This window comes from Phaethon aethereus (genome assembly GCF_964289735.1).
Source record: "Phaethon aethereus genome assembly, chromosome: 16".
NCBI lineage: Eukaryota > Metazoa > Chordata > Aves > Phaethontiformes > Phaethontidae > Phaethon > Phaethon aethereus.
This window is the reverse complement of record NC_138592.1, coordinates 13372481-13949196: the sequence shown is the minus strand read 5'-3', so window position 1 is coordinate 13949196 and position 576716 is coordinate 13372481. Positions and strand designations below refer to the sequence as shown.

At 41.7% G+C, this 576716-nt stretch overlaps 1 protein-coding gene across 3 annotated transcripts; it reads left to right on the top strand.

Moving 5' to 3' along the window:
• Positions 1–136811: 136811 nt before the first annotated feature.
• Positions 136812–477868, top strand: PTPRT (protein tyrosine phosphatase receptor type T; the record flags this gene model as incomplete). 3 transcript variants are annotated; one of them, XM_082007342.1, is made up of 31 exons in its annotated part: positions 136812–137503; positions 188026–188297; positions 194218–194299; positions 197499–197614; positions 199908–200082; positions 246651–246944; positions 323271–323567; positions 324891–325000; positions 359233–359434; positions 362896–362998; positions 382744–383017; positions 391847–391883; positions 396495–396551; positions 406212–406347; positions 413866–413895; positions 423698–423846; positions 440046–440233; positions 446183–446270; positions 454158–454234; positions 455144–455180; positions 456563–456660; positions 459588–459704; positions 461017–461171; positions 463454–463589; positions 464575–464724; positions 467570–467743; positions 470291–470422; positions 474351–474476; positions 475869–476032; positions 476590–476725; positions 477815–477868. In XM_082007342.1, exons 1-31 carry the CDS (start codon positions 137353–137355, stop codon positions 477866–477868), a joined length of 4317 nt encoding a protein of 1438 aa, XP_081863468.1. In that variant the 5' UTR covers positions 136812–137352. The 3 variants fall into 3 exon arrangements, with proteins under 3 accessions (XP_081863468.1, XP_081863469.1, XP_081863467.1); XM_082007343.1 differs by lacking the exon at positions 396495–396551; XM_082007341.1 differs by lacking the exon at positions 396495–396551 and having other exon boundaries at positions 456563–456698; positions 459557–459704.
• Between the last annotated feature and the right edge of the window lie 98848 nt (positions 477869–576716).

Here is a 576716-nt window from a genome sequence, read left to right as displayed (position 1 = left end):
CGTAGATAAATATGGGTGACCCCACATAGAGAATTGAAGCCATTTCAATTCAATTTCAAAAAAACTTGAATCGAACTTTTATTTTTCAATAATAAAAACTGAAATTGGGAAGACAGATGGGTGAAGTTGCAAGTGATACCAGGAGAGCAGCATGGAGTGTTAAGTTGCCTTTCTTTAAGTCTCCTCTGCCCATCCGTGACAACAAAAACTTAAGAGATCATGTTCTAAACCCAAATTTATAGTGCACAATATAAGGAAGCAGAAACTTTAAACTGCCCTTTGAACTTTACCTGTAACTTTCACCCATGAATCCTGCTGACTAATTTATAAGGAACATACTGCACACCAGGTAGTTCTGTAATGAAAGCTGCAAACTCTGTGTGTATTTACTTGTCAGCGTATATGTGCTGCTTGCCCTGGGGGAGGAAAAAATAGTTGACTGTACTGGATCAGACTGATCTTGACGTGTGCCAGACTTCTCAAAGGTGGAGTTGTCTTTATGTGCCCATTGGGTGTGTGCTGCTGTGTACACGGCACGAAGCTTCTCCTGAAGCTTCTCCTCTATCTTTAGGAATCTGCCTATACCCAGATGGTTGAGCACCAGTCATCTTTTGGTGACCTGTGCACAATGAAGAAGCCCATAAAACTGCAAAAGGATGTTTTTCTAGCCTTTCAAAAAACATATGGGTTGTGGGAGTATTCCTCTTTCTTTTAGGAAGAGTAACTGTGGTGTCTGTGGGGGCAGAGGTAGCCTGGCTGCTGTCTGAGCTGGGTTTCTGCTGGGGTACGAGGGATGCTGTACACACCACAGGGGACTGGATGAGTCTCTCCACGTTTCTATCCGAGACTGGGAGGCTTGCGTATTTACAGACTAACTTCTTTGTTAAATACTTCAAAACCAGGTATTGATTCGAGTCCATGAGATTAATTTTTTTTATAGGTTTTCTTGTTTAAATGCATTTGGTGTCATAAAGTGACAGTGCCTTTAGTTATTTAGTACTTTGTTTTCCAGGGGCAAGCTGTATCATTTGTGGGTGAGTAAAACTAAGGATTAAATTTTCTTTTCATCTGACACAGTGAGGGAACAGTTTTATGCAGTCAAGAAGCCTTGAGTGACAGGTTCAAGAAAACTTCAGAACTTATGTTAATGTTTTCTTTTAAGCCACTGGAGACCTTGCTTGACTTATTAGTAACAGCAAAATAAGTTATGATGACATACACTAGGATGGGATCAGACTTGGAACTTTTCTTTTGCTGTATTAACAAAACAATGTTGTATAGGACACATTAGTTCAGAAAGGTTGAGATCTAGCAAGATCGTTTTGCAGGGGTTTTAGTTTTTTGTACTAGCTCAAAGGCCAGAGGTTATAAAAGCACATACGCTCATGTGTGTTATTTCTTGGTTAGTGTCAGAGTCTCGGAGTGCAGCTTGTCCCCGTCTTGTATGATGGTTTATCACTGAACCAATATTATGGCCCTGTTTGAGTTTCAGGGGCTCCCTTGGTTGTAAATGAGTTAGCGTGATGGTATGTCAGTTTATTTTTAAATTATACATTCCTGACCTGCAGCATATTTTTCTCATTGCCCTTCTGCAGTGATACAACTTTTTTTAATAGTTGGATTTAATCTCATCACTTTACATCCAGTCCTCAAAGGTGTTGTCATTGTCTGGGAGACTCTTTCAGTCCACTTGTGTTACAAATATCTATTGACTTTATCATTGGTACATTCCATTAGAAGCCAACTAGTGGTATTAATGTAAAAATTAAACTTTAACAAGCCCTTTTAAAGTACCTGGCTGTTAACCTCATGTCCCAGTGATCTCTGCTTGCAGCTCAGTCTTGTTGCTTTTCTCCTTTAGGGCAGCTCTTTGCTGCATGTGTTTTCTGTACTATTGCTGATTTTTTCCTTAAGTGACACTCAACTGGATGTTCTGGTAAAACACTGATGGATGTGACCTGATCATATTTGTTTCATTTCAAAAATTACTTGTGTGTGGTGTTTTTTGGTTGGTTTTTTAAGGTTGGATCAAGGCTGGAGCTGCCTAATTTCCATTTGAATATCCATGTTGTATTTTAAATTGTTTTTTGTTTAATTCTAGAACTTTATTTTTTCGTAGCTTCTTCCCCCAAAGGCCTTGTACACTGTGGAAGATAAGTGGCTCCAGAGTTAACACTGTGCTTGTTGTTCAGCAGTTAGATTATTAACAGCTCAGTGTTATTAACTGAAATATTCACTTCAGGTTTTGTGGGGTTTGTACTTATATCTGCCTAATTTTAGTTTATCCTGTCCTCACTGCCCTCGTCCTGCATCTTATCTTGTTTTCCATTCTCACAAGAAAGTGTTTTTGAGTTCAGTCGATCTGTTATAAGGCTGTACCCTGATTTAGTTCAGCCTAATGTTTGACTTCCCACTATTTGATGTCTAAGACACAGTCGTCTCTTCTGAGTTCTTTTTCCAGATTCCTGTAGATTGTTTATTTCTAACTTCTTTCTGCTTATTCAGTTAGAGGTAAGGATCTTCTCATCTACCCTTTTCCACCTTGCTTACGATGCAGTTTTTTTTCTCTTAGGTTGTGCATCTTTCCTTCAGTATTAAGACTCTGTTTTCTACTCCCTAAGCTCCTTGGACTTCAGTAAATCACTTGGTTTATCAAATTTTTGCCATTCTGAATGTGAACTGCAGACTTGCTTTCATTTCTTTCCTTTTATTTGGTTTATATGGAAACAACTAGTAATCACTTGATTTAGGGTTGGTTTTCTTTTTTTTACAGCTTATTCTTTGCTACTGTTGTCTTCACTTCTTATCAGCATCGCCTCTGTGTTTCAAGACTCTGTTCTTACTGTCCAAACAATTTGTATTGATGCAGAATTATTCCAGCAGTTTCTGACTATGCCTACTGTGCTGGCCGGATCCTTCCTACTACCTAGCAGACTACTTAGTGATGTTTTTTCTCCTTTCTGTTCTGTTCTCTGCTTTCCCTTTAATTGTATGCTTGTTTGAGATTGTCCTTTCACTTGACAAAAGGTAGTGGCATACGATAATTTTTGAAGTGATGCTGACACCTAAAGACAGGACCACGCTTTGTTGATTGAAGGGCTTTTTTGGCCCAGAGACTTTTGAGTGAGATACTTGGCCCTTCTCTCAAACTCAGCCCTGGACAGGGGTGCTGAGGGGGGAGTATCAGCAGCAAACTGATGCTGTCTCCGTTATGTGAACCTTGGCTAGCAGCAGTGCTCTCGCCTGACCAGACAAGGGTTGCAGTGTGAAATACTTCAGTGGTGGCTTCAAAATGTCCAGCTTGGCCCTAAACCCCCAAGCTGCCTCACCTGATGAACACCACAGCTTTTTATTTTTGCAGAGTCTTTTTTTACTCATTGAAGATGAGCTAGACTTGTGCTTTCTGTTGGCAAAGCAAATACCCTCCCTCTGCTGCCAGACAAGTGCCTGGGGTGGCATGGTCATGCTGCACAGTCTTGCTCTGCCCTGGCAGGGGCACAGGATTGGGCCTGAGGTGCCCTCACTGGGGCAGGGATCTGTCTCAGGCCAGAGAGCATGTTGGGGTGGAAGCCCCCAGGAGCCAGAGCCCTAAAAGAAAATCGTCTTTATATTTGGTGTGTGACTTTGGAGCTCTCTATTTAAACTACTAGTTTGCACCTAATGTTTAAATGCAAATTGGTGTTAAGGGTACAGTTGCTCTCCTGGCTTGGGCCAGGGCCAGGCCATGGAGGGCACAGGGGGAGAGCTCTTCCCACTGGCAAAGAGCTGGGTCCAGCCATCAGGCTGTGGTTCCGTGAAGCCCCTGTCCCTAAAAGCGGCTGGAGACGGAGGGGAGCGGGGCAGGGAGCTGGTGCCAGTGCCGCCCCCCCACCCCGGGCTGAGGGGTGAACGGGCGGGGGGGTGTGGGCTGAAAAGAACCCCCGGGAGGGGAGGAAAGGAGCTTAAATGACACGGAGTGGTATGAGATTAGATTTAACACAACAAGGTTTCCTCATTAAAGTGCTCTGAGTAAAAAGCACGCCGAGCACCCCGGCACCTCCCTTGGAAGGTGAGATGCGGTCTGGAATAACCCCCGGTTGTGTTGACGGTTAAACAGGTGCTTCACCCCGGTGGCCTTCGCCTTCCTTTTGCTCTGCAAATCCGGGCTCGGATGGTTGATCGCTGTTGATGTTTCCGATTTTGTGCTGGTTTTCTTGAGGCATGCTGCTTTGGTAAGGAAGTTGCCAGTGGGAAGCGATTTTCAGAATCTTGCTCAAGATTGTGTGTCTGCCTGCGTATAAAGCCTGGGAGTGCAGCGGTACGGGGTGCGATCAGGTATTTAGCGGTTCACTCTCTCGAAAGTGAAGTGGATAATCATGAAAATTACTGTTTTCAGCCGCGAACGCCTGTGAGCCGTTGGCAGCAGCCGCCCTAACAAAGGCCCCTCCGAAACCCGCAGCCTCCCGCACACCGGTGGCAGAGGCTCGCCCCTTCCCGGCGCCGGTTCCAGCCCTCCGGTTAACGCCGTACCCCGCATCTTGCTCCACGTCCCCGCCGGCAGCCGGGCAGGAGCGGGAAGCCCTGGTTTGCCGGGGAGATGCTGCACTCCAGCCGCTGCCGGGGGGGGGCTGGGGGGCGCAGCTGGGCTTGAAAAGGGATTAACACCCCCCCTCCCCCCGCCCCCCCAAGCCCAGAGCAACCCGCCGCACCCGTGGGCGGGGGGCGCGGGGTTGCTGCCCCTCGCCGCGGCGACGGGGCCGGCTCTGCGCGGGCGCTGGGCTGGGGGAGCTCCCGCCCGCCTCCGCCCGCTCCCCCCGCCGCCACTCCGGCGGCTCCTCCGCGCAGCGCCGCGGCTCCCGGCTGCCGGGGCCGCCGCCGCGCCCGCGCCGCCGATGCCGGGGATATCTGCGGGGAGGCAGCGGCACGGCGGCGGCGGGGAGCGCAGGTGAACTCCGAGGAAGGATGACCGGCGTCGCCGCGATCGTTTTTCTCCTGCAGCTCTTGCCCAAGGCGGAGGGACAGGTCTTCGCAGGTGAGCGCGCCGGGGCCGCCGCTCGCCCCGCCGGCTGGCTGCCTCGCCCGGCTCCCCCGGCAGCCCCTCGGCCTCGCGGGGGGCTCCCTGCGCCGGCCGCGGGGCAGGCAGGGGACGGAAGCCTCCCCCGGGAGGCGGCTGGCGGGCGAGGGAAGGAGCAGTCCTGGGAAAAGTGGCTTCCAGGGGCGGAGTGCGGCGGCCGGCGCGGGGCTGCGGCAGGCGCTGCTGCCCGAGCCCGGCTCGGCGGGGCGTCCCGCCGGGGAGAGCGGGGCCCCGCTCCTCCGGACTGGGGAGCCTCACCGCTCGGGAGGCTGCATGCGGGGGGAGGCGAAAGCATCGTCTCTATTCTGGGATTCACGGCATTTAGACCCTTTTTTGTAGGAAACAGCCTTTCCGAGCCCGAGGCAGGAGTTGGCTTCCGAAGGACGCGCAGCGCGGGGGGAGCCGCTGCCTTTCCCCTCCCAGGGCGGGCAGAGGGGTTCGGGGCTGCTCTCGCTAGTTCAGAGGCAGCTTTTTTTCCTCCTCTCGCAACTCAAGTAACTTTCTTGGGGGGCTCAGCCCCTCGGACTGGCTCCTTCCCAGTTGTCGCGCTCTCTGTCACTCTGGTGTTAAGGAATACTTCGCTCCCTGGCATGTGTACGTTAATAGTACCCAGCTATTTCCCCCTCCTACGAGTTCCTTTAGGCATAGTTTGAATTACTTGAAGGTGACAGCTGCTTATAGAGCTGGTTTCCTCCTCTTGTGCTATTTTGTAGGTAAACCAAGATATATAAGGCTTTGGTTTTTTCCCCCCTCGGGTCTTTTAATATGGCAGTAGTTTTATCAGTGCAGTTTTTTTATATAAAAAATAGTTGTAACTTTCTTCTCTCCTGATTTCACGCATCTAGCCTTTGAAGTTGTTTTTTTAAAAAAATCTTTTTTCCCCTGTATGTTTAAGACAAGTAAAAATTCCCTGTGCAACATTGCTTCGTAAGGATAAACCTCACTGCTTGCAACTTGGTTTCATACCTCCAGCATGCCGAAGTTTAGTTGATCTCAAACAGTGGAAGATTTTTTTTTCTTAGTGAAGACTGAGAGCTCAAATGACTTTGTCTTGCTGCTTTAGAACAGAAATAGTGCAGTGTAGGAGAGGCTGAGCATGCGGTCGGAGCACTGTGGATGCCATCTCCTCGGTGCAGTGTGGCTCAGAGGAAAGTTTTGGCATGTAAAGGGCCAGGCTGGCACAGGAGACCCCCGGTCAGGTCGGTGAAGGAGATGCTGTAATTAATCCCCCACACTCTGACACCACCGGAGTATCTTCTTTGTATTGCTAGGCAACTGCACAGATCCGCAGATTTATTAGAAAGGCTGGGAAATCTAACCTAGTTAAATAGCTTCTTCATTGAATAAGCAAGATGTGGAGCTATTTTTAATTTTTTTCATTTTTCTGTTTTTTCCTAACTGTGTTTCTGTGTTCTCGACACTTCTTATATCAATTCAGATTAGATCCTCGGCTTTTGATGAATCATTTAGCCAGATGCCTAGAAAAAAAAGTTTTCTGTGAAAATGGCAAACTTTTAACAGGGCGGAAAACATTTTATATTTTAGGGAAGTAGCAATATAATACGAGCTATGTGAGCTAAACACATGCAAATTTAGGGATTAGCCAGATGTTTGCATTATTTTCAGAAAGCCATGAAATACTTTGGTTTAACCATTGGTTCGGGGGGATAGGGACCGTGAGGCTTCCTCATCACGAATCAACTTCCACCTCCTATGTTGGTGTGTTCCTTACTATTCAAAGTAAGAGGAGCTTATTTTAATAAATAATGTTTTCTGAGCTGCCTCTATTAATGAACTTAAAAGAAAGTTTCCTCCTCTTAGATTGTATATCTGGCATGAAGTACAGTGGTCTGGACTCTGTCCATATAGCTGATTTTTTTTTTATGGTAAAAAGCAAAGCTTTTCTGACGCACTTTGTCTCTAAAATGTCAGTGAAGTTTGGAGAGACTCCAGCTCATGCCACCGGTGCATTTTCACATCTTCCATGAGGTGGTGCTGTCTCCATAACTATTAGGATGCAAATATCTCCTGTCTCGTTCCGATTGAATTATTTTTTCAAAGCCTGATGCGTTTATTCAGTAGCCTTCTGTTAAATATACCCGAAAAAACGCTGTGCAAGAAGTTGGCTAGGTTTTTTGGTTTTTTTAAATGATAGTTAGGTTAAGAAGTAGGAAAGCCGAAGTCAAGACAAAACGGTATTCAATTCCTACCTGACTTGCACAGTGGCTGCTGCTTCATATTATTCACAACATACAGAATGAGAAACACTACAAAGTGACGGCAGAACTTCGATAGCTTTTTACTGGAATACTTAGTTTCATATTGAGAGAGCTGGTTAACACTTACTACTTCATGTAACTTCTGTATTTCTCTATAACTCTCTTCCCCAGCAATTACTTGCAGTTGCCTGCAGTCTCTGTGTCAGTTTGTAACTGAAGGTATGCTCTTGAGGTTCTAAACTTTTTGTTAGTTTTCCGGTCGGCTAGTAATTTATTTCTTCTGCTTTCCTGTAGAAAAGATGGAAGGAACACCAGGTAATTCCAGTAATTGCTAATTCTTTCAGGTTTTTGGAAATTAAGGAACTTTGCTTATGGGGAATTTTGCATATGTGTGGTGGTTTTGCCACCAAATACATGGAGTATTCTTGCAGTTGCTGTGCACTGTGCTACAGTCTGTTATGTGTGCATTTTTAGCACGACAGAGCAGAGAATAGATTAAAACCATCGTGAAAAAGCTTTGGCGAGGGAAAGTAGGCCAGTGGGTTTATGTTGGAACTGTTCACCTGAACACCAGATTACTTTAACCCTTGTTTTTCTTCCGATGTCAGTTTGCTTTATTTTTTTCATTGTCTTTCATTATCACTAGGGCACAGCTCGTGAACATTGAGATACGAAGCTGTTTGCTTTCAAAGGCTGCTCCTGCATCATAAAGTTATGGCAACTTTTTTGTTTAATTGTAAAACTACATGTGGCTTGTCCAGGGAAGATGAAAGGGGAGCAAGGGAACAAGCGGCAAGGAATTTCGGGGAGAAGAGTGATTCTTTTCTGAGGAGTTAATTTACTCACAGGTTTTGCTGTCAGTAAATTGGCAGTGAAAAATGGATGTTTCTGAGCAAGCTACTCTGTGGCAATTGTTAACAATGCAGCCATTTAACTCAATGATCACTTTTCTCTCCCTCTGGGGAGCTGTTAGCACTACAATTCAACTTTGTTTTCCATTCCTGGCTGGCTTGACTTGTTTTCTAATACATAAACAATTAATATTAAGAAGGTGATGTTGCGAAGCTGCCTATTTGACAGTGGCAATGAAAGGTCACTGTGTGTTTGAAGGCACATGTGAATCTGAACGATAATCCTCTTCTACAAGTGTAGAGCCTTTTTTTACTGTTCCTCCTTCTGAAAGTCCCTCAACTCTGCTTTTCTTGTTTAATTCTACTTTTTTAGTCTGTTATACTCTATGTGCAGGCCCCCATGCTCTAGTTTTCATTAATACTATGAGAATGTTTTGGGACACTTATTGTAGAATATGATAGTATTTTTTAGAAGGCACCATCATCTGTTACCATGGAAACCTGTATAGTGGTGAAGATATAGGTCTGAGGCTTTGTGAACCTCAAAAGATACGGACAAGGGTTGTTTCATAGGAACAATTACTTTTGTATATAAAATCTAGTTAAGTGGAGAGAAGAAAGGGAAATGGATCCGCTCAGCGTTGCACTGACAATCCTCCTTTTGCGTAACATTCTGCATGGAAGGATCAGTGTCTCTGATTCTGTCTCTGTGTATGGTGGGTTTTTTAAGCTCATTTATCATAATAGTTGTTTTATGCCTCTGGTAATTTTCATTGTAATTTTATAAATGAGGTAAACGAATGTGTATTGGCAGGTATTGTTCTTTGTTTGAATGGTAAGTGCTGAATGTAGAAATGGAGATGTGTGCAGCGTTAGTACCAGAGCTTAAATATTTTGGCAATGAGCAAATTTGAGACTGATTTAACATGGCCCTATTTAAAAAAAAGTCAGATGCTGTTTGAAATCCACCTACCAAAATCTGACTGATGTACATATATGTTTGCTCACTAATGTGAGCAGCAAGAGCAATAATACTTATCTGTTTTGTCATAGAAATACTGAAGCCTAGTTAACATTCATAAAAACTCTTACGATGTTTGGGTGACGAGCAGCAGGAGTGCGTGTGTGTATTGCTATATAAAGCATATGTCCTTTAGAGAGAGATTTCTTAATTTTTTTTTTTTTACAGAAACTGCTTTGATCTGTTTCCTTGGTGTCTTGTAAAGCGTAGCTAAAATATGTAATGAAGCTTCTAAAAAGTGTGCTTGTAGGTACGCTCATAGATGAGGCCTTCCTTGCAGGGAATCTTGAGAACAGCAGCACGTGGAGGTCACCTGCTGTTACAAACTGACCCAAGTTGAAGTCCAGGTTTCCCACCGCGGTGCAAGAACCCCCCGTGCCTCCCGTTGCCTCTGTACCAGAGGGCTCCACTTCCACAAAGAACAGCTTGTGGGTTGACGCTTGTGGCTCTGTGGTGCTGTTCTTGAGAAGAATATGGTGCACTTGGCTTTTATGGTATTTCTGAACATTTTATGGAACAGTATTACATGGCTCATTTAAGCCAGTATATTTGGCCTCGGGTCACTTTTTTCTGGTGCAGTTTGTGTTTCCTGGTTCTCTAATTTCTCTTCTGATGGTGCTCTTCCTGTTTGTGCTAGTTAGTGCTACTCGGATGTCATTTCATTTAGGTGACACTTGCTTTTTTGGGGAAATTCTTACCCATCTCTTGACCTATCGCCTTCCTGGCCCTGTGTTGCATCTTACTTTTGAATGCCACTTGCCTGCTGCTACGCTGCTCTTTCCAAGCAAACCCCGAGGAAAAGAGCAATCGTACACACCCCAAAGCAGACACACAAAGAAGGTGGATGTTGCTGATGGTGTCAGAAAGCTCTTGCAACCTGGCTCTGTCTTTCTGTACAGTTGTCATGACGTAACAAGCAATTGCTTCTAGAGTTCATTATCGCAAGCTCCAAAGATCATAGATTTTCATGGTGGAAACGACAATTACTGTGTCTTAATCGGACTATACATCATTTAATCAGACCCACTTGTTTTTTAATATCCGATAAATATATCCCATCTATCATACCATGGTTCAGAGATGTCGGATACTCTGCAAGCTGGATGGCAGGGCTTTGAGTTGCAGAGGAAAATGCTGACTGGTTAGTTAAAACGGGGACCTTTCTCCAAAGATGACTGTAAGTGTTGTTTACTGTCATGGTTAAAGATGATATAATTCTGGGGAGCACAAGCATACCCACCTGTGAACAAGACAGGAAACCCCAGGAAGAGTGAACTTGTTCAGTGCTTGGTTCTCTCTGGCTTTCATGTTTTAACTAGGGCTTGTAAATCAATTCAAGGCCAGCCTCTTGATTTCCTCTTTTCTCCAGCTAGATCTCTCTGGGACTGCAGGTTTGGGAATTCAAGCCGACTTGAATTCTGCCATGGTTTGAAGCGGTGCTGCTCATGCAGTTAAAGAATGATTGAGCTGCTTGTGAATTTTGGGAGGATGGGACCTGGCTCTTGTTCATTGATATTTTTGGGTTCATCTCTCGAAAAGGCTGTGGGGTTTGACAGCTGATGTTGTGTGGGCACAGATCAGTGATGCAGCCGGAGCAACCTGCGGTTACGCAAACCTCTTTATACAGTTACGCGGTTTCCTTTGTACTAGAAATGCTTAAAGTATCCCATAGCTCATTTTTTTGCTGAAGTGTCTTCAGGTCCAATGTCATAGAGGAAATAGTTTATCGTGCTTTTTTCACATACACCCTTGTCATAATCTCTGCTTCATTCCTGGGTGGTGACTATGTTAAATGACAGGGAAGCAGCTCTTGGCTGCTAATTCAGCTGCATGTTGAGCAAAGGAGGGCTGTTTTGCTACTTGTCCTCTGCAGTCATGTAAAGAACAACAATATCAAGAGTATTACAGCTTCAAAGTGGATAAACCCTGGATTATGTTGGGGATGAATCCTTCTCTCTTTGAATTCGAAGAAAATATCGTTACCTGCTAGAGCAGAAGTAGGCCTTCGCATTGTACTGGGGATGATATTCATGAAATGTTGTGTTTTTTGACTCTAATTTGTCGCTGTCACTGGAATGACCTTAATCTGCATGTGTGTGAATCTTCATTACCTTAGTATTGACTCAAAGGTCAGCTCCTCAATAATGGAAAGAGAAGCTTTGCAAATAGGAAAAAACCCCCAAAACCCTAAATAGGCAAATAAAGCAATTGTGTGCAGTAGGCTTTCAGGTTCTTATTTTAATGAGAATGGTATTGGTGCCACATGGTTTTGTTAAGAGGATAATCAAGACTGGTAAAGGTGTTGCTTGGCAGAAAGTGTGTGTGGTTGTGACCACCTAGTTAGAAGTAGGGTGGGAAGATGAAGTGGGGGTGGGAGAAGGGAATTGAAGCAACTTAACTGCTTGTAGATGGGTTTTTCTTCCTTTGGAAATACACTTATTGGAATTACAACACTATTTGCTGGATAAGCAGAAGAGCACTTCTGCCAGCAAGATGGGAAGCTGCTGTGCTTGATGGTTCACTTCTCCAGAATAGGGATTTTTCTGTCAATGTGCACCCATTTATGTGCTGGCAGCCCAAATCTTATTCTGCATTTCTAGGTGTGAACTCGGTGCTCTAATAGAAACAGTTGTTGATTAAGCTGTAAAGTGTAATGTATTTCCAGCACAACCAGCTGTTTCTCAGGGAAATATTTCACATTTTAAGAGTTTCTTTGAGGTGTGTGGCTGAGAGGTATATTCAAAAAAAAACAACCAAATAAACCCAGAAACCAAAAACCAAACAGAAACACAACCCAAAACACCATCCCCCTGAAGCCAAGAGGCTGTGTGTATATACCTCCATGCTTGACTGCATTGCTTGGTGTCAAGAATTTTTAGTGCTTTGTTCTCTCTCAGTTCCTAAGAACTGAAAAGAATAAATATAAATGTTCACCAGCTACTTCCAATGTTCTCTGTGCAAGTCCCCCTGGTCACAAGAGGGGTGTGTGTGTACCTGCACTGCTGTTCTAGCAGGGGGACCCGCTTTCTCTGGCCTTTAGTGTGGGTGTGTTTGTGAGCTGGCTGAGCAGGGGAGCTTGTTACCTCCCTTCTCATTCTGGACTTGATGAGCACAGCAGCTGAACAAAATGAAGTGTCCAGAAGTTGTCATGTCCATCAGCAAGCTAAAGCCAATTGCTCATCTTTGTGCCTTCCCTTTAAAATTTCTTTTAAAGTTCAGTGTTGGTTTGAGGCAGAACTTTTTCATAGAATCATTAAGGTTGGAAGAGACTTAAGATCATCAAGCCCAACTGTCAGCCCAACACGACCACACCTGCTAAACCGTGTCCTGAAGTGCCACATCCACAGGTTTTTTGGACACCTCTGGTGATGGTGACTCCACCACCTCCCTGGGCAGCCTGTTCCAATGCCTGACCACTCAAATTTTTCCTCATTTTCCTAATATCCAATCTAATCCTCTCCTGGCACAACTGGAAGCCATTTCCTCTCGTCTTTTGGTTGCATTATTGGCTCTGACTAAACAGGACATAACCTTCTGATAAATTTGACTTTCAGATTGGTGGCTTTCGGCTCTCTGTGCTCCTGTGGTCTGGTGGTTCACTGCCAGTGCTGACTCATTCTCTTTAGGGCAAAAGGATCTGAGGCACCTGTAGTGCTCCGCTCGTGTCCAGCCGGCAGAAGGCAGGTAAAGAGGCAGCGATGGCCGGTTTGCTTGCCAGCAATCCAGTTATTTCATGGTACTCATGCATACAAATACATGTCGATAATTATTGCTGGGGGATGCTGATGACTGTTTGGATGCTGCCTACTTGAACTGGACCTGCTATTTAATTTTGGGGCAGGGAGTAAAATTCATTACATCTAGGGCCAGTTGAAAAGTTTCTATGAATGTGATCTGAAACTTGATTTTTAAGAAAACAGCTGTTCTAACATGAGCAGTTCCCCTGCAGTTCTTGAGATCCAAACATTCCAGAATGAATCAGAAAAATAATCTATATAATCTAGTACAAAACAATAGGTTTCAATGAATCTTGTAGGGAGTCTCACATGTACTTTTTAAAAAGGGACTTTTACTGTGGAAATGGTGGTCAAAACACTGCTCCAGCTTCCGGAGTAAATGATTTTTGTTAGCAATAGTCTCCTAGACAAAGAGTAAATACATTTTTATGATTAAAAAATGAGAGATGGTGTATGTACTAACAGATATCAGCACGTGGTAGCAATAACCAGAGAAGCGGAAAGCTTGGAAATAAACAACCACGCTGTCTCTGTTGGCACAGGGATAACCCTGGAGACTGCCAACGCCAGAGCCTGCGAAAATAAGAGTATAATTAATTGTCCTTAAATGAACCTACCAAGCAAAAAATATCCCTCTTAAAGTAAACTCTCAACTTTGCATCTTTTATCATAAAGCTTTTCCATGTGCCAAAGGCTTTAACATTCTATAATGTGCCTATTTACATATCTGCGCGAGTTTAGCGTAAAGAATCAGCATACTGAGTATAGCCATATTGGACGCCTGTTTTACTCTTGCACTTTGATGCTTTTCTAGCAATAATACAAAATTATTTTGCAAAAATGGGTGAGCAGTAATGTTTTGGATCAAAGTCCTGGTGGTGTTTGAAGGTCACTTGGCAGCTACCTATATTAAATCACTCCCCTGTTCGCTTTTGTTTTTTTGAGGAGGTTTTCTCTTGCTTCTAGTGGTTGCTATGCCTGTGTTGATGTAAAGAGCTCTCATGACAAAAGAGCAGAAAAGTGTTATTCCCCCACCCTCCCAAAAGGCTCTGTGCTGATGGGCTTCTATTCCTACTGGAATATTTATTCCTAAATAAATTGGTGAATTTTGTTGAAAGTAGTACTAAATTTCCTCATGTCACCTAGTGTAATTCCCAGCGGTCGCTGACTTCATGGTGACATGCAGGTGTTTGAGACCTGGAGCATGCAGTAAGCAAGAGAAGCATTATCAGTACATGACACAAGCTTGGAGTGTATTCTGCTTGCCAAGTGTAATTTATGTCAAAATCTCTGAAGACAGTGGAGAACGAGTGTTTGGATTATATAGCATATAGCAACTTGCCCATACGATGCTTCCTCATGGTATAGGGGATGGCAGAAAGATTACTCGTCAGGATTAGACTTCAGATACAATTTCCATTTAAGTTCAGGAGAAGCTTGGAAGTAGTTCCTTTGTAAGTTTTCCTTAGTGAAGGCAAACTTGAAAGAACTGCAAGGTGGAGAAAATAATATTGGAGTTAAGAACTGTAGGCAGAAATTTAGCCTTGATCTTGGGAAATATTGCAATAAAGACCCAGAGTAAATGTTATTTTGAGCGGATGAGAGAAATCTGGGCGTGATTAATGCTGAGATTTTGAGAGAACTGACAATTGACAGCAGATCTGCATGCAACTGAATATGAATTTGAAAAGAAGCAGGAACACTAAAGGCAGAATATGCCACCTGCTGTGTATGTAGTTTTATAAAAAAAAGTATGTTTGGAATATTCCCCTCAGCCCTGAACATCATCTCATTCCTGAGAGTGACAAATTAAAGTGCTGAGAGTACCTACAAGTGACAGCGGTTTCTCTACTTTTGAGCACCAACTTACAATATCTAAATACCTCTTAGCTTTGGGACCTGTAACTGAGAATGGAGCTGTGAAAGGGAGAGCACCTCGGAGGAAGGACGGGGAAGAAGGAAGAATTACTTAACGTGCACCAAGAATAATAGGATGAGATTAAAACAAGGGAATAATTTATTACAAGCATTAGGAAAATCTTATTGCAGATCTATGAGGCTGTGGAATTGTGTCCCAAAGGAAATGGTGGAAACCCTCTTGCCTGAGTCATTTTAATTTAGACAGGACAAAATAATTGGCTATCTTCTGTAGAGGCGAAAAAGTACTGCACTCTGTGAGAAAACAAATTGACTAATCCACTGCAGGCTTTTTTTCCCCCCCTCTAAATTTCTAACTGTCTTGTAATGCTGTTGAAGAGGGAAATGAGGAGGAGGTATAGTGAGGAAAAAAAGGATGATGTATTTGGCATATAATAAGTGTAAGTGGTGTCAACACATACTAATGCTGCTCAACTTCCATTCACCTGATTAAATATCTGTTGCTTATCTAATAAATATCAGCAGCATTATGGTAAAGTCAAGACTGCATGACTGTATCATGTCCCCCTCCAGATTCTTCCCACTCCACTCCCCAAATCTGTGTTGAAACTTGATCCAACCTGGGGGCAAATAGGGAGTGCAGTAATTAAAAAAAACAACAAACAAAAAACCTACAACCAACCAAGAACAACCACCCCCAAACACAAGTGCCATGTATGATTTGTAGGTGCTGGAAAAGTGGATAACGTACACATCGGAGAGAGGAGGAATGCTGAGCATGTGATGTCTCATTTCTGCACCAAAGTTCCCAAATGATTCAGAGTTGTTCAAGCCAAGCTTTGGTAGATGAGCGCTGGCTGTTACCCCAGCGGGCCCAGAGTTGGGGCTCTGGATGTAACATCCAAAAGGGCTTTGGAATCGGTGCCGCTGTGTTTCCAGTGAGTAGGTTTGATGTGGATTGTGCAGAACCCTGAAAGATCCCTGGATGCTTCAAATGGGGAACGTGGCGTGAAGATGGGTACCTTCCAGGGATCTCCCTTTGAGTCCCTGAAAGGGGACGGGTTGATCCCGGTGCTGTGAGGTGGGGTGGCGAGTGCATCTCTGAACGTTTGTGAAGCAGCAGAAATTCTATAGCTGTAGAGAAATCCGAGAGGAGATTAATAATCCCCTGTGGAGATCAGTTTGCGTAGCATGCAGTAAATAATGCATGGGGCCACGGAGCTAACAATAAGAATAAAACAAAATATTGAATAGCTGCTCATGTGGTAAGTACCATCCATCTTCTGCGTAGAACAACAAAAGGTCCTGTGGCAGAAGAGAGAATGTGATCAGATAATTTTTTTAAAGTCAAACCTACAAGAGGACTGATACACAGGGTTTTGTGGACAACCTTCTGCTGGAGCAATTAATACTCTTCAGAAAGCTTTTGATTATTATTGTTAACAATATTGCTTTTTTATCTCCTTTTGAGATAGGGAAGCTCATCACCAGCAAGAGCTGGACAGTAATTTGGGGGCTTGAGTGTGTTGCTGGGGGCTTTTATCTGGTGCTTTGGAATCCTGAGCTGGTCTGTGTAACTATGCAATGCTCTGTCTCTCTTTTTTCTCTTATGTACAAGTCACCCTAGAATCGATACACTAGGCATACAAATAAAAGTTTGGATACTTGGGCAGAGTGAACTGTGCCAACAACTCCTCTGTAAGGATTGTGGAGGGTTGTGAGCGATTGTATTGTGACTTGGGCTTGACCTGCAAGCAGGTAGTTGGGCTACAGTGAATGGGAATTTGAGGTTTTATGATTGTTTATAAATGCGTTTACTACACTGCACTCATTTTATTCCTTTTGTTTGAATCAAAATCAGCATCGTGTACGCGATTAAAGTCATCCTATGCTTTATTCATGTTAACTGAAATAGTAGAAAGCTGGGTGGGAAAACCAGTGCTGTTGAAATTAAATTGAATAATTGATTATTTGAATCCTGCTAAAGAAAAAAGGAGCTGAGAAAATAGACTGTTTGTTTATCAGTCAACTTGAGGGAATTCATGTCTTCTGAAAATTAACTTCAATTCTATTCTTTTTGCTATTGTTCTCAGTATTTACATTATTGCACTGTTGAGAACAACTAATGGGTTTCTTCAAAACTTTCTCCTCTTTCTTTATACCCTCAGGCTTCCAAGAGCTTGCTCTGCTCTTTCCTTTTGCAAACCATGTGTAGTGGCCATTCATTCCTCCTGTGTTTCCTGCCATGCCCGTGACTCTTAGGGGATGTTCTAGGAATTTATTGTGGCACAACGGGGTGTGTGTGTGTGCCTGTGTGCTTGCAACATATGCTTAATAAATATGCAGATCAGTTACTGTTCTGAGGCTGTAAGAGTAAATGGATTTATTTTGGAATCCTCTCTAAATTCTCCTCTTTGCTGAAATAACTCTCTAGTAAGAAGGGCAAGAAGGTAAGAAAAATTCAGTGGTTAAAAAAATGTTTTAGCAGAGCTTTTTCTGAGAGGATTTTTCTTAGTCCTCTGTCTTAAAAGCTAAATGTCATATGTGTTTGATAGATGGGAGAGAGCGCTGTGGTGGCTTTGTGCCATGCTGGTGGTACAGGGAGGGAAGCCCTGACTGGGGGGATCTCCTAGTGTCACTGGGCTGCTATCAGCTCCTGGGTTTTGTTTCCCAAGGCTGGTACTCAAGCTCATCCCAACCAGCCATGAGTGTATCGCAGGCCTGCCGGCTGTGCTGCAGGTTAAAGCATCTTCTGCTGAGGATCTTGATGTTGTGGAAGAAGTCTGTGACAGGCCGCCAAAAGACTGAGGGAAGCATGGTGAGATTAGTAAGTTTGCTTTTTACTGCTGTGGATTTAGTTTCCATTGGCATCTAAGGGATGCAGGAAGGAAAGGTTGTCACTCTTCAGGATATCTGTGTCAGCATCGTGACTTAGTTAGTTGTTCAGAAATAGATGAGACAATTTTTCTTTTATGGGAACTTGGGACAAAACAGAAGCCTGGAAACTTAAAAACTCCAACTGCTGTTTATTGATCATATACATCCATAGGATGCTGTAATGAAATAGTACAAAGTAACGGGAGTGGGAATCTCATATTCAAGCCGATATTTCTGTAGGACTTGACCTTGACTGTTTCTACTCCCTTCCTTCTACTTTAATGCTTTAAAAAGAAAGTAAATACAGATCAAGAATTATTTGTTGTATTGAATGCTGTTCCCCAGGATATCTCTCTTCAGATAACAACTTCGATTCCAAAGATATCAAGAAGGAGGAAAATGTTTACATTGCCATTTTATAGCAAGGCAAATTGAGTACAAGAACATTATCTGTAATATATGTATAATTACACAAGGGAAATGATTAAGGAAAATGTATTTTAAGATGAACATGATTCAAGGTCTTCCCTTCTAGTCCTTTATGGTACTTCACTGTTAATTAATCTTTTAGAAGTAAGTATATTGCAGCCCTGTGCACTTTCTCTGCTCCTGGTTTTCCAGGAGACTTGAAAAGCTCTGACTTGCCATGCTTGTGTGTTGTAATCTCACAGGTGAAAATGAAAGCTTGCCCATTTTAGCTAACTAGCTTTCCTTGATGACAAAGCAGCCTATTGAATGTTGTACTGAAGTCATGCAAATTGTACAAGAAGCGTGCTCCCTTCATAATGCTTTTTATACTTGCAGGAATGTCTGCACTGACACACGCTCGGGCAGGGAGTACATGAATATTTTTCTAATGCTTAGATCAGGCATTTGGAGGCTCAGGTCTTCTGATCCAAGCTCTGTCCCCATCTTGTTTTATAACCCTGGGCAAGTTAATTTTTCCATGTCTCGATTAAGTTTATTGTGAATGGCATATATGGGTTTTTTATCTCCCAGGAATTTGGAGAAGCTTAATTGGCACTGGTGAAGTACTTTGCGATCTGAAAAGCAATGAGTGGAATGTGTTTTCAGCCTGTCTCCCCTCTCATTCCCAATATTATCAAATGATACCTTCTCTAAAAAGTTTGATAAGATCTTGACTGTCATCCATGAACACGCATTGAATGAAATCAATAGACCTACTTATATTTTACCTTCCAAAAGTTTCTTATGAATACTAAGTGATGTACTATTCTTCCTTGTAGGAAGAGGTACCAGTCTTCTGCTAACCAATGGAAATGAGAACTGGTGGTCCCACCACTACCCACTTTAAAAAAAAAAAAAGAAATCTGTCAAACTTGTATACTGAGGCTTGTGTCTTCCAGAATTTCTTTTAGAGTGTGGCTATTTTGTATCTTAAACTCTTCTGTCCTTGTTGTCTTTTTGTACCCAAAGCGTAGAGGTCTGGGTTAGAAATGAAACTGTGCTTTCATTGCAGAGCCCTGTGTACAAGACAAGCAAGATAAATGATGGCTTAACTTGGGGTTGTTGGGGGAAGGCGGTTGTAATTATCTTTGGGGAGCTCCTTTGGGTTAGGGAATGTGTGCCACCTTTTTAACAAAAGAAACGGAAGATGTTTACTGGAGGATGTGGATGTTTTGCTCCCCCAGAATGAATTTTGTGTTTCCTCAGGCAAAATCAAACTCCTGTAAGTGAGCCCCTGACCCGAGGACATGTCCATGTCTATGCTCGTGCTCCTTTTCTCCTTGCAGTTAGTCAGACTTGGGCTGTAAGGAGCCTCAGGGAGCCCTGCCTATCGGACGGGTGCCTGAATGAGCAGTTGAGCTCAGTCTCTTGCTTTTGCAAGGTGGATGCCTGGGGGTGTCTTCCTCCACAAGCGGATTCTGGAACTTGCCCTTTTGGAGGGTGCTCTGTGACAGATGCATTGAGGTAGGGCAGACATTGATTTTCACATGGCTGACAGGTGTTCTTTTTAAGAAAGATGGTGTGATAGTAAATATACAAATGCTGGGAAAAGCAGGAGTTTTATTTTTTCATTTGAGAGGCTGTTAAGAGTTGATTTAGAGGTGAGACCATCTTTTTCATTTGTGATTGATTTTATGTTGATGTTGTAGAGGAAAAGCTTAATGCATTTCTTTTGGGCATTGGGGGCACTTACAGTGGACCCAGGCAATTCTTTTTGATTTTTGTCATACAATGATAAGCTTGTGCGTGGTGAAGTGCAAATCTATTCAGATATGTTGCGGGTTTTTTCCCTCCTGAGTAAGCAAAGTATTTAATCTGGCTTCTGAACCTCTCCCCAACCATCCTCCCCAGCAAAAAGTAGCTCCTCTTATATTTATCATGTGTGTTTTAGGTGAACAGTGAAAGATGCTTCCAGCTTAAAATGGCATTAAATGGTGCTTTCCACTTTCTTGATCTGTAGTTGCTCAAGTATACATAGGGAGCTATGCAAGTGTTGCATTGAATGGCATTGATGTTGGAATTGAACCACAGAACAGTTGAGGAGAGATGGGGCCTCTGGAGAGGTTCCAGTCCAACCCCCTGCTCAATGCAGGATTGCCACCTCCAGCAGGTTGCTCAGGGCTGAGTCCGGATGGGTTTTGGATTTATGTAAGGATGAAGACCCACAGCCTCTCTGGGCAACCTGTTCCAGTGTTTGACTAACTTCACAGAAGAAAAGCTTTAATTTTCATGTTTAAGTGGAATTTCTTGTATTCCCATTCATGCTCTTGGCCTGCTCTCCTTGCATTGGATGCCCCCGAGAGGAGTCTGTCTCAATCTTCTTTACTCCTTCCTGTCAGGTATTTATAGATGCTGATAAGAATCCGCCTGAGCTTTCTTGAGGCTGAGCTATCCCAGCTTTCCCAGCCTCTCTTTGTATATTGGATGCTCTGATACCTTCATCATTTTCATGGGCTTTTGCTGGATTTGCACCGGTACGTCTACGCCTGGTAATACTTGTGTCTGTGCATGCACAAGTGTGGGTTAACTCTCTGCATGATCAGTGCAACTCAAATTCAATACCTGTTCTGTTTTACACATTTTGTCTGTCTGTTTTACACATTTTTGGATTTTATTTGGAGATAGCTAATGCATAGGGCAGGATTTCCCAGGTGACTCTTGTTTGATTAAATTTCAGTGTGTGCTTCATCAAATATTTGGCTTTGCTGAATAAATTGGTATATTATGTTAGCTCATCCTGATTTACTGTCTCAGTGCTGTCCACTAGGTACAGAAAGGTAATAATCAGTGTGTCAGTAGCTGTTATATTTTCATGTAAGGGAAAACATACTAATTTTCATTTAAGAGAAAACATAGTAATTTTTTTTGAGACAATATGAGAGGAGAGATGTATTGGTGAAATACTGACTTATCCAGAATGTTTTCTGTGAGAATGAGAATTTTAGGGACATCTTGAACAATTTATTTGGTTCTTTTGGAGCACTGAAAAGGCTCCTAGTATTTGTACCTCCTTATAGCCTGGAGTTACCCCTGCTGTCCAGGTGGCTTGGGTCATAGAACTAAAACTAGAGTGTGTGGAGTGTGTTTGAATTCTGCAAATTGAAAAAACACAGTCAATTTATTCTCTCTTATGGCACGTTTAATGATTTGTGTCTGTTTGTGGTTTAACTTATTCACTAAACCCTTTTACAGGGAGTGGTGCTACAAAGTCTAGTGTTGCATACTTGACACCTCCAAAACTCTTTGTCTGCCAGCACTGTATTTTAAACTTATTTTTGCATTTGTTCACATCTTAAAATAGTATAGCATTCCTTGTAGGGAAAAGGGAAGGCCTTTTTTCATTGACTAATTTAAACTTGATTGGGGAAAACTCTCTGTGGAATCATAGAATGGTTTGGGTTGGAAGGGACCATTCAAGGCCATCTAGTCCAACCCCCCTGCCATGAGCAGGGACACCTTCAACTGGATCAGGTTGCTCAGAGCCCCGTCCAACCTGACCTGTACTGTTTCCAGGGATGCGAACATCTACCACCTCTCTGGGCAACCTGGGCCAGGGCTTCACCAGCCTCATTGTCAAAAACTTCTCCTTAAAAGCAGCAGATTCCTGCTCTGTTATGGATATGGGCTGTCTGCCTAAATCCATTTTAGCTTAATCTGGCCTATGGTTGTTCACTCTTGTAGGTTTGTGCGTGGCTCCATGGGTACTTGTAGTTCTCTTTACAGGATTTGTAGCACTGCTGCTCAGACCAACCAATAAATTCAATGAGTTGCAAAATATGACTCTACCTGCTTGTAGTAGTCTGTAAACTGTAAATGCTGCAAGTAGTCTCGGAAATGCATTTAATAGTATTTTAAATGCATGCGTTAAACAGGGAGCGAGAATGCTCCTCAGCGCAGGCCAGGCCTCTGCTCTAAGCTCCTGCTGCTTCAGCGAGGAAGGATGTAGGTATCGATGTAGACTTGTGCACGTAACGAAAGATCGATAGACTCTTCTCCCCTGGGTCTGAATGAACTCCTGCTTTATGATTACTCATGTCCGGATCAGCTGATTGCGAAGGCTGTGCAGGCTCCTCGCCGGCTGTAGAAAGGCTTTGGTTAGTACCTGAGTGCACATAAGGTAACAGCCGCCTCCAGACCGTAGTCGGCCTCGGTAGCGTCTTTAAAAGACATGAGACTTCTCAGATGATGGATGTTCCGTAGTCATAATGTCCCATCTTGTACTCAAATCTGGAGAACTCCGTATCATTAGCCCCAACCAGTCTGGGCAGAGAAGGGAACAAATCCCCTGTGTTGGTATAAGGTGTGATCTTGGCTAGTATAAGGATCTATAAATGTGTACATGTCTTTCTCCTTCCTTATGGCCCATCGCACCTCTCTTGGGGTGTGGGTAACCCTATTAACACAGGGCTATAGATGCAGATAGCAGACTTGCTGCATTAAGCTTAGTTTGCTTTTGTAGCACTAATCTTTTGCAGACTTGCACAACTGAGCCTGCCTGTACTTCAAGCCGTCTAAGGTGGTTGGGCAGGCTGGCCAGTACAGCCTTGAGCACTGGCTTTGTTGCAATGCCAGCTGTGTTGCAAAATGCTGAGCTCAGCAGTCCATTGACATAGCTTTGAACTTCAAATGTGATTTGTGGATGGAGCCAAACTGTCTTCAGTTTGGGTCATTGACCAAGTAGAGTTTCCCTCTACATGAGTAAACCAACAAATGCCTCTGTAATGCTGTCCTCACATTAAACTACCAGTAATTGGCCAGTAGGCTCGTTTAGGAGTGATAAAAGGGAAGGGCAGCAGCAAAGAAACATGAGGGAACTTGAGAAGCTCAGGAGGAAGAAGCGAGCAAAGCAAGCTGTGAGAAACAGGCTGTGCTGAGCTCAGGCACTGTACAAGTGGGTGTAAAAAGGGGTTGTGCGCCTCTTTTTCAGAGCATCCCGGGCCATGCTCTGCTCTGTATGCCTTCCTAAAGGGCTGACTACAAGGGGGAGGAAGGTGGGGATTTCTTAATCCCTAAGAAACCGTGGGAGGACCTGGGCTGCTGTTAGTCTGCTCGATGACTTGCTGTTCCACAGATGACTTGTAAGAGTTCGCCCTGCAAAGATTTATGCTGCAAAAAGCATTTGTTCCAGACTTGAAAGAAAATTCCTTTTCTCAGTGGAAGATAGGAGGGGGAAACAAAGGTAGTGCTGAGTAAGTTTCCCTTCTGAACACATGTTGCAAGCTGCCCTGGTTTTGTACCCTCTGGTTTAGCGCGGTTTGGGTGGGAGGTGGATGTCAGTCACGCTTGCGAAACAGCCCGAGACCAAATTGCTTTGTAAAGCTACTTCTGGGAGTCCTTAGATCTGATGGTTGGTAAGAGGAAAAAGGCAGAAGGAAAACTGGGTGGTTGTAAAAATGACAGGATTGGGGTATGAACGGGAGGAAAACACAATGTGGGGGTGTCTTGGGCTAGCTGAGAATTAGTAACTCTTGTTCCTGCCTTTTCTGTGATTCTGGGTTTTCTGAGTTCTTTGGAGCAAGCCTCAGGCTCGCTGTCCTCTGGCCCTTCCCTTGCCTGAAGCTGTAGTCTCCATCCTAGTTCAGCTGGATCCTTGTCAACATGGCAAATCTGCCATCCGAGATGCTGGTGTGCTCTCTTGCCCGTGGTCCTCAGCCCTTGGAGGGTCCTGGGGCAGCAAGAGCTAAAGCTCTGCCTGGGACCCCAGCCATGCAGCTGTGTGTTAAAGACAACCTCAACCAGTATTTCTGCCCAGTGGGATGCTGAAATCTCATTATAACAGTGTTCTTGAAAGCCAAATGCTGAAAAGGAGCTGTGATGCCCAGGTGGTTACAAAAGGCTGTAATTTGTCTTCTCATAAATTGGTGTTTCGGGGTTCTAGTTGCAAAATCCCTTAATCCCTACCTTTTTTCCTATTTTTTTCAATGAGGAATCCAGAAGTGCTTTGCTTTGTTTAATGTCCCTATTTCCTACCACTGAATTGTAACTAAATCTGTTCTAAAATTGACTGTTAAATAAGTGCATCCTCCTTTGTTTCTTTCTGCTCTGAAGAATCTTAACAGCTGACCAGTAACCATATTCCCTTAGACATGTAGTTACGGTGACAATTTAGTCAATAAACCAGAAACTTTTTGGAGGGGGTGGGAAGACCGGGGAAAAAACTGTAACAGTTTTCACTGTGTTCTTGGAGCATTGCTTGATTTTTCTGCTAGCAACTTTCAAGTTTTATATTACCGGAGGTTGAAATTGAGTTTGTTTTACTGATGAGAAAAATCTTAATCAATACTCAATAAATACTTGTTGAGGAACTTTCTTTAGCAGAGAAGGTGGAAACTTTTTGCTTCAATTGAGAACGGAACATTACTTTGCACTGAACAATTAAAATCTATTGATTTTTAACTTGAAGGTATTAAAGTAAGGAAGTTAATGTCAGCTTCTAAATTGCTTTCTTAGTGCTGTGTTGTTGTACAGATAAAACCTTGCATATATAGCAGACTGCTCTTCCCCCCTGCCCAGCACCTTCTTCCAAATCACTTAAAATGCCTGTGCTTAGCTGTAGCTAGGCACAGACTGTTACTTGTCTGAATTACTAACGGGTGTCTGCATATGCAGAAATATTTCTGAATTTGATTGTAAAAGACGTACTTTTGTGAAATCTCTGCTGGCTTCAGGATTCTGAACTCTGAAAGCAAGTTTTGTCATGTTTCTCTGCTCCATATGCGTCCTATTCCTGCCACGTGCATTTTCTACTGTGTAGAAATAAGATGTAAACTTTATCCCAAATTAGAGGTTAGGTCAAGTTGATGCTCTTGGGGTTTCCCTTTGAATTGAAGGATAGTAATCTGCACAAAAACTCTCACACAAGCTAGTGATCCCTGCTGAGAAAACAAATCTGGGAATAAACCCTGCTGCTCCCACAAAGCCCTGTGTCCTTCTGCAGATATGTTCTTTTACCTGCTCAAAATAAGAAACCATTTGAATGAGTTTTTGGGTTTAGGGTTGACTTCTGTTCCCTCTGCCCCCATCTTTAGGATTTAGAACTCAAAATAATGTAGTAGTTTGTAATTCAAAGAGTCTGCATGCTCTTCTTTTGACTCTTAATGCTGCAGGGTTTTTTGTATCTTCATTTTGCAACTACAGAGGTTGTAGAGTGTGTGTGTATACATCTGTGCATCTAATGCAATGTAGAATATGGGACAGAGGCTTCTGGGGATGGCTTGAAGAGTTGTTTGAATTCTAATGAAGCTGGAAAATTGATTAGCAATCCTGTAGTAAAATGCTGGGATTTTGTTTTGAATTTCTTTGCTATTGATTATTAAATGTAAATTGCAGTACTAGAAAAGAGTCTGTGGAGAAAGATTGTAATTTACATATATAGGCCAAAGTGTCTTTTCAGGTATGGTAACTTCCTATAAAGTGAGAAGGATGCTTAAGAAAAGGCTTGCGGGGGGAGAGTTGGTAGATTAATTTTTAGATTGAAAGAACTCTGTTTCTGCTCTATCTTGCTTTCATTGATGCTGCTCAGGGATAAAACACAAGCAGCTGAACTTTGGCTATGACTTCAGCCATATAGAAGGGATGTGAAGGCATTCTTTGAATTTATTTAAAGGTTTGTGCATTAACAATGGAGCAGCTGTGCTCAAGGGTCTGCTTCAAAGCCCATTGAAATAGGTGGAAAAGCTCCTGTTGACTTGTTGGAGCTGACCCACAACAGTTCCTTACTTGCAGCTTTGTTGAAACAGATGAGTCCCAGCAATTTTTTAAGCCATCTTTCTTCTTGTGATCTTTTCTTGTGAGCATGAAATGTGTCTGCAGACCTTAGACAGGATTATTACCAACAGTTCAGCTGATAGACCCAGCTCTCCTAGGAGGTGAAGGTGCTTAGTTCAACAGGGACGGAGACCTTATGCTGCTTTGAGTGAGAATCCTCGCACTCTGTCAATATTTGGTGGTTCTACTTCTCATCTGTTGGAATATTGCCCTTCTCAGAAAAGCAAACATTTGCTCTTCCCTCGTTTTGATATTGGACTATGAGAGAAAGGTGGTGATTACTGCTTCATACCAATGGCCTAAAATGCATCTAACCGCTGCTGTGGTGGTGTTTCTAAATGCCAACTTGTTGTTCTGCTTGGATTGTTGAAAGTGTGTGTGTGTGTAACTGCTCCGTAACACGTGCAGATGGAGGCCCTGACTAACTGAGGTTTTGGGAGTGGCTTGGCCCAGTACGAAAAGGTTTAATCATATATGTGAAGATCTGCATGTAGCTTTGCTTTTGCCAAACGTAAAGCTTATCTGGCACCTACAGTACTATATTTGGGCTGATGTCCAAAAATAAAAAATGGTCAATAATGATTGCCAGCTACTCTGGCAAGGAACCAATTATCCCATTCTGCTTCCATCCCTCTATGCACATGTCAATAAATAATCTCGCAGCTGTGATCCTAACCAGCGCTCTCTGATTAAACATATGTGTCCTGAAAGCTTCCAAACTGTCAGTGGTGGCAAACGGCGAAATGCCTTTACTCATCTGTCTGTCTTTCGATCTGTTGAAATACCTGTTTAAGGCCTTAAGTTGTTTGACCACCCTTAAAGTACACTATGGCGAATCAGTTACACATTGCAGGGACTGATCCGTGTTGACACAAACACCCATGAACAGTGTAATAGCTCTAGGAAAGTGTCTCAGTACTAAATAATGGGATGCTGTGCTGCAAATAACTGCATTTCTGTCTTTTTTCTTTTTTTAGACTTTGTTCAACTTTGAAAATCGCACAAAGTGACTTTGTAGTTATTCTTGTTTGCAAGAAGACTTATAATAAGCTGTTCTGCATGCAAATCGTGCATCCTCAAGACTTTAAGATAAATCCAAGATTAAAATAATTACTTTATAAACGGTAGATACAGTAGATGTTAATAGAGATGAGTGCGTTTAAAGACTTGTGTGGTGGTTTAGCGGTAGTTGTGATGTTCCCAACGTTGCCTGTAGATTCCCCAGCCTGCAACATGTGGATGTGGGAAGAACGGTGGAGGAATCGTGGCTGGAGTAAGAGACTGAGGCTTTGTAGGCAGAGAAGGAAGTTTGCCAGAAGCACAATTTAGTGTTAAATGCAAATGTAGGGCTGCAGATGGCATCCTCAGGTCTTAAGCATGTGAATTCAAGCTGCTGCTGAGATGGTTTTGAATTGTCTTCCAGTGTGGAGAAGCTGAAGCTGCACAAATTGGACCTTGGGCTTTCCTTTGTTTTGAGGAGAACAGATTGCTTACTTTATAATTGACAGCATTTCGCACTGAAAAAAAACCAAGTTCTTGCACAGTTACATTTGCAAGGTGCCTAGGCTGCAACAGATTTTTCTTGTCTTGCTGCTTTGTTTACCTGATTCTAGCCATGTTGTATTTCATGCATCAGTAATCATTTAATTTGTAATGATCCTGTGCTTCTATGAACTTTCTCTGCCCAGTTTTCTATCAAACAAAATTTATTAAGAAAAAACGCTGCTTTCTATTGACTCTTCGGGGCGGGGGGGGGAAGGGGCTAAATGGTAGTAGTCTGTCTATTTGCATTCAGTTCTTTCGGTTGGATGTGTTGTTCTTTTTCAGTCCTTGCTCCAAATTGTTGCTGTGCAGTGTTGGCAACTGGCTCATCTCTGTCCCATCTGCATTTTAGTACAGTATGAGTTCTAACACCATCAATTTTGTAAACCTTTTCTGGAGTGAATAAAAGTATTAAATATAGCAGTTATGATATTTTAATCTGACAATGCCTCAAGTCTGGTAGAATCCTTTTCTACGCTGCACCAAAACTCTAGCTGTTGATGTTTATTTTGTTGTCTTTCCTGGTGTTTATACATATTAATTATTTGAGATTTGCTGCATTACAGAACTATTATGGTTTTGAAAACAGAAGGGAAAAAAAGATAAAGGCTTCTATTGCAGACTTTCTATCCGAACATCCTTGGATCTACATCGTGCTGTTATTTTGGAGATCATTTGCTCCAATATATAGTTATGTTTAGATCCTGATCTCAATTTTAAGGTAGTTTAGCTCTTAAGACCAGCCTTCTTGACTTCAATGGGAATGAAATTGAGTACATAAATTTTGTGCAGAGAAAGTAATATTTATCAAATGGCTTATTCAAAGATTCTTCTGTGTATAGTGCTTTCTCTGATGTTCTGGTTTTGGGACTTCCCTATTTCTTCCTCTTTCAATTCATCTGGAGCTCCTGCCTGTGGTAGAATTTGAGGTTATTTGGGCATAATCTTGCTATTCCAGATGCTCTGCAGACTGGTCACACCAATAGCTTTAACTGAGTTGCAAGGCTTCATGATCCTATGTCATGCACATAAAATACGTATTATCTAGAGCTTCTCGGATACTTTAAACATGTGGCAAAGTTGCTCTGAGTAGCATGCCTGTGCCCAGTCAATCCAGCACACTTGTGACACTGGATGGGCTGTTTGTGTGTGACACAGCCCAGGCCATGACATGCTTACCCGCTCTTCGGTGAAGCTGCATGACATCAACTTCCATAGAACTTGCACTACTGTGCTGAGGGAGTTTTGGAAGGAACCACGTGCTGGATCTATATGAAGGAACCATACTTCCAGTATTTTTGTGCCATTAAGGCACAGCTGAATTCATCAAGGAAGAAAGAATGCATTTAAACCATAAACTCTTTAAAGAGTACTGCATTTTCTGTGCCTGAAGCCTGAGAAGTGCTGTACAAGGTCAACTTCATCGCAGTGCATAGTTGTTTCCCCTCTTGCAGAGGAGTTGTGTGATATCACATGATGAGTGTTAATTCCTTAATACACCAGGAACCTATTTAGTTACTGCTGTGTCACTTCTATAGAACAGAATTTGAGAGAAGTAGTTTATAGAAGTTATTTTTATGGAAGAAACTAGAGGGGATGGTGGCAGCTTTGGTTTTTTGTTCTTATTTTCACTCCCTGAATATAGCTTAGTAGCTCAATAGAAGTTGTCTCCAAATTAAGGTTGTCTTTGGTTAAGCAAGATGTGTAAATGGTTCCTAAAGCCCTTTCTGTGCTTTGTGAAAGCATGAAACATCTTGATGTGTTGTCTATCAGATCCCGAATCTTGCAAACAACTTGTGTTGACTGCTGTGTTCGGGATGGAGTTCACTGGCTGCTCTACGAGTTTAGGGAAATCTTGTCAACTGCCATAATTTATCTAATGTAAATAGGCAGAGGCCACACTAAAACAGATTTGTGTGTATGAGAATGAGTGTGTCCAGAGGGTTATGTACAAAATATTTAGGGTGTTTAGCTTTTATTACTTTGGGGCAAGTCAATAGCGGTTCTCTCTACACTGAACATGGAAAATTGCATAATCTGAACATCCTCTGTGCCAAAGGAAACTTGATGGTGCTGTAGATGACATGATCAATAGAAAAAGAAATATGAACAGATCAATAATTTCAGATGGCTCTTCTGATTCGGAGAGAGGCACAGCATTGATTTGTAAAATAAGAGCATGGATGCAGCAGTTAAAATACACTGTGTGTATACACATTAGATAATAAAATAATGTGAAATGCCCTCAGCCTCAGTCAAAGGCAGATAGTAAATTATCAAACAGTAGCATGCTTCGTAGCCTCCTGCTTCAGAGAGAACGCATGCAAATGAACACTGGAGCCATGCAGAATGAACTGAGAGAGAGAAAATAAAATCCAAAGATGTTCTTCATCAATCAGGAAGATGAACAATCCTTGCTCCACATTGTGTAGCTGTCTTGCACCATGCCACATGAGAATTAAAAGCGCTAGAAGATCATAGCAAAGGAAAAAGCAGCATCTGATTTGGTTTGCTACTGTGGACATCTCAAAAGCTTTAGCAAGCAAATTCAGGTGACTCTTTGGGGAACTACTTCAAAATATAAAATTGGGAAAATTCAGCTTTCTCTCCTGAAGTACCCTGCTTCTTACCAACTTAGACACACTGTGAGAAGAGCTGACTTTAACTGGGACTTATTGTGCCAGAATTTTTTTTGTTCTTGGACTCCTTTCTGTTTACAGCCTAGGTGGTACACCCTCTGCTAGTCTCGGTACCTACATGGGTACCAGTGTTTTGGGGACAGATGCTGCATGCGATCCCACTGTTAGGAGTGAATGAAGTGGGGAAATCTGACAAGACAGCAGAAATATGTGAGGTCTAAATGGCGTGCCTGTAATAAATAGTAGCAAGCCCCTGTATCTGGATGAGAAAAAGATGCTGATGCTGACAGACTGTTGTTAGTGTTAGAAGAATTGTATAATAAAAACCCAAACAAAACCAAAGAACCAACCACAAAACCACTCCCCACCTCACCCCCCCCCCCAAAAAAACCCCAAAGAAAACAACAAACAGTGTCCTATGGCACTTCTTCAGTGCCCCTTTCACATCCTTGTACCACTGTGATTTTAACTATTGCTGTGTTTCTAGATAACTCTGTCAATATTAAAGTGCCATTGGTTATGCTACTTCTGGTCGGGGTATGAAGACGAACTAGATAGGTTTTGTGTGTGGTGTGGGTTAACACCTGCAAAGATAAGTTATGAACCACCTTTATAAATTTGCTGCTCCAAACACATGATTGAATTTGGGTGTCTGGGACCCATGTGATATGGCACACCATAGAATTGCTCAGAATTCAATATTGATCTGCAGGTTTTCTGGCAGTTTTTATTTCAGGTGGGCGGTGGCAATTAATTATTAACAGTACATGCAGTTGTGTTTAGTATTAAAGTTTCTTTCAATCATGGTTTTGGAAAATGGTCTTTTGTCTTCCCAAATACCCCTCTGTTTTGAGTGGAGTGTATTCTTCGCTTGCTTTTGGGATAACTTACAATATTAGTGAGAACCAAAAGTAAACAGATGCCTTTGCAGTGGGGGTGGAGAGAATGTGGGGGTGCTGGAGCGTGTCCAGAGAAGGGCAACAAAGCTGGTGAGGGGTCTGGAGCACAAGTCTTATGAGGAGCGGCTGAGGGAACTGGGGTTGTTCAGTCTGGAGAAGAGGAGGCTGAGGGGAGACCTCATCGCTCTCTACAACTGCCTGAAGGGGGGTTGTGGTGAGGTGGGGGTTGGTCTCTTCTCCCCAGTAACATGTGATAGGACAAGAGGAAATGGACTCAAGTTGCGCCAGGGGAGGTTTAGATTGGATATTAGGAAAAATTTCTTCACTGAGAGATTGGTCAGGCATTGGAACAGGCTGCCCAGGGAGGTGATAGAGTCACCATCTCTGGAAGCGTTCAAAAAAACATGTGGATGTGGCACTTCAGGACATGGTGGCACTGGATTAATGGTTGGACTTGATGACCTTGAAGGTCCTTTGCAACCGTAGTGATTCTGTGAAATGGCAGGTTTTGGGAGTTCTTTATCCCATGTTGGAAAAGATGCAAGGGGAGTCTAGGTGGAGGCTGCAGGCGTGTACGCTACACGGGGGCACGTTCTGTTATGTCTGCGTAGTGGGGGGGAACCTCCACGTGCCAAAATGCTATGGATGTAAAGTCTGTCTTGTCCAACCATGTAAGACCAGCCTATGCTCAGGTTTAGAAGTCCTTACAGGATAAGAAATGTCACTGTGGTTCCAGTTTAAGCCGCGCTGAGCTGCTGAGTGGCCTTGCATGTGCAGAGAGAGGAGACTTGATGCCATGTTGAGAAGGTGGGAAGGAGCCTCGTGCTGCTGTCTTCACAGAGCAAGTACCTGTTTGAAGTCAGCCTGAGACTGCTTGAGCATTTGGAATACCCTATGCCTATGTTGATACAATTAGGAAAGCTAAAAACAAAATAATCCCTTCAAAACAACTTCCAAATAAGTGGTTTTAGTTATTCAGTCTTGCTTTGCGTCTAAATGATATGTTGTCAAAGATAATGTTGTAGAGAGATGTTGAAGTGTTATAAAAATATTATTGAATTAGAATGCAAGCAAGATCCAGCCCAAGCCATTCTATAAATAACTTACTATGAAAGGCTCAGAGATGTTTCTCTTAGCAAATTTAAAATAATCGTTAGAATCCTTCAGCAGATTGCTGTTAATTGGATTGAGAATTAAACAGCTTTGTATGAGTGCAAAGTTAATTAATAGCTCATTACTTTTTAATAAGGCAAATTCATTTGGAAATAAAAGAGATGCCATGGAGTTTACCACAGATTTGATACAAGATTGGGAATATCAGCCTTTTTTTGTGGGAGATAAGATTTTGTAATCAAGCTGCAAAGGTTGGCTGGTGGTGGGGGAAATGGAAAGGAATAGAATTGATTGCCAAGTCCTCAGAGGACTCGAGCTCCCGAGGATCCTTGGTGCGTTTTGTGCCGCTGTGGAGCAGCCGGCGCTGCCCCCAGAGCCGCTGGCATTTCTGGAGAGGTGAGGCACTGTGGAGCCGTCCCGGCAAGCGAAGGAGCCCAAAAGCGTTGTGTAGTGTGTTAACGTCTGGGAGGGAGGATGGACACATCCTTTTTTGAAAGTGCCTCCTACATCTCAAAATGCTTGTGTATGTGTGTGGCTTTTTTCTTTCCTTTTCCTTATTACGAAGGGTGAATCCTTGCTGTTTTCACCAGGACGAGCTCCCTTTCTCCATTCCTTTCTCCTTTCCCATCTCCTACATCTTCTGCAGGCTTCTGTCTGCAAAGCAGCTCTTGCTTCTATGACTTTTCCTAGTCTGTTGGGCTGTCTGTGCACTCTTGTGCCTAGATTTTGCTGGTTTAGCTTCCTACCAGCAGGTTGGGGCGGGGGGAAAGGAGATGCACCTCAATCTTTGTGTCTCTGGTTGCTTTTACTTATGCCTTGTAAGTGGTCCCGGCGGCATGTTTTGTGCCAGTGATTCTGGAGGAGGCCTGGGAAGCAGCCGGGCTAGCCCTCATTCCCAAATATTGGAGCCCGAGAGGATGCCTTCATGGCGTAGTTGGTCTGGGAACGCTGCTGCAGCTGGTTCTCATGCTGCTGGTGTGCGCCGTGTTCTTGCAGCGGGCTGGTTGCCCGAGACCTCCAATCATGCCAAGTGAAACACCTCCTGAAAGCCTGAAGTGTCTTTGACACTCACCCTTACTGATATCCAGTAAGTTTTTATGGAAGAGAATGTGTTCATCTGTCAAGGTCTGTTATTTTAGTCCACGTAGGTTTATGGATTAATTGTATTAGTTTTCTTTAATTCTTGATTAATTGAGTTCTGTATCAGCTGTTCAGTTATTTTCCCTGGGATTGATGCCAAGTTGACAACTCTATAGTTGCTCAGGTAATTTGCCCTTTAAAAATATATTAATTAAAAAACCCCAAACGCCATTGCACCTCCCCTTTAGGCTGTCTTAGTTTTTTCTTTTTACTTAAAGTAATTCACATAATTTCTTTATCCCCCTGCCACACACACACCAGGGGCATTTCTGAACTTTTTGTGTTCTGGAGCTACGTTTCTTTTCCATTTCCCTATTTGCAGGGGTGACGGTACGTGATAGGTACCTTCCCATGCAGGGGAAGAGCTTAGTGTCACTTTTCTGTATGCATAGGTCTAGAAATCTGTTTTCTTTCACGTTCCTCTTTATTTTCTTCCTTGGCCGTGGTTGGCAAAGTGGTTTCTAGTTGTACTAAAATATGTTTAACACTTTGTACCATTTTTTTGAACTTGCTTCTTTTAAAAATCAATGTTCCCCCTGTTCCCCCCACCTCCAGGTAAAGGCAGGATATGATCACCATCTACTTTTCCTCTTCTCCACTCCTTTTCTCATCTATAAAATTTAACTTGCATGAAATTTAGCCAAGTGAAAAGTCTATTGTGGTGGCTATAAAGGAATCTCTATCTTTTTCTTGATACCTCTGAGGGGAGGGAGATCCCCTGTGTGTTACCTTGCCACTGCTGACCCCTCAGCATATGCTGGGCAGGATCTGGCCATGCAGCAAGACCAGCCAGTTGCTTAACCAATTGGTTTTACAAGCAGGAACTGGAAATGAATAGAGGTCAAGCTCATGAACTTTATGGCTTCTTGAACTATGACTTCTGGGAAGAGGTAGGAGGTTTGAGAACTGGATTAAAAAAAAAGAGGGTACCAAATCTGAATGCTGGGGGGTCTCACTTGGTATCTTTAGGGAGTGTTACAACTCGGATAAAAGCTGAGCATTAGCAGAGTAGCTATTTTTAGAGTAAGAACAAGGAGAGTAATTTAAATATTGAGGCAGTTTTGGTTTTGAATCGAATGAGGCTTTGCTAGAGTCCCCCTGTGAATTGGTGTGTCTGAGGAGCTCCGCAAACTGATTAACACCTGACCATGCGTTTTTGCCTCCATCATTCCTCATCCTTGGGATTTGCTGTGCCGTGGATATTCCTTGCGGAGGGACCAATCTGTGCGCTGACCTCAGAGGTCTCCAGTGATCAGGGGTTTGTCACTTGAAATCTCTGCTTAAAAATTTTTCAGAGAACACTTAAAGACATTTAGCATCTCGCCCCTCAGTTTCTCTGTCACTAATATTCTGTGAAGCATACGGAAATCACTGGGTTAGAAATGTAGTCAAGGTATTTTGAGTATTACCTGGAGAGAGAAGGGAGGAGGGAAATACCCCAACCCCCTCTAGGCTCATCTAGAAATAATTAGGTCAGAACAAATGCCTGAACCACACAGCTGATTTTTCAGCTGTTTCTAGGCTATGTGGGCTTATTTCCAGGACAGAGCACCCTGTTCGTAGGAGTTTTCTAAACTGCTTTGGAGCAGGCAGGTGAAGCGATGATCGCTGTATCGGTGTTCCTAGCCCAAACTTCGTGTTCTTAAATGCTTTGGATGGGGGAGTTTCTCTAACCCAACCTGCATTGCTGCTGGCAGCTAATCAACTTGACTTAGAGGGCGGCAGGATTTAGGGTTTTGCCTTTAATATTGGGATTCTACCAGCCTGTGCTCGATCTTCGTTTACTCTCCAGGGTAAACGCTGCGTGCCTTCACCGTGTCGCGGTGCTCGTCGCTGCCCGCTTTACAGCTGGAAGAGCTACGATAAACCCCGATACGATAATCCGCAGATCTGTAACTGCCATCTAATGCGGTCACTGTTTTTGCTTATTAACACGTTGTTTTGCTGCAGTGGTAGGGAGAGAAGATAGTTCAAAGATGCACCTTCAGGTAGGACTGTCTAATTAGCACGGGATGGAGTTGAGGGGTTGTATTCTGGGCTTAAAAAAGCGAATGTGACCCTGATTAGTGCCGCAGGCAATGGCAGTGCGGGCACTGAGAAGATGGTTAATGCAGCTCTTACCACTTAAAAAAAGAGACACTGGGCAGCATTATCACTTATAGGCTCTGGGGCCTCTAAGGATTTTCTTTATTTTAAGCAATTTTAAAATAAGCTGAAGATGAACCAATGTTTTTGATTCAGATGGTACATTCCAAGCTTCAGTGAAGGAGTGGATTTAAAAGAGCTGGAAATAAGAATGTTTGTATTCTTGTAATACGGCAAACAAAATCACTGGATCTTTAAGTGTACTGGAAACAGTGGCCTTAAAGAGCTAAGAAACTTGTTCAGTGTAAGAAAACTATTTATTAAATAAAAGTCCATGAAAGCTATTAATATCTGAAGCTATTTGTTATCCCTTATTTCTGATTAGTCAGAAAAAAAATCTTTCTTGACCACTAAGCCATTGTAGAGACGATCTTGTCAATAGAAGGGCTAACAGGGTGGGTATTTTCTTTTGTTTTCTGGGTCCTATGACTTGCCTTAAATCTCACAGGCATTCCCAAATTTTGGCTGACTCTGTACAGATGCAGTTTAGAGGAAAACTTTATTACACTTTATTACTGTTCATGTGCTTTGTGCCATCTCAAGTGCTTGCTGCACCCCAGCTGCTTTTTGGAGCACCTTCAACAGGTATGTCTGGGCAGGAGCAGCACTGACCTTGGAGAGTGGGGTCTGGGGGAAGGAGGGTGCTGCAGACTTCATCTTCTGGCTAAAATTTTAGGATGTGACTGCTGCTGCTCTGGGCAAGTGGTCTTTAATTAAGAATCAGCAAAATAGTTGCACATCTTGGTGTTTTCTCTATTAGTGTAATGTGTTCAAGATCTTCCCAACTCTGATGTTTCCTGGAGCCTGCGTGCTCCTTCTTGGCTGCTCTTGTGGTGCCATTGGGTGGCTGCAGCTGGCGGGTCAAGTTCTCTGGGTGTTGGCTGACTGGCCCTGTGCCGCTCAGCAGGGCAGCAGGCATCTAGCTGGGACCACTGGAAGCCTCCTCACCTCTAACCAAGTCAAGGATGTGAATGGAGTGGTCATGAGGGTAACAGCAATCCTACCTGCTATATCAGCCCCTTTTTTTGGAGAGAAGGTGGCGATGACATGTGGTGTGGCCTGTGCTTTGTTTTATGCTCTTTGTTGAGACCTGGAGGGAAGTAGTAGAGGCAGCAAGCTGGCTTTTGCCTTAGATAAGAGTTAATTGTGTGTGATCATTGGGAGTGGTGGAAAAATAGACATACAGGTGTGAAAGAGTCTGCTCCTGTGTACTGTCTTTGGCAGAACAGCCTGTGATTAAAAAATCTGGATTGCTATCCAAATCTCTCAATTTAGGGGTCAACTAGATCCTTTCCTTGGCGAGGTGTTTAAAAACCTGGTAAAAACCCAAATGATAAAATGAGTTGTCCTCTCATTGCATTTGTGGTATGATTGGGATTTCTCTGGTTTGAAGATTTTTTTTGTTTTGTGACTTTATGGCTTGTGACAAGTGTTAAGATAATGATAAATTTGGTTCATCTTTGCTTCTCAATGTCTTCATTGTAACTCCTACTAATTATTTTAGGAACTTAATTCATGGATGGAAGCTCTCTAAGGAACTTGAGTTGTAAGTCTTATTGTTAACTAAAACATAGATCATCCTGCAAGCAAATGAATAGAAATTGCAATATCTGATGTTTCTGACAGGGTTATGGAAGCAGGCAGCTGAGAGTTGTTTTGATTTTTTTTTTAAAGCTCCTGTCATTTTTATTACATTTTTAATACATACACAAACCACGAGCTGTGCATGCAAAATGCATTTTGCATTGGTGTGTGGATAGCAACACTGCTTTTATTTACTTTGTTTTTGGAAAATGAAATTCTCTTGAAGTGTTTTTCAAGAGGAATCGGTACCAAATTTGTAATATGTCTCTCTGCCCAAAGCAAGTGTCTTTTAAGGTGATGAATAGCTGGAAAGGTGAAATTTGCACTTTCTGCAGACTGTTTTCCACCACTTACCTCCAGACATGTATAAATCTTCCAGTATTTTCCCCTTTGGCATTGCTGTGAGATGTCTCAGTCTTCTATCTGGCACTTTCATTATGTTTCAGGAATGTTTGAGAGCAATTGTATTTTATATCGGTGAATGTAGCCAGAAGATGGACTTGGTCACTGGTTGCCTCATAGGTTATCCCAGTCTGCTCTACATTTCTGTTTTTTTCATATAATTGCCAGCTTTTACTCATTTTAAGTCATTTCAATCTGTATTAATGAAAACTGATTTTCAGAGATCCACAGGTCACAAACTTGTGCTGATATTGTATGTGGTCAGTCCCAAAGTGATATACCAGTTGCAAGACCCAGTTAATATCTAGGGACATGCAGGTGATGTTGCATGTCAGTTTGGCTTGTCCATAGTTTTGGTGGGTTTTGCACCATGGATGCCCACTATGTTTCACATCCTACCATTTTTTTTCTTTTTTGGCTTAAAGAACAATAATTTGTGATGAGTAATAATAATGACTGCAGTTGGCCTTCAATATAGATTAAAAAATAGGTGTTCAAAGGCATAAATGGCTCTTCTGTGCCATAGCAGCCTCACAGTCAAAGGGAAGCCAAATCTGTGGGCATATATGAAGAGATGTCATCATCCCATTAGAGCCGAGCAAGTGACCATAAATACTGTGTGGCTGCTATCCAGCTGCCAACTGCTTATAAATCCCATACTGCTTCCAGGATTGAGCCACAAGGTGATGTGTAGAGTAAGGCTGAAGAATGGTGGAGAGTCAGGAAGCCAAATGAATATTTCCTTCGATGTGTTCTGGTGTCCTATCAAATCCCCTTTTCAAGTGGGACAAGTAAGATGAATGCCACTTTCAAAGAGAATGATAGTAGTGGGGAAGAGATGTTTGCCTTGAGGAAATACATTTTAAAAAGTGCTAGCTTAAACAACTGCATAATTAATTTTGAGAAAAAGGCATGATTTTGTGTATTCCAAGTATATATTTTTTGTCCTTTTCTTATTTACCTGAATAGTCATAAGTTTCTTAAGGAATTAAAGGAAAGGTTAAGTTTTTGTCTATGTCGGGTAATGCAGTGCTAGCTCTGTCAAAAGGCTTAATTTATTTCTCTTCTATATTTATTAGCTAAGCTCGTCTTCAGACGTGGGCATCTAAAGAAGAAAACCTAGCATAGGTACCTATACCCAGTATCAGACTTTAATCCCCCATTTAACCGTTTGGCACCTCCAACGTGACCTTCCTGGCTGGGGCGTTGCGCCGCTGACACGGGTGGCTGCGTGCTCCAGCCGCGCGCGTACCCGCAAGCCTTCGTGGGGCTGCCCTGCGAGGAGGAGCTTTCGGTAACCGCTTGGCTGCCCCAGGCAGCGGCTTTTGGGGCAGAAAGGCTGCGTGTGGTGTTAATATTGTGATAGCGGCCTTAAGAACGCTCTTTTTCTGGTTTGAGAAACTTCTGTGGCGAACACTTGTGCAAAATATTGGTGTGTCTTTCTTTTTTTAAAGCCATGCTTTTAAGTAAAGTAATGCTTTTCTTGTGTATTTTTTGGTGTATTTGGGAGGGGAAACATGCAGGTCACTTGAAAGCTGCACCCGAAGCCAAAGAAAAACAGAATCCAGACAAATAGGCAGATTTGAAATTGATGTTTCTTGAGATCAGTTCTCCTGTATGCTGGGATTTTGGGTGGTTGGTGGTTGTGGTTAGTTTTTGTCAGTCAGGGGAGGCGTTTAAGCCCCAAGTCCAATGGCTTTGCGAAATGAATTTCATAGAAATAAGTGTATTTTCTGATGCTTGCGACTGCCACGGGTGCGTTTGGTCTCCAGCAGGAGCAGAGACGGAGCTGGGGGAAGAGTTCTAGAGGGAAAGGGGCTTCACTGGGGCGCTCGCAGAGCCGCGCCGGCTGCGGGGCTTCCGGAACGCGTGCCGTGCGGCGGCTGCCGTGCAGGGACGCTTCAGGGGGAGCAGCTGTTATTCCCGCTTTACTTTGCTGGGCAGGGCAGATCGTTGGCGATTCATGGAATAGAAAACGTTGCTCTGAAATATTAAAGCAGAAATAATGGGAGTCAAGGGGTTTATTAAATTTTGCACCCTTATGGAGGAGAGATAGTTTACAAGAAACATGCACAGCTAAGCAGTTGCTTTTATGAAACAAGGCTTTGCATTCAAAATGCGCAAGGACAAAACAAGTGACGCTGCCGGAGTTGTGAAGGATTACTGGTCCTTCCCTGTCTGAATGCATTGTCCAAAATGTGTGCTGGCTGGCTTAACAGGTCTGCCTTTCAGTCTCATTAGTCCCCTGCCTCTGGTGATTTTTTTCAAATATTTAAAAAAAAAAAAAAATTTAAGATGCATTTAGGTGTTCAAAGCTGAGAACAAAACAGATGCTGATTTATCCCATCTGGAAAGGGAGCTGCCTCCCTTCTTCCTCACTGAGCTCCCCACAGTGCTGTCTCTGCCTGACTGAACATGTCCATTTATACCTATTTAGCACCGCTGACAAAATTTGGCACTCCCCACTCCATAGCATCTTATTTCTTCTCTGTTGAAGCCTTTGACAGTTTAAGGATTTAATCTACCTTTTTTTTTTTCCCCGCATGGAGTAACGCTCGCAGTTCGGAGCAGGCACAGCTGATGCTCTCGGTGTTCTTGCAGGCGGGAACTGTGGTGCCCTGTGCCAAAAAGAAGCCCTTGATGCGAGGCGTGGGCGGCTGCGCTGGGTCGTATTTGATAACAGCACCTTACAGAAATGTTACTCTACAATAGCAGGACTGAGCATCTCATACTTTTAAATAGACTGTCCTGGACATGCTATGAATCTTCTTGTCAGCTTTGTAGCTACTTTGGGGAGGGGAGGAGAAGCCTTTGCCGTAAGTCTTACGCCAGCTGTGATCTTGCTCCACAAAGCCCCCGAGTGCCCCACGTGCCGTGTGCCAGAGATCATCGAGCAAAGGAGCTGCTGGGCCCTCTCCATGTCAGCAGGGCAGGAGGTGGGACCTTGTGAGCTGAGCAGGACCTCCAGGAGGGAGGCTCTGGTGGTAGGAGAATGGGTCAGGACACATGAGCTGGTACAGCTGCTCAGGGGCAAAGACCATTCCCCCCTCCATCTTAACCTTTAATTATTCGTGAGAATAAAGTAAAAGCTCTGCTAGAAGAAACATGACATCACCATTTGCGATGGGGTAACTTCAGGACTCTGCTGAATGGGCTTGTAATGTCCCTTCCCAAATGCTACTTAGTGGTTTTGCTTGCTCCTGGTAAAAGGACCATGGAAGGATTTAAGAATAGAAAGCTGGCTGGTGTCCTCTGGGGGTGGGGATTAAATTAATGATCCCAAATTTAAAGATGCTACTTATCTTTCTGCTTCTATTGCAGTCTTCAAATAAATTAAATTCATGAGGTTTATTGGCTTGTAGTTATAAAACATCAATAACGTTCCCCTTGGCAGACTTTTGTATGTGTGTCTGAGTGTGTGTGTGTGGTGAATAGAGGAAATGTAATCTCCAAGTTATCAAACTGTTTTACACTGTTCTTCTGAACTGCAGAAACCCCTGGGAATATTTATGCCTCTCCTGGGTCTTATTACCACAAAAATTATACGTGTATTTTATGGCATAGGAAATATATTGTATTTCTTTCTGATAATAAACAAAACAGAAATATGAGCTCTTGGCAAAAAAAAAAAATGTTGTAGCGGATGCTTTTGGGCTTGTTTCAGTTGTTACATCTCTTAGTGATGGTTTTCCCTTGATTCTCGATACTGACACTCCTGAGAGAGTTCTTGGGTTTGTTTGCTTTCTTGCTCTTTGGTTATGTCGTGTGAGCTGGATGTTCCTGCTCATCATCTCTCATCAGAGCTGCTCCTCAGGCTGTGCAACGGTGGGCAGCTCCCCAGGACCCGCAAAGGAAACTTGTGGGTGAAGGGATACACAGGGCTGACTGCTGACTCTAGTATATATTCACCCCCGCCCCACCAGATAAATTGGTACAGCACCATGAGAAGAGCCTGCAAACCACAGGCTTCACTGGGAAGTGAAGGATTTGTTGGACTGCAAGATCAAGCACTTCTATGTATTTTTGCTCTGGGCTCTTCCTTGGGTTGTGCATGCCCTGCTTCTGGGTGTGAAAGGATTGTTTAATGATGTGAGGCTGAACTGTGGACCAGGGTTCACTTGCCTTCTCTTCACAGTCTTTTTGCCTAATCTTGGATATCAGAGGTCCCTGGAGCTGCCAGAAATGGCTGCCAAGGCCCTCTCTGTTTAGGCACCTGCTTATTTTGACAAATCTGAGCTGTTGTTCTTGGGGTTTACTGTCAGAATAAAAGTTCTTTCATGTCCAAGGAACTAGGCAAATTAACAAAAGAATGTGATGTTCCTAGATGCTATGGTCATGGGGGACTACGTCGTTAATGTAGATGTAACTTACTGTTGGCGAGTGGCAGAAAACCCATGTTCCCTGTCCCAGACGGTGTCCGGTCATAGAGGTGACTGATGACTAGGGTTTGGAAGGTTCAGTTATGCCAGTATCTCTGAATTTTACCCATGTGAGAGAGCTAAATCAGGTGCAAGGAGTAAGGGCTGTGTGGGAAAAAACCTACTCAAGTGGTTCCTTGTAATCTGCTATAGGTCTTGGGTAGGTGTGTGACATAAGAAGCAGCTTGTTCCGCAAGTGACAAATATGTGAGCATGTGAAAGGAGCGTTCAAAAACGGTATTCCCTTTATCATTGTATTTGTAAAATCTGTCTTTTATGGAACTTAGAGAAAAGTTTTCTGTTAATTTAAGATCATAATTATCACTTGCTTTCAAGACTGTTACAGTCACTTTGAAGGTTAGGAGGAAGAGGAAATATCTTTTACTAGACTATCGCTATCTGGGGGACAGTTGGAGTAGGGAATGTTAGCTTTTTAGGTGCACAAGCGTGGCCTCTGGTGTTTTGCTTATATATGTGATGCCTGACTTATTAAAAAAAAACAAAACAAAACCCCCCCCCCGAAAAAACACCACAAAAAAAGTGAGAGCATTATGTCCTTTCTTTACAAATGGAAATGTGCTACATAGCAGATCAGGTAACAGAATGTGTTCATCTGCTAGATGTGCTGATGAGCAAGTCTTACTGCTGCACCAAAGACTATACCTACCTTGTGGCTTATGGGTTTTCCAATTCACTCTCTCCTTTTTTTAACTGTGTTTTTGGTGGATGCTGAAATCAAAAGGGGAAAGAAAACGCCCACCCAAAAGAACCGGACCATTCCTTCCTAGAATACAAGCACAGCTGAGAGAATTACTTTCTAGCCTGACCTGTGGCCCTTGCCATGTGGCATAACACATGTGCACCATTGTGTTTGCGGTAGTGCTGCTAGTAAGGATGCTGGGGTGAGCCCCTATAGCATGAGGCAAGTTGGCTTTAGAGAAACCTTTTATTAAGAAGTTTACCTAACTTCTGCTATAATACTATCGCTAAGACTTAAAGGACTGTTCTGGCAATAGGGGCTGCTCCTTTTCTTTTCCCCCTAGCTCAGTTACTCTATAAATACTGTTCGAAGTCCTTTCATCCCAAGAGACCTTAATAACTTTTCGAAATTACTCAGTATTTCAAGGCACTTCTTGTACCAGGGAAGCATGGTTCTTGCTCTGTCAACATAGAGCTACTTCGCTTTTGTGCTTGTTCCCGCTGGTGTCAGGCTCACAAGCCAGCTCTGCGTTGCCGCTTCTGATGATGTGAGGTGTTGTGGTAGCAATTCCAATTAGGAGTGCCATGAACCACGGTTAAGAGCGGAGCAGCTAACTAGGACAAACAAATGTGCAAGTGACAGTATAATTGAAACTGCAGGGGAGTGTAGCGGGAATAGTTTGCAAAGGTCAATGAGAAATTCAGCCAAGGGCACTGGGGAAAACTATTACTCTTAAAATCTGCAGTAGGAGTTTTCTCAATGACCATATGCAGTCAGGACCTCTGGTGAGTGTTTTATCCACTGTTAATTAGCTGTTCCCTTCTGATTGATGTCTGCCTTTTGCAACCTCTTCTAACTATCTTCATCTGTCCCAGCTGCTGCATTGGCTGAACTGGCCCTTTGGTGTCCCCAGTTGTCCCCGTGGCTGCTCTGGTGTACGCGCCCTTCTTGCGCGGTCCCGCGAGCCGTGTGGCCCGTGTGTAGCTGTTAGCGTGGGCGAGGTGGCTGCAAGTCCTGGGACCGGGTACTAATTAAGTTTCTGGACGTGAACTGCTTCACAAACTCCACTTAGAGGATTTGTCTAATTGACTGAGGAAATAGTTTGAAGTGGAAGAACATTTCTTTCTATTAATGTTCAAATGAACTGCAAATTACAGAATTTTGAAGCCTCCATATTTCCTTAAGATAAAAGCTTTTTAAAAAATGGGAATTGAACTTTGTTTTAAATCAGAGAGATGCATTTACATGTGGTGATGGGAGGGGTTTTAAGTAATTTTCTGCATGAATAATTTGAAAGCTGCTGCTGACTAGTGAAGATGGGCTGTAACATTTCTCAGTCTTAGACTGGGGAACATACATATATAATTTTTTTGTTTTCTTTGTATAGAATGGGGACTGAGAGAATAGAAACTCCCTAGGCTTAGCAAATGTCTCTGTGTCAGAGTTGACTCTAGTGCAGAGTTGTTCCTCAGCTGCAGATATTAACTGTATCTTAGGTCTACCTTGCTATCATGATATAGTAGCAGAATTAAGGTGTGGATTGCAGAACACAGATGTGTTCCTTACGGGATGAAATATCGGGATGGGGGGGGCTGTCTGTGGAGGGGGGCTACTAAGCTCAAAATGGAAAGGGGCAAGTACTACCAGGCAGATATCTGCTTTCCCCGTCACTTTTTGGAGAACTTGTATACTTCTCTAAAAGTCTTATGGTCTGTGCAGTTAATTCAAGGTCTGACACCAATTAAATTAGTGTATGTCAGGTAAAATGTGGTGGTTGCCTCATAACAAATTCATGATGCTGTTGGTATGTCTGTCCCGTGGTAGGTCATGAAGCCATGTTGTATCAACTCGCGTTTGCTGAGAGCCAAGAGTGTTGATGCACGTTGTTACCATATGCTGTTATTGTGTGGTGGCCCGGTGAGGTAACAGCTGCCTAGAAATACACATGGATGATTCTTTGCTTTCATCTTCTCCAAATCTTCCTCCTGCTACTGTAGACTAATGCAAAAATCATGAAACGGGCAAGTCTTCTGACTACTAATAATAGCTTTTGGGGTATGTTGTGTCCACTCCACAGTAATGCATAGCCATGGGTAAGAGGTAGTGGTCTAAACCTAGTTTGCATATTTTTACCTACTTTTAAGATTCTGCCACTACCTAGAGCTGCCTGTTTGTGGTCTATGGTGTGTTTATGCCACAATACCATTAGTCATTGTTAGGCAAGAAAAGAAATATTTCACTTGATGGATTGTCTTGTTAAATTGTGGTATGTATTATTCTGCATATTTAATAGCAATGGACCTTGTAATGATATGTCCACTACGCCAGCTCTAACAAAGAAAAAAGGGCTTTAGATAGAAGGAACTAACATATACATGCTTGCGGTTAAAAAATAGTTGTTACAATAAGGTGGTAACTTGTTTTACAGAAATATCATTTAAACTGATATTAAACTCTACTTTAGACTTCTGAAAATAGTCTTTGATCTTGCAGTTTTGTCTGTTCCACACTGGGAACTAAGAGACAGGTCTAGTACTAAGAAATTTGTCAGCTATTTCTGGTCTCTGGAGAACTAAACCTTGCTTGTAGAGGTGCGTTTTAGCTCCTGGGGACTAGACTTTACCAATATTGATTACAACAGTTGAGCAGTAGGACCTTTAAACAGAAAACTGAGTAGAAGGTGTATGTTTTTGTGACAGACAACGCTGGAGAGCACCTCTTGGATAAAACAAACACTTTATTTGAAGAGTATCTGTGGTGATTAACTCATCTGATGAAAGAGATTGAAGAATGTGTGGATATCTCTCCTCCTGTGACCAGTTAGGAGCTGAAGAAGTGACGATGCCTCAGTTTAAGCATTGGGCATAAAAGAACAGAGGCAGGTAGATGCTGTAGATGTACAGTTGTGGACGATGCAAGAGGAGACCAACCGAATGGGCTCACTTCTCTGTGCCGTGACCCTGTTGCATAGCGATGGAGTAATTCTTGAAAAAGGCCACAAAAACTACTACTATTTTACCATATTTACTTCTCCTTTTAGTCCAGATTACATATGGAACATTCTAAGTGTAAATGCTGTTCTACTACAAAGGATACTAGGATCTATTCTATGTAACTTTTAAATTTCTAGAAGCTGCGGTATGCTTCTGCAATTCCCTCCCTGTCCTAGTATAATTATATAAGGTTTAGAACTGTCCCATATAATATGGGTTTGTCCTAATAATATCCTTGTATTGTTTTCCCCCATCTGTTCTGCAGCCATTATGTTTTTGTGCAGAGACGTATAGAAGGAATAGAGTCTCTACCTACAGCTAATGTGGATATTCTCAGGGGATATAAATATCATGACACTCTTTCTGGAGCGGGTAACAGATGGCATCTAGCCACGTACATGCTTTGATTTTCTGTGAGCTGTTTTGACGCCATCTCGGGGGGAGGGGGGTGTGTGGAATTTAGCATGTCAACTATTCTTGTTTACCCTCAGCAGCCAAAGTCTTGAGTGAACTGACCTCTGGTGAACAATGTCAGTGTGATGAGCAAAGATGACAGGGAGATCTTTGCACATGCTTTTATTTTATGGCAAGAGGATGCTCTCAGAGTTCTGCTTCTCAGATGTAAAAGGCTTGATGGGTTCTCACAACTACATCAGCTCATCCACATCCTTAAAACAAAGATGAAAGGTGTTTCCTAGGGAGAACAATGATGCAATATTTACTCAGAAGATAGAGGCACAGATAAAAGGAGCCACTTTGTTCTTTCCCTACACTGTATGATGCTGTTTTGTCTTGAAGAATGTTAAAGGAAACTAAAGCTATTCAAAACAAAGCCTAAAGAAAAAAAAGATAATAGGGATTGACTTCCATGAGGCTTATTTAGCTTCATAGCTCTGCGTCTCCTATTTCACCATGGAGAAATGATCCCTGGTTTGCGTTAAGCTAATGTAGAGCCATACTGTGTTAGCTTAATTCTAATCTATAGCATGTATCTTATCCATCTTTCAAAGTGTTTCTGTTTTCTAACTTTTAGAGACAGCCTTGTGTTTCTATTTTAGGCTTCTAAATTGTTTTTAACTCTGGGCCAGGATGTGATGATCATCAATCTTTGACCTAAGAGTGTTGCTGGTGTCGGTGGAATTGAATACCTGTGTACCATCAGTCAGGGAGATTATTGTGTTTACAGAGAAACACAGGCTTTGAGTGTGCATATGTAAACTGTATTGCACATATTAAAGAAATTCTGCACATACTAAAGAAATTCCCTCTCTTGGAATATGCTTTGAGCATTCCAAACTTCAAGTAATTCCAGGTAACTGCCATTAGTAAAGTTAATTCTCTTTTTCTCTTTCAGTGCCCTTTTGACCATTTCCTACCAGAGGCTCTGTCTTCATGCTCAAGATGAGTTCTGTTCAGTTGGGCGGCAATTGTAGTTTTTTGTGAGTCTTTGGACTGTAGTTAGAACCTGGGATCTTGGAGCCACAGGAAAAGGCCATCTTCATGACAGCACAGGTTTACTATGGTTAGATTTTTAGGTATATAGTGCTTAACAGAGGTAGTTTTAGAGGCATTTGTCAAGGAAGAGTTAGGGGAAAAAAAAAATTGAATGGCTGTTGTCAGAAGTTTCTCCAGCCTTGTATAGTAAAGGGGATACATGCTGTATTCCCTGCAACACAGGTTAAACGCCTTCTGGTGTGTTTCTTCCCAGGGCAAAAATGACCCCGGAATTCTGCGGTGGTCTGAGAAGTATGTTATCAGCTGTGGTCTGAAGGGCATAAGCTGTGTGTGAGCACTGGCCTTGTTAAACTGAGCTTCTGAGCAGACCCCAGATCGTGGACTGGGATCTACAGAGGGGATGCAGCCAGCTTTGGGCACTGGGCAGCGCTTCAGTGGCTCTCTGCTCCAGCAGCTTTGTGTTACGCATTTCAAGTCAACGGTTCCTTAGTGTAAACCAATATCTAACTCTGCTGAAGACTTTGAAATATGATTTTTATTTAGGGCATGCCTGAATTTTTCTACTAATGCTGCTTCCCTGTTTCTCTAAGAGTGCTACTTGGTGAAGAACGGATGGTTGAATTTTTTTGGTAGTATGAGCTATGAATGAAAAGGCTGGTATGGCTGGGATTTGCAAGGTAATTGCTGCGTGTGTCAGGGTGAGGAGGAAAGCAAGATCTGGGAGCCAGAAGCAGACAGTTTCAGCCTGAGGGGATCCTGCCTCTGCCCTCTGGGATGGGGCTGAAGTGGATGTACAGCTAAAATCCTCAGTGGGACCAGACCTGGCCCTTGTCAGAGATGGAGAGCGTCCTTCAGCAGGGTGAGCTGCCACAGCTCTGGTGTGGAAACTTCTCTTGAAGGCTTTTGGGCAGTTCATACAGCTCCAAAAGTTAGCCATCCAGCTGTAACATAATGTATAGATAGCATTCTATAGAAAATTAGTTTTCTTCATGTCTAATGTCATCAGTTCATTCATCTGTTGAAGGGAAATGATTATAATAATAGCTCTAAATGCCTTTAAGAGACTTTTCTTAGTTCCTGTGCAGTCACACACATCTCTCATTTTTCCCCTCAAGGCTGCTAAGGAAAAGCCTAAATGATAAATCTCTGAAGAAACTAATGGGAGATGATATTGATTGTTCTTTCAGAGTGTTAACTTTTTATGTGAATGGCCTGTGTGTCAGTTGTTCACATTCAGGTTGGGTTTTTGTTATTTTTATACAAGTTCTCTTGCAGAGCCCTAGGGGTGTTTGGAGTTGAGGGCAGGTGGTGCACGGGTGGGTTAGAGCCTGTTTTAATTGACTTTAAATTCCGTGTTTCTGAGAAATAGCAGATGATATCCAATTCCTGAGTGTGTCTTTTCTATCTATTAATTACCCTCAGTGTAAGGGCTTTTTCTAGCCCTATGAGGACAACTGTTAGTGCTCCCTATGTCAGCCTTTTATGTTGATGGACAGAATGTTTTCCTGATGAACACCACATAGCTGTAGATGCTCCTGCACAGCCAAAGCTGCGATAGCTGTCTATACAGTATAACTGAGATACAGATTCTGCTGATAAAGCTGCAGCTTTTTTCATGTCATGTGTCTTTTGCATAGCATTGACCCCAGCAGGGTGGAGCCAAGTCCATATGTGAAACTTAGCCTTTGTCAGTATGTCGCAGTCTTCAGTACGTAATTGGCATCTAGGACAATTGTGAAAGCTGGAAATTAGGCTGTACTGTTAGGAAACTTCTGGCTTGCTTATTTGCCAAGGAATGAAACCAAGAGTATATTATGCCCTTAAAAAAGCCTGCTAGATCTGCTTTTAGTTAATATTTTTCAGTGTAATATTTATCACCTCTCCATCAGCTATCACAAGCAGTGGGGTATGTTTCTCATGAGATAAGCAGCTAAGGTTGACATCAAACCTGGCTTATTTACAGTAGTATTCATAAGTGCATATGCAGAACTACTACGTTGCTTTTACAGCCTTTCTCCTGAGTGTCTGTAAACCAGTTAGGTGTTCCTTTCCTCTAAATCCATGTTCAGCAGCCTTGATCTACTTTGAATGCAACCACAATACTAGTAGTAAGCAACCCTCTGATTTTTTTTTGTTACCAGAAAATCCCTGGTTTTCTCAGCCCTTTATCAGACAGCTTTCTAAACTGTTCAAGAAAACATTGTGCTATTGCACAATTAGCAAAAACCTATATAGATCTCCTGGAATATAAATGTCAAGTCTACTTGCAGTGGAATAAAAATGATTAAGTTTGTTATGGGTTGCCCAGGAAGACTAAATCTCTTACAGGAATTCCCGAGAAGAGACAGAGTAGCACTTTTTTTTGTCTCCTTGAAATGTCACCTTCAAAAAATAGTCACATAACTCTGATGTGCTGCGTAGCCACTAGCATTGAAAAGTTGGTACTTTTTTGCAATCTTAGATGTTTATCTGGAACATACGTTGTGAGACTGGAAGAGAAACCATTGCAGAGAAGAAATAGTTGAGGCTGTCCTGGGTGGGCTGGACATGTCACCTTGGTTTTGCATTTGAAAATGTTGGAAGCATTGCCTTAGTGTGGGAGAAATCACAATATTTGGTACAGGGTTTTGAGTTGTGTGTGTTTGTGCCCCTGTCCCCCTCCTTCAAATCTTTACTCTTTACCGTGTGTTTTTTGTGACAGTGTCAACTGATATTATTACACTTGTCATCTTGAACTCCAAGGTTTCTAAAAAAGAAATTTCTTTTTCAGGTGTACAATTGCTTTCTCTTCAATAAAGCAGACTTTTTGATGTTGTAAGGTCTTTAGGACAGGTACAGCTATGTTTGCACTCTGCCTAGTACAGGGAGCAGGGTGCTGCAGCCTTTTGTCAGTCACCACAATATAAATATATTGCCACCAGATTATTTTGAAGAGGGGAAAAAAACCCAAAGAAAATCAGACTAATCTCATGGCTTCTGGTGCATTTGACCTCTGCAGCAGCAGTTTAATATCTGAGTTTCAGCTTTTTCCTGTACTTTGAGAAATGGACTCGCAGTTTATTCTACCATACGTGGTGGTCAAGCTGAGGATTTACATTCCCAGCAGTTCTGGGTTTCTGGGACCCTGTTCCCTTGCCTTGTACAGGAGATGTTGCCTTTGTGCTGGAACAGGCCGTAGTACATGGTGCAGGCAGTTGAGTGGGGTGGGGAAATGAAATGTAAAACTATAGGTATCCATAACTTGTACAATTTGTATGCATGTGTGTCTCTGCTCCCTTACAGCAAACATGCCTATGTAAAGGCAGAATAAGTTTTGGGGTAAGAAATGGATGAATGTTGAATAATAAAAAAATTTTTTTTTAAAAACTTAGATTACCTTAAATTCTAGTATATTGAACCTGGGAAATCGAACGCCAAAGTTGCTCTCCCAAGAACTGGGGCGTGCGGATGTTCTAGCGCGTAACTGCGGTGCCGTAACCTCTAGTCTGCGATTGTCTAGGTTGGGGTTGAGTCTCGCATCAGGGTGAATTGGGATGAGAGCGAGCATGAGAGCCCCAGTGTTTCCTCACCGCGCTGCCCGGACAGTCGCGCTGTGTTTCCAGCTCTGGCCGGTGAATACCGGGATTGTTGTGGAGGAGCGCTGGCAGTGGCGGCTCCCGCTGCGGGGTGGCACAGGAAACCCTCCCGGGGCTTGCAGAAATTACTGGGGAGCTCCTTTCAGTCCTGTGCAGGCAGCTGGAGGCTCTTGGGTTCTTCACGCTCTGCCCTGGGGTTTGTGTGTGCCGTTTCCACGTGGTGGTGTGTGTTTGTCGGTATACGCACCCATTTTGATTAGGTGCAACTTTTGTACTACCAAGGTTTAAGTGTACATTGTATTTGCTCACAGCCGTTTAGGCAGGGTTTTGTTTCCTTTTCTCTTGCCTTAAAACCTCATAACCTTGCTTTTTATGTTCTGCGCTATCAAAAATCCTCTTTCATTCAAAACTATGAACATAATAAAGTAATTATAATGTGGTTTTCCCATTATAGATTTGTGAATGTTATGGTAACTGTGCAGAATATATTTTTAACCTCTTGTTTCAAGTTTGAGTTAATCTTTTATTTATATATGTGTAGACTCAAAACCCCTGAATGACTTCCTAAATCACACTCTCTATAGCAAGTACTATTGCACTTCTTTTTGCATGTGGTGTGTGTAGCTGCATATCTTTGGTCATAACTGCAAAGCAGCTAAATTACTCAAAGGGGATATTCTACTTGGGAAACATAGACTGACTTTGTGCACTAACAGAGAGCACCTGCCAGTCCTTCCAATTTTTTACGGCTTCTTTATAGAACTGTGGTCACTGAACCTGAGCTAGGTGTTAAATGGTGCTAAGCCATTGACAGTTAAAACTTGGGCTTTAATTGGTATTTCCCTGTGAAGGACCGGATGGTGTGGGCCGTGCCCTTGGGCGAAGGGATTGTTTCAGGAGTTTGGGCTTTGGGGTACTGTTCTACCTCCTGCTGTAGGATCACTGTGTCACTGGTTCAGTTTATTTCTAGGGTAAACTATGTAGAATAAGAAAGGGAAAAACATATTTAGAATCTGTTGGAGAGGGGCAGAGACAAGGAGAGCAGAAGTCCAAACGGCTTCCTCTGAAAACTGGGTGGTTAGCAGAGGAATAAGCAGTTATGTTGTACTTCTCGGGGATGTTCAAGAATTAGCAAGCAGGGAAGCTGTAGGTGATATCTTTTAACTGACTTGTGCAGTAACTGGTTTTATACCCAGGCAAATTTTGGAACCATGAAAGCACCATGCGAAAGAGGAATTTGTAGCAGAGACTTGAGCCCATGGATAGTTAATCTCGCATCTTTTTAAAGTTGAACTTTAAAAGTGAAACAGACGGTAATAATGCTGAGACTGGGCTCTGCTGAGTTTATAGCCAAAGTAAGTTAATGATGTAGTCCTTTTCTGCTTCCTCACACTATTCTCATTCCCAGAACATAACTGCCTGTTTTGATTTTCTGTCAAAATCAAAGACATCCATATTGGGAGGCAGTATGAAGTCTCCATAATAAACAACCACTAGTGGATGACATGAAGTCATTTTCTTTAGTAAGAAAAGTCAAGGTCTATAGCAACCTTGTGACAAAAGCAAATCTAGCATCAGCTATTCAATTTAATATCGGCCAGCAAATTGGAAACGTGTAACAAAAAAAGGTGACTAAGCTCTGCCAGAGAGTACGGGAGCACAAGAATAAATGGTGAGTGCTATGAATTGCCATATTGACAAGCATGTGATGATCTCTGTTCACTGGGGGCTGCTTGTGGCAGAGCAGCATGGCATTGTCCTTGGGTTACTTGGGAAAGTGATGTTTTCCAAAACTGATTGTTAAGCTGTGGCCAGGACAGCCCACCATTCCTGGTAAGATCACCTAGTAAGAGGAGGAGAAGAGATGAGAAGCGGGTATTCTGCAGTTACCCAACAGAGAGGATTACAGGGATTGGGGTTGTCCCAGATACATTGAGATAGTGCCTGTTTGAAATATTGGTTTGAGTGGAAGTAAATATTTCTGAACAGGTCATAAAGAGATTTCTCCACTGTAATTGGGTTGTCAATGTTCAGTGGATCCTGACATATCAAAGGGACTTGTGTGATGGAGTCCTTCCTCTTGGAAAGCAAAGACATTCTGAGGAAAACTCAACAGGGAAGCCCTTCAAAAAGGGGAATGTAACCCCTGGTCAGCCTGTCACAAAGCAGGTGAGTGCATTACAGCATTTCTAGTTGAGTCTTGGACTCAAATTTTAAGGCTTCTAGTGCTGTCACAAGAGGATAATTCTGTAATATTAATGATCTCTCCTTAAAAAGTGATTACTTTTTTCCCTTCCCCTGTGTTTTGGAGTGATCGTGTTGGTGATCTTGGGGTGGCCTGGGTGGGAGCATGCCAGGAGCTGCCCCTGAGATGGAGGCTGGTCTTCACTGTTGCCAAGTTGGTCTGGAGACCACCTATTGCAGGCTTTTCCCCAAGTTATTTTGCAAGCCTCTAGTAGAAGCACTTTATAAGGAGGTTTAATGAGAAGAGGGTGGGTGGACAAGCTTTTCTGGAGTAGACTTCTTGGCTGTCTCTGTGCTGCTGGGGAGGGCTTTCCTGGGGAGCTTGGGCAGTTGGGTGCTGGTGTCTTGCAACAAATAATTTTCTTATGACTCTTGCATGGGGCATATCTTACTTTAAGAATGGTTTTATGGTATTTAGGATGGAAAAAGTGGGACTATAGTCCTTGTGTGCTGGAATGGGTTTTTTAACAAATGGTGTTTCTAGGAGAGTTAACGGAAGACAATTTGACCTTTTTTTCAAACTAGAGAAACTCATGTCCTGAGCAGAACGAGGGTAAGGAGGATGAACAGAAAGATTTAGAAAAGCTTTCGTAGTATTAATGTCTGATATGTCTATTTATTATGCTTATTACCCAATTTTGTCAAATGGCAAACACTGTAAAAATTCTTTATCAAGCACTTACAGCACAGCATTAAGCTCTTGCACCTTGTGAGTATTGTACAGCCACATAGTAGAGACACTGTAAATCACCACCATAAGAGGAATACATAGTGTTGAGATGGTTAATCATGATTATTTAAATAAGAAATAACTCTGGTCAAGTAATATGCTAACTTTTTCTTTTAAAGACTCCTCTAGAGAATATTCTGTAAAGTAACTTGTCTCCTATATAAATTTAGCACAGAAGATTATCAGTTAATTTGCTTCTGCTTCGTACTCACATATGTAAAGCTGCTAAAGACTATTTTTGCCCTAAACATCCGTGGTCTTTTTTGTCCTAATTTATTCTGTATTTCTAATTAAGCTGTATGTTGTCAAAGTTATATTTTCTCCGCTCCCCCCACCCCCCCAGTTCCTCCTCTAGTTGAATAAATCCCCAATGGAAGCATCCTGCAGCCTTTATTAAGGCAAATTACAGTAGTTTTTCTGGAAGATCAAGGTCTACTCCAGGGTAAAAAATACAAGATGGCTCCTGCAGAAGCCAGTTGCAGAGGAAGATAAAGACTTGATGTGGATATTATGGCATTCTTAAGCCTGAAAATTCAAATGCAGAACACTTAAGGGGGGGAAGAAAAAGAATATAGTGTATATAGGCTTTGCTTAACGTTTTTGGGATAATTTCACTGCAGTTAAGTGCAGCTCCTTCAACTGATCCTAGCATTGAGTCATTGCAACCACATGGTTATGATACAGTTTGTTTTTTCTTGTCAGAAACTATGAAGAAGCAATGCTTATGCACCATAAGGACAAATGAAGGGTTGTTTTTAGGTACAGCACCAGTGCTGGCCCCCAGGTACGATGCGACCATGTGTTACTTTAACATCTCAGTTCATTTGGTTTTTCTTTTTTTTCTCAACCTGCCATTTTGCATCACAACTGTGGGAGCTGAGAAATTGCCTTCAAAATACCTTTATTGCTGATCTCCACACCTATAGGAGGTGAATGTAAGAGTTAATGACATATAGATATGATGGAGGAGAACTTTGTGGTGTTCAGGGTTAGGATCCATAGGAGATGGCAGAGGGAGAAAGATAAGGGATGTAGCTGTACAAGATTCAGTCAAACACAGTACTGGGTCTCCACAGGATGACGCTTAGACTGAGTAGGTTTACAACACCAGGTAATGATACATTAATGTTCCCTCCCAGGTATAGAGCTTCTTTGATTCCCAGTTACAGATATTTCCCATAAACCTGTAGGTTTTGATATATATCCAGGAACAGTAATGCCAAGAATCTGATCTCTTGTGAGGAAGTAGGAAAATGGCTCTTTTTAAGGCAAATTCTGAGTTGAGGCTGTGCTGCCTGGGGTGGGAGAAGGTGCAATTTGTGAACCCTTTGCTTCAAGGACTGTGCCACAGAATATTTTCTCTCTGTGGTACTGTTCTCTCTGATCTGTCCTGACCTCTGTGTAGCCGTGGCGGAAAGCTGTATCGTTCTCGGTATTACCACCGAGGTACGCGTGGTACTGTGGGGCACACAGACACAACAGTTTCCCAAGACAACCAGTGCTTCCCTGTGCTTGATTACTGGGTACTTGGGTTTTGAGACCCTCAGGCTTGTGACTCTTGAACCTCTCGGCTGTAATGAGAAGTTATTGGGAATAAAGTCATTGGAAAACCAGGGCTGCAGTTTCAAGATGTTTGTCAACGCTAGCAGGCTTTTTTCCTAAAGCCTACTTCAAAGGCAAATAACAAGGATGTTATATTTCTGTGTTCACGTGACTTTTTAACGTTGTTTTAAGATGTTTTCAAGAGTGTGACAGTAGATGCCTTTTTTAAAATATAGGTAGCAAATATCTTGTGATTTACATAATACTATCAAACATTTATATGCACAGGAAAATTAATTACTGCACCCAGTACTTACCTGGCAAAGGCAGAGCACTTGATAATTACAGTATCACTGCAGAGTAAACATAGCGGATTTCAGCTGACAATATAATTAATGACATCTATTGAGCGGTTTGACTGCTGTATTTAGTTATTGTTACAAGAACAATTTTTTCAGTGGTGAAAAGGTGAGCAGCTGTAGACCCTCATAGCTGCAGCTGGAGCTGTTTGCTCAGTGTCCCTGGAAATCACACCAGCAATACCTATGGTTTATGGATTTCTCATTTGATGAGCTATTGAATTCTGAGAGTTGAGATTAAAGCAAATTTGCTTTTTTATAAACTTCTTGCTCAATCTGAGAGAGAAAGGAGAAATTCAGAAATGGAAATCTCCAGTGTGGGCTTTTAGTACCAGATTTTTTGGCTGTTTAATTGTACATTTGACTATTCTTGTAGAAACTCTGCTCTGAGGATGCATGGTTTTAGCTTTTGTGTTCTGACGGGACATGCTGTGCAGATTAGATTTTTAAATGTGTTACTGAAGGAACAAAGACTCTCTCCACCTGGCTTTCTCACCCTCTTTTCTGACTGTTGCACTGTCCAGTTTTGCGGTTTCTGGAGCCTTTACTATCTCTGTCCTATTAGCGGTCATGCTACAGCTCTGTCCATCAAATGGTGTTGAGAGAAAGCTTGCTGATTGCTTCTGTGCTTAGAACATGAGAAAGGAGGGATGGAAGAAAAAAGAAAATTCCCAACAAATGGGACTCTACTGCTGTCTTTCCAGTGGCTGCTATGTCTCTGCACTGGTGTCTTCACTGACAAGAGCATGATTGGTGTCTTGGGCAAACTGCTGTGTTTCATAATGGTGATTCTTGGAGGGAGTTACTTTTGGTTCTAATTTAATTCCCTGCTTTTATAGCCTCCACTTTTCTCTCCTGTTTGTCAGGGGCATTTCTTAACAACAACAAAAAACCCCCAACCAAACCCCAAACAAAAAACCCCAAACCAAAACACACTTTACATGCTTTGTTGGCCAGATCTGCTAAATTTTAAAGCCATGGTAGTATTAATTAATACCATTAAGATTATATTGCCTTATCATTTTTTAATGTTAAGCCTCAGGTATTAGTTAATGGTGCTGCAAAGTATATTAATAAAATTACTTGTAGTAACTAAGGAAGACATGAGGAATATGTGAGGAGCTCACAGTAGTAGGTGGGAAAGAAATGGGACTGCAACCCAAGGGGCTTCTGGCTGCCTGTCTCCATCCTCACCACTGTGTGTGGCTGATCATGGATGGACACGTGGCTTCCAGAGCTGTATGAGAGCATTCCCTGGCCCTCACTCACCATGACAGGGACTGATAACTTGTGGCTATAGCTGTCTTTGCCTCATTAGAATTTACAAAAAGGCAATTGAACGATGGATTGACCTGTGAGTGTTAAGTAAGAATGGGATGGATTTAATTCTCTCTTCATCTACTCAGAAGAATTAGTCATGGATCATTTGCTGTGTTTTTGCTGCTGTAGAGAAGCAGTGTAAAGACCTGAAGATTGATTCCCACTACTGCTTTGCAGGAAGTATCTCAAGTAGTTGTATTGTCAAAGTATCCTCTAGCTTTGGACAATAGCTGTATCAACAATTTCTGGCATAAAGTAACATGTGTGAACGGAGACGTGAGGGCAAATGAGATTTTGATTTTGAGCGAAGTTGACTACCAGTAGTCTATTTTGCTTCTGTTCTTCATTCTGTTCATGTAACTTGATACCTGTTTACAGCTAACAATTAAAATTAATAGAACTTGTGTTGGCTGTATAAAGATTGCCTGTTTTGCCAATCTGTTTTCTAGGAGATGGTTGTAAATGCTCTGCTAATTGCCAAACTGATCAGTGTGAATGAAGTATGGGATTTTGCAAAGTGGAGGTCAAAAGACACATCTTCTGTCCCATCCTGCTTCTGTTTGGTAAAGCCCAAAGCATCCATTCCTGGCCCTGTGATCATCTCTGCCCGTGTGTCATGGGTTTAGTCCTAGCTGGCAACTCAGCCCCATGCAGCCACTCGCTCATGGTGGGGCAGGGGTGAGAATCGGAAGAGTAAAAGCAAGGAAACTCATGGTTTGACATAGACAGTTTAATAGGTAAAGCAAAAGCTGCACACGCAAGCAAAGCAAAACAAGGAATTAATTCACCACTCCTCATGGGCAGGCAGGTGTTCAGCCATCTCCAGGGAAGCAGGGCTCCATCATGTGTAAAGGTTTCTTGGGAAGACAGATGCCATCACTCTGAATGTCCCTTCTTACCTTCCTTCTTTGTCCCAGCTTTATATACTAAGGGTGATGTTATATGGTAGGGAATATCTCTTTGGCCAGCCCAGGTCAGCTGTCCTGGCTGTGTCACCTCCCAGCTCCCCATGCACCCCCAGCCTTCTTGCTGGCAGGCCACCACGAGAAGCTGGACTGTCCTTGACTACCTAGAAACAACTCAAAACATCAGCACCTTATCAACATTTTCTCATCCCAAATTCAAACCATAGCCTCATGCTAGCTTCTATGAAGAAAATTAACTTTATCCTGGCTGAAACCAGGACACTGTTGCAAATATTACTGTATCTGATCATCATTCATGTCCAACTTGGACAATTGGAGAGAAGAAAAGGTCATGTCTGTATTTTGCTTTTCTTCCCCTGACTTCAAACTCTGCTAACCAGCTTCCTTCCATTAAACGTTGTGGGACAATACCTGCCAATATTGCCTGCTAGAGTACTGCTTGTCAGCAGACCTTTCCTTCAAGGATAACGCACGCTCAGGGTAAGAGCATACTATTGGAGGTGAAGAGGGAGAAGGTGGTTGCTACAAGAAATAAAAAAAGTAAAATATTGCTTTTGGATCTCTCTTTTGAGAGAAAAAAGGTAGTTAATGGCTTCAATCCCATGCTATACATACACATGTGCTAACTACCAAAACCTCAATGGCTGCAATATTTTATGCTAGTTCTGGCAGCTTCCTCCCTCAATTTAAATGAATTTGATCTTTCTTTCTGATACAACAGGAGAAGTGAATAAATGTAGATATCCCAGAGGTTACATGAATATCTGTGCTTGCTGAATTTCCAGACCATGTTTCTCTGTTCTGGCATTGCTTGTTGCTATTTGTAGCTTCTTCGGATGTTTTTGCTGGCTGCTTCAGAACAGACAGAAAAGATGAAAAAGGGCAATTGGAAGATTAATGACAGTTGGAATTAATTGCAGGAGGTGCTTGTGGCCTACCAACAGGTTACCTAGCCCTGAAGAAACATTGAGGAGAGGAGAAGCTGCAATGAACATTTCAAATATGAGTTAGTTTCACATAAGTATTTGGGAATTATTTATCATAATTATTTTACTGTAGAAAGTGCAATATCTACAAAGTGAGTTTCTCTGTGGAAGTTTTAAGCCTGGAGTCTTGAAAACAAGCAAACAACTCTTCCCTCTTCCCCTTTAAAGAAAAGAAAAAAAAAAAAGAATATTTTTTTATGCTCAGGACAAAAATACAGGTACTTGGACCAAAGTGTCTGAACTGTCTTCCAGTGTTTTCTTTTGAATCAGGAAAAAAAAGTCCGTGGCTTTATTTTGCTGTGAACTCCTTGCCATCGAGGACTTGTGAAGCTGCCGAGGGCTCAGCTTAGAGATAAAAGGCTTGTGCTTCATCTCCTGCAATAATGTTCCAGCCTTCTGGCAGATCACCAGAGTGCTGTAACAGGGCGTCCGTGGAAGAGGGAGGTCCTGCCAGCCTGTGAGGACACGTGAGCCCTGTGTTGCAGCAGGAGAACATTACTTAATACCAAGCTGACTTGCAGCTTTGAGAACCAAAGTGCTTCAGAAATATCAAAATGTGTCATTTTGATTAAAAAGACTATCAAAACAGAGTTTGAGTCCTATTTTAGAAGGTAAAAGAAATCCAACTCCTTACTCTGTTTTGGGATGCAGAGAAATTATTTTCACATTTTGAATTTTTCCTGGCCCGGAAATGATGAATTTAATTCATTTTCTATTATAGCCTGGCAAAAATCTCTGGTATCTTTGAGCCTTCTGTTCATTACAGAGAAATGTTAAATTAAAATGAGAATTTTTTTGCTTTATCCAAATGAGAAATTCTCCATCTAATTTGAGACTCGGTGCAAACAATCAATGTGAGTGTGTTCCAGTATAGGCCTATTTCCTCTTTGAAAATGTAGCAAGATCAAAAATAAAATATCCAGATTGCATTATCCTTTCACTGGTAGTAGCCTAAAAAAGTATTGTCTAGTAGGTAGAAGAGCACCAGATGGAGAGACTGTGGGCTGTGTATCCAGTTGATACTTGTCTGTCTCGTAGCTTTTGGGCAAATCACTTCACTTAATTTGTAAAGTGTGAATAATACTACATAACTCCCAAGAGTGCTTTAATGTACTAATCGTTCTGCAGACCTTTGCTTCTATCCTAGAAATAGAAAAGATAGTAATGCACAGAGCCAGAGTTCATCTTGTTTTCCTTAAGCCTGTCAGTTTAGGGTGGAATTTAAAAAGTACTTGACGTGGTCTTAGTTTTTATTCCCCCACTTAAGCCTGTAGCAGTACTTGTGCTAGCTTCATCCTGACTGGAACTGAACTTTGCGTGTTAAAAAATCCTCCATTCTTAATTTTCTGTAGTTACATAAGAAAAAAATGTTATTTACCAAGTATAAAGTAGAAATGACTTTTCTTTCAATGTTTCCAGTAGGATTTTGTAATAATAAATATCTTTTGCAGCTGACTTGGGCGGTAAGTAACAGAGGAAGGTCAGTGTGGGGCAAGGAGTCGCTGGCTGGGCGTTTCAGCAGCTGATAAAATATTCGCTGCACTGGTAGCAACACGGCACTCCCTGCAGTTAATGCAAGGGAGATGGGAAAGCTGGCCCAGGCAGTTCCTCAGTAGTCCCCGAGCCAACAGGAATTTGTCAGATTTACACTTGAGATCAGCAGAGAGGTGGATAAACGATAGATGTGGCTTATACTGGGATGCTCTCTTGCTCTGTCCTCTTCTCTGCCTATACCTGTGACGCTGCCGCTTACTGGGTACAATAAAGTTTGGGATGAGGGCTTTATTTAGGAAGGTTAGAAAAAAATGCCAGTTAGCCCAGTCTCTCCGCAGTGACTGATATGGATCATAAAGACTGTAAATTAAAAGCACGCTGCTGCTGTTCCTGCCACTGCAGCTGCTTTATGTGCAGTATCGCTCCGGATGGGAGGTACGGGCTTGTCTCTTAAACTCCAAGTTGCAGTTTTGATCTGAGGCTCGGCTGGTAGCCTCTGAAAGTCACTGCCATCTGACAGCTCTTGTGTGGCCTATGTGGAGCTGATTTATCGACTCCTATATTCAGATTTAAAAATAAATGCACATTTTCAGTGCAATGCTCTTCTGGCTTGCATTCAGTTCAGAGCTGACCTGTGAATTTTTTTTACCTCTATATATGGGTTCTCTGGGTTTTTTTTCAAGTATGTGTTCTGCCTTAATTTTCTCTTGTTCCTGTTGCTGCAGATGGATAGCCCTTTCTAGTTATGGGCCTGTTATGCTTTTTTTAACCTCTTGGAAGTATGTGCCCTGGGTTGCCTTCTGTGCCTGCTACACAGCAGGTGAAAGTCTATTAAAGCTCTGGCCAGGGAGTTCCAGATGACTTCTTGTTGCTGCTTTTCCTTCAGGTAAAATAAAAGCCAGCTCAAGCAGTAAGAAAGTCATTTTTCCTTGTATATGGAAACCTAATGCAAACAAGTGGCTGTGTCGTAGCAGCTAGCAGGAATCATCAGTCTTGGAAGAGGTTGTGGGCTGAAAGAACCCTGTAGCTTGAACTACGCTGTACACATAGCTCAGATGTGGTGCGAAGTTGAAATACGTCTGCAATGCACCATAGGAAGCTTCTTGTTGCTATTTTCCCTTTTGTAACTTTTTTGTTGGTTATTTGGAAGAGGACTTGGCCAATCACTGTTACTTGCAGCAATTTCCGACTTCTGAATTCCCCTCAGGAAGAGGAGGGGCCCAGTACGACCTGGCGCTTGCTTGATAGCACTGTCGTGTGCCAAATTCCCCACTCCTCTATAGCTAGTGTCTCACCAGCTGCCGTCATGAAAATCAAAGTTTTGGATACAGGGCATGCCTGCTCTATGTTCTCTTGCAGCTCTAAGAACTTCCCTTTTAATGGCCAGAGTAGGCACTATAAAATCCATGTGCTCATGCAGGCTGCCTAGAAGTGTTCAGAGATGTGCGGAGGCACTGGTGAGCTAAATTTGGAGCTGTTAAACCACGGCTCTTCTCCTGAGACGTTTTCCTGAAACAAAATTATGCTTGATAAAGATGTTCATGTTTGCGTTGCGGCTTTCATTCTCTGAAGGGTTATTTTATTAACATGTGATGTTCACTGTGGATTTGGAAAGGTGATACTGAAAATGGAGCTAAAGGAAAAATGAAGTTGAGTGGATATACTCCCATATCTGATGGGAAGGAACTGGGCATCAAAAGGATGGGATGTTAAAAGATATAGAGGAGCTTGGAGTTATGGTGAGAGAGAGGTAGCAGTTCATATTTAGAGCCTTTACATCTTAGATACCTTGAGTCTTTTCCTCTGATTTTGAGAGATGGAGTTGGGAGGAGCTGGTTCCTGAGGGGTCCGAGGTCCTCTCCCTTTCTTCCCAGATGGTGTTGAACAGAATTGTTGAGGTTAGAAGGTATCTCTAGAGATCCTTCATCCTAACCACCCTTCTCACAGCAGGGTCAGTTAGAGCAGGCTGCTCTGGGCCTTGTCTAGTTTTAAATATCTCCAGGGATGGAAACACCACAGCTTTTCTGGGCAGCCCATTTTAGTGTTGAGTTTATGATAAAAATAAGTTCTTATGCTTACATGGACTTAACTGTATTTAATCTTGTTTCCATTGCCTCTTGTCCTTTTACTGGACACCAGTGAGAAGAGTCTGGCTCCATCATCTTTATTCCCTCCTATACCTGAGTCAGCTGGTGCAGTTGTACCTGACACCGACGCAACCCTGAAGCTGCTTCTCATAACAGCCTGTTTAGCAGACCCTTGTGGTGTTTTCATCCCTATTTGCCATTCTGCTGAAATCTGAGGTTTTCACTTATCTGCTGTCAAACTCCTAGGCTCTCAGGCTTTCTCTTGCCACTAGCTGATTTTTGATTTCTTTTTTTCCTGCTGTTAGCACAGGGCTGAAATGAGGCTCCTGTATCTCCATCATGTATGCTTGCTGCTTTCCTTTGCTCGAGGCTGTCCAAATGCTCTTAGAGATGCAGGACCCCTTATCACTGTGAAATGCCATGCCTGTCTCAGTTTGTCTGTGGGTCAGTACAATCATCTACACCTTTATACTGCTGTGTTCTTTCAGCTTGTCCCTGGTGATTATTGCTCCTTCTCTTCATTTTCTGTCCGCTTTATATTCTGTCTTGCAGAAGTGCTGTACGAGCTACGGTTTCTGTCAAATTGCTGGTCAAATCTGGAAGCAGAATGAAGTAAACCTGTGGTAATAGGCATGCTGCCAAAAGAAATTGTAGGTGTCTGAGGATCACTGTCACACCTAGATGAAAATCTTGTGCCAATTTATAGTGTGAACCAACGGCTGTTTAAACACTGTAACAGTAGTCGGAGTGGCTGTTGATACTAAAGCTCATATTTTAGGGAGATGGGAGAAAGGTCCCACAGAACAATGTCTGCTTTATCTCTCCCCTCTTCCCTGAGATATTTCCAGGAGGTTATTATTATTAGTATTTATATAAAAAGATTAAAATTACATTTTAAATAATCAAAAATTAAATCAATCTCCTTTAAAAGTGCTGTATAAATAAACCTGAGTATTTTAGAGCTGTGACATTACTGAAGAGATTTGGATGCATTATCTTGGTAACCTTTGTGAGATGGGATTAAGAGAGCTACACAGATTCCCAAAGCAGCATTTGCAGTTAGGATTCCCAAACCCCATTTCCAGGGTTGGATTGGTTGGATTTTATGTCCCCATCCTAAACAAAATTAGAGCCCTAAACCCCACAGCCAAAATACATGGGGTTGTTTAAAGAAGAATTGGTAATTAAAAAATAACTGCTCAGAATTAGTAAGGGGTGCAGGGGGAAGATCTCCAATCCCTATTTTCATTCCAAGGTGCAAGATAACATGTTCTTGCATCTCACAGCATATCCAAAGCATCTGAGGAAGGAGTATTAACCCTTGCTGTCCCTGGCAGCCCGGGGGGTTAGGATTGCCTTTTGCAGTGGGTGAAGGGAGGTTCAGAGCTCTGGCCTGCCAGATTTAACTTGAGGAAGTGTCCACAAATGGCAGAAGTGACACATCTTTAGATCCCTGCCCATGCATTATATAGCTACTTCCTGCGAAATCAGCTTCTGGCCTTTACTAGGCTAAATAAGTTGGTGGTAGAGAGTCATTTTTATTGGCCAGATGTGCCCAAGCAGCTGGAGTTGTGCCTCTGCTGCTATGCCAATGGCTTGCCTGCTGTGTGCTTTTTTTCTACCTCTTTATTATTTCTATGGTGGTGTATTTTTAGTTCATGTAGCGGTTGCAGTGCTAATCTGCTGTTTATTGCTTGCTTGTTTGTTGGATTTTTTTCCTGTCTTGGAATTTAGAAATTTAGAGACTGCAGTACGGGTACTGGGAAAGCAATGGGTCTCTTACCAACCTCAGTACGGTTGGCAGTAGAAGACAGCAGCCATTTTGATGAAGGCTTGTAAAACGGGAATCTCGGAGAACCTCAGAATAATGTAATAAAAGAGGAAAAAATCCTCCAAAATAATTTCTAATGTTTTATTGAAATCCAAATAATTGGTAATCCAGGGTTTATTTCCACTGCGGAAAAACATTCATATTTGATACGGGTACTAGAGAAACGTTGATGCTGTGACTCTGTAAAGCATGCCTCTTGCCTCTCGGGGCAGTCTCTTCATGTTTTCCAGGCCTTTTCTCAGTTGTACGTAACCTGTGTAGTTTTGGAGTCAGGAAAAGCAAAGTCTAGCTGTGGTAAAACAGGCCTAAATCAAAGACATTGTATTTGCCATAAGGGTTTATAGCAGTTACCCATCATCTTTATTGTCTTATTTTTAGCTGTGTCCAACACTTGATCTTTAAGAGAAAGACAATGCTCCTTCCAACAAACAACAAGGTAATCCTTCAGGTGGAATAATCCTGTGGTGATCTGCTTCCTCTAAAAGCAAATCTGAGTGCGATTCTGTACTTTCCTGTCTATATAGTATTGGGAAAAAATGACATCTATAGTATTCTACTTTGTCAGTGTTAGGTGCAACCCATTATTTCAGCTGATGGATCCACTTATTCTCTAGAAGCTATAGCTAGCTCTTTGATATCTAATGAAGGTACTTGCCGCTTTCAGTACTTTACATCTTCAAAACACTGTATAAGCATCTAATTTAGTACAAAACCCACTAAGGATGGTGAATCAAGTCTGTACAAACTTGCGCTTACAGGACTAAAAGGCCTTTCACAGAATTGATGGAAAGTTATGCTTGCTTTACACGGAGTGTAATTTATGCCAGTGCTGACTTGTCCCTTGCACGCAATATGTAGGTACATCTTCCCTGGTCAGATAAGCATAGATTAAAAACTCTTCCCTACCGCCTTGGTATTATTTGCAGTGACTCCTTTTATCACTGTAAAACACCAAATTTGTTTCCCTATTCAATAAAGTGCTTATTCTAGGAAGGAAGTTTGGCCCATAAACTGCCAGCTGAACCAAGCAAAAGCCAGATCTTCACCTTTTGAAAATTTTCCTGCAGATCTTGTACCCTGTTTCAGTGTCCTGAGCAACCTTTTTTTTGACAGTACCAAGGTTTCTGGCTCATGACATGAGTAGTTTGAAATCATGCTGAAGGGATCTAGTGAAAAGTCTTAAAGGAGCCTGTGACTTGATTCCAGTGGATTCCCAGCGTAGACCAAATACTTTTTCAGAAAGTCTTGAATGTGAGTCTAGCTATCTGTAACAACAGTTGCTTTTCTCCTATGCCTGCTTGCCTCTCCTCTGTTTAAGTCAATTTTGCTAGCCTTTTCTCAACATTGGGTCTGATCTACCTGCAAAAGTGCTTTTATTTCAGCTGCTGCTATCCTAACTTAAGCTTCCCTGAATAATCGTTATCTACCTCATCTGTGAGGAGCACACAGCTGCTGCGTGGGGTTTTGGTTAGAGCAGGCTTAGCTGTGGGATGCAGCAGTGTGTGGTTGGGCTCATGCAGGCAGCAGGGACTGCTGGAGGTTGGTTATAGTCCTGCTGTGTTAACTGCCACTGATGGAAATGCTGGGTTCATCCTTTTTACCACTGCTGCCATCCACTACCACGTTATGAAAAAAGGTGCTGAGTGTTTTGGTGTTAGTGAATAAATCGCAAAGCTTATGAAGGCAGAGGGAGATGAGCAAGAGTTGGAGCTCTTGAGCCCAGAGAAGAGAAGGCTCTGGGGAGACCTTATTGCAGCCTGCCAGTACTTAAAGGGAGCTTCTAAGAAAGATGGTGACAGGCTTTTTAGTAGGGCCCTAGCGATAGGACAAAGGATAATGGTTTTAAACAAAGGTGGATTTTTAGCTAGATACGAGTAAGAATTTTTTTACAATGAGATGGTGAACCACTGGAGGTGGTAGATGCCCTGTCCCTGGAAATGTTCCACATCGGGTTGGGTGGGGCACTGAGCAACTTGATCTAGTTGAAGATGTCCCTGCTCATGGCAGGGGGGTTGGACTAGATGGCCTTGAAAGGTCCCTTCCAACCCAAACTATTTTATGTTGCACTAAAACTGCTGATTTCCAGCCAGTCATGGAGATCGGAAATGTTAAACTATCTTACAAGTCATATCAGTGACCAACTTCCAAACAGTTTCTTTTATCTCTAACTAACCAGAAATATGGAGAATGTGGTCTGTCCTCAAAGGCATAGGGTGTCTCTTTATGCAGTACTCTCTGCTGTTTTATGACTGATAACTTTGTGAGCTGTTTCTTTGCTATAGCTTCTGGTAAATAGCTATCTATAGAGACACAACTGGAGATGGGGCGCTCTGAAGTGTGGTCACTGGCTTCAGCACAGATTTTTTGTGTGGGCTGGGCTGCCCAAGAAGGTACTCGGGGTCCTGTGAGCTGGTACTTGTATTGGTGCTTCTCCATCTCTGTCGGTGCTCAGAGGCAGCACACTCTGCCAGCCGCCGTGCAAATTCAACTCCCAACAACTCTCAACCACACTGGTGTACGTGAAATCAGTGAAAGAGGGTCAAAGCAGGCAACACTGAGCACATGCCCGTAATACTGTGTATCATGTCAGTTATACTTTTTGCTTTATTATGTTTGATTCTCAGAAGTGTTTCCATTCTCCTGAAGGTGTTGGGTTTGATGTGATCTAGTAATTTCTCCAAGTAGCCGTTTCCTTGCACCGTGTTCTGAATTTCTCATGGGTTTGTTAGTAAAAATCTAACACAAATTACCTTATTAAGCTGTCTTTTGTAAATACCAATGTAAAAGAAGCAAACTTCATATTCATGCATCCTTCCATTATTATGGTAATAAGTTTCAATTTGTAACTAATTAATGCTTTTCTATATCTAACCTACACCTTATTAGCAGTAGCAAGTGGGAATCGGGGAGCGTACGAATTGCAGATGCTGGTCTGTACATTGCTGGAAAAGCTACCTGACAGCAGCCGCTTTGTAAGGAGTCGATCCCGTGATGAGCTGCCCCTCGGAGCCCGTCACGCTGCCTGCTGCTGTAAACCGTGACGGATACATTGAGCTTGGCCTTGCAGTGGTGTGTGGGGAGGAAGGTGAGAAGGGGGAAAGTCTTACAATTAAAACTAATAATTTAGCTGATGGAGTGATCAGAAATACAAACCCATTTGTGGAGCAAAGAGAGGGGAGGAGGAAATGCAATGATGCTCTTTGATCTTGGCTATAATTCAGAGCAGTGCAGTCCTGCTGCAGGTGGCATTAGATAAGAGGTTGTATTCCTGGATAGATTTTGCTGGCACTGTGAAGCAATTAGCTTTTACTTGTTTGTAAAGTGAAAATAACCAGGTGCTCCCCCCCGCCTTCCCCAAAAAAGTGTTTGAGACATCCCCATCTCCCAAATGGATTAATTATGGTTTCATCTCCCTCCTGGATCAATTACAGAAGTCTATGCTACTGGGTTTGCTAAGGGGGGTTCTTTTTCTTCTCTGTTTTTCCCACCCACCCTGAAAGGTGCTCTTGCACTGAAATATCTCTTAATAGGTGTAAAACAAAGTTTAGAAGCTCTGCAACATTAAAATGAGACCCAGATAGTTTGAGTTCAAGGGCCAGAAGGTTCCTTATAGGCATGTATTGGCATTTTGAAGGTGGGGAGGAATGGGGTGAGATGCAAGAGAGAGTACCTCGGGGAAGGAGAGCTGCTCTTCAGAGGGCAGAGCTACTGTACGCTCTGCTTCAGCGATATACCATTATTTTCCAGACTATCTTTGTTACAGAATACAGATCTGTGTGGCTGCTTTTCTGCTTTGTCCTGACTCTGTGCTAGATGACCCTTACGAGAAATAATGATGTGCATTAGGAACTGCAGCTGGGCCCCCATAGCAGCAGCAGGAACAGAAGGCAGCTCTGGCTTTGAAGAGCAGGAGAGGCATGTGTGACGCTGCTCTGGAAGGTAAATGTGCAGCCCTACAACCCTAAAGCTTCACCCTAACAAGTATTTTCTTGCTTGTAGTCTATAGATGCCTGGTGCCAGGGCTTGGCTGAACGCAGCCTTGGAGGTAGGCGAGAGCTGCCAGTCAGGAGAGATGGGCTGCTCTGTCAAGAGGCAAGCTCCTACTGCAGCTTATAAAAGGCACATTTTAAATAAACCTCTGTTCTCCTGTGAAGAAATTCATAGGTAAAGAGATGAGATGGCTGGGGTTGTTTTCTCTCTCACTCCTTGTTTTGTACCTTTTTCATCTCAAGCAATATCGAAGGATCCTTTCTATAGCATCCCCTAGGAGGTCTTGAGATAGCACTTTGAGCCATCACTTACCGAAGTTCTTATCTCCAGGAATTAGTCTAACAGATCGGCTTTCTTGAGATCCTCAGCCATTTACTGCCTTACAGTGTAATTGTGCATGACTGTTCCTTATTGGACAGCAATATTTACCTCTAGGGAAGGGGGTTTTCAGCCCAGGATTAATTAAACTGAAACTTTGTCAAAGGTTTCTGCTTTTGTCAGGACTGAAATAAATGAGCTGGCTTTGAGCACGTGTAACTTCCAGCACCTGGATATTGTGTCACTGGATGCTGGGGGAGTTTGTGAAGCTTTGATGAAGCCGTTGCTTTTAAATCCTGCTCCTTTCCCACGGAACAGGAATACAGAACTTGAGCAATGTTGGAGTGCGTTTTATTGCGCGCGTTTGGTTTGCGCTGGAGACCAATTGGCAGGGAACCCTTATTCATACCAATGCTGCCCAGGCTGCCAAACATGTTAGCGGTTGTGTTTTAGGATATACACATCTGTGCCTCTGACATGGATCCAAGCTATTAGCCTATTTGTGCATGAATGCAAGAGGTAAATTCCAGCTTTAAGCCTGAATGTTCTACTTCTTGGCTACGCTCATCTCTGCAGGGGAAGGATGGGAATTCCCCTTTGTTTAGGGTTTTGACAGAAGGTGGGGGGAGGTCCTGCTTTGCTCACTTTATCATGTATTTTATAATTTTATTTAGCTTTTGTTGCCTTCATATGGTTCTGCTCCAGACAGTGGATTCTTATCTCCAGGGTCCAAGCACAAGAAGTTAATGAACCATTTGAATTCCAGTAACCACTGATCTCTGTTTAAGCTGAATAATGCAGGCTGCAGCTGTCTGTGCTGTAATGGGTGCAGAAGGGATGGTGGTAGGATGGGGATGCTGAGAGGGAAAGGAGGAATAGGTGAGTTCATAGAAGCTAACTGGCCTGACATTTAACTTATTTCTATTTTACCAGTAGTTCATTCTTTAGGGTTACTGCCTTCTGTTAAAGCAGAAAGACATAAAAGCAGAAAGGCTCTGCATGGGTCCTTTGCCCCTTCAAAATGAATTTATTTCCTTTGGGTTTGGAGTGTATTTATAAGGAGATGTTAGAATACAGTTGAGGCTGCCTGGTGACTGCTTTTATGTTTTTCCCTGAAACTCTGGAAGTGCCTGCATGGATCGGCGAAGGACCTGAGTTCCCACATCTCAACCCGAATGTTCCCTGTTCCTCTGGCACTCCTGGGAATGCCTGGTGTTGGTATCTGGCAACCAGTATCACTATCTTCTAATGCTATAACTTTTTTCAGAGATTACTGCAATTCTTATTCTCTACTGTCCACTTTTCACTTATCAATATTAAATACTATATGGATTTTGTCTCATGGACTGTAGGCTCCTAAGCATAACATAGAACAGACAGGTATTTTTGTTAGGGTGTCAGGTGGTTCAACCTATCCTCCCCAGTGGTGGTACTCGGTTCAATGAGAAATATTTAATCTGGTATGGTTATGAACTACATTGCTGTGGGGGTTAGATCCTTTGTTTAGGGGGAAAAAACCTAAATAAAAAGAAAAACCCCAAACACCCTCCCCCCTCCAAATGCAAAACCATCCAACCAAGCAAAAAAACCTCCAAAAACCTCCAAGCAACAAAACCAAAAAGTACTGAAGCTCACGGAGCTATGTCAGTTCAGGATGGCCAAGTGAAAGGGAGTCTGGTCATGGAAGAACATGGCTGTTCTAAGAATTGAGCTAGTACTTTCAATGTTTTGGTCAAACTTCACTGGATGGATAGGGTACGATGGGCTTCTGAAACATGAAGGGTGAGCTTAGTCTTGCTTGCTTCTAGATGTCTGCATCATAGACAGCTGTACAGGAGCGAGTCTTCATCTCCCTTTACAGCCAGTGGAAAGGAATAGGTGGTTCTCAAGGATGATTCATCTCATCTAGACATCTACATGAGGATGAGATGACATTTAGAATAAAAGTACTAGTTTCTCTTCACTAACTGTAAAGAGAGCAGAGATGATATGGGTGTCTGTTACAAACATCTCGGATTTAGGTGAATCCCACCTGATGTGCTTTCTGTTCCTCCCTGAAGTTGGTAGGATTTCAAAGCTTTCAGTTTGATGTGAGGGATATTCAGTGTTCACAAAATCAAGCTTGAACTGCCTGGGAGATGTGAGAGCTGTTCCACATTTGTCCTCCACTTCTGTGGGTGGTGAATTCATTGCTCTTACTTGTCAGGTGGAAAAGCTGTACTGTTGGGTGCTATGACAGTAAGAAAAAAATAATATATATTCTTTTGATCTGTGCGATGAAATGTAATGTGGAGATTTGGAATGAGCCACTGTCCAGTGACATTTGAGCATAGCTCAGTGTATCAGCTTAAAAGCTGAATAAATCCAGATACTCAGAATTTTCAAAGATCTTACTTTGTTACACTCATTTTAATGCTTTTTCTAGGGCAAGACAGTTCATTCTGTTCCTTGCGTTTCACATGCAAAGCATCCGGTTTAAATACAAATTAGTCTGAAAACAATCCTCTTCTTACTTTAAATTTTTAAAGCTTGGATTTAGCTTTTAGGCTCATTAATATTCACAAACATTGCTTAGTTAAGCTTGCTTTAATTTCTCCGTGTGCTTTGTTAACAGGGATTATAGTGATGTTTGCATTTGCATGTGAGACTTTTACAATTGTGTAAATTTTGATCGTAACCAAGGAAAAAATGAAAAAATGTTGAAAATCTACCTCGTTCCCTCCAGTACTTTCTCTAACTTTTGTACTTCTTGATAGCTTTATAAGAGTGTTTTTTTCCATATTTATTAGGTGGATTTTTCATCTCTCTTTGAAAGATGTTTGAGAGTCTTGGAACCCTAGAGGGGAAGGCAGGCTTTTGGTCTCCAGGTATGCCTTTGGCACACGGCATTGATGAGGGAACGTACCCCTTCAAATCTGGAACGCAAAGACAGCCTTGGAAGAGTCGTGCAGTTGTACAGCCTTTCACTCAACTGAGACAGTTGTAGGCATTACTTACCAGCCTTTGTTGCCCTGGCCAAATGAGCTGGAAAGCACAGCAGCATTTTCCTAATGAAGTTCCGGAGCCAAAGTCTGCTCACAGCAAAACACCTGTATCTGCAGCCAGTGGCTGGCTGCGGAGGCTGTGAAGTGTTTACAGAGGGATAATCCATAGCTGCTTTTTTCTGTTTAATGCGAAACGTGTTCAGTGTTCTTGAAAAGCGGCAGATTAGTAGCTCTGGAAGCTACAGCCTGCTGTCTGTCTTGAGAGATTGTATGACCTGAACTGCTGCTGGGTGAGTCCTGTGTGTAACCCTGAGGCTGTACCCCAGATCTGCCCTGCTGAAGAAGCCGGGGTGGCAATGCTGTTCAGCCCCTGTATATGGAGGCAGTGAGTGTCCAGTCAATGGGGCATGTGACTGCTAGAACAAAGGCTGATGCCACAAACTTAGCTTAGATGAGCAACCATTGCTGCTGTTGAGTTGGGATGGTCAGGCTCATGCTCTGAAAAGTGAGAAGATTTGATTTAACTCGGGTGTGTTTTTCTGAGTCACAGCTTTAATGTAGAAACTTCGGGGGATGTTTTTGTTTAAGTATATCTCCATGTTTCCAAGACTGTCATATATATAGTGACATTTTAATGCTTAGTTTTTAAGTTCATTTCACTTCTATAAGCCAAGTCTTCTGTTTTAGTAGGTGCCACTGGCACCTTGATCCTTTATATCTTGGTGTTATTTCCTAGGAACTAGATGACAGATGAGAGTTTGCAGCTGAGGTGGAATCTTGAAACTTCTTGTTCGCAGAGTGTGTATTATACCTGGCTAGGTTGCTAGAAGTGACAAACCTGTGATCTGGGGAAACCTCCACCAGTTTTTCCTTGAAATCATGTCTTTTGAGAGTGTTATCAGGTAGAGGGAAGACATGTTACAGAGAGGGTATGGAGTGATTATCAGGTTGGGTCTTAAAGGCATAAACTTGCTCTTCTGTATCTTACAGGGTTCTCTCTGCATTTTCTAGCATGGTAGGGCAGTCTGTAATTTTCTTCCTCCTGTCCTGTCAGCCTGAATTACAGAAGTACTGTAGTGTGACCTTTATGATAACTTTCCAACCTGTATCTTCTAAAGAAGTGTTCTTGGCAGTAGTTGACCCTAGTGATCTCAAATGTTAATGGCATAGACAGCTTCTTCAGTCTTTGGAGGTGTGGTGGGCTGACCCTGGAGGGATGCCGGGTGCTCACCGAAGCTGCTCTATCACTGTCCTCCTCATCTGGACAGGGGACAGAATATAATGAAGAATGGGTTGAGATAAGGACAGGGAGAGATCACTCACCAATTACCATGATAAGCAAAACAGACTCAACTTGGGGAAAATTAACTTATTACCTTATTCTGATTTGATTAGTAATAAATTAAATAATACCAAAACTTAAAACACCTCCCCCCACCCCCCTTTTTTTCTCAGGCTCAATTTCACTCCCGATTTCTCTCCCTCCTCCCCCTGAGCGGCGCAGGGGGGTGCGGAATGGGGGCTGTGGTCAGTTCATCACACCTGGTCTCTGCTGCTCCTTCCTCTTCAGGGACAAGACTCCTCACCCTCTGCCCTGCTCCAGAGTGGGGTCTCTCCCATGGGAGGCAGTCCTCCACAGACTTCTCCAGTGTGAGTCCTTCCCACAAGCTGCTCCAGCCGGGGGTCTCCCCATGGGTGCTGTCCTTCAGGAACAGGCTGCTCCAGCCTGGCCCCCGCGGGGTCCCAGGTCCTGCCAGCAAACCTGCTCCAGCCGGGGCTCCTCTCTCTCCCCACGGGGCCACAGGCCCTGCCAGGAGCCGGCCCCAGCGCGGGCTGCCCACGGGGTCACGGCCTCCTTCGGGCATCCCCCTGCTCCGGTGTGGGGCCCTCCCCGCGTGTGGGTGCAGATCTGCTCCCCCATGGAGCTCCATGGCTGCAGGGGTACAGACGGCCTCCCCCGGGGGCTGCCGTGGACCCTCTGCTCCGGCGCCTGGAGCCCTCCTGCCCTGAGCTGGAGGCTGCAGGGCTGCTCCTCTTGCATGTTCTCGCTCCTCTTCCCCAGCTGCAGTCACACAGTTTGTTTCCCCTTCTTAACTCTGTTCCCCAGAGGTTCTACTGCCATCACTGATGGTCTGGGCCGTGGCCAGCGGTGGGTGTGTCTTGGAGCTGGCTGGTGTTGGCTCTATCAGAGATGATGGAAGCTTCTAGCAGCTTCTCACAGAAGCCACCCGTGTAGACCCCTGCTACCAAAACCTCACCACGCAAACCAGGAGGACCTCAGGTTCTGTGTTGTGTTGGGTATTTGCCAACAGGTACATTTAGGTATGTAAGTTACTACCATTAACGTAGGCTCCTTCTGTTCTGAGCTGGGGAGGAAGACTGGTGCCTGTGTGGAAGCTGTGTCGGGGCCCCAAGGCAAAGCGTGAGCTGAGCAAACATCCTTTGCCTTTCAGCTGGGCTTTTTGGTTTGGACTTGGTTCACATAGCTTTTGGTGAGCCTGGAAGATGAGGGAAGAAAGAGGGAATAAATGGCCATGTCATATAGGCAACCTCCCTTGCAGAGCGAGAGTGAGCTGGATGCTGATGGCTGCCCGGTGCCTTGGGTGATCAAGAGGAACAGTTCCGCAGCGTGTGTGACTTGGGATAACTCTGCAGAGGGAGCAGAGATCTGCCGAGGCACACCGGGAGATAATCTAGCTTCAAAAGTTACTGATGCTTGTTTGACCCCTAGAGCTCAGAGCAAGTAGTCCCTTTCTTCTCCTCCTTCCCTTCCTCCCTAAAAACTCCCAGCTCTCAAATTGGCACCCGAAGGAACTTTGTGTGTCTAAGAACTTCCCACGCAAAGAGAACCCCCTTTTCCCTGACTGTTTCGAATGCGTGTGTATTGTGCCTTCCTTTGGTGTCTTTGACAATATGTCCCCTGTAGTCTGTAATTTCACGCATCCCTGTAATTTATCACTCATACAGTTTTGGCTTATGTAGTGAGAGATGCAGAGAATTTATAAATCAGATAAAATATTATTGTGCTTGCATAATAAGTACCTATATTTCATATTATGTCACCAAAAAATGGCTCTTGGGTGTGTTTTTGGGGGGATGGGGCATACTAAGGGGAAAAAAATACAACATAATTCTCTGGTAAACCACCTTCTGCAGTTAGACTTGACAGGAAATAATTCATTAATTCAGTACCTAATTCAGACCAATGCTCTCCCATTGTTCTACTGAGAACGTCTGTTGCGGGGTGCATCACAGGAGCATGTAGGAAATGCAGGAGGAAAGTCATGGTGGAACTCTTAGGGAAGTTCTCTTTCCTGTGTCAGCTAGAAAGGTGCAGAGAGTTAATATGCATTAGGATTTGTTTGTTTATTGAAGTTCAGTCTGGTGGATTTAGGGTTTTCCATTATCCATGCTGGTATCTAATCCTTTGAGTCACTAGCCGGATACGGTCTTTGTTTGTTCCAATTAAATAAATCATAGGAAAAATTGGGTGGGGGATAATAGTTTCTGTATCTTTTTGCGTTACTGACAGCTTCATCCAAAGTGTCATTAAACTTAATCTGTCCAGCTCAAAAAGAAGCGAAAACCTGAAGGTAGCCTTTGATAACGTCTAAGATAAAAACGGATTATTTGCTTGCGTTTTGCTTTATTTAATACGTGTACTAATTAGAACTTAGGTTGCATGACAGTTCCATACATAGTTCTGGGCATCTTTCTGCATTTGTGATGGAGATACTCATATATATGTTTTTCTGGTTCGTGCCTATTTAACTGCTTTATAAAGTCAAGTTGTGATGTATTACTCTGAAGAGCCTTGTAAATTTTTGTAGTATCTGTCCACGCAAGTGAGGATTGTAGGCTTGGGACGTGTAGCTTGACAGCAATATTATCAGTAGTTTTCTGTTAAATTTCTTCACCAGGATTCACTTTTCTACTCTTATTCTGTCAAATAATTGTCCCTTTTTTCCACTGCAGTCACTGCTGTCCCCTGAGCCCCCGCACTGGTCACAGATGCATTGCACTAAGTCTCTGTAGAGCACTATTGAGTGTGCTTGTGCAGATGTGCCACATGAATTTTGGGTTGGGATTTGTGCATTAAAGAGAACAAACAGATGCAAAACCTGTTTTTTTTTCTTGTAGTCAAACTGTCAGAACTTTTGGGGACAATATTGCACTAAAATCAATGTTGGCTTCAGCTTTAGTGTTAGAGGTTCTGGCTTTCTGATACTGATTCGTGTGGAGTTCCTTGTTTAGTTTTGTTATTTGAGTAGGCTCCAGCAGAGTAATGTTCAGAGATGGGTGCTGTAGGAGGCAAAACATGTTATCTTGTCACACACACACACAAGTGTTGCTTGAGTCCTGCTGATTCAGATCAGAGTGCTTTAGATTATGCAACTGAATATCAATATCATTTGAAAGACTTGGAATTAAAGAATTTGCCATAGTTTATGGAATCTGTCACTCCAAGATAAAGTAAAACTGACAGAAAATGGTGAAATTTTGAGATTTAATTTTAAAGTTTAGGAAAATAAGGTGGTCAGAACTGCAAAATCGTTCAGCATCACCAACATGGAAGTAGTGGAAGAGGCAGAATCATTAGATCTCCCGTAATCTGCTTTGGTGTAGCAAGCACTGCCTTGCTGAATCCCATGGAACTGAAGGCTGTTCGAGGAAGCTGTTGAGGCTATGAAAAGACCCTCTTCAGATGTGCTTCCATCTCTCTCACTGTGCATCTATAAAAACTGTTGCTATATCTTACCTAAACAGAAATTAATCATTAAATAATTGTCAGTAATTCTAACTATTATCTATCTAGGACCAACTAATCTTTACTGTGTATAATTTCTGTTGTGGTATTTTGGGGTAGAAAAACCCCATGTATATAGTCCCAATACAAAGGCATTAATTACCTGAAACTTTACTGCCACAAATAATTTCTTTGTTTTGGTTTAAGTGTGTAAGTTGTATCATAGCTTCAAGGTGTCACTTGCATCTATAACATCTGAGCATGTGAATGACTTTGACCCTGAGGCATAAGGTGTGTTCCTGCTTCTGTGTGAAGCTCAATGTAGGATCAAGGTTTAAGAATCCTTGTGTATGTGACACATTCGTTATTGTGAAAGGAAAGAAGGAATAGAAGAAAAAGAGACTAAAGATCCTGTAAGAGCCATGAAAACATCCAGTTGCACAGATCTGTGAATTGTAAAGCTTAGCACTGCTAAAGATGAGATTATAGTTTTTGAAAGCATGCTGAAATAATGCACTCTCTGCTTTTGAGACCATAAGTCCCTTCATACGCTTTCTCATTTAAAGGATGAAAACTGCTAAGCAACAGAATATTTTAGCTGTGTACTAGTAAGATTTGTCTGATTATGTAAGAAGGTAACCGCAAAAATCACTTTTTCTTTTAAAGAAACAGTAGCAAAGCATGTTTGCAAAGCAAAAACCATCTTTTTTTCCTACTTGAAAATGATAAAGTTCCAAAGTATTTGTTGAAATAAACCTGAAATAGTTCTCTTTAGTGAAATCCTTTCAGTCATGGTTTTTATATTTTCAAATTTGTGGTATTCTGTGAAGGGATCAGTGTTGCCAGACATATTCTTCTGAACATATTGTAACTCTGCCTATGAGTTGGTTTTCTCAAGGACACTGGGAAAGGTGGCTGGGTTAGACCTACAAACCTTCAAGGCTGGGTGAACTGGAAGCAATTGTTATCTGGATGATGGTGAAACTGGGAGCTGTGGGGTTGAAATGGTTCTCTTTTTCCTCGCCTTTTAGTTGAGTAAAGTTCTTAAGTTCGGGACATTTGAACCGGTGTACAGAAGACAGAACAGATTAACTAGTTCATTGAATTCTCTTTGCTTTCATGCTCAAGACATAGCAGTCACTGTTATTTGAAGCAAAGCAATAGTTCAAACTCAAGGTATGGCTTATTATAGTATTGTAAGAAAATGCTTGTTAAGAACAAAAGAATTACGTTGTTTAAAATAAGACTATTATAATATCTTAAGGCTTTGTAGGCTTGAACTCTCAAGTTACTGCCTTAAAATTCTTTCTCCTAAAATCTATAAGCTCACTGAAAAAGGGGTCTTGTTTCAGTTTTTCTCTCAAAAGTGGATGCTCTCTTTTGGTCCACTGAAGCATGTCACCATCCTGAAGAAAACCTTGTAAAGTGTATTATGGAATATGCTATGTCAAACCTCTAGGACCTAAAATTTCTAAGGGGTGTCAATCTAGTCTTTAAATTTATGCTGTCAGATTGGTAGTTTTTGGCATTTTTGGGGGGATGGTGGTGGGGATATTTTCAGCTTTGTCATTTCCATCTTTCCCTTCCCCACTCCAGCTTTCGTTGTTCATACACATATTCTTTGCCCTGGTAAGAATCCAGCACCAGAGCTCATGTGTGGATCTACCCTGAAAATACAAAACTACAGTAGATTGGGCATCTTTGATAGAATGTGAAAGGGTTTTCACAGCATCGTAGTTTTTATTTGTGTATCTCTTAAATTACTATGTTTTTTTAAAATTAGTATGTATTAACCTTTCTAGTCCCTGCCTTTCCAAAAGTACATCTAAACTGTGTCTAGATCATAGACCAACCCTGGACAAAATCTCACTGTAACATCTGACTTTTCTAGCTGATCTTTCTTGTAAACTTTGACCGTACTTTAGAGGTGGAGCATCCTTTTTGTCAGAAGAATAGCAAGAAGCTATCTCTTCTTGCTCTTGTAGTTCTGTTGCTGCTACTCCAATAGGTACAAAGGAAGTAGCAGGAGCAACAATGTAATAGAATCAAGGGGGTTTTTTTAGTTTTCCTCTAGAAAAAGTGTGCTAACATGTAAACCAATATTAGCATACATCTTGTCTAGATTATCCCCAATAATGGTAGTATTCATTCTCAATAGTGAGGTTATGTCTTTAGTGCCTTCACTAGAATATTTTTTTAAGCCTGCTTGTTACATCTTTGGGGTTTCCCTTTCACCTATTTCTTAAAATCAAAGGTTTGTTTGTGTTACCAATAGTCATCTTCTGAAGAATTTTTTTTGTCTCTTTGCTCCTTTCCTTTTACTGCTTGCCTATTAATTCTCAGAGAGCTTCTGCCTTGAAGTTTAAAGCTCTTCATCTAATCAATAGGCTTCAGTAAATATGTTACTCTGAGTTTTCTAAAACTTGGAGGGGCTGCCTCATTTTTTATGGAAGCAGTCTTTCCCAGGCTGTTTGGATTCACTATTATTTTCAGCAAGGCAGCAAATTTATTACCTTTCTCCAGACTGCTATTTTTAAACCAGGGGGGTTTGTGTTATGATTAACAGTAGAATCACCCAAGGATTTGTCAGCCTCTGCAGTTTCCTCTCATTCTGTTAAGGCATGGAAAGTTCAGAAGTTAGCAAAGTTGTGTGCAAGAACAGGCATTAAAAACTCCTAGATTTGCAGGAACTAGGCACAGGAGAGACCATCTAGTAGTACTGCATCTTCTGGTAGTCAGGTTACTTGTTTTTACTTATTTTTTCTCACCCGGAGCCAAGAAATGAACTGCAACTGTTACCAAAGCCTACCTTATATTTTGGCTTATATATGTCTTTTGGAAGCATTTTATCTCGTGCATCAAGATCTGAAGGATCCAGCCCTTTCCTTCGTAGTTTATAATTGTGGTTAATCACCCTCGCTGTTAAAATGTGTCCCTTCTTTCTAATTTGAAATTGTCTAAAATCCCTTGGCACAGCAGCTGCGAATCTGATGGAGCAATGTTTTGCGATCTGTCCCTGAAGTGATCTTATAGTATTTAACATCTGTGGACCTCTCGGGTTGCCGAGATTTTTACAAGCCTGCAGTGAGAGAGTTTGCATTATAAAGGACACCCCACTTCTGGACTGTTCCCATATGTGCAATTTTGATGACTTTTTAGAAATCTGCTAACATCTGGGTATGCAGGAGGTTTACCGTGCTTTAAGGTATTAGTGTAAATGTGCATTGGCTGTGTCCCTCATCTTCTATCCTCGTATCTGTTCTGACTCCACGTTCTCTGTGCTGTCCTAGAAAAAAGTATCTTGGGCAGAAATAGTAACTAGATTTGGGTAAGTGTTCTAAGCGTTTGTCAATCCTAGAAAAGTGAAGATGAAAACCTGGAGTGTGCAATGGTTTGTGCTTGAACTCAAGACTGGTTTAAAAAAAAAAAAAAAAAAAACAACAAAACAAAAAAACACTGCCAAACAAATTAAATCACTATCTTTTGTTACTCTGAGAAAAGATATATTTGTGCTGCTTTACATTGCTTTTCATAAATCAGATTTTTGGTGGTATTTGAAGAAAGAGCTTGTTATTTACTGAAGGATACATATTTGGAGGCAGAATAAGAGGATTTGTGCCCGAAGGTTATCTGTTGTCTTCCTGGGTTTGTGAGATGCCCCAAAGAGCCTCTGGGGCAGGGACGGTGTGGTGCAGCAAAGCTCCTTCTAGAGGAGAGCGGCTGGGTAGCTGTGGGGTGGTCATGAGAGATGCGAATAGTGTCCGAACTCGTCAGCAGGCGCACGCCGTGAGCCCGGGAGGTCTGTCAGTTGTGTGACTGCTTGGGAGGATAAAACAGGGGGGAGAGCAGAAGGAAGGGTGTGAGGGGCTGTGAGTTGGGTACCTGTGCCCGGTGCAAAGGCAAGACGGAGCTTGCTGTTTGCGGCATGTGTTAACTGTTGTGGTGCTTAGTTCTACTTCCCTAAAGTATTAAATATCAAGGATTTTTTTTTTGATGACAGTACGGATGGTTTCAGAATACCCTAACAGCTAAGAAAGGACAGTGTTGCTTGCACTGCAAGCCTCTCAGGGCGAGCACTGTGCTCTCTACTTTCCTGTTAAGACTGTCTTAAGGTACTAGAGGTGGTGTTGTGGTCCTTTGGGTCTGTTACAAGTGTAGAAATATATTGAGAGGTGGAAATAAGAGAAGGGTCCAGGTCCCAGAATTTTACTACTTGAGAAATACAGTTTTTTTGTTCTTATGGTTTCAACTTTCAAATTAATTTCTTCTTAAGCTAACCTCTACAGACTCAACTTCTCTAAACTTTTGGATCAGTGGCACAAAAATGCTGAGTATTTGTACCGAGATAGTGGCGTGTGCCGCGTTGAGTCATTCTTGTCTGCCTGTCTCCAAGCTACAGCCCAGCACTCCTCACCTGGTGCTTTCTCCAGGCTTACTGGGAGAAGAACAAATGACCTGGTGGCAGGTGGATGGGAGCCTGGGTGTTGGGTATCTGGATTCAGTTCTTTGATGTCCTCTAGAGGCTTTGTGCAAATTTGATAAAAGTTTCAAAGGTGTTAAGGACACAGGAGGTATACAGGAACTTAATGCCACTTTTAGAAAGGTGTTAAGTGATTAGTTCCCACTGGTTTTCAGTAGGAATTACATGCCTGGCTGCTGCTTTAAACCTTGCTAATTACCATCTTACAGCTTTAGGTATATTACTATGTCTAAAAGAATGTCCTGTGGTCTTTATATGACAATTTCTCACTCCTACAATTGGGATAATATTTCTTCATTTCACAATAACGAAAAGAGTGAGCATATGAAAAATTGTTAGATTCTTGAGCTCTGTGGAATCATGGACTACATATTTAAACTAATCCTTTGAACAGCACTTGATCATAAGCAGTTCACATAACTTCAGTTGCTGGTTTTTCTCTCAGCAGCACCGTAAAGCTTTCTGTCTGTAATTTGAAAGCTGAGTTTTGTATGAAAAACAAAGTTTTATCTTTATCTTGCCTCTGGAGCAATGCTTTATGAGCATAAAACACTGGGGCAGAGGATGTTTGAGAACTACAATTGACACAGAGGATCTTGAGAAGGGAGGAGATGCTTGAGTGAACTTCATCTTGTTAGGGAATGCTTAACAGCCTGTGTTCTGCGTCACTGCAATCTCACTGTGCTTCCAGTGGCTTTGGAAGGGATGGGATTAGAGAAAAATAATGGTTAAGATTATCCTTTCCTTTTAATGCTTGTGCCGTGTCTACATTGGAATAGTCACTGTGATTATACGTATACCTGAGATTAATTTCTTGCTGTCCTCCTAAGATGATGGAGTAGGAGTGTGGCTTTTATGCAAGCATATTGCAAGTGTCAGATAAACTCAATATTGGTTATGAGCTGAGAGGATCTTTCTTTAGACACTGGTGTGAGATGCAATCTTCTTGTATTTTGCTTTTACATGAAAGATCTGCCTCTGGCCTTCAAACAATGTTTTGGTTCATTCCTCCTCTTGATCTCCTGTAATGTTTCTTGAAGTGGAATTAGTTTTTTCAGGTTTGGAAGTGTTGTTTTGTTGGATGCCAGTCCATACTATGTTTAACTTCAAATTATGTTACATTAAAGTTCAGTGAAGCTGAATCTCTGTTTTTATTTCTCTGCCAGTCAAATCAATATCCTTCATCTATTTGCCAATGGGAGGCAGGAAAAAAAGTGGTTTGTGTAGGTGGCAGTGACTTGATTGGCACACATGATAGGAACAAACAGGAGGAGATAAGTTGTTTTCTGTTTTTTTCATGTTTCTTTTTGTTTTCCAAGTTCCAGGTTTTACAGTAAGGCCCTAAGCTGCTGCTCTGAGGAACGTGTGCCCTGTCAATGCATAATTTTCCACCAGCTACAACAGCAGGCTCTCCCTAGTGAAATCATTTAGGAGCCGTTGCTGCTGCAGGTGTGTGTCTTCCTCCTGTCACCCCAGTCAGACACAGCTGGTTTCTCTGATGGCACCTGGATACACACTGAGATAAGTCTGGGAAAGAAGAACATGAATATGGCCAACTACTTAAATGTCTTTCTGCTTATAAGAAATGCTAGGAAAGCCTCTTCAATTCTTAAAATGATGAAGTTGTAGGATTTTATTACTGCTCTTTTTGAGTCAGTTAAAGCTGACTTTGATAGGCTATGGAACAGGGTAGAAAATAGGATAAAACTGTAACATAAGTGGTGGCTACAGTCATAGCACCTAGTGGAAATATTAGCGGAGGTTTAGGATTTTCATGCTCCAAAGTGCCCTAATTCTGCTTCCAATTAAGGTCAGTGGTGAAAGTCTTTCTGGCATCGTTTAGAGCAAACGCAAGCTAACGAAGAACGCTTTGGCAACTCCGCGCTGTAAAGGTTGGCTACTGTAAAACCGCAGGCTGCTTTTTAAACCTGGTATCTCTAAAGTGCCTGCGCTCAACCAGCTCTGGAGTGTGGTTTGGTCTTTAAATTTAATTTAACACTTCAGTTTCTAATTATGATCGTAAACAGGGAAGCAGGACATAGTCTTGCTTTGCTTTTCTACCTGGTTATTTTCCCAGGTAAGATGCTCAATGGATGATAAATCCACTTGAAGGTTAATGCAGGATATATTTTGAGAGTTGTGGTTTTCAGTGCTAAGACTGCAATATAGATATAAGCACGCACTTAAGCAGACTTACAGATTAATACGGACATGGGTTCTTGGTTTTCTTGTATGTTTCTATCAGTGGGTGAATCGTGTGGTGTTTTCATTAGACTTGGTTGTTACCTTTGATCTGTCTACATGTATTTGAATTGAAATTGGGAAAAAACAGTGTTTCAAGATAATTAGATACGTAAGTCTTAAACATAGTGTCTACAGAAGAAAAAAATAAGTTTATAAGAACGTTTTACATTAAAATTGATTTATTCAAGTAACTTATTAATATGAAGTTGAATGAGATGTAATATGAGCCACACAGAAGTTTCCACTTGCCTTGAGTGTGACTTACAAGCCACGGGGAGGTTGCTTTCTCTGTGGTTTTGCAGCGTGAGTGGGGGAAAAGGTCGAGGCACACAGAAACGAATGAGCAGGGGCCTGAGAATTCCTGTGCTGGTGACAGTCCTGCCTAAACGGGTGCGAGTCATTACTCTGCATTGAGGAGCTTTATTGTGCTCTAAGATCAAGGATTATTTTCTTTTCAAAATGTTTCTTGAGTTAGTAAGCTTTTTCCTAGCAAACTGTGATACCTTGCTAGTCTTCAGAAGAACATTTTAAAGGATTAATCCCACTCCAAATTTTTACTGAATTCCCACATTTTCCCTTCTGTTGTCCTCCTGATCAACACAAATCCTCTTTATCCTAGTGAATTGTGAATATGGATAACTTCTTTTAAATAACGCTCTGTATGAGCACAAGATAATTATGTTTATTTCACGCAAAACTAGCTTTCATGCCGCATTAAGTCTGAGAAATCAAGCATTTAGAGAAAGCAGTAATACAGCTGAACAGCAAAGCTATGTGCTGTTTTTATTGCCACTTGGAAGTCTGCTTCTGCCAGCTCTCCCTTTACCTTGTTTCTTCCTGTGATTTTTTGGTCAGCTTAACTCAAAAGGGCTGTCCTGAAAGGCAGTGTTTCTTCTGTTGGAAATCTGTTTCCTCCACTTGTCCCTTTCCAGTGCTGCAGAGTAACTTTTCTAGCGGAGAGAGCAATGACCCCTGTAGCTGGTTCCCATCAAGTAAATGGAAACCAACTGATGGAGGGGGGAGCACTGACTTTCACAGCTTGGGAAGTCTGCACCTATGAATCTTCCTGCATGGCTGGGATGAAAACTGGTAACTCTTCACTAGCAGTAGCAAAGTTGGTTTCTTGGAAGGTTGAAAAGCGATTCCTCACATCAGTTGACAGACTCACTCAAGAGCTGAGGAGTGGGGCTTGCTGGCACGTTACTTTCCAGATATGTATTTCTGTCTGACTCAGTCGAAGTTATAGTTTTCCTTTCATTCTGGGTAAGTGTAAAGCTTCAGCAGACTTCCAAATAAAATAGAAGTCATTTATTGGTGAACTCGGCTTCTGATCAGGAACAAAATGTTTGTGCTTATTTAATGCAAAGACTTAAGGTTATTGCAGCTGCCATCCCATAAATTTTAAGCAAGGCTGCTGAAATGGATTATTTTATGGTTTGCAAAACTGCATAGAATGCGAGTGAGATTGGACCCTTTAATGAGATCAGGCCCCATAGACACACCTGACAGCAGCTTTATAAAGCTGGTGTGATTACACTGAAGAAAAAATAATATGTAAAGGCCAGATGTGTTTTTCAGACAGATACACTGCTATTGATAAACCACTATTGATTCACAAACACGGATATCTTTAAGTTTTGAGAGGAGCATCTGGCACAAGTATAGCTGTGTCTGGCAAAGAGCGGAGGAGTTTTGCCCTTTTATTGACAAATACGTAGCTGGTAACTCAGGCTCACTTCTGTTCCAGAAATCAATCATAACACTCTTACTCAGCCCTTTGGTAACTTCTTCCTCCTTAAAAACAAGACAGCTGTCCTCTAATGCCAAGATGATAAATCTGGATGAGCATCCCTCTGTAATAGGGCTTGGTTTCCATCTGCTCCATGTTATGGTAACTCATCAAAGTAAATTTTGCTGCATGTAATACAAAGTAAAGAGGATCTGTGCCCCACAGTGTTCACAGCATGAGAGAGCATGTATGTATAGATGATATGCAGAAGGGTATCATGAAACCGGTGCTGATTTTGTGTTATTTTGGAGGGAGGAGTGAGGGCAGAGGCACTGGGTTGCTATCAACAGGTCAAGTTTCTGCTGTTGTCAAGCAAATGCTCTTCTGTGATGAAAAGCCTTCAGCAAATGATGCCATGGGGTGCTCTGCAAGAACTCTTTACACATGGTAACTTTACTGTGGACTGGCTAATAATGTGTGCATTCTAGAAATTTTTCCGTTTTGTACAGCTGTTAGTTCAACTGTCAATACTCGCTACTTCAGGTGTCCTGTCAATTGTAAGATTATAATGAAAATTCCAGGGCTGCTCATCCTGATTGAATGTCATTGCTTACAGTGTAGGTTCCATTTCTGTTGGAACAAACTGGTACAGTATTGGACAGTTTTACTGTACATTAAGCTTCAAACCTATGCTGGCAGAATGACAGAAAACCAATTCCAAGGAAATTCTCATACTTCCCTTAACAAAAGATGTATTCAATAGGGAGGACAGTCTGTTTGTAACTGTGCAGCGTTTATATTCTCTGCTTTGCTGCTGCTCTGTGACCAAAATGTTATCTCACTGGCTGACTTTCTCCTCGACTCATTGAAGAAATAGAGTTATTTTTTGTCAACTGCATCTGACATATTATTGGTTGATGACTCAAATGGCTCTCTGGCTTTGAGAAGACAGAGACTGGAATTTGTGGGTAGCTGCAAGAAAATGCAATGTTGAGCAGTTGTGTATTAGATGGCTGCTGCCTGGCCAGCCCATACATGCAGAGCTCCAGCCTAACCCTGTACACCGTCCCTGCTGCAGGGAACAGGGCAGGGATGGGGATTGAAAGCAGGATGGGGAGGGAAACGGATCCAGTGAAACTCAGGTTTTTTTTAGAGCCTCTGCAACTTCTTTTGATGTTGCCTTTGCATGTCTTTCTCTCCCAAAGCATTAAAGCCTCAAGGTTTGCAACACTCCAAATACATTTGTGATGACAATATTTCAGGAGCCGGACAGAACGTCTCATGAAATGACAATCCAAATTGCAAAACCAGTGCTATGAGAGTGCCGGCTGCTGCTCCAGTCCTGAGTGCTGTAACGCTGCTCGGTCGGGTTTGTCCAGATCACCAGTAAAGGCTGCGGCTCTGCGTTCTGCTCTTCGCTCTCTAGGAGGGGGGTGTTCAAGATGGCATTTGTTTTGTGCCTTTTGGGACTCCAGGCACTAGGGAGATGGGGGGGATATCCAGCTGGTGTCTTGCTTTAGCAGAAATCCCCCCCTTCTGATGATTATGGACATGGGAGGATCACTGCTGACAGCACGTGCTGGAGCCAAATCCTGCTCTGAAACGTGTTAGTACAGATGTGAAGTCACCGCTTAAAATAAGACATCTGGATTTGTGCCACTGTAGCAGAGCGGAATGTCCTCTGGATATAGTTTGAAGAGAGGCTCAAACACTTTAGATATTGAAATTTCATGATTTTTTTTAAGATGCTCATTTAGCAAAAACTAACAGGGAAAATATGGAAGGTAGCTACTGCCTTTTGATGTGCCTCCAAGGGAGATACTCCATCCTCAGGCAAGGAGAGCACTCCGCAGCTCACCTGGAGACTGAAGAGCTCTCTAACGTAGTATGTCCCTTCCTAAGGGCTCTATCACACAGCGACGGCAAAAGATTTCCTCCAGACTGGCAGCGGTTTTGTAGCACTTACTGAGTCCAAGGCCTAGAGACTGAGAGCTGTTGGTATTGCTGTAACCTGAAATATTGCCTCATGTTTTGCTTTGATTTGATGCACTTGGTTCTCTTCTCCTACATATTACTGTATCAACAAATAAGTAGAGCAGAGTTTGCATAAGTGTTCTTTGTTTGTCTGATGCTGGGCTTATTGAAATTCATAATTAAATTGTGTAATAAAAATAAAAAAAAGATGCAGCAACTTCTTCTTTAATTTCTTGCCTTTTCCTGGCAACCTCAGCATCAGAGAGTCATTTTTTCAACTACTACTGCACTAGATTTGACCTGAAGGCTATTCCAAATGATGTCCTCTCTGTTCTGCCACGTCGATATTTTCTGTCTGCTATTCTGTACGTACCTCATGCTAAGTCCCTTTCCTTTAATACGCTTCATTGTGCGCTGCCTCCTGGGAGAGGGCAAATATTTGCCTCCCTGGGTTTGCAATGAGACTCAAATACTAAGAGGCATCACCTAAGAGATTTTTCCCTTGTGCATAATTAAGGTAGATATTTGTACATGTTTTTTAAAAGCTTCTTAATCAGCCATATTATTCTGCGCTACAGAATTCTTCCTCTGCTAAATTGTATGGCTTACTCCTTTGCTAGTGTAGAGGTGTCCTATTTGTTAGGGCAGCCTTTCTGGGTCTGCTCAGTGATATGTGTTTCATGGTTGTGTCTGAGTATTTTAGAAGTATGGCAGCTCTAGAGATAGCACTTTATCTCCGTTTTTGAGAAAATGTTTTGTGTGGCATTCCTGGGGTGCATGCCAGTCCTTAAGATGCTGTAAGGATCCAGCCCCTTCTAAATCTTGTTTTATTTATTGGAAACAGAAAAGAGCAGGGACACAATGGAGAGATGTGTGGATAATGAAACTGTGGTAATGAAATTAATCTTCCTTATGTCCTTGGTTTGCAGTCTCACCTCTGCCTCCCAACATAAAATAGTGAGAAGAAAATTAAATATTTGATTTATTTAAAATTTCAGTGCCATTAAAATCACAGCTCTAATCTTAGAGGAGACTTAAGTGGGTTCTGTCATTTTTAGTGGCTCATTTTCAGGATGCTGAGAACAAACTTTCGTCTTCACTAGATGGATTAACAGGGATTGGATCAGGCACACCTTGTATTCTGTGACCTGCCTCATTATCTCAAAGACCAGTCACACAAAATGATCGCATTTCTTCTGTCTCTTGGGCATGTGATAGATATTTCTGTTACTTTCCAAAATTCAGGTATCCTCCTGGGGACGTGTTGTATGTTTGCCTCAATAGCAAAGTCTGCTTCTTCCTTTTCATTAAGGAAGTCAGAAGTAGTCTCTGCCTTTCTCTACCTTTTTTCTCTTATTTGCTGGATATCTGTATCTAGGAAATGAAGGGCTAATGTAAGATGGAATGATGGACTTGTCATTTCTCTCTTGATTTCTCATCCGTAACAAAGGGCTCATCACACCGGGAAACACAGGAAATCACTAGTTTGAGAAAAACAAATAGTATTGCGTCTTGCAGCCTCTCCATGACATTGAGCTGTCTGGTGGCTTGAAAATGAAGTTTATACAACTCATTAAAATAAAATCACTGTCCTAATTGTGAAGGATGTAGAAGACTTGTTTATGGATAATGATGATGTCAGTTTAGTTTTCTACAACTAGTTGTTATGGAAATAATGTAAATTCATAGGGTATGTTTTGTTCCAGTAAATGCAAGAGATTTTTCTGCCTTTTTGAAAATTTGAAATGTCAAACCTGTGTGAACAAACTTAATGTGATACTATGTCTAGGAGGACAGTAAACTTTTTCAGTAGTTGCTGGACCATATTTAGATGAAGGCTTACTGACTTCAGCCACTTTATATTGCTTTTATTTGCGTTTTTTTAACCCATTGTCAACAAAAATACCAATAGGCTTTTTTCAGTTTGTTTTGCCTAAAGCAGAAAATCTACTAAATGACTCTGGACATAGAAGCTGGAATTTAGAAGTGCTTTGATTAACCACATCATCTTTTTGCGATTTGGGAACAAATAGAAAAAAAATTCTAGGCCTTTTGTAATGGGAATCTTAATTATTCCTGTGTCTTTGGGGCAATACTGAATTGGAGATTTTCTTGCTGGGTCATATCCATGGGACTGGAGGGGTTGTTTTGAGTGAATACTCCTCCCCTGCCCCCCCACTTCACCTTCAGTATTGCTATTAGAAATTCATCTGATCGTTCTTTTGGATGGACTGACCTAGAGTGAAATATTTGCTCTACTTCTGAATACCCTACAGAAGTTACACTTCCACATTAAATTGCAAATACCTCCCTTAATATTGGTATGCCAATGGCAGAACAAGGGAGGAAAAAGTTAATTTACAAACTGTGGAACAGAGTTTGGAACACGAAGCTGAAGATGCAATATTTGATAATTAGGGATGAATATTACGTAGCACCTTGCAAAAATAGATTTGTAGTTGAATAAGCATGCATGTTGGGCAGCAAGTTGTGTGTCTCCCTGATTTCAGTGCATGGATAAGGCTATTAAAAGGCAAAATGATCTCGTGGCTATTCTTTAAAGCTTGGTATGTAAAATGGGCTGAAAAAGGAATGAATAATGTCTGTGCAGAATGGGAGGACTTTATTTTTTTTTTAAACAGAATTCCTATTATCCCTTTTGAAAAGCTCAACATAATTTGAACAGGTCCTAGTTAAAATTCCCTCTGCAGAAAGACAAGGCGCTGGGTGCAGGCACTATGGCTTTTCCTCCCGTGCTGGCTGGAGGCACTAGCTGCAGAGAGTGGAAAAGGCTGCAGTCATTAAGTAAATGCTTTCATCTTATTTGTGTGGGGCATCAGCTGAGATGAGAGAAGCTTTGTCATGTGAATAAAGTTGACGCCTTCTATTTTGTAGGTAGTGTGTGAAGTCCAGAACTTGGACTGTGTTTTTCTTTGTATTTCTCATCCTGTGCTATGTCTGTTGGTGAGTTTACTTTGATTAGGTTTGCTTTGTTGTTTCGGTTGGAACAATTTGGGTTACAAACCTGAACCTTTGGCAGTATCCTAAAGCACAGCTGCTCAGAGTGGATCTATATAATCAAAGCTATATAGGATTTCTCCGTGTCTGCTGACATGGACCTGGGGTTGGGCAACCAGCTTAGAAAGGGAAAATGATTTTTCACTAAGTATTCTGTTGATTTTTCTGGAGACAGCACTTAAAAAAAAAAAATCCTAAAGGAAATCTGAAGTGGCAGACAGGGCACCTGTGACAAAATAGCACTGCTCATGAGGCGGTCAAGGGAAGAGAAGTGAAGTGTGTTTCTGTGGCATTGAATCAGTGCGGAGAGAAAAGAACTGCAGGGGAGTTCTGCTGTGCCTTTGTGTTACAGGGATAAGTCTGACAAAGGGAAGGTGGATGTGGAGAAACATTAATGAATAAAATGTCACCTCTGAAAGTCATCATTGTCTTCCTTCTCTCTGTATCAAAGAACACACAGGAGTGTTGGATGGATAGCAACACTCTTGTTAAGTGGAGTAGGGAATGGAGGGTTTGTCCTGGCCTTTTAGTTATACACAAGAGACAAGAAGGTTGTATTGTTACTGCTAACAAGAGAAGAGCTTGCGGGTTTTTTTTCTCCTTGTTCTTTCTCCAGTGAGGTTGCACACATCTGCAGCTCACGGGTCAATGTTCTTCCCTTTTGACTTACAATTATTTTTTTCCTGTCTGGGCCTGTTCTTGCCATCCTTTTATTACAAATTACTTGAATTAGATATTCTGTGAGTTTAAAACTTGGAAGATCCTATGTATTTCTTTGAGATATCCATCCTATTTACAGTTACTATTGCTCTTATTATTGTTCCCTTGCTTGAGTCCTGGGCATTGGCTCCAGATATAAACTCTAGCAGCAGACATTCTCCATTATGAACCGGGGTGGGGGCTGTTCTCGATTGGCTCTTCAATCTCGACTATTAATTAAATTGAGCAATAGGGCTTCAAAACTTTTACTTTAATGGTCTCATATGGAAAATGTGTCGTTCACCTTGTTTGGCTTTCTGGCTCTTTCCTTCTTAATTGTATACAAGTAAAATGCTGCCCTACACATGACGCACTCCCAGGAGAAGTTGAAAATCAAAGCTCAAGTGACAGATGTTTATCACAATACTTCATGCTCTGCTGGAAACACAACACTGAGGGCTGGATAGGAACCCACAACTACTGATTCTCCTCTTTACATCTAGGAACGAATATGCATGCGAGGTAATTGAAGTCAGTGGAGTGGCTTTAAGTTTACACTGATGTTACAGAGTAAAACAACATGCCCTTGATCATGTTTGAAGCCTGGTAAACTGAAAACTTTTATTTTCACTGATTGTAGTTGCAACATTTAAAATGAAATCGTAAAACGTTATTACCCCTATTGCTCCTGCTGCCCTATCCTTTTGGGTTTCTAGGGAGTTGAAGGGGCTCCTTTAACTTCCTAATTGAGCTAAAGGGGGATTCTTTTTCTGCTGAATTCTGCTTTCGCTTGCTTAAAAGCTTTTCCTTCAGGCAAAAGTCTGTGCAACACTATTGATGCCAAGTGCCAGGGTTTTTATCCCCTTTCACTGGGGAGAAATCACAGAAAAAAGGGAATTAGCTACTTCTGTGAAACTCTGGAAGTGGATAATAACTTTTCAGTTTTCATCTGGGCATAATATGCATGTATGAATTTCAGAAAAGATGGTATTTTGTAAGTTACAGAGCATGTAATACAGGAGAAAATATTTGGAAGAAATGGAGTTAAACCGATCTTTTAAATTTCAGTGGGGTGCACCACTGAGTCTAAGTTACTTTGTGAGTCTTCCCTTTAACCTTTGGGATTTACCTACCTCGCAGAATGTACTTTTTCTGGATAATTTTTTTGCCCTAAAAATCTTTGATGAAAAGATGCTGTACTCACAGTTAAATTTTCTACGTGTTTATGTTAAACACATATTGCCTGCATTTATGCAACCCTGGGCCATCAGCAGGTGAGGAAGAGCTACTCCCTGCCTGTACACCCTCCCTCCGAAGCAGCCCCTCCTGCCCCGTTCAGGCAGATGGATCATCAAGGCTCAGCCTTGCAGTGTGATGTCAGTTTAATGAGTTAAGGAAAGCGGATTTCGGAGCTCAAGGCCATCCCCATGGAGTGGATTGCACCATGCCCTCACGTATACATCTGTTTTTCTCCGCTGCTGTGTCTTAGCATTAGCAGAGAAACTAAGCAATTTTAGCTATTCCCAGGAGATATCTCTAGTTTTCCTTTTAGCAGACGAAGTGCTTCGTTTTTCCTAAAACCCTGGAGCATTGCAGACTTTAATTTACAGAAATTAGTTTCTTAAACTGAAATTAGTTTAAATCCATGAATTTTGCAGAACTTGAGAAAGCTGTGGTGCGTAAATAAAGCAACAGCACTGAGTTGAAAGAGGTTGAATGTACAGGACCAGCGAGCAGGCTTTCTGCAGAATTGTTTGGGGCTGGTCTTTTTCAAATGGAATAATTTAGCAGCACATAATGCATTCGCATTCAAAGTGCCTTGCACATGTTCCAAGTTACTCCTTGCCAAACCCCTTTGCGTTGCTTCAGGAAAGTGCGAAAAACTCTTCCCGTGTTATAGATGGGGGAATTGGGTTGCAAAGTGACTTGTTTAAAGCAGTAAAGAACATCTGTACCGGAGATGGTACCAGTATTTGAAAATTCATTGATCTTTACTCGGATTTCCTGAAACTAAGTCCAATCTGAAGAGATGCTGGACATCCTGTCTTGAGTTTTGTTGCAAATGCTATTGCTGAAGTCTGAATTTTGCATCAGGTCCAAATGATTGTGTGGTATAATGCATTACTGATGGGCCCTGACGTTATCTGCCTGAGGGTGTTAAGAGATCTCTCTGACGTTGTTGTGATGGCACTCTCCATAATCTTTGATATGTTGTGGAGATTGGGGGATATTCCAGAAGACTGGAAGAACGTCGCCCACATCTACAAGAAGGACTTAATGGAGGATCCATGACACTAATAAACCATCAGTCTTACTTCAGTCCCTAGGGAAGTTATGGAATGAATCCTCCTAGGTGCTATCACAAGTCAAATGAAGCACGTGATTGGGAAAAGCCAGGACAGATTCACCAAGGTCAAACCACGCTTGACAAATCTGATCACCTTCTACAACAGTGTAACCTGCTCTGTTGATGTGGACAAGTGATGGACACTGTCTACCTGGATTTCTCCAAGGCTGGCTCTCTAGCCACCTCCTAGAGAAACGGATGTGTTACAGTCTAGACAAGTGGTCTGTGTGGTGGGTGGGGAATGGGCTGACAGGCCACACCCGGAGGGTGGGGGTAAATAGCTCCTTTTCAAACTGGCAAACTGTTGTGAGGGGGTCCCTCAGGGATTAATACTAGGTCCAATGATGTTTAATGCTTTCATAAGTGATCTGGATGATGGAATCAAGTGTACCCTGAAGTTTGCTGCTGATATCAAACTGAGTGGGGAAGTGGACAGTTCATGAAGGGAGAGGCATCCTGCAGGAAGACCTGGATAGGCTGGAAGAGTTCAACAAGACTAAGTGTAAGGCTTTGCACCTGGGAAAACATAATCCAGGCGTGCAGCACAGGCTGGGACCTACCTGGCTGTGTGGAGCACCTCTGTGGAAAGGGACGCGGGGGTCCTGGTGGACAACAAGCTCAATATTAGTGAAACAGTGTGCTGCTGTGGTGGAGAAAGCCAGCAAGATGCTGGGTTGCATCAACAAAGGCATCACAAGCAGGGATAAAGTAGTCATTATCCCATACTACTCAGTGCTTGTCATGCCACACCTTGGAATAATGTGTTCAGTTTTGGTCCTCGCTATGCAAAAAAGATGTGGACAGGCTGGTAGAGGGTCCAGAGAAGGGTGATAAAGATGATCAGAGGACTGGGCAGCCTGCCATATGAAGAAAGGCTGAGAAACTGGGTTTGTTCAGCTTTGAGAGAATGAAGGCTTAGGGGAGATCTTATCATGATGTTCTAGTATTTGAAAGGTGACTACAACGAAGGTGGAGACTCCCATTTTACACAGTCATGTGGAAAAGAAGGGGATAGTGGGTACAAGTTATTCCTGGGGAGATTCTAACTGGACACAAGAAGAAAATTTTTTGATGAGAACAACCAGCCATTGGAATAATCTCACCAAAGTAGTGGTGGATTCTCCAAGGTTGGACACATTTAAGATTCAGCTGGACAGGGTGCTGGGCCATCTTGTCTAGACTGTGTTTTTGCCAAGAAAGGTTGAACCAGATGATCCTTGAGGTTCCTTTCAACCTGGTATTCTGTGATTCTATGGTTGAATTGGTTTGAGCTTGTTACACTTATATTTCTGGAGATGCATAAGTGATTTGTGCTTTTGTATTCAAAGGAATTTCTATATGTAATATCTTTCTGGAAGTTACCTCAGGTAACACTTGTATTAAGAAACAGCTTGGCTTTGCAGTGCAGGTTTTGAAAGCTGTCTGTGCATTTTCTAGCAATTTTAAATGCTTTGAAAACTTATCAATCTTATTTATAATTGAAGGGAAGATAGGAGTGTTGTGTATGCCAAGTCTGAAGTGGTAATCAAAAAACGTATGTAGCTGTAACAAGCGTCGCTTTCCTATTTCTGTGGTATAGCATTTGTTTGTAAATGTAAATGAGTGCCTCTTTCTAATCTATAATGTTTTACTCTTTAGAAGTAAAACTATTAATGTCAAGTGTATAATGCGAATGCTCTGTGGTGGTTTGCTGTTGCAGTGGTGTAGGCTTTGGTGGGCACCACCCTGTGTCTTTATGCTCAAAGGCACGAACATACTGCAAATCAAAACAGTGGAGTGTGGCAACAGAGATTGCCCTTTGACTTTGCAAGAAAGTGAACTTTCCTGAGGACACTATCTCTAGTCCATCTCCTAATTCTGACTGTTAATTAAATAGATGCTACAGGAGCTTTAGTTACAGTTCTAGTTTTGAGGACTATCTCCCTTTCTTGCTCTTTCACAGCTGAAGTGCTGGTTAATCCTTCCCTACTGTGTGCTGTTTCTGATAAAGCTTAACCCAAACTGCCTCTTAATTCCGTGTATTAACTTTGAAGCAGCTTCATCAAGAAAGTAAACTTAACCCTAAAGTAACAGTCTGCTGTGCATGTGTCAGATGCTTTTCCATTTTCTATACATGTATGTAATAACTGTTTGGAAGAAGTGCACAAGACAGCAATGGGAGACTACTCGCCCTGCGATGAGCACTGCACGTCATTTAAGGTTTTGCGCTTTCTGGTTACAGTGAAGCAAACTAAACACATACAAACATCATCAGGAAACTTAGCAGTGGGGCAGGTCGTTGAATGACGCCGGGGTGTAAGTGCAGAGAAGATGGAATATGTATGGAGACATTTGACAGTCAGCAAACTGCACAGATCAAAGCTCGGACTTTCATTGTAGGTTGGCTGTCTCCTATTACCAAAACGCAGGAAAGGATTTATTTTTTTTTAATGCATGATATCGTGCTGGTGAACATTTTTAAGCTCCTGAACAACAAAAAGGATTTTAGCATGCTGATCTCTTCATATAACACTGTCTCCATAACCAAACTGAAGACTTATAGTTGAGTACTGCAGACTGTTGTATTTGTTTACTTATACTGCCTGTTCTGCTGTTCATCATCTTTCGGTTCCGTTCCCATTCTCGGAAAAAGAGCTTTTTCATGATGTCACTTTGTGATCCAATAGAGGCGTCCTGCCACATTCTCTGCCTTCCTCCGCACTGGTCTCCCTGCCTGCCTTCCCTTACTCCTTTGTGCTCACTGAGTATCTTCTGTATACTAGTTCTGCTTTCCAAACTAAATTCTTCTGTGATTTTTTTCACTGTGTGTTCCATTGATTAACTAATCCCAAATGAAAATACAAATCGGTAATGTTTATTTTTTGTGTATCTTATAATGCACAAAAAATCCATCAGAGAGAATGCAACATCTGTGCAGTTCTTCGTTAGCAGCTATTTGCTGCTCTTGTAATGTGGGAACAAAAGGACATCCAAGAAATTTGGAAGGTAGTGTATTTAAAATTGATAAAAAAGAGCACACATTTTACTTGTGCCATTCTGTCTTGAGGCATTTCAGGAAAATAACTTAGTAGGCTTGGCAAAAGATTAGACATTTACTTGAAAATCCACAGTTAAATTATGTAGGATGAAGTTCTAGGAGAAATATAAAGCTGCCTGCTTTAGGACATCAGCCAACCATTCGTTGCCTGGGGTTAGGCACTGCCTTCCTCCCCATGAGCCTTGTTACTGCATATAATGATCTTTTGCTGGTCGCCTGTGCCTTCCTCCATAGCCAGCTGCTGTTGGAGGCCAGGTACTGGACAAGCTGCTCTATTGTTTTAATTCAATATGTTACTCTTACTTTAGTTTACCTAAGTGCACCTATTAATTGGTCATAATTTTGGTTTAGGCTTTTCATTAATAGGCAACGTGAGTGATTTACAGCTCATGGGAATAATATATCAGATGAGCTGTGGAGCTTGGTCGAGCTTCTTTCTGAAAGACTCTGTATGGTTATGCTACTTGCATAGCAAAGAGCTGTGCTGCAGCCGCTGGTATTCAAGGAATGCTACCCAAAAGGGAATTTAAAAAAAATAATTATGGTGTTTTATCCTTTTCTTTTCCTCTTGCCTTCACGCTTTGCCTACATGATGATTTTGATGGAGATGTACGTGGCACTGGGCTCCCTCCCCCTTCTCAATGTACTTGGGCTTATTGTTACTGCAGCGAGGGGAGGCTGTTGCTGTGAAAAGGAAGAAGGTTACTAGATCACAGCCCTCATAAATATCAGATGAAACCAGCGGGAAGAAATTTAGGTTGGGAGTAAATGACACAAAGCCCTGTGTTGGTTTTACACGTGGCGGGGGAAACCTAAACAATCAATCTTTCTGTGCTGACAATTGAATATTTCTTCCCTTTGCTTTACTACAGTATTTCTGTTTCTATGGTAACCAGGGATTTTTGCAGGCTGGCAAACTCTCCCACAGCAAATCCAGGGAAGCAGGTGTTGGCCAGAGCTTTTACTTTTGCCAGGGATGCTCCAGCTAGTTTCCAGAGGGGGATTGGCCCCAGGTCTGTAGGATACTCCTTGGGGAGCGATGCTCTGCTACTGCATCCCGTGGGTCAGTGCAGCCCATGATTAGTGTTGTCTGTCAAGGATTTAGGCTGATAATTGAGATGAAGTTATCAGGACTCCAGTTTCAGCATAGAAGTTAAACGTACAGAAAGGATCAGGAAGACGTGAGTTGTCTTTCATACACACAATATTGTGGCGTCGTGGTATTTTAAGATGGTATCGTTTCTCTTCCACCTTAAGCGTGAGTCGCTGTGGTTGCAAGCTCGGTCACCTCATTACTTCATGTCCTGCATATTGCTTTGTTGATCCAAGTCGTTTTTCATAAGATGCAATAATACCCAGCACACATGATCTTTGCATGTTTGGGAGTGTAAAAATTAGGTTTAATAATAGATCCATGAATTGCCGCTGGAATAAACAGTCTGGGCGAGTAAAGTCGGAGCTGCGCTATCCTGTTTTTATATATCCTCTCTTAAGAAAGAAAAAGCGCAAGCTTTTCGTAACCCTGCCTCTGTAGGCAGCCAGCGAGGCGCCTTGCTGACGGCTGTACCGAGGGCAGCGGGAGCGGTGTCCCCAAGCACGACGCTGTCAGTGCTCGGATGGGTGTAGCGGTCCTGGCAGCCCCGGGCTGAAAGTGGGGAGACATGTTGTCACATCGGGTCCCCTTTTCCACCTCTCCTGGTGGTCTCGGCATCACAGCTGTGCCCTGACAGTTGCTTTTACCATGAGACTGGAAAAAAAGGGGATGTCAGTTTAGACTAGAAAATCAGGCCTGTGAACTTGTATCGCAAAAGGACTTTGGGATTTCTTTACCTCTGTGTAGAAAAGGGCTTCTACATTACCACAACCCACCAGTCATGTATCAGTAAGAAACTATATTGCATTTATGCTATGATTGTACTATTCTGCTCCCCACGTAATTTCCCTGCTGCTGGACGTGTTGCTGAACAAGGGGAATTGGGCAAAGAGGGTCTTGCTCAGGGCCTCTCTTTGGTTGGCAGCAATGAACAAAGCGTAAAATAGTTACTGAAGAAAAAATTGCCTTGATACAAAATTGTAGACTTTGTTTTCTTGCTGAGGAAAGAAGGTAAAATAAAATAACTAGAGATAAAAACCAGGTTGTTTTCTTCCCAGCACAACATTAAGTAATATGAAGGTGTGACCTGTTGGAGTATGAGGTGGTGTTTGTAATGCTCGGGAAAAGCATGGCCTTGCCTCCTCCCATATACTATCCAGTCTAATGTGGCTTTGTAAGAGACAGGAGAGATTAAGAAATGTTGATTTTTACTGAAGAGCTCAAATTCTTAATGTGTACTCAGGTCACTTCAGAATTAGTCTGTAAGTGTTACTGGCTATCAGGCTACTGTGCTGTGTCAGGATTGAAAATGCTCTGAACAGCCGTAGTTGGTGAATTTAGCTGCATCTATTTCTGTTCCTAGGTAGATTCTGAAACAAAAAAAAACACAAACAAAAAAACTCATCCTAAAAAAAAAAAATTGGAGCTTTAATGTGCTTGGTAGTAGCTTAGATGTGTGTTATGTGTTCGTATCTGACTGACAGGAGAAACAAAATCTCAGAGGTCTTAAACTACCCAAATGCAAATGTGCTTTACAAGCAAATGTATGTGGGGTCTCTATTCAGCCCCTTGTGGAATACTTTTATCTCTCAGTTGCAGTTTTGAATAGCTCGTATGTTCTGCAGGTCACACTCAGGAAAGTATTCATCTGTAAAGGATTCCTTTAGAGCAGCACATCCATCTCTTCCCCGTGGTGTCGAAGCAGTGTTTATTTCTGCTAGACTTGGAGGGCTCCTCTGGGTGAAGTGGCAGGGTAGAAACCACGGTGCTGGGAGCAGAGCTCTTTCCAGCAGAGATGATTTGATTAGGATCCTTCTGGATGTTCTCACTCTGCCTGTGCCATTGAGACAAGGGTGAGAACTGAGGGCATGGACGTGGTACTTGTCTGAAACGAGCTTTTCAGCTAAGTCCGTGTGCTGGTTGAACAAATTGGTAGGGCCTACGATTCCTCCCTACTGAGTAGAAAGGCGGTGGATTTGGGTACTGTGCCAGGCACTTATCCTCCTCTTCCAGTCACAAATTAAGTCTAACACTCATAGGAGCAGCTTGGGTTTTTTTTGTCCAATGCTGGAGACCAGTAACTTTCCCAGACAAACTGGTCCCATCGCTTCCCTTCATTACTTTCTACGAGAGATTTGTGAACATCTCCTTCCCCTCTGCTGTGGTTCTTCACCATCACTGAAAATGCTTCCAGATGCTTCCTAAGTTTTCAGCTTTGTGCTAGGTTGCATCTTCTTTTGAAGTGTCTGATATTTCGTTTGGAATTTCTGAATGATTTTTGGAAACTACTGTATTTACAAAACAAACGAAAAAGAGCATCTCAGAAATGAACAAGTTTCAGAAACGGGGTTTAGAAGTCAGTCTGAGACAGTGTCAAAAGCCTCGCTGGAGTCTGGATGCTGAACTTCTGTTATTCCTTTATCCAACAGAGTGTTTCATTGCTATGGAAAGAAATTAAATTGATTCTTGACAGATCTGTGTTGGTTGTTACTCACTGTCTTGTCATCCGGGTGCATATAGGTGGTTTGGCTACCAAGGTGTGCTACCATTTTGATGAGGAATTTTAAGTTAAACCAAGTGGTCTATAATTAGCTGGCTTTATGTTTTTTTTTAAATAAGTACTATGTTTACCTATTGTATCTTCTAGATTCTTATCAATCCTCTAAGTTTTGTTCAAAGAAAACCCTTAATGAAACCAGCAGTTCTGAGAATTTTCTCAGGTCCAGCCAAGTTACAGACATCTAACATCTGTAAATATGTTTAACTTTTCCCCCTCTTTTTTACCTGCTATCATAATACTGTTTTCTTACTTGCTTCTGTAGTGTTACCTCTTTACTGCAGTGCAGTGTTTTCTTGATGGCTTTTACAGCCTTTCTGTAGTTATTTCTGTGCTACTAGCCTTTCTGATCTTGGTCTTCACCTGCCCCTGCTATGTTTTTAAGCTCTTAAGTAATATGGGCCAGTTTTCACCATCTTCCTTAGACTCTCTGCTTGCACATGAGGTCATTAAAGAATTTGTGATTCAGTTCTTTCAGTTTCTCACTGCTACCCATTCTCTGTGCTGTGAAAGTTTTCCTTAAAGAACTGCAAGATTTCCAGGACTGCTGCGAGCTTGTTGGGTTTCACATGGCACGTTACCTCCCAGTCATCTGACCCCCCTGAAAGCTGCTTTTTTCAAAAGTCCATTGTTTCTGCTGTTCTTCATGAGCTGCAAACTCTACCGCTTCATGTTGGCTACCATTCAAACTGGTTTCATTTTTTGTATTCTCATCCGCTTCTGCTTCATTTAGTCGAGTTAAAGCTAAAGTCTCCTAGTTGCCTTCAAAAATGGTTCCTTAATATGTTTCTAAGCTTTTTTTTTAACAGTTGGTGATGGCTTATCTTGCTTTTCCAACAAATTGGTGTTCCTATCACTGTAGTTATCCAAGCGTTGATTGTGGCTCTGTCATCCGGGTTAAAAATATTTCTGCGTGATTGATCTCAGTCTAAAGGTAAGAACCTGCAAAAACCGAGAAATGTAACAGTGTGTTTGTACAAGAAATATGGTTAGCAGGGCTGTATCAGGCCATGTAATCAGTGTTGCCCTCTTCTCCTCATCGTTCTACAGCTGTTAAAGTTGCCTAGAATAGGGAACATTTTCTGCCAAGCTGCAAATCATCTGCATGAGGGATGATACATCATTGAGCAATGAATTTTGAGGGAACTTTCCTCCTGCAGGTGAAATCCAGCACCCATTTGCCCTCCAGAGAACAAATCCCAAACAACACCAGCATATAGAACTGGTTTCTACTTGTGTGGTTTGCTTATCTATGGGTTAAAGAAAGAAGGTAATTTAGCTCTAAGGAGCTATGAGTGAGGATGGAATGACTGATGGGCTTTGCTTACTATTATCCAAGGTTAGATTTCCAAAACAGAACAGAGGAGGTGTTCAACTAAATATTAATGAGAGGGAATGTGTTGCAAATAGTGGTGGGATTGGAAACATCTCTCCTGTTGCAGCACTAATGCAGGTTTTGTTAATAAACTCTTCTCTCTTGCTGTTTGATCTGATTGCAGTTTAATTTTTTTGGGGTTCCTTCCAGAAGGAGCTTGTGCCTTCTGTGTCTCGCCACCTTGTCCTCGCAGGAGAGGGAGCACCTAATTAGATATCATGTTCCAACCTAGGAGGAAGTCCTGGTTTTGGCTGCCGCTTCACAAAACCATAGCGAGAAGGGGAGATGAGAGAAAACAGTGATACAGGCAGATGCTACAACTTCACAAAGAGGGGAAAAACGGGCACACATTATCCTTCTAATTGTTGCACCATCGCTTAATCTCTCACTTTTCGGAGGGGCATACAGCAAGCTATAGAATGCTTTGATTTTAGGTTAAAGACGAACTTTCTTATTCTCAGGAGCATAGAGTTTTCTGTGCCTTCTCAAGGATCCCCAAAAAAAGATAGATGCAGAAAAATTAGAGCTAAATGAAGAATACTTCAGAGTGCTTCAGAGGATCACAGGTATTCAGCTCTGTTTTCACCTTGTCCTTCATGTAATGAAACTGGTGTGTTCTTAGCTGCCAGGGCATCGAGGCAGTGCACCCGTTGCTGCCTGTTAAAAGTGACACAGTAGTGGAATTATAGGAACTTCATTTCAATTCTTGGCTGAGAAATAACAAACAGTGAGTTTAGGGAAAAGCTAGCTAATAAGAGACCATAAGCAATGTGGGTTTTTAAAGTTATGTTATGTACCTTTAATCTTTCTGTAGATTATAGGGTGACAGGCTTCTGTAGAAATGGGCAGGATTGTTTAAAACTGTGTGTGGGGATCAGCTGTGAAATGACTGCTTGTATCATAACCCCTCAGAGAGACCTCTCTTTATGCTGTTGGGAGATAAGCGTAGGTTGTACCTGGGTATTTATAATAAATGCTAATTGAGTTTAAGAATTACTTCTAAAACTGCTGCTTTTTCTATTTCTAGGGAGGAAAGAAGGGGAAGAGGGTAGAATTGTGACTCCTTTGGATGGTGACTGAGCTAATTGACAAAACGTGTTATTAGGCTGTGTGTGTGAAAAATATTTTTGTATGCTTTGTAATAGATTCCTCTAGTTTACAGAAACATGCTTTGTTTGGAAACAGCTATGGTTGCAGGAGAACTTGCTTTGCCCACCCACATGTTGAAAACACAAATATATTAAGAATGAGGAAAACCACCACCATTCTTCATCATTTTTAGCTGCTTTCATAATGCCTGCTGAGGTGCGCGTTTCCTTTCCTTGCAGCGGATAACAAAAAGCAAACGTGTATCCTGCTGTCATCCAATATGTACGGATTTTCTTGGTTATGTAGGGAGTGAAACTGCTGTGGCAGTGGATTTGAGATGTTTTCTGACAACTGAGAGTGCAGGTTTGCAGGTCTCTCCTGGTGACATCTCATAATTTCCCTGCTTTTTAATCTGGGTCCTGGGCAACAACTGTGACTATTCTGGCTTGACCAGTTAAGGTTTGGTGCCCATGTGGCTTTGCTCTCTCTGTAGGTGCTGATGAATGGGGTATGTAGATATCTGGGGAGCCTTTAAAAAAGGCATTATAAAGAATAAAAGATGGGGTCACCTTAAGGCATAGGAGATCAAGGATTAGGAAAATGGCTGGTGGACAAGTTTTACTTGTCTAAAAGCTTATGAAGCAGTAGCTGACAGGCTGGCATAACTGAGCTGTGTTGTCTCAGCCTGATGTCTTGAACTAGGCTTGCCAACGCAGTCCCTTTGCTCTCTAGAGAAACGTTCACTGCTGCTCTTAGGTTCTTGGCTGTGACAGAATACATCTTTGATCTCCTAGAACCAGGCGGTTTGCCCTTCCCAATAAGCAACTGAGTCCACTGCATCTTTGTGACCTCGGAAGTGTTTTGTTGGAGACATACTCTCTTTTTTTCTGTCTTTTGCTTCCTGTACCTTGTATTTAATTCTGATCATGAGGTATCTAGTGACAAAACAGAATATTTAAAACCTAGGTTAGTAATAAGCTGTTGAAAAACTGTCTTCGCTCCTCTATGCTGTTCTAGTCTGGGTGGATGTGATCACTAGGAACTCTGGGCAAATTCTTCCCATTGGGTTGTGCGGCTGTCCCACGAGCAGCTCTTGCTCCCGTGTGTGCTCTCCTATCCTGGGCAGAGGGAAGGAAACTGCACACTGAATCCTGCTTTTGATGAAAAGAACACTGTCTACAGTAGCTGAGCATTCCCCATGGGCCTTTACAACTGCTAGGGGGAAAAAGTGTGTTTTTTTGTGAAAATTCTACTTTGAGCATGTGCAATGTAAATAGCACTCCTGCTCCCGTCCCTCCCTTGTGTCACCGTGCCATCTGAAGAGCTTTAATGAGGCTCAGGTAAGCAGGAGGCTGAGACATGTGCCTGTTAGTATCCCCATGGGTGGAGCGGGCTCTTCTGCCAGCAGTGGCAGCAGGGAAGGAGATTTGATGGTTTATATGCATGTATAGTCGGACCAGTATATTTTTTTTTTTACTGTAAGTTGCCCATGTTACCTTTACTGTAAACACTGTGTAACTGCTGCAGATCTCTCTGCAGGTCTCTGTCTCTGCAGGAGCAGCATCGCCTGCTAAAGGTGAGAGCTGGTGCCTGCCTTTGACCTACTTCTGAAACTTGTGTTTATAAATCCATCCCATAGCATCCTTCCCCTGGAGCAGACTTCAAGTAGGACATCATTACACATAAAACAGCTAGTAGGGAAGGGAGAAAATATCAAATAGTGGATGTTAATACATGACGTAAAGTGCCATGTGCCACAGAAATTTAAGTATTCTGTGTGGTGCCTGAACTTCGTGCTTCCAGGCACGGCAGCAGCACCCCGCAGTACTTGGGCTGGGGGAGGTGGGTTAGTTTGTAAAGAATAACACGTTCTAACCTGTATAGGTAGACTGGAAACGATAAAGAAAAAGCTGCTGGTGTTGTGGAGGTTACAGACTTCTCCTAGCTGGGGAAAGCTTGGCTTATGTTTTGTGGGAGCAAAGAAAGAATTTCTTAATCCAACGATTTCATTGACTGAAAAATACGGAAGAGGAAGAGTGAACATACCGGTCGCTTTGGGGTTGGGGGAGGAAGAACATTCAAATTGTAGGATAACTTAAAATTGTACCTTTTGAATTTGTTGCGTGAGCAGAAGGGTATCTGAAACCCTGCACCAGTAAGTGTGACTGCCATCAGTCTGTACACAGGAGTGCTGCCTTGATGGGGGGGGTCCTTTTTGCAGTTAGACCTACTGAATGCCAGCAGCGTCATCAGTTAATTACCATGGTATCAAAATTTTTTACACTTTAAAAACCATGTAAATCCTAACTATTGAACAGTATCTGTTGCAACTTGCAAGTGCTTTGGTGCAGGGAGACTAACCCTGCATGATCCTTCTGGTTTCTATCTTCTGTACTAAGGTCTCTTTCAGATAAAAAATAAGGGCGGGGAAAAAAGTTGCAGTCACAGCTATGTTTAACTGTTTTTCCCAGTGCAAACTGCTAAAAGAAGAAAAACTTGAGGTGGTTTGCAGGGTGTAATAAACATTTTTGATTGATGCACTGGGTTAGAGTTTATTTGAGGTTTTTTACATCATTACAATAGAAATCCTGATCAGCCGTGTCTCTACAAGAGGAAACTTCTCATTAGAAGCAAGAAAGTATAATTATAGTAGGTAATTTCTTTCAGCTCTTCAGAGAAAGAGAAGTGGCTTGTGGGGAATGGGGAGAGCAAACGCAGCCTAGTGGAGGTACAACTTGGGAGATCTGGTATTCAAAACCTACTTGGTTGATTAAAGAAGAATTTTCCCGTTTTTCTTTCCTCCCTGTTCACGTGAAGAAAATAACAGAGCAAAATCCTTCAGATGTATTTGTAGGTGGATGAGTGTGCCCTGTTATACAGAAGGCAGTGGCAACTATGGGACCAGAAATGCAGTGCCCTTTGAAGCTTATAAACCCTCCAACGGAAGTGTTGGCCACAAAAGAAAATGAGACTTGCACATGCTTGTATTTTGGATGCAAGATGTAGAAATAATTTGTAATTTCACATGTGAGAATTCCATACATTTCAGATCGCAAGACAATGAGAACTGGGCCTGTATTTTGGACTTGGAGCAAACACCTGTGAGATGGTTTGCCTGCTCCCGCTCTAGGACAGGCAGAACAAGCAGGGAGCTACGTGCTGCATTTCGGTACCTTTTCAGGGTTTGGAGAACTTGGAGCATCTCTACAGACATTTCTAGCTAGCCAAATGGGTCATCTTCTGGGACCTGCTTCTCATCAAGTAGGACGACGTTCTCATCTGCACAGGTGACAGCCTGTGATCTATGCTCATGTTTTCGATGTAGCTGCTGCTGCTGAAGCGTGGCTGACAGTAACAACATAAAGTGCTTTTAGTCCGAGACTCCCAAACTTCATTTCTGCGGCAAGGTAACTTTACCAGTGTCACGGTCTCCCTTTTCCCTGATGATGATTGAATTCTAAATAGCAGTTAGTCTTGGGTAAAATTTTGCACAGGTGGGATGGGGGGACAGCAGGTAGGAAGGAGACACCCGGAGTAGCTGGTTCTCAGCTCTGTTGGGTTCTGCTCCAGCCGGCTCAGGTCAGTGAGCTGCTTTTCTATTGCTGTATGTGTACCACGCGAAGAAGTGGGAAGGGATTTGCCCTGTTCTGGTTTGCAGTCTTAAGTGGCAAATGCTTCCCCCGCACCCCCCCCCGAAGGATAAATCTAGCTCTGAAACTACTTTTATGGGTCCTTTCAAAGTATCTCGGTATTTAAGTGCTAAGTTGCACCACATGAAAAATTCAGGTATTTAACTTCATGTGTGGAAAGGGTTTGAGTGGAGTTTACTCATCCTCATGAGGACTTCTACACAGCTGCTCCAAAAGCAGTTCATTTCGGCTGAAATTGCTGGTTGCAAGTGTGTGGAACCAGTAATTTACAACTGAAGGGCTTTTGAAATCTTCCCAGCGGTGGAGACCTCCAGGCTGTCTCTGGTTTCCTGCTGAAGTAATGCTTGTCTTGAGGTACGATTCCTTCTTTAAGGTCAGCAGTGGATGCTATGGCTGAACCTTTTGTAGCTGAAACCCAAAGAAAGAGTTCCAGGTTGAGTTGAGTGTGATTTGGGTCTTATCAGCCTTTTGCCTATATGTTTTTTGTGCATCTGTCTTTAGTGACATTTAAATGAGTAGAGAAGAGCTCTGCCTTGAGAGCTATATGCTTTGGAACAAATCTAGTTGTTACTTTTGCCTTTTTAGCTGGAGTTGTCTACAGATATCAGTGTTCAGTATTTTTCCTTCAAAATATATGTATCTGTTTCAGTGTTTTTGCTTATTTGCAATCCTAGGTTTGTACACAGCTGATTATTTCCTACCTGAATGCAAATCATCTCAAGCAGTATCACAGATGCAATTTTTATTGCAATACAGTCTGCATCTGTAAACATATTTTCAGTGAATATTTGTACACAGTTTAATATTTTCTTTTTGTGAAGGGAGTATGCCAGAAATGTATTTAAGAATTGTACACCTGGTATCAGTGTGATTAGAGGCAAGATTGCTTCTCAGTTTTAGAAAGAGTTTTTGCTGTTTGCTAACTTGTTGCCATGGTGGCACCAGGGGTTTTTTTCCTGTAAATTTAGATGGTGCCTTTGTTATTCAGGCCCTATCAGTACTGCATCAGCTGTTTAGAGTACAAATTGCCTGGATTCTCATCGTTTAAATAGGCAAGTCTGAAGATCTTGTATGTAGAATCGACAAGATAAACCTTTAAGTGGCTTTCCAGAAAACTACTACAGCCATATCGCCCAGATCGGGAGTTTTAAGTTACTGGTTCCAAATTGCATTCTTTTTTTTTTTGCTTTTGTTTTCTTTAAAGAAGTGGTGGTGACAAGCAAAGGTCCTGTCATCCTCTGAATAGCAGAGACCTGCCTGCAGCGTGCTTTTTTTCTTATGCTGGGCAAGTGGTAGGCATTAAAGTAAGAAAGTATTCTCTCCATCCTTTTAATCCTCATCATTTCAGGAGCTGGATCATTTGACTGAAGTAGGGCATGTATTTTATGGAGCTAAATCTTCTGGTTATAGCTGTTATGGAGGAGGTGATGGGGTAACTGAGAAGTTTTGGATGGATCAAACAGCATGGAATCACAGCAGTGTGAAGCAAAGCTGCATGTCTCTGCTTAGCCCTCTGACAACATGTTTAGGCAATTGAATTTCTGACAATGGGTGCGGAACAGAAGAGTTGGGCTTTGTGTAAATACTCCAAATGAGAAGTGTTAATTTCCGCATTATTTTTGGTGTGCTAATGATGGTGGTGTGTTTGTTCCGTTCTGCTGTCAGTTAAGTCTGGAAATCAAGGTTACTTGGGTTGTCTGTATTTTCTGCAGTGTGGGGAAAAACTTTATCCTACCTATTAGCTGTGCCTCAGGGTCTGTTCAGGTCTCCAAGGGTTGAGCACTTGGGGTTTGGTTTAAAACAGATCAGGCAAATAGCTGATGATACCTGTATGTGGTGGTTGCACTGTTGACCAGAAAGACTGACATTTTCAATGAGACCTCCTCTCCTGTGGAGGATGTCTAAACAATATAGTTCACATAGAATCGCAGAATAGTTTGGGTTGGAAAGCGCATTTAAAGGTCATTACGGAGCGAAGGATCGCGCCGGGGGAGCCTTCCCGAGGCGGCCAAACCGCAAAGGCGGCAGCACAGGGAGCGAGAGAGTGCCCCAGCTTCCCCCCCGACCCCCGGCCGGCGGAGCGGGCTCCTAACGAGCGGCAGCTCTGACTCAGCGCGGGCGGGGCCCAGGGCGGTGGCGGCCAAAACCCCTCGCCTACCAGAGCAGCGCCCGGGAGCGCGAGCGACCCGCAGCGCGGCGAACAGGGCGGACAAACAGAGCGTGGCACGTCAGGGGGGCGTAGCGCGTCAGTTTGCGCGGCAGTTTGCGCGGGCAGGGCGTGCAGGGAAGGCATGCGGGCGGGGTACAGTACAAGTGGCCATCGTCCTCCTAGAGGAGGCGCAGCCATGGTCGCCACTCGGCTGAAAACCGGGGCCAGAAAGACTGTGGCGACACAGACGGAGCTCCTGCTCAGGCACGCGGCTGTCCAAGTATCCGGCTGCAGAGAGTGCCTGAGCCTGTCGGTTGTCCCAGAGACCGATGGGGACGCTACCTGCGTGCGGTGCGACCAGGTCAGCGACCTGCTCAGCCTGGTGGCAGAGCTGAAAGAGGAAGTGGAGAGGCTGAGGAGCATTAGGGAGTGTGAGAGGGAGATAGATTGGTGGAGCCACTCCCTGGCGGCCCTGAGGCAGGGGCAGCTGGTGGAGGCTTCACAAGCAGCAGGAGATCCCCTGTCCTCTTGCTGCCGGGCAGAAGGAGAGGACCTAAGAGATGAGGGGAAATGGAAGCAGGTCCCTCCTCGGAGAGGTCGGCGAATTCCCTCCCGGCCTCCCTCACCGTCCCAGCTGCCCTTACACAACAGGTATGGGGCTCTGGAACATGAGGGACAGGAACATGAGGACCCTGACGAAGGTCCGTCAGAGGGGGTGCCTAGGGTGAGTCAACCAGCCCCACGCATCAAGACGTCCTTAGTTAAGAAAAAGAGGAGGGTGATTGTTGTAGGTGACTCCCTCCTAAGGGGTACAGAGGGCCCAATATGTCGACCAGACCCAACCCCCAGGGAAGGCTGCTGCCTCCCTGGGGCCTGGGTGAGAGACATCACCAGAAAACTCCCTGGTCTGGTTCGGCCCACTGATTACTACCTGCTGTTGGTCATGCAGGTTGGCAACAATGAGGTTGCGCTAAGAAGCCCGAAGGCAGTCAAAAAGGACTTGAGAGCACTGGGGCGACTGGTCAATGGAGCGGGAGCACAGGTAGTGTTTTCGTCAATCCCTTCAGTGACGGGGAAGAACGCTGAAAGGAACAGGAAAGCACACCTGATCAACATGTGGCTCAGGGGCTGGTGCCGTCGTCAGAATTTTGGGTTCTTTGACCACGGGGCGGTTTACACGGCACCAGGTCTCCTCGCAAATGATGGAGTGCAACTGATGCCGAGGGGAAAAAGGATTTGCTCATGAGCTGGCAGGCCTCACTGAGAGGGCTTTAAACTAGAATTGGAGGGGGGAGGGGATAAAACGGGGCTCACTAGAGTTGAACCTAGGGGTAGGTTCAACGTGCCAGAGTTGAAATCTATAGCCCGGCTCAGGTGCATCTACACCAATGCACGCAGCATGGGCACCAAACAGGAGGAGCTGGAAGCCATTGTGCAACGCGACAGCTATGACGTAGTTGCCATCACAGAAACATGGTGGGATGCTTCTCATGACTGGAGTGCTGCAATGGATGGCTATAAGCTCTTCCAAAGGGATAGAATGGGAAGGAGAGGCGGTGGGGTGGCTCTGTATGTTAGGGAGTGTTTTGATTGCATAGAAATCGAAGATTGTGAAGACCAAGTAGAGTGCTTGTGGGTAAGGATGAGGGGGAAGGCCAATGAGGCAGACATCCTGCTGGGAGTCTGTTACAGGCCCCCCAACCAGGATGAAGAGACAGATGAGATATTCTATAAGCGACTGGCGGAGGTCTCGCATTCGCTGGCCCTTGTTCTTGTGGGGGACTTCAACCTACCGGACATCTGCTGGAAGTATAACACGGCAGAGGGGAAACAGTCTAGGAGGTTCCTGGAGTGTGTGGAGGATAACTTCCTGACGCAGCTCATGAGTGAGCCCACCAAGGGAGGTGCCTTACTGGACCTGCTGTTTACAAACAGAGAAGGACTGGTGAGAGATGTGGTGGTCGGAGGCCGTCTTGGGCTTAGCGACCATGACATGATAGAATTCTCAGTTGTGAGTGAAGTAAGGAGAGAGGTCAGCAAAACTGCTATCATGGACTTCTGGAGGGCAGACTTTGGCCTGTTCAGGTCACTGGTTGAGAGAGTCCCTTGGGAGACAGTCCTGAAGGACAAAGGGGTCCAGGAAGGCTGGACAGTCTTCAAGAAGGAAATCTTAAAGGCGCAGGAGCAGGTGGTCCCCATGTGCTGTAAGAAGAGCTGGCGGGGAAGGCGACCGACCTGGCTGAACAGGGAGATTTTGCTGGGACTCGGGGAAAAGAGGAGAGTTTATCACCTCTGGAAGAAGGGGAAGGCAACTCATGAAGAGTACAAGGATCTCGTTAGGTCAAGCAGGGACAAAATTAGAAAGGCAAAAGCCCAGCTAGAGCTCAGTCTGGCCACAGTCGTAAAGGATAATAAAAAATGTTTTTACAAATATATTAACAACAAAAAGAGAGGCAAGGAGAATCTCCATCCCTTACTGGATATGGCGGGGAACATTGTCTCCAAGGACGAGGACAAGGCTGAGGTACTTAATGCCTTCTTTGCCTCAGTCTTTAATAGCCAGTCCAGGTATCCACAGGATATTCAGCCCCCTGAGCTGGAAGACGGGGATGGAGAGCACAATGTACTCTTCATAATCCAGGAGGAAGCAGTCAAGGACATGCTAAGCCACCTGGACACCCACAAGTCTATGGGGCCTGATGGGATCCACCCAAGAGTACTGAGAGAGCTGGCGGAGGAGCTTGCCAAGCCACTCTCCATCATTTATCAGCAGTCCTGGTTAACAGGGGAGGTCCCAGAAGACTGGAGGCTTGCCAATGTGACGCCCGTCTACAAGAAAGGCCGGAAGGAGGATACTGGGAACTACAGGCCTGTCAGCCTGACCTCTGTTCCAGGGAAGATTATGGAGCGGTTGGTTTTGAGAGTGCTCACAGGGCATCTGCAGAACAGCCAAAGGATCAGGCCCAGCCAGCATGGGTTCATGAAAGGCAGGTCCTGCTTGACCAACCTGATCTCCTTCTATGACCAGGTGACCCGCCTAGTGGATGAAGGAAAGGCTGTGGACGTTGTGTACCTGGACTTTAGTAAAGCCTTTGACAGCGTCTCCCACAGCATTCTCCTGGAGAAACTGGTGGCTCGTGGCTTAGACGGGTTTACTCTTTGCTGGGTGAGGAACTGGCTGGATGGCCGAGCCCAGAGAGTTGTGGTGAATGGCGTTAAATCCGGCTGGCGGCCGGTCACGAGTGGTGTTCCCCAGGGCTTGGTTCTGGGACCAGTCTTGTTCAATATCTTTATAGATGATCTGGATGAGGGAATTGAGTGCTCCCTCAGTAAGTTTGCAGATGACACCAAGCTGAGTGGGAGTGTTGATCTGCTGGAGGGTAGGAGGGCTCTGCAGAGGGATCTGGACAGGCTGGATCGATGGGCAGAGGCCAACTGTATGAGGTTTAATAAGGCCAAGTGCCGGGTCCTGCACTTTGGCCACAACAACCCCATGCAATGCTACAGGCTTGGGGAGGAGTGGCTGGAGAGCAACCCGGTGGAAAGGGACCTGGATGTGCTGGTTGACAGCCGGCTGAATATGAGCCAGCAGTGTGCCCAGGTGGCCAAGAAGGCCAACAGCGTCCTGGCCTGTATCAGGAATAGTGTGGCCAGCAGGAGTAGGGAAGTGATCGTGCCCCTGTACTGGGCACTGGTGAGGCCGCACCTTGAATCCTGTGTTCAGTGTTGGGCCCCTCACTACAAGAAGGATGTTGAGGTGCTGGAGCGTGTCCAGAGAAGGGCAATGAAGCTGGTGAGGGGTCTGGAGCACAAGTCTTCTGAGGAGCAGCTGAGGGAACAGGGGTTGTTTAGTCTGGAGAAGAGGAGGCTGAGAGGAGACCTTATCGCTCTCTACAACTACCTGAAAGGGGGTTGTGGCGATGAGGGTGTTGGTCTCTTCTCCCAAGTAACTAGTGATAGGACAAGAGGAAATGGCCTCAAGTTGTGCCAGGGGAGGTTTAGATTGGATATCAGGAAAAATTTCTTCACTGAGAGGGTGGTCAGGCATTGGAACAGGCTGCCCAGGGAGGTGGTGGAGTCGCCATCCCTGGAAGTGTTCAAAAAACGTGTGGATGTGGTGGTTCTGGATTAATGGTTGGACTTGATGATCTTAAAGGTCCTTTCCAACCTAGTGATTCTGTGATTCTGTCATCTAGTCCAACCCCCCAACACAGAGAAATTAATTTTCTTTGCTCAACAGAGTTTGTTTCTTCTTACCATGTTTGTTTACATGGAGAATGCTACACAGGAGGAAATAAAAGGATCTAAAGTAACAATTTGGGATTTTTTTTGAACTGCTGGAAGTATTTGGAGCTTCCAGTAACAGCATTTCTCTAATATTTAGGCTTGCAGCAGCCATTCTATGAGTGGGAATGGAAGGACAAATGTTATGAGCAGAGTGCTCTTTCCTTCCAAGAGTTAATCCTGCAAATACATATAGTTTGCCTTGTGATTTAAAACAAACTTTAGATTTTGCACCTCAGTATTATATTTTCATTTTCACTTCTATTCAGCACCTGAACCAGCTGCTCCTAATTCCCTCACTTTGGTTTCCCAATCACTGGTAGCTGTGGGAGGTTTGAATGATGATTTTCTGAATATTGACAAATTCTGCAAGTGTTTTCAAGGGTAGGGAAACAATAGATTTTGTGAATCCTGAGTTTAGCGAAGGTTTACTGGCTTAAAGGCTTTGTAAAAATCACTGAAAATTAAGATTTGCTCTGTGCTTCCTTTTGTGGAGTGTGTAGAGTCACAACTGTGAGTACAAAATTGTCAAACTTCAATGTGTAAAAACTTCAGAGCGTTCTGCAGCATTATTTACTGTTTGCTAGCTGTTTCTCTCTTGCATTGTTCCTGCTTTGTGTATAGTGAAGTGATCTCAAGTTGTGCCAGGGGACGTTTAAATTGGATGTTAGGAAAAATTTCTTCACTGAAACTGTTGTCAAGTACTGGAACAGGCTGCCCAGAGAAGTGGTGGAGTCGCCTTCCCTGGAGGTATTTCAAAGACATGTAGACGTGGTGCTTAGGAACAGGGTTTTGTGGTGGACTTGGCAGTGTTAGGTTTACAGCTGGACTTGATGGTCATAGAATCATTATAGAATCTTTGAGTTGAAAGGGACCATTCAAGGCCATCTAGTCCAACCCCCCTGCCACGAGCAGAGACATCTTCAACTGGATCAGGTTGCTCAGAGCCCCGTCCAACCTGACCTGGGATGTTTCCAGGGATGGGAATATCTACCACCTCTCTGGGCAACCTGGGCCAGTGCTTCACCACCCTCATTGTCAAAAACGTCTTCCTTAGATCTCATCTAAATCTGCCCTCTTTTAGTCTAAAACCGTTACCCCTTGTCCTATCACAACAGGCACTTCTGTCCCCATCTTTCCTACAGGCCCCTCTCAGCCCTGGCAGCTGCAGGAACGTCTCCCTGGAGCCTTCTCTGCTCCAGGCTGAGCCCCCCCAGCTCTCCCAGCCTGTCCTCCCAGCAGAGCTGTTCCAGCCCTCGGAGCGCTGCTGGGGCCTCCTCTGGCCCCGCTTCAGCAGGTCCATGTCTCTCCTGTGCCGAGGGCTCCAGAGCTGGACGCAGCCCTCCAGGGGGGTCTGCCCAGAGCGGGGCAGAGGGGCAGAACCCCCTCCCTCACCCCGCTGGCCACACGGCTTTGGGTGCAGCCCAGGACACGGGTGGCTTTAAAGGCCTCTTCCAACCTGAAGGATTTTGTGATTCTCTCTGCTGCTGGCGGTCCTAGCAGCTGGAGAAAGGGCTAAAATCTCAACAGTGCGAGCCAGTGGTGTGTCAGGGCAGTGTGTGCTGCTTGGAGGAGCTGCTCTTGCGGGGTATGAATCTGCTCCCTCCTGGGATACCCCAGCCCTAACTGACCCTGGCCCTTCGCAACCTGTGAAGGCTGTTGTGCTGCTCCACCCTTCCTGTGAAGGACATGCTATACTGATGCTGTGGTTTTTCTTAACCACTGGGAAAGCAAAGGTATTTCTCTGCAGAACATGTGTTGTGGAGCTTTGCTCCAAGAGCCAATGAAATCTCCTTATCGTGCTCTGGCACAGGTTATCTATCTGTAAAGTAGAATTTACACATCCTAAAAACTTAAGGCTTGACTTGGGCTCTATGAACAAGAAAAACTAGGTTTTGCTGGAGATTTGGAGAGATGGAACATAGCATTGCATTTCAAAATGATGACTCCTTGATTTGTAGGAAGCATTAGAAAAACAGAGAATTTTCCATTTGCACACTATTTGTGGAATTTCTCTGTTCAGCCTGGGAAACAGCGGCTACAGCAGTCGCTTTCTATGATGGAAAGCAGTTGCATATCTGTCTGCACCTCTGGGGGTAACTGATGCTGTTTAATTTGAAAGACAGTTTCAAGTTACTCGTATTCCTCTAAACCACCCAAATCATCTCTGAGGGATTCTTGAATTTTAAGATGAAGTCACTGCTTGAATGCACCGAACACGAGGATATTCCTTGCGAAGGACAAGCCGCTCGTGTTCCAGCATTGTGCGAAGGCAGAAGAAATTCTGCCTCTCCAAACTGCAGCCCCGATAACGGGGGAAGATGATCCTCGTTCCTGATGGCCACAGCTTTTCTGTGCGCGTGGTGGCGGGGAAGAGTGCACCAGGTGGGAATGGCTGTGCTTATCTCCCCATGTAGCTTTCTTTTCCAGATGATGCTCACAGCTGCCGGGGGTGGTGGTGTGCAGTTAGCTCCTCTGGAAACTGCAAAAAACCCTCAAATGAATGTTTTGCTGTCATGCTGTTTCTTTTTCTCCCAGTACCCCATGATGGTCTGTCTCCGGAGTGCTCCTTTGCTAACAGCAGCTGCTGGCTGAATTTTTTATCAGGCCTTTGGTATTTGAAATTCAAGACTCTTCAGATATTTAAGATCTGTTTATTAAAAAACACCCAAAACACAAAAAAAACCACCCCCAAAAACAAACAAACAGAAAAAGGTACCAGATGCTTAGTGTGGGATGGGACATGGAGAAAAGAGCATAGGAATTTTAAGCAAGCAAATGTTGTGTATTTAACAAAGGCTGGCTCCATCTGAGACAGCAGTATGAGGTATCTTCTTCAGGAAATTCATGCTTCTGTGTGTTATGTTCCCCTGTAAGCGCAAACGTTTCTATAGTAGCTCCTTAAATGCGCAGCAAAGAGGTCTTTGTCGAGTAACTGGGTTCCTAGTGGCTGCTTTGTATTTAAGTTGCTACCCAGTAGGGTCAATGTAGGCTTTTGTGGGCAGGTGCACAAGCAAAAACTTTCCAAGTCTGTTTCAGGTTTTTGGACTAAAATGAGTTCTGCCATCCTGATTGCGTTTCTGTGAAAGGGTATTGCTGCTCTACTGCGTGCCAGAGTCAGGAAAGCGATAAAAAAGCCAGGCGATGGCGTAACCCTTGCAGGATGGGGTGAAGTAAAGTCTGGCACTTCTGGGTTCTGTTTCATGGAGTTGGCAATTGTCTAATATCTTACCCAGAATGCTGGAAAGGTCTTCATACTTCACAATTTTTTTAAAAAGCAGTTTACCAGGGGATTAAGTGACACTTCTGCTTGTGAAACTGTATTAAAGCTGGGGATTTGCAGCAACTTTTGTGCAATGCCAGAACAGGTTCAAGTCTCAACATCTTACCTACTCTGCTGCATGACAGTAGTTGGAACCAGGGGTTGTTTTCTCACACAATCATGGAAAAAATACTGTTGTTGGGTTTATTTTGTTTAGATTTTTTTCTCCTAAGTTTTTATAATTTCTCAGGAAGATCAGAGTTTTGCTCATCAAAGAAAGACAAGGGAAGGATCCGCACAAGAAAGAGCAGCAAGTTTGCTTTTGGGTCCATGCACAAGCCCACACAAACACTTGAATGGAACAGCAGTGTAGGTGGGAAGGGTGTTAAAGCTGGTTTTAAGAGCTCTGGGATGCTTTGATATGAGTAAGTAGGCAGGGAGGAAGAGTGGAAGCTCACACTGTAGTATATATTTTGCTGCTTAAATACCAGCTGTTCTTTCCACAGCCCTAGAAGATTTATCAAATTAACTCCCCTCTCTCCCCATGCATAGTGTTAATATGTCCACTTGTATTGCAGGAAAAAGGCAATTAAACCCTTGCTTTCACTCAGGTGTCTGCACAGTGAGAATAATTGTTCACTTAGAGTGGTGACAAGGCCACTAGCTGCAAACTTATTTCAATTTAATTTTTCTCCATTCCTCATTCTATAGTTGACTTTTTAACTGAAATTTTCAGCTCTATCAATTAAATTTAAGCAGCAACTTCTTTATATTCCTCTCTCCCTAGGATTATCAGTGAAAAGGGGAAGTAAGGGGGAAAAGCACAAACGTTGTTTTCTGCTACTATTTCTTGATTTGAATTCTGTGTGATGCTGTTAGTGTTAGGAAAAAAAAAAACATGGAAGAGTCTGGAAGGTGAAACTTAGAGCTGTCGCTGCTGGTGACAGGTGAAAGGAGAGGATATGATATAGGTTGTGGTCTGATTAGTATTGCAGAGATGGAAAGGAGAGACAATACGGTTGTTTCAGTGGTAGATAATCCCTTCAAGCAGCATTAATTCAACTCAGTTTTAGAAAGTAGTATTAAAATCATTCTTCAAAAAATCCACTATCAGAGGCTGATTCTGAAGCTGAACCACATTTTCCTAATGAGCTGAGCAGTTGTCAAAAGAGGTCTTCAAACTGTCTTTTCTCTCCATGTGTATGTCCTGCTCCTAATGTCCTTGCCTGCTTTTATTCGCTTCTTTGCCTAGTTAACTCTTCCTGGTATGTAGTGTTAGGGAGGTCTGTAAACAAGCCCAAATTAAGTCTATCAGTATTTAAGGTTCTCACAGTTAAGTGAAAAACACTGCTTTTACTCTGCAGTATTACCTTTAATGCCAGATAATTCTATGACAAGGTCTAAAAAGTAACAGTTAGAAGACTTTTTCACATAATCTAAACTGATGGCAAGTATTGTCCAAAAAACATTGCTTTTCCCTCTGGAAGAGAAACCTGGTTGTTGTTCTGTTTAGGCTTCTTTTCAAAGATAGAATTTGAAGGGGAAATGACTGACCTGTTAATTGGTAGATCTCATCTTTAATGTAGTCACCTAAGGATACATTTGAATCATCTGTAGACACATCTACCTCAGGATTCCACACTATGAAAGTGTTTCCAACATTGTTTGCATTTCAGGGAATTTTAAACCTAAATTGGAAGTGAAAGTTTTATGGACACAGGCGCTAGAAGTTTGCTCACTCGTGAATACAAACATGACAGCGAGGTGTGCATGTGAATACAATCTTATATCAGAAAATAAACTGCCATGTTCTGCAGTTGTACTGTGTACATTAAGCCTGAGGAGTGTTGCATGTTCTACTAAAGCGAAGGCTTATCGTTGTCTCGCTGCTGCGCTGCAGAGCAAGAGGAGCATCAAACTAGCTTGGTGCGTTGACTGCTAGGGAGCTTTGGAGCTTGCAGAAACCCAGAAACGGACAACAGACCACTTACAGATGGAAATCTATGCTTTCTTTTCTGGTGCAAAAGAGCCTGTCTGAAGTAAAAGTAAACGAATGATACAGGATCATTGCATTTGCTTTTTTTTTTTGAACGCAGTGTTTCATACCTTAGAGGGAACAAAAGAAACAACAACTCTTTCCTCAAAAGCAGTATTTGTCTTGAAAATTCCTGCTTGTTGTTCTATGGTGAATATTTGAGATCTCGGAGGAAGTCAGTGCATCCATTACTTTCTAGTTTTCCAGGAGTAGTAGCTCAGTAGAATATCACTCCTCTATCTCTCCTATAACCTGTCTTTATAGATGGAAGGGTAAAGGTGGTGGTGGTAGGAACTTTGTTAGTCAAGCATCTGCATCTTTTAGGTAGAGCAAGCGTGTTACTTGGGTGAGAACAATACCACAACTGTTCTGAAGAGTAATTAAAATATTTAATGACCTAAATTAAGTTCGCATAGTTCTGTGTGGGGAAAGGAGACACACAAGTTTTAAGGCCTGAAGTTACTTTTCACCCAACCTGGAGTTGGGTTAGTGTTTGCAGTCTGCCTCCCTGTGCCATGGGATAGTCAAGTCAGGAGTAATCAAGGCAAAGACTTGGAGCCTTGTATTTAAAAAAAAATTGTGACACCTTCATGAATGAGACTGGCTTGCTGGTGGGCGGGCAAATTTGAATTGGGCGAATCAATAGCTACTGCTTTTTTACTTGTCTAGGAAGTAGTAGCTATAAACTTGGTGGGTGTCCTGGTTTCAGCTGGGCTAGAGTTGGTTTTTCTTGCTGCTGGCTGGTACATTGCTGTGTTTTGGATTTGGGATGAAAATAATGTTGAGGACACACTGATGTTTTTAGTTGTTGCTGAGCAGTCAGGGACTGTCTGGCTTCACCTGCCAGCGAGGAGGCTGGGGTGCACAGGGGGCTGGAGGGGACATGGCCGGGACAGCTGCCCCAGGCTGGCCAGAGGGATGTTCCCCACCAGATAATGTCATGCTCAGTGTATAAACTGGGTGGGAATGGCTGCTTGGGGACGGGCTATCAATAGCTGGGTGGTAAGCGATTGTTGTGTTGTGCATCACTTGTTTTTCTATGTTCCTTTATCAGTAATATTATTATTTTTGTTACAATTGTTGTTTCCTCTGCTTTTGCTGTCCTATTAAACTTTTTATCTCAACCCATGAGCTGTGTTCCAGTTCTCTCCCCCGTCCCACCTGGACTGGCTGTGTGGCGCTTAGCTGCTGGCTGGGAATCAACCACGCCAGTGGGTCAGTACTCTAAAAAGGGGAGTTAAGGTATTAGCCAGGGACTTTGTTAAAAGTACAGTGTGTACTATCCCTCTGTGTTCCACCAACCTAAATATTACACACGGGGTTGGGGTTGCAGAGAAGAGAAGCTCTAGCAGTTGCGTTACTGGTTACCAGGGATCCCTCATCCCACAGTGCCCCACTGCTGCCTGTATCATCAGGACAGGAATGTAACATAAAAGGGAAACCAAAGATACTTTTAAATGACTTGGGCATCATTTCTGGCCAGTGCAGCTTCTAAACCATGTTTTAGAAACCTAATTATACCAAAATGTCTGTAATTATTCAAGTTTCCCCTCTAAAACGTGCCCTTCTCATGAGGGCTCTCTACAGCGACCCTCTGGTTAGACACAGGAGAGCAAAGTTTTAGCAGGTAAATTAGTGTTATGCCAGCAACAAATCTTAGGCTAGTATTTGGACTCCTAGCATTAATCTTAAACTTCCAGCCTCCCAGCATGTTGCCAGAATCTCATTCATCTAGGGAATGACTCTCGCTGTGGACTTTATAGTGCTACAGTGTAACACGAATTCCAAAGAAACGAAGGGGTTCAGCACAATAACATGAATTTGTTCAGATTCTGGCCATCATTTAGGTCTCTGGGGTGCTATGATAATGCAAGTACATGGAAAGTTGCATATTCAGCTGGGTATAGTTTTCATCTCTGGCAAAAAGAAAAAGGATGAATATCCATTCCAGGAGACGTTTCTGGAAAAGACCTGTGATTGATATCTTAGCCAAAAGATTTATGACTCTTGGAAAACACTTTATACTTGCCCAGAAACGCTGGTGCTGAAAGGCAGCAATTCTAATAATTTAAAGTTTAAAATAAGAATATAATAATTTATAACCTAATGATGTCTCTTTACATTGTGGTGTGGGGGGTTTCAAGCAGATCATGCTTCTTTAAAAGTCATACAGAAAAGGAACATGACTTAGTTAAAAACCCAAATAATAATAAAAAAAGGTAAAAAATGGGTAGTTTGGTAAAAAGTTTTGTGAATCTCCTGGCAACCTTTTCAATATATCCCATGTTAGACAGTTGTTAGTTTATATAATACTATAAGAGTTAATGAAGGCCACAAAGCTCTTTAAAACAAGTGAAGGCTTTTTCCTCTGTTACAGAAAATGACATGTTAATGGATAGAATTATGTGACCTTTGTAGGAGCCTAGAAATATGCTAAGCTGACTGCCCATGTGATATATTAAATAAATTAAATCCCCTAGAGACACTTATTTTCATGTATGCAAATATCTTCTTTTTGAGCAAATTTTAAATGACTAATGGTATTTCAAAATGGTGTAGGGTGTGGGGTTTTTACTTGTGTGGGGTTTGGTTTGGTTTTTTTCTGAGCAGTCTCACAGGAGGTTTTAAGTTTGCTATCTGGAGTGACAGTTCTACCACTCAAATGTAAGTGCGGTGTGGGCCAGTAGAGGAAACGATCATCGCGCATGATTTGTACTTCTCATTGACGCGTGACTGTTCAGTTAATAATAAGTATTTGAAGTCTTGCTTGCACTAGAGTAAGTAAATCATATGAAGAAACGGGCAACGTAATGAGGGAAAGATTGAACTTTTGAGCAGAAAGCTTCATTTTCATAATTTTCATAACACAGTTCCCCACGATGAGTGCTCTGAGTCTTCTGTCTCAAGACTTTAAGTATAACACCTTAAGTTGTGTGGATCTGTAGCGATGGGTTGTAGGGGGCCAAAAAAAGTATCATGATAGTGTGTTCTGCTGGAATTTAGCAAAATAACCTTAAAAAGGACTTCACCTATTTTTCTGTGCTTTACCAGTTCTGTTATAGCGTATCCCAAAGATCATATAGTACCATGTTATTTCCTATAAAACAAGGTTTACACCTAATGTTTTTAACAAGTTTCTGTGGTTTGCTTCCTAACCCAAGCACTCTCACCTGCTGTCTTCATTGAGTTACCTATTGCCTGCCTTGCATGAAAAACAAAGCAGTGGCTGCTATTTTTATACATGTTTTTTCATGCTGTGAAGGAAAAGCTACTACCAATCCAGGTGTAATGTAGATAAATTTCCTTAATTTTACAGTTAGCAGAAAAAGGATAGGATCTCTTTTACTAGCTATGTGTATGAGTATACTTATTTTTATATGTATATAAAAAAAGTAAACTTTCAAAGCCAGGGTAAGAACCAGTATGCTTTCTATGCGTAGTGTGCATCAGCAATATTGTGAAATTCTCCCAAGATTCAATGAGGGAAAAATCTAAGCTTGTAATAACTAATAAAAATACTGAAGAGTTACTAGTTCCAGATTACTGATGCTTCATGTCAAAACAGTAACATCAAATTTGAGAAAGTCAAATGGAAGCTTTTTAAATGAAGGATTTTACAGCAAATATAACAGCAAATATATTCTTATGTTTCTGATCATCACTTTCCTATCTGTTAAATACTGTACCAATTTGACAAATACTGGAAACCAGATTCTATTTAATAATTGTCCAATTAAATCAGTACTACCCTGCTAGTTCGCTAACTTTATCTAAGATATTAAATCACATAGTCAACACTTTTAATATCATGAAGTATGGAACTGGATGGATGGAAGATTTATCCAGGTGGGTGTAAACCTTTTCATTCGTTACTGAATCTTGCAATGTTGGTTGCTAAAGAGGTTTAACTTAAAGTCTTGGTTTTTGAAGTGTACTTGCATAGATCCTAAAAGATAGACTCTACAAGGGAATCAGTACACGGATGCACTCTTTGGATGTTGCTGAAGAGTCATTTATGAGTTTGAGATGCCGTGTTAGGGATGTACTGCTTCGGAAAAGGTAGCGTAGTAGAGCTGTAGTAATGTTATAAAACCTGAGTTAGAAGAAATGTGTTAAATGGGGGAGTCCAGGACTAACCTGGTGGTTGTTAGCTTTTTTATCCCCTTCTATTGTATCAGACTGGAGGCAGGTTAACTAAAGTTAAAGGCTAATTCTTGAGATCTAAGTGTTTTTTACTGATGCTCCTAACATAAAAACAAGGAATGTGCTAATACAGGTAGTAGGTCATACACAGGTGGAGGATAAAATTATCAGACTGGAGGAATTAGGATTTTGAAATGTGATGAAATGAATAAAATGGGATGTAATTTAGCATTAGAGTGCAAGGTCATGTGTCTCAGGACTAATTAGTTTCTTTTACTTTAAGACTAGAAATCAGTTGGATGCGACAAGCTGTTGGAGCATTAATACGAGGCGATTGAGATGAGTCTCTGAGATTTGCTCTTGAAAAGAGAACATGTTTTTGTAAAGTGAGATGGTGAAATAAGAATGCTACTGTATAGACCAAAAATTATTTGATCTGGAGTGTTCTGTACAACACAGATACTCCTTCAGGAGAAAGATTAATTCAGCATGTCACAGATGCAAAGAAGGGTGGGCTGTAAGAATTGTTGGCAAAATTGAGAGCTACTGTGAGGAGACCATGAGTGTGTGGCTCACTTAATCCATTGCACTAGGCTTGGAGGTGCTCCTTGTGGAAAATACGTAGAGGTAAGGAAAAGAAAGCAGAGAATGCTCCAACCACACCGGGTTAGAAAAAGAATGAATTGGTCAGCCCTTCGCTGGCTGTGAAGATCCAGAAATGTTATCATAGGAATTCTAGTTTCCGAAGAACAAATGAGAGAGGTGCCCAGGAACAAGACACAATGGTTTACTTGCCTTGGCTCTTTCCACTGGCTGAGGCAACCGGGTATTTTACTTTCTCTCGTTGCATAGGTGCATGTAAACTTCATTCTTGTATGCGTGGCTCCCGCGATCAGCAGAGAACAGTCCGTTGCGGGTTTCCGAGTACCACTCTCACAAACTGTGTGTTTTAGACAAGATTTTTCTTTGGCATGGGAACCTCACTCTAGGACAGTCAAAGTTCCGCTAAAGTGAAACTGTGGTTTACACAAACTCCTTCAGAGTCAAAGTATTTTCTTTTCCAAAACAGCAATAAACAGCATTTCACTTTGATGCTGTTCTATCCTTGCCACAATGTCTTCCAGCAACCCCAAGAAAGCTATGATAAGGCGATCCTTGGAGCTACTGGCAGGAAAATGGTGCGTTACCAAGGGGTGCCACATTATTGGTCATAGCTCTCTCCAGTATGCCTATCTATTTTCTTCATCATTCAACATAGGTTAAAAAAAAAATCAGATCATTTAGCTGATTATACACTAATAAATGCTGTGATTTTTACTTCAGGCATACAGCTCATGCTGTCATCGTGAGTACAGTGTTCCCAGTGGCGGCTGTCAACTCTCAGGAAAGAGAAGGTCACTTTTTAATTGCTCATATTTTAATTTTCTTGTTTTCAGAGTTGAGTGTAATCAAATTCCGTGTTTGTGATAATACTCCGTTAAAGAAGCGTTGTAGCAATCAGCTCTACACACATGAGAAATCTCACCACAAAGATTGCACTGAGCTTTGCTGATTTTCTGAGGGCTGGGATCACTGAAGTGTAACTGGTTTAGAAGTGAGTAGTGTAACTAAAAGTCAGGTCAAATGTGTTCAGTGAGTCAATGTTCACACCTGTCCTGCAGCAGAACGCAGATGATTTATGGTAGTATAATCCCTCTTTCTTTGAGGAAAGACTGGAGAGGAAAGGGGAAAGATTTCATTATAACAAAACCTGACCTGTGCAACTCTGGTGCCATCTTTATATTTGAAACCAAGTCCACTCACTTTGATTCTTTTTAGTCTTTATGCTAATAAAGTCTTTATGCTAATAAAATTATAGCAGTGGTTAAATATTGCTTTTTTTAAAGTCCATATTAATTGTAGTCTGTGTTCTGGGAAATTCTATCAGTTTTTGCCACAGATGAGTGGTTTTAGATGTAGTTAAAATAACGCCTTTATTCCAGCTGGGACCTCATTGTCAAGTTTCTATTCATTATGTAATATTAAAATAGTCTGCTGCAATACAGTCAAGTATCACATTTTTTTCCTCCCTGTGAGACAGTGCCTTAGAAGAAAAAAATATACCAGATAGCCTAGTGAGAAGTCTGTCTTGTTCTAAAGTGCAGAATGTGATTTAAAGCAGTTATGCCTCCTGGGTACAGCCTGACAGGCACAGTCACTTCCACGGGAACGCAATATACTGCAATGCCTTTCTCATCACTGGAGTGTCAGTTCAGCATGTGTGGCAAATGCTCTCTCTGCAACCATCGTGCCACTGTCCCTTGTTTGTATGGCCTTGCATAAGGGCAAAAATACCTCTGCCCTCTGTGTCTAGCTATCCCTGTGAAGAGAAGAGCTGGAAGCTGTCAGAGAATGGCTAAGATGGAGAAGTCATCGCAGGAGTTTATGGGTTCTAGAAGTGCATGTAGATTCTGAAAATGGTTGGGCAGATTCATTGAGAAAGAGCAACTGCTAAGTGAGGCTTGTTTTAGGCTGGGAAGATGTTTTGGGGAAGGTTCAATGTGTGCTTGTCCTGCTCTTGATTCTTTTCAAAGTAATGTCTAGCAGATGTCTGACATGCTTCAGCCATTCTTCTGTGTTTAAGCTGGCTGTGTGAGATGTTCTGCTGTCTTTTGCTTTACCAATCCCAGATACGTGCTGGTCAGTGACTGTGAGAGGACTGGGGCAAAAAAGATGGTCTGATAACTTAATTAGTAGGCATAAAATCTGATAGGCTTCAAAGTGTGTAGATAAATAGGGATGTCTGATTTAGCGTATTTTATTATTGTTTTACCTTTATGTAGTGTGCTAAAGCTTGCACCTGAAGGGTTAAAGATTTTTAGATTGCCTCAGCTTAGGAGAAAGGACCATAGGGCAAACACCAAGAAAACATTGCTTTCACTCCATCTCTCTCACATTTTTGGCTGCAGTGCCTAATGTGTAGTTAACTGAAATATCAATATAATTGCAGTAAGGTTCTAATTGGGTAAGTATATTTAATACCCATTCGGTTGATCAGAAACTGAATCTAATTTCTGAATTACTTAATACCATAATCATAATTTTTTGAAGCATCATATATTTAATGAATTTGATTCTTGCACAGATACCTTAAAGTTATAATGACCTGTATAAAAATGAACAATGAATTTATTAGAAACTTTATATTTAGTTGAACTGCATAGCTGAAATCTTTAGGAGGACACTTTTTAAAAAAAAATCTTTGTTTCTGTGTGTCTGCACTTTCACCTGGGGGCTCTGGGAATGCATTACATTTTAATGAAGTTTCCTGTGCTGTTAAATATGCAGCTACATTAAGAAATACCCTTCCATCTACAAAAATCAAGTGGAGAAATATCTTATAGGGCTTGACGAGGATGTGGATAAAGCAATATAATGCAGAAGGTATTTGTCTAGTTTATGGTGATAGTGTCACTCAATTTCTAGTGTAAAGAGAAAGCTCCTAAGCTAAGACAATTATCTTCTCAAATTGCTGGTAAGACCTTATTTCCAGAAGTAAATGTCCAGTAAATTAACTTTTTGTGCATCTGAATTGCACTTATGAGCCTAGACTATTTCAGTATAGGAACAGCAACAGAAGGTTTGTCTACAGTACTTCCAAAGTGTATTGTCTTAAATTTACATCAAAGGTGTTAACACAATCCTCCTAGGTTACTAAAAGGAAACATTGATGTACTGTCAGTTAAACTATTTGAAAGCATGTTTCAAATTTAGATTTTTAGAATCTGTCCTTCACTGGGTCACCTCAGCTGCATGCCCATTTGGACTGCAACACGTGTTCAGTTTTAGGCCCCTCAATGCAAGAAGGATGTTGAGGTGCTGGAGCGTGTCCAGAGAAGGGCAACGGAGCTGGTGAGGGGTCTGGAGCACAAGTCTGCTGAGGAGCAGCTGAGGGAACTGGGGGTGTTCAGTCTGGAGAAGAGGAGGCTGAGGGGAGACCTTATCGCTCTCTACAACTACCTGAAAGGGGGTTGTGGTGAGGTGAGTGTTGGTGTCTCCTCCCCAGTAACCAGCAATAAAATGAGAGGAAATGGCCTCAAGTTGTACCAGGGAGGTTTTGATTGAATATTAGGAAAGATTATTTAATGAAATTAAGAAATTTTTTTTTGACCGCTGAATCGTCAAGCATTGGAACAGGCTGCCCCGGGAGGTGGTGCCATCCATCACTGGAGGCATTCAAACAATGTGTAGATGTGGCACTTCGGGACATGGTTTAGTGGGCATGGTGGTGTTGGGTTGATGGTTGGACTCGATGATATTAGAGGTCTTTTCCAGCCTTAATGATTCTGTGAAGTGCAGGTGTGCAGGATAAAAAGCTCAGAGTACCTAGTTCACATGTGTCAATGAACCAAGGATTAAATGATGACTGAAACCATTGTTTATATGACAGAACAGGGTTTCTTGTTAGAATCTGGTCATTCAGCATCCTGAAAAGTGATTGTATTAGATTTTTTCACCTTGTGCCCTTCAAGTCTTAGAATGAAATGCTTTAAGCATTTAATGCTTCTTGGTAGAGTTCAGGCTTGAAGCTATTTTAAAGGAATAAGAACTGGGGAATTAAGAAAATCTTTCTTTAAAAACATTTTCTGTTGGAAATGTATTTTGTTAAGTTTCAGCCTCAAACTGGAGGTGATCTATCCCAGCAACAGGAAAAAGGCCTTGGATGATGGAGTAGGAATCTTTTTTTGTATGTTTGTTAACGTGCAAGTTTTGTATAACAAGGATAGTACCGCCTGAAACTGTTTCGAAATGAAGTGCATAGCAAACACTGAAATGTTGAAAATTAGTCCATTTTATAATTCCTCTAAAATCGAGAATCTCAGCAGATATTGAACTGTTCACAACCTGTCGTTAGCAAATAATGTCCCCGCATCAGAAGATGGAGGCAAGCTGCCTTGTAGTGACGATGTGGGACTGCCTCAGCGAAATGTGGCTGATAGTCATTTTTGGAGATTACCTGTGATTTGTCGCTGGCTGCAGGTGGCTAAGGATGTGTCAGAATAACACACTGAGCGGTGGGATGTGCTGCGATGGCCTCCTTTTTAACAAAATATGAGCTGTCTTTAGAGATAACTGTATTTGTGTTAATGTTGCCCTAAATTTTCTCCCCTTTCCCCTGCTGTCCCTCTTTAACACAGTCTAGAATGCTGCAGCTCTGCTAAATGCATGTTCTGGGTCAGATATTTTAAGTGGAAGATTCATAGCTGTAATTAGAGAGGGACTTCTACACATACGCTTACATAGTCTAGTAGGAAATTTGGTTAAACAGAAAAGGAGCTCTGTATATCTTCCCAAACTTGCACGTGCTGTTAGGCAGTGAACTATTTATTCCTGGCATGTATTTACTCTGTGTTTTGCTTTTTGGGTAAAGAATTTACACAGAGGAGTCTGGAGGCTAAAAGCAAGCAAATCTTCCCATCATTCCCGTGTTTATTATGTGCTGCAGAGAAGAGCAGGGGCTTCCAGTGCTCTGTGTTTGCCCCACTTGACCGTGATTCTGAAACGCATCCTGGCTGTTGCAATGCAAATGGTACACCCAGGAACATCAAGGGAGAATATGTGTATGAAAAATGCAGAGATAGAATAAACGAACTAAAAAAAAAAAACCCCCTAAAAAATCAGGTAACTGATGATTAAAATTTGAATCTCTAGCTGAGCACTCCTGTCTCAACTATCAGTCAATTGATGAAACTTTGCAAGGTCTTTTACATAGTCTGGCATTTGCCCTCCTACCCCCAGTCTGACTCCAGGGCCCCAGAAAGCAGAGCAGCTGGCTAACCACTGTCATTTCTGGGGCTGACTTGCTCCTGACACATTGAATGAAGATCATGGTTTAACTGAAAACAATTTAAAATACATATCTTCAAATACCCTTGACATTGCGCTTTATATGTAATTTGAACCAGTATCTGTCAGCAACGAGTAAAAGGATATTTGTAGGAGATAACCTCAATCTTGGAAAAGTACAAACGTGTAGCTATAGGAATTGTTAGACCTCAATAAAAGTTATTTATACAGCCACTCCCAGGGAGTAGGTTCCAACAACCACGTTATTAAATTTAACAAGATATACCAATTGCAACGCTCATTGCAAGTTATTACTATTGTATTAGCCAATGAGATTTTATTTGCTGATATTCAGTAACAGATGATATCTATCTATTTAGATAAATTTCTGATATTCAACCAGTATATCATTGAGCTAGTACATGTTAAGTGTGCCAGCTCAAATATCAAGGAGCAGTCTTTGGAGACCTGCACAATGCCGAAGCTTTAATTGCATGTGTTCTTCAGAAGCAATTTAAACAAAGTATCACTATTGTCTGCTAAGAACTGTGCCATCATATTGGTGTCTTCTACAAGAAAATATTTAAACTACTGGGATTTCTTTTTGGAAGCACCTGGAATACAGTTGGGGGTCTGTGTGTGTGTATATGCGTACCTTTTTGTCCTTATTCATACTGTGGGTAGTTTCCTATGAGTGCAGAAGTAAGATGTGGTCACTAGACACTTACCACGTGCTAGGTGTTAGTGGGGCGTTAGCTTTGATGTGGTGGTGAAGCTTCAGAGAATGCCAACTGCAAAGAGCTCTACAGATGCCTTTGCAGGTGGAATGGTGGGAACTTCCAAAGAGAACAGGGGACTTTCTGAAGTTCAGCATTGATTTAATTTACTTCCTTTGGCTTCATTTGAGAAGACTGTTGCGCTAATGGAATGTTTATGAAAATGCCAGCCCAATAAACACTTAATTTCTTATGTAAAAATAAGTGGCTTCTAGTTATGTTTCATTGCAACTAGATCATGTTTAATTTTGTGTTGTGTTTACTAATGTGGCAATAAACCAAACTTCCTACCCTTATTTAAGCTACTATCCTCATATTTTCTCATCATGAACTTCAAAGAAAACATCTTGGCTATGAGGAGATCTTTCTCCAAAACAGGAGCCCTACTAGTGCTAAAGGAACAGTAGTACAGGGAAAGGAGAAAGGTTAAAAGACTTGCAGATGGTATTGGAATTGCCGGAATTGTATCTTTTAAGGCAATATTTTATTCAGTGTCAAGGATAATATGAGTCAGTGACTGCTTCTTGCTTAAAGTTCAAGCACACTAATTTGAAGTTTGTATAAAAGCTTATTGGGAAAGATAGGCTTACTAATGGAATATAAAATAAGTGAGAAAGTTATACCCAGACAGATTTTTTTCTGCCTTGGTGGATGGTAAAATAAGTACATAATTTAAATGACTGCACAGCTTGAACAGGTATTCCGTGTGACATTACAAAATGCTGAAATGAAGTAAGTCAATAGTTTTCTGACTGATCAAACTCCATTGCAATAGTTGACAGAATTTGGTGAAAATGCATCATAAATACAACATTAGAGAATCCTGTGAAGCCCACTGAATAATTAGACACAAATTTTGGGATGCTGGGAGGAAAGAAAAGCCATGTTACATCTTTTGCAGAAACAATGAATATGCACAAATGGTCTTTACTGAAAAATATAGCGAAGCGCATCATCAACAAACATGGCTAATCATTTAAGATGGACTTTTGGAATATGGAACAGCATTATTTTAGGGAAAAAAGAGCTCCTGCAACTTAAGAAACAAATTGAAGCAAAGTAAGGCTTATATTTAGACTACAAGAATAAAAGCAACTAAGTGCCACAAACTTGCATTTTTACGAAGGAAGCTTCATTTCATCATACTATGAATAAAGCAGGAGGCTGCTTGAAGGGTGGAAAGCCACTCAATGAATTAAAGATTATTAGCTAGAATAGTAAGAAAAGTTGATGGGGAATGTCTAAGAACCTTCTACGGTTTTGAAAACCTGTGTTAATTTTACAAGTTGCATTGCATTGGGATAGGCAAATCTGAAAACTCTTCACATAAATCTCGGTGTGTTTCAGCAGACTGAAACTAAACTCAACTTGCAAAGTTAGGGTTCTTTGAAAAGGTGCAGTGTGTTAACTGTCTGTTCTGTAGCGTAAAAAAAAATAATCCAGTGAGATTATAGATATGTGTATACTTAAATAAAGCAATAATATGTTAATATTGAGCTATTGAAATAGCGACAGCTAAGATGTCAGAAGCAAAAAGATATTTTTGGTATTAAATAAAGAACATCCATTTTGGCAAGTGAAGTTAGATGTGTCATCGCAGATTTGGAGATACAAATCTAAAGAAATGACGTGTAGTGTTAGTTTTGCTCCTTGGGATACTTCAAAGCGATTTCACTGATCCTTGGTGGATTATGAAGCACAGAATTAGTAATGAATGCACGAGCTGGTCTAGGGCTCAAATTATGAGACCTGTAGGCAAGCTTTTGCAAAGAGAAACCTATAATAATGAATTTAAGAAAGAAAACTTAGCTTAACCTGAGAAGTTCAGGAAATACAGCTTAAATACTTGTTTATATATATATATATATAAATAAAGATTCTAGCCACAATGCTTGTTTTGCAGCAGAGTGATTCCATGGGATTAGGAGGATAACTGATAAACTTTGTCAGACTCTATTCTATGTTTGGGACTAATAATTTCTATGTAGAAGTGCTGGAAGGAAAACTTATTACTGGGAGGATGCTTTGTCTTTAGGTGTTTCGCTAGACAATGCTAGACTTGTTATAAAAGGGACAGATAGAGCATTAAGCGATGTTATTGGTGATGTTCATCATGAAGACCATACCTGATCCCTCATCCAGTGTCAGCAATATTTTTATTATAGCAAGGTTTCTATAAAATGACTATGCAACCATTGGGTGTGTTCATGGGTGTTGTGTGTGTGCATGGATGGAAACTGTGCTCGTAAGCTTCTTAAAAGCATGTGGAAATAGATGTGTAATGTTGAACCTGCAAAGACAGCAATTTGGCATGATGTATAAATTTGGAAAATATGTTCAAAGAATGTACACCCATAGTATGATAGTCTTTCTATTAGGCTGATAGCAATCACTGCGATGCAGAAAATTCCAGTCTTGAGCCTACTTTGGGACCATTACGGTTTCCAGTTGAAACAAAGAGCTTTTTTTTTAAGCTGCATTCAGTTTTTTCGAGGATTACCTTGGTTTGGGGGGGGACGGGACACCAACCATCACCCACCACCTAACAAAGACCACTATACATATAAATTTTAAAGCGATTTTTATTGCTTCAGTTAAAAACAAACACAGGCTTTCTGCCCTGCCTACCTCCCATCTGAAAGACCTGATTTCCAGGACAGAGGTCATGCCAAAGGAATGAAATATAGTCAAGTCTAGCAAGAATGATCTGTTCCTAAGCTTGGCAACTGTTACCAATATCTGAGAGGACTAGCACCTTCCAAGATAGAGATAAAACCTCCTCTGCTTACGTGTAAGTTTAATAATGCTATGTTAAGAGTAAAATGGAAAGAAAAGAAATGGAACTGTCCTGTGGCAGATGAATTATGCCTTGACAATGAAGACTGATACTTATGGTAGAAACCAAATCACATATGGGAATGCATTTAAGGCACTAGAGAAATCACTGATGTTTACTTTGAAAACCCAGAACATCTGCATACCTTGAGAGAAGCACTTTTGTGAGCACCAGAAGTAGAGAAGCCTGGTTTTCTGTGGATTTGTGTTTCATGGTTGGGTGACTTATCTGAATTTATGCTAGCTCTAATCTCAGTTCTTAAACAATTGACATCAGAAAAAGATGTTATGAATGCTTTACTTCAGAGTTTATACCTTATTACACGCTGGGGAATCTATTCCTCAGTTTCTTTTGGTGTGGATCCTCTGTTAACTAACGAGGTACAAAAATTGATCAAAGCTTTCCCTGCAGTTTGAGGAGTCATAGCACTTTTCTCTCCCCTGTAGAGTCCAAGTTTAAAGACATGGTGCCCTTTGATTCAGTAAAGATAACTCTTTTTCTCTTTGCAGAAAACTTTCCCTTGAAAATCTGGCAATATAGCATAATCAACAGTTGAGTAAAATAAGAGTACTGATTGAAATGGGCTAGTTACAGCAGCAGGTTGATAAAATGATGGCAGAAGTGTGACTTTATCATGAATGATACACCTAGTTACCGTTGGCCCTTCTGAAACTTCCCCTCCTGTGCTGTGCAGATACCTAAGGCTGTACAAAATGCATCACTTCTAGGGTGTTATGGTTGAAGCTAATGACATCTCAAGTGACAAGTGCCCTCCATACTTGTCTTCTTTGGCATGATGTCTGAGTGCTGTGGCTGTTGGACAGGGCTCGTTAGAAATAGGTCTGGTCTGCAGAATTTGGATCTCTTTCTTGTTCAGGTTAGCATTTTGGGTTGCTTATCTGCATGTTTCTCTTAACTTCTGTCTTAATCTTTCTGGAAGGAGTAGAAAGTACACAAAGCACTACCTACTTTTCTGGGGGGAGGAAACCCCAATATCGCTTGATTTATCTCATCTTACACAAAGCAACTCAGCACAAGCTTTACATGCGCATTTTTATTCTCTTCTTTCTCCTGCCTCTGTAAGAATATATAATAATATTTCTCAAGGATATGCTATATGAAGTCTACAGCCTGAAAAATAAGTTATAAATGGATTTTTACACAATAAATTCCTTAATAGCAGTTATCCTAACAAGCCAAATGAACCTCTTATAGCCTTTGTCATTGGAAGAGATGAGAATCAATGATCAGAAACAGCGGTGTGTTAATTTTCTGGAGTTCTATAGTTGATAAGTACTACTTTATCATAATAGCATCTGTTTCTTCCTCTGCTTGCCTCGTAATTTGTGAGGCTACGAAGGTCTAAATTGATGGACTAAATCTTGTCTCATGAGTTTCAAAAGCAGTGTTCCACAGAGAAGTATTCCTTTTTTTATTTTTTTAATAAATAAGGAAGGAAGCTAACTACTTATGCCCCAGAAGAAAGGCTTGGAGTGAGACAAATGAGACTGATGTTCTAGCTGTCGCTACCCCTCCCCACCTTGGGAATGCTGTAAATGGTTGAGCAAATTATGTCTGCTGTGCTGTTTTCTGTGCGTGTATAGAAATGCAGGATAACCGACGGGTTATCACATCAGTACGTTTCTTTATCCCTTTTTAGAAGTATTGTTGTTTTTTTTATCTGGTGGGTCTGTGAGAGTTTGACATTGGATGACTTTATAAAGCATTCTACTAATTGGATTTGTTAAAATAAATAAATCAAACACTAATTGGAACGTGCCCTGCCATTATTTTTGCTTACTGAATTAGATATAATGGCGTGAAGTTCTTTTTATCATATTTGTGCACTTATTTAAACACCCCCCTGGCGCACACTTCTGCAAATTCAATTATATATTCAAAGGAGGCATTCAATTTATGCAAGGCTGGTTTACATTTAATCCGGGGGCAAGTCTCAGGAACTGATGATAGGTCTGCTCAAGATTAATTAGCATCACTCAGATGAGCAGTGGCATTGTAACAAGCCTGCAGTGTAAAACAAAGGATATTTTATCCTTCCTATGTGAGCTGTTATTTGCTGCAATATGACCCTTTTTGGGAAGGGAAAAGCTTCTTTCTCGTTTGGGTTTCATTTTGTGAGAAGGGGTCAACACTATGTGCATTATTTAACGATATCAGTGTCATCTCCATTTCCTTTTCTTTTGTCCCACTTAGCAACTACATTTGTCTCTGTTTAATATTCAGCCAACTGGGAGAAAGACTCCAAGCTCCCAGTTTGCTTCCTAAAATCCTCCTCCTATTAAAATCCTCAACAATTTACGAAGATGTAGAACCCCATTTTGGTGAACATGTAAATGTGTTTGGTTTTTTTCAAACAGCTTTATGATACTGTGGTTAAAATTAAAACATGCAAACCTAGTATCTAAATTCATTGAGTGGTATCTTTTTCTTTCTATTTGAGGATTGTTTGTTCGATGTTAATGAGTAGTCCTGTTCTGTAGCCAAGCAGTTTTGTTTCGGTGATGGATGATTTTGTATTAGGATGGATATTAGGACCTTTTTCCCTCCCTCTTTACGTTCCAGCATATTTAGATGTCGCTCATATTTAGGTATCTACATAGGCAGCGTGTCTTAGGAAATGTTAAATATTAAGTTTATGCTGGCATCAGTGAAAATAATACATTTGCTAGTTATAGCCCATCAGCCCATTTTGGAGTTACTATCCTTACTTAAGTGTACATTTAAATCCATTAATATTTGTTTAGTTTAAACTGAACGTCACTACTGGGGGCTAATTGCATTTCCAAGGCTCTTGCAGCCAGGTGCACGTATGGCAAAGCGGATCCCTTGCTCTCATCCAGTGGGCGCGCGGAGCACGTGAGGCTGGACATCAACCGCACCGTTGCTGGATGAGGAGCTTGTTGTCCTGAACACACACTTGAACATGAGTACTTCCATCTCCTGGGTCAGCAGTGTTCCACGGGAAAGGTGTTATGCCATGCTTTTCTCGAAGTCTTTCTCCTCATCCCGGTTTTTACCTTCCTTAAGTGGGGATTAGGGTGGGCTCTGTTCCGCAGGGCCCGCCTGAGGACCCCTTGCTGTGGCGAGTTCCTGGGGTTCCCTGGTCTGGCGCACTTGCCTCGGCGAGGCTGTGGACCTGAAAGATGGAAGGAGCTCACTCGGTTTGGCTGGGGCGGCAGCGAAGCCATGGCTGAGGTAGACCCGAGCGTGGTGATGTAGTAAAGGCGCTGCGGAGCGTCCCTCAGCCTGCCTGGCTCCTCTTCCAGGGGATGGTGGGGGAGATGCACCCAGCTCAGCCCCGAGGCTGGGTTTGCAGTTCAAAATGGGTGTTTGTGTCTGTGCTTCATGTCTGCAGGCTGGAGGAGAGGCCAGGGCTGGGCCTGGCCACTTCCTCCAAGGCCCCAACGTGGGAGGCAGCTGGGCCCCTCTGCGAGGCCGGGGGGGGTGTCTCTGAAAATGTGTTTAAGAAAGGGCAAAACACCAGGAAGGTGGGTGAGGGATCGTGTGAGGAGCCATCCCGCAGAGCCCAAGATCAGGGAAGGAGGTCAGAGCGTGGCAGGGCTTGAATTCCTGAGGTGAAGTTGGGTGGAAATTTCACAGCTGCTTTTCTGAATGTGGTTGCCTGAAACTGTAATGTTGTGCCTGCCATGTTCTGCAAAAAAGATAGGACTAAGACTGCCTGTGATACACTTGTTTGGCAGATCTGAACACAAGCCACTGTGACTATTAGAGAAATCCTAAAATTACGGATGTTGTGATTCTTTCATTCCGCTTTTTCTGAAGTTTTTTTCTTGTTCCATAATACTGTGTACGCCGTAACGGTGTGAACAGAGGAGTTGCTGACTCTTCAGCTCACAAGTTAATATGGCTCTGGGTCCCATCTGAGTCTTTACTTCACTTTTAATTCTGCTCTCTTGACACAATATAGTGACAAGCAGATGGAGACTCTCCTCTTGGTACCACAGACTCATGCAGCCAGCCTGCTTGTCTGAGGCCTTAAAATTGACTCCAGTTTTTTCTTCTTGTCCTCATTTCCTGCAAGTTCACCTCTCCCAAATTCCAATTCTGTTGCTTCTAGTAAATTAATCCTTCTGGCTTATTGCCCTGTCACTCTGTGTTTGGAGGTTTCTTTGCTAACCTTTTCTTTCTTTAAAATGTAGATGTCTTGCTGCTACTTTTAAGGCTCTCCGCAGTTTATCCTTCCCTTTCTTATCTAATTGTACTACAAAGTTAGCGCTGACTTTCAGACAAGGCATTTTAAAGCTTCCTTGGGTGTTGTCTTTTATGGGTGGAAACTCTCAATTAACTTCCAGAAGTCTCACTGTGTCCCCTTTTCAGCAGCTCCTCCAACTTTACGTATGTCAGCATGTATAAAATAACCTGTTTAGCTGTTGATACCAAGATATCAACAATTACATTCCCTGTTAAATGAGGACTGCTACCCCATAGTCTGCTACTATTGCTTGTTTTGCCTTTGGGACTTTGTAGCAGCACCTGTGCAATTTTCTCTGTGTACGTGGGGCCTTGTACAATTGTCTGGCTTGATCAGAGAATTTGTTTACAATCCCTTCAAAGTAATAGCTCAGGGATAGCACTGATGCTGTGCGCTGCAGTATGCTGAGCAGAGGTTCTATAGTAATAGTGTATGTCTGAAGTTGTGCTATGAAAGCGAATCTACCAAAATTAGAATGCCCCGCTTAGAGACTGAGCGCCGAGTATTTGATATTGTCTCTTGTACCCGCTCACTGTGAAAAAGGTGACTTTCAGTTGTACTGCATACTCTCATACAATCCAGAACACCTTTCTTTTCCCTTAGATGTTTTAATGAGCATGTTTAAACTTGAACTTTTTCACCTAAAATAAATAAAAAAAAAAAAAATAGGGAAACTGTTCAAGTGTAATCCTGCTCATTTTGACAGCTGGGAAAGCTTCACATGTACAGTAAATTTAAAGCAAGAATTATTAAAATATTGTAAAATAATGACACTTTAGAAACATTTGCAGAGACTACTGAAACAGATAGGCAAGCTTGCAAGGGTCATAAAATCTGCTATAGTCAGTTCTATTTACAATGAAAATACATAATAGATCAAATAAAATTGTTATTTTATTAGGGCAAGCTTGATCTTTAAACTCTTCTTTAGTAACAGAGTATGTTGGGGTGTCAGTTGTACCCAACAAATAGAAAGAATATGGACGTTTTGTAGAACAACTTAGAAAACTAGTTGCAGTGCACATAAAATCCTTTAACTGAATAAGGATTTAGTAAATACTAGTGATGTGGTATATATTTGTGTTTGTCCTTTATGAGGAGTTCCACAGGAACTGAGACAAGTTTGGGCTTTCTTGGGAGCTAGAGAATAGAAAGTACAGGTGAAAACTAAAGGTCTCGGTGTCCTTGGTGTTGGATAATCCCGATTGCAAAGGAACCACAAATCACTCATGTACCAGCTGTTTACTGTGTGTGTAAGTAATGCAGCCTGCGGGAAGGAGTAAAGAGTCGGGAACATCTCTGTGCATATAACTCTGATTAGTGTCAAGAACAATTGGCAGTTTGGCTGGCAGAGCAAGTTAGTGTTGCCTTGAGCATTGCTCAGTCCTTGCAGCTCTGAAGTGTTAGATGTGTCCAGTTGACTTCGGAGGACTAGTATCTGCAGAGAAAAATTATCCTTGCTTTTCTAAGAGAGAAAACCAAAGCAGTACAGAGACACTGTTATGATTAAGGTCTAAACTGAAGAACCCAGCCTGCTTGACCTAATGGATCCAGCACTGAAATATATTTGGTACGCTAAGTTGGGTGGATGTGAAAAAGAATGTGCCTGAGGTAATGTAAAGGACGCCAGCGTAGGAATGTCCTACCAGGAAATAAGATAACTTGATTTGCGTGACACAATTTTTGAAAAAAACACATTGGCATAAAAAATTTAATTTGGCTGTTCGTGGGTTTCCCTTGATTCATAAGTGTTCAGGCAGCTGCCAGTTTATTTATGACAGTTAACTACTTCCAAGTGTTTTGGGAATTGCAGTAGGAAAGATCACTTAGTCAACAGTCTGGAAGCTGTGAATGCTAGTTGCCATCCACTTCTTGTTATTCTCTTGCTGTCGAGAAACTAAAGGGTTGCACTCAAAAGTATTGACTGGAAGGACCTTGAGGAATGGTCCTGTGCCACACAGAGCTTCATGTTGGTGTGTGTGAGGGATGGTTAAAAGGGAGGTTACGCTGTCTGGGTATAACCAACCTTGTGTAATTCAAGGCTTAAACGTGAAAAGTAGGTTTCACTGAAGGAACAGTGATGCTGTGCTTGTTTACCATTTGTGTTCCTTCCTCTTCTTTTTTTTTTTTAACTATCTGACTTGGAGGTTTATTTAATTAAGTATCGGTCACTGGCACTCATGCAAATATTCTTGCACGTGCTCAGCATGTGCAATTCTCCCTTAAAATGTAAAGACAATAGGTTGAAATGAAGGGAACTTATCTAAGAAACAGTAACATGGAGGGATGAGAACAAAAGCTTCCAAAAAATACGAAAGTTGGAAAGTTAAAAAATACTTTTTGGGTAACTTGTCTGCTGCCTGAAATCTAATATGCATGAAATTAATTTTATTTTTATTTTTTTCCCCCCTGTGTATGCCTGGGTACAAAATACTAAAGGACATAAACTTCTATAAAGAGATTTAAATAATTAATACAGGAATGTATTCATTTTTCTTGTTTGTAGGTGGTTGTTCATTTGACGAGCACTACAGTAATTGTGGTTATAGCGTGGCCTTGGGAACCAATGGATTTACCTGGGAGCAGATCAATACCTGGGAAAAACCAACAATGGATCCTGCTGTCCCAACTGGTAAGAAGCCTCAGCACTGGGGGGAGGTATTCTTCTTTGAGAAAATCAGATATTAGTCCTATATAGGTGTGTCGTGGGTCTGGGTACCCACAACAATGGTGTAGGATTCTATTCTGTGATAAGATGATTACTTTTCTATTAGAAATAATCTGACAACAGAATTCATAAGTGTGAGATGGCTTTTTACAACATTTAGCATTTGATGTCCTTGCTAAATCATTTTACACCTCTTACTCCTGTTTTATTTCTGTGTTTAACAGAGTGGAAATGTTTCACGTGTAACATTCCAAAGTTTGGCCAGCTTTTTGCATGTTGCGGGATCGGAGAGCTGTCTTAACTGGGTAGATGCATGTTTAAGAGTCCAGAAAAAGTAAAGTTCTGTAATATTGGACCTTCCAGTTACCATTTAACTCTTAACTGACTGTTTTTTCTTCTAATTCTGAGAAAGACAAGAAAATTCCTAAAGAATTAACTGTAGTAGCTGGTGTTTCATTAGGCTGGGATTTCAGGCAGTGAAATTTTCATATGCAAGAAAAACATTTCCAACAGAGGGATTTACCAGAATATCTGATTTGCTAATGTATATTGAGAACATCTGGTAATAGCATAGTCTTCCACATGATACTTGGAATAATCTCTGAAACTGTTAGCCCATAGTAATGGTAATTTCCAATAGTTCGTCTCATCGGAAATTGATTTTATGTTGTATATGGGAATAGCTTCTCTGGCCTTAATAAAAGTGTGGTGGAATGCTTTGTTTGCATTGAAAAAGCTTTTAAGAAAGCACACTAAAGTTTTCTAAAAATCATAGTTTATCTGTGATCCTTGCCACCTAAAATAGCAGCGCGAGCCTGTTAAAGCAGTGGACACAATGGCAAGCAGAACTGACCAGCCAGTTAAAACTTTGATTTCAGTCCTGAGGAAGAAGTATTTGATCAGTGCATTGAATTCTGAGCAGAACTGGAATATAATGTTGTTCAAGAAGTATTCTTATGCCTGTAATTATGGGGGTAAGAGACTAATAATTGCTAGTTGCCTGTTAAGGATACCACGTAGAGCTGATACAACAATAGCTCCCTGCTATAGCCATTGATAGACAGCCCAGTCTTCATCCCTGTCTGATAGCTGTCAATAGAAAAAAAGCACCTAAGATACCAGCCTAGCTGCAGTTTCTCCATCACCAAAGGTTGGTTATGTTGTTGGGGTGTTTTTTATTACAGCTTAGCTTGGAAATTGTTTGGTACAGGATCTATCTTTCAAAATGTGTAACACTTACTACCACCTGACTTGACTGTGATATCCCCAAATAAGTTAATTGTGAAAATTCCAGTTTTCTGGTCTTGTCTGCAAGTATGTATTTCATCATTCTGGATGTTGTTGCTTTTTTAATGATGGCAATTTTATCGTTATGGTTCTTCAGCTTCTACCCTGTTGGCTCTTATTCCACGTCTCTGGTAGAGACCTAACTAGAGAGACATGACAGACCTTTGAATTAACTGATCCTGGAGCGATCTGAGGGAGTAGCAACATACACAGTTTTGATGCTATTTAGAAAGCAAGGAATAAATGGAACAGTTTACATGGCTTGGAGTGGCTGAGTTCAATACTTTGTCAACTTCAAATGTTACGGTAAACCTATCTTCCTGGCTTCATATGAAGGTGTATTGTCATCTGAAGTACACTAGAACTGTAGAGGAACCAACAGACAAAAAACAGTCTGGAATGGCATGGTAAAAAACCAACAACAACAAACCAAAACCAAGCCTTTCAGAGTTATTTCTTCTTAAACTAAATAAATACAGATAGATGTGTATTTTCCCCCTTAATACATAGTTCCATGATATCCAGTAGTACTAATAAGTACGTAAAGGTGTTAATGCAGCTGCAAAGGTAGTAAAGGTTAGACATCAAATCACAAATACAGAAAACTTTATTGCAGAAAGATGCAAAGGTAAAGTAGCCATCAACTTGGAATGTGCTGATAAAAAAATACTCTCTAAAGGGATTTTAAGGAGCATAAGAGGAAATGGCTCAGTTCCTCATGTTACTAACTGATGTCTTGGGACTATTTGCACAGGACAATAGGTGAAACCAGTAGGTAAAAGAAATCAACCACAGCAAATGTGGACAGAAGGCTCTAGTAACAAAAACATGTTCTCAAGAGCTGTCCAAATCATGCTAACCTTGAAGTAAATTATAGTGGTCAATTAGACTGCCTGAAGCTATCAGAGATGTTAAAGCTGTTATTGAGAGTCTGTATGGCTGGATAGAATTGTAATGTGTGTTGTTTGTATTAGTTACTCGTTGAAAATTGGTTCTGTAAGAATAAAAGATGTTTACTTAAAACTCATCTAGTGGCAAAGCTAGGTGAATAACTGATGAACAGCATGTTCCACTCCTACAAGCAGAGACATCTTTAAAACCGGAGTACTAGAACATTTGGTGATTGACTTCCCATTCTGGTTAATTTCTCCACAGCAGCTGAAAGCAGCAGGGTGTAAATCCACTGAGCTGCAGGCCATAAGAGGTGGTAACAAAGAGGTGCTTGTGGAATGAGCATCTTTTGGTGGCCAGTCACAGCCAGGAAAGCTCCCTAGCACCAAGAGTGGCAACAAGAGTGCACAGGGTTCTGAGAACACAAGAAGTAACGCGAATGTTCTTTATCAGGATGATATTTTAGATACTACCTTATCTTTGTAGCTGGAAATAAATTGAAATACTATATTGTGAAAATGTTTAAAAAAAAAAAGTGAGCAGGCATTATGTTCGTTCAAGGATACTAAGTATGTGCAGTGCACTGATGGGAGACATTGGCAAAAAGCAGCACCCTGGTAGCCAACCTACATCGATGTTGCTGTCAGAGCTATTTTCTTTTGTAAAACATCTCGGCTTTCATAAATACCAACAGGTCCCTTTGAATTCAACCAAGCCACAGAATTCTGTCCTTCTGAATACTAATCATAATATCTAGCAGTTTAAAAAGTACTTTTCATCGTTAGATCTCGGAGTGCTCTTCAAAGGAGGTCAGTACTGTGAATGAGAGCCTGAGTCTGTAGTGCTGTGTAATTCTCTGCTGACACACTGCCCAGGGATAATTTTCTATTCTTTATTTTTTGAATTAAAATGTCCAAAAAAAAAAAAATCCATTAAACTGCTCCATTAGCAATGCAGAAGTTTGTAGGCAATTTGTTTTACTCCATTGCTAGCAAATAAACTGTTTTCTGTGTATTCTATGATTAATTCCTTAGGGTTGGAAACAGTGTTAATTGGGGGATTAAGAACCAGATGTTTGTTGTTCTGAATAAATGTTATAAAAACGTGAAAGAAATGAATTGTAGGTATCTGATCCCCAGACTGTGGTGGGACTCTCATTCCCCCTCCTTGCATAACAGCAGGAGTGATCATAACAAAATTTCTTTAGCAGATGGGTGTTTACTTAAGCCTGAATACCCTCAGTGATGAGTATTCTACAGCCTTTGGGCTGCTTGTTCCACTCTTTGAGTTATAAAGGTTTTCAGTTTTTCATTTTCCTTTTTATGGCTTCATCTCATTTTTTTGTTCCATCTTTGACTAGGGAGAATAATCAGTTGTTGCTGTCTTTTATAATCTCTTTTATGTAGTTGCATGCAGTTAAGTCTTTGTTTTGCAGGACTAAACATGACCCAGTCCTTTTAACCTTTCTTAATTCAGTGTCTCATTTCCTTTCCTCTACCCTATGCCTTCAATCTTTGCTTTCTTATCTTTTTTGGCTATTTGCCTAAAGCTGTGTTACCAAGCAGAGATTCGATATTCTGCATGACAGTGCTGGAGGGGCCCAAGACTTTAATTCTGTTACAGCAGTTCAAAGTACAGCAAGTAGATTTCTCCTTCTCCTCTTTACTTCCACCTTGCAGTTTTCATTCCCCTTTTTCTGTAAATATTCAGTCTTTATGTGCTGGTATTAGATGATACGAGATGGGCATGGCCCTTTAGTTTGTGTTGGATCGCAGAAGTTATTTCCTTGGTGGTAAAGTAGAGCCTGAGCTTTTCTGTGTGTTTGAGACAGATACTTCGTTAGTACAACACGGAGATGTGTTGTGTTTAAACTAGCCAGACAAAAGTGCCGGCTTTTATTTTTCATGTTACAACACTGCAGTGTTTCGAGGACCCTGGACCTGCCTGCTCTTGCAGCAGTTGCAAGAATATTAATAATGAAAGTATTTAACATTTGCATGTTCGAAGTATTTTACCATAATTTGCTAATTAACTCCAGTGGAGACTTAACCAGGGCTGACTAGACTGAAGTAATTATTTTAATTCTATTAAATACTATTCGCTTCTGAATACAAAGCCTTTGTGCTATGTGCCTTTCTATAGCAGTGCTCCTTGGTGTTAGATTTACTGGTAATCTCAAGTTTGCTTTTCTGAAGCTTCCCTGTTCCAAGTTAGCAGATAAGCAGTCAGCACGCAGAGCCTGAAGGTCTGTCCCCATTTGCCTGACTGCTCGTGTCCCTTCATGTACATAAATTGCCACTTAGTGTATGTGTGCATATATATACATAGATGTACCTATATGCATGCTCCATATCACTACTGTTTCTCGCTGAATTGCTTTTGAAGTAGACAACCTGTTTGTCTAGGGAACAGAAGCTTAGATATTATGAATTTAGGGATGAGCAAAATGTTTGGAACAAATTACAGTATTTTATAAATATAGAATTAGAGTTACAGTACTTGTATGTTAGTGCAAATTGCCTCACTTTGCTTGCTTGTTCCAGAGTCCACAAATTTTCAGCAAAGAGAAACAGGACCTGTTCTCTACCAAAGGTGTTTTTTGGGGGGAAATATATGTGTTTTTATCCTCCTAAGAGCAAAATTGCTTGCGATGTCTAACTCACAGTTTAGAAGATGCAAAGTAGTTGTGGAAAATGCTACTGACACATAGTTTTATGAATTTTGTGTGTATTTCTATAAAGCTTATCAGGTAGTAGACAACTAGTGTTGCAGCAGTGGCTCAGAAGTGCACACATAGTGTCTTTGTGCTTCCTTTGTTTACCATCGAGTTAAAGGATTCAAACTGTCTTATGGTGCTTCAGAGGAGATTTTGGCAAATTAATACCACATAGCCGCTAGCTGCAGCATTAGTGTTTATGGCAGCTGCAGCACTGACAGGTCTGGTTCCCCTTTCAGAAATGTGGTCAGCATTTACTCTATACTCTTCCCTCGTGAACTTGGGGGAGGAGAAATCTGTGCCGATTTCTCTTAATGGTGGACGTTTTGAGTTACTCGTTGGCAAGGTTAAGGCACAAATGGGTTCAGAGTGCTTCCCTGTGTGAGTCTGCATTGCATGGCTCAATGAAGTGAACACAGCTCGAGCTGTTTAGCATGTGCAACTCATCACTTCCCATGAATGCATCGCACCACCTCACTGAGAATTTGTAGCAGAATTTCCTCCTTCTCTCTTGCAGCAGAGATAAGGGATGGGGACTCTTCCCACATCTAATTGGGTGTGTTGTTTTGTTCTAGTAACTGGAGGGCTCTCTGAGCTCCTCACTGAAAGAACAGAAGGGTTATCTTTAGTGTTGCTTCGTGAACTACTCATTTAGCGGGCAAACATCATAGATATGATGCGTACGTGAATACCAGATGGCTAAATTCTACTTGGACTCCACTGAACTGAGTGAAGTTTTATGTTAGTCTAACAGACTAAACGCTTTCCTGTGTTACCTTCCTCTTTTTGTTGAGTGGCATCATGGAGTTACAGAGTGAATGAATAATTGCGAAACGGCTTTCCTTGAGGAAGGTGATGACTGTCCATCTATGCCCCCACTGAAGATGGACAGGATCCTTTAATTTTGTTTAGGACATTACTGATGTAAATTTAGTGTTAATCTCTACAAAGAACGGAAAACTTCTATGCATAGGTCACACACTTGTCTTTTTTTCTTCAGGCTAGAATGAATGCCAACAGGAGTTAGACTCAATATTTGTAAATTGGAAAGGCAATACAATAAAATTAATGTTTTCTTGTGTCTGAGTGTATTAATTCTTGCTTATAAGAAAATACACAAACTTGTTAAAGGAATAAATTAAAATTCAACTGAGTATATGATGAATCACGATCCAATTTTGTCTGAGAGGGAGAAAGAAATTTGGCTCAGCTGTCTGTATATCGTTTTTCTCCAAAAAGTATTTTTTTGCAGGGGAAATTACTAAGAATGACTCAAATATGTTTCTCCTTATTCTTTCATTTCTGTACAAGTATGTATGTTACTCTGGAGATAGGTAATGAACTCAAAGTAATTTCTCAGCTTTTAATGTCTGAGCAGAAAAGGGGTCTCTGAAAGCTTTCCCCAGTGCATTTTTATTTTGCTGTTTTACTATGCAGCTTCATGTCTGTGTTTTGGGGTTCTTTTTATAGTTGCAGTTGTAAATACTTCTCCCCCACTTCCAGGATTTCATCCCTCTTTTACACAAACCTGAGTTTTGGGGGTTGGTTGCTTAGTTTCTTGTATTTATTTTAGTGAGGGTGTGTGAGAATGTTTAGACTATCAGGGAAGTGTACTATTTTGGTCTACTTATGAATACAGCTTTGGCAGGAATGTAACCTTGCAAGCAACTAGAGGGAACTTCTGCTCTATGGCCTTTAATTGCTCTATTTTACTCTACCCATAAGGCACCCAAAAGCTGTTACTATAACTGACTCTGTAATAGCTGCTCAAAGCCCCGCATTAGGATTTAGCTGTCCCTCAGAGTATTGTCACCTATATATTTTACTATCTCATATCAGGTCTGGGTTGTCAAGAACCAAATCATCCCTGCATTAGTATACAATTTTGTTGCTTTTAGGCACAGAAAGCCAGCAATGAAGATTGTGACCAATTGCTTCATTTGCACAGAACTGATTTCAGAAAGGTAACAGCTTCAAGCAATTAGTCTTAAGAGTGATTCTTACCAAATATAAGCTTTCTGTCTTGTGTTCTAACACCAAGTAGAACCTTTTATTTTGTGGTTAGGCATACTGATTTTGGATGGAATAGAAATAACGAGGGACCATTGGACCTAAGTACGTGTGAAATTGCAGACTTGTACGTTAAGAATATCACACTTAAAAGCTAAGTAGTTAGCTCTTCCATGATGTAAGATGCAAGAGGGGTTGATTTAATTAAGAACATTTATCCCTCTAGAGGCCTTCTGCTGGAGGGGAATTACATGTGTGTTTAATATTTTTTCATTTTGTATGTCATATTGTAAACATGAGAGAGAATTTCTCCTTATGTGCCATTGAGAGAGGTCAGCAGAAGCATCCTTCCACTTAGATGTAGATGGTACTTTGGTACAGAAATCAAGCTTAGCAAGTATGTGTAATCTTCTCTGCACATATATGGTATAAAGAAATATTATCAAAGGAATCCAAAAGAATGACTTTTAGGAAGGCCTTTTAATGGCCCTGTAGGGATTGCTCTCTGTAGGGAATACATGTAGTTACTGCACCTTGATGTGTTACACAGTACATTTGAACTGTTGTCAGTCTATTTCTGATCCTTTGCTGTGAAAGCTGTCAGAAACAGAGCTGTTTGTGAATGTCGGGACCTTTCCATTATCACCATTGGTGAGACCATGACACTTGGAAAGCACTGCCATGACATCATTCAGCATCACACTAGGAGGAAGGACAAGAAAGCCATTGTTGTATGTGTTTTTCCTCCACGGTTTCAGTGCTGAAGCATATTAATTTTTCTCAGCACCTGTTGGCTCTAGCAGGAACTAATGCCTTTCAGCATCTTAGCACACAGTCTGCTTTTTTTGTAACCTACTATGTTGAGCTCTATTAGGACATGCTGTCCAGGTGCCAAGTGTGTTAAAACTGGTTTTTTGTTTGGGAGACAAGTTAGAGAATTGTATAGCCACACCAATGGAAAAATATTTCTCAATAAAAACTCTAAAAGCTTCAGGGATAGAAGGAGGAGAGGTTTCTTCCAAGTAGATGAAATAGAGTTTAAATTCAGTTGAAATAAATATGGTTCTATTGAAATAAGGCTGGCATACAAAACAAGCTTTGGCTAAGATTTTTTGCTTTAAATACTTATTTCAGTGGAAATTCATTCTCTAGTAAGGGTCAGATAGGTAACTTAATACCTCTTCACTCATACTACAAAATTCAGAGCAAGAAGAGAAGCATGCTTAAGGAAGAGCAGGAGTAATCAAGGTGCATGGGTGGAAAGTGGAATGGGGAAGGTCTTTCTGGTGAAGATGGGATAGTAACAATGATAAATGTGAAGCTAGTGGATATTAAGGAACAGAGGAAAAGCAGTGACTAAAGTAGGAACAAATGTTTCAGAAGCAATAGGTAGATTCCACTGTGTTGAAGGAATTGACAGGATTAGGGAATATTGCAGGGCTAGTGAGAATTTAAGTCATTTGTCACAGGACCTCCTCTCCATTGGGTATTTTTTCTTTACCCTGGAAGGTTGGTTAGCAAGCTAGAGATGGAAAAACGAACAGGAAAAGTTCCAAGAGAAGAGTGACCTGAGGAATCTGCGTGGGGCAGATGTCTAAAGACAGGACAGATTTGAAAAGAGGAAGGAGAAGGTTATGAATGAACAGACAAATGCTGACAGAATAAGGATTTATGAAAGGAAATGCTGAGGAAATTGTAGGCAAAATTATGCCTTGGAACTGATCAAAGAAAGCAACTGAGGCATTAAATAGGCATTGAAAGTAGAGGCTGGGCAGAATACAGCAAAGGCAAAAAGTGTAGTTAAGGCTGTTGCTCAGTCCTTCCTGTGTTTTAATAGCAGAGCCTTGCCAAGTCTGTATGAATTTTCATCTTTTTGCAGTTGCTTAACATAGTGGAATTCTCCTGAAGTACCTTAAATTCAGTGGGAATGATATAAACTCTTACAGAGACTATACACTGCAGTGGATTGTCTGACTAATGCACTACTTTTTTTCCTATTTGTCTTATTTTTCCCAGTGAACTCCTGTCTTTCTCCTTTCTTTTTTTTTTTTACTTCTATCACAAAGCCATCATACCACTTAACAGACTCTCAGCATCCGAGTACAAAACACTGTACATTATCTAAGATTCCAGTGTTATGAATTATTTAACTAATGCTGTTTCTTTTACCATAGGCCCGATATAGTGTATAGTGAAATGACTGGAACTCTTTCCACCAGCTTCAAACAGGATGGGGATTCATAGTGAGAAGTGTACATGGTCTAGATTTTCAAATACTTCACTATTTAGTTAGAAGGATACAGATTGTTTGGACGGAGTGCTAATAACAACCTCTGTTCACTGGTTCCACTTAGAACTATTGAGAATTTGAACGGAAAAAAGAGTTCATTTTTTTAATGCTTAGGAAATACTAGCATTTGCTATTCCCAGTACTAGATATTTAGTGCATGTAATTTGGCACATGAAAAATACTGGCTTTAAGTAAGTCTATTTTCTGAAAGTCATTTATACGTCTACAAAAGGAAGTTGATAGCAACAATATTCAGATATTCTCACAAGGAAAAATAATGTATGCATCTCCTGCATAGGCAATCCAACCTCCTCCATATCATTCACCTCTTCCAGAAGGCAGTGGAAACTGTTGTGGTTGTATTCCTTTGAGATGAAAGTTGTAATATTACAAATTATCACTTGTTTCAGTATTGACTAGAAAAATAAATGCAATTATGTTTACGAATGTTGAAAATTAGGCAAAATAAAGCAATTGTATGTGTTTAAGGATCTTTTCAAATGAAAAGCTGTATTCACTGAATTCTCATTGGCTCTTTTTCTCGCTGTTATGTTTCTCGATTGAATGAACAGCTGCAGTAAAATGGCACCAGCCAAGTCATGGGGAATTCACAGGAAATTGAGACATTTCAGACTCTAACACAAGCCCTTTTGGGCTCTCATTTACCTTGTGAAATGGTTGGCTTTTTATTAACATAATGTCTATAAATACAAAGAGGCGTCAAGTCCTTATTTGCAGTACTCACACTGGGTGCTTTGGGGTTGTACAAACAGAACAAGGATGCTTCACTGTCACTATAGAGAGGGTTTATATTTCTAATTGTGGAAACAGTTTTTTCTTCTGGTCTTCTACTTTGAATTTACTTATAGTGCAAGCATGAGGGTAATATGAAAGAAATGTCAGTGTTGATCTGAAGGATGTTCTAAGAAAAGCAGAATAGGAAACCTAAACACAGCTCAGGTGCCTAAAGAGCCTCCTTGGTTCATCTAATTCTTCTAAAACAACACTATCCTTAACACTAAAGATCTGACCACATCCCTTTGATATTTGACAATGCCATCTATTGCCTCATAGGGATGTTGGCCATAATCTCAGTGGATGTTTTATCCAGTCTTCCCGCTATGCCTCTAGCACACCCAGCAGCATAAGCTGTGTGTGGAAGCATGCTGAACAAACAAACTTAGAGGCAGTAAGTGGCCTGCCCTCTTCAAAACCATGAAAGAGCAGAGTTGGTTCTCTGATAATTTTAAGATGCTTTAGAGCAAATGTTTTATGTACTGAAAGTTTATGCAGTGCATCCATTTTTTTTTACTTCTGTACCACACTTACCACACTTTAATGCCCGAGCTAGTAACTCTTTAAGCAGTGTTATTAACATTTTCACAGGATAACAGTTGGTGACGCCTCCTCACGAGTCAGCCTGCCCCATAAACTCTGGCTTAGCTACTCGCCATTCAGATACCCCATGAAAATGTAAACCCTTCAAAAGTTCCCTTTCCCTTCATCACTCTCATCTTCCATGTGCATGAAACATTTTTGTGTTTCTCTTTTCCCCACAATACCATCTTCATCTTATAATCTGTTCCAGTCAGGCTAGTGAAGATCAAACTGTGAAGAATCTTAGCAGTACAACCCAAACCTTCTCCCTCGTCTCCAGCCTGATGAGGATATAATCAAGGTTAAAACAAAGAAAGAAAAAAAAAAACAAAGCAAAACAACAACAAAAAGAAAAAGGACCAAAAAAAACCCCACCCACAAACCAAAAACTAACCAAAACCACCTTCCAAAACTGTAAGGTAAATTAACTTCTTGCTAAATTTGATGCAGTCTAGGGTGACTGAGTGAAGATGTACCACGGATATCGCTGTATATTCTCATGGCCGGTTTTACTATTCCATCTGTGCATAGCAGACTAATGTCTTTCCCCCTTTTAGTTTTATAGGTTTAAGTTGTTTAGCAGCATAGTTATGGGAATATTCAAAGGAGGAATCATAACCAGAAAAAAGTGTTTTAGCTTAGTTCTCATTAGCTGTTCATCTAGAACAGATTGCACAGGATGGTCTTCTGGAGTGTGTCTAATTGCTGCAGCATGGTAATTTAATGGGGACACATTTTTATAAGCTTGTTTAAGTGCGTCTGTGCCAACTGACCTCACAGTTTGGTGTGCAGTGATTCAGCTCTAAAAACTGGAGTTTAAATATAGGATCTCATTTGCATGGCCCCTTTTGTACTTCATTCACTGTTATGTATTTGTTTGATTTTTTTATATGGCATCTGGCATCGCTGTGATGTCTGAACTAAAACTCTTCACCCGCAATCCCATTCACTGTCCATAAACATTTGTTGTTCTTCAGTCCAGCTTTCAAGTCCAAACAATCCTGTTCCCTGCATTTTTAGTTCTGTTTCCTTATGCTCTGAGCTCTTCTCATTTAACTTCCATGTTCCCTGTCTCACTTTGTCTAGGAACTAAGTGTTCATCTTTTACACAGAAGTGTTTTCACATAGCAACACCAAGCAGCTTTCAAAACTCTTTATTCCTGCAGCTCTTACTGCACTATTTCCATGTATCTTTTCTCAAGGCCTGGCGTCCCTTCGTTTTCTCCTTTGTTCCCTTCTTCTTTGGCCTCATCCATTAATATTGTCTGTCACTCTCAGCCTCAAGTCCAGTGAGAGAGAGATCTGTAAAACTGTTTCCTTCAGGCTGCCAAGAAAGCAGGACATACACACCCTGTTGCAACTCTGCTGAATTGGTACAGAAAGCATTCCTCAGCCTTGTAGTCTTTAAGTGAGAAACAGGTTTTCAAAAGCTAATTTGCTTGTTTTCATAGCATGATCTTAATTCTACAAGGGAGAGAAGATGATCTAATCTAATTTAATTTTGCTCTTTGAGGAGAAGGGAGATCACTTGGCCAGCTGCTGCTCTGAGCAAACACAGAGCATGCAGGCTACAAGATAAGCTTTGAACTTTATCAAGTCTCTTGGCAGTATATGCTAATGTGTGCTGTTGGGAGATTTCTGAAACTTTTGCCTCTGATTATATTAATTAGCTTGCTGCTCCGAATGAGCTGTAACGCACTGTAGAAGAAGGAAGAGCTGTTACGCATAGGGCTTTCTCTATCCCTGATGCTTCAGTATTTGGGCAGGGTGAACTGTGAGGAGGTGTATGTGGCCTGATTTGTGAAATCACAGTACTGCTGTCTATTTTGATTTCTTTTTAAAACTTTAAGCATAATCTCTCTATTCAAGCTGTTCATTTGTTAGAAGAGGGAAAAAAAAAGTGTGTGCTTCAGTCCTGTGTTTGAAGAGGAAGCCTTTTTCTCCCAAAATATTTGAATTTCTAACACATAAGGTAAGGAAGCATCTCAGAGCTTCAGTGGTCATACTAGATTTCTTTCTAGATGGTGACAAACTTCCTTGAAACCCAAATCCAATACAATTTATGGCCTCAGAGTTCTTAAACTAATATTCCCCTGAGGTGGATTTGTGTTCCTAAACCTTCAGTTTCCAAGTGGAGTAAGTTTGCCCATGTGTTAAGATATGGTTTCATGTCTACCGCTTTTACAATAATTTCATAGAATCACTAGGTTGGAAAGGACCTTCAAGATCATCAAGTCCAACCATTATTCCAGCACCACCATGTCCCCTAAACCATGTCCTGAAGTGCCACATCCACAGTTTTTTGAACACTTCCAGAGATGGTGACTCCACCACCTCCCTGGGCAGCCTGTTCCAATGCCTGACCACTCTCTCGGTGAAGAAATTTTTCCTAATATCCAATCTAAACCTCCCCTGGCGCAACTTGAGGCCATTTCCTCTTCTCCTATCGCTGGTTACTTGGGAGAAGAGGCCAACACCCTCATCGCCACAACCCCTTTTCAGGTAGTTGTAAAGAGCGATAAGGTCTCCCCTCAGCCTCCTCTTCTCCAGACTAAACAACCCCTGTTCCTTCAGCCGCTCCTCATCAGACTTGTGCTCCAGCCCCCTCACCAGCTTTGTTGCCCTTCTCTGGACATGCTCCAGCACCTCAGTCATCCTTCTTGTAGTGAGGGGCCCAACACTGAACACAGGATTCAAGGTGCAGCCTCACCAGTGCCGAGTACAGGGGCATGATCCCTGCCCTACTCCTGCTGGCCACACTATTCCTGATACAGGCCAGGACGCTGTTGGCCTTCTTGGCCACCTGGGCACACTGCTGGCTCATGTCCAGCCGGCTGTCAACCAGCACCCCCAGGTCCCTTTCTGCTGGGCTGCTCTCCAGCCACTCCTCCCCAAGCCTGTAGCATTGCATGGGGTTGTTGTGGCCAAAGTGCAGGACCCTGCACTTGGCCTTATTAAACCTCATACAGTTGGCCTCTGCCCATCGATCCAGCCTGTCCAGATCCCTCTGCAGAGCCCTCCTACCCTCCAGCAGACCAACACTCCCACCCAGGTTGGTGTCATCTGCAAACTTACTGAGGGAGCACTCAATTCCCTCATCTAGATCATCTATAAGATATTGAACAAGACCGGCCCCAGAACCGAGCCCTGGGGAACACCGCTTGTGACCGGCCACCAGCAGGATTTAACGCCATTCACCACAACTCTCTGGGCTCGGCCATCCAGCCAGTTCCTCACCCAGCAAAGAGTAAACCTGTCTAAGCCACAAGCTGCCAGTTTCTCCAGGAGAATGCTGTGGGAGATGCTGTCAAAGGCTTTACTAAAGTCCAGGTAGACAACATCTACAGCCTTTCCTTCATCCACTAGGCGGGTCACCTGGTCATAGAAGGAGATCAGGTTGGTCAAGCAGGACCTGCCTTTCATGAACCCATGCTGGCTGGGCCTGAGCCCTTGGTTGTCCTTCATACGTCCTGTGAGCACTCTCAAGACCAACCGCTCCATAATCTTCCCTGGAACAGAGGTCAGGCTGACAGGCCTGTAGTTCCCAGTATCCTCCTTCCGGCCTTTCTTGTAGACGGGCGTCACATTGGCAAGCCTCCAGTCTTCTGGGACCTCCCCTGGTAACCAGGACTGCTGATAAATGATGGAGAGTGGCTTGGCAAGCTCCTCCGCCAGCTCTCTCAGTACTCTTGGGTGGATCCCATCAGGCCCCATAGACTTGTGGGTGTCCAGGTGGTTTAACATGTCCTTAACTGCTTCCTCCTGGATTATGAGTATATTGTGCTCTCCATCCCCATCTTCTAGCTCAGGGGGCTGAATATCCTGTGGATACCTGGACTGGCTATTAAAGACTGAGGCAAAGAAGGCATTAAGTACCTCAGCCTTGTCCTCGTCCTTGGAGATAATGTTCCCTGCCGTATCCAGTAGGGGATGGAGATTCTCCTTGCCTCTCTTTTTGTTGTTAATATATTTGTAAAAACATTTTTTATTATCCTTTACGACTGTAGCCAGACTGAGCTCTAGCTGGGCTTTTGCCTTTATAATTTTGTCCCTGCTTGACCTAATGAGATCCTTGTACTCTTCGTGAGTTGCCCCTTCTTCCAGAGGTGATAAACTCTCCTCTTTACCCCAAGTCCCAGCAAAATCTCCCTGTTCAGCCAGGCTGGTCGCCTTCCCCACCAGCTTGTCTTACGGCACATGGGGACCGCCTGCTCCTATGCCTTTAAGATTTCCTGGGCCCCTTTGTCCTTCAGGACTGTCTCCCAAGGGACCCTCGCAATCAGTGACCTGAACAGGCCAAAGTCTGCCCTCCGGAAGTCCATGATAGCAGTTTTGCTGACCCCTCTTCTTACTTCACTCGCAGCATACCACCTTTCTCCTTCAGGCAGTGCCTCAGATGCTCCAAACGTTCCATTAACTGCAGTTTGCTATCTCTGCCATCTGTGCATTCCCAGTGTGACGTTTGGCTTCCCATGAACACTATATAGAGATGTACAAGGTGCATAGTGTTGGCAGATGTGTGTTTTAACCATATACAATAATATGAGTCATACATATTTTGGAAAATCTCGGAGCTTTGTAATGATTACCAACGTAGCTCATCTTGCTGATGAGCTCACCAACCTAAGCTAGTATCTGTAGAATAAGCAGTCTGCCCTCTCTCTTTACATTTCTTGATCTTCCATGTAATAGTGGTCCAGGCTGCTTGGCAGAGACATGCCTGTCTTCAGGAAAAATAGAACTAACCAGGGGTGAAGTTATAGGAATTTTGCCCTATATTCTTAAAGGTACAGCAGAAGTCCATGACTATTCTGAGAGGAAAGTCAGTGTTCTAGTGCTTGAAAGATTTCACTGCTGCTCTGTTCTCCAACCTGAATAAGACCCAGCGTCAGAACCAATAACCTATGAGGTAATGTGGAATGGGGGTCATAGTCTACAGTACATAAAAACTGCTTACCCAAGTTGGTAGGTTATGAATGTGTGAAGTCGCTAACTTTAGTCTGTCTCATTCCTTGCATTCCAGACTTTCTTCTGTTTTTTCATCCATTTTTATAAATTTGCAGTCTGTTAGGACAAGAAGCTTAACTTTTTCTTTGTTATATAATCTTAAAGATGATATAACTTCATACAGGTAGTTTAAATCAAAAAACTGACTTTCTCATCATTTGTTGCAAGATCCTGGCGAGCACCAGCCCAGACTACAGCTTCACATCTAGTTTGGCCTATGGCTAAATTTAATGCATCGCATGTCTGCAGCATCTATGTTATACTTAGCCCCCTTAGACGTCTCTCTAAGCAAAGGGATCAAAACAGATCACCTAAAATCTTGGTATTGGTTTGAAGACAAATGTGAACTGCTCAGAAATTCTCGTTTGGATCTAGACACTGCTCTGTGACAGCCTTTCCAATACAGGTAATACACTGAGAATTATTTTGGCTTCTTATTCTGTTGGCTATCTCTTTAGATTTCTATTTCCCTTTGTCTGAGAGAAACTTAAGAAATAGATGAATCACCAACATCCTCCCTCTGAAATAAAGGGTTCATACCTTCCATATTAAAGATAAAGTATTGCATCAAGTCTTTCATAAGGACTCCACTCAGTCTCCATCTTTTGTGGAAAAAGATAAGCCACTGATGTTTCTATCTGAAATTAACTCTTTGTTCAAACTGAAATCAGCCTAATGATTCTTCCCTACTACTTTTAATTAAAAGGATATGTGACCAGTGCTAGGGTTTTTTTAGTCACCTTACAGATGTATGCTAAGATTTTTTTTTTTAGTTCTTCAGATAGCAGACTTAATCTTCCCACCTGCTTTTCCTGAATACTTTTTCATTATTCCAAAAGTAAAGGCAATAACTATTATCTCACTTGATGATAAATATATTTAAAGCTTTCTTAAATTAAGTTCAGATATGAAATCTGAGAAGCTTACGTCAGGGTCGTACATGTACAACATAATAGCCTGGACAGAAATTGGTGGGCTATGGCAAATTTTCTACAAGAGTGAATACTATACTATGTGTTTTATGCGTGTACTCCCATACATTTGCTTGAACTCTGTGAAAATGATAAAAAGTTATCAACCTTAAAGCCTATTCCACACTTTACTTAATAGGTGTTTTTTGGGTGCTGACTTTTTGTTCAGTTTACATACACTTACTCCTGGAAACTTGTTGACTGTGTAGCGGTCTCCTTGTTTGAGTTGAGAAATGTAGCTCTTCCCTTCCGTACCTCTATCTGTCGGGCGTGCTTGGGCCACAGGTGAACCTTCCTGTGTATCTATGGTAGAAGTGTAATTCTGCAGTAGAATGTTTATAGGGCTGCAGAATGGGAACCTAACTTGCAATTGCATGGTTTTTCTGCCATTACCTCGTCCTGCAAGCTGAGATCCAAACACCAACCTACATTTTTTTTCTTCACTGTTTACATCACCATAAATAAGAATGTTTTTACAAACAAATTATGTTTTCAAAAATACATGCATAATCATTGTTGTCTTCATTTGTTGTCTCTAATTGAAAGTTTCCTACAAAAACTCTGTCCAGGACAGTGTAACAGTTTCTGTTGTGTTATTTACTTTTAGCCTACATTGTTAAGGCAATGCAACAGTACTCTGATGGCCACTGCTACATCGATATCAAAGTGAAATCAAGAAATCCCTGTACACAAATAACAAGCTATGCAGTGACTTTGTACCAATACAGCTGTAGCTGCACTAAGAGAGGGCAAGTGTTCAGATCCATGGGTGAAAGACTGTAGGTTTTATAGACATCTTTATAATTAGTTCAGGCATCTAAGAGAATTCAGCTAATTTTTGATAAGTTAAAATTAAATGGAGAGTTTGGTGCAGAAGTGAAGGAAACGGTTCCAGCTTCTCTAAACACACGGAAACTTTTATGTAGTCTCTTCACTGCAGCTTTACTTCAGAATACATAACAGTTCAAAGTATATGGCTCTAAAAATCCCATCATGAACATTAAAAATGTTTTTTTCAGGTTACTGGTATAACTGCAGTAACAGTCAATCAACATTGCAGTAGTGTGTTCTTACTGAATTTCTGCTGGGAATGTAAATGAGAAGCCATTCTGTTTTAAAAGCTTTAGCTAACATAATTAATTGCACTCATTTTCAAGGTGATGTCTGGCTTGTTTGGGGGAATGAGCAATAGGGGATTAAAAAAATTGGAAATTTCATTGGTGATTACAAAAGAGATCGTGATTTACTAATTGCCTTTTGCTGTTTCCTGACAGTTTGTATCTCTTACTAGCGGAACAATCTGCCTCAAGTCACTGAAAACATTTGTGTGTTGAGAGATTAGGATAAACATACTACAAGTAATTTTTTAGTTCTAAATTTGTTGTTTTCTTTCATGGGGAACTAGATTTGTCTCCTGTGTTTTGTAGAAAGTGTGACCATTTACCCTGTGACCCTGTGCTTTAGATAAAAACATGTTCTGAAGATCTTAAGAGAGATTTCGGCAGAGCAGAATGTAATGGGGAGCAATCCTCTCTTCTTGGATGTGGTGGAACAGAACCCTGTTGGCACCTGTCCTCTCATGGGTTCAGCTGCAGGACATACTAAAAAGGAGTGATTTAAAGCAGTTGAACATCCAGATTCTGCATGTGTGTCTGTTGCTGCCTTATCAAAACTCAGTCCCCCGTTTGGTTGTCTGATTCAACTGCTTGATATCTAGTAGGGCAGCAACTCCTCTATGGGGATGACTCCTGCTTCTTTTATTTACTGCCATGAAATTTCATTGTGTATTGACTTGTCCTGCAGACAATATATGATTTTGTTCACAGGTGAATACACTAAGATTGTGAAGAAGCAGGTGTTCAGCTTGAAATTAAGGATTATAGTGCATTTAGGGGAGACACTCCTTTTATATGAATGTAAATGCAGCTGGATCTCCCCCTCTCCAGTTCAATGCTAGCAACTTGGCTTAAGGTTCACAAGACAAATTTTAAAAAGAAAAATCTTCAGAAGCAGAGAACCTTGAGAACAGATGTGATAGGACATTCAGGGATGTTTTTTTAAAGCCATTTGAGCTTCAATTGAAAATATATTTGTACTTCTGACAGTTATAACTCTTAGATTTACATCTTTTGCATTTTGTATCTACAGGAAACTACCTGTTATATGGCTTAGTATGTCCAGCATACTGCCTACATGGATAAAGAGCACAAGGTTTTAATCACAGGACCTATATTATAGAAGACATACCATCACACACAAACTTTGTCTATACAGCGAGGTGCAGAGTCCCTGTATATCCTATTCTGTATGTTAAAGATGAGACTGGGCACTCCCACCAGTTTCTCTAGCTCTGGGGGAAGGAAACCAGACCATGAGGTAGCTGTGGTTTTGAGCAAATCCTCTGTTGCTGAAGCAGAACTGCGGCACCTTTGAAAAGAGAACTGGAGCTGCCAGGCATGTTCAAATGCTTTTCTTTCTCTTAGCAGAGATGCATCTTCTGTGTCCAACTGCTTAATAACAGGATTTTTAGTCTTTTCCCCTCTTATTCTGCAGTAGCAATTTAGAAAAAATAGTTATCAATTAGAACTTAGAAAGATTTTTCCAATCCTAAAGAGAGAAGCAACTTTTGAGGGGTTTGGCATAGTAGGAGAGCCTTCTAATGCTTCACCCTTAATAATTAAAAGGGGAATAAAAGGTTAGGAAGATTTTTTTGGTTTATCTAAATGAAGTTTTTGAGAGCCAGGAATCGATTTCCTGTTTATGATATCATTGCTAATATAGGCTAATTAAAAGCAAGCAAATGAGCAAATATACATTGTTCCTGTTGTAGCTGGTAACTGAGGTAAGAAACTAAGTCACTTGCCTTTTGTAAATTGTCAGCATCCTTGAAAAAAATTATTTGAGTTGGGGTCAGAACCCACTCCCAATGAACCTTAAGCGCAAAAGGTTTCCTCCTAATATCCTGAAAACAAAATCTAAAAAGGTGGAGATGTTTTTTTTCTTTCTTGTACTTTAGTGGTATATTATTGAGTTGCATGGGTTATTAGTCTGTAATATCAATAGACCATTTGTAAGGTGTAAACAAGTATTAAAGAAAAAAAGAAATAACATGTGACAAGAATCTAATCCTCTGTACATACAGGTGAAATTAGTCTCTCTCTAATGATGGGCCTTTCTTCCCAGAGCCTTGTGTGCCTGAGCTGGGAGTGGGGAGGGGATGATAATCAGTTACTGCAGCTGCACCGTGTGAGCCAGGGTGAATCCGGGCGATAGTTTCTGCAAATTTCCTTCTCTCTACTCTGGTATATCCTCACTGGCAGCGTGTAACTTGTTAAATTAATCTGTACAATGAGATCTGTTTGATTCTGTTGAATTCTGTAGAAAAACATACTGGAAGTGGGTTGAATCACGGGAGTGAACGCTTAGACAAGTTTCTGATGTGTGGGTTCCTTTGGGCATTTCCAAGTTTCACATACAAATGGAAAAGGTGCTGACTTTGTGACCTGAGTGAATTGGCAAATTGGGATCTAGGAGCCTGTGGATTTAGTGAAGCAGAGACCCTGCTGATGGCAGCAGTAACCCACTTCCAGGGTGCTTAACAAACCACGACAGGACCCTCTAAAGCATATCAGTAGATAAACAGAAAGTATCAGAAGCTGAATAAACAATAAAGGATTGGACAGCATTTGGAAAAAGATCATAACTGATGCTCGCTGGTTCACTGAGGCTTAAATAATTTCCCTGTAGCCAATTCTATTTGGGAATGAAAAAGTAAATACTTTGTACTGCAGGACTGGTTGCTTATCTAGTAAAAAAAAGTTGAGGGTTGTTTGGCTTTTTCTTTTCCTCCCCTGAAATACTTTTTTTTTTTTCCCCCTGAAATATTTTTTTTCCTGTGTAAAATCAACACAAAAGAGCAGATGAGCCTAGAAGTAACAAGGTGCTAAATGAAGGTGCCCTGGATAACAGTGTGCCAGCTCTACCCCTCTTGCTGCTGTAAGATTAGTATGATTTGACGTGTCTGTGGTGATTCTGAAATTACCCTGCAGTACTTTGCAAGCTGGCTCTGTTGTCAATTTGTCTCGTATTCCCTTGGTTCCTCTGCTATTGCTCTTGAGGGAGAAGTGGGGCAGGAGGGAGTGAAATGGAAGTGGTACTTCTGCTTGGCGCAGAGGATCATCTCCCTTGCAGGCTTGTGTGTTGCCTGTGTCACTTCAAGTGGTGGCAGAAATCTGAAACTGCTTGGGACACCCATTAAGCTCTGAATTCAGCACTTACTCTTTTTAGTCCCAGTAGTTGTTACCAGCATTTAAAGCCCCTGAGCCCAGTTGAGTTAACTGTTGTGACTGTCACCCAGTTGTTTTTCTTTCCTGCCCGAATGAGATGTCTCCCCTGAAAATAACATGAGTCTGGGATGCAGGAGGCACAGCTTTCAAATGTTAAACCAGATGCAATTATCCTGAATTAGTCTCTCGTTTGCAATACTCCTAGTTTTTGGAGAGGTTTTTTTTTTTAAAGCACTTGTGATTACTGTAGTTTGACATTTAAAGACTTGTTTGTTTTTTAACTTGTTGTTAAAGTCACGTATGGTTTCTTGTACGTTGGAAAGGCAATGGAGTCCTCCTGGGGACAGCACAGTGGCACAGATGTACAGGAGGGACCTGGCCTGCTTCTCATCTGTATGGAGAATTAACAGTCCAGTACATAACAGGAGACTGTGACCTGTTTTCCGATTCAGACAATTTATGTTATTTCCCTTTAAATGCCTTCTTTGGTATATACCATATATCTCTGGGTTTGGAGCTTTTTTTTTTAAAGAAAAATTGCACTTGTAGCTATAACTTAGAATACAAGTCAGAAGCTTTGATCTCTCTCCCTCCTTCAGACAGGAGATGCTGTACTTGTAGTAAACTTGAAGATGCAGAACAATTTTATTTTCAGTTTCTAGTGTTTTAAAACAAAATCGTTATTTGATCAATGAGAAGAGTAATGTGGATTTTTGAAATGTGAATACTGATTTCTGAAACAATAAAAATCTGAGGGATTCTTGTGTAACTTCTCTGCAACAAAGGAATTCACCTCGACTGGATCAGGCAAATGTGGGAGAAAACTGCTGCCTCCGCAGAATCATTCTGCCTTTTGTAGTTGCTTTGTGACCAGTTTGGGGTTTGGACTGCGAAGTGAAAAATAACTTATCAGGATTGTTTCATTCTAATGCCTTCAGAATGATTTTTCCAATTTGTAGTACACACAGATATTTCTATGTTGTGATTTGTAAACTCTCTTTACTTTTCATGTCCTGACACAACCCTGAAAAAATGTTTGAAGAGCAGGGTGATATCAGGTGATTGTTATTCTGAAAACGTCTGAGAAAGTGGGAGTTTTGTTGCATAGATCCAGGTTTGCTGCTCAGATGACTTTTTTTAATTTTTCCTAAGAAAAGCTGCTACTACCTCCATTGATTGCTAGAGATAACTGTATTAAGTTTCTTGTTCTGTGCAAGGAAATAGTCTGAAAATTTTGGGACCTACATCTGGCAGTGGAATGTTTAAAGTGAGTGTTGCCATTTATTAATCAAAGTGATGAGCAATTCTCAATTCCTTTCAGTGTCTTGCTAAAAGAAATACTGTCAAGCAAAAAAAGAAAAAAAAAAGTAACTCCTGAAATAGAACTTGTCTAGATAGTTCATCTAATCTTGTTCCTTTTGAGGACTAGCACAACTCTCGTTTGCTGAAGTAACCTGGGCATCAAACCCAAATTTTTGTAGTTACCACTCCAGAGAGATCTTATTATCTGAGATATGTATTATCTATCGGAGAGATCAAATATATTTCTTCATTACCTGCCAAATTCCACTTGATTGTTATTTATATGTTTGCAAAATAAATCTTAAATAAGAGAAATCTTAAACAAAAGCACCCTGTTTCTACCTTCCACCCTTAATTATTTCTTATAATGATAGACTCAATGTTTGCTTTGATTTATGGCCAAAAAGTAGAGTAGTTTTTGTGTAAAAGTAGAGATAAAAGAATAATGAGCATAATCTGAAGTAGGGGAAGGAATTGCATCATCCTCCAGAATGACAGTCAATATTAGTATACATTAAAGAAACTAATTAAAAATATTTATGGAGGAGGAATCCATTGAAGATCTGAAATCAGTGTGTGAGCTGGGCTTAAGTATGCATTTTATCTCTTTGCTACATAGCAAATTGTGAAAATGATAACTCCTAGAATTGGCCTGTGGAATTTGTTACAGGGATGTGACTGGGAAGTCTGTAGCAAGATGCTGAAAACACAGACTTAAGGTTTTGTGTAAAGGTTATTTATAATCAAAGGTATAAAAATGATTAGAGCTTGTTCCAGCCTAGAGGTTAGGACAATATATGATTTGGGAGTTCTAGATAAATGTAAGGCAATGAAGCTGTAAAAGCTGAAAACAAGAAGAATATAAGTAATCATACAGTTGAAAAAAAAAAAAACCCTGTAATAGAAAAAGGGGTTATAAAGGATAAAGCTGATGCCTTTAATGCATTGTTCAGCAGCATTAAAAGTGCAATAAAAAGCAAGCAAATTCTGGAATGAAAGAGTGAAAATTCTAGCTGTCTCTTCAGGGCTGCTGGGCTGGCTGCATTACATGGAACTCACCCTATTATAGAAAGGCTGTTAGAAAAGAGGTGAGGATACAGCAAAGGTCAAATTGGAATGATCTGAGGTCCTGTGGGTCTAAAAGTATTAAGGGAGGTTGAAAAAATATAGGTTTAATAGCCTTTAGAAAACAGAGGTGGGCAAAGCGGTTAACGGGGGCCGCATTGAATAAAGATGTTCTGCTGGGAATAAAATGGGCAAGATCCTACAGGAATATCTGAGCTGGTGATATATTTAAGAACATTAGGCATTGTGAACCAGAAGTGAGAGAGGGCGATGCACATTAGTCACAATTCCTTGGAAGAAAGAGAAGTACATCAAATAGAGACTTTCAAGGAGAAGAGTAGGGTAAATGCTCGAAGTACTTTTAAAACATCAGCTAAGCTGTAACTCTCAATATGGGGAGGAAGAGGGAAGTGGCTTTCCACCAGCCTTTTACTCCATAAAAATGTCCCAGACTTCCTTTGCAAAAATGTTTTGTACATACGAACTCTTCTCACTTAGTTGGAATAGTGTTGGAGAATGGAGATTTGAAGGTTTGTGTGGCTACTGGGATCACTAATGAAAATCCAGGCTAAAGAGTGGAAGAAGAGGGGAGAGAGACTCTGCAGTTATACTGGAAAAATGAACATTGCTTTGATGTTGCTGTTATACCGGACCTAGAAGTCTCCGTGTCGTAGTTCTAGAGGTGTAGCATTCTTTACATTTTCTTAGTCGAAGCTTTTCTGAAGGCACAGGCATCCCAGTCAAAAACGTGCTTCTGCAGCTATACTTTTATAAACCCTCCAGATTGCTTGAGCCTTGTGCAATAGCTGTGATGCTAAGCACTGAACTTTTCTAACAACTACCCGTAATCTTTCTGAAAAAGCTGCAGGACTCATTCTGCAGTAGAATAAAAGTTTCTAGGGGAACATACTCCTTTTTAATTTAAGATAAATGAGATCAAAACTGAAATTTTATTGCCTGAAGTTAATTTCTAGCTGTCCTACTCATCAGTCCCAGCTCTTCAGTGATTATGGGTTCACTTGGTAGTGACAGTGCTCCAGTATGTGCTTTAGTCTGGTTGTTTTACTTGGCCTTTCCCAACCACATTGAGTTTGCTTACATTATTTTATTAAGGAAGTATGATACGCAACACTATACTAGTGACAAAATAATATACAGTAGGGCTGAACACAAAGAACCCAAACCAACTTTCCTTTTTGTATGAGTTTCCTTGCTTCAGCACACACAGTATCATATATGGTACTATTGTGTTTTTCTCTGCTACCTTTTTAATTGATTGCTTCAATTATATATTATGCATCCATTTAGACTGCAGTCATAGTCAAAACAATGCATTTGGTACACTCTGTATATCCTAAATGTTACATTTGGCCAGCCTGTGTGTTCTCACTAAACAATTGCATAGGCGTATTTTGTGGTTTTTTGGTGCTAGTTTGATTAAGAGACATTCTGCTCACTAGCTTGTCTAGATGCCTATTGTTTACACGTCAAATTTTTCAACACTTCACTTGTACAGATGATGTTTTTCGGGCTGTGAAGACATTGCTTTGTTCTGAAGCAATGATATTTGTTTGTCTTGGTGCATAAGAATTAACTTAAGTATCCTGATAAACAGTAAAAAGAACATAGTCATAAATATTGATTTTTTTCATTAAACAAAACTTTAACATATTTCCAAACTATTTCTTGCAAGCAAATAGTAAACATTTAAGGATTGTTTAAGGTGGAGATGGTCATTCAGAAACTCTTAGTCATCAGTGAAGTGAAATGGTAAAATCGAGGATGAAATTGTGGGTCTTGAGAATAATTTTTAGGGGAGAAATGGGTTGTTTACTGCCACAGGGCAATGTTATAACAAACTTTGGTGTTCCTCTTTACTGTTTGAGGTCTAACAGGATGAGGTCTGAACTGCCATTAGAAAGGAAAGAACTGTACCTGGGAAATATTAAAGCTTTCTGCTTGCTTTATGATTTTTGCAAATAACAAAAGCAACATTGTGTCCTTATGCTAAAGTGAAGCTAAATGGAGCCTTGTGGGCTCTTCTGGTTGTATGGGGGCTTTATTTTGTGGTTTTCTGGATTGTGTTTGTTTTTCTTTCCAATTTATCTGTTAACCAACAGGCTAGATTCTCCCTCGACGCTTTCAGTGTATCTCTTAGCTCCTGGCTTTCTTAGACCCTGGCCAGTTTGCAGCAGTTGACAATTTAATTTTGCAATTGTTTTCCCAAGAAAAGAACAGTAATTTTTCCCATTCTGTAACTTGCCTTCCTTACTCATGGAGCTTTTCAAAGGTCATAATATCTTAGCACACTCTAAATGTTGCAAAAGATTTAAATAACTTCTACTTCAACATAGGGGTAGGTATCATCAGTGAACTCAGCTACAATACGAGAGCTGAAAGCAAGCTGCATGAGGGAGTCTAGGTAGAAAGTAAATAAGGTGAGGAAAAGTTTAAAATGTGGAATTAGCGGAACACTGAGATAGATCAACAAAGCAAATTTAAATATTTGGGTAAAATAATTTGCTTGGAATTCCCAGGAGAAATCACTGGCTTGTGTTCAGTCTGTGCCCCGCACTGTTTTCATTTTATGTCTTCTGTCTGTTTGTAATGTACTTTAAAAAAAAGAAGTTAATAACTCTGCAAATTGGAGATAATTTGAGCAATGACCAAAATGGATACCTGCGATTTAAAAGTAATTGTTTTTATTAATAAATAGCCAGAAGACAAGCTAGCTTAAACTTGCATTTGGTCAGAGAAGGTCTGTAGACAACTAGTAAAGGAAGGAGCATTTCCTTTCATGTCCCCAGAAAATCCTGTCTAAACACAAATTATTTACTGAAATCACACAGGTCAGACAGTTACTTGGTACTTAATGGTGTTTTATGCAATTTGTTTCTTTTCATTGTGGTTATTTCCAGTTGTTGATGTACTCTATTATGCATGAGTGTACTGTGACTATATATACAGATATTTTCTGCAGAGGAGGGATGGAACAGGCAGGACTGTATGGGGACTTAATGAATTTCCATGTAGGTTGTTCTGAATTCCAGCCTGACCGCTAACTCGCTCTGTGGGAATGTCTGACTAGCCTTCCTTGACTGAACTGGTGAAATTGGATCTCCAAAATCTACAGTGGCACTCTTAAGGATGCAATTGTGTTTCCCCAGTCTGCCTCCAAGGAGATTGTTTTGGACACTTGCCCATACCTCAAAAAATGCAAAAAATATCTCGAGTGCCCTGGAATGGCATTGAAAATACTTATGGAGGTAAATGTATAACTTGTAAGAGGCCAGTTCTTCTCTACTTGCACTTGTTCTTTTGTCTTTACTTGCAAATTATTCTGCATATCTAGTTGAGAAACTAATGCTTACTACTGTGCTACCTGGCCTCTCTCACTTCGTGTGTTCAGTGGAAAAACACTGCCCTGTGTGGGGCATTGTTATCTCATTGTATGCTTTCTGATGTAGCAGCTCATGGAGAAAAGATAATGGTACGGAGTTGTTGTACGGGGTTTTTACATTCCAGTGAAAATGCTTTAATCTAGCTTGAGACTTTTTCTGACACTCTGGTCTGAGCAATGTTCACTTGTTCAGTTTTGCACAAAAGGTAGAAATACTGCATGTAGTGTGTCTTAATCACCTCAGTCTTTGACTTCAGACCATCAGAGGCTGAATTTCTCTTACAGCAGCAGGAATTAGGACTCTTTAGAGGGTCACTATTTATCATATGCAAGTATGATATGTCTTGCTTCACTCAAACTAGACTTTCATAGTTTTAATTGAACTATGTTACTGTTGGGGGGGTTGCTGTTTGATCTCACTTTATTGGGTATCCAAAACATAGCTATTGAAAAGCAAAATTAAAGCTGAGTGAAAAAACAGAAGTGCAGAAGGAGAAAATGTTACAGGAGGCAAATATCCCTACATGTTTTACAGAAATAGGACTTAAGTTGCCAGAGGCATTGTTTGTGACTTCATAGCTGAAGTTGAATTCCTTAAACCATGTAAGAAACTAAAAAATGACATGGTATAATGCAAGGTTTAAAGGTGTAGACAAGCATAGAGCTGTTTGTTTTGTCTGGAAGCATACAGAGGATCTGTGGCATATTAGGAAAAAATCACCTTGGATGAGTGACATACATAACTAATAGTCTTTTTACTGTTCCTCAGCTGCGTTCTCTGTCAAGGCACAGGCTATGTCACAGTCCTCAAGATTTAAACAGCTCTTTAGAAGTGTATTAGAATGTAAAAAAATTCTTGAGGAATTTACATGTATTTTAAAACAGCATCTTCAATACATGCTTGCAGTTGTTTTCAATAGCTATTACAGCAAACTTTTGTGTTTCCATGCCTAGTTGCTCTTTTATGACCTGACAATGTAAATGTTTTCCATGTCATTGTGAGATGGTGCTGGTGGAGATGCTCGCAGTATAGACATGTTGTTGTCCAAAATCCCCAAGGATAGCAAGGCACAACTACTTCTGATTGTCCCTGTGAGGTCTAATACAGATACCCATTTTGATGACTTGCAAGCGTATTTGTGTAGGATCTCAGCTTAAGTCATAAACTATTACGTCTTATTGCAAAGATAGTGGGCAAGCTTCTTTTCATATTCCAGTAAGTGGCAAGAACATGTCTCCTTAGGGGAAAAAAATATAAAGGGTCTTAGCAGTCAGGACACTTGTGCTCCTTTGAGTGATGACATGGGCTACGTTGGTGCAAAAGGATCAGAACAGATTGAAAGGCTAAAGGAGTACTTGAGATGAGCAGTGTGCTCAGCAGTGTGCTTGAGGCCTCCAGCTCAGAATGTTCCTTAAAATAAGTTTGGAACTAAGCAGTAAATAAGCTATCAGTATTTCAGACACAAAATCCATTAAAACACAAATACTTTTCAAGTCATTGATACTGTATCTTCCAAATGCAAAACATTTAAAAAGCAAAATAAACATTAATTTTCTTAATTGTTTAAAAAGTTAAAATTATTCGAAGGCACTGCTGTTCACATAGTACGTTGGAAATACGGTTGCTGTGTCTTTCTTACCTGTGCATCAGTGGTTATATGGGTTTTTTTCAGATTAATACTATCACTAAGACAAGATTGGTATGTGTTTCTGCCAGTAAAGGAAAAGATTGGTTCAGAAGTTGGGAAAACAGGTCTTTCCTGCAAATACTGCTCCAGCTCCCAAAGCTGCTACAGACCATTCAAAATCTGCATGAGGGCTCCCTCTGGAATTCCTGGCAGACTCTGCCTGGGCTGATGATTCTCATGCATTTCTAAGGTTGTTAAGCTTGGTCAAGGCCAAATAAAAACCAAATTGGAGAAAGCAAGAGAAATATTGTGAAATTAGTCACAATGTGAGTGGGTTCCTGTTTTTAGGAGGTGGGAAGCTTAGAGAAATTTGGGCAAATGGCTGTTTGTTGAGAATTCCAGTGCCTGGTTGAAAAAAATCTGTCTGATATTTGCTATTTGTTGTGGAAGCTGTTGTTCCTTGCTTGTAAAAGGCTCAGTGATCCAATCCAGGAATAGAAACAGTGCTTTTGTTGCCTAGAGGCACATGTTGTGATGAGCAAAAATGAACAGTGAGTAACTCATCAGAAGAAAAATGCCAGATACAGGATTCATACTATTACAGAGCCTAAACAAATTCATAGGTGTCAAGCTAGGTTGGTGAATAATTCATAAATAAGAAGCGTCCATGTTACTGGGTAGACCACTCATACAAGGTTTTGCTGAGCTCCTTCTCGTGGTGGTGACTTACGAGCTTGTGTAAGTCCCCCCATGCCCCCACAACAACCTTTTTTGTTTCATTTATCTGAATCGCTGTGTCAGGAGTTCAACTGGCATCCATACTCCTCTGCCAGCAGTTCACAAGGAGCTGAGGCACTGATCTTCATGATCTTTTCTTCAACAGATGGCCTGGTGGGGAAAAAAGAATCTAGTTAATGCCAGCATAGCCACTTACATTACTTCTCCAAGATCCTGCCTCCGTGTGAGCAGAAAAACAGTAATGCAAAGCATTTGCTGTCACATTCATTACACGGGTTTGTAGAGCAGTATGGCACGGAAAGCTGATCCCGCATGGAATGCTAGTGTGAAGTGCTGAGTGTTTCCAATGCTTATACATTTTTCTGTGGACTTTTTTTCCTCTTTGGGAGATACTTCATATCAGGAAAGTATAAGAATATCAGTGATTTATTCATTTTGCCAAGCATAGGATCACCACTGCTGAGATTAAATCTTCCATGGAGTTACAGTTTCATGTTTGTTTCTTTGATGATGTGGCAATAAGGAGAAAGACCTTTCTGGCCTTAAGGGGCACAAAAGGCAGCTGGCATATGAATGGCAGAAGCAGCTGAACTACTGAGGTGTTTGAATCATTTGTGGTGTATTATCACATCCTTTTTAATTATTGTATTAGAGTTCTTGGTTCTTTGAACTGCTTGACACAATATTCACTGAAATGTTTTGCTCAGCTCCTGAAACTAGCTTGCATTTTAATAAGTGAAGCTCTAAGTCTGACCCTTGGTTTAGAAATCTGCATCCTCTGGTAGCATGTTAGTACTGGGGAGTAACTTTGTAACTGGATTTTCAACAGATACGAGTGTGTTTTAAGTCCTCCTTGAGCTCTGTGAATGGTCCTAGTAGCACATACCGGTAAGTAGGGAAGAGGCACATAAACACAGAATTTGGAGCATAGTGATTGCTCTATATCCCCTAATTTGTGAAGGAATCTCTGGGACACTGTTCCAGCAGGTGCAAACTAGCAAGGTCAAACAGCTGCTGTAAATAATACTGGTGGCCGCTTTGAATGAAGATTCAAGTGAGACATAAAGACATTCTGGATTTTTTTCTTTTCTATTTCATTATTCAGCATAGAAAAATCAATGTACATGTCTATGCTGCATGTATTAACAAGGCGTTATTTGTAGCATCTGGATGCATTGTGAGGCAAAAACCCCAAAGAAAATCACAAATAAAACTTATGAGTTAGTATTTTGAGATTGGACAATATCAGCCTTGAAAGGCCTTGTGTGACTCTAATAGGACTTGGCTATTGTTGTCCTAATGACTTATTCATTAAATAGAAGAAAATCTATATGAACAGAACAAGATAAATCCATGTTTCTTCACAAACATATGCATCAGCACATACTTCAACAAGTACTGTGAAAGTATAAGCCCTTCCCGAAGCCTGTGACAAAAGACTAAATATGCTGCTACGCTATGTGGTGGGGTAATATGTTTAAGCAATTCAGACTTGAGAACACTAAGGACATGTCTCTCCATTAATTAGGGAACACAATCTGTTGCATCTGCTTTTAGTTGGGGAAACTGCACTGGTTGGACACTCTGAGGAAGACGGACGACTTGTTTTCCTCACACACCTTCTATATCTGCTTGCAATTTTGGGACATTTGCAGGGCAGGAAGGGGAAAATCCGCAATGAAGTTGAGGTATCAGGACAAGAAGACATCAGGGAAGTGTCTACTGGTTTGTGAAAGAAAGGAAATTCTTAATTTTATGGTGTTGGAGGTGACCTTCAGATCCTTAGCTAATTTAAAACTTGTCTCGGCAACAAATTCGTAAGTCTCTGGTAGCATATCTTCAAGGAGTAGCAAATCTGCTGTGATTCTCAGTAGCGGAATAGAATTTGTTTTTCTTGTGATTTTTTCCCTGTATAATAAGCCTAAAACACCTTAAGTTTGAAGGTTTCAAGGTTGATAACTGATTACCCAGCCTTAGAAGAGTTTCTGTAAAACGTGATGTTCTGCAACTGCTCAGTATAAGATTTCTTGTACTATTTTATTTGAAAGCATTACAGGCTTGCTGATTCTAAAGAGAAAACACCAGACTAATTAGTTGCTTGTCAAATATGGTATGTCAGTTTCTATATGCTTTATCGGAAGTAAAAAATAGTCTCACACTGCTGAAATTTAAACTTAGTAGGATTAATTTCAGGTTGACCTTAATGTTCACGCTGTCTTTGCTTTGAAGGAAGAACTGTTCTCTCAATATTTATATTTATCAGGAAAATGTTGATTTTTAAGGAGCTGGTAGAAGATTGCCTGAGGAGGCAGCAACAGAATTGATTTCATTGCTTCACTCCTGCAGTAGGTGATGGAGTCGCTCTTGGTTGTGGACTGATAGGCTTGAGGCCAAAACTAGTTTGTGATTTTTTTCCTCTGGCCACCTCAGCCCGAGCAAAGTAAGTGTTGCTTCACACGTTCTTGCTGGCTGCCGTAACTAAACAGCCACGGCAGGAGGAATGAGTCCTAGAAACCATGCCCTGCTACTGCTAGCACCTTGGCATGAGGTGCCTCGACCCCGCTTTCACTGTGGTTTCGTGTACTGAAAGCTGTGAGTTTCAACAAGGTGCTGGGCATGGTCTGAGCTGTAACAGCTGAGAGCTGGCAAATTTTATGTAAAATGTGTTGCTTAAATGTTTGTGAAGACTTTGGGTTTTTTGGGGGGTGTTTTGTGTGGGAAAGGTGAGCTCGGTGGGGGTGCTCGCTAACTGCCCAGCAGCTCCCGTGGTAACTGGGTGTCCAGCCCTGCCTTTCCCTGGGGATATTCCTGTCTGGATATTCCCATGTCACACTGCACATGATCCTCAGTTGCACCGTGCTGAGGAGGGAAAACTGAAGATTGTAGCTTGGCGTTAGTGCGTCTTAAACATCAGTGTAGTAATAATAGCATCTTCAAGAGTTTGATGGGTAATTAAACTTCACCCTTATTTCAAAGTTGCAGGTATGTACTGCTTCGCATTTTAATGTATACTATGAGCATGCTTGAGACTCTTGTTGTAAAATCGTGTGGTTGAGTACGTGAAACCCTGTCACGCAGCAAGCATACATGCTTGAGAATGCAGGAATGAACGAGGAACAGGCACTTGAAAATCGTACCCGTAGTACTAAATGTAGTTCAAAGGTGCCTGGAGTTGTACGGAGTGTGGATGCCATATTTAAAAACAGTGGTTTGCTTTCATTGACATGGCTGCAGTTTGTGGTCAGTGTCCTTAGTTTTGGTGCTGTCACAGTGCTGGCCAAAATACTTGGAAACACGCTGTGCTGCTCTTAATGTGGCAGTTTAGCTGTCCAGGCTTTTATTTTGTATTTCTGAAAAACAACAAAATATTTCACAACTTGATGCCATATGGAATTTTAGCTGCTTCTTGGTGTTTGATAGCATCATTGTGTATGAAATAGGCTTGTTTGACAGTTTCCTAAATAGCAAGTGGTTAAAACAATCTTTTATGCTGATGCATAATAGAAATATATTAGAGGGAAAAATAAGTATGTTAATGACCCAGAGAATTCCATGAAGATTAAGGGTATACTCTTTGGAAACACGGCACTTAGAAAACCAAAGGGAAATGGTTGCATGCTGAGTCTAACCAGTTCTGTGAACAGGAAGAAATTATACTCTGCTGTTCTTCCAAATTAGTTCCCTTGAACTGTGTCTGTGTGAATACAAAATATAAACTGATGCAAATGGGACAAATTACCTTCTTGTTAATTCGTTTATGCATTGTCATGAATACACTGACTAAAGAAATCTTGAACTGTTTAAAATGAAGATGGTCTAATACTGGATACGCTATTTTAGAAGAAAAGAAAAATAAGATTGGATTCATAAAGCGTTTTCTTTTTTGGAGGAAGGGTTACACTTAGCATGTGGTATCTACAGCACCGTGTAATCAAAATTTCATAAAGATATCTATGTTGCAATTGTAAACCTAGGGCATGTTACCTGTTTTCAGTGGAATATGCTGAGCCTTTGCCTTAAGAGGGTGAAACATAATTGTGTGTCCTCAGAGCACAAGCTGCAAGTGGTATGTGTTCAAAATGGAAAGATGTGTTTTAAATGGACTGCCTGTAGTTTTGGAAATTGGATTCTTCCTTACAGTATAAGGAGGCAAAGCTGTAAAGGAAATTGTCAGACGGGAGGACTGCTCAAATTCCATTCCTCTGGCTCATGTCATGGTGCTCTGAATACTAAAAGTAGCAGGGAAGACTAAACAAATGGAAAAGAGTTTTGTTTTGTTTTTGGTTTTTTTAAATGTAGTTTTTACAATCCGTAGTGGTCCCTCTCTGGTACGTTTCTTACTTAGCCACTGAAAATGGTATGTTTATAGAGCCATTCTGAGCAGAGCATTATGAAGGACTATGTCTTAAGCTGTTAACACTTTTTACTGTTCTTTTAGACAAAGCATTTGTTTTAATGTAGCATATTCTCCTCTGTACCTTACAGTCCCGAGCTGGGAAGGGAATGGCTCTGCATGCTGAACAGCGCTGCACTCTGTGTGTGTGGTTACAGCACTGCTGTCCTCTTAAGTTATCACAGATCACTGACACAAATAAGATGCTAAACTTGAAGGATTAGTGACAGACACAGTATTCAGGTTCTGTGTTGCAGTTCATCTTGGTGCTTTATCAAGTAACTGGAGAATGCAGTCTAAATGTCTTTGTATTATTTTTTTTTTTTGAGAAATTTTGATAGCTTGAGAAATACTCAGGCTACCCAGCATCCGATACCATTGTTCTTGACAAATTGATTACCCTGGCAATACAGCACATACACTCTCATTTAAAGGAAAATATTATGGGTTTCATGAGATCACTCATCACAGCGAGTTTAATATGACAGTGTTCTGTGAGTGACAAAATCGTGAGCAAGTTATGTAGCTTTACTCTGATTAAGTGTCAGTAGAACCTCCAAAGTAAAAATACTGTTGCCTACCTGTCACAAATGTTTAGATTATTTAAACAGTTGTTTTTCAGAGGTATAAATTTTCTAATTTAGTCTTAATTAATCTTCACCTGTGAATGGCATGCCATTGTGGTACCTGTGGATGGAGTATGTATGTTGACCCTGCTCTAGTGCACATGGAGTTAACACTAGTAGTAGTCAATGAAAGTGAAAGTGGTCTCTAGAAGGGGAGAAGTTGTGTAAGATCCCACAGATGTTTTTAGGGTTAGTGCTGCTACATATTTAAGTAACTGCCCTGGACTGTGTTGCAAGCTTAGGTAATGCTAACAAATAAGATCTTGTAATGATACATTTTATGTTGTATACAACTACTGGAGGAAGAAATCTTAATTATGCTATTTTTCCTGTGTTTTTTATCTCCAAAGCTGTCTGGATGAGTGCAATCTGTAAAAACAATAGTGGCACTTGGTTTTCCTTTTCAGTTGCTTTCTTAAGCCAAAATGGTTTAGGTTAAAGTATCCTGCTGATTCGTGCACTGTCTTCTGCACAGAGCAGAAAATAGTTCTGAGCAGTTATTTCACAAATACTTTAAAGATTTGGGGGGATGTATCTGTAAAAGATAAAGTTCTCAGCGTAGTTTTCTTGCACAAAGAGATCTGAAGGCTTTAATTACTTTAGGGAAATATCAGCAACTCGTAACTGTATGATGTGCAGAGACACACATGTTTTTCAAGAGAATACTCTGAATTATTTTCTGACAAGCAAGGCATTTCTTTAATGCGTAGTTTGGTATTGTGAGACAGCTGAAGGAGTAAGGGAATAAGTGACACCAAGCAGCATTTCTAGTGGCAGTAGAAGTACAATGAATATCTGTCACACAGCGTATAATTTTGATGAAACTAGTACACACCTGGAATTGCAGTATTATTGTCAGGGGCTTAAAAATTCTTGTGTCCAGAGCCAGACAGGAACCCGGGTTGTGCGTTTGTGTGCATGCATATGTGGAGGATGGGATCCAAATTCCCTTCCTTCAGCTCATTATTGGAATTCTCAGGTGAAAAGTCAACTGAAAATCATCCCAGTTTGCCAGAAATGCACATGGCCATTTAAACTGGGTTCTAGAAATGAACAGGACGTGGATCCTAGGGAAATCTTTATCCCAAAATCCATGTCAGAAGAATGTTGACTCTTGGAGCTGTCCACAACACAAATAACTCTTGCAGCAAGAGTAGAATTTGAAATATTAAACTAGGAGGAATAGGAGTACAATCCTGGACTAGATTTCTGTAATAAAGATTAATGGGAAAACTGAAAGCTTAATTGTGTCCGCATGCTTAGAAGGCTAGCCTGTTTGCATGAGTTTGTGAATATTCTAGTTAACTCAGTGTTAAAGTTTGTTTGTTTGCAAGGCTGTGAGGAGTAATTATTTTTCAGAGATAGATAAACCTACTGAGAAAATGCTTGTTAATAATTTGACACTGATCCTGATCATGCTGAGTTCAGGGAGAAGTTCATTTGTCTGGTTCATTTAGAACAGGATCAGAACCTGAGAGAACTGCTCAAGTATATTTTAGTTTGAGTCTCTTCTACCCAAGGTATTTACATCCTGTTTCAACTGCAAACTCTTGGAGTAGAAGGGATAAGCCTTGCCTGTGGAAAAATCTGTTTCCTTTTGAAGTCATGCCAGTACTGAAAACTGCATTCAGGTTCTGAAAACATGACTGAAGTTTTCACTTTACCTCTTGGCTATCTGAAATGCTGTGCTGTAATTGCCTAACACTCTAATCAAGTCTCAATATCTTATATTGTTCCAAGACATTTAATACAGAATTTTAAATTTTATTCCTGTTTTTGCTGAGAACATCTCCCAGTATTCATTGTCTGTTAATGACTACAATGTGTAATCCCTCCAAAATGTTTCATACCTGCTTAAATTATGACAGTTTTGGTAGATGGAATTAGTGAGTTGAAAGCGTGTCAGAGATCTGCCCTTTTACTGAAGTACGTGTATATCTTGCCATTGGTTTCAGTGGAAGAATTAAGATGAGGCTGTATGCAGAAAACTACAGTGCCATTTGTACTTTAGATCAGAAAGTGTAGCTTATATATTGGAGCAAGTCATTCAACCATTGCTACACTTGGTGGCATCTTTGGAGATTGAAGTACAAACTGAGAGAGACTGCTGAGACTGTGATGACTAGCAAATAAATATAAACTTTGAGGATAAAAATGGCATTCTATTTCAAAAAAATGAGACGGTGCCTACTAAGAATAGTTTCAAACTGTAGTGTAGACACTTGAAATTGGGGTGAAGAGAGAACTTCAGAATAAGATAACAGGAGACACTAAATTTATTTAAATCTCCGAGTTGCAGGAAATAAGAACTGGTGAGTCAGCTAGAATATCAGTAATTAGCTTCTTCACTTGGTGAAAAATGTACACTTCAGGTGGTCTAAATGATTACTTTGCACCAGTCTTAGTTCTAGAAGTTATCATGTCCTTTTTTTGGACCTTTCTGCATGGATGTCAGACTAAGGTACAGTTGGACAAACGACCAGCTGTGGTTTTGGTAAGGAACAACAAGTCTTTTTGATAGTCTGAGGAAATTGGTTGTTTTGCTAATGTGTTTTTTCATAGCTGTTTAATTGGCTGCTATAAAGAAAAGCAGGGAGTTTTGTGGTTTTTTTCTTTAAAGAAAAGAAAAAGGGATAATCCTAGAAAGCTTGGAGGTAAAACTATTGAAACAATAACAAATAGATGAATCCACTTAAGTGAATCCAGCATGGAAGACTAACCAGCAGAACGTTTGCAGAGGAAACCTATGACTTTCTACTGTACAGAAATTACTTCTATGCCAGTGTAATAATGGATTAAAACTGGATTTACCAGGGATTTCAAAGCTTTTGAAATACCTCCTGAGAGTTTATTATATAAAGTAATCCTCAGGGGGAACAAATTTCTTGTGGGATTTGAAGACTAGTGGAGACAGAAAATATTTGGATGTGGCAGAAGGTTAGAAACCGATGGCCCAAATGTCTTTCCTGATAATATATTGAATTGCACTCTGTAAGAGGAAATGAGCAATTTAGTAAGTAGCATTGCAATGCCAGAAAAATTTGTTGAGAGCTGTGAGGAACTTGAGACAAACTAACAGCTGGCATACTTGGGATAGGTTAGGGGCTGTGTCTCATGTATAACTTAGGATTTCTGGTTAACATTACAAACCATTTACTCTGCAAACTAAAAATCTCTGTGTAAGCTTAGTCTTGTACTGTCTGCAATTTTTAGCTCCATCCATTTAAACAAAAGTGCCAAGAGCTGATGCAACGTTTGTAATGCGGTTATATTTACCTTCTGTTTAAATGAAATCCTCCTAGTTGGCTCAATGAGTTGAGCAATGTGGCAAGTACTACATAAAAGTTATCTAATAGGGGAAAAAGGTTGATTTAGATTGGACCAAGGAACTTACCAGGTACGATATTTGATATTTCCATCCAAGCAATGTTATCGAGTCAGTCTGCCATGACCTGCAGAGCTGAGAATGGGTGTTGTAGTACACAGCCCTGTTGGTTTTCAGCAGGAAAACCTTCACCAGAAAAACGTGATTCAGTAGATATCATTAATTCCTAATAAAAATTTAACATCATGTGGTGTATAATACTTTAAGGTGGCATTTCTTTTTCTCCTCTTAATATAAGTCAGTAACATTCAGCTAGAAAATGTCCACCAAACATTCTCTGAAAAAGAAAATGGTGATAGTAACTCCCCTGTTTATGTTGCTGTAATTCTATCAGGAGTTAAGACAGGTAAGCCAACACTGCCCATTTAAAAGAAAAATCTGGTCTGATTTAGTTCCCATAGGACTGAGCAAATGATAGTGATCGCAGCTGGTAAGGATGTGGGTTGGAATGACTGAGGCTTCTTTCTCCTGTGCCAATACTCCTTCACAGTGGTCTGCATCAGCCTCTGCTTGTGCAGTTTTGAGCTGCTCCTTTTGAGAAATTCTTGTGCTGCCATGCTGCGTGGTGGCTTGTGAGATGGCCTTAATTATTTTCTCAATTCGCTGTGCCAAATTCTATCCTTGGCTATACTGCCGTACACCCAGAATAGCATCGCCGATGTCAACAGCACCCGACACTTTGTTGAAACTGAGCTCAGCAAAGTTGAAAATTTGATGCAAAAATAGCTCAGCACGTAACCTTTAACATATTCGGAGGTTAGAGCTGTAGTGCTGATTTCTTAAATATGCAAATAAGTGACCATATGGTTAGAACACATATGTAAATGAATATGTAAAAACAAAGTGTTCAAGCATCAATTCCTTTTCAGACACCATTTGCAGTAGTTGCCTTTTGGCCTTATGTTTAATATGTGTTTTCTGTCACAAATATAAAAGGTAATAAACCCTCTGCAGTTTCCTAATGTTACATATACAAGACATATGGGAGTTTTACTACAAGTTGCGGAGGTCATAAATGTTGGCTAGTAATGTAGCTGCACGCCTGCTAATGAGATATTTAATTCTGACTGACATGTAAGCCACTTCTGATACTCTGGAATTATGTCATGAAAAATATTCAGCTATTTATCTTTAATGATCAAGAGTCCAATATATTGAAAATAAGTATGTGCTTGAACTACATGGAGTTCAGTACCTCCTAGTAAAGTTGTATTTTCACCAAAATATTACTGGCGTTTGTCTTGCTGATGCCAAAGGTGATTCTAGGGTGTCTTACAGAAAGTCTCATTGGTTCAACCTTTTGGGTCCAACTGGCCCAGCGATTTAGATTTATGTCATTTTTTAATTAAACACAATGACAAGAAGGTAAGCATGATTTATTAACTTATCAAGGACAGGAAGCTACAGACACAGCTGTCTCAACTGATGATCTAATGAGGTGTTGGAGACATGCAGTAGGCTGACGCAGACTGTTAGACACAGTAGACTAGTGTCTGAAAACCTTGAGCAACACCAGGGTAACCATCTGATAGCACTCAATCTCAGTGGCCTTAGAGTAGCCGCATTAAACTGAATCTTGTTATGAACCTTGAGCCGTCCATACACACACCTCTGACAAATGAGGCTGCATCCAGCAGCTATCTGTTGCAGCCTTGGAAAGGGAGAGGGAGGTATAATGGAGTTTGTAGTCTGTCCACTTCATCTTTTAAAATGTGTGTAGAGGAGAGAATCAGGCAAAAGTGAAAAAATGTCTTCAGAGACAAACCAGAATTGGAAAACTCGATCAACTCAAAAGTAGAGAACAAAGGATACCCTGGAAAAGGAATGTTGTTAAGTTTTCAACTTCATAATTGGTCATCTACTGTATCTGGATGATGCAGAATAGTTTGAGGATAATCGTGTTATTAGGTGTTTTTGTGTCTGTTGCATGTAACAGGCATACATAGGAAACATAGCTTTTGAAAACAGAAAGAAATGTTAATTCTAATATTCTGTGAATATCATGTATATTTAGGCATATCAAATAATGTTTCTGTTGACAGTTCTGATACCAAGAGGCAGCAGACTTTTCACTTTTGTCTTGCTCTCCTCTCCCTCCAAGGAGACTTGATGTGGCAGTAGCTGAGATGTAGTGACTTAATTATTTAATTGCTTACAGTCACCAACCTAAACCATGCTCTCCTTGAATCTGTAGCTACCTGGTTGGAGAGATTTTTATATTTAGCCATTGGGTTTTAACAAGATACAGAATTCTATTTTAAAAGTAAGTACCATATTTGAAAACAAAGCTACATAATAAGTAGCAACTACTTTTTATTTTTTTGGCATTTTGTCCTAAGGAAGTTCTCTAGCATCTGGTTATAAATTATGCTCATTACACAAGTAGTTATATGTCTTGAACTTTAAAAATACAATGAGGTGTATTTCCACAGGGTATATACGGAGGCTGCTTACAGAAATACTGCCATTGGGAGGGGGAGGCATTTGACAGCAGTTCATGCTACAGGTTAAATTAGGTGAGGAAGACATTTGGTATTCTGCCGAATCCTGAGCTTTCTTGGGATCTGCATTCGCAAAAGGCTTTGAACAGAGGCTTACTAATGTCCCTACAACTCATTTCTGTGGGCCTTCTCTTTCAAGGCTCAGCTGTAATAAAGCTCTTGGGTGCTAAGAACAAGATTTGCAATGTCTTTAAATGAAGGTATTATGTTGAATTATGGCCACTCACTCTATTTTGTTTATTTGCCCATTTAATAACCTAAACTTTATTAAGTGTTTAAATCAATTGCCTACATTTTACCAAAGTGTTAAGATAGCGATTGATAGCATAAATAGTTGTCAGAGTACAGGAATTGAAGAGCAACAAAATCTGTTCAGTTTTCAGGGTTTAGTGTACATTTTCATCAGTTCTAAAAGACAATAATGTAATGAAGAAGGTATAATTAAAGTTATAGAGAATTTTTGTCTATTGTTTATAGAGAATTGCATGTTTATTATTACAAGATTCCTTTACCTGATAGACTGGAATAGCTCCACTGCTAATGGACCCCCCCTTTTTTTTTTATATATAGCACTGGCAAACAATTTATACCATATTTATAAATAATGGAATAGGGACACTCTCGAAGTACACTACAGCAGTGACCTTAGCAACGTTGAATGCTGGAAATGAATCTATTAAAAAGTTTTTCACTGTTGAGATTTATAGAATTGTTGCTGATTCTATAACACACACAACTTTTTGTTTCTCTTACAACTCTGGCAAGCGGTCTTTTATTAAAGAAACATTTATGAAATGTGGGAGGAAAATTCTAGAAATAACTGGAACCTACAGATAAGCATGAGCTATGCAGAACCGTTGCCAGATGGCTGTAACTTTAGAGCAATGGTGCTCTCTGAGGTTTGACAAAAAATGTTTTCTGCTTTGTAAATCAAAATCTGAGTCTGTTGGTGAAGAGGAAGAGGTGATTTGACCACTGATGCTATTCCAGCAAACATCAGTTGCAGATGTTCTTCAGCTGATTTATAAGGAGGGAAGGACTGTGCTCTAGAGATGCAGGTGGAAAGCGACACCGGACATCACTTTGCACAACTGAAGTGAGAAATATTGTCATGAATCTTTGTGATAAATTGTGAAGTCCCTGTTATAGACTAGAGTTGTTAGACACCAGTGCTTTCAGGAACTGTCTGATCCAACATTTAGAACAAGATTTTGGGGCATCTTGAAGTGTAGTTAAGTATCGCTTCTATGTTTGTGTCTGTACAGATGTGAATTAACTGATTTATCTATGCTGGTTTTCCACACTGAATCTAACAGGTTCCTTACAGACCATTCTGGCCTGTAGCTGAGGTCAAAAACTAGCAGTAGAGAAAAGGCTTCCCCCTTGCCTTTTTTTCTTTTTACCTTTTTTGCTCTTTTTTTTTTTCCTAGTTATTTCTGTAGTGTTACAGTCAGTTGTCTTGCAGTGCCAGGTTTACTAGCTCGGTGATCGTGCCTATGTGAGAAATTGAGACAACGAGAAGTCCCTCCTGTGCTTAATAATTTCCTCTTGCCTCTACTGTGTTGGACACTATCACCCTCCCAAGTGCTTCTTTTCATTGCTATTTTTATAGAAGTTCTGCCTGCACATTTCAGTTTAATTTTCTGTGGGCCAGTGAAAAAATCCCTATTTGTCACTGAGGAAATTTCAAAGTCAGAACCTGAATCCTGCATGTTAGCTTTATATTGCAAATATGTCAATCTCTATCATTGGCTGTCCTTGGTAAATGCCACAAGATTATGTGACCAAGGGCTATACGTATATGTTGCATTGTAAGAATAATACTTTTAGCAATAGAACGGGGAAGAAACTATTTTCATTTGACAATTTAAATACTCTTGTAAGGTTAATAGAGTATCCCTTTAGCAAATGGGGTCCTTCCCTATGCATGAAGTGAAAAAAGCAGCATACAGAAGTAGCAAAAATGGGCAAACAAATTTTAGGTGGATCGCAGTATGTGTTGCTGGGACAGACAGAACCCAGAGTGGAGACCACAAAGCTTCTGGACTCTGAATCTTATCTCTTAAGGAGACCATCCCTCTGCTGTTAGGAGAACTGGGGTTCTTAAATTTTTGACAAAACATTTAATCCCCAAGTCCCTGCTTCACAATCTCTTGCAGAAACCCCGTTATCCACCTTAAACTCCTTGGCTTTGTCATTTGATCTCTTCCCATCTGGATTTCATAGTTGAAGAGGGCTTCCTGACTCTGGTCCACCAACATGTGAAGAGGCAAGCCACTAAAATGCGATTATTTTTTTTTCTTCTTTGTAATCCATGATATATATTTTTGTCTTGTTTCTTCTATCCAGGGTAGTTTAGTGCTGCTCATTTGGATGGTAGAGCCCCTGCGGTAGATGTCGCTTACTTCAGCATTTACTTCAGGCTTGAATAAAGGGAAGCTGTTATTTGGCTGGAGGCCATTTCTGGCTGCTTAGCATCTTTCAGTGTCTGTGGGTCACCATTATTCAGACCTGGGAAAACATTTGTAAAAAGACTGTAGTTTGATAACACCTGAGACTTACTGATAGCAGTGTCTGGATGCTGCTGGACATGCCGGCAGTCATTTATGGCTCAATCAGTGGAATCAATGAACAAGTCTGCCGTTTGCAATTATGAAACTCTGGGCAGCCTGGTTTCCCTAGTTCTGAGTATTCTCCTATAATTATTTGATTTTATATAACGTAAAAGTTGTAAATTTTCTTCCTCCCAAGGACATTTGGAAATGTGCAAACCAGACCCACTTTTGTTACAGACCTACTCTTTCAGGTAAGATTGGTAAACCATTTATGCCACTATCTTTAAATAATTACAGCAAATATTTGTGGTCACTGAAGTAATATGGGATCAATCTTGTTCCCAGAGAAGGTTTTTCTTACCAAAAAAACCCAACAACATAATTCTTTTCATGACATTAATTTCTAGAAGAAAAGCTCTTTAGAAATAGTAGACTGTCTCTTTAAAAAATATGTTCCTGTGATCCAACAATTTCCCAGGTGAATGAATTGTCCTCATGAATTATGCTGAACTTGTAGTTTATATTTGTATTTATCTGTGAATCAAGCTCTTTTTATTTCACTACTAGATTAATACAGTACGACCCACATTTGAGAAATAAAACACACGGGTCCGATTTTGTCCTAATACTTGAAAAAGGGATAGCATCTATGAGATACACCTTGTTTAATTTTCCGTTTGTACAAATGCTGCTGTCTGTAGTACTTTCGTCAGGGGAAAGCGATTTCTGAGCCTTGTTCAGTTGTTAGATATGAGTATGAAGAGTAGGGATACAAAAATGTGGGGAAGGCTAGATATTCAAGAAGGAAATCTTGAAGATGCAGGAGCAGGCCATCCCCGTGTTCCAAAAGATGAACTGGTGGGGAAGAAGACCGACCTAGCTGAACAGACCTTTGGCTGGAACTCAGGGAAAAAAAAAAAAAAAAAAAAGAGTTTATGACTCTTGGAAGAAGGGGCAGCCAACTCAGGAGTACAAGGATGTCATGAGGTTATGCTGGGAGAAAATCAAAGGGCTAAAGCCCAGCTAGAACTTAATCTGGCTGCTGCTGTAAAAGACAGTATAAAATGTTTCTATAAATATATCAGCAACAAAAGCAGCCCCCTGAGCTGGAATATAGTGAGGGGGGCAGAATGAAGCCCCCATAATCTAAGGGGAAGCAGTTAGCGACCTGCTATGCCCCTTAGGCACACACACAAGTCTATGGGGGCAAGTGGGATCCACTCAAGGGTACCAAGGGAGCTGGCGGAAGGGCTCACCAACCCACCTTGAAACTTTTATCAGCAGTCCTGGCAAACCAGGGAGATCCTGCCTGACTGGAAGATAGCAAATGTGACTCCCGTCTACAAGAAGGGCTAGAAGAAGGATCCAGGGAAGTACGGACCTGTGGCAGTTGTTTTACTAACATGTAAATAGACCTTTGACACTCAGCATTCTCCTGGAGAAACTGGCTGCTCATGGCATGGATGGGCATACGATTTTCTGGGTAAAAAGTTGGCTGGATGGCCGGGCCCAAAGAGTTGTGGTGAATGGAGTTCAATCCAGTTGGCGGCCAGTCACAAGCGGTGTTCCCCAGGGCTCAGTACTGGGGCCAGTTCTGTTTAATATCTTTATCAATGACCTGGACGAGGGGATTGAGTGCACCCTCAGAAAGTTTGCAGATGACACCAAGCTGGGCAGGAGTGTTGATCTGCTTGAAGAAAGGAAGGATCTGCAGAGGGATCTGGACAGGCTGGACTGATGGGCTGAGGCCAGTTGTATGAGATTCAACAAGGTCAAATGCCGGGTCCTGCACTTGGGCCACAACAACCCCATGCAATGCTACAGGCTTGGGGAAGAGTGGCTGGAGAGCTGCCTGGAGGAAAAGGACTTGGGGGTGCTGGTTGACAGCCGGCTGAACATGAGGCAGCAGTGTGCCCAGGTGGCCAAGAAGGCCAACAGCGTCCTGGCCTGTATCAGCAATAGCGTGGCCAGCTGGAGTAGGGAAATGATCGTGCCTCTGTACTTGGCACTGGTGAGGCCGCACCTGAAATCCTGTGTTTAGTTTTGGGTCCCTCACTACAAGAAGGACGTTGAGGTGCCAGAACGTGTCCAGAGAAGGGCAACAAAGCTGGGTCTGGAGCACAAGTCTTATGAGGAATGGCTGAGGGAACTGGGGTTGTATAGCCTGGAGAAAAGGAGGCTCAGGGGAGACCTTATCGCTCTTTACAACTACCTGAAAAGAGGTTGTAGCAAGGTGGATGTTGGTCCCTTTTCCTAAGTTACAAGTGATAGAACGAGAGGAAACAGCCTCAACGTTGTACCAGTAGAGGTTTAGACTGGATTCTTAGATTGGAGGAATTTCTTCTACAAAAGTGTTACGAAGCGTTGGAACAGGCTGCCCAGGGAACTGGTGGAGTCACTATCCCTGGAGGTATTTAAAAGATGTGTAGATGTGGTGCTTAGGGACATGGTGTAGTGGTGGACTTGGCAGTGTTAGGTTAACAGTTGGACTCAGTGATCTTAAAGTAATTTTCCAGCCAAAATGATTTCTCTGATTCTATTATGAAATTTGACATGGACAAATACAAGACCTGTGAAGACTGTTTGGGGACTGACTGGCTGGGGAACAGCTGGGCTGAATAGAACCTGAGGATCATGGCAGACGGCAAGCTGAACGTGAGCCAATTGTGTGCTCTGGCAGTGAAGGTGGCTATTTTTGGGTTGTTTTGACAGGGTCATGGCCATCACGGAAATGGAAACGGTCACCCCTTCATTGCCACTCTTTGGATTGCACTGAGCATACTGTGCCTGGTTTTGGGTGTGATAATATCGGAGAGACTGATGAACAGGAGCAAGGTCAAGGTGGCCACCAAGTCTGTAGGGCTGGAGCACTGTAAGAAGAGGCTAAGGAGTTACCAGGGGTTGTTCAGCTCGGGGCAGGGAAGGCTTTGGGGGGACCTAGCAGTGGCCCGCAGTTACCTACGAGGAGGTTATCAGGAATACCAAGTTAGGATCTTTACTGTCTGGAGAATGAGACACAAAGGATTTACATTGAAATGAGAGGTTTTGGACTCAGTATAAGGAAAAGCCGTGAGGACCCTCAAGCAATGGAGCAGGTTTCCCAGAGGGGATGGGCAGCCCTCCTGGGAGTTTTGTAGGACTCGGGAGGTAAAAGTGCTGAGAAACCCGATCTGGCCTCATAGCTGACCCTGCTTTGAGCAGGAGCTCGGCCTGAGGCCCCTTCCAACCCAGATTATCCCATATTTCTTTGTTCTATCTTAACAAGGTGATATGTTAGACTGACTTATTTGGAGGTAGAACTGTTCTTTAGAAATGAGAAAAACTGTCTAAAACATGCTCACCTGATAGAGCTGTGGGAAAACCCATTCCTACATTTTGGGAAGGAGTTTGCTCTTTAAAAGAACATTCTGTACCTGATTCTGGTTTTCAAGGTTTTAGAAGCCTTGTTTTGCAGTCGAGCATTTTGACAGCTTTCTTTTCAAGTTTACACTCAGTCTTTAGCAGTTGCTATAATTTCACTTTTAAATAGCATGGTTCTTCAACAGTGAAACAGCATCAGCCGAGGTCTGTCTGGTGATCACGAGGGGTTCTCAGTGGCTCATTTCTTCAGCTGTCATTTGTCAGAACACACTCATGTAATCTTAATGAACAATGTGCAAAACCATTAAAAACTCAATTACGGCTTTCTTTTTACTGCAGACGTGAGAAAATGCAATCATAAAGTGCTGATGTGTAAACACAATAGCCACCATCTGCTACAGAGTAGCATTTCAGCTCCAAAAAGAGGATATATGTTGCAGATGCATCAATAATAGGACGCTTATCAAGGCATCATTATGCACCAAGCAGGGGAAAAATTGAAATTTATGGCCAGCTAGAGAGCACTTCATGGTTTAATTCCCCAATTTTCAGTGGTATGTTTAATAACTATGAGAGAGTGCCGGTTTATGTTCCTATTGTTTGAGTGAATTTTTAAAAATTAATTTATTTACCGTCTTTGCATCCTCCTTGCTTCTGACTGAACTGAACCTAGTACATTTATTTTTGATTATTCAGGACAAAATCAGCAAGACATTAATTAATCTAACTTGTTGATCCAAGAGCACTAAATTTAATTGACCTTATATTCGATCAGCATGTACTTCTGTATCCAATAAATATAAAAAAGAACTTTTACGTAGCACAGGTAATTTTTTTTTTTTACCCCTAAACTGATTTTTTCAGTTCAGTGTTGACTTAACTTTCTGGAGGAAGGTAAATAAAACAACAATACTAAATGATTTTTTTTCCTCTACAATTATTATTTATCAAAATTGGATATGCAGTGATCTAAAGAGATTCTCCAAGATACCTTTTGTTTTATTCTGATTCTTGCCTGGAGACATTTAAGTGGCTTTCAGTCATCCATTGATCAATAATTTCCATCTGTGACATGTTAATTCATTCCCTAGTTCTTTATGAGAGTGGAAAATGCGACAAGTGGTTTGTTGGTGCCAGACCAGATTGTATCTCTCTTATTGGCATGTGTAGGCCTATAGATTGAGAATAAGTCCCATCAGCTTCAATTCTGTGTTCAGTCTAATGAAGGCTGTCAGACTCTGAATCACAATACGTCAATTTTTATTAAGGATAATAAGGAAAATCACACTTGGCCTTAAAAGGCTGTTTTGAATTATTTTTATTTTTTTTCTGGTGGAAGCAACTTTCATGATCTCTCACCTGTCTCTAAGTGATGTATCCTGCCCAGACAAGCTTCACTGGGCACGGACATTTGTAACAGCGAATCTTGGCTGTTGATCTTGGAGCATGTGGAGCAACCTTTTGAAGGCCCTAGAGGACAGGAGATGGGATACCTGTTCAAGTTCATGCTGTGAAAAGGAAAATTAAAATGTGTACAGGTGGGCGTATTTGGAGGCCAGTTTGTAGAATACAAATAATCCTCAACTGAATTTTGCAAATAAGCATATTCTTGTATCTGATGCCAATTATAGTCTTGACAAAACTATAAGTTTACATCCCCTACAATGGCCAGGTTTGAGGTGGTGTGCCCTATGCCTCGACTAGCCAGGGGAAGGGTTTATTGTGGAAGCTGCCACACTGAGTCTCTGCAGAAATAAAGAATGTGGTGTAGTTAGTAGATGACAAACTGATTTAAATGTGAGAGTAGTTTTCTCTGACAGAGATGGCACTATAAGTGGAATTTTTTTCTTTTTCACTGTCATATAAAATAATACCTCTTATCAGGACTTACTGGAGACACATAGGTTTTTTTCTCCTGTGTATGTAAGCATACTGTATTTAAAAAAACCCATAACCTATAAAAAGCTATGAGTAATTTGCATATGTCAATTGTTTATAAAGCTATTCTTTTAGTAAATAAGACTAATTACTTTGTTAAATGCTTTTTGGTGGATGGATATTTTACTTGCTCATGTTGTCAGTCACTAGATTCAGGCTCCATAGTCTCTCTCAATTGTCAGCTGTTGCACAAAAGGCCATTGTCATACCATGAATAGCTTGTGATTCATTTTTTTTTGTAGGTGGCAAAAAATAAAGTTGTAATTAGTGCTTTAACTTTTTATAAAAGCTGGTGTTATTTCTCCCAGAGGAAAGCTCTTTATTTTTATATATGAGTCTGTAAAAGTGAAATACTCTCTAACTTTTTCTACCATTGAAGTACTTACCTATCCCAGTACTGTTCAAGACCATATTGCGTTAGACATAGTACAGCTTCAGCGCAGTGCTTTACGGTAGGATTCTCTGTATAATCCAAACTAAAAACAAACAAAAAAAAGATTGAGAAAGATGCCCAGAAGTTAAATGATGTGCCCTATGGTCCAATCAATGGTGCAAAACTGAGTTTTCCTGGGTTCCTACCCAATGTTGCAGGCACTTTGTCAAAAACCTTGTAGATGCACAGGAGCTCTGTTTTTCTTTACTGAGTGTATTAAAAGACCATACCAGCATCCTCAAGTATGAGATCTGGCACATATAGAATTTGTCTTTGTTGTATTTTGCACTGTTTCTCAAAATGGCATTGCAGTGCTGCAGGCAGTGCATTTCACAGCAGCTACTATACTCCGCTATACTATACTACTGTTACTCAGCTGTTTTGCAATGGCTTTCCTCCCAGACTTTCAGTAGAAGAGTGGTTCTTATGACTATTCTTAATTTGTTTGTAAGGGAAGATGAGGTAGACTATGAGTACTGAGAGAGATCGTGGAAGTGAGTGTTGTAATTAGCCTTAGAAACCAGGTCGTCGGGTTTCCACTGTGCTGCCTTAACTATGTGGCTGTGCTGCCTCTTGAAGCCTGTTGGTAACCGCACTTTCTCATAATAAATTAACTTAGTTCAGAGAAACAGAATCCAAATCTCGGTTTCTCAAAACTTTAGCTTATTTGGGTGGATTTTTAAGAACAATATGTCATTGCTGAAGAAAGAGAAGGTTCACTGGGAGCAGGATTAGGTCAACAGTGAACACTTGTCAGGATCCCATCTTATGGACTTCGATCATTAGAGAGAAATTTATAAGTTTGGATTGAGGTCTTACATTTCTCAAAGTCCTTGCTGTGAATCTGGAATTTCTTGATTTGGGGTCATTTTGATTTTTAGCATATCAAAGTGAAAGACAGGATTGCCAGAGAGCACTTTGCCTATAAATTTTCATATTTCTTAGTACAGCTCCTTTCCCAGCTGTGCTTGAATTTTCCAAGATCTCTAGAGTGTGTGATTTTTGTTTTTTATGAAAGACTGACTTCCTCCTGTGTTCGTGCTTTTCAATCCTTTACAAAAGGCATGTATATTGTACAAATACAGGAAAAAAACATTTTTGTGGGAAAAAGTTACTGGTACCTGTTGACATAAATATATGGCTGTTCACTGCAGAGAATTGATCAAAATGTTTGTCTGGCTCATCTCTGCGTCATACTGCTACGGCGTGGAATAGGGAAAGTCAATAGGTTAGAAGTGAGGCAAGGCTTTTCAAACTCAATCTTCTGTGAACTGCAAGAGGCCAGCAGAGAAATAACATTTCTAGCATGCCTTGGCAGCAGCATCGGAACAGAGAGTGTCAAGGGGGCTGCATTTGATTAAAAATTATCATGCCTGGCTGTTGGCACACAGATTCCACACACACACACGTCCTCCTCCCTACCTTTGTATTTTCTTCAGCTTTTCCTGAGTGCGAGTGTCTGCACACACATAAGGGAGATCCTTTAAAGTCAAATAACTCTCATAACGTTTATCCTTATTGCTAACATTTGTCACCTTGATGTATCTGTGAAGACATGAATTAAGACACAATGTGCTCTAAAGTAACTGCTTGATGAATCAAAATGCGAGTTCAACATCAACTGCCGTGTTAATATGATGCAAACTTCCAGGTTAACAAACTCATAAATTGCCTTAGTATATAGTTCCCTCTTGAAATTCAGCCTGTCCTTCCCTTCTAGAAGTATAATTCTCCTTGTTGCATTATTTCTAGTTGAGACCTTACTGTTATGCTAACAAGCCTAATTCATTTGGGCTCTGAAAACTGGGTTTTTCTTAACATGTTACAACCTACAAAAGTTTATAGTGCCAAGATGCGGAGTTCACAGGTATAGGTTGGCGTGAAGTGGGTAGGGGCCACGTAAGCAAACATCAGCTGCGAATTTGGTCCATTGCTGTAGTTCTTGTATTGAATGTGCCTTTGGGGGAGCTGTATGCAGTAGGAGAGCCTTGTTGCTGCTTGAAGTGTGAATATGTTTTTGTTTACAGCAGCTGTTTTTATCACAAGGTTATAAAATAATAATAAAATAAAAGCAAAATAATATTTTTATTTCAATTTTTAAGTTACCTAATTAAAGTTGTTCTAGCTGGCCCTGAATGTGTGTATACAGGGCAATTTTAAGATACTTTATTTCTGTTACCTAAAAACTAGCATAAAAGGGCTAGTTTGAGTTCTTTAGGGGTTTTTTTCTGGCTTCTATGGGACTCACTGACTTTTCTAATGGAACTGTTTTTACTGAAAAAGCTGAGCAAAACAACTCTTTCTTCTCTTTTTGCTTTCATCTATAGGCTCCTTCATGATGGTGAACAGCTCTGGGCGGGCATCTGGGCAGAAAGCTCACTTGCTGTTGCCTACGTTGAAGGAAAATGACACGCATTGCATCGACTTCCACTATTACTTATCCAGCAGAGACCGTTCGAGTCCTGGCTCTCTGAATGTCTACGTGAAGGTGAACGGAGGACCACAGGGCAATCCCATATGGAACGTATCAGGAGTTGTTACAGAAGGATGGGTGAAGGCAGAACTTGCCATCAGTACATTCTGGCCACATTTTTATCAGGTATCAGTTTGTAGTATTTTTCTCTCTTTTTCCTTTGAACATTTGGCTAGGTATGACCTCAACTGTGATTAGCAACAAGTATTCTGAAAATCAAATTCTCCCTCCCTGAATTTTTCCTGTCAGAATGGGTTTACATGTAGCAGTTTTATAGCAAGAAGTTTATATAGGCATCTTGACATATTTCTTTCCACTTCACCCTTTTTCTTCAGTTGTGGTCTGATCACAAAGTGATGGATAGACTGCTGGGAGTCAAATTATTGGCAAGTTAAGACCCACTTGTTTATCATTAAATTGGCACATAAACAGACTTGTATTGGCACTTTTCATGGCACTATGTAAACACAACTGGGTGTCTAGATGTGTAAGTGTATCTCTGCATAAATTTGGCTGAACTATTTTTGCCCCTTGGTTCCATAAGAAAGAACATAGTTCATTCAACTTTGCATCCGGACTTTTCCTGTGCCCGTATGAGGGGTGTAAGTACATAAGTTACTAACTAATAAAATCTTGTGCCATGTTATCAATATGAGTATGCTCTTCACCTGATCCTCTGTTCCTTTTCTGTTTACCACTGCTTGTAACATACTTATACTTGTTCTGTTAGGAGATTTATTTAAAAACGAGCACAAAGTTGAGGAATGTAATGGGTAGGTTGTTTTTCGGTTATCTTCATTTTAGAGCTTTGTTGTTGTCTGCTTCAAACTTCACGTGGCAACTTTGCAGTTTTAGTTTTAATTAGATAAGATTGCATACAATGGACTCACATACTTCTTGTTAGATGTTGAAGGCATGTTTTTGTTTTGTTTTATATTCAAGACAGAAAAAAAGCCTGGGAGGTAGTTGTAGGAAAAGCTGATGTACATATGATACCAATAAAAGATGTGAGATAGGAATTATGATAGAATAAACTATGAAAAGGCAGCAAATAGAATGTGGATGGAAAACAGTAGGTAAAAAAGCTTGCTTTTTCTTCTTTTGCTTCTAATAACTGAGTAGGAGGTTTATAAAATCTGAACTGAAGTAGAATGCTTTAATATTCTGCCTCTGAAAAAGAGTGAGGGATATCAGCAGAACACATAGACCACACTATGCAGAGTGAGAGGAAGGTATAAGAAGATGCAAATGCATGGAAAATGGTGTTTTAAGGGCTGTGCACAATTTGTCACTTGTTCTGAAGTCACGTTAAAGTGCTTTTACTCCGTTCATATTAACATGAACCTGGTTATGAACCAGACTTTGCTTCATAGTAGGTGCTCCACAGAGATAACAGAAATGATCTTTCACCCATGTAATCAGTGCTTGAAAAAACCTGGAAAAGACAGTCTGATCTCACACTAAGAGATCCTACTCTTAGATATACCACTAGTAGACTTCCTGAACCTTAGTCACTTCTTTTGCAAGTCCTTTTGCAGGTCAAGTTTGCTTTTCCTGAGTAAAAAGTCCTTTAAATCAAACAAGAATTTTTCACTGCAGCACAAAAATGAACAGATCGGAAGGCAGCAGTAACTACCTAGGAGTAGTTCCTTCCTAGAAAATGCAAGGGTTTTCTTTTCTTTTGAACAGGGGTGGTGTTTTCTTCTCTTATATTTGTTTTCTTATTCCGCAAGTGTGGCTTTCAAAATTTGAGACCTGTGCTACTATTATGGAGGATCTAATAGACTGATCTATCATCAGCCCATGATTTTATAAACTGTCTTGTGTTGATGGTCTGCAATCCTGCGAGTTTCTATATTTAATCAAGGTTTTTTAAAAAGGGGGAAGAAAGAAAACTTTATGCTTGCAAAAGTACAGAGGAAAACACAATGAAGGACTCGGACAAAATTATTGTTATTTGGCAGCCTAAAGTAATGCTTCTGGTTAAAGGAGTCCAGAGGTGGCAGGATGACAAAAGCTTGGGTGTACTGTTGTCGAGGGAGTGTCTCATTTCACGCTCACAATCTAGGATGTGCAATTGGAGTGTTATTTGTCAGCTTTAAATCAAAATTGCATGCCTGGAGAACTCTTTGTACATAAGAGGCCTGAAAGCATGTTCTGTATTTCAAAAGCACCAGGTAACACAGGAGAAACTAGCATTTTCCTTAAATAATAAAGTCTGCATCAGGCAAAATGTTGATTATTCTCTTAATGCACAGAAACCACACCATCCTGAATTGCAATGTGCATTGAAAATTCATTCAGGCAAAAAAATCTTAAACTATCTGCCCTGCATCTGAGGCTTCAAAAAGTACTTTGAGCCTTTGGACATGTGACTAGTGGAAAACTAGTAACCAAGCCAGCTGCCAGAGGTCATCTTTTAGGTCTGGTAAGGGTCGTATGAGTCATCTGGATCCAAAAGCACTCTGCTGAGATATAAACGTGGGCATGGTGGAGATGTATAATGCCTACCCTAGAGTTGCTCGTACTTGGATTCCCAGCCTGCAAATGCTTTTAGTGTAGCGAGAAGAAGCTGTAATAGTTCTTGGAGAAAGGTAATACATGTAATCTTGAATTACTGCTTGCCATAAGGATGAACTTAGTCCCAGAATGCACCAAGGGCAGCACTAGAGTCTGCCAAGGAGAGGTTTTTTGATGTATAGCAAGGAATATTATTGATCTGTGCCTGAAGAAAACTGTTGTACCACAACAGATGAGCCAGGCTATGTTCCTAACACAGACGTTGTTGGTATATAGCAGCAGTAAAATGTAGGATTGTTTATTGGTAAGGAAACATGAAATGACTTGGTCTCGGGAGCATTTAAGAATGTTTTTTAAGAGTAAAGCTTTGCATTTTGTCATCTATATTAATTTCTGATAGGTTCCTTAAACGTAAAGCATTGTTAAATGCCTGTGTCTCAACAATTACACTACACTTCTGACTTAACTTAAAAGGACATGAGGGATATTCAGTGTGAAATTTGCAGAACTGGGCCCCATAAGCATGGATTCCTGTCTTTTCCTCATGTTGGGTCTCAATTCCTTGTTTTCAGAAAAGCCTGGGTGCTTCTGGCTTTGCTAGGGCTGAGATGTTGCAAAATACAGAAAAAGGCAACAACGTGCAAGTTTGAACTGGGAAATAACAAGAATATCTGAGTGTAAAGCTGAACAGATAATATAATAGTCTGTCAAAACAATTCACACAATATCGAGAGGACTCCTCCACTCTTCGGTGGATTCTGCACCAGTGTGCATGACTCAGTTCTTACTAGCTTAAGTTATATTGTGCTGTATTAAAGACTCTGTACATGTTGGTAATTAACAGAAGACAATTTTTTATGTATCGGTGCTTACTTTTGCCATGCACTAACAGCTAATACCAATGCCTTGGAGAGCTTTTCTTTCCAAGTTCTTGACTCGCAGGAAATTGAGAATTAGTTCATTGTGGCTTATAGCTTCTCACAAATGCAAAACCAAAATAAGATTTTGTAGCTGTAATGTTCAAGTCTGAAGGGAGTCACAATAGTTGCTTACATCACCTTCCCAGTAAGTGTAAATTTTATCATGAATTTCGTTTTATTTCTAAAAGAAATTACAATTTCCATACTAAGGACTTGCATTATACCCTTATTTTATACAGTCCCTAAAAAGCCTATCAAGAACCTTGACGACACAAAACACCTGTTGATGTTTTTTTGGATTATTTCATCTTCCAGAGACTTGCTTCCTCCTCTTGCTTCTCGGAAAGCCTACTTTTTTTGTCCACCCTCCTCTGAAGTAGAACGTTATTTCTACATATTGTTAGCACTTGAGCTTTTCTTACTTTATAGCTTTGCCTATTAATATTTGCGTTCTACCTGGTTTTATCATGTCTTTTTTTGAATGGATGTCTTTCAGAAGATCTCACGTTTGGATGTGTCTTGAGTTGAGGGAGCAGATCTTAGGAAGTCATGGAGACATGAGTAGACACTATGTTCTAGAAGCCCAAATGCAAAGCAAAAAGATTAACAGCAATTCTGTACTTATGAAGGACATATTGGTCTACTTCCCTCGTCAGGGCATGCAGTGATCAGCATTTGGGCAGTTGAATTTTACTATATTAAATCTTGTGATGAAGGAGATGAAGAAGAGGCTAAACAGTGACAGACTGGGAATACCAGCTGTTATTTTCTTTCTAAATAAATGTTGAAAACTGGCTTTTAAATAGTTAATTTTGTGTTCTAGTAATGAATTTTAGAGGTTACGAATTACTGAAATATTTTCTTCTACGAAACAAGTAGCTGCACTAGAATACTGCTCTAAAAGTAGTAACTGTGCCAGCTGAATGTGTTAATTAACTCTGTCCTTGAAATATTATTATATATTCATGCAAAAATGAGCAATTTAGTACAGTGTGAACATTCCTTTAGTAAGAGGGAATGAAACTGGGGACAACCCTTTCAAATGCAGAGGACAGCATCCATATTACGTTCCTGTTTTTTTAAATAGTAAGGGGATTCCTTTGGGAAGAGAATCGCTAACTGGAGAGGCAGCATTACCAAGATGTTAAATAATCAGTCTGCATTTTTCTTTTTTCTATTGCAGTTTAACATTTCTAAACTTCCTGTTCCTCATAGAATCAAAGAATATCTCAAATTGGAAGGGACCCATAAGGACCATCAAGCCCAACTCCCTGCTCCTCGCAGGACTACCCAAAAAATAACGATATGACTATGAGCGTTGTCCAGATGCTCTGACCTCTGACAGGCTTAGTGCTGTGACCGCTTCTGTGGGGAGCCTGTTCCAGTGAGCGACCACCCTCTCAGTGAAGAGCCTTTTCCTCGTGTCCAGTCTGAACTTCCCCTGACGCAGCTTCATTCCGTTTCCTCATGTCCTGTCACTGGGCACCAGAGAGGAGATCAGCACCTTCCCCCTCCGCTGCCCCCCATGACGGAGCTGTAGACTGTGATAAAGTCACAGTCTACAGCTTATGTCCTGCAATCCTTTAATTGTTGGGCGAACTGCACTGTATCTAATACTGTTTTCTCCTGAATTTTTATTTAGCTTATTTGGCAGTAGTTAACTTAGTTTTAATGATCTCTTGATCAGTTTTTTTTCCCTCTGTACCGCTGATTTTCAGATAACCTGTATATTTTTAATAACTATAGGATAACTATAGTTATATTCCTAGTAACTATAAGGTATATAAGTCATATTCCTAATAACTTCCTAATAACTATAAGAATGCTTCAGATCAGGGTGGTCTTCCAGATAAAATCACAAAGCCATAAGGAAGAATGAGATTTTTGTTCATCTGTAATTGAATAACTCTCTATTAAGACCCAAATTAGTGGAACGCTTTCATTATCCAGGTACATAAATAAAATAGATTAGTATACCGTTAATGTAGAGAAATACTACATGTGTTTTTTAAGAATATTCTTTCTCAGCCCATTAGTTAGTTCAATCCAGGGAAAGGCAGACACAACTTTATATGTGGGAGAATCTTATTTCAGTCCAGTAACTAGAATCCAGGGTTGCTTGTAATTTGCTTTCTAATACTGCAATACTGGCATATATGCCAAACCAAGGTTTTCTCCAAAAGAATCCATGTAGGGTTATTGATTCAATAAAATTGTTTTATCTCATGTATAGCATTCTCCAGTTTTCTGAGGCATGCTAAGAACAAGATGTCAAATGATTATCCACTTAATAATCTTGGGCTGGTGCTTAAAGCAAATATAGATGTGGATATACACAGGGTATTTTTTGCTCTTCCAAATTAAAGCAGCACATAGCTGTCTCTAACACTAATAAATGTTGCTCTAACTTTTTGTTTTTCATATCAAACAGATTTTCAATCGTTGGTATGCATGTACATACTGAATTGCATTGGTATCCTGTCATTATTAATGATGAAATGCCTCGAATGACTCAGACATTGGAATAAGAGCAGAATATGGTGACTAGCCAAAGGTCTAGTGTAACTATTCTTTTTAAGGAAACTTTTCCCAATTTTGTATTTCAGGTGATATTTGAATCTGTGTCTTTGAAAGGACATCCAGGATACATAGCTGTGGATGAAGTCAGAGTTCTCGCCCATCCATGCAGTGAGCACTCTTTGTTTTTCTAACTGTATCAGTGTGTTTATAGACCAGACTTTGCAGTCAAAAGGAGTGATTTACCCATCCAACCACCAGTGTGGTCAGCACTAAAATGTCTTCCTGTATCCCTCTGAGGCACCTAGAGACAATCAGCCTTGTGTAATTACGTAACTTTGCACGTTGTGCAAAAGGCAGAACTGCTGTCAGTCTGTGGCTAGTGCCAGGACATCTGTGGAAGTCTCTCTTCCTCACTTGTTATGACAACATAAAACTGATTGTTTTATTATTTCTGAACCATATTACTGTAGAAAACAACATACAAAGCTTCTGATAATATCCTGTGTGGTTAACTGAAGAAAAGAAGAAACAAATTGTTTTGGTATTTCCTTGGTAAAGGACATATCCCAAAGGTCGGTCTGTCTCAACAAATGTTAAACTCACTCAGCACCCCAGTAAAGATATTAAAAATAAATCTCATCCAGACAATGCACTTGCACTTTCATAGGAGTAGAAACTAATGCAGGTTTATTATGCTGTTCAGAAATATTAGTGCCACATTTCTTCTATTGCAGCCATAAGAATAAGCATAGATTTATTTACTATTTCTTTTCTGCTTAAACAAAACTTGAGACTCAATCTTTGAGTCTGAACTTGTCTGGTTTCTCTGTGCACCTACAGTGTGGCTTGAGGACTTTGTGGGTCTATATTGTGTATGCAGTATACGGTTTCTTCTAAAGATTTTTTTTTTAACAGCCTTAAACAGCCCCTCTTGCTAGTTTATCGTTTCAGTAAAGCAGTGACAGCTGCTCACAAAAAAAAATTGTGGATCATATCGATGGAGTGAAATTAACTGTTTTTCTTGCAATATAGAATTTCAAAAAATAGCTGCCATTCAGTGTGACAGACGTGACTCTGCTCAAGTTTAACAGGACATTCTGATAACTGCAGTATGGTTAATTGCCGTTTAACTAAATTATGTTTGTATTTACCATGTGCTCATTGCTCAGGCCTTTGGGTGCATTTACTTCATTAAGAAATACTTACAATCTGTATTAACCAGATGTTGCTGATAACTGGCAACATCCAAACAAGTCCCCCAAATGGTCTGTGTGCATTCCACAGCACGTGGGGTGATGACTGATCCCTTTACAGGGGAAGAAGCCACTGAACAAACCATGAGGCAAAGCCTAGACAACAAGATTATGGGATTTTAAACAAAGAGGCAGGATGCTGTGCTACACCCCTGCTTAATCAAATATTTAAACTGATTTTAAATCTATTTCTCCAAGTATATGTAGGTCCCTCTTGAAAATTAATTGTATCCTTGGTGACTCAAAACAGAAAGTATTCGAACAGTTCGCTACTCTATTTTGAGTCAGTTTGCAACCTGCCGCATGCAGAGCTCATTGCAAGCTGCAAGTTCTCTGCACTCTGTTAAACATTTCTCCTGTCTGACAGCCACCAGGGTAAATGTCACCAGGGTGTGTTCCACTGCCTTGTACAGGCTTTGCCCCCCGTGTTTGTTTTGCAATTGTTATAACTTAAAGCACAGGGACCGTGAAGCTCCTGATGACCCTGGAGGTTACTGAAACTATTAGTGTTACTTTTTCATTTCTGCTTTACCTTCACAGATGACAGTATAGCAGACAAACCTAAGTATCAGCAAAAATGCAATTAAATGTCCCTAATGACACAGTAATGAAGTAAAATAAGTATCTTGATGGTGTTGCCTTTTTTTTGTTCAGTGAAGGAATGCACTGGAGTATGATTTTTATAATGCTAGAAGCTCATTGACTATGTGTACCTGAGCACTTGCAATCATAGGACAGCCCTATGCCCTGGAGGTTGGGCAGACCTTGAGGACTAGAAGTTTGGGGCTGGTGTGACTGCACTCACCCAGACTGTGCAGCTTTGGCGCTGGCTAATATCTACCCACCTTAAACTGTGGGCAAATATTGCTATTATTAGTCTGCAAATACCATGTGTAGTACATTCTGACTGTCACCCAGAGGTAGTTTTCCAGTAAACTTTGATGCAAATTACTGATCCCCAGAAAGCATGATGTTATAGAATCACTATATTTCAGGAGCTGTCAGCAAACTGAGCATGTGATGAATGGGATAGAGAAACTAAATAAAAATATTTGGCATAGCATATAGGCACGTGTTCTCTGTTCCTGTGTCTGTAGTAGACAAAAACCTCTATGTCAAGCTTCATGCACACACACACACAGATGCCCGCATTTTTTTGAAGCTATTTAATTACAGTAGAAGATGATGGGTTGGTATGTTGACTGAAATTATGTATTTCATCTGTGTCTAATCATACTAGAAAAATGTAAAGATGACGTTGAAAAGCTCTGACCTTTAGAGTTTCACAAAGCTGTTCAGTGTCGTACTAAAAGTTTTCAAATGGTGCACAAACCTTTGAAGCCCAGCAAGAACTAAGTTCATTTAAAAGTGTCAGATTCACTGCTGTAATCTTCTTTGTTTTCTTGTGAGTTAACTTAGAGGTAAATGAGTCTGGTATTTAGTCAAAAAGATAATCCTCGATCCTTTTCCTTTGTGAACAAATGTGATGGCTGCAGTTTAATCAGTTTTATCAGTGGTTTAATATTGAATTAATACTGAATTTATTATCAGCAGCACACTGATATGAGAGATCTTAACCTAATACAGTGATACAATGCTGTCATTTATATGAATATTTCATTTAATATCGGAGATTTGATATTAATGACACATCATTCTAAAGCTCTAGTTTATATTTGATAGTCAATAAAATAAAAAGGAAAAAAAAGACCCTTATGAAAATTTGGTTTGGGTCAGTCATGCTTGACAAGCTCAGAAGCATTCGATTTTTTTGGACCTTTTTTAGAAACACAATTTTCTAACAAAAAGAAATTACTCAAATATTGCTATAGCAAGCAGTAAGAAATTGTGCTGATGACCATGAACTTGTATTGTGATCTGATGTAAGTCTGTGTTTTCAGATGTACCAGAGCTCTGTATGATCCCTTAGGCCATTCCCTGTCAGATCGATCATCTATCTCGCTCTGCATTGTATAGTTAAATACTGAAGGACAGCTTTATTTTGCTAAATCACTTTGTCAGGGATAGACCCTAATGCTTTGCTGATTGTTTAGATGTGTAACAGTCAATTACCGCCTTGCTCTACCCTTGCAATACTTTGCATCTTTTGTTAGGAAAAGCACCTCACTTCCTACGACTTCAGAACGTGGAGGTTAATGTGGGACAGAACGCCACGTTCCAGTGCATTGCTGGGGGGAAGTGGTCGCAGCATGACAAACTCTGGCTCCAGGTAAAATGATGCACTTTTTTGGGGGTGTGGTATTTATTGGTTTGGGGTTGGGTTTTTTTTGCTTGGTTTTGTGTTTGGTTTTTTTTTTTTTACTTTTTTCCAAGTGAACTAAGTAGATAAAGATTGGGTGGTGGGTCAAAATCTTTTCATCCAGATCCCCTGAGAACTGCCTTAAATTCATTCTAGGTAAGAGTTTAAGGTGACAAAGGACAAAATCATGGCACGGAACAGGGAAAAAATGGCTAGTGACAGCAAAATTTTGGTTTCAAACAAATGCCTATGCACCTCGTAAGCATTTAGTCATAAAGTAGAAGAGACAGAACAAGTGGAATATTTCTTGTCTTCTGCTTAATTATGCAATCTTCTTTCCTCTCACTACCACCACTCTGCCCTCAGCCCAGAGTCAGTGATTAGATGTTAAGAAGCAAACCTACCCTAAGGTCTGTTATTACTATCTGGATGGTGAAAACAGGCAAAACCAGTTGAGTACCCACTGTGTTTCTTCCTCCCGGTTTCCCTTGGCTGCATCGATAGCAGATTGTTCCTTTTAGTCACGTGCTAAAAGACCAAAACATTCCCTCTCTTAACGTCCATATTTCACCCTGCTGGTTGGACTCGAAGACTGGGTAGTGCTATTCAAATGGGTGTAGTAACAACTTTAAGAACTCATTTTTGGTTCTAGACTTAGAACTTGTATCAAACCAGAGAGGTGGAGTACATGTTTCCCAATGAAGGACAAAGTTATTTCCTCTGCTCTTTGAAGGTCTCCGATATGTGGAGCCCCAACATTACCATGCTCTGTACGTAGAGCTCTTCTAGAAACTTTTAAAATAGTTGAACTTGTCACTTCTTCTAAACTGTGCCATTAAACTCCTCATGTCCCAAACAAGAGGATTCTCTTGCTTATATCTACTATGCATGTACACAGGGCCAACGTAAACTTTCAGAACGCTTAACTTGGTCGACAGTTTCTATTCACAGCTTGGGCTGATGTGACTGAGGGCCTGACCACCCTGTATTTGTAGCATCTGAGGCAAACAAGAATGGCCTTGGTCGTGGTTGCTATGGCGTCTGTAGTCAAATAACTAACAGATTTTCTCAAACTTTTAAATTGACTTCAGACATTTTAACAAACTTTAAAAATAACAATTTCATGTATCGTTTAGGTACTAGGGGAGGAATCGGTTTACCTAATCATAAAAATGAAAATTACTACTGGGGAAAAGATTTGGCTTGAGTTGGTGAGAAATGTAGTCGGCGTCATGTAAAAATGACTTGACAGTCACTTTAACTATACTCTCATCACAGCTGTTCCCCTAAAAAATACTTTTTTATCTGAAATTTATTAACTCATGGTGTACTTTTAGCATCCACAGAGATACATTTTTGGCTTATTCTTTATCTTTTTTCGGTTCTGTCAGTGAAATCTTTACACAGTTATGACTAGATATGTGTAAAAACAATTCTGACCTGAAGCAGTATGAACCTTTTCCTGTGAGAAGCAGGGGTTTGGGAGGAAATCATTATTGTTGTTAGTGGAAACCTGCTTTTCATTCTCTAAAATTGAAACTTTTAATGAAAATAGCCTTGGAAACACTCCCAAAAACTGATTACTGGAAATTGGCAAAACAGCAGTGTGTTTTTCTTTGAAACTCCTGAGAAACTAGACCAACTGAGCAAGTTCAAGTGTTGATGCTGTGGAGTACTTCTATTTCTAGCTAATTCTTCATCTGTCCCTTTTCCATTTGGAAAAACGTAGTCTCACATTGATAGAGGGGTTTATTGAGGAATGCTGGACATATAAAGATGTCTGCTCATCTAACCAATTTAAATAAATTGGTTCAGAATAATTTTTCCTCTGAAAATGTCAAATTTATAAAATCTGTTCATTTGTAGCATTTTCCCAGGTGTGCAAAATACATTCATTTGTAGTATTTTCACATCCTAGACAGCCCTCTAAGTATACAGTGTACAATTGCATGGTCTGAACTGTCACTCTCCAGCCTTGTCAATACACATAACACGTCAAAGGCCCAAATATGCTTCAAAAATTAAATAGACATGAAAACTTAAATATATGTGTAAGAATATTTAAGCCCTAGTTCATACAACCCTGTAAATTTTTCAGGGGTATGGCTAGCAGTCTTCTCTTGAAAGATTGTGCTTATATAAAATCTAACCTAGTGATGTGATGGTCTGAACAACGTTAAGAAACATAACAAAGAATGAATCACATATGGATGTATAGTCTGTGTGTCTCTATGACTGACATCATTCTTCTCTGCCTTTACAGCAGTGGAATGGAAGGGACACAGCACTAATGGTCACTCGAGTGGTCAACCATAGACGTTTTTCTGCTACTGTCAGTGTAGCTGACACCTCCCAGCGCAGCATCAGCAAGTACCGATGTGTCATTCGTTCAGATGGTGGATCTGGAGTTTCAAATTATGCAGAATTAATAGTGAAAGGTAGGTTGCACTAAAGCAGCAGGTTTATGCAAGATGAGTGTTTCCTCCCAGATGGCATCTATATATAAAAATTGACATCATATTGGACCTTTTTCTTTCATATTAAATTTAAGTAGGAAAAAAAGAAAGGTAAAAGTGACATGAATTTCAATCATTTTCTTAAAACAAATATTTGAATCATAACTTCGTATAGAGCCCTTTTCGTAAGCTTTTGTAGTAATGCATGGTGTAGCTATGGATACTTTTAATGTAGTCAGCTAAACAGTTTGTCAGCTTCATCTGCCTGCCTTTACAGTATTAGGCATCAATAATCTTGTGATGGAGCATTGCATGTCAGAAAGGTCTACTCAGGGATGCTGGGAATAAATGATGGGATTGATTCTGCTGATGTCCTGAAGCACACAGTAGAAACATCAGTACTTCTTGAAGGATACTAGGGTTTTAGCCCTGTTATTTACTGTGATTCAAGAGCTGATACAGTGCCTGACACATGCAAGATGTGTCTTAATCTTGCCTTCATGAGACATGCGTGCTATTTACAGTGCCTTTTTTTGTAAACTCTCCTTGCACTGCGTCACATGGATGCTCACTGCCTCTCACGTGGAGAGATCAGAAGGTGGCTAAGTTGCTCCTGAGACATTGTGTGTTTGGGGTGGGGGTGATGTCAAATGGGAGGAGTACGAGTCTACTCAGAGTATAATTTTATTGACCTCAATGTTTCACTTTTCTGTGAAAATGGAGGGCTGCTGTAGAAATGGGATCACTTTCATCTCCGCTGTAGTACTTCCTGGCAACTTACTCTGTCATTTGATGATTAGTATACTGATGTCTTTACACTGCCTTAAATATAGAGTGCTGAGTGGTGCAGATATTCAAACTACACAGATCACCAAGAGAGTGCTATTAGATGCCAAGTGCGTTTAATTCCCACTCGGTGATCTTGCATCTTGTTCAAATCCGGAGGAATTAATTAATGATTAAAACGGAATTGAGTTGCCAAGAGTAGCATATCTAGTATTGTAACACAGCTAAATAAAGGGAAGAAAATCTCCCAGAGCAACAAAATACCAGAATATGCAAAGTTGAGTAGGTGCCTGACACTTCTATGTTCATTGATGTAAGAAGGGAAAAAATAGAAGAATGTTATAAACATGAATGGTTGGACATCCACCAGGAGAGACGTTGAAAGTTTCATTGCTGGATTATTCAGGCAAACACCTAGCTAGACGAAATTTTAGGAGAGTAATATTGTTATGGGAAGGTACACTCCTCTGCTCCTTGCTCCTGCGTCGTAAGCAGGTAAGGTTAAGTGGTTCGTTTGAGGTTAGTTTGATGCAGCACTGTGACACACTGGGGTTGCATGGATGAGTGCTTCCAAGCAGTCTGACTAATTTTAGTGTGGTTAATAGTGAATTTGTAATGCATGCACACAGGCTGAAATGAAAGCAAATTGGAATTGTTTAATTCTGAAGAGATGTTTATTGAATTGCAATAATGTACTTGGGTATACATTAAATCAGTCTGTAATTGAAGTTTTGCTCAGTTGATATTCCTGCCCCTAAACCCACTAAATCCAAGCTGATACTCTGCTGCTCACTTGCTTTCTCTTGATCAGTTGAACATCAAATCATAGGGGATTCCTTCAACAAAGGTTAAAATTTAAAAGTGTATCTTTGTAATGTAAAGATCCGTTTGCTTTCCTATGCATAAGATGTTTTATTGTAGTATTGAGAAAGGAAAGAATAATTTACATTTCTCAATATTGTATGATAATATTCGGTAGATACAGAATGAGAGGTTTGAAATACATGAACTTCTTCAACACCCTAAACTGGAACAATACATACCTCTTTCAGCAAATCAAGTGATCAATGAAATTAAACATGCATCACTTTCTGCCCCCCCCGACATCTTTACTAAGAACAGTGTGCTGTTGTAAAGTAATTGCTCGAAATGTTATACAAAAAATCGTAACTTTATTAGATTCAAATTATTACAGTATATTTAGTGGCAAGAGATACCTCTGCAGTACTGTGAAAATGCTTTTCTGTAGACAGCTATTTGCTGTATATGCTAACACTTTTCTGTCCTCTGACTCTGGTGCAAGGCTTGCATAAATGACAATACACTTATTCTTCTCTTTGCACTCTAGTATCATAACGGTCAAGCCAGGGAAACCTGTCATTTCCATCTGTACACCTTACTATCCTTTGGTACTCCAGTGGAAATAGCTCTCTCATCTCTCACTGTTGCACATCTAGTAATTTAATACAATTTTGTACAAGGTGTACAAAACACCCAGAGATTCTATGTCTTGCCATACATATGAATGGAAGGCTTCTTGTCTGTAATTTTATTTTAAGTGAAAGCTGCATGGCAGTTACTCGTATTCTGAACTAAATGTATGTTTTGCTTGTGTAAAGATTGTTTAAAATACTGTGGAAATTGGCTGGAATCTTATCATTTAAGGTCTGTATTAATGATAGTGTCCTTCCAGGACATTTGTTACATTATGTAAGGCTGTGAATAACATTTTAAACTGTGTGTGTATGTATGGAGGTTTATTTGCAATTGTTTTTTTCCCCGATCCCTTTCAGATATTCTGGATACCAAAAATAGTTATTCAAAACATAGTGGGAAATTGTGGAGAGCTGATAAAGAGGGAATATTACAGCATCTAAAACCTATTTTTCATGAGACAATTTTTGTGAGATTTTCACTCTCCAGGAGGTCCCTCAGAATGATTTTGTTGCTGCCTTATGTAAATTCTTTTAAGGCTGACAGAACTTTCTTATGGTCTGTTCTGCTACTACAGGTGTGTAAGTACTCAACAGAGCCCACCTACATACCTCTCGGTGTATGTTCTAGGTCTCTTCAGGTTTGTCTTAGGTGACTTTCAAAGTGTTCGGTTAGTTAACACGGATGAAAAACAGTCTGTCTCTTAACTGAGTGGCTTTCTGTCATCCTTGTGATATTTGGGACAGCTCATCTTCTATCAGTCCCTCTTTTCTTGAGGTTTTTAGATGTGAGAAGCTCATGCCTTCAGTGACACCAGAGGGAGAGGTGGTTTCTTTTTTGGAGTTGCTTAGTATTTTTTCTCTAGGTCTTTTCTGGTGTGATGCTTGTCACTGTAATTGCACCGTCTGTTTATTAACTCACCAGGTACACAGCGGAAACTGCTCTAATGATCTGAGTCTTTTCCTCATAAGTAGATGCTGGAATTTAAAAACAAACAAACAAAACCAAAACAGAAAAACCACATACGCAACCCCAAAACAAACAAAACCACACCACAACAAAAAAAAGTGTCAAGTTATCTGAGTTGAGATACTCAAGTGTGAAAAGCCTGCTAAATAGACATTTAAATAATCTATATATTTAAGTTTCTCCAGTATTAAATATACTGTGCAAATTCCAGATTCACAATTATAACGCAGAATCATCAAGGAAAACCCCTCCAGGTATTTTGACTATCTCGGTATTTGTTATTGGTTCTGCGTCCAGGATAGTTTCAGTTAATTATTAAAGAGCAGAAAGTCCTATTAAGAGAAAGAGCTTTCTGGAGCTTAAAAGTAGTAAGAAATAAAACCATCTCCATTCTACAGCTGAACCTGATCCTGGGCTGGAGCTGACCCTAGAAATGTTGCATCAGGACCTCCATAGGTTTCCTTGAATAAAATAAGTGCAGTGTAGGTATGAAAGTATATGATATGGCGTTACACATGTACTCTAGAGTAGAGCTTGTTCCTGGGATGAAAATATAATTGTCTTCAATGTAATTGTTTAGGATCCTCATAAACTTCCAAGTTTTTCCCTTTGTATTAAGCAATTACTAAGAGAGTTGCTGGATATGAAAAAGATTCTTTAAAGTTTTTGTTTGTTGGTTGGTTTATTTTTTAAAAATGTATTTTCATGGCTGATGCACAGATAGTTCTATGCCCCAGGATATTCATGCCAAATGTTCTCAGTAAAACTAATCTAATATCCTTGCCATCATGGGGTAATATAAGTACTGTTTCTGTGGTTGTACTCCAGTCCCCATATTTCACTCAGGAGATTGGGGGTGCTGATATGAAAAGTAGGCACTGTACTGCAACTATCCTCTTTTGCTATCGGGGTGGCTGGAAGACCGAGCCCATTCCCTCCGTTAGAACCAGTTAGGAGATAAGCTCAGCTGTGGTATATGTGCGGTTTAGACTTTACTGTTAAAAAAAAAGTTGTGGGTGGTTTTTTTCCTAGTATGCATTAATAAGTTCAGATAGGAGTTTTCATGCCTTCCAGCTACTTATCAGACTCATCCAGATACCAGACATTGCTGGGTAGATTTGGATTCATCTGCCTGAGTAATGCACATTGATCAAGGTCCTGGAAGTTATCACCTTGCGAACAGGAGACAGTCTCTTGCTGGTGCTACCAACAGTATCACTAAAACTGTGACAATGAGGGTTCTCCTCAGGCTGCATGCTATCTCTTTCTCTTTTTTTTTCAGCTTACACAAATAGATTCAGTCTGCAGAATTTACATGTACTGCACCATGAGAAGTTAAGTATAGATTTGATAAAGCATGTAATGATGCTGCTCTTTTGAACACTACACCAGCACAGAATGGGTTTTTTGTGTGTGTGCATGTGAACCATTTATGAAGGTTATTCCGCCTTTGAAATTACTGAACAAGGGAGAATGGCTTCATGATTGTAGAGCATCTGAAAAAGCCACTTACGTTCCTTTATTTCTTTGCAGTCACAGTGGTGTAGGGAATGTAATACTCCCTTCCTCGGTGTTCGCATCTGGCCGGTAATTACTTGAACTTGTTGCTCTGTTTAATTGTCTAGTTTGGTGTAATCCAATAGCAGTTGCTTTAACTCAGTTTTAATCATTAGATGGGTGTGTAGTGAGAAAAGGGGAGGCAAAGAGATTACAAACACTCCCTCGGACCAAGAGCTTTAACACCGCTTTCTCTGCTTTCAGTCCAGCTTAATAACTTTCTGTGAGGTGGATGGGGAGGTGTGAAGACAAAACCATTGTCTCATAGAAATTGACAGTTAGCATGAACGATATGTATCCTTTCAAAAGGAAACATTTCCTTCTCCTTCTGTTTAACCTCCAGAATAGACTGGGAAATGAAGCCATTTCTTGAGAACTGATTAATGCATGCTTTATATACAGGATCCAATTTTCAGAGTTGCACCGAGTGCCACGCAGACTTGTAGTCATGTTCCAGTATGTGCATTCCTTTTTCTCTCCTGTTTACATTCATGAACAAGGTATAAATTAGAATAAGCACATCCAGGAAAAATACAAAACTAGAGCTGGGGTACAAAGAAAGTTTGTAAACTAATCGTGTATTGACAATTATATTTATATATTTTACCAACTTTTTATATCTTTTTCTTTAGTAGCCTTTCTGTTCCTGTGTAAAACAAGTAGGGAGTCCTGTCTTAAAGTTTATCTTGATTGTAACCACTTGGGAAACTATAAAGACTTTCCTGTCGCACCACTGAGGTGAGTTTCAGGAATTTCTTGAAAGATTAATGGTTTGCATAATTTGTGAGTTTTTGTTTGTTTTGTTTTTTTTGTTTGATTTTCTTCCTCAGGTGAATTTAAGTCTGAGTTCTGGTTTTATTCTGACTGAAATTTCACTTGAGAGACTGGTAGAGAGGTAGGAATGGGATGAATTTGCTTGGATTTGTTTTTAATGTATAGATTCCTAAGTATGATGTTGCTCATGATGTGTGAAAGTCTTGACTAAATACAAGATACAAATGCAATAACACATGAAGAAAGATTAAGGAACAATCTTTGAAGCAGAAGGGACTTGAGTAAATATCCTTCAGTTTTCCAAGGATGAAGTGTATTATGGAAAGCTGTTTCTTCCTTGTCTGAGGAATTGCCTCCAGCCTCGCTGATGCATCTTGGGTGCCAGTTGTTGCTGTGGCGTGGTGAGCAGATAGCTCATGTCAGCTGTGGTTCTATTGACTGGAAGTCAGGGGGCAAGGAGTCCTCACTGGTCTTAGAGAAAGCTCTAAATAGCTAGTTGTAGTGAGGAGGTCTCTGAGGGTTATATTCTTCACTCTTTCAAGACTCTAAGAAATAGTTTTTCCTTACAATGAAGGTGTGATTAACTTGGTAAAAGATTTGGGTTTTTTTATTGCAGTTACTTGAACTGAGTAACTGCAAGATTCCCTGTGGGCAGAAGGGAGCTTTCTTGTTGCTTTGGTTAGCAATTGTCTTTTGTACTTTATCTATGTCATGTTCCTTCTTACCTTCATGTAAGGGAACAGAAGGAATCTCTGAAGAACAAAAATAATGAAAGGGAAAACATCACTGGTTGGTAGACCTTCTCCTTTCTCTAGATTCTCTTTGCTTTCCTTGACTTTTCTGTGAATTGATCTTGTAGGGTAGACCTCTAATAGAAGAAGTGATAAGCCTTGCTCTCTCTTCTGCAGTTCTCATCTGAGTTGCCTTATCCCATCAGACAATATAAAGGAGAAAATGGGCATCAAAGGCTAAATAAGCTCTCTTGTCATCGCATCCTCAATCCTAAAATGCTAAAAATGCTTCAATAATTAATATTAAACTTTGGTCTTCAGAGAAAAGATATGATCCAAAAATTAGTGGAAATAGAATGCTATTTATTGATGTATATTCTGGTAAACCATACTTACCTATTAATTTCCTATTTTAGGAAGAAAACTTGCAACAAACAGTGCAGGTGGCAGAAGCAAGGATGCTGGCAAAACACAAATGAATGTGTTTCAGCCTACCTAGGATTGCACTTGTGTTTGAAACGTATGGACAAGGTAGTTTCATATATCTCATGCTACCTTACATCTTGCAGAAAGATAGCAGTAATGTGACTTTCTAGTATGTTGCTGCTGGGTGTAAAGAACATTAACTTGAGTTCTTGGGTTTTCAATGCTGGAGGCTTCCGTTGTGCTGTAGTATCCATTTGTCAGTCTACAGAGTCTTGCAACTACCAATTCTCATTTATTTTATAAAGGAAGGGAGGAGTAGCAGGTACTTGGCCAGTACTTCTCCTTCCCATTAGCTTTATAGCATGCTTGCCAAGTGTACTCAAAATACAGAATTAACACTTTATATCGCTCTTTCTCCAATCTATGCTGCTGTTTTTAGTAGGGTGTGTTCCTGCTAGATTATCCCTATGGTTTACATCCTATAGTAGGAACTTTCAGCCTTTTCAGTTTCTAGTTAAAAATTATGAAACAGATTTAAGGCAACAGCGTAGAAATTAATTCAGGACAGCCAATGCTCAGGAAAGAGCATCATATGCTAAGGGGCATATCCCAAATGCCTTTGCTAACTGGAAAGTTTCTTGCAGTGGTTAGGTTGGTAACTCAAACCACCAGATGTGTGCCATTGTAAAATGTGCCTGGCAGCTTTTCATTGCTCTTTGTTTCTTTTTAATGTAAAAATTTTCATGTGAGTTGATTGCTAATGATGCTCGTGTGACATTACAATTCAAAATTACACTTTTTTTTTTTTTGCTTATGTCTTAGCTAAAAGATTTAGCAGAAAAGATGATTCACATTCATTGTTAGCTTTCTACTGCTCATCTTTCTTCTGCCTGTTTAATGGTAGGGAAGTTATTAATGGGCTTCTCCTGGAAAATAGAATCTAAAGCTGTTCTTAATTTACTCACCCTGTGGTTACAATCCTGTTAAATGCTTTTAATTCAAGAGAAGTCCCTTGAAGTATCATCTGTCTCCATACTTGGTGAAGAGTCTGGTATGATTTAGGCATACTTGGACATTTGTGAGATATAATTGTTGGGTATGAGCTGTTATCCCAGCAGGAAAGATATCCTTTTCACATCAAAATATTAATTCTGTTGCAGCAGAAAAAAAATAACTTAAAAAAGTAGTGCTTTAATATGAAATGCAGGCAAGGATGCATCAGATTTCTTACTATGAAAGGATGATCATTAATATGGGAGCCTTTAAGAATAAACTGGCAGAACAAAGAGTGTATTTACGATACAGTGAGACCTATATATCCCATTTGTATAGGAGAAACAAATGAATTTCCAACGAAGGGCATAGACTGTTTCTGTAGATGCAAATGTCTCAGACCGACATGATTATTGGAACTTCTAAAAATTTTGCAGCGTTAGACACAGTGTAAAGATGCACAGTTACTGATCTGTCTCAGAAATGCAGGAGTTGCTGCACCTAGTAGGTTTTCTGCAAAGGTACTGTATTGTAGGACAACTGAGCTAAGAGGTTCAAAATCACCTGTGGAAGGGACAGTTTCTGTCCTGAGCAAGGTGCTAATGAATTCCCCAGCCATCTTTGCCTTGATTTAAACTTTACCCTTAATGGGCAGCATACTGTGAATCCGCTTATCGCATAGTTGGGTTTCTTAGGATGTGTGAAATGTGTGCCCAGTTTTTATATTCATTTTTATTGTTTAAAAAAAAAAAATGCAAAGCAAGAGACAGAACAGTTAAAAGCAATATGTTGGTTCATGGTGATCTGTGCTAAAGATGACTTACCTTGCTTTGTTTTACTTGGCTTTTTGCTCTTGTACATCTTGAACCACCTTTGATTATGTTGAGGTCTAACCTCAATCATTAAACAATCTCTCTTCGTGTGCATACTCAGCCTTACAGACTTCCAGGTCTGTGTGTTATACACACTCTTCTACCTCCTTTTCTTCTGAGCATACCACTACATGTGCTCCAACTCATCTTTGGTATGGGCACTTTTTAAACTACTCTGCTGGGGTTTGGAGGGTGGCATTTACAAGCTGAAGCTCTAATCCTAAAGTAAAGAAAGTTGCAAGGAACCTTGAACCTTTGGAGGAAAGAATGATGGAGCTTTGTAAACACTGAATGGTTGAGTTCAGGGCTAAGGATATTAGCATTATGGCAGCTCCAGAATCTTTTTAGCTTCAAAGCTAGGAGATGACAAAAGTCTTTTGAAGCCTGTTAGTGGTGCTGAATGGAGGCATTCAGCAATCCTGTGTTAGGTATTCAGGTAAATGGGATTTTTAAAGTTTGCATAGCATTTACTTCTGAATGATGGGGCTGAACTACTTTGCTTTCAAAGCTGGTAAAACTGAACTCCACGGAGGAGCTGGGTGTTGGTTATGTTTGCATTTGTCCTTTGGGAAGGAAGAGATTAAAGAGCATGTTTCTGTGTTAAGGAAAGAATGATCACTTTAAAGTTAGTTCCCCACTCATCCGTGGGATTATTTGAGGCAAGAAAATAGCCAAAATTGCAGTTTTGAATTGAGATTTTGCAGTCTTCCTTCTCCATCTCTACCCAATTGAAGAATGCTTCCTTTTTCTGAGCAAATAATTTCCCAGCATCCGTTCCAGCTGTAAAATGATGAAATATACTTCTCATAAAATCACCACCCTAAAATCTGTTGTGCTTTTTTTTTAGTTTTGATCTGATGCGTTAATTTTTTGCCAAGTTAGAGGCTACCACTTGTTCCCCTCTTTTTACTGTTGCTGGGACACTGGTTCAGATCACATCTTCACTGTTCCCTGTCCTGCTGTGACTTTTAAAGAATACTTTAGATCTAAGAGCAGATACCTGCTGAGCAGCAGTTGAAGAGGGTGATGATTATAGCAAGCACTGCCGTTATTTTAATTGTTAGCTTATGAATTTGAAGAGGAAAAAACATAATATGATGTTTCCTAACTCTCTACAGTCCCTGCTGCCTGTTGAACAGCTATGCTATAAGACCTTCGAGGTGGACCTTGTAAAACTTTGGCTGGGCTTATTCATAGACCTCTCCTAGTGTTGCTGATTTTTCTAACTTTCATTTTATTATGAATAATTTGCACTGCAGCATTGTGCTCTGCTGTGCTGCATAAATATGTAAAACCCCTTCTCTGAAGAAGTTACTCCCATCCTCTTTCTTATTTTTTTAACCAGGTTTCTCTCCAGTGCATCTCTTGCCTCTCTCTCTTTCTCAGCGGGAAACTTTCCATCAGTTCTTGCTTGTATGTGAGGAAGATGCAAATAACTGCAAGACTTAGGCTATCTCTCTTTGGATCCTATAAATCAGTCTTTGCTTATGCTTTACTGTCCTATTTATTAGCCTGCAGCTAATACTGAATTACATGACAGACTACAACTTACAAACTGTTTGTTCCCTCAGCAGGATACAGGCACAAATTAAAATGCAAGGGGTTTGGATTGCTTACTTCCTTAATTTTCTCTTTTCTTTCCTTCATATTATGGCAAATGCCTCTTTTGTGGCTGCTGCTGCTCTTGAGTTTTTTGACTGACTCTTGTGAACACTGCTGACCATTTCATGTTGCCTTTTAATCAGCAGTATGGTATTATTCAGTCTTCTGACCCAGATTGCTCACTAAGTAGTGAATTGTCAGTGTTTTCCACAATTTTGAGGTTGAAACTCTGAATCTGTGCTTGCTCTTGCATTGTTTTCTACCATCTCCCTTCTACTTAACCTTACCTCTGTTACATACCTTTGCTTTAGTTGGTGAATCTTGCAAATCGTTTACTTTTGTTTGCCTTGTGTCAAGAATATGGTGCTTTAGGGGTGACCAAGAATTTTGGTATGTGCGTTTTGTTGACTGTTGGTTAGGCCGTTCAGGGCATGCAGCAATCACTTAGCTTGGGGAAAGTTTTATAATTATTATTGTAGTCACAAACACATATGTTCCTGAGAACTGAAATCTTGTAGTAGACAAGCATTTTGTGTATACTTCTATATATATCTAACTATGAGAAGTCCTATGTGTAATACTCTTCCAGGAATTTCTTTTTCGGGATTTAAAATTGGAGATATTCACGTGCTGCCAATATTAACTTATGTATTCAAAGCTCTGGGAGTATGAGTCTTGATTTTGTAAATGGTCTCTGACAGTTGAGTGCTCTGTTTATTTTCCACTGCTTACTAAGAAAGGACAGGACTACATTAAAAGCTGTATGGATCAGGTGACACACCTTGAAGGCAGACAAGGCTTAACTCTGCTGTCTAGAACTGAATTGCATGCTGACAGTAATTAGGAAAAATACATTCTTTGTCTCCAAAACACAACCTTTTCACCATATGCATGGTCCTTTCCAAAGCTCTGCCAAATCAATATAATTTAGCATTAGTTAACACTGCATTTAGTCAAGGAGTTTGAAGAAACTAATCCTGTTTTAGAATTATCCTCAAATTCACCATGATTCCTTTTTATGCTATCTTCTTGGAATCACAGTACTGTTATAGTCTTTGCAGTAGGATTATTGGTATTTCCTGAGCAAAAATACTCTTCCTTAAAGCTGTGATAGTTTCAGTAGGAACTAGACTATTCTCTCTTTCAGGATTTACTTTTAAAATAGAGGATCTGAATTTTCTTCATGCCTTAGCCCCACATGTAGCAATTCTATACTCATAAAGAAGTTTTATTGTTTTTCATGTATCTCATCTCACTTACAGATGTAATGACAGAAAGAAAAAATATTTAATCTACTTTGACCTTTTGCAATATGTGAGCCATAGAATTTACAAGTCAATCTTGCATTATGTGCAATACCATATGAATAACGGAAAATAGTTTTCAAAAGAGATTGATGGTGATTAAAAGTTCTTAAATTATACAAAATCTCAACAGCCTTAGGTAAGCTCTTTAAATACTTAATTATCTTCACTATAGTGGAGCTATACTGAAGATAGACACTATAGCTTAGTGTTTATACCTTACTCCAGTCAAACGTTTCCAGCTTTTGCAGTCAGATCTTAAGTCTTTCTGCTAAATATAATAAATCCTGAAGTATTGAATGTTTTGTTGTTGTGTAGGAACTTGTATTGACCATGATCTTGGCTTTGTTTGGTTAACTTATGGAAGTGTCTGAAGGATCTTTGCAAGGTCCCTTGTTCTGTTGAAGTGCTGCTGTCGGTTCTGGGGAAAGTATCTCAATCTGGAATTTCACATATATTTGTGAAACATTCTCATTTGTTTCCACAATGAATACTCTTGCTTACCGCAAGAGTATTTGTTCTCTTTCTTGCTATGGAATGGGAAACTTCTAAGCACATAGATTTTTATTACTTTTTTCCCCCCTTTCTAACAAGCCTCTTCAGCAGTGACAAAGGAAGAAACTATAAACATGCACTGTATGCTTAAGAAAAAGCACTTTTTCCACACAGAATATTTCAGATTGCTTCATGTAGCAGGGGATGGTCATTGCCTAAGTGATGAACCTCCAGACTTAATACAGTAACAAATAATAAATGTATAAATAAGAAAGTGTACTGGATGCCTTGAGGAATAGCTAAAGGAGACTTGACAGAAGTTGTTGGTTTTCAGTTCAGGTGTGGTAAATCTTAACTTTTTTTTTTATCAGACAGCCTTTTGGTGTCTGTCACAAAAATTAAAAAGAAATTTCTTGAGCCTCCCCCAAATTTTCTGTGTCACAGAAAATCTTTCACAGTTGGGACATGCAAGTATTTTTGTGTGTGCACTTGCACCAAATTTCTAACACTGCCTATGTACCATGAAGGCTGAACTTGTTCCATATTATCAAGATGTGTTCCCTGGTATGTTAGATTTGAGATAGTTTGAGGGAATATGGGGGCTTTTGCATGACTACTGTCCCTAGCCTTTGGATCAGTGCGTGAGTGCCTTGGGAACCACATGCTGTTTTATCAATGTTGAACTGGCTAGCAAAAATCTGAGCAAAGGGATAAATGAAGTGACATTGTCTGTGACCTTCTTGCTCTGGTAGCTGTGAACTCTGTCACGGTCATCTTTGTTTCTCAGCTCCTTAGCATGTGCTCTGGAGATCAGTACCTCATCTAGGAGGTAAGTTTTCCACGTTTTTAGTTGGATTTTAGCAAAAGTTTTTCAGAATTCCTTGTGTTTTTCTCTATGTGCTTTAACCTTGATAGGAATAAAGCACAGAGATTATTTTCTGAGCATTGGCAAATAGCCTGTGATCAGCAACTAGGTGTTTACTGGTAGTTTGGCCATATTGGAAAATGAAATTCATATACTTCTGGAATAAGTGAGACTCAGATCTTGTTTGGTGCTGGCTCTCCCACCCTCTTCCTTTTTTGCAGGAGTATTGTGTCGTAGTTTCAATCTTCCCTAATTTGCCGCAGGCTCTGGAATGCTTTTTGTGGAAATACCAAGACCTATCACCCATCATTACAGCTATCCTAGTGAAGAGCACACCATGCAGCATACTGGAATGCCTAGCATTTATTACTGCCTCAAAAAAATGCATTTTGTGAGAAAAGAGAAAGAATTGATCTTTCAGTGTAATACTTTGGAGTCTCTCATAGGGAACAACCTAAATCAAGAAGTATGTTTCAAGGCTCAGCTTTAAATTGAAAATAAGCAAATATACAGCCCAGGAGAGGTGGAAGATGGAAGGAGTGTAGTGATCTGCAGGGTATTCTGAAACTCTATGTATCATAAAACCCTGAAATAAAAATATAAGTATTGAGTGGTGAAGAAAGATTCACCTAATTTTCATATGACTTAAGAGGTTAGCAGACCCTTCTAGTGTGTCTGCCTATTATTAAGAGGTTAGCAGACCCTTCTAGTGTGTCTGCCTATTACATCCATGACATTAGATTACTAGGGGTGATGATAATACTATTTGTTGCACTTACTATGGGGTGTGGCACAAATCCTGCAGTTGGCTTCAGCCAACATTTGTGAGTTTTTCAGGTAGGAAGGGAGAGGGAAGGTTCCCAGCCAGAGTAATACCTTCCTGGTTATCACAGACGTTGTAAGGAGAGCTGTGTTGGCTGGATGGTCAGACGGCGTAAAGATCGTATGACAATGTTCACCTGGCCAAACCAATACAAGGGGTTGACTGGAGCACAAACATGTAGGAAAATCTTAATTAAGGTTTACAGCAAGCTTAAAGGGCTTCTGTTGTTAACTACTTAGGGTAATGCTGTGACATGTAAAATAGGCAGAATCCAGCATTTGGTTAGTCTTGGAAAACTTTGGGTTTATATGAACACTTAAGATGCTGCTTGCTTAACATAACAGTTAATGGCTAGGAATTTTTTTTTATATATATCTAAACTTGCTGGTGCTTAGCAAAGGTTCTGGGTTTATTGATTAAATTTTATTTTGCTGCTGAAATCTCAGTAGGTTGGCAACCTTAGCTGTTTGCTTGTTTGTTGTGGTTTGGGGTTTTTTTTGATTTGGGTTTTTTTTTTTTTCCCTTCAAGTTTGACTTAAAAATTTCAGGTAAGTAGACCTATAGGCTGACCTTAAATGCAAGGCTTTTTTGTGTGGTTTGCAATGCTACTTGCTATTGATAGATAGCAAGATAGAGAACCTCCCTAGCTGTTACAGCTAGAAGATAGTCAAATGGAACGAAACTGGGGGGAGAAGAACTGAACAGATGTATTTACTTGAAAAACGCAACTTAGTGCTCACTATCCAAGCTGGCTTGTCTAGTGAATGGCTTGAATTTTCTGTGGAAACAGCATATGAATTGGCATATGCACGACATAGAATGTCTGTGACCTCTAAAGGCGTGCAAAACACTACAGAATATTTTTATATGATGTACTCATAAGATTTGCTTAAATCTATAAAGTCTAAGCAACTTCAGTACCATCTTTACTCTGAGCCAGCTGAACTTTCTTTAGGAACATGCACCTTACTCCTGGGCTTTTTGGGGTGGGGGTTGTTCCTGGGTTTTGGCAGAGGATGGTGTCTCAGCTTCGAAAGTGCTGCAACAGTTATGAATGGCAGTGATGGATCAGATTTCTCCAAGATGTCAGCAGGAAAAAAAAAAATAGTGTAGAGGCAAGTACATTACTAATGGACTAGCTACTTACCTGAGAAAGGGCTTCTGCAATGGCACTGCCAGGAGCTATAGGAAAGCAAATTGTCCTGCTCAAAACATGGTCTGAAGATCACTTGAGAGCATGAAGAAATACCCTTCTAAAGTTCAATACTGTGCACTTGGTGAGGTACGCTAGATGAAAATTACTTCAGGTGGCTTATGTACACTAAATTAGCAACCTCCAATATTTACTGCAACCACTGGTATATGCTGTGCTACCTGCTTGAAAAAATAAAAAAAGGGAGCTTTCTGTCCTAGGTAAAACTATTGTACATTTTTTGTGTCAGTTCTTACATTTCTACATGCACCTGTTACTACTTTTTCTCATTAGCTGCTCTCTAGAGCAGCAATTCAAGTGACAGGTCATAATGTGATCCGCTCACCGACGTGTCTGTCCACATCAAAATGTTTTGCTGCAGGTGAGGCAATAATTTTCCTTACATCAATCAAAATTCTGTCAGTAAGATCAGACAAATGGCCCTCTGGTTTTTGCAACGTATATTTATCCTGTTTCCAATTTGAACAAAGGAAAATACAGTAGGTAATGCTGGTGGAAGTGAATGGAGAAAATAACTAATAATTGGCCAGTAAGACATTTGAGTTGCCAGGGTTACTCCGAAATAGTAATTTACAATTACAGCAGTGTAGTTCCTTGTATGGGGACTGCACTATTGATACCCGTTGCTTTATATGTGTTTTTGTAAAAAGCAACAGAGGAAAGCCAGTTTATTTCAAAACAAGTAATGAGAAATATTGTACGCAAACTGTCGCTTATTTATTTTTGTTTCTCCATTAAACCAGAATTGCTTGGGCATTGCTAAGCAGAATTTGGTGTCAGATACATGCAAGTTACAGTCTCTAATGCGTTCTTTCTCTTACCATTTGGGTCTATTGAACAAACTAATGTTCCAGGCAGTCGTATTACAAATGGAGAGTAAAAAGAAGTTCAGCTTGTTACTGGATATTTGAGATACTATGTTCATATCCATGGGGAGAAATGAGTCAACTTTTATGATCAAACCATGATTCAGAAGTGCTTTGCAGCAAAATGCATTTGAGTAACAAAAAATTGAAACAAACCCAGAAACCGTGTTAGTACAAAGCACAAAAGAATCTAACTTGTAGCACAGCTGTTTATTACATCCATGTGTTCTTCTTGTCCCATTGACCATTGCAGACTCCATGATTTACTCATCGTAGAAGTTCATTTTAGGAAAAAAAGCCATCTATACCTGCCAGATCTGGACTGTGTGGTATACAGACTGGCCAGTGGAGCTATACGTTTGTAAAGGAACAGAACACATAGTTCTTCTCTTCCACAGTTTTCTCCCCAGGTGTTATCTAGTGGTTTTTCAAAAAAGACATGTAATACTTAAAGATCTAGATAGTTGTTTGGTTTTTAGCTGTTTTGTTTTTTTTATACTTAGCATTCTATGTCTGACCTGGGCAGTAGCTCTGATTACAGATATTACTCAAAAATTGCTTCAGTGTCACAGTAGTATCTGCACCACACATCAAGAACCTCCTGTGCTTTAAGGCTCCTTAAAGGAAAAAGTCATTCTATGTGCACAGTAGAGAATTAAATTGGGTATTTGCTAGACCTTTGTAAATAGATGGAGATAGGAGACAAACTAAAAGGCAGTAATTCTGGCAGTGTTTGTAACTCTCAGAAGCTTTTGAACAGGAATTTGTTTGTTGGTTGACAATACATGGCATCCAATCTGCCAAAGTCGAGTACCTAAACTTGTGCAGACCAGATCGTCCTCTTGAGAACTTCAAAGGCATCTTCTTTGCTCGATTAACTGTATAAGTGACTGAGGCACTTGCTCTGAGGCCATTTCATTAGACCACTGAAATGTATGCTCAAAATAGCTGTACTAGATATCACTTCATGTGCACAATATTTCTTATTATTCCTAAAGTGGCTGTAGTTGTATGACATGGTAAGCTTAAAATAGCCTGTGTAGTTAGGACAGTGGATGTAGTCATCCAGGAGTACAAGCATACGTACAGATCTTGTCATGCACTGTATCACATGTGTGAAAACAAACATTTACTCTAGTGCAAATCAAAACTTGTACCTGTTAAGATTCACGAAAAACTGATATTTAACTAAATGACTGTGCTTGGGGCCCGGAGGCTAATAGTGTAAAATGTGTCAGTGCATTAGGATCTTACCTGAAATAATCCCTCAAACAATTTATATGTTAAATGAGTTGTCACGTATCTTGGTAGGGTCTGCAGCCTGCTTTTCATTACAGATGATGTTATATTCCTGTTTGGAACCATCATTTGGAGAGAAAAAAAAGGATATTCAGTAAAACCCTGCTGGGTTCAATTTTCAGGAAAATTAACAAATGGAAGCTTAGAGTAATAAAATTGTGAAGGATGGGGCATGGTAAATACTGCATAAAATATGTATCTGAGAAGAAAAGGTAAACAAAACTTTGTAGGTGTGTGCATTTGCATCCTGAAGTCCTAACAAGTGTGCTGTTTGAATCTATGCATGTTGCTCTGTGATCCGAGAAGATAATCCAGTGTAGCAGGTATGCAACTTGACTTTTTGTCTGAATGCACTGCTTAGGCCCTCAGCGGTGATAGTAAGACAATTCACTTTTTCATTTAGTTATATGTGGTTCATTTGCACTGATGGTTGTTTTGGGATGAGACCTAGATGGATGTCAGAGGACTTGATCAGAACTTCTCAAACTTTGTTGGCAGTGGTCAACTTCCACCATCTGTAGTTGTAGAGAGCAATAACTCCCCTCAGCCTCTTCTTCTCCAGGCTAAACCAACCCCTGTTCCCTCAGCTGCTCCTCGTAAGACTTGCCCTCCAGACCCCTCACCAGCTTCATTGCCCTTCTCTGGACATGTTCCAGCAACTCAATGTCCTTCTTGTAGGGAGGGGCCCAAAACTGAATACCGTATTTGAGGTGCCACCTCACCAGTGCCGAGTACAGGGGCACGATCCCTGTCCTGCTCCTGCTGTCCACACTATTCCTGTTACAGGCCAAGATGCTGTTGGCCTTCTTGGCCACCTGTGTACACTGCTGGTTCATATTCAGCCAGCTGTCAACCAGCGCCCCAAGGTCCTTTTCTGCCGGGCACTCTTTTCTTTCCAGCTACTCTTCCCCAGGCCCGTAGCGCTGCATGGGGTGGTTGTGATCCAAGTGCAGGACCCGGCACTTGGCCTTGTTCAACCTCATACAACTGGCCTTGGCCCATCGATCCAGCCTGTCCAGATCCCTCTGCAGAGCCCTCCTGCCCTTGAGGAGATCAACACTCCTGCCCAGCTTGGTGTCATCTGCAAACTTACTGAGGGTGCACTCAATCCCCAGATCATTGATAAAGATATTAAACAGAATTGGCCCCAGTACTGTGCCCTGGGGAACACCGCTTGTAACCGGTCGCCAGCTGGATTGAACTCCATTCACCATGACTCTTTGGGCCTGGCCATCCAGCCAGTTTTTTACTCAGCAAAGCCCATCCATGCCATGAGCAGCCAGTTTCTCCAGGAGAATGTGGAGGGAACTATGTCAACGGCTTCACTAAAGTCCAGGTAGACAACATCCACAGCCTTTCCCTCATCCACAAAGCGGGTCACCTTGTCATAGAGGGAGATCAGATTGGTCAAGCAGTACCTGCCTTTCATAAACACATACTGGCTGGGCCCGATCACCTGAAGTCAGTGTCTTCGAGCTATAGGTTAATATTGCTGGCCTGAAGGAAAGTTTGAATTCTCCAGTCTTTCCAAGTGAAAGGCAGGCAGACATCAGCACAGTGCCTGGGATATCTTAAGTTCACATCGGTTACAGCTGATTGGTATTTTACTTAACTATTGAAAAAGGGATTGCAAATTTAATTAGTCAACAAAAGCCTTTCCTGTTCTTTGAAGACAGCCTTAGGGAGTGCTGGTTTTACATAGGTTAAAGCTAGTTCATTATTAATATGGTCAGTTTGAATGTTTTCACAAGGTGTGTTTTAATGCAAGACACTATACTGTTGAATGGTTAAAAAGACAGAAAATTCTTGACAGCAGCTTTTTCTTTGTTGATTTTTAGAGGAAGCAAAACTACAGTAAATACCACTGCCATCTGTTTCATATAGGAAATTTTGGGCTCTCAAAAGATGAAAAGCCAGTATGTATTTTTTTAGTAGTTAAAAATGAGTAATTTTAGAATTTCTGTTTAATTTTTCGTTGATTTGATTGCATTGAACCAGATGTTGGTTTTTTTCCCAAAGAGTCTGCACCAAATCAGCGTACATGTGTGAGATACATGCTTTGAGAAAATATGTGGCTAGCAAACTTTGAGAGCATGATCTAGAGATTTGGAGGTGCAGTGTCTCACATTTCTTAACACTTAAGTAAGCATGGAAATAGCTGCAAACCTACTATACTACCTATGATGAATGAGCTTATTTGTCCAAACAGATTTTTCCATGTATAATGCACATTTTTTTACATATGTCCACTCCTTTCCCTAGTGTATTCACTGTGAAAGTAAAACAACTTTGATTCCAGAAAGTCTTTTGCTCTCTGAGGTAGTGTTCAACGCTACTATGTGCCATGTGAATGGAGCAAAAGCTGTGTATTGACTAGAACAAGTAAAACTTCTGCATTGGTTGGAAACTGCCGATATAATAATGAATGCTTTTACATATCTGGAAACAGTGTGTTCCTCTAAAAACTTGCTAATATTATTTTCAATAGGGAACATAAATATATGACTCATTCTCTCATATGTCTGATGTTCTTCTATAGAAAATGCCTTCCCCTCAGTATTCGAGGCATCTAACAATATTCACATGCCACTTATCTTTTTAATAACTAAATAAGGATTTCTGAATAAGTACCATTAAACAAATTAGTACAGAGCATAAACATCTATTGTATTATTCCTGATAAAGAAATACCCTCTATTTCCACCCTCTGATTCAACCCTTTCTTTTATTGATAAATGTCATCTAAATGTTCTAGCAGTTCTGCTTGACCTCTCTAATCTTCTGTACCAAACTGACACATAGCACTTCCTTGGGAAAGGATTTTAGTTCTTATTCCGTGTGGTGGATTTTAAATAAGCATCACTGAGTTTCTGAGTACTTTCCAGGAATTTCCTTTGAATGAACCTTAAATATTCTGTGTCTCTCAAAAACTGCAGTTCTTGTTGGTGTCATAATTTCTAGATTTGGACTCTAATTCTCCCAGTTGGAGGCTACTAGTAGCAGTGTTTGGCACTGTGGGTGACCTTCCATTTATATTCATGGTTGACGCACCCCTTGGCTCTCCAAAAGCTTTGGACAAAGTGTTCTGCATTATTCCCTCTATAGTTCATCGTATTTGGCTCCTTGATCTCATTCCTTTATTTGTTTCTTGTCGCCAATTGTCTTCTGAAGTCTGTTTCTGTCTTTCTTGCACTTCTCTCCCTTGTTACGTGAAGAACTTGCTTGTGGGTGTCCCAGAGTTAACAGCGGTTTTATGGTAGGTGAGGCCCACTACGCAATTAATGAACAAATAAAGCCATTTAGCTCGGATTATAATAATGATGATTTGCTCATCCTCTGAACTTTGTTGCTGGGGTCAGTAATGCTGGCAGCATCTGTAGACCCTGCCAAAGCTTGGGGCTGTATTCCTAAGCCTGCTCCCTGAGCTAGGTTGTACCTTGCCTCTGATTTCTCACCTTCCACCTGCTAAGATGAAAGACCCCTAGTGTTATCCATTGGGCGAGATTGCCTGTACTTTGGTCCCTATGGTTGTGCTTAATGTCATCGAACAGTCTGGCTGTGTGTTGCTGGTCATGCTGTCATCTTCATTCATATGTGGATGTGTGATGAGTTTGTAAATATATACAGAAAGCCATCTCTTTTGGTTAAAGCTATATATGTCATTATTCAACATGTATGAAATAATGACATTTTTGGTACTGTCTCACTGTTACATAATTTCACCTATGCATTGTTTTCTGGGTGTGTTAATGAGGAAAGCATTGGGGTATGGAATAGTTTTCCTCTCTTATCCCAATGGAAGGGCAATTAGTGGCCGCTGACTTTGACTTATGCGTGGTTATAGTGCTTTTATTCACAAGCTGTCACTATTACTCTCTAATCTAACTAGTTCACAGGAAAATAAAGTATGCCATCTTTCAGGATTGCATTATAAAATGGAAATAAAAGAAAAAAGATTTAGTAAAAAAGTAATGCCTAAACAGTAGCCTTATTCTTCAGGGAGAAAATAAAATACCTGCTGACAGCTCTTACCTTAATGATGTTCTTGCTTCTGTCAAAACATCAGACGCCCCATCATTTCCATTGGCATTTGCAAGACTCTTTAAAGAGACGCATAGGAAAGAAGAGCGTTTCAATGGGTGTTTTTTTTAGTTGGAATTCCTTTCCATAGCCACTGTTTTACTTGAAAAGGATCTTTTTTCTATCTGCCTTCTCTCAGGTTGATTACAGAAGGGTTTGGGAGCAAAAGAAAGGGAAAGGTAGAGAAGATATAAAACTTACCCAAGTCACGATTTTCTCTACTGTAACATAATTAACCTGTGGGAACTGCTGCTCCAGAATATCATTGTAATGATTTAAAAAAAGAGATATTCGTGACCTGGGCAAGCTGGCAATGGGAAGCTGGGATACTCTGCTACTCCCAGCCACTCCAGTGTCTTCGTGTGTATTTACAAGATAATGAAATTCCTCCTTTGTGGAGGTGTGAGGTGGAATGAAGGAGGTAGCGATGTTCACTTGGAGATAAATATAATTTTTTGGCATTCAGGATCAGTCCTAGCCTCCTCCCTGCAAGTTTTGATGTTCTTCACCAGTACTGTTGCCCCTTTCCTTGGGGAACATGCATGTTTTGGCATTTACAGAACAGCACAGTGCATTGCAGTATGGACACCAGTACTCAGCCCTGTGGTAATTCTGATGTGCTGGAAAGCTTTCATGAGGGTGAGCTGCAATCCATGCTGTAAAATGAGTTGGTTCACTGCAAATAATGTAAAATCTAAGCCCATCTAATTAACATAGGAGAAGAGTGAGGTGTGATGTAATTGGGATTGGGGCACTGAGATCGAGTGTTTGCCTGAGCTGTTACTGAAAGTGAAGGAGGCTCATTGCCTGTGGGGAAGGAAAGCCTCAGAAAGCCAATAACTGGGAAGTTTGAGATCCTAAATTAATTCAAACTCACAGGGCCAGTCCATGAATTCAGTGGTCTTTGAATTTGATTGTTTGCTCTCAAGGATTTACCATTTGTTAGCTTTTCTCTTAAAACTCAAAGTGTGCTTGAAAGTCTTATACTTAAGGTAAGGCAGAGTTCTAAGTCCTGCGCTTACAGAGGAGTTAAAAGATGTGAAGGGTGTCATCATGGAGGGGATGGTGGCCCATGTGCTGCCACCTGGAGCAGGGACACTGCTGAGGAAAGACAGCGGCAGGAGACCGGTAACCCCAGAGAGTCAGGAAGAAGGTGCCGCACACCAGCCTCCTGCGCTGCCTGGGAGGGACTGAGCGTAACCTGTGGCACAAATGAGGGAAACCTGGAAAGGTGGCAAGAGAAGTGTCTGGCTTAAGCTGAGCTATTTCTGCAATTGTGTATGTTCTTGTTTTTTAACTCAACACCCCAGATCAGAAGTTTGCATCAACTGGTAATATTAAGGAAAAAATCCCAAGCTGAGCCTGTTAGGCTGTCTGTGACAGCAAACCATCTTCTTGGCTTCCCTTGATTTTTTTTTTTTAATTCTTTTTTATCTCTATCATTGGTCTTGATACTACCTGGAGAGGGTATTTTGCACACAGGAGATTTTTCTGCTCTGGCGTGGGTTTCTTCCACAGGCTGCAGTCTAGATATCTGCTCCACTATGATTCTGTCAGGGCTGCAGGTGGACAGCCTGCTTCACCATGGTCTTCTCCACAAGCTGAAGGGGAAACTGCTCTGAGACCTGGAGATCCTCCTTCTTTGCTGATCTTGGTGCCTGCAGGATTGTTTCTCTCACATCTTTCACCCTCCTCCCACACATAGCTGCTGCACAGCATTTTTTACCTTTCCTTAAATATGTTATCACAGAGGCATCACCAATGTTGTTGATGGGCTCAACTTCAGGCAGTGGTGGGTCCATCTTGGAGCTGACTGAAACTGGCTCTGTTCTACATGGGGACAGCTCCTGGTCTTTTCTCACCGAAGCCATTCCTGCAGCCCGCCCACTTCTAAAACTTCCCCACATTAAACCAAATTCAACTAAATATGGGGCAACCACAAATCATCTAGTTAAGAGAAAACATTGGATGACCAATGTTTTCATAGCATAACAACTGGTTGTGGCTTGCTTGCTTCGGGGTATATATTGCTCTAGTGAGTTCAGAGCATGTTCCCTCCCTTCTTCTATAGAAGTATCATCTAAATAAGAGGTATGGTGATGTCTGTCTTTGAGAGTGCCAACAACTAGTGGGGCAGGATACCACACTCGATACAGTGCTGATCCCTGAGAGCTGGACATTTACACTTTGTGCCTGGTGCTGATGGCAAGGATGGCAGACTCAAATACAGAGCACAGTAAGTTGTAACAAGTTTTACTTTATATATTCTTTATCAATAGCTGACACCATAGAACACTGATCTTTTTTTGTCCTCGTCCACTCACAAGGCAGAGAGAGGATGAAACTATAGAGAAACAGGCATCATGAAGTCTAAGCAGTGAAAACGAGAAAGCGATTCCCTGTCCAATTACCCTTTATCCACACAGTTGTTGTTTGCAATCTCTCTGTCTGGCTGTGTCATGCTGACTGGCAGGGAGATGCGGACGGGATAAGAATGAATCCATTGCAAATAGACAGCATTTTCTCTTTTGCGATGTACGTTTTACAATAAGTTGCTCTACCAAAGATGAATCAGCTTGTTCTTTACTTGCAGTTTATTTACGTGCTACCTCAAGTGTTCTGGTATTTATTTCATCTCTTGCTGTCCCTTACTGTTCTCGTGACAGTATTCAGGAACAGAAAACATTTAAAATAGACGTGCCATCAAAAGGAGATACATTTTAGATAACAGAGAGGATTCTGATTTTGATTCATATCATGGCTTGTGCTGCTTTCTACAGGTAATATTGTTTTATTACATATCTCTTAGGACCTTCCTAATCTATTCTGAAAAATTTTAGACTCTACTACTCCCCCAAATTAAGATGCTGTCAGTGTTCATGTTTCATGGAAAGACCAAGCTCTTAATGTGACGATGATCTGCTGCTCTGTTCATGGGCAAGTTTTCTGCATTGCATGGTCGTAACAGGAACGTGGTGAACAAACAGTTTGTGACACCCTCCCTGGTGAAATAGGATACAATGCAAGATACATAACTGAATCTCTGCAAGTTTTCACTTTAATTATTGCTTTATGAAAGGTGGTTTTCCCCTTAAGCTGTTTCTTTCTTTCTGTATCTTATTTTCTTGACCAGATGGAGTAGAATTCAAATACAGACAGCTCTACCTTCATTCTAAGGGGGCTTTTAAGGGAAATAACAGATCATGGGAAATTATGTTCTTTCTTCCTTCCTCATCTCTGCTCTTCAGAATAGATTTAGATTACCTTATTACAAGTTCTATTTTCTTTACTTTGAGAAACTTCTTAGAAGCTTTGTTTTCCATTTCATACCTCTACATTATGGAAGTTACCTTTCTACTTTCTGGCTTTTTTGTCTGTTTTTAACAAGAAAAGATAATAGGGCTGGTATTTTAAAATGCACAGACTTAGGAAATGCATTTGAGAGGCTACTCTAAATGTAAGAGGTTGCCTAAAACATAAGCCTTTGCAATATTTTTTTCTTGGTGTTGTTGTCATGTAGTAATATTCAACAGCTGCCCCTTTACTGCAAATTCTGCCAGATTTTGCAACACACTTTAAAGGCTAAAGCTCCTGATCCCCCAGGCTGGTGCCTGTGAAAATGTTTATGTAAAAAAGTGTTATCATGACCACAGCTCCAACAGGAGAACCTGTCGTATTATTAGACACTGAAAAGGAACTGTTGCTGTCATATCAAATACGTACTGCTGCTGCTCCTCACTGGTTCATCTGCTGGGTATCTGTTTATCTTATTAGAGGAAATAAAACAAGCAGCCCTTTAAGCCATTACACTGTGTATAAAGGACACTGAATTCTGGCAAACAACCAGAAAAGATAACCTGCTAAACAAGCTGGCCTTAAAACTGCATATTACAAGCATAAATCCTGGAGTGTTCTGTCAGTCCATAACGGCACATGTGGAAAGAAAGGAAGAAGCTGTGTTCTTTGGCTGTGACAGGCCTGTGAGTTCTTTATGGATGCACTCAAGGTTTGTACCAGGTCTTTCTTGTTTGGTATTTGGAAGTGTTTTGTATGGTGAACGCGTTTGGCATCCTATAATGAGCATATAGCTGGTTATGCAATGAGAGAAATACCTAGACTTTGATCATGACATATTTACCCTTGGCTTTGAAGTGAGTGGGCAGAGGGCGGCACAGGATCTCTAAGTCCCTTGGGAGGATGGGGCAGAACAGTTCCTCTGGCCCCAAGAATGAATCCCTGTCCATTTTTGAGAACCTTGTAGGAAAAAGAGAATGGGATCCTATGTTTAATAGAGATGGGATGAATCATTTAGCAAGGCTGGATCTACTTGACTGTAAGTTGGACACAGTGACCTGGATGAACTAGAAACTGTAAAGACCAGGTAAGTAGGAATGGAAGAACATAGATCTTACCTGGTGTATCTTTTTAGGCTAAAACTTATTTCAGGATTTACTACTGACAGGGAGTTTTTGTGCATTACAGTGTATCATCTAGTCCTGATGGTGGAAAAAAGAAGGTGTGTTGTGTATTCAGTTTGCGATTCTTAACTATTCCGTGAGCGGCTTGTCATTTTAACAATCATAAATGATCCATGATCGCATTTTCCACTGCTATTTCCAACAAATGAAGCAATAGTAGTGTATCCTGTAAATCCTATAATACAGGTAATCTTGGGATAGAGGTAATGAGAAGATATTTTTCCTAGCATGAACCATATTGTAGTTCTTCAGCTTCTTTTGTGTGTCAAATTATATCTGTACCTTGCCCTAGCTATGACGGTATTCATCTATTGTGTTTGTACATCCTTCAGATCTGTAGTCCTCAGTACATGAAAGACATGGAGCTGTTGGAGTGGGTCTAGAGGAGGCCACAAAAATGATCAGAGGGATGGCACACCTCTCCTCTGAGGGCAGGCTGAGAGAGTTGGGGTTGTTCAGCCTGGAGCAGAGAAGGCTCTGAGGAGACCTTATTGCAGCCTGCCAGGGCTTAAAGGGGGCTGATAAGAAAGATGGGGACAGACTTTTTAGCAGGGCCTGTAGCAACAGCACAAGGGGTAATGGTTTTAAATGAGAGTAAATTTTAACTAGATATGAGAAAGAAATTTTTTTACAATGAGATGGTGAACCACTGGAGATGCCCCATCCCTGGAGACATTCCAGGTCAGGTTGGGCAGGGCTCTGAGCAACCTGATCTGGTGGAAGATGTCCCTGCTCATGGCAGCGGGGCTGGACTAGGTCCCTTCCAATCCAAACTATTCTCTGAGTTTATGATCTAGATTCTCAGTCTTCTGTGGACAGGGTTTGTTAAGTTTGCCTTGAAATGGTCTCTGTATAGGAGAGGTGTGGTGTCCAAGTGCTTCTTTGAGTCGTTGCATTTACCTTCTGTATTACACTAGTCTATAGTTAATTCTACTGAATAAGTTGTAGCAACATTCTGAAATATGTTTTTTTAATAAAGAACACAAGAAGGGACTGCCAATTGAGTCATTGTCATATGCAGCTACTAACTACTTTTTCTTGTTTACATATAAGAAAATGATGCTTTTAGATTTATTTCACATAAATTACTTTTCATTAAAAATCTTGTATATAAACACAGCCGAGTTTAATGTCCAGGCACTTTAACTGACCAACAAAGAATGGATAATTCTGATTAAGCTGACATCACATTGGGATATCTTTCTTTCTCTCTTAATTCCAATGAATTTGAAAACAAGATGGGCTGCTCAGAAACAAGTAAGCTGGTAGTGCTGCTGCTGCCCTACCTTAGCGCAATTACAAGAGCTTGTTGTCCTGAGGAGGTATCAGGTGTATAGATTTTCATCCCTGGGTCTTTGATGTCTGGTTGTTATGGCTCATTTAGAAAATGTTGATTCACAGGCTTAGAATCCTAAGTCTGTACTGTGATTTCTGAGGATAGGTATTGGGTGCAATTCAGTGGAAATTAATCTAGCCAAGTAATTAATCATATCAGATGAAATTTTTAAAATCTCAACTTCTACATGCCTATGCTCCTTTCATGTGGTTACCTTAGGTCTCTTGAAGGATTCCACTGATTGAAGAGCCAGATACTGCTGTTACTAAATGTGTGAAGGAGGCATTGAACTTAATGAATCAAAGAAATGAAGGGGTTTGTAACATACAATCCAAGTAAAAGGCACTTAAAAGATCCTTGAAAAGGCCATGTAGGTCAAGTTAGCTAATAGTGGATATTAACTTGTGGATTGTATTCTGGCCAAATAATAGAGGCACAGCTTTGGATACCTGTGGGAGTGTGCCATGGGAACACCATGTGTGCTGCTTTCTTCATGGTCTGTTATGTTGCCTGCTGTCTTTACACAATTAAAGCTTAATGAAGGCCTTTACATACCTTATGTTGGTAAGACAAACAGTCTAGTTTTATTTCTTCAAAATTTTTTGTGCTCTTGTGTTGAATAATGCAAAGAAATGGGTTTGGTTTGGTTTTATTTATCTTAATGTTTTCAGGAAGCTGGAGACCTTCTCTTAGTTTTTGCACATTCCTTTTGGAAGATGTTACAGGTAGATCTTTAAAAGCGGAGACCTTTCAAAACCAAAAACCTTGTTTATGCCTGCAGTAGTGAAAACAGGCTTAACCACATAAGTGTAGATTATAGAAGTAACTCTGATGAACATGTACACAAAGCCACTAAGAAAATTTTGGTTTTCTGATGAAGAAAATCTTTAGTATACTGTAAGTGCAACATTGATAGTCTGTTTGTGGAATGACCAGCAACTAGATACAACTGATTTGAACCCTCTCTGGCTTCGCTGGCTACAGTATTTTTTCCTAGTTCTGAGATGTTGCAGAGTGCTGGTGTGTGTTTCCTTGAAATTTTGAGTTTTATATGTCATTCTGAGCTGAGTGTGCTCTGCAGAATCCTGAAACTGGTTCCAGTAGTTGTATGTTGTCAGTGGCAAGAACTGAATGAGCAACTTATTTGCCAGTTACCATTGAGCTTTGACGAGGTGGTCCTTGAAAATCAGCCAGTACTCCTGGACCCATCTTCTGTCCATGACCCGTGGGATTCTTCCCAGCAGAACCTTGAACAGGCCAAAGTCTGCTTTCCTGACATCTAGGCTTATGATCCTGATTAATTCCTTGTTCCTACCTCTCAGGAACATGAGCTACTGGAGGGTGTCCAGTTACTCCTACAGCTCTTATGAATACGTTCTGCTGCATTTCCCAGCAAAAGGCAGGCATCTCTCTGTAGCAGGGGTGACAGAAGACATGGAGTGCTGACCTTTCAGTTGTTCTAGTTCAACTTGGGAATATGAGGCTTTACCAGTCATTTCAGCTAATAGGATGGAAAAGTGGAAAAGGCAGCAGTTTTCCCCCCGCCCTGCTCTTGCCTGCTGTGGTAATGTCTCGTAAAGAAGGACCTTAAACATTTCTGGCTAAATTTAATAACTATCTGTATAAGTCATTCTGTTATTTAAATCCTTTGCTGTGGAACAGAGCTCATTTGTAGCCTCCCGTGTGTCCTTGTTTTCATTGTAAAACATTGGGCAATGTTCCACCCTAAGCACACCTTATTTGGGAGGTGGTATGAAATGTTAATACTGTGATTTTCACAGGATAACAAGATCGTCTAAATAGTAAGCAATGGGCTGTAAGGACTAGAATCCGAAACTGGTGCCACAGGCAGTTAGGAGTTGTAAGTTAAAATTGCAAGAGATTGTGTAATGGATTGGCAGCTAACACAGTACTTGAAATTCATTTGGCATTTACATGCACAGTAAATTCCAAATGAGCTCCTAAGAACCCTATAAAAAGAAAAAAAAAAGTGTGCGTGTATGTGAACTGCTTGTTTCTCCCTCTAATATATCCTCTTAGTTCTAGATTATAATTTGCCTTTGTACCATTGGGAGTTTTTAAAATGTATATAAGAGGTGATTTACATTCTTAGATAAAGTTCAGGTACTTCCAGCAATATCAGAATAAGTGGACCACTGTTATCTTTGCAACTGAAGCTCATACATTTTGTGTGAATTCATCTCAATTTTACTGTCCATGTTTCAGGGCAGCTTGCTTGTATGCAATGGATATTGGTAGATCCCAAGAAAACATAACCACAGATTTTATTAACAATGAAGTGAACGCCTGCCAGTTGCATGGCAGATCACGATCAAGCTGGTAGTTTGACAGATGTGTATGTAATGGCTTTAAATCACTGTATCCTATATTTTGCTCAACTTCCAATAAGAGTTACAGAAATAAATTAAGGTGCAGCTGTCAAGATCAGCAGCAGAGTTGAAGGCATACATATAATATAACATACTAAAGAGCTGATGCCTTCTCCTGGAAAACTTTTGAAATATATTTTGCTAGATGAAAGCAACAGATTTGTTTCCACTGTTTGTTTTTCTTGTCTCACTTTTAATAATCAAGAACACTTGTAACCAAGCTGGTTCTAGAGGGTTTTGTTACAGTTTTGGGAGTGGTTCTGTAGCTGTTCCATTAGTCCAGGTGTACCTTTTTTTTTAGTTATTTCATTGCTGTAACTCTCCTGGAAATGAAATCCTGTAATGCTTTGCTTAGGGTGTATACTACCTGCGCATGAACCAACCGTAGTTCCTCAGAAGGTCCAGATGGGTTTAGATCAATTTTTTCTTTTTATGAAATTATTGCACACTTCTTAAGATTACATAAACCCTGATTTTATCACGAGCCATCTATAGACAACTCTATTTAAAACCCTATATTTTTGTCTCTGTGCCCCAGAGAGGCCAGCTTTGGATGTTGTCGGTGTGTGCTTGTCAGTTTGACTAGCTCCCCAGCAATTTCTTTTGTCTCTAGTCACTTTTTATCCAGTTGGCATTGCTTGTTTTGACTGTAAGCTGCTGGCTCTGTTTTTCCCTGGGTTTGTCAGGGAGTCGAGCCAGACCCTCAGAGGCAGGATTCACTCCGCTGCCTTGCAACAACTGTGTTTGCTGAGTAGCATCCTTTCTTGACTACCTCCCTCATCGTCTCCTATTTCCCAGTACCCCAGGATCTAATCAAATATTCATGCTGTGGTGAAAAGTGTAGGCAGCCCTGCAGTGGTTTCTTTTGCCTTGCCCCCACTTGTTGCTCCTGGTTGTTGCAGAGTTTTTGACAGCCATCGGATAATGGAATTGGATGCTTGAAATTTGTCTGTGCTCAGGTCTATAGACGTTTCATTGTTTAAACAGTTCTAGGGAGCATAAAGCATTTCTCCCTAGCAGACAGTGTTTTTCCTCTCCCTCCAGACTGGTTATAGCCACCTGTTCAATAGACTAAATTTATCAAGTCATTTTTAATCATGTTCATTGGACTGTGGAGCTGTGCCAGGGTCCTACTAAGCAACAAATGGGTTCAAAGCAGGCACACTGCAGCTTCTGCTAGAAAATAGTTCCCTCTGGTGCTGGTTCTTATCGGCTTGCCTCTGAAGGATAAGAAATCATCAACATTTCAGATTACTGGGGAACAAAAGAGCAGAAACTTGGCTTATTTGCATCACAGTGCTAACTCCATTTATTTTGGGTTTGTACCAGCATAAACTAGAGATGAATTAGGCACAAAGCCAAATGATCTTTCTATTTCTCAAATAATTAAGCAAATCTACAAGGAGCTAAGCTGATGAATGGTTAACAAATGATAGTGAAATGATCAGATTCTATTCATCAAAGCCAGGTATTACACAGTAATCTGCCTGTCCTCAACTCCGGAGATGTTCTACTGTTTTTAAGGATACCATGGAAAGAGGAACTCAGAGTGAAGCAAACCAAATTTGGTTTAAATAGCCTTATGAAGCGGTAGAATATTCTGGTGCAAGTATTTTGGGTAAGATTTGACCTATACTGTTTTTCTCTAGCTCTTCTGAAGGTCATGATTATGTATAACAATTCACTTCTAGTGATTTTTATTTGGGCTCCAAGAGGGCAATGTAAATTTACAAGTTTGAGCAATAAATGATTTTCTGTGGTACTGAAGAAAGTTCTCATCAGGTTTTAACTGGAGTTTATTTGGACAGTGTAGGTTTCTGCTTGTAAAGACAGAAAATTAGCAAGAACAATTGAGGGACTGAATACTATGCATAATCAGGTCAGGTCCTTTTAGACAATTGTGCAAGACTGTTCTGACAGCTCTTCTGTGCTGCTCTTCTCACAGTTTCTGTGTTTGAATGAAACACTGCAAGACTGTTTCATGTTGAGATGCGTTAGAAACTGAATGTTTCACCAGGTACCTGTCAGGAATTACAGTATGAAAGCTGAATTTTGACCCCATGTTTAAGAATTATGTAGCAATCAAAATCACTAACTTTTTTAGCACAGACATTCATGATGATATATCTGACAGCTTATACAGTGACTTGTCTGCTTAAAATTTTCTATTGATTTGCATCAGCGGGAATTCCACATATACAAAGTGATCGGGAAAATAAACCCTTATGTGTCCTAACTCCATCTTAAGTATATAGCAAATGCTCAGATAATCAACCTTTGGTATTTTGCTTCAATGTGAAGGATGCAGCTCTAGAGTTCAAAACTTAGATTTCCAAACTCTGTGGCATTTCCTTGCTGAACTTGTTTATCTGTCATCGCTTCAAATCACAGCATAATGGAATCTAACATAATGACTTCTCTGCTGAATAAGAAGTATGGTCCTTGTACAAAGTGATAAACATTCCTTACAAAGAGAAAAATAGTTTTGCAAGTCATAAGTTGAAATGCTAATGTAGGAAGACAACTTTTTGTACCTAATACTGTGTTGGTCATTTTGCATTTTAGTTGCTGATTCTTCAGTTTTACGGGATGACATGTTGTTCAGGCTGCTGCTAATTATGTGCTTGCTATTATGGTAATTGACATCTCTCAATTTTGTTGTTATGACTACAAAGTACTTGGGAACAGGCTGATAATGCATAAAGACTGCAGCCTGTTCTTGCTGGCTGAGAATCATCACTGTTTCTTTCTGTTCTGTCTGTCCGCCTGTGCCGAGTTACAGGCTGTTTGCTGCAGAGGCTGTTTGTACAGTGCTTATCACCCCCATGTTAGAGACATCACAGCCATACAAATACTGCAAGTATGTGCATACATAAACACGTATAATCCACTTCTCTCGGTCAGCAGCGATCTCAAGTCCCACTCTGGAGTAGCGTAGTGCTTAATCAGATTTTGCCTTATGTTTAGGTAGGCTTGGTGATCTAGTTTCAGCCAGAAAGCATGGGTGAATTGCTGTTTCCTGATGATTCTTGACCTGTTTGATAGCCATACATTGGGCATTCTGGTATTAGAAGTTGACAGATTGTCTGTCAAAGCCTGTACACCACTATGCATCATCCCAAAAGGGTGACCAGTCATTATAATCTCAATCCTTTGTAGCATTCTTCATATTAAAAAAAAATTTTAAAAATTCTTCCATTTCTTGGTATATTTTCCATCTTCTTTTTCCCCTGTTTTCAGTCTTTGCAGCATGCACTGAATCTCAGGAATTTACTAAATGTATGCCTGTAAGGGGCCAGACTATGAAGGGAGCTCTCAGCTGATTAAATCAGTAGATTCAAATTGAATCTGAACCTTTTCAGGAAAGCCCAGGTTCAATTTGCATTGGTTGGGGGAGTAATAATACACTGTGAGCAGCAAACTCTGGACAGAAAGGTCTCAATGAAGAAACTACTAGTAATTTACTTCATCATATATGCCGATAATGTTTGGATGTCTGCAGATTCTATTTTAGGAAGATTTGCAGCAAAATAAATACTCTGTTATGTCCTTGATAAAATCTTTTAACCTACCATTTCTACCATTAGAACATATATTTTTGTAATGGGGCTTTTCTTTGAAGGAAGTTGATTTGAGGTCTTGATGGGTATGCACAAAATGTGCTATAATGGGAATCAGACATAGCTGCCTCTCTAGAGGAACAGGTTTTTGTTGCATAACCTCAAGAGCAGGATCCTATCTGTGCAGGACCCTGGTTGTCCTTAACATTGACTTAACACTAGTTTTCAGACACAGGACACATTAAAAAACACTTCAGTTTTACAGTCTAAACCCCATAGGCCATGTTGCAGCTCTTCCAAAGCCTAAATAGGCTCCCAGATTTGTCTGATGGTAGGAGACCTTGTTTTTATTAGCTGTCTTGGGGGAGCACAACAGCAAGCGAGGAATAGGTACGTAACAAAAGAATTCCTTCACTAATTGCAGACACTCTTGGGAATATTGGGAGAGACAAAAAAAACCCCAGTAAAACTATGACATCCAGGATCCTGGATCTCTGGTGGCCTTCAAGCCTAGGGGAAATACCCTGTTTGTTTTTCCATAGTTGAGCTATTAGATTTATTGTAGTGCTCTGCCCTCTTGTCGTGGTTCAAACCCAGCTGGCAAACAAGTACTACACATCCGCTTGCTCGCTCTCCCATGGTGGGATGGGGAAGAGAATCAGAAGGGTAAAAGTGAGAAAGTTCGTGGGTTGAGCTAAAGACAGTTTAATAAGGAAAGCAAAAGCCGTGCGCACATACGAAGTAAAACAAGGAGTTCATTCACCACTTCCCATGGACAGGCAGGTGTTCAGCCATCTCCAGGGAAGCAGGGCTCCATCACATGTAACGGTCACTTGGGAAGACAGACACCATCACTCAAAATGTGTGTGTCCCCTTCCTTCTTTCTCCAGCTTTATATGCTGAGGATGATGCCGTACAGTACAGAATATCCCTTTGGTCAGTTGGGGTCAGCTGTGTCCAAAATAATAAAAACATCCCTGTATTATCAACACTGTTTTCAGCACAAATCCAAAGCATAGCTCCATACAAGCTACTATGTAGAAAATTAACTCTATCCCAGCCAAAACCAGCACACCTCTTGATTACAGAATTGCTCCCTGTGCTTGAGCATTTTTTCCATTGTGCTGCAGCTGGTGAAATTTTACCATCTCTCACTTCCCATCCCCTGTAATGTCTCTGCTATTGGCTGCTCACACAGTTGGTAGCTCTAAGAATAGATGAGTAGAAATGTCATTCATTGTTCACTACTGTAGATTGCTGTCTTAGGCCTTCAATCCCTTGTCTTTAATGGCTACAAAATAGGTTCTTTCATACACAAAAGAGATTTTGAAATGTCTCTTTTATGACATTCCATGGAGAAGGTTGTGATACAGGGTTAAAACTCTTGAAACAAAATGGGGTTTATCAGACATGAAGTTCATGGTGTCAACAGGCATGACTTCTCAACTGCCTCAAGTATAGTACACCCTTAAAGCTGTACTCTTATAGTATGGCTTCAATGTACATGGATCCCCATGTTCCAAACCAAGCCACGCTTCAAGTATATTTTTTTTTGTATGAATGTGATTAATATGAGAAGAAAAAGGAGAGAAGACAAGAAAACAAATTAATTGTAGTTTGCATTGTCTCTAAATTAGCAAGGGTTTTAGGTATGTCTAGATACTATATCTAGATACTTTTGAACTGTAACATTTTAGTAGGGTGAAGATCATGGTCTAAAAGACCTGTTCAATTTACATTAAGGTAAAATGGAATAAGCAGAGAAAGTGGTTTTTGAAAAAATTCCTCATCTTATTGGAGCATGTTTAGGGTTAATAGGCTTGACTGTCATGTATTCATAGAATTATAGAATCTTTGGGTTGGAAGGGACCTTTAAAGGTCATCTAGTCCAACCCTCCTGCCATGAGCAGGGACATCTTCAACTACATCAGGTTGCTCAGAGCTCTGTGCAACCTGACCTGGGATGTTTCCAGGGATGAGGCGTCTACCACCTCTCTGGGCAACCTGGGCCAGTGCTTCACTACCCTCATTGTGAAAAAGATCTTCCTTAGATCTAGTCTAAGTCTACTCTCTTCTAGTTTAAAACTGTTACCCCTTGTTCTATCGCAACAGGCCCTGCTAAAAGGTCTGTCCCCATCTTTCCTCCAAGCCCCCTTTAAGCCCTGGCCGGCTGCAATAAGGGCTCCCTGGAGCCTTCTCTGCTCTAGGCTGAACCATCCCAACTCTCCCAAGCCTGTGCTCCCAGCAGAGCTGTGCCATCCCTCTGATCCTTTTTGTGGACACTTCTGGACCCACTCCAGCAGGTCCATGTCTTTCCCACTGCTGAGGGCTCCACAGCTGGACACAGTGTTCTTGCAGTTACATTCAGAAGTAGAAAGCTTGTTTGTTTGTTCAGGAAAAAATAATTGGAATATGTAAGTAGTAATGTAAATGTTCAGTTTTGGCAGTATGTCTCTGTGTAGCAGGCAGACTTTCTTCTTTTGTGCGTATTTTACACTAGCAGGAGAGACTGGCATATGACTTAAAGGTGGAAGAGATCCCTTTACATCCTGGAAATTGCCATGAAACCTCAAGTTGTTCTTCCTAACGTTTATCTTGTTGGACAATATGATTCTTTTTGCAATCAGAAGCAAAGATTCTCGCCATGCTGACATTTTAATAAATTATTAGATTGCTCTAATAAAGTATAAGCAGTGTGGCCTTAGTGGCAGCAGAATAGTTATTGGCAGCAACTTGGCTCTTTTTCACACTTTGCTGCATATTTGTTGTCAGTAAAAGTGGAAGGGTGATTTATCTCTGTTGAATTTCGAGGTGAAAAGTGCTACTCTACATGTAAACCATAGTACAATTTATGTGGCTGTTACTACTGTGAATGTTTTGGAACCTGCATAAGGAATATTTAAATATTGTTGATATCTAGATATTCAAATGTTTTCTTTAGGTTTCCTAGGGTGTGCATCTGTGCCTACTCCTAGAGAAAGAAGTAAAAAGAGAAAACTTTGAATGAAGCATAGCTGTGATAACAGCAAAGCATGCTCTTCCCTTGTGCTCACCATGTTTCTCACAGTCTGCCCAAGTATGTCAGTGCAATGTCAGTTAATAGGCAGTCAGTGAAGACATGAGTGACTTTCTGAAATGAACGCTCAGCAAAGTTCCACTTAAAATTAGTCAATCCTGATTTATCTAAGTTTTATATGAATACTGAGATCTGAACTGTATTCTTGCTCAGATCAGTATCAAGAAAACTGCACTCGCGTGGCCATCCACTCTAAGACTTAGTTGCCTGCATAGTTTGTTCGATGCTGCTTCACATGATACAGGTACGTTGGTTGAAAAGCTCCAAGGGTGCTGCTTTAGTGGTGTGTGTCCACCATGGTGGCTCCCCAAGATCCCTGTTGGCAAATTTGCTATGTACTGTTACAAGCATCAGCTCTTTAGAGGCCATGGCAGATTTGACTTGCCTCTTCATGGTCAAATGTGATAAGTGTTTTTTCACAGGTCTGTCATGGGAAAATAAATGCTTAAATGAGAACATTTTGCTTTATGGGCTGAAAGACCCTAAATTTGTACATCAAGCCTGGCACCCGCTTCTTTGTAGGGGGTCATAAAGTCTGTAGGCTGGAACACAAGACTACATTCAGTTTGTCGCCCTACAGCCATCCATGAACCGTTATTTCCAGTTATAAAACAACGTACTTGTACTTGCCTCACAAATACGTTGTGAGGATTAACTGTGAGCCGTTCCCTGAAACTGCACTGCATGTACACACACCTGTGTCCTCACTCTTTAAGCTGATCCAGCTCTGGGGTACATAAAGTATTTGTGAGAAGAGAGATCAGTGTCAATGGTGCAACAGCAGAATGGACATCGCTGAGTCTACAAGTCACTGCCATGGTGGTCTCCCATGTTTAAACTCCTGTCTCACTATTGCCTCAGTTCTCCTTACTGCTCCTCATCTTTTCTCACGTCTTTAGGTGGTGGGCAGGGTGGTAAAGGTCAATGGGATGTTTAATTCCTTGCTTTGTCTTAAAAGAAACGAAGAACCTTGCCTCAGGCTTTTCCTGCAAACCTAGCAGGTTGCTATGGATTAAGCTACTTAATCAATCCAGACAAACTATTCTATGCTGCTTCATAGTAGTCAATACCTCCAGTCACTTGCCATTTCAGCAGCTTTAGAGACTAACGATCCTTCATTCTGCAGACAGAGATGTCGCAGAAAGCAAAAGTTGCTAAATAGCCTCTATAGATGGAGCTATAAAATGTTGTTGCCTTCATCCTTTCCCACCATCATAAGCTGGTAGCGTAGCAACTGATGAAGCTGCTTGAACTTGAGTTGACCTGAAATTACATGTTTCGCAGTTTATGTGTTTATTCCTGGCTTTCTACTTTTCTTGGTGCTTGTTGAGTTTACATTTCCAGTCCCTGTGGGAGACCAGCAGCTTGTTCATGCAGAAAGCTGAAATAGATTTAATAACACATGATATATGAGCTTAAATAGTCCATGGAGTTAGAAACACGAGAGCGCTAAAACTGGCCTTTGACTATGGACTGGTAGAGAGGACCTTTGTTTTGATAGGATGTGGATGTCGTTTTCCATATCTCTGTACAGACTTGGTGGAGCCATAAGAAAGAAGAGCCTCCCATAAACTGATGTTTCAAGTTGTAGTGTTACAGAACCGGCTGTTAAAGGAAGCAGCGTAGAGTGTAGCTATGCGCAGATTACAGTCACCCTGGGGTTTCTTACACGGGGCAAAGAGAGAGCTCAGATACAGGTTCACAAGTAACCTGCAACTTGAATGACTGTTGGTGCGTGCGCAGTTGCAGCTGTTTCTAGTGGAGAAATTGGTATGTTTTCACGACTTTCTGGAAAGCTCCGCTATTTTCATCTCACTTGTCGAAGGAGAGCTGATGCTCCGTTCTCATACTTTGTCATCCTTTTGTAATTACTGCATTCAGACTTTTGTCTTATGGTAAACCCTACCTTGTTTTTTTTCACGGGTCATTTCAAGACTAATGTGAAATGTTAGTCCACACAAATCTGATGCATCTGTCATCAAGGGCAAGTGCCAAGAAATGAGGGAAGTAGGAAAAAAAAAAAATTACCAATTGTTGTGTGAGGAAGATATATCAAGGATGAGTTTGGAGAACAGGACTGGATTCAAGTATGCTGGACATGTTTCTGGAGCGGCAAAATGGAGCAGTTAGATGCTGGTTAGAGAAAGTAATGGTCTTTTTACTGGGGTTTTTTTTGGTCAAATGAAAAGTAAACCTTTTTTCTGTGTGTGACACAATGTCAAGCAGTGGGGCTAAGATGCTCCAGCCTCAGAACAGTCTTAGTAAGAGAATGAAATTCTTTCTTTGACAAGCACTTAAAGTATTGAATTATTAAATCAAAGGGCATCACTGTCACCAGTGCATGCTCTGGCTGCATATATAAAAGGAAAGTGAGTTGTGCTCATCTTTTCCAGAGAAAAGCATAATCATTTATCTTTATGTGATGATTTTAGACTGCAGCACCTGAGTTCTGCTGCTCTGAATAAGGGCACTCGGGGAGCAAGCGAAGAATATACAGGTGCTCAGTATTATTTCTTACCGTGCAGGTCTTTGCACCGCTTGCTTTGTGGCTTCCTCCTTCATGGGCTAACTGGTCCGATACCTCACTGTATTTCACACTGAAGGCCCGGTGCTGAGAAAATGAGTTAAAATGCATCTCGCCTAAATTTTAATACCAGTCAAAAGAGGGAGGATAAGAGAGCAATTATTTTTATCTGTCTTGGATACATACCTTAAGATGAGTCCGTTTCAGCCCCTTGACTATAAAGGGAACCTGAGATCATTAGTACAGGCTTCAAAATACAGAAGCTACATAGTAAAAGTCAGAGTACTTGTATCAGCTCATGGATGCCTAACGTCTTAATGCATGGAAGTCTTTATGCTGGGCCTCTCATGGTTCATGAAAGATCTCTATAAACAGAATGATGTTCCATAACAATGTCATTCCGTAAGCAACAAGAAGCATCCTACTGTTCTTGTTCGTGATGTCACTTTGTAGCTATTTTGCAGTTGAAAAACTCAGTAAATTACATGCACTTTAAAAATGAGAGTTAATTGTCCATGATTCCCAACCCTGGGGAACTTGTCATTCTTGGAGATTACCTAGAGAGACTGCCTGCGCACTGTGCAGAGTAGCACTCCTGTCCATGTGGAGAAAGGTTGCCTTCTAGCACTCTTGGTGCACAAGGCTTCTGAATGTGTTTTGCTGCATTACTGGAGATTCCTACATATCAATACTGAGCCATTAGGGAGTCATGGGAGAGTCTATAGTCACCTTTTTTTCCTCTTTTACAGTACAAATGATGACTCAAAGAGAAGCATTCGGTTCTAATCTATGTGAGTTCTTGTAATAAGCTTTACAATTAGAGCACAGAGTCTTCCATCTAATTTACGTAATTTACGCTGGGAAATGAGATACTGTTCAACTAATCCGATGCTATTTTCTTCTTTATTAGAGAATGAAAATATCCTCCGAGGCTCTGATGGGATTCAGGCTAAGCTTCTGAGACACAAATAGTGTGAAATGCTAATGAAATAGTATGCTACTGTAATTCCCTGTTGGGAACTGTTGGTATAACTGTTGGTATCTGCTGCCCCTCTCCTTTAACCTATAACGCAGTCAGAGGAGTTGGTAGGAGGCAGTGGGCCTGTACCAACTCTTTGTGGGCTCAGGGCAACTTTGTACATTTTTGTTTAATAAGATGACACCAACACAGGTGAACTTTCTTCAATGAGTGTTTGTTCCAGCTGTCTTGCATGGTGACTGTAGTGCTTTCAGGAAAGGGTTAATAGGTTTTCTACTGCTTTATAGTAACTCCTGTAAGTGTTACTGTGTTCTCTTTAAAGTCAGGCAGCCCAGTTGCTTAATTTAGAACATATATATTCAAATCACCAAGGAGCATTTCCACTACTTCTTAAGGGGAAAATACATAGAGAATATGTACTCTTCATTTTCATCAAGCTGCAACAAGTTCTCCCTCGGTGTGTAAGTACTGCACCTACACTGTTGCGAGATGTAACGGGTGGTAGTCTGTAGTCTTTGAATTTCTGCTTGTTGAGAATGTCAGAAGACGAGTATCCTGCCAAAACATCCTGTGTTTCTTCCTCCATTGGGTTTCTTTGGTGATGCCAATTGCTGTCCTCTGAGGTCTGCATGTCTCTTGGTTTTCATTGCTGTTGTGCTGATTCTTTGACCACTTTGCTCAATTCTTTCACATCTTTCTGGATCATTTTTATTTTCTCCCTCACTTCTTGTACATGAAACATATGACAAGTCCCCCGTAAACAGAAGCATTATCTCTTAAGGGAAGAGTGAGAAGAAAAAAGGGCATGACTTGCTGTGGCAGATGAGTATTTTATATCATAGAGTACTAAAGTTGCTTATCCCTGTGATTAGTAAATTCTGTGTTGGGAAGAAATATTAGATGGAGAGTACTGACACTCAGTTTGCTAATCGCTGGAACAATAAAGCAAGGTCTAAATGCATCCCCGCACTCACTGCTCTAATGTCCTAGATCTTGAGCTAAATAACCAAACTGCCACTAGCTAAAAGGGTAAATTTCCATTTTTGTCTGTCAGTCTTTGCTTACTAAGCACATAAGCATCCCGTGGCTGATGGTTCATGAGGATGAATGTGGTGTAGATCTCAACAGGCGCAGGAAGAGACCCGCATATCCACAGGGCTGCACCACATAGTGTGGGAATGCTCATGGAGGATAAGAGGTTAAACTCTGCTGTGTAAGGGTGATGTTTGTCTGCTGGCACTGTTCTGTTTCTTAGTGGGATGCAAAACCAATGGTAAAGGCTTTTGCACCTGTAAATGTATTAATCTGTGAAACCATTGCCCCTTGTTGTATAGGCTGTAGAAATCCTAAATCTTCCTTTTCTCTCACATTCATGGATTTTGGCTTTAATTAAATATCTAAAATTGTTGATTCCAAAATTGGCTCTGGGTACTTTTCTTTAGGAATAGACTGTATCGCTCTCGGTGCAATTCAGCTGTCCAGGTGAATTAATGAATCACTTTATTAATGCCACTGGCACACTCTTCCAAGACAGCTGACGTGTGCTACTGCTGTCAGCCTGTTACATTACTATGAGACAGATCTGAATGTCTCTCTTTTAGACAAAAAACTATTAGTACAGTGTCTATCAGTGCAGAGAAACAGTCTCATGCTAAATATTGTAAAATCTTTGTGCCATTTTTTTGTGCAGTAAATGGAACTGGAAGTTCAGACAATCACTGGAAAACAAAATTCAACTGCTGCATTTATTACAGTAGTAGGAAGTGTGCTAATAAGCAATGCCAATATAAATACTATCGTTCAGAGCTCAGACTGCTTATTGCTATGCTGTAAAACTAGAATGGGTACTCATGGATGCTGCTCAGTCAGTCAAGTGAACCTGTAATAGCCGGCAATGAAGAGTGCAAAAGAGTTGTGCAAAGGTGACAAATTCTGCTAAAAGGATGGAGGAACAAAAAACCAGAACAAAGCCATTGAACACGATACCATTTTTTCTTAAAACAGGCTGGATTTGCCTTCTAAAATCCAAATTTAAGTACCTATGTTCTTGATAGCTTTTAACCAGTCTGTGGCTATCGTGTAGAAAACTATACAAATATGTTTTGTTCTGTATTTTTTTGTTTAAAAAAAAATGCTGAGAAGCTTGAAATTTGGTTTCCTCGCTTTCCAGTCCCATCCTTTGCCATTTGGCAAGCACAGTCCACAGCTGCTCATTTAGGACGCTGTGAGAAAAGCTTACAGTTCCCATTAGCAGAGGAATAAGCAGTGTCATGTTTGAAAACAGATCCTGCTTGTCAGGCAAATGCCTTTTGATAGCAGCTCTCATCCCCACCTCTTCAACCCTCAAAAAAGGAAAAACACTGTCTCTTCTGATCTTATTTTTAGAACCTGTGCTGTGTGTTCTATGCGTGTGAGAAAACAAAGCCGGGCTCTCCGCGTGCATGTTACCGGCACCTTCCTGCCGTGCTGGGGGCCTGGCTACCTATGGGCTACCGTGCACAGCCGGTCTTTTGGAGGGACTTACAGGGTCCCCAGGCAGTGTGAAAGGTACAGGCTGGATGGCTCAGCCAGATATGGACCTGCTTTCCTCCTCTGCTTAACGGCGTGTCAGCCTTTTCTGGGGCCTCGCTGGTTTTGTTTTCCGGTTCTCTTCAGTCCGAAGTTGAGAGCTTATTTCGATGTTTGGGTCGTGTTTGGAATGTCATGTGTTGACATGATTACTCAGTCGCAAAAAAAGGGTTGTAGGTTAGCACTTCAGAAACAGGACTGTTGAACTGTGCGATATACTCGTGTTTTGTAGCATTAGGGGTTCTTTTTATCTAAAATCTTCCATAGGCCATCACATGCAAATGACAGTTCATGGTCTCCCTGGCTGTACGTTTTATCAGATGGTCTTGCTGTGAACAGGGAAGGAATTTAAAAAAAAAAAATAAGTTTTTTTCCTATAAAATCCATAGCTTAAGAGGTTTATCCAGCTGTTTTAAGATTATAATGCCTTTTTCTTATGGATTATTTCACAGGAGACAGCAATAACAGTTGTTGGAGACTTTTTTCTAATTTTTCAGTCTTCCCAGTTGTATCTGAAGGATTCATGGAGCCCATTTTTCTTCCATCATCTAACAATTGCTTAGAAAATCACATAGAGAAATATTCCAGTAGAAGAGTAGAAACACTCAGGAGCAGTCACCAAAGAGTAAAATATTCATTTTTTCCATAATAGTTGGAAAGTACAGTATTTATGGTACCAAGCCTGTCGGAGTTCAAGGAGCATCTGGACAATGCTCTTTATCATACGGTTTAGGTAATCCTACGATGCCAGCAGCAGGGAGGTGGATTCAATGGTCCTTATGCGTCCCTTCCAACTTAAGGTATCCTATGGTTCTATTTGGTCTTTTTTTGGTCCTTCATGTTATTTTATTTTTCTCACACTCTTTGCACTACTAAACTTTCTGTCTTTACAAAGCCCTAACAACGTTCAGCCTTCTCAACTGCAGACCGCAGCCGTATTTCCTTTTCTAATGGGAGGAGAAAGGCACACTGCAAATTCCACACAACTGCACCTGCTTTGCATGTGCAATAAAATCTATTCACGTTCTATAACTGCCTTTTTGAGCTTGTACTACGCAGGTCTGTTGTTTCCTCGAAAGAGGGCACTGCGTATTATTGTGTCCTTCCTGAGTCTGGGATACAGGCTAGATATTGTTCCAGTTGCAGCAATCCAGTTCCTGATGTCCTCGGTCCTGGGGAGCCTGCGGCTTTCTGCTCTGTGCCTGGAGGAGGAGGGAGAATGGCTGAAAGGCAGCAACAGGCTAGAGAGAGCTTATGATATAAAACAGTCTGGATCAAATGGGGCTTAAAATATAGTTCATCACAATTACACGTGTACAAGGCCAATCTGTCACCATGTTTATTTAATCAAGATCACATAGCGATTTTAATTAAAATAGTGAGCTCATAACATCAGGCTGGTCATCTGTAACTGACAAGTGTGTTTAGTTACAAAGGCCAAAAAATGGTCCTTATTTATGTGCTAGTTTTGCTAAATAATGGGTACCTGGTTTAGATACTTGCAGTAATTCGGCACAGAGTGATAGTAAAAAAAAAAAATTGCTTCTTGTCCAGTTGGTGCCAGTAGGAAAAAGCCCATTATTTTCAGTGAGGTAAGACTGAGCCTTGAATAAATGCTCTAACAGCTGCTTATCTTGGTTTCTTAAATTTGGAAAATGGGAGTGACAGTTTAAACTCTTAATTTTGTAATATTCTGTGGCAAATGGTACTTAGAAAAGGGAAAAATAATGGGGGGGGGGGAGGCAGGGGGGAGTTAGATTTGGCCTAAAGTAGAGAGAGAAGACAATAATGCTGGATGTCATCTTAATTTAAATCAGTTAGGCAATAGTAGTTGCTAAACTTGCTAGATGAGACTTTTATGTCTGTTTAGCAGGACAAACTGCTCTATTAATTAGGCTCAGTCCTGTAAATCTCTTCTAACTTGCAATCAAATCCCAAAGTAACCTGGATCGTGTTGCTATTGAATTCTACAGCCCAGGAGAATGGAGTTTAATATTTAATTTGTCTTGTTTTCAGCTATGACGTGACTTGTTAGATGTCATTTTTGCATTGGGAATAAAAATCACTAAATCTATCTTTTAATTGTCTTGCACCAAGAAACAAGTAATAAACTGCTTGTGATTTATAATAATTTGATTTTTAATGAAAATGTATCTACATGCATTTCTTGAAAACAAATTTCTTGGAGAAATAACCTTATTAAATCAAAACATAATCAGCCTGACATTTCATATCAGAAAAAGATTCTGGCAGGAGCTAGGGGAACAGTGCAAAATAAAGGCAGAAACAAACATTCCACAAAAGACTCAGCTCGTGATGCTGTTTTTTAATTCATGTTGGATACCTGCTACAATTACGATTCAGACTGCCTTTTTCTTTTTCTTCAGAGGTACAATGCACAACTACTGCAGTCAATCTCAAGGAGATAGCATGGTTCATTGTAATTAGTTAGCCAGAGGAAATGAAATTTTCCAAAGTTTCAAGTTGATCGTTTTGTATAATGGTTTCTATGCATTTGTTTCTCTTCACTGAGCCAATGTTAACCTGCAAGACTTTGCCAGAGGGGAAAGTCCCATCTTCCTCCCATCATGTGGTGCTCAAAATCCTTTCTTCCACATTTCTGTTGGTCCTGGATTCTTCCAGTTCTCTGGGCTCTTTGAGGAATCACCTTTAAGAGGGGTTTAGAATAACTCCCACAGAACTCTAAAATTAATGTCATGCTACAACACTTACAGGTTTCTTTTTCTGAGACAGAAATGTCCTTTCTGTCACCTTATTTTCATAAGAGAATAGAGTTTGTGTCCTCTGGGCTGAGGGCAAACCACATTAGAGTGTGACAGAGGGAAAGCTACATGAGATTAAAGAAATTGCTCATAACCTTGCACAGTTCAGCTCAGGTTTTCAAAACGACAAGGCTTAAGCTTTTTGTGTGCTCCTGATATGGAAGTGGTATTTATACACTGGGGGGGGAGGAATTAAAAATCAGGCAGGCAACTGGAGCCCTGTAGATTATTTTTTTTTAACAGCTTTCATCAAATGATGCTGCTAAGATGTCCTTTATTGGCTTGCTTTTCTTTTTATCACAGAGGTGATGCTCAGTGGCAGGGTTCCTGCCCCCTCATGATGCTTTTCAGACATCTGGGCACTCTTCAACTTGCACGCAGAATTTGCTTGAGTACCTTTGCTCGTGAAGTTAAGCCAACTTTGCAATCAAACATGACAGGAGGTGTTGATTCACTGATGCTTTAGAGTTTTTCTTGGTTCTGAGCTACCAAAAGCCCCAGTTAGAGTCAGTTCTAGCAGCATCCTGACTACTGATACCATTGACCATGGGAAGCTCTCTGGTGTTTAAATTTGCTAGTATTTTCTCAGACACAGAGTCAGTGCTTTGATTAAAAATATATCCTATTTTTAACCTTTATTTTGCTTGGTAAAATCACAAAATGAGCAAGTAATTTGAGTTTTCCATTCTTGTGGAATCGTGTCATGTTAAGAATTACACTTTGGCTGAAGCACAATACCACGATCAATGATCATGATAGTCTGCCATGCTGGGTCACAGGGCAGAGGAAGGGCTGTTGTACCAGAACCTTTTTAAACATGGGATGTGCTAAGTGCACTCACTCATCTTTATTTAAGGCTTCTTTCTCCAATATCATATTGACTGTTATTGCTGATATGCTTAAAGGAGAGAATAAGTATAAACCTTCTGACCTTTCAGAAGTGACTTTTGGGTTCTGTTTTAAACAGAAGTTACTTTGTGGTTACTGTATTTTTGCGGGTGTTTCTGAATTGGTAGTACTACCCTCAGTGTAAGTGGGCTGAATTTTTAACACAAAAGAAGCCAAATTCTTTTCAGTAACAGATTAAATTCTTATGAAAGATTTGGTAAATGACAGAAGAAATAGTGTGGCCAGCAGGAGTAGGGAAGTGATCGTGCCCCTGTACTCGGCACTGGTGAGGCCGCACCTTGAATCCTGTGTTCAGTGTTGGGCCCCTCACTCCAAGAAGGATGTTGAGGTGCTGGAGCGTGTCCAGAGAAGGGCAACGAAGCTGGTGAGGGGTCTGGAGCACAAGTCTGATGAGGAGCGGCTGAGGGAACGGGGGTTGTTTAGTCTGGAGAAGAGGAGGCTCAGGGGAAACCTCATTGCTCTCTACAACTACCTGAAAGGGGGTTGTGGCGACGAGGGTGTTGGTCTCTTCTCCCAAGTAACTAGCAATAGGACAAGAGGAAATGGCCTTCAAGTTGTGCCAGGGGAGGTTTAGATTGGATATTAGGAAAAATTTCTTCACCGAGAGAGGGGTCAGGCATTGGAACAGGTTGCCCAGGGAGGTGATGGAGTCGCCATCTCTGGAAGTGTTCAAAAAACTGTAGATGTGGCGCTTCAGGACATGGTTTAGGGGACATGGTGGCACTGAATTAATGGTTGGACTTGATGATCTTGAAGGTCCTTTCCAACCTAGTGATTCTGTGATACAGATACATAGTGGAAATTTGGTCCTTTTGACAAAATTGTCTCAGACCTCTTGTGACTTCTTTTTGCCTACAGAACCTCCAACTCCTATCGCTCCTCCTGAGCTGCTGGCTGTCGGAGCCACATACCTGTGGATCAAACCCAATGCCAACTCCATCATTGGGGACGGGCCCATCATATTGAAAGAAGTGGAGTATCGGACGACCACTGGGAATTGGGCGGAAACGCACATTGTAGACTCTCCTAATTACAAACTGTGGCATTTGGATCCTGATGTGGAGTATGAGATCAGAGTGCTGCTCACTCGCCCTGGAGAAGGAGGCACAGGGCCCCCTGGACCACCACTCACAACAAGAACAAAATGTGCAGGTAGGGTTTCTACTGCTTTACAATACGGCACAAATATTTTGGCTCACTTACTAACAAATGGTCCTCTGCATACCCTTACTGTTCACGTTCTTCATCGGTGGTCTAAGTTGACATTATGAATTTTGGGATATCCTGGAATATCTTACTTTTTATTCCATAGGCAAGTGTTTAAGAAATGTTTGGTTTTATGCATGTAGTGTATTTGCCAGACTCTCTGCTACAGTGTGTGGCTGCTTTCTGTTGAAATGGGCAAGCAGATGAGAATTTTCCCAACCAAATCTCCAGCAGGCAAATTGTTCTTAAGACTAGTCTATTACAAAAGTTTCACTCTGTAAATGCGTAATGATATATTTGTTTTTCTTGGGTAATGCTTCAGCATTGTTTATTAACATATTGACAGTGCTATAAATTTATGAGTGCAGTGTGTTAAAGCAGTAAACATTTAGGTTTTAAGATAAATTTTTGTATTTCATTTGATGGAACTTGTTCTTTTCTGCTAATGAAACCGGTTCAAACACTGTGCAGCATCTTCCCTTTTGTCTTTCATATTGGAACAGATCGATTTTGATCCAGGGACAGGAGAAGTCTATCTTCTTTGTAAGCCATATTGGTTGGCCTTTCCAGGAAAAACTAAAGGATCATCTTCCTCATGTTTCAAATATATTGGCTATTCATCCTGTTTTCACACATTAATCATTAGCCATTAAGGGAAGTAAAGCTCTGTGCCTTGCAAGGGGATGAACAAAGCAGTTTTCTACCTAGCAGTTTTTTTTCCATTGCACAACTGTCTTCTCAATGTTTGCATTCCTGTAATTTTTGCAAGATCCTTTCTGTGTTGTGAACAAAGAACAGAGACTAAAAGGCTGCTCTCCTTTTTCTACAACTTTCCTTCCCTGCCCACAAATTAGTGGTTTACAGCAAGTGGATTTAAGTAGTGGAGAGCTTATGCAAATGCATTCTGGTTCCAGTTGCTCTTTCTGACCAAATAGCAAGTCTGAAGTGTGAAGAATGCGTCAAGAACAGCCAAATGCCATCCTGGGATGGGATTAAGCAGCGCAATATTAGCGTTCCTCACCCACTGTCACAGCATGAGCATCCCCAGTAGCATCCTCTTCCTCCACCAGGAGAGGAAACCTGGCAGGTTGAGTGTGTTGGGGGGGAACATCCTTACTGCCTTTCCTTTTTTTTACAAGTTATAAAGTAGTGAACATTAGTGTCTCTTTGGGAAGAACTGGTTGGGGGGAAAAAAAAAATCTGTGTGAGGACCTGGCACGTAAGTGTTTGCAATATCCAGTGCTGGTCCATTGGTAGAAAACAGGCGTTTGGAGGCTTTTCTGTGGGTAGATGGAAAGCACGAAGTGACATGAGTGATGTCCTGGCTTATTTGGGAAATTGGCATGTGGTCTGCTACTCATCTTTTGGCTGCCTCCCCCTTCACTAGTGCAGTCAAACTATCTAACCCTTAGCAGAAGTAACTGCAAACCTGGCCTGGGACTCGGCACTCTCTATGCTGAGATTTCATCTGCAGTTCATGCATTGTGACTTTGCAGGAACACGCTCTGCAGCAGCCAAACTTGCAAATTTCTCTGTATTACCTGTAAAGAATGCTTGCTTTAGTTTAATGCAGGGGTAAAAAAAAAAAAAAAATGTTGGCTTTGTGCTTAATGGTGTCTTGTCCTGGATCCCAAATTGCTGAGTTTCTTTACTCAGCATAGGTATTGACTGGTGATCATGAAGGATGATGTAGACAATTTGTTCAAATTGGCTGTGCCACTCACTGTTTTCTGTCCTAATTTACTAATGAAAATCTAACTGGAGAAGGTCATTCTATTAAAGTTAGTTGTCATACAGAGCTTGTTGAGATTGATGGTGATGGCATTTATATTTTGTTTAGGGCATTGGGTGGGAGAAATTGTAATGATCTTGATCTAAGCATAGACTTGAAAGAAGGGAGAGACTTACCCAGTACCTAAAGATGTACAACTTCTACAAAATGCCAACTGAAATGATAGACACGAAAATGGAACTCATTATTCCAATTTCCATATGTCATGGAACTCCTTCAAAATCTCCTATTTGAGAATAATTACACAAAATTTCCATGGTAAATTTTTTAAAAATTGTGCTGAATCAAGCAAACAGCACTAATTCCTTGACTTTTCTTAGGTGTCTGCAACTTTCCAACAGTGAGAAGGCAATGACCGTTTTACTAAATAATCTCCTTAGTTTCTTTTCACATAGTCATTGTATACTTGTGTGTTAGAGAGTCTGAGTAATTAGTCGCATAGCCTTCAATTTAGGCACAGTTTGCAATGAGATTTTTATTTCTTTTTATGTCTAGATTAGAACAGTATTTGGGAAGAACCATGCTTTTCTCACACTTCAAGTCAAATGAAAGCTCATTTACAAAGTTGCAGTTGTCTGCTGTGACTTTCTTGACTGTTGGCCTCGGATCAGAGCAAAAGCATGACCAGAACGGCTCAGCATGAGCTTAGAAAGTCATTACACCATGACTCAACTCTTATCAAGATCGTTCATGACTTTCAGATTTTTGATCAGAGTGAATGGAAGTTGTTTACATGGACCTTAATTTTTTCATTATATAAAACCCATATAAACTAATTATGAAAGGTCTTTCTCTAAACGAGCACAAAGAAGTTTTATTAAACTGGATAATATCTTATCTAAATTTCCATAAAGAGTATGTGCCTGAGCATTCATTATCCCACTGGTGATGCTTTTGGTTTTCTACAGGACAGCATTACAAGACTTCATTTATATTTGATCTTTAGAAATGATACTGAAAATTAAGTCTCATCTTGCCTCCTTCCAGGAAAAGCCAAATGACAGAAAATATGGCCAAATCTGCCTTTGTAAATGAATCATTTCATTGTGGGTTTTTTGGGGGTTTGTGGTTTGTTTTTTTTGGGGGGTGTGGTGGGGAAAAGGTATTTAATAGACTGTGGTAGGATGTGATGTGGGACAGGAGAAGATTAAATGACCTTGAGGATGGAACAGTAAGCTGTCAGTCAGAGGGAATAGTTGGTCAGCAGGGAATGGGGAAAAGAGAAAGACTGCTTAAAGTTCAGACCAGACACAGAGCTGAGGGGTAGTTAAAGGAAAGAAATATAGAAAAATTTAGGTTTTCCCCCAAAAATAATAAGGGGGTGAATAACAAGATCAGAATCTACGTTCAGAGTTTGATATGGTGTTGCAAAGCAGTTGGAAAACCTTTTCCTTTAGTTATTATTAAAAGTTATTTCGTTGCTATGAAATCTTGCAAAATTTAGAAGTAGTAAGTTTGCCTTTTTTTTTAAGACTACATTTTCATATTTTATAGAAAAGTTTTTGTCTGTTGCTCTATTACAAATGTTAGTAAAAGGAGTTAGTTGTCTAGTGTTATGAAATGCACAAACTGAACAACCAGAAGGTTGCTTTGTTGTGTGCTGAGTTAGTATGAGTTGTTACAACAGGTTAAAAAATATTTCTTTCTGATTTAATTTTAAGAGGTTAGCTCCTGTTAAATAGGAAACATTAATATGTTAATGTTGAAAAATAAGATTCAGGGTTTCTATACCACTGCCTTCATTTTTTTTTTCAGGCTTACAAAAAAAAAAATCTGATATATGAGTCAAAGCACCACACAAATCGCATATCAAGTGATTTGAAAGAGCCTTCTGTACAACCTATGCATAGGTGTTATTAAAATCCCTATTTCATAGACTAATTTAACTTGGAGTTACTCTAAGCCTTGCCCTGAAACATTCATTCATTTCCCTATTAATAATAGTTAATTTTTAGCTATACTGTCTTCTATAACTTTAAATGTAGCTAACTGGGAAAATAGACGCTTATTTAGCGGGGTTGCCTACTTCTGAAAAACACTTCCTGTAGTGTTTTTAGCACTGAAGGAAAAACTTATTAGCAGTGAAGGAAAATCTTACCTGGGTTTCTTGTTTTCTATCTTGGTAAATGTGGTGAGTGACTTCCTTTTCTCAGCTACGATAAGACACACGATGAACAGAGGCTTGCGGAGCACGAGGAAATGCACTTGTTCTCGTCACAGCGCCTGCTCCCACAAGCCGTGGAGCACTGCAGGGGAGCTGCGGAGAGCGGCATGATCTCGTATCTGAGTTTTGGCACGTGGATCCCGCAAGGACTGGTACCCATCTGAGGGACTTTATTCACTTAGTTTGATGATTGAAAATCTGTTTTCATTCCACCCCAATATTGCCTTTGGCATGTCAGCTAGAGAGGTACCAGTCGAGTTACAAAAATGATAGTCCTTCTTTTTGATCCTTGATCCCCAGTTTGTGCTTGGAAACAGCCTGGCAGTATTGTTGAAAGATGAGGGCTTCATCTGTAGGACATCCTAACAGCTTAAGTCCTTTTGCACACAAGATGCTGATTTTCCCTGCTAAACTGATTGAATAGATAATAAATGTATCTTGATTTCTGTTTTATTCTTTCCCCCTCCTCGCTTAATTTTTGAGGGAGTAGAAAAACAGCATCTACCCTTTAAATAACAGCTGAAAGAAAAGGTGAAGCATTTCTTGATGATATGTGATTTGTGGCCACGAGCTTGTCTGAGTGGTACGCTTTTCTTGTCTCTGTTATCTCTCAACTTCTGTTTCACCCATAACATCTACCTTCAGACCTCTTGGACAGTATAGACAATGCCTCAATCGAAACTGCAGAGCTCTATAGGAAGCAAAGTGTATTTCTGATTTCAAGTTGCAGAAGTGCAGTTGGTTGCAGGTATAGGGGTGTTCCAGGCAAAAGATGTCTCTTTGAGGACCTATCAGTATGAAGTTATGGATGTATTGGCTGTAGAAATGTAGTGAAACTGGAAAGATACCTTTCAAAGAACAGAAGATAATATGGATCTATGAATTAGTTACTGGAAAAGAATTGAAAAAAAGGAGCACCTATATTGTCTGGGATATAACAGTGATGACCTATATGGAACAGAAGGAATTTGGGAGGAGGAAGACAGGTAATTAAATGGTGAAAGGGGAAGCAGAGAGTTTTGGTGCACTCTGGGTGACTGACTGAATACAGGACTCCTGAAAAGCCAGGTTGTGGGAGCTGATAAGATACTTGGTTTGGCAGGAGGCCACGGTCCGTGCAAAGTTCAGGCACTAAATTCAGTGTGTTGGAGAGCAGTAATGTGCACGGGAGAGGCTGGGATTTACTGCTGGAGTACATCAGTATGCCATCAATCTGATACTTGTTTCTAGCAGTGACCAATGCCTGAAAATTCCCGAGTCTAGCAAAGCATGTCCCTTATTGCCTTTAACTATGGTACATGTTCTGAGGAATGTTCTTTATCCTGACCCTTGTAGAAGATTGGCCTTTTGTCCTGAGGCATGTGGATTGATTGCCTTTATCTTAGTTTGCATAAATACAGTTATGAATATAAAGGCAGTCATAATAGTGCTTTAGTCTGGATTCTTTTTCCCGAGGGATTTTGCTCATGATGGATTTAAATTCTAGGGATTTACTTTTTATCTGCAAAGCCAGTTTTATATCCAGATATGGTTTGTGGTTGGTTGTTTGTTTTAATTTTTATTTATTATTAGGATGAAGTCTGGTTATTCATTTCCACACCACACTGTTTCTGCTTAGTGGTGTCACTGTTTAATTCAATGGCTTTCTATAATGTGGTTTGAATATAGCATTACTTTCTGAGTGGGCAGGCTGGTCAGTAAGATGACAACTTCCCTAAAGGCATGAGGCTTTCATGCCAGCAAGAGCAGTTCTCGCTAATGATGGGACCTCACAACTTCTTCCAAAAGAAGTGAACCTGCCTAGCAACTAGTTTCACACCAGCTGAATTTAGGACGCTGCTCTTTTTGATATTCCTTGGCTCCTGAGCTCTGTTCAGGCTTTGTCCCAACCAGCCTTCGTACTCCTAATCTGAAGAGGCAAAAATGGGGAGAGAGAAGAAAACAAACCAAAAAAGCCCATAACAACAACAACAAACCTCATTCTTTTCTGTTGAACCCTGAGAAATCCCTGAGCACTGGCTGACTTAATGGTATTGTAGATTTGAGGCAGCGAAACATCTGTTCTGTGCACAGTACTTTTCTAAGTAGAAAGTGGTTTTGAATGAAATTGTAAGTGCATACAGACCAGTTTGATGTTTCTCTTGTTGCAGTTTTTCCAGGCTGTATTTCTACTTGAAACACGCTGGGCGCAGGTGAAGGCTTTGTACAAGAAGGTCGCTGACAGGACAGTCGGGCCCACATTAACAATTTCAGATCTTCTGGGCTGGAGCCTGGACGCAAGTGGTGTGCAGAGAACCTAAAACGAAATTATGTCAGCTTCCATGTTACCAAGCCACCCCAGGTTACTCAGGGAATGAGCTCTCATCTTTGTAAGCAAGACAACGTTGTTTGAATGTTCTCGTATGCATTCAGATAATTGTGTGATTCCTCTTTTTCAGCTCACTCAAACTGTGGAGTGAGGGATGCAAAATAAGCAGATATTTGATGTGTTAATAGCTTCTTTCTTCTTTGCTTATGCAGCTTCATTTTAGCATCCTCAGTTTAAGGGTGTCTCCTGTATGGTCCTAAAAATGTGACTTCACAGGGCTTAGCTTGTGCAAAACTGGTGTTGCTTTACCAAAGTCAGCATTTTACACCCGTTGAAAATCTGGCCAAAAAATTTGCAAAACTGGGCCAGGCGTTTTTTCTTGGTTGTCACTCAGTCCCCTGCTAAAAGCAATTTATTTAAGTTGCACGGTGTCTCTTAGTCTTCAGTTAAGTGGCATCTTTCACAAAATGTCATCCCTTGTTACCATATTATTACTGCTTCTGTTAGGTTTGTGAGGGTGCCACGAGATGATCGCTTCCAGATGCTGCTTTATACGAGTGTGAAGAGCCCCGTTAGTGGGAGGAAACGGGAAGGATAACGCTACATATTCGTGCAGTGCATGTGTTAAGCATTAAACTTCCACTGAGGAGCGACTGGAGGGAGGTGTCTGTTTTCCTTCCCTGTGTAATATATACCATAACTCATTCTGGGAGGGAAACGACAGACCCAGTCTTGCGAAGCATTTATTAAGCTCTTGCATAGTCAGGATCCTGCCTTTGTCCTGGGACAAACGCTGCTCGCTGCTTCCTGCTTATGTTTCTCTTCTTGCTTTTCCAAAGCCAGCTGAAACATAAATGCCTTTCACTTTTAAATGTATTTCTAATGTACCCAAGTCTACATTAAAAACCACTCAAATAATAAGAGGCATTTAGAGTTTATATACTGAAAGTGCCCAATTTTAAACGTTTCAAAAATAAAATGCATGTTAATTGGCTTTCTTGGAAGCTCTAACATATAATACAAAAGCAAGGCAGGGGCAAAATGGAAGATAGCGCTACATTTTTAACCTCATGTTAATGCTTTTAACCTGGAGATATTTGTAAGACATTTAGGAACTATTTTGTCCCTTACATGTTTAGTTGTTTTATGCTTTTTTTTAAAGCATAAAACAGATAAAACAGTAAAAAAATATTTTACTCTTACATTTTTCCCCAGTGGACTCTGAAACGTTGATATCCAAATGACTTCTTGTTTAACCTTTGCCAATTTACCCAGATGAACAAGGCTGTTGCATAGCTTGAAAATTAAAAAAGCATGTAGATGTCTTCAATTCGGTTGCAGAACCAACAGATGGAGTACGAGAGTACAAAACCTTTCTTGTAATGGTGTGTATGTCTGCACAAGTACATTGTATTTTCATACTGGTTGAGCTTGAAAACGGAATTTTATTTTATTTTTTTAAGCTACTAATTCTGTCCATGGACATTTCTGTGACCCATTAACTTACTGTATCTGAACACGACAAAGCCAGGAGTGAACCAGAGATCTCATTCCGCTTTGGGGGATGCAGGGTTCCCTTTGTAGCTGAGTTCACAATATACAGGTGGAGAAGCAAAGACCCCCAATCTTCTCAGGCTTTGGGTTGTGATCCAGGTGATTGCCGTGACCTTGGGACTGGGTAGGGGCTTATAAACTTAGTCACTGTTTTAATTATTTGTTATTCCACTGAGTGCAATGAGGGGAAAAAAGCAAATGCTTTCAATTCCTTTGAACTTATTTTTGCTTTTTAGTTTTGTAAGCTTAAAAGCTTTTTCTTTTTCTTTTTTTAAGCTGGGCTTTTTGCAAATATGAAGCAGTGGAATATTTTATGACTTTAGAAATAGCATTCAAGTAGACCATAGCTGTGACCATATCAAAGTACTCAAATATTGCTGGAGAGGCATACAGGCCTGAGCATCCAAATCAGACTGACAGTTGTTATTATAATGTATTTCACTCAAGATCTGCTAAATCCGCATTTTAGCTGCCAATAATCCTTCAAATTATTAAACTAAAGTCTTGGTGAAGAGACCATTGGAAGGGAGTTTAAAGGAAGACCACAGCTCATAAGATAACAAAATTAGAAAGCCTTAATGTCACAGATTCCTCCCTGTGGCACTCTGAAAAGTTTTCTACCATTTACTAGAGAACGAAAGAGGAGGAGGAGGGAAGTAGTTCTTGCAAATAGATCCAAACCTTCAGAAGCTGATTTGTCAATTAGTGAATTTTGGCAAAAATATTTGGTGAGCTTGAAAGATTAGATTGTATATCAAGGAAGTCCGCCACTTTGAAGCTAAAGCCTTCAAGTGATAAAAATGTTTAATAATGTTTTAATGCCAACAGTTTTTCTTCCTCTTAAGTTGTCTTTTTTAACAGAGCGGGGAGTGAGGCAGAGGAGTGGGATGCCAAATCTAAGAAAAGGAATACTGTACCAAAGGCAATCTTATGTATGAACTACTGTACCTATATGTATAAAACCAGTTTTTCCCAGTTGGTTTTAGTCTCTTTAGATGGATTATTTGTGAACCTACTATAGGAGTAAATCTTTCTACCCGCTGTTCGATAGGTCAGTCTGCTATAATGCTTATTTTTACACTCATACCACATTCCTCTGTAAAAAGATGCACAAGGTTCTTTTTTCTGGTCAGAAAGAAACCCATTGTCCCTAAAGAAACGTGCCTGAAAGCAAGTCTACAACCGTGATGGTTTTTTGTTTCATACAAAATTGAAACTGTGGTATGCCAATTCAGACAAAGCAGATATCCTTGCTGCTATAGGGGAGCCCATATGTCTTTGCATTGTTGTCCGATACATGCAATGGATTAAAATCCTGGTGTAAAGTGTTGCATGTTGCATCCTATAATTTGCTTTGTGCTGATGGAAGAGGGTTTGGGTGATAAGAGTTAAATTTCTTGTAAACGCTATTTCCCATCATATCTCAACATGTACGTTATCTTTTTCTTTGAAATCACTCAACAGCGCACTCATACTAGTTTCAGGTACAAGATTTCCCTTTCCTTTGTGAAAACTCGACTTTTTTGATTCCAGTCTCTGTTCTACTCTTCTAAAGAAATCGGGAACCACAGAGTTAAAAGATGAACTTTGCAGTACCTGACATAAAATCCTTGGCGTGAAAATGAGTTTTGTATCCACTTCTAGTGTTCCCATTTATGTTCTGAAGCTGTTTTCAAATAGTTGTTGCTTCCAATTAGTGTTGTGCATACGAACTCCAGATAACGTACCTTCTGCCAGCCTTCTACTGTCTGTGGAAAGGCTTTGACAATTTATTGCTTTCCCCTGATCCAGCTGGCACAGCAGAGCAAATATTTACTTATTTTCACACAGAAGCAAATATCTTGGTGTAAGAGAGTTGGAATCGCGCTCTGTGCAAACGGATGCTTTGTATAATATCAGTACGTTGTGCTGCAACCGATCAGGAGTTTATGTTGAATCTTCCAAGCCTCTCGCGCTGCAGGCAGCGCAGTTGGACCGAGGCTCGCAGGTTGGTGTCAGTGCTCCCGGGTGATCAGACTTGGTTCGTTAGTATGAGTGATAGTTTGTCTCTCCTTTTTTGTCTCGGCGTATGTCTCAATGTAAAAGATGTTCTTGCCTGTACCAAGAAATAACCTCGAAACCTGATTGTGGTGGCCTGTGCTAAAAGTAATATTATCTTGTTAAAGTACTCTTTAGGCTGTAGAAATGTACCTGTGTGCTGAAGGCGTAATTGTTATCAGCTTGCTATTCCTGCCTTTTCTCTGTCACAGAGGTGTCCCTTGGCCATAAAATGCTGATGTGTTTTAAAAATAAGCGTTGTTTATCGATAGAGGGGAGGGCAGAGCATTGCCTATGATGCAGATGTGTTAAGCAAAGGTAACAGTGTTAAAAGTACAATGTAAGAACCTAAAAAGAAAGGAGTGGTAGGATAGATTTACTCTATAGCAAAATACTCCAAAATTTATTTTCAAACACCATACTGTTTACTGGCATTTATGTTTTCTGTTCTGAATTGCTTCAGTGCTGTTCAGTTTCTTTTTTTCAGGAAAAGTGTGTTGTTTTTTTTTCTTTTTCTGGTTAGAGCAATTTGCGCAAAAATATTTGCACTTCATCACCTTAACTTTGTGCATTTCTGGTAACAACAATAATTAAAAATTAAGGAACTTCTGCTCAATTGTTAGTTCTTAAATCATAATATTCCAGTAGCAATCAGCTCCTGTGACCACCTCCCCTCATTTGTAGCACACAGTTCTGAAACGTTCACCTTTTGTCTTATTTATTCAGCATCTCAGGGTTGAGTGTCTGCCACGAAGAATCTATAGGGTGCCTGGCACAGTAGATCCTTTTTATTTTTACGAGGGCACGCAAGCTTATCTTCTATTTTTTCATGCTGGATGTCTAAAGGTTCATCATCCACAGCTGTATTCTGGCATTTGTTCCATTTAGAAGCTGATTCTAGGTTGTTTACACCAGCAACAAGGTGCCATACTTTTCCAAAATGATGGGAGTTAAGGGGAAGTAGGAGGAGTTGTAGAAACTCTGAATGCACTCAAATCTCAATTTCAGATGACGGTATAATGAATTGATATTAAAAACTGCATGTGTTCTGTGAAATACACTGTTCATCTAGCAAAAATAACTGAAGGCTGTTTGACTTGCTATCGGCCATGCTGGGCATTTGCATATGTGCAAAAGATTGAATTTTCTGCTCGGAAGTCCTTTGCCATGAGGTCAGCTCTGAGTGAGGTTGGTGGGAAAGAGATGGGTCTTCATTTAAATACCTTCCAGAGTACTTAGCCTTCAGAAACAGCAATGTTTTAAAGAATGGGTGGTGAGTTTTGCTTTTTTCAAATACAATTCCCCCATTCATAGTACGAAAAAAGACCTTGCACATAATTCAGCGTTTCTTTGTCTGATTGCTGCAGTGTGTCCACGATTACCTAATTTCAGGTCTGGCAGCATTAGTCTCTACAGAAGTGCTTACAAAATCACAGCTTAAATTAGTGAAATAGAAGGGAATATGAGGTGCTAGACTGTTCATCTTACAGAAATATTATAATTTTTTCTTGCATGAGAATTAGGAAAAATAACGTCAGAGCAGTATGATGCTATACAACCCACTGGGGAGGAGGCACCAGAGATTTCTGCAGCTGATCCGAGACCTAGAATTGTGTATGAGTTTCTCAAGCCAAAGAAAGAGCCCTGCTCCTCGCCTGATCCGGGGCAGCTGGGTCTAGCAGCCGTGGGGCAGGTGTTCTGTGCTACTGCTGCGCAGAAATCGGATCGTGGCGCAGCGGCCCCCGGTACCTGCTGCTCGTTGCCCCCCTGCCCTCGACAGGCTGGTATTTGAAGTGTATGATTTCTCAGAGTGCTCGGCTGGGGGAACTCTGGGTTTATAGCTTTTGTGTGGGGAATGGCCTAGCATTCAAAATGCCTGCGAGAGGGTTTTATAAATGAAATCACGTCTGATTGCTGCTATAAAGAGCACAAAGATTTAGATATGTATATAGGTTTTGGCTCCCCAGCCTCTGCCTCATTCTTAAACAGGTCTTGCGTCTGAGGCTCTTTCAGCTAACTCAACTGTTCCCTTCAAATGATGTTTTCTCCCGCTGCCTCAGAGTTCTGAAATCAGGGTGCAAGTTTCCTCCTACATGACTAAAATCTATAACCTTCAGTCCCTGTAAAACAGCTTTTGTGCACTCGGTGATGTGTTTCTCACTGTAGCACCTGTCCTCTGCTAACCATCCCACTTGGCACAATCAGTTTTATCCATTTGACTACTTTCAATTGGATTGCTTAGACCTTTTCAGTTGTCAGCAAATCTTAACAGTTACTCTTTTAACCCAGACATGCCTACTAGACATGTGTTTATCTGCTGACCACATATTTCCCATTGCAGGTAAATAACGCTTAAAAACAGGTTATTCTCTAGAGGTTAGGCAAAAAAAGCAGAATGAGATTGAATTGCTACCTAAGTTACAGACTTCATAAACATCATGCAGAAATCTCCTGTATTCACCACAGGAGGACAAAACCTGCCACACTACGCGTGAGATTTGCACAGGAATCGCGAAACGGCATTGCCTCTGATCACGCACTTGAATGTGTTGACAGATAGGAATGTGTTTATACTCAAATACCTTTAAAACTTTATGAAACAAATCCTACCTTAGGTTGTGCCCAGGGTTAAGGACCAGGGTACTACTGCTATATCACCTTCAGCATTTTCTTTAAATTTGTTTTCCTTAAAGGAGTCAGGCCGAAATAGCAAATTGTAGCCTGCAGCACTCCATCTGTTCCCTCCTGAGAGCATGAGGACAGTGCGAGATGCTCTGGGCACCCTTCACACCGCTGCAGGTTGCCTTGTTGTGTATTCAGAGCACAGAAATAACAATAACGTGGTCATATTCTGGGCAGCAAAGCTGAGAGGTTCCCAGATTGTGTTGACAGGTCTATCCTTACAAATCCTTTCTGCTTTGTTTTTGTGATAGTTGTGAGAGTTACAGTACCGTTGATCCAAAAAGCTCAAAAATCCCGAGTCAGAAACCAACTGTCTCTTTCCCCACTCCATACGTAGTAGACCTTTGCTAAATTTGGTCTGGTTTTTGTTTGTTTAAACCTTCCTTTTGCTTATCCTTTCATGAGTATGTGACAATCACAAGTCTCTCATTCATTCTCCATGCAGAACTGCAGGCATTGAGCCACTGCTTCCAGGCTGCTGTCTATGTGCCTCCTCTCTGCTACACAGGTCCACCTCAAGACGGAAAACCTTTGTGTAGTGGCAAAGCCGACAGCTTTCCCTATGATGACCTGGCAGAGGAAAATGGGAATTTTAGTTGTGTGGCAGGCACATGTCTAGCTCTGTAAATAAGGAGAGTAAGGTTGGGAGCAGGTTGCTAAAACGACTTTATTGGATCTGCTTCCCGTTTGCCCTCATGTCCAGCCCCAAGAGAGTCAGATGGTGGGATGTGGAGCCAGAGCTTTGTGCTTGGCCAAGAACCTGGCTGGAAGTGCTGTTCTCCAGCCTCAAAAGGCTGCTCAGAAAACAGATTCCCTCACTACCTACGTTTACTCTTCTTGCTGTACTGGTGGGGAGATGACAGAAGATCCAGTGCTTGTTCCACAGATCCCCATAAAGCACCAGGGACGTCTTTGCTACTGCTGGAGATACGCGGCACCATGGCTTCTACTGGTCACAATTAGCTCCAACAAGTCTTTTGAGCTTTCTGGGTTTCTTACAAAGGTACCCACCAAATTACATAGCTTGCAATAATTTTAGGTTCGCTTACACTAAAATACTCTACTAGACTATCTAGGGAGCCTTGTTCTGTGTAGTGTGTTGTCTGCTTGAAGAGGAGTGTGAGAGCCTCAGAAACTGTGCCAGTGTTGTGGCAGGCCGTTAAACACCACACAGCCGTTCGCCCACTCCCCCTGCAGTGGGATGGGGGAGAGAATAGGAAAAAAAGGTAAAACTCATGGGTTGAGATGAAAACAGTTTAATAGGACAGAGAAGGAAGGAATACTACTACTGCTGCTAATAAATACACAAAACAAGTGATGCACAATGCAATTGCTCACCACCCACTGACTGACGCCCAGCCAGTCCCCAAGCAGCGACTGCCAACGCCCGGCCAACCCCCCCAGTTTATATGTTCAGTATGTTGTCATATGGTATGGAATATCCCTTTGGCCAGTTTGGGGTAGCTGTCCCGGCTGTGTCCCCTCCCAGCTTCTTGTGCACCCCTGGCCTCCTTGCTAGCAGGCCAGCATGAGAAGCTGGACAGTCCTTGACTGAGTGTAAGCGCTGCTCAGCAACAACTAATACATCAGTGTGTTATCAACATTATTTTCACCCCAAATCCAAAACACAGCACTGGACCAGCTACTAGGAAGAAAATTAACTCTGTCCCAACTGAAACCAGGACAACTAGTCTCTGATTTGCAAAGCTTTCCATGTCCTACATTGCTGAGACAACATACGGGTGTCAAGAAGTACCATACCAGAGAGACATTTATAAGGGAAGGTTTGACATCAAGTTTCAGAACAGTACGGTTTCTTGGCTTCCTTTACATTACATTGCACCGAGTTTTTTGTACAAAAAAACTGTATGGTGGTGTTTTGGTTGGTTGGGGTTTTTGTGTGGTTTTTTTAATACAAAGCTATTACGGTATCAATATGCACTGTTCAATTTAGAGGGGAAGAACAGTGGATGTCTGAAATGTTGTTGAGTTCACTGTGGATATAGAAGTGCTGGGTTGAGCACTGTTAAACTTTTACATTATCATCTCTCACTTTTGTTTCCTTTATTTCCTGTAAATTTTATTATCGCTCTCTCTTCTAGTGAAAAAGAAGTATTTGAATTTCAGAGCTGAGCTGGTGCTTCATCCTCATGGGAGTAAGAGCTCAGCTTCTCCTCCCTCAAAGCACAGTCTCAGATCTCTGTTTCCTTTAAGTACTGTGCCAGCTTTCAGCTCTCGAGTGCCTGTTTGGTTTGACTGGTGTGCTAAGTGGGTAGTGAGTCCTGCTGCCTTCCGATTCCAGGTATTGTCCTAGGAGGAGGAGGCATTATGGAATAGGTTTTCTTCATCCTGCAGATTGTGTTGTCTGTGTAAGGCCTTTGGGTTATAATTAATCCTCTCAGGAACATGCATGGCATGGTATATGAGGCATTTTAAAATAATTCAACTGTTATAACGTTCCTTAGATACAACTTCATAACTGGGGGGCAAATTGCCTGAAGACCTAAATTTAAAAGTTTCGTGTTTGTAGGGAGGGGGAAATAACCTCTGAGTAGACTATATGGCAATTAAATATCTAAGAAATGTCACTTGGTTAGAAGCAGCTTTGGGGGAGATCTCATTATTTGATACCATATAAAGTGTTCTTTATAATAAGATAAGTTGGGGACATTTTGTTTCTGCAGTGTATTTTATAGAGAAACTGATGCGTACTCTGTGTGTTTGTGCGTGCCTATTTAAATACTCAATAGAATCTGCTATCTTGTGTGTTTATGCTGTGGGACCCTGATCTTTATCTGGGGGTCATACGTCCTGATACAATACTAATAAACAGATGACAGAGGCATAAAATGTGGTAAGATCGTTGTTATGTCATTGCATTAAAATTTGGCAACTCGATGAATGTACTTTGCCCCTTTTCCATTCTGCATGTGCGTACACAAACAAGCAGACACATAACTGCCTCTGTGAAAGGAGAGGGTCCAACGCCCAGATATTGCAGTTCACTTCAGTGACGTTTCTCCTCCCTGCTTCCTCAGATAATCACTGTTAAATTTATTTAGACACTGTATAAATATTTATTTATACACTCAGACTGCTGTCTAAAATGGAAAAAGAAATCTGAAGATTGTTCTCAGTGTGGCTGAGGCTGAAGTAGCAGATGAAAGAGGAGGAATCTCCTAATTAGTGCCTAAACCTAAGCATCGGTGTTCAAGTAAAGTAATTAAAATGGAGAGGAAGCAATGAAACTTTCCTATTGTTGAATCGTTAAGCTTAACATATAACAGGGAAAATACAGAAACTTTCTGTTAAGCTTTCTTTGTTAATCGCTACTGAGGAGCTATTTTCTTTATAATCACATCTGCAAGTATCTATCAATAGCATGCAAGTGTTGATTGTATGTTACAATACTTCATTTTAATTAGACTCCATAGGAGATAGTTAAAGGGTTGATGGGGAAAGATATTGTAGCAGTAAATATTATGGCACATTTGGAAACAGAGCGGGTAAGAACATGTTGGCTTCAACGTTTGATATAGCTAACACTCTGCACTCTGGGACACACTTGTCACTGCTTTTGACTGTGGAAACTCCGTGATATATCGCATTTCTGTTTGGTAAATCTTCCTTGGGGGACTAGTTTGTCATTGAAACACGCTGGTGAGGCAGACGCAGCCAGCCTTGCCTGTATTAATCAGCGATTGCTGGGTCACACTGGCAGATGAGAGATCACGCTGTGGGCCCTTGGTTGGAGAACAGACAATACCAAGTTGGATGCTTGGCCAAGACCCAGAAGAGGTGAGGGGGGGCCGGGGCTCAGCAGCTCATCTCGAGCTTGCTGTGACTAAGGAGGTTCCTTCCGGAAGGGCTTGGCAACGTGAGGAGGAGCTCGGCAGGCAGGAGGGGACGGAGGAGCGTCTCCACGCAAGGAAAGATAAGGGCACAAACTCAAATAACTGTCCCAGTCCTTTAGTCCCAGGATCTGGCAGTGGTGCTTTTATAGCCATTTTGCTTTTATTTATTGATTGGTTTCTTTTTGGGCTGTAGCCCGTTCGATGAATCTTTAGCCCTTTGCGTTGTGCTTTAGTGAAATCAGCGTCCTTTTTCTTGCTTTTTGGATGTAACTCGTTGCAGGGTCAGCAGGCTGTGGCCTTTTATTCACTCTAAAAACTAAAACCAGACTCTAGAACCTAATAAGAAAACTGAGCAGCTTCCTCCGTGCACATGGTAGGGAAAGTAGTTTCAATGAAATTAAGTAACTTGACTTAAGTTCTAAAAATAAATAAATAAAATCAGTGGCAAATGTGGATTTCAATCTGACTCCAGGCCCAAGTAGTAACTACTGCATTTAAAATGCAGTGCAGGTTCTCATCTGGATTCTTAGTTATGGGTTCTGCCATCCCAAGATGAGACAAAATGAGGTTTTGTCTTGTATAGTAGGTAGCAGTTTGAAGCATTAACTGCTGTAGAAGAAGATTTGAAAGGCAATTTCCCTTCTCAATTTTCTCTTAAGTCATTAAAATTCGTCTTTGGTTCTCGAAACATCCAAATTTCTGTTCTGCTTAGGTATCTGGATTGGAGATCTTACGATTGTTCACTGCACTGAATTATCTCTTAAATTTATGGGAAAGTGTTTGACACCATTTTACAAATAGTCCATGATTCTACAGATTTATCTTTAGAAGCTTAATTTTTTTCACCTGCTAAATTGATGCTAATCTTGCTATGAACTGAGTTTTAAAGCTACTTAGACCTGAAGCTACTTCTTTGCTTTTTACTTATTAGAGTTTAGCACTGCTAAGGCACTTTCTTGTTACTTGTCTGTCTTCAGGTTGAACATATTCTGACTCCTTAGTCCTTTGGCTTAATATATTATTCTGCAGCACTAATCACTCTGTCATCAGTAAAGTGAATGGTGTGAGGAGCTGGAGTGTACTGTTTGCTCATCTGTGCCTTAAAAGCACCTATTTGGGAACTGAGGAGACTCAAAGTTTGTCTTGGAAGTGCAGAAGAGAATAAAAATAACTTAATAACTGTGCCACCTTATTTGAATTTAAAATATCTCTTTTTTAATTCATAAAAACTCATGGCAGGGGTTGTCAGGCTTTGGGTGTCAGAAGGGTGATGAATTTGTGTGGGAGTGTGGAGGCTGTAAGCATACATAGGACCTTCTGTGCCTCTTTTCTTTAGGAAGCTTGTGGAAGGGGAATAGCCTTTTGTCATACTCGTGTCACATTTTATTTTGGTTTAAGACTGATGAGAGAAGAGAGAAATCTGGCTGTCAAGAGCAACCTGTCTCCTCTTGCCTTTTTTTGTTCCTCCGATCCTCAGTTTCTGCTGTTCCTTGGAGTACAGAAGAGCGAAAGCTCTTGGCTAATCCAAGCAGAAGCATCTGGGAGGGCTTTGCTTCTGGCCTCTGATGCCAACTGCCTCTGCTTATACCACTGACTTGTAACTAATGCAGTGATGTACTCCCATCTCTTCTCAATATTGGCTCCATGCCACACTTGTTTTTACTGGTTATGTTTAACTTTACAACCAGTTTAAGTGTGAGCACTCTGTGCTAATTCACCTGGGATATGTGAACTGTGTGTGGTTTTCATGTCTGGACAATAACCCTAATAAATGGCGATTTAAAAAATGTAAGGTTAATCGCAACGCTCTTTTCAAGATGCTACGATAATACGTTACTAGGAAGTGAAACATGGATATAGACAGTATTTATTTATATCCTAGCCATGACACTTTTCTGTCCTGGAAGAGACTGTTGGCAACTCTCACTGTCTGACAAGTACAGAGGAACAGTGAGGGTATGAGGAGGTTCATCTTGTTCTCTGAAGTTATTTTGTGTTTAAAGGCAGACACTAAAAAAGGTTAAATGAAAAGTGAGAACTTTTTCTTTTTCCTTTATTTTTTCTTCAGTTGTGCCTGTAATTGTGTGCTGCTGATTAAGTAGCCAAAGGCCTTTTGGAAACTCCTTTTATTTGAGAAAGATGCCAGACAGAGCTGCTTGTGAAATAATTACAGAAAATGAGTGTTGATGCATGTTTTGACTTTGCAGAAGTAATTCTGTCTTCTGTAGTTGAAGTAATTACATTTGTTTCTAAATAGAGGAAAAGAAATGGTAATTGTCAAAAAATGCATAGATCGACTTCTACGTTTATGCAGTGGCAGATAGATGAGAAGCAAAAAACCTAATAATTAGTGTAGTCATTATTGTTTATTATTCACCGAAGTGAGTTACCATTATTAAACACATGGAGTTGTGAAACATTTGTGGGATTTACAGAGTCGTTTGCCTGATTGTTACTTTCTTTAGTACTGTATAAACACTTTTATAGTATGCTGGGTTAATAACGGATTTAGCGTAGATCTCTGCAGGAACTCACTAGCCATTAGAAACTTAAATTATTTTTTTTCCAGGTAAAGAACGCTTTCAGTCATTGTAAACTAGAATCCTCACATAGGGAAGGGACTACACACGGCTAATATTTCTACGCCTGTGAAAGGCGTTCTTCTCCGTTCAGATAGCCAGAGGGGTAAAATCGTGCTAGCAGCAATGGTGATGCATTTGCTGGTTTTGGAGTGGGCTGGAACTGCTGTGTTTTATGTGGGTCAGGAAACGGTCATGAGGCGGCACCGCTGCTGTTTTCCCCCAGGCAGCACGGACCTGGAAGCCCTGTCAGTCAGCTCCCATTTCACCCTCCGTCTTTTCAAAAGGATGAGAAATATGGTTGCTCATCCTTGAGCCTAACCTCCCTGAGATTTTGTTGCGGTATCAAATGATGCGAGAGCTTACTGCCTTCAGCGAGGACAAGGGTTAAGTACGTGTTAGGGAGGAGAATTCAAAAGCACTGTGTGGGCAACTCTAGGTTGCAACTAACTGCTCAGGCTTGCTGATGATGGATGCTGTTTGTTTTTCCGTCATGAATATGGGCCTTGCAAAAAGCACCTGTATTTCTGGTCCGCAAGATAAACTAAAATTCCTAGAAACACAGGTGAACTTACAGTGGGCTTGCCAGCAGCCGGAGAATACTGCTCCTTCTATCTGAAAAGAGCAACGCTGTGTCTATCAAAATACAACAGGCAGAGAAGACGCGTTACCGTGCGTGTCACAGGTAGCACATCACAGCGCTGTGGGAGAGCCGCCTGTCCTCGCAATAACCGGCTGGACAGGCAATTACCTGTAAGTAAATGACGGCTGCATGGCTGGAGTGGCTTTTCCTGTGTTGGCTTTCCTAAATGTCATTCTGCTTCTGCTGACCACGGTGCTTCGCCAGGCCGCGAGGAGTTCGGAGATGCTCACGGCTTAATGTGCTGGACGCTGGATTGTCCTTCAGGCCTTGCTGTGGTACCTGGTCTCAGCCCTTCACGGTCTGGGTTGTAGGGCAGAAATCTGTTCTAGCCTCTGCGATCCTTGTGACTGTAGCTACCCGAGACGTGAAGGTGTCTGGAGGGGATCTGAACGTGTCGAAGTAGCGGCCATCATTCCCCTGTGACTATTAGCAATACTCTTACCTGCTGTTACATGTCTGGCAGAACCTGAAGTTCTAGCTAACACACAGACAACTTAAAAGGTATAGGGAAGTGTTCTTAACATCCAAACTTAACATTCTCACTGGTTTTCGTCTAATCTTCTCGCAAAGCCTCCGTGCCCTTTGTGTAATAATAGACACCTTTTCCTAGGCACAGGTCAGGGAGGACAAGTTTTTGCTGAAGGCAAACTTGGATATGTTGGTAAAACTAGGCTTGCAAGAGCTGACGATTGCCCCTAAAGCAAGAGCTGCAAATATTCATACTGGGGCTTGTCTGGGTGAGCTGTTTCCATGAGGTCTGCATCAGCGCAGGGCTTTCATCCCTGCAGCTGTGTGGGTGAACTGGGGGCTGCTATTCCAGTGCGTGTTTTGTGCATAGAGCTGTAGTAGCTCCAGCTTTGTGCGTCCAGGGAGAGAGAGGTCTGGCTATTTGCCGACTTTCCACTTCAGCTTGACCGTCTTCAAAAATTTTGGTACTTATTTTTGGAGAAACCTTCCCACAAAAGTAATTTTACCAAGGAGTGTAGTGTTTCCTTTGCTTTACATCCTGGTGCTCTTGCCATGTAGAAGATGATGAGCTGGTTAGTTAAAAGTAATTTCTCCACAAGGTGATGCCTTCCCCCCCCCCCGCCCCGAAAAATCAACTCTTGCGCTACAGCGGAAAAGGTGACCTTAACTGGAAACTGGACCCGCACTGAAAACGGAGGCGGAACTTCTTGGAGCAAACTTTTGGCTACGGTTTTGGCCAATGTACTAAAGTCGTATTGGTCCATACCTGAGAGCAGAATTAGGCTTCTGGAATACATACTGCACGCTTACAGGAGTTGTTTAATGACTTTAATTGTTAAATATACTGCGGAAACCGCCGGGGCGAAGGGGTCCGGAGCGAATCGTGCCGGGCGACCCTTCCTCATGCGGCAAACCCACGAAGGCGCCTGGAGAGGGGAGGCGGGCACCTCCGCCCCCGGCCCGAGACGGAAGCGCGAGCTCCTGGCCCGCGGCAGCTCTGATGCAGCACGAGTGGGGACGGGAGCGGCCACGGCCAAAGCCCCTCACGTGCCAGAGCAGCCCCTGGGAGCACGAGCGACACGCAGCGTGGCAGAAGGGTGGGTAGGGCAGGCGCGCGGGCAGGCGCAGCCCCCCCGGCACTAGAGGCGCTCTCGAGGAGCGGCCATCACCCTCCCAGTAGAGGCCAGGCCGTGGTCTCTGCTCGGCCGAGGGCCATGGCCAGAAGGGATGTGGCGGTCCAGACCGAGCTACCACTCAAGCACACGGCTGTCCTGGTGCCTGGCTGCAGGCAGGGCCTGAGCCTGTCGCTCATGCCAGAGACCAGCAGAGACACCACCTGTGTGCGGTGCGGCCGGCTGAGCGACCTGCTTAGCCTGGGGCCAGAGCGGGCAGAGGCCATGGAGAGGCTGAGAGGCATCAGGGAGAGGGAGATGGGTTGGTGGAGCCACACCTGGCTGTCCCTGAGGCAGAGGCAGCCAGTGGAAGCTCCACGAGGAGCAGGGGATCCCCTGCCCTCCTGCTGCCGGGCAGAAGGAGAGGGCCTAAGAGATTAGGGAGAATGGAAGCAGGTCCCTGCTCGAGGCGGCAGGCGTATCCCCTCCCGGCCTCTCTCACTGTCCTGGCTGCCCTCACACAACAGACATGGGGCTCTGGAACTTGAGGACTAGGAACATGAGGACTTTGATGGAAGTCTATCCAGGGGATTGCCTAGGGTGAGTCAGTCACCCCCACGCATTATGACTACCTTCCTTAAGAGGAGGGTAATTGTTGTAGGTGATTGCCTTCTGAGGGGTACAGAGGGCCCAATAGCCTGACCCAACCCCCAGGGAAGGCTGCTGCCTCCCTGGGGCCCGGGTGAGAGATGTTACCAGGAAACCCCCTGGTCTGCTTTGGCCCACTGATTACTACCCGCTGCTGGTCATACAGGTTGGCAATGACGAGGTTGTGCAAAGAAGTCTAAAAGCAATTAAAAGGGACTTCAGAGCGCTGGGGTGACTGGTTGATGGAGCAGGAGCACATGTAGTGTTTTCATCAATCCCTTCAGTGGCAGGAACACTGAAAGGAACAGGAAAGCACACCTGGTGAACACATGGCTCAGAGGCTGGTGCCGCTGGCAGCATTTTAGGGTTTTTGACCATGGGGTGGTTTACATGGCACCGGGCCTGCTGGCAACGGATGGAGTGCAACCATCTCCAAGGGGGAAAAGGATTCTTGCTTATGAGTTGGTGGGCCTCATCAAGAGGGCTTTAAACTAGATTCAGAGGGGGAAGGGGATAAAACCAGGCTTACTAGGGATGAGCCTAGGGATGGCATGCCAATGCTGGGGGCGAAATCGACAGCCCAGTTCAAGTGCGTCTACACCAATGCATGCAGCATGGGCACCAAACGGGAGGAGCTGGAAGCCAGTGTGCAGTGGGACAGCTATGACTTAGTTGCCATCGCAGAAACAGGGTGGGATGACTCACTTGACTGGGGTGCTGCAATAGATGACTATAAGCTCTTCTGAAGGGATAGGCATGGAAGGAGACACAGTGGGGTGTCTCTGTATGTTAGGGAGTGTTTTGATTGTATAGAAATGAACAATTGTGATGACAAAGTAGAGTGCTTATAGGTAAGCACGAGGGGAAAAGCAACAAGGCAGATATCCTGCTGGGAGTCTGTTATAGACCAGCCAGCCAGGACGAAGAGGCAGATGAAGCATTCTGTAAGTGACTGGCAGAAGTCTTCCGATCACTAGCCCTTGTTCTTGTAGGGGACTTCAGCTTACTGGACATCTGCCAGAAGTATAACACAGCAGAGAGGAAACAGTCTAGGAGGTTCCTGGAGTGTGTGGAAGATAACTTCCTAACACAGCTGGTAAGAGACCCTACCAGGGGAGGTGCCCTGCTTGACCTGCTGTTTATGAACAGAGAAGGACTGGTGGGAGATGTGATCAAGGCTGCCTTGGACTTAGTGACCATGAAATGATAGAATTCTCAATTCTTAGTGAAGTAAGGAAGGGGATCAGCAAAACCACTACCACTGACTTCTTCGTTGGGTAAAGAACTGGCTAGACAGCTGAGCTCAGAGAGTTGTAGTGAATGGAGTTAAATCCAGTTGGCGGCCAGTCACAAGTGGTGTTCCCTGGGGCTCAGTTTTGGGGATGGTCTTGATCAATATCTTTATCGATGATCTTGATGAGGGGATTGAGTGCTCCCTCAGTAAGTCTACAGATGATGCCAAGTTGGGTAGGAGTGTTGATCTGCTGGAGGGTAGGAGGGCTCTGCAGAGGGATCTGGATGGGCTGGTTCGATGGGCAGAGGTCAACTGTATGAGGTTTAACAAGGCCAAGTGCCGGGTCCTGCACTTGGGTCACAACAACCCCATGCAACGCTCCAGGCTTGGGGAGGAGTGGCTGGAGAGCTGCCTGGAGGAAAAGGACCTGGGGATGCTGGTTGACAGCCGGCTGAACATGAGCCGGCAGTGTGCCCAGGTGGCCAAGAAGGCCAACAGTGTCTTGGCCTGTATCAGCAATAGTGTGGCCAGCAGGAGTAGGGAAGTGATTGTGCCCCTGTGCTCAGCAGGTGAGACCACACGTCGAATCCTGTGTTCAGTGTTGGGCCCCTCACTACAAGAAGGACATTGAGGTGCTGGAGCGTGTCCAGAGAAGGGCAATGAAGCTGGTGAGGGGTCTGGAGCACAAGTCTGATGAGGAGCGGCTGAGGGAACTGGGGGTGTTCAGTTTGGAGAAGAGGAGGCTGAGGGGAGACCTCATCACTCTCTACAACTTCCTGAAAGGGGGTTGTGGTGAGGTGGGTGTTGGTCTCTTCTCCCAAGTAACTAGCGATAGAACGAGAGGAAATGGCCTTCAAGTTGTGCCAGGGGAGGTTTAGATTGGATATTAGGAAAAATTTGTTCACTGAGAGGGTGGTCAGGCATTGGAACAGGCTGCCCAGGGAGGTGATGGAGTCACCACCACTGGAAGTGTTCAAAAAACATGTAGACATGGCACTTCGGGACGTAATTTAGTGGGAATGATGATATTGGGCTGATGGTTGGACTTGATGATCTTAAAGGTCTTTTCCAACCTTAATGATTCTGTGATTCTGTGAAATACAGAAGGTAAAGGAAATAAATGCAATGATGCTCTTACGTTCTTGGTGAGATGCTTGATCCTCTGTTCAGTATCAGATCATTTCCTTGTTTCCTGGAGAGGCTTCTTATCTCTCTGTCTTCCTAATGCTTTTACTCATCTGGCAAGACCCATTTGTATTTCCAGGGTTTGGTAGAGCATATTTACCAGGTGTACATCCGTGTGATATTGTGGACTTCAGTGGACATGTATTGGTAATAGATTTGACCTAGCACTTTTTGCATTTCTGAGATATGTGATGGCTCGGAAAATTTTGCATCACCCAGTTGGTCACTGATTGCGGAAGACCTGTCCATGTAAAATCACTTAACACTGTTCCAGGATTAATGTTGTGAGCTTGTTTTGTGTTTCAGTGTGTTTTCCAGAGGACAGTGTTCTGTTGCTAACTGCTCTTTGCATGGTGAACTGAGTAGCACAGTAGGCAACCAACCTCTCTATTCCAGACCACTAGGAAGACACATATTAAATTTTAAACAAAAATTAAACTTTTTGTTAATTTCAGTGGCCTTCTATCATCTTCCAGGGTTGAATTCTATTTGCAAGGCAATTCTTTCAGTTTTTAAGGGAGAGCTGTCAAAAGTGATGCAAGAATCCTCCCTACTTTTTGGAGAGCAGAAGGCCAGAGTCCTAAGTCTTTTGTTTTGGCACAAAGTTTTGATGAATTAAGCAAACCACTGTGCAGACTTGCATACAAATCACCCCTTACTGATCGCCACTCCATTTTCTTTTTTTTTTTTTTCTTGCTTCTGCTGGCAAGCTTTGGAAGATACATGATGCTGTCAAGACTGTCAAAACTTCAGGCATTCAATTTAGCTATGAAAAAAAAAGAATAAAATACAACTCCAGTGTGAATGGGAACAGGGAGAACCTGGCAAGCTCTCTGACATCGAGGAATGAGGAAGGTGTTGAGAGATTCCCCCCCTCCAAGATCATAAGCAACATATGTTCAAGCTGTTTTTCTTGTTTCTTGGGAAGAAAAAAAAAAAAAACCCACCTTTTTCCCTCAAAAAATTCCATGCTTGTGAAAGAAAACAGTATTTGCTAAATTTTTGTGCTAGCATAGTTTTAATGAGGAGGAATGTCTGTCTCTCTAACTGGCTTCAGGTCATAGTGATAACGTTGAGCTATGGACTGGCAGGTGTGAAATCTATTTGTGGGGTCTCATGGAAGCCTATGGGATACTGGAGCTTCTTGGGAATGCTGTATTCATGCAGAAATTTTATCACCCCACCATTTGCTGGAAGGGCAGCATGGCAGGACACAAGGAATCCAAGAGGTTTTTTTGAGTACAGCAAGAATAATTTTGGCTTACAGGTGGGATGAGCCAAAAAAGGAGATTCTTTGTTGAACCTCCTACTCATGAACAGTTTGGGATGCTGAAGCTTAGTGGCAGCTGTGACTCTTAAGATGACGGTATGTAAGGTCCTGAGGGAAGAGAGCCCAGGTGAATGGCTGAATAATAGTTGTAATAGAGAGGATGGAGCCAGATCATATTGGACATGCTCAGTCAGAGGACCAGAAGAAAGAGATCTGTTCAAATTTCAAGGCTGAATGTAACTTGGAAGTTATCTGTGCTTTGGGCAAGGAGTTGGATCAGGTGACTTGCAAAGGTCTCCTCCAATCTGAATTACTCTGATAGCTTTTGTCCTTATTTGTCCTGGCCTTTAGCGGGATATATCACAGGTTCTTGTCTTCTTCTTTAATAGGAATCTTTAATTTACTGTTCTTCTTACTCAAAAAGCTCACTCTTCTGACCAGGAATCGGAGTTCTCTCATCCTTGATTTTTAATGTTGCAGTATCAGCTATTAGTGCATGTTGGAGGTGGGGATGGGGGGTGAGGAAGCTGCAGACTGAATCAAGGATTTGAGGATTTTTTAGTCAGGGGTTGTAGAGAACTGGGGAAGAAAACAGAACTTCATGGTTGTCCTGTAAGGGGATTGTTGTTCCTACTCCAGGCAGACCAAAGCCAGTCATTCTCCCAAAGGTGTTATGAATGAGGAGGGCCATTCTGCATGAAGAACTGCTGCAGAGATCTTCATGCAAATATCTTTCTTCACACTGTTCTTCATGAACCTTCGGTGTGTGTTTTGAGTCTGAGGGAATGGTATTTTGTGTTAACTCTATTATGCAGCCTTTATAAATTGCCTGAGCTACCAGATGGATCACAGACTACCGAAAAGCAGCTGCATGAGGAGTGCAGTCATTTTACTCAATGGGGAGTTGGATACACTGGACTTTGAAAGACTCCATTTAAGGGGAAAAAAAGAGATCTTCAAAGACAGCATTTTTCAAGTAAATAACTCTTCAGCTTTGATATGCCTGCTTCATGCTGCCTTGTCAGTCTAGAGGAAAGATGTACCTTAAATCAAAGTGGACAACTGAGAATGAAAGCTAATAAAAGATTACAATAAAAGAAAGGAATCCCTGTCATAAAGAAAAAAATACAAGACAAGGTTTTATATCCATCGCAGTAAGCATTCATAGGAGTGAATAGCTAACGTACAGTCTGGGCTGAGATACTTTTGGTGAAATTTTATCATGTACTTAAAGCTCTGCAGAGTGATGTGAAAAATAATAATGGGAGGAGGGAAATCCCCAACCATGCACTTTTTCTGTCACTTTGCAGAATTTCATAATGTTACCATTATGAAAGAAAAATCTCTAATGGGCTGATGGTAGTTTTGCTGAACAGGCAGGTACACAGTGCATAACCACATGGATAAGGATTCGTTAGTCTCCTATTTTATAACTGAAATCAACATTATTAATATTTAGCACAGCAGTGGGCTACTGACCCTGAGCAGTCAAGTAGAGGCCGTCATTACAGACCAGGCATAGAGGAGGCAATAGTACATTATTATCATTGAGAGTATTTATCACTTTTAAGGAAGTTTGAGCTCCTGGACTTAGATGAGCATTTCAAACTAGTAATCACTGCTGGAAATAGATTAAGCCAATCTGGAATTTTGTTCTTTCTCCAAGTACTCCAAATTGCTGCTGGCTTGGGGTAGATAGGCGTTTCCAGCACATTTCCATGTCTAACTCAGCAGTGCAGCACAGGGGTGCATGTACACTGATGTAACCCCAAGGCAGAGTCTGTCATGTTTTAATGTGTGTGGTTCAGTGGTGTGGCCCTCAAAGTTGTTGGGTTGTTGTTTTATTGCTCAAGTCTCACAATACAGAGAGAAAAGGGGATTGTCAAGATGAGTCGATGCAAGTACATGGGACGGACACAAATGGAGAAACGAATCCGCCCTTGTAAGCATATGAAGTATGTTACAGAGGTGGTGATGTAGGTACAAGAAAAAGATGAACACAAGTCTAAACCTAATTTTTGAAACCTTGCAGTGCATGGAAGACATTTCAGTCTGACCTGTCCTGGGACCACTGCCATATGGTCAATAACTAACCATCTGCCACAGTTATTTCTAACTCATTGAATAGAAAAAGGGGTAGAAGGTGTCCTCCTTCCCTTTTGCATGACTTAGTTCCTTTGCTGCTTAGCTCCCAGTGGTTTGTGGAAAGGACTTGGCTCAGGTAGAGGACTGAGTTGTTGAGAGGCCTGGAAGAACCCGTTTGAGGTGAGGTGAAAATAGGGTTAATTGCTTTTCTTCATTTCATTTTCCCCATGTATAAAAGGAGGATTAACAACACTTCTGTTTTGCATGATGAGAATGGATATGCTAAAGTTTTGTTTGTTTTAGCCATAGCCGAAGCATTTGCTATCCTCTTGCCTTTGAAATGGTAAATAGCAACTGCATGTTACCCCAGAGGCCCCGGAGCACGTTTTGGGCAGGGGGGAGGTGTTGCCTGCTGGGTTGAGCTAGTGGAAAGCCTTTGGCACTGCACAGGTTAAGGCACTTGAGATGCCGTGTATGTGCATGTCCCATGTGTGTTTCTCTCACTGGGACTGGGCGATAGACACCTTGTAATTACGATTTTCCACACCATCTACTTTCCTTGCCAGGAATTCTGTAGAAGGTGGTAGTATGGAGAAGCCCTTCCAGATAAACACCTTCATGACTTGACAGATGAAAGTAGATGCTGCAATTCTGAGGAGAAGGAGCACGTGGTACTGTGAAGGGTAGGTTTTGGCTGACCATCAAAATACTGTTGGTAGTTTTATCCTTTGTAGGGAAGGATTGCAACAAGTTTTACCTTTTGTAGGCAAGGGCCCTGCAACAAAGGAAGACTATGAAAATGCAATAAAGCGTTAGTATTAGCACATCCCTTGCCCACTAATGTCCTGCTGTGTAAACACATCCTAGAAAACCATTATCACAGTGTGGAAAACTGTCAAAGATTTCCAGAACATTTTGTGCTGAATTGTACCAGAACTGTGCTGCATAGTCCTCTGAATGTCAGAATGGCTCATTTTGTTTTTATAGTCAATGCGAATGAATTAATAATGGTTTACCAGTTACTATAAATAATACCCTATTTCCTCCATGTAACTGTGCAGATCCTGCAGAAGATCATGTTTTTGACAGACTATAGGCCCAAAAGAGCTGTTTTTTAGAGATGCATTGGGCTGGTAGAAATTATGTGTGCATGGGTTTAAGCATTGAGTATCTGGGACCGTTTCCTGGAGCAGCTGGTTTTAAATTCCTTTTCTTCCGTGATCTGTTCTACTTGAATAAAGAAAAACAAACAAAAACCACCAACAATCAAGTGACAAAACTGTGTTTGACAGAGACCCAGTTCTGGAAAACTTGAAAGAGTGGAACTTAACCAGGGAATAAATACTGACTAGAGGCTGGGATTCATTGGGAAGTAAAAGAATGGATGAGGAGGGGTAGAAAAGAGCACAGCTCTGTGAGGGAGAAACAGTAACAGGTCATAGAATGGTAGGGCTTGGAAGGGACCTCTGAAGATCATCTGGTCCAACGCCCCTGCCAAGGCAGGGTCACCCAGGGCAGGGTGCACAGTCGGGTTTTGAAGGTCTCCAGAGGAGGAGACTCCACAACCTCTCTGGGCAGCCTGTGCCAGTGCTCCATCACCCTCACATTCAAGAAGTTTTTCCTCATGTTGAGATGGAACTCAGATGCAATATGCTGCATGTAAAATGTGTTATTTTGTATTAAATATTACTGGTTTTCTGTGTGTCAGTCCTTCAGTAGATTTGCATGAGCATAAACCAAGTTCTGTGCTTGAGTTTGGTTTACATGAGGGGATCCCATTGAAGTTTGAGTTGCAAATCTTCAAGGATAGCACTTAGCAAATTCTGGGGCATCACATAAATAATTTCAAGACACAGAATATATTATAGGTGATGCTCATTACCATGCTGCAAAGCAGTAGATTGAAACTACCCAGTATAATATGTCTCAGGAGATAAACTCTGTCCGTGTTGTGCCTCGCCAATCATACATGGCTTGTTAAAGCAGTCAGGGAAAAAACTCTTCCATACTATTCATCTCCTAGAGGAACAGCCTGGCTGAGGTATGGAGATAGCAGCAACACTAGTGAAAGGTGCTTTCATCAAGAAATATTTGTGGGCTCCTGGGTGATCCTTTGAGAGCAATAATTCACTTGTAGTGTAGTCTGCTGTGAGCTCTCATTTGGAATCACGTGGGATAACTTGTCCCTGAAATTGCCTTAAGCGCTTCCTAACACTTTAACCTGGATTTGCAGTGCATAAAAGGTTTATTTTGAGAGGGATAAATTCAGTGGCAATTTAGATGTATGGTATGACCCAGTATTTTTAAAATCTGTTGTTCTCAGCCCCTAATGATCTTAAACCAAAATATGTTTGGTGCTGCAGTAACTGTGTACAGTGATACATGAAGAACTGTGTATGTTGTGAACTGTTTGTAAATGTTTAATTTCAGACAAAACATGTAGTAGAGAAGAATAAGGAAAGAGAGGTTGAAGCAGTTGTAACAGTCTTTTTTTTTTTTAATAGAGAACTGACAAGTTTAAATGTCAAGGCCATAATAGCAATTAATTCAAAATGCTTAATGATCATTTTGTATCCAGATTTGTTCTCCATGCCACAATGCCAAATATAAATTAAACTGGCTATGGCTGAAACATGGCCACTAAAAGACTAAGACGTAGTAGGCATTTCACTTGAAGAACATTATATAATGACTAATAATGTGAGGTGGAAAGGTCTCTTAAGTCTCTATTTTAGGACATATAAAGGCAATATCTTGGCATATCTCACATAACTGTGTTTTGTATCAGCCAGAATGGCTAGAGACTTACCTCAAATACTGGATGTTGCATTGGGGATGAATTTTTGTGGTTAGCTACATTTGCAGAGGCATACAAATGCTTCACTGCCATGGGGTTTATGGTGTGTGTTTTGAGTAAGAGAGTTTGTCAGCAAACAATGTGGCATATTCCAGGAGAGCAGGAAAAGCAATTATCTTCCCTGGCACCCTCAGTTCAAAAAACAGCAATATTGTGGGGCAGGGAGCTAATTGCTCCATCTGTTGCTTTTGGGCCTCTCGGAGGGAAGAGAGGTCTGTCTGCCACATTGTCTAGTGCACAAAACACCGAACGTGAAGGGTAGTCTGTCCAGACAGGCTGGGACAAGGCAACAGGCATGAGCAGAGTCTCGTTGGAAGTTTAAAGTGCAATTTTGCTGTTATTGCATTGGCTTTATTATAACCTTAATGATTTTCAGTACATCATTGTGGTAGCCAGAGTTCTTGTTTGTGTTATCTGTCAGACTGGAATCAATGAGGTTTGTTGTTTTCAATCAGAACTTGTGTTGGATACATTTTTCTGCCTCTCGGCTCAGTATGATCTTGAACAAAGTAAAGCTTTCTGTGTGTGCAAACTGCTGTGAAAAATGCGTTTTGGTGCCTGCACAAATTGCCATGGCCCAGTATTACATCTACATTTGCAAAAAGTCCAAAGTGTACACCAGTTTGTATTGATGGTCAAATTTACTTTCTCTAAAAAATGTGCATTGGCTTTTCCATCTTCAAACTTGTCCTACAGTGTCTTTGTGTCCTTATACAGATATATGATGTTCTGATATATATTAGCATTGCTTTGTAATCTTAGGTTTATGAACTGCTTGGGGATTCTGGAATGGCAATTGCAAGATATTTGTGAATTAAAAATATGGACCGAGCTGTTTACTGGTATATGCTTTTTGGTGCTGTTCAGACTACAACTTAAAAACTAAAAAGGCCTTAATGGACCTTTCTCCAGCTCACATGCAAGTGGAGCCTGGAGCTTCAGCGTTAGCCCACTCCACAGCAGGCCTCTGGCTGCTCATATTATGGTTTTAGGTAGCTTGAAATAATAAGAACAAAATTCAAACCATGATAGGGAGAATTTCTGATTCTTCAGTTTGTATCAATGTCAATTAACAGCTTTTACTGGTCAGCACCTGCCATTGTTTTTAAAATGCTTGTGAACATCCTGTTTCTAGACTGTGGGGTGTCTCAGGTAGTGACCAAAAAGTCACTACCCAAGTGAAAGAGCTGTATTTGTATCATCTGATCCATCTTCTATAACATAACTGTATTGCACTTATTTCTTCCTGGGAGCTGCTTGGTTTAATAGAAATTGTAAAACCTAGTTTTATCCTGTTTATAAATGGCTGCTGGCAAGATTTGTCAGTCACTTTCAGAATAGATAGAAAAGGAAGGGAAGAGAAGTTAATACTCAAATATAATTTGCTGTCTGGATGGCTTTAACAGGACGTGAATGTGAGCTGTGGTTACGTAGCTCTGGGTGTGTAACTTGGTCAGGTTCAGCTGAAGATGTATTTGTGTAGATACATCCACAAACTATGGAGACATGGCAGTAGAGTTTCTTTTTCAAAACAAATATCTCCTTTTGTGGCTATACACGTAAATATTAGCATTGAACTCCTTAGGGGAGTTTTGCTAGAGAATGTGGTTGAAGGTGAGGTCTCATAAGCCTTACGACCAAGTGATGTGGGAGACAGTCCGTTATTCTGTCTCTCATATGAGGAAAAAGAGTGCATGAAGGCTGTGAAATAGCAGTTAGTTATTACAAGTACAGTAATTTTGAAATAACCGGAGATGGAAGAACCCTGGAAGGATTGCACTGCTTGTGACAGTGCTATGTTGTTTTGTGCAGATAATTGTAGTCCTCTGTGTTGTGTCCAATCCAGGTTTAGATTACCCAAATGATGGGGTTGCCATGAGGTGCTTGTACAGCTGTGGAGTTCAATTGCCTTTTGCTTTTGTTGCTTATATTATGCATACCCCCAAAACTTGTGTCAGCTCTGCTTATTAGCTCATCAAATGTATGAATTCCTTAGCACCAAACTTTGATCTTTGCTGTGTTAGAGATTTAGATGATAAAGCAAGCGTGTGATTTTCTGTTGAGGAGTTGGAAATAAAAAGCATGAATTTAAAGAGCCCAGGAGGTTTCTTTAGTAGTCTAATGTTCTATTTATGATACTTTATTTTGCAATATGCTCCACTTAAATCTCTCTCTCCTTCTTTAAATATCATCATTGAGTCTTCCAGCCACAGACACAATGATGTGCTTCGTTGCCTCAGACTCAGGCTGCTGGGTGTAAATGCAGAGGAAGTAATACTGAAGCACCGACTTGAAGTTTTCTTCCCATCTTGCTGGCACAGGAGATCCAAGGGAGCAGCTCCTTGCCTTCCCAGCTAGTTATGGGATAACAGGACTGGCTGCACTGGGAGTTGCTACCAGAGCTGTTCTTTGCCGTTCCACAAATTCTCAACCCTTTTGTGGTGGTAGCAGCAGCAATTCAAAGAGTGAAAGTTGCATAGCTCTGTCTTAAAAGTACCACTGTCAGAGGCAAAAAGCACCTTCATACAAGGAGCTGTTGTCGCCAGGTCCCATTTGGTATATCCTTGTCTGTCACATGTCCTGTTATCCCGGGAAGAGGGAGGATGAGTAGAGAAGGGGATGCCTGTTTGCAAGACTGAATCGTTTCCCTGAGCCACATTCAATGCACAGGTTGTGAATCAGGCCATGGTGATAAGGTTAATTTGACTTTACTGGGTTCCTGAATTTTTATATTTTGAGATTGAGAAAAGGATGAGTTATGTTTCTTATTTGTAAGATTAATTTTTAGAATCTACAGTTTATGTGAATGTGCTTTTAGTTGAATACTGCTATTTTCAACTGAAGCTTAAAAATACGAAGATCAACACTTTAGAGTTGGGAGGGTGGTTCTCAGTTTTCAGTTAGTGATAATTCACCTGGTTACAGGAGAAAAACCTAGGTTTGCATTTAAGGCTGATTTTTTGAGGAATTTTTAGCTGTAGTAAGTAATATTGATTTGGTTTGGAGATTCAGAGAGTTCAGAAACAGCACTTTTCACCTTGTGCCTTGTTTTGCAGTTAGACAAAGGAGAACTGAGAGAGATTGTTTGTGGGTTTTTTTTCCTGTTGTCCATATGCAGGTACATAACTTTGACTAAGCTATTCAACTGAGTGACATGGCTGCAACATCTTCTTGGCACCTGCAATAGTGGATGCAGCTTATTCTCTTTAAAAGTTTCAAACAACTGTGTTCCCAAGTGGTGGGGGACGACTTCTAGGTCAGGGATTTGACTTTGTTTAAAATGTTACAAATATGTGCTGCTTGAAATACTAAATAGCCTGTAAGAAAATATATTTAAACTAACAGTAAGCAAAGCCAAAAGTTCCAAACAGTTTAAATATTAAAAAAAACCACCAAACAAGTTTTGTAGATACTAAAAAAAATTATCTCCCACATTTTCCTCTGCATGAAAGGAGTTTCATGATGTCAATACTATATTTTTTTTTTAAAGACCCCTCAGTATGTGTATACTTACTGGCTGCTACAGCTAGAAGATCAGTGAGGAACAAATTCTTCAGGCTGAAATCGCAGGTGCCTTCCAGTAGAGCTGCATCCAAAGAAAGTTGGAGCATCCCAACAAGGTGCATAGGGCAGAGGAGGATTTTTGCCTGCCGTTGCTCATGTGCTGGTTTTGTTGACACCAGTTTCCACAAGAGTCAGAACTGAATCCTCTCATGTCACCTCCACAGATCAGAAGAACAAAAAATCTGAGGCAAATAGCAATCCTTGGTTTGATTTTTGTAGTTTTGCATAGAACAAACATGACAGGAACAAGCTTGCTCTCTTTTTAAAAACAAACAAAAAACTTAGATGCTTGGGCGTTCTGTGAAGATTTATTTCATGTGCAAGAAAACATACAACCTAAGGAAGTAAGGCTTCTTGTAGAGCATGGCTCACTGAAGAAATAAAATAGGCAGACATATGCGCAGACAGGCATACATGTGCATGCATGCATTCACGTGGACTTTAATAGTTCATTTTATATACATGAAAGTCAATGACATGTAGTAAATGTGACCTGACAGACTTTAAATAACTTTGTGATTTGGTGGTGTTCCATGTTCTAAGACTTGAAAGCATTGCTACAAAGAGATTTTGGAATACAGATGATCTTGGCAGAGCAAACCCTGAGTGTGTGATTGGCTCAGAGAATATTGCAAACTAAGTGATAAGAGGAATTGCATAAAGATGAAGTTTCAGTTCCTGCAAGAAGCTGGGATAATAAAAAGGTGCAGATAATTTGACATTTATCTATTTTGAGTTTTGATTCCTTTCTGTAGTTGTCGATGTTCTATTGATGGAGGTGTACATGTGTAATCTACACATCAGAATGTAAGGAGGAAGTAATTAATTTACAAAGCTTTCAGGGAAACTTGAGCATCGGGAAAACAGGAGTAGTGCACAGACAGGCAGCTCTAGTGGTGAATGGATGGGGCTCTTTGCTCTCCTTCCCTTCCACTGTCATGCCCTGCCAGTCTTCATGGGACAAAGACCCTTTCCCCCTGATTTTTAGCCCATAGAATTATAGAATCATTAAGGTTGGAAAGGACCTCTAAGATCACTTGTGCACATAATTCCATGAATAGCACTTACCTGCAGTGTTAAAGACCTACATCAAGACCTTTTTTTACTTGCTTTACTGTCAAAACTGGTTATTTGAAACCTGCTTGGATGAGGCATTAGATGGAGACTTTTAGGTAAAGGTGCTGTAGAGAAGCCTCCAAGTGTCCTGCCTCGACTGCTTGTTGCCCCTTTCTGAGCTGGGGCAGCAAACCACTGCCCACGAATGATCAGCAATCGCAGGAGTGAAAGGCAAGCTGAAACTTGGTCAGAAGACATCCTGGCAATTCAGGCCATGTGGGGGTTTTTTCTGTTGGTAAGAGCTGTGGAGCAGTTAAGAGGAGGCAGTGGAGGAGCGGTCTGTGCTGTGAAAGGGCAGGTTACAGTCAGGGGAGAAGGGGAAAATGACATCTTCAGGAACAGTCTTTGGTTTGAATTGGATTATTGTCCTCAAACCCCATTGCCAGGTGGCATCCTGCATGCAGACAGCGACTTTGACTTTTTTTTTAAGTCACCATATGCATATAGCTTAAACAATTAGGTTGTATTTGCTTCTCACATCATAGAGAGAGGAAGCAGAGGAGAATATAGAAATCCTTTTAAGAGCAATATTGTATCTTTTTTGTCATAACCAGGCACAGAATAGTAGCTCATCCTCTCTCTTGCAAAGAAAACCCTGAGTGATCCTGGATCAATGACCCTGAATCTGTGGTTGTTCCTTGAAGTTCAGGATGGGGATTTAAATGGTAAACAAATAAGGTAATAGATGATATGTAGACAGGTGAAAGAGGAAGAAAAAATGACAAAAGGAATAAATTGAATGTGTCAGTACAGGCAAATGTACAGCACTGCAGCATTAATATAGTGCAGTAATGGAGCCGTCGGTAATGGGAATCCACAGAAAAACAAGGCTGGGAAACAGCAGAGGTCTTTTCACTATTAAGCCTATGAACCTTTAGGCTACTCCCTATTAAGGGCATGCAATAAAACATTCTCAGCTGTTTCCAGAACACATTTTGTGGCAGTGACCACAGCAATGTAGTGAAAGCATTGACTGCACTTTATAGAGGCTTCTGGAAGCGTGAGATACTTAAAAAATACTTCGGAGAAATGCTTGAAAACACTTTGGGTCTGCCCTCAGGCCACTGCTATAATGTTGGGCTGCTTGCTGCTTTCCTGTACTGTTAATCTTTCCTTTTTCTGTGTACTTGGTTCCATGCCAGTCCTGCAGTATAGAAAATCAAAATGTCATCAGTGACAAAGATGTTTGAAGAGTGAGTCTGTGCTGACAGGGAGCTGGGCGGTAGCTACCCTGTCAGCATCATCCTGTCTCTGTAACTGAAGCTCGTTATTAAAATAAAATTTAGCAATACATTTTCCTGGTTTCTGAGGATGGCTGAAGTTGAATGTATTTTGATTAAGAAGTCCAACTGTATTACACTGCCTTGTTCTTTTAAAGTACTTCATTAAAGCAAGCAGTCATTTAATTGCCCTTGCAGGTCAGTGTTACAGACTGTTTTTCCTTCCCATCCATCCCTGGAAGTCATTGCTGAGTTCCAAGGAAGGTTTCCCTTTTCCTCTAGTGCTGTATATTAAATTATGCAACCAATTGCGGTCTATTTCTGTATTTTGTTCTATGTTTCTCCTAGCAGTTGCATTTCAAACTGTACTTAAATGAAAGGGCTGCATCAATCATTTTGAAAGGAACTGGTGGTGGGTGGGAAAAGGATTTGATGCCGGTTCATTGTTTGACAGTTTCAGGCCTTCCTTGCTGGCCTTGTGGTCCCTCAACAAACCCTGTAAATAGTCAATTATTTTTTTTGGCTGAGGGGTCTTCTGCTTCTTAAACAGAAACTGAGTCCCTAGTATGTTTAAATGTTTGGAAATCCAATGATGTAAAAATTGGAACTTTTTGCGCACTGCAACGTGTTCCATTCGAGTAACCAATCATTTTCCTTTCACCACAATAATACTGATTTAAAACTGTTATTCATAGTAAAAGATGATAGCTAGCCCCTTGTGATCATACTATTCATCAAGTACATAATGTAGAATGACAAATACAATTTCTTAGGGGACCCAAAAAGGATACAATTCAACACATCGTACGAGAGAATAACTGAACTGTTCCCAAGCACGCAGTAAAATAACTGGCATACAAAGTTCAACATCTTTTATTGAGTCAGCAATGTGTATTCAACACTTATTGATGGGAAGTAGTGTCTCAAGTCATGTGGTGGAGAGAGAATGTTCGTTCTGAAATGAGTAGCTAATTTCACATATTTTTGTGACGGGTAAAGTAACTGGAGACGAACACCAGTGTAGTTTCCTATCTGTAAATAGGCAAAGAATCGAGTCACCCTGAGTAGTTCAACACAAGGTGTCCTACCTCAAAGTTTAAGCATGCTAAAGATACTGTGATCCATATCATCTGTATGTGTTCAGTGAACTTTTATGAACTATATCTGAAGAATTTATTAAGGATGAAAGCAAAAAGGTCCTACAGGAATTACTTGAAAAACCAGTAGAAATTAATAAAGAATTATGTCTACGCCTAACAATTTTTAAGACCACCCCATAAAATTCTATAGCAGGAATAAAATTAAGTGTTAAGTTCTATACAATGATATGAAAACACTAGATATAGATTGTAATAGAAAATTAACTATTTGGTAAGGTACCTTCTCATAAAGGATAACTAAATTATCACTAGTCTGCCTGGACCTTTAATCAACATGAAATTCAATTTGAAAGTGAATAAAAAGGGTAACAACTTTTCTGCAAAGAGAAAATCGCAATATATCACAGTCCCGGGCAGTTCTAAAGTATAGCAGAAACGTTCCAGCAGCAGAAAATGACAGGGGAAAATGTCTTCTGTATGGTATTTGCATACCAGAAAAGAACCCTTGTCAGAGTGCTCCAGCGTTTCATGGAGGGAGTAAAGATATTGGGGATATGGAATGTAAATTGAGGAATGGCCAGGCTCCAGGATTTGTAGTATCTAATAGAGGTGACTTTTTTTTTTTTAAAGTAGCCTTAAAAATTTTACCGGGGTTCCTTATTCAGTTGCAGAACAGTGACTAGCATTCCACATGACTGCACCAAGGCAGACCTGGGGATAGATAGTAATTCAAATCACTGGAAATGCACACACTGCAGAGGTGTAAAAACATATTACAAATGCACCATTATTCTTTGTGGAGAACAATACTGGTTAGTTATTTCTGAGGGCTACTGGTCACAAACCATACTTACTCAAGTTCTCGGTTATGTCTGTGAGGTTTTATTTTGTCTGTAATTGCATAAAACTCGGAAACCATGTTATAAACAACATCCCAGTTCATGATCTGTACTATGTTGAAGAAATTGTGTTTTCAGTGATCCTTACTGTGAAGATGCTGTTCCCTCAAATATTTACCAACAGACGATTTTGGTTTCTTCGGCTGCTGCTGAAGTTATCAAAATCCTACTACTACTAGCTTGAAAGACTTAATCATTGTTAGGGCATTTACTACGAAAAGAGTTTTTCAGCTAGCTGACCTTTTTCAGTTCAGCGTACTATAAACGCAATTAATGCTCAAGTTTCTTTAGAGCTACAATATAAAGAAATGTCAATGGCATGTTATAGCTGATTTGACGTTTTGAGAGAGACATATAAGAAAGGAAGAAAATAGACAATTTCATAGGAAAGTGGGTACTTCTAGAGGTGTCTCTTATCTGTACATATCACTGTAGCATGGTCTTGCTGGTATTTTTGATGTTCTGTTTTGTTTGGATTTCATCATGAATGTGGTAGATAAGATGGATTTTAGTCCAAGATCTCTCTAATCACTTGATCCTATTTTAAAACCTAAATTTAAAGGTGCTGTGCTGAAATATGGCAAAGGTGTGCTAGCATAAGGGCTCTCAAATGCCCTTGTACCATTGACCATATCTTAATAATATCTCATGGTTGCCTCACATCACATTAAAGTCACATAAATCATTTCTTCCTCCACCCTGTCCTTCTCCCATATCAGAAATGAGATTGCTCTGGTACCTGCAGAAGGTTTCTTTTTTCCTTGGAAAATGAAAGCAGCAGCATTCAGTGGCCAGCATTTCAAATGGAGCTAGTAGCATGGTTTCAAGTAGTTATTTTAAATTTAAATAACTTCTGACCAAAATACAGGTTTTTAACACTTAGTTCAGTACTGTGAAGTAGAAAATGGCAAAAGAAAAAAAAATATTGTTTGGGCGGTGTGTGTAGCTGTAAATATTTTATAAAGCTGTGGACAGCCAACAAGTAAATATTCAGTCAGCCCATTGTGACTAATTAGGAGATATCTGAGCTTTCTACTGACACAGTGCCTTCAAACGCAAATGGCTAGCAGCATAGCAAAGAAATATTCCTTATTGACTTGTACTGTTTTATGTTTTTACCTTCATGCTGTACTGCTGCAGACAATGTTAGATGTCTGGCTGCTCAAACAGAAATTTAATGGATCTTTCTGATCTAGTATCTAGTTCTAATAATGTTAGAATAGATGGACTAAAACTTTGTTAGCACTCTCTATATATTTAAAATTAAACAATAAAAAGTGGGTAGAATATCTGTATTTTATAGCTGTAGCCTTTGGCAAGAGCAGTGTATGCTTCTATAAATTCTGTTTGATATTGTTGGATCTCTCATGTGACAGCAATGTTGAAATGAAAGAGTATTACTGCAGAGAATCCAGGCATGAATAACACGCCAACCTGGAGGTGTTCAGATATGGGAAGGTGGCTACAACTTTGAAACCAAGGCATTCACTTTGTTTTCTTTTTTGCTTCCTGGAAGAATGGGAAAAATATGTTTGAATGATTTCATTCTGCTCATTTACAGCAAGTAACTTGGTTGTTCACACAACCTTCATTGTCTTTTTTTTCTTTTTTCTCCTTTCTCTACAAATAAATTGGTAGCGGAAAATGTGGCTGGAAAAAGTGTTTTTAGATGCCTTTGAAGATGTAAAAACAGCAAATGGAACCTGCAGTGGCATAAACATCAAAGATCAGCCCAAGGAAAATCAAAGCTGTGTATATCAGCTTGCCCATAAATTTAAATGCTTCAACCACTGTATGTGTCCACTATACTGGGCACCTTACTATTGATTTTGGTGCCACCCAAACATAAAAGGATGTGCAGTACTTAACAACTGTGTTTTTTTGTAGAATTCTACATCTCAGTTCTAAAACAATAGTTATGCCAAGCTATGCCAAACTGTCTTCACTAAATCCCCCATTTTTTAAAAGTTTGGAGATACAGCCAGCAACGCTTCTCGCTCAAAACTGAGAAGAAACCAGTTTCTATTGTCCCAAAACTGGTAGCAGGTGTTGCTAGCAACCTTTGACTCTAATACCAGATTGGCTAGTTGGATTATTATTATTGGTGTTAGTACTACAATATTTTGTTATCAAACGTTATATGTCAATATACTGATGTAAAGAGTGTATGAGATATAATTAACTATTTCGGTATTAAATGCATAGTTGTAGTACTTATCAGTTGTCTAATTCTTCTGGGCTCCTAGTTTCAGTTAACGTGTGGGTTGAGGAGGTGTGTGCATGGCTTTGCTAAACGGGGAGGAAAAAAGAGGAGTATCTTACCATGAGCTGGACGTGGATGTCATGGACAGTATAGATTGCCAATAGCATAGAAAACCACCACTACCTCCTGCATCCCAGTCTTTTCTTTGTCTCCCTCAGACTTACTCCCGTATCGGGGCAGTCAAGAATTAATATTAATGGCCATGTCAATAGGACATGCACATTATATTCTTTTTGTATTATTATGAATAATTTCCTCTCAACAGCTTTTCAGACTGGAAAAAGAAATTGAGCTCCGTGAGTTTGATCCTATATTGGCCACTAGTGCAGTGTCTCTCAAAGGGATCTTGTCTCTTTTGGGGACAGTGGTCTTGTAGGGGCAAGTGAAGGATCCTTCTCAGTATAATGCAGAGGGTGAATTCTCTGGTATTGAACCAGAGGTGTTAATAGTGCAGGCATTTGTTTCTTCAAGGAAGAGTAAAATGCTGTTTTGACACAATTTTATGTAATAATTATCTTTGGATGTGTTCTAAATTACTGGGTGTTAGAGAAGGTTTTTTTGTGGGTTGTTGGTTTTTTGTTTGTTTTTTTGGTGAGTTAAGGGTATTTTATGCAATAGCCACTCATTGCTATTTATTGCTTATGACACTTGTTTTATTTTGATGTGATTCTGTTTCCTAAAAGCAGAGCAGAAAAACTAATTTATTGGTTAAACTCTGTTCCTGAAAGTTTTAACCCTGAAAGAGTCTTTATGATCTGTTAGAGAACAGGGGAAGACTCAAAATGCTTAGGCAGGAGAGCAACTGAGGGAAATGATTTTCTGAGTATTCACTGGGTTATAGTCCTGCTGTCTGTCTGAAAGATTTTTGGCACTAGAGGAAAAACATCTTGAAAATGCTTTAATAAATTCTAAATGTATATAGGTTTGATAGTCTGTTTTCTTGGTGTAGATCAGCAATTTCTCTCCTTTTCAGGCACTGCTTGTAGGAATTATGAGCCGTACGCCACAGGGACCAAAATTTTACATACGTGAGTGCTACTATGGAGTGAGGTTCAGGACGTCATCAGCTGCAACTGCAGCCATAGCTTCTGCATTATGTTTGGTTTGTCTGCTGGAGGTGCAGAGGGGATTCGATCAGCATGTCCTCCTGGAAAATAAAGCTCTTCAGCACTGGTACTACCAGCATAAGGAAACGGATTTTCCTTTTGGGGTATACCACCATTTTGACTCTTACTGAACAATAGTAACTATTCTGTATTGGACAACACCTGAATAGCCTTTAGTGGCTGCATGTTCATTGAGAATTTTTCAGCCAGGAGGAGAGAACAAAATGAGACGTTTCTGGGTGAAGCCTTTTTTTGGAACCGTAATTAGGACATCTTGAGGGGCTCTGATACGTACATCTAGGGCTGTGGCTCTGCTGCACACCAGCCAGTGATCCTTGACATGAAGCACTGCAGAGTGCTTTTGGCATCTGTACCTCCTGGGCAGGTTGCCCTGGGGACCTGGGAAGTCCTGCTGAACCCCTCCCTTGCAGTTAGGAGAATCTCACCCCCAAAGCAAGATGTTTGAAAGGAAGTCTCAGTTGCTTGAGCTTCAGATACTTTCTGTGGAGATTTTTGTTTATTTCGGTAGTTTTCAAATTGCTTTAGTCTCTCTGTCTATTGCTCAAGTTCCTCTGCCTCCAGCACCACATAGACAGTGTCAGGGGAAGTTGTTGATGTTAAACTGATAAAAGAGTGAAAAGAAGAAAAACAACAGCTTTGACAACTTGACAGTAAAATACCAGTTTAATAGCTGTATCCTGTAAAACTTTGCTGCTGGGTCTAGCATAGTGTCCCTGCCAGCTTGGCCTACAGAAGCAATGCGCAGTGTGGTCCCCTAGTTCTATTTCTTCTATAAACGCGAAAACTCCTCATATGTTTCCACACACACACCTTGCCCGGAAGCTGCTCAATCCATTTAACACCTCGCCTTTGGCATTAATTGAGTTAGGAAGGTGTGATAAATGGAAAGCATTGTTTGCTCCCTTTCTGCTCTTGCAATCACCCACGATTGGCCCATTACTTGAGTCCTTTTGTCGGCCATTCATGCGAATGTGAAAAACTTGTTAGATGCTTGATCTAGTTACCTTTCTCACTGCCTGAATTGAAAACCTTATTTCCTTTTCCCTGACTCACCCCAAAAGCTTTTCTCCTGTCCTCCGAGGATTTTATTGCTTTCAAAGACTGCAAAGTAATATCCTTGACCACGAGGTCAGAAGTATGTGGAAGTATTTACAACTGATTGGTTTGGGAGAAAGAGAAAAGATTGTGTGAGATTGGTTCCTTCTGCCAAGCTAAGTTAGTTGGAAATGCCTTTCCAAATGAGCTGGTACCTCTTGGAGCATCGCTGTATGTCCCTCTGCTGCCCAGTGCTGCATTTGTTCTGTTTAACAAGTTTTCCAGTTTAATATCTATGAATTAGTGAAAAATGTTCTCCTATCAGCTTATTTAAGCAGGTGGTTCTTCACCTTAATGAACCAAGAGGCTACCTGCTGGTGTGAACCTTTTCTGTTGCATGTAGGTCAAGGGAAGAACACCAAACTGTTGTCCCAAAAAGTGGGCTCTTTACCCCATATTCAAGGCCAGTATTCACACAGGGTCGAGGTATTCCTTTTATTGCAGGTTTGCGCAAAACAGGAAGCTAGGTGGTATCCCACAAAGCCATCTTAGTTCCGTACAAAGACTAAGGATATTTATATTATTATGTGATTAGCAAAACAATAAAAAAACCTGCCTAAGTTTACATTCATTGATTAGTGATTACTGTATCACTTGCTGTTGGTTACATGTAGCTAAATTAGCACACATGCTCCTGGAAAGTGTGTGGTGGGAGTAATTTGTGTAGCTCTTCCACTGAGTCGGTGGTCGTGATCTCCTCTTGTCACCTTTGCCTTTACCCTAGTTATTGTGAAATTTCACTGACTTCATGCCATTCTGCTATTGTTATCTTCCTTGCAGCAAGACTTTTCTTTTATCGGTCCCTGAAGTCCCCTTTTAGGTTCCTCGTTTGGAGATTAGCGATTAGTAAGGCATGCAAGTTTACACAAATCTTGCTAAATTTGGTTGCTTACGCTAAGCCCAAGATTAAAAGTCTCTCATTATCTGCTTTGTGTAGTTAAGGCATGGGAGAGGCTGCTTGTTTGTTTTACTTGTGAAGACGTGCGATCCTGCATTCCTGGAGTGCAGAGGAAATCCTGAGAGACAGGAGAGCCAATAGGCTTAGAGGGCCTAGGACTGGAACAGGCTGTCCAGGGCGGTGGAGGAGTCGCCATCACTGGAGGCATTCAAAAACCGTGTAGATGTGTCATTTCGGGACATGGTTTAGTGGGCATGGTGGTGTGGGGTTGGTGGATGGACTTGATGCTCTTAAAGGTCTTTTGTAACCTTAATGATTCTATGACTCTATAAAATCACACAATACAGCTACTCAGCTTAATGGTTAACATTTATCTTCAGCTTATCAAGACTAAGGGGTGCTATCTACAAAGGGGCATCTCCAAATGGCTGCAGTGACAGAGACAATCCTTATTGCTTCCATCCAAGGGTTTCTGTAATCCTGGGGGGGAGCAGGAATTATTTTCATTAGATGTCACATAGGGTTCACGACTTGGTTTCTATGGATATAACCCTTTGTGTGCAGCAAGTCCCTTTTGTTATTTTTTTCACGGCCTACTTTTTATCTGTCCTCCTAAACCTGCTTTGATACTGAGATTGTCTCACTAAAACTGGAGACGATGGAATACGAGGCCACTTTGAAGCACTTCTGAAGGACAAGGTGCTGTATGCTGCTCTTCTGATGTGTTGTATTTATCTGAGGAATGTCTATATTTGACATTACAAAATACTTGATTTTTGCAGTTGTTTATTAAAGACAGGTGTGCCGTTTTGAAACTACCAGGACTATTTAGACTGTACATGGAGAAGTATCATTATTCAAAATAGATTATTATGTTGCTGAACCAGTGTTGTATGTAATTTTTTTTTTCCACTCCTGGTGGGATAGGATGCTACTATAATTATCTAGGTGTGTAAACTGAACTTTGGAAAAATCATCTCTTTCTGTATCATGTTTAACTAGAAAAAAAATGCATGCAGTGTTTTGTTCCAGTGCAAGAAATCAGACATAGAAGTGGGAGGTCTTAAAACAAGAGAACCTTGAGCTCTTGAGAGTGCCTGCTGGACTTGCACATGGATGCAAAGGAACACAGGACTAGAAGTTGTCTCTGTGCCTCTCAGGAGTCTGTGGTGAAGGATTAGAATGTTCAGTGAGTTAACCTTGTGTGTCAGATGTTTTTCGTGAAGATTTTTCTGAAAAGGTTTTGTCCTACAGCAGTGATACTTTGCTTTCTCGCTTTTTACTTTATACGGTTGTATGTGCTTTGCTGAGTTGAGTGGTCACTGGCATGCCAAATTTGTTAGCTTTATAGCTTAGTCACAGGGAAGTGGAAGGAGCTTCTGACTCTGCTCTTCAGCCAGGGATGTGAGTATCCACCAGCGACGAGTGGTAGCAGAAGGTGACCATGAGACTATATTAGTGCCCAAGCTGTGGTTGGAACTGAAACTGTGACGATACTTGCATTAGAAAATTGTGATTTAAACTATAAATGACATGATAGATTGGTATGATTTTAAAAGACTCTTGATAGGGATTAGCGTAAATTGTTGGTACACCATGAGTAAAATCTTAGTATGCAATGCTAAGGAAACATTGACTTTTTTTTAATGACACACATCCATAAACTCCTAATAACTGCCATTCTAATATAACTTTACAGGCATTCAGGATCTCCAAGCCTTATGTTGATTAAAACTTTGCTATAGCTTCATGTGCAAGGGTATATTCTGCATTTCAGTGCCTATATGGATGGGAAAAGTTGATGTCAGACTTACAAAATGTTAAACTACAATTAAAAACTTCCAGACTCTAATTTTTATGCCTCACGGCTTTGTAAGTTTGGAGAATATGTGTTCATTTAAGAAAAAAAAATCTCACAACTACTTCATTGCCTGTTGTTTGTGATATAGTCAGCAGTCTCTGTACAGGAGAAGTCTTCATATTCGATAGCAGCTGGGCTGCTTCTAAGTGGGCAAAAAAATAGCAGGACCTGGTAGAAACTTTTTTCTTTAGTCTTCTCCTTGAATGGCCTGGAATGTGCTTTTACAAATGAAGCTTTATCATCTATATAAAAAGTGCCTATCGCTATTAATGCTCACAGCAACACTAAATCTAATTCAGGCACTTCTTGGGGAAAATACACAGTTCATTCAAGTACTGTTTCAAAGAATGCCCACTGGGTCAAAAACAACAGATCACACATCCTAAAGCAATACAAGGATTACATGTATAATTGCTGAAAGATCATACTCACAGTCCTATATGGCAAAGAAATCATCGTAGCTGTTCAAAGGATTCCTTTTGTATCCCCCATCCTGACTGCAGGGCTTTGAATGAAAATCTCTTTTAAAAAGTGTTTCCCAAGATTACATTTTTTTTACTGTTGTGTGTTAAAAAAAGGTGTGTAGTGTGTGTTTTGGGACAAGAGGGGTAGAATTAGGAAGGAGGCTGATATTTTAAGTGCAAAACTTGTATATGCAATTCAAGGGGTGCCATAGTTAAACCTCGTGTCTCAAAGATCCTGAGCTTATACCTGTATCACTGGAAAACATTTAGAAACTCAACTATGTGAGAGAGCCCAGGGCTGGTAAAGTGCACTAAAAGTTCAGTAGTTTTTCTGCTGTGCCTTCACAACGGTCTCTGTAATCTACTTTTGCTATTAGTCTGCAGTATTGGATGCTCAGAAATACATGCAGTGCTTCTACTTTAGGCAGAGATAATGCATTTAGTTTTAGGGACTGTTTCCAACTACTGATTTAACTTCAGAGGGCTCTTCAATGTAAAATGCTGGTTGTCACACAGTTAATAAAATAATACTATTTTTCCTTCTAACACAAATGTGATAGCTCTTGATGTAATTGGCAAAAAACCAAAAACAAACTAAAAAATCCCCCCAAAACCCCAAACCAACCCAAAACACACAAACAGAAAATAGGAATCTCCAGATATCACAGTACATGATTTGAGGTGAAATTTTTTACTTCCAAAGTAACGCCTCATTTGGAGCTCTGTAGTTCAACTTACCATAAACTTTGAAGGGAAAATGGCTTTTGCCTCTGCAATAAGAAATGTGGGCCGTGAAATACTGGGGGAAGAGAAGAAATATGTTAAAATATTCTTCTATGCTTTAGGCAGTTCAGTTCTGTGCTAATTTGGAAGCTTGAAGTGTAGATGGGGAAGATTATCCCATCTAATAACCTCCAGCTGGCTGCATGACTGGTGGATGGGCTGCAAGAAGTCACCTGCAGAGGGACAGATGGGAACAGGAAAGGTCGGTGAGGAGTGACCTGTTGGCCATCCTTGGATGACCTGTTGGGTGGCAGTTGGATCAGATTACGCATAACATAGAACTGCCCCATTACAGTTCACTCTATCTAGTGGAAAACTTGAACAAGAGGAAGACACTATTTTTCTGTGTAGCTTCTACCTCTAGTAGTTATAAGAGCATGAAAAGAGAAGAAGGAATGGTACAGAACAATTTTTTTTTTTAAGGAAAAAACTTTTAATTTTATTGCTACTGAAGCATTGCACTGGATTGTGCAAGGAGGTTGTACAGATGTTGCATCACTGAAGAAGAATTGAGCCACCTGTCAGGAGTGACATGGATAGAGATAATTTATATAGTCTCTTAAGGTTCTTTCTCATCCTATTTTTCTGTATGTCTTCTTACACTGCCCCTTACAGGTAGTTGCTGCCTTCTGATTAGTGAAATGATAGTACTTTTGCAAAGTGGGTAGTTTTATAGATGCTGTTAAAGCTTCAGAAGAAAGGGCTTGGGAAGGCACGCCTCACCTCCTTGGAGGTTATGTACAGACCCACATCTTCCCTGCTCGGGGCACAACTTGATGACTTTCTTCAGCATAGCTGAGATGAGTTCAGTAAGGCAGGCAGTTTGGAGGAAAGGATTTCCTTCTTGCACCCAAAGAGATTTGGATTCAGTCCACTGGGTGGGGTTGCGATAACCTTGCTTTGCATGTGAGTTGACTTCACAAAAAAGCTGGTTGAGGCGGGCTCTGCAATTTGACCCAACATTAATACATGAAAGCCAAAGCTTGATATACAATTTCTGCTTCAAGATCCATTTGGCAACATTAAAAATTATGCTCCAAAGTATAATTCAGTATCACGGAAGAATGAAAAAACAGCAAAAAAAGATAAATTATATTTTTTTAGCTAAGTGAACTTTTTTTGGTAGCAATGCTTAGAGATATGTGTGCTTATAATTAAATGCCCAATTAAATATGAGCATCTCACCTTGATAATTAAGCAATAAAGACACATCAGGCAATGCATTTCTGGGTGATTACAACCTGCCTTGGGTGGTACTATAAGGCATGAGGCCAAAGATTAAGTGGCTTAAACCACCTGAGAAATTCATTAGTACATAGAAATTTGCTGCCAAGAGTGTTTTGTTGCCATTGGGAACTAGACTTGTGCATTAAAAACAACATCAAGTTTGTGCATTAAAAACAAGTTTTATTGTGGATTTTATGTGATGTGTCTAAGGTGTGGCTGGAAGCTTTAGGGTTCTTGCAACAGCAGGTATATATCGCGTGCTCTTGGAGGATCATTTCAGGCTTTATTGTACTAATTTAGGAAGACAATCTGAAGGGACAGTGCTGGTTTTAAGGGTCTCAGATGGCTATAGAATAAAGCATTAGAACAATAATAAAAACACTAGTAATTTTTTCTGCCCTTAATCTTGTTCCTTTTGATCCCTTCTTGTACTTGCCTTCATATTTTTTTGAAAAAACAAGGAATTATGTCTATTTTCTGCCTAATGATATCCTTCTTATATGTAATAACAAAATGTAGGTGAATGCATATGCATCTTGCTTGCAATTTTTATCTTTAACCCTGTAAGATTCCTTTTAATATGTCCGAAGTCACTGGGTAGCCCCTGTGACTTCCCTGAGCTCTGTATGCATGTTAGTGCGTTAACCTTATCCGGATTCTCTGGGTACCACTTTGAGATAAACATTAGGCAATAAAGTATACTGTGGTTGGTATTAAGCAGAGAAGAGTGCTGAATGTTTAATAGCTTTGTGATTCTGTGTGTTCGCTTCATAAAGCAACCAACATCAGAGTCTTTTCTCTTTCATCCAGCTTTCCACCAGAGCTCTAGCATTAATGCAGTTAGTCTGGATTTACAAGCATGTAGGAAATCTGAAATAATCAAGCCATTGTAGTATATTTTGAGAAATCAAACCATTACACATTGTGATGGTTTTTTTTCCCCTTTTGATTCATTCAAGATTTATGTTCTTAACTTCCCTCTGCTCCCATGCACATCCCCAGAATGTGTCTCGAAGATTTTGTTTTCTGATTACTCCAATGTAATGCATTCCTAGAGTAGCAAAAATACCCATGTACGATTTTTTTTTCAGTGGGGACTTGATGAGTGCTATACAGACGATAGTTTTGCCTGTCATCAAAGTTGTGATGACTGTCTGTTTATTTTGGTTGGATGAAATATAATTGCTCTTCCGGTTGACACTGATAAATGCTGTTGACTGGAGTGTGTTCTTCTGATTGCTTCAATGAGTGACATGTACCATGTGCTGATTTTTGGCTGTGAAACAAATGTTAGAAGGAAGTAGATTATTAACCTCTTGCAGGGACATGAGAATTAGACACTATGAAAATGGGAGTAAAGAAGCGTCTTGTGCTCCTTGGTGTTTGGTGAGGATGAAGTTTCATAAAGTTATTAGTAAGATCAACAGGAAACAAGCTCAATTCATGCTCCCAGGATAGGATGCATGCTTACTTTTTTATGCTAAATATTAGTGCAAGAAATTAAGCTATTATGTACAATACCACAAGAACTTTCAAATTTAATCAAATGTATTCAGAACACTATGTTTCATTTCTTTTTTTATAATGCAAAACTGGCATATCTCAACACAGATGTAATTGCTGTTTCAGAATTAGAACTGAGATTTGGGATGCACTAAATGTGTTTGGTGACATTTTGGCCCAAGTTCTGCTTCATTTGAATAAATAAGCTTTGGAAGGGTTTTTGGGTAAGTGATTGAAAGGGGAAAATTAGAATTTCCTTGCCATTTCCAAAAAGAGGTATCTTCCAAGCTCTCCCTGTTTCTGCCTGCAGTGTTGAAAACATCTTACCCTTCCTCTTGGGGCTCTGCAAATGTTCTGCCTAGAGTCATCTTATCTCACTCTGTGTTTTATTTCTAAATTTATTTCCTAATGTTTTATGTGTGACATTTTTCTATGCTTACTCATATTCCTAAAATAATGCCTAAATTTGTGCACTAAAATTTGTCTTCAAGTACTTATTTTGCAGAGAATTTTGTGATACTGAGTTCAAATTAAGGGCAGAAGGAGGCTTGTAAATGCCTGTTTCCCACTATGTATGGAGTACCTGCTAGCTTCCTTTGTTTTTTCCAGAAATCTTCCTCACATCTCCCGTGTGCAAGAATTTCCTAAGGACGGCAAAAATGCTGCTTGATAACAATCGAGTCTTCCATTGCTCACTTAACCTCACTTAAATTGTTTTCTGACTTTTCCTAAGTAAGATGATTTTGTTTGATGCGTTCATTTTACTTTGCGGGCAGAGCACTTAGGGGATGCTCCAGATCCTGACATAACTAAAATGCTGATAATCAGCAAGAGTGTATTTTTTGCCAGCTGACATTTTTTTCTTGTCCGTCTTGTGCTACTTGCATTTAGAATGTTTTTTCACATTTACTCGCATAATATTCCAGATACGACTCTGGACCTACCAGGCTTATGAGTTAGAAGGCAATCTAATGTTCTGGTTCAAAGCATGAGGAGAGGTGGAGGAGAGAAATAAAGGAAAATATGAGCTGATACTGTGGGCTATAAAGAGGTAATTAAGCATACATGTTGTACCTCTATTGGGCAACATCTGGGCAGAAATTAAAAAAAAAAAAATTTAGGCATTTGTAAACACTTAGAGGGGAAGAAGAATGTAGGATGATACCAAGAATATAGCTATGAATAGCTGAATGGAAATCAAGAAAGAAAAAAGCAAACTAATTCTATTAAACCTCAGTCTTGGGAAATGTATTAGAATTAGTAGCCTCTTTGCCTGGGGCATTTAAGCTTGGAATGGAAATTGCTGTGCCAGATCATTTCCCATAGTATGCTTTACAAAGGCAGAGGAGATTATCTTAATGATCTGTAGTCCTGAGGCATTGCTAAGTTAAACTTCTTTGTTCATGTAAACATAATGCTTTGGAAAAGAAGAACATTTATCTTTTTCTGTCACTTTTTCTGCTATTTGTTGATGTCCAAGACCGAATAGCAATATGAGTGTTTGTGTTTGCAAGTTAGCAGGATATCACATCAAAACTTGTTCAGGAATAGTGACTGTGCTTCTGAACCTCTTACATGGAAAACTAATGGATGTGACACATAACTTGAGCAAAGCATGAGGGCATGTGCCTTTGCTCATTGTCTAGGTGCACCACACACTTGAGCTTGTTCAGTTTAGACCAATTTTTGAGTTAAAAATCTTTGGGGAACAGGTGATCAAAAAAAAACCCAAAAAACCCTAAGGAAAATCTATACTTAAAAGTGTATGCAAGTGGTTTAGAGGACTTCCAGTCATTATGTGATTGATCTCATTGGTACCTTTTCTAAGAATTTCCATCTCTAGTCTTACCCCTTCTGGTGTTATCTATGCTATTGATTACACATTGAAGGTCAATCACAAGTCAGTAGCTACTAATTTACAAATGTCCTTTCAGTCTCCAGAACTCCTGAAACACGTAATAAGCAAATCTGAGTGCCTTTAGCTTGATTACAACAGAGAAGTAGCCAAGGCATTGTCCAGGGACCATTGGTAAGCAGCCATGTCAGAGTGCCAGCGAACCCTTCCTTACGTTACTGCTTGCATGTACTCTTTAGGGCCCCTTTAAAATAATTTTGAATGTGTTACTTCCTGACCCTGAGGTTTTTTGTTCTTTGGCCATGTTTCTGATGTAGTGATCTCGAGACTGCCAGCATAGTGCATATCTGGGCTACAGAGTTTTCTATTACGTTGGGAGAAAAGTGAGAACTTTAGACCTATTTGCTGTTTTAGTTCTCTATGTATTCCAGCACACGGCTTTTTTATATTGTTTAATCTGTAGCATAATGTGCATATAAGTTCCTATAATTTGAATGCAAAGTAACTTGTGAAAGTAGAGAGAAATCAATGTGTTTGGTTTACATTCAAATGCTAAAGGAACTATTCAAGACAAATGCCATACTACAAATTGCATACAAGCAAACTAATGCATTCCTGTTTAGTAAGGGAGATCTCAGTGTTTTTGTAACACTGCCTGCCATAGCAGGGCAATTACACAGCAACTAACCACCCACCCCTCAGTCCTCCTCCCGTGAGCCTAAGCATGTAATTGAAAAAGCCACAAGTATGTTGAAGAGCCACCTGTTTCCTCTTAGGATTATATAAGGATGTAAATATCTCACTTCAGAAACATCTTAAGAACACACGCAAGTATTTGCTGATTCACGAACAATTTATCTCCAAGGTTACCTGCCCTGTGCCGCAGTCACATTAAAACACAATCTAAAATATTTCGTAAGCAGCGTGGAAACCTCAGAAACTTGGCAGTGGCTCTCGCTTTGGAGCGTATCCTGCGCTCCAGCTCATGCACAGGCATTTTCTTGGTCCAGTTTTCCTGCCCTGCTCTCCCTTATTGCGTGTGAAAATCTATAAAGATTGAAGACACCTTAAGGGCACATTCAAAACTGAAGAGCAGTCAATGGGAGTGGCTGATGCTGGAGAAAATCAACTTTCATTTCTTCTTCAGCAGGCTAAAACAAAATGGTTGCCCTCTGAACTAGAGACAAAATGTGTTTTCAATGTCAGCAGTTGAAAACTTGATGAGAGCAGCTATTTTGAAAGTAGAAGTTTGTCTGAAGACTATTTTATGTACCAGGTCTGTGCTAAAGGGCAAACTTGCATTTTTGACAAATGTGACCATTATACTTTTTTAATAGCACTTCTGAAAAGTGCCTTTTAAAAAGCTTCCCATTCTATTATAACCATTTGAGATTTTAAATAGGTCACTATAAACACGCCAACGTCTATGATTATGCCAGCTATGGACAAAATAACATCTGAATACTAAGTTCAGACTTTCCTATTAAAAACAATGAAAACAGACTAAACAAAAGTTTGCCAAAAATTCGAAGGCAACAAAAAGCAATATGGAAATGATAAATGAAAAAGACTACCGATATATTAAGAAAAGGAGCATTATGGCCTGTCTTAATCTCAGAATTCACTGACAAATACAGAAATTTTCCGGGAGTAGCGAGAGGGAGCTGCTCCCCAAGGGCTGACCAGCCGGGAGCCAAGGGAGGTGGCAGGGCAGGCGGTGCCCTCACTGGCAAAGGCACAGTCCCACAGTGCCTGGACGAGATGAGTCGAGCATGTCTGGTGATGGTAATTGGGGTCAGGAGGCAGCCCAGATTGCCCCCAAGTCCACAGTGATGCGGCAGGCCTGAGATCAAGCCAGAAAGTCAAGTTGGTAAGAAAGGGTTGGGCCCAGATCAGTGAGGCACAGGTGTAGCTGCTACGTAGGTCAAGCATAGACCAAGGGAAAAGGCATGAACTTGGATGCTGATCCAAGGTCACAGCTACCACCCACCGAGGGCTGGCCCTGGGCAGCTGAACTCCAGCAAAGCACTGGCAGAGATGAAGCAGCACCTTCACTTCTGATGCAGAATTTCATTCATAAAAATACCCCTTTGAGAACTGACATACAACAGAGAGAAGCTGCAAATACCACTGTCTGTTGATGTTTATGGCTCTTGCCTACATAGAGGGCTTCTGTTACCTTTCATCAGCATGACGTGTTCATCAAAGAAAATTCCTTTTATTCCCATTTGATCACTATTGTAGTTTTGGACTAGGAAAAGAAAGTTTAGAGATAAAAGCAGACTACCACTAGTGGACGAGAGTTTTTTTCTCTCTGTCTCTGCTTAGTTATAGACAGATCTCTGTGAGCATTGATACTCAAGGGACAAATTCAATACGTGGCCAGACTTGTTCTGTCATTTCATGCTCCCGAACACCACTTGTTGTGGCATAAGTTCTTTCTCAGTGGTGGCTCATTTATAGGGGCCACTTCAATCCTGCTGTTGTTGTGTAATAACTAATTTTAGTAACATTCGTGAGCTGACCCCAGAGCCCTTAGTGTTAAAATTGGACTTACGCCAGTAGCTGAGGCAGAATCCTCAGCTCTTGCATGGCTCAGGGGAGCAGATCCCCACAGATAACCAGTGTATATTCCTACTGCTTCTGGTTCGGTGGCAGGATTTTCCCAAGCTGTCTGACCTTTTACAAGAATTTTAGATGAAACAGAAATACCATCAAGTTACAGCAGTCTTGGTGTCAGGGTAAGTTGGAAGCTTCCAAGCATGAAGCGGAATGGCTGTCTCTAATACAATGATTGCAATATTTATTGTATCAAAGGGCCAAACCTTTTTTCCTCCTCAACCTGAGGTCCTACTGATTACAGGTAGAAATTGAAATCTGAGGCTATTTAAATGGTCCTTTTTTGCATGTCATGCTCACTTAGGGCTACTGATGGATAGCAGACTTAAGATATTTTAGTTTTTTCCAGTACTCTATTTAAAAATTCTAGAGGAAAATCCAGGAAGAGTATTTTTTTTCCTTGTTTCTTATTCCAAGAATGAAATTTGTTCTTCAGAGCATGCAGCCTCCATCTAGGTCTCCTTACCTACAATGCGGTACAACCAATTTGGTATGTTCTTTATTTCTTTGTGGCATTAGGTACAAAATGAGAGGCAGGCAGGCAGTTATGGACTTTTTATCAAATATGTTAGATCTTACATACCTCTACTGAAAGCACTGACGTCAAGTTTCTTAGTTCCTTTTGCAACAGACTCAGTATATTATAGGCAAAAATACACAGGCCTGCCTTTTTCAGAGTACAATTACAGTCTGATCCCAATTACAGCAGTTGTCTTCCCAGGAAAACTCTTATCATATTAAAGCATTGAAGTAGTTTTCATCTGTTTCCTATCAGAATCCTGTGGATTTTTATGCATATGTAATGATTACTTGCATCAGAAGATCCATACTGTTCTTGAATCGGGCCTCAACTACTGAGCAATGCATTTGATTTATTCACGATCAAGTTATTGATCACTGAGGTATTTGGGTTTGGAACTGGCATCTCAAAAGCCTGTCACTTCGGCAGTGACAAAGTTAGTTCGGGATATGCCGCTCCTTCTCCTTCCCAGCTTCTAAGATGGCGTCAAATGCCCACTCATTGTCAGCAGAACAACCGCCCAGTGTGCTGGCATTCCAGGCGCTGAGCAGTAGGATGCAAGCTCCGCTTCTCACATTCCCACCCTTCCCCGATTAGCAGACCAGGACTAAGTGACAAGTCTGGCTTTTTATCACAATGAAGTGTGAGATTGGAAATGCCAAAAATGTATTCTTATGTAAAGGCTGGTATTTCAGCTGATGAGCTAAGTAAGACTGATTTATGGTTATTCCTACCTGGGTATTAATTTCTGCTTATAATAGAAGCGCCAGACATGTGCTGTCCACTGCAGCTGGATGCAGCTTTATGTCATGTCTCAAAGCCATCTCCTAGGAAGTTGGATTTGTCACATCTTGGATAGGAGGATTATCTTTGCAAGAATATTAGCACTGTAGCTGAAAATTTCTGGTTCTTCTTTCTTCATACATTACTTATTTTCTGGCTGATGGACTGTATGTTTACAGTATACTGTGTGGTTTTGGGGTTTTTTTTTCTCTTTGATACTATAGCTGATGGTTTGTGGAGATATGCTTAAGTTAGTTTTAAACTACCTATTGGAAGTATATCCCAAAAAAGAATGGAATTCAACAGGAGAAAACAGCCCTCCTGTTTTATTTATTCAGGGGCATTTGCAGCATTTATGGAATTTCAGTGGCTGCGCTACCAAGGATGCGCAATCCATGCATTTTAATGCCAGGCTGGTATGAGTAAGTAGGTAAACATACTTGAGAGGTGACAAGCAAGTTGCTTTGCACCCTTATTCCTGGAGATTAAAATTGTCTTCCTCAAGGAAGGAACAAAGCTTATTAAGAAAGGTTCCTTCCTATCGGATGTGTATACTCTTTGACAGTGCTGTACGGGACATGAGGAAATTCTTCCTTGCTTTGTAGTCTCTCCAAATTATCACCAAAGACTGTTGCAGTGTTAGGGCTTCCTTTTCGTGCCGCTTTGCTTTAGATATAAATGGATTAAATGATAACATTAATTGACATGTTTTATGCGGGGGCATGTAAAAAAGGATTTCACACGTAACGGGAATATTTCTTGTATCTCATCTGGCGCAATGACCTCTTCTGTTTGCAGGGTTGGAGGTTTGGCTTTTGCCGCTAGGAAGTTCCTAGTTTTATTAAGCTGAGGCCTATAACCCCTAACGTAGATAGCTTTAAGGAATTTAGCTAGATGAGTAGATGCTGCACAATGAAAAGGTTATTGCTTTGCATTCTGTTCTCAAGCTGACACCCTGGGAGTCGTAGCTGGGTGCGTTGCCTCTAATGAGACAGCCCGTAAGTGGATGCTGACTCTGATGAATTTATTCCAATCAACTGCAAGTCTCATTGCAGTTTCACATTTGACAAAAATTGATGTTAAAATTTGAACTGCTATGAGTTGGTATAGAAATCTCCTTATACTACTCTCTGTATAACAACATTAACTTTACTTTTGGTGTACTTCTGTAGCAGTTGCTATGGAAGCATATAAAAAGATTAGTACTGTATGGATAATCTATAACTTAGAAACTGTTCTCATGATTTTTTAGTCTCCTTTGTTAACCCGTATGTGACTGTTGTCCCTAAAATCGGGGTTCTTTTACCCAGTGTGCAAAGAGTCAATCAACACACAGAGTCGAGATATTTGTCTTTATCTCAGTTGTGTGCAGAAAAGGGGGCTAGGCATCCAAAGTGGCCAGCACACCCTTGGGGGACAGAAGCCGAGGTTTTCTACAACTCCGTTACAGGGAAACACACACAACAAAAATCATGATAGGCTGTAAAACCTTATATAACAAAGATTCTTTTACACATCCTCTAACTATTACCTCACTCATTATACTAAGGTAGTCTTATATTTCCGTACTCATTATGCACAAGTGGGAGTTAATTTTAGTATTAAAATCAGGCAAGGTATGGTAAGGACAGAGATTTCACTTGATACTTACCCAACATTGACCAAACCAAGTTACAACTCGGAAAATCAACCAAGCAACTATACAATACAGTTCAAATCCCGTACTTCAGGTGTGATGGGAGCTTTCTGTCTCAATTTCCATGGCTTCAAAACAAAAAGTGACTTAATCGGTATAACTTTCCTCCTTTCGATATCATGGCCAGTTGGCTTCCTATTAAATACACACTGCTGGAGTCACCTGTACCACACCCGGGCAGTGTAGTTGTTGGTATGAAGTGTAGTATGAGAGTAAGAAACATTTAGAAAGATGTCCAGGAAAACTGAAATGATGGCACGGTGATTTTCTTTTTTTCATTTATGTATGTGATGTTTCTGTTTTGAACTTGAGTCCAGATGCAAATGTATTCCATCTTCATCTTAATACACTTTTTCTTAAATTGCCAATCATATCATAGTTACTGTGTGAGAAAGTAGCACCTTTTTTTTTCCAGTCAGTTGATGCCTGGCACAGTTATTTAACAAAACTCAGCCTGAGCCTCTTCTATGCCACCATAATGGCAAAGGTCATCTTCCAGGCAAAATATATAAATTTTGGTTCCCATTTAAAATCAGTGCCTTAGGTCTGATGGTTTCCTCCTTGGTATATATGGGAATGGGAGCCTCCATGTTTTACTTCTGAATTTTGCAGTGGGTTTCACCCAGCATTATCACAGATCTCTGCAAACATAAAAAAATGCAGCATTCTAGTGTGGAAAAAGAAGTCAGAAAAAATTTATCAGAACTTGGTTCACTCAAAAGGCCTGAGCTGTCTCTGATACATCGACAATGAATTGTGACTTACTTCAAGATGTTTTCTCAGTTGTTTTTGTTTGTGTGTTTTTGGGGGTCTTTTTGTTTGGTTTTTTTTTCATTTTTAATGCAATTCGTATAACTGAAAACTGTCTTTGACACTATCAAGTCTCATTGCCTCATATTGCTACCCATTATGTTGTAAAATCTTTTTTTTTCATACAATTACTGAGGTCTACTTTAAAACCTAAATGGTTTGGTTTGGTTTTGTGGTGTTTTTGTTGGGTGGTGGGGTTTTGTTTGTTGGTTTTTGGGTTTTTTTTGTGTAGCTACATGTAAATCAGAAGGCTATTTCTGCTGATAGTTGGAAATACAAGAGTGTGGGGTTTTTATACTTCATTGGTTACTACTGGCCCTTCATTTTTCAATGGAAATATGAAAATAAAGGTAGATGGCTCTTTCCCCATCCATCAGCCATCTTCCCCCCAGGATCAGATCACTAGATTTTTTAATCATCTTTGTTTTTAGACAAGATGCTTCACCAGCAGTGATTGATCTGGTTTAATTGCCTACCAGACCAGCTAAAATTGTGAGAGTATTGGGGAAAGAAATTAAGTTTACTAAGCTTGATCCTGCTTGATCTTATATACTGTCTTTTACATAGAAGGTACCACCACTACTCTCTGGCTACAGGAAGAAAAATCTCTTCAGACTGGAATTGCTGGAGGGTAAAACAAAGAGAAGACATTAACACAAATGCCACGGAGATGAAGGGCAGTATGATTCCTGGTAAATTATTGGAGATAGTTTGCTGAGTTCATTCACTTCTGCATCTGAAAGCCATCAGTGCTATACATCAGGACCTGCAAACTCTTCAGATATGTGCGAGTCATCTTGTGAATATGTTAAATATACTTTGCTGGGATAGTGGGATGTTAGCCATGATGAGAGGGATTCGTAGGCTCTAATTTTCTTCAGCACTTAGGACAGAATCTGCCATGCCGTATGTGTGAGTCAAACTGCTGTACAAGGATGCTTCAGAGCAGAATTTCTAACTGAAGAACTAGGGTTTGCTTATTTTGGATTCATGAATCTATTTTAAATCTTAGCTAAGAAAGAGCATAATGTCAAAAATACAGATAGAACTATGTCTGTAGACAAACTGCAGCTAGCATGTGCCATATTTGCCCCTTGTATCCGATGTGTACCCAGCTAGTGAGTGACTGTTCAGGCACCCTGTGCTGTGTGTGCATGCCTGAAAACATCGCAGGCGCTGTTTGTAGGGCAGATCACAAATTAAAATCCCAAACTTTGTTCTACTACAGGTGAAAAAAAAAAAAAATGTTTTGCAGTTCATAATCTTGTGAAGGAGATACATGTAGTGTGTTTCTTCTTATTTCACCAAAAAGCCTATTTAGTTGCTTAAGTTAGAGCATAAAGTTATTCCACATTTTACTGTTTTTTGCTACTTCTCTTCATGTAATTTCTGAGTAAAATAATTCTGTTTGGCTGGTTGATTCAGGAATTTGACTGTCACATTTGAAGCATGACATTTGAAAACGCATACTAATGGACTTTAAATGTGTTGCTGTAAGTTTTAAAGTGATTTTTTTTAATGTCAGGGTGGAGCACTAATATCTCTTCGGGTAAAAACTATTGCCTCTAGAAACAATATTTTAAAGTTCAGTAATATTCATGACTACATTCCCCTTGTAATTGCATCACTAAAAGAAAACCAACGTGCTTTACAGGCTGGCCTTGTCTGAAATAGTTTAGTAAAGACACGATTTTTACAACAGTCTGTTACAGAGGACAAAAATAGTGCCAGAGCAGATGAACAGCTCACATGCTGTAAAAATCCAGCTGCAATGGTCTGGAACCCCGGTGCTCCATCTCTGCCTGGTCTCAAAGTGGCTTTGTGGTCCAGTCTCGCTAACCCTGATGCTGGTGTGAATTCAAAGAGCAGTCTTGCTCACGTCTGTGTAGGCAAGCGTATAGGCCCTCCGAAGAGAACGCAGCCAGCAGCTTAATTGCCTTGCTGAACTGTTTGTATTGTAAAATAGGTAATTCCTCTGACAGCTGAGGAAACAGGTATTTGTCAAAAATGTAAATTAGGAAGTGCAATTATTTATTTAAATTCATCATATTACTGCATATCTACCTTTACCAAAACTCACATTCCTGCTGTTAGTGGGTTTGTGGCTGCTAGTAAGGTCATCTGTTTGATGAGTTTTCAAATAGAGGGTCGTGATCACGGAAGGTACTGTTTGCACGTTGAACTACGGTTGTAATGTCCCTGCCACATAAAACACAGGAACGATTCTCCTAGTGCACTGTTCATTATAAAATCATCCTACTGGAGTTTAAAGTTTGGAGTATATGAATTTTCATATTTGAGATGGTTTTGTCTGATGACTGTGCAGCAAAGCTCACTTCGTGCAAATGGAAAGGAGCACCTGTCAACTCCTTGTTACATATGCCTCTCAAACAAGCCAACAAGATCCTGGTTCCAGGTGCTGTATTAGTTGTGTGCAAAACGAAAATTATGTGAATCCATGTCCCGCAGTGAAAACAGAGTGTCGGGTATTAAAAATAGCTATTTTTTTTCCTTTCAAGCAGAGCATGAAAAGCTTTCAGTGAAGAATGAATGCAGACCATCAAAATGACATTTTCACGGTCTCTTGACCACCACCATGCTTTAAGCTCTTCAATGGTACTACAAGTTAGTAGTGGAAATTATATGCTGTGTTTGTATTTATAAGTGGTGATAAATTACTAATTGTGTCAACAATTAGCAAGCAGCTCACCTGATAAAAGGGGATGCAGTCAGCTTCTGCACGCAGTCACTTGCTCAGGGACAAACAGTGTGCTTTATAGGAAATACGCTAGCTTCAGCCAGAATAATTAGAGAAAATGTAGATGAGAGCTGTATGTCTGATGGAGTTACCCTCCACTGTTGCTCTCAGAGGGCTCTCTTGAAAATTGGATCCGTAATGGATATTATGCAGATTTGAAAAAAAAAATTGAAACATGTGACTTTTTTATCTGCTTTTGATGTTACATTCAGCTGCTTTCATCTCAGAGGATAAAAGTAATTGAACAATAATCCCAAAGAGAGTCAAATATACAAATCAATAAACTGCTCTCACAGGAGAATTTATTTTGATGAGTATTCTCATAACTAACACTACCCCAAGCTGTTAGGTTTCCATTAGGTGGTCTTGTACTCTTTAATACAGATAGTGATGCCTAGATTGAAGAACATAGCAATGAATAAGGCAGATACACTCTTTGAATATTACAAAACAAGAACAGCCTTTTACCTCCTTTAATTGACATCCTAATTCTTAATTGAGTGCTGAGAGCCAGTTACTGTCTTTTTATTTTTGTGTTCTTTTGGGAAGTATAGTGAAAGCAAAGGGCTATTGCTTCCATTAGACATGTTAGTAATGCAGGCAGTTACTAGGCAAGCTTCCTCTGTTGAGTGCTTTTGTATCTCGGCTGTGATATGCAGAGGAATTTTGGGTCCTTTGTGTTCCTTTTCTCTGCAGTGTTTGCCAGTGATCTGAGATCTTATATTATTTTTATCTGTTATAATTTATTTTTCTAACTATTTCATTTGCGTTCTTTAATAAATATTTTGATAGTCCCCTCATCTTTGTGTGAGGTGCTATGGTAGGCATATAGAGAAACAGAATCCATGTTCCAGGTTCTTAAAGTCTAAATATGAAAAGAAGTTGAATGTTAGTCTCTTGTATGTAGCTCTGTAATCTTTTTATAGATTAAGCCTCTTTCCATAATCCAGACTGTGATGCAAAGAGAAAATACCAGGAAGGGTTGGAGGTGGAGCAGGTGGTATGATCTACTGCCTGAAACTTTCTGTAGTCCTATGTAACCCTCCTACATAGGACCATAGATTATGGGTTCTATGGGCCTGTCAAACTTTGCTTATGTTTAAGATTTTCAGCCAAAATGACAAACCTCTAGCATTATGAATGCTTTGGAAATCTTCACCTATTTCCAGGAAGGAGATAAAGGGAACATAGGGTTTGCTTAGGCTTATTCAATTTTTAAGCTTAAACCTACCTCTTCTGGAGGGAGCAACTGATGTATCCCTAAGGCTGACTTTTCCCTCCGGAGTGTGGTGGGTTTTTGTTGTTTGGGTTTTTTGGGATGGTTCCCCCCCCGCCCCCGGTGTTTTTTTTCCCCCTCCTGTCAACATGAAAACCCACCACAGTCTGCATGATTGAATTAGATGAAACAGAAAAATTGCAGTCCATGTGTACACAGTAAAAAGTTCACAGATGGTAATACATTTTCAAAAGACTTCAGTTGCTCTGAGTTGCTCTTGTCCTGTCCAAGGTTAAATTCAATATTAGAAATGAAAGGATCCTTAATCCTCTAGCAAAAATGGTTACCCTGCTGTGCTCAGTCGGGCTGAAAGAGAAATCTCCTGGACTTGAATTTATAGCTGTGGAGATGTGTTGGCGGAAGGGAAATGGGGAAGTGTGTTTAGAGAGGAATTGGGAGAAGAAGGTGGGAAAGATGATTGCGTAGGCCTGCTGGGCATGGAGAGCAGGAGAGGGAGCTGGGATGTCTTTTAAGGATGAAGGAGGAACATATGAGCACGGTTTGAGACCCAGTGGCTGCACAGCGATCAGGAACCCACTCTGATGAGAAGCTACAGTCCCTGAAGGAGGGTAGACAGGGATGGACTGGAATAAGAAGTCTGAATAAGAAATAAGGAGCAGTTGAGGACTTTGACTATGGAGTAAGTGCTGGAGTGAAGGAAAGACTGGGTTGAGGTAGGCAGAAGAAACAGTGATAGTGGAGGGTGTAGAACAATGAGGAATGAAGAAGTAGAATAATAGGTGGTTGGTAGAAAATGTTTTCAACCATAAACAAAATGAAGTCTTGTGATTCTTTTGCTACCCGCTGGCACAGCTGAAGACATAAATGGCTGCAATCTACTGCTATCTGCTAGTCAGAACCATTAGTTAGTTCACTGAATTGGCAGGCTGTGTTGACACTTGCATCTTTTTCACATAGAGCTGTTGGTGTACTTGGAGGAGATAGTGCTCCTGTGGGGAAAAATACTTTCTCAATATATAGAACTCCATGCGCAAGAGGCACAAAGATTGTTGGGTACTGTGATGGTCAGGCCTGAGCATGTGGTTTTGTGTGTACCCTTTTAGTACACTTTCACCCTTAAAGGGGGCTTGGGCTAGTTTATGATACCGGGATACTGAAGGGCTTAGATGGGCTCTTCTTGAGTCCCCTGATACCGTAGGCACTTAGTCTCTAGAAGTCCTTGGGCACAGTGCATAGGCACAAATCATAGAAAATCCACATTGTACGTGCAGCCTTAATTCTAACTGGACCCAACACTTGATTGCTTTGTAGCTGTAATGCCCTTGGATTTTAAGTTTCACAGGAGATTTTCTGAAGATTAAGAGGGAAGAGAAAGTCGTCGTATCTGTAAATCTTGAGAGAGTAGAGCTGAATGGATGCCAGTTGGAGATCCCTGATGGTTCTAATCTTCTTCTCAAGATAAATTATAACCATCTAGGGAGCAAACGCTAACACATCTCCAGTAGGACTATTGTTATTTCAGTAGCAAAGCAGTAACTATTTTTTTCTCTGCCCTTCTCTCTTGCCCTCTGCTCTGAACAGAAGGAAATTATTAACAGCTGGAACACAACCAACCATCAAAGTGACTTTTCCAGCACTTGTTCTAGGTAGGGATATTAGAGGAAAATGAAATTAGGAACACAGTATTTACTTTATCTAAATTCAATGGTATATTAAAGGAACAAAAAAATGTCTCACCATAAATGCTGTTACAACTTGCAGACCTGTGGTGCCAAGTTGTGTCAGTAGTTATTGGAACGTTTCAGTGACATATTAACGAATCTTTTCTTAGAAACTCTTAGCTTTCCTTAACACACTTTCAGCAAATGGATTTCCAATAAGCATCTACCTCCTTTCTCCTCTTTCCATTTCAAAATAAACTCTTTCAGGGCACAGTGGTGCATTTGTGTGGAAATGGCTTTGCTGAGAAATTGAAAGGCAGGATCTGGATCAGTTCCCTGCATGAGCTTTGCAATATCCCTGAAAAGTGTCGTGATCTGTATTTGGCGCCCAGAGCATTGCTTAAGCTAGTGAGGGGAAAACTAATCTCTTGCGCTTTCATTGGCAGCACTGTCTCATAGACTGATCCTAATGGGGTGGAAATGAGCTCAGCTGCCTAATTCTGTTAAAAACATAGGCTTTTTTTCGCACATGAATGCTCATCTACTTCCTTCTAGCCTTGTTGTTAAAGCCATGGCAGCAAAGAAACAAGCCACAGTTGCCAAAAACAAAACACACTGCTTTTTTCCACTTCGGTTCCTTTTTTTTTTTTTAATATATGCAGTAAGAAATGGCCAGTGCAAGAGACTTGTCACCCAGGAAAAAAAAAAAAAACACCAAACATTCTAAAGTATAAAGATCTTGATGTGGATAAATGAGCCTTTCCCTAGCTTTTAGGGCATGACTAACTTACTTGCTCATTAGCATTGTAATTTTAAGTAGTGCTGTAAACCTTGTTTCACTGTCTGTGTGTCAGATCTCAAAGATGAGGGCAATGCAGCCCCGGAACCAGATGAGGCTCCCAGCAATCCAGCTTCACTTCTGCTGTCATCCATGTGCAAGCAGACAGTCAGCTCAAGACCTTCCACAGGCTGGCTCGGTTTTGTGCTAGTCATTGGTTGTAGTAACTCACAGCTCCTCGGTCATGGTGAATCTCATTTCCTAGCTAGTGAAAGACCAGTTCTTTGGTACTACATGTGAGAGATGAAGAAAGTAAGCACAGCTATAAATCTGCTTCTACGTTTCCATGTGCCTGTAAATGAGGATGTGACCATTTTCTGTCATACAGTTAGTCCGTTGCTATGCCTATGCCCTTAGGTCTGTTAGGGTTGACCTTCCTGTGTTCATTAAAACCAGGGCTCAGATTTTTAGTTCCAACGTTAACGTATCGGTATAGGACTTTGTAGGGAAGCTTAAAAACTGAAAAACAACACGCTTTGCATGGATACCTGTCTTTATTACATCCTTCATCTTTCTCCTTTCTGAAGACTTGCAGTAAATTTCCTTATGATAGATTCTAGTTTCATTCTCTGTGGGAGCTGTAGATGTTCCTCAGGTGGAATTGCCAGTGTGGAGGGAGGATGTGTGCATGCGTGTGGACATACGCACAGCGTTACACAATGATGTCCCTTGTAAGTGACTTCCATGACTATTAATAAAATTGTGCTAATACTCTTGTAAAACTGTAGCTGGCTGCTAATCGCTTGCTTTGCTATGCAAATGAGCTGAGAAGTGGTTTGAAGGATGAGGGATTAGGGAATAGGAAGTTAGTTTACCGTTAGAAGATAGTATTGAGCAAAAGAGAACTGCAATAATTTGTTATTCTTTGGTGAACAATCCTACTGTTCTTGGGGGTTTGTTTGTGGGTTTTGGGGGCCTTTTTATTTGTTGCCCTTTTTTTAAACAGCAAAACCAGAAGTTCCTCGAAGTTTATGAAGCAAGTGATCTGAAGGTCCCCGGGGGATGAATTTTCCTGGACAAGATCACCTCTGCTGTGATCCTGTTGGGGAGAGTTCCCCAACTCCTTAGCTTTCCTGTAGAAGCAGTATCTTGACTCTTGCAGATTTGTGCCTCCTGCAGTGCAGAGCATGGAACAATGAACAAACCCTGAGCATGTCTGATAATAGAAACCTGTAGTTTTACAGTGGTGCCATGCGGCAGCAGGGAGATTACAGGTATTAGGAACAATTTGGAATCATTTAGAATTGAGTCATTTTCTGAGCATGCAATTAATCCAGTTGCAGTAAAAAAAAAAAGGCTGTTGAGTTTAAAAAGGTATACTTGGGCTAAAAGAAAGACTTGGATTTCAGTGAGACTTTTAAAAATGTGTGTTGGGGGTATTAACAAGGCTGCTGTAATCCTGACATTGTGGCCTGTGTATTCAGATTACACTGAGTCCTAGCTGTGTTAGAAGCTACATTCTTTTTATAGGCTTGATGGTGTTTCTGAAGAACTGATTTATCTGCATCTTCTCATTTTCCTATTGAAATCCTTTAAGAGTATTTTTTTAATGGTATGCTTATCAGATATAAATGATCTTAAAGAACTGCTGGTCCTGCCCCTCACACTCTGCTCTCCTTACACTTTCCTCTGGCGTAAACTTATTCTGCTTTATTTTCGTTTAAATTAAAAGTGCAACCATATCCTATGAAAAAGGGCAATTATTGGGCTAAATGCAGTGCAATGATTTTGTTCAGAGCAAACTTTTATATGTCCTCCACTATCCCAAAGAGTGTCTGTAGCATTTCAAAATGAACATTTGTTGAGATACGTACACTCACATAATAGCTAATCGTCCATGGCATTAATGGCATTGCATTGCTGACTTCAACACCCTAGTGGAAGGAAGACATGAGCATGAAAATAGAATGAAACAGCTGGTCATAAAATGTATCTAGACCCTTTCTAAAAATGTGTTTCTGAAATACATTGCAACCAGTACTCAACTGCAGGAATTTGAAAGCCTTTTGGACTAGTTAAGGAATAATTAGGAGAAGAAACTCGTTGACATAGGGTTACGATCTCTGTCGTCTTTTCCAGTATTTCCTGAATTTCCAACCGACTGCTCCTGAGGACTCCCTGTTTGTCTAACCTTACTGTTATGGTTGTGACGTATTCTACTTTCCTCTAAGTAATTACTCAATCTTAGCATTTTTAGCAATTGGAAATGTTGTTTTGTGATTGGTTGGTTGTTTTTTGTTGTTTTTTTCCTTTCTTCTGCCAATATGGCATGCTGTAGAGAGAAAATCCCTGTAGATGTCATCAGGTACAGTGGACCAGCTAGTCCCCATCATATAACGATTCCTCATGTATGACTACCCGTAACTGGTGAAAAAGGGAGTCGCTGCTGCTCCTGAATCTTGAGGAAAATGGACGAGCCTCAAGTGGTTTAGGTCAAGTAGGATATTTCCATAGTGCCTACAAAGCCAATGTTTCGTCAACTGATAGCTCCTTCTGCTAGATCTAGAGGTTAAACAGGAAATTTTAACCTTTTTTAGTTTTTTGGTTTTGAAAGATAGGCTTCCAAAGGAACATAGAGAATTTATCTTGCAGATTGCACAGACATAAAAGGAAGCCACAATTACAAATGAGAGAAAGCCTCTCTGCAAAAGCAATGCTTTTCTCTCTTGTTCAGAATAATTCAACACACCCATGACTGTGTAGAGAAAGCCTCTCTTTTACTTACTATTTTGATTACGTTATTTATTTTTACGGCGATAATTTATGTTTTGTCAGGAACCAGCTTATATGTTATTCTAATCTCTCCCACTTACTCCGTTTGAAGATAACAGCAGAAGTACATAGAGGAAAAGGTAATAAAAATAAATGCACATGCACAATAGTAAAACAAGTAGTAAAACAAATATTTATACATCATAAAATAAATTTGTAAAACAAGTAGTAAAACAAATATTTATACATCATAAAATAAATTTGTAAAAACCACACATTTTACTTTTGTTTGACAAAAAAAAGTGGCTTACCTGCTTTTTAATCTCACTTTCATTAGCATATTTAATTATGCTTTTGTATTTAACTAGCAAAATGCTCAATAATGTACATTTTGTTCCCAGCCATGGAATGCCACTGCTATGTGTATCCATGATATATGTTTTTAATAAAACCAGTAATTACCCTTTATTGTTGTTTTAAATTATTATTTTTAAGTTTGTTAGGGAACAATAGTTTTACGTGTAAGAGGAAGAAAGCTTTCATTTTACCATTTCATAATATAATGGGAAAAAATCCATTTAAACTGATTCTGATAAACCTATTTTAAAATAGTGCTTAATGATCTTGAAGTTGTTTACGAGTGAAGGTTTGGCAGCTCTGCTCTGGATGTAAGCTAGAGCAAGTGCACGTAGGTAGCGATGTGGCAGGCGTTGGTAGTAGTGTGCGCTGTCGGGTTGTGGTCCTGCTCTCCAGCAGACTTTGCTTTTTGTGCAACCGTGGGCATGTGCCAGTGTGTGGACTTTTAGTCTGAGAGTGTGACAACCACATTTTGTAATAAACTGAAAGGTCTGCTGAGTTTCTCAAACATCAGATAGATCTGGGCTCAGTTTAAATGCATTGTGGTTGGTGGTTTTTTTTTTCTGTTTAACAAGGCTGAACTATGAGATCAGAGGATGTTTAATGGACTTTGTAATATATCAACTTTTTTTCAGATTTTGAGTTTTTTTCAGTGCAGAATTCAAATTAAAATTTGCAATCGAAACAAAACCAGGTCACTCAAGAAATGAAAAAAATGTGCTGTGACCTGAAGTAAGATGATCTTGTTAGCTGTTGAGAGGGCTTAGTCCCTGGCTTATCTAAGCATGTACTCCATTATTTAACTTATTTCATCTGTGTGGCAGGGCTCGTCCTTCTTCATTGCTCAGAGAACACCATAAAATAACCTATTTTCCTTCATCAGCCATAATGACACCTATTTCTTTGTGTATGACTTGGGGTTTAGTTGATTGTACGTATCTCAACAAACAGGTTGGTTGTTCTGTGGTGATTTTATTGTATCTGTCTTACTTCTTTTTCCTCTTTTCTCTTTTCTCTTTGTTGCAAGGTTTCTCTCAGAACATGCCTTTCTGTATAATTGCCTGCTTTCGGCTTTGTCTGCACTGTCTTTGGACCAGTGATGATATCCAAACTGGTTTGAAAAAAAAAAAAAAAAATAGATCGAAATACTAGGGAGATGTTCTTTCTGCAGAAAAGGGCAAAGACAAAACACTTTTACAGTATTTAAAGACTAGTGAACTCTGTTTAATCAATGTTTTTATTAGTCATGCCTGAAAAGGCATTTATATCATATTCAGGCTCGGAAGGCATTGAAATATGATGGGCAGCAGCTGGGTGAGTTGTGACGCTCAGCAAAGGAACCCTGTCACAGAAAGACATGCTGCACTTCAGGGATGGACGGGGTTGTCCGTCATTCTGAAACGTCCACATGTAGGTCATTGATGCAGAAGGTGTTTATAGAACAACTCATCTGTCAGAAGCTCTTTGAAGAGATGAACAGCACACACTGTAGAGTTGGTTGTTTTATCCTGAACCATCACACAGACTTGAATTGTGCATTAAGGCAAACCACCTGAATGGTTTTGCTCTGTATATCTTGACATGTTTTTTTGATAGCAGGTATGTTTCCCCAGAGTTGTTTCATCCTGTGGAAATTTAAGGAGGAAGAGGAGGAATAGGGAATAAAGGCAAGATAAAGAAGGCTTCAGCTCTAATACCTGGAGTAAAATCATAGTCAGAGAAATTACTGTTTGGTTTTCCATCTGTAGAACAAGAACAATGTCTTTGAAAAACACAAAGGAAATAGCCTAATTGCTGATTTGCCATCATTAGGAGTTTTGTTGCTGTTGCGTGAAAGGTGGCTACTGTCTCAATTTATTGTGGGAGTGCAATATTCTATGAAGTTCTCAACCATTCTGTGATACTACCAAATTTATATTTTGTAAATAAAAATTAATTTAAATATTTTTTTGGCTACAGAGAGAGGTCATACTGTGCTGGTAGTTGGGATAACACAAGTTTTGGTCTTATTAACAACCACCAATGCACCCAATCTTCTCATTGTCTTCTCCTAATCTGCCTAGGAGGAAGGGATGGGGACCTTACTGGGGTGGACCTGATGTTGGTTGGCCTGCTCTGGTTGGAGTGACTGGCTGATGACTTGTGTGTGGGTGTGTTGAGGGGAAGGCAGGAATCAGACTCTCATCTATTCTCCTTTTCTTTCGCTATCAGCAGACACCAGTTCAGGACTCACAGAAAGCTGCTGCACCTGTCATTTTTCTTCCCTGTGAGCATTCTCAGGCTCTGTAACCTGCTGGGAAATTTAATCAGTGGACACCTGCACTGCTGATAAACTCTGCCTCCTGCTCTCCATAGGGTCAGGAGACATGGGCATGGAGCCTCAGACAAGTATGGACATCTTCTGCTCAATGTCATGTCTTTACTGACAGCAACAATTTTTGTAATTGGGCTCCTGCAGCAGGTAGTTAACCTGGGGCAACAGCTGATTGTCTCTATTTAACTTCACTGCTCAACGTCATCTCCATGGTCAAACCCCAGTGTTTCACCCTTGCTTCCTTTCCTTTGTTCTCCTCTTGATGGAGGAGTATAAAGCAGAGACAATTGTTATTAATAATCTAAATCAACCTTTGCCTTTCTACTCCTCACTTTGAGCAAGAAGACTACAGTGAACAAAATGAGATCTGTAACACTCAGTAAGAAAAGAGCAAAACCAGCCATAAAAGTCAACTTTTCTGTAAAATTGTGATAGCAGAAAATACAGTCTCTGAACATTGTAGGTCACTGTTGGGTCAAAAATGTCTGCTTACCTGGACTAAGGACTGAGAGCCCAGCTGAAGGATCACTGGGAGAGTTTGTTTCTGTTCGGGCCACTTGTACATGCTGGATCCATAATACAGCAGAGAAGAAATAGTCTGGGAGGTCCCTGCACTGTCAGGACTGACCTGACATAGCTGGTGAGTGAGACAACTAGGAAGGCACCCCGCTGGACCTGTTTTTTGTGAACAGAGAAGGACTTCTGGGTGATGGGATGGCTGGAGGCCATCTTGGGCACAGCAATCATGAAATGATAGTTTTCAATTCTTGGAGAAGTAAGGAGTGAGATGGACTTCTGGAGGGCAGACTTTGGCTTGTTTAAGAGCCTGGTTGACAGGGTCCCTTGGGAGACAGCCCTGAAGGGCAAAGGAGTCCAGGAAGGCTGGATGTTCTTCAAGAAGGAAATCTTAAAGGTGCGGGATCAGGACATCCCCATGTGCCAAAAGACAAGCCAGCAGGGAAGAAGACTGGCCTGGCTCAAGAGAGCTTTGACTGGAACTCAGGAAAAAAAGGAGAGTTTATGACCTTTGGAAGAAGGGGCAGGCAACTCAGAAGGACTACAAGGGTGTTGTGAGGTTATGCAGGGAGAAAATTAGAAAGGCCAAAGCCCAACTAGAACTTAATTTGGTTACTGCTGTAAAAGACAACAAAAAATGTTTCTATAAATACATTAGTAACAAAAGGAGGGCTAAGGAGAATCTCTATGCTTTATTGGATGTGGGGGGAAACATAGTGACAAAGGCTGAGGTACTTAATGCCACCTTTGTCTCAGCCTTTAACAGTACAACCAGTTGTTCTCTGGGTACTCAGCCCCTTGAGCTGGAATACAGTGAGGGGAAGCAGTTAGTGACCTGCTACACCACTTAGGCACACCCAAGTCTATAGGGCCAGATGGGGTCCACCCAAGGGTACCAAGAGAGCTGGTGGAAGGCTTCACCAAGACACTTTCAATCATCTATCGGCAGTCTGGGCAAACTGGGGCAGTCCCAGTTGACTGGAGGATAGCAAATGTGATGCCCATCTACAAGAAAGGCTGGAGGGAGGATCCAGGGAGCTACAGGCCTCTCAGCCTGACATCAATGCTGGGGAATGTTATGGAGCAGATTGTCTTGAGTGCTATCACGTGGTATGTACAGGACACACAGGTGATCAGGCCCAGTCAGCACGGGTTTATGAAAGGCAGGTCCTGCTTGACCAACCTGATCTCTCTCTATGACCAGGTGATCCGCTTACTGGATGAGGGAAAGGCTGTGGATGTTGTCTACGTGACCTTTAGTAAAGCCTTTGACACCGTTTTCCTCAGCATTCTCCTGGAGAAACTGGCTTGTATGGGTGTACTCTGGGTGAAAAACCAGCTGGATGGTTGGGCCCAAAGAGCTGTGGTGAATGGAGTTCAACCCAGTAGGTGGCCAGTCACAAGCGGTGTTCCCCAGGGCTCAGTACTGGGGCCAGTTCTGTTTAATATTTTTATCAATGGCCTGGACGAGGGGATTGAGTGCACCCTCAGTAAGTTTGCAGATGACACCAAGCTGGGTGGGAGTGTTGATCTGCTAGAGGGTAGGAGGGCTCTGCAGAGGGTTCTGGACAGGCTGGATCGATGGGCTGAGGTCAACTGTATGAGGTTTAATAAGGCCAAGTGCCGGGTCCTGCACTTCCGCCACAACAACCCCATGCAACGCTACAGGCTTGGGGAGGAGTGGCTGGAGAGCTGCCTGGCGGAAAAGGACCTGGGCAGAGGGGGGTGCTGGTTGACAGCCAGCTGAACATGAGCCAGCAGTGTGGCCAGGTGGCCAAGAAAGCCAACGGCATCCTGGCCTGTATCAGCAATAGTGAGGCCAGCAGGAGTAGGGAGGTGATTGTCCCCCTGTACTTGGCTCTGGTGAGGCTGCAACCTCAAATCCGGTGTTCAGTGTTGGGCCCCTCACTACAAGAAAGTCATTTGAGGTACTGGAGTGTGTCCAGAGAAGGGCAGCAAAGCTGGTGAGGGGTCTGGAGCACAATCTCCCTCAAGGTTGAGGGAACTGGGGTTGTTTAGTCTGGAGAAAAGGAGGCTGAGGGGAGACCTTATTGCTCTCTGCAACTACCTGAAAGGAGGTTGTAGCAAGGTGGATTTTGGTCTTTTCTCCCAAGTAACAAGCAATGTGACAAGAAGAAATGGCCTCAAGTTGTACCGGGGTACGTTTAGGTTGGATATTAGGAAAATTTGCTTTGCTGAAAGTGTTTTGAAGTATTGGAACAGGCTGCCCGGGGAACTGGTGGAGTCACCATCCCTGGAGGTAAAGATGTGCAGATGTGGTGCTTAGGGTCGTGGTTTAGTGGTGGACTTGGTGGTGTTAGGTTAACGGTTGGACTACTTGATCTTAAAGGTCTTTTCCAAACTAAATGATTCTATGATTCTGCATCACAAGTGCTTCAGAAAAGTTCCTGGCCTGCTGAGTGTTTGCAGCAGCCTATCGGAGTAATTGATAGGTGTCGAAGAATCAGTGGGAGATGCGGTGTTTAAAAATACTGTTCAGTCCTTGATTTTGACGTGAACATTCAAAATGTAATTACTAGGCCAACCAGGCTGAAATAAAAATGCTGGATTTGCACAGGGAAATCCCAGAAACTGCAATTTTCTTTGCATGGGTTCAAGACTAGTTTTGATAGATTGGTGGCAGCTGTTCCATTGCTCCTGCCTCTTAAGAATTACCTTTGTTTTTTCCAGGGTCTCGGGACACTTAGAAAATTTTGCTTTTGTTTATGCAGGTTACTTCAATGCCTTTTTATATATAATCTCTATGTATTCAGTCTGTTTCTGTCTTGCTTTGGTAGGTATTTTTGTACAGCTGAAGTTGAAATAGCAGCTTTTCTTACACCAGCCGAGTGCAAGGTTAATAATTTTCAGGTTTTCTCTTGTGTTATTTTGGAAGCCGTAATTCCAAGAATATAAAAATGGAGTAGTTTGTCCGCTTTCAAATATTCACCACTACTAGAGGATTGTAGATGAATTATAACCATTTTTAGTTTTCTTGTTTCTTTTGGGGGAATATAAGTCATAACAACATAATGTAAAATGGGTGATGTTAGACAATAGAGTCCCAGGGATAGGTATTACAGACCTTTTGAGACTGTGTACTTTAAAAACTAAAATGTGGAAAGAATTAAGTGGAAAAGGTAGTAGGACCACTATCCTTTAAAAAGGTACAAAATCTCCTCTTTGAAAATTAGTTTCAATGTTTTACACTGCAGAGGAAATCAGTGTGGCAACAGGAAAACATTTCCAAAATCACATAGTCTCAGTGTTCAGAAAAAGAAGATTGAAACTGAGAGGAGGGAGCCAGAGAGAATATAAAGGTTTCCTGGTACAGCTTTTATTTGTTGATTTAATTCCAGTTTGTTTCTTCCTCTCTGAACCTAGATTAAACAGTTTTTACTAACTTATTTGTTCCCTCTTTGCTCAAGAATCTAAAAGGTCATTAGATGTCAGGTCTCTGCACCTGCTGTCAGACTTCTCAGGCTACAGGTATTTCTGAAACCTGCATTGCCTTCCTGATTTCAAGATGAACTACAGCATCATGATACCGTTTTTTTAACTGAAAAATCTCACATTTTAGGATTATCAGCCTTGGGAGAACGTGGTATGTTCTGTGATTGTGCAGTGGGGTCTGGACTATGTTTGGAATCTGTATTTTAGTTTCTTACTTTGCAACTCAAAGTTATCCGTGATTAACAGGTGGATTACTTTATTGAAAAGACTCTGTTGAAAAACTAAAGAAAGGCCTCAGGATGTATCTTAGAGCATTTACAGTAAAATTTCAAATAGAATTAGAAACTATTTGATAGAAGGCATCTTCCAAGCCTTACAGTTTTGCTTAAGAAAGGAAATGGCAAATGTGAAGAAGATGAGAAAGTAAGCTAAAAAATGCAGGTAATCGTCCATAGTCCAGGTTTTGGACATATGACTTGGTGAGATAATGTTGAATCAGAGCTGTTCCTTGTGCACTGATAAGGTCAGTACATCTGACATCAATAAACCAAACACCCTCTAATTACCCAGTCACTCCATAATGTGACTGACTTAAAGAAAATAACTAATTTAAAAAAAACAGTACAGCATGAATGTGGGGGTTAATTGCCATCTTCAGCTGCATCATTGTCTTGGCATGAAATGTTTTTGCCATGTCTCAGTCTCATTTTCTGGGCTGGGGTCTGGAGCTGATTACTTGGGGTAGTGGAGGGTTCAGAAAGACAAACATCTGCAACTGCTTTTGGTTTTCTTTCCTTTGGATGCATCTTGGAGCAAGGCTTGTGCTTACCTTTACAGTTTCAGAGGCTGAAAGATTTCCAGAACCATTCTTTTTGCTCACCTTATTCATCTATACAAGTTATAGAAATGTTCTTTTCATGCATTTATAGTAAAGGAATTATTATCACCTACTGCTAAGCATATATGTGTATATTTACGCATACAAACTTTCTGATTTCTAAATTATAATTTTTTGACACAGTACTAAAGAATCTCATTTAAGAAGTGTTTTCTGTATGCTAAGTGAAAGACATGACCTATGTGGAATCCTCAACCAGTTGCTAGCTTTAGACCCCTGATCCTTTAATATCCATCATATTTCAATAATGTTTGCATGTGCATCTATATAAAAGATTCAGAATAGTGTTCTTTTCCGAACTAGCTATTTTGCCATTGCCAGTCACTAGGGTTTTTTTAGAAGTAATATGGGATATGCTGTGGTTATAGTGTATTTTCTGCTTATGCATTAGTAGATTGAAGTCAGTATAGCTGGTGCACGCTTTACTTTCAAGAATTACTAGAAGGCTTTTTCTTCTTTTTTGTAATCTTTCAAAGAAGTATAACTAGTATTTGGGAGTCCGTGTGACTTTCTTTGCTTCCATGAAAATGTTCTTTTCATAGTTTGAAATCGTGAGAGAACAGAAGTGAGCAAAATACTAAATTGTGCTATAAATCAAGAAAATCTGTGTGAAATTATGTATTTTCTAATTACCTTGCTTAGATATATATTGAGCAAAAAAGCAAACAGGCTACACAAGCTGAAGAAGTATCAGATAAACAAACTATGACATGTGTAGTATTACTGCCATCTGACATATCTCAAGCACTGATTTTACTCATCCTTCATTCTTTATATCTGCATGTCTAGCAGTGTATGCATTTATATTTTATATAAAGGGCAGAGTCTGTAGTCAGAGCATTTGAGTTATGCTGTTAAAAATAAATTAAGGAACAGCAGGTGAAAATGATTCCTACACATGAATATTCAAACTGTACCTCAGATACTGTAGAAAGAATAATAAAGAGCAATGAAACTTTGGTGGGACCAAGGTGTTGATATGATCTGAAATAAAAGTTTTATTGGCACGAGATTGAGATGACTCAGAAAACTTACTCAAGGAGAGGCATGACCAGATTGTATGCGCCCCATTGCAAAACCATTTAAGAGTTTAAAAAATTGAGGGGGCAGTAGCACTGGGATGTTGGAAGTCTTAACAGTCAGGCTATTAATCTTGATTCTTACGCTCTTGTTCTTTAATCTCTGAGTAGAATGGGTTTAGGGGCTACGTAGCTAAATTGAAAGCTGGGAGACTCGAGTTCATTCCTCCTGTAGCAGCCATTTCCTATGTATCTGCATCACTTGAGGCAGGACTGACCAAGGTATTTAGGCACTTCAAGCAGACCATCAACAACTTTGAGTACAAATGAAGAAAGTGTGACTTTCACACTACTTAACTGATGGGAATCATGCTGCAGTTGTTGGATTCGGTGAGATTTCAGAGGAATCGGGAGCATGACCACTGTTCATTGCCCCATGACAGGGAATTTTCAGGGAAAACTCAGGAGCCAGAATACATTTGTGGAGCTGACATTAATTTCCCGATCACTTTTACAATGTAAAGGGAAGAACTGTGAACTGCTTAGATACTCTGGAAGTTATGGAAGGAAGCATATTAATGGATGACTGACTTCTTTTAATGTAAATTTTTTTTTTTCTTTGCTTACTTCACAGATCCTGTCCATGGACCACAAAACGTAGAAGTTGTTGATATTCGCTCCCGGCAGCTGACATTGCAGTGGGAGCCCTTTGGTTATGCGGTAACCCGCTGCCACAGCTACAATCTCACAGTCCAGTACCAGTATGTGTTTAACCAGCAAAAGTTCGAGGCAGAGGAACTCATCCAAACTTCTTCCCACTACACCTTGCGAGGTCTTCGGCCCTTCATGACCATCAGGCTGAGGTTAGCCCTCTCTAATCCGGAGGGCAAAATGGAGAGTGAGGAGTTGGTTGTGCAGACTGAGGAAGATGGTAAGTTATGTTGGGTTTTCTTGGGGGAAGGTGAATATTTTCAAGTTGTAAATAACAGTGTAACCCTCTGTCCCATGAGACTTACAAATGGCTTCTCTGGACAGTGTGTGTGTTATGTAAGTGAAGCTTTTAGGTATAAACAATTTCCATTTCACAGCCGCGTTCTTGAAGGGGCAGGACTCCCTGAAGTGCTTGGAAATTATATGCGCCAGTCTGAGCAGTTACTGAAGAGCAGTAGGTTTAATTCTGTAGAAGTTGTGTTCTGAACTACGCAGGACCCACAGAGCAGCTTCCTGTATTATATGGGCAAATGTAATCCTCGCGTGTGTTGATTTTTCTTGTGCCTTCACATCACTGTCCCAAAAAGAAGTATAATGTCTTCCTTTCCAGAACGTAGCTTTTCTTAATGCTGGTCTTCCGGATGTAGCATTTTATATATGCCTCAGAAGCTAAATTCATTTGGTGCTAACTCATCTGTTCTTGATACAGAAGAACTGTTTTCTGGAAGCACTGGTGGAAAGCTTTAAAGTGTTGTTATCCCATCTGAGCTATTTCAGACTCTCATAGGCTGCAAGGCTCCATTCTGTCTAATGTGTTACAGAGGAAGTGTTCCTTTCTCTGCCGGAGCTGTAAGGAGTTGCTGACCTGACTTTCTCTCAACTGAAAGTGGCTCTAGCGGTCCAGTATATCATATGGGGGGACAGAAGAGGGTGGTGTATCTTTCAGAAAAATTAACAGGGTTTTTATCAGACAGGCTTGGGAGTGCATTTAGTTAGTTATCTTCTGCAGCATTAAAATTTTGCTTGAGTAGGTGGATTTTTTTAGCTGGCCTTGTAGCCATAATGAAATATAGATCTTACATTGTTACTTTACTAAGGAAATCAGTCTTTCATATTTATAAAGGCCCAGTAACATCTTCATGCCAAGGTGCAATCTGGCTGTTTCGGTGGATAGAGCTTTGCTGTTGTGTGGGAGGAGAAGGACAAATTAAATCCCCCGCTGCTGCTGCTATGCTGTACTGGAATAAGGACGTACTGGAATTAGACTCATATTTTTATCAATTCTTATTTTATTTATCATTTAGTGGCTAGATTAGGGTATTCTTATTTGAACCAAATGTTGAGAATAGGCCTTTCATATTGATAGTACCTTGGTAATGGTAGTGCCTTGAGTTTTGGGGTTTTTTTTATTGTATTATTTTTATTTGCAGCTCTAAACTTCCTGTCTGGTGGCCTCTTGGTGTCTTCTGATGTGTGCACAGCTGGAGCTGGTGGTAGCTTCTAACACAGTTTTTTTTGTTTGTTTGTTTTTCTTCCTCTGTAGTTCCTGGACCTGTTCCCTTGGAATCCATCCAGGGAGGACCTTTTGAAGAGAAGATCTATGTTCAGTGGAAGCCTCCAAATGAGACAAATGGCATCATTACACTCTATGAGGTGAGGAGAACAGATTGTTGTCAAGGAATACATGCCACAGGGCCCTTTTCATATGTATTTAAGCCAACCCTGAGCTCTGAGAGATTTCAGCAGGTGCTAAAAGAAGCCTGATTAAAATAGATAAGAATCTTCAAGGCAGTCTACTGCTGTCACTGAAAAAGTTTTCTAGTTCAAAAAAGAGAAGAGATTTCTTTATCAATATTTGTGGCAAAATGAGAGCCAGATATTTCCCCCGTGTCTTGGGTGTTCAATTCCTGCCTTTTTTTATTTCTGCAGTATCTCCAAGGTCTGTTTTCTTTCCTTTTTTTCTTGAGGTAAATTTGTGTTAGATTTTATACCTAAATACTGCAACTAATTCCTCTCTGTCTTTCCAGTCTGGCAATCTCAGCAGAATATAGCCATTGAGTCTTATCTTATAGTGTTCTTACTGAATCTTTCAATGACATGTTTGTCTTTTGTCTACTTTCCCTACCACCAAACGAAATATACAGCAGGTTATAGGATGATCAGTGACCATCCTATGCTGGATGAAAAAAAAAGTGATTCTAGAGTGTATCAGAGGAGATGTTTCTTGTTAAGATAAGGAAGCACTAGTGTTGCCGTGCTTCTGATGAGACTGTGTCCATACCGTCATGTACACCCAAATATGCGGAAAAGGAATATAAAAGGAGGACTGCTTTAGAGGATTGTGTGAAATGAGAAATAGTCTGACAAGAGAAGGTAAAAGCAGTTTTATTAAATAGCAGAAAACGGTGCGCCAGTGCTGGCTAAGTGTGTTTCAGTTTATAGGCTCAACATTTACACAGTAAGATTAGAAAAAGTGAAAAAAAATTTTGCTTTTATGGTGATGTAAAATTCTTCACTGTGGGCTGGTGCAACATTTTCTGACACAGAGGGGCAAGAACCACTTTTTTGCTTTCTCTTTTATGCTGGGAGAATGTGCAGACTTGTTTTGGAAAAGGTATGGATGCAAGAAGCTACTCTGCTGTTGCCAGTGAGGTTCTGCTCCTTTCCCCTTCCTACCCGGCTTCTCAATTTGGAACAGCATGTCTTACAACACGTCACTCCTAGATGTCCTTGCTAACACAGTGGTGGTCAAATGGAAAAAATCAAGCAGGTTTAACATCGGTGAGCTCTTACTCTACATCATGAGCAAGAGATGGCAGCTTTCTGCAACCATACTTTTAGGTCATCTGTCCAGCTGGCTCACAAAGGGTAGATTGTATTTGATATGGCAAGACTAAATAAATGAATAGAAGTTCCTCTTGCTAATTTTGTGTCATTTCAGCCAGGCGATAATCCTTGACTAAAGTAAGGAGTCCTATTTTGCTGGTCACTGTTGAGACATTTGTGGAAATCTGTGCAGGTTCATACCACCTGTCTGTACTAGACTAGAACTAACCCCTGCAATTTCTTTTTTTATGAACGTGTACTACAAGCTATCCTGTGTCTTTGTAAGGAACTATGCAACAAAGCTGTCCCTATTTTTAAGGAACTAATCTGAATAGAATCAGTTGCAAAGTCATTATTTTTTTCAGCAACACAGATGACCTATAATGGAACACATTTAAAATAATCCAAGTCAAATGATGCAAAAATAACTCCTTTTAATTTTTAAAGAGGCAGTTTCCTACTAAAATATTGCCTTGGGCTCAGCTCATTGAAAGGACTTCAGCAATCTGAGTAGCCTTTCTGGCTGAGCAGCTGCATAGAGATACTTTATTGCCTCCAGGGTAGTGATGCATCATGACAGTGTCTTTGCCCCTCAAGTCATATCATTGCTCGAGTCTCAGTGGAGGCACAAGCAAATTTTTCTTTTCTGATGATGATGCTATGTATATTTGGCAGCTGAAGCCAAAGAGAAGTCAAGGTGAATTCAACTCTTCCTCCTTTCCCCCCTCTGCCTCATCTCCAAAAGGATGAAAATCCAAGTGTTAAAAACACTAGGAGAACCAGAGTGCCTGAATGTTGTCATGAATGGAAATGTTTTCCTTTCCTCTCCCTTCTTACATGTGAAAATACATACAGAACATTCCCCTTCTCCGTGGCATCCTGAGACAAGTTAATCAGCTGGAGATAAAAATACAGATGAGCAGTTACACATAACCTGGAGACATGGCCAGAGCATTCTCTGGGTGTAGTTGTCAGGGTGTTGAAATCTGTATCACAAGCAAATAGGAGTGCAAGTAACAGGAGATCGTGGTTTTGAAACTGCTCAGTAAATAAAATGTAGGTATGTGCACAGAAACATCTCATTCTGCTACATGCAACTGAAGTTTAATCTTCCTAAAAATACTGAGAAGCATCCAGTATTGTCCATGTAGTTGCATCTTCTGTATTGCTTGCTTAATCCCTAGGCTACTATGGATGCTTAAACCTGCACCTTTTTCTCTACTAGTGTTGTTTCAAGATTTCCTGCCATGTGTCTAGCACCAAAGTAATCCCTCAGTGGTAATGACCTCCACAGTGTTATTCTAGACAGGGTTCAGCCATTTTTCAGTATCACCACGGCCTCACATTGCTTTAACAGAGTTCAGCTGACCTATTGGTTAAAGAGGAAAAAAAAAAAGAAAGCTAGTGGTTAGTCTTTTATAGGTTTTCAGTTCTTTCCCGTGGCCTACAGTACTGATCCAGGTAGAAGCAGAAAGTTTTAATGACAACAGAAGAAAAAAAACGTCAAACTATGAACTTGTGCGGCGCTGGTCTGACGAGGCCTCTGCAGGGAGCACCGTTCCTGAAGCCCGGCACTGGCAGCGCTGCTCTGGCCCCAGGAGGGGCCGGGAGGCTCCGTGATGTGCCAGCAGATTTGCAGCTATCTAGAAACGCCGCGATTGTGTCGCTGGCCTTAGGGAGAAACAAACCCAAGAGCCTACCAACATTTGTTAAAGAAAAACTCTCTGCAAAGTACAGGTGAAGAAATACCATTTTATGAATTTGAGCTAGTGGTGTCGAGTTACTTGTTACACTACACCTGGAAGTAACTAAGTAACGTAACTAACTAACGGATACCTAGGTTAACACATCGGTATCGTGCAAGTAATGGTCTCTTGGGCACGAACCCTCTTAATGAAAGCAAATACAAAAACCTCCTCCTCCTTTTAAGTGATAATTCTCTATTTACCATCACCTTCAAGATCTGATTCGTTGTATCTGGATGCTGTATTTTCTCTCTAGTTCTGTTAAGAAATGTTGTTTGTAAGCCTCTAAAATGCTTCCAAATAAACACACTGTCTATTCTACTTACATCCCACTTGCTTTTCCTTAGGACAGATTTTCTTCTCAGATCCCTAATCATTCTTGCAGTTCCCTGCCAGGCAGACTTCCATATCGCACAAATTGCCGTTGCAGTTTGCAGGCGCACCGCTTACGTGCCAACTGGGCAGAAATTCAGCAGCGCAACCTTCAGCAAGTCATTTGGCAGCCAGAATCACTAATTTTGTAATGACTGAATACTTCTAAAGAGCCTAAACAAAATGGAAGGACCTTAATGAACCTTTTAGACTTATGCAAGTCTCTTCTGATTGATATTTATACTTCAAAATGCTATTGTAGTCTTTTAATAAAGGTGGCAGTAGCCTTGCATTTAAAACTGGTTTGAAGCCCCTCTGTGTTCAGTTGGAGAATTAATTGTTTCACTGGATATAGCCACAGCTGTATTTTTAAACAAAGGAACCTTCTAGAGCCCCAAATCAGTATGTAATTGCAGTCTGTTTCTAGGGAGCAGAAACCTCTTGTTCAAGGGAACTTGGAAAGCTGTGGGAATTGCAAGTCAGTTAATCAGTATGCTGAAAGGATTAGGATATGAGCCGCGTAGAAAGCGAGTGCTGGTAGCGTTCGTTCTGGGGGTGTTAGGGGAGCACAGCCAAGCAGTGAGTAACGCCAGCGTGTGCCCAGTTAGTAGGTGCCAGTGGGCCTGTCCAGCCAAGTAAGCCATTGGGGCGATGCACAGGCTGCTGTGGCAAGTAAGCCCTGCAATGGAGATAAAGCTTAAGAGCTCTGCTTATAATCAAGTCCCCAGGTAGCTCCAAGGTGTGTAGGTACTTACGTGAGAGAGGTAGATCAATCTCTGTTCAGAAACACAGGTAAACAGCGATAATGGATTTTGCTGGTACATTGGTTTGGGTAGAATGTTCTACAGAGATGTTTTTGCATGTGACAGCCATGAAAGAGGCGTTATTACAGCTGTCTCTCATAGCAAGCTGTGAGTGGCAGAATCTAATAATATTGTAGTAAGTCCTGTCCCCCCCCTTCAGTCTCCTGGCAGACTGAAAGCACTGCACCTTGTTGAATTCTTTTTTTACCGGTCCTGAAAAGCTACTATGCTTTAAAATCCCTAATAATCAAATGCCGCTTAGTGTGCTTATACTGTGTAGGAGTTCAGCTTCAGAGCCTTTGTGTACAGAGAGATGCAACAAAGTTGTTTGGTTTTTTTTGTTGTTTTTTTTTTTTTTTAAATTTTCTTTATCCTAAGTGTGTGTAAAGTCAAACCACTATCAAGCAGCAGAAAGATCTATGCTGCCATTGGATTGCAGGAACAAGCAATCTAATGTAAGGTCATGGACCAGCTTTGGCATTTAAGTTTTCCTGCTTTTAGACGATGTGAGGTTGTCTCAAGCATTTGTTCCATAATCCAGATTGAAGTGCTTCAGATACACATGTGAACGCAGATATTTTGTGCAAACTTGCATTTAATCTTGAAAATGTAAATAAAAAAAACCTTAATTTATATCTGCATTTCACTGTTCATTTGGTAAGTCAGAAGCTTACTGGTGCACTCAGTAAGTGGTGTTGGCTTTCACCTTTGTAAATATATTTTTCGTGTGTAATCTATTTCTCAGAATTGTCAGGTTTTAGAATATTTCCCCCTTAAGGGGAAAGAAGGAAAAAAACCCCACTTAGCATTCCTGTCTGAACTATTTGTCACGTTACTGGGGGAAGGCAGTGTATTGTATGGTATTACAATCTTAGAAGCATTTAAAGGGTGACTCCTTGGCTGGAAAAATGACTCTCATACTCTTGAAGTCCTTTCAATGAGCCATGCTGAAAAGGCAATGTTTAAATAGCAAGCTGTCTTTTTAAACATCGTAAGGTGTAGTCTTGTAATCACTTACATTCTCATCTTTACGATTATTAGGTCCCATGTGGGTTGCACATGGGTCTAGGGAAAAATAAAGATGCATTTGCAGCTTCTAACTAGGTAGTTTTCTCAGTCGCTGTTTCCGAAATGCTGTAAATATCTGTTTAGATGCCAGGAATAATAATATAAGGGACTTTAATATACAATTCCAGCTCTTTATTGGGTGCTTGGAGCCTAGTTCCTCTATGCCCAGTGGATTTGAGTTTAAATTGCACTTCAGAAGTTGCAGTTCTTCTTAGTTGCCATGTAAAATTGCAGTCTGTCCTTCATAATCTCTCAAGTTGCCAATATGCCAGTTCTTGATCACTCACTACTCTGCAGGAGAGGTTGTTACATGGAAACTGCTTCTTAGAGGGTCATGCATAAGGTCAATATTTGTGGGATGCACTGCCTGCATGTACAATAGGGTGGAAACAAATTTATTCCACCTTTGACCCCTGAAAGTACATACTTACTGTAACACAAGGCATGATTATCTGATGTGATAGCTATCCGCTGCCTGGATATGCATGCATTTCTATTCATAGCCGTTTTTTAAGCTATTCAGGAAACTTGACATTTTTAGGAAAAAAATCTTCCCTGCTAAAAGGTGTAGTAAAAAAAAGTTTCTTGGAAAAGCTGAAAGGGTTGGGAACTCAACTTGGCTTAGTCATTTGTTTGTTTATTTAAAGGCTTTTTTTGGCTAAGAAGAGTGAAAAATGGCTCCCACAAGAAGGAAAGCAACAACCACGAAATCTTGCAACCAATTTATATAAAGCTTTACAGTCGAAATAGTAGAAAGATGACAATTCTTGGAAATTGCCTTCAGTGAGAAGTGGCTTTGAATGTTCCCATGAAAATCAATCATGCTACGGCTTCTCAATTGCATTCTGTGGATGCACGATACTCCTGGGACGAAGCTTTCTCACTTAAGCTCACTAAGTGTGCACTGAAGGAAGTCCATGCTACACACAGCTGGCTGCTGCATTTAGCTGAACATTAAGAGAACATTAAGGATACACTGTTAAGTGCTCAAAACCCAGGAAATGATCAATTAAGGATTGTATATTCAGTACTAGCTTTATCACTCTTCTGTTCGGGCATTTGACAATGAATCTTCATGCAATTGGTTATTACTCTCTGTTCATCTGCAGCACTAATGTTGTTTTCCTTTGACACTGGATTTATACGGTGTCTTGTACTGCAGTATATTGTTTGTCCAGAGTCCATGAAAGTCAATTACACAAAGAATAAGTGTTTTACTGCTTCTGTACTATGCTGAATTAGAATTCTTTAATAATCTAAACTAGCAACAAAACTGTGTGGCCATGTATAATGTGTTTAAGTTTGAATCTCTGTCAGCTCTGTAGTAGGCTGTTTCATTCTCTGAATTACATGTAAGGAAAGCTGTGCATATATACCCAGCTAAATTAGTTCTGTAGTTAACAGCTTTTTGTGCAGAATTGTGCCGGAAGAGGGCTGGGCTGGTTGAAGAGAAATTTTTTATTATATGGTTGCTGACTGTAGTATTTACTGAGCACTAGGTAGACAGGTTGCTTAGATGCTGCCAATGTTTTGGGGCCCACTTAGTCAGGATTCAAGCCAGAATTTGGAAAATGAATGGTACTGATTGCACTGATTTATTATCTTTTTTGGCAATTGATAAAGGCGATAAATCTGAGCATTGCTTGCTTTCTTAGCAGGTTGGGATGTTGTGTCAGCCACAGACCCTGTTCTGTTTCTGGGATGAGGCAGGGCTCAGTGAGATGGCTTTCCAGTGAAATTTGATGAGCACAAGGTGACAAGAAATATCTTTTCCTCCACCAGTCAGCAGAATGCCACAGAGAGCCCTTCCCCCCCCGCCCCTTCCATGCTGATGAATAAAGTAACATGGGCTATAAGCTCCTTGGCAGGCCTAGAATTCCAGTCTGTGCTTCAGTGACCCCTCTGCTGTACACAGGGCATCTAAGGTGGCTTCTCTGATGCTGCAAGGAAAACCTAATTCACCTGTGCGCAATAATATAGAAGCCAACACATGCAGCTGCTGTTCTGGTGAAACAGGATGGCTTTCCGCCCCCCAGCACGTTCGGAAACATAAGATGCCGTAGCAGAACGGACGTCAGTTGGAGCCCTGTTGATTTATAGCTGGTGTGGGGGAGAAGAGGAGTTAGGCTCAGGTCTATCTGGTAGGTCCTAGGGCAATGACTGCTGGCTGTTCGTGCCCCTCGCATCTAAGGCGGGCAGCAGCAGATGCAGGCTGGCTGTTCACTCAGGTGCTAAACCCTCTTGAAAAGAGCCTGCTGGATCTTTGTTGTTGATTCTCTCTATCCTGTCACAGTTAGTTTAACACAGCCTTAAACTTAGGAAATATTTAAATGCTTTCCTAATTAGGGATACCTTTCTCAATATACACCTTAAAGAGCTTTTGAACAAACTTCTTCAAATTATATGGGATTCTTACTTGTGTGCTACTCACGGTAACTTGCAAGATATATTTAACTTGCAAGCATTTGTTAACGATGCTCTTTTAAAACCTATGGTTTCCAGTAACATCTTGGATGAGAAAATGAGAGGGTTTTTTGAGAAACTCTGATGTCAGGGGTTTTTTTAAATGTTTGACAACCCCCAGGTAAATAGAATACTTGTGTTATAAATAGTATGAATCAACTGTTTAAAAAAAATTGCTTGATCAAGCTTTCCAGAAATAAAAGCAATATACGGTCCCTTGAGCACAACAATTTCTTTGATTACCTTTTTATTGTTCTTTTGAAGCAAATAGACTTGGAGCAATATAAATGCCATGCAAATGAGAAGATATTTGGGTACAACAAAACATATTTTTAATTTTTTTTTTTTTAAGAAAGGAATTGAATTATTTTAGAGTTGATGTTGAGCTCTTTCTAAGCCCAACTAAGTGATAAGAACTGAAAGAAAAACCCCAACTTATTCTTACTTATGATGAATTTCAAATTAAAAAAATCCTTTTGTAGATATGTGAACATTTTGTCTTTCTGCCTTCCAGTGCTTTGTTTTCTTCTCTAGAATAAATATAGTTTTGGTCTTTTCTTCTTTCAGACGTGCTGCTTCTCTGTATTGCTCATCCAGGAAAACAGTTGATTCTTAATCCCATTTCTTCCATCTAATCTTTTCAAGTGCCAGTGTTCCTGTGCAGTTATGATAATATAAATAAAGCTCTTTAAGATTTCCATATTCGTATCTTACAATATCTTGGTTCCCAAAATGATTAATAAAATTAATGATTTAACTAAGTTGAAAGCAAGCTACAGATACATGTTTGTACTTCCTTCCCACATGTTTTTTTCTGTTTCACCTTAAGTATTGCTTAATTTAGCAATTTAGGTAGGATTGAAAAATTCAGAAGTGGTGTCTTTATCCCATTAACCAGTGCAACTGAGGAACTGTGTAAAAGAAGAAAAGCCAGTCAAGGTGATCTTCTCATCACCTTCAAAAGGAGGAGATGCCAGTATTATCGTTTCTTTCAGGAAAAGAATCTTATTGCTGTCCTTTGTCCACGTGTATTAGACCTGGTGTTTATGATCCTGCCGTCCAGTGGATAGGATGGGTTTGGGTTTGGTTTACCAGTCTCTGTCACTTTGAGTCCCTGGTCTCCCTTTTTGCCTTCTCCTTTTTGCCCTTCCTGTTCGTTACCATTTTTTCCTGATTTCTGTTCTCCCTGCTGTCCAGGTGGCATCTCTGACAAGAAGGGCAGGACAACTTTCATAAGGATGCTGGCAGCTGCTAGGTTTTGGCACAGGAAGAACGACTTACTCTTCCCTTTGTTTCTAATTAAACCTGAAATTGTGAAAAGCAACTTAGGGCGAGGCAGACACCTGCCTTGGAAAATAAACACAACTGGATAGTTTAAGTCACTAAAAGTAGGTGGTATTACAATTATCAGCCACAGCAATAGATAGGACTTGATATTTTGTCTATAAATGTGGCAAAAACATTTTATACTTACTTGGGTCTTGCTTCTGTTGCTTTATGGTGTATAGCAAACAGAGCAGCTGTAAGTGGTGTTTTGAGTACTCCATCGTGTTGGTCTGGGTTTTTGTTCATTGTCCACAGCTTTTGCTACGGCAGGTGTAGCATGGCAAACCAGCTATGAGACATATTAAGCAATGCTTTCAGCATCAAGAACTGAGGAACGAGTAAGGAGATTGAATAACCGCCTCAACGCTGCAGTCCTATCAAAGCAATTTCTATAGTTGTCATTTTCTGCTATTAAACTGAACAATGAGGCTCTCCAATAAAATCATATGAAATAACAGCTCATTAAAAACTGTCCTTAATATATAGCATGCTAATTAATGTCAGTGGGGTGCAAGCTTGAATGGCAGAATAGACTATAATGTTTAGAAAGTAGGTAAAATAAAAGAAGATATTTTATCATTAATGACCTTTTAGTAAACCTAATGAAATCCTTAATGGCCTGAATACATTACTGAGGTGCTCCCAATTGCTTTGTTACCTACTCCATTCTTCCTTCCTTATAGACATTAAACTTGATTTTATTTATAGAAAACAAAAAGCAATAAAGTCCCAAGGAAATATGAACAGGAAGAAGGAGTCTGAGCAAAAGGAGAGTAGATGAGACTTCTAAGCCCTACTATCCCTGTTCTTGGTCAAGAGAAAGGCTGGGTATAGGACCGTGTTATATCCAGTCTTGTATATGTGTTGTCTGTGTTTTTCTTCAGGTTTAATTGACTCCATGTTTATGTGACTCTCAGTAAACAGGCAAATGGGCCTCTCTCATTCACGGGGTCTCCCTAGGTTAACTTCCATATTCATTCTTAGAGCTGCACTATGGCTTTTTATACCATTACCAACCGTGCTGTGCTTGTGCTGTGACTAAATTAAAGGACTTTATTCTTCAGGGCTTTTAGTCTTTCGCATGTTGCCGGCCTTAAATATAACTTGCAAAAACGCTTGTTTAACTCTCCCTTAACTTTCTCCCAAAAGTAGTAGTACAATGGAGAAAATGAAAGGCCATTGCTTCCTCCCATTCCCTGGGTGAAATTTAGCAGGCTGGGGAAGGATGTAAGTACCAATAATTGCCTGGCTTAGACTGAGTTTTAAGATGTGGAAAATGCGCCAAATCATCTGGTCGTAAAATATATTCTCCAGTTCTAAAGTCCAACACTGGAGAAGGATTGTTCACAAACCTGTTAGCTAACTCCTTCCTGTTTATTAGAAGATAACTTTCTTCAAATTATTCTATTTGTGTAACACTTGGTGCAATTACCTTTAGTCTTGTACCCCAAATGTCTGAAACTTCCTGATAAGATTGAAACTAATGTCCATCCCAGCTGCAGTCCGGTCACCTGCAGTAGTAATTGTTTCGAAGAAGAACAGGCAGTTGGTGAGTCTTAGAAAAAAGAGCCCATGGCCTGCTGTGTAATCATGTTTCAATCAGCCTTATAGAACCATGAAATTGATTGTCCCTGTGACGTACTGTACACCTCGGAACAGATACTGTGCTAGGCAAGTTAATGCCTTGTTTGGCTCCAAGCACACAAAAGAAGAAAGCTTTTTTCCTTCCCCTTCCATTCTCACAAACCAAGGAGGAAGGGAGCACAAATCACCTTGAAATCAGAATTTGAGAACATAGCAGCATCAGCCAGCCCTGTTTTGTTTTCCTAATCATGCAGTAAAAAACATGGTGATTCAGGAGAAAGATGCTCAGGCTGTTGGCTGTGTACGAAGGAGCTTGGATGGATGACAAAACCAGTGGTGGTGATGACCAGGTAATCAGAGAGCTATAGGAATCGTGAAAGTCTGACACGGAGTGTCTTGTTCACATGGTATCTTCTTCAATACTGGAGTTGGCTTCTGTTGTCTTCTGGAGCTGAAAAAAAAGGGGATGTTATGAAGATGCAGTCTTGAGGCAATGAAGAATATTCCTCTTTGTATACCTGTAAAGAAGGTCTGGCCCTGTTTTCATAGAATTTAATTCCCATTTCAAACTCCCTCATTTCAGGAACATTTTGGTCTTTCAACATAAGTGAAACTCCATTCAAAATCAACCCACCAGTGAAAATTCTAGGAGCTCCTTCTTAACGTGAGTCTTGTCCTTGGAAGATTTAACATCTCCAACATTTTTGTATTTTGACTTGAAATGTTCCCAGTTCAGGGCCACTCTTCAGTCTGAAGTGCTGCTTCTGATGGAGAGTAGTTCATTAGTCACTGAGTTTTCCTGGGCTAACTAAAGTTCACAAGAAGGAATCAAGAAAAGCAAGGCTTTTGCTGTCATCCTTATAATGCTCCTATGAGGCCCCTGTCTCCTATGGAAAATCTGAGGACACAAACTAGAAAATACATAATTAAACAAAAAAAACCAACCCAAAACAAAAACACCAAACAGAAGACGAACAACTGCTGAAACAGCAGAAGGTGCTTCTATCCAGAGTTATGTTGTGTTTTAGAATTAATGGTTTTTCTCTAAGGCCCACTTTGGTGACGTTTCCAGAGTCAGACATGTGGTCCCCCAAACTGCTGGGCAAGTTGAGGCCTTTTCTTCTTCATGAGCTCCTGCACAGGACTGCTCCCATGTGTGACTGGTGGTTGCTCCAACCGCCAGCTCTTCCTGGAGCTGGAACGTTGGCAGCAGAGCAGTGTGGTGTGGTGCGTTTGGTTTGGTTTGGTTTCTTTTGCACAGGCCACAAAGGGCTTGTGGCTGCAGAATGATTGTTAGTTTGTTTATTGGAGAAGAGAAATACGAACACAAGTCATGCACGCAGAACTCTGCATACTGCTGTCTAGGATGTTTTTCCTTTTGGTGCTTGATAAGGTTCCTTTTTTCACTGAGCCAAAAGCTTTTTCTAAGCTATTTAACTCTGTCTCTGTGACAGTGTAAAACTTGTATTAAATTTGGACGAAACAAAAATAATGTGTATACAGCATTATTAACTTGCCATTTTCTTATTTAGGACACAGACAAATTAGAAATTCTTCAGGTTATCCAGACAAAAGCTACATCCTTGCTTAGCTATCATCCTTATTAAGAATGAGCTTTGTGAACTTACCCATGCTGCTGCTAAGCAAACAGCACTGTTGGTAGATGTAACTCAATCCTTTTCCTGGATTCCTAGACCAGGCTTCCAGCTAAATAAAACCACGGCTCCTGCTTTCAGAGGAGTGCCAGCAAGAGACAAGTCTGCTGCTCAACTGACACTGAAGTTTGAACAACCTTGGCTTGGGCAGGAGTAATGAGACACAGCCCTGGGCTATAAATTACATTGACTTGGGAAAAATGGGAATTCATTCTGCTTTGCCCGAGGCAAAGGTCTGCTGTGCTGTCAGCTGAGTTTCTTAGACGCTCGGTTTCCTCTGTCATGGTAATAAGTACCAAGAAGGCTGCTTATGAAAGAGTTTTGAGGAAGTCCCTTGTTATCTGCTACTAGTTTAACTTGAATAATCGCAGCAGCAGCAGCAGAGGGGTATCTATTTCCAGCTGTGTTACTGACAGATTTAAATAAAGACAATGGACTTTGTGGACCCTTGGAACAGCCTTTCTGGCCCAGGAGAAATCCCCTGCAGCTACAGTGGTTTGCTAATGGTCATCATGTGAAGAAATGGTATTGAGGAGCTGCAGTTCTGTTTGCTGCATGGAGATCTTGGTGTTTTCCTTTGTTACTCTAAGCTCCTCGGTGGCATGAGAAGAAAATTGTCAAGTGTTTGACATTTCTAATAGGGGAAGCATGGTAGAAATGGATCTGGTTTTTTCCACAAACAAACCTGAGATAAAGAGGAAGCCCTAGTGAAACTTTTGTGCCTGGGAAGAATCAAGATGTGCAATTTATCTACTGTTTTTTCATGTAATTACATAATTGTTTTAGCAGCTTTGCTCCTAAAGGGCTCCACACACATCTCGGTGACCAAATTATTTGCTGGGATTTAACACAGTGCTCTCCAAACAGAGTATCTGTGAACATAATGCTTAACGATCTGCTGGGGGCACACGCTGCTTGTGGAAGTCTTGCCTGTGATTAATCAATTAAGAATAAGATAAACCCAACAGTAGTTCCTCTGTTTTGCTAGATGATTTGAAACACGCTGAAGCTGAACATGCGTCTGTACTTGTTTGCAGTTCCACATAGGATTTTCAGTGTTGTCTCAAATTAGATAAGCATAGGAGTAAAATACTCTGCCACTGGTGCTGTGCACAGCAGGTCCTTTAAGAATGACAGCATCTGTTTTTTTGGAGAAAGCCTCCCTCCTGTACCAGTAGTAATATTCATGGTACAGACCAGGACAGCAATATTTTTACACTCTTACCAAACAGTCTGTGTGTAGGTCTCTGTGTAGGTGGTTAAGAGAAGGTGGTTTGTGTTTGCTGATCTATCTGACTGGGCTGTTTGCAGGTTTAGTCCTGGATGAGATTGGCTGAATTGCCATCTGGTCAGGGGATTCTCAGAGTTTTCACAAGTCTATTACAGGTCTTTTCTGAATTTACATGCTATGTCAGCATAGATGAGAAAACCGACAGAAACTCTTAACCAATAAAGCATTACGGTTGCACTATATTGATCTCATTAGGAGACCTGCTTGCTGCATGTCTTTACAGCAAAATGCAGACGTGTCCCTGAGCACTCAAGTGCTTGCATCATGTGCGATGCATGTTTCTTGCCTCTCTCCCCAAATAAGCAGAGTGAAATGAAATAATTGCAAAAATAATTAGCAGCTTTGAATTAATTGTCATGCTCCATATTAACTGTTGGAAGAGAAATGTGGCATTTCAGAAGATAGAGATGCATTTTATTTTTCATTTAGTTTCCTTCAGAAAATGTGGGAGCTTCTGCTGATAATGTTTCTGGGACTTCATACTAAAAAAAGGACAGGTATTAATCTATGGGAAGAACACCTTCCTCTGCATCCTCTGTCTCACCTAAGGGAATGCAGGATTTGGGCAGTGTACTCTGTGGCATGGTTAGTACAGCTTTTAGCAATGTGTCAATCTCTAAATTTACTGTTTGTAAATATTTCTGCATATAAACTACAGATTATAAATATTGCCAGCAGCTAAATGCATTGCAGTCTGGTACAACCCATTCAGCCTTGTCTGCCCCTCGGAGAGCCATTATTTTGTTGAAGAAGGTAGCAGATGAGGTGGCAGAGCTCTTCTCTGAGGTGGCGCTTGTTTTTTTCTACTTCTTGCCATTGCAAGCAGATATGTCCCTGGATTTAAATGTAGAGGAAGATATGTTGCCTTCTGTTCAACAGCTTTTCCTTTTCATGCTAAAGTCCCTAGAGAGAAATATGCCTCAGTGGATGGGACTGGTGCGAGGTATCACTGCAATCTTCTGCTATTAAATGAAGCTTAACATCACTGCCAAGAACCTGGTACATTAAGAAGCCAGAGTCACGCCTTCGAGTAAGGGACGAGAGATGACCACCTAAGAGCTGATGGGTTCCTGCTGCCTTTTAAAAATCTGGAAACTCAGTGGGTGGCTAGATACAGTTCTGTAGCTTGAGAACCTGAATCTCTTTGCAGGTGTTTATGTGAAAATCTATCTGACTTGCAGAGAGATTTCTGGGGTCATCACTTTCATTCAGAACAGATACAGTGTAAGAGCAGCCTTGGCTATTGAGTTTTTGGGTGCATTTGCATCCAAGTTCTAAATAATTATGATGATAGACTTATCTAATAACAGCAGACTTTGATTATTGTTTTTTCTTGTCTCTTAACCAAAACTGTCTTTTCTTCCCTTGTTTCCTGGTTTGTAGCTGTGGTCCCCGGCCATTCCTTGGAAAGGTTATAATTTCTTTAGCCTCTTTTGGTTAAGGGAGAGTCTGTGCAGGGGACATTATCTTGTATCCAGATGTCTCTAACATAAGTGTTTCTGGCAGCCATGTTCTCAGTTCATTGATTTTTGTCAACATGGTAGTAAAAATAAAAGTAACTGTGCTTGAGAGTGAAAAAAGGATGAACAAAAAGCCCACCAGTATCTGAAACTAAGCAGGTCCTCATTGCTTTAAGAGTGGAAAGAGCACTCTCTTTGCAGATGAGTTTTGTGAGCAGCAGGTCATGCAGACATCAGAGAGTATAAAATAATGACTTCGTGTCAGAGTGTAGCTTGTGCTCTTGTACTTGCATTACTTCTCTTCCCACTTAGAGTACTCATTGTACTGTACTTCTAATGTGATAAACATATCTGGAATGAAAATGCTTAGCTGTATCCTAATTATAGGAACACTGCTTCTTGTTTTGGGAGGTATCCTGAGGTTATGATGACATGCTGAATGAATGCAAAGTGGTACTTTTTGAAAATGTTTCTAAAGAGTAATTCTGGCTTGTCTTGCTTCTGTTAACATTGTCGTCATTTTGGCGTCAATCTGCTTCCATGATGGATGAGTTTTCACGTTGCATCTTGACTTGCACGGTGCTGTCCTAGGCATGCTGTGATTAGGTCCGTCTCACCGTTCTCATTCTAATAGTTGCCAGAATATTTGTACCTGCAGAATTCAAGTTATGAATAGTAGCTCTCTATGGATCTACTAGTGACAGTAAGGTCCAATTCACTCCATATATAGCAGGTGGACATCATCTGAGAAGGTAGGTGCAACTGTGAGAAATGACTGTATAAACTAGTACTTCTGGAGGGAGTAGGCCTGTCTTGTTCATGGACGTTTTAGCTTCGTGTTGTGCAGAGTAAAAACTTAACTTGTTAGCCTTACACCACCAGTGCTCTACAGCAGTGTCCTGTGCTTCGCCATGGCTTGTCATCATGTACTAGTCACGTTGGGTTTGTGTGACTCAAAAGAAACAGGGTTTGAAAAAAGACTCTCAGATCAGATTTGGCTTGCAGAGCCAACGTTAGTGAGACATGAGAAGAGTTGGACCCAGCTCAGCATTTAGAGTGAAAAGTGAACTTGTAAGGCTGGCAGAGATTGGGGTTTCTGCAAAATGACCAGCTCATACAAGCAGCATGACTCCGCCAACTGCAGCTTCAGTAAGGTTTTCCTCTTTACATCAGCTGAGAATTTGGTTCAATACTTTCTTTGCCAACTTCAATGCATTTTTTTATTAAATTCAAGCCATGAAGAATGAAAGTCTGCAATACATTTCTAATTTTTAAAAATTGCTTAAAAATAGGATCATAATTAGATCAGCAGGAAGCAATTTTTAAAAAATTTATTGTACCGTGAAAACTAATAGCAACTTGATGCCGTAATCAAAGTGCCTGGGTCTGTTTTAAGTTATGCTAGTTTTCTCCAGAAATGACCCATAAAAATTTATATTATTTTTAGAGCTTTAATTAGCGAAGTATGTAAACTAAAATAAATTTGAGTTTTAGAGACATTCAGAAGGGAAGAAAAGACAATATAAATGTTCATTCTAGTTCTTATTTATTTGAAAAGTAATTATTTCCTTTGATGCTAAATCACCCTTTCTTCTTCTCACTCGATACGTGAATTTTCTCTCTGCTAACAGAACCTTGAGATTTTATTCCCAACACTTTGGCCCTGTCATTCAGCTTTATTAAACTGCCAGTATGTTTGAACATTTCAGTTCCTCATTAAATTTTACATTTTCTCCAGCTGTATTGATCACTGCTTTTTTACAAACTGGGAATGTAAATGATCCCTTTGCCATCTATGCTGTGGGATCATTTGGCTTTGTAAAAGGCTCCTCAGCGTTTTATGCAGTTTTCCTAGTCCTGTATTAAGTGGTTTTTTTCCCTTCACTGTAAGATGTACGTTGGATCCTGCTTTTTACTATTGTTTTCCACAGAGCACTTCCCCCAAAAGTCAGACTTTCATAAAGCTAACGTTCCTGTTTACACGCTTCTCTGGCATTAAACTGTGTGTATGCAAATGGCAAAATGCAAACTTCGGAGTCTGTTCAGACGAGCCACTCTCACTCGGGGACAGTAATTGCTTCTATCAAATCCTTGAGCGTTCAGAGCATGTACAGGCAAATGGGAACTGGCGTAAGTCCCTTGTGAAAATTTAGCTTACTGAGATCAATAACTTGCATGCGTGCCCCGTATGCTGCACAAATAACCTGTTCACGGAGACTAAATTTCTGATAAAACTGCTTGAGGCCTGACAGCAAGGTAATGTGGGGACGACAGGAAAATGCGGTGTGCCTTTCTTTTGGTGTTTTACACTCAGTTATTCACAACAAATTTTCTCATAAACGTGAATTCTTTGTAGTGAGGAGCTCCAGAAGAAATGGACCAGTTGTCTCAAGAGGTGGGGAAGGGAATCCAGTGTTCCAGTAGCTATCTCAGGGGAGTTGATGGTGGTAGGAGCACCCAGGAATCTTGTTCCTTGCTGCAGCTGAGGAGGATGAGGAAAGAAATACTGTTATCACCAGTGCTATGCCCACCTGGTCCTGTTGGTACTCTAGTTGAATCCTGGTGTTTGTAGCCCATGGCACTGTCCCTGTAACTTTGGCTGTAGGGAACCTGGCACTGAAAACCGGAGAGAGCATTTAGGTTAGGAAACGTTGGTGTGTTCATATGTTGAGGTGCATGAATGCCCTGGAGATTCTCTAAGACTGCTGTAATCATAATTAGTCTAGGTTTATTACTGAAGATTCAAATCTAGGTTTGAGAAATGCCAAACCTGGAAGACTTGAGCTTCCCCATGAAGCAATACGCTCCCCTTGGCAAATGGTTTTGGTATAGAAAACACCAATATTTTTAAGACTGAGACCTACACTCCGATGTCCTCGGTGGTAACCTGATCTCCCTGGGGTAGTTCAGATTTGCTCTGTTGCCCAGGGCTGAGAGCTGTGCAACAAAGGCACCTCAAATTTCCTGTAGGGACGAAGACAGCTGAGCAGGCGTCCTGGAACTCACTGGAGCTGCAGGACGATGAGATTTCAGTGTCGGGAGGGACAGAGTAGATATGAATGACCAGACTGCTCGTGATAGATTAAAAAAGGGGAGAGGCTTCTCTTGAAGTGCCTAAGAATTGAGTTATCTCAGAGCAAAGTCTTATGACCAATTGGCTTTACCTTGCTGGATGATCATAAGCTAAAGAAATGACTGCAGAGCCATGCTACTAGCTGATTCCCTCTGCTAGCAAAAGTGAGTTGCACTGAACAGTCTGTGTGTGTGTGTAAAATATATCAAAACACACTTAAACTGCTGTGTCTTTAGGCGACGTCTTTCATGCAAATCATGTCTTTTTTTCAATAAATTACCCTTAATTTGAATCAATAAAAAAATCTGCCTTTCCATTACTGTGTGATGACTCTCTCCGGCTCCCTAGTGAATTCATAAATCTGTTTCACTTTCAAGCCTCCAAATTATTTTAATAAGAAACAAGGAGAAGCAGTATAAACTAAGCTTTCTGCATGACTTTTCAGGACCAGGTGTCTGCACTCTAATTTGCCACATTTTGATGCCACCCTACTCATGTTTTAGACTTTGGAGCCTAAGCTGAGCCTCATTCAAATTTGCATTCTCATTATTACTATTCAGAATCTGAATAGTTGGTAAAAGGCACTAATATTGCAATAAGTCCAGGACCAGCTGGTAAGTCTGTTTGAATTATACTTTGTAGCAAGCTCAAAATGTCAATATAGGATCTTTTTCCTTCTGTACAATGCCCTGATATTTTTTTCAAGGTAAGGTTAGGCAGCAGCCACCTGAAGGTATTTTATTTACCTTTTAGTTATGGCTAAATACAATGTTTCTATGCTTCTCTTTTGCAACCTATTCCCATCTTTCAACTGACATACTAGATTTGGAGAACTCATATAAAAGGTCTGTAAAATCTTGAAATTGGGCTAGAAGAACCTGGCATAAAATACTGTATTCACAGCTTTGGTATGTCCAATAGCAAGCAATTATTTTTATGCTCTTTGGGGCTGAACCACTATAGGCTTTGAGGTTGAAACCATGAATCACTTGAGACTATCAGAAAATATAGACCTGCACTAACCAAGGGCTTTTTTGTTGAAGTTCCAGCTCAAGCTTGACCACAAATAGACATAACTTTTCTAATGTTGTCATTTAGATTTTTGAAGCCTTTTTTCTGAGTCCTTCAGGAATATGTACATACTCTACCCATTTTTGATTTGTGGAAACCCTTGGACTACTTCCTTCCCCTGAAACTTTTTTATGCAGGTGCAGACCACTGTACAGCAAATTTAACTACCCTGGCTGGCTTGTTTTTCTTAGTCACCTTTAAAATAGTCTTCAGACTGTTAAGCATCCAGAGGTGAAAAAAAAACGAAAAAGATGTTAGGATTTGGAAAGTGTAATCTGGATGGATGGAAGGGAGGGTGGCATTAGCATGATCTGCTGCATGAATCACTGTGACTAAGTGTTCTTTACATACTTGCCTGGGGTTGCAAAGGGCTGGAGTCAGAGCCTGAGGGGGTTCTTCCTGCCTTTTGCTCCCATTGCCCTGCTGCAGTCATCCTGCAGTGTGGGAGGCATGGCTTAGGGTTACAGTGTTTGGGAATAGGGGACAGTGTGGGAGAGGGCACTAAAAGAAATGCCCTAAAGAAGGAGAAAATATTTTCTTCATCGGAGAAAATGTCCACTGTTTCTTGTTCTGTGGTCCTCTAATTTTGCTTCGTAATTCAAACCTAATGAAGGACGTTTTGAAAAGTGCCTAAACCTTTCAAGTTTAGTTTTATTCTGTGATTCCCAGTATGCAAAGCTTAAGTCTACATCTGTGGCAATTAACCTTGTTCACCTCCTCGCCATGACAAGTTAAAAACTCTTGGCTTCCTCTGGTTCCTCGGGAAGGTGCCGCTACTCTGCCTCTCTGCCACCCACTCCACCTCTGTGTCCAGACGTTGGCACAGCAGTGGTGTTGGCAACATGGCTTTTCGTGGCACTACGTGACACTGTCACTGAGAAGCCAAGCTGTTTACTTCTGCCCCCTCAAAATTCTTCGAGAGTTGAGGGTAGGGAGGGAAGGGAGATAATTGCACCAAATAGGACAGATGTATTGCAAGTTCCCACTGGTGCTCATGGAGGCCAGGAAAGATCCTTGCCAAGGTGGAGGGCTCTAACGGGGACCACAGAGCCGAGGTACAGTTTTTATAGGGATTTTTCCGCTTATTTATAAAGCGGAGATGGAGCTAGTGAGACTCATCTGACAGTTTGGTGCTTGATTTTAAGAGAAAGAAGCAGCAGAGCTAGATTATCCTAAAGGGGGAGTTTGAATAATAAATTGGACTATTTTAAACTTTGTCTTTTGAGACTCTCTTAACTATATTGCCTTTTAATGCAACCTAAAACAATCCAAAGAATCTTTGGAGCATCACAAGGAAATTGGTGATAAAAAAGAGGGGTGGAGTGAAGACTGCTTGGAATAACACCACTAGCGTGGAGAACAAAGATAAGGAGAATAAGTCAATCTAATGGATTATCCAATGAACAAAATCGATAGTTGACAATATTCCTACAGATGAAGTAAAGGGAAGATCCAACAGACCATTAAAAAAGGGAACAGAAATGCATCTCTCTTTCACTCTTGTTTTGAACTCAAGAGCAGGCAAATGTAATGGAGTACAGCAAGTGTGTAACGCCAAGAGTTTAGCAAAACATTTTAAAAGTGCAACAGAAGTGTTTTCATGTGGACTAGAAGTTGATTACAGGACCATAAAACCAAAATTGGAGTTGGGAGGTATCTAGAGATCTTAACAGTTCACTTTTCATTCATGTGGTCACCACAATTTACGTTCAGAAAACAAAATAATACAGCTGAACAAAAAACCTTACAATGTAAAATATAACATAATGAACAGAATATGGTTATTTCTGTGCTAGTCAGTGTTTGAGTGAATGCCCATGTTTTTTCAAATGTAATAAAAAACAAAATTCAGTATAGCATGGGGAGGAAGGTCTAAAGTAGGCTTTAATTTGTCTTTATGCAAACGAAATGAATTGGCCTCCGCTCCGAGTGCTCTGTGTGAGGCCTTCGCTGATGCAGTTCTCAGACGTGCCCCTTTGGACATGTATCCCTCTCTTTTGACCAGCCAGTTGTACTTGAAGAAAGCAGGATTTCAGTGTTTTTGAAAAGAAACTGCTTTTGCCTTTGCTCAAGTTTCTCACTGGAGCCATCCACCTTGCGCAGCAATGAGCAGAGGCTACACCGAGCTTCAAAATATATATCCAGGCTCCTCCGTCAGTTACTTGGAGAGTGTGGGTGAGATAACAGCACTCGGGAGAGCCAGGGTGATGTCTGGGATGGGAAGAGAAGTATTTAGGCATCATATGGTGGCTTTTCTGTTGACTGTCTGGTGGAAATGGAGGGACACAAGGAACGGAAGCGTTTCTGCCCAGAGAAAGCAGCTACAAATAGAACCTCACACAGAGAGGTGGGTCATGGTACAATTTTTTTCCGCAGTCTTTTTTTAGTGGACAAGAGGCTAGTGGGCACTTGGTTTTTAGGCCTTATTCTCTGAACAACACTGGCTGGCCAGTTCTTTCCCGTGTGCTGGGCACAGGGCGAGTGAGGTGCCCCCGCTGATACTGCAGCGCTACGAAGAGTCAGGCAGGAACGTTGCTTCAGCTTTGGACTTTTGAACACATTTTCTGCACTTAGGCTACTGCATGTTTTTTCCCTTTACAAAAAGTATTTAGTTGTTCAATGAGACGTAACTCACTTTCAGCTAATGGATAGCTCAGAGACATCTTTTTTTTGTGGGTAGTCACTTAAAAAAATTGAAACATTTTTTTTGGTAGGAATTCTTAACTTGCTTTATACACCATGCATTTTATAGCCTCTGGCTTTTGTGAAAGTATAGTTCAGGTGAATAAACCAGAAAACTTACTGCAGCGAACTTGATTGGAGGCGATCTCTTCTGCAATAGTAATAGGATTTTATTCATGTAGTACTTAATGTGTCTGCAAAAACTATATCCCAGGTATTTGGTCTAAAGCAGTTGTGTCCTGACAAACAAGGTTTGTTGTTTTCCCAAGATGATGGAGGATTTCCAGCTCTCGTCTGACTTTGGACTCTCCCCAGGACATTAGAAAATCAGGTCCAGGTTTTATTCAAGAGGAAACCAGCAACAGTGACTTTATTCAGCAAAAGCTGTAAGCAGTCTGTGCACAAATGAAAGTTCTCTGGGTGTAAACACTGTGAAGTCTTTTTAAAGGCCCTGATATATCAGGCACAAGATTCGTTCTTACTGATGAAATATTTTGATTAAGTTGGAAAGCAAAATCACAGCGTAAAGTCATGTGCCCCTGAGTGAGAAAGGGAGCAGGAACTCTCCAGCAAGGGTGGGAAGGGGGATGATGTTAGATGATGAGGATTTCATGGGTTTAGGGGAACTGAATGGCTTTTTTGAATGAAAACATAGGACGAATCCTTTAGGGTTTAGGTGATATGAAATGTATATAGTCGAGATGCAGAAAGACTGTCAGGAGGGAGTTCTGGGACCGAGGGGCAGTAGGCCTTTTACCTCGCGGGCTCGGCTTCCGCACCGCTCCGAAGTAGAGCGTGTGCTGCTGTGGCGGTGGGTGGTGTGTACCCGTCACCTCCACGGAGCCGGTGGGGTGGTGCAGCTTGGTCATCCCACCCGCGCTGAAGCTCCTGTGGGCGTCTCGCATCCTCGCAGATGCGAGGGCACGCTGCACCCAGGCAGCCTCAGCCATGGTGGTACCCCCGCTATGGTACCAGCTCTGCCAGGGCCTGTCCTCCCCGTCGCCGTTTCCCGAAGCCACGCCTGTGAGATGGGCCTGGGTCCTTACCGTTTTATCTCGGGCTGTTAGAGTAAGGTCGGGACAGCAGGTCTACTCTTCAACTTCCAGCTGCATCACAGCCACGTAATATTCATGAGAACTTCCACCTTGTCTGCCTTTGCAAAGCTACTCAGGAAAATACGTTCCCTCTTCCTATAAATACTAATATGCAAGACGGCATCTTAACCACTAAATTCCAAGCAAATATTTTGCATGTAAAAATTTATTTTCTTCACTCTGTTATCTAGCTGCAAAGCTGACCATTCTTCTGCTAGAATATAGCAGAAGCAACTTGGCTTTTTTGCTGGCTGAAGCAGTTCAGGTGGATTTATTTGCTATTACTTAGAACATTAAACCAAGGATTTTTACACTGGCTTCAAGAACAATTTCTTGCTCTCTTATTTATGACAGCTGTGCATTAGTGGGGGACCTGGGTTGTCTCCCATTCTGTTTTGTAAGGCTGAAATAGACTTGCGGCAGTTTTCAAAATCTTTGCAACTGGCCAGCCTGTATTTTGGGGAATTATGCTAGACAGGAAGGGTGGAGGTATTAATTTAAAAAAAATAGAAAAATGGGTTTGGAAATTGCACAGCCTATTTCCATCTTTCAATTACTCCATACAGCAGCTTTTTAATCTTTCTGGTGGGAAAAATTCAAAGTTGGGACAACTTGATGGCATAACTGGAGACACCACTGTAAAAACTGCAATCAGAGTCACAGTTTTAACACACGATGCCAAAAAATGATTGTACCTTCTATTGTAATGCATTCTGCCTTTCTGGCATGCTATGGCAAGTTCATCTTAGTGTATGAAGAGCATGGCGAGGTGCAGGAAATCAGATTATTTGAAGATTAGCAAAGCATACAACTCTTACATATTTTATTCATGGGTATTTCATGTTTGAGATGCCAGATTTTTGAGTTCTGCTCCAAGTCTGAAAATTGAAAGATCCAGGCGAAAAAAGGATGAAACAACCAACACATAAAGTTTGGTTTACGGATGCTTGTGTGAAAGAGGAAAGATAGGCCAAACATTTGGGTCCTGGATTGTGTCAGAACTGATTTACAAGCAGGTTCTCATCCTTAGTGCTCTGTGATTCCTTCATTGAAAATGAATTTTTAATTGTTTATGTGAGTTTTCACAGGTTGAACTTAGGATAAGAATGCAGCTCTGGGCTTGATTCGCTTATTCTCTGCTTTTGAGGTGAGCATGTGGACATGCACTTAAAATTCCCTTGGCAGTAAAGGAAGCTAAATATGTGTTTGAGTGGTTTGGTGAGCTCAAAACATTTGCTTAGGTGCTTCCAGTTGGTGTACTGTATGAAATATTCTTCCTGACGGTAGTACTTTGATGCTGTGTATTCAGGTGCGTGACCAGGCTCCTTAACAGTTTTTGTTCCTTATGAATATCAAGACCTTTCGAAGACTTTTCCCGTGGCCTGCTTTGGGGTTTAAGCTGTAATCTGAGCAGTCCGTGCTGCTTTGGCTTCTGTGTTGGTCATCTTCTGCCCGCTGCAGGGTTGATCATTCTGTGGAAGCTATAAATAGGTACCTCACTCGAATTAGCCGATCTGACGCCTTTTACCCCTCCGCCTCCTATGTGATAACCTGTTTCAGTAAGGTAATGAAAAAAGTGCATGCTTTAGTTTGTTTTATGAAATAAATTGAAGCTTTTACCACTGGTTGTTGCTTCTAACCAGTGAAGCAAGCGTGCTCCCCAGCAACCCTGGGTAGTACAGGGGCTGCTCCCCACCCGTGTGCCTCCATTTCCATCGCAGCAGGCGGTCAGGGCAGGCGGGTTCCAGCTGAAAACTGCGCTCCTGCTTTCCTTCCCTACATCCAGGAAGATTTATTTTCTTGTAATGCCTATAGATATCAGGTTGATTTGACCATATTAGCAGAGTTCACTTCAAGCAATCAGGGGCATACAGTCTCTAATATTGCACTCCTTAAAAAACCACAGCAAGCAATAGCCAGAGGGGAGCTGTAGAGGGATCATGCCTCTCCTGTTCCCTTCCAAGAAAACAAGCAGCTCATAATATATATGGAAAAGGAGTTCCTTATATTCTTACCTTTCGCACCCAAGTGAGAATTGTACTGGAATGTGAAGATGGAGGTGAGCTACACAAAATATTTGCGTGCTTTGATGTAAAAACACAGAGCTGAGTCCTCCACTTCCAACACTCTTAGCTTTGAACTTGAAATAAAATATATAGCCCGCATCCAGGACCCTCGTTGTTTATGGTTTGCACTCAGCTTGATATCAGCCTTGGAAATGTAAGTGGCAAGTGTTATCAGACAGTGATGTTGTAGGCAGGAGTGGGGACTGCGACAGTTTTCATGTGACTTGCAACCTGAGCAGAATCTCTACAGCAGGAGGAATATGCTATTTACAATTATACAAAACAACAATTATGTTTCACCTTTGGAAAGCAAAAGAAGAGATCTTTAATGTCTGCTGAAACTGCAATTTTGCCAAGATAAAATGTAGAATTAGTAGCAGAAGGTAAGGATTTTTGCAGCAAAAACAATAACATGCTCTTTGCTGTTGGGTTTCAGCTGACAGTGGTGCTACTTTATGATTTACTCCCTGTATTGCATCAACTTCTTAAAATATTTGGTAGTTGTCTGTGCAGTGGTATTCCACTGAATTTTACCACATTTTACCACTTTCAAGTGTGGTTCTGAGAATGACTCTGAGCAAAAGGCTCTGGGGAAGAAAAGAGCTGATTTTCATTCTTAAGTAAATTTCGGGCTGAGAGAAGGTGTTGGATTGTCAGGTTTGAGTTCGGCAATGCTAAGCGTCGGTGTTCAGCTTAAGCCTTCATCCTAAGAGATGTCACTGACGAGGAGCGGGCCTGGTGTGCAGTGAGTAGGGAGAAACCAGATCATGCTTGCTGGTGGCGCTGGGCTGACCTGTGTAAGGGATACGTGTATAATTTTAAGGACATCTTGCTAATCCTCTTGTTGTCAGGTCCAGCTAGAAGGTAGGAAGGGAAAGCGGTGGTTGGGAATGACTGTTCCTTGCTGTTCTTTGCATTGAAACCTGAAGCTGCTTTTGATGTTAGGTATCTTGTAAGTGATACACAGGTTCAAAAAGATGCGTTTCAGAAACTCAGTGTTGACTAAGTGACAGTAATCCAGACGACGTATGAACTGAGGAGAGGCCTTGCAAAATTTCTGGAAGGTCAGTGGTGGCTGAAATGGTAGCAAGTGAGATGCTCAGTAAAACACCTTCAGCTCGTACACCCTCTGGACACGCTGGAAAACATTTCCAGGAGACACCATGAGCTAGAGCTGGCTTCCTTCCACCACAAAAAGTCATTTGCACAGTTAATACACATTACCTGTGGCTTCTTAACACCTGGCTTGGGGAACACCTCTTCCCTGAGACAGTGGCTCGGGAAATGAAGGAAACGTTTGGGTAACTTCAAGTTCAAAGATATTTCTGTCAGACTTTAATGCATCAGTTTATTTTTGTTTATTTTTGGGAAATGGGGGAAAAATGAAGTTTGCTTGTAGGCTTTATTACAGCGTGGAGTGGAATATGTAAAGCAAGATTTAAAACTAAATACCCTATTGTTTCCCAAGGTATTTTCAGTCATGAAGCCTTTCGGTTGGTTCCCCCTCCATCTGCGATGCTGAAGCCTCTGAAACACATCCAGTGCTCTCCGCCGATACCCAACTCCCTTATCTCTGCACTCTTACGAATTGCATAATGATTTCTAGCCCTGGAAAATCACGCTCTGCCTGTGACAAACTTCTTTCTCATCTGTTTGTGAAGTTTTGTGCCGACACTGTTATGAAACTGAAGCAAATGGCATAGGAAGGCGTGGGGGGAGTGACAGTTTTCTGCAACCTGCAGGTGCTGGGCGGGCAGGACCACAGCCTGGCAGTCAAGGAGATGCTCTGCTTTGCGGTGGAGTGTGAATGCACTGGTGCTGGGCTCCACGCACCTGAATATTGAGCTTCTCTAAAGTGGCACCAAGTCGGACTTAAACACCACTTAGTCAAGCTTGTACACCACTGAGCCTGCCTGGTTGTCTTCTGGTTAAATAGAAGTGATTCTGCTTCAAGAGAGGATTGGAGTTGGGGAGTAGCCCATCTCTCTGGTTAAGTGGTTTTCAAAATGAGAGGCCCCTTTAAAAAAGGATGAAAAGCTGTGACTGATCTGCAGATTTCAATTTCTGTGATGCCAGCAGCTTTATTTTCTTGTTTTGATGGTTTTGATATCAACATTTTCTATCAGCTCAAGCGGGCGCCGGAGGCGGTGGCAGGGCGCGGTCCCGCGGGGTTGGGGTTGTTCCAGCCCCTGGTGCGGGCTGTGACTCCGGCTAACGGGCTGCGCGGGCCGGCTGCCGCCTCATCTCGCGCTGGCTGAGCAGCGCTGGTGGAGCTGGCGCCTGCGGCAGTCGCTGGGGATCCTCATTCCCGGTGCCCCTTCCGCAGGCAGCCCGCCCCCGTGCCCCCGCGTGCAGCATGATAGGATAAGAACCAATGGATAAAAAAAGTCTTGATTCCAGGTCTTGCTTCACAAGACAGGAGTGAGTTCAAAAAACAGCAGTATGGCAGGAAAATCTTCCTTTCTGTGGAAGACAGGGTGTCCCTGCAGACCCCCTGGCAGGGTCACGCATATAGTGGCTGTGTGATCTTCCTAATTCTGACTCCTCTCTTATCCATAGCAAGAGATGGTTTCAGTCTTGGGGCTTTACTAAATTAAAATAAAAAAAAATATTTAAAAAAAAAAAATTGCTGCTATGTGTGAACTCCAAAGCATCACAAGACTTTAGGGGCTGTATGAGGGGTGTGGAGAGGCAGAATGAGCTGTTTTATAAAGATAGGGACGTAAAATGTCAATAGGAATGTTAGGGGATAATGTAATGGATTTATAAGTTTCAGCTGCCTTCCCCAAACTGCTATGCAAGGCTGTCACTGAAATGGAAAATACATAGAAGGTTGCATAATGTATCTACAAAGTAGTGTTTGATTTAACAGCAGTACTTACCATTTGCATTGAAACAGGCTGCAATTGCTAAAATCAGAGGGGAAGCTTAAAGTCCTAATGTTTGATGGTGAATATGGTTGTAAAGAACAAATTCTGCTCGCTGTGGTTGATTAATTCTATATGACAACAGAAGTAAGATAAAATGCAGTGTATACTGGGATCAACTGCTGTGGGAAGAAACATATGAGCATTTTTTTTTTTGCCTTGACTGGCAAGCTCTCAATCCAGAGACATTAGAGTTTGCTACCCTCAGTTTTAAGGTTATGAACACATGAAATCCTGACAACTCAGTTATTCATCAGTGTGAAAGCTTACTCAAATGTATGAAATGTATGGGAAGGCTAAATGGATACATCAGCTGTGATTTGAGCAGAATATTCTGTCTTGTTAATTTATTTATTTAAGTGGATTAAAAAAAATCTAAATAGCCATCCAGGGTTCCCAAAGGATTTTAGCAGCAGAGGGCAAGAAGGACCATTACAATGAAATGATGAGATCTTCATCAAAATTTGTTCTTATATTAAGCTTAGGGTCTTATGATAGTGCCATAATACATTCTTCTAAAGGAATGTCTAAACCTGAGGAGTAATTTATCACATCACTTGATGGTCCGTTTCACTGTTTAATTATCACATTTTTAACAATATATACCCTTTTTTCTACAGGGATTTTTTTTTTTAACCTCCAGTTTTCAACTGCAGTTACTGATATTTCTATTTAAAAAAGCGCGGGACAAAGCCCCCTTTGCCTCCACCATGCAAAGATGGAATAAAATTCACCAGACTTATGTTATTTCTATTTTCTAAGCATGGTGTAGAGATCCAGCAAGCACCTGGGCGCTGGATGCAGGGGAGCTGCTGAACCGCTGAACGTTGAGTCAACTTCTTGAGCAGATCGTGAAGTCCTTGAGGAGGTTTGTGCCCTGGTCCATTGCTGATACTAAGACTGAACAGGCATATTCAAGATATGACTGATGAAACATAATACGTCTTATATGAATGTATAATATGTTATTGCATGTATTATATATATATTAAAAATATATATAATATAATATATACTGTAACATATTCCAGTACCACAATCTCCTTTTGCTTGTGTGGACACATATAGTTGCCCCTGCACTTGTGGGGTTAAGCATGTTTGGGTTTTTTAATTTATTATGTGTTTTCTTCTGAAGAAAGATTTGCAGTGGAAAATAGCCTTGTGCTTCCCAGTTAACACCTCTGTCTTTCCCTTCACCATGAAAGTTTTGTAAGTGCTCATATTGTAATAGAAGTTTTACAGTCACAGATGATGACAGTTAGCAAAGGATTCACATTTCCCTAGAAAATTGTGTTCAGTTAGGTACTGTGAAAGAGAGAAGAGCTGTGGTTATGCTCTCAATATTGTATCTTCATCTTTGTGTTTAACGTAGTATTTGCTCGGTGATTTCAAGGAGTTAATACTCTGAACTTTTAACATCGATAAGAAACAGAGGGAAGGATGGAATAAGAGGGGGTGCTTCTGGTTAGTGGGGACTGAGAGTGCACTGGCGTAGATTGGATGTCTGCTTAAATGACAATATGGAGTGAACTCGCTAACCGTCCCATTTCTTACACTGACTGGTTCTTATTTTACTCTCTGTAGTCTATCCCAGCAATTATATATCACGGAACACTTGGAAATCAAATATATAAAGCCTTTTTGGTAGTTTCCAGTAGATGTGAACTTGTATGGTTGACCTGTTCTACATTTTACAAAGAATTCGGACTCATGCAGCCAAATTTTACACAGTTGACCAGGGATTTGAATCATCTGTGCACCTTCCGAGTAAATCATTCCTGTCCAGGTGGGTGGATGTTGGGCTCAGTGTTTCGTCCCTCCTGTTCTGGGGGAACGTGGCTATTCTTTATCCTTCTGAGTTCCTTTGCCATCTGACTTTCTGATTACTTCAAGTCTGCTGCTGTTCTTGCTTCAATTTGAGAACCATTTCATTCACTCAGTGAAGGAGGTTCCAAGGAAGATTTAGGATTTATTACTGTATGTTTCTTGGTTTTGCTGTATTTCAGCCTGCTCCGTTCTTTGCTGTGATTAGAACCATAGTGGTGTTGGCCTTGGGACCATCAAGTTGCCCTGGAGCCGATACGTAAACTCTATATTACATTCCTCTACTCTGGACAGCTGTTCCAGTTTGCAGAGGAAAGACAACTTTCAACTTGTGACAGCTGCCTGCTGTGCGGGAGATAACCTGGAAGCTGGTTAAAAACCATAGAATTTCAGTCTTGTGAGAAATTTCCTCATCTTTGTATTTGCATTTATTCTGCATCAGAATAAAACCAAATATTTTGAGAGTGAAATTCTTAAATATATTTTTGAGTATTTTCTTGTTTGTTTTTATGTCTAGGTTTTTAAATGTTTAAATTAATATTATTGCTTCTTCTTTTTTCAGGATACAGAATTGTTATATGACATGGCTTGTCTTTAAAATAGATTATTTTAAAATAATTTAAAACAGCTGCTTTCCAGTGATTGAGTCATCTCATTTTCTAGATTAGAATCTCTTGTTTGTTTTATGATGAAATGGTTTGACACTTGGAACAAGAAATTAAGATAAATACTCAGCATATCAACTAGAAGAGCAGGTGTTTTTTTCAGCATCCTTCTTACTCCAGGAAAGTGCCATATTTCTTCTCCAGACATGTGTCTGTGCATTTATAAATTACTCCAGAGTTGGAAATTTCCATAGTTTTCTTCTTGAAATTTTTTCAGTGTCTTATTCCCTGAAATTTCTCTTGCTTCAAACATTTTAGTTTAAATCGATTAAGGAGAAGAGTGGCAGCTTCATAGCGTCTTCATTTCATCTGGTTCTAATTTGATACATGATACATTTATACATGAAAACCAACATATAAGTGATATGTTACAGCATCTTTTCTTTCTATAGGAGACACCTTCTGACACAGAGACATGCATACACACAAAGGCATGCGGTATAGCTCTTTGCAGATATTCCAGGGAGGAAATACCAACAACTTCAGTAAACGGAGGTGACCATGGCTATGAGAAAAGTTGCAGAGCTGGATGGGGAGCCTATGGCTTGAACAGTATGGATGTGTGCGGGTCAGCAGGGAGCAGCCGACCAGCGCTGCGGGAGGCTCTGGGGGCGAGGGCAGCCGTAACTGTAGCTGAAGGCGCAGCTGCTTTAGCTATACTGGGAGGCCCGCAGAGGAATAAACTGAGACAGAGCTCTCGGATGTTAATCCGCACTTGGCGTAGCACTAATATCTAAGAAACAGCAGATATCTCACTTGAAAGAGAAAAATTATTCCTTTTTTTTTTCTTTCCACTGAGCTGGAAGAGACATTGCCTCCTTTCCCAAAGAGAGTGCTCTGTTTTCAGGGATTCTTCATCTGTTTCACCTGTGGTTTTGCTGCTTAACCATCAGCACTCTGATTACAGACATCCATAGAATCCCTCAGCCACAAAAACGTTTGTGTAGAGGAGCATAATAGCCCTCATGTTATAAATGGCAAAAGCTTACCGTTGTCGTGACGAAAGTCGTCGGCAGAGGTGGGCTCGCAGCTCGCAGGCTCTCCCGGCCGTGTCCGCAGGTGCTTCCCTCGCTGCTTCAGTCTTTCAGAGCTCTTCTCGTGGAAAGCAGAGAAGAGTTCAAGACTAACGAGAGCAATAAACTGGTAACCAGCTGTACCTGCAGGCACTAGGATGCTTACCAGTCCCTTAAATATTTCTGCTTATGGATCAAATGAAGCTGGACTACGTGCCCGATTTTGGACTATTGTTTTCCTATTCTCTGGCTTGTATCCACATACTGTTCATGTATCGAATGTAATGTTTTGGGGACAAGGCTTGCTTTCTCTAAATGTCTGCACATCATCTGGTCTTGACAGGGTTCATATCTATTGGAATAGAAAGTCTGCTGCAGAAACAATAATCTCACAATTTGGCTATGCCACAAATCTCTCTTTACTGTAGTTTATATGTCATGGAAAAAAAAAAAGTTTTGGGGCATAGTGAAGTCTGATTTGAGCGAGCAGTCTTTCTGAAAATTGACCCATACTACCATCGGAAATCGTGGATGTACTCTCTCCCAAGCATAGTTTTCTCCTTCGTCTCTTATGAGTTGACCCAGGTTGTTTTAAGTCCCTTGCACTCATATTCTCTGCTATAGTCAACAGAAAAAAAGGAGGACTGTTGTGTTTGTTTGGTTTTTTTTTTAAATCAGTTAGCTTTTTTTTTTCCCTCTCTTGAAAGCTTTCCTAGCTCTATTTGCCTTAGGGGATAGTTTTTTTAATGAAGAAAAATAACTCTTTTTGTAGCAATTTTAAAACTGATTAAGGTAGTTGAATATTTCTATGGAGATGAAGGACAAGTGCATCTTCCACTTATGTTTATAGCCTTCTGTATAATATCCTTGAAAATAAATACCACTGATTTCGCATAGGCTACTACCTAGGCATCCTGTGAATGTGGTTTTCAGTGGCCCAGCAGTAGGAAGCTCCCTCTCTTTTTCTCAAACTCCTATTTTGCTAATTCCTCTTTGGTATTTTATAGAATTGCTATTTCTCTAGCACTTGATTTGCAAATAGAGCATACCGATTGCATCGCTTCATTCCTACCTAACATTAAATAAATTTTTCTTTCTGTATTTGGCTATGGCATTGACTGGGTCATGTCTCTTAATTTAAGGTTTTTGATGCTCACTCTAACTCTGATGGTGTTTTTACACAGATTCCATTGCCTTTGAAGCAGCTTGATGCAATAAGAACCATCAAAATATTGTCCCGTGCCATGCTGCATTGCATGGTCCTCACCTTACCTAAGAAAAATGAGCGAGTGTAAAGATTTCTTCTCCCTGCATTTTTTTTTTGTTTGTTTTAATGACAGATGTGTTAGGATATCTCTCTTTCTCGGGTTTCTGGTAAATAACACAAATTTAAAACCTGGTTATAATTCCTGGAAAAATTAGTAGGTTTTTGATGAAATCACCTGCAAGCTCTTTAGTTATGATTCCTTTCAGTTCTGCTTTTGTAATGTCTTGCTGCTCTGTGGGCCTGGTGTAATTCATGGCCCTTCTCTGCTATGCTGCCTCATCTTGGGTGTCAGCTCTGTCTAAATTGTTCTTCTCTGTTCAAATAATAGGATTCACATGCTCACACCCTTCTCTGGTGTCAGTAGCATCAGTCTCTGTCTGTTATTTATCCTGTTTTTATTAAAGCCCCCCTTTTTAAACATTGTAATTTTTTTTTCCCCCTCAAAATGCAACATTTTCCTCCTGTCATAAAGCAGGCAACTTAAAAATTTTCAAAAGCTCTTTCAGCAAAGCTGGGAATTAGATTCTTGTGGAGTCCTTCATAAAAAATTGAAGACTTCTTGTTATTAACATACATTGATTTATTCATAGTGTTTCATTACAAAAAAGCGAGGATCCCATAATATCAGGAAAGGTTAGGAGAGCAGTGGAGCACGTTATATTATATTGACAGCTCAGCTGAAATTGAGCTGCCTTTGGATTGAATTTGGAACACAGGCAAGGAATTGGCTGGTAAATAAGTCATGAGTTTTACTTGCAAGTGTCTGTATATCAGCAGGGTTGCCACGGGTAAGCATAATGGAGCTCGAGCAGAATTTCAAAGGTATGCTTTCAGCTTGGAGTCCTCTAAAGCTGTGTTCGCACCAGCAGCGGGTGTATTCATGAACGGCGCTCCAGGTCTGTAACCCCACTGACTTATTCTCTCAGGCAAAACCCAGGCATGGTACCACATGTAAACCTGCAAACTGAGGCTAAAAACAGGGGGAGGGAAATGATATCAGAAGCTGGCTTACAAGCTCAGAGAAGAGAAGGGCTTTTGTCTAAAGACTTGGTGATATTTATTTCATTTAAACATGCTATTTCATTTTGGTGTATTCTCTTCAGCACAGGAAAAGACTTCCAAAACCTTTGTTATCGGTAAAAGGCTCCCATTGTTTTCAGCTGCCTTTTGAGAAGACCATTTGTCAGAAGGAAGAAATACTTGATGGAAAATGTATCCATGTTTGCACCAAAAGTTTTCGTATGCTGTGGGGGATTGTGTGGGAAATTCTCATGAAAATTCTGCCAGTTGTGCTGTGTGCTCTGGTTTGGCTGCAGAAGTTCTGAGGTTCAGAACAAAAAGCAGGTTTTTGCATCTTTTGTTGTAAATCAGCACATGCTGAGGTTTCAGAAGAGAGAAGAAATTATTTTTTTCCTGAGTAAAGTCTTGGAAAAATTGTCATGTCTGTTTGACAGCATCCAAATACAGAACCGCTCACTAGAGATATTGAAGTAGTATCTGTCCTTGTATTTTCAATGTCTAGTCTCAAGAAATGGCAGAATAGGGGAGCAGAGAAAAGCCAGGTGCAGAAGGCCCCTTATCACCTTACTTTCCTTGTTCTTCATTTGCAGATTACATACAAGGCCGTTGGGTCTCTGGATCCCAGTGCTGACCTGTCCAGCCAAAGAGGGAAGGTCTTCAAACTAAGGAATGAAACACATCACCTCTTTGTAGGATTATACCCAGGGACTACGTATTCATTCACCATCAAAGCCAGCACAGTCAAGGGCTTTGGGCCACCCATCACAACACGGATTGCAACTAAGATTTCAGGTACTGCTTTGGAGAAGAAGAAAAAAGAACTTTCTAGGGCTTTGTTCTTTAGACCCACAGCTGATGCATGAAAGTATAAGAAGGTATTCAGCTTAGTATCTCCTCTACAAGTTTCATAGGGCAAATTTTTAAAGATACCACAATCCAGCATCTGTGTTTGTTACAAGTGCAGTGGTTAATTTGTGGATGTCTTAAATATCCATGTATATCTTTGTGGAGCATCTTAAATGAGAACCTTCATTAGTTCTACAAATTAGCTATCCCTCTAATAATTGTTAGGATTATCTGTGTGGTTGGGGAAGTTCCTTCAATGATGTGGCTTTTATTTTCAGAATGCACCAAAATGGATGTAATGAAGTAATTGAATTAATAGTGCAAGGAGATGAAAAATAAAGGAGGAAAGCTGTTTTTATGTTTTCTTTCCGAGTAAGGGCAGAAGGAGGGCTTGAGGTAGGCAGACAAGTGTATGAAAGGCAGTAAAATCAGGAGGCATTGCAGAGAGAAGGTACATGTGTCTCTAGGGAAAAAAAAAAAAAAGGAAACTTAGGCTAACTGTGAGGAAAAAAAGCTGGATAAAGGGATGGTAGAGCTGATATTGGGCAGACTTTAATATTTAATTGCTAACCGTAAAATAGATTCTCTAACAGATTTTAAAACTGTCACTTTTTGGAATACCTTAACTGTTTTTTCAGTAAAGCTGAAATAAATGTTTGAGACATTCAGGACACTTGTAGTGCTTGAAATTATGGCTGGGCGCTGTAGAAAAGAGTGCACAACAGTGCATATTTTCCATTGCCTTGTTTCAAAATTGGTTAATAAAAATAAGTTGCTAGCAGTAAGTGACAGCGTAAATTTTAAGGAGGTAAAATGTACCCATTCCCTCCACTAACCGCCAGCAGGGTTCGAACTCTTAACATTGAGTGCAAAAGCCCGTGTCTCAGCCACTTGAAGTAAAGCCATTAACTGTTGTAACGGGTCCACGGACTGTTAGGGTCTGCGCAGCCCTGCTGCGAAGGGAAGGCACGGCATGCACTCTATTTGCTTGTGACCAGAGAAATAGGATAGCACAGTAATGGTAGTGCCTTTTCCCCTCTTATTCTGGTTTTGTGCCTTCATTATTCATGGAGTGCTCAAATTGTGTTAGAAGCCTGCTTGATTATTAACCGTATGCACGCTGTGCTCCGTTTACTGTCTTGTCTTTTTTTCCATCTTCCAAACATCTGGTTCGCAACAGATAGGCACGGATTCCATGCAGGCATTAGAATAATCTCTGACATTAGATTATCTCATTGCATGGTCAGTTCTATGCATGTAATTTGGAAATTACTGTTAAACTTGCTCTAAGAGGCAGCCTCAAGGTTGGTAGGGAGAAGAAGGATTTTTGCATTGACTGGAATGTCCTTGTAAGACTATATCTATTTTAGAATGAAAAGACATCTGTGCTGTAGCAGTGTGTGAGTGTATATGTTTATATGGGTGGATACATTGTTTATTTCTTAATTGCAATTAAATGACAGAACTCGTGAGGACTTCTCTTTGACAGCATCCAAATACAGAACCGCTCACTAGAGATATTGAAGTAGTATCTGTCCTTGTATTTTCAATGTCTAGTCTCAAGAAATGGTACTTGGGCGGGACTGGGACCTTGCAAAATAGGCATTAAATTGATGAGCAGTGCTTGCTATTTTAGAGGCATCACTGCCAATTGGAATTTCATTGAGGTACTACACAACTGTTCCGTATTGAGTACACAAGAAAACTACTATATCTTACTGCAGTGTCTTGTGACTAATAGACTCTGATTGCTGAACTGTACTCCATACCGTTAGCTAGTCTTTCCAAGACCTATGTTTCTTGCATTTACTTCTTTAAGTGTATGGTGTCTGAAAGTAAGATTGTAAACTCTGTGGCAGGTGCAGTGCTTCACACAGAAGATAACTAAGCAGGTCTCACACACAGCCAGGAGGAGACATCTGAGCTAGCTAACGTAGCAGAAACAACTTAGTTGCACCAGTGCAACGCTGCAGGTAGACGCAGCTGCTTCAAAGCAGGACGATGGAGCCTGCGAAGGCAGAGCCCAGCCTGTTTCTGGTGCCCGCGCTGGCCTTGCAGCCTTTCTGTGGTACTGCCCTGTGCTGTAGCACCGTCCCCTCTGGCCAGAGCAGCTGCTGAACAGCTCTTGCTGTGGCATCTCCAGCAGCTGCGGTGATCTCTGCGATAGAAGACCGCCGGTGACATTCATCTTCTTTAAGTGACTCGCCCTGCTTCCCCTTGGTGCAGAGCACCTTTTTCAGAGAAATCCTCGTTAAGGAATTGGCATTCATTCTGAACTCATTGCCAGCTTATTGACAGGGAAGTCAGTAGCTGAGCTGATAATAGCAACCGCCATTCTTTACAGTTTTCAGGCATTTAGATAAAAATCCTGATCGTAAACAGGATTACAGTGGAAATCACTATGAGAGGATTAAATAAGGGATCCCCCGCAATGCTTCTTGCCTTTGTGAGTTACAGATGAACTATTTGTGTGAATTCTTCTGTTTGCTTTACACTTCAAAGATATTTCAACGACACTTGCATCTTTGGAATAAATTTGGTGCTGCTCTGATCTCATGATCTCTTCAGTTCTTCCCCATAAAAGTTGTCCCAAACAGGTGTCTGCTATTGGGGAAGGAAGAAAGTAACATAATAAATAAAATACGTTTCCTAAGGAAAGCTGTCCTACTTTCATGAAATGATCCCAATAGAAGGTAACAAAGCAGAAGTAGAAACTAAACTTTGGCTAACTGTGAATATTCAGTGGTTTTCTATATTGCTTTGGCGAACACGTCAGTGAAGCGATGGGGGTACCCTGGCTGGGTACTGCCGGAGTACGCCGTTGGAAGCCGTGCAGCTGCCTGTTGATTCAACATCACTGCAGCGCTGGGGTAAAATGTCATGGGTTTGAGTGCTAAAATAACCTGGCTAATTTGTGCTCCTCTCTTTTCATCTTTTGTGCCCCATAAGGCACCCTCCACCTAATCAAGGAGACACTGCTTAAGTCTATGTATTAAAAACTATCTAAGATGTGGGAGGTCTAATCCAGTGACCAGAACAGTGAACAAGACCCAGGTTTCCTGGGTGCTATTCTTAGCTCTGCCACCAATTCACTCATCCTAAGTGGTGTTTTACAATGTCCGTGCAGTTTTCTTTCTTCACCTTTAAAATTGAAAGAATGATCCCTTCTCTTAAAAATTCAAAACAGAATTATCAAAGCTAGTGTGAAGATTTCTGTGTCCGATTCCTGTTTAATTTTAGTAGGAAAATGGTGTATTGACCATTTTGGTTGTAATATCGGGAACTATTTTGATGTTTCATTTAAGAAATGTTAAACAGCCTCCAGGAAACGTTAATATTACGTTGCCATCACTACCAAAGGCAGTTACTGATATGTAGCTAACGTGTTGCTCTTTGTTCTGCTGTAGCACCGTCGATGCCAGAATACGACACGGACTCCCCCCTGAACGAGACTGACACTACCATCACCGTTATGCTGAAGCCCGCTCAGTCCCGGGGAGCGCCTGTCAGGTAGGTGTTTTGTCTTCTCTTTTCACAGTTCTCCCCTCTCCTTCCTCCCCAGGCTTCACTCACACCTCTCTCATTCTCATCTGATAATGTAGCTGCTGAAAGCGAACGCTGGCTAAAAGGCCAACTCTGCTGTTGATTCTGCGTTTCAGTCTCCTTTTATAAATGTCTCAACCTACTTGCCTCCCGCCGTTAACCTCTGGGAAGGATTACTGATAGCTTTGCACGGGGTGTGGTGGGTTTATCCTGGCTGGACACCCCATGCCCACCAAAGCCGCTCTCACTCCCCTCTTTAACTGGGCAAGGGAGAGAAAATACAACAAAAGACTCATGGGTCAAGATGAGAAGAAGAAGAGATCACTTGCCAATTACCGTCACGGGCAAAACAGCCTTGACTTGGGGAAAAAAAATTAATTTTGTTACCAATCAAATCAGAATAGGGTAATGAGAAATAAACCCAAATCTTAAAAGCACCTTCCCCCTGCCCCTCCCTTCTTCCTGGGCTCAACTTCACTCCTGATTTCTCTCCCTCCTGCCCCCAAGTGGCGCAGGGGGACGGGGAATGGGGGCTGTGGTCAGTTCATCACACCTGGTCTCTGCTGTTCCTTCCTCCTCAGGGAGAGGACTCCTCACCCTCTGCCCTGCTCCAGCCTGGGGTCCCTCCCACGGGAGACAGTCCTCCATGGACCTCTCCAACATGAGTCCTTCCCACGGGCTGCAGTTCTTCATGAGCTGCTCCAGCCTGGGTCCCCCCACGGGTGCCGTCCTTCAGGAACAGGCTGCTCCAGCCTGGGTCCCCCCACGGGTGCCGTCCTTCAGGAACAGGCTGCTCCAGCCTGGCCCCCGCGGGGTCCCAGGTCCTGCCAGCAAACCTGCTCCAGCCGGGGCTCCTCTCTCTCCCCATGCCAGGAGCCGGCCCCGGCATGGGCTGCCCACGGGGTACGGCCTCCTTCGGGCATTCCCCTGCTCCGGCGTGGGGCCCTCCCCGGGTGTGGGTGCAGATCTGCTCCCCCGTGGAGCTCCATAGCCGCAGGGGCACAGCCGGCTTCCCCGGGGGCTGCTGCGGACCCTCTGCTCCAGCGCCTGGAGCCCTCCTGCCCCAGGCCGGGGGCTGCGGGGCTGCTCCTCTCACATGTTTTTGCTCCTCTCTTCAGCTGCAGTTGCACAGGGGTTTTTTTCCCCCTCCTTAACTCTGTTCCCCAGAGGCACTGCCACCGTCGCCGATGGGCTCAGCCTTGGCCAGTGGTGGGTCCATCTTGGAGCCGACTGCATTAGCTCTGTCTGACATAGGGGAAGCTTCTAGCAGCTTCTTACAGAAGCCCTGTAGCCCCCCTGCTACCAAATCCTTGCCACGCAAACCTGATACATGGGGTATTGCCCTTTCACCATCGCTTCAGAAGCCTTTGCAGCACTGGAGTGCAGCAGGACGTGCAGCTGTGTACTGTGAGGCTGTGAATTTAACATTGCCATGTGAAGGTGGAGGAGACTTCAAGGCCTCTGTCTTCTGCCTTCTGTTCCATGATGGACAACACCTTTTTTGTAACTGTCCTATGAATGTCTGAACTATCCTTAATGCTTGCAGATGCATTTGTTCAGATTCTGGATCTAACCACTCTCCTCACATCTTCATGTTATAATCCAGCTATTGCTCCTGGGATAGTTGTGAAGTAGTGATCTAGTTCAGAAAAGATGAACTCTGGTTTAGTGAGGCTTTGCCAGTTGTAGGGAAGCACAATTTCCACTGGCAGAGTAGAGGATTTCGGAGCAGGGAGCTGCATAGACAGGCACCCATGGAATAGAGCAAGGACCTTGCAGAAATATTTCTGACTGTCCCTGAGCTGGGTCCTCTTCTTAATGATGAGAATCTGAAATCACAAAATCATGTAGGTTGGACAAGACCTTTAAAATCATTGAGCCCAACCATAAACCTAGCACTGCCAAGTCCCACTAAACCATGTCCCTAAGTGCCACTTGACTGCAGATCTCTCCCTGCATCTGGAAACATTACCTAGAGGTCTGTACTTGGTTGCTGTCTTCTGTCTAGGTGAATTTGTACCCGGTGAAAGGCATCAGCAGCGATGAACAAACTTCCCTTCTGAGACAGCACTGGCAGAAGTGCCGGCTGGTCATTCATCCTGCCAGTCCCCTCAGCTGAGAACATTAATTAGAATTGCTTATGATAAAAATAGGGGATACTGCAGAGGTATCCAGCAGCCATTACCTCCCTGTAGGCTCTTCAGGCTTTTACCTCCAGTTTTCACAAGAGACTTTTGAAATTTTTCCTATGGGTGGTATTTTAAAAACCCATAGTCCCTTCTTTCAAAAGTCACTTGGGTTTCTACACCCTACTGACAGGTTCTTAGTGTTTTTGAAGGGTGTCCCACTAAGTATTCAGGGGCAAATTGCTCTGATGTAAAATCTCTGATTTAATGAAGTAGCCTGCATCAGTTGGTGGTCCACCCTATGTCACAGCTTTCCCCCAAATTGCACTGATGCTCTTAAGCAAAAAAATCTGCTCTTTAAGACTTAGCACCATCCCTCTTCTATTTTTTCTGAGGAATGTATTTTAAAGTTTTCCTTTCAATCTCTGGTACTCCATATGAGTGAATTTAGGAGCCTATTTTCTGAGTCCTTTAAGGATGTTTTTCTGCTGGAAAAGAACAGTAAAACCACGCAACTCCCTTTTGTTTTATTTCTTTATATGGGGGAACATTCCTGTATCTCATTTTACCACCTGCTGTCTTAAGAGCATTGCTATTTTGTCTTTTTATTGAAAAGTCTTGTGATTTTTCTTGAAGTCAATTTACTACACTTTAACTGCATTTGGTGAACAATGTCTTTTCCAGCAAATGCATCTCTACAAAAAAATTGGGAGAGATTTTTATAAATTTTCATTCTGATTTCTTTAATTGCATTGTACTCTATTACATACACATTTGCAGAGTGTAATATTTACATGCCACATCTAAGTGATAAGATTATTTCCTATTATGAGCCCATTTCACTGACTTAGACACGTGCATGAAAACCAGAATGGATGATGAGGGGGGCAAGGGGGACGGGGTTTTGGGGACAATTTTACCTATTTATTAACTGTAACAGCCTCAGAATCTGTGAATACCTTTCTCTGTATAACCGTATAGTCTGTTCTTACTCTAGCCTCAACAAATCCAATTATTTCAACCTTAGATTTTTCGCAACCTCCTCCCTTTTCTTTCAGGCTGTTCTGCACCTCCAATTCATGTAAATTCTCTCAAAATACCATATCCAAAAGCAGGTAGCATTCCCTCAGAGGCCTCAACAGAACCCAGCAGATTAGAAGAATTACATACTGTGAACTGCTTGTGACACTCTTAACACACAAGAATGAGGTGGTTTTTTTCCTCCTCAGTGTTTTTTTCATAGTCGAGCTGAGATCCAATATATCCTCTTAGTTGTTGTCTGGTTAGTTGTTCTACCTTTGTTGTGTGTTTTATTTCTCCTTCACAAGTATTGTATTTTATTGTATTGTATTTTCCATTCATCTCTATTAAATATGATAAAATTGATTTTCAAAATGCTTTAAAGTTCTCATACAACCTAAAATGACTTAAAGCCCCTCTTAATCTGATGGCATCTTTTGTTCAGTTACCCAAGGCATTAGTGAAAGCACAGATTCGAGACAAATGACTGTGAGAAATCTCCGCGCACGGCAGCGAGCTGGTGCGGTGGTCGCTGGAGGGGATACCGCATGATGCAGCACGCTGGTAGGATGCCTGTTCTCCTGGCCTCCCTCGTAGTCATGACCATGCTTTCCTAGATCCCTTCGCCTTTGCAGCCTGACCTTTCATATCCCAGGCTGCCCTAGATGGTTCTGAAAAAGTACTTGAAAGTAGTCTGAAATAGATTTTCCTCACACCTTCTTGTAAAACTTCCGACATTCAGATCTTTCGCTGTGCAGGAATAGGTCAACCCCTCGTCTCATCAACCTGGCACTTCTTCAGGCAGCCAGTTTCTGCTCTGCAGTGCTCCATTTTTTTTTTTAATAGTTGCCCCAAACTGTGAAGATGAAAAAAAAATGACCGTAACGTAATTATTCTTAATATTTCTTCTTATATGCTGGGGATGGTTGGTTGCAGTATGTGTGGGGGTGTGACTTTAAACTAGTATCTATAGATAAGATAGGTATGTGACTTTGTCTTGTGTTATTTCATTCTGCTGCAGGCTGAGCAGCATACAGATTGAGTATGGTGTGCAAGATCATTTTTAGAGTAATATTGTAGAATATTTCAAGTAAGAGTCATTGTACTTCTGTTCATCTGAAATGCAAGTATGCCAAATCCAAAGTCACTTTCAACATTAAGACATTTCTGATGTTCCCCAGTGCTCATGATAAATAACTTAGATGAGGTTGTTTATAAAACTAATGATCATGAACTTGGCATTGTTAACAATCTGTAGATAAAAATGAAGACACTTTCACATGAACTAATAGAAATAATACAAACTTAGATATTCTTTCATCTATTTTGTCCTATTTTCAAAAGAAAGGTGAAGCATCAGCAGGCATAAATATTCTCCCTTGTGGCACAGGCATTTCATTCTTGCCTTCATTTTCCATGGTATAACCTGCAGAGCTTGACTCCACATTGCCCTTTAAAAATAACTTTTAGGTGTTCTTATATCAAGCTAAAGCCTGTGAATGGTGCTATGATTGATTTGCTGAAGAATGACATTCATCTATAATAGATTCAGAAGGGGAAAGAACAACGCACGTGTTCCCTATCTTTAATCCTCAACTCTTCCTGAAAATCTCCAGTGTGATTTTGAGGATAATTCTGCCTTTCAATCTGTTATTGTCAGGAGAGCTGAGTCGGTCCTTCATAGATTATTCACATATGACATCTTTAGTTCTCTATTTGAGAATTTATATCCCATTCACTGCTTGAAAATACCACTGTGAGGGATTTTATCTACACGACATGTCCACTGGGCTGTTTTTTGTGTGTTGGATATTTGAAAGTCCATCTGGTTTATTAACATGCAGTTGGTTCTATCAATCTACCTATACTACTGTTATGGAGAAAGTCAAATTGCCAGAGCATGTATTGGTTTTGAGGATTTCAGAGTTTAAATAAATGCTCCCCTTAGGTGTGATTGCCTTGTTGATATGCTGCTGTGCGTATTGGAGCTGTAGGACACTGCAGAAGGATGTTAGAGAAGAGTCTGCAATTATTTTTTGGGTCTTCAGAAAATGGAGAACTTTTTTTGTTGGAAAAAGATGGATTTAATCTCCCTATCTTCCTGCAGTTCTCTGAGGTGTATCAGCAAATAATCTGCGATGTTCTTTTGTGTGTCTGCCAGCATGTAGGTACTGGATGGTCTTTAGGCACCTGACCCCTGTACTGTGCTGAAGAACAGTATTATTAGAACAAACGTATTCAGTTTTGCACTTGCCTTTATGCAAATATATATAGGTTTGTAGGGGAGCATATACATATAATATGCATATATGTATGCAGTGTAAGTAGCATGTGTAAGTGATCCCGGAGAAATATATTGAGGGTAAGAGTCATTTATTATGTATGTGTGCAATAGTCAGATGCTTGTAATCCCTTTGATGGTGAGGAAGAATGAGTTAGTTTATTAACATACATCTTAAAAAAAATAAGTGAATTTAAATAAGAGAACAGGAGTTTAAATGTTTCAAATCTATTCAGAAGTACTGAGCAAAGGTGAGACAAATATTTTCATATCAATAGCCAACCAGCAGGAGAAATTAATTTATATGGACCAAGCCCCACATTACTCTTGGGTATTATCTGATTTGTGGTCTCTCAAGCATGAAATAAAGGAAATATTTTTTGTCTACATGATGCTAAACAAATTAAGATAAAACAGTTGTAGCGTTATTTAACAGAACACTCAAGAACAGTGTTTTTTTCTGGTTTTATGCTCAAACTATTCTCCAAGCAAACAATCCCGTATGATCTTCGTACTTATGTATTCCTACGTACAGTAACGAATGAAAATTTCCTGTGATGAAGGGGAGTGGTATTGCATCCATTTTATATTGAAGAACTCAGACTTTGACTAGATAAAACTTGCCTTCCGTTTCAGTCTGCAACAAAGTAAAATTGGAGAATTTCTGCACCATACTCTAGATAATTCTTTCTTCTCTTGTGGTTTCAGGCATCATCTGTTCATCCTGAGCTTACCTTTCCTATATCCCTCTCCTTCGCACCCTTATTTTGATTTTGTTTTTATGAAGGAGCGGTTTGCAAGCCTGGTGACCTTGATTCTGTGGTGGAGTAGGAATGAGACAAAAAGTTATAAACATGCAAAATTTGCTGGTGCTTTTGTTTTACAGGTGGTAGCTTTGGTCTGTAGATCTCTGTAGCTATATAGGGAGCAATGCTGTTCGGTTTGCTGCTTTACAACTTCTTAGTGGCGTTGTATGAGCTTGCCTCAGGCATTTATGTTGATAATTAATTTATTAATGCCAAGAAAGGGTGGCAATTTCTTGTTCTTAAAACTCCCACGCAGCGAACCTTGTGCTTGAAAATAAAGACCAGAGTCAAGGATCAGTGAAACAGTAAAAAAAGGTTCTAATTTTGAAAGCTATGGGGAGCATAACAATTTATCATGCTCTTGGTAATTCTGAAAGTTCTGTTGCATTGATAGGCATGTTATAAATACCTGGAAAATAAAACTCCTGGCCTGCTTTTTCTAAACTCATATTCAAATGTATGCATCACGTGACTTGGTTGATTGAATACAGGGCAAACAGTCATCACATTAGATCTTTTAATTTTGTAGTATCTAATGAGGAATGAGATTATCAATCTAGGCTTCTGGTATTATAAGCCTCATTATCTGTATTAATTAACATCTCCTATAATATACCTCAGGGATATTGTTCTGAAATCATTCAAGCTGGGTTTCTCCTGCATGGCATTCTGCCTTTAATTTAGGCAAGAGTTTGAAGGTAAATGAGCGAGTTTCTTTCCTCTTAAAGATAAACCAGACCTGCTTTTTTCTTTAACTATGTGTGAATATGAGAGAGGGAATGAAAATGAGAATTTGGATGAAAGACGTAGAATAATGGCAGCTGTGTGCATCAGCATGATGTTTATTATATGGAAAAAGAACAGAATAGAGTTTCCTAGGAAGCATTTGCAGGCTTGACCTCATCAGCATGTCCAAAGCCTGGTGAGCTGACCCCAGAGCGCTGCAAGCCTGAGCATACGCTTCCATTTCAGCTGGAGTCGTTGGATGGTGGGTTTAGATTGTACATGATGACTTCAGTGGTACTTCAAGTTATTCTGCATCTTAGAAGTGCTTTGCCTACTGCATCAGGAGAGAAGCATAATGGAGATCAAGGGATGCATCGTGACACCCATAAGTATCAGGAAGGAATAATTAGTCTTTTATGTAGCATGGTGTTATTAGTTGAATGGATGTTTCAAAGTTTTTTTTTTTGTTCCCTCTGAAGAGTCAGGGGTTGGCCCTAAGAAGTGAGGATAAGGGGCATTTCGGGTCAGTTGTCTCATCTGGTACAGGAAATGCATTTTCTTTACTGGATCAGCATACTGTTCATCTGAGAATACTGTCCCTTAAAAGGTCATAAAACTGCCTTTGCCCATTTATCAGCCATCAGAAACATAGCTCTGAGCCTGGATGACCTGCTGCATCTTACTAACCATTCCACAGAGAGCTTTGGCTAGACAGAAATGGGACAGGAAAGCCATAAAATTTGCATATATTTTAATGATAATATTTTAACAATCAAATTACACATAAAGCCAATTCTTTTGTCTCAAGCAGCATTTTATTAGCTCTGCAGTGAAGCTTTTGCTAACACGTTTTATTTTATGAAGGCCTGAGGATACTGGGAGTGGGGGAGTGAATGTTTTTGCATAAATCTTTTATGCTGTCCACGTAAACTGTCAAATTAAATTCCAGCAATCAAAAGGTTAATGAAAGCTGAACTTTAAGCTGAGAGTCACAAATTGATGACCATTTTCTCACATCAGTACTGTCAACCAGTAAAATGAGGGAACAGGAGAAAATACCCATGGTTGCCAGTTTGAAGGTTTCTTTTTCCAAGACATTTCTTTGCTTCGCAGCTCCCACAGTCAGTATGCCCTTTCCTTGTTATCTCAGAATAAAAGGATTAATAGCAAACTGTGTTGAAGATTTTAAAAATTAGAAACCCTGAATTTCTTGAGGCATACTGCCAAGCCTCCTTTTGCCTGTGAGAGCCCTTGGATCAGACCCTTTGATGGGATGAACTGAGCCTGACCAGAGCTACTCAAGGTCGGAGCAGCCCACAGAAAGGAGCTTGGCTCTTTTTGTGGACCACAAAGGATGATTTACCTAATTGAAGCAGCTCCTTAAGGTACTTAAAATGAGATGGGATGAGTCTGGGCACAAGTCCCTGGCAAATGTCCACCCCTCAGATGCAAAGCACAAGCTTTATCCAGCCAGCAGCCCCTCTACCAGGAGTAAGGATGATGAGTTCAGAGGGCAAGCGGGTTCTTCTCTGTTGCGTGTGGCAGGCAATGTTTACACTAGCAGGTGCCCCTCAATGCATCTATTATAACATAGAAATGTGATAAAAGGGAAGATGAGTAAGCTCTGCTTTGCTGTTGCAGACTAAGGCATTTCAGGATTTAATTATACTACAGGTATATCAATTCCGGAAACATGTTAATGCTCCCGTGATTAAAATTATAGAGGGTCTAATTGAAAAAGCATAAACCGAATTGAAGAATTCCTAATTATAGTTTGCTTTGAGGTGTTAATTTCCTCCATAATGAATGCATAATTTCATGGAACTAGAAAAGAGGTTGCTGCACCAGTGCGTGGGCTGCAGATGGGATGAAGGGATTATCATAAATGCAGCCAGACGATTCAGAAGAATAAACCTCTGCAGCCATGATGCTGTTCTGCCTCTCTATAATTTCAGTTCTCCTTACACAGCGTTTTTCCAAAGCAAAAGACAGAGCTAGGAGATGGTGAGGGATTTGCTTACTGTGCAAAAGGAAGGGGAAATAGGGCTGGTTTAATTGAAAGTAGCCATGGTGCAGAAGAGGAAGGTGAGGAGAGATGCAGAGCATGCAGTATTTTTGGTGGAAAGGTCAAACAGCAAAAGAGAAGGGGAGGCAATGCTGCCTTCCCTCAGCACCCACCTTGGCGAACCCCCAAGTAACTGCAGGAGGTGATGTTATGCAGATTGATTTTTTTCCTGCCAAAGGATACACCCTGTGTTTCATGTTTTCTCTTGCATCAGAGATGCTTCATTTTGAAGGGAGTTGGTGAAGTACAGGATTATCAGATACAACCTCCCGATGTTTAAATCTGCCCCATCCCCGCTATGGTGGAGGTAAGAGGTGTTTGCAGATGATGACAGATCAGCTGTGAACTGATGCAGAGAAATCCTTGCCCTTGGGACTTTCCTTCTCCCCTTTCTCCATCCTCAATTTTCCTTTGTTCTGGGGCAGGAGATACTGTAGTGAAGGTACCTTTTAAGACCTCTCCCTGGTGTCAGAAGCATGATGCCTTTGCACTTTCTGAAAAGCACAAAGTGCCCACAAAAGGTGCAAAGAAGCTGGCTGATACTCCTGCAGATTCAGGTGTTGAAAAATCTCTATTATCCTTACCCAGGAGAGCTCATCTTTTCTATTGTACATGGATAATATAACTGTGAGCAGACTGTTACTGACCATACGGGCCTTGTCTAGTAATGAAAGCTTCTGCTGAGGTTAGAAACAAGAGCAGGTTCCCCCTATGTGTCTTGTATTTTTCTTAGCCTTTTAGTTTTAACAAAAAACCCCCACACATAAAACCAGCAAAAATATTTTTCTAGTGTCTCTCTTAAAAAAGATATCAGATTCTTATGTGTGGGCTTTCCCTCCACAGTCTGGTAGCTATGGTTGTGGAAAAGGGAGAGAAAGCTTTGAAAAACAACTAGATTATTTCTGCATCCAAATGGACGTAATTTCTTGGAAGCCATTGGAAATGCCCAAATTAATTCTGACTGAGAACATATGCAAATATACCCTTCCCCTTGTCCAAGCTACTGCTATTATAAAGGACGTGGCAGAAAGCATTGGACAATCCCAGGTAAGGGTGTGTCATAGGCTCTCCTCGTCGTGCAGCTTGTTCGAGATCCACTTTGGCTCTTTTTGTCCTCGAAGCTTCCTTGTAGTCTTAAACCAGCCATCGCTGAGGATGACGGCAAGACCTCAGCCAGCGACGCCTGTTTAATGCTAAGTGACATTAACAAAAAAGGGTTTGGTTTTTTTTTTTGTAGATCAAACAGATGGCAGGTGGCTCAGGAGGGAAAAAACACCTCTAAAGCCACTAACATGAGCTCCTGTTGCAGCGAAAGCCGTATCTGCCTGCACTCATTATCTTTAATCTGCCAGCACAAAATAACATTGAACTGGAGAGATAGGGACTGGGCTTGTTCCACTGGGGAACAGCAGCTATTATGTCTAATCTGTTTTGCAAGCCAGGTCAGGCTTATGGAGATGGTTGAGATAATGGAACACAGAGCTTTGAAATGCCCTCTGGTTCTTAATTTTTTTTTTCTTTTTTAAATTTTTATTTGCAAGAAGATTAAACCGAGAGAATTTAAAGCATTTAAAAGAATGATGCATATATAATACAAGTAAATAGATGCAGTAGCAGCGTTCTGGTGGTCTGGGGACAGAAAGGAGGCGATACTGTGATTATGGATAGCATCTTTTATTAGACCAAATGATACAGCTGGGAAAAACGGGCTTTTAAGCACACAAATCCTTCTTTTTGGGCAGTAAATACTGTCTGTCAATACAGTTGTCTTTTTGACAACTACCTACTTTTTGTGCACATTACCACGTTTCTGTTTGCAGTGCACAGGCATGATGATTAGACTTGCTCAGAACTGTATGGGACTAATTGCATTTTTAGATTTCTTTCAACAGCTGATCTTCCTTGGAAAGACGTGGTTGTTAGGCACTTGGAGAAGAGTCATGGTGAGTGGAACATTATGAGGTTGGAAGCACTGATTTTCATATACGTTTGTATGTGTATGTACATACATGTATGTGCAGACACAGGTATTTTGATGCGCACGCAAGCGCACAGCTGTTTATTTAAACCGTCGCTATACCTGCTTATTGCCACGACGTTGTCATGGGTGTTCGTGAAAGTCTGACAAGCTGTTGTGTCTTTTGGGTGGTGCAATTCTAAGAAAGTGAGGGTCACCGGAACACGTCTCTCTCCCAGCGCTGCCTGCTCCTCCTCCATCTCTGCAGGTCACATCGCAAGGGGTGCCCAGGAGTAGCTTTTTAAATTTTATTTTGCCTTTTTGAAAGACTTTGTAGGATTAACATGTGTTCAGGCTGGCAAATCCAGACTCCATTAGAAAGGGCATATTGGCTGGTGGATGGAAGTTGGGATACTGGATAAGAATGTGGGTATTTATTTATATACAACTGGTTCCGTGATACTGGGCAAGTCACTGATGGCACTTTCTATGTCCCACTCTGTATACAGCTGCAACGCTGGAGCAATTATTATTGTACCTCAGAGGTCTGTCGGGATAAAAGTCTGCCCACTTAGGGTTTGGGGCCATGTGTCGTTACATTTGACATTACATTATCACTGCTTTTTACAAAGAAAAAGAAAAAAACCCCAAACAACAAGAAAACAAAGAAACTAACACCCCACCCCCCAAAAAAGGTTACTTTCTCATAGTTTTTTTTATTTTTTAGTCAGTTTTGGGAATTTTATGTGATGTTGCAATATGATTGTAAAGAAATTTCAGACAAAATATTCTGGCCAAAGACAGAGTTTGATATAGTGATGCTGGCAGGATGCTTTTCTGCAAATACAAATCTTTTGTTTGCTTTTGCTTTTTATTTTTTAAGCTTGACACCATGTGCAATTCTTTAAATAGATACGACCACCTGTACCACAGGTAGCTCATCGCATATACTGAGACTGATTGGGGAGAGTATGGGACCATATCTCTTTTCTATACAGGGAGCATGCAGTCTTTAAACTTTCTTACTTTTTCTAGAGGCCATTTCAATCACTATAGAAATTTAACAAAGCTTGAAATTTTAGTGATAAAAGAATGTCCATGTGAAAACTCTGACTCCAAATAGTATTATCCAAGTGTGAAACCGCTACTCTTTGTTTCATGAGTTTCAGGGTACAGCGTGCCTTGGTAGTAAATCTAGGCTACTGAACTGAATACGAGAGTAGAAGAAAATGTGAAGAGACTCTCTTATCAACCTTCTTGATTAAATGGATTATATTACTATTGGCTCTAGCTCAGCAGGTTTTTTTCATAGCAACGGCAGTAATTACCATCCCTTCTTTCTATGCCCCTTTTACTAATTTGTCTGAATTTGGATATTTTGTTGGCATTCTTCAACTTCAGTGACTGTAGAAGAGTTTAATTTAAATCAATGTTAAAAGAACACACAAAAATAACTTCAAAATGAAGGATCTGATGTGAATAACTTTGCAATGAGAGACTATTTGCTCAAGTAGCATCACTATCATAAGCTTTATTTTTGTGAATGTCTTGCAGATGCGAACAAGCTGATTTCTTTTAATGATTATATTGATGACAGTGCAGCCTAATATTCACAATGGGCTAGTTTTTGAATCCTCGAAATAGCCAAGCATATTCCAGAAGGTGACATCACAGAACAATATCTTTTTTTTTTTTTATTTTCTGCATAAAAATATTTATTGAAAGATAACCTTAACTTCAGCATATTGTATTCTGCATGGAGCTGTTCAAAACCTAATGGGAATAGTAGCAATTTTTAATTGATTTTAATGGGTTTGAGTCAGTTCTTAAGTAGACAGAAAATTGTAGAACAGTGCACTGAGTCTTGTAGGCGCATCCTGGGTGGCCGTGAGACTCAGTTCATTATGTTTTGCACATTAGTTTCAGAGCTTCTGATTAAAGGTGCCATTGAAGATATTAGTGGTGACATTTTAGAACATGCGAAGTAGGTAACTCAATTCTCAGGAATATATTGCCACCTCTTTGAATCCAGAAAACTTTATGAACTTGGGAACTGCCTGCGGAGTTGACTCTGAATACCCGAATATTTGATTACAGGAGTGCAGGAGGAGCCCGGAGAGGAAACGTTCCCATTACAGCCAGAGGAAAGCGGTGTTGTAGACTCAGTGTGTGCTCAGAACGGCAAGTCTCAGCGTCAGGCTTTATGGCAGTTATCCATTTAGTTCTTGTAAATTTTAGTAGACAATCACCTACATAATAAAAATCTTTTTTAGAGTTTGGTGGTGGTTTATTTTTTTACAAAATCCCTTTTATGGACAATCATGGGAGGGCTGGAGGCATACTTGTTGGAAGGATCTCATCTACCGTTTAATTTCACATTTATTTTGGAGTACGTTCTATAGAGTACTGATAGATTTTTATAGGCTATTTCTAGCTTCCATCCCTATTATGTTTCCTCAAATTCCTCATTATTTTGTTTCTTATTGCCTGTGTGGCAGAATTCAGGTTTTTCTTTAGATACCTTTAAAAAAGAGAAAATAAAGATGTTGATGCTACTCTTTTGTCTCGGTTTGCATCACTGAAATCAACTTAGCCATAAAACAAACATATGTGCATTCAATAGCTAATCTGAATTCTAAATGTGGGTGTCAGGCAACGCATCAAACCCTCTCCCATCCCAGTGTCCTGAGAGATGGCTCCATGCTGTCAGAAAAAAAGGTGATGAACCTTCATGGGTATATAGGAATATATTTAAATTGTCTCAACCAAATTTAACATGGTTGTAAGTTGAATGGAAACCCAGATGATAAAATGTTAGTGTTAAGTATCTGTGGCCTGGATTCTGTGACTTAACTGTTAACTTAAAAAATGGGGTCTTAAAAAAAAAAAAAAAAAAAAAAAAAAAAAGAAGAAAACCAAAGCAAAAAAACCCAACAAAACTGCTGGCTGGTATCAGGACTGCCATGTTTAAATAACATCAAGGGAAACTGGTCTGAGGATGTATTTTCAGGGAGCAGGCCTGATGTTTGATGGCTGAAGTTGTATCTGATTTCTGTAGTTTGCTACAGAGCTCTGCAGTAGGAAATCCACACTTGGCATTTGAGGTCTTTGTGTGATGCTTGATGAGGGTATGAAGCAGGATTCTGAGAATTCTCTCACAGCCTTAAGAGCATCCTCCTTAAAAAATTTGGGTTGTAAGTAAAAGAAAAGAAGCTGAACTGGTTGTTGGCCTCTCTAATTATTGTACCTTTGACTCTTCATATGCACCCGGTGCCTTTTATTCGCCGCTGTGCAACGTTAGCTCTAGTGGATTGCTCACATAGTATTTGGGTTTGATTGTCATGTTTTCAGACAGCCTTTTCAGAATTGCTGAATCTGTTAGTTCCACAGAATAGGTGCAACAATGGCAGTTCAGTGTCCAACTCCGTGTCGGCTGCTGCATCCCACATGCCTTCAGTCCGAGAGGATGCAGCTATCGGAAAATGCAAGTCTTTTCCATCCTTACTTCATTTGCCCTTTTTGTCCTTCATTCCTTGAATTAAAATAACTATGGGTAAGGAAATGTCTCCCCTTTGGTAATATCTTATTTCTTGTAGCCTATCAAACAGTTATTCAGAAAGTAATATGTTCATTTGAGCTAGAAATGAGAAGTTTCTGTTCTCTGTAGGGTGAACTGCAAAACCTGCTCACAATAATCTACTAAAAAATGCACTGCAAGATGAGGCTCTACTAATTGCCACTTATTTTTGTTCCCCAGGAGAAAATATTATTGGAAATAATATATGGCTGATAATATATTTATGTGTTAAATATTAAAATTAAATGAAAAGACATGAAAACTTTATATGATACATTTAAGAAAATTTAGTACCAAAATTGGTCCAGAGGGAGTACTAAGCTGCAGAAGTGTTGTTTCTTTTAAGCTTTAATATGTCAGGTGAGGGGATCACTGTAAGGTTACGAAGAAATTCTATTTCTTTTCATGCCCTACCATTATCAGGTGTATAGTGAAGATTTCACCTTGTTAATAAGTATCTTGTCGGGATACCAAAGTGCACCGACCAGACGCTGAATGCTTTATGGAAGGCTCCGACTCTGCTTTTCCCCTCCGCATTCGTGCACATCCTACATCCAGAACTTGAGTCTGGTCTTAAAAGCATGGCTAGATTTGTGGGCAAGCGCTTTCCTCGGTCCATCCTCAACTTGTGCTGCAAGCAGCAGAAAAGGAAACGAAGAGCAGGGGATGGAGAAGTCGAACAATGCTCAGAGAGTTCTCAGTTGCACAGAAGCGGGCAGTGGTTTGGAATGTTGATTACCCGTACTTGTGCTTCCACACTGAATAGAGAACTCATCATTTAAAAGATTACCTTGTAGATGATGATAAGAGCAGATTTTCTTCCTGTGCAGACAACATTGGTACTGTGGCAACCATTGTGGCTGGAACTTTTATCAGCGATTTAGAATGGAGCTGTCAAAAACTTTAAAAAGCTTTTACTAAAATAATGTGGATTTATCTAAGACCTGTGAGACTTATCAAGGAACCCGGTTTTGGCCTCCTTTCCCGATACGAGTGTGCAGCTGCGCGACAGGGCAGTCTGCTCCCCAGCCTTCTAGGAAGTCGGGCATTTGGTTAGTAGCCCAGATGTGAGAACCCCTAGAGAGCTCTCTGGAGAGCTTATGGGTGTCTGGAAACCTGTCGCTTATGGGGACAGCAGTGGTATTTGGTTGCAGTGAGGTGGAGCAGCTTAGCACTGCTTCTGTTGTCCCGCAGCAGGCACACGTGTGGATTTGCTTGCAATGTTTGCAAATGTGGCTGAATATTAAAAATTGAAATGTAGTAGTTAGTTTTACTGTATCATCTTTCAGTTTATTGGTATTGAAGCCGTTATATAGTGTCGGGAGTTTTAATGCTCTGCTTTTGTTGTCTCTCTTAATATAATTTCAATGTATAACACTGAAACCTTCTTTTATCCAGCTGGGCATTTTCAACTGCTGTATTGATTCCTGCTATGAAAGCACTGTTAGCTGATACTGGCTGGAAGCAGTAGCTTTGAAGCTTGAGACAGGGAGAACCCCAGGAGACTCATGTTACTACCTACGTGGTAGCCAGAATAAGAGCTATTAGAACAGTTTGGATAGCTCCTCTTTATGTCCACTTTCCACTTTTTTTTCCTTCCCTCTAGCACTTCTTTTTGGAAGAGTATTCCTCTTTCCCTTGGTTGTGTATTACAAAATTGTCAGTCGCAACAAGTTGCAAATGGTTGACCCTGCTCAGCACCAAAACAGATGTGACGGCAGCTGAAGTGCTTTTCCAGGCCAAAAGGGCGGATCCTACTCATAGGGTTTGAGTTAGTGCCTAACGGCAATCTTAGAGGTCATAACGTATCTCCAGAAAGTTATCATCTTCTGAGCAAAGCTGAATTACCTTTTACTCTTTTGAGAATTGTGGTAATGCTGATGGTTTTGCCAAACTTCAGGGTGGGTAATTGTGTACTTGCTACTCAGAATTCCCACAGGCATTTCATTCAGACATAGGATCACTGGCTTTTTGCTCCAGTGAAAAGGCAAACAGTCATGAGAGCATCTTCATGCTGTTGATAGTAGGTGTGGAAGTACTTGATGTGCCTTGCAGCACTTCACAGGTTAACATAGAGAAGTTGATCTCTGAAAATGTCCTAAAGGCAGTCAGGAAAATTCTACTCCTAGGTAGATTAGAGGTTTTTACAAAACATGCGGAAAAGAGTGTATAACCTGAAAAACAAAGATATGGCAGAAAAGAAGAAAAAAGAAAATGAGACTGTACCAGTCTGTGTACTAGCTAAGGGTGAACTGTGAATCCTGCACTTCTGGAGGGTCTAGGGAGATCAAAATACTGGGATCAAAATATCAGAAAGCAAGACCCAGAGTAATCATTTGATAAGGAAACAATTTCTCGGAGTGATAATCTTCAGTCCAGAGTAATCTTTGAAATCAAGCCATGCTCTTGGCCACTCGACCACTACCAAATAACTGAGACTCAGAGAAAAGAGTGAGGCTGAAGGATGACAGTCAAGCAGGGAAAGCACACAGAGATGCACGTGCCTTGTCAGTCGGTGTGAGCTGGGGCATGACGCAAAAAAATGCCAAGAAAGCAGTCAGTCACTCATCCTAACTTTTACCAGAGCAGGTTTTTTAGACAGAGGGAACAATGACAGCAGTGCTAGCTCAGATATTTGTTTCATAGAAAAGGAGATGGTAGTCAACCAGCAAATTAACGGGGTTTTAACTTGAACACAAATGGGACATCTGTTACATTTCAGTTGAATGCTCATGAACGTACCGTTGTGCTTCCAGAGACACCTCAATTTATTCCAAAAGAATAAACATTAAAAGTAAGATTTCAGGTCATTAAAAGTGTGAGTTATCCCCATGAAAGGAAGAAGTGTATTAATGGCTAAGTAGGGAAGTGAAAATGTGAAAGAATAGAGGTAAAAGAGTACCTGTTATTATGTTCTACATGTATTAAAACTCTCATGATAAAAAAAGTGCCTATACTGCTGGAGCGTATATCAGAACCGTCAAGGGAGAAATGGAGAATGTCTTCAGAGGTAAATAAGTTCTCTAAAGATTAGGGAGAGAGTTCAGTTCTTCTCTGGCAATTCCTGTCCTTGGGAGCTTCCCCTTGTCTGAGTAGACACTAGTGTATAGGCTCATGGCTTGCAAGTGGGATCACCAAGGGAGCACGGGTCACGCTTTGGACACTAGGGCTAGGGACATAGGAAGAGGGAACCCTTGGCCTCTGCATAGGCTGAAAGGAGAGTAATGTATATTTATACATATATATTTATGTATATACATAAGGAAACATTTTCTATAACCAGAAAATACAAGTGTTTGGAATTGAATAAAATAGGAATGAAGCATTTTTATGTTAGAAGGCGTGTGGCAAATGCGCATAAAAATGTCTGCTACGATTTTGCATATGCTGACAAATAAAATGACAAATTTTCCCAGCACAGTAAGTTGTTACTGCCGGAGAGAAGAGTCAGACTAAGAATCTGCAGATAGTCTGTTAGTAGATAGTGTCCAAAATGGCAAGCTAAAAGTTTTTATTGCTAAGCTGAGGAGAGGGTTTAGGTTAAGCAGGCTTTTGCTTACAGCTCCCCTTACGTCCTCAATGATAATACTTAAAGTGTTGCTGAAACCTGTTTATCTTTTTAAAAATCATAAAATAAGTATCAGAGAAGGTCTAAAATATTTTATTAAAGCCTCCAACGAGCTGTAGGATTGAGGAAAGTTTTCCAAAATGCTGACAGGACATCATTAAAGGCTGCAATCCATATGTCTGGTGGGTAGCCCTGCTGCATTAGCAAACGTTAGCCTGTGTAAGGACAACTTCAGTATTAAGCAAATCATAAATTGGTTGTACTTATAAAGATTAGTTGTTTTTGTGCCTAGCAGTGGGAGCCAAATAACTTCCAAGCGATTCTCTGAGCGCCTCATCGTTAAGAGTGAGCGTGCCAGATACCGGCAGACCTGAAGTAAGCATTAGTTCAAAAGCATGAGCTAGATTTTGGTTTACTCTTGCTTGTTGAAGGCGCCAGAACTTCGCTTCCCACAGAAGCATTGATGAGCTATTGCTATGCTAGAAATTTTTCAGACCAATCTTTCTGCAACAAGGAGCCTGTGAAAGCCTGTCGAATGATACACTGCTGGCTGTTTCCAATCTTTTAATCAATCTCCCCTGTCTAACTAAACAAAGGACCATTCTCCCACAGGCAGGTGAGGGCAGCAGATGTGAATATCCTGACAGAAAGTAAAATGACTACAGCAGTATCTTTGTCAAATGGGTGAGTGGTGTTAAGCAGACAGTAAACCTGCCTCAGCTGTAGCAGCATTGAACTGAAGGGCTTTCTTAACTGCCTGAGGGCAAAAAAAGGCAAAGTGCATCTGAATGTCTTGCAGCCTCCTTGAGCCTGAAATTGTAAGGTAGGAATAACAAGATTGCTGTTACATATTTTAGAGGCCAAAAGCTTAGCGGGAATCTAAAAAGATTAACATTTCATAGAGCTGGAAAGAATATGAAAAGTTGTTGTTTCCTGAAACAAAAGTGAATTGGGAGCGGTATAAAGCCACCTGCTCAGTCTATAAGCCACCCTTTTAGTGATGGAAGGTAGGAGGAAACTTGTCATCAAGAATTAACGTTAGAGAACTCTTCATCCCACAATAATATCCCAAAAAGAGATGTGAGAGAGGGCCAAAAAAAGTTACGTTCTTAGAAGGTTTAAGAATCTTTTTAATCTAAACTGGTTCTTGCACCCTGAAACCCCCCAAAAGGGACCTGACACTGTTGACACCTGCTACCGCAATCGTCGTTTGGCCCGAACAAACAATTCATGTTTCAACTTGGTGACTGAAGAAGTAAGCATCTACTTTCTAATATTCAGTACATTAAAAATTCATTATAGACTGGATATTTTATTATTTAATCTTTTTTCCAAAGTGTGACATGATTGCAATCTATTCTGACTTCTGCCAGGGTGTACCTTGATTAACTCAACAGAGGAAGCGGTCAGCATCTTGCACACATAGTAACATTCAGTGGCCGCTGTTACTGGTGTGCCAAGAATGGTGTTTGCTATGATATCCTAACAGTGTTTTTCTTACTTTGCCTTTTCCTTTTATTGTTGGAAACATTCTTAGTATTTAAGGCTCTTGGAGCTCTAATCTTACCTTCCTCTCTCCCTCCTAGTGTCTATCAACTTGTTGTCAAGGAGGAGAAGCTGCAGAAAGCACGGAGAGCTGCAGACATCATTGAATGCTTCTCTGTCCCAGTGAGCTACAAGAACGCTTCCAGTCTTGACTCACCACACTACTTTGCAGCCGAGCTGAAACCCATCAACCTGCCTGTCACACAGCCATTCACAGTGGGCGACAACAAAACCTACAATGGTTACTGGAATGCTCCGCTTTCTCCCCTGAAAAGCTACAGCATATACTTCCAGGCTCTTAGCAAGGCAAATGGAGTAAGTGCAGAGAAAATTGAAGTTGGATCTGTACATATGACCACCTCTGTCTATCCCCCTCATCTCTCTCCTTCCTTCTCCATCGGATGTCAGTTTAACTCATCCTTATTATTACCCTTTGACAGAAATTTGATGAAAATTAAACATGCCGCTACTTGTCCTTCACTCAAGTCTCTCTCTGATGTCTAGATCCAATCAGAAACCAGCCATGCTCCCCAACATGTGTGTAAAGACACGTGTTGGCATGTGATTTACAAAATCAGTTGCTCAGAATTTGGATTTTTTTGTTTTGTTTCCTTGCATATGCATGAATGTCAGAGTAGATGCTATTGTGCTTTTAAAAAGACGTAACTGCAATATCCTGATAGCCTCCAGTTCACCATGCTTGTGATTTTGGAGGAGACATTACGAGATGAGAGCTACCCAAAAGCGATGAGTTTGGATTACCTTGTAGCTTGCATTTGGTGACATCATAGCATAGGACTTACAGTTGGGAGTTTCAGCTTGAATAAGTTGTACTGCAAGGAGGACTATGTGCATGCCTGTCTTACTCCTTTTGAATACCATGGACAGTATTTTTACATATACTTACTCTGTGATATTAAGTTTAAAAGGAGACAGCACAGGAAGCAGTCTGCCCTGTTCTCAGACTCAAATGACATACATGCAATGCCTCAACAGATCCCATCGTAGCAAAAACGAAGACCTCATTTCCATCTTCTATTCCAGCCTACAGTAGTTTGTGACCTTCTAACATTCCTGTTCCAGATCTGTTCAGCTAACAGTGTACAGGCCAAATCCAGCCTAAGCAGTCGTTCCCCTTTTTCCCCTTTGACTCCCCTAATTGTTTTTGTTATCACATAACATTATACGATTTGATACTCTGGCTTCATGAGGAGTCTTAGGGTGCCAACATGGCATCAAGAAGTTGGGTAGCCAGGTGTGTTATTAGCATGTTTGCCACTGCTTTCATGAATTTAACTTAAAGGTGCATAAATTCTCTTTAAGATATCACCTCTGAAAGAGCAAAATTAGAAAAATCAATCAAAGGTGAATGGTGTAGGCTTTGGTGTCCACTTGGGATAGTGTCTTTTATGCCCAAACTGCAGCTGCACATCACTGAGGACCGTACATCGTTTAACAGGCTAGCAATGCCAATGAACGTTCACAACATATCTTGGTGTTTTACTACCTTCATTTATCACCATTCTCCTGCAGAGTTTCTGCTGTGTGGCTGACAAGCACGAATCTCTTCAATACCATGCTGTTTTTCACCTTGGTTTCCTTTCTAGTCGATATAGTTTCCTTCTAGCACTGCTCAGTTGATTCAATTTTGGATTTGCCTTTATAAAGGAAACTCTGAAATAGATGTGTATGTCTCTCTGTGTCTAGTTAGCTCCCCCTTGTGTGATAGTTAATCCCTAGTGAATGGATCCCCAGGGAAGAAAAAACTTTATTTGCTTAAGTACAATATGTTATGCCATAAATGTGTTATAAGAATGGAAGTGTAGGCTTCCCTTACATTCTGGATTAAGGCAGCACTAATGTGTAGTTCCTGCTTTTTCTGGATCTCTGTAGCTGGCAGGTTGCATCACACTCTATGTACAAGGTGATAAGGACTCAAAAAAAGGTGGCTTTCTTGGGCTGTTCTAATAGGAACACAAGACTGTAAAGGACTTCTTAAGCATGAGTTCATCAAAAGAGTCTGTATGCCAGAGTACACAGTTTATGACAGCATGAGAAGTATTCTGCCAGAAAAAACAAATTCCTATTTGAGCAAACAGTCATCTCTTGTGTTAATAATTTATATTGGTATAGTATATGGTTATATATCCTTGAAGGGCAGTGTTATAAGAAAAATATAGACGAAATGTCCAAGAGCAGAATCTGGATCTTCAGAGGAGCAGATGTGATACTGTTTCTTGATAAAATCCTGAAGCTCCATGTTTCAAATGTTAGTGTCTGATTTGCATCCAGTCTTTTGCAGCTGTAAATAATAAGTTTTGTTTCATTCCCAAAATTGTTTACAGCTATAATTTGTATTTAAGTGTTCTGGGTTTTCACTTATTTCTATAACCTGAGCCGCTTTGACTGGTCTTTGTAAAGCCTACTAATAATTATGGCTGCAACATGGCATGACTGATAACGCACATCTGCAAAAAATCTGAAACAGTAACAATTTAGCACAACTAAAATAGAGCTTTATGTTCCCTTGCACATGAAAAACTTACCAGAACATTGCCACTCATTGTTTAATTAGGTTAGTCTATAGTTTCATTCATCACTGACAGTTGTGGAATGATGAAACTTCTTTCCACACCTGGAACCCACAATGAAAAACCTCTGTGCGGTGAACCAGAACATTTTCCTTTGGAAATGTAGGACTCTGGGGAGAGCTTATTTTGAAGAAACATTCTGTATTTGGTCAAAAAGCTTGATTAGGAGGAGGTAGAGTGTTATAGGAGTTCTGCATTGTTTCAGCTCCTCTGCACATGGAGGGTTGCGCTCATTTGGTGTTCTCGTCTGCTCTGCAGCCATTAGCCGTGATTGTTACAGTGAAAGGAACATAATTAACAGCTGGATGCAAAACAAGTGTGGCAAATTGCTGCAAAATCAGATCAGGAGCTTTTCTGCCTTCTCTTGTGCAATGTCGTACTTGTTGTTTGAGAGCTTGAATGAGATCGCTGTCGCCGATGAGTTCTTTTCTGTGGACAAGTTGCATGAAGTTTGGTCAACGTGGTGTTGCTTCCAGACAGGGGTCTAAATAGAACACGTGTGAAGCAGAATGGTTTTCAGCTTTGTTCTACAAAATGCTTCCAAATGGTGTGAATTTCCCTCCTAGGGACTGTTGAAAGCCAGATGCTGAACTGAAATGTGGCAGTTTGAAGTAAGAGGGGAAAAATAAGAGGAAAAAAAGGAAACGGAAGCTCCGGGCTTTGTAACTGTGGGGGTGAGAAACACCATTAGTTACTGTTTAATTATTAGAAGGAGTTATCACAAGTGACATAGCAAGAAGAATGGACAACTGGCTACGCTCTCCTCTGGCAGGATCTCCGCACACGCCGTCACAGCCATCCAGGTAGTTAACTGATGTTTGCTGGTTGTCCTGCTGCCACCTGCTACAGATGGCTGCCTGACAGCGCATGAAGTTTTCCTTGAATGAAAAACTGCCCTGAGCTCAGCCCCTTTAAAACACCAGTCCTTTCAGTTTTTATCCCACTGAAAGGTGAGGTCAGGGTAGCAACAGCGCGTTATCCTTTATCCTCTCTTACGGTTATACTAACTTAATAATCAAAGTTGGGTGTTGCGGGTTTTACTGTCCCCAAGTTCTTTATCTGAGTCATCGTAGGGGATAGTCTCTGGTTAGTGATCCAGCAACATGCTCAAATGGGGAGAGTTCTTTGGCTGCTGTGAAACCTGCCTGAATTTCTGAGAGGCTCAGAAATGAGAGCTTCCTAAAAATCCTTCCTGCAGTTGCATTCTACCTCATTGACTTAAAATAAAATCTGTAACGGGACAGTTGCAATCAATAACTCTTGGCCATTGTTCCTCTAGATGGGAGATGAGGCAGGAGCCTTTGTAATGCAGCTGGAGATGATGTGCAGGACGCTGCCAGCTGGTCCTGCAGCCTGGTGGTCCAACAGGTGAATGATGTTTTCAGGCCAGAATTGTGAAAAGTAGCACCACGGGAATCAATGAGAATATTATTTTTGAGGGAATGATAGGCTCTACAGAGATTCTTATTGATTTTTTCCTCTGTAATGACTTGTACTACATGCACAATCGGGCAGTTCATTATTATCAGGGGGCTTCAGGCTGGATTTCTAGATGCTGACAGATCTACTCACAATACACAACATTCTTCTGGGACATTTTGGAGGTATGATAGAGCTGCCAGCAGAGAGGTGGCATTCATCCCTGTGGAGGTGGACCACGAAAAAACCAGTGAGGTACCTCAGTTCAGCAGCAGCCCTGTTCTGAAAAATGAAGTAGCACCAAGGCTGCCTGCATTGCTTCTGTGAGCTATGAAACAGCTCTATGCTCAGTAGGACTTTGGGTGTACAGTTTTGCTCACGTATGCTTACTGCTTCTTAATCTCATGTTGGAGCTGCTGGGGCAGAAATAAGGTGGCTGTGGGAGCTCTTCACTCTTTATAAGCCCCTGTTGCCACCTCTGGTTGGCCATCTCGGTTCAGACTGTGTGGACCTGAGTGTTCTCTTGATAGCTCTATCAACAGCATAAATAAAATCCTCCAGTCTACCTCATGCTTGAGAGTTTGATAGCTATGGGTATTCAGTGATTAACTATATATCATTGGAATAACTTTCTGTTTGAAATAATAAAAGCTCTAACCACTTTGTTAAACCTTCCTATTCTGAATGACACAGATACTAAAAAGAGCTGATAGTTGGAAAGGCAATACTAGGTTCAGCTTTGTCTCTCGGAGAACTAAGTTTCCTTAAGCTGGCAATAGAAATTATAGGGGAGTCCCTTGACCCTGCACAGTTATGTGCACATGATTCATTTTAAAGACAGCAAATAGTTGGCTTCAGTGGGATAAACAAGAAACACACCATCTGTAGCTCCCCTGAACTTTTGCTGAGGACCAAAAAAAAAATTTCCTTAGGGTGTTCAGTGGACAAGATCATGGTTTCTACCCTGTGTGAAGCAGGTCGCCAACGAGCTCAGCGTATAGATCTGGGACATGGGAAACTGAAGTTGAGACTGAGGCCAAGCAGGAGACTGGTAATTGCTTGTGTTGTCTGTGCAGCAGCGAAAGTTAAAACTGCCTGTTCCTGGCTTGAGCTGCCTGGAAACTGTGCCTGTTGCAGGGCAGCCCGCAACGGTACGTCTGGGGGCAGCAGGACTCACTGGTGCTGGCAGGTGGTTCTTCAGACGAGGCGTGCACTGTTTAACTAACGCGTAAGTCATAATAATAGTAAAGGAGAGAAAAAATTGTGGGTGTGAAAACAGATGGATGAAAAAGCTCTGCTGCTTTTATTGTTGTTCGTAGTCTGTAAACAGCAAGCTGTCATTTTAAAAGAAAAAAAAAAAATTCATTTGCCCTTTTAGGTTGTGAAGCTGCAGCTGTCACATAAACATATGTCCTGCTGCCCTCACAGCCCTTTTCTGCAGAAAATTTTTCCCGTCCAAACACTAAAGAGATAGAGGTGGAACTTGTCTTGTTATCATCCAGGGTACTTCAGTGAAATGTGTGTTTAGGAACCTAGATAATTAGCAGACAGCATCAGCTCCCTTTCTTTGAAAAGGGAGGAAACAAACTATATTAAAAGAAAACTTAAAAAACCCCCTGAAAATTCAGAGAGGTGCTAAAACAGGCTCATGGTGTGCAGTTTCAAGTCTGTGTGCATGAGCTATGTTGGCAGAGAGGGCTTACCCAGCTCCTCAGCACAGTTTGTGTCCTCTTCAGAGCATCTCCAGCTCGTTCTAACTGGAGGTCTCGGTCTGCGCTCCGGGAAGTCTACGAGCACTCCGAAACACAGTCCTCATATTGCCTACGTCCATCGGGTGTGGATTTAAAAATTTAGCTAGGGTTCAGCCTTAAGCGAGGGTACACCATAATCACGTTTTATTCATATGGAAGTAAGTTGCAGGAAACAAACTTACGTAAATACGTTCTAGTAAACACAGAGATGGGCTTAATACGCAGATTTCTGGTTACAAAGCATGTTTGGAAAGGGAAGTTGGATCAAGAACAGTAGGACATATTCATGCTGTATTTTCCCATTCAAAGGTCTTGGTTAAAATACGCCTACATTGTTCTTCTACTGTTTGGATATAAAATGTTTGCCATAATCTGGCAGTGATATAGAGTCCAAGTAGTAGTGCTACTGGGATCTTAAATGGAGTTATTCCTGTGACTTCAGCCATAATGCGAAACAGATATCTTACGCTGAGTATATAGGATCTTGCGTCATCATTAAGATTGTTGTAGGTATAGAAAGCCTTCTAAAACTTCTGTGATATCATAAAATGGGAATTAGGTATTACAGTGTTGGAAACAACATTCAGAAACAAGACAGAGACTGAAATCTGGGGAAATCATGTTTGGTGTTTTGCAACTTTTTTTTATCATCTCTTTATTTTGTGATTTTTCTTATCATTGCTTTCAGCCATCTGCATGGATAATTGAGAGTTACCTACATTGTTTATTCCTGCTTTACTCTTGGCAGAAGCAGCTTACTTTACTGTGGGCAGGAAAGAACCTTGTCTGAATCAAAAGTAGTATTTTTCAGAAAACAAGTGTGATTGTGGGAAAAATGGTTTTGATGTTTTTTGTTTTAAAAAAAAAAAAAACCACCACCACACACATTTTTATTTATTCTGTTTCTCGGTAGAAAAAAACCTTACAAACTCACAATTCTCAGCATCAATCAAAATAAAACAGAGTAAATTTAAAGAGATCTCATTTTTATGAGACACCAAAGAGATGAGTAATGGGTTGATCAATGAGGTGATCAATAGAAATCGATAGAATAATCAGCGCTAATCAGGAATATAGACTAAGTTCAAGTCTTTAAACTTAAGCATCCCTGGTAGCTGGTTGTCTGGTCTCTGTACAGGTTTCTTTTATGTTTTCCTTCTCAGAAGATGCAATTTGAAATGAAGTTCTGAAGTCCAGATGTCTTGTTCCTCTAGTGATTGATTGCCTTTGCTTTTGGCAGTGTCAGATCATGGTCTTCTAATAACTATGATTGGCTCTGGTAAATGCAGCAATTAGTAGATGTAGACGCAAACAGAACATACTGCATCCTGTCTTCTCAAATTACCCTGTGGGAGGGTAATGTGCAGGAATATGCACATGCTGAAATGAGATTAGTTACAGCATCATTAACAAGATTCCGGTTTTTGTCTTCTCACCTCTTCTTTTTTCAGCATTGACTAATTTATCCAGCTTTCTGTTACACTTTGAAGCTAGCAGAAAGCAACAAATACAAAAGAAAATTTTCTTCAACAAAATGCGAGCAAGTGTCCACCTACTTCTAGATTGCAAAAATGCTATCTTGGGGTTTTTTTTGGCTTTTTTTTCTTTCATTGCCAATTTTCCAGGTCACCTTGTCATGGATTGTAAACTACATCAGGATCTGTCTGTCCTATAATTCCCAGCATTATGTGCTGAGGCTGTGATCTGAAAATAAAGCTGTGTTTTTCCTACTTCATGTATAATCACTAGTAATAAAGATTTTGGATTTCCGGAATAGCTGGCAGTTTGAGCTGATTATACACGAGGCAGAGATGAACGTGGAGCTCTGTTGTGCCACTATGTTGACTTTGCAGTGCCAACGGTTGTACAAGTTGTGTACAGGAGGTGATTTTTGAGGGAGAGACTGGTCAATGCACCAAAAAGAGAAGCCTCTGGTTTACTGGGATAAACAGTGCTTCAGTCCCATTCTGGGGGCTGTATGGCTGGGAAAGGATGTCCTCAACAGACATGATTTGTCCTCGGTGATCCAGGAGTTCCTTAAGAGAGTTTGAAGGCAAGATTGAAGGGACAGATTGTCCTTCTGAATATTTTGTTCTTTTTAGACTCCACACAGGTTTGCTTATATCCGGAGAGCATGGCTGACTTGTATCTTGAGGAATGTGTAGAAAGGGATCAGAGAGAATCTCTGTTGCACTTCCCTGTGTGGATCCTGCAATTGTCCCCTTCTTACAGGCAACATAAGTGTGAGGCGAAAGTCACGACGGGACCGTGTGTTTCTGCTCAGGCCAAGGAGGATCTGTCACAGATGGAACAGATTTTCTCCAAGAGCAAATGCAGACTTTCACAGCATTCATCTTTTATTGCTTGAGGATGGAATGAGGTGCTCAGCAGTGCATTTGCTAGGCTGTTGTTTCCAGAGCCCAGACAACATCCATATTAATGGAGCATTGTTACACACGGTAATTTATGCAGTATTCATTACACCTGAGACATGTACAAGAGCGTGTAAAGGCACAGAGTGCTACAGAAACCCTGCAGCAGATTACTGCCTGACAAAGTCAGCTTTTTAACCAAAGCAGCACAATAAGGCTTGGATGGCAATCGTGTATCGGACAGGAGCAATCCATGCCAACAAGGGCTGTAGAATGCGGCGCTGGGGATACAAGAAAGGATGTGTTTTCAGCGGAGGTGGCCTGAGAAGGCTGCGAGATTGAGCTTTTAGTTAAGCCAAATACAACATTGCTGTTCCGATCCAAACCCCTGTTTACGTGGATCTGTGGGCTCTGAGGTGGATTGAACAAAAACGTTGGGTTTTATCCCAGCTCTGCAATGAAAAACTGCAGTGCTGCGGGTTGTGTTTGAATAGCTCATTTGGCAGAGGCGGCCATACAGCATGCTGTTTCGCTTCACATACCTATCAGAGAGCTGAAATATTCAAATGACTACTTTGATGTCTGTTTGCCATGTGTTTAAATAAATACCCAATTTGCAAAATTTGCAGTAATGGTGCATGAAAATGAGATGTACAGTTGCGTGTACTTTTGACCCAAGGCTTGTCTGCCTATTACAGAGCAGGTCATTTAACTAGTAAATTCTATTAGTTAATCAGGCAGTTATGCAGGACCTATCACTCACACATTGAGTGTGGAAAAACATGTTGTCACTCTTAACTTCTCAACAGCAGAGGAGCAGCTGTAGGCAAGTCCATTAGTATGGAGTGTTTTATGCAATGAAAACTGTTGGTGGCATTTTCAGACATGAAGTGAAAGAAGTAAGAAAAAAGCTTATTTGTTTTAGTACTTTTTTAAAGTAATGTGTGTTTATTGTAGATGGGCAAATTATACACCTTAATGTTTTTCTGTATATTTTATTTTATTTTTTAGGAAACAAAAATCAACTGTGTCCGGCTGGCCACAAAAGGTATGTGAATCTACTTTTCCTTCAAAGCACAATGCCAGTAACGTAAAGGCTGCAGTGGTGACACAACTTGATTACAGTTACTATTCAAAGAACAAGCCTTTTTTTCTTTTTTTTTTTTTAAAGGAAGATTACAAGGGCAGAACAACAATTTCCTGAACCACTTCACTATATGTGTGGACTGTGTTATTTTTTAAAGATGGGATATCTCTCTCTGTGGTTCCTCCTTTCCCTTATTCTGTCGACAGCTTTCCTGTCCTGAGGACCGTTCTTGCTGTTGGCAGAATGTCACTGAAAAAGCTTCCTGTTAACATCATTCTCTCCACAACTTCATAAAGTAGATAAGTAAGAGGAGATCTCGCATAATCCTAACCTTGAACACAGCGGGGCACAATTCTTACATCACACCATTTTCATGGTAATATTCAGCAACAGAGCAGAATACATTCCCTATTTTCATTGCAATTAGTTCAGATTAGACTGAACTGGTAAGTCAAATAAACCCGACTGAGCAAACCTGGGACAAACGGTGTTAAGGTGCAAGGCTCTGATCCCCGGGTTGCTTCACAAGATGTAGCTCTTGAGGGACCAGCGATGACAATGTCTGGATTCCTTCTTGGAGCTTTGAGTTGCTTTTTCTATGGACTTCAGAATCAGCCCAGGGGCTGCTTTGCCAGCAAAGGTGTCAGAAACCAATTTACCTGTAACACAAACAGAGGAGTAGCTGTAAAAACACTTCCTCAACACATCGTAGTCTCAAAATGAGCTCTGAGGAAATGATCGGGAAATTGCCATGGGCCGTGCTACGGGTGGCTCTCCTTTTCCAAAACACATGGTTGCCATGTTGTGCTCTGGCTGCTTTGCTGTAATGTGGAATAACTGCATTGCTGCCTCTGGTGTCCTTCCAGAGTAAAACAAAATTGACAGGAACCCGTGACCCTTTTTTCTTTGAAGCACCATCCCATTTTTTCCATTCTTTTCACTCCTTTCTGTCTTGTGGCAGTAGCAGAAGATAATTACTTCTAGGTACTTTCTCCTAATCGTTTCTGCATCTGCACTTACAGAGGAGTTGAGAGGGATCAAAGAAGCCCCAGCTAACAGCTGCTGCGTAGCAGAAGAGGACTTTTTCTGTCCTTACATGGAGGCATCTTGGTCTGTTGCAGAAAGCCATGCACTGGGATGGCAGGTGCTGCATGGAGTTCCCACCCATGCAGCTGTTTTCCCTGCTGAGACCCGATACGCAAACTGGTGGGGCTGTAAGCAGTTGTGTCACCACTGAAAGCCAAGGAGGATGAGCCGTTTCACCCCATTCTCCCTTTCATCTGTGGTTCTGGCGCTCCCCGTATCCTCTTGTTGTTTTCCTTTCTGAAAGTCCCTCATAAAATCTTTATTTAATTCATTTCTCTGGGTTACGAACATTCTATGTGTCTCAGTCTCCTCCCCACCCCCAGTTTTTCCAGCTGGTAGTGATGTGACCATTTTGGACACCTTATTTTGGCTTTCTGGTGGTAGAAAGAAAAAGAGCAGGAGTGGGTAAGACAAGTCTGGGTGAAGTGAGTCTCCCTGCGGTTTTCCCAGGGCATGACTAGAGGCCTCTAATGAGAACAGAGAAACTGGTTTAATTCATTTTTGGAAACTTGCAGTTTCTTCTGTTTCTGTCATTCCTTCTTCTGGAGTTGGTCAAAGAATATTGTCATGCTAGCAGGAAAGATATTTGCTCTGTGACTATTCAAATAAAAATAAAAAGCTGTGTAGCTTGAAAAGTCCCATTCTTGCATGACCTTTTGATTTGCACTGTCTGTTCTGGGTACTTCAGAAAAGCGTCATGTAAGTGTTTTGACCTTGAGTTGACTTCTGCAAACTGATTCAATTTTCATTAACCTGTTAGGTCACCAGGAAGAGTCAGTAAACCACCCTCATTCTGTCATTTCTGAATGCCTTCTCTTTTTAAAAGGCATCTCTTACTAATATTAATTTGATAAGACATATAAAAGAGATGGGTAGAGCCTGAGGATGCATAGAGCAACTATTTTGTGGTGATCTTATGATTTAGGGTTTTTCTTGATTGACCTGAATGGAAAAGGACAAGAAATGATGGTAGTACGAGTGTTTATTCTCACTGTCTCAATGGATATCACTTTGGGTTTATAGGCAGATACCTTATTTCTATCTGTGGAGTGTGGAAATCTCTGTGGAAATTCTTCCCGCCCTCCCCCCCCCCCTTTCCTCACTCTGTGAGTTGCAATGTTGTATTCCTCAGTGCCTAGCTGTTAGCAAGGACACTGGAATACGCACAGCTGTGGATAATTTTATGTAGTTTTAGCTCTTCCAAGGTACAGTATTGCCTGCAGCTCACAAGCAAGGTGGCATCACAGGCAAATTTGTAGTGTTGGTAACGTAACTGTATCTCCTGTTGCTGGCACTTGTGAAGTATGAGCCACTCGGCAACAGCTGAACTATGTGGTTCTGTGGTTTGGAGCTTTCCCATGGTTTCAGATTTCCATATGTCATGAGACTGAATTCCCACAATACATTAACTCCATATGAACAAAAGGGCTTGGACACTCCACATCCCAGCCCCTGAAGAGGGGTGTCATACCTGCCCTCTCTAGTGTGTGCCAACGGACAGAGACTCACAAAACTATAATTACATTGTGACCTGATCAAAGGCTGATAGCTGGGATGTTCTAGCTGACCTCCTGTGTCTCTGCTGTCTTCTCTCTACTCATTATATTGATTATCTTCAACGGCATTACCCTGTATTTGCCTTTATTTGCATTGTTGTCTTTCTGAGGATAGAATGAGCGAACCTGTAGTCTGCCTTGAACAAAATCAGCAGAGCTGCTAACAAAGATACCACTGTGGTGTCTTTGGTAAGAGTCAGAAAAAAAAAAAATCAGAACTTTTTTGGCATCAGGGCTAATGTCACCATTGACAGCTTAAAAGCTCTGCTTTGAGTTGGTACCGGAGAAAAAGCATATTCTGTTTTGATGCAAGAAAATAAATGCATACTACTGGTGCCAGACCAAATGTTTATTTGGGGCTATCAGCCTCGTTTTTCCATTCCTAGACGTTTGACATTCCAGTAGCTCCATTAATGTTAGTGAAATGAGTTCTGATTTACACCAGTGATGGGAAGATTAGGATCAAGACATGTTCAAGCGAGGCAAGTGTTCTCTTGAAGGACTGGATTAACAAGGGCAGCAAATGTGAGTGTGGGAGTAATTGGGCAATGAAACGTGTTAGGCAGTGTGTTACTGGGGGATTGTAACGCCTCTTGGGTGTTGCTGCAAGGCACCTGTTAGAAGCCGAGTAGCTTTAATTACTTGAGAGATGCATGAGGCTGTTCCACTGTCGCTACTTCAGCAGGCTGGGAGGCGACTTGCTTTCTATGTCCCATTGCCTCACAACCGAGCAAATGAAAGTAGACAACTCTTTAAACAGTGTTTTAGTCCATTAAAGAGAGTTTTGGAGATTTGCCCATTTTCTCTCCTGCCCTTTTAGCAAGAAGTAGACTGTTCGGCGTGACCCCTTTTCAGTTCAGCTCTACACGGGAGCTGCTTCCCGTCTCTCCTGGTGGTGCGCTCTTCTCCGTGGTTTTCTACGTGCTCCCCCTGTTTAGATGAACTTGATTCTTGTGGTCGCAAGAAAGATCTCTCAACTCTTTGTGTATTATCTTCTTAAATGTTGGGAGAGGTTCAGCATTTCAGAGCGCTAGGTGGTGACACCAGGAGTGCATCCCCCAAAGCAGAGCTAGCAGATACCCACCGTGGCAAGCACATCTGTTGAGCTTGTTTCCTTCCATCCAGTGTCTCAGTATAAGAGTTGGCTGACGCCGGTGGAAGGAGCCGGTGTCAGGGACTCATCATCAGCCTTTGCTGTGGTGACATTTGGCAATCCATCAGAAAGCTCTCCGCGTTTGTCCAGTCTGTGTAGCCATTTCACATCTTACCAGCATGTTTTAAATCCATGAGCATTATTAACCTTTTGTATCTGCGTATGTATTTATTTTCAGGTTCATTGGTCTCAGATTTCTTGCCACTTCCAGCCACAAACATCTCTCCTCATGCAGGCCGTTCCTCTTTTTTAAATTACTGGAGTAATGGCGTCTTTTGCAGCGTTAGTCACTTGGATGCATATCAGCATAAAACACTCTTTAAAAATAAGTTTCTAATTAAACCCTGATTTACCAGCTCTCTGCCATACAATTTTCATTCAGCCGGTTTATTTATTAGTTTTGCCATTTGGTTTCCTTGATGGCATTTGTTTTAATATGTCCCATTCTTTCTGAATTAACTGACTTGTTCTCCCTGTCTTAAAGCAACATATCTATATTGACACTTTATTAGAGAAAATTGCAACCTCTTACCAAGAGAGAGCATTTACCTCTTGTATTCTTAAAGTGCATTAAATTAATTTCACAGTGTAATTGAAACCAAGGCAGAGGGCTCATTAATGGTTCCTTATCTCCTGATACTCATTTCTTCTTTCTTTAAAATGTGAGTTTTTGCAAATGAAAGAATGGAACTTTAATAATCATTATGAGGTACATTTTTATTTTTTTCCTTTTTTTTCTTGTGCATGCTGCCTGGGAACGATTTTGCTTGTTCTTAGCAGTAATAGGTAGGCAACAGGTGACCACGCGAAACCCGCCCAGCCTCTTGAGCACAGGTGATTATCAGTTCAGGAAGAGGAAAAGTGTTCAAACTTCCGGAAGGCTGAGCAGCTTCATGACTTGTTGTTTCCTATTTGGTTTGCATGGGGAAATAGTTTTACAATTATTCTAACTAGAATTAAAGGGGGTACTCCTTACATGGCACTGCTTGTGCACTGAAGTGAGTATACGCTTGTGCAGAGGGTCCTCTGGAGGTCCAAACACCACTTAAATCTTCGTAAGAGCACTTGAGTGTGACTGAAAAGTTCCATGGATCCCTTGCTAACCCTCTGCAGAGGTTGAATATCTCCCTGAGCATGCATGGAGATGACCATGATTTATTAATTAAATTTTCTGGGGTTGGTTGTTACACTTACTCTTAGACAGCTGAGTCCTGCTGTTGAAGAAATGATGACAGAAGAATGAAAACTAGAATTTGTCAGTCCTCTGTATAGAAACTTCTGCTGGAATCAGAGACGTTGCAGAATCAAGCCTCAGGAGCACTGTGTAAAGTCATTCACAGGTCACTAGTGGGGAAGTTCAGAACTTCTCAAGGGTTTTGCAGTTTCCATCAGAATGAACTTGAAGGTCTGTGTGTCATAAACTTGCCTCGTTGCATATAGCACTGGGACCAGTACCATTGTTTCACTCCAGAAAATTTAAATAGAGGAAATCCCATCAGCTTGTGGAAATACTTTCTTCCACTTTAGCCTGATGTGCATAGAACAACTTACTGGGATGTGAGAGTTATGTGTGATTAATACGAAAGGGAGGGAGAAGGAGGACTTGTTTCTCAGTTTTGGGATGGATTAAATTTTTGTAAGAATCTTCCTCTCCCAGTGCTGCATGGTTATATTCCTATCTAGTTCTGACCTCTTCACCCAAGAATTATTTTAACTACACATCAGGACAGCTGTAATGATACAGGGGAAAAAGGGTACTGGGATTACTGTGAAGTTCAAATGCCTTTAAGATTGAGAGAAATGGTCCTGCTTTTTTGTAGTGCCTCAGCACCGAAAAAGGGAGGCTCCCAGGAGTTGAGTGCTTAACAATCTTGAGACCTCAGAAATGAACCTGGGTTGGAAAGGTGACCAGTGAAATCATGGCTGGGCGAGACTGCAAAAAAACAACGGAAAATGAGGAGGAAAAACCCTCCTACTGTTCACACACAGTTTTGCTGCATGTGAAAACCATTCATTTAAAAGCTTTTGCTCCCTCAAATTAATTTAAGGGGGCTTTGTTGTTTTCTGAAATATGTTCTGGTTTTGTAGACAGATAATGTATTTTTTAAACAGATCTAATCCCACTTCAAATCTGTTTGTCATTGCATTTTGTCTTCTGATACGCTGGAATGTTATTCCTTTGACAGGTTAATTCTGTTTTGTGCTATTTATTTCAGAGGATTTTATCACACTGTTTTAAGTTGAATGCATGAAATGTTTTTTTTATTTTCCCCTGAACAGAGTTATTTTTTAGCACAAGTCTGTCTGTCAGCATAATTAATTGTTAATAACAGACAAACTTACGTTGCTCTTACTGAAAAATACTCCCCGCTGAGGAGACAACTCAAACTTCACTTAACCCCGTGAGCATCTTTACTTTCACCAAATTTGGTATCAAGACTTAGAGGGATTTAAAATGTTGACTTTAGGGGCTTCCTTAACCTGAGGAGCTAATGAACAAACCTGGATTAGTGAAGAACCTGGTGCAAAACTGGATGAGGCCACAAGTGAACTGAGTTTGATAAGCTCAGCGAGTTTCTAGAGGACGTTGTCTGCTCTAGATCTCTGCTGTGCTGACAGACCCTAATCTGGGGCTCCCCAATTAAAATAAGCAGTGGGAGGGGAGGGGCTGGGAGAGGCACAGTGGTTAAGGTAAAATTTGGGATAGATTAGCAACAGTAGACTGAAAATATCACCACTGTAATTCAAAACATCCTCTGCTGGGATACACTGGGTCACTTTAGAAAAGAAGGGTCTTTAGAAAAAGCAGAATAAAATTGATTATCGCTGTATGAGCCAAGTCCTTCTGGAATCAAGGCAGGTGTGGGTTTACCTGGAGTGCTGTGGGGGCTGTTGTCCCCTTACAACACCCGCCTGCTGTGACAGGATGCTGCTGGCCACGCGTGGCGGCCGCGGCTGGTAGGTCGTGCAATCACCTTTGTTTGCAGATGAAGTGGTACCCAGGCAAAAAAAAAAAAAAAGAAAGCGCAGTAGTTGGACATTAAAGCCAGAAGTGAAGGTCAAATCAGAAAGGATTTATTTTGGTTTGTTTAATTTTAACACAAGGAGCAATGCATGATGGCTGGCTTGTGAAAATCAGAGTTGTTGGGTTTTTTCCATCTCTTCCACTTGAAGGTTTGCGGGAAGAAGTGTCTGAATGTCCCCTGAAGCCTTCTGCACAGGGCCCGAGAGATGGGGCAGAGGAGGGGGCAGCTGCGGGTGGAGGAGCGGGAGGAGGGCCGTTACGTTTCGGAGAACAGCAGTGTGGCGTGTTCCTAATCCTCGTACGCTCACACCAACTTATTTGGGTTGTCAGTATTTCTTCTTCATTTCCCTATAGGTGGAGATGCTTTCTAAGGTGTGTCGGCCACTGGCCAGCTACTGTGGAGCGCTTAAAGAGTTTTTCATAAACAGATTATCATTGTCGGTGTCCGTAATTAGCACTTCCCAAGCAAGGCATGACAAATGCAAGGCTATTACAAATAAATTACACCTCTGTTTCCTTAAATAGATTTTTCAATGAGCCAATGTTCAGATACAGGGTTGTTATTAATGCATTAGCTTCTCCGTTTCTTCCAGGAACTGGACATTTAAAAAAACTATATGGTAGCGTTAGGATATGTGACAATGTCACAAGAGAGGTAGGTGTGAAAGGCTGTTTCAGAATGCCACTGTAGAAAGAAGAGAAAAATCTTGATTCAAGGCATGCCTGAAAGTGCTGCTTCAACTTGGCAAAGTACAAGAAGTTTCCCCGTATTTTATGCAGCGCGCGTAGAGCGCGTATACGCAGAGTCCCTTTTTACTGTGAGGAGTATCCTCCTTTGCGTGCCGTTCGGTCAGCTCGCGGGTGACGTCTTACCGGGCATGGTTTTTGTAGGCCACCATGGTAGTTAAAGCACCTCTGACCAGCCGGGCTGAAAGGTGGCCTTATTTCAGTATTCATTTTATACCCACCTCTGGACTTTGCTCACTGGTTTTGTAGTTTCTGCAGCTGGTCTGGCTGTGGATTTTTATGATAACCGTGATGAGGGCAGAGTAACTGCTTAGAGGGGACTGGCTGGTGCAAAGGTCAATTAGTTTTTGTTCGTAGGGTGCGATGCGTCTATTATACATCGATGGCATTGTCATGCACTGTCATGTATTTGCCTGTATCAGTCAAAAAATAGATCTCCCTGTGTCTGCTTAAGACCATACAAAAATTAAGTCACATCTGTAAATGTGAACTTGTGATAATGGGAATTATACTTGTTTTCCAATTTTATAATTTAAAGCTAGTTTCTAGGTAGCTGTGCAAAAGAGGAGAGTTGAAATGGAAACATGCTACCACCCCCTGAACCATCGCATCACTTGTAGGCATCACAACAGCTGCTCATTATCTGAGCTCTTCTTTCAAGCAAATGTAATAACCTTTCTCATTCCTGGGGGCCATATATCTGCCGTTAGCACAAATTAAGTGCTTCTGTTCTGAAGAGAGAGGAAGAAAAACAGGAGGAGAAAAGAAAAGCCTTTGTGGTGGATTTGCCTGGAATCTTCAGAATCAGTTATCCTCTTACTGTTATTTTTTAATTCTCATTCAGTTTATTAATGCAAATCTTGATTCCTCGCTGTGTGTTTACCCTCATCCTCCTACAGATTCAACCCGTATGCCTGATAATCCCTCATACAAATTCTGGTCTGTCTTTCTCTCCAGGACTGCTTTGTTTTGCTGCTCTCTCCGCTTAGAATATGGTTGAAAGCTTTTGGCTCTCATCATTCTTTCCATTCCTTTTGAGCTTTGTTAAAGAAATGAGAACATCTCATTGTCGTCTTAAGCCTGTACTGTTTGCAGTCCTCAATAACTGCTGGAGGCAGAAAATCGGTGTAGTGACGTTCTGTGTCGAGATGCTGGTGGTGGTGGTCTTTTTTTGAATGAATTGCAACGATGAACTAGCCGAAGTGGCATCTGTCTTTCAGGTTAGCTTATGACACGCAGAAAGACTGGCATCGTGCGTAGCTTCTTGTGTCCCAGTACTCTGGGATACGCTGCTGAAGGTCGCAAACCAGTCTGGCTCGCGCAGCCCACGCGTGCGGCCAGCTGACGCGGAGGGCTGTTGCTGGGTATTGCTGGCTACCAGGTATACCCGGACAAGATATAAAACCAGCGCCCTGCCACCTTTATCTCCATCCTGTTGTTCTTACATGTACCTCTCTGCCCTTGTGTTTGCGTATGGGGGGCTATGTTTCAGAGATACAGATATAATCAGGATCTGAAAACATAAGGGAAAACATTTCTACATAGAGAGATGTTTCAATCATTTGTAGGCCATTCGTATAGAAAGCACCATTAAAAACAAAAAAAAAGGGAAAAAAAAAAATAATGTTTACAAGTGATTTGAGAATAACTGCCTTTTGAAAATAGGCCTCTAGGTCTATTAGGAAATTTTACATTCAGCATGCTGCCTGGCCATTATGTGCTACAAAGAAATTACTCTGAGCAGCTCATTTTAACTCATCATGATTTTGAACCCATTATTTTTCATTAATTTTTCTGGGTTAAGTAATGATCTGAAGTAACTTTACTGATTGGTTTTTCTTTCAAGAGTGACTTTCTATCTGAAAAAGTTGTATTCTTAGGTGTTGCAAATTTGAAACCAAAGCTAGCCTTTGCCAGGTGGACTTGTTCCCTTTCTGGATCTTTCCTGTCATCTGGCTGTGGCTGAGCCCGTATTACTTGTGTTGCTTCTCTCATTTTGTCCCTTCCTCATTTACACTTGCACCGTCCTTTTTTTGCCCCTGGGCATTTGACCCAGCTGTCCTTAGTGCCATTTTCTTTGCTTTCTTTTCTCCTCCCGTTGTGGTACCGGGTGCTTCTCTCTCCCGTGCAGTGACACAGCTGCTGATGATTGTGGTACCACGTCCATCACAGGACTTGGTCCTTCACGCCTCGCCAGTTGGAAATCTCACATAAATACCCGTCTTTTCCTCCTGCCTGTGGCTCTTTTGAATTCTTTTTTCCTGTCAGTTACATTTTTTTAAATGCAATATTGTAATTGCCGCTTTAAATAAAAAATTACAGTTTCAAATTACAGTTTGTGAAATAGGTTTTATAGAAGAAACTTGTATTATCAGTCCCTGCTTAGCTACATGTGCTCAGTAATCATTCTTTCCTGGACGTTCTTCAGTGTGCCACCTCTGCAGAGAAGGTCACTTGATATCTGGTGGCTTATTGTTTTCAAATAATATATCTGTGCATAAATTGCTGGCTGAAAGATTGGCACAGCATCTTTCACTCAGCTGCTGTTGCTGTTTCTCCCTCTCTTCCCCCATCCCCATCTGTGAGAGGTTGCCGTGGTCTGATGGAGTTGCCAGAGTGTCAGTCCAGAAATGCTAGTCTGCTCTTGGGTGCCTTGATGCCGAAGGCATATCCTTAATCTTTCCAAATCTAGAAAGTAAATAACATAATTTATTACTTAACTTGCGTGAGCATTAAGAGGATTTAAAGTTCATATGAATATTGCTGTGGGAGTGTATAGCGCTACGTATGAACACCTGCTGGTAAGTGGATGATTTTTCGCTTTTTTAGCATTTTGAGAAGATTCTTCTCTTTAGTTATGACTGGCAAAAACTTGAGTTTAGGCTGTTGGAATCACTTGCAAACCATCTCCCAGCAGCTAAACATGTAATCTCTTTCTTGTGGACTGAAACACTTTCAGCTCAAGAAATCTTCGGAAAGATGTGACTCTGGAATACAAAAGGTAGCCGTTTATACTGAACTTAATTTTAGATTTCAAAATTCTTGTCCTTAAGTTATCAGCCACTGCAGGGCCAGCTTTAACCATGGTCTGAAGCAAGGAGGGATTGAAAAAGCTGAAAGCTGCAAGGAGCCGGCACAATATGAAACCATGCTTCCAGTAGCTGCACCTTACTGAACCGGTCTGGGATTTAGGTTATCTATGAATCTGCGGCAGGATAGCTGGATTTGACCTTGGGTGCCTGTGAGTGCGTTACTGGGGGGGGAGCCATTGCTTGATGTTCCATAAAGCTGATTTTTTTGTGGGCTGATGAGGGAGGCGACTCTGGGAAAGAACCCATTTGCTCCTGCTCTGCTCTCTGCATCTCTGCAGCATCACCAGAACAGTAACTCCCATGAATGTTCTGCATGTAACGTGTTCTGTCTCACTGCAAGATGCTGGATCTCTGGGAATCTTGAAAGGGGTTGAAAAAGCAAAGTAAATTAGGTTGGTGGGAAAGGACTCAAATCTTGAAATAGCTATGAAGGTAAAATGGAGTGCTGGGTGAACATGGTTGCCTGTGAAAGTCAGATTCATGCCACTGGTAAGCTTCTGGGAGAGTGGATTTTGTACGGTACGTAAATGTGTGTCCCTGAAAGTAGTAGCTGGTCTAGTAGATCATGCACAGATAGGGAGTCAAGGGACCTGCAGTCTTCGCTCCTGTGGCACTGTCTTCTATCATTTGCCTTCCTTATTAAGAAAGTAAGCTTAGGGCAGAAAATTGTCCTACTTCATGTTAGTACGATGTAATGGGGTCCTGGCCTTAGCAGGGGCTCTGGGTGCCACTGAAATACACACAGTAATAACAGTGGTGACCTGTTCTATATCCTATTATTCCAGTATCCAGCTTCAATTATGAGGAACAATTTATTCCAGGAAATGTGGTGGAAATAACCACTGGAAAATATGGTTATAGTTTGTTTTCTTTCCCTGTTAACGTCCGCAGTATATAAACATTGTTTTTCAGAAAGAAAAGGGTGGTCCCTCTAGTACAGTAGTGCAGAGCTTTCCAACCGTACTTAAAGATGTTTGTATGAAATGGCCATCTGAGCAGTTTTTATGGGCTTCTGTGGCTCGCAGGATTTCAGATCTGCCTGCATGCTGGTAAAGGAGAGAAGCAAAACTGAATTCTAAAAAAAGTGTTACTCTCAGGAGCAGCAGAAATCATCGTCTGCAAGTACAGTAGCAGCTCACAGACTTCCTTCTGCCAGAACAAAAACGTTCTCCTTACCTGGAGCTGGTAGTGGTGCAGGTGGGAGTACAAGCAACCATAGTAGATTTGGGCATCTACAAGGAAAATATGCCAGAACGGCAGAAAACCAAGGTACTTCTGTGGTAATGTTTCATTGCAAAGCTTTAAGAATCCAAGGCCCAGGAATTTACTGACACTGTCATATTATCAATTCCTAGGTGCTATTAGCTGAGACAACTTACAAATGGTTGGACTAGTAGCCTAAAGGAATTGTTGGTCTTTGCCCAGATAGATAGAAAGAATTACATAGAAGATTCAAGGGAATCGGTCACTGCGGTGTGTAGGTGTCAGGATGGCTAATAAGCCTTTATTCTCTTTCTAGAACTGCAGTTGTCTACAATGGGATGAGAAATATCAAATAAAAATAGACTGACCACACACTGCCTGCAGTCACAAGCAACAGCCTGGCAAAATTGAACTGATCTAGTGGATTAGAGGGTGGAGTTGGCAGCACACTCGTACTTTTTTTTTAACATGGCTCTCAATTCATGAGGTTATTCAAATGGTACAAAAATGGGGTGGTCTGTCTGTGCTGTTTGTGGTAGAGAACTGTTCTCTGTCGCCTGTTATTTAGGGCTATCGGAGTAACTGCAGTTCAAGTGAAGGATAATTTGGAGTACTTCTGAGTTTCACTTCAAATTAATAGAGTTTTAGCCATTTTCAGGGAAAAAAATACCTTTATCATTTACTTTGTTGTGTGATATTGTTGGGATTGCCTGTATGATGGTATGCAGCTCACCCCTGGGACAGATTTGCAGTAGAGTTGTCAGGGACAAAAAGCTGAAAATTACATGTGTGTTTCAAACAGCCAGCATTTTTGCTTGGTAAATATTGTATTTTGCTGTGCCAAACTAGATTAACAGCTTAGCTGTAGGAAAAGTGAAATCGTACTATTATCACTGCATGTGGTGAGTTTTCTTGTTTTGCATTTATTGTGTCATTGTTCTATATGTGCGCTTAAAAATATGATGAGATAATATAACACTTTATTTGAGATCAGATCCTCATCCCTGGAAGTCCATCAGCCAAGGTCCAGTACAGAACATATCAAAAAGCCCTGTATTCAGTTACGTGATTTGATCATGGTGACCACTGGCACTCACCCTTGCAGACAGAGAGCTTTTAAAATATATGCGGTTTAATGTGTTTCAAATGGGCAAAAGAATAACCCAGTTAGGCTTCCTTCTGTCTCACCAACATATGGACTTGATTGAATATTATGTCCTCAAGTAACTGACTTCATGAACAAGTGTCACAGCTTTTCGTGAAGGTCAGCAACACAAAGTTGTCAAAAGAGCAAAACACTACTGTCTTCTGATGAGAGCATTCTGTTTTCCCCTTTGATTCCCTTTTCCTACCACGTTTAAACAGTAGAGGAAGACTTGGCTGACTCCAATAGTAAAGGTGAAGCCCAACATAATGTTGTGATCGTATGTAACATGAATTCATTTAATTGAATTAAACGCAATTGTGGTATTTTTAGGAGTAGTTAAGTATATCAGGACTATAATAAAGATAGGCTCATTTAGTCTTCAGAGTAGCCACGACTCAAATTTTGTGGGGCTTTCTAAATCAAGCTCAGTGGTTTAAGCTATATCTGGAAAAATTCTGTGTAGCAAGTAGTGAAGTCAGCAGAACTAAGGTATATAATAGCACTATACAAGTAGTCCCAGCAGCAGGGGACAGGGTAGTGTTCTGCAAGGTCCTCAGTTATGGCAGGGGCAAAAGACCCTTGAAGTCAGATCATGACAAGGAAGTAAAAGAAGAAATGCTGTTCAAATAATGTTCCTAAATATGTTTTATTTACAGGTGTGTAGGCTTTACTCTTAAAAAAATCACAATTTTCAAACAGGAATTCTGTTATCTTGCCTGGGCCATAGTAGAACTCGTGCATGGAATACCCTAGATGATGTGGAAGGTGCTCTGTGCATCGGGTTAATGCTTGTTACGTGAACAACAGCCAGGCCTCCAGTATAGTGAGAAATACAAATGTGTTCTGATTTTAGAAGAAAAAAAGTTTCTACAAGTGGTAGTATGGGATATGTTACTGAAAACTTTTACATTCATTATTTGAATGAGTAAGGTTTGCATGTACGCTTAAGATATTTGAGATTAAAATTATGACTGCTATTAATTCTCCTGCTTCTGGGGGTATGCTGAGTGCATCAGAAGAGTAAATTCCCCATTACAGTACAATATGGTAAAATATTAGAGTCAGTTGCATTACACTGGGATTTTACACCGTATTACTGCTCTGAATTACCTGTCATTAGCCTTTATTAAAGGCAGATTTCGTTAGATGGACAATTGTCTGTTGCAATTTGTTTGCACATATGTTGTTAGGCTTTCAGATGAATATTTAAAGTGCATCATTGCACGATTTTTCTACAAATTCTCTTTTTATCTCCCCTTCCTCTACCTCAATCTTTTAAGGAGCTTCCACTCAGAATTCGAATGCCGTGGAACCAGAAAAACAAGTTGACAGCACGGTGAAAATGGCTGGAGTTATAGCTGGTCTTCTAATGTTTGTTATTATTCTCTTGGGAGCAATGCTAACCATCAAGAGAAGGTAAGTTTCTGCTTTGCTTCCATCTTGGACCTTCTGCCTAGAGTGTTATTACTTCAGCTAGAATAAATATTGTAGAGAGAAAACATTCCATTTGTGTTACAGGGGCCAGCAGTTAATACATATTTACATAATGCTACCACTAAGAAGCTGTAGTCCCAGGACAGATGCCTGTTCTGGCAGATGCTATATGAGCAACAAAAGAATGGTTGTTACTGCAAAGTGTTAATGATAATTGATAATTAATGAGAAGGGATAGCTCATGAAAATGGATGGAGAAGCACAAAGTGATAAGGCATTGGAAGTGGGCATGTGAGGCTGTGCATGCGGTACAAGTGGTCTAACAGAAGACAAGAATTCTTTCTTAACAGTCAAAAAAAAAAATCTTGAAATAATATGATCAAAGGTCTTGTTCCCAAGCGAGTCTTGATGAGACATATTTTCACAGAGTAATTTCTTTGCAGCCAGTGTTCAGCCAGAATATTATCTCTTGCTGAGGGTTAGAATTTTTCCAAGAGTTAGCTTTAGTTTATGGGGGACTGAAACTTGGAAAAATCATGTATGGTAATGAAATTTGTTCAGACAGTTCATTTTGTGCAATTTTCTTTGGACCATTTACACTTAACACTTTGAAGTAGACCATTGTAGTTGCTACTATATGAAGAGCTCTAGATTTACAGCGTAGTATACTGATTCAGAAAACCACTTAGGCAAGAGGTTTTCTTGAGAAAAGGGTGTATTTTGCATATATTTTCACCAGTCACGTTTCTGAAGTGAACCCTACTTTTCAACAGTAATTTGATTCTAAATGAAACAGGAGCTAGGTAGCCGGGCAGACCCTTGGCTGGGGTACAGGTAGCGTTACATGCGAGAGCCTTCATGGTTTTACTTGCTCTGTTGCAGGGAGAGCAGCTTTCCAAGCAAAGCTCTGTTCCTTTGAGATCACTGCAACAAAGTCACACATTTCCTGAAAATAAGAGCAGCAGTTAAATCTCGATATGTTCTCCTCTATCTTAATCCAGAGGTCATATGCAAATAGAATAACTCTGTACTGCAGATGCTGGAGTGCAGGGCTGCTATTCAGAAGGGCCTCAAGAGGCTGGAGAAACGGGCTGATGGGAACCTCATGAAGTTTAGCAAAGGCAGAGTCCTGCACCTGGGATGGAGTAACCCCATGCGGCAGTATGGGCAGGTTTGCAGAGAAGGACCTGGAGTACGAGTTGAACAGAAGTCAGCAATGTGCCCTTGTAGGAAAGGTCAACTGTGTCCAGGGTGGTGTGAGCAAGAGTGTAGCCAGCAGGTTGAGGCAAGTGATTATTCTCTTCTGCTAGCCAGTGGTGAGACTGCCCTGGGCATATGGTGTCCAGTTTGGGAATCCTCAGTACAAGAAAGGTACTGATATATTAGAGCAAGTCCAGAGGAGGGTTACCAAATTGTTTGGAGATGGAGAACCTCCATCCTTGGAGAAATTTGACTTGGACAAGGCCCTGAGGAGCTTGCTACAAGTGAAACTGGTTGAAGCAGGAGGTTGGACTGGGTATCCTTTGAGTAGCCTTTCCAAATGATGTAATTCTGCAAAAGCAATCACATATGTACTGATTACTGTGAATTCCTGTTGAATTAACTGAAGGTGTAAGTAATCTAGACTTTTAATCCAATTTTTGTTGCATGCAAAAATTTCAGATTTTATGGAACAAATGTGTATGTGTTTTGCTGTCACAGCTACTGCACTTCCATTCAACGTTAAACCCAAACAGTATAGATGTGGCTGATTCCAGTCTCTCGAGAGCTTTTTGGTTCACGAGCAGAAAGAAATTGGATGCCCCCAATGAGAAACAGAAAAATAGTTTCAGGAAAAATTGAGCTGGGTTTCTGGTTTGTTTAATGCCTTTTTTTTTTTTTTTTAAATGAAGTCTACATATTTAATGCATAATATAAAAAACTTTTATTAGAGGTCAGGAGGAAACAGAGACTATTATATAGTTTATTTAGCAGGTATATAAAATCTGTAGATTTTAACTTTTATTTTTTTTCTGATGCATGTTTAACTCAGAGAAGTAAATGATGGGGAGATCTATCACGATCGAGCTTTTTCCAACATTTCATTCTTAGGATGTTTTGGCTGTCATGACTGCTGCAATAGAAGTTGCTATCTCGTAGGCAGAGAAACACAGACAAATGCAGAATCAAAAATACTCATAATGCAGAGCAAGTTCCAGGGGCTGGGGTCTGAGAACCTATTTGCTTGATATCAAAATTCCCAAGCTAGTGCTGACCTGAGCCAGCCCCCTAAAACAGTGCGCGCATTCTTTGGTGGAACTAGCCTGGTCCCAAAAGCAGCGACGCTTAGTGAATTTGGGTGTGATGTCCCGTGGACAGAACTTTACTGGCTTTGCCATCAGCTCTGTTAACCTGGGCATCTTTCTTCAAAATTAAAATTAGAAAGGAGGCGAGTGGGAGTATAAGAAAGATAAATTCTCCCCCTTTTCTTTCTAGGGCTGGAAAACTACGTTTTCCTCTGGGTCGTTCCCTCCACCCAGTGCAAACAGGCAAAATCACTGCAGATGGCATCTCTCCCTGCCTGTTCACTGTCATTTGCAAGGTTACCCACTGGAATACACACTATTATAGGAAATAAACTGGCTCATCGACTTTAAAATCTTTTCCCATTTAGAAGCTATAGCAGTGCAGAAAGAGGTTTCAGAGGCTTGCTCTCCCTAAGTCTGCGTAGCACACCTGCAGCATCGCTGACAAACCTGCTGGACTGAGAGAGATGGGTCTAGAACTGGCTAAGCAACAGAGATCAAAGGGTTGTGGTCAGCAATGCAGAGTCCAGTTGGAGGCCTGCAGCTAGTGGTGTTCTCCAGGGATCAGTACTGGGTCCGGTTTTGTTCAACATCATCATCAACGGCCTAGATGAAGGGTTGGAAGGTACCCTCAGGAAGTTTGCTGACGATACAAAACTGGGTGGAGCAGCTGATACCCCAGGAGGCTGTGCTGCCATTCAACGGGGGCTGGACAGACTGGAGAGTTGGGCAGAGGGGAACCTCATGAAATTTAACAAGGACAAGTGTAGAGTTCTGCACCTGGGGAGGGACAACCCCATGCACCAGTAGAGGTTGGGGGCTGACCTGCTGGAAAGAAGCTCCATGGAGAAGGACCTTGGAGTCCTCGTAGACAGTAAGTTATCCATGGGACAGCAATGTGTCCTGGTGGCCATGAGGGCCAATGGTCTCCTGGGATGCATTAAGAAGAGTGTGACCAGCGGGTCGAGAGAGGTTATCTTCCCCCTCTACTCTGCGCTGGTGAGGCCTCATCTGGAGCACTGTATCCAGTTCTGGGCTCCCCAGATCAAGAGAGACAGGGAACTTCGGGAGAGAGTCCAATGGAAGGCTACAGGGATGATTAAGGGACTGGAACATCTCTCATATGAGGAAAGGCTGAGAGACCTGGGGCTGTTTAGTCTGAAGAAGAGAAGGCTGAGAGGGGACCTTATCAGTATCTATAAATATCTGAAGGGTGGCTGTGAGGAGGATGGAGCCAGTCTCTTTTCAGTAGTGCCCAGTGACAGGACGAGGGGCAATGGGCATAAACAGCAGCACAGGAAGTTCCACCTTAACATGAGGAAAAACTTCTTTACTGTGAGGGTGATGGAGCCCTGGGACAGGCTGCCCAGAGAGGTTGTGGAGTCTCCTGCTCTGGAGACCTTCCAAACCCGACTGGATGCGTTCCTGTGCAACCTGCCCTCGGTGATCCTACTTTGGCAGGGGGGTTGGACCAGATGGTCTTCAGAGGTCCCTTCCAACCCCCACCATTCTGTGATTCTGTGCTGAGGTTGCATTGGTTCTGGGTCTCCCTTGAACAGGCATTGCCAGGCATGGCCAGCTGAGGCTTGGAGCCTCAAGTGTTCGGACAAGTGTTCCCTGAAGATGAACAGCCTGCTGGGGTCATTTTATTTGTAAACTAATGCAGATTGGGACCAGCTTTTATAAAAAGAAAGGCTGTTTTGGACCACAGACTAGTTTGAGCTTCTGGAGGAGCACAACTGAAAACTTGCACTTCTCTGAGAAAACAGTTTAACAGCAAAGTTCTCTTTCTATTTTACAAACAGAAATGTTGGGCGCTTAAGCTCTTTCATTCAATTTTTGCATTAAAAAGAGTTCCCCTTTTAAAAGAGTTTAAAAAGAGTTTTTAAAAGAGTTCAAACTCTTACTTAAAAAGAGTTACCCTTTTCAGTTCGCTAAGGCTCATGCCTCAGTGTACAAGACAGGGTAGTCTTGCAAGGCAACAATGCAGAAAAAGAATTTAATTGGACAAACTTGAGGCATTTTCCTCAAACTGCGATGGAAAATACCACAGTGACATTTGTTCGTGGTCCAGGGCATCGTAATTCGTTGGTAACAGGCACATTGTTGGTTCATTGCCCGAATGAAGCATTTTGTTAACCAGCGCAAAGAGCAAAGGAAGAAGAGAGATGAGAAGAGACGGAAGGACTAAGAGAAGGCGGACGCTGGTTTGAGATTAGGATTAGACAGATTGTCAGAAGCGGCTTTTTGTTTCTGAGACGCACCGAATCAGCATGGTTTTTTTTGAACCTTTCACATATAAGGCCTGAGCAAGTGTTGCCCAGTTGCTCGTAGTTTCAATAGATCATACTGCAAAAGCTACAGCGACTGGCAAATTTCTGGGGGCTGCCAATGTTTTGTAGGGTTTAATCAGATATGTGAAGCTATCTTAAACCAGCCAGAATGTTTATGCAGTGGAAAATTTGTGTTTGACTTTGTTATCTAAAACTTTTTGTTGAATGCTGGAGTTGCCTAAAGTCTGCTCTATGTGTATATCTATGTAAAAATTGTGTGTGTGTATAAATTTCTGGTTTAAATATGACTGTCTTACAGTATCTAAAATCAAAATCATTATCAAAATTTGTTTTCTTCATTTTGGGAACCCACTAGGTATGAGTTACATCTTTGCAACTCCAATATCATCATCTGTATATGGATGCACAGATTACTGCAACGTAATTTAGCCTGTTAATTTATAGTTGGTGATCAGTGCCCACATAAGACAGTCCTGCTTTCTTTCATTAATAGATACAGACCTTGAAATACCTCATTTTTATTGTATCAAAACATTGCTAATTCTCTAAGGTGCTTGTTTTGTTATCTTTAACATTAGTTAGATATTTTTAAGCAATAGACAATACAGGACTGGTTAGTAAAAAACAAGCTGAAACAAGAAAAAAAAGAGATGTGTAAACTTCTGGAGAAAATACCCTTTGACTTTGTCCCCCAAAGGGTTAAATTGTGGTCAGTTCTGATTTTGTCTGGACAGTTTTAACTCTGGTGTAATCGTGACTTGCATTTCCCTGGAGTGAAGAATGTGACACTTCTCAGGCTCGTGCGTTTGAGCGGACAAAGCCTCTACTGACCCTTTTAAGTATAAGACTGAATAAATAGGATCAGACAGCCTGTCATGGGTGCAGTGTAAATAAGTTCTTTAAACTGCTGTCGGTAGCAAAAAAAGGAGATTTGGGGCTACGAGGGTCTAGGATTAGTTCCTTCTATGAAAATTCAGCTCCTTGTTCTGGATTAGGATTTAGGTTGTTACCTTAAACTAATTAAAAAAAACCCAAAAGCCGCTTGAGCAAAACACGCCCAAGCTATAGGGTAGAATTACCCTAAGGATATTGGCACATTCAGTGACCCATGTCCCTTCTGTATCTGTATTTAAGGTAGGTGACAAGGCAGGGTTTGCAGGTTGTGTGATACATTCTAGGATTGGGTCATGTGTTTAGTGATCCGTAACTCAGACCGATTTTAACAGTTAATTTTGAAATATTCCTTAGGAAATCCTTATTTTAGGTTGCGTATTTTGGGAGAATTTGAGCCAAAATGGCCTGTCCAATTCCAAAATATAATCCTCCTTTTCTTCATATTCCTTTATTTTCTGTCCTTATGGAATGAATCTTTCTGAGCTTTCCTCTGTAGCCTTGACGGACACGCAGCTGCTTAACAAGAACTAAGGGTCTCGTGTGATCACACATGTCCACTGGCTGAGACATGAGAAAAGCAGAAACTACAGCAAAATGTTCAGTAGAACAATTAGAGTTCATAGTGCTGTGTGACACCTGGCACTGGCGTATCAGAGGGCTTTAATTAATGGGATAATTTGGGGGATGTGGAGGGCTCGGCTGCGTGGGCTCCCATTTTCCACGTCCTGGTGTTTTTGCTCTTTGTTTAGAGGTTCAGAGGAGCTCAGCTTTTCCCAGTGAAGCTCCGTAGCGATCACGACACCTTAACTGGTGCATTGCTGTGGCATGTAGAATTTCTGAGTTTCAGGAGATTATAGCATTATGTTAAAAATACATTCCGGTGTACCGTGAAATTGGTGTCATTCAAGTAAGTTGGCATATATCGGGAATCTGGCCAGAATTTCAGGTTTATAGCAAGGGCCACCACCAGACAAAACACATAATTTCAGAGTAATCCTCCCGAGCATCTGTAAGTCACTGCCCTTCACGGCAATTGTGCGCAGAGAGTAACTGTGCTCAATCTGCTTTCCACGTGTGTTTATGAAAGTTGTGTTCAGAGCAACCATAAAAATGAACACTTGAACCCTACGTTTATACTTGTAAGCGCTTCCTAGTATTTGTAGCGCCTGCAAGGATGGGATTTTAAAGCTGTGCAACAGGTTGAAGTTTGTGTTTCATTGTTTTTCTCTGCCTTGACCATGGCTGCTGCTTTCAAGGCTCCCTTGTGCCTGGCTGTTAATCTGTAATAACGTGTGCTAGATTTGTTGTGAAGCTGCCTTTTCAGAAAAGCCCTTTTCCAGTTCTAAAAGGGAAGACATGGCCTCTTAAGCCTTGCCAATCAGTTATAACTTGTTCTGTGGCGCTGCTCAAAACCATATCAAAATGTTCTGAGTTGTATTTTTGAAAAACTGTACTAGAAAATGCTTAATCACAGTGATGCAGAAAGCTAATGCATACCCCTGGTGATCATCTATAAATATGTAGTGGTGCTTGAATTGTTAATGAACTATTTCCATTTTAGAGTTTGGTGAAGCTTGATTTATCATTACACAATCTGTTAATTGTCTAAATATTCCAAAATTGTGGTGTTCCTACATTGTCGCTTTTGTATTTCTTGTTGTTTTTATTAAGAGCTCTTACATATTTCTTTCCATTCCAAAAATCTCAAAGCACTTTACAGGCAAAGGTAAGTCTTATTGCCCATGTTACTGATATGGCAAAGTTAAGGAAGAAAGAGGTGAGGGGATTTATTCATGGTGGTAGAAGTGGAAACACGACGTGTGTTTCCTGTCTCCAGTTCAGTATCCGTTCCTCACTGACGTATAGCTCCTGAAAAAAGCGTAGGAGGAAAGTAATCCAGTGCAAGAGGCAGCACAAATACTTTGTATATTGAAAAAAATCCCAGAGGTCATATAAATCTAATTATGTGTTTTTCTTTTTTTCTCCTTTTGGATATTTTGTTCATATGACTGGCCGTCGATATTTAGAAGAAATGCATATTCCTACTCCTATTACTTGTAAGTATTCAGCTGGGGGTGGCGTTTCTTGAGTGTCCTCACCCTGTGGTAATTTTGTGCTTTGCTGTATTCTTTTCTTTTAGCACTTTTTTTTTTAATCATTTCATTTATCCTTATCTTTCCAACAGCTTATGTTTTGTTTTCTCACTTTCACACTTGTTAATGCTTTCCCTGTTTCACCATTGCACCTATAACTGTGCCTGCAAACGCATAAATGTCCACAGGTATGTCACTTATGGTTTATAGTTCTTCAAATGCCAGTGGACAAATACAGAGTGTCCCAACTGCATCTTTTTAAATTGTCCATCATCTTCAGCCAGACTGCAGGGAAATTCACACCTGAAAGTTATTGTTGGGAATTTCTCAGCCATGGATATAAGCTTTATAAAAAAAGTAAGGTTTCTGACAACTAACTTGACATTATCTCAGCAAATGTCCCTGTTCCTGGAGCTGCCAGGCTCTGAGCATCCATTTAGACGGTTGGATGATGAAGTGGTTCAGATATTCAGATGTAAATCACCTGTCCAGTCCTAATGACAATGCTGCATAATTAAGGCAGTTGTTAAGGCACATGAAAATGCTTCACACATCAGTAGCTCCAGAGCCATCTGTTGTCTAAAGGTTGAGGGGCTGGAAAGTAATCAGGGCCAAGCTGTTTCTGCCATGATAATAGTTGTCTGAGGATCAGGAGGAGGAGAGGATCAATGATCTGAGGAAGGAGTACTGGAGAATTGAGTTGGATGTCTGTGCTGCCGCCAGAGGGTTGGGAGGGATGGAGGAGGCAACTGTTACTGCGGAGAGAAACGGGTCTCTCCGTCTCAGAAGCAGCAGCTGTATCGCTGACCTAAACCTTTCCCTCAAAAGCAGCAACCTGCCAGACTTTCCAGGGCTCTGGCATAAACAAAATTGTCAAAAGGGCCCTGTCTGCTCTGCTAGCCCCTCCTAGTCTGCCATCCCTGGAAACCTCCTGCTTTGCCTCTTCATACGGTTCATCTTTGTCTTGATCTGGTGTCTTTGGCCTGTGGACACATCTCAAAGGTGTTCAGCAGGTCAGCAAAATGAGTGCATTTGTATTCTGCCCTTTTAGTGGAAGTTCTTTTCCCTGTGAATTGATTTACATCCAAAGAACAAGGCAAGGAGGATCCCTATGTACCACCCGTTGGAGTGATGTTGCTTCTCCATGACCTGTTAGAAACTAATTGAAAGAGGAACCTTCCCCACTTGCTAAGTGTGTGAGGAGCCTAAAGACACCATAATGAGTCTTGACTTTGCCCAGTTACATTGTTGTAAATGCAGAGTAACTCCATTTCTTCTAGACTTCACACTGGTTCACCAAGAATGGAATTTGACCTTAAGTATTTGGATTTCAAGATAAGTTTAACTGACTGTTGAAGTAGGGGACAGTTTTAACGTGTAGGTGCTACTAGCTAGTTGCGTTTCCCTCTTCTGCACATTTCTCATGAACGTCAGAAAAGTGCTCCCTGCACTGACCCAGGTTTTGTTTTTTCCTTATGACCCATCAGCACCATTGCCTGAAAAATTCAGTCCCCAGTTTTCCATTATAATTTTGTCTTCTTCCAGCAGACAGTATGTGGTCAGAATGTTTTCTGCTTTAACTTATTTTGGGATTTGTGTGTTTAAAAACATGAATCAACTTCTGAGCCCTCTGTGACGCCGTCTTACAACCGCACAGCAACATTGCTTTAAGCAGTCAGCTGAGGATTACTCCGCTCCAGAGAAAGTAAGGGTATCATTAAGCGATCTCTTTGCTCTCTGCAATGGCTTCTGCGGATCAATATACTAGAACTTTTTTCTCAGGAGACAGAAGAGTGACTCAGGAAGAGCGAAGAGACAAATCTCGGGAGGTCACTGAAGCCTGAGGCTGCAATGAGCTTCAGCAGTAGCAGAAGCAAGTGCTTTAATAAGATGCAGTAAGGCAGATGTGCACCATGCAGCGCATCACAGTGGAGAAAAGCCAGAGGTATCATCAGGCAAGCTGATGCGTTCACAGCAGCCCACCGAAGCACTCAGTGGACACTGGGGTGCAGGATGCAGGAATCTTCTAACTGTATCTCCCTAGTACTGCGCCCAGCATTTTTTGCAGAGAGCTTATTCCTAGCTCTGTGCTTATGGTGTCCCAGGTACACCATCAAGCATGAGCTCTGCCAGCTGGAACATCACAACGGTGGAGGTAACATGTAGTCATCACATGATAAATACTTCCATCATCAGGCTGTACGTGTCAGCATTTGTTTTCAGATTGACACTTGTCGTCTTCCCTAATCTGGCAAAACTGAGCTCTTATTTTGGTTTTTTTTTAACCCATAAACACAGTCAAGTTACGAGGGATGTGCCAGTAGCGAGGGAAGAAAGAAGGAGAATCCATGAAGGAGCATATGATGAAGATTTATTGAATTTAGTGTTTCAAGTTTCACATGAAATAAGATGTTTCATAATGATTGCGGATGAAAATCTTAAATTGCCAAGGACTGTGTAATTCTTAACCAAAGCTAATAGAAATTGCTACAGCCTCTTATGAGCAGAGAGATTTGATCTAAGTTTATTTGGAATGTTGTGAAAATAAGAGCAGCAGTACGTATATATACATAGACTTTTAAAATGGAGTTGGTTTCTGTGCTATGACCTCATATGAATGTTTTAGTCCTGAGGCAAAATTCAGTTGAATGAATTACCAGTATTGAAAAGCAGGTTCTCAAATAGATCTGCTGGCAGACCTTTAAATACTGCCATATGGACTACATCGCTTTATTTTTAGTTTCAGTTTCTAGATTTTGAAGTTGTGCTTCAAACACGGGTAATTCTTACCTGCTTTCAGATAATTCCTCTCAACCCTTTGTCATCAGCTATACTGGCATTTCTTCTTGTGAGGGACCAAAATCCCCAACCCTAACTCTTCCAAACAGTCCTTAATGAATAGTCATGGAGACCTATATCATGAGTAACTGATTTTTGCGGAGATGGGCCATAAGTGCCGTGGAAGTTTCTAGACTTCCTTCAGCCTGTCTTGTGTTCTGCTGCAAGCCAGGACTGTAAAATCGGATTCTGTAAGATGGTTGAGTACCTGCAGCTTTGGTGAAACCAGTCAAAAATATTCATTTGCAAGAGCAGCTCTTTTAGCTATTTTGTGCATATTTTGTGCATAGCAGGTAAATAGTTGTAGGATTTTTGTAGAGCAGCACTTCCTACAACATATAGGAAGGGATATTATTGTGGCTGAAAGAGAAGGCCATAAAGATATTTAACACACTTTAAGTGAATTAAGTGAAAATACAAACCCAGGAGGCCTCCATTCCTAACTTGCTAAGTCAGTGTGCAGGATTGACATGGTTTTGTGTATTTCAATTTACCTATCACTAAAAGTTAGTTGCTTGTGGTTTGAGATCCTTGGCGAGAACTCGGTTTTGTGATGGGAAGAGAGGGATACGGAATTCGGAGTGCTTGGTCCGCTCGTTTGCATCAGTGTCACCAGGGTGATGCATGCACCTTTTCAGAGGAGTTACTCTGTAGTTACACCAGTGCAGATGTTGTCTAAGGGTTGTACAGAACTGCTAGCCCTGTCACGTTGCGCTGCAGTTGAATGCACGGTAAGACACGACGTGCAGCGTAAGACAGCAGCCCCTCCACGTCTGAAGGTCTGTGTTTCTTTCCAAACTGAAGCTGTGAAACACAGGCAGCAATTCATCCGGTTTAAAGGATGTTCTGCATTTAATGACAGACGCCTCCTTTGCAACAGTATTTTCAGCTGCAGCAACCCCTATCAAGGCTTTAGTATTTTCTCACCAGAAAAAGGAATGGAAATGTTTTCTCTGTGTGTGTTGGGTTTTTTTTGTTTTGTTTTGTTTTGTTTCTTCCTCCTGGGCTGGGGAATGGTTTCAGATTTACATTTAATCAAGAGTGATATCACACCAGAGAAGTATTTCTGGAAATATATAGATTCATGTATGTGTTACAAGCATTCGGTTTAATGTTATTTAGTAAGAAAAGGGCACTCAATGGCCAAAATGTTGTTTTCCTTTTCCCCTGAACTGTACTGAGGACACAACTGCAATGTAGGAAGCCCCTGCAACTTCCATTGTAATTTTATACCAATTTTAATTGTTTTGGTGGTTTTGGCCAGGAGTTTCTTTTCATGGGAAGGGTTCTGTCAAAGGTATTAAGCTAAATTTATACTTGGATTTTTTGAAAAAACAGAGTTTGTGCTGAATTTATTTCCACTGTCTGTGAGACATTTGAAAAGAAATAAAACATTTTATTTATGGGCATACTTCTGTATAATCACATATATATACAAATATCTCCATATATTTCTATGTGTGGTGGGATCTGCCTGCACAGGTCAGCTTGCTAAATCAGAATTTTAAGCAGAAACTGATTTTCTCATTAGATGCTGGAAAAACAGAATCATGAATCAGTGGTTATGCCAGTCTAATGAAAGCAAATTTAAAAAAAAAATAATTAAAATCCAGAAAGTACGTGAGATTTTATTTTAAACATGTCCGTGGTGATTGCAAGCCTAAACTTTGCAGAGGGCACTGTTTGCTGGCTGCGTACACCAGTATAGATTTATACTGTGTGGCTCTTACAGGCACCTGTCTCGTCTAAAGTTTGTGTGGCTGTCAGTAAATGTCCGCCACAAATAGCAATTAATTTCATCATGTAAAGTTTGGGGAGTGCAGCCCTGCGTCTTTCCAGGCCCTGTGTTTGTATATGCACAGATTCAGAGCATCTTTTGAGTTATAAACACGTTACCGCGCTTTGTCAGGTCAAGTAACGTTTGCTGTGTAAGTGGGAGGGTGCGGCTGGTCCTCGCTGGCCGCTTGGCCTTGGCGCCGATGCCCGCCTGCCCCTGCAATAGCCGCGCCGCGTCCGGGTGCCCGGGGCGGGCGCTCGAAGAGAACAGGCAGAGCTGTGTCTGCGCGTGCCCGGAAGTGGCGGCCTTGCCCTTGGGCGGCTATACGAAGCAGTAAGCTGGCTCCGTGCTCCGGCCAGCGAGTGTTTCTCGGCCCTGCTGAGGTCGCGGTCGGCACGAAGGGAGCGTGGGATGAGCTGCGGTTCTGAGCGGGACCGGGGGCCCGTCGGAGCAGCGGGAGGAGGCACCCCAGCTGTCCGGCTGCCGAGGGCTGCGCTGCTTGTAACCTCATTACTGTTGCGCTCCGTTTAAAGACCTTTCACAGCCGAGGTTTCACGGCCTACCTACCCGGTCGGTCTGAGAGATGGGCACTCTCTACTGCATATAGTTTTCCCAAAGTTTAAAATTAACTGTCCTTCTTATAGCTTAGCTCTGCTACTTTTTTTGCAGCCCTTGGAGAGAGGGAGAACAGCTTCCCTGTGGTGTCTTTTCATATGTTTGACGACCTATCAGCCCTATTTGATTTTCTTTTCTCTAGATTGAAGGTCCATATTTCCCTTAGCCTTTGCTTGTAGGTCATCTAGGTTTGCCTCGCTCGTCCTGCCGCTGTTTGTGTCCCTTTGGCAGGCATCTTCTTTGAAGTGCGGGATTGTGGCAGAGGCCTTACCAATCCTCGAGTCAGAGCAAAAGGATTACCCGCGGCTTGCAGACCACGGTGCCATGTGTAATCCCTCCCTTATTTTTACACCAGCATGAAACTGTTCTTTCAAACAGAGTTTGTTTGATGATACAGGTTTAGGGGACAGAGATCCTTTTTGGTAGAACTGCTATTTAACCAGTGCTCTCAGTTGGGTATTTGCACGGCTGATTGCCGCCTGCCTTAAATTTGTGCAGATTTCATCATCAATAATATGTGTACTCCTGGTAGGCTGCCGCGCACAAGTACCTAAAGGAAGCGTATTTTGTAGCTTCCTTAAACTGCTTATTGAAAATGAGGGCGATACACAATTCTTGTCTGCAGGAGGAAATTTTGTGTTTAACTTGTGTGATCTATACCTAATGTCTAAATTACCTGTGCATGCAAATCTACATTACAGTGTATATAATCCACCCTTGTGAAACATCTAATATTAAATCCGTCAACGTACATGTACGAGAGCTCTTCAGGAGCGGCACTTAAAGATTTAACATTCATGCATGTAAAATTGATATAAAAAGTTAGAGATGAGTTTGAAGCTGTGTTTAAAATATAATCCCTGAATTTTATCTAGACCTCTGCAAAACAGGAATCTCATCCTGCAGATACTTCTAACTGAAAATGGTGCTTGAACTTTCTGATTAATGCCGATGGCAGTAAATGCTTTGTACTTGATACTAAGTTTGTGTTCCTTGACTGTTAAACTGGATCTCCCTCAATTTTAATATAGTGCTTCAGCATTTTATGTCTATTCTCTGATAGGAGTAGAGGTTTCAAAAATAGCTGAATCAAATCTCCATCGTTCTTTTTTTCAAAATTTGCACTTAGTTTCTGCTCCCTGCCAATAGTTCTTCTCCTTGCTTTTAGTTGGGTTACCTTCAACTGCCTGGTTATACAGCTGGTTTCATTTTTTTTTTTTATTCTGCTTTGAACATCTTTCTGTCTCATCCCTCTTGTGTGTGTATAGTGCCTGTATACATCATCTCTTAATTTCCAAACCCTCTTGAACTGAAAAGGGCAACCCAGTAACCCCCATGCATGGACTCCTGTTTTCTTCTTGGCACATTTTCCTTACACTTAAACGTAAAAAGGCCATTAATATCACCTTATTCACATTTTGACATTTCAACCTCTTCACCCTGTGTTGATTGGATCAGACTCTTCTTCCAAATATCTGCCCGGTCCTTTATTTCTTCCCCTTTTCAACCGCATAATGCACGAGATGGGAAGTGTCTTCTCGGTGCCTGGTGCCACACTGCACGGGGTACGCGCTGGCCGCAGCCTGCAGTTGACGCGAGTGCACCGAGAGCGCTTTCATCTGGGTGTTGCAGTTGTTTTTCGGGGAGGCTGGTCACTAAGGAGAGCAGGAGCGTGTCACTGATGCAGCTTGTCAGTGATTCATAGAGATCTCTTGAAGTGCCTTATTTTTGGAAACAGCATTTCCAGATAAATGCTTTTCCAATTCCAAAGGCATTTTGACATGTTGGGAAATAAAGCTCTACCTAGCTGTGGGTTTAAATCACATCCCTAACATTCTAGAAAATGCTAGTCATTTGATTTTATAATCCTTTCTATGAATTATAATGATGGTAAGGACCAAATAGGCTTAGTCCTGCGCTGCCACTCTATCCAGACACATAATGAAGGCAGAAAAGGCACATTTAGAAACCGAGAGCCCCTTGATGTGTCTGGCAAGTTTAGGTCTGAAATCCTCAAAAGAGATCTGTCTTCCTTTTCCCTCTAAATTTAGATGAAGGAATTCTACGTTCTTGGAACAGAGAGGGAGAAAGGTGGAAACTGGTAACACGCTGTTGAAAGAAAATTGTAGCGTTTTCAGATGCAGAACAATTTTCTGGGTGGCTTCTCTCTGAACTTGTGTAAGCGTTAGCCGGTCCACCTGCGACCAGCCTAGTTTGTGTGTGCGAGTTAGATTGAGAACTTTAAACTCATGTCACCTTTTCTTTTTAGGCATTCAAGCCAGTGTTTTAGGGGCCTCTCTGTCTTCTACAGGACCAGGTAGAACTGCTTTGCATAGGGCTTTTGTAAGCAGGCCTTTGGGGACTGATGGGCTTGGGTTTGGGGTTATTTTTTTCCTGCCTAGCACGTGCAGGAATGTTATTGCTTATTCACTGAAAGAGAAAACGAGTTTGCCAATTCCAGCTCTTTGTAGCTTGATGGTATTTCTGAAAAGATACCAGGCGATGGGACTTAGAGAATAACTATTGCCACAAATAACGTAATCTGGATTTAATAAGGAAGTCACCCTTTTTGACTCACTGTTTTTAAACATCGGTAGTGGTTGTCTGTAATGGCTCACCCCAGCAGTCCAGAGTGCTTGTTATTAAGGACTTCTGCATTTTGAATTAGTGTTTCCCGCTGAGAAATTTTAATTCCTGTTGCTGGAGAATTCGTGTAGGCATGTATGATTAGCAAATCTAAAGGATTAAAATAACTGCATAGCAGGGTTAATACACTTCAAGACTATTGTTGTTACCTCAGGTACACAGCACAAAAAAAAGGGGGCTCCCACGGCCGTAGCTCATAGTTAATAAATCTGACAGTACTAAAGTTGCTGAACACTGGAAGCAAAGCTTTTAACATTATTAAAAGCCAGCTTTTTGCTTCATCACTCAAGGACAGTTCCCTTGTTTGCATCTGCATCTGCAGAAGTGGATACACCATGGAGATTTTGAGAGATCTAAATATGCACTCTCTAATTATGTACCCAATTTGAATAGCTACGGCTTTGAATTGAAACCACAAACTGTAAAAGGCTGAACCTCAACTGGTTGAGCAGATAAAACAGATGTATTTATTTAAAAGTTTGCAGCAAACACTGGACGTTTGTCCATAAATCTGTGCTTTCCTGGTCTGGATTATCAGCTTGCTTTAAAATAGCCATTTTCCACAGACACAGGCAAAGATTTAAGTTCTCTTTGCTCCTTCCTTGCAAATGAGTGTAACTGGCCAAGCTACCCATCTCGTGAAGGGCTGGGGCTCAGCTGTGTTCTTCAACTTGCTTGTAAATGCTACTCTGACATGTGCTGTGAATAAAAAAAGCCTGTTGAAATATGTTGCAAGGAATATCCTTTTAAGAATCTAATGAAGTTTAAAAGAGGGGTAGTACTTACCATAAGCATGTCATTTTAGTGATGAAAAACCTCTTTGCAAAACGATTTAGTTGTTAGGAATTTTTTTTTTTCTTTGAATTGGAGGGAAAAAAAAAACCCTAAAGCTCCTTCTTACAATAATCTGTTTTTCTCCCTTTTATTTTGTTTTATTTTCTACGGAAGTCGTGTAAGCAAAGTTCTTTGCTGGTGCTAGGAATTTGTGTGATATTTTTTCAGGGTGCGGGTTGTAGAATGTCACACATTCATTTTTAAACAGTTTTCTTCTCTGATATGAATGAGGCACAGGGCAGTCAAATGTCAATGGCAGCTTAGCAGCTCACTCTTCCTGCTTCTCTCCATTTTCTTATTATTAGCTGTGTTTGCAAAAGAGGAGCCTCTTACGTTCTCGGCTTTGTTAGTGTTTTCAGAACAGGCAGTGTTTCTGCTTTTGCCAGTGTTTTTGACGTCTCTTCAAAATAATAAAGGACCCATTTTCCTAGAACAGAGGCATATTTGGACATTTATAAAATAACTTCGACCTTTAATTTGCCCCACCCTTCACTGACTGTCGATCCTCAGTGCAGTTTGGGTGTGTGTCAAAGTCTAGCAGAGGCTGCTGTCCTCTTGGCTCTGCCTGGGGCCAGGGCAAAGCTCCTGCTCCAGCTCCCAGCTCGCCCAGCTGGGTCGCACTCTCCACCGGAGTGCTCGGCGAAACCCCCTGGTGTAGGTGCCCCGTGAGATGGATGCAGACGTCCCAGTTACCTCCTAGTGAGCAGTTCTGATCGCTGCCCTCACCCCTCTGCTCTTTCTGGAGTGGCTGACACCCGCTCCAGGGGCTCTACCTATGCCACCCTCTTCACGGATGACGTAGCACTCCTACTGCTGGGGTGATGCAGGTTTGTGCAAGATAAGTTACTGGGAGGGACGGCTAAGCTCAAAGACTGGTATCGCTTATATTTATTGTGCTCCTAAAAAGTTGTGGGGTTTCATCTCGTGCGGTTTGCCACATGCCCTGCATGTCTGACCAAGTGGGATAATCGTGCTTTTCAAAATATTTTCTCATTGTTTTGTTTTTAATGAGGGAAAACTGACCTTGATTTCTCCCCTCTTCAAAATACCCTAAAGGAAGCTAGCCAAGAAGCAGAAGGAGACTCAGACCAGCACGCAGAGGGAGATGGGTCCTGTGGCTACTTCCGACAAGACCTCTACCAAACTCAGTGCTGTTCACAATGAAGAAGCTTTTTCTTCCAGCTGCCAAGATGTTAATGGATTCAGTAAGTTTAACTTGCTTGAAATGGATATGTCCCCCTTGGAGAGCTCTAGGTTCCTAAAAGGACCTATTCCTATGGGTACAATATTGAGGAGCTAGGAATGGCAGTGATAGAGCTCATTGCAAAAGCTCCGTAGAAATCAGTTGTCTGAAAAGTCTCTGACACTGCCCATATTTTGTCTGATAGGTTTAGAGTGTTCCTTCTGACTCTAAATCTCCTAAGAGTAATTTATAATGTCTGTTCTAGTAACTACATTAGACAGTCAACAAGGCAAATGTTTATTTGTTGCTTAAAAATATTTTCTCCTTTGTGAGTTGAAGAGTCAAATCAAATCACTTAGCTGGCTTGTAGGATGAAGTAACATCTTCTGTGTGAAATGGTTATGAAGGCAGGCATGGTCTCCTGGTTAGAGAACTGGAATGGAAAGACAGCGTTTCTTCTTTTGTCTATGTCCTCCGTTTATTCTGTGCACGGGTTCAATGAAACAAATCTTAGTTAATACTTGTAAACCACTCAGACCTCTGTAGCTGGAAGAGTTTTGTGGGTAAAGCAGCACGAAGTCATACTGTAGCCTCGCTAGTTCCGGATTGAGTGCATGGTGGATTGCATGGTGGATTTGTAAACTGTTTCATACTAAATAAATTGTAACTTAGACACTACAGGAATGTCACTCCTTCTTTTGATGCTTAGCCTGCTCGTTTTGAACAGGGAGCAGTTCTGAAACACAAGTACATACTCAAACTCTTTTGGGTTAAGCTCTCTTCCCTTAAACATCTTCGCTGAAGTGTTTTTTCCCCTCATTACTAACACGGAAGTGCTTATGGTACAAAATGTGTTTTATCATTGAAACCTTTGTAATCTCGGATTGAGTGGGGCAGGCTGAGTGAATTCTTCTTTTCCCTTTAGCTGTAGGTCATGTCAAATTCCATCTGCATGTGTTGCTACTGCCACTCTGTGTAAGATACCTGTGAGATGGATAAATAGGTGTTTGGGACCGTCATGGCTGGCAGTGAGCACTTCTCTCTGATGTTGAATTGACTTGAGTCAAGATCTAATTTTCTCAGGGGCTGAGTAGCTGTATCTCCTAAAGAGAGAAAAGAGTTGTCAGTGGTTCGTACCTTTGAAAGACAGGATAGCAGAGGACAGCATTGTAACAGACATCCTAGAAACAGCAAAGGTAGCTTGTTCAAAATGTATGGGGAAAATTAAATTTTTATCACTTTCTTCAGAATTTGGATTTTTAAAAGTTTGTTGGGGTTTTTTTCCAACCAGAATATAAGAGGAGAGAGAAGCCTGTAATGTGACCTCATTTTTTTTTTTTTTTCCTTTGGTGTTTTGGAGACTAATTAAAACAGCTGAGTCATTTACTTGAAATGGCAACTATAGAAAATATGTTGCATCTAATTTTGTAAAAAAAGCATCCCTCCAGGTTTTCTATTTTTTCAGTCAGTCCTTTGCTTGTCTGATGTCACTGCAGATTTTATCGCTACCTCCCTCTATAACACAGCCTGAGTCAAGTCATGGGCCAATTCTTTTAATTTTTCCTTTTTATATCCATGAGAAAAGATTACGAGTAAGCCTTCGTGATTTCTTTGAATTTTTTACTGCCAAGTCCAGGATGCTGAGGTGTTGGAGGTAAGTTCTCTCTGTGCAGTAACGTGCACATGCTGATACTGGAATTATATGGGTATAAGACTTTCTTTTGGAAAAATTGCCTTAATAGAGTTTAACACTTGAGGGTTTCTATACAGGCCTACTGTAACTTTTGAATAACGTAATAGGATTACTTCTTAACCCTCCTGCTAGCTAGTAGAGTTTTACAGGGGGTTGTCCAGCCTAGCTTTTGAAATCATCTGTCTGTCTCAAGTAGCAGTCACATCCCTTCTTAAATTGTCCTTTTGCCTCCCAACAGAAAATAGCATTTGCCGATACCTCATGGCAGGTAGCCATCCTCTCCATCTTGACCCTCAGTTACGGGAGCCCGAGCTGGCTGGAGCAGTGACATGGAGATAGCCCTCTCCTTTTTGAAGAAAGTCCACTGAGAGAAGCTAAGCGTTTTCAATCGCGAGATCACCTTCCTAGCTCACAAAGGAAAAAATAGAGCAAGACAACTTGTTAAGTAGGAAACCTCACAATTATTGAATGATTTTGAAACAAGTTTCTCTCCCGATGGCAGTGTCCTTGCAGAACATGTGTCCTTCCTTCCAGTTTTTCCTTCCTGTCCCAATCATTTTAATGACTTTTCAGACAGAACAAATTCCATGAGTCCCTACAGAAGCTTTTGTCTTCCCGTAGTCTCTCCAGCTTGGCCACTGGTCTGCTTCTGCTGCAGGAGGACTTTTGCTGTTCTTGGGTGATCCCTGTCTGCCCTCCTGCTGTAGCCTCCCTGGTCTTGCTGCTGCCTACAGCACTGCTGCCCTGCGGGGAGCTCCGTCCCGGCAGGTCCAGCAACTGTAGAGGAAGCAGCAATGTCCCCCTCCTCACAGTGGGTGCTGCCTGGCGCTCTGCGTCATGAAGGGCACCAAAAACGAGCAGCTGCCTTTCAGCTTATCAGTCCCTCCTTTTCTGAGGGGACAAAGACCTGAGTGCTTTTACGGTCAACTCTGAAAAAATTATGCAGTGAAGTAACAGTGATTTTTTTCTCCACTAGGAGTTACCATCCTCCTGTCTCTGCTTTTGGTAAAAATACAGATTTCTTCATGTACTTTCTCCCAGTGCTTTCGGGAGAAATGCTTATATTTTCAACATAAACTTGTGCAGATGGTGTGATCCATAAAGTCATGCTGTTTGCGTGCCACGGAGTCCTTGGTCGAGGCCAGTGCAGTGCTCAGGAGCACACGGTCCTGTTGGACACTTGTAGTTTTGAATTTTATCGTTTAGCAGAGGTGTTCGTTATCAAATGTAATTACATTCTGGAAGATCTGTAGCCTCTGTGCTGGAACAGGGAGACCTCAGCTCTTGCTGAAAAGTGGAAGAGAAATGGGCATTTATCTTTCCTGGCCCAAAGCAAAACCCCTCATCCCTTGTTCTGTCTACTCTGTTAGTCGTTATTCAGGCAGAATTCTTACAGGTACATACAGGAATTTAAACTGAAGAGATTTTACAGACTTGGTGTCTGTCTCTGACACCATATGGAATTGGAATAGGCATTTGCTGAAAGATAGATTAGTCCGTGGCTATTCCAGCTTGTCTGGTTTTACCCACGGGTTATGTGGAGATGAAGCAGGCTCATCATAGTTGTTCATTTTCTCAAATTTCTTGCTTTTTAAAAAATAAAAATATATCTTAAATCCATTAGAGGTAGATGATGGTACTTGCAGTGCTTGAGTCTGCTCCTCAGTTTGCAGGAACATCTGTGAAGCAGCAGCATTTTCCTCCACAGCACGGCCATGTGTAGGCATTGACTTGGTGCGGGGCTATGGTGAAACGAGATGACGTATTGAAGACAAGGTGCACCTAGAATCATCCCCCAGCGTCTGTGCTCTGACCAGAAGGGTGTGCGAGGGGGTTGTTGTTGCACATAAATTGTGTGCAATTTGGCAGCCCATCCGTGTGATGGGAGAAGCAGTAGTATATTACCTTAGCAGTGATGCACTAATGGTATGTCCTGCGCGAGGAACTGCTCTTCTGGCTTTGCAATGCTAAAATGCCATGGATAGGGCTTGTCCAGAAGAACACCATGTCACCAGGAATAGCCAGCTTGCATCCTTGGGAGGTTTCTGGCAGGAACTCTTGGAGGCTTTAATCTCTTAAAATGCAGCCAGTTTTGCTAGAGACTGATTTATTAGGGTGTGCTTAACTTTTGTTACACCTGTCTGGGAGGAGACTGCTTTGCAGACAGCCTTCAGGTGTGAGACTGGTACAGATTAGGTAGGTTGCTTTACGTTACAGACAGAAGCCCAGTTTGAAGACAGCATTTTGGAAGCCGTAGGGAAGAGAGTTCTGCATTGGTGAGCACTGTTGTACAGTTACCAAGTTACTGTGCTTTTACTAGCGAGAACAAGGAGATAAAAGGAAGCTGTAGGTAAGGGGCACTTGGGGTGTTCAAGATAATTTTTAACCAAGAATCATCTAAATTCACACCTCTCTAGATCCTGCATGTGTTTGTGATGAATGAAATGCAAAGGTGTTTAGATTTGCTGTAAGTCACAACAGACAATTACATCAAGATCTAGTTCTTATTCCTACTCCATGGATAATTTTCATTCCCCTTTAGGATACCTGCTAATTGCAGTCCAGGGACCAGAAGGATCATGACCATGAGATGTTGTCTTTAGTGAAAAATTCTAAATTAATAGTAATAAACCCAATTTCATCAAAGGCATGAAAGGAAAAAATACCAAAATCCTTTCTACTGGTTTTCATGGTGGTTTGGGATTTTTGTGGTGTTTGCTAGTTCAGAAAATCTTACAAAAAGCAAGGGACAATAATTTGCAGAATAGGAAGGAGTCTCCACCATTCTATGTTTCTAGAGGGATCTGTGTGCCACTCCAGGGAGAATAAAGAGGTTGTTAAATGAAGTCTTAATCTCTACCCTGATGTGAAAACCTCTCCGAAGGGTTTCCTGTGCTTGCACATATCAGTGCATGTAAGAACCTCTGGTTAGGTAGCAGCACTGTGTACGGTATCTCTTGTTACACAAGCCACTCCGTGGCTGATTTTGAGAATGAGCTCTCCAAAGCTTTGGGAAACTTTTTTTTGGTGTGTTTTTTCCCTTTTTTCTTCCAAAGAAGTAACCTAGAATTTACCTCCCTGTCTCACACATATGGTTCATTTCATAAACCTTAGTTGGTAACATTTTTAATCAAACTCACTGAAGTGAGGTGTATATCTTCAGCTGCCAAAGTAATTTATTATAAGCAGTTCCTGGAAAGGCATTATGGCCTCCTGAGTTCTTTTATACTCCCAAATTTCAGAAAAATCAAGTCCCGCTCCAAGCCCTGACTGTTGACTTGCTCTGTAACCCTGGGCAAACAATTTACTCTCTTTAGACTTCAGGTTATACACCTGCAAAAATGGCCATGTTCCACATACAGTAAGGGGAGGGTCTGATTTAGGCTCACAAACACAGGGGAGAAAATGTGAGAGGCCCAAAATGAGAGATACTTTATGGCTTGAAGGCAGCTGGGTCAGAACTCCAGCAGACTAAGCTATCAGAAATTTGATTATTTTAATGTGCTTTCAAGTGGCGTAAGTCTGAAACCATGGCAGGAGAATGTAGAACGAGAGCAAGTTTATTTAGTGGATGATTATATACTACTTAGGAGGTAATTCTGCAGACTTTATGAAATTCCCTAGACTAGTGACTTCTTTGGTTCACTCCATAGAATAACTTTAAATTTTTAAGTGATGTTTGCTCTAGAGATTCAAAAATAGCTTCTGAAATTACTTTGACACATACTGAATTTTATCTACTTCTACTAGGTTATGGAATAGTTTTCCCTGCGTTATCTATTGTCATCTTTCTGATGTACTGAGATTTGTATTAGCTTGTTTCCAAACATTTTGAGGAGGAGATAAATAAATGCCTGTAACTCTAAAAGTAAATGCAGAATGATAACGAAAGTATATGCCTTCAGAAATGATGGATTACCATAGCAATGTACATGTATGCTATTGTAGGTATAAACTAGCCTCATGCATTTACTATCAGAAAAAAAATCTGCTGTGAAGATGTTGAGCCTTGCCACCTTTCCATAAATATTTGACTAATATGGAAATAATTTGTGGATTCTTGTCCAGAGAAAGCTGATGCTTTAATGGGAGAAAGCAGGGATGCTTGTCCTGCTGAAAGAACCCAGCTCGCAGGGAAAAGGATTATAGGATTTGCTACGACCAGTCCTGGGTTGAAGAACAAGTCCCTTGTCTTGTCTTGTTTTTACAAAAACAATTTGCTACCCTACCTGTGTATTCTTGTGGTACTAAGCTACGTTGTGTTTGAGCAGGCTTATTTTACTGTTAATACTGCATTTGATTCTCTGTAGTTTGTATTTTGGGGGTCATTTTTAAGGATCTTTTTCCTAGAGACAAAAACATAAGTTTTTTCCTTTGGTTAAAAAAAGTATATCTAGAGTATAGTCCTATATGTGTATCTTGTGTAGGAACACATTGATTTAGAATACCTATAATATTATATTTGGGGTTTGGAGTGCTTATATTAAAGAAAATCCATCATGATGACAATGTAATAAATGTAATATGCATGTCGAGATGAAAAATATAATTAATTTTGATAAGCCTTATATATCCCATATTACTGTGTTCTTTGGGGAACATTCTCCCTGTTCTCTTTCTCTCTCTTAATATATGTCTAAAGTCTTTTCCTTATGTCTTTCCTACCTAGCATCACCCTCTCCTTGTTCATTTTCTGTCCAAAGCAAAACCCTTCAGAGCAAATCTTTGTTGAATTCCTACTACTCAGGTACTAGTGCCAGACTTTTCTTTCATTTCTAAATTTTCTTTGCTTTTGTACGTTTCCCAATATGACCTATAGACTGAATCTTCGGAGTGTGAGATACAGCTAACCTTGTTTTCATTTTTTGTAACTTTTTTCCTATTGATCTTCTGTTGATTTCCATTGATCCGTGTCGTGTGGGTGAACGGAATTCCATCTCAAAGTATCATCAGACACTGTTCCATCGACCTCGCTGTTAGGTAAGAAGACAGGTATGGTGTACTGCACTTCATTGGAGAGCAAACGCACACGTTGCATCTTGAAAATAACTTGGAGAGCACTGTTAAGTGGCTGGGCTCCAAAACTGTACTTAATCCCGTGGTCATGTGTTGTGTTAATTGGAAAGTCTTTTGTTTTACTCATGGTTTATTATTGTTATTGATTATTTTTTTTTAAAAGGAAAGAACAGGTAGAAAATTAAGGTTTAGGAATTCTGTCAAGTATTTTTCATTACTCTTTGTGAATGAGATTTAATATTCTGAGCCAAATTCCCACGTGCTGCCTTGCCTTTGGCTTAGTTTTGACTCGCGTAGGTGGTTGTGCCTGTGCAGCTGGCATAGAATTGTAGAAGGGTTTGGGTCAGAAGGGACCTTCAAAGGCCATCTAGTCCAGCCCCCCTGCCGTGAGCAGGGACATCTTCAGCTGGATCAGGTTGCTCAGAACCCTGTCCAGCCTGAACTTGAACGTTTCCAGGGATGTGGGGCACCTACCACCTCTCTGGGAAACTCGTTCCAGTGTTTCACCACCTCATTGTGAAAAATTTCTTCCTTATATCTAGTGTAAATCTGCCCTCTTTTAGTTTAAAACCATTACCCCTTGTTCTGTGGGTGAGGCTCGGCTAGGTGTGCCTCAAGGCTTGCGGATATAAGTGAGGATTTTCATGCCCAAAGCAGGTGGGAGTTTACAGGTTTGGACTCAGTTGCAAGTATAAAGGTTATTTGGAGAAATCAGAGGCTGGGTTTGGGCAAGTGGCCCCACGACATTCTGTGTATGCCAAGAGCTAAATATTAAATTTCCAAGCGGTTTTGTATGGGTTTGAGAATAACAAAAAAGGCGGGTTCTGAGAGGTGGAGGCTGTTCTCTGACTGCTGGTAACTTTAGAGGGAGGTGTTAGTGTTCAGCATCTCTGAAAATTAGCTTTTCTTGTTCGGATGGTAAATAAAGCATCCAGTGTGCAGCTCTTAGCTTTTGGATTTTTAAAAATAGTATGTTTTTACAGTAAGTTAAGAGACAGCCAAATTGACAGAAACTGTTCACTGATAAAAGAAGTTATCCAGAAACTTACTGGAGGTATACCCTTGAAAGTGAGTAATAACAGCCTACAACTTCAGGCTCTCCCTGGGGGACGCTGTGCCTGCCTGTGGAATTTGAAGAAGGCAATCCTCCGCTATGAATCAGAAAGATGATGTGCGGTTGATCAGAATCTAACCAGTGGTATTTATCAGACCTGTCATTTTGGGTTATCTACAGTAAATGTTCTCTTCCAGACACAGTAATCTACCGTGGCTGCTTTAAACATTACTCTGAGCATGTTGGAGGCCCACAGTTAGACCGGGAAGAAATTACAACCGATCACTTAAGTGCCTTGGCTTACAGACTAACAGCCGGGGCACGGAGGCTTGGAGGGACTGCCACAATACACGTTTACCCTGCTATGGAGCAAAATGCTGACAGCAATGAATGAGCCCTCTTTTAATGAGGTGGGGAAGGAAAGGAGCCCTTTTTCCAGGTTTGTTCTCATTTCCTAGAGACTTGTTTTTGTCAGTAGAAAAGTCTAAAGGTAGGTTTCTCTTTTGGTTATACTTTAGAAACAGAGCCCAGACCTGTAGTTTGTTGGCTGATGTACAGCTGCTCTCAGTCTGGTACTCAGCATCTGTGAAAACTGGACCCTTGTGTGAGGGACCCGTCTTCCCCGCTCTGTCCCGATAGCAAGAATTGTGGTGTGAACGGCACACTTTGTAATCTGAAACTCAAGGAGCAATAGGCAGATTCAGTCTGTACTTCTCATGGGAAAGCAAAAGCCAAAAAATCCCCCAAAACTTTCAAAATCACAAATTTTAGAGAGGAAGAAGAGGAAATGCAATTAAACCGGTCTTGTGCATATGTATTCAAAACTTCTGCTAACCACTGTATCTCAGTAAGGATCAATATCGCTGTTTTACACCAGGGAAGTTAAGTACAGAGCACTTTTTAGACGTGATTTACACAGACTGGTCACCCCTCCAGTTCCATCTGAATTTAACAGCCATTAGCATTGAAGAAATTTCTATCTTGTGACTTGAAGACAAATTAAATCTTTGGCGTTCTGTCTTCTCGGACAGATTCACAAGACATTGGATGTTGCTGTATGAGCAAAATAAGTTTAATTTTTGATGTTTATTAATATTCATTCCTGGGAAAGAAAAAGAGATCTTAAAACGGGCATCAGTCATCACACTACCAGTATCTGTCTTTGGGCACTACCTACAGTTCAGTGCTATTTGTTCCCATCCGTTACGCCTTCTGCTAATAAATGTTCTGTATCTGCAATAGTGGATGACTCCCCAGGCTTGGCTCTGACATGATTTGTTGATAGTAAGATATAGGGGATTTTGGTTTTGCCTCTGCCCTATCCTGTGCTTGATTAATACTGTTTTATGCATGTTTTTAGCTTTGTAATTTTCTCTCCCAGTTGTAGACAGCTCTGGATTTAAGCGTTTTACACAAGCATCTTCACTAGAGAAGTGAATATTTAAGACTAACAAATAAAGGAGGTAGATTTCCCTATTTTTAATACTTCAGTAAGGCTCATGTTGTACCCCAGTACTGTAAAGCCTGAAGAGGAGGTAATACAGCCTTAGAGGTTGTTTTTGGAGAAAATGCGTGTGGCCATTTAGCTCTCAAAGATGTTCAGCAGATGTCGTCAGGGTAGTCTCTTCAGGGGAACCAGCGTGTCCTTCCCTTGTATCTGTTAACAGCTCCCGGCAGCATGTAAGGATGTTTACTCTTGTTCTCATTTCAACTACTCAAGAGGTTCCTAACAACAAGAGTCGCTGCCCTCCAGAGAGGATGAGGACTAGAGTGCCTTGTAGTTCCTCGCAGATGGGAGGAACAAACAGAGAAAGCTCGCTGTCATGAAGTCGCACAGAAAAACTGGCTTGTGCTTAGACATAGAAATTTGACATGAATTTCAGTCTTCTGTAGCTTGGATGGGCTTTTGCCTGTGCATAATCCATCTGCTGCGGGTATATCCACAACCTAATGTTTGAAGAACAGCAAAGATATTAAGAAACTGATATTGCTGCATTAACAAATGCCACCATCGCTGGCTTTTTAAATTGCGGGATGAATTATTCGCATGCAGTGGAAGCTCGAAAATCAATGGCTTGATCTGTTCTGCTGTATCTGTAGCCTCCAAGGCCAGGTCAGCCTCTAAGGAGCTGTGGGAGAGGCTTTCACATCAGTTCTCTGCACTAACGTTGGCCTGCAGCAGAATGAGCGATGGATTGTAGGCTGTTACTTGAGCTGAATTTCTCTTGCATTTCTTTTTGCCTGCAGATGATCAGGTAGCTTGAAAAACTCTCTCTCATCCAGTCTTTAGCGGCTTCTAGTTTTGTGTGCTGTTTTTAAGTTGCCAATAGTTTTTCAGCTGTACCTAATGAATTGCTCTGTAAGGTAGGTAGGTCTGACAGCCTTTTTTCACCAAGGAGGCAGAGAGATTTGACTTGGTGAGGTCCACGTGTTTGAAGACCTGCACTGTTACACATGTGTCCAATAGTCCCAAGTCTTAGCCCACCTCACCAAAGCATCTTCCTTACATCTTTAAGGGGATTTCCTTCTATGCTAACTGAAGAAAAAAATGTATGCAATAGTTTTTACAAGAGTAGAATACACTCGTGTAAGGTGTTTACCAAGCAACTCTTAAAAAACTCTTTAGAATATAGAGAAAATTACTTTCTCCAGGTTTTTTTTTTTTTTTTTATTATGCACATGTGGTTTCTTCATAGCCTTTGAAATGAAAGATGCATCTACTTCTCTTTGTCAAACCTGGTGTCAGAAGGCTTTTTGTTACGGAATGTGCCTTTTTGTAGCTCAGTTGATATCGTTAGATAAATTATGTTTTGATTTAGGTTTGCCAGACCATTGTTTGTATTGTATATAGCATATTATAGCTGGATATTTATCATATAATAAAGCCTTGATGCACACAAAAAAGCAAATTAATTGTGCCAGCTTGCACCATATCCCTAACGTAAGGGGAAGAGATATTAGCTATGCTGTAGTCCTCCTTGGAAGATATCAAATAATTGACAACCCTTACTCTAGTGTAGAGAGACTGGATATGTGTGTAATTAAATCCACCACAAACACCACTCAAAATATAATTTATTTTGTGCAAAGGATGTCTTATTGTGTTACACACTTGCCAAGGCTAAGAGAATAAAAATATAAACAGAGATAATAGGCCTGTCATTTCATACACAGAATGAATTCTTGGATATTAAAGCAAAAGTTTTGGAAGAAGCTTCTCTATGTGTGCAAGAGGACACATCAGTGCAGCATTGCTTTTAGTTGTTGGAGGCATAGGTTAGTTTTCTGGTCAGAAGGCAATATCATGCTCTGTGTCCAGATATCTACTACCTCTCAGACTAACAAAACGCTGTTTACGAGACAAGCTGACATCTATAAAAAGATCTAAAGTTTTAATCCCTAAAGGTGCCCTGGATGAGCAGGTCCCCTCCCAGCAGCCTTACTGGTACTTCGCACAGGGGTCTGATCATACAGAGCCACTTCCAGGCTGGGAATCTAATCTCGCAGCTGTTCTTCATCTTACCTGTGACATCTTTGGAGAAGTTTATCCGTTTTTCTGTGGCAGGAGACATATTTATTTCACTTGTCTGGGTAGCAACAGAAATATTTAATACAAGGTGTTGTAGCAGCAGGCGAGCAATAATATCTCGCCCTCAGGGTTACTCATCAAATGGGGAAAGATGCCACCAAGCTGGTCCCTGCTTCAGCTTTTCTCTGCGCACTGGACTCTGCTATGTTTCTCTTGGCAGAGGAAGACCTCAGAGCTTACTTCAGCAAGTTGGTGATTATTGCTCTGGCAGAGAGTCACAAGAAGCACCATTTCCTGAGCAGGGAGAGTTTGTGAATATTAGAAGTGGAGTCAACATTGTTAAATTTTATTATCTGCAGTTACACCCTAACAGATAAGCTGAGATGCCTGAAGAGTTTCCCAATCAGGCCATTTATGTGAGAGCCAGTGAATCATCGATTTAACATCTTATACAACATTTTGGGGTATTCTGTGAAATCTTAGGCTGATAATGAAAGTGCCAGCTTCCAGGAATCAATACATCTGCATTGGCAATGGACATCTTAGTGTGAGGAGTAAGAGTGTTGCACTAAAAAGGGTTAACAAGCTGACAACATATTTTGTTATTGCAAGTTGCTAATATTAGAAATTACCTTCTTATAAACAGCCTGTTTCCAGCAACATGCAGAATACCTGTCTTATTTACAGCAGCACAAAAAGAACTGTGGAAAATAGGAAATGGTTCTAGGAAGGAACCAGAGCCCTGGACAGCCTCCCCTAATGAGACTTCAGAAGCTCTCAATTGATTAACTTTATCAAAGAGAAACTGAAGAAGTGATTTGATCAGTGCCTGCATGGGTCAAGATTTCAAGTGCTCAGAGGGCTCTTTAATCTAACAGAAGGTATAATAAGATTCAGTGCCTGCAAGTTGAAGCTAAGAAAAAATCAAATTGCAATTAAGAAATGTTTAGACAGCAAGGGTAATTAACTGTTGCCACAACTTTTGGGTTCAGAATGGAATCGACATCTCTTGAAATATTTTAAATTGGATCATTTCTTGGAACTATATTCCATCTTTGGTGAAATATGGTGGTATGTGTACCTATCAACAAAATGAGGACATATTAGATGTGTGTATGAAATATAATAAAAAACCCAATGCATGAATCTGTATGTTTAGTAGTTTCTGAGTATTAGAGTGAATTATTTCAACATCTTTAAAAAAAAAAAAAAAAAAAATCTCTATTTTCTTGATTTGCTATTCTCACTGAAGCCCATGAAAGGCACACATGCTTTAGAGGCACTGCCAAAACGTTGGTGAAAGTCTTGGCCAATATGTCCAACAAACTCATCCTCATTTGCAAGGGAATGGGGACATGTTTGTGAGAAGGGGACAGAGAGAAAGGACTATGGAAAATTGCTATGGGACTTGCCTTTACTGCAACTATTAAAGCAGAAGTTTGACTTTGCTGAGGGGCTGGTGGTTTTGTTGTCTTTTCCAATAAATAACAGTGCCAAAAGGAATGAGATCTGGTTTATAGACGCAACCTGCAGGAAAAGCAAAGCCTGTTTGCAAGCCCTCCAAAGACTCTTTTGGTTGATTGTCCTAGTGAGAGATCAGTTTGCTGCTACCTCCCCTCCCTCCTGCATTTTGAATTGTTCACAAAATTGCTGTAAGCAACACATCTTGAGAGACGATATTGTGCCTTGCCTGAGTGCCTCACTAACCCCACTTATGTTCAGGCCCGTGGTGTGACTAGACGGAGGAGGAACAATAAGTTTCTTGCATCAGGCTTTATGAGCAGAACAGATGAACGCTAGGCTAACCTCATGCATAGCGATTTGTCTCCATAAAAGCCCCTCTACTCTTTTTGTGGCCCAGGTTAAAACACTTGTGGAAATAACTGACAGCCATCCTGAGCTGCTGCAAACGTCAAGCTTGGGTTTTCTTTCGGGTAGCGCAGAGGCCATTCAAGATGTGTTTGTCATGGCCATCCAGAGGGAGGTGACCTGCCTAGGGTCAGCTCGGTGTGTCATCCGGTTGAGAGTAGGATGACCCAGATTGTGACGCTTGGTTTTTACGCAGAAGCAATTGGCTGGGCGAGAGGCACGCAAGCGGTGTGATGCCACACCACGCTGCAAGAGCTGTTGCTACAATCAGTGGGTTTTGTACCCTTTTTTATGTCTGACCAGAGGCAGATAAAAAGTTGTCACTATAAACTCAAAGGCCAAAGTCAGGTCCTTGTTTGCTGCTGAGCAGCTTTTAGTTCCAGATTCGTAAGATGGGTCCCTACTTTGAGAGAAGTTATTCTGGAAAGCGGGGGGCACCACATTTCTGGCTTTCGCCTCTCCGTATGGTACTTCTCTCTGAGAAGAGAGCCAAGTATACCAAAATTAAAGATCTGATGAAGAGAGAAATTAATAATTGCCTGCAAAGGAGTTGAGCTATCGGAGCTACGTTTTACAAGTAGCCTGTGCTCTGCATGTGCCCTTACTGTATTAGCACTAGAACATTAGCACGTTGGTTTGATGACTCCCTCTCGAATAGGAGTGTTGTAATGTTTTTTAATTGGGGCTGATAAAAATGTGGCATTACTTGTAGGTTCCTCAGAGAAGCCAGTTGTGAAATTGGGTTTGTATTAAACCTAATGATGGAAAATTAAGCATAGTACGTCTGTTGGAAATGGTCCGCGATAAAAATCTTCTCTTCTCCATTACAGGAGGTTAATAGGGAATAGGGGAGGAAAGATGCACTGGGAAAGCGAATCCAACTAGGGGAATTAATAAGCCTTGAAATTCCCTCTGTTCAGAGTTCTCACACTGTCATTAGTTGGAGCATTAGCGATGATTATACAAATGCTTTGGATGTTAGTCTTCCTTAAATCCCAAATTTATTCACATTTTGTATCTGAGGGTTGCTTCACTAGAGCCATAGCTCTCTAAATCTCTGAGTGTCCTGGGGATGTGCCTGTGTTTATGAGCACCTGGAATTCAGAAATCCTTAAATTCGGTAGCCTGATCTTCAGAGCAGATGATCACTTTGGGCTAATTTACTTCAGAAGAAGCAGGATGTGTTCCGCATCTCTGATAATTCAGCCACCGGACTTATTTATCTCGCACTGGAGATCAAGTTGCCCTGCGGCAGTGCCCACCGCTGGCATTCCTTTCTCCTCATAGTCCTGCAACTTCAAAATAGAGCATACGCCTGTCTTGATATTTTCCCCCTAATATAACCACTCTTGAGAGTGGTGCCAACTATGTCAGCTCGTGCACCAAAAATTAGGTATGGGGTGCTGATATCTTTGTGGTTCATGGAGAATAGTCATCGGTTAGTGAAGGTCACAGGTTTAAGATGGCTGAGTGTTTAAGCGTTAGGCTGCAGTCCTTTTCACAGAGTTTTAATTCCTCTTCTTATCGACTCTGTGGTGAAATTCTTGTTGAGTTGCAGGCTCATTGATGTGCATTAAGAGCGTGCCAGTCAGGTAGGCAGAGACCTGTTGGTTTGGGCATCGAGCTGTTAAGAGAGTTTTGTGGGGTCGAGGCCCACTTGCTTGGGTAAGATCCTAGCTTGATATAACGGTAAGCCAGCTAAACGTTATTTGTCGTGTTTTGTTGTGTCGTGGGTTCGCCAGCTGCTGGGAAGGCAGTCTAATGCCCTCATCTGTCTGCTCCTACCCAGCTTTGCAGTGAGGGACAAGAGCAGAGATCCCGACCGCTTCCCGTCAACACTCCACAGCGATTTCGCAAGGATAGCAATGTCTACAGTGGCACTCTGGCTCTATTTCTGCCTCACAAAAATCACTCTGAAATTGCAACTTGATTTATTTATTCTTTATCCCTTCAAAAACATGACTGCGGTGTTGTTGACAAGGGATAGTGTTTAGGCTCTTTGTAAATTTTCTGTAAGAAACAAGCCTTGTCTATGCAGTCTCAAGGGGGTTTTTCATGAACAGTTGGAGGGAGATGTATTTTCTGTTTGCTAATAGCTTGGTTTTGGGTAAGACTAGAAAGAATTGATGCAGACTCTTAAGGGCTGTATGTGCGAAAGAACCCAAGCATCTCAGATGCCTGTAATCATAGGAAAAAACAACGGTTCATTTAGCCAACTGTTTAAATTTGGTCAACACTGGTAGATAAGCAACTTAATTTTTCATCTAATCTGAGTTTCTGTTGTTAAAAATAACTGTCGTGACAGTCAATTGTTTGGTTATTTAAGCTCTCTTCTGTTAGCTCACTAGGAATGTTTTGTTGTCTATATGTGTATATATGTTGTGCCGAGGATACAAGAGGTTACCATTCTACCTGTGTAGCGATAGAGGGTCTTTTTTTAATACTTTCAAAAATAAAAGTTTTTCTATTAAGTTTATGTATCTGAAATTTAAGTTTCTGCATGCAAGATAACAATATGCTGGTTTATTCTTTCTGATAATATTACATCTTTGTAATTGACATATAACTTTTAGGCCTGAACTAGCAGAGCGGTTTAATTTGCCTCTAACATCTTGTTTGGCTTATTTGAAATGTGAATAATTTGTTTGCTATTAACTTGGGCCCCTTTCAGTTATCTCATATTGTACACCCCAAATCCTGCTGGAGTATCTTGCTCAGCTGTACGTATCTTTCACTCATGTTCTTTGCAGGTTTGTGAAGAAAGGTATGTAACTCGATTTGGGGCGTTACACAGAGCTCACCCTTACAAAATGTGCCGTTTTGCTCGCTGTGCCGTATCCTCGTTAGCCTGATTGGCTCTTTGCTCTGTTCCTATCTCTTTGGGTTTGTCTCCTTGCCACAAAAAACATCCAAGTGTATCTTTCCTACTTGTTTCTTTACTTTCTTTTGCCTGCACCAACCTATGGGGTGGTGGAGAAACAAAGAAAGAAATGGGACAATAATGAGAATGGAAATACCAGGTAGGTGAAAGCTTGTTTTGCCTCCCTGTCTTTAAAACAGACAGTAGCCATGGAGAGATGACCCAGCCAACCCTGACTATCCAGACCCACCCATACCGGAGCTGCGAGCCGGTGGAAATGTCCTACCCCCGTGGGCAGTTCCAACCAGCCATCCGAGTGGCCGACCTGCTGCAGCACATCACCCAGATGAAGCGAGGACAGGGCTATGGATTTAAAGAGGAGTATGAGGTGAGAGGAACGCTTGCGCATACGAATGAGTAGAGAAGTTGCACTCGCGAAGGACAGATGATTGGGAGGGGAGGGTAACTGTTTTTAAGAGCTTCTTTTCATTAATTCACTTACCCTTTTAATCCTTTCCTTTCTCCATCTTCTTTCTGTTTATGAGGGTAGGATTTTACAGCACTAGCAACCTTTGGTGTCCCTCTAGTCCAAAAAAAAAAGTGTTTACTACAGCAGTAAGGTAATGACATTGTGCCCATCCGTTAGCATGTGCCCTCTCTCCCATAAAGAGCAGACAGTAAATATTTAACAGGTGCTGAACTCAATGAAGGACTTGGAGTCCCATAGTCCCTTACTTATTGATGTGCTTTCACTGACAACAGTGCAAGCCAGGCTTTAAGAAAAGGAAGGGTTTTTGCTTGAGATTTTTGGGAGCTCCAATACTCAGGAACGATTGATCAAATTAAATCACAACAAAATGACCTGAATGCAGAATTGTAAAGGCACAGGCAGGAACGTTGTGTAGCTTAAACGAAGGTGGAGCTTTTCAGCGTGCTCAAACCTCTGGCTCAGAATATGTTCAACTGATGTACTCTTCCAACTCCGTGTGAGGAGAGAAGCAGAGAGTAAGCTGCAAAAATGAAAGCAGCCCTTCTTCTCCCCAAGCTGGAATGACCAGAGATGTAATCAAATGACAAGAAATGTGACATTGGGGAGGAGTTGGAAGATGAATATACATTCAGAGCAGAGAGAACAGAAGAGGGAAATAGCATCAAACATATGTGAGACTTTGCTCTAGCAAGCGATAATTATAATGAATGTAGTAAGCTTGTGGGAAGGCAAAAAACAATTAATATGCATAGTGGCATTAAAACTACTTAAAAATAACATAACAGCTGTGAAAAATAAGTTACTTAATGAAAACAGCTCACTTTTTCACCCTTCAAGTAAGAGTCCAGGGGGGTTGTATCATTGATGTTGGGTTTTGCTGTAATTGAGAGGCAATCTCTTCCTGGTTGTCACCAGGGAGTATTTTTTAAATCAGATGGCATCAAAGACTGTCATAGCAAATATTTCTGGTAACTGTATGTTAACCAGGTCTAGTCACTCATGCCCCACAATCAAGCACGTCAATTAAACTATCAATATATGAAGAGCTCTGTTTAATATTGAAAAAGGATAATAATTCTCTTGGGAGATTTACTTAGCCCCCCCCTTGGCCTCCATTTCCATGAATAGTACCCAAAACTACATTCAGCTCAATTACGGATGCCCGAAGATCTAGTTCTTGATGTTCAAGAAGAAAACAGGTGCTGGCATATATGTAATTTTCTGGCACTGGCATTGGTAATTATCAAAATAACACATTAGCATGAAAAATGTCAATGCAACTTTCAGTTCTGCAAGTTTTGCCTTTCCCAGAAAGTGCTATCTACATACGTATATAATGACGATGACATTCTATAGATTTGCATAATTTCTTTCTTTACAAGAAATAGCCTGGAGAATGCCAGAAGCTCTCCAATCGCATGTGCTCTTCTACCCTTCAGTCAGAGGTAATTGCCCGAAGTAGCAGCCATTTTCAATGGTGGAATTTGATTTTCAGAGCATGGGCCATAGGCAGCAATTCAGCTCCAAGGAGCTTTCAGCCACCACCAGCAAACCACAAACGCAGGGAGCACGTCAAGGGGTGCTGTCACTCCGGGAAGGCAGGAGGTTTAGGTTGGCTGAGGGTGGTGTCTCAGCCTGGAATCTGGAGGAACGCAAAGCTGCAAAACTGGCTTTGCAAAACGTCTTGCAGAATGCTTGGTAAAATCTTAAAAAAGAATTTGATGTCTCTTTTAAAATGTGTTTTCATACACTAATATCAGTGTCACCTCCAAATACTTTTTTTTTCTTCTAAGGAGCTGATTTTCTACTTTGCAAATTGCTAGCATAAATTACAGCCTATTTAGTGACATGTTACCAAATAACTTTACTCTCATGAAAAATCACTTTGAACGGAGTGTCGGTCACACGTGACAATCTCTTATCTCCGTACCTTCTCATCTCCACTGAGCAACCTGGCAATTGCATTCGATATTTGTTTAAAATACACCTTCACCTACAGACCATTAGAGCACAGGCGACATGTTTTACCGAGGGCATCTCAAAAAATATTTCTGGTACTTGCACCTTGCACGTAACTCCACGCTGAGATAAAAGCAGGATGTGATTGTGTAAGTGGTGCCACTGCTGGTGTGAAATGGATGGTGACTGCGTCTGTGAACATGGGAATCTGTCGGCACTTGCCATGTGTGCGTTATTTTGGGTCTGCCTGCTGCACCTGAGGCCAAAGTGTGACTTGGGCCTTTTTTGGCTGCTGCTTCCGTTTAGCAATGAAACGTGTAGACCACGAAGAGAAAAATATATCCCTGGCAGTGGATGTAGATAGCGCTATTTGGGATTAGGCACAGCCGTAAACATTTACATGGGACACGTTTAAATGTCACCTGTTCCTTTTTCAGAACGTATCAGCCCTGATTTGTTGCGAGCTGCGGGACTCGTCCCACAGACTTACTGCGAGCGCCAATTACTGGCTGCAGAGATAATAAGCTTAAGTACCCAAACTCATTTTCCTTTATGATTTAGTATGTCGCTAAAGTACATTCTCCTGCTGCATTACTGAGACCGTTTAGTTATTTTGGATTTTGTGGCTGCATCTTCATGTTGAGAGTCTTCAGCTTGTTGAAGTCACATCTGGATTTTAACCCTTTCTTTTCTGGCTGGCTACACATCTTCTAACTGGTCAAAAGAATAGATCCTGTGTCTCAGGCTGTGATGTGACACTGCAGAATGTTTGGCAGCGGGGTGTTGCTGCAGGTGCTGTCCTTTGACAACGTTGGCTTAAGGCTTTGCTACGAACCAGAATGGGGAACCGAATTGGCTGAAATGTTTCTTTTCAGGTTCTTTTTTTAATCCAAAGCAGTTTTTAACCCTGGGTCACAGCAGAGTTACGGGAACAGTTTTGCCACCGCTGTTGAGAAGGTAGTGGCTGCAGTGAGGCGGCCAGGACTCCGTGGCAGCTTTGAGATGAGCAGCAAGGCTTTTAATTGATGTTGTTGCCTTTGGCAGCAATACTGCAGCATTGGGGTAGATCAGTGCAAATGAGTGATTCCAGTTTTTGTGTTTAAATTAAAAACAAACAGCAAACTACCTAAATGCATCCATTGGAAATTTAAATTGGCTTGCAATAAGCCTCAATTTAATGTGAACGCTTTAGTTATGTTTGGGTTATGTTGCTTAGAAAGTTTGATTGAGATGAAGCTGACTTTTAGAGATCTATCCTTGTAATTTCAGATAAAAATTAGATCAATTTAGTTTAAAAAGCATCATTGTAACCTAAGTTCCACTACTGGGAAGGCATTTCAGTATAAATTTAGCAAAAGTTCTCTAGAAGAAGAAAAGTAAGAAAAGCCTGAAAAATCAAGTCCAGAATTTTGAACGCTGAAATTTTGCAGTTGTTAAAGAAAGAAGGAGGAGTGTTTCCTGAGAAATGCAGATCGAATACCGATGCCCGAGTGATCTATCCTGATTTTCCATTGCTAATAGTACAGAAACAGAAATAATAACCCTTTTTGCTATTGTAGAGATACTTATTGTACAAACAAAAACTGGAGGAACAAAACATGCTCCTCTCTTTCTGGATACAACCAAATCATAATTGATATTTTTGCCTGTGTATTTCTAATGCAGTTTCAACTCTTGGTGCTGCATTTTTAGTGATCTCACAGAAAAATTATTTGTGCTGTACCACCTATGTGCGTGCAGTTACTCCAGTTTGTACATCTGGTGTGTATAAAAACAGGGGTATAAGGTACACCTCTGCAAAGGCAGTTTGTATTCCTCACCAACCAGAGCTGTGCTTCCTCTCTTCAGAGATGGATAGTTCTGTGAAAAGCAGAGATTTCTTTAGTATTGAATGAGAAGAAAAATCCTGGACTCTTAAATATTTGGAGGATGTATCAGGCGAATACGAAAACATCCATTTCAATGGAGAATTTCATGTTCAAATCACATGAAAGGATAGGGTTTGCTGAAAAGGGATCTGTTGGACCTGAATGCATTTTCTTTGGCCAAGATAGCTTCTCCCACGTGGAAGTCATGAGAAAGGATTTTCTTTTTTTTTTTCCTCTCTTTTGCTTTTCAGGTGGCTATGATTAGATTTCTAATGACTGTTGCCATTCTTTGGTCAATCTGCTGTAATTTGATATTACTGGAAAAATAAGGCACCTTTTTCCTCAGTCTTTGAAGATGAAAATGACCCTTCCTCACCTCTTTTCTTTTACTTGGGGTTTTTTTTGTTGTTGTTGGGGGAGGGGGTTGGTTGTGGGGTTTTTTTGTTTTGCTGTTGTTTTTTTTCTCAGGAGATGAGCTGCTATTTGGAAACAGCTGTCTGTAAAGGAAATATATGTGTGATCAAAGCCCTCACCAATTACAGAGTTATTACTCTTTCTCCTGGGCTTTTGAAGAGGAACTCACTGTCCCTGTCTTTTGTCAGCAATGCTCCTGGCAGTGCTGCAGTGCCTGACATTTTCTGTCCTGGAGCCCCTTGGGGGAAATTCCCAACGATCTGGTCTGCCAGGGGTTTGCTCATATTAATTATGATTGTATTGTCAGTGTTGTAGATCCTAATAATTGTTTCTCTCTTCTGTTGCATTCAGGCAGTGTAATAGACCTGGATGGCTTGTAAAGATGAATATAAATTCATTTTCTAGCACAGCTGTATTAAACTACCTGCTGCTAGCTAAGGCAGATACGATTCTACAAGGATTATGGTATAAACCCCCCATAATTCCCTAGGGACCATAAATAACACAATTTATAATGTTGCTGTTGTTTTTACCAATGTAAGATCACATTAGGGAGTAGATCTTGGAGGAGGCAGATCTAGAGAGAAGGTTCAGTGGGAGCGGTTCTCCTCCGGGCCCGTGTTTTCGGCACACGTCAAGGCTAGGCTGGCTGCAGCCGACACCGGAGTTTGCAGATCGTGGCTTTCCGTGTGGCTGTGCCGCCGGCGATACCCAGGCGCCGGTGCTGTTCCGGCAGAAAGCCCTGCTGTGCCCGCTGGTCTGCCTGGGCGGACACCCCCCACCGTCCCGAGACGGGGAGAGGGACCGTCCTGCTTGCAGGCGCTGCGGTCCAGCTTCCAAGGAAGACAAGGCTGTCCTTTAGCCAGATCCCGTGACAGCTGGCGTTTTCCTGGCTTTGCCTTGAAAACCCTTCCTGGCTGTGTCTCAAGGGGAAAGTGGCTCGTTTGGCTGTGTTCAGAATCGTTACGGGACCCAGCTATAGGGTAGGGAGGCACTGTGTGCTGCCAGTTTCCTTACCCCACCCTTTCGCAACTGAAAGAGCAGATTTTAGGAAAATGGCTATTTATTTTCATAGTTCGTGAGCGTGTTTTACGTCTTTTTACCTCTCTTCCTTAGACGTGATAAAAAACTCTGAGCTTTTTTATTTCCCCCCAAGGAAACCAGCTAGTGATTTGCATTGCATCATCCCGTTGTTAATACAGAAATAGGTGAAACCACTGTATCTGTTTTCAACTTCAATATGAAAGACTGAGCGCTGCATTTCAGCCATCCGGGTTTTTCTCAGAAGTGTAGGTATGTGAAATCTCCACAAACCCTATTCAGGGAAAATGAGGCTACTCTGTGCAGCCAGAACCAAATTCCCCTGATCCTTTTAAGTAGCAGGAGCAAAATGATTCTTCGCTGGCAGAAGCGAAGAGATGCAAACGGTCTGCACCAAGCTCTGCTTTTTGCATTTGTGGATGTGTCCTTTCCTCAAGAACAGCTGTTTGCTTGGTTGACTACTGAATTATGCAGCACCTTTATTTTTGCCCTGCTCAGTCATCTTAATCCACCTGAAGGCATTGGCCAGATTTTTATAAACACTCTGCTATTGTTTATTTTGCAGGCACTACCTGAGGGGCAGACGGCGTCCTGGGATACAGCCAAGGAAGACGAAAACCGCAATAAGAATAGATATGGAAACATAATCTCCTGTAGGTGTAAATTCACATTAAACAGCATTCTGTAAGATTTTATAAGCATCCTGTGGAAAAGGGTGTGTTTGAGAATCTCACTAAAGGCTGGTTTACAGTGCTGAGTGTTCAGTTGTTCAATCTGTTTGTTACAGGCTGCATTTCCATGATTTTTAAATTTTATTTTATGGGGTTTTTTCTTTGTTTTCCATGAAGTCATTGCATGACTTTACAGTTCTTTAGCATATTTTCTATCTATCTTGCTTTGTGCTTAATGTTTGTAATTTAAGAGTGAAATCCTTTTGTCCAATTTTTTGCAGCGGGTGATGACGTCAATTTTCTGTCCATCTTTACTACCTAACCCAGAGCTTTCAGTGCCATGAATGGGAGCACAAAAAGAGATGCAGATACATCTGATTTTTAGATATGGATCAGAGCTCAGATTTTTCCTTCCTTGTGGCCAGTAACCAGTGGAGCAGTTGCTGCTTGTCCCCAGAGAGCTGGTTTGATGCGTAGGACAGGCTGGGAGAGCTGGGGGGGTTCAGCCTGGAACAGAGGAGGCTTCGGGGAGATCTTAGTGCAGCTGCCAGGGCTGAGAGGGGCTGGTAAGAAAGGTGGGGACAGACTGTTTAGCAGGGCCTGTTGTGATAGGACAAGGGGTAACGGTTTTAAACTGAAAGAGGGCAGATTTAGATGAGATATAAGGAAGACGTTTTTGACAATGAGGGTGGTGAAGCACTGGCCCAGCTTGCCCCAAGAGGTGGTAGATGCCCCATCCCTGGAAACATTCCCAGTCAGGTTGGACGGGGCTCTGAGCAACCTGCTCTAGTTGAAGATGGATCTAGTTGGACTAGATGAACTTAAAAGGTCACTTTCAACCCAAAGGTTCTCTGCGGAAGCCATTCAGGTCACCTTTATTCTCCAAGTCAGGATTAGATTCACCTCTGTCATTTTTATCAGGTATTTATGAAGCCTCTTCCTAACGATCTCCAAAGTTGAGCTTTCCACAAGTTCTCCAGGCAGCTTACCCCAATGTTTCATTATTCCTTGTAATGACTGGGGAGAGGAGGTGTGAGAAGTAATTCTTTTTAAGGGCTGCTGAGCAACATCAAGTTGAAGAAGCCAGGCCCGAGACCATCAGAACAAGAAGTAAGAATATAAATGAATGTGCTATAGATTTTCATGACTGGATAAAGCTATCAAATGCTATAAGAGCAAAATTAAATCACACTGACTAATATATTTAGTACCTTAGTTTTTCTCAGGTTAAATATGTATTTCTTCTAGAACAGACAGACTTTACTAAAGAAGTAAAAAAACCACACAAAACTTGGCCACGAAGATCATCTCACACATATCTTGACTACTCCTGTCTTTCTTTTAAGACTTGAAAGAAATTATTAACATAACAGTATTTGGGGAATGGCACAGAACAGCTCAGTTCGGGGACCCCATGGTATAGATGAAGAAATCTGAAAATGGAGATCAGAAGTTTGAAAGCCCTGATCTGATCCCACTTCTGCAGCTGGATTTCTGTGTTGGTTGTGAGCAGGTCACCAGTTACACCAGCCTTTGTTTCTCTGTGGGGAAAATGGAAATGATAGTCCTGGAGGATTACAGTTAGCATGAAAATTGGCTTCCTTAACTTCAGCTGCCTAAAAGTTCCACCTCACTGTGAGTGTCCTGTGTTGCTAGTAGCAGAGGGATACCTCCAGACAGGGGTTCAGCTTACCTGTCTATAGACTTAGATTAAATTAGTCTAAGACAGATTAATTGTCCAGCTCTAACAGCCCAGCTATGGAAGTGCCATAGTATGATATAAGGAAGGAAACGTGAAAGACTCTGTGTTTTTCTGTGTGATTTTGAGGAAGCAGTTGACATAATTTAAAAGTGCAGTTGAAAAGAGACAAGACTGTGTGTAATAGCCACCATCTAATTTATGTTGAAGGTGGTCACAAGAAAACGTTGAACTCCAAGTGAAATGTGAAAAGAAATTAAGGAAGCAAAATCAGGGAAGATAAATGGGTTATTATCTAAAGGGCATTATCTAAAGTGAAGGTGTTCACAAAGATGAATTGTTGTCTAACAAAGAGTGATGTTAGCCTTTTAGCTATAAATATAAATACAGGAGCAATACAGATAGGAGGTGATGCGCCTGAATAAGGAAATGCAAAATGTAATCAAAGCTGAGGAAGAAGTGTCTGCACAGTATAAAACATCAGAGAAGAAGCTCAACTTTGAAGGCCACTGGGAAAGACTTCAGAATGAAGTTGAGAGGGTGGAAAGGTCTAGATAAGGAAAGCAAGGTAGTGAAAGAGGAAGGATGCGGAAGAGTTAAAGGCAAATAGCAAAGTTGAGTGGGTTTTCTTTGCCTTATATATGAAACAAAGAGTTTGAGGAGGAGACAGCAAGGAGAATTTAGTGACATGCAATAAAGAGTGGTAAAGTAAAACAGAGTGAAATCTTTACTTCACTTTGAAGAGGCTGGAGAGAAGGAAGGGGCATATCATTCGTCAGACGTTTTGTAAAACCGGTGGGAAGTTATCAGTGGTGCCACTGGCAAAGCCATGAGCCAGACCCTACTGATGGGTGACGCTGGGCAACTTTCCTGAGCAAAAGCAGCGACAGGATCCAGAATAGAGAATTGATAGCAGAGCTGGGAATAGCAGGAGAGCGGTTCCCTCTGGGCAGATCATGAAAACGAGGTATGCTCAGTGGGTACAAATTGTGCAAAAGCCTGAGCAGAGGAGGGGAGGTGGGAAACGATTACACCGTTAGCTGCTTTGTTGTGCTAGGATTGTAATTGCTAGTAAAACCTGAGAGTATGCACTGATTGCTCTTACCAGTTTACTTGGTAAAAGGCTGCAGATGGTAATTAACATTATTTATTTAATTACAGTTGTCATTTCATCACTCCTGGAACAAGTACCACATGGTTTTTGGGGAGTGAATTGAAAAGTCAGGTTTTGATCTAACTTTTGTAACTGCTTCAGAGACATTTGTTAAAATGTGGGTTTGCAAGCTCGTGCAATAAGGAGCATTGCTGAGTGAATCACAGCAGATTAGATCTTGTCTTTATGGCCTTCTGGGTAATAGTACACTTACAGGACTGTTTTACTCGGCTCACTGCTTTCCTAGGGCCGTATTAACATCGTGCCTCTCTGTGAAAACCTAGATCTTACTGCCAGCCCCAACATCTGCTGTTCGTACATTTGCAAACCAAAACTGCAGATGAGGCTAATCTGTTCATGGAGAGGAAATTCAAGAGACCTCTAAGCTCTCTCATGCTTTAATCCCCAGCTTTTCAGGGTTCCCTTCAATCTACAATGCTGATATGTTTTTTGGAGAAAAGAAAAAGCTGAGGACTGGATTTGGGGTCTGTATGACTGCAGAAATCCACTGCTGATGGTGGAAAGATGCACTGTAATTGCACAGATTTGCCGTGCTGGAGGGAGCTGCCCTACCTGAACTTTTTGTTACATGGGCAGTGTGCACGAGCTTTGCTCCCGCGCTTTGGGTATAAAAGCTGTAAACACAAAGACAGTTGTGGAGATGCCAGATTTTTCTTTAGGGGCCAAGGGTAGATAGTGGATCCATTTATGTGCAGAAGTGAAATGATTTAAATTTGCTTTAGGATCAGATACTGAGGCCTTTAAAGTACATCAGCGAGCCCTTGTTAGGGGAGGGATGTTGAGCTTTTGTGGGTTAAGCTGAATCCATTGCGTAGAAGAGAAGACCTCCAGAAGCTGTATGGGACCTTTGGTTATGTTCTGCTTCTCCCAGACTTCTCCAGGTTTAGAGCCATCACATTCTAAGAGAGTAAAAATTCTCAGATGAGACGTGAGGGAATAAAGACATAAGGTTGTGTTTTGCCCCAACTTACAGGGGAGTGCTCTCTTTCCCTTTTCTCCCTTCACTGAGCATAATGTTACAGGAGGAGGTCTGCACTCACGGGGGTGCTTGTACCGGTGCTGCTTTAGATATATCCTCCCACCTGCAGTGGAGCACCTTCCCGCTTAGGCACCATGGTTTTAAAGTCTTGTGATGGTCCATTAAAAACTATTGAGTTGATGACAAAAGGCAGTAGAGAAATTTGCTTCATTGCCTTCATGCCCTGACTACCGTATGCTTTGGGCTGGAAGGCTGAATAAATCGGAGCATTTTGCGGTAGAAGAGATGAACAACAGGGAGAGATTAACAGAGGTCTCAGCTGAAACGCAGGTGGAGTGCACTTCTTGGCCACGGACAGCGATAATGCATAAAATAAAAAAAAAATTAAAAAGTCAGTATTGGATGTAGAATAGAAGTCTTTTATCTTCCCAGCATTTTTATTCGATGGTTTCTTCTGTAGTGCCTAAACTCTTGCTTGCCTGTGCAGTGTCCGTATTACGTGATCCTGAGAGGGTGGGCTATATCACACCTTGCTGTTACCCAGTTCTCGAGGCACAGTCCTGGACCAGTGGGGATAGAAAGGAGACGACAGTGTGTCCTTGACAGGACAAATCATCCTTTTGTACCAGAATTGGGTTGAATAACTTCAGAAGGTGTGTGTATTTCTCCACTGACTATGTGGGGAACCTTGACAGCCAGTTTAGACTAGCTGCGTAATATTTAGATGGCAAAAATTGTGTGAGACTAATCCAGTGCTGGTGTCAAAATGAGATGTGGAAAAATTGCAATGATATTTGAAATAAGCGCGAGTGGGAATTTTGACAGAAGTTTGAAATTATAACATTTTTGTACTAAAATGGGAGCACAATGCTTTTCAGTGAAATTCTTGTCATTTTTGAAATCTGTTTTAAGACCAATTTTCAGTCAAAGTACTCTTCATACAAATCTACAAGTCTGCCAGCTTGCATATGGACTATAGTAAACAGGGAAAAATAAAATCATTTATGGATTTGTTAAAGCATATTTCCATTTTTTGCAGTCCTGAATGTTACAGACATGCAATTTTTCTTCCGTTTCTCTATTTTAAAAAGCTCTTTATAATCAATTTGTTAGACGCGGTGACATGATGTCTGATAAATTTACAGAAGAGATGAGCGACACTTTCACTTCAGTGTGCCAAATATATAGACTCCTTCACTAGTGTAGTCCAGTGGAAAGGGTGCAGAATCAGAAATAAACTCTGACCATTGGAAGAAGATATAGTGAAGACATTTGCTGTTCTTTAAAAAGTCCTTTAAAGTCTGTAGATGAAAAAACCTAAGTACGAGATCATTGCTGTTTAATAGCATAATAAGTTGTGTTGGTTTTTGCCTCCTTCATTAAAAAAAAAGCCAAATGAATTACAAAGTTGGAGGGGAGAGGGAGGGAACTTACAATGGAAATTATTTCATGAACTTTTATCCAGCTTGTGCTCCTAAACTTATGAACAAGATTAAAGGCACCACTAAGACATTAATATTTTGTGTGCTTACCATATACATAGACTTTTTTCCGCTACACTGTTCACACTCGTAAGAGAAATAAATCTCCCACAGGAATTAATCTCATTTTTGTAAAATAGGCAATGAAATATTGTGAATTCTGTCCTCCCGAAGCAAAGTTCAACTAAAAGTACTTTTCATTTGGTCCCAAAATATAACTGGACCTAAATGTAAATGTCTCCAGTTTTGGAAGTATCATTCATTTCCAGTGGTCATTCCTTCATCCTTTACTGTTCTTCACAGATAGAATATTTGGCTTAAAGGGAAAAAAAAACAGCAACACTTTTTATAGCTACAGAGAATCTTTTCTGTATCCATAATGGTTTTAAGTTCATGGACCGCTTCTGCAGTCTCCTCCTCAGGTCTTTCAGGGCTCAGGAGTTATTCATCCTGTCTGTTTTAAGTTTTTAACTAAAGAGTGTCTCAAAGAACTGAACTTTAATTTTTTGCGTTTGGCTCTATAATGAAGAGAGGTAGGTTCTTCCTTGAGGGCTATTCAGAGCGCTTCAGCTACAGACCGTGCATAGACTGTCACACACTTAAAAAATCAACCTGAGATTCTTTTCACCTGCCATTAGGGTCAGTTTTGGTCTCATCACTTTTCAGTTCTACTGTTGCAATAAGTTAAGACTTTCATAACGTCGTTATAGCGTGGCATCACAAGAAGAGTTAGTAAATGTTCCCCTCCCAACCATTAGCTGTAGGTTTTTTTTTCCCTTTGCTGTTGTTCCGTGAGATTCTTAACTAGCTTAGTTCCCTGCCTTGAATTGCAAGTGTGAAATTGTCTATGGGAGATTTTGTGTATTTTAGATGTCCGGTTTAATCAGTTCTTTGTCTGTCTTTGTGAGTTGCTCCAAGTATAAATTGTTTTGTTGTCTGTCTAACCACATGATTTACTGCAACTCCTAGTGCAGTTGCCTTGAGCAGCACAGGTAATTGTCTAGAGTTGGGAACAACATCAGCACTTTGAGAAGTATACCTACTTCCACTGCGCCTGCAAAGGTTACATTTATTAATACAAATATAACAGAGATTTTGATGGATTCACCTACATAATATCTTTTGAATGCAAATAAGGGATTTGATAAATACAGCAATGTGGTTGTGTTTTTTGAATGTGAAAACCTTACCCAAAGAATGGACAGAGTATGAGAATTGTTGCTTTACATAAGCAAATGAATACCTAATATACATCCAAGTCTTGGTTTTCAGAACTGCATGCACATCTGTCTTCACGATTACTATCTGATTCTACATTTAATTCAGTGATGACTAAACCCCTTTTTGACTGAGTTACTGCAGAATCAAACCTCGTATTTTTATGTTTCATTGCTGCGATTCTTTTTAATTGAATGTAAATCATGCTTAGGCCCGTATTTTGCGAAGTGCTTCTAAACATTTATGTTTTACGGGCTGAGATCTAGGGTCTACAGAGCTGGTAGAGAGGAAATAAACTTAATGAACTCTATATTATACTTCTTCTAAAAGTTCTTTGAAAATGAGCCCATCGTGGCCAGCAGTGACTCCTGTAACCCAGTAGCCATTGCCAAGCAACTGGCCCTTAGATAGCAGTTCTGCAATTAATTGCATACCAATGCTGGGGTTGCCAGATCAAATCAGATCAACAGCCCGGCTCGCCGAGTATCTGACAGAGCCCAGCACCAGCTGTTCCAGAGGAAGATCAAAATATTCCCTTGGTGGAAAATCGTGACATAATCTGCCTGCTGGGGTGGTTCCTTTCTGTGTCTGAACTGTAGGGCAGGCTGGGAGACGAAAAGATTGATGTCTGTTATTTTATTGCCTTATCTAAAGTAACTTTGAACGTCCTCAAAAACATGAACATTTCTAATTTTTTTTTTTTTTAACACTGCTTAGCATTTTGCCTCAATGCCATTTAGCTGCAGTGGGTTCGGTGGGTTGTATAAAGGAACATTGCTCTCATTTCCTTTAGTATTTCCTTCCAATTTTCTGGGTTGCCCCATTTGTTGTTTGCAGGATTTCATCTGCCATTTTACTGCCCTTAATCTTTTATGCCGCTGTCGTGACCTATTTATTTTTATCCTGATCTTGACAGTTTTAGTTCTTACCTCAGTTTCCATAGATGAGATGAAGCCAGGGAGGCTGTTACTTCCAAGCATGAAGATGACTTTTGTACTGGAGATACATCCTGCAAAGATCTGTCCCGAGACCCCCAAACCAAGCGACATTTTTGGTCTTTGTGAGAGCTCTGTAACGATTATGGTGACAGCAGTGAATTTAATGAACACAGAATATGAAGCAACACTAACCTAAGGATCTAAACGTTACATCTTAAACACAAAAGGGCTTGTGGGAACAGCAATATCTCTGATATTATTTCATTTTTTATTAGTGTAAGTATTAAATTACCCACTTGCAGGAATAGGCAGATAAAATGAAGCACTGACAAACTCCTCTTTATCGTTACTGTCACTTTTTTTTCCTTTCCTTCTTTCAGATGATCATTCAAGAGTGAGATTGCAACTGCTGGATGGGGACCCTCACTCTGACTACATAAACGCCAATTACATAGACGTAAGGCTCCTGGACATCCCTGCTATGACAAACACTCCTGCTGACCCGTCTGCTTATGAATTCAGTGCATCTTAACATAGGGACAGACTTCTGGTCGGATATGAATGACAGCTGAACACTATACAAACACCATGTTGTGACAGGGAGAAGGTTCTTGGTCTCCAGGTTATTTTGTCTGACCAATCTAGACAGTTGGAGTTTTCCTACACTTGACAGATCTGCAGACATAAGTGGAATGTAGGCTAAGTGACGTATGCAGCAGTCAATGTCAGCCCCTCGCAACATTAGTAGATATCTGAGACTTACTGACTGCTTACGAAGTTGCAGTGCAGAAGGCATGTAAATAGACCAACATATTATTTTTAGCGTTATAAAATCACATTCAAAAAGCAGCCTCCCTCACACACGGAATGATCAAATGACCACGTGTTTCTTGTATGCATCTCCTAAATCTTAGGAACATGACAATGTTCAGAAGAGTTTCTTTAAGGAATGAAAAATACACCTAATAAAGCTATAGAAGACCGACATGCAGCATTTTCTTACAGAGGCAAATGCACGCCTTTCTTCTTTTTCAAGCAAGAGGGTGCAACTTTTTGCCTATTAGTTTTCAGAGATGCCCACAGGTTAATCACAGGAGTTGAGTTTCTTTGAGGAAATAGTGAAAACTGCCCCATTCCTGTTTTCTCTTTGGCATAATGAGATCTTATTGTTCAGCCTGAGAGAGATGGCATCACTTAAAACCTCATAGGGCAACCTAGTTGCTTATCTTCACTCATTCAATTATTAGTGTTAGTACGCTGTTAAGCGTGCAGCAGTTGTTGGTACCTGGAAGGTATAAAATACATGCTGCTGTGCTTTGTCTGAACTGTGATCTCAGAGACCATCACATATCTTCTTTTTTTCCAGGGGTACCACCGGCCTCGCCATTACATTGCAACTCAAGGCAAGTTCATTCTTGTATGTCTAAATATTTGTAAAACCACTGCTGTTTTAAACTGTTGTAAGAGCTATTTATAGGGTGACATCTTCTGTTTTGAGGAACATCTGAAAAGTTGGTATAGGGGCACAAAAGGGAAGGATATAGAATGTTCCAAGATCTTTAAGGCTCTCAAACGCAAAACCTCAGTTACGGGAGTAAAAAATGCTACAGACTTAGAGGTGGCAGTACAATCTATAACGTGTCTTTTGTGCATGAAGTATGAGATTAGAGCTGAAAGGGACTTCACAGACCTTGGATTTACCTTCTGGAGTGAAATTGCTTGGGGAGGGCAGTATGAATAAGCCTGTGACTGATGAACTTTTGGTTAGTGGAACCTAGTAGGAAATGCATTTGAACACCACCTTCTCTAAGTTAGTTGATGAATTTCTTGTGCCTTTAGGGGGGAAAAAAAATAGGAAAAAAAAAGAAAAAAACCAACACAATTCAATGCTGAGGGCTATCCATGCTAGATGACAAGCCTCCCTGTTCCTGTTCTTTAATATAGGGTACTGCTTTCCTGCATCACTGGCCAAACTCTTATGGCATGACCAAATCCCCTACCATTATTTGTCCTCATTTTTGTGCGTTCCTTACCTGCAAATGTAACGTTCATAGAAATGACTCTGTTGTTAAATTCTGCTTTATGACATCCGTGCTGGCCTGTCTGTATTGAAAGAGTAAAAAAACATTAGAATAAGACTGGCATTTGGGGATGTGCAGGTATAGGGAATGTAGCGAGGCAGAGAACATGGAGGATGGACTGAGTGGTTGAAAGGAGTTTGTAGGAGGATTTCATCTACGGTGTGGAAGAGAAGAAGTAAATAAGGTCCGAATGAGGATCTAGTCTAATCAACCTCTTGTGAGTACTGGCTGTTTGGCTGGTGGAACATGACATTTTTGTCTCTGGGGGAACTTCAGAAAAGGGCTAATTTCTGCATGTGTTCCTTCCTCCTTCATCATTAATAAATATTAAAGTGTGAAGTGGAGGAATTTTAGTGCTGCATCAGGTACAAATTTCAATACAGCTTTAATTACAGACACACTATAGGATGAATCCATGTCCCATCACTTATACACGATTACCTACTGGAGCCACCTCTGCTGTTTACAATACAGCCATCACCTCTGTTTCCAGCATGCTAGAACCGTAAATACCTGCTGCGAGGAATTGATCTCTGAAAGAGTCTCAGGCTGTTCTGTGTCTGTACCCCTAAGTCACAGAGGGATGCTCTGAAAAGGAGAGTAGGATCCTGTGGGAACAGGGCAAGGGCTGGGGAAGAGCTGAAAAGAGTTGTTGTCATTCAATACGCTCTCTTAAGATGTCCTTTGTCTTTCTCCTGCCCCAGGGCCGATGCAAGAGACCGTGAAGGATTTCTGGAGAATGATTTGGCAAGAAAACTCTGCAAGTGTTGTCATGGTCACCAACTTGGTGGAAGTGGGCAGGGTAAGGGTACCACTTCCCCAACATGTAAAGACAAACTGGTGCAGGCTATAACATGGTCCTGCTGTTCAGCCAAGCTCAGCAAGTGAAACACCTTTTCCTTACTGTAGTAAGGGAATGAATTAAGCCGCTCTGGGTTTTTCTCTAAAATGCTGGATTTTGTAATACTTAGCTGCTTCCCTTCTAGACTAATAAGGTTCGTGTTCCCGGTGCAAGTCTCAGCTTTATCAGTTACACAAATTCATGCTAGCTGAGAAACTTTCTCCTTTTTCAGTTCAGAAGGAAACATGTACTGCTGTAATAATTAGTCTTTATCTGTATAATTGGAATACTTCTCTACCCACAAAAATCCAGAGGGGCAAGAACGTGTGACCAGTGTTTGAACTGTCAGAAGAGCTTTTTAAATGACAGTTCAAAGTCTAGAGTTTCCAATCAAGATCGCTATTCCGTGGTGTTACGGGATTGCACACAGATGGATCCTGGGGCCATCCAGCAGCATTGGCCTCCTCAGCACCCACTGCTTCACTCTCTTGGACTCAGGATGAACCAGACGTCCCTGTGTCAGCACAAGACAATTGCCAAAGCCCACGATGGGAGCAAATGTGAATAACTCGAAAGACGTAGGCTAGACTTTAGGGAATAAGAAAAAGGTGGCTTTCCCCAGTGTATTATTCCCACTCCTGGTGGTCTTTGGTCTCATTCTCAGCCAGAAACTGGAGCTCTTAAAAGTTTTGTCCTGATGTTTGTCATCTTCCATTGCTTTAGAACTAACAAAAATTTAAATTATAGTTTACTGTATTGGGTATGTGTGGCAAGGTTTTGGTAGCAGGGGTCTACAGGGGTGGCTTCTGTAAGAAGCTGCTAGAAGCTTCCCCCATGTCTGATTAGAGCCAGTGCCAGCCGGCTCCAAGACGGACCCGCTGCTGGCCAAGGCTGAGCCCATCGGCGATGGTGGTAGCACCTCTGGGAGAGCAGTCAAGAAGGGGAAAAAAAAACCTGTACAGCCAAGGAGAGGAGTGAAAACATGTGAGAGGAGCAGTCCCACAGCCCCCAGCTCAGGGCAGGAGGGCTCCAGGCGCCAGAGCAGAGGGTCCCCGGCAGCCCCTGGAGAAGCCCCCGAGGAGGCCGGCTGTGCCCCTGCGGCCATGGAGCTCCACGGGGGAGCAGATCTGCACTCGCACCCGGGGAGGGCCCCACGCCGGGGCAGGGGGATGCCCGAAGGAGGCCGTGACCCCGTGGGCAGCCCGCGCTGGGGCCGGCTCCTGGCAGGGCCTGTGGCCCCGTGGGGAGAGAGAGGAGCCCCGGCTGGAGCAGGTTTGCTGGCAGGACCTGGGACCCCGCGGGGGCCAGGCTGGAGCAGCCTGTTCCTGAAGGATGGCACCCGTGGGGGGACCCAGGCTGGAGCAGCCTGTTCCTGAAGGATGGCACCCGTGGGGGGACCCAGGCTGGAGCAGCCTGTTCCTGAAGGACGGCACCCGTGGGGGGACCCAGGCTGGAGCAGCCTGTTCCTGAAGGACGGTACCCATGGGGGGACCCGGACTGGAGTAGGACAGAGGGTGAGGAGCCTCCCCTTGAGGAGGAAGGAGCAGCAGAGACAACGTGTGATGAACTGACCACAGCCCCCATTCCCCATCTCCCTGCGCTGCTCGGGGGTGGGAGGGAGAGAAATCAGGAGTGAAATTGAGCCCGGGAGGAAAGGAAGGGGGGGGGGGAAGGTGTTTTTTTAAGATTTGGTTTCATTTCTCATTATCCTACTCCAATTTAATTGGTTAGAAACTAAACTAATTTCCCCAAGTCAAGTCTGTTTTGCCCGTGACGGTAATGGGCGAGTGATCTCTCCTTCTCCTTATCTCAACCCACAAGCCTTTCGTAATGTTTTCTCTTCCCTGCCCAGCTGAGGAGGGGAATGATAGAGCAGCTTTGGTGGGCACCGGGCGTCCAGCCAGGGTCAACCCGCCACATTTACTCACAGCTATTAGTAATTCAGATGCTTTGTGTTTGATTTCCTTGAGATCTCATGGTTGAATGCCAGCTGATTCTGTTCATTTATTGTTATTTCTTCTATTTTACCTTTTACTGACACTTTAGTTTGACATAAATGCCCCTGTGTAAAAACAAAACAAAACAAAACCCAACAAACCTACATTAATCATATTTAATATTAAAAAACTCCAATTATGGCTGGAACTGGAACGTGAAACCCACTTTGCAGTAGCTAATTGCTTCAGCTTTAAGGTGCTGTTCCACTCTTTCATGTCTAAGCATTTAATAATTTGATAGTCTTTGTTAACCTGAATATCCCTTCTAGAGCTTCGCAACCTTGGCTCGAATTATATTTTGTACGTGGCTTCTGGATGTGGCTTCGCTTGGGATATGTTTACGTGATCAGGAGATTTCTTTCTGGAGCCTTAGCTGAGGCCTGTCACAGCTGGTAAAATGTCCAATTTGTGTCCACAACTGATAAGGACAGCTTAGAGTCAAACAAATTTAATATATCAACAAGTATCCCACAATCCCTATGAACTGAAATTCTTTGGCTAAACAGAGAGTTCAGAGTCACAGTAGCAATAGCAAAAGCACAGATTTTTCTCAAAGGGGTTGATGGTAGTGACTGCCAGGTAGTCTGTAAGCCTGCTATATGGTCAGGGCTTGCATGGAAATTTAAGGAAGACTGTCTTAAAGAAGAAAAGCTAAATGCATCTTTTTTAGTTGCATTCACAACAGAGGAACCCGAAAAGAAAATCCTCCCTGTTGTTTCTATATGTGGTAAAGGAATTTTGTTTTAATTCATACATTTAATTTTGACAAGATCTGTACATCAGAAGAAAGCCCAGTTTACATTGGCTTCAGCTTGAAAGCGGAGTAAAATGTAGGTGGTCTCTGACTCAACTTGAGGTAGTTCTTCTCAATGTTTTCTTTCTTCCCCGCAGGTAAAGTGTGTTCGATACTGGCCAGATGACACAGAGGTCTATGGAGATATTAAAGTCTCATTAATTGAGACAGAACCGTTGGCAGAGTATGTCATACGCACATTTACTGTACAAAAGGTAAGGAAATCTTCAATCAGTGGAAATTTTGATACAACACTTAATTTGTATTCAGAAATGTGAACTCTGGGAGACATATCCTGTTACTATTTGGACAGGTTTCACTTCAGAAACCTAAATTTTTGTCAGAGATTCCTATTTTGGAGAAATGATTTTAAATGCACATCTTGATGTAGCCACAACAGTAGAATCCACAGTGCATGAAGTTTAAATGCATTCAAAAGCCAGCAGATCATTGATAGTATGCCAGGAATAATAATTGTTGTGTTTCACAGTGGCAAATTACAGATGAAAGAAGGTATCAGTTAAAATGGATGCCAGGTAGGGTCCCCTTTCAGCAGAAGTAAAAATATAATAAAGGCAAGAGTATAAAAATTATCCACAAATCGGCAGGATTTGGAAGATTTTTGTTACGTGTAATTAGAAATTGGAAGTCTAAGTGTCAGAGTAGTCCAGGTCTGTCCAAATTACTCTCCAAACACTTGATAAGTGGTTTTAAAGCTTTTCAAAAATTCCTGCTAAATGAACTTCAGTCACACTGGGATTATTGTTCCAGTTTTCTAATACATCAGCTCCATATTTCATTAAATCAGTGAAAAACTTGGTAAGATATGCTAATGCCAAAATCTGACAGGTTGAGGACCTGCTGCTGGATTCCACCTATGTATCCTGTGCGATAAAATGTCACAGCTAACTGACACTTCTGTGTTACCCTTTGCAGGGCATATACAGATGGTGTCAATTTTCATGTACCAATAACTTGGTCTCACCAGAAAGGCTGAGTGATGGGTTTGGGTACCAGTTTCTGCCTTTTCACCACCAGCTGTAATCTCAAACTGAGATTTTTTGGCAGGACATGGCAGAAAATCTACTGTTGCCTGGGGCATGCCCACTCTGTAGGTGTTTGTTCCCCAGGCTGTTGCTTCAACACCTCAGAAGGGATTTAAGAGTGACTTCTTGGGGGTTTATGACAATGACACCAAAGGAGGCTGGATAAGAGCAGCCATGGTGTGCTGGGACTGAAGTCACGCTGTAAAGTTCCTAATCAGCTGGGTTTGAACTCTTAAGACCACAAGTTTGAATTGGGAGCTGGCATTTAGCTTCATAGTCATCAGTTGTGTGCTACCCCCTTCATTTGTGCTTGGACTTCAGCTTGACATGTCTCGGAGTGGAGGGCGGCACAGGACACGTTCCTGCATCTAATGAGAGCTAAATGCTTGTTCCGCCCTCTGCGTGAAGGAAGGGAGCAACGGTCAGAATGTGCTGATTGTGGTCTGATGGAAGAAAAATAGAGGCTGTGTTGTCTCCTCAGAAAGGCTACCATGAGATCCGAGAGATTCGGCAGTTCCACTTCACCAGCTGGCCCGACCACGGGGTTCCTTGCTATGCCACAGGCCTCCTGGGCTTCGTTCGGCAAGTGAAGTTTCTCAATCCTCCAGAAGCAGGACCCGTTGTTGTGCACTGCAGGTATGCGAGCTCTTTGTCTCAGCCTTTCCTCCACCAGCCTTTTCATCTTTTTTCCTGTTCTCTTGTCGTCTGGCAACAATCAACTACATTTTATTTCTTTAAGAGTATAATTTGTGGGCCTCACCAGGAAACAAAGTGGAATTTGCTTTTCTTTTCTAAAGTGGCAGCTGTGGAGCTTAGCTGGCGTGAATTGGAGATAAGTAGGTCAGAGAGGGCCGTTCAAATGTGGAAGGCTTTCTGGTGGCCTATACTCTTTTAGATGCTTGTAGCAGAGCTGGGAGAATGGTAAATATCTGGGACAGCCATTCCAGTCGTTATCTACAACAAACCTCACGTGGCAGAAGGGACAATGTGTACAAAAAGACAGGGAATTTTAAAGCAACTCTGCTTTTCTGTACCCACATGCGCTGCAGTTCAGCTTTGTACCAGCATCAGTAGTCTTATCCGAAACGTTGGTCTGGATGGCAGCGTTGTCCAGCTTGGCCTCCTCAAAGCCCGGGAGCTGGAATGGGAAGGCACTGTATGAATATGTAGGAGAGCGTCCCTGACATGAAGGACGGACAGTTTGAGGTGTGATCAGGCATGCTGCTGGTGGTGGGAGAGCAGAGGCACACGCACAGGCTGGCACCCGTTAGACGACTTCAAATGTGAGGAAGGACATTGCTACAAAACCAGAGTTTGGGTTTGTAGCAGCTACTTCTGCAGCGCTCGGGGCATGTGTTCAATAAAGGAGACGTGGCTGGAGCACAGGGCTAGAGAGCAGAGCTGGCTATCCCAAAATCTCACCGCTAATGATTCCGGAGGCAATTACCTCTAAATTCCATGCTGTGTGATCAAGAAGAAAGAGAGAATACCTCCCACAACCAGTTTAAAGAGGAAAATAAATTAAATCTTACGTTTTAAAACTGTTTGGGGTTGGTGGGGTGTTATGTTTTGTTGTGTTGTTTTTTAGCAAGCAATGAATCAGTTTTACAATAAAATACAGCTAAGCCTGAGGAGCTGGCAGAAGAGAATTCATTCAGAGCTCAGGGCCTGAATTTGCTACCTTGGTGCCATGACATGGGTATGGCCCTGGAAGGAGCCTGAACCTGATTCATTGTCACCCGGAAAGCAAGGAGAAATTTTTTCATCCTTCACGTTTTAATGAATAAATGCCATTTCCTTTCCGTTATTTATCTGCTTTTGAATTTTAATGACTTGCTTTACATGGTAATTACCAAAATCTCCCTACCGATGCCTGGCTGGATAATATCACTGTTCGATATTTATGAAGTGCCAGGATCCTCTAAATATAGAAATGTTATAACTATTTGTTAAAATTCTGAAAAGCTGAGAGATAAAGGGAGAGGAAATGCCACTTATTCATTAAAATTCTGCAAATGAAAAATATCTTCTCTCTATTCAGCAGTTGATTAATCTGGTCCATTAATTTATGGTCATTCATATCTCCTTGCTTTCGGCTCTGCTGGAGTTTTCATGCAGCTGAAGTTTCACTGATATGAACTGAGTTTTCTTTCTTCCTTTGGAGTAATGTGAAGAGACGTTCTCCTCTCTCTATCCTTCACACCTAAACAGCTTGGATGATTTCCCAGGAGGGAAGGAGGGGACACAATGACAACACAGTTTTGCAGGAGATGGTCCAATTCTCGCAAGCAGCGGGGAGCTCTGAACTGAAGGTTTTGAGTAGCCTCGAGCTCTTTTCTCCATAATATTACAGTCCACAACTTGACATCACCTTCCTCAGGACCCAAACCCCTGATTAAAAAGGGAAAAGAAATGTTTGAGGTGGAGGACTGAGCCCCTTTCATCATGCCCACTTGAATAAACGTACGTATGCCTTTTAAAGAGCCTCATGGAAGAAAATTCCTGGAATTGTGTCTATTTGCAACCTGGAGGCTGCTTTCCCACAGCTTGTGTGATGAAAGGTGTTCAGGTGAACCGACCTGTAAAATCATAATGATTTTTTTAGAGTAATTTAATTTTTACAGTAACTTAGAGGGTTTTTTAGGGTAATTTTTTGTTGATGTTCAAGAACACAAAGCTTTTTTTTTTTTCCTTCTACCTGGGTCCATTTCCCTTTCAAGAAATATTATTTCACCTCATTCTCTTAAATCCTAAGCTAATTTAGCTACAGACAAAAATCAGCCCATTAGGGAGAGGGGAGCAGCTTCCAAGAGAAGACAGCTGTGTCTGTGATAGTTCTTTTCTCCTCCATAAAGCCCTGCCCCTCAGCGGTCCCTTGATCATGCAGACCCTCTTTTTTTTTTTTTTTCTTTTTTTAGCGCTGGGGCTGGGAGAACAGGGTGCTTTATTGCCATCGACATCATGCTTGACATGGCAGAGAACGAAGGCGTGGTGGATATATTCAACTGTGTGCGAGAGCTACGATCCCAAAGGGTCAATTTGGTGCAGACAGAGGTAGGTGCCAACAGGTCTCCTCTTATGATGAAGCTTTCCTGTCAGCTTCTCTGCTCAACAGGAGCCCAGCAATTCATTAAGTCAACACTTGCTTCCTCTGTGATGTGATTATACAGAACTTTCGGTGGCTAAACATGACCAGATGTGCACCGAATCACATTCACTGGCAGCTATTCGGGGCCTCCAAGACAGGAGGGCAAACCTTAAACTTTAAGTCTTAGCATTGCTGATTAATTTTATTCTCACAATAGAAAAAAAACTAGCTCCTGAATCCTCTCATGACTCATTCATATATATTTTGCAGACTCGAATAGTACGTAGTTTGTATCAGTTGCAAGCTAAACAAATGAAACATCCTTGGTTCAAGCTTTGGGTGCTGACTAAGCCAGCTGCTCCATCATGTAGCAGCTGCACAAACTTCCATGGAACTGTTACTCTGCTGCACAGGTTTTATGTATGTGCTTCAATGCCTTCCCCTCCTGAGGGACAGGACAATAGCCTGGAACAAAGAAGGGCTTTTAACTTTGTTGGACTTCCCATATTTAGTTCTTTGCCCAGAATACCAAGCATCCAGGGGTTTGAAGAGACAAATGGAGCAGACCTGTTAGTACAGTTGTTTCTCTGGTGTTATCACAGGTCCAAAGAACAATCCATTCCTGACCATTGCCTTGTGATTGTGAACAGAAAAGCTTTACACCCTGATTTCCTCCTCAGCCCACCCCCATTTTGTCCTGGCGTTCCCGAGAGTGGTGACTTCCCATTTTACTTGTAAATTTGAAATGAATACATGAGACCTCACGTTCAATGATGGATGAAATATGCTCACAAAGCTGTCACATAGCACACTGTGTAATTTGTCTCCACATGAAACAGAGCCAAATATGCATATTGGGCATGTTTTCAGAGAAAAAAAAAAAAAGCTTGTGATATTTCATGAGCTATATTGAAAATATGATTTTAATATCTTATCCCCTCCCCTATGCAGGAACAGTATGTATTTGTCCATGATGCCATTTTGGAGGCATGTCTCTGCGGCAACACAGCCATTCCGGTTTGTGAGTTCAGATCCATATATTACAACATCAGCAGACTAGATCCGCAGACCAATTCCAGCCAGATAAAAGATGAGTTTCAGGTAATTTCATATGTCTTGGTCATTGCAGTTGTGTATTGAAGGTGTTTAATCAAGTTCTACATGTTATTCTACGATTTCCAACAGAACAGAGAAGGGGGACTCTGAGTCGATGTCTGATTTCAGCTGATTTTTGTTGTTTTACTACTGGATCAGGCAGAGATTTGTTTTTAAGTATGGTCTTTTCAGCTTTTGGCAAGGAAAAAATTCCCCATCACTTCAGTAGAGCAAGGGTAGTAATTTTCGCAGATAATGTTGTACTTCTCATTTCCACAAATATTCTGTCGTTCATTTACTTCTGTAATTTATGCAGAAACATTTATGCCTCAAGGTCCCTTATTATCCATTCTTGTGGCTCATATGCTGCTTCCAAGTCTTGACAATCAACTTGTTGACATCCTTCCAGACAAAGGAGAAAGTGAGCTGAATGAGCATTACTGTATCTATTACTAATTTTCTATTAACTGAATCCCCCAGTTCACTACATATGTTTTGCCAAGTACCTGGTGGTGAGAACTGGAATATAGGAAAACTCACAAGTGTTAGAGTAGTGCGGTTTGCCTGGGGCAAGCGATAAAATGGGGACCCCGCCACTTTTTGCCATCACCATTGTTTACCTCACCCTAATAAATGGGCTCGGGACACACAAGCCACAAGCCCTGTGCAGTTGCATCTCTTGCACAATAGAGAATTCAACCTGCAGAACAGTGAACTAAGCTTTCCAGTCTTACTCCCCATATATCTGTAAATCCCTTTAGGATTTTCGGCCAACACCCATGTATGGAAAAAACATAATAATGTGGGAAACCTGGCGCAAGGTGAGTTTGACAGGAAAGAGAGAGACACCTCTGGTATTTGTTAAAAGACCGTTCTTAAAAGGTGGAGATTCCTTTAATTGTAGGAAATGTGTTTTCACCCCCTTTCCCAGCAAAGTATCGTTTGCAGCAGAACCTTTTCTAGGAACCCCAGTTTGAGCCAGATGCCTCTTTTTCTCCCTCTCTACACAAAGGGAGAATGCGCTGTTTTTATCTGAAAACTTACAGGGAATCATCAGGGTTGGTACAGTGAGATAAAGAATGTAGACCCCAACTGATGACGGTTCAATTTAAAAAAGATCTGGTTTTATCAGGTGATATCAGATCTGTAGAAGTGTTTCTGGTTCCGGATGTTTGGCATGGAGGAACCAAAGCCTAACTTCATCAAATGCTGTTATGCTATTAAAAAGAAAGTCACCGCTTGCTGGGCTTACTTTGTTGTCGTATGAGATGAGATTTGTCACCTGTGTGCTTGTTCTTTTGAGCTGCCAGGGGCTGGCAACTTCTTGCGTAAGGCGTTCATTCTCTGCCTAGTTGTAGAATCTTATTTTTACAGGATTCTTCAGCCCTAATTATCTGGATTTAATGCAAAAGATGGTATCTTTTCCTACAATCTTTATGAACCAGTTGATCTAACTATAGGTCTGTTGGTACAATTTGTATTATTTAGGTCCCAGTGGCTATCAGGTAAGGCCGTGGATTTCTCATGCACTACATGTTGTCTGAACATGCAAAAGCTCATTCTGGAGAGTTTTTGTAATCTGAATAAGTAGAAAAATGAGAGAGAGAGGGAAAGGGCATAAATAGATAGGAGTAAATCACTAACAAGTCACCTGCCTATTTATCTGCACTCAGAGATCTGAGATTTCATGTTGCTTCCCCAGCCAGACTACCTGCTTTCCATCTCTAGGCAAAGGGGCTTTTATGTAGATCTTGCATGATTTAGAGCAACTGTATTATTTCAAATTTTACACTTTGACACATTCCTTTACCTTTGATTGCTTGACCCTCCTCTTTTCTCCATTCATAACCTCTCTGTGGCAGAAGTCAAGCTCTTCGTAAGAATTTTTGTCCTCTAAATATTTTGTGCTCCTCTGATGGCTGCACAGGAGTTCACTGTATGACTGCACGGGCTTTGCTCAGGAAGAGGACACATAACAAGTGAAAGTAGAATGATATCAGATAGCCACTGATCTACCATGACTTAAGCGACAGTGTTAAGATGCGTTCACTTTGACTTGCTATTTTTGATCCTTGCTGACCAATCTGTACTGGTTTGCCAGGAGGCCTCCGCAATGGATAACACAAAAGAAAGTTATATTTAAAGAAATACAGTCTGTCAAACTGTTGGAAAGACAGATAATGGTAAAAGACTGACAGCAAAACCCCAGAGATAAGGTATGACTATGTAAGTGAAGCATCCTATGTGTCACTCCAAAAGGAAAGTAGCAACCTAAATAATATATGAAACAAATAGATTTTCCAGTTTAAAAAATCTCAACATTTACTCTTAGGTTTTTATATGCATTGTTAAGATAAATCAATAGTTTGACTTAGGAATCAATCACCAGAGGATTTGAACCCAGTCTGACCTGCTAGGGATCTGCACAGGATCCACTTGAAGAGAGAGAAGGATGTGTTCTTCCACCCTAGGGGTGGTAGAAACACAAGGAGGTTTCACTCCATGACCAGGTCAAAGCTGCAACTTGTACCTGTGACAGCTATTTCCAACCTCTAGGAAAGAACAGAAATGTTACCTAACTGCTACAAGTTTGTTAGTAGGTGTGTACTGCCTGCAGTTTCTGCTGGAGCTTACAGTGTTCGGAAGAGCACCTCAGGACAATGCGCAAAATGCAATGTATTATAACAGCAATGAGCTCCTTCTTTTTCATTCTCTGGAATCTCAAAGATCTGCTAGACTAAGTACATTTAAAATAAACGTATCGTGCAGATGGCATCCTTCTTGGAAGTAAATTCAAAGATACTCAGGCTGCTTCTGTATTTCTTTCCCTTCTTCCTTCCCTCCTTCACAGACTCTCAATATTGTGACACCACGTGTTCGGCCAGAAGATTGCAGCATCGGTCTTTTGCCAAGGAACCATGACAAGAACCGCTGCATGGATGTGTTGCCCTTGGACCGGTGCCTGCCGTTCCTCATCTCCGTGGATGGCGAATCAAGTAACTACATCAATGCTGCACTCATGGATGTAAGCAGCACTGCACTGTCCTAGTCTGCATCGAGTTTATTCATTCTCAGGATAACTTTTTTTCTGGGAGAAAGAGATCTGAAGGACAAAACTGTTTTTAACTGCAGTTTCTGGGTCTGACATCTCCAAACTGGGCAAAGGCACGCAGAAATGTGTCACCTAGACTATGATTATCACACTACCGTTGTAGTTCTGCCTCACATTGGTGGAAAACTTTTGACACAGAAGTTCAGGAACATGCAATCTGAGGCTGTATTGTAGAAAGGCAGATGGATAAGGAAGTGGTGGGATAACTCTTCCCATACTTTGGTTGTCATATGAATTGGTAATGAAATGTTTGCCAGGTCAGCTCTTTGAAAACAATAGTTTGCAGTGCGGAGCGAGTGATTTATGTAAGTTTATGCAGTTAAGAGTATGAGAGTACAAGGATCAGATGTGCAAAATACTTTGAGGCTGAAGGACATGAGTTAAGCTGATGTGAATCTGTCTGAAGGCATTTTCCCTTGCTTTGTTTGTAGGCTAAAATCTCACGGCACAGGTCATTTGTATAGGGTGAATTACATTGATGGTTTCTTTCTGCTGTGGTGCCTAACTGCCTTTGGACAGAAATGTCTTTAAAGCCACTCATTATTTGGAGTATGTGTAAATATGATCCAGGGTGAAATGTCATCATTTTTTCCCTAGTAAGGTTGGGGTCAGTCTTTTTTAATTTTGTCTGTTCTTTCAGTCTTTGGGGAACAGTGATACTATTGCATTTAAGAGCTTAAGTCAAATGATCATGGAATTAATTTTAGATTTTTTTTCAGAACGATTGTGAAGTTTTTATTGCAAATATGCCTAAGGAAACTCTTTTTTTCTTTAAAGTGTGTTTTGTGCTTTGGCAAATCTGCAGAAGCACAATCTATTCTCCTCTGGTTTCTTAGGGACTGGGAATGTGTTTGCACATTTCAGCCCTCATTACCTCAAATCACTTTGCTAGTACTTGTATCCTTCCCCCCAAAATTCCTGCAGTTTAAAATTTTTTGCAAAAAAGGAATTTTTCATCTGACACTGAAATTCTGCCACTATCATGTTCTCTGGCTCTGCTTTATCTTTTTATAGAGGAAATGGCAGATTTTGTGACAAAAAAAAAAAAAAGCAAACAGAGGGGAACAGCCAAAATCCCACATTTTCATAGGCATTCTTGTTCAGGACAGACCTTGCAAATCCTTTGTCTTTTCTATTACCTTTATGACTGCAGTCTTGTACTGAGCATGGACTCTTACAAGAGATCATCCATCCCATATTGCCTCGAACTATCATTAGTTCTTTCGTTGTGTGAAGACAAGCATGTGCTGGGGGACACTTGACATCACAGTCCCAGCGCTGATCATTTTATTTACAGATTTCTCATGTTTATCTCATTATTTTTTTTAAACATCCCCCAAATCTTATTTGACTTGCAGCTTGTTTTGTGTATTACATGAAAGCTATGATGAAAGAAGTGCTACAGCAGGAAGAGGATGCTGGTAACCTTGAATGGGTTAGAGCCTGGGTTTGGAAGCGTGAACTGTCCCAGGAAGGCAGCCTGGCAGGCTGCTCTAGGCTGCGTTCACCAGAACTAAGCTTAGACACAGAACGCCGTTTGAACCCGCCCTCAGGGGCGAGGCACTCGGTCTGGGCACCCAGCTAAAACTCTGCTGGAGACTGTCTCAGCCTGTTGGCTGCAGAGCATTAAAAACGAGCCTCTTCTGCCTTGAGTTAGCTTTTGGGAATACAGCCAGAGGGCTACTGTTGCCCACAGAGGGGGAGAATTCCCCCCCAACATATTTTGAGACTCCTGACCTTTCCTCTTCATGTCCTCTGTCTCTTTCAAGTAAATAGACCTTAGGATCTTTCCTATCCTTTCCTTAATCACTGGAAGGCCATGTTTGCATCTGCAAAATGGTTTGTTAAGAAGAAAAGAGAAATACTGTCCCTCACCTTCCCCTAAAACAATTGAATGATGAGACTGAGGTTAGAGGGCTTTTTTGAGGTGAAACAATAGCGCCAGAAATTAAATGTCAGCATCGCAGGCTCTGAATATTGCCCCACAAGCTCTTAAAGGAAGGCTGGGATCCGAACGTGCCACCTCTTGTAGCACTGCATCACCAGGGAGCAAGAGCAGATGGAGGGCTAATCCCTTCTGTAATTCCTAGAATCCATTGCAGCAAGAAGGATAGCATTTGCTTCCAGCTGTTTTCTTTACAATTATTAATATTACTGGTGGTGGTAGTAGTAGTAATAGTAGAATTAGTATTATTTGCTGAGTCTCAAAATATAAATAATTGATTTGGGTAATCTCTGCTCTTGTGACACTTCTTTAATGAAATGTCTTCATTGGGAGCAAAAGAATCCCATTATGAGACATTCATTCATTGCAGAGCGATAACAAGGAGAAGGATATGTGATTTGTATAATCTGGTTAAATGGCTCAGATTGCCTAGCCATAGCCTCCCGGGTATAATATTCATTTGAATGAAAGTTGATTGAATTTTTTTTTTTTAACTAATCTTATTCTTTTGTTAGAGCCACAAGCAACCTGCTGCCTTTATTGTAACCCAGCACCCTTTGCCCAACACCATAGCAGACTTCTGGAGGCTGGTGTTTGATTATAACTGCTCCTCTGTTGTGATGCTGAACGAGATGGATGCAGCACAGGTAGGTGATTTTTCATCATTTCTGTCATGCAGCGTTCCACTCAAATCCAGATGGTTTTAAGAGTATTTCTGCTGCCATTTTCTTGTGCTCCCCCCCCCAATGCAGTAAATTAATGAAGGGGAACTGAAACTAGTAGGTAATGTTTTGGGTTATAATGAAGAATAAGTCCACATGCTTGGCTCCTACTGAGGCAGCTAATTCTTACTGCAGTTAACAGGGATATCTGAATACGTTGTGTTTGTGGGCCTAAATCTTCCTCCCAAACCCGATTTCTTCCCTTTCAGAGTTTTGTCTGTCTTTGGTTCAGAAAAATGTTCCCTACCACAACCCCGGTGTGCTTCATGCTTGCCTGTTCACATGGCATTTCCAAAAGGATATAACCAAGAGAGATGCTGAAATCGTTTAAAGGATCTTTTCCCTGAGATTTCCAATGCAATTGCATAATGCCGAGAAGTGTGGTTTGCGCTGTTTCTGGAGAAGCACATTGTGCTCTGTTTTGGTTTTTTTACCTTTTTGGTTTTTTTACCGTCATGTATGTCGGTTTCTTGGATACTAAACACACCATTATTTTCAGGAGTTGAGCTGGCCAGGGGGGAGCTGTTGCATTTCCTCCTGTATGAGCATTTCCAGCCACCTTGCTGAAGATAACAGCTTTCAAAAAGGCATAATCATGCAATTTGTGTGAAGAGTACATTTGGCATGGCTAATTCACCCATTACAGCACTTGTTAAACAAGAGGAGAGGAACCCTCAAGTAGTTGGTACTTCATGGATTAATTTTTCATTTGTCTCTTCTCTGTCTTCAAAATCTTACCACACTTGAAGGCAGCGAGATTATTCATCTCTATTTTGATGGTAAAGGAGAAAGCAGTCACACCTTTCGTTGAGGGGATCTCCCTTCAGGGTGAACACTATGGGATTTCATTTCCAGCTGCAGTAAGAGCTCTGCTCATGAGTGGGTGCTCTTGGTGACCCACAGAGTCCAACCATTGCTCAAGGAACTGGAGGTCCTGTGCATTTGTTGCCTCCTATCCAATTCACCCTGCTTGATTCTGTGTCTTGGCATTGAATCCAGAGGCAAATTTAATCTTTTCCTTTTCTTCTGACATTTTAAAGAAAAACACAGCTTTTTCTAGAAAGGACACACTTTCTCACACTTTGTTCTTGGAAAACACAAACCTATCAGACTCAGCCAGTGTTATTCTTGCAACTGTCTTTCTGCACAAGACTTTACCTGCTTTGGTTTTTTTCTGAGCAGAGTTTTGTTTTCATGAGGGAGTCTGTAAGCTCAGAAAAGGAGATTTGGCAATGCATAAAGTCACTTTGGTTACTTTAGGCTGGTGTCACCTAGCTCAAGTCTGCAGCCAATGTCAAAAAACACTCAGCTAGCACTGGAAGTTAAGAGTGATTTTAAAGTTTCTATCTTACAAGCTTTCAAGGCAAGGTGTGACAGTTTGATATCATAGAATCATTTAGGTTGGAAAGGACCTTTAAGATCATAGAGTCAACCGTTAACCTAACACTGCCAAGTCCACCACTAAACCATGTTCCTAAGCACCATGTCTATGCATCTTTTAAATCCCTCCAGGGATGGTGACTCCACCACTTCTCTGGGCAGCCTGTTCCAGTGCTTGGCAACACTTTTGGTGAAGAAATTTTTCCTAATATCCAATCTAAATTTCCTCTGGCACAACTTGAGGCCGTTTCCTCTCATTCTATCACTTGTCACTTGTGAGACGAGACCGACACCCACCTCACCACAACCCCCTTTCAGGTAGTTGTAGAGAGCGATAAGGTCTCCCCTCAGCCTCCTCTTCTCCAGACTGAACACCTCCAGTTCCCTCAGCTGCTCCTTGTAAGTCTTATTCTCCAGACCCCTCACCAGCTCCGTTGCCCTTCTCTGGACACGCTCCAGCACCTCAATGTCCTTCTTGTAGGGAGGGGCCCAACACTGAACGCAGGATTTGAGGTGCGGCCTCACCAATGCCCAGTACAGGGGCACGATCCCTGCCCTGCTCCTGCTGGCCACACTATTGCTGATACAGGCCAGGATGCTATTGGCCTTCTTGACCACCTGAGCACACTGCTGGCTCATGTTCAGCCGGCTGTCAACCAGCACCCCCAGGCCCTTTTCCTCCAGGCAGCTCTCCAGCCACTCCTCCCCAAGCCTGTAGCGTTGCATGGGGTTGTTGTGACCCAAGTGCAGGACTTGGCACTGAGCCTTGTTGAACCTCATACAATTGGCCTCGGCCCATCGATCCAGCCTGTCCAGATCCCTCTGTAGAGCCTTCCTGCCCTCGAGCAGATCAGCAGAAAGTGAGGTTTCTGAAAAGAAAATTTAACGACATTGTGCTTGCACTGTCATTGTATGACAATGTTGTACTTATCTAGCTATTCATCATTGCTTAATCCAAGTGCTGTACCCTAAGTACTATGAAAATGTTGGTGTATAGTTGCCTGCAGATACAGCTTTAGTGTGCATGAGCAGGGTGTGTTATTCATCTCCTTGAGTAGAACACAAATACAGAAATTGCTTATAAAAGCTGTGCCTAAACTGTAGAGAGGCAAAGAGTTAAAATAAATAGGTAGGTGAGCTTTAATCCACTATGCAGGGAACAGGTGCAAATAAAACCATATGGAGGTCAGAGAACATAACAGACAATTTCAAGCACTGTATATACATACACATTTGGGTAGATGGTCGTTCACAGACCTGCTTTATGAAGAAGAGATTTTTCAATATTAAGTAAAGGTTTAATCTTTTTCTTCTTTCCAGTGCAACTTGAGGTTGTTTCCTAAAGCACCTGCTTGGCTCAGATCTCTTGCCTATTGGACAGGTGCTTTAAGAGGAGATCTGTAGGCTGCTTGAAAGTCTGAATGAAGGGTAGAGACAGCCTTCAAAGGAGGACTTGCTTACATGGTCTTGGCTGGCTTGCTTTATCTTGAAAAACTAACAAGGGCAAAGATGCAAAAGATTGCACAAATATCCCACCCAATTGCAATCCCATATGATCAAAGGAATAACAGGAATACAGAATTAATGCAGTACCATGCACACACTTGACATTATTACTGGCAATGATTGAACTTGAAAAGATTGAGATCAAGTTCAAATGAGCATCTGGGGGTTTCAAAACTTCTGAAAAATTACACTTGAAAATAGGAAGAAAAAAAAAAAGAAACACAATCTCAGCAGAAACTGTTAATGAGAACTCATGCAAAATATTTTCTCACCATGATCTATTTCCAGATGGATTTGAAACTAGATTGTAATTTTTGTGGATAGAGGGTTTTTTGTACTTTCAATTCAGTAATATCAGCATCAGAAAAAAGACTTCCAACCTGCTTCACAAACTTCAGAGATTCAGCTGTGGTTCACCCTGAAATCAGAGTTGCTTGAGTTGCTCTCACAGCAAACTCATTCTCCCTCCCCTGCTTGCTGGTAAAGTCAGAAAGCTAAAAATGTCATCTTACAGAAGAAAGAAGTTCCACTTTGCTTGAATTAAGATTAATTTTCTTGGTGCATGTACTGTTTCCTCATTAACAGCAAACCTCTGTACCTACAGACACTAATCTTTTAATGTTAATTTTAAATCTGTACCCCCACAGAAGCTTCATTTGTTAGACACCTTTTCTGTACCTGTACACCCCAGAATTCAATCAGTTACAAATTGTGTTCATACAAAAAAAAGGGAGGGGGAGGAAGGAAGTCAAGCTTCTAAAATATATTTCTTTTTTTCCTTCATATTCATGATATGAAAAAAAAAAACCCTTTTACTGAGCTAGGAGGTCTTCTCTGAGCAAATACATGTAATACAAGATTGGTTATGGGTTTTGAGCTGGCTATAAATTGAAAGGAAAGAAGACTGAACATGCGTTTCCGTGTTGATAGTTAAGGTGCTTTCTATTTCTTTTGGCGTTTTCTCCAGCTCTGCATGCAGTACTGGCCAGAGAAGACGTCCTGTTGTTATGGCCCAATTCAAGTAGAGTTCGTTTCAGCAGACATTGATGAAGATATCATCAACCGGATATTCCGCATCTGCAACATGGCCAGGGTAAGATCAGTGAAATATCAGATTCCCTGTTTATTCTCAAAAATATATTTTGGCATAAGGAAGAGGCAGGACCAAGACTTGTGGTTTAGAGATGCTGAATCTCTCACCTAGGAACAAAGTTCTGCTGTATAATTTAGTAGCTACCTCCTTTAATTAACAATTGCATCAGTCTGTATTGGTAAAAAACTCTTGGCGAAAAGTAGAAAGTGGATGATATGAGCTGAAAACCTGTATTTAAATGGAAAGCATTTTTCTGTGTATATTTGAGAATGATTAATCACTTAGTAGGCAACATAAAACCATCAGCATCATATGAAATAAACTGGAATAGTGTCAGCACCTCTCCATCTGTCAGCTACTATGCAGTGTCTCTGAAGACATGCAACATTTACTGGCTAGACTGTGATTCCCAATTGCCATGTATTTTCCTATAAATAAGTAACTGCCATTTCTGTAAGCAACTCTTTGTATCCCTTAGCCCCAGGACAGCTGAAATGATGGGAACAAAGTTTATCTGCACACCGGACCCTGGCAAGGAAACTTCAGGGCTGCAGGAAAGGGTTTTGGTAGAGGTTTTTTCTCTCATTAGTTGTTTTCCAGATTGATTATGTCTCCTTTTTTGTTCCTTTTTCATTTTTTCTAACCAGAAATGGAAACAGGCTCCACAAATTACGTTTCCATGCTGTTTAATACATCCGTCTCTGACAGTATGGTCAGAGCCTGCGCAGCAATTCAGTTGTGGCGTTGCACGGTGAGCCTTGTGGTCCAAGTAGACAAATCGATAGATCAGATGCCCACCTTCCTACATCCCAGGCCAGCTGCCTGTGAACCAGGGACAGCCTTGAACTCATACAGCTAATAAGACTAAGGCTCTGTGACTCTCAGGATGAATCTGGCTCGTAAATGCATATCTGGCAGGGTGGATGCTGTGAACTCGCAGCGCCCTGCACCCATCTATGTTTGACACCAATGGCTGCTGCTAAAATCTTTGTGAGGATCCCTTCCTACCACAGTCCCCAGAGATTTTTCTGAGGTCCTTCTTTGCTATTAGTTCTTATGGCACAATTAATCTCCAGCACAGGCAACCAGGAAATACATGTTTGATCTATTTGTACAGTTTGACAAGATTTTATTCTTTTCTGGAAACAAAACAAGGGATACCATGCACCTAGTTTTTGCCTGGCTCTGTAATATCTGAGGTCATCATTGTTATCCAGATGATTGAAAAGTCCTTGGTTCCCCACCGTATCAGGTATCCGGAGTGGAGGATGTTAACACTGATGATATAAAATCCAGAGGGAAGATGCCATGTAACCAGAGCCCCCTGTGTTACTTATCTCTCTGCTTCCTGGCCCGCTCCATTTAGCATTTTGAAAATGCTCTTTGTTTTAGCCTCAGGATGGATATCGCATAGTTCAGCACCTGCAGTACATCGGCTGGCCAGCATACAGGGACACCCCTCCTTCCAAACGCTCCCTCCTGAAGGTGGTCAGAAGGTTGGAGAAGTGGCAGGAACAGTATGATGGGAGAGACGGACGGACTGTTGTCCACTGCCTGTAAGTAGGACTGGAAAATGTCTGTAACCTCACAAAATGCTGTCTCAAGAGCACTGATTGTGGATCTGGGAATTTGGTGGTTTGCCAGGCTTCAGCTGGGGAAAATGAAGTTAAATTGCATTTGTAGTACACTTCAAGTGGAATATTGGACTACGTTATAGCATCCTGGCCCAGAGATTTTACTGATTGCGATGAGGAGTAACTGAAAAAACTCTGCTACTTTCTGTTGTGTAGGCAGGTCTCGTGATTGGAGCCCAGACACAACCAAAGCAGTGCTGCCACATGTCCTACTGTGAGCCCCAGAGCAGTGATGAGCAGCACTGTGGTCCCTGAGGCTTCCCTGTCCACCACTGCCAGGGATCGGCTTAGCCCTTCCATCCCTGTCTCCTGCCCTGCAGGTCTTCACTTTCTCAAACCCTTGAATGTCCTTGACCAGCCCTTATGTTACAGACCTTTCTTTAGTCTATGTGGCATGTAAGCTCTGTGTGAGCGGTGCTCTCCCCCGTTCCCTCAGCCTCACCTAGCTTCACCTGTTGTCTCTTTTCTCCTGCACCCAGGAATGGTGGGGGACGCAGCGGCACCTTCTGTGCCATCTGCAGCGTGTGTGAAATGATTCAACAACAAAATATCATTGATGTGTTCCACATAGTGAAAACGTTACGGAATAACAAATCCAACATGGTGGAGTCACTGGTAAGATTTTTTTCCTGCTTCTTATCCCACCCAGAATATGCAGAAGGGATTTAAGATAGATTAAAAAAATTAGAATCATACAATTATAGAATAGTTTGGGTTGAAAGGGACTTTCAGAGATCATCTAGTCCAACCCCCCTGCCATGAGCAGGGACATCTTCAAATACATCAGGTTGCTCAGAGCCCCGTCCAACCTGACCTGGGATTTTTCCAGGGGTGGGGCATCTACCACCTCCCTGGGCAACCTGGGCCAGTGCTTCACCACCCTCATTGACAAAAATTTCTTCCCTATATCTAGTCTGATCTACCCTCTTTTAGTTTAAAACTGTTACGCCTTGTCCTATTGCTACAGGCCCTGCTAAAAAGTCTGTCACCGTCTTTCTTATAAGCCCCCTGTAAGTATTGAAAGGCTGCAATAGGGTCTAATTTTATGGCTTAGCCCAATATGAATCAAAACAAATCATAACATGAAGCTATCAGAATTAAAATCAGCCCCATTTTAGCACATGCAATGAATCGTCTGGTCCCACGGCTGCTCTCCTTGAGCAGAGGGGGCACAGCTGCCCTGGCAGTGTGATGAACAGCATCTCCCATGCCCAGCTGCCTCCGGGAGGCTAAACCCCAAGTAGCTGTCACCATGGCTGTGGGGAGGGTGTGGGATTTGTCCTCCTCTGCATGCGTGCAGCCCGGTGCTTAATGCCGTGACATGCCTTGAAACCGGGAAGGGAGAACAGCCTCAACCCCAGGCCTTGCTCCCTGCAACCAAGGAGATTAAACTGTCCTGAATTCAATCATCTCAATCGATCACACTGAATTCTTTCCTCAAAAGCAATGCATGCAATGAGGCCTTGAAGCAAATAATGAATAGTCCGTACTGTGCCTGTCTTTTTGAATGTTTTTCTCTTCTGTTGACAATACCATCTCTTACTAATGCTTGTTCAGGATCACATAGAAATACAATTAATGTTTGCCTGGTCCTGCCAAACGATATAAGAAAGAAGGAGGAGGCAGCTTTTGGCACCTTGTAGAATGAGACTCTAAAGAAGTTACTTGTATCCTAATGTCACTGATTTCTGTTCTCTCTTTCAGGAACAGTATAAATTTGTATACGAGGTTGCACTGGAATACTTGAGTTCCTTTTAGCCCAGCAGAGGGAGGGGAGCCTCCGAAATGCCAGACCCCAATCTCTGGCAGATGCTTCTCCCCTCTCCCACATGTGGAAGGCAGTAACAAGTGTGGGAAGGAAAACCTCTCCTTCCCAGAGCAAGAGACTGCGATTGCACAGACCTCGCTGGATGGAGGAGATGATGCCTGTGTTTGCTGCTGCCTGCTTTCTATCGGAACATCTACTGCTTCTTAAATAACCTAGTGTAAAAATTAGCAAAAAGGGAGACAAGCTGAAAGACTGGACTTTCTAATCCCCTCTGACTACTTCTCTCCTCTTTTGGATTGTATTTTTGCTCTCCTTGCTGTAGAGTAGGGAAAGAATGAAACGCTTAGGAAATTCTCTTTTAAATGTCTCCTTTTTAATTTATAATTTTGTTCTCAACTCCCAGTCTTTAATTTCTGAATTTCATGCAGCAGTCATTTGGGAAAAATGAGATAGCCATAGGGAATGTATGAAATGTTTCATTACAATTTGTCTACTTTATGTTTCCTTTTATTTGTTTTTCCAAACGAAAAGACCAACACAAACCAACCCACTGGAATTCTCTTTCCATATGTAGTCCCTTTTAGCATGAAAATAGATGGTGGAGATGAGAAGCTGTTCATGGATTCACCGCCTCGGCTCCTACACATCTGTTTCCTCCCAGTTTCTGCTAGAGTCCCAAGGCTGTGCATGAACCGGTTACATCTCTCTGGTCTGTCTTCGTTTCAGCGCTGGTGAAGTGATACCATTAATGAGTTTCCCAGCCGCTTGAACCTTAAGGTTAAATATTTGCATCAAACAAATTGCATTTGTCTTGCAACTTTTGGTAACTTTGTTACCATATTTTTCAAGTATTTGCTGGGGTGCAGTGTGTCTTTGAAAAACAGGGTATATAGTAGGTATTATTGATCATATACTATGTATTATTATTTTTTATTTATTATTTGTATTGCTGTAGAACTTAGGACCCCTAGTCACAACACGACCCTGCTGAACTAGGCACTGTGCAGAGAACAAAGAAGGTTTCTGCTCAAAAGCTTAAAATCTGAAGGTAATCTTAAAATTGGGTTTGGTCAGGATTTCTTCACTATTTCCAAACTGTTGTACAGTCGGATGTAGCTGAGTGATTTATTCAGATTTCCAGGCCATACAAGGTTTGAAATGGTAACCCCTCCAAGCCGTAGGAGAGGTGATGCACATACACAGAAACCTATTCTGACATGTGTTAAGAAAACTCTTAGACCAGCACAGCAACTTTCCTTCTTAAGCAAAACGGCTTTTGTTTTGTTCTGCAAAAATGCCTGTGCAACTCGCCTTCTTTGAAACAAACACCAGATGTGTTTTGCCATGGTTCTGGATCTCACTCTGACTTCATAGCAGCTAAGAAATTGCTTTTCTGAAAGAGTATGTTTAAGTAGTTAATCATTAAGGTCTGCAGGGTAATCTTGGAGGAAAAAATAACTGAATGAACAAGGCCTTACAATATTCAGTATTTCAATTTAGCCATTTATTTATCTTGAGGGTGCAGGGATGTGAGATTGCTCTGTGTGTAAATGAGATTCTGGGAGATGTACGTTTCTTCAGATACAGACTTGCTAAAAGATAGTCTAAAGGTAAGAGTTTAAGGAAACTCTACTTTCTTACCGCCCTGTAGTTTTCCACCCTCGGGTAACTACTCGGAGACTCTGCTGGGAGCTCTGTCATGTCAGTGCCTGGCACAGAGCATGCCAGAAGTTCAAAACAATTTGCTAATTCTGTATGTAAATTCAAAAGTTACCTCTGCTTCATGGTCACTCTTTTTTCAATAGTCATACCTTTGGCTTGACAATGAAGGACGAAAATGAAATTTGATAAAAGCAATTCTCGACTCAAATGTACCGGTATCTAACCCAATAGTTATCACCTCTACCAAGACCTGCAACAGTCTGAGGAAGGATGCTTGGAACAGCAATAATCCTCTTCCTGCTAAGCAGAGGAGGGGCTTGCACAGGATGCTGAACCACCCAGCTCGTATGCTTTCCAAGGAGCTTTGGATTCTTGGCTTCAATATCGTGAAGGTCTTAAATGCCCTTGAACCACATTGTCCCTGATGTAGCCAGTGAGCCTCAAGTATCGGTGAGAACCCCCTCATAGGTGCCTCTGCTCAGTTTCTAGTTGGTCCTTTCTGCTGTCTGCCAGAAATCACCTTTAGTTCCTGTTGGGGCTGTTAGGTGGATGTCTGGCATCCTGTGAAACAGACTACTGGGTTTAATTTTATTTTTTTCTTTTGCTGTTAATCAACACAAACGGTTCTGCAGAAAAATAGAAGGTAAAGCAAAACTATGGGATAAAAATGAGAAGGAAGACATAATATTAGTGGTTTGATTACAGGTAGCTTGCTGTAACAGGTCAGCAGTTGGGAGCCATTACAAAGAAGGGGGAAGAGGGAATCATGATCCCAGAACGGGATATTTTCAACAACTGCCTAGGTAGGAAGAAACTACGACGTCAGCGAAGTGTTTGTGACCGCTAACTCCCGAAAGCCAGAGGGAATGACTCCTGTGGATGCTATGGAAATATTAATTAGTATTGAGCATTCTGTTAATTTTACATGGAAACTAGCACAGCGATAGGTCCCTCTCGTGAGTTACTGAAGGACTAGTGCAAGGACTGAGGGTGGCAGCCAGGATAAAAGGAATAGAGAGGTAGAAGAAATGGCAACCCGACTAAGATGTGCAGGAAGTAATTCAAGGCTTAACAGTAGCATGAAGGCAAGTGGATTAAAAAGCCAGAAGTGAGCCCACAGGAGGAATGCGTGCATGCAGAGAAGGAGGTGTTGGATGAGCAGAGCAGAAAAGCACTTGCAGTGGAGTTGGTTAAGGTCTTGAGGGAGGTTTGAAAGTGTTTTATAGTATGAAAAATGCTACTAGAGGTCAGGTGCATGTATCAGCTGACCCACAGCAACTCGCCATGTGCTTTTAGTCCTCTGCAAATGCAAAGGGAAGATATAAACTGCAGGGAAAGGTACTTAAGCTAAATTTTACCTTGTATTTGCAAGGAACAAGTTTAATGCAAATGTTGGTTACTGCAGCCCGACTATTAGTTACAGCTTATTATGTGGCAACTCAGCCGTGTGTCTCAACCTTCTGAAGTCCAGTCTACAATCCGTGTGGAAAGATGCTCAGCAAACACTATAGGTTACGTTGCCCAACTGTTCTATCATCATGCAGTTACGTTGCTTCAGGGGACTGACCCAGCTCCAGTCTGTGTGGGCTCAGGATCTTTACGCTGCTCCTCAGTGCACAAGGCTTATATGCTGAATGTGAATTAATGATGAAGGGAATTGTGTGGAAGCGAAGCTCGCTTTAAAAAACCTTATTACCTTGAGGTTGTTTAAACCGTAGAGAACAGCCTGTAGCAAAACAGGTAATGTGTTTGAAGCAAGATTATGGGCGGTGGGTTTGTTTTTGCTGGGAAAGAGAAATTATGAAGTGAGATACAGGAGGCTTTCTCAATCTTGAAAGGGTTAATAGTCAGGGCGAGCTTTCCAACCTAAGCATCCCCTGCTCTGGATGGAAAGTAGTAATGTATGGTAGAAAAGGTGAATTCCTCAATGACTGAATTTTAGGCTGGAAAAATATGATATTGGCAATATATGAACGGTCATAATGAGGATAAACTTACTGCCATTCAGACATCCTTCAGGGCAGAGGGAGCACTGCTTATTAATAGTATATTATCGGTCTAAAGTGTAATCTGAAATACGGGGAACTAGAAGCAGGTAAGGAAGGGTGTTTCAGGGGTGACTGTCTCATGCAGGGGGTAACTAACATCTTAAAATTATTAAGGAATGTAACTGAAGCAAAGGATTCCAGAGTTATCTAGGCTGGCTGCTGGAGAAGGAAGACCCTGCAGGAAAGAGATAGACTAAAACCCTTAAAAGGTACAGTAGGTCTTAACAATTTTTCTTTTTTAGTTTTATGTTTGTTTGGTGGTGGTTTGTGGGCTTGTTTTTTTTAATTAAGATCTCTGCAGGAGCTGTGTCCTATGCTGGCTCTTTTTTTCCCCTTCTTCAAATTACCTGTAAGGAAAAAAGCATTTGACCTTCTGTAAATAGGCTTGAGGTACTTGTTTATTAATGTGAAGATGAGAGACCATACAAGGGTCTCTGCAGCGTACATGTGAAGGTAACTGAATCAAGACCTCTGGTAGCAAGCAAACAAAGGGGAATTTGGTGATTTTATTTATGGCTGCAGGCTGAAATAATTGATATTTTCTGATCAGGGAAGGCCCTGGACTTTGGGTAGTCAGAGGCATTTCAATTTGTGATTGAAATTCTTTAGCAACGTTGCACGGAACTATGGCTGATTTTGCCATGCTCACCTCCAACCACTTTTATTAATGCATTGGTGGGTCCCTCTTAATTTATTAAAATTTTAGCTATTTATGTGAGCTCATCTTGTCTGTTTTGGTCCACAGGCACTAGGCAGTTAGCTGAAAGATTTTTACATGCACTGAAAACCTTTCGTGGCCTTTATCCCCAAGTCAAACCACAGTTTCTGTACCCCACCTCTCCTGCTCACCCCTTGCCCACGTGCACACGCATTTGAAGGACATCCAGGTGGCTCCCAAAAGGCAGACAGAGGTTTTGGGAAATGCCTGTGACCCCTAATCAGCCTGGTCCACGTAACTCCATAGGGTAGAGGAGGGAATTCCAAAGCTTTTGCCTAGAGAAGCACATATTTGTGTGTCATATAATTTCCAACCTTTTATTCTGGATCTGTAAACACTCTGTAAAAAAATGTCCCGTGGCAATGTGGAGCCCACAGTAGCAGATTTAAGCCTGCAGACGGTAGACCTGTTTTTTCCATTTACTTTTCACAGGCCCTTTAGAAGTAGTTTGTGGGGTTTCCCCTGGGAATCTCAAGCCAGGGATTGCTGGTCAATGCTCTTGCTGTGCTGTAGAGTCAGGGAGAGGAGAGGGGCTCCTGCAGCAGGTGATTCAGTAAGGCAGGTAAGCTAATTGCCACCTGGAAGAGAAGGAAAGGAGAAGAAATCTCCTTTGGGAGAAACCAAACATTGGAGGAGAAGGCAGATTAAACGGAGTCCTGAAACAGGTAGGAAACTTGCGCCCTGTTGTGTGTCTCTTTCTTTCACGGCTGCTCTTACAGCTTTCTTACTCTTCTGAGTTCATGCCAAGATCATAAAAAACAGGTAATGCCACATTCCATGCTGTGGAGCTCTCTGGAGACAGAGCAGGGGTAGTGTAACAGAGGAGATAAATCTTGAGGGACAAAGATAAAAGGGGATTTGCTTGAGAGAGGATTCTTCAAATGCAAGGTGCCTCTATCTGTCACACGTGCAGAATTCTTAACAAGTCATCACAGAGCAGCGCACAGTCCTGACACAGCCCTGGGCGCGCAATGCAGTGGAAATACTCCACTCGGAAAACTTCGTTGTCCTGTCATAAATTGAAACGATCAACTCCGTTATGTAGGTAGCACGGTTAACTTTTATGGTATCTCCACCCAGTGCAAGGGGCATCTCAAGAACTTGGTGTGAGCCTGCTGTATTGTCATTTGCGATTCTTTCATTTGTCTTAAGTGCACAAACTTCAGTCAACTCTAGTTGGTTTGAAAAATAAAGGAGGCCATGTGGTAAAAGTTATTCAGCATAACCACTGTCTATGGGTCAAAAATTCAGTATACCTCCTAGAAGACTGTGAAATAGTAGAACAAACTACTGCATCTTCCCTGCACAGACATTTACAGGAGTTGAAACTGGGGGAGCCAGCTAAAGTCAGGGAGACAGAGGCAAGTGATCAGGATTCTGTGAACCCTCCTGCATTCCTGTTTATTTAGATTGCAGTCTCCTATAGCCATACATACATAATATACAATTTAAATGCAAGTGCTCTTCCTTTCCCTCTTCCCTATAGCTCTTCTTTCATCGAGGGCGAGCCAACAGCATAGCAAGCAAAGCCCCCTTTCTGCAGTTTTGGCAAGGACCACTAGGAAAATCTATCGTGTTATCTGTTCATTGACTTGGAAAAGGTATCAATCATCTTCCTCATATACATACTTAAAGAAAGTACAAATTGTTGTAACAGTCAAGCAAAGTCATACATTTTCATACATCAAGGCTGAGTCCTGGTGGTACTGAGTGTGATGGAAAGAAAGAAGAAAAACACTTTTTGACTTCAGTGACCTCTAGTCTATAATCTTTATTTGCTGTGTTAAAATATTTTAAAAGCCTCCCCTGTAAAAAATAAACTATACTCAGAATATCCTACAGTTTCATGTTGGACTATCATAATTGTGAAAACCTGGTCGCTTTTTCAGTTTGTAAAAACATAAGAGATCTATATTAGCCTTTCCATCCTCGTCCCAGCGCATGCAGCAGATTTTTCACCATTATTCTATTTTCAACCTGAGCCTTAAAAAAACAACATAATGCAGCAGACTGAGTGACAGATGCTGGTGTTTCCATAGTGTTTCCTGGTGGGGGGAAAAAAAAAAAAAAAGAAAAAGAATGAAATGAGAAAAGAACAAACAAAAATGTTTTTCCTGCAACTCACTTCTGCGTTGAGCTCTTTCTAAAAGTATAAACATGAGCAAGTCCACACCAGTTTGTCTGGAGCAAGGGGTTGGTTGTTGCAAGGTGAAGGTACGCTCTAGGTGAACCCTCTGGGACCAGTCCTGACCTTCTGTATATAGGCTTCCAACAGCATAGTGGTTACTTTATTGGAGGTGTTTGTTGCAGAGCGAGTGTTTCAGTGGAGATATTTTTCACTGGGAGATCTGATACCCTGAAACGCAACTACCTTTGCGAGACTTTGTGAGATACCTCAAATGTGTTGCGCTATGGAGATTTATTTCCTTGTGTGAGTACATCGTCTTTCAATGAGGACCTCCAGGAAATCTTATTTGTGTGAAATTACAGAAAGGAGTGCATTTGCAGGGATGGAAGTGGGAGTGTGACCAGCACTTTACAAGCTCTCATGAATTTAGGTACTCTAAAAATACAGAGTCCCCAGGACAAATGATGGTCAGCTGTTTGCGTTGCTGAAAGTCTAACCAGACTTCATGTGCTGGTCTTTCACATAACTGGAATGGAGCTGGCATTACCCCCTCAACACCCCTGTAGCCCCTTCTTACATCTCCAGCACTTAAATGCTGTACTTCTATGCCAAAAGTTTAAGCCGCATCCTTAACATATCCTTTAGCCAGTGCTGACTAACCACATTGACAAAATTCACTCCCAGATTGATTTAATCTTCTTCATCTCTTTCTCACACCCCCCTCCCCCCCCCCCCCGCCAATCCTGTTGAAATTAAAATGTACTAGCATCACTTCTTGCCAGGTTTGTCACTACTTTGCACAGCAATGCTGTGGCTGCACCTGGATCAGCAGTATCCCACTCCGGCTCCCTGGATGCATTTTTTTTCAGCAGGGAGAAGTGCTGCATGAGAGCTAGTCTCTGCTGTTGCGATGCCACCCCCATCTTCACGCCCCTTTGGCCTTTATGGATTACTGGTGAAACTCACTTGTACAGTTTGGATGTTTGATAGATAAAGCACGTATTAAAAAAAAAAAAGGAAAAAATATAAACACAAAAATCTCAACACTGTGCATTCAGTGTCTTTTCTTTCTAGCTTAAAAGAAGGAAGGTAAATAATGTCAAGTCAATGAATATCAGATATATTTTTTGACTGTACATTACAGTGAAGTGTAATCTTTTTTTTACAACTGCGAGTCCATCTTATTTATTCTTGTAAATGTTCCCAGACAATGTTTGTACTATGGGCTGTGTTGCAAATCCATAAAATAAATCTGTGATCTGAGATTAATGTTTTACTAAGAGACTCTTGTACTTGTGGTTTTATTTTGCACTTAGAGGGGACAGTACGTTGCAAGCACTACCATTAGAAATGGTCAGCTGGTTGCGTGGAAGAAAACAAGACCAGCTTCTTGTCACAGTGATGGGCAGCTGGCTTTGCATCACGGTTATCATTCAGGAGAAGCTCAAGAGCAGCAAAGAGAATTCACTGGGCACTTGGGTCTAGCTGCAGATTTTGAGTCGCTCCTGTCAGAAAGTCTGTGCACGTGAGCTAAGTTTTTTTTTAAATTTAGTCTTAGCAGCGTGAGTTAGTGCAAAACATGTTTTTGCAACATTTTCTTTCTAAGGGGTATTACTATATCGTTTCCTTGGTGTTCAGTGCTGAACAGTGATTGCCAATAGGTTACTGAGATTTTCTATAGACAGACACGGAAGGGTTATTTTGTGCAGACGTTGCGTCCCAAACCCAACCAGAGGATATGGGTGTCAGTAGCGAATATTTTCACAGGTTTATCAGCAGGCTGCCTTCTTTTGGTTTTCTACCCTCGTTTATTAACAGACACATGCGGCGGTGCTTGCTGTCCGATTGAGTCGGTGCAAAGTAGTAGACTCTAGGCAAGAATGTAGACAAGGCTGCTGAGCTCTGAAGACACTTTATTCCCAGAATACAAACAGGAGTACATCAAGATTCACACCTTAGAGTGTCAGAACAAGAGAGTCCAGCCATACTATGCTCATACGACCCAACTGGTAAGAACTGCTCTTTTTAGCATTGTTAATTAACCTTACTAAAAAAAATTTCAAAGTAAGGCATCTTAACAAGGATGATGTAGCTCCTGTTTTTCTTAAAGCCTGGTGAATCTACCTTGGAAGCATGCTTTACTCTTCTTTTCTCTATATATTCACTATTTTATTTTGAAAATGCTTTGTTCTAATTCTTCTTTGCTATGAACAAGTCCGTTACTGCACTAATTATCATCGTTTGGCTCAGATCCGGGTGGTTTTTCATTGGCCTGATGAAGCAAATTCCCCAGCTTAATTGTGGTGAACATTCAGATATAACTGTTTATTCAAATGGTTCATTATAATGAGATTAGACTCTATAAAACATCCTTCAGTTACAGAGAGTTATCGTTACGTCAGGGAGCCAGTTAGAAGTTGATATGAAAGAAAGCTCCTCACCACAATGTTAGATTGAGAGGAAATTTTAGTCGTACAGTCCTAACTGTTTAATAGAGACAGTTATATAGTCATAGTGATTAATTACAGTTCAGCTTGGCACTTTATCCAGATTTATCCAAAATATTTTACGGTCGCTTGATATCAACGACAGGTTGCATTTATGGAAAGCAAACAGCAGAGACAGTTCTGCTGTATTCCAGATGGTCTTATAAAGACACACATTGAAGTGCCAGCGCTGAAAAATAGGCACAAATTCACCTTTCTGTCCTCTTGTCTGCCCAGCACAAGGACAGCGTTGGGTTAGAGGTGCTGGGGGAAGACTGATGCAGAAGTCTGGAGCCCATGGGGGTTCAAAGCGCTTCACAGCCTGTTCCTGTTGCCGTGACTGGCACGTGCCGAGGTGTGAAGCCAACAGACATTTTATCCAGATCAGTCATTGTCTTCCAGTATCAGCTGCTACTTTTCCATCTGTCCCCACGATAACCAGTATCATCATACAGATCCTACTGCAAGGTCTGTCAAGTTTGACAGACGCTCTTTTCCTGAGCTGAAGCCCTCAGTTTCACAAGTTAAACCTTTAAATACCATATCTCGCGCTGAGCTGACTGTGCAGCGGCCGCTTAACAGCAGACTTCAAAACTGGGACTTAATCAGGCATGGCTGTCTACATAGTGATTTTCCAACTCTAGAGAGGGCACATGGATGACTCTCTTGCTGGTGAGAAAAAGGCCTCTCCAGAGGGTGAATCTGTCTTGGATAAAGAAGTCGAAGGTGGATGGGTGGGATTGTCCTCTGGATGTGCCCGTTTTGCTCTGCTGATCGAGCTAACTAGCTGACTAGTACTGACTTGGGTGACTAATTTTGAGATGTCCACAATTAGATGAGATGTGTTCCCCCTATTAGTAGATATCTGCAAGCAAATGGCCTGTGTCATGAATAAAATGGCATAAAGAAGGAACAGATTTAATGCTTCTTGCTTATGCTTGGAAATTCTTCTTCTGAGCCATCTAGCTGGGCCGTTTCAGGTCCTCTCTTTCTTTTGTCGAGTTCCACATTTGAAAACCAATGAAAAATAAATAAAAAAAAAAATGCTGTTGTGTGTTAATTTTACTTTTGTACGCTGAAGTATAACTTTAATTTACAGGAACGAAACCAAATAAAGAGACTTGTACTCTTTCTTGAAATGACCTTGTTTCTTATGAGTTATTTCTATGTCTATTTGGGAGTATGTCATATTTCTTACTATATATTTATAAATGTATCTATAAATGGCTTGTAAAAGTTTATCCATAAAGTGTTTATATATTGTGAATCAGTAGCTACAGAGCATTTATGCTACAGGTTAATAGGGGTACTTAAAAGTTCGTAAAATTTACTAATGTGTTTATAAACCCCTATAATGTACTCTTTATGCTAAAAGCAATATAATATTTATTACTCCTTTATTAATACATTATAAATTACATACTGTTAAGATAAACTGTAACCTGATGGGATTTTCAGCAATGTGGTGAAATAGCTTTTTTGCTGCGTATATAAATGGTTCCCTCTAAAACAACTGTGAGAGTAAAACAACTTGGCTTGCATAGAAAAATCAGTGAAATATGCAGACCCTTATTCTGGAGATGGCTCAAGCCAGAAGTCTCTCGCAGTCGTCCCCTCGATAGGCTCACATATAGGATGAAAGTGAGCCTTGGACCATGTAGGATCAAGAGGCTGAAGAGCTTGTACTAAATATCCTTTTATTGGAAATTCCCAAAGGTGTTTGTGGGAGTATCCTTGCACTTATGTTTCATGACTGAGTATGCTGAGAGGGAAGGTGAGGACACCATTACTGCCTGAGCCTATTATGTAGGAAACATTTAGCTCATCTCTCAGCTCCACCATGGACTTACTACTCGCTGTTAGGAAAGTTATTTTGTTGGTACTTACAATACTAAGTTTGTAACGGCCACCTCTGCTACACCTGATTGTGCGATATCACAAATTCAAGTCGATACCAGGGCGATGGATCTTCCCTCCAAGTAATGTGCTGAATTACGCTTGAACTGACTCAGATTTTTTCTGTCCGTAGGATGTACTTAGGGCTTCCAGCCCAACTGCAGAGCGTGCCGCGAGCACGTACCGTAAGAACCTCCATTCAGGATTGAGGTAGTCCCCTTTTGTGCCTCACTCTTGCAAACGAACCTGTTCCATCAGCAAAGTAGGGAAGCAGTTGTGTGCGCAACTCTGTGTGCAAGCGTGTGTGCTTGCCTGTGTCTTCTGTCACCTCCTCCTCCTCCTCAAAGCTGAGCAGAAATACACCTCTAAAAGAAGAGTGACTGAAAGGCTTTATTGGCGGTGTTTACGCAATCCAGAGTGCTGACAAGGAAAGAACGGGTTGTCTAGGAAAATGTTGGTGACGTGCAAAGAACCAAAATTATTGTTTTTTTCTGGTGCCATAGGAACTATCTTGCAAGGAAAAATAGACTTTGACAAAGGAGGTAATGAGCAAGCCCTGTTCTCTGTGCTTGTGTGTACCCGCGGTTGAGTTAGAGTTACAGCACATGGCTGAATGTGCGAATACACCGCTTGCAAGCAGCCAGTTTCCAGCTCATTTACGTAACGAGAGGCGTCGCAACGTGTGGTACTGGTTCCTGCATCAGTTCTGGTATGAAGGATTAGCTGTTACCTGAATCAAAATTAATACCAAAATCCAAAATAAGCACTTGGTTCATTTTTTTTCTACTCTGGATCTTAGTGAAATTGCTTGTTTTTCAGATGTGGTATGTAGACATTACATTAGCCTTTAAAGATCTGGTTTTTTGCTTGCTCCACACCAGTGGTAACACCCCCTCCATCGCTGCAGAGAGAAACTTTGCTTAAGAAATGTGCATGGTATAGGAGAAAGGTTTCTTTGATGTTTGGGGAGGGTTTATTGCTTCCGGTCATGGAGGTCCTCCACACACCCCTTAACGTGTCTTTGGCAAAAAACTCTGAGGCATGTTGCTCGGTTTTGTGTTGCTCGGAGCTGTTTATCCAGGTGAAGAAAGAACGAAGTGCAGTTATTCTTTCTTAGTAATAGTTTTACGCTGAAGTCTAGAGCCTGCAAGCGTTTTATAATCAACGGGGTCTGTTCGCTGCTTGCGGTGTTACCAGGATATGCCCCTTTTATTTTAATCTGGCTCGCTCCAGATTTCACCGTCTAAAAATGTCCTTGTTCTAGCAGGTGTTGAAATAAAACCCTACCTCTAGAAATTCGGATTCCTCAGTGCAGACGTTCTCACCCCGCGGCCGGGACTGAAGCGTGAATCTGTGGCGTAGCCCAGGCTCAGGGCTGGGACATGAGAAGCAAATGTGCCCGGGGAGGGGGCTCTGCCCCCGGCTCCGGCTCCCTCTGCACCTCCCCAACAAGTCGCAGCCTCTCCCCGTCCTCCCACCCCAACCCGTGTGCGGGGCCCATGGCAAATAGGCCCCTTCCCCCCGCCTCACATTTTAAACAGAATAGCTGCAAAACCGTTCATCGTGCCATGAGCAAGTATTAAGTCAAAACTCATCCTGGGCTGTAAACATGCAAATAATTCTCTTGGACAAAGTCCTGCTGCTGTTGCGTGCGTGAATCGGCTTTGCAAGTCTGGAGACTAATTTTTGCAAATTGCAGCTTGGAAATAATGGACCGGGCTAAAAAGACACAGTAACACTGGAAATGTAAAGCAGGGAGTAGCTTGCTGAAAGAGAACGGATCTCTGTGAGTACCAGACGTGCGAGTTTTTGGTCTGAATGCACGTTGAATAATGTCAGAATTTTATATGCATGGGTCTATGGAAAACATTGCCCTTTCTTCAATGCTGCTTCTTTTTCTTTTTTGTCTGCTGCTTTTAAAGTAATTTTCCCACTGTGGACTCTGCATGAAACTGCTCAAGCAGTGGCCAGTCTTTGCAAGCAGAGACCACGAGGAGATCAGAGAGGAACGTTTATTCCTGGGAATCACACTGGATTTTTAGGGAGATAACTCCCTCGCTTCAGGAGGCAATTATTTGCAATTTTCTCGCGCTCTCACAGAATTCTGGAAAAAAAAAAAAAAGGAGAGGCTTAGAAGTTATCAGTCCCAAAGTAAGGTCTGGTGTTGATAAGAACATGCTGTACCCTCCGAACCAGAAGGGCAACCTTAAAATAAAAAAAAAAATGTGTTGCAGATAGATTTAACCTTTTTGGTAAATGCAGTCACATGGAGTGGAAAGACGAAAATGAAATGTTTTCCTAACCTGTTCCATCCAGTTTGAAATGACTCGTGCGCTGAAATCGCTTTCTGTTACTTCTTCTTTGGTCATCGCTTCCTTGTGCGAAGCTGCCCAAGCTCCCCAGCTGCCCCCCTGCTGGGTAAGGGCCTGGAGAGGGACCCTCGCCGGCGTTCAGATCAAATACCATTTTGACCTTACTGGCATTTTGCACCTTCACTTTTGGGCAATCCAGGCTTATTTTTTTTTTCTTACAAGTTGAACTTCCATAACTCCTGTGTCTCGTATTAGGACATATATATATTTATGTCCTCTGCGTATCTCTGTATGTCCTGTATATGTGTGTAGAACACACACATACACAACTTGCAATGCTTTTACGCTTTGTGCTCATAGCTTTTATGTTACTCCACGTAGGGTTATCTAGCAAGCTCGAGGCTGAATTTATTGACTTCGGAAGGTTATAGCCGGGGAGGATGCGCGTTGCAGCGATACCTGGTGGACAAGGTGGAGGGGGGGTCCTCCATCGCCACATTGGCCAAACGTCAAAGGCCACGTTCTGACGCCTTGGGAATTTTCCCCCAAACCTTTCCAAACTTTGCTGTTTATTTTGAACGCGACTGCTGTTTCCCTTAGCAGGCGCTGTGAGGACGCGGCTAACCAGGCGACAAGGATTTAGGTTTTCTTACAGTCTCATATCTCAGTTCGGTGTGGGAAATTAGAGGCCTAAACCCTTTTCCTATTTCCACTGTAGCCCGTGCCCAAGCATTTCCCTCCAGCTGAACTGAGCGAGGACTTTACCTTAATTTATATCGCGGCTTTTGGAGGAATATCTGTGCGCTAGGAGGGGGCTGTGTTTGTTCATCAGCGCGGTGGGAACTGTGTGCTGACAAGCAGAGGCAGCTGCTAGGTGGGAAAGAGAGAATATAAATTTCTGCAAGCTCTCTTAAACCTGTTCAAATCTCTGTGCTGTGCAGATAAGGCCAAGCTGTTGTATGAGCTGACGCAGTAGAAACAAACTTCTGGCATATGTGTAGCAGTGACAGCATTAGAATTGTAAAGCACCTTTTTTTTCTTTAATCAAGGTAGGATTGATCAAGGCGAGTTTGAAAGGATGATATGTGCTGCGTGTTTTCAGCTAGAAACAGAAAAAGCGAAGAGGGTTGGAAAGGAGGTGAGGAGTCTGAGCAAACGCCAACGGTCTCATCTAATCAATCTGGTTGCCTCAAATGTCATCACTATTTTACCTCAATTACCTTTTAGTCCCAGGATATCACAGATTTTAGTGTCCTTTAAAGGAGGAAAAAAACCCACCTCTTCCCTGATGCAATCCTTCCTTCAAGGAAGCATTAACCTAAGATCTCTGCCTAAACTGACCGCTACCTGTATGCTGGTGATAAAAACGTACAATGAGCTGGAAGCAAGTGGATTTGGTTTTCGGCTTAGGGACTTGGCTCCTTGGTGTCAGCAGGTGACAGCAGGCATCCCGGCGCCCTGCCAGCCCCCAGCATCCCGGCGTGAAGGGTTTGTTCTCTCCGGCTCTGTAGCCAAGGAGGAATCTAACAAAAACTTTTAAAAACTTTGCAGACCTGACTTTTAGCCAAAGGAGAACATGAACATATCCTAGAATTGTGACTACTTCGGGTCTAAAACGTTCTGCAAATATACACAAAACAGACATTACCCAGTCATGCAAGGGCGTGATTGCGTGTCGCTCAGCAAAACGCCTCTGAGCAAGCTTGTGCTCTCGGTCTCTCACGTTCCCTTCTTCCCTGCCCGCTTTGAGACAGGCTAATCGCAAAGCTTTGAGTTGTATTGGAAGGGCTGCCTTTAAAATCCGAGGTCTAGCCTTGGTTATAGCAAAGCTGCAGGAAAAAAACCCCAATGTATTAATGTATTTTCTGATTGCAGAAGTATCACACTAAACTGAATCTCGGGTATAGCCGTGCTTCTTAAGAAATTTGTGAGTCAGAAGTTTCTGTTACAACGTTGTAAAAACCGCTTGAAAATGTGAAGGAAAAGACCGTACGTATAAAGCCAAGTGCCTTGCGCTGTGGCTGTATTCTCAAAACAAAATCCCGAGATGTTCCCAGACAGTGGGGAGAGCAGTGCCGGACCTGGGAGTGCTATAAAACAGAGGGAATCAGAGGGAAAGAGTGAAGGGACTCAGAGCAATTCCTTCAAAACCCGTGGTCCGCAAACACAGTAGCAACCCAGCCGCGCAGAAGACATCCTTACCCTACTGCACGCTGAGCAGACAAAAAATCTGCACTCTTTGAGTCCCACCTTTGTGGTGCAGCCAGCGGTCACCTTCAGATCCGCCATTGGCAAGCCAAGCTGTTCCCAGACTACCTGCTGCTTCAAAAAGCAGCCGCAGCCCACGGGAAAGGGGCCAGGCGAGGAGCACGGGGCTCTCCGGGCACGCAGGCTCCGTGCGCGCGAGCGAACGGCGGCTCTGCAGAGGGAGGGCATCCCTTCGGGCAGCCGTTTGAGAGGGACACCAAGTACGAGCACGTGTATTTATTTATCTGCGGATACTTCAAAACACAAATATGCAACGTCTGATTAGAGATGGATGGAGACCACCCTGGTCTGCCCCGCGTGCGTGCTGGGTGCTGTCGGTGCCGTTATCACCGAGTGCGCCGTGGGTGTCAGCCAGCCCGCGAGCGGCTACTGCTCGTGGGGGTGAACCTCCCACCCCTAGTCCTGAACTCGGGGCAAATCCTTGAACTAAGTGAAGGAAATAAGACGCCAATGGCTGCTTTTGTCACGCGAGCTGGATGTCAGCAGAGAGCGAGGTTAAAAATGAACTAATGAGCGTTGCTAACAACAATAAAACTGCTGCCTTCGGCCAAAATTTTGCCAGCTTCAGTTTTGCGTGCTCTCAGCTCAGTATGCCAATTACACTATGACTGAAGTGGAAAATGTTATAGTTTTATTTTTAAAGAACGTAAATAATAGACTTTGTTAAATGCAGCAGTTTCCCTTTGTCCGGAAGGAATGAATATTTTGACTTCCTCCAGGAGATGCCGTTGCCAAGAGGTGTTTAGCTCCTGCCCCAGCTTCGTGATCCCCACGGCACATGTGCCTAAGGAATATAATCCTTCTGCTATTGCCTGCCTGCGTTCTTCTCCGAACACGCTTGCAATTGCAGGCATGAAAAACAACGGGAGATGGGGACATTTGTTGGCTTTAAAACTTGCTGGATGACAGCTCAGCATGACTTCCAGCACGAGTGATCAGGGGAAGAGCTGATTCTGCTAGAGAATATGTGGTCCCACATCCGCACGTGAAGGACTCTGCTGAGCCTTGTGTAGGGCTGTTTTTCCTTTTGTGCTGATACTAATCTACTCTGCTTGCTTAGAACTGTTAGACTCTGAACAAACTTGTTCGCTTTTTGGTTTTGGGTTTTTTTTTTTTGTCTCTTATTGCTCTAACTCTGTCCTAAATACAAAAAGGCTCTTGGGAAGAACATCCCATTGGGCTGTCATGCTGAACAATGTCCATCTCCCTCATTACATGGGATCTGTGGGCAAGCAAGATTGACTTTTTTGGCACAATTCATTGCTTTAAAGCATTGTGAATATTCTGAAATGCTTATTTCTAAAATTACATCTCCCTTTTAAAGTATTGGCGTTTGGTGACATTGCTCTGTGTGTGCATCAGAAAGGAAAAGTACTGGTAAAAATCCAACAAAGATTTCCGCCTTTCCCTTTACTGCAAACCCAGGCTGTTTTCCTTCTATTAGTTCTCCTGTAAGTCTATAGCTGCCTATTACCTTGGGCTGCAATGGCTTCAATGGGCTTTTGTAAACCTTTGGCCCTGTCGCTATAAAAACCTTCCATGTTTTTGCCAAACCTCCCTCAGAAAGATTGCCTGTGCTTTGAAGATGCCAATAAAGGAAATTGCTTTCACAAGGAAAGAGCTGGGAAGACAATCCTAGACCCTTCATTTGGATTTCCTCCAATCTTAAATTTATTGGAACCGAACAGCAATCCCACGTATATTATAAAATGCACCATGGTCCAAGCAGCGAGGTGTCTCCGGGCAGCGCTTAGTCACGTTTCAGTGCCTTCTGCCCCGTCTTCAGCTTTTGAACAAAAAAAAGCTTCAAAGGAAAAAACCAGAACCGCCACCGGCCAGGGGAGCTGTGACGCGTTGGGCGCAGGGCCGCCGCGGGGAGGTGATGCGCCGTCCGCCGCGTGGCGTGGCCTCTCGCGCAGCTGCTCCCCGGGGTGAGAACTCCCGGACGGTGGGTAGCCGCAAACCCGGGTCTCGTCTCTGCGTGCGGGAGGACCCGTGCCGTGCTCGGCTGCCATCGAAAGGAGCTTGCTTGCCTTCTGTCTGCCTTTATCTGTGGGGCTTTTTGCTATTTTTCCTTTAACCCAAATCCCTTTGTGCAGTCGTCTTAAAAGTAGCCCATGCTGCCGGACCACCTGGAGGGTGCTGCATCGTGGCATAAACCTGAAAAGAGGAGGCAGAGAGCGGGCTGTCGTCCTCACCCAGAGACATGCTGCAGTCTGATTTAAACTGAAACACGAACAGGCTTGGAAGGTTGGTCACAGTTCTATTATTAGCCCGGCCAAGCTGAAAAATGAGGCTCTGCAAATGCACGCACGGTCACTTGTACTTCTTGCCCGGATTTCCCAGATGGAGCCTGGAGAGCTCAAACCGGCCCGGGAAGCTCCAGAGGAGGTGAGAGCTGGCACAGAAGGCAGCACGGCCTCTACAAGTTGCATATTGCTGCTTCTGCTGCTGCCATGAAGCCCTTCAGTTCTTTCCGCCCTTCAGCAAGCAAGCGCCTTACGTCAGACAGGCAAGTGACCGTGTGTGAGTGCGTCTATCGGCCCTTTAACGGATATAAGGGAATCTACTGTATGTTGTCACCATATCCCCTGCCTGAAGCCAGGTGCAGGGACACTCGGGTCACCCTTTGCTGCCCAGCAGGACCACGCTCCAAAGCTGGCTAAGCCGCGGTTGGTCTGGTAAACCATCCAAACACGGCCTCCGTGGTGGCCCTGGGCAGGTAAAGAACCAGTGCTACACACGTACAGGTATTTCACCCCAACCTCGGACGGTGAGGAGTGGCCTTACGATGCTTTGTATCTGCACAGAGAGGGACAGCCAAGCTGGGGCCCGGGAGGCAGCTGTGAGAAGTCCTTCATCTGTGCAGGGAGGGGAGATGCTTGGGCAAGAGATGGGGCAAGTGGGAGGATTACTTGCTGGGAGGAAACAGACTGGCACAGCAAAAGATTAATCTTAATCCTAATCTCCATCTTTACACTTTTCTTTGTGAAATAGCAATCCCTTCTGCCCCTCCCCTGCTCTGTGCTTTGGGACAAATGATGAAGGAAAAAGTAATACTGCTTCTCACTAACGAAACCACCAAAGTCTAATTTTTTTTTTACTTTATCTTTTGTTTTGACAGTGTTTGAATATGCTGGATGCCTTGATATTTTAAAATGTTCTGTAGCTATTTGAGCACAAGAAACATTTTGTTAGCAGTATTTTTGAAGAGGCAGCAGGATTGTTAATACCAGAAAACGGCCCGCTCTCCGGGCAGGCTGAAGGCACGGTAAGATGTGAGGTTTGGATGCACGCTAGCACATCCAGTGCCAAATCAGAGGTGCAGCTCAATTGCTTCAGTGAGTTACCGTGTAGAAAAAGGCAAGCTTCTCTCTGTCGCTCCTTTTCTCCCCCCATCCCCAGGGCAGCTGCTGCGCAGGAGGATCCCCGTGCACGGAGCCCAGCAGGGTCGTACCGGGAGCAGCACGGGTCTCCCCCGGCTCCTGGGGTTTCGGATCTGGGGAAGGGGCTGTTGGAAGAACTGAGCCTGAACCAGCAGGCTCACGTTCAAGGTAAGAGGCTGGGAGCTCACTGGCTGCGTGGGCTCCTTCAGCCGCGGTGACCTCTCTGAGCTCATTTAACTTCATCAGGCGACCCGGTGTCCTCTGATGTATTTAGAAAAAGTTGTGGTTATCTGAGTATGTGCTTGAGACAGGTTGTTTCCCTCCATCTTTCCAAAGCACAGAGTAGTTCAGGTCGGCAAGGACCTCTGGAGGTCTCTAGCCCAGTGTTGAATATCTCCACAGATGGAGATTTCACAGACTCTTTGAGCACAAGTTCCAGCGTTGCCCCACTTTCATGAATATTTTTTCTTATGTCCAGCAAGGTTTTCTTTTGCTGCTACTTGTGACTGTTGCCTCTTGCCCTGGCACTGTGCACCTCTGAGAGAAACCCGTCTTCATCTTGTCTATAACCTCCTGTTAGAGCCGCTACAACCTTTAATTAAATCTCTGTATAAATAAATTATTTTCCTGGGAAGCTGACTCAATATCTTGATGTTTGGCTCTTCTTTATCATCTTCAAAATATATTCTTGTTATTAACTTGTTACATCAAAGCTGATTTAATGATTGGACACGCAAAAATACCTGGACCCCCTTGACTTCACTGATGCATAGTTGGCTGCGCAGGGAGGTTGTGTGGAGCCGCATGGCTCTGCCTTCAGGGAGCTCTTCCAGACCTGCGCCCTTTGCTGGTACGTTCATCACATCCTGTGTCTTTCTGGTCTGGTTGGCCTCTTTTGAGGTCAACTCAATCAAATCACTACTATTCAAGATTTCAGAATGCAACAGACAAAACAGGGACCTAATTCTCTTTTGATAACATATTCTTCAGTGATAATGCTGATACTTTGCTTTTCCTTGTAGTTATCAAGGTGCTTTTCTTTTCTGTGTGCATCAAAGCAGTAATAATTTGACTTGTCTTCCTTGAGTAATGATTTTGTCTTATACTTTTTTCAGTTACATCTATCTTCAAGGCATTGATTTCATTCCTTTTTAAATTTTTTAAAGTTCCTTCTCTTTGCACTTATTTTGTAGTGATTCTGAGTGAGTTATACTGGCTTGTAATTATTTTAAGCAGACACTACTTTTACATGTAGTGCCAAAAAAAAAGGTAAAAAACTTAGGCTGAACTATTCTAAGGACAACTTTCCCTGCACCTTCAGAAGGTTTTTTGAAATACTGCTTTGTTAATAGTTTCATTGAGTGTACTGACTACAGTAATTGATTGTTTCCTTCTTCTGTGGAATAGTTCCTAACTTTCCTACATACCAGCGCTCACAGGAGACCCTTCGAGCTGGTGCCCTCCCGTGGGGTGGTGGGAGTGGGTGCCCAGCCCCTCTGCTCCGGCCCACCTCTGTGCAGGACTGATGGGCTCAGAGCGATTGCACGCACAAGGGAGACTTACTGTAGATCATGTCTGATTTAATTTTCCTACATTTCTGGGCGGAGGATTGAGCCGGCAGCTTGGTTTACTACGTCCCTGGGAACTGCGGAGAGCTCTGCCCGCTGCCTCGCAGGAGGGCTGCAAAGAGGAGAAGGTGGTTGTGTTCCTGTCGGTGTGGATTTGCCGTGCAGATGTTGAGCTTGCTTTTGACTCGTCAGAGCAGCAAATTTGCATTCATATAACGTACAGCCAAGTGTGCATAAAGTCAGTCCCTACCATCAGTGGAATAATGTATTTACTTAAGTTTGGTTTCCAGGACTGTGTAGCAATGTGAATGTAGCCCGCTTAGATGATTTAACGTGGGGCTGGAGCTCTGCCTACTTACACACGACACCCTATAGATTGTCAAGGTTGTTGGCTTGGGTCTTCAGTGTCACCAGAAGACCAGACCCCCACGGGAGCCAGAGCTAGGTGACCTGGAGGCCGTGCATGGTTGCAATGGATTTCCCGGACTTTGAGAGTGGCTCGGGCCATCGATGCAGCTCTAACCATGAGCTGCAGGAGAAATAGGAGCTGCTGTATGAGGGTACAAGCTGCACTGGAGAATGTCCCCAAGTCTTTTTTTTTTTTTTTTTTAAATTGTTCTTTCATCATTTTATGTAATGGTTCTAAATATTTCATTGTTAGTTCTATTCAAACATAATTTTGTGCTGTGCAACAAGATGACCACTAAATCCCATCATTTGAGATGTGATGTTCACTGTAATAACAGCTACATCATGTAACTTGTGACAGTGATGGTCCTAGCTGTCATACTAGGAGAGACACAGCAATGTGACAGGGACTGGGTTTTTACTCTGGTAAAGAAAAAGCTATAAAAAAAAAAGTGTGTTATGAATTCACATCCAGTTGAGTAATTTCACAGAATTACCAGTGAGAAAATTAACCCATTCAAACCTAGAAAAGAGGTGTTTGAAGTAAGACATGTATCTGACACCTCAAGACACCTATCTAGAGCACAGACAACCTAAACTACCAGTTTCAAATTCTAAAGTATAGATATCATGTCCAAAAATGGGCCTGATTATGGAATAAAATTCCAGAGGAAAATGGATAAAGCCAAAGTCTGACCAATTTAAGAAATTGCTGTAGCTCCATCCTCTTGTGCAGCACTGTAGAAAAATGAAATTTGCTTTCAGCCTCACTGGAAATAAGCACACGTGGACTCACTTCACATGGGATTCTGCATACATCAAAAATGACAAAGAATCAGAAACCCCACAGGGATTTAGAGTTCGCTAATCTACTTTTCATTTCAGATGTTCTGATACCATGGTGATGGGCAGTAGTAGAAAGACCTAAAATAGAGTGTAAGTATTTTCAACAGCTTTCTCTTACTAAGTGCACTTCATACTATCATGAGAAAGTCCTCTTGATTTTTTTCCCCTCTTTCTCCCACTTCAAATAAATTGTCTAGTACCTAAAAGGTCATTTTGAAGAACTTTGCTTTTCGCTAAATTACTGCATTTTGTAAAAACACTGAATATACGTGACAATCTCATGTCTGTCTGTGTTGAATATCTTACTTTTAGGTTCCTAAGGGAGAGCCTTTAACAATTTTCTCAAAAGAAATGGGGCGAGGTGGAGAATACTGTACCGCATTTTCTTTCTGAATTTTCCGCGTTTCTTGAAGAAGAAAGGAATGAATATCCCAACATAATTAGTGTAATGATAATAAAGGCGGCTGTGAAAAGCCTTATCTTCAGAAAAACACGATTGTTGTTTCTCTCTGCAGAGTGTTGTAAGTGGCATCCAGTCTGGTGTGTGTGCAGCTTTTTGATAGAGTTGCATTTGAATAGAAAGCGATGAGTTTGGTGGGATTTTGCTGATCTTGTAGTAACATTTTTTTCCCCTGTCTTCTGGAGCTCATCTTATGCCTGAATTTAATAATTTGGAAGGTATTTGAGACTCGTCCCTTACTTGGTGGGGTTCAGTTTATTAATGCTTCTGCCTACTTTAAATCCACTCCATGATCCCAGCGGTGACAAACTAGCAGCCACAATTATGGCTGATAATTGAGAAGTGACACTGCAGAGGTAGGGCTGGCTCTCAACCTGCTCCAGACAATGGAGCCTCTGCACGGAACAGCGGGGTTTTTAAAGGCTAAATTCAATGTCAAAGCGTATCACTTTCTGTTAAAGAGGCATTCTGTGTGCGTAGGATGTGCTAAGCCTCTTGCAGGAGCAAGTCTCCTACCTTTCGTTTCTTTTCATACTTTTCTCTTGCCTTTTTTCCCTTTAACTTGCAATTTTCCTCTCTGTGCTCTAGACAAATTCCCCCTCCTTTGGTGCTGCTGTGATGCTCAATGGCCCGTTCTAATGCAATATTTAGGTGCCTCCTGGCTGCGGTGTAAAAGTTGCTTCAACATTTTCTGCAGTAAAGTAGATTTTTCTTATAGCCTGACAATTCTCAGTTCTTAGCTCCTTAAGGCTCCTGTAGTTAAAACTTCCAGAGCTGTACCAAAGCCCCAGATCTCAGTGGCTCATATCCCATTTTCAGCATCAGGGATTTTTATCCAATAGTATCTTGTCGTTTGGCATCATTCAGTGTTGTTGGTGCTAGTCCCTTCTTATTTTTCAAGTGCTAAATGGCACTAGGAGGCAGATGAGCGTTTATATAGAATACTTGCTATATTACTTTTTTTGTGCGTAAAAGAGTGGCATGAGGTTCAGGCTGAGTGCGAGGCAGGCGTGTAAAACTGCTGGGAGGTGAATTTGAAAAGACTCTAAGCAAAGCAGGAGGATCGTTTCTTTTGCTTCTGTTTAACATCTAACCAATCTCCATGTTTTTCCATTTCCTACCGAGGTCCGGGAAAGAGTGGAACGAGAGCTCTCAACGCTTACTCGAGATTATTTCAGATGTCACCGAAGCACTGCATAAATTGCTCCTCAGCAAGCACAGGATCACTTGACATTTTTGACGCTCGCGGTGGCTGCTTTGTCATCTACTCTTCATTATGATAGCATTTTCAGTGCTATGAGGCTTGCAGCATAATCTGCTGCTCCAACATTTGGGGCAGCACCCTGCTTGCTTTCAGGCCGGGCGGTCTTGGCGGGCGAGGTGGAACCTGTGGGGAAATGTTGGAGCTCAGACCTGAACAGCCTAATCTGCACCACGACGGAGTCTTTTCCTTGCTTTCCGGGGACTTTGCTTCAGGCTTTCAGCTGATGCAATTTGTGATTTTATAAAGTGGGAGACCTGTATGAATTACAGTTTGCGTTTCTTTCTTGCACGCGCCCGTAAGCTTGGCAACAAGGTGCCAGTTATGGGTTTATCCATGCCAAACCAGGCAAGGCCGGGATGTAGCAATAACCCATTTTACAGAAAAGGGGGTGAGAAAGATTTAATTATTTCTCCTGATGAACACATACAGGATAAAGCACTGCCGAAAAAGGCAGCTCAGCTGATGTTGATGATGAGCTTATCCCTGCTTAAAGCTGTGATCCTTCCTCACCCTTTCTCTCCTCCTGGCAACACCCCAACCCTGCCAAACCCTTGAGAAGCCCATTGAGCTTTCTGAGCAGCAGAACACCATTTTTCCTCGGTTAGCTTCACACAGCTGCCCGGTGAGGCGAGGGTCGAGTGGGAAGGGTCAGGTACCTGGCCAGGGGATGGCCATGGAGGGCGTAACCGCTTTTTCCAGTGGCAGCCACAACTTCGCCAACGCTGCCAGCATCAAGAGCTGAACTGTTTGCTCCCAGCCCTGTCTTTCCCAGAAAATTCAGAAAGAATTTCTTTATGACAGGCATCTGGCTTGGGCAAAGAAATAGGTTAGTACTGTTACCCAGCTCTTTCTCCATCTTGGCATCTTGTGATATGTAAAGCGTCATACAAAAGCCTAATTAGCTGGTGTCTTGACTTGCTCCTTGAATTACTGCGTTGCCTGCAGAGTAATTGGTATTCACCGCTGGTGGAGCAGACCCTCTCTATGCTGTCACTGCTGCGGTCACTCGAACCCACACAGCTGGGGCAGCGTGAGGCACGAGCGCCCGTCGTTTCAGCGCACGGGTGCCTGCAGCCATGCCCTCTTCCCCTGCTCCTCTCGTGCCGCTCGCCTTGCGCCCAGCTGCACCAGGAAAACCCCAGCACACGTGCCACCCCCCAGCTCCTTCCCCTTTGCTCCCCAGGGTGCGAGACAGCCCATCTTCCCGGCAGGATATTTCATGAGTTGGCATATTTGCGACCGATTAATTCTGCACTGGAAGCACACCCATCGTTCTTGGCAACATACGGCAACTAATCCGTCCTTAAGCAGTTAATTAGGCGCCATTTGTATGCACGCGTTGCCCTTTGCACGCTGAAGGGGCTGCAGTTCCTGTAGGAAGCTGCTTGTTCCAGGCTTTCTCCTTTGCGTGGAAAAATGAGATGTTTCGTACTCATTTTCTTTCCGTACGTTCTTTTTCAACAACAGAAGTAACGAGGTGCTGCGTTGGGGTGCAGGGCTGAGGTAGAAGAGTGATCTGGCCTCTAAGGCACTGGGTGCGGGTTGACATGAGCAGGGTGTCAGCTTTTTGACTCTATGTGATGGCAGGGGTAATGGTTATTTTAGCAGGAGTTGCCCTCCCCATGTGCAAAGGTGGGGCAGGAATGAGGTGCCTTGGCAGAACTGATCAGGCAAACTTGTTCAGAAGGCACTCGTGTCTTAAATGCAATTTACTAGCCAGCGTTATTAATTGCTAAATTTAAGGGTACTAATCTCTTGTATTTAAAACTTAAAAGGTGTTCGTGCTAGATCTTAAAAAATTAAGTCACACAGTGTGTATCTTGTTACGTGCGTGGGTTACCTCACTGATTTACTGCTCGCGTTGCTGAGCGTCATGCAGAGTACTATGTTAAGCCCATTTTGTGGAGGGAGAAACATGTATTGCTGCAAACTTCAAGTGTCTGAAAACTTTAAAAAAAAAAAAAAAGGCAGGGGGGTGGAAATTGAGCCATCCATTATAGGAGGCAGACCGCGTGACACAGAAATTACAATACCCTTCACCTATTATCTTTTATTGTTTTGTATGACAGTCATTTCTGCAAGCCCCACGTCAGAGCTCTTTTATGCTAGGCACTCTCCAGACCATCCCACGAACATGATCCTCATGAGCAGCGCTCATAACTGATGTCAAAGGCCGTGGAAGTTTGGGACCAGAATTGTTCTTGCTTTTCTGTTATGAATGAGGAGATACAGCATGGATAAATGAGGTTCTAGGGGTAAAAATGGGTTCTGGATTCTTGAATGTCAAATCCAATGCTGCAACAAAAAGGTATCTGTCTTCCCTTGCTGAATTTCTAGTTTAATATCTTGTGTCTGACATCTGGATGGCATTCTAACAACATCAGAGGGAAAAAATATGTAATGGACAATCAATAGACTGTTTGTTGGGGAAATATTCTCCTACCACAATGATAGAATCAGGAACTGAAAAGGCATGGGAAGACATTTCAGAGCTCTTCATCAATTATCACTGCTATTTAGCGTCCTGAAATTGGAATGGAAAACTCGGTGTCTGAGTTGGTTTGAAGACATAGAAAGTGCATGTTGTTCCATTACCTCCAACTTTGGTAAACTCCTTGTAAGTCTATGACAAATTACTAATCAGTCTGCAATTTTTCATACCTGTCATGTCTCTATTTTGCTGCGCTTCGGTGTGATTACTGCATATTCTATCTCACAGCATCTTGTAAATGGTGTATCAGCCTTATTGAACGTGGTGTTCCCTCCCGCATTTGATGAGCTGAGTCCAACCTGGGGTGCTTGCACGCGGCTGAGTTGAGCACGTGCATGCGAGGGCTGAGCTCCCCCTGCTCCCTCGGTGCAGGACGTAGGTTGCTGAAGTCAGGCTCATAAATTAAAGGGTCTGAATTGCCCCCAGTAAGCTGGAATTTCTCCCATACATAATAACAGCAATTGTGTAGTGTTTCAAATAGCGTCAGACTTTCCTCTAGTGTTTACTGTCTTCTATTATGTTTAATGTCCTTTTCCTTTAGAAGCAAGTATAAATGCACTAACTACAAATAATGCCTGGCAAAGGCAATGTTGTAACACGACTGGTTTGTCTGCGAACGATTCTTTCCCCCATCGCCAGCCTCGTTAACCCAATCTAATTTTTGTTTCTTTCCTACTATGATTGCTTTTTTGTTCTATACAGCTGATAAATTCTATTAATTCAATGTAGCATATCACAGATTTCTGTATGAATTCTTCAGGACCCTTCTGAGGAAAGCCTGAGACCCAAGGTGCAGCAAGAGCCGGGGCAGCTGTGAAAGGGATTTTCACGATTATTACTCCATGGCTACTCACGAGCCTGGATCTGGGTCCTGTTGAACTGGGTACACACACGTGACAGGAGGGCATTGCCCTCTTCTGCAAAGTCTTTACAGGCTGAGTACCCAAAAGTGTTAAGGTGTAGGGAAAGATACGTTGATGGGATACCCATCAAGGCCAATTACTTTCAAGTTTCTAGAAGAGTAAGTTACAAATAATAAGAGAAAAAGCAGCAAGCTACAAACCAACATTACAAGGCACCTTCATGTACTAGGGACAGATAAATGAGATTTTTTTTTTTTTTTTTTTACAGCCGTCATTGCAATGTCTCCTGGCTGCTGCGGGAGCAGCTGACTTACTGCATCAGTTAGCAAATGGGACAAGTTTGCTGCCTTTTGGAGATGCGGGTGTACAGGCATAGCCTCAAGGCTGCCCGCTTTAATGGGCTCTCTGCTCTCTATCACATTTATGCCATCCCAGAGCAAAGAGGTCCTGTGTAGGATAAATGGATGATGCTAACTGTCAACAGTTTCCTGGTTTGGCTGACTTCCCTTTGGGAGTCTGAAGGGCTGGGACCATTGTGATGTTTGCTGTGGGGATAAAGCCTTAGAAAGTAAAAGGTGGCAAAAAGGCATGCGTTCAAGGAGTAGAAACTCCTTGAGGTCGCAGAGAACAACACAAAATCAAGAAACCTTCAGTCGTGGTAGGAGACACTGTACAAAGGAGACCGAGTGATTAAATAAGTCGTTTGCCACATTCCTGCAGGGATGAAGATGTGTTAGAAGGAGTTTCAGAGTAACCCAGCCCCCAAGTGCAGGAAAGAGTCAGATGGGATTAGCATAGTGATGGCTATTTGTATGCCAAAGTGACATAAGGATGAAGCTAAAAGGCCAGAAGCTCGAGAGAGACGTGGACTTTGAGTGTTGGCTGGGAGAAAAAGAAAAGCGAGAAAGAAGGGGAGACAAGGTGGCCAGGGCGAGGGGGTTGAGAGGTTGCTACAACTTGAAAAAGGCGCTAGAAGTGTTACTGTATTAAATGAAAGAGGGCATCAAGGGGGAATATTTTGCTTTTTCAGAAGTTTTGAAGAACCGTGCTAATAAAGTAAGGTGAGCAAGCAAGGTCAAGGAGGAAAAAAATGAGCAATGAGACAGCTTTACTGTTCTGACAGATACATGGCTCTCCACCTGCCATAGCCCAGGTGTGGGACAAAGACCTGAAGTAAGAGGCATAAGATAAATAATGATGCAGGAAGGCTTTAAATTACAAGGGATCAATTTCTCTGATATAAATAAAGTTTATTTGACCTCAGCTCCCCCATGAGTCAGTATATCCAACTGGAAATTATTTGCACAGAAAAAAGAGATATTAGAGACATGATTGCCAGTGGAGAATGTCGATTTTAGAAAACCAGTACATAACTAGGAAGGAGGGAGGAAGATGCAACAACTCTGTAGTTAAACAGGACTATATAGTCATTAGCCTGTGAGCAGGAGCAACATTCAGAGCATGTTGTTGCCCAAATTATGGTTCCAGGCTTCCTGGCTTCAAAGAGACTCTCTGTTTATTCTGCTTCTATTAAAGGTAATACCTGTTTTAAGCCAGGCCCTCAAGCTACTGGATTTTCCCAGACTCGTATAGATCTACTCTCCTTTGCAGAAGTGTGGAATGATGACACTTGGCTATTAACCCATGAACTTGGCGTGAGCAGGGACTGACCTCCACTGTGCTCCCGCTTAAGTTGTCCAATTTTATTCCATTTGCACATATAATTTGCTGCCAAGGTGACATTATTGAGTGCTCATGATGACGAGGACATGTTATTTAGAGCAAGGGAAAAAGAATAAACACAGGCTGGAAATCTGAGCTGGAGACAAGGTTGTTTGAAGGGACAATGAAAAGCAAAACAAAGATGGTTGTAGGGTAGGGCTTCCTTGGTCTCTGGTTGAGGTGCCTGTAGGCTGTGCATGCATCTAGCTCAAAGTGCTTGTATGATACCCAAAACCTGGTTTTAAAAACCTTGCTAGAGGTTTTGTTTTGGATATCTTTTTGCCATGTAGGTTTTGTTCAAATTTTTTTGCTGTATTTTTGCTTGTCTTTATTCTGCAAAACTGGAAAAGGACCTACGCAGCTCTCCCAGGCCAATCGCTGGCCCACGACCTGTTCAGACAGAGTGTGTAATCAAATTATTCAAATATGAATTCTTGTACTCTGAAATCGCTTTTACTTAACATTGCAATCCTAAAAGTCTTGACTGTTTTGGGTAAACCTTACACAGGACCAACTTTCTCATCTTGGTTCTTCTTACACATCCCGCTGTAACCTGATTTGGAAGTGCTTTCAGCAGCAGTACTGCTCTCCGCTGCTCAGACTGTCCTAGGGAGCCAGAGGCTGCAGACACCCAAATGGGGACGATGTGGCATCATCTCGTATTCCTGTACTGAGCAAGAGTCTTGCTCAGATGCAGCTTGAGGATGTCTAAAGTGTGAACTGCTCCATAACCAGTACACCGGCTTTCCTCAGGAAGATGCACGATGATCAGAGCTTTTGTCCTGTTACTCAGGTGATCAGACACTGCGTCGAAGAGGGAGATAGCTGCAGCAGTGACTGGTGAGAACGGCTCTGAAGCTCTCTCTGTGCTGAAGCATTGGTTATGACCCTGGTCTTTCCCGAGTGAGGAAGGAATGAGCACGCTATTTCAGCCGTTGACCAGCTGATAGCCAAGGAGTGGTAACCCTCCACGTCCATGTTCCTAACCAGTTGTTACTGCAAAGTAAAACAGGAAACTTCACTCTACATCCATTTGTTTTAAAGGCCTCATTTTCCTGTTTATAGTGTTTCAAATATGTATATATCTAATAGCCTTTAGAAACCAAAATATCTTTCAGCCTCAGTGGTCCCAAATGACAGAAAGCTTCGGAGAAATTTATGCTCGCTGCTCACGTTACCCCTGTGCTGCTGTGACTGGGAATGGCAGGAGGTCAAGAAAAGCAAACAGGACGTGGAGCAGCTCATGGGACCTGCTGGGCTCAGACCTCCCACAGCAGTCTCAAGGCTGGAAATCGCAGCTGCTTCTCACAGCCTGTCCTTGCAGCCCTGGTACGTCCCAGGCACCTCTGCTGGTCAAGCGGTCTCCTGGAAGTGGGAAAAGGGAGGAGACAACCTGGAAAGCTAAGACTGGCCTGCCATTTTTGTATCACTTTCAGCTATAAAAATTAATGGGGAAAACTACCTATTTTTAAATGCTGAAGTAAGTCTCGATATTTTTATATATTTCTCTTCATTTTACAGCATTAGCTGTGAGTATTTTTAATGAGACTTTTTATGAAAACTTATTTTGGTGTGGGGGGAAGTTATTAAGCTTCCTACAAAGGGATTTTATGGTTTTAATTACAAACAGGTAATGGAGTCTATGTAAAAATTACCTTTTGACTTTGCAATAAAACCCATTTTCCCCAAGGTAAGAGCTCCATAAAGAGAGAATTACACAGCGAGGGAATGGAGAATTCAGCTCCGAAATCACAAGGTGCCTGCACAACAGCTTTTGAGAAGCTCTAGGGATCCATCGACCTTAGTCTGTGTGTCTGTCTGTCTGCTGCAGGCCAGGGAAACTGCAGAGAGTGGTGCAAGGTTGCAGGGTTGCCCAGGCTGTCTCACTGCATTGCATTACAGCAGCCTCAGGACTTCTTTAACTTTGTTAATGGTCACCTACAGACCACCCAAAAAAACACAGCTGGAGGCTGATGCATAGCGGAGGGATGTAACAGCTCTGCTTCCTTCCTTCGAGCTGTGCAGTGAGCTGCCATGGTTGGAAAGATTCCTTTTCTTTTTCCTTGAGTAATATTCCTAGGCTTATCTGCCCTGGCTTTCTCACTGGCCTTTGCCTGCTCTGCAGTAGGATTCGTTTGCGTCTTGTCCATGGGGAAAGCATTAGAAAAGCTTTCTCTTTCAGTGCTTTTCACCACAAAGAAATAAGAAGGACTTTTCTGCTAGCCGTGTTTTGGGGTGGGGAGGTTGGGCAAGGTTTGAGCTGTCAGTACAGCCAAGGCCAGGAGCCACAACCACCCTTTCCCTATGTTGAGAGGAAAACAGTGGTTTGCCTCCTGGTGTGAAATGCACATTTTCCTGATTATTAGAGGAGGCATTTTCTCGGCACTAAGACCTCGGGCTGACATTCAGCGCTGAGCTCAGCCATGATGGTCCTGCAGACTTCTTATGACCTTGAGTAAGTCACTTAGTTTTCCTTTGCCTCCTCACTTTGCCCGTCTACCTTCCTTCTTCCCTTCCTTCCTGGCCACAAGGAGGTAAAGTCTTTGAGGAATGGCTTGTCTTTTAGCATAAGGTCAAGTGATCCAAAGAGACTGAGTTATTGTGACTCGATGAGTTAATTACGTCACTTGCCTGTCAGCAAGAACTGACTGTGCGTGTGCTCTTAGCCGGCTTCTGCTAGGGAATACAGCACGTTGTTTTAAAACACCGTAAATAGAGTTACTCCAGCCAAGAGCCTACTGCGTTTGAAATCAGGAAATAAGGAAAGACTCCTGAAAGAAAAGACTCCGAAATAAAAACATTTATAGACAACATATCACCTCTTTTTTCAGAGCGCAACCCCGGTGCCCAAACAAGTTCACGTACCCCTTGCAGCAGAGGTCAGCGAGGCAACGGCAGGACCCTGCCTTGCAGCAAGACATCTCCTGGGGGACATCAGGTACGTGGTACGCTCGGGCCAGCCGTGCACGAGCAGCAAAACCAGCAATTCCATAATAAATCCAGGCAGGGGACTGGGAACTGGCTGAGCGGTGACCCTTTCAGAGAGACGAGCCAGCACCAGGCTGATGGGTTTTGGCAGCGCTGGCGGGCGGGGAGCAGCAGTGTCACCCACGGTCACCCTGTGAGCAGTACTGTTGTGAGACCTCAGGCTCCTTCCAGGCCTCTGGGTACTACGATAATGCTCTAGTTGAGACCGGCTACCTACACCATCTGCTAGAAGTGGCTGATTATTTGACTATGTTGATACACAGATGGTCAATATAAGTTTTAATTGCCACCTTTGAGTTGGGAGACTGAGAAAGAAAGGTGAAAAGGAAAAAAGCGCAGCACTGGAGACTGTAATTCTCTGTCTTTTATCTCTCCCGGTGTATCATTTATAAGGATATATAGACTGTTATGGCTCATCTGTATCCCTCTAATCATTAATGAGGAGCCTTTCATGCCCTAAAGTTAAAGTCATAAAAGTAAAGTGTGTTTTCTACTGCAGGTCCATTTTAGTTCTTTATACAAATGTCCTAATGCCCTTTATAATGTATTTGCTATAAATCTTGACAGCGTTATTTGTTTTGTTTTTCTATCTAAATGCAGTGTTGAGTGGAAACAGCCTCATTATCTCCCTATTTCTAAAGAGAATTCACTGTCTTTGAAAGGTACTATATTAACAGCCCTAGAGATAGAAATCCCTGTACATATAGAAGCGGCACAGCACAGGCAGGCAAATTGAGCCTCCCCCTTTGTTGCTGTTGTGCTTTAAGTGATGAATGAGCGGTACTTCACTTACCTGTCCTGGACTTGTGGGTTCAGCAGCAAGCAAGCTCATCCACACCTCATCTTTTCCCTTGCAAAAAGCAATGCCAGATGAATGATTTTACCAAATCTAAGGAAATGAAAATTTGCTTTTTACGAACTAGGTTCCCTACAATCCCACCAGTCAACATCCATAACGCTGCTGCAGCGTCAAGGAATTTCTTCAGGTCACAGTCTTCGGTTTCTGCCCGAGCCAGCTTGCGCGGCTGTAGCATGGGTAGCGCTGCAATCAACTGAAGTTTCACTACAACGGCCTTAAGTCAGGGTGTACAATTCGGTTTCAAGGAGGTTTAACTCGACTCATGTCAGTATCTTAAATGGCGCTAGGAAAGTAAGGTTGGTTACCCAAGATTTGTAAGGTCTAGCTCAGTATTTAAGTGCCACATTAAGGTCTGTAACCTTCTGCAATAGCTTTCCTTCTTTTTTGAGAAGTCTCTCATTGCATACGCTGTCAGCCCAGACTCATCTGGAAAGCAAATACAACCATGCAGCTTCGTTCACACCCCTTGTGATGCCTTATGAGATAATGAAGGAAGATAGTTTACTGAGAAAGCCCGTTGGGAAGCAGGTCGACATGCATCTGCTTTTCATATTCCAGATTTCTTCATAAAATACTTTGTTTCCTGGTGAGAAAAGAAATCTGCTACCAAAAAAAGTGTTAGAGAGAGAATGGGAAAACAGAGAGTTATAAGTAAACGGGGTTTAAGGCATGAGACCATTTTGACCCTCTTTTTCTTCAGCTAAAACCTGCCGTTCTCCAAGACAGGAATGGCTCTGTCAGCCCAGCTGCACCTTCACGGCACGATAAGGATTGCTATAAGCCCCCAAGCCTCCATCAGGTCTTTCCAGAATTGCTTATGGTTGTCTATTTAGAAGGAGGAATCTCCTTCCGATGCATATCCACGTGCACACGCACATGGCCTCTTTCATGACCCTCCATTTTTTGACAGATGTACATAAGTACCTTTTTGGTATCGTTCAAAGTCCTTTGAAACCAAGGAGGGCTTTTTTTTTGGCTTCGGTGGGCTTTGGCTGTGGGGCTTATCCTCATTTTAAAGCAGGTTTATTTTCTTCTTAAGAAATTCCTCTGAAGATTCTCAGAAAAGGTTAAAATTATGTTTACACCTCAGACCTCCACCCAGGAGGTATGATACTATCACATATCAGCCTCAGTTCCGTGTTAGAGAGTTAAAGGGTGGCAGATGATTTTTCTAAAACCTCCTGTAATGAAGTCCAGTCCAACAAACCCCTCATGAGTGTGTTTACATCTTGTTAATCTCAATGGAAATCCGCTATGTGTTTTGCTGAATCGCAGCCACGACACAGACCTCCTGGCTCCCACTTACCCACTAGAAAGGGCTGGATTTGTCTTCTCTTTCAACACATTTACCAGAGGTTTTAAAAACTTAGTTGTAGGTGTGCAAGGTCTTGTGTCACGGAGTCATGCAGCGGGAATCCGTTTCTAGGAGAGCTCGCCCTTACGTGTAGTTGATTGAAATCTGTGAATATGCTGTTTGTTTTTTCTCTCGTTTTCAGTCTTTTCTGGTCTGCAAAAGCACTAAGCCTGCGATCCTCTTTGCACAGCTGCTTTGGCTGAAACGCACGCCGATGGGTTTTACTTCAGAGGGCCGGGTGAGCAGGCAGGAGGGAAGGCGCTTCACCTCTTCCTTGGAATTGCTCGTACCGTCGCAAAGTGCTTCAGTGCCTCGGAAAACATTTGACACCAGACAATATTTCTGTCACCAAAATGTACTCATCTGTTTTGATTTTGGCCATTAAGCATCGCAAAGGTTTTGTGTAGGCGTTGTCAAAAAAATACATCTTGATGGGGAAAAAGATGTTCCAAGTGGATGTTTTCCTTCGTCCTCCATCTGCCCATCTTCCTGCTGACAGCAACCCAGCTCATCGAGAGCCCTCTCTTACAGACAGCGGGGGGCCCAGAAACCCTGCTAATAAGGTCTATTCGGAGGCAAATCTCTTTTTAATTTGGAATTATGCTCTCTGTCCCTTTCTCTTTGTTATTGTAATGGAAGCTAACCACATGCATGGAAGTGAAGTAAATAGTTTATTTATTCCAGAATTTAAATCCAGGTAGATCCCCAAGTAAGATTTCTTGGTCAGAGGACAGGAGATTTAGTGTTAGGCTTTTTTTTTTTTTTTTTTTTTAATCTCGCTCTTACCTTTCAAATCACCTGACATCCAAAGCAAAATGTATCTTTCATAAGAAATGGATGTTTACAGCTAATGGGCATAATTTTTAAAACACAGCAATTGCCAGAGACTGCTGAATGGTGCAACAGATATGGAAGTTTTTCACAGCTTTGGAGCTAATGAGTTGTAGACGTTGGCAAATACTGACTTTTAAAATTAGAGCTACTGTAGTTCAAAAGAGACAGATGGCTTTATTTATGAAAAGGGATTTAAGGACCACACACAGAAGAATCCACAGAAAGACAATGTGTTGTCAGAGACCATATATCATAAAATGTGATATTTAAAACAGTTCAAAATTCAATTCCCTTTTCCTCATTGCCAGCCAAATCTGATGCAGCTGCTTTTTTAAATCCATGAATATTTGTGCCTCAATTTTCTGTAACCAAGTAAAACCAAACACAAAACAAGAAGAAAACCTTCAGAGCTGGAAATATTGTAGAGTTCGCCCTGGGCCTGATTTAAAACTCTTTGAACTCAATTCTGTTAATGTCAGCGTGCTTTTTCTCTCTTACTATCTCTTCCGTTCGATACCCACCATGTCAAACATTGGAAACTTAAATTAAGCGATCAATGTTTTGACTTGTTGCCAGGTTCTTCTTAGGCAACCTTCAAGGTATCTGGAGCACAGAATTCCTTGGTGGAAAGGTTGCAGCCACAATTTGCCACTGTTGTACTTGGCCATCACTTTAAAATACAAATTTGGTCATAGGATTAGATGGTCCAGAGTTACTGAGACTCCAGTTACTGTTTTTCAGCAGAACTCAGAGGAGTAATGGGGAACGATACGTGCGGTTGGGAACAGAGGAGGAATAAAGCCATTCTTGACATATCACACAGGAGAGGTCAGAAACTGGTACAGAACGGCGTAGACATTGACAGCTTTATCATTCATCCACAAAACGTCCCAGAGCTGCACCAGGCTGGACAGGGTCAAACGGGAAAAAGCCCCGCTAGAGACACTGCTACGAAAGCTGCTTCCGCGTAGAGAGCCAGGGGATGCGACAGTACAGGGATGGGCAGTAGTATTAAACCTGCGCTTGATTTCAAACGAGGATCAAGTCATAACCCAGAATGGTACGTAGCTGCTTGTGCTCTAAGAGGATGATCTCCCCGTAGGGGAAGGTATTCCTCTTCTGCTGCTGTTATTTTCTTTTCCAGCTTTAAGAACAACTCCAAGCAATCTCTTTCCTGTCAGCACAGCATATGTCTCCTCTGCGCTGCTGTTATCTGAACAGAATACAGAATGGAAGCAATTTCCAGAAAGCACAGCAAATATTAAGACATGTGGAAGTGCAGGGCACAGGGAAAAAATATCTCAGCTGTTACTGGACTCTCCTGAATATGGTGTGGGAGCTCAAATATTCATCCAGTCTAGACTGCTCCAAACCAGGAGGCAAATGCTGAACCTTTAGTTATACGAGGTGAATCATTTATATGTCTTGCAGGCTTTGTATGTCAGTGTTACTTTTACATTTGCTTGGTTTGGTGTCTGTGTCTCCTGGAGAGCTGGGCATCCTCCACTGTTGTGTCCATGCATCAGCGTCTCTGGCACTCATGTTGCCAATTTGCGTAAATTATCTTTTGCTCTCTAGAGGTAGTGGTGTGAGTCTGGCAGGGGACACCAAGGTAGTCAGGAAGCTTTGAAATCCACATCTCAACAAGTCTCTGAGCAACGTGCACTGCTTTGATCTGCTTTGAGCAGGATGCTGGACCAGGGACCTCCAGAGCTCCCTCCCAGCCCAGCTGCAGATGTGAAAAGCAGTGTAGGTCCGTGGCTGAATTTTTGCCAGCCCACGGTCCTGAGCACCATACACCAACACAAGAAATGCTGCTGCAGTTCTGCTGGTGACCTGTTCTAGATAAGGAGGGATTATTTTCTCACCCTAACCCAACGCATTCCTGTCAGCCAAGCACAGAGCTACCTTAAGCCACCAGTTTACAATGCTACTATTTCCCATGTCACCTGGCAGGTGTATCTTGAAGAAAGCATCTGTAGAGCAGAGATTGGAGGCCGGTGGCCACCACTGCCCGTTCACGCAGAACCTTGAGCACCCGTTGCATGGCCGTTGTCGGCTGCTGCACATTCCTCAAGCTGTGGTTGTAGCTGGAGCCACTGTCCACAGGCAGTGCCTGAGGCCCAGCAAAGGTCTGGTTCCTGTTTTAAAATTGCTTATTCTCTTAGGCTTACTAGCAGCTCCGGTAAGGTTTGCGTTTGTGGGTTTGAGCTGGAAGACCTTCATTCTCAAACTCCTGCTTTCTACATAGGTAGCGCCATGGAAGAGTTACAGAGCTAAGAGCGCTTGGGAAGTCCTGGGCTGACTGGTTATTACTCTGTAAGAAAGCAGAATTAACATGTAGATCTCCCCACTGGAAAACAAGACTTGACACCGCAGGGACAGGCGAAAAGCTGCAAGCTACTGTGAAAGGAAAGGTCTGTTGTGTTTGACATTCTGTAATATTTAAATAAATAATAATTTAGTCACTAACTAGGAGCTCTTACTGCTTCAACGTTAAGACCGATATGACTACTGACACTAAATGTAGCTAGAGATAAAGGCAATAATAAGAAATTGCAGGAGAATAGTGTAACACAGCTTAATTTCCAGCAAAACATAAAGAGGGTAGGGGGATCTATTTATTTTAGGATTATGAAATTGCACTGGTTTTTGTTTTTTTTTTTTTTTTTTTTAAAACAAGGTTCCAGCAGAAGAGGATAAATGAAGATAAGTGGCTGACTCAGGCACTCTGAAATTAGCACTGAAGCTTTCTGTTTTAGCCCGTCATTACCCTGTGGACTTGCAAAGCAAGAAAAAATGGAAATATTAAGTGAAGATGCTATTGAAACAAACTGTTCAGTTATAAGGACTAGAAACCAGCTTGTTTTTATTGGCCCTTACACGTTTTTATCTTGCTACTCGTTTTTCGTTATACAAGACATAGCTTTCCAGAGAGGAGAAAATAGACGTGTGGAGAACCTACTGACCTGTGTCTAGTATTTAGACTTTGTATGTGCATTATTATGCTACATGGATTTATTATATACTAATAAAAATATAATAATGTCTTAGATTTATATAGCACCTTTCTATTCCCAGAGATTCCAAAGCACTTTGAAAACAGCAGGACTTAATTGTCTTCTCACTTTGCTTTTATGCACTCTTGACTTCAGGGGGATTACTCTTGATTTACACTAAAAATATACAAGAATTGGTTATCTTCCCTCTGGACCACAGCTAAGAGGAACTGCAGCAATTATGAAAGATCACTTAGACGCATGATAAGCCATTTAGAAGAGAGAATAAAAATGAGGGGGGTTTTTTTGCTTAACAGAAAAGAGAGTGCTATAGAAAAGCAGAATATTATAAGACACAACTGGAATTCGGTTAATAGCTGTGGCTCAGAAGCATTTTGTTCAAAGCATGTCTTAGTCTAAGTGGCCAACCTTGGGTCAACATTTCGTGGGATTGGGGGCACTTTTGGCACAGTAATGGAATGTCAGTTTGGTGCTTGCAGTTGCTCACAGTCATCATCTTGTATTTGTGGGGTTTCACTGCAGTCGCCCCTCCCTTTGTGGGTAATGCCTACATGGGGTTTGGAACTTATAAAGTTCATTTCTAGCGAAAGATAAGTCCCTGTGAAAGAGTCTTTGAAACAGTATTACATTTTTTTCATTAGTCTATGAAGTGTGCATAATCTAAAATGTGCAGTAGAGAGATCAATGTCCTGTAAAGAGGACAGTACATATTGCAGTACTCAGAATATTTTTTTATCAAAACATTTTAAGAAAGTGGATTTCCATTTTTGCAAAAGCTGATGCTTCAAAAATCCATGCCAAACTATTCAATCGATAAAGAATTATTCATTAGAAAAGAAATCAGAATATTCCAATGTTTTAAAATCTTTTACTGTTTTGAACTTTCCCTCACAGTGATTTTTTTCTCCTGCTTGATCTTTTAAGTGGTATTGTGCAAATAGCATTCAACTAAAACCAGAAAGGTGAGGGGGAATCTAATTGTTCCTTCATATTGTTTAGATTTTCAGGCTTCCTAAAAATTAAATATTTTTGTTTTGATTAGAATCACTTTTATTTTTTAATTCCTAAAAAATTTGTAATTGTCTCTCTAATGTGGAAATGCTATTTAAGTTCTCCTATTCTGACGTTCGACCTTCAGAGCCAGGAGGATCTAATTCCTTCCCTCTCTACCAACTCAACTGTGGCCGAGGCACAGAAAAAAAGAGAGAGGTGCTTGCAGCTAAGGGGTTTTGTTGAGAAAACTCATCGCTGCTGTGGTTTAGAGCCAGGGCTTCACCTTCTGAACCCCGGATACCTACATTTGTGAGAAGAACAGAGTGAGGATGAGCTGCAAGTTTCAAGGTCTACAGGTGGTCTCCGGGTTGCCTCTACCACCACCTCAGTTCTGCTGTGTGGTGTTTTGGTTTTCTAAAGACAGAAACGTAGGCAGAGTGACAAAGATTGTTGAAAATGGATGGAGCTGTAAGGGCACGTGGGGTAACAGCATTCCTGTGGGAAGATCCTGCATTTCCTCACTTGTGCAGTTTTTGTACTGAGCAATATTTCTCCTTGAGAGTTGTGTTCATTCGTAAGCTTGGTTTAGTACAGGTGTCAACTTCAGAAAAGCTGGGGTTTTTGCTATTCTTAAAGGACAGGGATGCTCTCAGGGCTGGATCTGTTCCCTCCCCTGCAGAGAGCTGTTACCAGTTACTGCATACGCAAAACCTTTCGAGCTGGGCTGTGCTAACTACAGCTGGGCTCACCCTGCGTGTCCACGTGGGGAGAGCCATGGCGTTGGTTAAGGCAGCATCTGTGGTTTTGGTGGTGCCAGTGTCTTGCCGTGTGTCAGAAGAAGACAACGTGAGGCCAGCCTCCCTGGAGTCCAGGAGGGCAGGATTCACTGAGTTTAGCGGGAGGTACTAGTGACTAAAATTCAAATGGCAAACACAAAATATGGAATAGGCTGAGAAAACCACAGCTGCCTGGGGTGGTGGTGGGAAGGCATAGGTTGAGGAATCGTGAGTATATGACACAACCCCTTAAACTGCTGTGAAGGAATTATATGTCCTATGTCATGAAAAGGTCAATGGCTCTATCCAAGATAATATGGGGGAGGTATCTTAGGATTTTCCTATGTGCTACGTAGCCCTTTGCATCTGAAAAGCTTCCCCCTCTCTGCCCAATCCCTGCTTTTGCTGTAGGGCCCCAGGTCTTGAAGAAATTTTGTCCAAGCAGGCTGTCCTGGTTTCAGCCAGGATAGAGCTGGTTCTCTCTATGGGGAGCTGGGAGGGGACACAGCCGGGACAGCTGACCCAGGCTGGCCAAAGAGATATTCCCTACCATACGACGTCATGGCCAGTACATAAACTGGGGTTGGCCGGGGGGCGGAAATCGCTGCTCGGGGATGGGCTGTCGATCATGGGGTGGTGAGCAATTGCTGCATTGGGCATCACTTGTTCTTGTACGTTCCTTTGTTGGTATTATCATTGTTGTTTCCTTCTCTCTTTCTGTCCTATTAAACCGTATTTATCTCAACCCACGAGTTTTTTTTTCCTAATTCTCTCCCCCGCCCCACTGTGGGAGGGGGAGTGAGTGAGCGGCTGCGTGGTGCTTAGTTGCCGGCTGGGGCTAAACCACAACACAGGTGTAAGTCCAGCAAAGAAACAGAAAAGATTCGGAAGCAGGGATTACATCTTCTCTAAGGAAATTACTAACAATCTGCAAAGTTTACAGCACAACAAATGAGAGTGAGTGGGTGAGGGCAAAGTGCACTGGCTATTTTAAAAATATACTTGTTTGTTCTAAAGGCTGAAGTGGTGCTTTAGAGAGAAATAAAACAAGGATGAGGAAGCAGTAATAAACCAGGACTGTTGTGCAAGTGAACGGTTGCCTTCCCGTGGGAGCACTTGCAAGCCCTACTGATGTGTGACGGTACTGCTTATCACTCAGTGCTACCAGCTGTTGTAATAAAAGTGGCCTTGTAATGGCTGGATGGGAGCTCCTGGCTGGGGTAATGACTGCACTCGTTCAGCCCTCCTGGGAGAGGATTTGCCTTGGACCTAGTAAGGTCTTGGTCTAAGGCTGTGTCTTCCCGCTTGCTCTTTATTGATCTCCAAGGAGAAGACTCCACTCAGGGTATTAAGGGTCGTTTCTCACTGCCAGCTAGTTAAATGGCACAGGGCAAGTGGTAAATATGAACAGAAGAAAGAGGCTTTAATGCGTGCTCAGGAACTTGAAATGTGATGCTTCTTCACATATGAAAGCGATGCTCATCTCAGCTGAGTAATTCTTGAACCTGTGTCAGATGTGTCTGCGGTGTTCAGAGGTGAGCTCTTATAAATGTCCTGGGAATCAGACAGACTGCAATAGCATCCTTGAAAATTAATTCACCTGAGAGGTAGCATTAAATGCAAACTGAACTTGCTCTCTGGAACCATTTACATGTGAATCCTGCCAAAATTTTTTCAAGGCACAATAAAGAGTCTGATCTCTTTCTGCACAGAACATCACCATTAAAAGATGTGGTTAGACATAAATATGTTGAACTGCTGTTTTTCCTGAACATACCTGCTTTCAGTGGGTATCAAATCAAACTGGCTTGCCTCCAGGCAGCTCAGCCTCCCATGTATTTCACATAGGTGGGAAAGGTAAATCTGTTATAATCTTGCTCAGAGCTCTTATTTTCTCACCTTTGTCACAGGAATGACCGAGGATGGGAAAAAAAGCCTTGACAACCAGAGTCCATGTGAGAGATGTCTCCAAATCCCAGGTAAGCCCCTGGTCTGTCATCAGCTTCAAGCCAGTTCTCTGATGCTGAGAGAGCATGAGCATGTCCGGGTAGCCCAAGTAGGTGTGTCTCTCCCTCTCCGTTAATTGCTGAAGGAGCCCGGGTGACTTACACAAACCGCTTAAGTGGCTAACATTGTGTGGGATGAGTCTGCGCCCTGGGGAGCTCTTGGTGGCTTTCTGAGGCTTTTGGCCAGGCCCTCAGAAAATAGATAGGACATCCTGGAATGTATGTTTACAGTTTTTTGCTGACAATAGCAATCTGCATTTTGTGTATAGGGAAAGAAACATTTCCCTATTATCCCTACACACTGGGTTGAAATCCCGGTTTTTCTTTAGCAATTGTGATGTTATGGAGCATTGCTTCCAGATCTGAACGTGCCAGCTCAGCCTATCTCTAGGTGCCAGATCATGTTGTAGAAGAAGGTCCAGAAATGCCCACGAGTGATGCTCTAAGAAGGAGAAAGTTGTGGGTTTTCTTTCTCTTTCTAATTTAGAAATATGTTGGTGTTCTGCAACAACACCAGCATATTAAAATATTGTAGGGATATTTCTAATCTTAGGTGGTCTTTATCAATATTTCATTTGAACAGCTCATGAACTTAGTTATCTGTGGGACACCACTGCAAAAGGAAACTGAGGTGCAGCGAGCTTGAGTGACTTGTCTCAAATCAAATGAGGATTCTGAGAGCATTGGAAATTAGTCTTGAGTCCCAGCGTAGTTCCCTAACCACTGATCCTCCTTCCTTTAGCCTTTTGGGACAAGGCTATGGAGCACTGCATGATTCCTAATGAACTGCCGAGACTTCACAATACTTCTCCTTGTCCTGCTTGGAGAGTGTTCCCTTTGGAGGTGCTTTAGTTTGACTTCAAAGCTAGAGGTTTTCAGAAGTGACTACCAATTTCTGATATCTTGGAGTTTATAAAACAAATCCAAGAAGTAGCAAACCTAAATCTTTCTCCTCCCCCAGAGGACAGAACACTCACTTTTCCACCAGTTCCCATTCGTTATTTTTAAAATCATTATCAGCAAAAGAGCTGGGGAGTTCACATGGTTTTCACTCCCTCTGTCTTGCATCCAGGCTGAAGAGAGCATGGATGGAACATCTCCTCTTTCTTGCTGGAGCCTATGGAGAATTAAAACAAATTTTTTTAATCGAGTAATTTTGTAGTATAGGAATGATAATGCTCCTCCTGAAACAATATTATGAACATAATTAAAAGAACTCCCAGAAGAAGAGAGTCAGCAGTTTTGGAAAAAAAATCAACTTTATGTGAACGATAATATGAAAGGGCACAGCAGAGACTTCAGAGTGCTTTATTTTGTGTCGTCTCTGTAGTATTTCTGCTTGTAGAAAAAAACTTTCTGTAAAACATTGCTTCTCCATATGGATGGCACACAACTACGCTTTAAATAGTTGTGCATTCAACAGACAATTGACCAAACATAGTTTTGCCTCATTCAGCCACAGTTAGGAACATCATATTTCTGCATTGTCTTCAGGAGGTGGAAGCATCTCTCCGTACCCGCTTGCTCTGGGCAAAAAGATCTGTGCGCTGTGGTTGCACCACCTGCTTACGGCGCCTGGGCGTTGCTCATTGTGTTGGGCAGGAAGATGACCTTCAGCCTTTTCCTCCCTCTGCCTGCCATCAGCTTCACGTGCTCGCTTATTTGTGTATCCCAATAGCTCGCAAATAGTGCTGAAGGATGTTCTTGCGTGTCTCGGTGACGCAGTCCCCGTGCCTGCCTGCGGAGCTGCCCGCTGGCTTGGCCAAGTGTGTGCTCTCCTGAAGGCTCACTGGGTGATGGGGAACAGACCAGATAGAGATCCCGGGGAGTATTTTTATTCCCTGATCCTGGAAGCAAAAATGACTCTGGAGTAGGATTTATTATCTAGGTTTATATAATTGCATATAAACAATCACATTTTTAGTCAATCACATGGATAAGGGATGAAAGCTGTTTGTTTTCTCAGTAAAACTTATGTGGCTTAAACTTGGTGACCAGCAAATCCCTTGCAGAAATGAACTTCGCTCAATCTGCGTTCAGCTACATGAAATTGGTATAACATAATGGCTCTGCCAAGTGATTCATACATCTGATAGTTGCTAATGTGCTTTGATTTATTGGCTTTCTCATATCACAGTAGAACTGTATTTTTATGTACTTTATTTCCTCCACAATCCCTGGCATGCACAGTTCCTGCTGGGCCTTCACAAATTAATCTTTGATATTTTTTCCTTGTGTCTTGCACAAGCAGAGAGCACCACTCATTTCATTCTGAAATTGGTTATGCTCCAACTTTCTGCTTTTCCTTTTTCTCTTTTCTGCTCCCCGTCCCATAGTACTTTCCAGTGGACCTGTGTGTGACTTCACCCCAGACCCTGCTCACGCCAACGTGTCTCCAATGTGCAGTATGGCAGAGGGGTGCGGGGACGGACCTCTGAGCATCCATGGTACAGTCACTTAACATAGCCTGCACACACTCACTGGACTCTCTCCTCTGACTTTTTTTGTCCTCTCTGCGCCTGGCAGGAAAGGCACTGAGCAACAGAGAAAAGAGCTGTCACCTTTCCACTCGGCAGCAAAACAATTTCATTGACTGTAGCCAATCTCAGAGACGATCTCAAACAGGAGAAACCAGCCATGCTGTCTGAGACCCCAGGCTAAGTTGGGCTCCCATCAAGCTAAGATAGGCATCGTGCAAGCCTGCCAGTTTGAGATTAGAAGGTCCATGTGTTAAACTCCTAGGGTCCTATGCAGGGAATAACAGTGATTGCGCTGCCTTGTCTTTATTGGGGGTGCCCCAAACCTGCTATTTGTTTAAATTTGTGTGTCCAGCACTTAGATAGAGATGCACTTTCAGAGGATGCTCAAAAGGAATTACAACTTGACTGGTGTGGTGAGGATAGATTTAAATTTAGGTGTAATTGTCTCTTTTTGCTTGTAAAAATCTGAGGAATGATAGTATCTAGCAAATTGGCCTTGCTATCCTTTGTTGCTGCTGCTGTTCTTTTCAAAGACGTAGGTTGTTACACATGAATACAAATACCTAAAACAGGTAGTGGACATTGTACGCTCCGTTCTGGATGTCCTAGGGACAGAGGAAGGATATATAAAGGCAGTAATAAAAGCTTTAATTTTGTCAACCGTGTTTGAAAGTTGGATTCACAAAATGGTTTGATGGAAAGATTTGGATGCTGGATAACTTTTTCCCAACCCTTTTAGGTGCACGAACAGAGAGGGATAATCAAATTTAAGTGACTCTGCTTAATTCACTGGAAACCATATGATCCACCACTGCGACAGCTCTTTTAAATGGCTTGTTACATTATCTCAAACAGTTTGGGACCCCCGGTGTACAGACTAGTGCAGAGCCCAGGCAGTGAAAGCCAGCAAGACTATTTCCCTAAGCTGCTGGAATTTTTATGATTGCTGTATTTTAAACTACTTACAAACATACTGTTAATCTGCTCCCAAATACACCTATGTTTCAGGATCAAGATAAGTGCATTTGAATGTAAATGTGGGTAATGCAATGCAAATTGCTTTAATGAAAATGAGGCTGCCTCCTTAAAAGCATTGGCATTACCAAAAGAATACAGGCTAACATAACTTACCGGAGTACACGGCATCCTGAGTTTGCTTTCAGAACTAGACACTCACCAAGGAAGGCACATACAATGCGTAGAATAGAGGAAAGTACAGTGAAAAGGGAATAGAAAAGGGAATAAAGCTGAGATGAAAGGAAAGAGGGCATGAGAGCAAAGTGAGAGGGAAAGAGGGTGCTGCAAGAATCAGCAGAAGATTAAACTTGCATTTGGTCACAAAAGAAGAATGAACTACATTGGTGCAGTCTAGATACAGCAATATATATACATTTGAAGAAAAATGAGGGCGAGAGGGAAGGGTTTTAAGCAGATAGTGGTTTGGAATGAAAATTCGAGGTCTGTCCTGTCCCAGGTCTGATCCTAAGTTGAGTGCAATGGATAGGATTTCCCTCCAGCGTTCACAGGCAGAAAGATCTGTCCCTGGGGTGCTGCATGGGGAAACTGATCCTCTCTTGTGGCCGATGCCAGGCCTGAAATGTAAATGTGAAGAAAAAGAATCAACATTCTCAGCCCCCCCCAAAAATCCAGAATGCATCCGCTTGACATGAAGTGAACTGTGGTCTTCATGGGAAGGCAGGAGAGACCTGGTATCGCCACTGATAAGCAACCACATTCTTGTCTGACCACCTCACCAGGTAAAGGAGAAGCAGAGGGGGAGAAGCAGCCCTGTGTGCCCTAGGGCCTTTGCTGGGGCTCCCAGCGCTGCACCTTCCCGAGACTTTTGGCCTTTCCTGCTAAAAGCATTGGGCTGAGACAGAACAGTGGGATTGGGGTGTAGCAGCCGCATGGATGCTTAGTGAATCTTCCTGATTCACTTAATGATTGATTACACGATGGCCTGTGACTGCCAGGGACGGACTTGAAGACTCGGGTGGTAATTATCAGACCTGTGTTCACTGATCACTAATTCCCTCCGCAGATCAGTTTTGTGGTCTGTGCCTTCGGTATTGTTCCGCGTAAAATGGATGTAAAGTGGCCTGATGAAGAGCAGCGATCCCAGGGCTCATGCATTTGATAGGGCTATGCAGAAACCCGTGTTCTCTTCTCAAAGGATTTGCGTGGATACAATCAACTAACTTTCTGCCTCCCTGCCTCGGTGTGCCCGTCTGTAACTGAGGGCTCTGAGGCTTCCTGCATGGCTCCGACGTGCTGCTGGAGCCCTGGCTGAAAAGCTCTGTGACATTCAGGGAAGCATAAGTGTCATTAGAAAGTTTCTTCTCTAATAAACTGTCTTTGGGGCCAAGTTGATATAAAAGACATTTGTGTGAGTCTGGTACTAGACTGTCGTTTAAACCTGGATGGTTTTCCCATGGCCGGTGCACTGCAGGTTGAGCAGAGGGCTCTACAGGGTCAGTGCCGGTATCAGCAGTCTTTTATGTCCTCTCTCAGCTTCCAATGGTGATGTATTTTAAGGACATTTTTTGCTTTGTAAAAGATGCCTGAAATAATAGGCATTCTCGTCTTTTGCGTCTGACTGACCTTCTTAGGTCAGCTGGGAGAAGGACGATGTGGAGCTGGGAGTGGGGAGTGCCTGCTCCTGCGGGTGGGAGGGCAGCCAGGTCCCCTCCTCACCCTGCTCTTTCTGCTTTGTTGGCTTGGACAGCAGGACAAGACAGGGCAGGAGGTTATCATAGCTAGAAGCTTGCAGAGCTATCCCTAAGACAAATAGCAGTAGGCAAAAGGATCAGATTTAGACCACGACAGCTATGTGGACAGATTGGCTGAACACTCTCTGTGCACTCCAGTGTTCATTTGCTTAAAGACGCCCCAGCAGCGGGCGTCTTCAGACGTATGAAGAAGATGTATGTTCTTCATCTATGAAGTAGATGTATGTTCTTCATACATCTTTCAGATCTCACAGAACCATCACCGCCACCAAAAACTAAAGCCACCGCCAAAAACTAAAGCCACCACCAAACAGCCGGAGCAGCTGTGTCCTTGCTGTGTGTCTCTGCCTCCAAGCTGGGCTGGTTCTGCTCCCTTAGGTTGAAAGGAGACAAACAGAATCCTGGATGCCTTTGCAATCTTGCTGCTTCTCTGTGCCAGGTTAGTGTCAAATCAATCTTAGTGGATTACACAGATTTAATAAATGCAATCTCATTTCCTTCAGCTCCAAGGCTACAACACAGTTATGGAGAGCAACTTCTGTAGCTCAGGATGGAGACGTATTTTACTGGTAGCTGGGTAGCTTAGTCGCCGCTACCGTTCATCCTGGGCTCCTCAAGCCAGGCGAGGGTGCACTGCCTTAACGGCTGGCAGCCAGCGCAGCAGCGGGGCTCCGGCAGGCCGGCGCTCCAGCCTCACGTCCTCGACGTGGTGCTTCCCTCCTCTCCCTGGCTCATGTACCAGGAGCAGTGAGCGAGCGCCTGGCACTGCCTTTCGAATGTCAGTGCCAGGGAGCAGGCGCTCTGCCTGCTGTAAGACACTGACCCTGCCTTCAGACCTCTCAGCCAGCTCAGGGAGTAACGGCATTTCCAGCCCCTTTCGTTCTTTTTTTAAATTTTTTTCCCCTGAAGATGAGTATGTAGAAGTTGGTGACAACGGCAAGGATAGAGCTGGCTCTCCTACTCCCAGCATATGCTGTCCCTTCCAGCACTGAATTATCTATAAACTGATGGATGAAGGGAGACTGCACACAGCTTTTTCCGAAGAGTTTACCTTAAAAATGCTGATTACTGGACAGCAAAATTACACAGATTTCTAGCATTTCTCTTCAGGCTCTTTGCTGCCTAGAGGATACAGCCGGAAAACTTGGGAGTCTGGACCGTTGGCTCTGTGCACGGAGAAGTGCAGGTTAGTGCAAGTGGGAGCGAGAGCTCCAGCTCTCCCTGCTGCTCCGGCCGGCAGCGTGAGCCACCAGCATGTCCTGCGTGGTGCCAGTGCTTTAGAAGCTGAAAGTTGTGCTCTCGAGTCATTTCTGTGAAGCTGCTCCTGCATGGTCAGAAGTCCTGGATTGAGATAATCTAGGCTGATATCAGTTTTCTGCTCTGTTGGTTTTCCTTGTTAAACCCGTTATGGAGGATTGAGATGGATGCTTTCCCGTAAGAGCTTTACATTTACATTGGGGCAGATTCCCCATCTGTGTTAAGATGCTGATTTCTGGGTCTGACCCTCCCTGGTTTCCAGATGTCCCGAAGACATTAAGAGCGACATGGGGAGTGCGGGAGGAGGAATGTAACTCTATTGCATTTTTTTTCCTCGTTGTTGTCAATTAAACAGGATTTATGTCTTATTTCTCTGTTCTGTAATTACCCCCTGGGATTTATTTCAGATAGCTCAAAAAAACAAACAACATACCTCCAGAACTTTCTGGCTGCTGAGAAGAGTTATTGCTGTACCTCCTGATTGCCTAGAAAAAAACAACTCCCTTGCTTTACCTTACTGAAGCAGAAGAGGCTACTCATTTTAATTTTGCTCCTTTTCAGTAAGGTACATAACAAATGGCCCTGGACATGTCAGGTACGGTGATGGTCTAGGACAAATTTAATCACGGACCACAGAGAGTATTAATTAACCCCTGTGCACGTCACGCTGCGGGAGCTCCCCTGAGCCGGTCTGCAGAGTTAGACTTTGCAGCAGAGCAGTTGTCGTTAGCGATGAGTGAAGGCCGACCTGTTGTTTCTGATGAAATACTCACTAATAGCGCTATGGGGTTTTTATTTTGTATTTGTTCCAGTAACAAGGGATATTTTCCTTTTCTACTTACACTTCGAAACATGGGATGGACTGGCACTTTAAGAGGACATGCGGTTGCTTGATTTTTTTGAAAGCTGAGGGGTGAGAAAGGGATTTGTTTACATTTGAAGGAGGCCTTGACAAAAAAAAAGGAGAGAAATATTGACATAATTTAGGTAACACGCACTGTAAACAAGCTGCTAGGTTTTTCTTATAATAATTTACATCCATTCTTTTGCGGAGTGCAGCCTGTGTATTTCTCCTCATCCGAGACAAAGCCAATCATTCTGACTTGCAGGCTTTTTCTCGCACATATTTCTGCCATATTTGCCCCGAACTTTGGGTTTGACGAAATCCCATATCAAGTTTCTGCTGAAATCACCAAGGGTTTAATACCAGATAACAAATTGGCTTGTTTTATTCACATGTAGCTTTGCTTCACGCAGCTCAGCCTGAGTTTATGGACAGGTTTGCTTCCAGCACGGTTATTTGGGATTGCAGGTTAGCTCCAGGTCATGCAGGTCTACTGCTGGGGAAGCCAACACACGCTAGAAAAACACACCCAGTGGGAATGTGTAGCTCCTCCTGACAAATATAGACAAGTGATTCTGCCTGCAGCCATCCCACTCATGAAAGACTGGGTCATCATTTACGAAAATGATTTGACAGGCACTTCCAATAGGGCCATCCAGACATAAAAGCAACTCACACTGCTCCGTTAGATGACGCCGGACACTCTCACGTGTTTTACGCATGTTTGCCCGGGGGGACACTTAGACCTCAACACTTTGGACAGGACCTAAATTGGACATGTTGATTTTCCCATCCCTTTTTAAAGGGCAGATGGCTGTGTCGGTCCCAAGGTAGGACTGGCGCAGGTACTACTGATGTTACATCAGCCCAAAGGGAAGAGAAGACAGGTTGTGAGGAACATCCTTGGAAGAGGCAGTAGAACAAATTGCCTTGCTCCTGCTTTTACATTCAGGGTCCTCCTGGTCGGCAGAAGTACTTCTGCTGTCAAAGGCAGGCTGCAAAGTAGTGCTGTGCATATAAAATCTCCCTTGCCTGCCAGCAGTCATAAATTACAACGCGTCTCATTTCTCAAGGTACTTTGCCATAGCTTGGGTATAAAAAGCATGATATAAACCCAAATTATTCTTTTTCTCAACAGTGGGTTTCTACAGCAATCGGGCGCTAAAAAGGTCCTCCCCGAGGGTTGTCTACCCATGCAATATGTCGTGAGTCCCTCAAGGCTGCGCTGGCCATTCCCCAAACATCACTGTTTGCCTTTTCCTTTCTTGGTTATTCTTCCTTTTCTTTTGTGTCAGTCCCGTGTTTTGCTCTCCTTACATCTCCCTGCTGTTGTGTTCTTCCATGTTTTGGAAAGCCACAATCATGTCCCAGAGAGCAGAGAAAAACGTAGATGGCTATAGAGGAAAGAACTCTACCTTTGTCAGTGCTCGGGGAGGGTTAAAGCAGTGAGGGAGGATGAGGCTTTGCATCCATTGAAAGTTCAGCACAAGGGAGTCCCATCATTTCTGGTTCTGTTGTTTGTTTCCATCAGATGAGCAGCTCTAAAATAAAATTAACAGAGTCATTCTTTCTGCCTCCAGAAATTCAACCCTGTGCTGCAAAGGTTACTCTTTCTGTTAAAAACTCTAGAAATCGGAGCAGTTGTTGCTAAAGTTTCCTGCTAATTATTCCAAAAGATGACGCTCATATTCACTTGCCATTCTGAATGGGGCTTCATTCAGAACTTCTTATAACAAAAAGTACTGTGTTTTTATTAAAAATAACTGACTGGCTTGAAACGTACTTGGGAGCAGCCAGGGAGAAAACAAACATCGTTTTTAAAAAATTTATTTATTATTATTTCTAAGTGAAAATGAAAGGTCCAAATTAGGGGTCTGGCATGTATTTGTTGAAGTCTTCATAAACAGTGCTCACACCACAATTGAAATGACAAATACCACATCTGTGAGATCCTTCTTCTGTCATCACGCCAGTGCTTGTAATGTTAATGCTTGTTTCCGAAAGTGGTTTTGCTGAGGAGCTTCGGGCATTTTTACTTGTTATTATTTTCCTACTAGTGTCGACAAGGTTATAAGTTCTTTTGTTTTTTCACCTCTCCCTCTCTTTTAAATGTACCTCTAAGTAACCATCAGGCTTTCTGGAAAAAAAAAAAACAACAAACTAGTATTTTCATCTAAACAAATGAATAATATGCTGGCAGTTTTCACATTCCCTTTTCCCTTTTAAGCCACTGTCTTATACTTTCTTTCATGTGGTAACTCCTGAGCCAAATTCAATAGGGTCAAGAGCTCTGTACAATGAAACTGTGCGAAGTAAATGGTGCCAGAATTACAGTGTCTCACAGTCTATATTGCAAACCAACGGGGAATCTGGCGCTCTGAACTGAACTGTTTACTGAATAGCAAATCTTCAACGGATTGCAATGTAATTTCTCCCCTTTGAAAAAACCCTTTGTTTTAAAGTGAGGTGAAAGAAAGTATAGTTTCCTTCAAATAATCAGCTGTCAAAAGTAGATTCTCAATTCTACAACACTCATATTTCAATGCAAATTTGATCTGTAAACAAAAATTGGGCAAAAATAGGTAAAGATTTTCCGAAGTGCTGCATTTGTCCCAGGCTCACCCAGCAGTCGCGGGCAAGGACTCCTCAGTCAGGTCCAGCGAGTGCCTGGGAAAGCTGGTAACTAGAAGCAAGAAACACATCACTTCGCAGCGTCTTTCTGTATTTCTGTCCGCTGTGAAAATTTCCTCCACTGCTTTGACATTTGCTTACTGTATAAGGAGAAGCATTTAGGTTTCTGTCTTCACTTGCTATATTGTTCAAACTCGTAGAGGGCAGGAATGAACAGGAAGGAAAAATCTCTGTCTGATGCCGGGTAGCTTAGGAACTGCTGGGAAAAGTCATCTGCTCTGCCAGTGACTGCTTTACGTGCTGCGGAAGGAGGACGGATTTTACTGGACTTGCTTCTTATTTGTGTTGTGTAGCCAGACTGAAAATTGTTTATAAAACCTCATATTTTTACAGCATTGGTGCCGAATATTGGCAAAGTTTGGCCATCGGGAACAGCGCGAAGTTGTACCTTCAGACAAGAACGTATAAAAGTGTGGAGGGTGGAAGTGGAAGGAGTCAGACCTGGGAACTCCGTGGGGAAACTACAAGGCAGCCAAAGGAGCTGTAGCAGGAGCTGAAGGAGAGTCCACGGGTGGAGAAGGCTACGCCAGGCACGTGCAGCAAGCAGCTGCATATCCAGCTGCCACCGCTGTATCAGGCTTGGATCCAGATGTTGGTCCCCATGTTTCCGAAGTGGCGGTGGCACTTCCCAAAACGTAGCAGACTTATGGCTCCTTAGGGAAAGTGGCACGTGTGGTTTTACCCCTGTGCCTTTGAGATGGACCAGGATTTTAGGCAAATGGTTCTTTCCTACCTCTGCATCCTGTCGTCTGTTGGTGTCGTCGTTGCTTCTCTTTGGTAGCGGTTCATCATCAAAAGAAACTGGAGCAAATCCTCGGTCATATGGTGAATTCCTCTGCTTCATGTGTTGGTTGGGTGGTTGATGAGGAACACCAGGGGGAAAAAAAGCAATTATACCCAGCACAGGCACTCACAGCTGGTGTCGCAGCTCTGTATTCAAAGTGATGGTTACAGTACTGCTGGAAAGCCATAACATTTACAGTTTCCAGACATGTTAAGCCCTTGCTGGTTAAAACCACAATGTTCTTCATCTTCAGAGTTAAACCCCCCAGATCTGCTTTAAATAACACTGTGCCCTGAGTCTCTCTGTACTTGCAGGGTAAACCCAGCAGGGAGCATGGTAGCCGTAGCGTGTATGGCAAGAAAATGTATTTGCGTGGGTTCGTGTGAGGCTCATCTGCTTCAAATATCCCTGCTCTGGGGTAGTTATCAGCTTCTTTTGAATTCTTCCAGATTCATCACTTCTGCCACCCACATTTAACATGGACAACAGGATTTCTCAGTCTCGGCTGTGCTCGGCTCCCACTTCACGTGCTGTCAAATGGCTGCTCCAGCAGTAAAAAAGGTATGAAATCTCTGCAACGTATTCAATTACTGTTAGCAGGTAACGCCAAATTAGGCGGCGCAGGTAGGGAAAAGATAAGGCAATTTAAGACTTCGCAGGTTTCCATAAAAAAAGGGCGGTGACATTCAACAAAGCAGTACAAATGCTTAAAAAAGCACCGCGGTCTTGAAATCCATCACTCTGTCTACCCTCCAGGTAACACGAAGTAACTTTGTAAGAACATGGTACTGGGTTCACGTGGCGAGGTTTTGGTAACGGTGGGGGCTGCAGGGGTGGCCTTTGCGAGAAGTTACTAGAAGCTTCGCCTGTGTCGGATACAGACGCGCCGCTGGCCAAGGCCGAGCACATCTGTGATGGTGGCAGCGCCTCGGGGGGAGCGGAGTTCAGAAGGGGAAAACCCCCGTGCATGGCATTTGCAGCCGGAGAGAGGAGTGAGAACATGTGAGAGGAGCAGCCCTGCAGCCCCCGGCCCGGGGCAGGAGGGCTCCAGGCGCCGGAGCAGAGGGTCCCCGGCAGCCCCTGGGGAAGCCCCCGGGGAGGCCGGCTGTGCCCCTGCGGCCGTGGAGCTCCACGGGGGAGCAGATATGCACCCACACCCGGGGAGGGCCCCACGCCCCCATCCCCCCACGCACCAGGGGGATGCCCGAAGGAGGCCGTGACCCCGTGGGAGGGACCCCAGGCTGGAGCAGGGCAGAGGGTGAGGAGCCTCCCCCTGAGAAAGAAGGAGCAGCAGAGACCAGGTGTGATGAACTGACCACAGCCCCCATTCCCCGTCCCCCTGCGCCGCTTGGGGGTGGGAGGGAGAGAAATCAGGAGTGAAGTCGAGCGAGTGAAGTCGGTGGTTTTTTAAGATTTGGTTTTATTTCTTGTTATCCTACTCTGATTTTGATTGGCAATGAATTAAACTCATTTCCCCAGCTGGAGTCTGTTTTGCCCATGACGGTAATTGGTGAGTGATCTCTCCCTGTCCTTATCTCGACCCACGAGCTTCTCCTTATATTTTCTCTCCCCTGCCCAGCTGAGGTGGGGGGTGATAGAGGCTTTGCTGGGCACCAGGCATCCAGCCAAGGTCATCCCACCACGTGGTATTCTGCAGTTTTTGTGAATTGCTTTGGACATACCTTTGGCAGGTTTGTAGCACGTGGGATCTCCACTGGATTGCAGAAGTCGTGCACCTCTAGTGCCACTGCCACCAGAAAATGCCTGCGGTCGTGGGGCTGAGGGGCTCTGCCCAGGGTTGTGTATCTGGCCATATTCAACTTGACAAAGCCAAGTGGGAGCCTACAGCCGTTTATCGGAAGAGCAGAGCTGGATGGTGGCCTTGTAGCTACAAGGTTAAATAAAGCAGGCCTGAAATGCATGTGTGAGACGTGGGAGCGCTGCCACAGAGGTAAATCGATGACAATAATGGCAGCATTGAGAAATACCACTGCCTCTTCCCTTCCCGAAGTCCTGTGCGTTTCCAACTTGCCTTGAGCGAAGGCTTGGGTAACAAACGGCAGCGCAGACTCTTGGCTCTTGAAAACTTAATTTTAACTGATCGGCAGCAGAGATGAACCTGGAAAGTGATTTTCCTTTCCTGTGATGACCAAGCTCCAGCACAGCTGCTCTGCTAAGAATATTTGCAGCCTTTCGTTTTTCCTGCAGCCCTTCACTTTAACCGCGTGCCTGCGTAGTTATGAGAGTTGCTCAGTGCTGGGCAGCATTTTTGCTGGGTCGACCTCAGTGTGTTTCGACGGAGCCCAATGCGGCTGGCGTGCCACCGACTGTGCTGGGATTGCCGTGTCACAGCACGGTGGGTTTGAGAAAATGCTTAAATACTTGTGAGTAACAAGCAGATCTGAGAATTTGGCTCCCTGTTCATAGACAATTTGTAGGTGGTGAAAGGCGAAACTTTTTGATCTGTCTATAGTAAATGATTAATTTGTCATCTTCCTTCTTATCAAACTCTGGTCTGTGGTCAACAAGGCAAGCATAAACTCCACATATGAGTACCAGCCACTGGGTCTGACATCGTAAAGGCTGAGATACTGATCTTCTCTTCCCGAGGTTCGATGAGTCCCAGCCCCAGGGGATATCACCAGACTGTAAATCCTTAAGGCTACGAACAGCTTTGTTTTCTGCCATCCCCCAAGAAAGGTTGGGCAGCGCCGGGATGTTGCGCGAAGCCCAGGGAAGGGTGGTTGCTAACCTCCGGGTTTTCTGCTTCCGCTTTGTCCGGAGGAGCATATGGCTAGCTGAACCTCGCAACATTAAATTAGTCCAGCCCTTCAGCCTGGGAAGGAGGGGTACGTTCACACAGACAAGGGAATTATTAATGCAATTTGCAACAGGTAACCTCACCGAATCACTCACACAGCTGCTTCTTTCCCTGTGTGTAGGGCTGCAGCTGTGGCAAGGTTAATACAGAGCATCCATCATTTCCGTTAATAGATGGCAGTGCTGTCTGGATCCCTTGTGTCATCTGCTTTTAATTATTTTTTAAGGTGGTCTCTGTGTATTTCTTTGCAGTGAAGGCTGAAGTGGAGAACGGAGGTCAGGTCTGTGTCCTGACTGATTAAACCTGCCCATCATACCTTCTGTACAGGGCTCTTTCCAACGCAAATAATGCCTTGTGGCAGAAGAAGTAGATAGGAAAAATGTGTTGGAGCAGCCTGTATTTGTGAGGAAGCAGATTTTGAACTGACTTGTCAGGGGGAGCGGTAGAGGGGAAGAGCAGTTTTTTCCCCTCCAAAACACAGAGGGAACACTGAGCTGCCTTTTCTGGCTCCAAATCCTAGCTGCACAAAGGTTGGGGAGCACAATGCTACTTTAGGTATCCCTTCTTACTGCCCGGTGGTCAGGACTGCTCTCAATACTTCAATTTAAAAATATAATTTATACTGCACATTATATGCATTATATTTTTAAAAAGGTGTCTGTTACCTGAGAATGCAATTACGTGCAAAGTTCTCTGTTGCCTTTATCTGTCCTCTGGGCATCCAGTTGACTTCACAAGGTTTACACCACATGCACCTGAAACGCAGAAAGGAACTGGGGTTTACCAGATTATCACACCTTACTGTATGTATTTCAGAGTAATATTAACATACAATAGTCCATCAAGAACAAATATTTCTTTCTTATGTACTGCTCTGACCAAGAGGGAAATAGTTCGTTTGAAGCCTATGTACGTACAGGAACATATGGAAAAACAAAAATTAGTATTGAAAGTAACAGCCAACTAAATTCAACCTGCCTGCAGAAGCCTTATGAATAGCATATAGAGAACGGTAGCAGAAACAGAACCCATGGTCCAGACAGAAGGAGAAAAGATTTGGGTCCAAGAAAAAAGAACTGAAGGTGAAACTCAAGTTTTTGTGGTAAGTCTAGCCCCGGTTGTCATTGATTTACGGTCTCTTCTGTATTTGCCTTTACAGTGGACAGTGAGGAAGCACTGTACCCTATTATAAAGGGTACAGTCTATTATAAAGGATGGTCATGCCAAGGATGAAAAACAGGGTATGGCTTTAGGTATGGCTATTCTTGACTCGCTTCCTCAGGCACCCAGAGGACCCAAGAGTGTTTGCACTTGCCATCATGCCCAGCTTTGTGTCTGCCATACAACCTTGGGCTGAGTCTGCATCTCTGCACGGGACTCTAAGGACTCTTCCGTCACGGTCTGGAAAGCAAGGAGAACAGGACACATATGAAGACCTCCTAGGCAGTCCATCTCTGAACCCAGGCTGCGACTGTGGCTGATCCCTGCCTGACGTCCGTGGAGTTGGCGTATCACCGCTATTGCCAAACCCAGGGTACTGAAGACCTCCCTAGAGATACAGGTGCCTAAGATATCTGTGTCTTTAATTTATCATCTCTAGGTCCGTCTTTCTCTAAGAAATCCTTTATGAGAGACATAGACAACCGACAGATGTTTGGTGAGAAGTGTTGAATGCTTCATCACATGATGTACTAAAAATGTAATCCCTTACATTGAAGAGTACCGGGAGCTAATTAAGCTGTTATGGCTGGACCTCTAGTTATCTCCTAGTGTGTTTTAGTTGCTGCAAATTAGGGTGTCGTGAAGTATGGAGAAAACTTGTTTGCAGAGTACGTGTCTAATCCACTGTTCTGATCATCCCGACTCACCAGCTACTTGACGCCACTAAGTAACATCCAACCTCACATGAACATGAGCTGCTAAGGGGTCATTAAAATTCCTCCTCAGTCCTGATCATTAAACAAACCATACAAGAGGCAGACTCCATACCTGGAAAAAGTGGCATGTTAATGGAGATGCACCCAGCATAATTGCTGTCATCCATCACCCCTGCCCTGCTGATATTGACAAAGTGCAGCTAAATATTTAAATAAGCCATTTTTCTTCGGAAGCCAAAGGATTAGATGCAGCCAAATTTCTCAGTCTAGTCAGCAAACGATACAAATCCAGGGATTAAACAGGATTTGCTGGAGTGAATGAGAGCTGATTCTGCATTATGCTTTATGAAAAAATATTCTTTGCTGCCAAGACTCTTGCTTGGGGCAAGGAGGGAAGGAGAGACAATTCTCCTTCTTTTTGAAAGCAAGCAAAATAGAATTAGTTCCTCTTTACTCGACACTCTTGATTTACTTTGAGGGTGTAGTTGAAGGAAAATGTGGCTTTCCCAAGCCCCATTAGACACCCAGACTTCCTCTACAAGCAATATATTTGAAATGAAGATGTAGGGGTTACAAGGCTCCGTGCATCTGTTTTGCTTCTGAGTCAGCTCCTTGGAAGGCTTGCCAGGTTACCATAAGTAAAATAGAAGAGAAATGCTTGTTGAAGTCATTTTTACTTGGGTACGTGTTGGCATGCTGCACTTTTCCCACATTCGCTGATGGGTTTATTGAATTTTATTGGGTAAGATAAGAGGCTCTCATTGAAGCACAAGAGGTACTTGCAAAGGGAGACAAAAAGGCTTTACAAACGTAGGAAGGTATATCTGCTGCGCCTTTGGAATTGGTTGGGAATTTTTTGAACAAAACATCTTTTTATTTGGAATGTCCCAGTTCATTAAAGGTGAATGAAGTCGTTCACAGAAAAAAAATTGGTATTGATTTTTTTTTTTAAATAATCCAAGTGTAAATTTCTAGGCTTTGGTTATTGTTTTTTTATAGCATAAAATAACTTGGTTTTGTTCATTTGTCTTTAACCATAGTAACATTATGGTTAAAAAAGCAAAACAAAACAGAGGAACAAAGTGAACTGAGCTGATTCAAATGAAATTGAACTGAGATATTTGAAATGACCCAACCAAGAAAGTTAAAAATTTCCCTTGGACTCTTGAGTGTTCAAACCTGATTTGAGTTTGAAGCTCTATGCTGATCTGAACAGGGGGAGAATGCTGGTATCTCCCATCATTCTTCATGGGGTAGGAAAAATCAGTTTCTGACCCTTTTTAGGGTTCACCTCAGCACTGTTTGGCAACTAGCAGGAGTGATTTGTGAATTATTTTCTCTGGAAGTGTGAAATCCCCTTAAATCTTGCTTTTTTTGATGGCTACGTGTTGGTAGGGAGTGGAAGAAGAGATTTGCCTTTGCAGTGATAGCAAAAAAGTTGGCAAGTCTTAGCGTTTTTTAGGAAATGCTCTAGATTTGTTGGTCCGACTGATTTGGAAGTTGAGCAAAAGTCCTGCTCCTTCACTTTAGGCCAGGTACGAATCTCAAGAACTGCAATAAATGAATTAGCCAGAGCTATTCAGTTTATGCAGTACTTGGGGAAGGTTTTTTTCTCCCAGTACTTTATTTCTCTTTGCATATTCACAATAATTTCCTGTAGAATCTGAACTCGGTTAACATCTGAACAGAACTCTGTTCAAGGCTCAAAACCTTACCTCTCCCACCGGTACACTTGTCCAAGGATTGCACGTGCTCGTCTTGTCGGATCAGATGTTACATACTTTTTCCCCTTGAATCAATCAATGTCAGGAATCCAAACCTCATGCCCACCTCTAGGGAAAGACAGCAACGTTTATAAATCGTGGAGGAAAAAAAATTAAAATGGCAGAATAAATGTTTTTTGTCTCAGGTTTGTAAGGACTATGGAGTGAATATTTTCCCCTAAATGATGAGAAATAAAACTGCTCTACCCTTACATTATAGAGAGCAGATTTTGGTGGAAATTAAGTAGATTATTCCTTATGACTTTATTGATATTCTACTAAGATGTCTAAAAATGCACAAGCCTGTTGCTTTGCAAGGGAGTTCAGTGTGAATTTGCAAGGGAAATCTTTGTGAATTGATAGTCATACATAAATGTCAGCTTTATTGAACATGTCTCCACTGTCTGGCTATCCAAACAGTATTAATTAACTCCCAAAGTCCTGTTCCAGCATGCATTTGGACTCATTTAAAAACTTGCACTAGAACAGTTGCTAGACAAATGCAGACTAGAAATATGGTGCACATTTTTTAGTGAGAGTAATTAACCACTGAAATAAATTACCCGGCGGCAAGGTGGATTCTCCATCATTTGAAGTCCTTAGCTCGAGGCTAAATGTCTTTGTGAAAGATATGTCATAGTTCCAACAGAAGTTATAAGCTCGAGGATGTGCTGTCTGTAGGACACGCTCATGTATTTACAGCTTCATTGAGCAGGGTCTGTAGGAGCGTTATTTATGTTCTGCACACTCGTTACAGAAATTATGGGTGGGACACAGCTCTCCCGCTAGCTGGGAGCGGGATCCAACGCTTGCCCACTGCTCAGGAAGATTCTTAGTACCAGCTCCCCACAGTGAAGTCAGCTGGGCAAAGCACGAGCTTGCTTTATTGACTCACCAGAGCTGAGCAGAACACTGAAATCTCTTAAGTGTCACCAAAATGGAAAACGTTTCAGAAAAACCTTAAGCATGTGTTGTTTTTTTGTTGTTTTTTTTTTTCCTATTCTGTGAGCTGCTATTTTGACTGAAGGAAGTCTGGGAAACCTCAATCAGGTTCAACCTGAAAAAGTTGTGAATCAGTAAAGGTAATAAACTTCTTTGAATTTCACCTGCAGGAAATAATGGGATTTCTCATAAAAAATGTGCATCTGGGGGCTCAGAAGCTCTTTTTCAGTGGTACCTGTTTGCTGATGCCCTGTTTCTACCCACTGGGTGAAAAGTCCGTACTCACCCAGGCCGGCTAACCAAAAGGAAGGGAATGGGTAAAATGCCAGCAGCCGGATTAGCGATAAAGGGGTGTACGTGGTGCAACGCTGAGGTGCTCAGCCTCGCAGGGAGGCTCCCGAAACGCCCTGAAACCGAACGCCCGGCGCAGCAGCGGCCAGGAGGCAGCCCCGTGTGCTCCCCGGCGCAGGGCAGTGTCGGATAAGCTTGTCTCAGCCTAGCTGAAAGCCGGCGGATAATGTGATTAAACAATAAGCACTTTGTCACAGTAATGAATCCTGGCATCCATCTTTCTGATATGATTAAATCAGTCTGGAGACAAATTCTTCATTTCTGACACCAGGTCACTGCACAAGTATGCAGTTTATTTTTGGTGGGTTTTTTTATTTAGATACTTAGGTGCCACAAGCGGCAACGAGGTCACTCAGGATTAATTTCTACCTTGGTAAATGGCAGGGAACCTCGAGCGTTTTCATTTCCTCCGCTGTGGATGTCGATGAGTCTCTGCCTGACAAAATGGTGGCTGGTTTCTTCCTCCCGAGAGGACACTCACACACATATGTGTGCGCACACATAAAGAAATAAGTTGTTCCCTTTTGCTTGGTGTTCTCCGACTCCGCTCGCTAATAATATCATGCAAACCCTAGTGTGAGTAGCTGAACAGGATTATGCCATAAGGTATGCAGAAAGCTGCTAAAGAGCCATATAATTATTGTCATTGATGAAAAGTCCCTTTCGCCACAGTTCTGACGCTTACAGGTTAAAGAAGGCTTTGCAAATACGCTATCAGACATTCACAATTAACTTGGTTATTGATGGCATTCCATAAATATTTAAAAACACTGAAGGAGAAGTAATAAATGGTTGATTTGTTTTCTTGACTGCAGCTGCTGCAGGCTTGCGCTGTTTGTGTATAATTCTTTATTCCACTTAACACCAGTGGATATATCTTCCCTTACCTCCTCCCCTTTTAAACTAGACTAATGAGATATCTTCTGTATTTACTGCAGGCTAAAGAAAACTGCAGTTTAGCCCTGATGAAAGAAATCCAGCAGCCAGCACCCAACTTCACCTGTTTGCTTCTCGGGGGCTTAAGGGGTTACTCAAATTCAACCTGTGGAAATGTGGACAGGTTTCCCATCTTCCAGCACGTCACTTTTACAAACGGTGCTTTAGCCCAGAAGTTTTTACCATCTCCTAAAATCTGTTTTCAGGTTCTTCCCTGGCCACTGTGCTTAGCTTGAGGATCTGGGGCGATAAACAGAAAGTCTTTGCTCTGCCACCCATGGAGCGCCCGGCCTGCGTTTCCATACATACTCACCCCTCCTCTAGATACCTGGTAAATCCAAAATCACCTGTCTTTTCTGCTGGCCTAATCTAGGGCTTCCTTTCATGCATCATTAAGATCTGCAAATACAATTTGCACTCAGGTGCAAGTCTCAGGAGTTTAAATGGCCGTGCGTAAATCTTTGTCTTAAACTAGTGCTTCCTCTCTTTTTGGTAGCCACTGTAGTGATTCACAGGGCACAGATTACAAGTTTGGTTATGGGCTTGAAAAGATAAAAAAGTAACTGTTGATCAACAAAACTTTATAACTTTGTTCCTGTGGAACCAGCGGGCAGCACTGCTGCATAGCTTAAAAATAGCTCTCCTTGCCCCATGTCCTTTTTCACTTGCAGCGATAAGTTTTTAGACTCTTCTAATCACTCAGTTTGCTTTCCTGTGGGCTGGCAGGGGCATCAGCTACTGTAAAAAATAGTCTGTTCAATGGAATACATCTCCTCTGAAGGACAAGATTGTTCTTTTCTCTTAAAAAAAAGTCTCTGGAAAAGGAAAATATTTGTTAAAATTCTCTTCGGAGTTTCTGTGCGTTTGATTGTGTTTGTTATGGTTTCACGGTGTGCTTTCCCTTTCCTCCAGTCCTTGGGGCACTGAAGACCCCATGCACTAAAGGCTCCCCACCTTGTAGTTAGAAAGGAGAGAGCAATAATAGCCATAATCTCTCGGCTTGGAGCTTTCATGGACATCCACTCATAATGCTGAGCTCCCCTTCACTCTTCATTCAGTCTCCGGAAAACCATGGCCCCTTGTGCCCTTGGTGCTGGATGAGCAGCAGGAAACGCTTGGCACGAGATACCTGTGATGGTTCCAGCTCCTGGGTGCCCACACCTCACCCAGGCTGCTTGCTCCTGTGAAGATCTCAGCTATTAGTGGAGTAAATCACTGAAATGCCAAAATCCACAATGAAGACACCTACAGTCGATTTTCGTTTACCTAAATAGTCCAGGCTGTAAATTGGTGGTTCATCATCTGCTGCCCACAGGCGTGATGCAGTGCTGGGAAAGTCCTGATGGCAGCAGAAGGGGCTCCCGCGGAAGTGGTGACATTCGCATCGCTCACGTTGGTGGTGACGGGCCCAGCGCTTGGGGTTAAAGCAGGCAGATTTCAGCTGGTGCACCTGGAACGAGAATTGCTGGCGGGACCCACAGAATGGGAGTTTCTGTCTTGGACAATGGTGGCTCTGGGATAGACTTGGGGGTCATGGTGGACAACCGCCACAAAATAAGCTCGCAGCTCTGCAGCTGAAGGGCAACCCTGTCCATGCATGAAAAGAATCAAGTGGAATTAGGAGAGTAACCTCGCCTGTGTCCTCAGGACTGTAGTGATGGCTACTGGAGGACTGCATCCACTTCTGACACTGCCTCTTCAGGAGCGACAAGATCTTACACAGACCTCAAAGGAAGGCTATGAAAATGATTCAGGGGATGGGAAACGAGTTACATGACCTGAAGCACAGAGAACTCTATTCATCAGCTTATTAAAAGATGGAGAGGAGATTTTATCATTCATTTTAAGAACGTGTACATGGAGAGGAGTCTTGAGAGTCAAGGGCCTTTTGACCTTGCAAAATAGAGCCTAACAAGAAGGAGTGTGGAGAAATTGAGCCTTGAAATACAACAGCATTTCCTCGCAGGCAGACTGAGCCGAGCTGGCTGTGGACTTGCAAGTGGATTGTGTACAATAAGATTCAGGGTCTTAAAAGAAAAGAATTTCCATCCAGTTTTGGTGAGAACCTCTATTCCTTGTCTGTTAGTGCTGGCGGGAGCCTGGGTTGCCGGCATGCCCGTACTGCTGTCGAGGTTTCTGAACCGCAGTCCTGCTGCACCATCCCCTTTCTGTTGCGTTCCCAGTTTTGCTCACACGTCCCTCCTCCCCAGGGCAAAGAGCAACAACGCTCGTGCCAGAGTACTGTCACACGCACAAAGGGACCGGAGAATTTGAACTCTGCCTTCTTGGCTTTATTTGATGACTTTTGAACTCTAATTGAGGGGCAATCCTGGGCATTTTAAACAAATTCAAGCCTCTCCTTAAGCAGTAGCAGCAGCCAGGAAAAGGAAACAGGAAACTATGCTCCTCTTTGGAGGCTATTTTTTTTTTCCAACTACTTAAGTGTAAGCATGAATGAAGGCACCAGGCATGAATTTAACCCTTTCCCTGGAAGGGGCTTGGCAAATAACGTTAGCAGGTAGAAAATGATAGATGTGGCTACTTACCCACAAAAGCAAAGTGGAAACATCACGTGCTGACCTTCTGTAGAAGTGAAACCAGGAAGAGAGGCAAGGCGGGTCTTTATTTAGTTTCATTTCTTTGTTATTTTCCCTTTTTTCTGCCATTTGACTTGCCCAACAGCTCAGATTAAACAAAGTGTCAATACCTCCCATTGCTTTACACCAGGGACACATTTGACCCATTTATTTTTAAGTGCTCACGCTCTCTTTTTGGTACCTGCTCCAATGTGTGCCATTAAAAAAAGAAAAAGCTTCATTAAAGCAAAAGGTATTTGAAAAGGTGCCTATGTGTACAACAACACGTTGGGAGCTAATGGGGGCTTTCAGGCGACTTGACTGTACCGGTGATAATTGGAACAAACAGACCTCAGTGGCCTAAACTAATTCAGCGGAGCTATATTCCTCTTCCTTTTATATTATATATGCAGTAGTTTAGCACTCCCCAGCTCCCCACTGGCATTAAGAGACACTTACAGCTGTTCTCCTCTCCCTAATAACGGCACTCCGTAGAGTTAATGGTGGGCTCCAAGCGCCTGATGAAGTGCTGCAGGGCTCTAACTACACCAGCCAGAGGACTTGCCATATGCCTGGGGAATTTCACCTCTGTTTAGATTCAATTCAGCCGAAACTCCCAAGGTGAAATTCTATTTAGGTCGGTACATTTCTGCACTAACAATTACAGTTATGTGGTGAGTGCTTGCTTTTCTTTCTGCTGGGCTGGTGCCTGTTGTATGTAACCAGATACGTGCTGCCTTCACCCCTGCCGTGGTGACCCCGATTGCAGAAGGAGTAAGGAAATTGAGATTTAAATGGGGAAAACTTTGGTTCAAACAAAAATAAATAAATAAACAAGCACAAGAAACGCCAGAGACTTTTCGCGCTGATTTTCTCTGCTGCTGTGCTCAGGGAATGAGGAGAAGAGGAGCAAAGTACTAGACCTCTCTGTCTGATACACTCACATCAGTCTAAGATAACCTATGGAGTTGATTTATTCTGATTCTATAGAAAAGCAGAAAAATTACATAGACTGTATTAGATATACAGAATATATAGGTATTATATGGAAAGCAGAATTTTTGTTGGTCATAGTCATTACTAAGCAAAAGCAACAATGCCCAAATGATTGAGAAAATGTCTATGGAAGGCAGACTGGTGGTGACTTCCATAATAACTTTTATGCTTAATTCTACAGAGCCTTGAGCGAGTGGTCACAGCCCAGCGTGCTCCGCAAGCCAGCTGCCAACCCTACACACGATGCCTTTGGGCTGGCCCGTGGAGGAGGGTCTTTGGTAGTGGTGCATACAGGGGGACGGATCCCCCTTTCCTCCCTGGTCCCATCAACACCCATTTATCCCAGCAGCCAGTGGCCATCAGGGTCTGTGGAGTGTGTTGCTGTCCCCCATGGGGTCGCAGCAGCAGAGCCCTCGGCACAGTTACTGCCAGGGCTGCGTCACTGAAATATTCTGTAGTACCCCAACTATTCGTTACAGGTAAGTTATGTTTTCAAGCTTTCCTTCGCAACCACAGAACTACAAGCTTCATATATTCATTTGCTTGGACTCCCCTGTTCTGCTGATCATTATCTGTTTGTAAAGACAAAAATGAAGCTCGGATCGGGATACAATTATAGAAATCCCAATATCCAGTTGCCTGTGTCCTTAATGAAACCTTGGATATTTTAAGATTTTTTAACCCCAAACTACTTATCGGTGCAACAGATTTAGTTTAGAAGGTTTTTAGTCTTAAAAACCCCAAATCTGTATAAGTTTTTTTATAGGCGTTTCTCTTGCGCACTCTTGGCAGATTGTGTTGGAGAAACCACTTGCTTAATCTGTGGCAAAAGGAAATCTTCCCATCTGTGCTCTGTTGGCCTGTGTCAGAGACCAACCTTGCTTGCACCAGAGCTCATCCTCCCCTTGCTCCGTTTGATGTCCCAGGGGAGCCCAAGATGTCAGCGTTGCAGCTCAGGCAGGGTGAGGAGGAGGTGAGGAGGCACGTGCATATGGAGCCCACCTCCAGCTTGTCCCTACAGCTCTCGTGGGCACTGCACGGAGCTGGCAGTTGGCCATCATGTTGTGATGGGCAATGGTAGCCCCAGATCTCCCCGACCTGTTGGTCGAAGTAGTGCTTCGAGCAACATAGAGGTATCAGGATGGAGGTGGCTTTGCAGATGCCCACCAGGAAAGACAAACATCAGACTTTGGCCCCTTGAGGGGCTTCACCAACAGGATTCAGGAGCCTCTGGGACAGGGTGTTGTATAGGAATATTGGGTCTGTTGGTGCCAGCTACATGTACCTGGGTCCAGCACAACATCTACAAACCTGAACCCATTTGTATAGGTTTTAGCTGCTTTCAGATCTGATGCTGCATGCAGCTACCGCGAGCATGGGAGCTTGTCTCTGACCTTTAGAAACCATAACTTCTATCAGTCATGTCTCTCACTAATTGCTGCTGCAGTTCATGGCCCTGGGTGGAGGGAAGAGCCTTACAAAACTGCCCTTGCAAAATATAAATTATTTTAATTACAGTCAACATGCACTTAATGCGAAATACAGTGAAGTAAGCTTCCAGCTGGCTTTTTTAACTGCGCCCGTAAAATGTACAAGCATATCTCGGCTGTGCAAAAGCTGGGTATGCTTGTGTGGGGGTCTACTGAAGTCCTGGTTTGTAGGCTCTGGAGCTCACACGTGTGCACTTCTGTTGTGCATGCTTCGGTGGGGATTGTCCTTTTGTAAAATAGACAGGCTTGCAGTTTTTGCAGATGTAATTAGGGAAGTCTGCTAAAAATGCAATATAATATTCAGGTATTCAGCTTCCCCCTTCTTTGTATTCTTTCTTTTTGCATTTGGTAGGTGGGTGCCAGTATCAAATATTTTTCTGCTGAGATGCTGCAACCAAGTAATGAGCTTTCCTGCAGGCTCCAGATAAGTCTTGCTTCAAATCACAGATACCTTCTTTTGGAAATAATGATTTTCCTCTGTAGCGAGGTTCATCAGGAAAGGTGCAGGTACTAACCTAAAGCAGCTGCTAAAGCCCGGGCTTGTAGTTCATTCCTATTAAGCAAAGATCTTAGGCATGTTTCTTTACGGAAAGCCTAAGATCTGTATTAGTCTTTGCTGAATAGGGATTGATTTAAAATTGTGCTTAAATACCTAGTGGAACTGAGGCATATATAAAGAAACATACAGCTGGAGTTTCTCTTCATTTGCACTGGTATGAATCAGACATAAATTCACTGAAACCAGTTCTAGATGTGGGAGAAGAATCAGGTCCCAGGCATATTAGAAAATAGCTGCGAGTATTTCAATTGTCTTCCAAATCTAAAACTGTATTTTTAAGAAAGTAAAACTATCAGCCATAGCTCTGCTTCAAAAATCAACCTCTCAGCTGCCAGCAACATGGCCCGTTAGCTGTTCCATTAGTCCGTATCTCCTTTCCAAAAAGATGTATTTGAATGTTCATGCAATCAAGCTATCATGTTGGCTGAGCATCCTTCAGAGCTTTCTAATATACAATAATATGGCTATCACTTTGTGCCTAATGTTTCATAAAAATGCCATATATAATGCTACCTTCTTGGCTTCCTATCTTCTTTAATGAAAGGTTGCGAGAGTTTCATTTCCAAATGGTTACTCTACCAATCATAAAAAATAAAAAAGAAAAAAGAAAAAAAGAAAAAGAGCTAGGATGCTATTGTAAAATGCCCTATAATTGTCATGTTGGGGAGGAAAGTGGGCTTCCTATTCCCTATAGTACTCAAAAGCAGGAACATAATGAATGTATTATCAGCTATAGTAATAATCGCATCTCATTTCTGCAATTATATATTATATTTGTGTTTATGTTCAGCATTTCTTACATCTGCCCTGTATAAGCGTATGAGAGATGCTGGGATTTGGAAAGCCGCAATAGACACACCAAGCCCTTGACTTTGGTGACATTCCTCCCAGGTATTTATGTAACAGAAATATATAGATATGTAGAAATTGATACAAACAGCTTCCTGAGTAACACACAGATGTGATGTTTGTTCCTCCTATTGCCTAGCTGCCCGGTAATGTTGTCCCGTTTATTCAAAGAGAATTTCTCATGAGCAATTCCCTCTCTGTGCTATGCTTCCTGCAGGTCTCAGGAGCAAGCTGAACACTGGTTTCTGAAAAACAGACTTATGGGAGATTCATTTTTTCCCCCCATCATTTCTTATCCCTGCCTCCCTTTTATAGGCTTGGAAAGGCTTCAGAGTCATTTCTACTCTAACTTTTCCTAATCGAATATTTTAGGTACCTGACTTTGCCCATCCCTAATAAGTGGGCAGACATCTGAAAAACTGCTCATTCTTTCTGTGGGTTCATTGACATTTTGAAAATGTGCTCCTTTTTATCATCTGCAAAATGTCTTCCCCTACAAACATCACACTTAGAATGATTTATTAGCCTTTCTGGAGATTTCTGCCTTTTAATACCTGCTGGGGAATTTTCCAGCAGATTGCAAGGATGTAAAAAATTTGCACTGGGATGAGTACATATAGATGTTTGTATGTGTATATATATACGTAGGTATATGTATGCATGTATGTGTATATTTAGCCACACTTGGCTAACAACAAGATGGATTAACCTAGACTTATGAAGAAAAGGAATATGGAAAGCAGATGGGGCAAGAAAAGGACAAGAAAAACCTCTTTCTTAAGGTCTGCAAAGAAGAACTGATTTGAAAATAGATCTTGTTTGTGTAGTTCAGGGAACATCCTTATTTTCACATCTCCATCAACACTTGGGTCTGACTTCTTAGACCCAAATATGACTAAAGAACTCGTAGCTTTTGTGCTGAATTTCTTGTCCCAGGCTCTTGCACAGCTGAATCAAGGCAACACAGTGAGTCCCAGCAGCAGTGTGGGGCTTCCCAACAGGGAGTGCAACTCCTCTAGACATACAGAAACTCTGACTCTTCATCGGTGGAGTTTTGGTCTGAAATACTTGCTCTTTCACCCAACACAGAGCAAATGCAGTTGATCCTTTGAGCTAAGGATACTACTGTTGAAAAATTCAGATACTTATCTACCAATGTTGGAAATCTAAAAAACAGTGACTTCCATATGTCTGTCTAGATTTCTTCCGTGTTTCTCAGATGGAAATGCAGGTGCTGTGCTACGTTTGCAGAATCAGGCCATTAAACCCAAAAAAGACATATTTCAGGTCTGTAGAAATCCAAATAGCTCTGAAAGCACTGGCGCGCATTGTCACAAGATGCACGTGTGCCTGGCTGTTTGTCCAGACTGGTCAGGAGAAACGGCTCTGCTGGAGCTATTGGCTGTCTGAAAAGCCGAACAAGTGTCTACAAGACCAGAAAGGAAGTCAACAACATGTGAAAGGTGTATTTTGTGAGCAAAGGACAAAATGTGGCACATGAGGCCAAGAGGTGAGTTTCTAGTACAATATTTACCTTTGTCATCAAAGAAAGGGGGAGATTTAACAATTCTCTGTGATAACTTATGCTGTTGGGGTGACACGAAGAGGCAGAGTACGATGCTGCAGCTTTTTCCTTTCCACACCTCTCCTGAACTACAGCAGTAATGCTCTGCATTTCTACTCCTTTCTATGGATGCTACTTGCTTTCTTTAACCATAATAGGATTTTCAAAGACTCGAAGCTGTCTGGCGGTAGTCTTCTTGAATCTTTTTGGAGATAATCAGGCTGATGTGCTAATCACATTTGTGCTGTATTTAAAAATAGTGGGATAAAGTCTGAAAAGTGCTGAGCAGCACTGTTCACCTGCAGCTTGTTTACACGCACAGCAGAATGAAAAGAGGTGGCGAACAGCATAGCAAATGGGGATGTCCAGACGCTTTGCATTTGAATTAGAAAATAAGCCAAACCCCAATTATTCACCGGATTGAGGTTCCTTTGCTGTGATGGAGTGTGAGCAGGGGAGAATAGTTGTCTCAGCTTGATCACATGTGAGGATAAACACCCCAGGCTGATCCTTCCTCAGCCCTGTGAGCAGTCTCTGATCTGTGGGATTTATGTTACACGTGATTAGGTGTGAAACGGAGAGGAAGTTTATTGCAGAACGCTTGGCATGATCTTGGGGAGTAAATTGATAAAGACGACATGTACATTGTCAAGTTGGGTGTTCTTAATTTATAGAAACCCTGAGAGCCATTATTCAGTTCCACCCATGCAGCTCTCCCCGTCAAATCCTACCGTATTTATAGGAATAAATAAAAAGGAAGAACTGGTTGAAGGTGAAGAAGCCACTACCACAGACACGCACACACTTATACAAAATGCTCAGGTCTCAAGGTCTGACGGTCTTTCTTTAAAGGGAGCTCTTACACCAAAAACTAGCCAATGTAGAGACGTGCAAAATGAATTCATTCTCCAACTTTTTTTCATTCAGAGGATCTCTTGGGTATAATATAAACCACACTCTCTAGTCCCATAATTGGATGTGAAAGTGGAAGGAAAAAGGCAACACAATTAAAATTTCCTAGAACCATTAGAGCGTATCACATCCTAAAGTGATCACCCTTGATCTCAGAGAGTGCCTGCTCACAAGCGGGTTGAATCTGTTATTCTGACTTCCAGGTGCGTTTTAAACTGCTAGGAGAATAAAAATGCTGCAGATCCCTTTCTGCTCTCCTGGTTCAGCATGGGCACAAAGAACGAAAAGGCTCCTGCTCTCTGTGATGCACTGCAGTGCCCCACAGCCTCCTTCGCCTGCGGTCTGGGTCTCCTCAACCTCCGTGGTGGCAGTATCTTGGAGGTGGTGTCTGGTGAGCTGGAGATGAGGGCGCTGCACAGGAAAGGGAGGATGTCGGGACAAATCTACAGCGTCTCAACTGCCCTGAGCCTCACTGCAGCAGTGGCTCAAGTCGGAGGAGCTTCAGACACATTAGTTGCCCTTGGCGAGAAGGCACGGTCCGTGTTAGTTTTGGATGTCGCTGTTAATGAGTATGATTATTCGCTGGCTCACATGTCTCTTTCCATTAATCGTGGCGTACTGCTGTCTGACACCCCGAACATGTTCTCTTTCTGCTTTGCATCGTGCAGCCTGCTGCATAAATGGTGATGAAAATGTTTTCTTGATAATTTTGTCACACCAAATCTGATCAAATTTATTCGGTGTCATGCGCACACACACACACACATGCTCAAAGACGCTTGCCCTGAAGCATTGAAGCCAAACTGTGCTCTCTTAGTTGAGAAAACCCAGCAGGAAGTTGTCCAGTGTGTTTGTGCATTGTGACCTGTTTTAATCAGTTTTATTTATCAGTTATTTAATCAGCCAGGGCTGGCTGATCTTTGTGGTACAAAAGGCAGACATGGTGGTAGTGCCCTTGAAAAAAAGCACTATCTCGTTGCACACAGGGAATGGATTTGGGGACCAGCCTTAGCCATAGCCTTGCATAAATCACTTTGTAGCTCTGTGTCTTGATTTGATAAACCTTCACTGTAGGTTTATTTACTGAAGTCTTAATTAATCTGTTTGCCGTGTACTTTCAGATGAGGTGTGCGCAGACATGAGACGAAGAAGAGTCACTTCTTAGTGAAGGGCATCAGCAGCTATTTCTCACACTTCAGCTTCCTAATTCCAGCTCTAACACACAAATTCCTTGAGTAAACATGGCAGGTCTTGGGCAGCAGCAATTCACAGGCTGAGCACTACCGGACTTCTTGATGTGACTGCCTTTCTCCAATTCCTTCCCTTTTCAATAGAGAGATCTCTCAAAGGCTTTTTTTTGAAGCACAGGGCTGTTCCAGACCTTGAGAGATGAAAGCCAGCCTGAGCAAGGTTTTGAGAAGGAGCTATCAGAGTTTGAGCTCAACTGCCAGCTTCTCCTCCTGACATCAAAGCTCATCTATTTTCATTTGCTATGGCCTCCGTATTTCAAAGAGTGACTAATTGGGCTTCCTCTAGCTTCTTGAGACCCGTAGTTTGCTTCTAGTCTTTTTGATGGTTTGATTTCGTATGTACTGCTAGTGAAATAGGTGAAAGCCTGTTGTGCCTGGAGACTGCTGGCAACGTCCAGCTTCATTCAGCCATTGGCCCCCACCTAGAAGGCTGTGAAGTGAAATCAGAAGAAATCAAACATCATGAAGGTAAGCAGAAAAAACAGTTTGGCTTCCTATGATATGGGGAAAAAAATCCAACTCTTTCTGATATGCAGAAACAAAAAAAGGGAAAAAAGCATTCCCTCCTCAGAAGTGATTTTTTTTTTTTTTTTTTTTTTTTTTTTTTTTTTGCTTTTTGACAGCAGTTTTAAGTTTGAAATTTCTCTGCAATGTGAGCCCAACGTCCAGGGGTCTGTGAAAGCCCAGCAGCTGAAGCTGATATGAACAAGGGTTTAGCTGAGACCTCACCCAGTGCTGCTGCATTCAATCTACTGTGGCAGCAGCGATGCCGGAGATAATCATTGCCCTCCACACTACAGCCAGTGCGCGAGCGAAACAGAGCATTAACAGCTGCTCGGTGTATTGCATCTTTATTTCCAAAGAATTTTACGTAAAAAATAAAACATTAGCAGCTGTTTGCAGGTGAATATATAGCAATTCCTCATTTGGCGTAATAGCCCTGAAGGACTAGTAAAACTTTTATCTGTTCCACTTGGTGACATTACCAGGCTGACACAGATCTGAACAAGGGCAAGGAAGGGAACATTATAATCAGGTGCTTATTCATTGCCTTAAAAAATTAAATAAAAGATTTTATGCAGTGGAAATGCATCCCTCTTGTTAGCTGTTAGATGAGTCAGACTGACACAGAGTTTGGGACTCTTGGTGCTGCAGGAACCTTGGTGCCACACCAAGGCAGGAGATCTTGGCAGCAGAGGGCTGCAGAGAAGATTGCTCCAGGAGCAAACCCCAGAATTTCAGGAGCTCTGGGGAAGGATAACTTTGGTGGTCGGACAAGGATGGCCACACCCAGTGCCATGGAGGAGTGTGAGCTTGTGTGGCTGTGAGGCCCTGGGGAAGCTAGGTGCACCTTCCCCTTCGTTTGCTCCCATTTTTAGCCTTAGGCAGGGATGACAGTCAAGCTGCATAGTCCCACCTCAGCCTACCTCAACAGGAGCTTTCTGCAGAAAACATGTAAAGTAACTTCACAAGCCTTCAGGTTCACTAGGGAGAGGACGCTCATTTGTGGCTCTCAGAGCTATTTCTTGGCTGTTGACTGACCCTGAGCAGCATCACTGTCTTAGTAGCACACTGGTCATGTTTTAAGTTCCCCTTGTGTCTGTGGGGCTGAGGAACAGGCAAGCCTTTCCAACCTTTTTAGGTGTCCCGCTGCTCCTGAGTCAGTTTAACCCAACAGGAAACAAGTCTTGTTTTTCTCTTGTTAGTGGATGTGTTGATAACTCTTAACGTGCCTGCTCCTTCCTCCTTGTCTTGTTCTGTCTCCTTCATACCCATCCATGGGAAATGATGTCCCTTCTTTCCTTCCCGCCTTGAGTTCAAAGAATGGTGTCTCTCAGTACAGAATGGAGCCCTTAGCTCCTTTGTAAGGACCTGGATTCATTTAAAATCCCTCACACCATCGTTAGTGACCTGACCCCAAGGAGAGCTCATGGATGCTTCGCTCAGCTGCTCCCCAAATTATGTGCAACTGTGCCCTTGGCGGGTGGTTTTCCATTCTGGAGGTTCAAAGAGGCAGTTTGAGGCTGTTTAGTTCAACGTTTTAGTTTTATTATACCTGAATTCCTCCTCACCACAGAGTATTTTAAGCACTGGCAAACTGGTAATTCTGTCAGATCCTAATATGTCTATATAGTGACAGACATCCAGCTGATGTAAGTCATTATATGTCACTGAAGTAAAAATTAGGAGCTGGCCAAGTGTTGCATAAGTCTCCAATAAGGCCATTCATTTTTATTTAATTATTTTTGGGGGCAAATTGTGCATATTCCTTTCTAGAGCCTAGGAACCCCCTCCATTTCCCATTTTACCCGCTTTTCCTCGATGCTGCTATTGCAGGCAGCAAGAGGGCACGTATCTGGGAAGATGCCCACAGCCTCTGTGTCCCAGCAGAGCCCAGGGGCTCAGCATGCTGGGACGCACTTGAAGGTGGGGATAGAGGTGGTTTAAAAAGCACACTGGTAAAAACAGTAATGCTGCAAAAAAGCCCTAGAGCTGCTTTAGGATATCAGGACTGGAGAGATAACATGGTGTCCCTCTACAAGTTGTCCTTGTTAATCATATTTCCTGTTCTGTGCTATTTTATATGCTAATAGTGAATAAATTTTTGCTGTTCATATCCCCATGGAGCTGTCAACGTGGGATACACATTTTTGCACTAACTGGGGTCCCCCGAATTATATAAAGTTCTCCGAGCTGCCTCAGCAGGCTTTTTAAGTGGGCTTTTACTTCTTGGTCTGATCCGCTGGCAAACAGTGGTGGCAGAGCTTAGATGAGCACAGGCTGCGTGGGTCCAGCTTTTACCTGGCACTTCCACAGCTGAGCGAGAGCATGCGAGTGAAAAACCCTATCTGAACCCGTCTGGGCTCCTGTCTGACAGTTGAGGTTTTGGGGGACCATGGGGTCAGATCAGGTCAGACTCTGACAGCAGTGGCATGAGGAATTAATGAAAAAATGACGTTATAGCAACATCAAAAGATTGTTGCATCAAAGTGTAGTAATTGCCAGAACGGGAGAGATTTGAAATATCTGATAGCTCCTTTATGAGATTACCAGTTATCAGAAGGAAAAAAAATCAAAATTAAAAAACTGATCTGCAGAAAATTAGGAAAAGGGACAGAAACAGCAACATGGCATTTTGGATCCTGTTCTCAAAAGTAGAGCATCAGTGAGACAAAGCCAGCACTGAAACTGTAATAGAGACATTAGCAATCCTTCCAGACTGGCAGAAGTTCAAGGGTTTGTACATGTCTGTTGGAAGGATTGTTCACTTACTACCTATTTCTCTATGAGGAGATGATCCTGGCATCCTAACCCATCCGAGTATTTCTGTTGATGGAGCAGGTGGAGGCTGTTTCACGGCTGGAGGACAACCACGCTCCTGTGCACCGTTGCAGCACGGCAGGCGACGCAGACTTCGCTAAGGTATAAATCCTCCGAAGGAAGATGCAGACACTTAGTGAAACTAGGCAAAACGTTCAATCTATTTGTCAAAGAACATGTAGTTCTCATTTCAAGGCAGGTGAGGCATTGATGATAACTTCTGAGTGCAGAAACTTAATCTACATCCAGAACATTTTTAATTAACGCTCTGCAGCTACCAAAGGCAAAACATCAACAGACGACTTACGAATTTGGTGTTGGTTCTTGGATGATACCAGGCTACGGGGCTTTCTTCTGCAGGTGATTTCACTCCTCTTGACCGCTCCGTCAAGCTGTTCGGTGCAAAGTGAAGGGATATAACAGAAGTGAAACTGTTGTCTGCCTGATTTTGCAGGGCACAAATATATTTCCCTCACAAGTTAAGGGGGGAAACACACATGGTGAAAATGACGGTCGTAACTTCACTCCTGTTTCAGCTGCTCCACTGCAATACCAAGTGCTAAACTTCAACTTTTGTGACTGAGGGGATGGCAATGAGCATATAATTGCTGAATTTACAAAAACAGGGGAAAAAATAAAGGGGCGATGGGGAAATATTAAATGATCTCATCCTCCCGAGCCTTAATGGAAATGAATCTAGGCTGCTAGACAGCTCAGGAAGGCAATTACAGGGAAATAATCTGTGGTGTTTAGTGAAGCAGTGATGTGGGGCATGCTGAACATGATGGATCTGGCTGCTATTTCCAGTTAATAATAATGCACTTTAAGAAAAGGCAGCGCTGCACATGTTTGTTCCTTTGTGTCTGTCTGTGTAGCAGAGGAGCCAGTCGATTTTTTTTTTTTTTTCTTGCATTGGGGATTGCCTTGAACCCTGTGGCTGGAGTGGCTTGTAGTAGTGCAAGTTCCCCCTCAAGGCAAAGCGTCTGTAAGGCAGTATTTGCTTTTCTGAAGATCTTGGTCTTCTTTCCAACAGTCCAGCTGCTGGAAAATTGTGGCTTAGGGAGCTGTTATGCTCTTTGAGAGTTGGTATGTGCCCTGGTTGATAGCCATCCTTGCCTCAAGTCCCTGATATAGGTCAGAACTGGTTGTTAAGAATAAAAAAGTGCACGTGCCTGGAAATAAATGCACTTTATTAATAGAATCAAGCAGGGAAAGACTTCTTCTCTTCTTAAACCTTAGGTCCTCCTTTCTGCTGCAGGGCTCTAGAGACAGCTATATAAGCTGTAACTAAAGAGACTTTTAAAACTGTCCTGAACCATTTACTGAGGTTTGAAAAGTTGATTTAGGTTTTCCCGCACTTGGTCTCACTTGGAAGCAGAAGCACCCATCACCTGCAAGAAGAGTTGCTTAAGGGAGGACCATGAGGGTGCGGGTCCCACAGCAAAGGACCAGCCTCGCTGTTGCGGTTCAGGCGTGGGTGAACCGAGGGGCTGGTTGTCCGTCGCATCGCACTTCACCTCTGCCTGGAAACATAAGCAACCCTGAACCTGGCTTTCAATGACCGTGCGGTGGAAGTGAGCCTTGAGGAAAAAGGTAATTGGACCCAATGAGTGTCTGTGCAGTTCCTGTTGGTAGAAACAAGCTCTTTCTTTCTAATTTTCTACTTTCTTCCACTGTAGGTCCTAAATCTAATCTGATGCGTTTTTTTAAACACGTGCCTTGTCAAGGTACCCAGTGCAACCACTCGGCATCACTAATTTATTTTGCATTTATTTTGTGGGCTCTGTCGAGCTGATTCAGAATTCAAAATCCTCAATCTGATTTCCAGGCCAAATATATTAGAATAAACCCAGAGAAATGTAATAAAGACAAACACATTTAAATATTTATTGGGAATGAACAGAATGAAATTCTGAACTCATGAGATTTGCTTGTTGCTAATGATTTGTTAATAAGTCAGTCTGATGCAGGCTACAAGGAAATACTTTTCCCAATGTGAGGGGCCTGTGTTTCTATCTCATACTGATTACTTTATGGAAGAGTCTTCTTCACCTGTAGACACCTGGAAGTCAAGTGATAAAGGAAAGAAAGAATCAAAATATGACGCCATAAGAGCACTTCCAGAAGATACATTACAGAAGAGTAAACAAGATTTGTGTTTTTATTGTCCAAAGATTTAATTATGAGTAACATTTTGTAAACTCTCCATCTCATTGCAGGCCTGGGATCTGCTTCATTATATCCCAGAAATGGAAAATAATGTGTTATTTCCTGTTTTTCTATAAAGGTGTATGTGAAGTTAGTTTAGTGCTGGTGAAATATTGCAGACAATCATGCCTATAGATTCAGATCCTCTAGTTATCAAGACATTATACTGAAAGCTTTTGTTGTCTGCTGTGTCAGTAGGTCCCAGTTCCAACCTAACGGCAGGTCAGCAAGGAGAAGGTCTGTCAATAGTTCCTCCAGTCAATAGTTCTCACTCTCTCCCCAAAGGTACCTAACATTGCTGGCAAGACCTTATACAATTTCCTTGCATGTTGGAAACAGGCATCATTTGCTAGTTGGATCTTCACTGCTCCATAAACATCTACCATCTGTATTTACAGAGAAATACCTTGATTGCTCTATGCTGGACTCCTCTAGACTTTGAATCCCTTAACAATAATTAAGGGCGTTTATAAAGGGAGAAAAAATAGCATAAGTGTATGTAATGGCTGGCTATTTATGAGGAGTAAATCTGAAAAGCTAAACTGAAAATTAGAAGGATAAAATTTATGCACAAAATAGGCTTCAACTCAGTGCATACCTTTGGTGGGGAGGAAGAAAGTGGAGTTGTGGATTTTGAGACTGCCATTACTTTTCTGACATTTCAAAATGTAACTTTGTTATTTTGTTTTAAAATAGCAACCTGTAAAAATTAACCTTCAACTTAAATATTTTTTGAAGTAAAATAGCCAGAGAGTAAAATGGAACCAAATTTCTAAAGAAATATTAGATATTGGCTGGCAAAAAAGAAAGTTTTCATTTTTATTTCATCAAAGGGAACTCAAACTACAGATTTTACATAATTCTTTTTTTTTTCCCCTGCCTTTATGTGAAGTGCATCGTCCACCCAGCTCTAACAAGAAATTGGGTTTGAAAAGGGAAGATGGTATTTAGTTGATTCTTTAGCACCCATACTTTTTCTTCAGGTTTGCAAGTGTTAAGGTTAAAAGAATTCATCTTTCAGCTGGATATGTTTCTGTGGAGATTTATTTCACACTCCAAAGAACGGGAAAAGGCAGTTATGCTAAAGTGGGGTTCTAAGGCACTGATGGAGAAGGATGTCCAGAGAAGATAGCACAGGGCCCGGAGTGAGACAAGAGACACTGCCCATGTGCTGGGTGCCGACGGGAAGAGCCCAGGCAGTAATGAAACATCAGAAAGCAGAATCCCGTCAGAAAAATCAGATGTGCCCAAAAGCACGAGTCTTCCCACAGTCGCCATAAGTGATGGGGAAGGCAACCCGCTGGAGGGTGGTTGCCAGCCGAACGCCAGCAGCTCAGTTAAAGCCTGATGAGGGATGCTCAAGCAACAGTGATGCGGGGCGCACTGTGGGAAAATGACAATTCCATCCACTTGGGTTCCCGTCTCAATTCCTTCAGATTTGCTTTTCCATTTCCAATCACTGCCTTGATCCGCAGACTCTGCCATCAACACTTGCTTTCCCGGAGCGTCTGAGAAACGCGCTGGCTGGCGCGAGGCCGGGGACAGGCGCCTTTCCCACACCCAGGCGTAGGTTTTACGCTGTTTGTAGTCTGCATTTCTGAGTCATTACTCAGCGGTACGAGAGCGTGTGCGTGCGTGTGGATGGGGAGGGGAATAATTGTGCCATTAATGATTGCTATTTTGATTACAGGATGCAATTGTCATTGCGGTTGGAAGCCAATCAACACGTTGTGAGTGGGAGCCCGCTGGTACCTTCCAATGGTCCTTGATTAAAAAGGAAGCTCTTGGCTATCTTCAAGCAGCAGGAGAGGAAACAGCACAGATGAAGGTGAGGCAAGTGCCAGACTCTCACTCCCGATGGATCACAGCTCATTTTCACCGTAGTTTAGTCACGCAACCTTGCTTTTTTCTCAACTCAGAGGCCTTCTTCCCCCTTTGCTACCAACCAGAAGACGTCTAGAGCAGCCTCTGCTTTTCGGTGACAAAACCTGAGTGCTCAGATCTTTGCTCTGGTTTATTTTCCTGCCAATTAAATATGCAGTGTGCCTTCTTCACAATCCATCTTCAGTTTATATAGGCTATTGCTTGCCTTTCAACACACCCTTTTTCAATGCAGTTGCGGATAACTAAGTGTGTAACTGGAATCCGGCTCAAAACTAGCGACAAGTTACAGATATGCTATTTTAGTACAGCAGTAGGGCATTTTAATTAGAGAGACAGATGAAAGGGAAAATACACAATGTTTCTCCCAGATTTTTGTCGATTTTCAGATACTGGAATTTCTTCTATCCTGGAAGTTTCCTAGCACCAAGTGTGTAAAACCTCTACTAACAAAAAAAGGAGAAATAAAGGGAGACTGCTCTTCTGTGTTGGTTTTTTTTTTTTCCTTCCCAAAAATAAATGAGCAAAAGTGAGTAAACTCATGCAAACTTCAATATAAGTCACTTAACCAATAACTCACCTGAGTGTGTTATGGGGAGGGAGGGATGGGAAGAAATTTGCACTGAAACTGTCACAAAGTTTTGGATCACTGTGTCTTAAGTCCTGTAAACTTGAAATGAGACATCTAAAATATCACCTCACCTTTAGACGTTGAAAATGTGCTGAATGCTCAGTTTAACAAAGCGGTACTTGTTGCTGAAGAACACCTGAAATCAGACTGGTTTTTGGTAACTGTAACTAGGTATTTTTGTACGTTTAGTAACTTTGGTCTGCCTCAACATATGGAGGCTTCATAAAGGAAAAAAAAAGACAGAGGTTCCTCCTTGGGTTTCACGCTGCATCAGGCGATCGATGTTGACAGGTCTCGGCGAATGTTGTGAATCGAGCCTTGCAATCCACGCTGAGCACCAGTTGGGCTTATGGGGATGCAGGGATGGAGCTTAAAGCTTTACTTAGCACTCTGTCCTCCAAGCAGTTATACGGAGTAGTGTTCTCTGTACTGCAGAAATTGCTATAATTTTTAACGTACTTTTGTATATCAACACTGATATCTTGTTTCTAATAATTCCTGGCAGACAGGTTGGCTCTCGCTCCAACCCATCCTAGGAATTTCTTTCACCAATTCTCTGGTGGAAAACACGTGGCCTCTGTTACCTGGAGTGTCCCCGTCTGGCTGGAGAGTTATCTGATCTTGCGTTTTGCCACGGCTAAATGAAAGTGGAGATGCATTTGGAATTTAAAGGCGTATGTTCCTGCTCAAGCAGTGCTAGCCATTAATGTGGAATTGAATCTGCCGTGTGAAAGAGGCCATACCACCACGTAGCCTTGTGCCATGATGCGTTCGTTACATGATATTAAGCACTGGTAAAAAATACAAGACAGAAACAAACTTAAAGGGTCACTCAGGCAAACTGTAAGCATCTGTAGCCTGTGCTTTCAGAAAGGTTCACACAGGCAGCTAAGGGGACTAAAAACCCTTATTACGCTCTTTTCCCCTTAGAAACTCTGCTAATGCATCCATCTTTTTAGCTTGTTAAATATGGGATAAGGCTAAAAGGTAAACATTCAGATACAATTGTCATAGCACAAATAATAATAAAAAACCCCAAATTAGGAGATCTCTCGATATCAGAAATAATTACATGTCACCAGTGCTAGGTCTCAAGCTGTTTTCGATACCCTTTCATTACCCAACCAATGTGACAAGGCAACCCACACACTCCTAAATAACTCTGAAGCAGCAGCCTCTTATGGGACGGAGCTGATAGCTGGCACACAAAAAGATGGTATCTTTGTTCATTAATAACGTGCAAGTGACAACTATCAGGGGAGCGGTTTTCAGCAGATATCAGAAATAGATAGAAGCTTTGAAGGGTCCGAGTCTGATCAGCTTAGCGGCGTCGAGGGGACGATGGGGAGGAGGGTAGCACGTGTCTGCGGGCAGATTGAGGGCAGGAACTAGCCCAGGCTCAGAGAGTGGCAAACAGTTCTTGTCTTCCGTATCTGGGCAGCTGATCTGGATCTGCAATTAATGGCTGAGAAAGACGGCGTAGCGCTGCTTCCCTGACAGTTATCTGCCATGGATACTCTTTCCTGGGAACCGAAGCCTAAGCACAAAATGCTGCAGGAAAGAGCCCCTTTGACTTCAGTGGTCTTTGAATAGGGGCAAGAGCAGGATGTTTTCTGGGTGCCCTTCACAGTCAAGCACCTTCCACAAAAGCCCTTAATCCTCTTACAGTACCAGGAAGGGAAGAGCTGGAACTGAGAGAGGGCAGATTTGAGGCTCATGGTCACAGTGCACCATCTTTCTTTTTCATCTTGTCTTTTAACCCCCATGTCTCTCTGTTGATAACCATCTCTGGTTTCCCACACTAAGTCTGACCATACCATAGTCTTGTCCTTTCAAGCTGAGAACAGCAGGTTAGCTTGCGCCAACGGCTCCATTAGGATGAGGGAAACTTGTTTTTATAGATAGACAGGCAATCTTTTATTAAACTAGACCATTTTTTATACGGTGTTCCGTCATATAGCTGCAAATACATAATGCAACGCTGATATAAGACAAGGTATATTGAAGACGTCATGAGGGCATAATGAATGCATTATGAGACATAAATGGCTATAAAATCCAGAACTGTGGCAGGCGGCCTGCCCCTGTGCAGAACTAGCTGTGGCCCAGCTCCCTGGGCCAGGAGGATTCGGGTGGTGGTTGTGCTACGGAATTACTCGCGTGAAAATGGGAGAACTGCTTCACAGTGCTGCATCAAAGACCCATGTAACTCCCCGTCTTGTTCCTGACAGTGACCGGCAGCAGGTTATCCAGGAGGGCATCTACAAGAAAAAGAGTTATTTTAAATTGAGGTTTTTCCCAGCTTCTGGAGTTCAGTGGTTTCTGGGCTTGATGATGTGTAATAACTACGTGCAACAACAACAACTTATCTCAATGAGTCTTTTTCCAGTCTCTTCACGGTTTCACCTGCTGAAATATCCTGTGACAATGAATTCCTCAAAGTAGTTCGTAATTTTGTGCTAAAAAACACACACTTTATTTTAGCCCTGTTGCCAGTGCCTTTTATTAGGTACTTCCCTGTTTTCATATTTTAAGAAACGGTAAGTAATCACTCTCTGTTAACTTTCTCTATACAATTAGTAATTTTTTTTTATCTTTTACCCTTCTTCATCCATCCCAGTTGAATAACCCCTGTCCATTTAACCTAGTCCGGAGTCCCATAATCTATCCAGTCATAAATTCCCTCCCACTGAATTTCTTCTACCGTTTTTATGTGTCATGGGAACATTTTACACTTCTTTGAAATAAACTTCAATATAATGAAATAAACTTGCAAATAATTTTCTAGCCTCAGCAATTTGCCATATCAGTGTTCACCCCCATTTTGAGGTTATGTAGAATTGTTGAATAAAACGAGTTCTAGCAGGCATCCTTTTAAGACCTTGCTGGAAACCAGTAAAAACCATCCTTACCTTTTGTTTCTTATTCTATAACCAATAGTTAATCCACGAAATGAGCACTTCTTTTATTCCATGGTGGTCTCACTTCTTTGAGACCCCTAGTGAGGAAATTCAATGAAAGTCTTTTGGAAATCCAGCTATGCTGTGTTGACCAATCCTTTTTATTTATAAGCTCATAAATACCCTCAAAGAACTCCAGGAGATTTCTGATCACAATGTAACTTAACAAAAGCAATGTTGACTCATCCTATTTATTCAAATACCTACTTGCTTTTTTCTGTGTTACAGTTCTACAAATTGTCCAGTACAGACAATTATTTCTCTAATAAAAGAGAAAGAATGGAAGAGATTAGTCACCATCCTTTATATTTAAAGCTGAGTGATGTCTTCAGGAAAGCACATCTTGATTTAATGCACATTGGTTTTGTGTCTGCCATTCCTGACTTTCAAGGAGTAGGAAGGAGAAGGAGCAGCCAGGACTCCCTGACAGAAATACAGGCAGTGACAGAGTTACTTACACTGGCATCATGGAGGTAAAAGTAGGGAGGAAGGGATCTGGAAGGGGAGGATGGCATTTTGCAGTCAATTGAATAGGAACTTCATGGCATGGGCTGAAGTCCCTTTGGTTTTCTGTACGGTGCTCTGGTCGAGATGATGGTAGTAAAGTCAAAGTTTCTCTGATTGAAAATGCTTGTTTAACTTTTAATTTTTCTTTAATATTTAACTTTACTGTTACAGTATATTTATTTCCTGTATTTAGTTTGCCACCTGCAAACAAAGTGTAAATGAGAGAGCTGTAGCACTTAACCATATGTGGTGGATATATGTGGTGGATATTTATAGGTAACACATGTTTTGCAAGGAGAGCATTTATTGAACTTGAATTTTTTTTAACTTTTTACCCAGAAATCAAACCTAACGATAAATGCTGAGGGCCTGAAGTTCCTTAACTGTCATTGAGTAAATCTGTAGTGCTCTAATAAGACCAGAGGAAGCTTGCCTTGGTTGGAAAATCTAATTTGATAGTTCTCCATGGCTCTAGCAGTAAATATTCCTGGGTAGAAGGTGTCAGAGTGTTTACTCCTATTACGGGAGAAAAAGCACACAAGCAACAACTCTCTGACAGCCCAAGACTTTCACCCCAAAGTAGTATCTATTACAACACTGGTGTTGCAAGAGTAATAATAAATCACAAGCTCAGACTGGTCATCTGGAGCAGATTCCTACAACCTGTCCTGTTCCTATCAAAGTCAGTGACCATTCTGTGCCCTGTCTTCTTGTCATTGATGCAGAAAATGGACTTTCTCAGCCTTCAAAGGCAACCTGGTATCGACACTGCTAGATGTACTTTCAGAGCCGTGTTTTACTCGTCCTGGCTGGCTGATACACTGTCCTTAAAAATGAGGGCTGTGCGGTGTCGGCAGTGGGTGCTGTTACAGCACCTCCTGCAACAGATTCTTCTGGAATAAAAGTTAATGTATTGAGTCTTCTGAGCTCCCAAGAATGATGCTGATAGCAGCAGCCAGAGTTCAAGAACAGAAAAACTGGCTGCTACCTAGTTCTGAAATGTGCTGTAGGGACTTGCGAGTGCAAAAGCATAGTCAGGTACCAGAGCTTTAACTCTCTGCTACCAGCAACTTTGCCTTATTCATGGATGTTTTCCTGCCACATGAAACCATCAGGATGCCAAAAGCCAACTTACAAGTCCAGAAGTGGAAAAATCTCAAGAGTCAATTTTGATTATTTGTGACATCAGAGGATTCACATGGACATAAACCATCGTTCTGATTTTTAGGTTCAAACACTATGAGAGCAAAAAAAACGACAATTTTGACCTGTTTTATGCTAGAACATTGCCAAAAAAGCAATCTCCATGTGCTTCAAGAGTGTCTTGTAGCAAGGAGCTCCACAGACAGATTAGCATGAACTGAGTGTTTAAGGTCTGAGCGGATCATCCAGACTGAATGACCCGAAGTTATCCTTTCTCCTTAGGAACAAGTAATTACATTGTAAAGACAAGCAAGGAAGCTCATATCAATACCAAAGCCAACCAACCTGCAGCACCCAAATACTCCATTCGTAATTTTCTTAATTCTGATATTAATGTTCTGTGACAATTAAGCCCAAGGAAGTGGTTACACTTGGAGCACAACTGTGAAATTATGGCATGACTAAAGGTACTGGGAGTTTGTCATTGAGCAGTTGCAGTATTTCTCCCTGTCATATATGAACATGTTTTGCCTGCATAAAGAGTGAATTTGGACACCACTGTGAATGGGAAAGCTCATAAAAAAATAGGGGGGAAAAAAAAAAGAAAAAAGAAACATACTTGTTTATAGGTGGTGTCAGGAAAAGAAATAACCTCTGTAACAGCGTCTGGGTCTCCAGGGCTATGAAGGTAGCACTTTCCGCCTGCACAAAATTTACTGGAAACATAAAATCCAACAAGGAGAAATGTATCATTTGTGTTGATAGTCCGCTATAGAGATTCTGCTGGAGAATATTACCTCCCATGACTCTCTTCCTTCTAATTCAGGATCGTCTCTACTATGTCCACCCAGAAAGACTGGTTAAGTAATCAGGGTCCACCACCACACTGCTGGATTATCCTCTTGTCTTTTCATTTGGCCACAAGGAATTGGTTTCTTTTCCAGGGTGGAATGAATCGAGATTTACAATGACACGAAGAGCAGATTTGTAGACAGACATTATGATAAGTGAACAATACCCAGTCTCTAACATCTTCTTTATCTGAGCAAGGGGTGGAAGAATGCAGGGGGTGAGACTTGGCCACAACTGCCAAACTCATTTCACCTCCTATATAGAAGTACATGATTTTTAGCTAGATTCAAAGGGGACCATTAAAATATCCAGAATTGTAATAGTTAATCATGAGGGAAGATTCTGAAAGTATTAAGAGTTTCATGGCTCTTCTTTAGACTTATTTTCTGTTGCACTAGGGATTTGTTAAATTATTTTCCTGGGTGGCAGGTTTTTGTATTTTCCTATGAAGTTACTTGTTTGATCATGTTCTGAGATAAGTCACTAGGTGAAACAGTCACCGATTCTTATCCATGCTGGCAGTTGTAACGTTACTCTGAACGATTTTTGAATAACAGCGTGAGAGAAAATGGTTGTAACACTGACCCACAGCTGTCCTGTCCCAGCCTGACTTTGCAGCGTTATTGAAAGGAGCCTGAGCACAAACGAGCTATTGCTGCACTGCCCTGTGCCTCCCAGCAAAGAGCTGAAACCCAGCTCTGCTTTCAAACTCCTTTCTCTCTGTATTTGAAGACAGAAGGAAACCAAGGGGCTGAAAGAGAAAAGTAGAAGGTTACCAGGAAAAAAATCTTACATTAATACAGGAAAAAAAATAAAATAAATCTCTGTTCTGGAGAATATATATGTTACTGTATTGATCTTGTTTTGCACTATACTTGCAGGCTCAGGCAGAGCTATGAGCAGTTGGAAAACTCCCTCTCCCATGTAGTCCTGTTGCAATTGCCGCACTGCTTGCTTTCCTCTGTTCCTCATGATCATTCACTACTTGGCAGTTCATTCTCTCATTCCTAAATCTCTACACAGAGAACCATCTTGATCATTTCAGAACACTTACGGGATGGAGATTTACCTGACAAACCATATCTATTGAACAACTTTGGCTCCTGTGCCTGCACAGAATCACAGAATCACTAAGGTTGGAAAGGACCTTCAAGATCACCAGGTCCAACCATTAACCCAACACCACCATGTCCCCTAAACCGTGTCCTAAAGTACCACATCCACATGTTTTTTGAATACTTCCAAAGATGGTGACTCCATCACCCCCCTGGGCAGCCTATTCCAATGCTTGACCACCCTCTCGGTGAAGAAATTTTTCCTGTGCCACCGCCTTTCACTTGGGACTACTTCTGAAAGCCTTGACCTCCTGTAGCTCTTAGAGATTCAACACTGTTGGGAGAGTAAATCTCTCCCAAAGGAAAATCAATCTTTATTCTTCTAAAAATGGAATTCCGTGTTCATCTCCTCCGCACCCAGATTAATCTGCTCCCCCCAGAAAGTATGGTTCCCTCTTCTATGCAAAAGCAAAGCATTTCTGAGTGGAGGAGATATTGGTCTTGCAGTGGTCTGGTTAGAAAAATACAAGTGATTAACTAACACCAGCTCTTGGACAGAGATGGTTTTCAGCACCAAGCAGTTTTAGTCTTTCTTTCAAGAGGATTTGTCTGAATGTCAGGATTTGGTTCCTGAGGAGCAACTCGGCCCTATGACTCTGCTGCTGTTTGGAAGACGCAGCAGAAAGCAAGGGCTTTTCCTGCACGAGGCTGCGCCATGGGGTGAGCGCCGGAGCAGCCCCGCTGCAAATGCTGCTCAGCTAGCACTGCAGAGGAAACACGGAATCCAGTGGAGGTGCCAGACGGACACACTTGGAAGTACTTGAGGTGATTTTTACTGCTTAGCAAACAGCAAATGTATTTTTTTGCTATGTAGAGGCTGCTATAGTTGCACCTAAATATTGTTGAGGCCCTGGCATTGTCTTGAAGGGATATGATTTTAAATAAAACCTTATTTTCTATCTAGGCATTTTCACAATGTGTTGTAGAAAAAAATAAGAATATGGTGCAGATTATTTTTTAATTAAACAATTGGACGTTTCTGATTACCATTATCTCCCGCCTTTCCCCACCAGCGAAAGACTCAAACAGAAACTGACTGTCGGGACAATAGGTTTCTTTTTTCTTTCCCTCAGGACAATATTTTCTATTTATTTCTCTCTCCAGTATTTGTAATGCCTATCAGATATGTCTTTGTCACCCATTTCTAATAGAAGTTTGTCCGAAAATACCAATGGTTTTAACACTAGACCTTGAGAAGGATGGTTTAGTGATGAAGGCAAAATTCAGGCATCCAAGTTGATTTTGGTTCCCAGTGGTGACGCAGGCTTCCCCTGGGGCTGTGGGGCACGGCCACGTAACGTGCAGAGGCTCCGGAGCCGGTGGAAGGAGCAGCTAGCGCATCTGCAATGCGTGACCGAGCGGGGCCACGCGACCGTCTCCTGCTGCACTTCACCCCTCAGTTTAGGTACTTGATGTGCCTTTAATCTCTCTGCACCTTAATTTAACCTCCATAAAATCAAAACAAGGATTCACTTCCCTGCTAGGTTTGTCGTCTCTCCACGGACAGCAAATCTGTGGTGAACAGACATTCTTGTACTGAGACAGATCTGCGTATGTGCGTGCGAGTGTGTGTGTTTAACAGATTAAGTTAAAAACAATCTTTATCGCTTCATTTAACTAAAGCATTTTTCCAGACAAGTTCCTCTGCTCGAATGTTCCTTCTAATTATCATTTTCCCTTTGCAATATGTTGTGTCATGCTGCTTAGGAGAAAGCTCATAGTGAGAGAGAGCACTGGGGTTGCGAGGGAAATATGTCCTGGCTATTAGAAAGTTCAATGAAGCGCTGACTTTTATATCATCGTGTAGGGATGGGTGAAACAGTCCAGAAAAAAATACCCCCAGCTGAGCAGCAGTGTGGGGCTTAAAAAAATCTGTTTCACAATGTTTTTTTAAGGTTTCTCCGTCAGTTGCGAGATTATTTTTCTCCCTGTAAGTGTTTTTATCTGGACCGATTGGTCTCGGAGGCGGAGGTTGCATTAGAATCTGGAATTACAGCCCCGGCCAGGGTGCTCGCCAGGCGGATGGCTTTGTGTCCTGAGCACCGGTGGTTCTGCTCTGGGCTGTGTGGGGGCCTGCTTTGCTCAGAAGGAATGATCTGGAGTCACGTTCATTTGCTTTTATCCCAATTCCACGAGCTGTTTGCAGCTGTTAATTTAACAGTTTAGTGCTTCCATCTTCCATAGGCAGGAGCAACGGCTCCAGTGCCTTAGACATTGAAACTTCATTTCCAGTAACAGGACTTGGAGGACTGGAAGATGGTAGAAAAATGCTTTTGCTGCAGTGAACAGGGACAACATGGTGGCCACATAAGTCAGCTGAGAGAGATTTTGTAAAATGAGCCTCTGTAAGCTACAGCTCTACCGGGATGAAAGAAGAAGAGGAGAAGAGCTGTGAAAGCAAGGCCATCTTGGGAGAGTTCTTCTAGGGCATAGCGTCTCTGCAGAGCCGAGGGAGCTCAATTAGCCCAAACAGCAAAAAACCCATTGCTAACGCAGATGGGTGCATGTCCCTAAATACATATGAACTCAGGATTTTTCTCTGTGGTAACACGTCAAGCTGAACCTAGGACAGTCCCTTTTTCCAAGGAGTAGTTACACCGAAGTGCTGTAGAAGAAAGAGTGAAACTGCTATATGGCATCTACATATAGAAGAAAATATATTTCCATTTTATGTCTTCTGAAGGACTGATAAACTTTATGATTATGAAGCTACATCAGAAACTTCTTACCCAAAGATTGACATGAGCCAGTATCAGTGAATTCAACAGGAAACTTTTCAGTGATTTCAAAATGAGATTTTTTTCCCCTTCTCCTACAGGAAAAAAAAAGTTTTTTGTTTTCCAGCCCCTGTGTTAACTTGTCAGATCAGTTGTCAGGCTGCAGTAGAAGTTGAAAGCTTAATAATTATGCTTATTATTTTTATCTTAAATTGTATTTATTTACATTTGTTTCATGAGGTCTGCTATCTTATAAGGAGGAATTCATCTTCCAACTTTGTTAGAAACTATTTTTTCTGAAGTCCAAATTTTCCATTTCCAACACCTACATGAGAAGTTCTCCCTTTCAGCACATCTGTTACGCTGCTCTCTTGCCCCCGCGCTCTATTTTGAATTCTAGTACCACTAGAAAAAAAACACTGTATACAGGTTTTCGGTGTTAATTGTGACTTTTTATTTTGCTTCAATGCTAAGCCACTCTACAGCACTTGAACAATATTTCATGCAGTGAATTTTTAGCAGCATCAGCTACCAAAAGCCAGTAGCAGTTGGAAAGATTGTGCAATCTGTGTTGGACACAGTTCAAGGTCTTTTTACACAGCCCTGGAAATTGTGCTAATCTTTCTGTTCTAGGGCACTTTGCAGGGCATTTGAACCACACAACTTCAGACATCTAATTTAATCAATTAAGTTAGCTACCTGATCTCCTCTACTTCCCTCTATAATCAGTGGGGAGGAGGGAGAGCTCCTCTAGAGTATGACTTAGAGCAGCTAAATTAGGTTTCTCTCCGAAATGCTGCTTTAGAGCAGGCTGAGTTTCTCCTTTAATTACAGACAGAGTCAAATTAGACTAGTTAGTCATCTCAAACAGGGTGGTGTGAATTCCTGCCTTTGTACGCTTACCTATAGCATCCAAATGAAAGAAGACTTGAACTCTTAAGTCCTCCTTCCACAAATACATGGCAGCTTCCTCTGCAGCTTGCTGCATCAAACACGAGCAGGAGAGCATGACACCGTGAGAAGCCTCTGTTAAACAATGAAGTTATTCTCAAAAAGTCATTGCACAGCTTGGTCATGAGAACATGCTGGTGGGTCTCCACAGATGTCCAGGCCTCTGCAGTTCCAAACCCAGCCTTCCAAGAGAAGTAACTTGGTCTTTCCCACTCTTAACATCAACGCTTATGCAACACTGAGCTGCAAACCCCTGGATTTTCACTAATTCAACTAGTTCAGTTCTTGCCCTGCTCTACACTGGAAACTGCCAGCTCAGCATACCTCTGCATTACTTTAAAGCTCAACAAGTATCTCATGAGCCTCAGCTCCTGGCTTTATCTAGGGTTTCTGCATTTATGTATAGACAATGATTTCCAGGCTGTTCATTAAGAAATCCCAATGCCCTTTTCAGAGTCACTGAAATATATTGTTTTGTCCTCCTGGGAGCTGCTGCCAGGATTGTTTAGGACCTCAGAGTTAAGTATGTTGTTTTTTCCTCTGATGTGCTTGGTAGCTCACCCTGTGGTTTTGATATCGATGTGTTATTTACTAGCAATTTCTTATGCTGCTATAATTCTCCTTTGAATGGTCATTTGCTTTGCTGGCCAGCATTTAAGTCCTGAGATCAGTGATTTTTCTCATGGCCCAAAAAATAAGAAAAGTAATTTCATACTTTATTTCTGCCTGGTGAAAATCCACATGTGGAAAAGCAGGGTAGGCTCACAATTCATTGGCAGGCTCTGGGCAACTTAACATAGTATGAAATAGAAGTGCAAAATATTTTTTATAAATAGGTGTGCACGTTTTTAAGGAATCCTTGTGATCAGTACACTCTTCTACGTTAGGTAAATAATCCTCCCAAACAGGAATGTAGTAATTAGAACTGTAATAATTTTAAGGATATTTTAGGCTGCCTGGTTAGAGAGATACAGTTGTGATGTGAGCTGTGATACCCAATGGGAATGTCCCTAATGACTTCATTGACTTAGATAATCTTGGAGTACTAGAGTATTTATAATAACTTGATGATGCTCAGATGCAGTGGAATTCAAGCATGAAGCTAAACAGCTCCTCAGATATTATCTATTCATCCAGCTGCTTGACAGACAATGGATAACCTTCCAGACTGAAGGACCTGCGTCTGTCTCCTAGTACTGCTGAGTGGTAAGTAGCAAGTGTGGTTTTTCTCAAGTGGTGAACCTTGAGGTTTGTCAAAGGAACACTCAGCATCTAAAAGCCTCTCCCAGCAAAAGGAGGAGGTTGGGGACCAGGAGACCTGTGAAGAGATGGGTCACCAGAGGGACTGAGGAGAGTCTAAAGGACCGAGGTGATGGGGAAGAAGCAGGCTTGTACGCATCATCAGCTTATTATTATCAATGTAACTTTTTTTCTGAAAAGCTTTTATTTTAATGGATGACAAAATATTTTAAAAGACTGTGTAGGCAGTCATAGGCTGCTTAAAATTTCCTCCACGTTGACTCTCGTACAGACGAGTGCCTGCCGCATGAAGGAAGAGACGAAAGCCTCAGGTCTGGTTAGGGAAGTGAAAATAGAGACCTGCAAGGACGAGGGCTGTGGCTGGGTTGGGAGCTTGGGTGCTTTTTTATGTAGCTGAGCTAATTCTGGCCATTCGGATGACTATTAGGCATGCTTATGGTAAAAAGCTCAGTTTACAGAAATATTCCTAGAAGGAGAGCATAGAAACTGAAATCACAACCTTTTTCATTGGAAACCTGTTTCTAAGGCTTCTGCCCATCCCAGCAGAGGCCACGGTGATTCAAGGTGATCTTTGCATCTTATTGAACCAGAGCAAGTACGGAACATCCTAAGCAAACTGCTCACTGGCAATATATCGAGCAAGAATTGTTTACTGAGGTTATCCAGCAAATAATTTCAATAGTGAAAAAAATACAACAAAATCACCATCTGCCTGTGGATAATTGGAGAACAGAACAAGAGGCCAAATTCACAGAGCGGATTATTCCTCTGGCTCTGTTGGGAATGTTGAACGGGACCCGCTCATGCTATTCTTTGATCTAGATCAAATAATCTTTTTCTTCCATGAATGCCAAATTCACTCATAAGTGCCTCAACTGATTACAGACAACTAAAACCATGTTCTTTAGCTAACCAATGTGTTTACAGACCCATTCAGGTTGCTTGTGAGACTTTTTAGTTCAGGGACTGTGGAAAGATATTTTCTAACGGTCAGTGCTGTTTGCTATTGTGTTATAGCAAACTTGAACTGGTGCAAAAAAGGTAAAAGACAGATGTGCCAATTAGGTGATTGTAAAGTAAGCAACCAATTTCTTAATTTAAGTGTTTAAAGTTAGGTCCCTGTCTTATAAAGCCTGAGAGTTGTGTTGAAAAATTTAAGCAAAGTTTTAACCGATTTACTTGAGTAGACTTCTGCAGGCATGGTGCCTCTTCGACCCATCTCTTACAGAAGAAAGTCCAAGTAGCAGCTACGCTGATGCTATGAGTAGGCAACCAAAGCTGGAGTCAGTGGGCACGGGTGCTCTCAGTGTTCAGCTAAGCCCTGGAGAGTGTAAATTGAGATAATTGGCTTTGAGTAGGTTGAGTTGTAGGCACATGAGAACAAGTACGGCTGAATTAGGGCCACAACACTGGTTAAACCCAAGCGTTGGGTGTGGTTTCATGATTGGTGACACTAGTGCAAAGCCAGGGTGCTCACAGCTCTGCACGGTCCTGCCCCTGCCTTCGTGCCGGCGTCAGGATTTGTGTAGCAGGTGTTTTATTTTGTTTAGTGTGTTTTATTTTGTGTGCAAATTAATCTTGACCCAAAGCCTGATAACATCCATAGAAAAAAATTTCCCAGTTTGAGAGGCTTTGGAATTCAAGCTCATAACTAATTTTATTGATGTTAATAGATTTTGTGAGTACACCTATGACTCAAGATTCCCTCAAAGCCTGGGTTTGGCATTAAATGATGAGACTCCTGGAAAGAATACTCCGAGTCCTTTTAATGCATCTTTTGGTATTATAACCAGAGATGTATATTTTCAAAACATTTTTTCTTAAATCTGGGTCCAAGTTACAGTCTTGAATACTTTTATTGAAGAACAGTAATTCACATCTCAATCACAAGACTATAGAAGCTATGCTTTTTTTGGAAAAATTCAAAACTTTCACTCTGATAAAACAAAGCAAGTACGTATTTGATAATAAAGGAATGTAATCAGAAATCCCTTGTCTACCATCAACCAATCTTAAGTTTATTTTGACTTGAAATATTTTCCCTCTAAAGGTGAAAAGGCAGAAGGTTATATTCTGGCATCAGGAGCAATGTTTCATGCCTTAGGAGTCATACATCTGGCCTTATGACTGAAGGTAACCATTATTTTTATCATTGCTATCATATAATCCATGTTTTTGTGGCTGTTCTATAGTTTCCATTGCAGTGTAAAAATGAAATAATGGTTTAATAGTGTCTTCAGCTATGGAGACCGTATTATATTATTTATGGATTATGTTCATAATATTTTGTCTAAGAAAAAAATTAATATTCCTGGTCAAAAGAAACATTAGAGTGACAAAGGTTTTCATATTAAGAGGAATGTTATAATTTGGGGCAGCATAAACTGGGAATTCTTGGGAAAAAATATTGGGATATATAAGACACTTCGTCAGATTGCCAGGAAAAAAAGAACACATTTCCGTGATCTGGAAAACGAGGCTGCCTTCTTGAGTTTAGAATTAAAGACTGTGAAAAAAGCTCTAACACTTATTTTTTTTTTCCCCCATGCTTATTCAAGTTTATCACAACAGTGGTGGTGATAAACAGGTAAGATAAACATCCACTTTGGCAGCCAGATGATCAACCACAATGGTTATTTCATTTGATTATTAGTTCTAGCATTTAAGCAAAGAGAAAGACTTTGGCTTTGTCTATTGTTTCCTTTAACGGTAGTTTTGTTTTGTTTTCTTCCCCCCTTTTTCTTGAACGATATTTAGAAAAAAAAAACCAAACAGTAAGAGGTTTCCAGGGTTGCATTTTACATTAAAAACATAGATTTTTATTTGTTTCTCTAATCTCCTGTTCACTTCCTTTCATTACCACGAATTGGAAGGTGACAAATGACTTTGTGAAGGGATAAGAGAAAGAGCTTCCACGGTGACATTTAAATTGGAACCCATGTTTGATGGCATGCAGATGATTTAAATACATGTCACCAATGCACAGTTTGTAAAGGCAGATTTTAAAAATGTTTTTGCTTGCTTTACTGCTGCTTTAATATGCATCTGGAGAGTGCTGTGATCCAGTGGAGCCATTGTAAATAAGCTGCAATCGTTGTCTTTCAAAGCCTTTTCTTCACTTGCGTTCCTCAGGTGAGCTGCATTGTGGGGATTATAAATAATGATCATAATCTTAACGCTTACTATGCATATAGAATTGGTGGTGTTAAGGTCACCTCACAGTGAGCACTCCTGACCCCGTTTCTAGGTTTACTATTCAGCAGGGGGTCGTAGCGTGTCAAACTCCCATAATTCAGAACTCCACATCTACCGCCAGCAAACATATTCATCCTTCCTCTAACCGTGTGCGGGGTCAGAGCTGGGGTCACCATCACTGGAAGCAAATAAATTATCTTCTGCAATCAGCCCGTGCCTGATGCACGCGCTCGAGCTCGTCCCGTAGCGCTCAGAAAGGTCTCCGTCCTCCTCCAACAGCAAGTACGCTACCGTCACACCTAAATCCAGGAGTGCTCCTCTAATATCCTCTCTTTTCACATTAGCAGTTAGTTTGAAGTAAATTCAAGCGTATAGGCACCACGGACATTTGGGAATGTTTGGATCTCTACCTGACTGTGATAGCTTGTGCCCATTTGCTTTACTGGTGAAGCAGAGGGTCTTTCTTAGGGTGTGTGCATGTGTGTGTTAATGCTACTATTCACTGGCAGCACAGCCAAAATCAAACTCTTGCAATGCGAAAGAAGACCTCCAAATCCAGGTCTGTCAAGCTTAATTGGCATGAAAAACCCCAAGTTCCCCTGTGGTTTATTACATGCTGAAACACTGTGATTTTAGTAGATTTGCAGGCTCTGTTAAACAATCTCTATTAAATAAAGACGAATCCAATGATTAAATGTCTCTCTGTACCTTGCATGAAGTTACTGAGGAACTAACAGTGTAAAATATGAATATTTGTCATGAAACAACCGATATACAAATACCTGATACAGTGGTGTCTAAAGGGGAATAGTTTAAACCCTTTTTTTCCTAGCTTCTTCCCTTCAGGGCAATGGGAGGTGGAAGGGGAAGTGGCGACTGTGTGTCAGGAGGAACACAGCTGATACCAGTGCAGCAGCATTTCTGCTCTCCATCTCGTACTGCTGCACTCAAGTTGTGCTGCGTGGTGCCTTGACCCCTGTCTGGTAAATGCAAGTCTGGAAAACAAAGTCTTCAAAACGTTTTTTGAGGGGGTTGGATTAAGGGTCAACTTTGCTGTTTGTCTTGTCTTGGCATCTTACTACTCTCCTCCTTCACCTGACCCTGACACGCCAAATGGCTCGGTTGTCTTAGTGCTTGGGTAGATGGTGGTGGTTCCTCATCCCACCAGAGCTGTTCTGGAAAGGCAGCAACTTCTTCCTGGGGTGTTTTCATCCTTTTGTTTTGATGGTAGAATATCTGCTTATCTATGTATACATACCTATTTAAACTGAAACTTGCCACTCATTGGGTGTATTAATCCTTCTTTTACCTCTATTCACGGTATGAAAAAGTTTATAAGCCACAAAGTTACCTCCCATCTTCATTAGATAAGAATTTGCCTTTTCTATCTTTTTACGTTTTTCACCTCTGCCTCTGCTCACAGACCATCATTTCTATTTTTATTTTCCTTTACTGGTACCATTGTGAATGCATTCATCAGGCTTTTTGCTTCTTACACTTGGTTAGCTCAATCTGGTCTCCAACACAGACCTTTGCAAATCTCTGTTGTTATTCTGTGTCTGGTTTTAATATTTCACAGCCCTTTTACTCTCCTATTCCCTCAGTCTCCGCTCTTGGTGTTATGCCTTCAGCCATGCTGCCCCTGCTTTGGACATGTTCCTCTCCTTTCACCAGACAGCCTTTTCTCTTCTCCATCAAATCCATCTTTCCGCACAACCCCTCTAGCAGTCCTTTCCATCTCTTTCCCTTTACCCAGGTTTCCTCACTCCTTCCAACACTCAGCTATTATCTAGCATGCTGGTTTGGCTTGTCTGACTTTGCTGGAAGCTCTGCTGGGCATGGACTCTATCTTATTTCAGCTTATTAATGGGGCTGGAAACCCCTGGTGGGAGAATGAATTTCAGGTTTCCAGGGCTGCATTGCAGAAATACAGCATCACCACTTGAAGGCTGTCTCTTCTCCCCACCGAGACAACTTAGGGCACGTTTCATCAGTCCTGACTTTTGCTTATAGCAGCAGAGCGTAGCGAAGATGTGAGTGCAGGAGGCCTGCTGGTGTCCTTTCATAAGAGGGTTATTTATTCTGGACACAGCCCCGCTATGGCATTGCCAAGCCAACCAGAGCCAGCAAAGGCAATCTGGACCAAGGCTGGTGCAAAACCTGCCAGAATCACACGGGAAAGGAGTATTGAATCTTTGGGCATCTGGGTCCGTGGATGGAGCGAGGACTCGGCGCAGCCAGGAGTCGAGCGGAGCCGCGTGTGGTGCAGCAACAACAGATAATTGGGACGAGCCGGCAGCCAGCCAGCCTCACGGCGTTATAGAGACATGCTGGTTAACTGGGAGGAGCACGAAGAGAAATTGGAAGGGATAAAGGTGGCAGACAAAGGGAAGAGCCTTTTCATGAATACAGGGCTCGAGATGGCAGCTCTGCTTCCCATCTGCTCGGTAAACGTGCGTGGCGAGCTCGGTAGGACCACGTGGTCCACGGCTGCTGTGCAGGGAGAGTCAGACCTGTGGTGTCAATAAGGAGAGGCTGAGCCCCACACATGCCCCTGCCATGGGTCACTGAGATGGGGCAATCCGAAGCCCAAGGTGCCTCGGTCTGCTCATTGCCAGAGGTTTTCTGGCTCCCTGGGTCTGCTCAGAGCAAACAGAAAGAACTGGTGCAGGTGAGTGGAAGGTTATGGAGGTGCTAAAATTCCTTTATTTCCCCCTGAAAAATGCATGCCCAGTGCTATATGTCCGAATAGCACTGAGCATCTGGACCCAAGCACATACCCCAGGGAAGGACGATTTGGGGACAATTGCAAAATACTCAGGAGAAGGATTCATAGGCTTGAGGGCCAGGAGGGACTATTATCATCATCTAGTCTGACTCCCTGCATAATGCAGCTCAGGAAACCTCAGCTAATAATTTCTGCATCAAGCCCATAACTTCTGTTTGAGTTATAGCATCAATTTTCAAGAGACATCCAGTCTTGATTTAGAGAGGGATAAACTTTGGGGTTTTTTTATCTGTCTTCCAATGTCTGAGCCTTGAGGGTGCACTCACATCTGGGTTTGAGCTTTTCTCTGCAAACATAAAGGCTCCATACTAACTTATAAAAAAAAATTTTAATTAAAGCTGAATTTTTCACAGTGCCTTTTTCATCCATGACTTGGGGCTTTACACAGTACACCCCAAAAGTTTGAAGCTTCTGATAACATCGCAACTTCTGGCAAAATAGTTATCTCCTCCCCAGAGATAGACCAGATTAGCAATTTCAGAAAGCAACCTCTTTTTTTCTGAAGATTTCCATCCGAGAGGAGGTGACCTGACAGGCAGCCCTTGCCCCATCAAACAGCGTGACTCTGTGACGGTGAAATGCAGCTCTCCCGTCCCAGCTGAGACCTGACCAGCTCTTGCTCCAAAGCACCCAGAGCCACCGATAAAAACGTATAAAAGGGCCTGAATAGAACGAAGGTTAATAGATGCTGATGTGGGAGTAACCAGGGCTGTCAGGGAGCGATTAAGCTGCCGAATAATCTTCCACCTGGAGCTGTCAGGCCGGTGTCTAATGTTTCATTCAAAGAAGGAGCTCTACATTCCTGATGAGTAAATGACAGAGAAGATTTCAATTAGAGCTGCTCTGCGACTCAAATCCTGACATACCCTGACGGTTTACTCTCGGTCCTCCCGCTGTTCTCCGGGGGACGCCAACCCATTAATAACGCATTTTGAGATGTAGATGGGGGGCACGGCTGCAGCTGATGAGCAGGTAGCCGTCAGCAGGTAGGGAGGGTGCACCTTGCCCGAGCTGCCAATTGTCTTTATTACAGATATCTGGATGGGGCAGGAAAGGAGTTTAAAGCTGCTAATTTGAGGGAGCTGGTCCCGTTATCACACCCATGTGAGGGGAGGCAGGACCCGCACAGGCAGTCACTGGCAGTGACTACAGTAAAATTTCCCTTTGCTTCTCCACATTGTTCCAAACCAAACCAGAACAGTTCGCAAACTCCACTTGCATTTAGTGCAGATTGCCCCGGGTGAGGGTGGGAAGTTAAGAAAAATCTATTTAGCTAAATGCACAACATTTTGCTTGATGATATTTCTTGGTTTGAATTTAGCGTGAATTAAGAAATGGTTGAGTACTGTGAAAACAAAATGAAAGCTTTCATTTTGCGTCAAACAAGATGTTTCAGTTGATTGAAGGTGAGTATTTGCTCCTTTTCTCTGATTATAGTGCAAAAAATGTTTCAGGTCGACACAGAACAGCTCTGTTTTGGTTTCCAAATGAACTGAAAAATCCATTACGCTCACAGCTGTACCTGCAATATCTCTGCTGCTCCAGTCCTGAGGTCCCCTATGGAGCTGTCAGCAAAATACAAGATAGAAGACAGATTAAACTGGGGGTTTTTTGGTGTTTCTTGCTCTTGTAGAGCTGAAAGTGAGCCACACCTCACAAACCTGAACCTCCCTCTGGATGCCTCTCAGGAGTTATAGAAACGCTTACTCTGACCTTTATCAAGTCAAGCTCAGGATTTTGCTCCTCATGCCACCTCATACTTATATTTTTTAGTGTAAAATAGTGTCTGAGCGGACATGGCTTCACCCCTCTTACTGCAGGCTATGGAAAAAACCAACCAGCCCAGGTGAATCCGCAGGGCGTTTCTCTTCCCTGCCTCTCTCTGCCTTTGGGTCACTCCTCCGCGCTTCGGTGCGCCTTCCTGCTCCCACCAGCCGCGCGTCGCCACGCTGCGCCCTGGCATCGCTGGCTGCCAAACCCCACCAGTACCCCAGCGTGGGGACTGGATTGTGATGCTGGGACACATGGGATTTCTTTCACGCCTTGGTGGGACAGAGTTGTGATAGGCAACCCTGAGCAGGAGAAGACTGTGTGCTTTCAGAGCAGTTGGGTTTGAAGAAAACAGCCTTTGGTGGGGCTGACTAGGAAGGTTTGTATGTCGTGAGCATTTGGATGCCCCTGCAATCTGTGCATGGCACGGGCAAGCGGGGGGGCTTTCCCATGGGCTGCATTTGTTCAGCTGGAGAGTGGCTGCAGGGGTAAAAAGGTAGTTTAATAAAGTA